Source organism: Camelus bactrianus, chromosome 3, assembly GCF_048773025.1.
Source record: "Camelus bactrianus isolate YW-2024 breed Bactrian camel chromosome 3, ASM4877302v1, whole genome shotgun sequence".
In the NCBI taxonomy this organism is placed as follows: domain Eukaryota; kingdom Metazoa; phylum Chordata; class Mammalia; order Artiodactyla; family Camelidae; genus Camelus; species Camelus bactrianus.
The window spans coordinates 110,780,514-111,357,229 of NC_133541.1; the positions used below are offsets into that span (position 1 = coordinate 110,780,514).

Sequence of the window (576,716 nt, forward strand, 5' to 3'; positions counted from 1 at the left end):
TCATGGACGGGGCTTACAAGCAAACAGAGGCAGTCAGAGCGGAGACCAAAGGGACCACCAGTCCAGCAGTTTTCAGAATTGAGAGTGCATCAGACTAGTGTGGAGGGCTCGTTAAAACAAATCACCAGGGTGCCCTCCTCAGAGTTTCAGATTCAGTAGGTTTGGGATGGCGTCTGAGAATTTACATGTCTAGCAATTTCCCAGTGATGCTGGTGCTTCTGGTCCAGAGACCAGAGTGTGAGAACCACAGACCTAGTCCAATACCCTCCCTTCATAGACAAGGAAGCCAGAGAGAGACGGAGACTCGCCAGTGATCTTACCATGAGTGAGTCCTGCCCCGTTCAAAAGGGCCAAAGCAAGCCTCTTGAGAGCCCCAATGTTTTCATTTCTTTTTCCCCCATAAGTACATTGTGTTTATTAATAATCCTCATCACCACCCTCCTCATTATCCTGAGACGAGATCTTTAGAAGTCAAAGTATAAAGAAGAATAAAATAATGCCATTTGCAGCAATATGGATAGACCTGGAGATCGTCATACTAAGGATAAGTGAAGTAAGCCAGAAAGAGAAAGACGAATACCATATGATATCACTTATATGTGGAATCTTTAAAAATGACACAAACGAACTTATTTAAAGAACAGAAACAGACTCACAGACATAGAAAACAAAGAGAGGAGTAGGGGGATACATTGGGAGTTTAGGATTTACAGATACTCACTATACTATATATAAAATAGATAAACAACAATGTCCTACTTATAGCATAGGGAACAATATTCAGTATCTCCTAATAGCTTATAATGAAAAAGAATATGTAAAGGTATATATATATATATATATATATATATATATATATATATAACTGAATCACAATGCTGAACACCAAAAATTAACACAACATTGGAAACCAACTATACTTCAATTAAAAAAAATAAGTCAAGGGAATAAAGAGTTGGTGGTTGGCACGCTGAGTAATTAGACAGCTGGCCTCGTCAATACACCTGAAACCAAGTTGGAAAAGAGTGCTCCTAAGTGAGTTCTTTGATTTCTGCAAATGACAAGGTTTCCTTTGTTTCCTCTTCCTTTAGATCTGATTCTTAGGACCCTTAAACATCATCTAGTCAAACTTTTTCACTGAAGCCCAGAGAAGGCAGGAGGTTTCCCCAAGGTCACACAGCAGGATGAGTGGCAGAGTCATTTCCTAGCAGTCAGTCCAGCATTTCTCCATCTCCATGGTCCTCCTGGGCCCCCTGAAGATCAGACGCTCTAGTGTAACCAACGTTCCAAAACTCAGCCTCTCTGGAGTAAGGGAGTTCGGAGCAGTCTGCCCACATCTCCACAGGCATCATGCTGGCTGAAGCTGCAAGGCTGCATTTTGCTTCTACCACCAATGTGAGGTGGGAAGCCCCATAAAAAACACCGGTAGGACCCCCAGGCAGGGCTACTACTCTCCTGTAGTAGTAGTAGCACCATCTGGTTCCCTGGCCCAGCGGATCTGTCTCACTTTTTGCCTCTGAAATGGCTTACTTCTAGGAAAGGGGAACTTACCCCTAAAATTCTATTGGTTCCCTGAGCTAACTCCTGATTGGTCCATTTCTACAAAGCTTGCTCCTAGTCAACTTTTGTTATACATTATTTGCATATGATGTTGCAAAGTGTAAACTGGCAGCCTATAAAAGCCTGTGTAAACCTACAGCCGGGGTCCAGAGCTTGGAGTGTTAACTCCTCTGGGCCCACTGGCGTAATAAGCCTGTGTTCTCCAACTCTCAAGAGTGCTGCTTGGTCTCTCGCCTGGATCCAGGTTGCTGTCACCACTGAGCTGTAACACCGAGCTGTAACACTGAGCTGTAACACATTTTTCTGCAACAAAAGCACTCTCCTCCTGCCCCCACCTCAGCCAGCAACACGCCTGGCTGAACTAAAACATGGCCTGTCTCCCAGCTTCTGGTGGTTTGCTGAGAATCACGGGCATCCCTTGGTTTATAAAAGCATCATCCCAATTTCTGCCTTTAATGTCACATGGTGGTGTCACTGTGTGCGTGTCTGTGTCCAAATTTCCCCTTTTTAAAAGGACATCAGTCACAATAAATTATAGGCCTCCCGCTCCAGTATGAGTGCATTTTAATTTAATTGATTACACCTGCAACAACCCTGGTCTCAGATGAGGTCACATTTTGAGATACTATGGGCTAGGACTTCAACACTCGAATTTGGAGGACACGCAGTTCCATCTGTAACAGCGTGGATCACACACACCTGAGTTTGCCTCCCAGTTCTCTGACCCACAAGTTATGAGACCCCCGAGCCTGTCCTGACCCCTCTGAGCAATATTTTCCCCAGCTGCAAAACTTAGAGGATTGATTAAGGAACACACAGATGATAACAAAATGGCAGCTACTCTGCAACACTGGCATGTCTTGGGGGAGGGTAAAGACCACGACCTTGAGCGCCAATGCCACTGGCTAGTTTTGTGACCATGGGTGTTTTAATGTATTTTTACCATCAGAGTTCAGTTTTTCTCATTGGAAAGATGGAGATAAGGATGATATGAATCCCAGAGAGGAGAATATAAAATGTTTTATGAGAAAAGCACTTCGCAGACTCTCCAGTGGGGCCACTGATACTGGAGGCGGATGCCGACAATGCTGTAAAAGCTTCAAGAACTACAGAGAGGGGAAGCCCATGAGGAAGGCTGGTGACCGTGTGGATGATGAATGGGAAACAGGCACCTGCAAGTCAGCAGCCCAGGGGCTCACAGGCAGCAGGACAAGCAACCTCTCAGTGGGTGTAGAGGCCAGACACTCTGGCAGAGATGAGCACTGGAGGAGGTTAATTCACCCAGATCCTAGATCCAAGGTGCTGCTGCCCATGAGGCCCAGATGGTCTCAGTGTGACAGGGCTTCACTTCCTCTGATTTTGGGGAAGTACCAGCAGAGCATCCTGGGTCAGCCTAACTCCACCTCACTGCCTGCCTCCCCACAGATCCAGGCAGCCTCCACCAGACTAACTGGTCTATCAGCCAGTGAAGGGAAAAGAGGGATTGGGGGCCTAAGGCAGGGTAGGAAGTCGAACTGACCCGGGTTACAGTCTGAGCATAACCACTTGCTGACCATGTGACCCTGGTGAAGATGCCCCCATCTCTCTGAGTCTCTGCTTCTCATCTGCCAAGTCTGGTTAATTGCAAAACCTGCCTCATTCATAAAGAGTTACTGGATGTAATGGGTGGGAAGTATTTAATGCAGTATCCACTCTATACAAAGTACAGGTTTTTAAAGAAAGGATAAGAGAAAGAAATGTGAAATAAAATTTCCCATAGTAAAAAGATTCTAAGAGGTAAGAATCTGCCACCAACTCATCAACTTCCTGGGTCATTTTGGACACCTCTGTAGGCCTGTTCTCCTCCATTCTATGAACGCATGTCTCAAATGACTTTTCCAGGCCTGACGTCTCTATCTGTTATCTGAGACTTACCTGGTCACTGTGGAAGCGTTTCAGAGCCACAGAGGAAGGGCGGCTGTGCTCATGACGACACTCACGGGAGAGACGGGCTCCTCCAGTGCTCCCCTGTCCCTGGAGCTCAGGGATGCAGTGCCCTTCCCCCTCCCTCCCCCGCCTTCTTCACCTCAGGCCAGTCTGCTCCACCCAGAATGGGCTTTTTCTGTTCCTCACATAGTTCCTATCTCATAGACTTTGCACGTACAGCTACTCTGTCTCCACACACGCACTATGTGTGCATATGTGCGCCTGCAAAAATACACACACGCACACTTCCTTTTCCTCTGGTATGTCCACTTCCTGCAGAAAAACACTTCCATCAGTTGCTTGGCTGCCCAGAAGACACTCAGCCCCTGCCCCAGTCCCCACATCCCCACACCATGGAAAGAGTGTCACTGAGAGTTGCTGGTTGGGGAAGGGGGCAGATATGAGGCACACAGGGGTGCAGCAGCTTCCTGGAGGCCTATTTGGGAATAAACTCTGTAACCCCTAGGGTGAAGGCAAACCTAATGGTACCCGGGCTGGGGTGGACCTTATTCCTTGGGGAACTCACAGGACTGGATATTAAGAATGTGGGCTTCAGAGAAAGGCAGGTGACAGTTCAAGTCCAGACCCTGCTCCTAACTTAGGGTTGAGAGCTGGGGCTCTGGGTCAAATCCAGCAAACACTTATCCAGAGCCTCACGTATACTGGGCCGTCTTTCAGACTCTCACAGGGAAAATCAACAGACAAGGATAATTGGCTCTGTGGAACGGACCCTCTAGCAATAGGAGACAGACAATAAACATAATACACACATGGAAGATTTCAAAATGCTATGTTGATGGGGAAAAGCAGCAGAGCAGACTAAGGGGAAACTGAGAATGGAGGCAACAGAGGGAGGGTGGCCAAGCTAGGCCTCACTGAGTAGGTAAGACTTGAAAGTAGGTATGAAGGAGGTAAAGAAGAGTCCAAGGAAGACATGTGCGGGGAGGGGAACAGCTGGACAGAAAGTTCTAAGAGGTTACCCAAGTTGAAATGCTGGCTTCACTACTCACTAGCTGTGCAGGCTCGGGAAGTTACTGCATGTTTCTGAGGCTCCGTTTCCTTATCCGCTAAGAGCACGTAATGACAGCACCCACCCCAAGGGTCGTGAGACCAGTTAAAAGCAATCAAGGGCCAGGATGGCAGAGGAAGGATCTCACCGAACCCCTGTTCCCTCAAAAACAATGCAAATAGGGGCCAAATAATGAAAATCAACCATTTTAGTACTCCAGCAATTAACAATCACAAAATGATCTGAAAATCTTCTGTCCCAGACAGACTGCTGAACATCCAAGCCTGTGACATTTTAACGGGGCCAGTCTCATCCTCGTCCCTCCCAGGTCAGAGTCCTGGTAGCCAAAAGCAGGCAGCTCTGTAGACAACAGAGATTTGACTGCTTCAGGGGCTCCACAAAGAAACCAACATATCAAACCTTACAGGAGGCAGCGAAAGCAGTGGTTAGAAGGATGCCGAGAGCTGTAAATGCTTCTATTAAAGAAAAAGAAAGGTCCCAAATCAATATCCTAAATTTCCACTTTGAGGAACTAGACAAAGATGAGCAAACCAACCCCCAAGCAAGCAGAAGGAAGGAAACAAGATTCGAGCTAAGAGAGGCGGCCAAGATGGCGGAGTTGAGGGACGCTGGTAGCTCACCTTCTCCCACAAATACATCAAGACTGACATCCTCAGACCCACTCCTCCAGTCAGAACACCTGCTGGACTTTGACAGAACATCGCCTTCTTCAAAAGACAAAACTTCCCAGAAATCTGGTAGGAGAAAAGGGAAAAAGAACAAAAAGGAAATTAGTGCGGGACCAGTCCCGCAGGGAGGGAGCGGCGAAGGCGGTATAGTGCTCATGCACTGGGTCTCCCCGTCTCAGCGGAGAGGTCAGTGGGACAGAAGGCTCGGATCTCTAAGGAAGAGCCCTTGACCGGCAGAACTAAGCTAAGTGGACAGAAAGGGTCCCTGTGACCCCCAGCCCTAGACGTGAACCGGCAGCGGTGGGCCGGGCCAGGCTGCCTGAGGGGGCGGAGGACACGGCTGGCCGTGCAAAGGCGGCCTCGCGGGGCTGAGGTGTGCTGCGCGGTGTGGCTGGTAGGGGATACAGAGCAGACAGCCTGGGTCCCCCATAAAATACAAAAAAAAACAAGCAAAGCAACACTGCTGGTGTGCCCTGGGGGAGGGGCGCCGTAGCCTCTGTCTCCTCAGACCCGCGGCGCCATGATCAGCGCCATTACTCGGGAGACGAGAGACGCGGCCACCATATTCTCCGGTGCGCGGCTCCAGGCGGAGGCGAGGTCCAAACCTGAACACGTACCTGGGGCCTCCACAACCTCTCAGGCGGGACTGAGCCTTGTTTACAGCCCCAGGCAGAGGGGAACCTTCCGCCCCGGTGCCTCTGTGAACGTGAGCCTCTGAGACAAACAAGGAACCGAGCTCTGGCGCGCTGAAGGGGCGAGGGCTGGTGCGCCGTTTCCTGTGAGCCCGCCTCCCGAGCGTGGACCCTACGCGGCGCTGGACGTGGTGTTGGGAGGGGGAGCGACCCCCCCACCTACGTGCACAGGCCGGCGTCTAGACGCTTTGTGGGGAGAGGGTGCGACCTGTGTTTGAACACGGTGCTGGGAGAAGCACAGACCGGGGGGCATGACCTGAGGGCCTCTAGAATGAGCGAGTGGAGTTCGCAAAGCAGGGCAAGGGCAGGAGCAGCGACAATCATAAAACAAAAACGAGGCCCCGCTCAATAGCCAAGTCAGGCTCCAGCCACCATAACACCAGCCACACCCACAACCAACGGGATAACAGCCAAAAGGCAGGGAAGGAAGATTTGGCAAACACCCATACTTAAAAGAGGACCTCTCGACAAAATTACTAACAGCACACAGTCTACATGGGAACACATCCTCCACTTTTTTCTTTTTCTTTTTTAATTTTTAATTTTTATTTTTTAATTTTTCATTCTTTTTATTTTTTAATCCCTTTAAAAATTTTTCTTTTAAACTTAAAAAAATTTAACATTTTTTATTGATTTATAATTATTTTACAATGTGTCAAATTCCAGTGTAGAGCACAATTTTTCAGTTATACACGAACATATATATATTCATTGTCACATTTTTTTCTCTGTGAGCTACCATAAGATCTTGTATATATTTCCCTGTGCTATACAGTATAATCTTGTTTATCTATTCTACAATTTTGAGATCCCAGTCTATCTCTTCCCACCCACTGCCCCCTTGGCAACCACAAGTTTGTATTCTATGTCTGTGAGTCTATTTCTGTTTTGTATTTATGCTTTGTTTGTTGTTTTTTTTTTTTTTTTTAGATTCCACATATGAGCAATCTCATATGGTATTTTTCTTTCTTTCTGGCTTACTTCACTTAGAATGACACCTGCACCCCAATGTTCACAGCAGCACTATTTACAATAGCCAAGACATGGAAACAGCCTAAATGTCCATCAACGGATGACTGGATAAAGAAGAGGTGGTATATTTATACTATGGAATACTACTCAGCCATAAAAACTGACAACATAACGCCATTTGCAGCAATATGGATGCTCCTGGAGAATGTCATTCTAAGTGAAGTAAGCCAGAAAGAGAAAGAAAAATACCATATGCTATCACTCATATGTGGAATGTTAAAAAAAAAATGAACTTATATATAAAACAGAAACAGACTCACAGACATAGAATACAGACTTGTGGTTGCCAAGGGGGCAGGAGGTGGGAAGAGATAGACTGGGATTTCAAAATTGTAGAATAGATAAACAAGATTATACTGTATAGCACAGGGAAATATATACAAGATCTTATGGTAGCTCACAGAGAAAAAAATGTGACAATGAATATATACATGTTCGTGTATAACTGAAAAATTGTGCTCTACACTGGAATTTGACACATTGTAAAGTGATTATAAATCAATAAAAAATGTTAATAAATAAATAAATGGAAAAATGTGAAAAAAAGAAGAAGAAGAAAGAGTACAAATAAATAAAATAAGAAAGGAAAATGGAGAAATTACAACCAATACCACAGAAATACAAAATATCATATAAGAACTATATGGAAACAAATTGGATAACCTAGAAGAAATGGACAAATTTCTGGAACCATGCAGTCCACCAAGACTGAATCAATAAGAAATTGACTAATTGAACAAACCAATCACTAGAAATGAAATAGAATTAGCAATAAAAAAAAAAAAAGCCTCCCTGCAAACAAAAGTCCAGGACCGGATGACTTCACTGGGGAATTCTACCAAACATACAAAGAAAAACTCATACCAGTCCTTCTCAAACTCTTCCAGCAGATTGAAAAGGAGGGAGTACTTCCAAACTCATTCTATGAAGCTACCATCCCCCTGATACCAAAACCAGACAAAGATACTACCAAAAAAGAAAATTAGAGACCAGTATCACTGATGAACACAGAAGCAGAAATCCTCAACAAAATATTAGCAAATGGAATCCAGTAGCACATGAAGTACATGCACCATGATCAAGTTGGGTTCATCCCAGGAACACAAGAATGGTTCAACACATGCAAATCAATCAATGTGATATACCACAACCACAAAAGAAAGGAAAAACCACATGATCATCTCAATAGATGCAGAAAAAGTATTTGATAAAATTCAACAACTATTTATGATAAAACTCTCACCAAAATGGGTACATAGGGAATATATCTCAATGTAATAAAAGCTATTTATGACAAACCTACAGCCAGCATAGTACTCAACAGTGAAAACTGAAAACCTTCCCACTAAAATCTGGGACAAGACAAGGTTGTCCACTCTCACCACTTCTATTCAACATAGTCTTGGAAGTCCTAGCCACAGCAATTAGGCAAAAAAAAAAAAAAAAGAAAGAAAGAAAGAAAGAAAAAGGGATCCAAATTGGAAAAGAAAAGGTAAAATTGTCACTATATGTAGACAACATGATACTATATATAGAAAACCCTAAAAGCTCCACACAAAAATTACCAGAGCTAATAAAAGATTTCAGCAAGGTAGCAGGATACAAGATTAATGTACAAAAATCAGTTGCATTTCTTTACATTAACAGATGGATCAACAGAAAAAGAAAGTAAAGAAACAATCCCCTTTAAAATAGCACCCAAAGTAATAAAATACCTAGGAATAAATCTAACCAAGGAGGTGAAAGACTTACACACAGAGAACTACAAAACATTAATTAAGGAAATTAAGGAAGACTTAAAGAAATGGAAAGATATCCCATTCTCCTGGTTTGGAAGAATCAATACTGTTAGAATGGCCAAGGCAATCTACAGATATAATGCAATCTCTATCAAATTACCCAGGACATTTTTCACAGAACTAGAACAAATCATATTAAAATTTATATGGAATCACAAAAGACCCAGAAGTGCCAAAGCATTACTGAAGAAAAAAATGAAGCTGGAGGAATAACCCTCCCAGACTTCAGACAATACTACAGAGCTACAGTAATCAAGACAGCATGATATTGGTACAAAAACAGACATATGGACCAGTGGAACAGAATAGAGAGCCCAGAAATGTACCCACAAACTTTTGATCAACTAATCTTTGAGAAAGGAGGCAAGAACATACAATGGAATAAAGACAGTCTGTTCAGCAAATGGTGTTGGGAAAACTAGATAGCTGCATGTAAATCAATGAAGCTAGAACACTCCCTTATACCATACACAAAAATAAACTCAAAATGGATCAAAGACTTAAACATAAGACAAGATACAATAAACCTCCTAGAAGAAAACATAGGCCAAATATTATCTGACATACATATCAAAAATATTCTCCTAGGGCAGTCTACTCAAGCAATAGAAATAAAAACAAGAATAAACAAATGGGACTTAATTACACTTACAAGCTTTTGCACAGCAGAGGAAACCATAAGCAAAACAAAATGACAACCTACAGAATGGGAGAAAATATTTGCAAAAGATAAGACTGACAAGGGCTTGACTTCCAGAATATATAAACAGCTCATATGATTTGATATAGAAAAAACAAACAATCCAATCCAAAAATGGGCAGAAGACCTAAACAAGCAATTCTCCAATGAAGACATATGAATGACCAATAAGCTCATGAAAAAAATGCTCAATATCACTAATTATCAGAGAAATGCAAATCAAAACTACAATGAGGTGTCACCTCACACCAGTCAGAATGGCCATCATTCAAAAGTCTACAAATGATAAATGCTGGAGAGGCTGTGGAGAAAAGGGAACCCTTCTACACTGCTGGTGGGAATGCAGTTTGGTGCAGCCACTGTGGAAAACAGTATGGAGATTCCTCAGAGACTAAAAATAGACTTACCATATGACCCAGCATTCCCACTCCTAGGCATATATCCAGAGGGAACTCTAATTCAAAAAGATACATGCACCCCAATGTTCACAGCAGCACTATACGCAATAGCCAAGACATGGAAACAACCTAAATGTCCATCGACAGATGACTGGATAAAGAAGTTGTGGTATATTTATACAATGGAATGCTACTCAGCCATAAAAATGAGAAAATAATTCCATTTGCAGCAACATGGATGGCCCTGGAGAATGTCATTCTAAGTGAAGTAAGCCAGAAAGAGAAAGAAAAATACCATATGCTATCACTCATATGTGGAATGTTAAAAAAAAATGAACTTATATATAAAACAGAAACAGACTCACAGACATAGAATACAGACTTGTGGTTGCCAGCAGGTAGGTGGGTGGGAAGGGATAAACTGGGAGTTCAAGATTTGCAGATACTGACTGGTATATATAAAATAGATAAACAGCTTTATACTGTATAGCACAGCAAAATATATTCAATATCTTGTAGTAGCTCACAGTGAAAAAGAATATGAAAATGAATATAAGTATCTTCATGTATGACTGAAGCATTGTGCTGTACACCAGAAATTGACACAACATTGTAAACTGACTATACCTCAATTTTAAAAAATGCTAAAACAAAAACAAAAACAAAAACAAAAAAAGTAGCTTACTGAGAGGGGAACTAATCCAAAAAGTTTGGTAGCTTCTGATCTTAAGGCTCACAGCTAGAGGTTTGGAAACCCAGGGCCCAGAAGCACTCCTGGCCTCCAATCCTCCTTTCCAAAGTCAAAGCAGCTCAGATTCAGGTGCCAAGTTCCTGCCATGGCAGTGGGCAGATAAGAACGACTAAGTCTTTTGAGCTCCCTGAATCCAGAGAAAACCCCAAGGGTCACCCTCCAGCCCTATCTCAAGCCTAACAGGCTACAGCTATTTGAAAAGCCTCACAAAGTTGGAAATTTTGTGCTGAACTGGTTTCCAGTCATGTTAATCCTCTCTGAAAATCTTCAAAATTTTCTCCTTGTCCGAAGTTTACAGATCATGGACCTTTCCCTCACTTTCCACTCTCTTAACAAATACAGAATAAATCTTACAAGAGGAAGTTGGTTCAAGACTTTGGGGTACCTCAACCCAATGGAACTATTTTAACCATTAAAATAATTAGAGAGATATTTAAGTATTGATATGATATAGAGTTATGTCCATGATACATCATAGAGCAAAAAAAGCATATGTACAGAATACGTACAAAACACACTGAATAGCTCCCCGCCACACACACACACACACACACACACACACACACACACACACACACGTGACTGTAGTTATCTCTGAGTGGGGGTTTTAGGGGCAATTTAGTTTTCTTTGTTGCTCATGTGTATTTTTTTCTATCATAAACTTGTATCACTTGTGTAAAAAAAAAAGTGGTTTTTTTAATTGAACTGATCCAAATAGACATTTCCACTGCACAGCCCCTAGTCAGAGTTTTTCTATACAGCAGTAAGAATGACAACCACTACCCCTTACAATAGAAAGGTAGTTTTCTTTAAAAAGCCCTTTTTAGACTGTGTCTCCTTCAGTCTTTACAACAAAACACAGTGAAATTCTCAAAGCACCATCTGAAACTGTCTCTCCCCTGCTCAAAACCTTTTCTAAGCCTATCCACTATTTCAGAAAAAAAAAAAAAAAAATCTGAAATCATTTGTGTGACATTCGGACCTTCTGTAATTGGGGTTTATCCTGCCACCTCAGTTTCATTTCCTTCTGCTTCTCTCCTTGATGCATATTCCAGCCACTCTGTTCCTGAATTCGCCATGTGCTTCCCTGCCTTCTTTTATGCTATTTTTCCGTCTGAATGCCCTTTCTGGATATTCTTCTTTCTAAACTTCTGTCCGTTCTTTCAAACACAGATCTAATGTTTCTCTGTTGAGAAATCATGACTCAGGCATTCTATTCTAACCCCATAGCCTGTTCTTTTATTTTTCTTGTATGACACGCTTTCCTGTGAGGACTGCAAACCCCTCAAGTGCGTAGGCCCTGTTATTCAATTCTAAATTTCAAAAAAACAAGCTCAACTCCTGCAACATAGGAGGTACTCGATAACTAGTAGCTGCCTTAAGGAAAAGAAAGTCACCCCTGTACAAGACATAGAGAAGAAAAATTGGATTAAGATAGTCTTCCTAAGAGACCTGGCCAGACTGGATCCAGGAAACCTCAGTGTGGTTCAGCAGTACGTGACAGACAGACCCAAGAAGAAAAAAAGAAAAAATCTGGCAGCTGCTATGTTTGAATTATCCCATCCAATCAGGATACCTAAAGGTCCCAGCTTCTCAGATGGTCTCTGCCCTCTGATGGCAAGTCAGGAATTGGATCCTATTTATGTGAATTTGGGAAGGCAAGTCTTCATGGAAGCTTTCCATGATTCTGAAGCTGTTAAACTCTCATCCACCCATTTCTCTGCACTCGTCCAATAAGAAATTATTGGTATCCTTCTGCAAGACAATTATTCTAGGCTCTAGATTAGAAACATGTGGACAGCAAGATGAATAATATTTCTGACTTCTTGAACTTACATTCTGGTTGTAGACAAAGACATTAAAGACACAAGAAAAATATATACCCAATTCTGAGAAAGGCTATGAAGAGAATTATAATAAGGTGACACGGTAGATTAACAAGTAGCCACTTTAGACTGGATGGTCAGGAAAGCCTCTCTGGGAAAGCAATATTTGAGATGAGGGTCTAGAGACAAGGCTCTGACAGACAAACTAAGAGCAGTTCCAGGCAGATAAAATACCCAAGGGGGAGAGTGAGGTATGTTCAAAGAACAGAAACAAAGCTTGTGTAGCTACAGCATGGTGAGGGAAGTGAATAAAATCAGTGAGAAAAGAATAGGCATAACCAAATAGGACTTTTATGTTATGCTAGGGTAAGAAATTTTAATTCTTTCCAAATGTGATGCAATAGTTTTGCTAACAAGGACTTTCCAGGCAGAGCCAACAGATAGAGGGAAGGCTTTGACCCTCCTCGGGACTAACCCTGAACCTTAATTCTTGGGACTCGCCAACCTTGTGATTTCCCACTTAGGGCTTGATCCCTAAGACCAGACTATCTGAAGCTGAGTTTAGCAACCAAGCCAGAGAGAATATATGTAAGGAGTAGGCAGAGGAAAGAGTAGATAATTTATAAGTTTATGAGAGACAAAGATGAAGTCCAGGAGAGTCCAATGGAAAGTCGATACTCAGACCACTAGAAAGTAAGCTTCATGAAGACAGGGACCTTTTCTGTCACATTCATTGCTAGATCTCCTGTGCCCATCATGGTTCCTGACCACATTAGGTGCACGATATATACCTACTGAATAAACAAGTGGGAAAAAAATGAACAAAAGGTGTGGTTGCCAAGCAAATGTACTTCACACATCTTCAACTACAGGGAGCGTAATTCACCAAGGGCCCCTGCTGATGAAATCCAGCAAAGTTTCTCCACCACTGCTCCCAACCAATGACTGGGTGTGGAAGGATACTATGGCCACCTATCCCTGGAGATAGCCTTTGACTTCCCATCAGTCTATGGTGCTTCCAACAAGTCTTTCTTCCCTCCCTCCTATGTTAGGAGTCATATTTGTGCTGTAGTCTGATAGCTCTCCCACACCCTCCCCATTTTTTTTCTCCCAATTAGCTCCCCTAGTGAAATTCTTGGACATGTAATCCCATCTTAGCTTCTGCTTCTTGGAAGACCCAGACTAATGAGAAAGATGTACGGTGCCACCAACCAAGCTAGGTACTAAGAGCATCTCTTGCTCCTTTGGGGTCATCTATTTATATACTTACTTCCAAGGCAGGAATTAAGCAGCCCTGAAACCAAAGGAGGGGACAAGAAAACAACTGCTGTTAAATGGAAGGGAAATCAAGAGGGAGAAGTTGGAGGAAGATTCTGGAAAATCTTCCTTTAATTTTCTCCTATATCTTACTGTATTGAAGCTACTTTATATTCCTGGTTTAAAACCCTGGAATATTCTATTTTAAATGTCTTAAAAATTAGTTCCTCTATTGCTATGATTTCCATAATTCAATGTGTTTGAACAGGAAGCACTTTCTCATCTAGTCCCTTGAATTTCAGTTGGTTGATAAAGGAATCAGTGACTGTGGATTATAAAATATCTATGCTGTATGTTAACATATGCAAATCTCTTATGCATCTTTGATCAAAATTTATTCTCCCCACAACCATGTCAATTAAGCGGAGCAAGGAATATTATTCCCATTCCACAAGTGAGGACACTCACATTTAACAATGCAAAATACTATCTTAGTAATTTACAGAATATAGAGTACCCAGACCTAGGTCTTTTGGCTGGGAGCACAGGGCTCTTTCTTCACATATTTCTACCTGTCATAGCTAGTCCATGGAATAAACAATTTTTTTTCTTTCCCAGCTACCATTCTACTCCCTTCTGACAAGAGCATCTCTCCTCCATTTTCAGATCATGTGATAATTATAGGATGAAATCTATCACAGGTCCAGAGGTGAGCATACAACCCAAGACAGCCCAGCCATAACACTGAAACCCCCGTGAACAGGCATGTAACTCAAGCATGGCCACTGAGAGCCACCTGAAATCCTTACTGAATCAATTGGGAAAAAGGTGTTTTCACATGGGTTGCTAAGCTGGCAGATGATAAACCATATCACCATCACATGGACAATCCGTGCCTGGGTGAAACAGAACGGTAAAAATCAGGGCTAAGAGTAGAGAAATATGAATTGCCAGTGATTTCATTTGAGTTCCTGGATGCAGTTCTGCCTGAAGCCATGTGCTCTAGACTTTATAGTCATGAGAGCCAGTAAATGCCCTTTTAAAGATTAGATAGCTTGAGTTGTGTTTCAGTCAATTAACAAAAGCTTTAAAAAGTTGAATCAATACTATACAAGTTGTGACAGAAGCAAAGTTACCTCAGAAAAGAAAAGAAAAATAGTAACAGTAAACAATTTTCATTATTTAGATATAGAATGTCATGTGGCTTCATTCAAACTAATGCCCTCACCATTCATTTTTACTTCTCATTTCTACCACTGAGCGGAGAATACAACTGAAATCAAGAAACTTCCAAAGCATTTTTTTTCTTGAACTTCAAAAAAGGCAGTTGGATAATTCTCCCTGGGCATGTTAATATATGTACCAGGAAGAATAAAACACAGTATCTTTAATCCATGAGCTTTAGATTTGGGGAAGGGAGGGGTAGTTGGTCACTAAAGTGAAAAGATAAAAAGTAGAGATAAGTATCTCTCTGTAAGGGTCTCAGAGGAGAAAAGAGAAAACAATTTAGATCACTTCTGGCTAATGTTAGAATTTACAAGTAAAGTCTCACCCCAGCACTCTCTATTCCGGTTTCTTAATTTTTCTCCATAGCACTTGTCGTCTGACACACACTATGTTTACTTGTTTATTTACTGTCTACCTCCCCCATCGAGAACATGGTCTCCATGTGGACAGTGACTCTGCCTGTTTTGTTCATTGCCCTATCCCTAATCCAAGAGCAATGTTGGGACATAGTTAGTACAAACAGATAATGGTTAAATATGTGTTGAAAAGTATTTGAATTACTAGAACCCTTGTTCTAAATTATGTATCATAACAACATTCAAATGTTCCAGCAATACCACTGATGGTCATGTTCAACTATTGAAATAGGGAGTTCTATATTCATACAATAAGCAATTCATACAATGTATGTTATATGCTGCACCTCCATTAACCATACAAATCAGGACCATGTTGACTAGATCATGAATTGTGGCAGCAAAGCCTTTGCAACCAAAGCAACTTAAAAAAGCCAACAGTCTGTAGAATCATGCTAATGCATTAACCACCAGCCACACATGGCTATTGAGCACTTGCAATGTGGCAAGTCTAAAATGAGACATGCTCTAAGTATAAAAAAAAAAGTCACAGGAGTTCAAAACCCGAGTTAAAAAAAAACATAAAATATCTCAATTTTTACTTTGATTTCACATTGAAATTGTAATATTTTGATATACTTGAGTCAAATAAAATATATTTTTATTAATTTCTCCTGTTTCCTTTTCCTTTCTTTAATGTGGCTACCAGAAAATTGAAAATTTGTGTCTCGCATTTCTGGCCTACGGCTGACATGCCAGAAAATTGAAAATCTGTGGCTAGAACCTGTGGCTCATTTCCTATTTCTGTTGGCGAGATCACGATGGGTTAATAGCTTTGCAAACCCAGGCCTGGACAGTTGAATGATGGACTCCTGAAGTCCCTTTCTGTCCTTGGGCTTGTTCATTCCAGGAAGCATCAAGAGTCACTGTACTAAAAACTTTCTCTTGGCTACATTCTTTTTTTCTTGAGCCAATTGTTTAAACTCTTCACAAGGTGATACACTGTTTATGCGAAGGATTTCCAGTAGCGGAATTCCTGACAAAGCAAAAGCCACAGAGTGTAGCCACAATATGTCTGATGCACACGAAATTTTTGGCTCCATTTTTACGCCAGAGATGGGTTGGTAGCTCTCTCTTTAAAAAAAAAAAAAATTCCCACATCAAATCATCAACATTGAAAACACTGGCTTCTCTCAAGCCTCACTCCCTACAAGGCAGTTCATAATCTCTCCCTTCTTGGGGTTCCTATTTCAATTTTCATCAGCTTCATGTTGTCTCATCTGGTCGTATTAACAGAGAGCCTCTATTTGTTGCTTAACTCCTTTTGGTGTCTGTTTATTTCATTTCTCATCACCCAGAATAGGATTAAAATAGGGTGCACTCTGCCTATCTCTCTAACCCAGCAATGGTCGTAGAGACAAGGTCTTCTAATTCTGTGCTCCAGTCCTGGTTCTCAGCAGATAACAGTTGGACTGCATGAATGAATCCACCTAAACCCTCAGGAATACTATCTGCCTTGTTCAGCTGATTGCTCAAAAAACAAAAGAAACCCAGAGGAACTGCCCTGACTTCCCACAATTCAAGGTTTAGATGCTACCCATAACCCTTCCCCGCTTTCTCATGACTAGTCCGCTGGCTGTATTTGATTATAAAAGGACCAGGAGGGAGGCAGATCAGATAGTGTGGTCCTCAAACCAGGCACCTCAGAATCACCTGGGATCTTGTTACAAACACAGATCATCCTACAGTATGAAAACCAGGGGAAAGTGTAACCAAATGTCTGGAAGGGAAAACATAGGGAGAATACTGTAGAGGAGAAAAGCTTGCCACCCCAAACTGTCTCTTTGGCACGTGGATTGTTTCAAGTTAAAATCAATCAAGGCCCAAAAGACTCGGGAAAAACTTTTACCTCCCCCCCCCCCCCCCACTGCCTAAAAGAATGTAGATGGAGGACCAGTTTCAGGAAGGCAGCTATCACTAGATAATGACAGTATGAACTAGGGGTGGAGACAAGGAGGAATGTAGCACAGTCTGTTTATTAAAATTCCTCTCTATGTCCCATGTCTCTGCGTGACCCAGCAAACATTTGTATACCAAACATTTGCTTTTCCATTTCCATGTAAATCGCCTTTCTCCTCTGTGAAGTCCCAAACCACTATCCCCCAACACCCTTTCAGTCTTTAGCTGAAGATTGTATTTAAGGTAAGAGCTTCAGCCATTTGTTAAGTTACTTAGTTTTTCCAGGTGTCTCCCATGTATTCACGGTATTAAACTTTCGTTTGACTTTCTTCTGTTAATCTGTCTCATGTCAGTTTATTCCTTAGACCAGCCAGAAGGACATAGAAGGGTAGAGGAAATTTTCTTCCTCTCCAAGAAGACTAAGGGAGAAGCAGACAAAAGGACAGACATGAGCCTTCCCAAAGAGTGGTAGAGGGTGGTGTATATCAGCTGGACCTCCATTTCCATACCACTGTGTGAATTTCCCACCTCTGATATTTTTCTTTAGAACACATTGTACATTGTACAACACTTATGAGCCCACTGTCTCCTCTTGTGTCTTCACCCCAGACGGCTGAAGCTTCGTACTAATATTTGTGGAAAATAAATAAGGATGGACCATGGCTACAGAGATATGGGTTCTTGTTAAAAGGAAGGAGGAAAATAATAAACAGAAAGAATAAGGACCAAGAATCACAATCTTGGGCATAAAGACATTTGGGAACAGCAGCCAAGCTGAAACTCATAAATATATATATGAATCCAAAGACAGGAAATAAAAGAAAATTAAAAAGAAATAAGCTTTAAGGAAGAGGATAGAGACATACAGTAAAGGAAAAGAAAAAAATGCTCAGCCTACTTGTAAGGAATTGATCTGTACTTTGGGGTCTGGAATGGTAACAACAGCTGTGGTGGAAAATTTGGAGGAATGAGCAGATTTAATTTCAGAGACCTGGGTGCCTCTGCGGACTGATTTCCTCTGAACCCTACAAAGACAGCAACCACACCTCCTGCAGGCTTATCCCTTTCAACACCTGATGCAAGAAGGTTTAGCTTGGAGACTGTATTAGGGTTCTCAAGTGAAAAGAACAATAGAATAGAGATACACACATACATACATAATACATAGACAGACAGGCTTATTGAAAGGAACTGGTTCATATGATTCTAGAGATTGAAAAGCCTCAAGATCTGCAGGGTGAGTGGACAAGCTGCAGACCCAGGACAGCCAATGGTATAAATTCCAGTTCAAAGACTAGCAGGCTGGAGGACAGGAAGAGCTGCTGTTTCAGTTCATGTCTGAAGGCAGGATAAGACAGATGTCCTGGCTCAGTGCAGTCAAGCAGAAGGCAAGCCCTTTGTTCCATTCAGGCCCTCAACTGATTGGATGAGGCCCACCCACATCGGGGAGACCCATCTGCTTCACTCAATCTACGAATTCAAATGTTGATCTCACCCAGAAACACTCTCAAATACCCTCAAAGATATACCCAGAAGGTCTGATGAAGAACGTGGGCATCCCATGGCCCAGTCAAGTTGACCCATAAAATGAACCATCATCAGGACCCTCTGCAACCCACTGCAAACACACTCACACCAGCCTCTACTGCACCTCCAGCTACAAGCCTCAAGATTTAACTTTAGAACGTTAACATCATCAGCTCCTGCCCAGGAGGAGCTGGGGGTTTTTTGCCGAAATACATCACAAAAGTTAAACATGGGGAACCGAACATCTCGCTTATACAAATCACACCTCAATAAAAAATTCTAAAAAGAAGTGTAACGAGGGAAGTGCTGCTGCCACACTGGTGGCAGTGAGCGCTCATACTTCTGCAACTGTTAGAGCACCTGCAGTTCCTGGATGGATGCCCCTCTGAAGGGTCTAGAGCCCGAGCTGAGCAGCAGTATGTTGGGGAGGTGGGATTCCCAAAAACACCCCCCTTGATCATTCACTGCAAAGACTCACAGGACTCAGCACATAGTTGTACTCGCAGCTGAAATTTATTACAGTGACATTTACTGTCAGATACAAGGCAACATGAAGGGAAAAGGCACATGGCGTGAAGTCCAAAGGAAACTAGGAGCAAGCTTCCATGAACCCTCCCCCAGAGACAGTCATATGTGATGTGCTCAATTCCCCTGGTAACAAATTGTGACAAGTGTGAAGTGTTGTCTCCCAGGGAAGCTCTTAGAGAATCAGCACCCAAGGTTTTTATGAAGGACTGCTCATGTTGGTACCTCTGCCACCATATTATCAAAATTCCAGACTTCCAGAAGGAAAGCAAGTGTAGGGAAGGAAGAAACTGTCCTCTCTCATTCTAGATTCTTCTGGCTGATGTAAAGTTAGATTGACATGAGACAGATTAACAGGAGAAAATCAAATAAAAGTTTCACAACGTGTGTGCATGGTGCATGACAGAGACCCCAAAAACTGAGTAACTCACCAATATGGTCAAAGCCCTCACCTTAAATATCATCTTCAGCTAAAGACAAAAGAGGGTGTAGGGGGGTGGCAGTGGTTTAGGACTTCAAAGGGGGAGAAAGGCAATTTACATGGAGATGGGACACAAATGTTTGATAAATAAATGTTTGCTGGGCCACGCAGAGACAATGGGACACAGAGTGGACTCTGATCTCCAGACCCTGCTGAATTTCCTTCAGCACACCCAGCCCATATTCTTTGCAGATAGCTCTATTCTGGGACGAGACCCCCTCTCTAAATTCTTTAGGCAGTTATGAAAGGTCAAAGGTTCTTCCTGAGTCTTTTGAGCCTTGATTGTTTTCAGCTCAAAATAATCTGCATGCTAAAGAGAAATTTGAGGGTGGCAGGTTTTGCTCCTCTGCACAAGTGTGCAGCATAAACCATATCTTTGTATAAAGAGTTTAGGCACGGTGAGAGAATCAGTTAGGGAATGATGGGAAACCTCCCAAAATCCAAGTTCTCAGACACCAGCCAAGGGCCATCCTTGTCAGCAGGCCTCTCTAAGGAGCGCATTCCCAAGCCTGCTGTTTAACCTTTTTCAGCACAAGCAAAAAAGACTTCCTGCACCCAGTCAACAGGTGCCTGATGAAAATGAGGATGGAGAGAAGGCAGCCACTTCAGAAAGGGTGTAGGAAAAATGAGACTCAGTTATAGAAGTTGGACTAAGACCTGGACTTTCTTCTGCCACAATCTAAAGAGTTTGGAGATATGTTTCCGCCAACAGAAGTCTATGGAGGGTCAGAGTGTGGCCACTCACTTCAATGATCACATATAAGGAAGGTGACAGACTTTACCAACTCTCAAAGAGTGTGGCTGCTTAGCCAGGGCACATGGACAGAGATCACAAGGTCCACACTGAGCAACTCAGTACACGGAAAGGTCCTACCCACAGGAGCAAGCCGCTCCAGCAGAAACGCAAAGTCCTCACAGCACATGTGGACCAGCCGCAGTGGGTTGAGCAGAACTGAGCCTCCCTCCCAGCATGGGGAAAGGAAACAGGCAAAGATTGCAGGCTTGTAGCATGGAGAAGGAACACAGCCACCAAACACTTGTAACCGGATGAACTGATCTTCAGGATGTTACCACTGAATTATTCATTGCACACAAGTCCTAATGATGCTAAATAGAGTAGAATTTGCTGTTACTCAAGTTTCTTTGGTTGCAGTAAAATATTCTTTCTTGTCATTCGGAAAATAAAACTTTAAAACTCGCCTGTAACTCAAGTAGCATTTGCAGAAATATTTTTGCTTTGTTCAGTCATGAGGTTAGTACGACAAATAGGTATTTAGGTTAATAGGTAGCAGGTATCCTATGTTAAATCAACAAGATTCAAGGGCACCACAGAGCATAGATCTTGGGCGGAGATGGGAGGACAGATAATCTCTGGTGACATGCAACCCTTCTTGCTTTAGGATTGGGGTGGTATATATTTAAAAGGTGATTTTTTTAACTGATTGGCTAAACATTCTTGACATCATCTGAAAATAACCTCAAGGACACAGAGAAAATCTAAATGCAAAAATGTCTTGCATGGCACTGATAGCTCTTGATCTCAGACTGAAGAGCTTTGCTATGCTCATAACCCCAGTGGTCTTTGCATTTAGCTAAAAGGATGTTCCCTTTAAACATGTAAATATCTTTTCTAATCAGAAAAATCCTTCAGATACCAAACCCAGGGGAAGACTGAAAAGCAAGATGGGCCCATCTGTTAGAATGATAGCAAAAGCTTGGAGCCTGGGCGGGTATAAATAATATCTTCTGAAGAGTATCTTACTCTCTTTCTCTGATTCTATTATACTGATAATCATCTATTAGCAATTTGCTTTTGAAAAAACTAAAAAGTTGAATGTCTCAAGCCAAGGGGAGCCACCATCTTTGTTAGGTCAGACAGGATCTAGGGAATTGCCAAGAAGAAAAGAAATGTCTGCCTGGGTCTATGAATGATAAAGGAGTCTGTCCAGAAATGTAATCATCCAATACATAGTGCTGTGTCCTGCACTCATGGGAAAGATGCTCTAAAGACTTTCATCATTGCAGGCATCTTGTGTCTTCTTCCATCTTCCTTATCGCTAACAAGTGGTAGAAATAGTTGTATTTGGTATTTACCTTTGGGAAGAAATCTTGTTATATTAAAGCGCACTTGACGATTCTATCTATCATAAATCTGAGTATAAAAACACAAAACGCGGAGGAAGGAAACTAGATTGTATTCCTGCTGAAAAGCAGTGGGTGGATGCAGAGACGCTGATCAAGTTATCTTCATCTTTCAACTAGGCTGGGGGATGACAGTTTTTCCCATCACCCTCTTGGTTCCCAAACCATATTAGACATCTTCCTGGCTGTCTGTAATTTCTCCCCCGCACCAGATTTCTGAGTTGCTTTAGAGACAAAATGAAGCAAGCCTAGCATACTCTCATATTTTAGAATGATTCTGGCCAGAAATCTATTAGATTTCTTGTGAAAGAAAACTTTCAGGGTCAAAGTTAGAATACAATATAGGATAGTATAGTGGTTATCTACACTAGTGGGTAGTGGGTCCTCCCAATGCTCCCATAGTCTTTGGAGGTGCTCCAAAGGGGAAGAAAGGAAAATCAAAATGATAGAGCTGACCATTACCCCTACTTGAATCTGAGTCGCTCCACCCCTACCTGTGTGTGCATCATGTTCATGTATATGTGTGTATGTATATGCATGTGTCTACATGCATCCCTCATATGACTGATTTGAAAAAAGACTCTTATGCAAAAAATAATTTAAAACTTTATAAACCATAATGGGGACAACAAAGTAGTGGACTAGGAATCAAAAGATTAATTTCCTACATGGCCTCAGGCAAGTAACTTCACCTCTCTAAACCCTTTTACCCTGATCAGCTAAATAAAAGGGCTAGCCTTTCTGATGTCCAAAGTTCCCTCCAGCTCTGGAAGTTTATGATGCTTTGATGGAGGAGGGAGCAGTCGGAGGGAAGGAGTCAAACTGTCATGAGTGTAGAGAACTCTCCCCAGAAATCAGAGCAGCCATCAACAACTTCAGAAAAAGTGAATTGCCTTTCCTGTAGTATATAAAATACAATACTTGGCAAAATGCCACTCCAAGCCATGTCTGAGTCACCAGACACTTTCCAAGACAGCTGCTGGCCTAGAGAAAACAGTAGTCCAAGCCTTGCTTTCAAGGTAATGGCTTTTCTTCCCTAGAGACTCTTCACTTCACTTCCAAGTCCCTCCCTACATTGCCATGCCCAATGCTAGTCTACCTGTGAGCAAGAAAATCCCACATCATTCTGGGACACTCAGAGGGACGATGGGCTGAGATGTGAGACTGATTGGCAGCCAACCCTCTAGAAAGGCTCAGCATATCAGCACATCATGAATGGGGCCAAAGTATCTTCAGCCCATTTAGCCACACTTTCTGAAACCTTTCCCCTTGAACTCTTCAAGCACCAGGCTTCAATCTGACAGTTGTGTGATACTACGCTAGAAGCCAGGTTTACAGAGATGAGTAAATCCTGTTTCTCACTCTGAGGAGCCCCTGGCCTATAGGTCCTCACACATAGTGCTGAGAATTCTGATAGGCGAGGGCCGGGATGTCTTGAGCATAATTCTCTACTCTATGTCTAGCAAAATACCAGATACTCAATAAATAGTAAGTACCCAATAGAGGTTTACAGAATGAACAAATGAACCTAAGAGAATGTAGAAGGGAGAATCATTAATTTTGACGGGTTGTAGGTGGAAGAAAAAGCAACTGGAACTATACTACTTAATCACTGAAAGACTCTGCTGAGGTCTGAAGTTCCTGATGAGACTTGCTGCTGTTCTTTCTAAGTAGATATTCATCTTTTCAGGATGCAAGCAGGGTACTTTAAGCCAAAAGAACAAATCTCTAATGGTAAAAGTACAGGCATAACTGAACGGGGTTTCTGGGGGTTGGTTTGTTTAGTTTGTAGGGTAGAAAAGGGAAACTAAAGTGTTTAGCCACAGTTCTAATATTTACCCCATGGATCTGCCCTTTTTTTTTTGCATTGCCCTCAGCTTGCCTTCTAGGAATATGTACCTATGGGAATGAACGATTTATAATTTAATGCCCCAACACACCAGTTTACTGAGCGGTGTCAAAACACCAGAACCTCAAAAATATGATTAATTGATTTCAATTTACTCAAACCTTCCTCTCCAAATATAATTAATGATGTTAGGCTTAGGATTGCTGAATAAAATAGTGGATATCCAGTTAAATCGTAATTTCAAACAAACAATTGATATTCTTCTGTACAAGTATGTCCTAAATGTTGCATAGGACATACATAACTTCCCAGAACAGCTAGGTCGGCCAACCCCAGCTAGCAAGAGAATAATTAAACACAGTGGAGAGCTGTGTTCTTAATAAAAGTTACCATTAATTCCAAAGCTCATGTGTTAACTGTTCCATGTTTTCCCATGTAGTCCCATATTCTTGGAATTTCATTAGTCCTAAAAACATTTTCCTTCTTTGGGATGTTCTTGTGAAATCCTTGACCAAAACGGACTGAGTCTAGATAGACGATTCCAAGGGGAAAAGCTCAGTAGAGTTTGGTTGATAAAGACAGCTTGTCCCACCCAGCCCACTGTCCAGTTCATGATAGTAACTGTGGACCACTTCATAGTGTCTACAGACTCCCCAAGGTCCCCTTAACTACTCCTCAGGCCACCAGCTCCCACAAGCCATGCTTCTACAATGTGGCCCTGCTCCCAAGTTCACAGTTGCTTGGCCCTTTTCTTTTGGAAGTCTGGAAATGAAACAGAGATTCTTATCCAGCCTAGGCTAGTCCCTTGAATAGAGGAGATACAAATTCAGGAACCATCCCATGGTTAAAGCTAGCATCCCTGTGGTCCAAGAAGAAGAGGAAACTAGTATTTAGGGTTAATAAAAATAATAGACAAAAGCAGACATTCAGAAAAGAAAAAAGTCCAGAGACCAAAGAATCTCATCATCTTCATTCTGCAGTCCCTTCCTACAGTCCAGCTGCATCTCTGCCTTTGATGTCCGTGAAGACATCAGCCTTACAGTAAGTCCCCCCGCCTTTATTTGACCTAGTTCAAGTCTATTTCTATTATGGACAGAGTTCTAGCTAATAACTGCAATTAATTCACTTTTTAACTTGTCTCTTTTCACAAGGGATTTCAGGCACCCATGAATAAAGAATGGATGGTCAGAGGGAGAGAGGGTAGACAGACTGCTTTCTTCCTGAGAGAGCAGTCCTTGATGAGTAAAACGACTAAACTAGCCATTCTTTTCTCCTGGTCCAACTCTTCACTTCAAAATATATGAGTTGAGCCCCTGCTCAGTTTCGAGGTCTGTTTCAAGTGCTGGGATACAGCAGTCAACAGGTGACCAAAGATCTGCCCTCCTAGAGCTGTACGTGTACATACATATAGACACACATGCACGTGTGGCAATAATCCAGAACTAGGTGATGCTGGAAAAAGAAGGAGAACCAAGTTCAAATCCAAGGTATGACTCAAAGGAAGAAACTGAAGAAGCTGACCCACTGAATATATGGAATGAAGCAGCACAAATCAAAAGACTGTTTTCATGTCCTTTGTCCAGGAGAATGGAGGTGCCACTTTAAAAAGAAAAAGGCACTAAAAACCAGAAAATGTTCAAACTAATCTTCTTGTTATGCTCTATGTGCAGCACAATGTTTCTATTCTTATCTCTAAATTATCAGCCTTCCTCTGTCTTCCAACAAAACCATGTTCTCCCCAGATTTCAAGAAGGTAATTCAAAACATACCTCCTCAGATCTAATTAGAAAATAAGGGGGAAAAAAAATCAAATATTCATAGGGATAAAAATTGACAGAACTGACTATTAAAAAAGAAAAGTAAATGTAGTTTATAGAAAATGATTTCTCAGTATAAACATCCCAAAAGAAAATTGGACCACCTATGGACAATGAAACATGAAACAGCTAGTTGGTAAATTAAAAGTCTCTTGATGTCCCTAACAACAAAAAAAGACAGAAATAAAAATAAGAAACTTATTTTTCACCTATCAGATTAGCAAAGTTGTGAAAGTAACTCAGAATTGATGATATAGTGGGAAACACACTGTGATGGACAGAAGTGAGGGTTCTTAACACTTCACAGAGAGCAGTTTGGTGATACACATCAAAACATTAAATATGTTCACCCTGTGCCCCACCAATTTCACTCCTCAGAATTATTCTGGAAATAGGAGTGGGGTGGCATATGGTTATAACTACAATATATTCACTATGGATATGTTTGCAATAGAAAAAAAAAGGAAACTTTCAACAACATACAAGTTAATCTGGAGATTGATAAAATAAACAAAGGATATACAAATAAACAAGGTAGTACAATGAAATACGACCCAAATAGTAAAGATGATAATGTAGATCTTGGTACATTTATTGGTGTGGAAGAGGTGTCTACAATCTACTACCTGAAACAAAGCAGTTACAAAATAACTTGGGAATTGTGGTCCCACTCCTCTCATTTTTGATGTAAGCTCCTATTTATATGCATATATATGAGCAGGAGAAAAACATCTGTAAAGATATTCACAACCACATCAACAGTGCAGATCTCTGGGTGGTCGGATTATGACTGATATTTGTTTTATTTCTTAAAAATGTATCTTCATCTTCTGACTTGTTTTTTAAAAGATGAATCTTATCAGAAAAAACAGCTATTAAACATCATTATTATATAAAGCGCTCACTCAGACTCAGTAATAAGGAAATACCATAATTCCAATAGAAATAATTGGCCAAAGGGTATCAGTGAGCAATTCATAAAAGAAGCTTAAATAACATACAAAGATATGGAAAAATATTCAGATTTACAAGTAATCAAAGAGATGAAAATTAAAATATTTATACCTTGCAATTTAGCAAAGATTTTTTTTTCATTTAGAACACACAGTACAGGCAAGAGGTATTGAAACAAACATGATCAAACACTGTTAAAAGACATGTAAAGTGATAGCATCCTTTTGGAAAGCAATTTTGCAATATTCTTCAAAAACTTTTTAAATTCTTTAATTTATTTATACACTTTGATGCAATATTTCTACTTTGGGTAGTATTTCAAAACAAATAAATGTACACCTCCACATGCAAAATGTTTACCATATCATGTTTATTATAAATAGAAATCCTAAAATAAAAGATGTATCTAGCAACCAGGGAATGGTTTGGTGTATTTTAGAATATCATGAGACATTAAATATTATACTCATGAAGAGTTCAAAATAATGCAAAAGCACTTACATTTTTAAAACATGTAAAGTTGAAAATATACACTTTACATACACAAATTATTCACAGATATGTAAAAACTAAGTAAAAGAAAATAAGAAAAACAACAGCAAATGAAAACTGTCTGTGAGTAACAGGTTATTCACAGAACTGTAGGTAACTATAGATACTTTTTTTTCTTGGTATACTCTTCTGTATTTTCTATATTTTTCTAAATGTTAAACCATGAACATAAATTATTTTTGTAATTGAATTTTCCCCCTGATTTTCTTCTCTAGGTTTGGTAGATTTTCTACTCAGCACTTTAAAAATTCAGTGTGTCTGACAGAGTCATGCCCATTTTGTCATGCTGTTTCCTTATGAAAAACCTCCTCTAGTTCACTGACTAGGATATCAAGTTCAAATGCCACATTTGGTGTGACTTCCACAGACTCAATAAGCTGCCGCAATCATCTAAGCTGCCTTTCTTACTCATCTCCCAGTGGTTTCCACCTGATCGTTCCTGACCACTGGCTCATTCTGAGCCTCATAGCTTGGTCCAGGCTGTCTCTCCACTTAAACAGCCTCTCGCCCATCACTTCTGCCTCTCCAAGAACTATCACTCCTTGTAAGGTTTAGACAAAGTCCCCCCTCCTTCAGGAAGCTTGCCGTGATTTCTCTATCCTGATCTCATCCTCCTCTAATTCAGTCTGTTGCTTATGACTCACTGTGACCCTTACCTAATACTGCCCTCTCTAGCTACTCGAGACAGCATTTTTCAGGTGGGCTACGTATTGGCAGGAAGAGACTCCACACACTTACACCCACGGAAAACTTCTGGGTATTTGCTAAAACAAATCAGAAACTTAAGCCAAAGCAAAGTGGTCATGCAAAGCAAAAACCAATGCAGCACTTCTCAGATGTCCCACACATCTGCTAGTGGGGGGCCCTTGGCTACCCATGACTTCCTCCACCAAAGCCAGGATCTTCCCTGACCGGAAAAACTTAACTTTAGTTGTATTCAGGTCTTTTTGTACTGCAGTCCCACATCACCATTCGGGAAGAATTTACCCAAATAATCTGTGCATGTAATGATTCCATTTGAGAGAATATTTCTAGATATTAGCTCCTGGTTTGAAATAATCTCAGTATCAGTGAGGCCGTATCTTCCCCCAGGAGGTTTCATGCCCAGAAAGCATAGCTCTTTCAAGCACTCCAGGTAGTAACTGCCCCTTCCTTGGTTACTGGATAATTTAGAAGCATGGGGTTTCACCCCCAGTGAGACTGTAAGGGTAAGGGAATGGAAACCAATGCTCACTGATCACTCATTGTAATCATTAGGACCATCATCATATTAAGCACCACCAGTTTTGAGACCCTCACATGGGCCAAGAACGTGGCATATATTATCCTATACCCCTGACAAGGCTGTGAGGTGGGTGTGTCACTTCTGCTTTTTCAGATACAGACAACAGGGTCTCAAGGTCGATATCTTACCCAAGTTTGCATATCTCAAAAGGAGCATGACTAGACAGAGAATGTCAGCCTTTAGAGCTTGTGATCTTCCCAGCAGCCCGTGGGCCTCTCTCTAAATCCTTCATATACACTCTGATGTGTTAAAGACCATCACAACCAAGAAATCCTCCCATCAGTCTAACCTAATTCGTTCATGCTACAGTTTCAGGCCCTCCCTTCCTCTTCTGTTCTTGGAGGAACTGGTCTCCAGGCTTTAATTGCTCTTCTTCTGCCAAAACTGTTAAATCACCCCTTGACCATCTTTTAGCTGAATCATTCTAAGTCTTCCCAGGACTGATTTTGGGGGCCATTAATCATTTCCATTCTCTTGTCCCAAACACTCTTCTGATTCTCTGCAGCCCTCTGACACATACTCTCCATAGTGAAAGGTTATTAAAATTGTCCAGGTTTTTTTGAGGGGTGTTGGAGGGGGTCATGACACTTGGGGGTAGGGAACCTTTCCATCTGCCCAAATAGAATGACTTGCTTCTGAGGGAAGAGAGATTAGAAGAAAGCTCAGAGGGCTGAGGCCAGGGAAACAACATGGAGAATGAAAACAGATGAGTTCAAGTGAAGATCAGTCAGAAACATGGGATTAAATTTCCCTGAGGCCTTCAATCTTACCAGGAAATATGCTGGATAAAATAGATTTGGATTTGATTTATCAAACAATATCTTCCTTTAAAAAAAAATTAGAGAAGATGCTGAGTATCCTTCCAGACCATTCACTGATGGAATTAAGCACCACAAAGCCAGCACTGCTCCCGAGTAGGAGTCAGGTCAAGGCTGGAGGCCTGTCTGTAACTCCCAAGAGGCAGCAATTTCCAGTAAGCTTCCTTAGCCTGGGTGTGGAAATAAAAACACCACTGGGAATCAGGAGACCTGGATTCTAGCCCTGGATGACCCTGACAAGTCCCTTCACCTCCCTGGGCCCCAGTTTCCCCAAATTTAAATCCAAGGGCTTCTGACTAACTAATCTCAAGCATCCTTTCCAGGTTTCATAACTCTTCATCGAATATCAGCAGTTTCCAAAATGGGGTCCACCAGCAACCTAAACATCTATCAATAGATGACTGGATAAAGAAGCTGTGGTATACAATTTATACAATGGAATACTACTCAGACATAAAAAAGAATGAAATAATGCCATTTGCAGCAGCATGGATGGACCTGGAGATTGTCATTCTAAGTGAAGTAAGCCAGAAAGAGAAAGAAAAATACCATATGATATCACTTGTATGTGGAATCTTTAAAAATGACACAAATGAACTTATTTACAAAAAAAAAATGGGGGTCTACCAAACACTGAACCTACAAGATGCTCAGTGAAAAGATAGCTAAGTGGTCCTCTAGCTTTGGGAAATACTGCATATGTGAACTCCCTTTAAAGATTCACAGTGGACGTGAGCCATTAAAGATTCTGTGAAAACGTGATGTGAAACAAACAACAAAAAATGCTTAACCCAGCAGTTCCCTAGTCTTACGTCACAGAAGTCCTTTGGGTACTACCAATGGCCCTATGGAAAGTATTTTGGAAAACACTGACATGTAAAATTCTATTCTTCCTCCCTGCTTACCTCCAGGGTTTTATCCTCACAGGTGCCTCTTCTGTCATCATGGCGGGACATGCACTCACATCCTTAAAGGAGCACGTTGGGCAACACGCAGTCAGCGCCAGGATAGCCGTGTGTTTGCAAATGGAACCAGTGCTAAAATGTCAGGATAATTAAATAGCTGTGGACAGGGCTCTGGGTGCCATTTAGATAAGGCATGGATGTTTCCCCATCACTGACTGTCACCTCACAGCACAGCCCCTTTCCTCAGGGCCATGGGTGTTTCTGAATAAACGGAAAGAGCAGGGAAGCTATCAGAAAAAAATGACTTCTATTTTGGAAAAGCCTAACTTCACTGAGGTAGTATATTAGTCTGCCAGGCCTTCTATAGCAAAATATCACAGATGAGGTGGTTTAAACAGAAACTTACTTTCTCACGATTCTAGAGGCTGGAAGTCCGAGTTCAGGGTGCCATCAGGGCTGGTTTCTGATGAGACCTCTCTCCCAGGCTTGCAGATAGCCGCCTCCTCCCTGTGTCCTCACTTGGCCTCTTCTCTGTGCCCACAAATCCCAGGTGTCTCTTTCTCTTCCTATAAGGATGCCATTAAGCCACCACCCTAATGACTTCATTCAACCTTAATTAGCTCCTTAAAAGCCCCATCTCCAAATACAGTCACTCCGGGGCAGGGGTTGAGGGAGGGGCTTCAACTTAGGAATAGCTGTGGGACACAATTCAGTCCATAACAGGATTCCTCTGGATTGTTAGAGGAAGAGAGGAAGGTGAGTTTGGGGGTTTAAGAAGCAGAAAGAGTCAGCAGGGAGGGTACAGCTCAGTGGTAGAGCAGCTGCTTAGCATGCACAAGGTCCTGGGTTCAATCCCCATATCTCCATTAAAAATAAATAAACCTAATTACCTCCTCCACTCCAAAAAAAAAAAAAAAATGGAGCAGAAAGAGAGAAGAAAGTGACAGAAAATGCCCGCCAGGGCTTAGCGGAGCAAGTCATCTGTGGGTGCCACCTGTCCCTTGCAGGGCTGGGAAGTGCTGGGAAATCAGAGGGGATGTCTTGTGACATATCCTGAGAGGCTGACTCCCGTGGGCCAGCTTGGCGTAGAAAATGCAGAGCCAGCGCCTTCAAGATCCCATAGACTTGGGCAAGGAACACAGCAGCCGTGCGTGTGGATACAAGGTTGGAGCCACCCCCAAGTTCACAAGACCTAGGGACGTTCCCTCACACTCCAGGGACAAGGAAGGACCCCGGGGGTGACTGGAATGGGACTCCCCGCCATCCAGAATCAGGAAATCCTGCGGCTGGTTCAACTTGTTTTCGACACATAAAATAGCCATGGCCCGCATCTGGGTTTGGAGTAGATCGCACGTCTGACGCTGACGTTACTAGCTCTGGGCTGGGTTAGAATCCATGGGAGCAGAGTGGGAGGCAAGGTCTCAAAGGGCAGGTCCAGACCCAGGGGGAGAAAGATCTGGGCGATTCCCAGCAAGGGTGGGCCAGACGAAAGAAAGTATGCAGGGTTTGTATGAATAAGCCGTCCACTTGATGCTGACCCACTCAGGACAACCAGGCCCAGTAACTCACCCCGGCTTAGCCACGCTCTTTGACTTGGTGGGAAGAATATTAGTTTCCTGTCGTAAAAAATTACCACAAATTTGGTGGCTGAAAACAACAGGCATTTATTCTTTCATAATTCTGGAGGCCAGATGTCTAAAATCAAGGTGTTGACAGGGCTACCCTCCTTCCAGAGGCTCTAGGGAGAGTCGGTTCTTTGCCTCTTCAGCTCTGGGGAGCTGAAGGCATCCTTTGGCTTGTGGCCACATCACTCCAGTCACGGCCTCCATCTTCATATCACCCTCTCCTCTTCTGTGTGTCTGTCTCAAAACTCCCTCTGCCTCTGTCTCATAAGGACCTGTGTGGTGGCACTGAGGGGGCAGTGCAGGATAAACACCCCCTCTCAAGACCCTTAACTTAATCAGTGTCTACAAATTAAGGTCCATTCACAGGTTCCAGAGATTTGACATAGATACCTCTTGAAAGGCCTTGGGGAAGCTTGGCCAAGTGTGACCTGTCCCTGCCCCAGCCAGACCCACCGCCATAGCTCCTGGGACGAGGCCTGGCCCAGAGTGTGGGCTCTTGAGATTTGCTGAATGAAGAGTTTGTTGGATAAAAGCCAATATGAGAAGTAAAGCTGTGGGCTAGGCTCACCCTGGAAAGGGCTTACCCAGTGGAGCCTACATTTTTGGGTTTCTATTGACTAGATTAAACTTACCCACAAACACAGAAGTTGGGGATGGGTGCGGGGGAGGGGTTGCATGCACAGAAAAGCCTCCACACAGAACTTCCAGCTTTTTAAATTGCTAAGTGAGGAGAGTGAAAGAAAATGCCATTTACTTTCATAATCATTTCATAAAAGAAAGAACATTTTAACACCAAAAAGAAGGTCACTGCCTCAGAATAAAGGACAGTCCTTGGAATTAAATAAACTTAGTCTCATTAAAAATTCACTCAGAGTTCCTTTTTTTTCTTTCTCAGTTTGCCACAGACAAATGAAAACACCATATCACAGACCTATATCAGTTTGCAAATGGGCATCTGGAAGCCACTGCAGAGAAAAAAATGTTAGAAGGGAAAAAGGCACTCAATTCTAAGAATGAAGGAATGAGCATCTGTTATTCAGAGAGCCTCCCTCTCCCCAACAAGCCCAAACTGGCCATCAGAACTCCAGGGCATCAGCCTAACTCTTGACTGGGAAGCAGACACGTGCATCCTTCAAGAGCATCTCCCCTCACCAGGGGCCACCCCAGGGCTGTGCCAGCAGCATCCGCTTCCTAAGGATCTAACATGTGTAAATGAAAATGATTGCCTGCCATATCAGTAAACAAAGGATGCTGCAGCCACCAGCCACCAGCCACTACCCGCCCCCCCACCCAGCCATGGTAAGCCGGAGGGAACTCAGGAGGGAGACAAGTAGCCTGCCCACTGCCAAGTTCCTCAGCCTCTGCAGCCACACCCAACGGTGCCCCTAGAGGGGACTCGGATGAGCAGCACAGATGGGAAGCACGGGATACTGGTGCTAGAACGCAAAGGTGCATATCAAACGATTGCAATGAGCCCAGACTCTTGCATCTTCCCATGCGTAGAAAAGCGCTAAATTCCTTAACTTGAGATACCTGGTTTTCTTTGACTAACAGTAATCTTTTGATGTTCCAACTACCTGGTCTTTCTTTGTTGCAAAACTCCTATATATCCTGGCTCCTCCCCTGCCTCTTTGGAGCAGTGCATTAGAGCAATCTGAGTGGCAGCATGCTGGGCTTCAGTCTCAGAAATGTCCACTGAATAAAGCATAACTCTCAACTTCTAGGTTGTGCATTTTTTTCGGTCAACACATGTGTCTGTTCCCCATCACTAAGCCCAAGTCGAGGTGAGCTCCAGGTGCTACTGTGGCAGAAGCCAGCCAGGGAAGGAGGCCCACAGCCCCAGGTGCTATGTAACCAGAGGGATTTCACTGCTGGGCTTCATGACACTTTCAGGACACTCACAGAAAGAAACCCTGCATCCAGAAAGTCAAGCCCCTGGGGCTGGACAAAAGTCTTCTCTGACCTATGAGAAGGAATTAGGACTCTCATGTGTCATTGATTGACCTGGAATTCGCACAACCGTCTGGAGGACAAAAAAGACCAAAACCTTAAAAACAAGCCAGATAAGGGGCTGAAGAGAGGAGGACATGGGAGGTCCTGTCCAGCAAGTATAAAGTTCCATTTATGCAAGATGAGCAAGTCCTAGAGATCTGCTGTACAACACTGTACCTACAGTTAACAATACCACGCATACACTTAAACATTTGTTAACAGTATAGATCTCCTGTTATCTGTTCTTACAATAAAAATAAAATAAAGAAAATATTTTTAAGCTAGGCTCTTTGAATTACCGCCAGGAATTCTAAGGAAACATCAGAGATCCACCTGCTTTTTGGGACAAGAATGTTCATTCCAGTTACATGTAACAGGAAAGCACTGGGGAAACTGGAAATATCCACGTGTTGGGACATCTTGCAGCCAATAAAGGTTACCCTGTAAAAGAATTCTTAATGACACTTAGAAATCAGTCAGTACAATAATAAGTTGAGCTATTAGCTGGTGCTGATTGTCACTGCACAGAAGAATGAGGGAGAACAGGAACTATTGTGTTTTGTTCTCACTAGATTTTCTTTCCCCTCCCACACAAGCCAAGGCTGTGCTCACTGGCCCCAGGGGAGATTGGTGTTGCAAGGCAACCTCCCTTTGAGGTTTTGCTTCTAAATTCTAAATCCACTGGGGCAACAATCTGCATGCAGGGGAAAGGGCAATGCTACTGATAAGGAGAGAAAGAGGTGCAAGAAGAGAGAGGCGAGAAAGATTTGCAGGAACTATTTGTCCCTCCTCCCCTCCCCGTTCTCCCATACCCTGAGGGCACCACCATGGGAAGATGGCTGGGGGCAGCCCAGTTCTGGCTCTGATGTCAGATCTCAGCCAAGGGAACCAGAACTGGTGAGGGAGGCTCAGATTCCAGTGAGTGGGGATGGTTTGCTGAAAGTCCCCTTGAGAAGGGAGGGCAGAAATTTCCCTGATGGTCAGAAACAGATATGGGCAGAGCCCTACAATCTTCACCAGTCCCTGGGGACCAGGTCAGCTACAGGGCAGAGACACCTTGAGAGCCCATTAGCCACCCATCCCATTCAGCCCCTGACAGCTCCATCCTCTTGTCTGCATCCACAGGAGGCTCTTCTTGGTGGCCCTATCTTATCCCAGCTGGGACAGCTTTTTAACTTGTTCCAGAAGTTTCTCTCTCCTCTTCCTAATACGTAGTCTGTCTTGAGCACTCCATTTCAGGAGTTCCAAGGTCACCGGAAGTCCTTCCCTTCCCCAGGGCCTTTGCACTTGCTGTACCTTCTGCCTGGAGCAGTCCTTATAGAACAGGCTGGGTCTTCAGGTCTCAGCTTGGAGTCACTGCTGCCGGTAGAGTAGGGAGCCAAGTTCTCCTGAACTCAGCCTCCCCAGGCCAAAGGTCACCAACTCAAAAAGATGAAACTTGCCCAGTGTAGGTAGATGACTGGCTACGGCACTGAGCTTCTGGGCTGTATGATAATAGGGAGTCATGGGGACGGTGTCAGACTGGAGAGTGGATACTTTGTCCAAACTGGAGAGCCAGCACGCAGCTCCGTCAGCTGCAGAAATGTAGGCTGTGCTGCTGAATGTCTAGTTTTACAAGAGAAGTCAGAATCCTCGATTTCCATGGGAACTCTTTAGATCGTTTCTATCAACTTCCATGAGCTGCCACGGGCACAACCCTCCTCTGAGTCCCTGCGGTTGAGCTCCACCCACTGAAGCCTCCCTCCGGGGCTTCAGGACCCTGGCCCATCTCCCAGTTCCTCACCTCCTCTCACCACTGCCCTCAGCTCCACACCTCAGCCCCAGGATGTGCCTGGTGTCCTGGCTGTGGCCTTGCTGACCTCCCTGCTCCAAGGTTGGGTGGCCCCACCTCTGACCCAATAGCAGGAAAGGATCCTGCCAGCTTTTTCTAAGGCTGCCAGCCCCATGTGAGTGCCCAGCAGCATGGCTGCCAAATCACCAGGGAACACAGACAAATGCCACCCCCGCCCCTCGAGCTGGTGAGCCATTTCCCACCACATCCTGTCCTCCCACCCACAATCTGCAAACCAGCATGTGTGCCTCCATTTCACTAATTGCAGGCTGACGGATGGTGCTGGAACAACGTTCTGGCTCCTGGGTACCCGCAGGCAAAAGCCTCAGGAAGGCACTGCCTGGACCCCAGAGGGCCCAGGGCAGGGAGCTGACCCACCTCTCTGCTCCATGAGCCCTGGGTCCTTTACCCTCATGGTCTGGAGGGGACCCCCACACATCTCCCAGATCTGGAGCTCAGCTCCTAAACTCCCCAGGAAGGGACCTCCAGCGAGAATAAGACTGCCCATCTTCCCAGCTCAACAGCCCTTCCTCCACTAACCCACAGAGATACTGCCGAGATTCCAGCTGCGGAGGAGACAGCAGGGCGACAGCTTGACCTTCTCCAGATGGTCGGTTGAGTAAGGAGATGCCCCATTCCCGATGCCAGCTCTCAGGCTGAAATCAATGTACAAAAGCAGGCGTTCGTTCATTAGTTCAACGACTGCAGCAAACATACTGGCGGGGATTGAGTGGTGCCGGGCGCCGGTGGTCTCTCTGTATTAGCTGTTCAGCCGGATAAGGTTAACTGACACTAGCATCTCCTTTCACACATGAGGAGACAGAGGCACAAAGCAGTTGAGTACTTTTCCCAAAGTCTCGTGGCTAAAAAGGGGCAGAATTGATACTGAGGAGGCTCCAAAGCCTTAAGGCTGCACTGTACTGGCCAGGAATCTACTGGAGCACTTGTAAGTGTGTACATGTTCACATGGAAACATGCTCATAATCTATTATTAAGTGAAAAAGAAAGTGGTAATTAGGAGTTGGGGATTAATAGACACATACTACAATATACAAAATAGATAAACAACACGGACCTACTGTATAGCACAAGAAACTATACTCAATTTCTTGTAATAAGCTCTAATGGAAAAGAATCTGAAAATACATGTATATGTATGTATGTATCTGTATAACTGAATCTCTTTGCTGTACACCTGAAACTAACAATGTAAATCAGCTACAATAAAAAATTAAATTAAAGAAAAGAGGAAGTGGTAAAAGAATACATAAAGAACAGTCCTTTTGGGGGGGAAATTATATATATATAAGCATGTAGTTGGAGAAGCAAGGACGTGAACAGCCATGTGACAATGACAGGGTGGAGGACGGTGGGCCAGACAGACCTCTGAGTCCTGGCTCCTCCACCCTCTCCTCCCACAGCTGCTTCCAGCAAGTCACTGACCCTCACGAGGGCTCAGTCTCCTTATCCGTCAATGAGAAACTGCATCTAACATAGTCAGTGTACGGATTAGACACAAAAGGCCACCTAGCACACTGTTCCAATTATATAAACTGTCCAGAAAAGGCAAAACTATGGAAACAGCAAATAGATGAGTGGCTGCCTGGGGCTGAGGGCCAGGAATGGGGATTAACTGGAAATGGGCCTGAGGGATTTTACTGGGGCCACAGAAGCACTCTAAAACTGGACTGTGCTGATGGTGGCACAACTCGGGAAATTTACTAAAACTCTCTGCATAAAAAGGACTTATTGGTGGGGAGGGTATAGCTCAAGTGGTAGAGCGCATGCTCAGCATACACAGGGTCCTGGGTTCTATCTCCAGTATCTCCTCTAAAGAATTAAATAAGTAAAACTAATTACCCCCCCAAAAATAATAAATAAATAAAATGGCTATTTAACTTATGTGGGTAGGTTTTATGATATATAAATCATATGTCAATAAAGTTCTTAAAGACTCACATGAAGTGGTTAGCACACAGCAGACTCTCAACCTACACAGGTGGCTGCTGCCCTGATGATGGTTATAGAATTGTTGACAGGCTTATGAAGTGATGATCCCAGTGACTTTAAATGTTTTTGCTTATCTGGGGTTTTTTTGTTTTGTTTTGTTTTTACATTTTGTACAATAAATACATATTTCTTGCATAATAAAAAGAGAAAGAGAAATACTCCGTTCCACTAAAATATCACTGAAGAGAAGGACCCTATAATCATGAGGCTGATTTTCATTTTCTTCCTTTGGCTTTTTTTCTCTTTGGCAACAATGAACATGCAGGCCTGGATAAAACAGAGACAGTTGCTTTTGCATAGAGCTTATTTTATAGTCCCTCGTGCTAGACACTGTGGGGCATGCACACAGGAACATGAGATTGGCCCCTAGGGTCTTTCCATCTGGAGCGGAGGCAGGACGGAGAAAAGATGGATCTGGAAAGTTGAAGAACAAGGAGACAGTCTGTGCTAAGAAGCCAAATGCACGCCCCTCACTTCCTCATTGAGGCGGAAGGACCCCGCAGAGGAGGAACACCCGCGGGCTGCGTGGCCAGCCAAGAGGGCCTGAGAAGACAGTCAAAGAGGGGGAGTGTCTATTCCCCCATAAATATTAATGGAGCACTGACTGTATGCCAGCCCACGCTAGGAGCTGGGGACACACACACAGTGACTGGACTCATGAGGTCCCTGCCCCGCAATGCCACGTTCCCGGCCACCCCAGCCCAGCTCCAAACACAACACCCACCAAGCATCCTGTGCCTGGAGTGGGCGAGGGCGGGGACTGCCCGCTGCCCAGGCCCGCATTCACAGCGGCAGAGGGGCAAGAGTAAGAGAAGACCTAGAACTACAGGATGGCCTGGATTCTCGTGCCAGCAATGCCACTAACCCCCAGGAGTAAGTCCCTTCCTCCTCCCACATCAGTTTCCCCATCAATATACATGGGAGCATAATAGTTATGTGCACAGCTCTGAAGCCAGAAACTTCTAGGTCTGAGCCTGGCTCTGCCACTTAACCAGCATCTTGACCTCCACCAAGCAGCTGAGCCTCTCAGAGTTCCAGTTTCCTCCCCTGAACAAATGGGTGATGTGACAGCATCTAACTCAGAGAGGGTTTGGCAGGTAGGGAGGACAGAACAAGAAAGCACATAAGGGTTCCAAGCTTACACTTGGCAAATATAAACTGCAGTGGCGGCTGGCTTCTGAGTCGGCCACCACATCATCGATGGCTCAGGAAGATACAGAATTTGTGGGGCATCCCAGCCTGGAAGATCAGATCTGAGGTAACAAACAGCACCAGCTCAGCAAATGCAAATCTCATATTCTAGTTGGGCTAGAATGTGGGAAGGGAACCGGCTGTAAAACCAGTGGAAGAAAACAATAGATGATAGTCCTCCAATTAGCCCACCCGCCCCTTACCCGCATACTTAGTCCAGCACTGTCACCTGCTGGCAGAAAGGGAGCTTTGCAGGAAAAGACATCTTTCCCACCGGCTGGAGACCTTTAATCCCCGCTAGAAATGATGGAGTGGGAGCCTTAGAGAGGGGGGTGGGGTGGGGATAATTCCATTGGAAAGGTTTGGGTGAAAGAGATTTGGGCTCTGGAGCTATAAGACTCAAGTTCAAAGCTCAGCTTTTCTATTTACCAGCTGTGAGACTGGATAAACTGTTTAACCTCAATTTTCTCATCTATGAAATGGGAATAATAATGTCTCCTTCTAGGGTAATAATACATGTAAAGTCCCTGACATGATGAGAAGTCATTTCCTCTGGTCCTCTCCTCCCACAGCCCCACACCCCTGGGATTTAGAAGGTGAGGTACAGTGCAGGGGTCAAGCTCCAGGGTGAATCATCATCCCTGAGTGCTTGTCACAAATACAGATCCTCAGTCCCCACTGAAGTTGCTCCGGATCTGCCTTCTGGGGATGATGGCCTAGGAGTCTGCATCTTAGCCCCATGTGATTCTCACAGTCCAAGTTTTAGAGTCACTGGCACAGTGCGAAGATCCCCAGGGCAGGAAATTTATTTCTGATGCTACCAGAAGGGCCTGTCCTTTGGCCTCTCTCAGTTTCTGTTTCCCTACCCATGAAATGTGGCCAAGAGTCCTGCCTGGTGGGCCTCACAGTGGGAGTAGGGGGGGATGCACTTTGGAAACTGTAATGCCAGTGCTGACAGGAGAAGCAGGGGTGGTCAGAACAGCAGGGGATGGGGAGAGGTGACGGGGACAGAGGAGGAGCAGGCATGGCTCCCCAGCCCCTTCCTCCAGGAAGGGCCAAGATGCCCAGGGGCTGGGTACGCAGGGCAGGTGAGCCTGACTCTGAACTCCCACAGGAGCTCCTCACCTGCAAGCTGTGTAACCCATCCCACCAAGTAAGAGGGAGGAGAGAGATTCCAGCTTTGGGACCCATTGCAGCCACCACAATAGGCTGGTCCTTTCTGAGAAGTTGCTGGCAAGATGGGGGAAGATTCGTGGTTGTGCCCAGAGCAGCAAAGCCTCTCTCCCCAGAGCCTTCCTCTCCCCTCTGGGGTGCCAGTCTCCTGGCTGGACTCACGGCCTCCCTGCACCCTGGAGACAGATGAAGCCTTCATTTTGCAGACAGGAAAATCAAGGCGCACAGAAGAAAAGAGAGCCCTTTGCCAGCATCTCTTAGTGAATCCTCAGCCAAAGCTCACTAGATCCTCATGACAGTTACAGACAGGCGGGGCAAAGATTAGTATTTCCATTACACAAAGGAGAAATCCAGATCAGAGATTATATGTAATTTGCCCAAGAACACACAGCGGAGTCAAACCGCAGATCATCTCTCTTATTACTACCAAGTCACACATTTGTATTCCCACTGCAGGCAAGAGACTGGACCAGATGACCCCTGGGCCTCCTCCAGCTCTAATTTTTAAGATTCCAGATCCCCATCCTACTCATTCAGGTTTATCTCCCTTTAGTTCCCTCAACAAACCAACTCAGGCTAAGTTGGCCTCCTCTCCGTCCCCTGAGCAAACTTCAAAACTTTCCACCTCTTTTCCTATGTGCCAAACCTCCCTCCACGCCATCCAAGCTCATGCCCACTCTTGCATATTTCTGGAAATTCTCCAGGCCTTGCAAGCCCAGCTCATGTCTCCCTTGCTCAAGGAAGCCTTCTCTAATCTCCCCGGTGAGAAATATTATCAATTTGGTGTGGAGCAGGGCAATGGGGTCAGAAATGCCAGGCATTTAAGTAAGGAGCCTGTGAGCCAGGCTCTGCTAGGAAATGCAGAGACCTGTAATATCCGTATTATGAACATGTGCATCCTACACATGTAGACACATTCTCTCACTCGTCCTCAAAAATCTCTCTGTGGTGCAGGAACCAACGTGTGGCCATTTTACAGACGTGGAAACCAGGCTTCAGATTGCTGATGCAACCAATGACCTTGAGGTTATGTGAAAGGCCGTCACACTGAAACGGAAGGCTCAGGGGGAAATACGAAAACCCAGTGTGAAGAGGGGAGAGTGTTACAGAGAAGTGGGTTTCAGAGCAACATAGAAAGCATATGGAACTAAAAACCCCATGAGAACCTGTGTTCAGAGGGCCCAGGGTCTGGAGCACCTTAGATAGGGTGGTCACTTTCCTTGTGCAACAGCAGCTGGTTAACTAGCACAGGACTTTGGCAAGCCTTGTCTCACTGAGTACAATCATCTTTTTAGGTAGGCGGTCTCCTTTTTCTACAGAGAAGGAATCAAAGGTTGGAGTAAGTCCTAACCAGGTTCACACTGTCCTCAGTGGGCCTGGGACTTGAAGCAAGCTGGACTCCAGAATCGGTGCACTTTCTGATACAAGGGCTCCCCCTTCATCCACAGGGGATCTGTTCCAAGACCCCCAGTGGATGCCTGAAACCACGGAGAGTGCTGAATCCTATTTATACTGCCTTTTACATCTTAACTAACCACTTATCATGCGCTGTGGTCGTAACTTTGTCAATCTGAGCTGCAGCAGTAAGACTAGCACAAATTTCTTCTTCCTTCTTCACAATTTCACAGATAGGAGATTCATTCTCACCATAAATCTCAGTATATAATTTCTTATCTTTCCTTATTAAGTCAAGAACTTTGCTTTTTCACATAAAGGAAGCACATTATGGCTTCTCTTTGGCAGATCTGAATTTCCAGCATCACTATTCTGGGGCTTTGGGGCCATAACTCAGTAAAATAAAAATGACTTGACAGACAGAGAAAGACAATTATATGGTATCATTTACACGTGGACTCTTAAAAATGATAAAAATGAACTTATTTGTAAAACAGAAACAGATACACAGACATAGAAAACAAACTAATGGTTACCAAAGGGGAAGGGAGAGGGGAGGAATAAATTGGGAGTTTGAGATATGCAAATATTAACTACTATATATAAAATAAACAACAAGGACCTACTCTATAGCACAGGAAACTATATTCAATAGCTTGTAATAACCTATAATGAAAAAGAACACATATATGTATAACTGAATCACTATGCTGTACACCACAAACTAACACAACATTGTAAATCAACTATACTTCAGTAAAAAAACTTTTTTTAAAGAGTGACTTGAACACAAGCACCATGATACCTCAACAACTCATCTGATAACAAATTCAGCTGCTAAGTGACTAACGGGCAGGATAGCTGGACAGAGGGACGATTCACGTTCTGGAAGGACCAAGTGGGACAATGTAAGGCTTCATCACAATACTCAGTGCACAATTTCAAACTTATGAACTACTTGCCTCTGGAATTTTCCACGTAATATTTTTGGACCTCAGTTGATCATGGGTAATGGAAACTGCTGAAAGTGAAACCAAGGATAAGAGGGGACAACCGTACATGACTGATACGTTATTCACAAAGGAACTCAGCAATACTTACATAGAAGGCTTCCTCTGCTGCTGGTCTGGCTCGTGGTCACAGTCCTGACCGGCTGTCATTCTGGGTACCCAGACGCCCTATTGATGCTCAGTTGACCCTGACGGTTCAGGATGCTTGATTCTTGAAAACCCACTTGTGAACCTTCAAGTCTTTTTGCTCTTCGAGAGCTCCATGTGAACACAACCCTGTTTCTGGGGTGGCTCACTCCGCAGTAGATTCACGGGTAGGGGCCAGAACAAGGCCCTGGGCAAATGGAAAGCACAGCAGGGAGAAAAGGGATGGAGGGCCATTCACCCAGCGAAGTCCAAGGGTCCCTCTCCAGGTGCTGGGGGGACAGTGAGAACAAGACAAACCTGGCCCCGGCCCCCAGAGTCCCAGACACAGGTGCCTCCCTGCCAGGTTTGCTGAGGGTCAGCCATGGAGGAGGAGAGCAAGGAGGACACCTCCCACCCTGTGGCCCTGGCGGCCTCACCTGCCTGGAACCCCTGCTTAGCAGCTGCTTTGGGCTCTACCAGTCTCCACAGCCAGAGAGGGGTCAAGGAGGTCAGGGCACCTGTCAGGGCACCCCAGGAGTTCTGCCTGCTCTGAACTGCAAGCTCCACGCATCTTCTCTTGTCATCTTTCCAGGCCCAGCTCTGAGTGGACCTTCCCTGGGTGGCCTCCCAGAATCCCAGCTCCCCCACCCAACCCTGCAGCTAGAAGTGGGCTATCCCTCCATCCTTTGTCCCTCCCCTTCCCTGGGTGTCCATCTGATCCACTCAAGCAGACCCCCCAAGCCAGGGACAGGCTGTGATACCCCCAGGCACCCCTCCAGGTCCTAGTATCCTGGAGGTGCTGAATAGTGAGGTCAGGCAAGGACAGGAGGGACCAGGGGTCCTGACCCTGTAAAGGAAGCTGGTTGGTGACAGGGAGTCCAGGCAGGACAAGGTGAGTAGTTTGGGTCAGTCTGTCTTGCCTACCTGAGAAGCCACCTGGTAGGCAGAGCCACCAAATGCAAACGAAGGACAGCCAGTTATGTGTCCACAGGAAGCAATGACAAACCGGAAGTGGTTTGTGGTGACTTGGTTATCCAGTGAGTCCAGGCAGCGCTTCTACAAAAAGGGTCCATGGAAGCCTGATTGGTGAGGTGACCTTAAGAACGGAGGCCATAGTCAAGTGTGAATATAACACATTTCTCCCCTTCTTAAGAGACCCATGGTGCTCCCCGCTCCGCCATGCTAAGGCACTGAGCAGTCATGCTGTAAAAAACAGGACAACAGCTTAACAGTTTCCCACACTTAATTGCCTTTTTTCCTTTTTTTTTTTTTTTTTTTTTTTAAGTAAAAGCTATTTAACATCCCAAGGAACTAGCATCCCATAGGACACATTAGCAAACCAGAGGGCAATGGTTATTCAAATGTCTGTCTCTCAAGGAGGCAACTCATGATGGTCTGGGAGCTTTTTCTCACTTCGTTAAAAAGAAGTATCTGTATCTTAAAGGAACTGCAGCTTTAAAGCAAAATTCCAATGGTGGCCTGTTAGGCACTGGCCAGCCAAGTGGGAAGGGGGAGGAATCTGCCATGAAATCTCCTTTGCCCTCTGCCCTTGACTAGAGACATGACCTTTTAGCAAGTGACTTTTCTGTGCCTCTGGTTCCTGGTCTGTAAACAGTCATGAGGATCAAATGAGTTACTAGATAAAAGTGCTGGGAGATTCATAGCATCCAAATAACCTTCTATATTACGAACAGCTCCAATTATCCAAAACAATACAAATTTAGTGATTTCCATGCCCATGGTAAGCTCAGTGGGCTTATTATAACTCAGAATAATAGCCCTTTTTTTTTTTTAATGGAGGTACTGGGGATTGAACCCAGACCTCGTGCAAGCTAAGCATGCACTCTACCACTGAGCTATATACCCACCTGCCCCAGTAATAGCCCTTTATGTGACATAATTATGGAGCAATATGCATACAGGACAAAAGAGAGAAGACAGGCACTGGGAATGTGCAGAAAGAGAAGGATTAGTGTGTGCTGGAGGGTCAGCCATTAGGAAGGCTTCCTGGAGGAGGGGAAAGGTGAGTGGGGCTTAGCCTGGACAGAGAAGACAGGCCCAGGCAAGGAAGGCCATCAGGTGAGTGCAGGCCCGGAGGTGCCAGTGAGCACAGCCTGAGCCTCATTAACTCGGCTCTGGACCAGCAGGGGGTCCACTCCCAGCAAGGCTGCCGCAGACATGAGACCAGCCAACCACCAGGAGCTGGCGGCTCTGCTGCGTTTGCCGAGGAATAGAGTCATCTCCATGTCCTGGAGGTAACGAGAGGTGACAGGTGGTCTGTTGAGCAGAATGCAGCATTTGCTTCCCCAGCCTGCAACATTTGCTCCCAGGCAGAGCTCTGAGCCCCCAACACACTCCCCAAAGCCCCCTCCGGGGCCGGGCTGGTTGGGAATCTCATCGTTGCTAGAGGCAGAAACCCGCTGAAGCTCACTCAGGTGTAAAGATGGTTGGGAAAAGATTCCGGGGCATCTTGGGGATGGCAAGCAAGGGCAGAGGGGACGGGGAGAAGAGAGGGTGTGGGGCAACTGGACCTTGGAAAAAAACAAATAGCAAGTGCCATTGGCTGTGTCTCTGTCTCCCTGATTTTTTCTCTTTCATTGTCTCTCTCTAAATCAATCTTTCTCTCTTTCTCGCCCACATCCCTAGTCCAGTCCCTCCCTCTATGTCTCTGTGTGTCTCTGTGTTTATATCTCTCTGCCTCTCTCCATCTCTTTGTATGTATGTGCATCTCTGTCTCTCTCTGATCTTTATTGCAATTTCTTTCACCCTCTCTCCCTTTTTCCCTCTCTCTCTCTCACTGTGCAATCTCCCACCTCTGGTGTGTTTCTCTCGGCCGATCATCTTTATCTACCTGCTCCTCAGCATACATAGTACACAAATTGCCACCCCAATCCCCAACCCTGGACTCTGCCTGACCTCTTAGCCCTAGCACTCAGTAGCAGCTGTGACCCTCAGCAACAACTCTCTTTTAAGAGAAAATCTGACTGACCCAACTCAGAGATCAGATGACCACTCCTGGTCCAATCAGTTTTGGCCAGGGAGAGTCATGTGATAATGTCACAGTGGATTCACCTAAGAAAGAGCCTGGAATGTGCATTCACCCTACAAGGCAGCTTTGATAGCCGGACAGAACCACATGGAGGGAAGAGAATGCATTAGGAGTCATGGGATTGTGTCTCCTATCAGCTTCCATGGAACAGCTGGGTGACCTCGGGTAAGACGCTCCCCTCTCTGAGTCTCAAATACCCCATCTATAAAATGAGGAGTTGGATAAGATGGTCTGTTAAGAACACTTCTAGCCCCCAAATCCTATGACGTTCTATTTACAAAACAGGCCTGGAGACCAGGAAAAAGAGAGAAGAACGTAGAAAGTATCAGAGCAGAATGTTGAGGAAAGAGAAAACCACGTCCAGTCAGAAACGGTCGGTGGAGCTGTCTCGAGGGCAGATGCTGAGCGTCAGGGGCTGTCATTCCTGGTGCAACAGAGGTGAAGCCGTGCTTCCTGAAGTTCACCGTGCCTTCTCACCTGCCAAGGCTATTAGAGATGCAGATTCCAGGCCTGTCCCAGATGGTTTGATTCTTCAAGTCATCTCAGGTGACTGCAATGCAAGTGGTCTCAGAACCACCCTCTAGACTCACTGAGTGGGACTTTTCAAAGGGTTAGAGCTGCCTGAAGAGGAAGTAGGCTTCCTAGAAAAGTGATCTCCCCACTTTGGGAGGCATGCAAGAAAGGCAGGGATGCTCTGGATGACCTCAAGCATCCCTTCTTGCCTCCTGTTTCTCCAGCTCTCTGAAGTTCAGACAGAATCAAGACTGTACTGGGAGCTCAAGACCCAAGCAGGAAGGGTTTCCCCTCTTCCCCAATCTCCTTCTCTGGGCCTCACTCATTAAACTAGAGGCCATGGATCTGACATCCAGGCAAGGAAAGGGAAGACACTAGGACCAACTGATCCTCTTCTGCCTCTCCCATTACAGCTCCTGGGCTTCCAAAAGCTAGCTTCTGGGTCATTGGGAGTGTCTCTAAGGTACTCTTTTAGACTCGAACTCACTCATCTTCCAGAAATGAGCAGGATCTGGGCAGGAGGAAGGAATTCAACCCTAGACTCTGCCAGGAAGCCTCAGATCCTAAAGCCATATTAGAAAAACAGCTCATTCTTCCTCCTGAGGAGGGTCCCATAGTCTGTGAGCTAACTGGGTCCCAATTAGCCCAATTAGTACCTAGAGTCCTATGTGGCACGGGGAGGACCCAGACAGATCTGGAAATTTAATACTTTAATACAAGGCTCAAGAATCCACAAAACATCCTTACAGCAACTATTCATTTAATCTCAGCAATCTGGTGTTGCGGTTGGTTGTGTGTGTTGAATGGGGAAACTGAGTTTCAGAAAGGCTGGGCTGGAAGAGGGGCAGAGCTGGAGGAGGTGCAGGTCTCCACCTCCCTCTTCCTTCTGTACCCCACATTCCTCTGGGAAAACCCTGGCGTGGAGAGGCGGAGAGACCACCCCACTCAGTCAGGGCTGGAGCCAGGACAAGCAGAGGGTGGGCTGTGGTGGGAGCAAGTGGATGGGGCAGTGCAGTTACTGAGCAGACCCTGTCTCAGGAGGATGGGAAGCAGTGACCTGGGATAGACTCCGAGAAAGGGGAGGCAGCCAGGCAGATGGGCAGCCAGTGGATTACAGTGTCAGGAGACCTAGAACCTAAGTGTGTGGCCTGGAGCGAGTCCCTGTGTCTCCCAAGGCCTCAGTTTCCCTATCTGTACTTGGTGGGGTTAGACTCTGTGGTCTCCAATGTCCTTCCTACTGGCCCTGAGAGCTTCCCCGCACTGGCTGCCTCCCTGAGTCTCCACCCAGTTACTAGCAGCAGAGAGCCCGTGTGATCCAGAGGCCACAGTAATTTCCTGGACTTTCAGGTCACCTCTGGTACTGCCCTTCTACACCCTCAACCCCTAGAACAGCCAGAATTTTCCTGAAAGCCTCAATATTACCAGATGGCCACGGTGGATGGCAACACTGCAAAAAGCTGCAGTGATCAGGACTGACCAGAAGATGGAGCCAAACACCGTGGAAACCGAGGTTTTATGAGTGGTGCGTTTTCTAAGTTACAGGTGCAGAAATTGAAACGTAAAGGCAGTAAGAGATGGACTCAAGGTACCCAACCTGCTCAGTGGCAGAGCTGTGAATCAACCCCCACCTCCTGCCCCTGAGGTCAGCAAGGATCCCGCCCCACTCTCCTGAAAGCCTTGACATTACCTGATGTCCACAGTGGATGGCAACACTGCAAAAAGCTGCAGTGATCACGACTAACCAGAAGATGGAGCCAAACACCGTGGAAACCGAGGTTTTACGCGTGGTGCGTTCAACTAAACTGTAAAGGCCTAAACCTGGGGACTCTGCTAAGCAACATACAGGCTGGGGCAACTTTGGGCTGGGGTGGGCTGCGGGAAAGGATGCTGGGCACCGGGTGTGTGTAGTGATGTCTGTCCATATGGCATGCCTGATCTTGGCCATTCACACTTGAACAAACCCCATATGTATGGTCCCTGGTGGCCATTTCTGCTCATGCTGCCATGGCCTCTCACCCCAGTATTCTTGGCCTGGGGCTCCAGACATTCTGATAGACAATTTTTTTTCCTGTAAATCCTAATCAGACTTGTGGCAACTCTGGGGATAGTTTCCTGCTGAGCTGGCTCCTTCGGCTATCACACCCTGAGACACAGCCCATGCAAGGTCATACCTAGGTTAAAGAGGAAAAAAAAATCCCAGGTAATCCAGAACCCAGGAACTGGCACTTTAGGACAGAATCCATCTTGACTGAGATTTCTTGCTTCTGTGCACACTAACCTGAGAACAAATAGACTGACAGCAGCTGGCATCTTCCTGGCACGTTCTGGTTTACAGAGGGTATTTATGGACATTGTCTTCTATGATGGGCAGCCCTATGAGGTCAGTATTGCTAGCTCACTAGACAGATGAGGAAACAGAGGCCCAGGGAGGTGAGAGGAATTTCCCCAAAATTCACAGAGAGTCAGTACTCATATAGGGCTCTCTTTGCCTAAAACCTCCAGTATCCCCCAACAAAAGGAGATGGGTCAGCTGGTGACCCAGGGTCGGGTGCAGAATAAGGACCCTTTGACCCTCCTGGTTTTCCTATACTGTCTCCCTCAGCCGGGCCTCAAACAGCCCACAAGCCTGGAGGGCTCCCCTCCTCAGGCAGAGCCCCACAGGGAGGGTGCCTCCAGCCCCATGAGCACAGTCTCCCAGGACCTGCAGCCTGGGACCCCTTGTTTCAGAGCAGGGACGGCCACTAAGGTCTACCTCTCTGTTCTTCGTGACTCATCCCTACCCTGGGTTCACAAGGGCCACTCTGTTGGACAGCTCACATGCTGCTTCTCAGCCTTGGTCTCGAGATTCTCTCCTGAGAACAATGACACCTCCCTTCCTGCCACCCTCACCAGACAACTTGCCAGAGTAGCAAAGAGGAGGTCAGATCAGAAAGAGCTGGGCTTTAAACATGGGATTTCAGAATGAAGAGGACCAGAAAGGATGGTTGTGTAGATATGAAAACTGAGGCCCTAGAGGGCAGGGACTCACTGAGGATCTGTTGAGGGGTTAGAGGCAGAGCTGGGCTGGAACCTGGATCCTGGAACTCCCCCACCACTATGCCTGGCCAGGCACCTGCCCCACCCCGTCACCAGAATCCTTTTCACAGCCCTTTGACCTGCCCCAGGACTCCTTTCCTCCTTCCCAGGGAGTCTGCCCTCTGACTTGAGGATGCCTCCTTCTGGGTTTGGAAGGAGGCACCCACCCCAGTGAGAGGGGGAAATGAGTTTCTCAAGCCCAGCCAGCTCAGAGACCTAGGTGCTCCCTTCCAGTGCACCTTTGACTCACAAATGCTCATGGATGCATAACTCTCAAGTCCTCCTGCCCATCAAAGTCTGGAGGAACTGGACTTTCTCTGCACAGTCCAAGTAGATAGGGTTAGGACCAGTGGGTAGAATTTGTACAGAGGCAGATTGCAGCTCCACATATGGCAGAACTTTCTCATACTCAGAGCTGTTCTGCAATGGAATAGGCTGTCTCCTGAAGTGGTGAGGGCCCAACACTAAAGGCAACCAACCTGCTAGGGATATTATAGAGTTCCTCAAAGTATAGCCTACCTGTATCAACACAAATAACCTGGGGGATTTTTAAAGGGGCAGATTCTGGGGACCCATTCAGGACCCTCTGAATCAGACTGTGGACCCAGAAATCTATCTTTTTACTGAGCTCCCAGGTAATTCTGATGTAGGATTCTGACTCACAAATCAATGTTTGAGAATTCCTGCTGTAGAATACCAGATGGAACTTGCTCCCTTTTATCTCTGAAATTCTATGCTTCTATCACTCTACGAAAGATGTATCTTCCCTGATTATTTGTGTTGTATAAAGGACATCCTAAAGACAAATGATCTTTAAATCACAAAGTCACAACTCCATAATGGAAGACAGTTGGCAGAGGAAGTATTTGGGGCAGGCTGACCACAAAGGGAGCTATGAACCCTCCCTGCTCCTCTCCTCGGTGCTGACTTGAAGTGACAGCCTAATATTGCAGATTTTTGGCTATTGAAGATTCGGTGGTCCCACCCAAGTTTATCTCAACTCCCTTGTATCCAAGGCCCAAATTCACTAGTCATAGCAGGAGCAAGGAAAAGAGAGAAAATCCCCTTATGATCTGGAGAGGGCAGGGCAAACTACTCTGTCTGTGCTGGGCTAGCAGGTGCTCTCTGGGGCTTCTCTAAGTTGTCATGCTCTCTACTCTTCCTCTTTTTAGCTGTGAGGTGGGCAAACTGGTTGTTCAAACATCCTCAGGCATCAGAGTCAGATCATGACAAATGTTTCCAGTCAAAGCCTGGGGCTCAATCCCGCCCCTCCCCCTTGTCCTCTTGGTCTCCCTGTCAGTGGCAGGGCACACCCTCCACATACTGTGGACACATTCAATACCAGCCTTAACAATGCTCTCCCTTGTGACCCAGGAAATAATCACTTACGTGTTCACAGATGTGTATAAGATGGTAGCAACTATAGCATCATCAAAATAATAGACCTAACAGAATAACCTTGGCATATACAGTACTTATTTCATTTCCTAAAGGCTATCCTTATATTAACTTACTTAATCTGCACAACGACCCATGAGCCAAGTACTGATTATCCCTAGCTTAGAACTTGTGCATCCCCTTTCAGTCTTTGCAAAATACTTGGAAAGAACCTGAGTGTCTTAATAAAAAGGGATTCATCAAATAAATTATGGAGCTTTCCTAAAACAGAATATTATGAAGCAATTATAAATAAGATTAAAATATTTAATAAACCACAAATATGCTCATAATGTTTGGTAATATAAAAAGCACAGGAAATAAAAGTACATATGACTAAACTTGCGGTGAATGTGCCTATGAAAAAAAAACATACCTTGGGGAGGTCCTTGGCAGGGAAGTCTTTCTGGAGGAGACGGGCATTAAGCCTGGGTTAGGAAGCTAGTAGGGGCTGGGGCAGGGGTTGCGCTCCTGACAGAAGCTGCATGAGCTGTTGCCACTCACAACCCCCAGGTAAGGAGGCCAGAGTGGACGCTGAACTTGAGATACTCAGCGCTGAGAGTCTGGAGATGACCATTTACTTCGGACTGTTACCAGCTGCAGGATGAACATGGCCAAGTCCTATCCCTTCTCTGGGCCTCAGCTTCCCCATACAAAGGTGATAAGAACACCTTCCCTGACTCCCCCATGAGCCAGGCTGGAGATGCAAGCTCACGTGAAGGCTCAGACTTGCAGATTCCTAAGGTGAGCAGTGGGCAAAGCCGGGTTGTCTCTACTGACCACTTACTGAGGCCTTACTATGGGCCGAACGGAGACTAGGCCAAAGGCTTACAAGCATGGACAGGGCCAGCTTCACGGGCATGTGACCAACACAATCACAAAAGACCCATGCTCAGAAGGCCCTGTGAACCCAGGTCAGTGTGGTCTTACCACTGCACTGCAGGCAGTCAGGTGACTGCATGGACGGGGAGCCCCTCCAGAGCAGTATCCCCTGATACCCTGCAACCACAATCAAGGCTGTCACAATTCACATCGGGGTCAGCTTCTCACCTGGATGGAGAAAGCGGAGCCCACTGCAGGGTTGTGAGACAATGAGGAAAGCCTCACACCTCAGAATACTCTCCATCAGCAGAGAGTAGCTGGCTTGATCCACCAGGAGTGTTTCCTCCAGCTGGATGAGATTCTTCTCCTGAGGAAGCTGAGTGGGCCCCAGAAAAAACCCACAGGAGGCATATTTCAGCAGAGCCACCCACAACTGAGTGGACACGCCTCTCGACCCCTCCAGGCCTCAGGTGCCCCACCTTAAACGGGGTGTTGAAATACTTATGTGGAAGCTCTTTACACATGGAATATGGTACAGTTATCATTAGACACCATCTGACTTTGCCTGCATCAACAGAGAGTGGCCAGAAGCTGTCCCAGTGACTTATCTATGCAAGAGCTGATGTATTATGGGCACTGGGGCTGGAAACGGGAGCCACGGCATCTTCTAGCAGGGGAGCAGCAAGGAGGAGTCTTCAGAGAAGCCCAGGGTTCAGAGGAATATCATTTGGCTTCCAAATGCTTTGTTTGAGATCCCAGACCCCTTCCTTCCAGCCTCTCATTAAATCTCCCTATTCACAAAGTGAATGGGGGTGGGGTGGGGATCTTCAGGATGAAGGAAACAAGCCTCTCTAGAAGGTTTAAACTGGTTGGGGTGGCCAGAACAAGGCTTGGTCATGAATTTGCTTCACCTGCTGCCTCTCTCACGCTTGCAAACCAGGAATGTTGGATCCCTACACTTGTTAGCATGACCACAGATGGGGTCAGCACGGGGAGCAGATTCTGGACTGGAACTGTGCTCCGCGGGCTTTATCACCTCAGTCCTTGCTCTGGGAGGCAGGGATTACTACTTACATTCCACAGCAGAAGAAACAGTCTCAGAATGGGAATCATTTACTCAAGAATATCTTTTACCATTTGAGGACTTAACAGTGCCTATTCTCCTTAAAGTGCTATCATATATACTACCTTAAGAGATGCACAAGATGTCACGAGGCGAACAGAGGCAGATGTAACTACTCCCATCTTACGGGTGAGGAAACTGAGACTCAAAAGGAAAAGCTAAATAAAGGACTAAGGCGAGAAGCCTCATTTCCCCACTCTGCGCCCCCCTGAAGTCCCAGAGCCTCATGACGAAGACAGAACTAATCTGGCTTGCAGAATATCAGGAAGCTGTGGGGACTTAATAATATCCTGACATCCGGAGCCATAATCATCAGAGTTCGTATTTATGGAGCGATTACAATGCCCAGACACTGTGCCAAGCACCTACGTATCATTTCATCCAACTCTGGGGGGCAGGTGCCATCCCCATGTTACAGATCATGAACAGAGGTGCAGAGAGGTTGGACAACTTACCAAGTCACACAGCCAGTAAGAGGTGGAGCTGGAATGTGAACTAAGGCTGATTCCAGAAGTCACCTTTGCTCTTAAACGTCTTGCTGCTCCGCCTGCTCAGGGGAATTGAGCAGGGTAGGATTGCAAGCTGAAGTGGATTTTAAATGCCCACTGAGAGTCAATGCATCCGCCCACTCTGGGTGGCAGTGCTCCCTCACCCCAGTTCCACTTGAATGGCCCCCTTTTTAAGCCATGGCAACCATGAAGATATAGGAGAACCAAGAACCACCCAAAGGTGGCCCCCTTAAGCCCCAAGGAACTTCAAGATGCAGAAGAAAACATCTCAGTAGCATTTTTAGTTTCTGTGTTTGTGCTGTTGTGTATTCTCTCTTCTCTCCTGGTGGATCTTGGCATTGCTCCTTCACCCTTGGCCAGCAGGCAGCCTGTCCTGGTTTCCTTTCTACAGTTTCTTAACAGCACCAGTTGCTTTTCCAGGAGGGTTTAATGTGAACTTGAATGGGCCAGCATACAGATACTTTATCTTCCCATTGCCTGTATTTTAGGTAGTCAAAAGAGACAGGCCATCATATGCACTCAACCATCAGGATTCTTTAGAGAACCTAGGTCTACTGGAGAGAAAGGGCTTATTTTTCACATCCAATCAGGACATAAAGGGAAGTCCTAAGTAAGTCACATTCCTTTGAAGGGTGAAAAATCATTCCATTACCCTCTCTGTCCCTCAACCTGCTCAGGCTTATCTTCTTCCCTGTAGGGCAAGATTGGCAGTTCTTAAATTATTTCTTTACTGACCCCTATTACGCTGTCAGAATTAGCTAATTGGTTCAGCATCCACTGGAGCCATGGGGAATCCAGACCCCTTGGCCCAATCTCCTTTTTTCACAGCTGAGAACCAAGAGGCAGTGAGTGGCTGTGAACACAGGTAGAGCTGGTGGTGAGTCTGCTCCGCCGCCTCATACCACACGACCTCAGGCTAATGTCTTTATCTCTGCAGGCCATGGCTTCATTGGGCTATTGTGAAAATAAATGGGATAATGTATCTAAAACCTTCAGCACAGTGGCCTGGCACATAGTAACCACTCAGTTAACATTAGCTATTATCATTATCAAACTCAATACATTGAAAGTGTCTCCGTATAAATCTTGTGAGTTAGGAACTAAGCCAGCATTAGAACCCAGCTTTCTTGGGTAGCTGCTGTCAAAACCTTTGTATACAAATGGCTTTTATTTAATTTATGATGATTCTTTCACCTGTTTGATGCAAAATTTGGCTTTAATGATGCTGGAAACAGAATTCCATAAACATCTTTTCCACTAAATTGGTGGATTTCAGTGAACAACAATGGATTAGAATCATCCAGGAAACCTTCTCAAACCCCTCCTGCAGTCCTCTCAGCCCACTCTGGAACCTGCTACCCAAGTACCTGCTTATTAAGAGGAGCCAGACGGGGCTGCACTTGCTATTATTCCTGCTTCCAAGTGCCTGTGGTAGGGACGTTCACCTAGGAGGAGGGCCCCCTAGGTCTTTGTTAAACCCAGGAAATGGGCAACATTTCTTGACTCTTTGGCTCCCTTGGCCCAAAGCCCTCCTCTTTCCTTAAAAAAAAAAAAAAATTGAAATAGGTATTGAGATAATTGTAGACTCACATGCAATTATAAGAAACGGAGATCCTGTGTACCCTTTACCCAGTTTCCCCCCAGTGGCAACATCTTACAACATTAAAATAAAATTTCACAACCAGAATACTGACACTGATGCAATCTACCTATCTCATTCAGATTCCTCAGGTTTCCTTGTACTTGTGCGTGTGAATGTGTCTATGTGTGCATTTAGTCCTGTATACTTTATCACATGAGAGCCTTGGAGCCACCACCACAGCCAAGTCACTCCATTACCACAAGGATGAGACACTGCCCTTTTAAAACCACACCTATTTATCTTCTCTCCTATCCCCATTCCCAACCAGTAGCAACTATTAATCTGTTTTCCATTTCTATAATTTTGTCATTTCAATGTTCTATAAATGGAATTATATACCTTATGCAGTTTTAGGGGATTGGATTTTTTCACTCGGCATAATTCCCTTGAAATTCATCCAAGTTCCGACATGTACCATGTTCCTTTTCAAACTGTGGTTACCAGGGGGAAGCGGGGGGAGGGACAGATTAGGAGTTTAAAATTAATAGATTCACATTACTATACATAAAATAGGTTAAAAACAAGGACCTACTGTATAGCACAGGGAACTATATTCAATTTCTTGTAATAAGTTGTAATGGAAAAGAATCTGAAAATATACACATATGTATGTATATGTATAACTGAAACTAACAATGTAAATCGACTACACTTCAATAAAAAAAAAGAATTTTTAAAAAAATAGTTTGTTCCTTTTAATTGCTGAGTAGTAACCCATGGTGTGGATGCACCATGGTCCACTTAATCATTCACCCATCGAAGGACATCTGCATAGTTTCCAGTTTGGGGCTGTTAACGAATGAAGCTGCTAAGAACATTCATGTACTCCTCTCTCCTTTTTGATCGCTAATTGACACATATGCTCTTACTTCACTGAGATCTTTGTTCCTGCTGCTGCAAACATGACTTGTCACCACACCATCCTTTCTATGCCAACTCCTAGTGGCTTTGGATAATCTGCCCAGATGCTCCCCTACAGATATTTATCATTAAACAGGCGCCTTCAAACCTTTCCCCTAAAAGAAATAAAACAGAACAAACATGAGTTTGGGAGCTGGACAACCTGGGCTCACATTGCATTTATAGTGGTGAAGTCTCACGTGAGTCACTTAATTCAGAATCCGTTTCATAATAAAGTAGCTGACAGTTGTTAAAGGTTTCTTTATCAACGGCTTGTGATGGCAGTATAATGTAATAGTTAAAAACAGGATCTTTGGTACCAAGCTGCCAGGGTTTGAACGCTGACTCTACCACTTGTCAGGCATGTGAACTCAGGCAAGTTATTAAACCTCCCTGTGCCTCTGCCTCAGTTTTTCCCCCTGTAAATAGGCATGCTAGTAGTTCCTATCTCACGGGGAGGATTAAATTAATACAAAGTGCTCAGAACAGCACCTGGCACGCAGTACTGACTAAGCATTGGCTTCCACTGCTTTGTGGCAGGCACTACTCTAAGCCCTTTACACAGATTATTTTATTTAATGCTATCAATGAATTTATAATACAAGTGCTGTTATGAGATTGATTTTACAGATGACAAAACTGTAATTTAAGGGATTAAGTCACTTGCTCATGATCACAGGGCTGGAAAATGAACAAGCTGAGATTCAATTCTGAGTCTGCCTTCGTGCCTCACTTCTACACCATCCTGCAGGCCTATGAACCAGGGGTGGCAGTGCCCTGGCTGGCAGAGCAGTTATGAGGATTTACGAAGAAAAGTGTCTTCCCAGGTACCTGGAGTCGAGCTGCTCCACGTGTGTCAGTGTCCTCTTCTAACTATTGGTGATGAACAACAGATCACGCTGTAGTCCTATATACAGCAGAAACTGGCCTCTTAAGACACAAACCACCAAAACAAAAGGAGAAATTTGAGTTTTGATGGATGCATCTGCAAATATTTTCAATGCTACCTGCCCCAACAAACACAACCAGATATGGTGAATCCATCCCACTCAGCCACAACTGATTACAACAGAGCAGCTACCTCACTTCCTTTCTCCGAGGGCTCTGCAACAACAACGCAGAGATTGCTCAGACCGTGGCACCAGTGTGAGCTCCTACAGGACACAGGCCACACACTCTGCAGTTTGTTCCCTCAGTCCTGAACCTAGAGTCTGGGACTCAGTAAATGTGTACAGAACCCCAGGGAGGCTCTGGTGGAACAGAGGCTAGGTTAGGATCCAAAGATCAAGGTTCAGGTTTCCACTGAGCCTCCTGTCAGTCATGTGACTTCGGGGGCCACTTTCTCTTATAAAGCCTCGAAGTCCCCAGCTGTGAAACGAGGGGTTTTCACCTCATATGCTCAGTCTCTTCCAGCTCCATATTCTCTACTAGCAGCAAAGCACTAGGCACCCTTTTACTTTTTACCTTTTCTTCCTTTTTCTTTCCCTCCCTCCTTTTTCTTCCTTCTTTCCTTCAGTCAAACAACAAATACTTCCTGCCATGTGCCACACCCTATTCCAGAAGCTGGGAACTCAACAGTAGGCAAGACAAATACAGAAAAAAAGGTACTTAAGTGTCCACTGATTTACTGAATGCTTTAAATGCCAAGAATATTCAGTTCTTACTCTGAAACTTCTGCTTCAACATACATGCTAACCATGCAGTTCTCATTACTCTCAGTGATATGCATGGAAGAAGTAATGGAAGATCAGGTTGCACTAAACACTCTGAGAAACCCTTCAGTTCTGACATAAATAGCTACAATTATTACAAAGACAATTCAAGCTTAAACAGGTTAGGCTGACATTGCCGAGTCAGTGCACCAAGTGAGACTAGCTGGGAGAAATTCTGTGATGAAATACTTCAACTTTAAAAACATGCTTTAAAAAACAAAGCATACCAGTGTGCGCACAGTGGAGTTGGGGAAGTGACGTCCTCTTTAGAACTAGCATAAGAGCATAGCAATGGCCAGCGTGTACAAAAAGAGGTCAACATGGGGCTCACAAGATACAGATGGTAAGTTCATTCTATTTGTAGTCTCTGTATCTGCTCCTTACAAGAATGCCCAGTCAGAAACATAAATGTCTGGAAACTTCAACACTGATGTGGTTGGTGTAGGTGAAATAATCAATCACTGCAGCCTTCCTTTACCTTTAGCTTAAAGGATATGTAAATTCAGAGAATATTACCATTTATAAAATAAGTTTCCTGAAGAGTTGACTGGGGAATGATAGTTAGACATGAAGGGAATTTGGGACTTGGCGAGATGATGTAATGACAAGAAAGGATGTAATGAATGACAAGGGCCGCAAGTAAAACAGGGAGGAACCAGGGGACTGGTGCTTGGGGAAGAGCAGGCTGCAGGTGCAAAGTGACACTAATGGGTAAGTTTTCAAAATTCTCACGTATTAGCCAGAGGCCCTGAGGACACGTTAATTAAGAGGTTTGCTATTTTTAGAACTTGCTCATTTCTCAAATGCTTCATTTTAAATAATTTATGAAAATGAGCATCTCGTTATATTGTTAAGACATAAATAACATGAGATTTCAATCTTTGACATTTGTGAAATATTATGCTTCTTGAAGGCTCACTGTGAGTACAATTTTATTCTCAATTTTCCCAACCGGAAGAATATTCTCAACATTAAAATTCAGAACACACCTACAAGTACAGAAAAATATCTATTTCTCAACTGATGGCATCCATAGCAACTATTTATAAAACATCTCTCCCTCAAATAGGTCTTTAGATGAAAACAAATACAAAAGAGAGGGTCCTCAGTGAAGCAGAGGAACGCACAAGGTCTTGTTTCCTGACTGTAGGCCTGGGAAGCTTACATTTGTGCCTCATCCCTGATTTCAGATCTGCGGCAATGCCATCTACGTGAATTACACTTCCACATTTCAGAGCCCTGTCCATCTAGGTGTCTACATTAAAAAAAAAATTACCAAAAGCAAGTAAAGAAAATATAACCTGTTCTTAACATATTTTGCAAGGTACTGTATAAAGGAAAAAAGAATAAGAATTAGTTCATGGAAGTTTCTATTTCTTTCAGGTCAAATTAATAAAGTCTCTTTTAATTACAGCCTTTAAAGATCCCAATAGTAGGAAGAGAATCACTTACCCAAGTAATAACTGAATATTTTACCTATCAAGGTGTTAAGTGAATGGGGGCTCGGTAGGGAGTAGCATATACTAAGACACAGCAGTAAATCTTAGATACCAGAAAATTTAAAGGAAGTAGCATCAAAAGAGTAGGTATCATCAAGGAACTACATCATGTCCCCACCCCAAATGGAATAAGGAAGCATACACCATCCACAAACCATCACCACAATCCAACAGGTTCCAAAAGTCCCCTGAATCTACCGATTTCACCCATCAATGATGATTATGCTCTTATTTCTCTATCTCTGATGAATCAAGGAACTTCCATTCTTTTCCACTATATTCTAGGTGAAAGGTAGGCAACTGTTACTCAGAATTAATTGGTCCTTTCATCACTTTACTGGTGGTCTCCTAAATCTATTGAAACACATGTGGGTGGGTGGGTGGGGGGAAGCCGACAAGAGGGATGAGCGAGAAAGAAAAGGCAGTGACTCACAATGGCCTTCTGTAAGGTCTAATCTAACGGGTCAAGTTCAGGGCTGCAACCTGGACAGGTGCATAAAAAGAGTCACTGTTCTGTCCCCCATATTTATATGCCTCTTCTTGAAAGAAAAACAGGTATGTTTCCAGATCAAAGAGTAAAAACTGCAAGTTACCTTTGTGTGACAGTCTGAACATGTAGTAGGCAGTGTGACTAGTTTCCAAACCTTGCTCAAGAAATACCGAGCCCAGGGGTCCCAGTTCAGACAGAACTGAGCTTGAAGCACAAATCGGAATGGGGACACCAGCTTTATTAACCAGAATGCTGTTTTTTCTGGAATTTTAGAATTACTCACTTTGAGAAGGGTGAAATTTGTCTATGAACAAAATTCAAAGGCTTTCTGATTATATTAGAAAAAAATAAGAGCTGAATAACACTTTAGTGCTGTTGGGGTACCTATTTTAGTCCAAATCTACTTATTTTCCTCTTTGCTAATAAACTACACCCTACCACAAATAAGGTAATCACATAGAAATTGTCTTGACATCAATCCATGTTATAGCTTTGCTTTGCTATTTCTTTGGCCTCAGAAGACACTGGGACTCATATTTGGAAAAGTGAATGAAAGGATCAACTGACACAATCATTACATTTTATTTAAAGGTTTTAGAAGATGAGGGGCAGAGCCCATAAAAGTTACCTGAATCATTAAAAACACCAAGTTGGAGAACTTTTTTTTAAAAACACTGGATATCAAAATAGCTTTTAGGAAGATTATAACCTATAAGTCCCTTAAATTGTTGAAGAAAGCAAAAGAAGGCTTAAGATCTGAAGGATAAAAGTTCTATTTATAAACATGCTAAAGAATACATTAAAAAAAACAAACAAGAATGTGGAAAAACCTCTCGTCTTATAGGTTGAAACCCGTTAACACATGAAATATTGTCCCTATGGGATGCTACAGTCCACTTCAACAGTACTCAAACAACAAAAACCCTATCACCTGAAGGAGCTTCAACACTCCTTTGCAGCTGGCTATCACAGAATTTATCCTGCATATCGAGTATGCATGAAAAAACATCCTAGAGACTCAGAATATCTGCAAACAGGAAACTGTTTCCCTAAATTGCACTTACTGGTTTTGAATCCAGTAGAGTGAGGGTCAACTACAACTTGAAGCTTGTCATCTTGGGGTGGAAGAGCAACCTGAAGCCAAAGGGCACTTTGCTACAGTTAATTCATGTGTCTATAACTATATTCTGTAAGTTTCTCCTTAACGTCAAATATCAACTGAGAATTAAAGAGCAGATGAAACCTAACCAATTCTAAGAATTCATGTAATAAAGGGTAATCATTTAGAGTTTATATATACTCAGTTTTCTTAAAGCCATAGATTTTATCATAGAAAGGAGAAGTAAAATGGCATTAATAGATGAAGTACATGAATTCTAGAATACTAAATTGAGTTCTTTTTCTTCTTGCTTAACAACCAATTATATTCATGGACTGCAAAATCATATGACAAACATGACAAAATTTTTAGTGTTTTGCATTTGTCAAAAAAAGACCAATATTTTTGCCTGAGTGTCCCATTAACCTTTACCTAGAGTTATTATTTTTGAACTTTCTATAAAAGTTTCTTCTCAAATAATTTATTAATTATAACAACTGGGAAGAACAATGTGAGGACCTGAATACTTCAGCCAAGCAGTGAAGGCAACAAACTTCCTTTAAACCTGCTCTCCTGCCTGGATTTTAATATACTAAAATAACCTTTCTTCTTCACTTCTGCAGGGGTACCCAGAAGAGAGTGGCATTTCTCAGCCATCACAAGTCTCAGGTAGAATCTTCTCTGTTGTTCAATGTTCTGACAAAGCCCTCTGGATCTGCAGCTCATGCCTCTGGTAATTCAGTCTTGTTCTCAATAAGAGAGATCTCTAGCACAGGTAAAAGTAGCTGAAAGGCATCCTGAATGTAGGAAGCACTGTTTGACGCCTATAGAGATTGAAAAAATAAGAAAAAATATTGCAGACACTTAAAAGAGGAAAACATATTATATGACAAAAAAAATTAATTTTTTATAATCTACTTGACTCTGTAGCCTGGCAAATAAGAGCACAGACTTAACCATTTCAGTCAAGTTATAGGGGGAAGAATGATTGAATTCTTAAGATAATATGGCATCACCAAGAGAACGTCAGCCTTTTTGTCCAACTTGTCCATCAGAAATGAAAGCTATTCTTTGGCAACCTGCTCAAATCCAGCATTCAAAGCTTACCTATTCCTTGACTGAGTGGGTAGATCCTGTCACAGCATTTTAGTAATTACTCAAAGAGGACTTCAGAAGGCTATGAACCCTACATCAACAGGATTTCCAGTGCATTGTGACTACTCTTCCATGGACTCAACAAAATCAGTGAACATGAGACAGGTGCTCACAAATATAAACAAGGAATACTGCTTTCAAAGATATCTATACTTTGATATGTTTCTGTCTAGTACAACAGACATATTTTTGAGAAGCTTGTAATCATTATGCTTACAGTTTGCCAGACTTCATTTAGATCTGACAAATTCTGACCTTCCTGAAGAATAACAGAGTTTGTTACATTAAAATAAAAATGTATAATATCAAGGACAAGAGGGTTTCAAATACATAAGCAAGAAAAACCAGCTCAAAATAGCAAAAGGGCACCCATGTCAAGTGAGTTTATCCTTTGCTGATTTATCAATGGCAAGTACTCCTATTTAAACTTCAATGTGACATCTGACACCGAATTTTTGAGCCAAAAGAGAACTCAGAGATAATCTAGTTAAATCTCTTATTTTGGACATAAATATAATGAGATTGCCAAGAAGGTAAATGCCCGGTCCAGGGTCGTAACAGCAAATAAGGGAAGATCTCAGACAGGACTGGGCTCCTGGTTTGCAAATTTCTTTTACCTATACCACTCTGCCAGTTACTAAATCACAAACTTTCTTTTTTTTAATTGCTTAAGTGATTAGAATAATTTCCCTGACTATTCAAGGAAAACTATGCAATGAGAATTAAAGGCATTATTTCCTTGGTGGTAATTTTAAAAGAATGTTAAACTAAAGAAGTAACAGTCCAGTAACAAAAACATTTTTCAAATCATATTTAAAACCTGATTATCAAATATATTTTCCCCCATAAATACGTTTTAAACAGATCATCAAACATCTACAATTTTTGCACAATTAATTTACAAGATAGAGTTCTTAAAACATGGACTCCAGAAAGCATTACACATGGAAACAGTATAATCCATCAAGGGATCCTCTTGTACCACATCCCCTACCCGCTCTACCACCCCTCTCTCCAATTCTCCATAGACTTAAACTACCCACCTCTTTACATCTAATGGAATGACAAGGATTACATAAACACAGGTACCTCTTCAACAAAATAAGTTGAATTTCTTGGCAAGGAAATAACAAAATGTTTTGTTTTGTTTTGTAAACTAATCTCCTCTGCATAAACCTTAGTTTTTTAAGAAGCAGTGCCTGCCTGTTTCCCTTCATGTTTACCAGCTGGTTTCCAGAAGATACTTCTTTACTGAGAATTATCCATTAACTACGAAGAGGTAGTATTAAGCAAAGACAGCCTACTGCTTCTTCCTTTGCACTTTACCTGGCAGCTTCATCTTTATGCTTTGTAACTAATTAACAGGGACTTACAAATCAAATATATACCATTTTGGTCATATGTGCATCAACATGGCTAAACTACTAGTAGAGTGAAAAAAACCAGAAAGCCAAAAAATAAAAACTTAAAAAGAGTCAATTAATACATAATGCCCTAGAAGTTAAGAGATGTAAAAAGCAATTAGTACTACTAACCTCTAGAAATACTGCAGTGATTAATGGATTAAGGACATCTGCCTTTTCTCTGACCTAGGACAAAGGACAAAGTGTTAAGGGAGCACATCACATTAAAAAAACAATAAGCAAAGCACAATCCCACGTTGAAACACACACCCACACACACTCATACATAAATATAAGCACAGAAAAAGTCTGGACTGGACTCAGGAAGGGCTTTAAATTTTCTTCTTTATATCCTTCTCTGCTATCCAAATTGAGAAAATATTCCTTCATAGTTTTTTATTGACTTTAAAAAGTATCTTCATTTTGGAAGAAGAAGTAGAAATGGTACATTTGACCAGAAAAACTGTTGAACATTTTTAAAATAAAATATGCACATATGGAACATGTGCTCAAAATATTCAATGGTTTTTCAGAGGCGCAGCTTGGAAAACATAGAAATAAATAATGCAGATTTGATACTCGCGTGTGTTAGCACCGTTCTAAAGTATCTTTATGAAACACACGGAAAGATTTAGCCTCAGAGGATTAACTTGAGGAAACCCAGAAACTCCTTTAAAGAAAACAATAGGAAAAGAAAAGCTGTATCACAGAATCGTCCCTTACAGGAAAAATATAAACTCAAAGTGAGAAAAATTAATTTGGACCATACTCTTAACTAAAATAAATTTAAGGCCCAGAAGAACTTTGCTGCCACATAGACACTTACATACTTACTATGAAGTGATTTTTTTTTTTAATTGAGGTATAACTGACATACAACACTCTACTAATTGCAGGTGTACAACATAATGATTCACTATCTGCATATACTGCAAAGTGATCACAGTAAGTCTAGTTAATACCCATTACTATACATAGTTAAATAATTTTTTTTCTTATGATGAGAACTTTTAAGATCTACTCTCAACAATTTTCAAATATATAATACAGTAATTTTTTTGAAGTACAGTTGATTAATATTGCATTAATTTCAGGTATACAGCAAAGTGATAATGGTTATACATATATATTTTTTTCAATTCTTCTCTATTATTGGTTATTACAAGCAGCACAATTTATTAACTATAGCTACCATGATGTATATTACATCCCCATGATCTATTTATTTGATAACTGGAGGTTTGCATCTTCTGACCCCCTGCACCTATTTCACCCATCCCTCACCCCTTGCCCTCTGGCAACCACCAATGTGTGTTCTCTGTGCACATGAGCTTGGTTTACTACAAAGTGATTTTTACTTGCTCATTTAAAATGCCTTTGATTTTATCCCAATTCATGATTACTGATTTCTGAATCATCTTCCATTGTTCACATACTTTCAGTAAATTTTTACAATTCCTTAAAACAAAACAAAACAAACTTTTGCTTTAACTGCAACTCTCCTACTGGCTGGCAACTGCAAAATATGGGAGGTGTCAGAATGTAAGTAAGGCGCTGCCCCTTAAAACTAGAGTCAAACTTTGAGATTTTTATCTTATCAAGGTCTACATTTCCAGTGCAGGTCTGGAGAGAGCAGCACACAATACTCTAAAGACCGAATAAAAAAAGAGAGGACAAAAATGAATTGCAAAGACAGACATAGATAAGCTGACCCTAAAATTCATATGGAATTGCAACAGACTCCAAAAAGACAAAAAATTTTGAAAAAGAAGAACAAAGTTAGATGACTTATACTTCTTGATTTCAAAACTTACTACAAGGTTACAGTAATCAAGACAGCATGGCACTGGCACAAGGATACACACAGATGAGTGAAAAAGAAATCAGAGTCCAGAAACAAATCCGTATGTCTACAGTCAATTAAGTTTAGACAAAAGGTCCAAGACAATTCAATAGGGGAAAGCTTTTCAACAAATGTGCTGGGACAACTAGATACTCATTAAATAAAGCTGGGCCCCTACCTCACATCCTACACAAAAATTAACTCAAAATAGGCAACAGACCTAAAGGTAAGAGCTACAACATAAAACTCTCAAAAAAAACACAGGAGTAAATCTTCATGATCATGGGTAAGGCAATGAGTCTCTAAATACAATACCAAAAGTACAAGTGATAAAAGAGAATACTGACAAGTTGGACTCTGTCAATATTAAAAACTTCTGTACAGAGACACTATTAAGAAAGTCAAAGGACAGCCCAAAGGCTGGCAGAAAATATGTGCACACCATATATCTGATAAGGAATTTGTATCCAGAAAAAGTAAAGAACCCATAAAACTCAATAAAAAAACAGTACATAATAAAAAGACAAATAATTAAAATCCTAATAAATAATAAGACAAATAATAATAAATAACTCAATTTATAAAATAGTGAAATAATAATAAAAAGACAACCTAATTTAAAAATAGGCAAAGGACTCGAAAAGACATTTCCCTAAAGAAGACAAATGGCTTACAAGCACATGCAAAGATACTCAACATCATTAGCCATCAAGGTAATGCAAATAAAACCCACAATGAGATAATACTTCACATCTAGTAGGATGAATAAAATTTTTAAAAAATGAAAACAAAAAGCAGAAAATAGCAAGTGTCAGTGAGGATGTAGAGAAACTGGGATGCTCATACACTGCTGGCAGGACTGTAAAATGGTACAGCCACTTTAAAAACAATCTGGCAGTTCCTCAATGGTCTGCATCACCCATATGACCCAGCAATTCCATCCCAAGCTATCCACCCAAGAGAAATAAAAACATGCATGCATGTTTATAGCAACATTATTCATTACAACCAAAAAGTGGAAATGATCCAAATGTCTATCAACAGATAGATAAATGTGGTGTATATCCATAAAATATATTATTTGGTAATAAAAAGGAAGTACTGATACAAAGCGATGAACCTCAAACACATTATGCTAAGTGAAAGAGACCAGCTGCAAAATACTATAATATTGTATGATCCCATTTATATTTATTGTCCAGAGTTGGCAAATCTATAGACAAAAAGGAGACTGGTGTTGCTTAGGGCTAGAAGAGTGTGGAGGGGAAGGAAATGGGGAGTGACTGATAATAGTACGAGGTTTTCTGAGAGATGATGAAAATGGTCTAAAACTAGACTGTAGTGATGGCTGCACAATTCTGTAAATATACTAAAATCCATTAAATAGTATACTTAAAAATGGGCAAATTAAGTGGTATGTAAGCTACATCTTAATAAAATGTTTTTAAAAACAAAACAAAACAAACATTAGCCCAATAAAAGTCATGAAATCTTACCCCAGCAGTTGTTAGGCAGGTGGTGAACTCTTTAGACAAACAGGACAACTCTTTACACAACGTAACTGTCATCCTATGAAAGAAGGGAAAGAAGTTATAAGGGTTCCTTTTTTTGTTCTTTTTTCCCCCCCTTTTTTAAAATAAGCTATATTTAACAACAACAAGAAGAAAACAAATCATTCTTGGCACTAAATGTGAAAGAAGGCATCTTTTAAAGGACGTAAATATGCCTAAATCAGCTACGTAACATATTTACGTACACACAAAGAGGACATTTAGTCCTTGGAAAAACATTCTATAGAATCTTCTAGAAAATACACTTCCAAGATAAATCAAAGGAAATAACTAAGATACATTTTAAGGAGACAGGTAGTACTTAAAAGATTCTACATTCCATTTAGAAATATAGTTAAATCAAATATATATTCATTCACTCATTCAGCAAATACTTATTGAAAGTCCTCAATGTACCAGGCACTTCTGAGCGCTGGGGATAATTAAGTAAATAAGTAAAGTCCCAGTTTTCATTAATACTAACTTTTCTGCTAATTAAGGGAGAGACCATAGAGAGACGTGAATGTGTATGTTTACACAAATACACACATGTATAAGGTACATATAGATATTTATGTATGCATAGATACAAGGATACATAAACATACACCCATATATTCGTATGTATAATATGCACTAGGTGATGATATGAACTAAGAAAATAAAGCAAGTAAAAAATTAGAAAATGATGTAAGATAGTATCTTGGATAGTGTGGTGAAAAAAGGCCCCTCTAAGAAGTGGAAACCTTAATTCAGCAAAGAAAGAGCCACGACTGGAAGGGCATTCCAAGCAGTGAGAATAGCTGCTTTTCCATAAAAAAGGGTGCTGGAGGGTTATGAGTTTCTCATCCTAAGGATGTTTAAAACAAAACTAGACTCTCCCTTATGGGATGTTGCAGAGGGGCAGTGAAACTGTAGGTGAAGAACAGGTCTATAGAACATCAAGGGCCCCTTCCAGTCCTAACTCACTGCACACTCTCATTCTTGGTCTTTTTTTCAATGAAAATTCTTATTATTTAATTAGGAGACTGATTTGGAAAGTAGTAGGTTGCTTTTACTCCTGTGACTACCTACATTTCATTATTTTTAAAATTTTTGTTCAAAATCAGCAACATAGTTGAAAAAAAGGGATTTGGAACTTAGACAGGCCTGGGTTTAAATCCCAGTCTGCATAACCTGACCAGAAAACTTCTCATACATTGGAGTTTCCTCATTCATTCATTCATTCACTCATTCATTTATTTATTTATATTGAAGTATAGTTGATTTACAATGTTGTGTTAGTTTCTGGTACACTGCATAGTGATTCAGTTTTACATATTTATATATATTCTTTTTAATTATCAATTATTGTAAGCTATTGAATATAGTTCTCTGTGATATACAGTAGCAACATGGATGGACTGAGAGATTACTCTACTTAGTGCATTTCCTCACTTTTAAAGCTGACTTGACCACTTATCCTGAGGGTTGTTGTAAAGATTAGAAATGATGTATGTAAATCCCTTAGCATGGCGCCTGGCATATAATTAGCACTTAGTAAGTAATAACTGTAAATAAGAACTAAAGTTCTTAGAACTATTTTTATTTCTGTAAAATTCTATTCCTATTAAGACCAATAATCTAAGAAAAACTCATTTTCAGAGTATGAGTCAGTTAATAAAAAAGGGCAGATTTATAATGTAGATTTATGGCTCAAAGAAAAGAAACAACACCTTAGCTGTTTATTAACTAAAACCCAAAATGAACAAACCTCTAAGACATGAATGGTGTAATGTGACCAGCATCTTGTTGAGAGGAAAGTTTCTAAAACTTTGGAAAGAAGCCAATAAAAGTCTTTCCACAACACTGCATCATTTAGAAAGATACTCATTACACTTACTGGGAAAGGGCTCTGCTCCTTTCTATGGCTGTCACTTCCTGCTTCTGGCCATGCAGAACCAAAGCCGCTGTTTTGTGAAACAGTTCAATTGAGCAGGCAGTCAGTTCTGCTAGGCTCCTGATTGCAAATGCATGGATATCCTGGACGGAAAACCAAAACAAAGCATGACAAAACAAAGCACTATTTTTTGACCCCAGAGGAAATGACACCACCTTGCTTTTCTCATACTACAGGATTCATCATCTTGAAAACAACAGACTAATAGCTGCCCTGCAATAAACCTCCTCTTCTTCCATAGCAGTGATAGAAGTTTACAACTGGGTTCATAGCTATAAAAACAAAGGCTCCCCTGAAGTCAGGTGTGATCATGTGACTTAAGTTTTAGCCAAAAGATTTGATTAAAAAGTGTCATGCAGCAGCTTCTGAGAAACTCTCATGACACCACATACATGCACCCTTTGTCTCTTGTTCTTCACTCCTTGCATCCTATAGTGTGGAACTTAGATGTTACAAACTTGGATCACAAGGCAGAAATTATAGATAGCAGTACAACAAAATAGAAGGTGCTTAAGTCCCTAATTGCAACATGTGCATCTCAAATCTTAAAAAAAAAGAAAAAAAGAAAGTCTTAGTTGTTTTTGTTACCTCTATTGAATTGTTTTTGATTGGCTCAGTTTTTTCTGCTTCCACCTGCTTTTCTAATTCTTCCTTCTCTTCTAAAGGTTTGGCCACAGATGTCCTGATCCATTCATAGGCTGTATTTCTTGCCTAAATAAGAAAAAGATTTGAATTTTGAATTCAAAACTTGAATTTTCCAAGTGCTGGCAACTTAAATAGCATTTACAATGTTTTTATAACTATTTAGATAGCATTTACATTGCATTACGTACTATAAGTAATCTAGAGATGATTTAAAGTATACCAGAGGATGTGCAAAGGTTTTATGCAAATGCCACACCATTTTATATTGGAGGATGCTCAAGGAACCAGGATACCTCCAAGGATACTGAGGGATGACTGTATTGTCCATCAGCAATTCAGTTCAGCTCCCCAAGATTACTGTGCACCTATCCGGAACATCCGAGCATCATGGAAGTCAGTGCTCTTGTTCTCACCTGAACATACCATCTACTTTTTTAGTACTTAACTTACTAGATCTCTCTACAACACTTAACACTTGTGTCCACTCACTCCTTCTTGAATTCTTTAATCCTTTGGCTTTTTAAAAGATGAGGTATAACTTACATACAATGAAGTACACATAGCTTTAGAGCATGACAAGCTACACGTGTATGTGCGTACATAACTTGACCCAGAGCAAGATAACAGAACATTCCCATCACTCTAGAAGTTATTCCATACCCCTTCCTAGTCAGTAATGCTCAAATCAAATCTCTCTTGCCCTTCCCAAAGGTAACCACTCTTCTGTATTGCTATAAATTAATTTTACCTGTTCTTAGTATGTATGGAATCATAAATATATTCTAATCTGTGTCTGGCTTCTTAGCACAATACATTGTTAGATTTATCCATGTTCATTCTTATTTACTGCTGTGTATGCCACAATTTATCCATTCTCCTGATGATGGACCTTTGGGTTGTTTCCAGTTTTGACTTTTGTAACATCACTGTCTTCTGGTTCTCCCCTACCCTTATAAGCACTCCCCCTTAGTCTGTTGTATGTATTGATCTCCTCTATCAGTCCCTTAATATCAGTATTACCTGGAGTTCTAGGCTGGGCTCTCTACTTATCTCAACCTACTCCCTCTCCTCTCCACCAATCCTATTTCAGTAACTTTAACTATTCCCTACCTGCTGCTGACTCCCGAATCCCTATTTCCAGCACTAACTTCTCCTGAAAACAACATATTCCAACGCCCTGCTGGACATATGTATCAGGATATTGTACAGGCATCTATCTCACATATAACATGTACAAAATTTGAATTCATTGTCTTTCTCTCCCTACTCCTAAGTTTTTCATCCCCATTTATTCCCTTGAGTTTTAGAAGAGCTACCATATAGCGGTCATCCAAGCCAAAATACATGAGCCATCCTAGACTCTTCCTTTCCAGTCACCAAGACGGTCTGATTTTACTCCACATATTTCTCCAATCTGCCTTTCCCCTTCCTCTCTATTACCACCACTGGAGTTCAGCTCTATTTTATAGCAACAGCACTCTGACTGGTCTCCCTGCTTCTGATATGGCTCATCTTAAATCCATCTTCATAATGCTACCAGTGATCTATCTAAGCCCGCAGATGATCATTCCTCTTCTCTTCAATGGCTCCCCATCAACCAGATCATGCTCTTTCACATGATCTTAAAAGTGCCCAGTCTTGGTAGACCTAGACTCTACCTACTTCTCCAGCTTCACCTCTTACCAGTTTTCACTTTATGATCTGACAATAACGACCTGCAATGTACCTGTTCTTTGTTCATGTTACTCCCTTAGTCCAGAATGTCTTTCCCATTTTTTTCCCCTATATCAAAGTAACTCTTAATTTTCTTTCAATCTTCCACCTAAGCACTGTCTCCTCCAAGTAACTTTCAAAGGCATTCCAGGAGACTGGGCACCTCAACAAACCATCTCTGTATGTCCACAGTCCCCTAAGTATCCTTTAAACTTAGTACTTACCAAAATACATTGAAATTAACTATGTGTCTGTCTCCTAAATAAACTATATTATTATAGGACAGTGGTAGTGTCTTATTTGGATTAGTGCACCCAGATGTTCTCCACAGTGTAGGGAGACATCTGCTTTTAACGTAGCCAGCATCTGTATCTTCTTTCTTTTGGCAGTAAGTTCTAGACTTTTCTCTGTTCATGTGGTTTGGGTGGGGTTACTTCTATCACCTTGCTCCAAGGAGTGGCAAATGATTCAGGTTTAGCTGCTAAGAATATTAATCCCTTTGTCCATATAGTGATTAGTTCATGGATGGAAAAGTGACCCAAGCCAGGTCAATGGGCATCAGCCTCAGGATATCTCATAAAATTACTGGGAAAGGGATAACCTCTTCCTTTTGGAGTTACTCAGTTGGAAAAAGTCATCCTGATGCTGCCAGTAGTCACCTTACAGCCATGTAGAAAAGCTTCCGTAAGTATGAAGTCAAAGCAAAGTAAACAGTCAAGAGATGGAGAAGGGGCAAGTTTCTGGGTGGACAGCTATGACTGAAGCTAGTCTTGCCCCTTAGTTTCTTAAGTTTCTTGAGCTAATAAAATATGCATTATTTTCTTAAGCCAGTCTGACTTGAGTTTCTGTCATTAGCAACTGAGAGAATCTTGGTTTCTACGGAAATATTCAGTTATTAAATGAAGGCATCCACTTGAATAACTTTACACAGACAGAACATGTTCAGAGCTGTAACCAGGCAATAGGAATCCAGAGAAGACCTTGACAGTCGTTCCAGCTGAGAACTGAGAGAATCACGGGTTTTATTACAGATATAGCATTTGGGCTGAGCTTTTAGGGATCAGTTAAGTGGAGCTATACCAAAGGTTACAACATGAATGAACTAGAGCAGAATCTATGTACCCAGACATTTATTTCAAGGTTCTCTCCCCTGTAACATAGGGCCTCCCACAAAGTCCCTCAGGAATAATCTGGCTCTGACCCATAACCTTCTTACTACTTATGCATTAGCCTCTCAAATTCAAAAAACTAAAAAAAGATTAACTATATAAAGGACTGGAAGCAAGGAAACACAAAGTGTGCTGAGAAAACTGTGAGATAACTAGCAAGACCACAGCATAGGGTATATACACACTTATTAATTCATTCATTTGTTGCAAATATGCATTATACACTATCCTAGGTGCTGGGAATACAATGGTGACTAATAGAAACTATGACCCTGATTTTCTTCTTTATTCTAGTACAGAAAGACAATTAATAAGCAAACAAATAAATGCATGAAGAAAATAAAATGGAGCAATGGAGAGGGCAGACTGGGTGAGTAGGAAGCAGACTTGGTTTGGGGGGCGCAGGAAGAGTCTCTGAGGAGTAATATTTGAGATGAAATCTGAAATTTAAGAGGTGTCAGCCATGTAAAATATTTGGACAGTGAGAGCTGTAAGTAGAGGGAAATCAGGTTGGTATATTCAAGGAATACAATAAAAGCCAATACGGGAGAAACATGGTAAAAGATGAGGTTGGAGTGGTGGGATTTTTAGAGAAGAGAATAGTGAGAAATGAGGCTATCAAGAATTGTAACAGATGACTAATAGCCTAAACGTAAGTGAGGTTCTCTACAATTGCTTCGAAGAGATAAAATGAGAGGGAAAAAAAAGACACTGATTTGTCTGAGACTGAAAAATGAAAGAAAAATGGAGAGAGATAAGGCCACATAAAACAAAAAGAAAACTGCTAATGTAAATTTAACATACTTGGGAGATATTTTCGTATGCATAATACATACTCAAAATAACCTCTCTAGTAATAAATACATTAAGTGCAATCATTATGATCTATTGTGCCAACTCAATGTAATTTATTATCCCTTTCAAGAAATATCAATGCTATCCACTCCCCACACCCTGAATTCAGTCTGGAACTTTTCACTGATGAGATCTAGAGACTTAGGAATTAAAAGGCACCTTTGAGCTTAGTTTCTCCAATGACTTATTTTTTTCCAGCTGGGAAAAACGAGGCCTGGAGAAGGAATGGGATTTGCCCACATCACATGTGAGTGTTGGAATAAGAGTCCGAACTGTGTTCTCAGACTTCCCGCCCCTGCAGACAGACTGCCATATAAATCACTGTTAACAACCAGGCCTTAATCCTTAACCATCCTATACCTTAAGTCTCAATACCCAAAATGTAGACTCAATACCCAACATGACGGCTGCTTTCAGAGAATGACTAGGACTACCAGACAAATAAGGGATTACTGAAAAAAATTATTTATTCTTATGATCTCTTTGAGCACAGAAACTATGTCTCTTTCATTACTGTTTCCCTAGCACCTAGCAAAATAAAGGTTTATTGTATATATATTTTTGAATATCTACATGTATAACACACTGAGCTAGCTTCTTTAGCACCATAAATGGTGAGTATTTACTTTGAGCAAGGCACTTTTAAGAACTCTCTGTGTATTAACACACTACATCCTCACAGATATCCTACATTATCTCTACCTCATAGAGAAACTGGAGGCACAGAGAGGTTAAGCAACTTGCTGAAAACCACACAGACAGTAAGAGATAGCAGAGCTGAGACTTTAAGATCTGATAAAGCACAAATCCAGTCTTGAAGAAATTTAAGATTTAGGATGGGAGGTAAGATAAACACATTTAAAAACAAACAAAAAATGCAACCTATGATAATTTTATGAAAATATATTGGCACAAGATTAAGTCAATAAAGTAGAGTGCTAAAGAATACATACAGTTAACTTTAAGGAGATAAGATAATATATCTGCTTATCTTTAAAATATATCCGCTTATCTAAAAAAGAAACACAGGACGGCTACTCCAGAAAACAAGAACATTTGATACCTAAAAGTAGAGGAGAGAATGGAGTGGATGGGAAATGAAAGGGAGCGACACTCCTCTGAGTATGTTTTTGTAAGTTCAGACTTTTGAAAACATGTTAATACTCTGCATATTCAAAAATTAAATTAAATTAACATGAGGAGACAGCAAACAAATCATAAACTTTTTGTGTAGGTTGCCTTTATAGTAGTATGGGCAAAGCAATGAAACCACTTCAGATGCATCACAGGACTGAGGAAATTAGGAAATGTGCTAACGTTGTCAGGAGACAGGGTCTTTACTGTGGAAGACAGATGCAAATGTATAAATGAAGAAAGGCAAGGAAGAATCTTATAGGGATGGACTAAAGTTGGAGTTATCAGTGTGAACTCATGAACTCTAAAATATGTATGTGAGCATATATGTATACACACACATAGTTAAATGTATACACATATAGGTGTATATGTGTGTACTGAATATATTTCTTAGCTCTGTCAACAGAGCCTAGAAGCAACGACACCCCAGAAGCAATGAGCACACCTAGCATCCAGGCTTTGGCCTATAATAACAAAAGGGAACCGTGGCTCCTTGAAGAAATGGTTGATTCCAGGGGTGGAGTATGGAAAGTAAAAGGTCTTGTTAAGCCAGAAAGTAAAGAAATACTCAAAAACTAAGGGGGGCATGTCACATAAGAGTCAACTTGAAGGACAATTTGAATGTCAAAATAATTAAGGACAGTAATAAATTACAAATCAAAGGGGAATAAATAGAAATCCATGAGATCATATTAATAACAAACAGACAGAAGTAAGTGGAGAAGGGAGAGCTCTTAATTACAACTAGAATGCCGAGAGCCAACTGGTAAATGTGGAGCACATACTGGAGTTGAAATAAAGCATCATTTTGCAGCCATCACGGTAAAGACTGGTGCAGCAAGAATCATGAATAGTTGCTAAATCTAGGATGCTGAATTATGATGAGGAGCAGGATATCTGTATGGTCTTAAAATGTCTCCCCACAGAAAGCTCATTAGTAACACAGAAAGAAAATGTTAACTATACAGTGAGAAATCAGATAACACATCACCAATAAGGGGCAGACAGACACCAGGTGCCTCTAGATGTGAAATGCTGTGCAGGATACATCACTTATGAGATCTTTTGGTTGAGAATGCATAATCTGACTTTAATCAGACAACCCTCAAATGAGGAGTACTCTATTTTTATAAAGAGGAAAGAGGTTTGTATTTCTCAAAAACATCAGTATCATAAAAGAGAAAGAAAAGCTTACGAACTATTCCAGATTAAAACATATTAAAAGTACATGACAACTAAATACAATTCATGATCATGTATTGGCTCCAATATTAAAGGAAAAAGTCTGATACGAAGGACATTATCAGGTCAATTGACAAAACTGGAATGTGGACAACAGATTAAATAAAAGTATGGTATCAATGTTAAATTTACTGCAGTTGATAACTACTGCAGTTATCAAAGAGAATATCCGTATTCTTAGGAGATACATATTGAAATATTTAAGCGTAAACAGATACAATGTTTACAATTTACTCTCAAAAACAGTCTCCATAATAGTAATTTGTGTGTGTTTGTGTTTGTGTATGAGGGGAAGTGGGGAAAGAAGGGATAGGAAGAGGCAAAGAGAGAACAAATGGGCAAGCACAAATAATGATGCAAATGAAGTAAAATGTTAACAATATGTACATCTGTATAAAACATATATGAATGCTATTTGTACTGTTTTTGCAACTTTTCTCTAAGTTTGATATTATTTCCCAAAAAAACCCTACAATACAAGGTAGAAAGTGCTGCAGTTAAAGAGCTACAGATGAGATGAGGGAGACGAGCTGCTGAGGCACAGCTCTGAGAGGCTTCCTTGGAGAATGGGCATGGGAGAGCAGAGTAACATCCCTCAAGCATCGTACCTTTACCCTGAGGTACTGAGGAGGAGACTGTGACGACTATACAAGAGCTATCCGCTCTTCCTGGCCAGGAAGCGATGTGTGCTTGCTGCTAACTAATCCTGAGATGTTTCTCAAGATTAGGAGGAGGCTGCAGAAGCAGCAAGCAGCCTAAGACCCAAAGAATAGGTGTGCCGTGAACTGGCACTGGCATACATGCTATGTGGGAAATGCTCTGGCAACGTCTCTCCCAACCCACTCTGAGTTTTGACTGAAATCCCTCCATGTTCCAGATGTGTGAAGACAGCTCAGGCATCACCACCAAAGACCCAGGCCTAAGCCATGGAGTCTCTCCTTTCCATAAGCTAAACAGTCATTATCTGAGTCACTGGGTTCAAGAAAATGGCAACCTCCAGTTATCTAAAGACAGGAGACACATCCCTCAGAGCCCTGAGAACAGTGAGACCTCAATAGAGAACAGGTCCATTGGTATCATGATGGCTGGTGAGCACCGCCAACTTTAACTGACCAACGCTCTGGTCTAATTTAAGCTTTCAGATAAGCAAAGCATTCCAAATGAAAACAGGTGAGGGTGGCAGATGTGTTGGGGGACAGGAGGCGGCAGGGTGCAGTGTGAATTTAGCACACTATGCTACCGAAGCAAGAGGCAGACAGGAGGTGTGGAACTCAGAATATACCCTAGATTCTGGTGACATCCTTGCCAAGATTTTACAATCTTACATTCTTTATCCACTAGATCCATGTAAGTAAAAAACTGAAAATCACCAAGACAGAATAACTTACCCTGGCAAGTTTCTCTGGTTTGGAGGAGACATGCAGCTGGGAAAATAGCTCTGTTATCTCTTTGGCAAAGTCTTCATCCCCTAAAAAAACAAGTCCCATGTAAAACACCACAGAAAGACTGATGAGTATTATTTCGGGGGTTTGGGGAGAAAAGGAACGATAGTAGCAGCAGTAGTAGTAATAACAGCAGAAGCAAATTATACCAGCAAGGTGTTTTTCAGTGCTCACAGAATTCTTTTACATATATCGTATTACATTGATGAGTTCTTTCAACAGGCTTGTAAAAAAGAAAAGTGTCATTATCCCATTTTAGAGATGAAGAAACTAGGGCTTTAAGAGGTTAATTTATTTCCCAAAAATCTCATAACAAATTAAGAGTCAAACCTTCACCTTCCCACCCCTCGTCCATAGCCTGTGCTGTTCATGTTACACCCTAGAAGTATGAATGGGGAATAGATGAAGGCAGAGTACTAAGCAGGTACTACATGTGTGCTTCCAAGGAAGTGGAATTTAAACAGGGCATAAAAATTGAGTACAAGTTAGCCAGGAGAATGGGAAGAGTCTCAGGCAGAGAAAACAAGTACAAAGATCCAGAGGTGAAAGAAAGCACGACAAGAAATTTAATAAGGTTGGGAGCGTCCTAATGGAACAAAGAGAAGAGGGGTAGAATGAAGCTAGGAAAGTAAGTAGGATTCAGGTAATAAGGGGCATTATAAAGCATGATGAGGAATTCAAACTTCTTATTAAGGGGACAAGGAGCCACTGAATGATTTTAAACAGAGCAGATAAGTCCAATTTAAATTTTAGAAAGATCACGTTGGCTCCTGAGTGGGAATGGATTATAAGGGGAACAAGAAGAGAGGCTGAGAAAATAATCCAGGATCCAGTAAGAATAATAGTGGATAAGAAGAAAGGAAGAGGAAAAGGATTTCAGAATGCTGCAGGGTGAGGAAGCTACTGGAATAAGTTTGATGAGAAATGATGGGGAATAGGGAATACCTATACTTGAGAAATATACAAGCTAATAGGTGAGTCAAGATCAAACGCAATCAACACATCCAAACAAATGACAGGAAATGCTCTCCTTTCCTCTCTACTCATCCAAATCCTATCCAGTCTCCTCTTTGAGGCCCAGCCCCAGTCCTCCCTTTGCCCGAGAACGCAGAGAGAACTCATACACAGAAATCTCCCAGCACTTAGAACCTACGTGAGTATTTCTTAGTCAGAGATTCATGGTTACCAGGGTAAATTACTACTGCATCACACCTGCTTTCTCTCCAAAATCCTTAGGAAAAAAAATCTATCTTGGTTCTTCTCTATCTATCCTTTTGTCCTCTTTGGCATTCAAGGCAGGGAATTCAGATGGTTTAGTGATCCCAGGTATAACATGGTTTGGGAAAAGCTGACCTCACTAAATGACACAATTGTGACCTACACAATTCATCTAAACAACTCCTAACCATATCCTACTATCTAAAATCTGACTCTGAGGCTGGCATTCGGTTTTCCCAGCTAAGCTCTAAATTATTTGGGAGCAAGGGGTAAATCTGAATTCAACTGGGATGCAAGCACGTCAAGGGGTTCACAAAATAATACAATGGAGTGCAGGAAGAAAAAAATGAAACTTTTATTTACATTTATCTCATTCTTTAAGAAATTCTTTCTTATGGTATACTTTAGAATGTAATAGTGTTTTATTATGATATACATGTACATAATTTATACACACTGAATTATATACATATTAGGTCTAAGTGCTCAAAAAACTTTTACTCCTAAGGGTTGATCAAAAAACTGTCTGCCATTTGCATTACGTATGGACCTGGAGGGTATTATGCTTAGTGAAGTAAGTCAGACAGAGAAAGACAAATACTGTATGTTATCACTTGTACATGGAATCCAAAAAATAAAACGAACAGATGAATATTTTAAACATAAAGTAAAATAAAATGCAGGGGAGGGTGGAATGGAGATCCTTGTCATGTACTCCCCACAGGCCTGAGCATAAAAAGTTATTGCATTAGAATAAAAGTATGTAAAGATGGAAGGAAGGCAGGGTTAGTGCTTCAGAGGGACTCAGGAGAGAAGCTAGTGTCTCAAGCAGGAACTCTCCTTCCAAAATGAAGGGATCAGGCATATGAGATAGAGTGGCAAGAGCTAAGAATGCTGATAGAAAATGAAGATAACCAACATCCCCAGAATCAGGTTCTGTGGTTATTCTCTCCCTTTTGCTACTAACACTTTTTTTTTTTTTTAACAGCTTTGTTGAGATACAATTAAATACCAATGCTAGTGTTGCACTCTCAACCAAAAGCACTGGGAAGGACTACTGGGAAGGGTGGCATGCAATCCAGTGCCAATGCAGAGTCCTGATCTCTGGCAAACAGGTAGGAAGGGAAATATCACAGACACAAATCCGTCTATTTAGAAACTCCCTTAGAGTCCTCTGAATGGTATTTAAAGAGCAGGATTTCTGATTCCTATGCAAAGCCAGATGTTGACTAAACAAATATTCTTAATGGCACTATGTACAAATAAGTTAAGCTAAGTTCATAAATAACTGGGGATTTCCACACCAGGGCTTGGTTAGGAACAACAGAGCAGCTTCAGCAAATCAAAATTTATGGGTTTCCTGCTAAGTGAGACTTTTAAAAGGCATATCTTTATTCATTTACTTATGCCATCCTAATAATGAAAATAATAGCCACCATCTGTTGAGTGTTTACTATGAGCCACACATTAAACATAATACTTCATTCAGTCCTTGTAATAACCTGAAAGAAATCAGCATCTTCTACTTACAGGTCACGAAACTGAAGCTCAGTGTTAAGGAACTTCCCCAAGTCATACAGTAAATGTCAGATCCTGATTTTGAACCCAGATCTAACTTCAAAACCCATCCTTTTATCCACCATGCTTATTGCCTTCTCAATACCCCAAGACATCTTTAAAACTTATATTCCAGAACCATTTCATATAAGGACTCTTTATATAGAATAAGATGTCATTTAGCAAGATACTAATTGGAAGATGGGTTCAAGAAGATGTGGCGTGCATATATACACATACACACACACAATGGAATATTACTCAGCCATAAAAAATGAAATACTACCATTTGCAGCAACATGGATAGACCCAGAGAATACTATGTTAAGTGAAGTAAGTCAGACAGAGAACGACAAATATTATAAGATATCATTTACATATGGAATCTAAAAATTAATACAAATGAAACTATATACAAAATAAAAACAGATTCACAGACATAGAAAATAAACTTACAGTCTTACAGTCCCCAAGGGGAAGGAGAGGGAGGGATAAATTAGGAGTATAGGATTAACAGATACAAACTACTATATATAAAATAGATAAGCATCAAGGATTTATGTATAGCACAGGGAATTACGTTATATAATCTTATAATAACTTATAATGAAAAATAATCTGAAATATACATATATATATATAAAACTGAATCACTCCGCTGTGCACCTGAAACTAACACAGTATTGTAAATCAACTATACTTCAATTTAAAAAAAAGGTAAAATCAGGCTAATGTAATTGGAGAGAAAATAACTTATTTCAAGGACAAGACACTGCATATAACTAGTACATCCCTTCCACTCAGATGCTGGATTTTCATATTACCTTTTTTCTCTTCCTCTTCTTCCTCACAGAACTCTCCTAGGGAAAATGCTTCTCTGAGTTGCTCCAATTCAAGTTTTAGAGTCTCTAAGTCTTCTCCACTTAGAGAATTAAGAATAGATTTCACCTAAATTGATATAAAATAACAACAAAAATTGTGGGAGTATGAGAAAAAGAAAAACATTCTCAAATGGAGAAGAGGCTATAGATCAAACTAAAATTAAAATTATGAGCTCACAAGCTCTTCTTTAAGAATCTTAACACAAGAGGGTGGTCACTATAGAAAGGCAGGGAGAATTTGTTCTTCCAAAAATAATATAAGCCAGAAATGTCTGGAAATTATTAGCTTAAAAATGGCTTAGAAATTAGGGGAAAATGAAATAGATTTGAATCAACTAACAGGTAACTGTATCCAAACTGGCAGCTTAAGCCAAAGAAACAAAAAAGAAGAAAAGTCCAAGGTGAAGAAAAAATAGATGTGATATTAAGATCTCTTCATTAAACTGTCCATTTTCATTTTAATTTAGAGAAATAACACTTGACTCATTCTAATTCTAGTAATTAGTTCAAACGTTATTATTTTTGCTTGTTTTGGTATAGTATTTTCAGAGTCTCAAGCCTCTATCTGACATACGTTCACAAAAAGAAAAGAAACTATGCAAAGCATAGTGTTCCTTTGCTTAAAGACTATCTCAGTTGAAATTTTTCATTTGGAGTTACCTTTATTTCACTTTCTCGGGAAAGCATCTCCAGAGCTTCTAGATGTGAAAGGCCCTGAAATTCATCAAAGAGTAGCCCATAATGAGTTTTCCTGTCTGTTTCCACGGTAACCTCATTGGAGGTCCACAGCTCTTCTTTCTCCTTCGCCTCTCGTAAAACCTGAAAGAGAGATGAAGGTATCATACTGCAACAAGTAATGAAAGCTTAAGGGTGAGTTTTAAAAGCTGAGGGAAGCAAAACTGAAATGGTTCACACTGCCCTTTCATTCTTGGAATTGTGATTCAAATCTGATAGGGTTGAAACATTAATCTAAAGAGCATGGCATCTTATAGTGCACTGACAAGAGGCTCCTACAGAAAGGAAAGACTAGGAAAAACAGAACTGGGCATTTTATAAGCATCAGAGCCCTCATTGTGCACCCTCTAGTCAAAAAACAAACTTAATTAAAAAGAAAAAAAAATCACTGAAAAATCCTCAAAAGAAAATACTAATGAGGTCCCAATTTACCACAGGCAAAAATACAGATCAAAACAGAAACAGGAAGTAAACAAAGAAAGGAAGGCAAATAGTACCTGAGACAGTGTAGAAGTCCGGTTCATCAGACCCTTGGTTCTTTTAAATCCAGGATCCCCCTCTGCTATTACGTCCATTGTCTTTTTCCCAATGAATTCTAAGGCATCCAAACCCCCACTGATAACGCTCTTTCCCTAGGAAACACATACAACCTCATTACAATAACACTGAAAAAAGACCCTGCGTGTTTTGATTACATAAAATAGTGGCTAGCAATACCAACCACTAGCAAGAATGCAGAGCAACTGAAACAATCATATACTGCCTGTGGGAATGTAAAGCAGTATAATCACTTTGAATAACTATCAGCAACTGCTATAGCTGAACAACATGAGTATCTTATGACCCAGCAACTCCACACATGGATACTTACGCAACAGAAATTGTACAGAGGTTCACCAAAAGACATACAAGAATTGCTCATAGCAGCACTATTGTAAAAGCTAAAAGGTGGAAACTGCCTCAATAGTCAACAACTCTTGAATGAATAAATGTGCCATAGTCATACAAGGGAATACAACAAAGAAAATGGAATATACCACATAAGCTACACCACAGATAAATCATACAAACATGATGAGTGAAAGAAGCTAGCTACAACAAAATACATACTGTATGATACTGTTTATCCAAAATTTATTCAGCAGGCAAAATTAATCTATGATAGCAGAAGACAGGATTGTGGTTATCTCAGCGGGCAAGAGATGGAGGCACAGATAACTGGGAGAGGGCACAGGGGAGACACCCGACATACCATCATGTCATTTCTTAGTCTCAATGTGTTCATGTCATGAAAATTCAAACTGAACACTTACGATTTAACACTTCTATATATTGGCTATACTTAAATAAAAAGTTAAAATTAAGAAATACTAGCTATCTATCCTCACATAGGAAAGATACTAAGCTTCCTATATAATCCTTTTAAAAATGTTTCTTATCACCTAAAGTTTTATAAGTATTTATCATAAACATCACATTTCCCTCTAGCTTAAAAGATACAACTATGAGAAAAATATTTTTCTAAAGCAGAGAAGTTCTTCTAGGGCCACCAAACTAAGAATTCCTCGTCCATAAAATATTACGTACATTGCCTGTTACTCTTCATGCCCTGCTCCCTCCTTTACTTCTTGTAAGAAAGTTTTCAAGTAACTCTCACTCTACCCCTAAGGTCAAAGTGAGTGATCCTCAGCAATTTGGATTCCCATAAGAGTAATTAGTACCCATGACTTTTCAAGAAAAACAGAAAGAAAGAGACAAAAACTCATTACAATCATGGAAGGAAGCACCTTGCACTTTTTACTCACTGTGCTCTGAACAGCAGTAGAGATGGTGGAGAATACCCCAAATGGCCCACTCATGGGGGAGGAGTTTTCATTCTGTTTGGCATTTGTCTCTCCTATAGGAGGGAATGGATGTGTAAATATGAAAAGACAGTCTATAAGCAGTTTTGCTTTATTAGCATCTATGTGAATTTTAAAAATTAGACCCTGCTTCCCACACACAAGGCCTTAGTGTTTTTTGTTTATTGTTTTAAACCACTGCCTATTTTAAAATGAAAGTTAAGGTAGTTTTCTTTCATTTTCATTTCAAAAATAAAATCTAGTCTTGTGAACAAATTACCTATATATACAACAAACCATACATACTATGTGATTCCATTTATATGATCTTCTGCACAAGGTAAAACCGTAGGGTCAGAAAACAGTTCAGTGGTTGCCAAGATCTGAGAACAGGTAGAGAGGAGTGACTACAAAGGGGCATGAGGGGATTTTGGGGGTGGGGGTAATGAAAATATTCTTGAATCTTGATTGTCTATACAGATACAGGAAATATTCTATATCTGTATAATCACAATAGACTGTGATTATACAGCATAACAAACAGGTCTGTATGTTTGTCAAAATACATAATACTATATACAGCTGGCCCTCCATTCCATCAATGTGGAACCTGCAGATAGAGGGCCAACTATATTATGCCATTTTACATAAAGGACCTGAGCATCTGAGGATTTTGGTATCCAAGGGGGGCTCCTGGAACCAATCCCCCACAAATACTGTGGGATGAATGTACCTAAAAATAGTCAACTTAATGTAAATTTTAACTCAACAAATCTGACTTTTTAAAATCCAGCCTATTTTAAATTTTATCCTAGAAAATTATGCTTCTTCATAGGAATCTGACATCAAAGATTAAAAAAAAAAAATCTGTTCTATTTTACTAACACTGAAATCTCTTATAGGAGATCAAAAAATAATCTATTATAGGGAGGACTTCGGCTTCCAACTATGATGGATTATCTGGTATCTGATTACCCTTCTATCATCTAGAAAACTGGACAAAATATAAGAAACAATTGTCTTCAGACACTAGACAACATACCATACAAGACTATGGTTCAGGTGAGAAGAGAAACAAAGGGAACTCTTATGATTGGCTTGCTTTCCAGAACACAACACAGGGAAGGGAAACCCAAGAAGAGCATGGCAGTCTAACTAAGTGGAAAAGACAGAGACTGGACTCCAGGGAAGCTGAAGCATCTGAAATTTGCAGGTCACAGTATAGGCAAACCTCATTTTACCGCGCTTCACTTTACTGTGCTCCACAGATACTGCATTTTTACAAACTGAAGGTTTGCACAACCCTCCCTTGTCAGATGATGGTTAGTATCTTCTAGCAATGAAGCATTTTTTAATTAAGGTATATAAGTTTTTTTAGACACGATGCTACTGCACACTTAATAGGCTAAAATATAGTATAAACATAACTTTTACATGCACTGGGAAGCCAAAAAATTCGTGTGACTTGCTTTATTGCAATATTTGCTTTACTGTAGTGGTCTGGAACTGAACCCACAGTATCTCCAAGGTCTGCCTGTACTGAAGAGGAGGAAGCTATGGAGGTAAAGAATTCTACACAGGCGTTCCCTTGAGTCTTTGACTGAATATTAAGCTGCTCATGCTTTGGAAGATTCCACGCTACTGGGCAAAGAACTACCATAGAGCTATGAACCAAAGAATGCCCAAAGCTCATTCTAGATTGAGAGACATCTGACTTTCAACCAATTAAGCAGACAGATCTAGTTAAACACCTGGAAACTAGGCAGAGACCCTATAAGGGTCAGAGGCTTAGTAGTAGAGCTAAACTAGCACCTAAGAGGAAAGGCAACTCTAGTTACCCTAAAGAGCTTAAAAACAAGCCTTAAAAAGATCAGTCTAAGTTACAAATATCTTAGCTGTCTGCCAAACAAAACTGACACCCTTTAAAAGATAACAAAATTCACTCAATAATGTAACATTCCTAACGTCCAGCAACCAATTAAAGGAATGAAAAATGTGATCTATAACCAAGAAAAAAAATTGGCCAATACAAACAGATTCAAATGACAGAGATGATAGTATTAGCAGGCAAGGACACTAAAATATGTACATAAGGATATGAGAAATGGAAGACAGAAAAAAGAAATAAATGCAATTTCTAGAGTTGAAAAATACACCTGATATTTAAAAGTCACTGAATGGACTTAACAGCATAGACACAGCAGAAGAAAAGATCAATAAACCTGAAGACACAACAAAAACTATCCAAACCGAAGTACAGAGAATAAAGGGTTAAAAAAATTAACCAAACCTCAGTGACCATGGGACAACACCAAGCTGTCTAAGTCACGTGTAACTGGAGTACCAAGGGGAAAAAGCGAGGTGCAGAAAAATCATATGAAGAAACAACAGCTGAACATTTTCCAAAGTTGACTAAATCCCATAAATCCACAAAGTACAATGTCTATCCAGCAGAATAAATACAAAGAAAACTATATCATAATCAACATTGCTGAAAAGCAGTGATAATGAGAACTTATAAAAGCAGCCAGAGAAAAGAAGCATTACATACAGAGGCACAAATGGGTAAGAATATAACTGACTTTCAAACAGAAAGAATGCAAGCCAGAACAAAATGAAATGATACTTTAAAAGTGATAAAAGGGGGAGAAAATTGTCACCCTAGAATTCTATATCCAAGAAAATATCCTCAAAAATGAAAATAAAGACATTTTCAAACAAAATTTGAGAATATTCATGGTCAGCAGACATGCACTGACAAAAAATATTAAAAGAAAATTTTAAAGCTGAAGGAAAATGTTATTAGTTGAAACTTAGATCTACACAAAGTAGTGAGTATCAGAAATGGTAATTATGTGAATAAGCATAAAAGACTTCCCCCTCCCACACACTTTCTAACATTCATGGGGTAGAAATGGGGAAAAGTTCTGGCCCTTCATATCTGGAAGTTTTGCATCTGTGGATTCAACCAACAATGAATCAAAAATATCTGGAGGGAGAAACCTTCCATAAAGTTCCAAAAAGCAAAACTTGACCAGGGAAGGTGGCAGAGTGAGTGCTCAGTGGTAGAGTGCACAACCCTAGCATGCACAAGGTCCTTGGTTCAATCCCCAGTACCTCTGTTTAAACAAACAAACAAACCTAAATTAACCTAAATAAACCTCCCCACCTTAAAAAAAAACAACTTTAATTTTCCACATGCAGGCAACCACTTACATAGAGTTTACATTGTATTTACATAGCATTTACATTGTGTTATATTAGGTAGTAGAAGCAATCTAGAGATGATTTAAAGTATACAGGAGGATCAAATACTATGCCATTTAATATAAAAGATTGAGCATCCATGTAGTTTGTGTGTATAGGGGGTGGGGGTGGGGGTCCTGGACCCAATTTCTCCTGGATACCGAGGGACCACTGTATACCAAAATGTTATTTCTGGATGGAATCAGAAGATTTTTCACTTATTTATAGCTTTCCACTTTTTTGACTAAGTTTTCTTATAATGAGCATTATTTTCAAAATGCGAAAAAGTGATTTTTTGCTTTGAAAAACAAAGATCTCCATGACAGATATCCCACTTTTCAGGCATATTTCTCCATCCATCCCTACACAAATCCTGGGCTTCTCTCTTCCCCAAATATCTCACGCCTTCTTACATTTTCTTAATTCATGCTGTTCCCTTCACCTCAAAATCCCTGCACCACAGTTTCTCCACCTGTTTAAAAACATATCCACTCTCAAGATCTAACTCAAATTTTTCTCTCATGAAAACATAAATTAATTGCTCAAAGTTCCTACGGTCCTTTGCTTGAACTTCACACTTGACTTCACCTGATTGGTACTCTGGTTAGTTCTTTCAACAATGAAAAACAGAGGGCAGGTAGCCTATGTCTAATTCATTTCCAAGTTCTTCCAACACCAAGCACTGTGCTTTACCCCAGAGAGGCAGTTTCCCCTTAATTTATTTTTCATTTCACTTGATCACTGAGGTATAGACTGTTTGCTTTATTCACCGATGTCTCCTGCACTTAGAATAGTGTCTGGCACTGAGTGGACACACAATAAAATTTTGGTGAATGAATTAATCTGTTGGACTGAGTTTAGAAAAATAATTTTCCTACAACATCTTTGAGGTCTAAATTCAGAGACAATGCTTAATTACACTAAGAAGAAAACGAGAATTTGATGTAAACACAAGCACAGAACATGCTTTATTCCTCAACCCACTAATGTATTCATTTGACATTTTCCTCCAGTTATACAAATAGCAAAGTACTGTAGTGCTCATAAGCATAACAGAACAAAGATAGAACACTCGAAGGTTAAGCCCTCAACAAATACTGCTGTGTAGTACCAGTCTGAGTCTTGGTCCATACCATTCCTTTCTTTGTATTCCCTCTATTACTGGTCTTTCCTGTTATCATCAAGTAGAGTCAAACATAGTCTTTAGATCAACACTCCATCCCTGCTCCATTCTTAAAAGATGATAAGACGATTTCCATTGGTGGCCTCTGCTTACCTCAAAGCTCTGAAAAGACACATCCCTGCTACAACATCTCAGCAGAGAGATTAACTCCCTCCTTAGGAACTTTAGAAGATGAAAGGAGTTTATTATTTAAGTTTATTCCATTCTAATTTTAGAAAGTTATCTTTCTTATAATCCTTTAAAAACTTTATTAAACTAAAATCTAAATGCATGTAACTTAAAGAGTGGTACTAGTTCTCTCCTCAAAATAAGTGTAAGCCGCAAATAAACCACCTTCTTATCCATGGTAGTCTTCAGAGACATGAAAAGAACCAACATATCCTCCCCATCTTCATTCCCCAGATTTCCAGCTTCAGTATCCATGATGCCTTCAACTTTCTTTTATAAAACTTTAGCCCTGGGTATTTCACTTTCTAGCTCACTCTTTCCATCAATATTCATTCGAGTTTTTCAATGCTCTTCTGGGGCACTGAAACACGGCTTGTGTGGTGGACAACTTTTAGGTCTTGGGGAAGTCACTGCTGTTTACTACCCAAGGCCACTTCTCCCCTTTTCCTTACCTTATAAGCCTACCTCCTGCCATGGAGGTTTATGATAATGCCCAAAACTCGCTCTCCTGGCATCTCCTGCTGCTACAGCATGAACATGAAACCCTGTTCTAGCCAATGGAATCTGAGAAATATGCTGGGAGCTACTGGGAAAACTTTTCCTCTCTTTAAAGGAAAGAGATACATGAAGAGAAATGACACTTTCCATCCACTTAATTTATGACTTTGATCACAGTTACATTAGAACACTATACTTAGAACTGTGGTATTATCTGGCAACCATAAAAAGACAACAGCAACAAAAAAATACTGTAGAGAAGCCAGTGCAGAACTCTGACACCAAAGAGCCACAAAACTAACTCTGGAATAGCCTACTTCTGGAGTTCTTTAAAATGAGTAAAAAAACCTCACTTTTAATCACATACTCTGTTACTTGAAGCCACAGCATCTGATGCAGGTGACACTAAGAACAGTGTCCTCAAGTCATATACACAGTCCTCTGCAGTCACACTATATAATAGGATCTTGTCTCCTGGCCATTGCTGACACATGGACACGTGACCCAAGTTTAGGCTGAGTTAATTCTCTGCTCTGGGAATTTAGAAATGGAAATAAATGATGCCAATAAGTCTCTGATGGATACTTACACCAGGACTCACTATAGAGCTGAAGTGGGGGACAATAAGCAGAGAAAGTCAGGAGGCTCTGAGAGGAGAATAATACAGATGAGCAGAGAGAAGCAAGAATGGGAGACAATAAAGTCCCTGAGGGATGGAGAAAGCAAACTCAGGCCCTAAAAAGCTTTCTATTTTCTGGTCCCAGCCCTCTTGATCCATGGGCATAACTCTTCCCTTTTTGGCTTAAGTGAGAGTAGGATTCTACTTGATCAAAGCAGGCCTCCAGAATTAAACTTCACCTTCACAATAATCCAAACACAAAAATACACCCCCAAAACTAACACATTAAAATATTTTTTTCATGTCACAATAGATTCAAGTTTAGTTAACACTTACTGGGCTCTCACTCAACTGTGCTAAGCACAATGCTGGGCAATTTTTACATTCCACGTTCATAGCTTTATTTATTTATTGTTTACAACAGTCCTTTGAGATATAAAATACGATCCCATTTCATAGATGAGGAAAGCGAAGTGAAGAGACATCTGAGTGGTTAAAGGACATAGACCTCTGTCAGCCAAAGATTCTAAATCCCCTATCTCACCAGTCCCATGATGCCCTGAATATCAGACATTCAGTAAGTATCTACTGAAAAATGAGCTTAACTTTTCCATCAATCTATAACTCTGGTCCTAACACTTTCATATACTGACCTGTTGCATACTGAACTTCAGTTGAAATTTCACTGGGACTAGGGATTCCAAGGGAAGTCTCTGCCTTCTCAATGACATTTGAAATACCTTGTCCTAATGAGAATAACAACATTTTTATATTTGAATATCATTTGCTACTACTTACCAAAAGTGAAGAAACAAATCAAAAATCAAATCTGCAGATTTTAAAGTTCATGACAGCCACAAGACACATTATTTTAACCATATATAACTAATCTTTGGGAGTGTACCCTTATCCAAAAAAAAAAAAAAAGAAAAGATTATCACCAAAGAATATTTTTATATTAACAATTTCTAAATATCAATCTTCTAATGAGAAAATGCTACAAACTCTAGTGGCAGTATAAAGTCACTGATCATTATAATGCATTCTCAAACTATAAAGGCTTTGAGTAAGTATGGAAGAGAAAAGATTAACAACGGTGGGGGCTGCTTCAGTTACCACTGGAGTCACAAATCTGTAGCAAAATACACACAAAAATTAATGACTGATGTCCTTACCTACTGTGGCTACTGTGGCTGAGGCTGAAGAGAGTAAGGACTTGCCCCAACTGCCCCAATAGCCCCATCCAGTCTGGGGTACATCTTTCGAAACAGTCTCCTATTTTCCCCCGTAGCCAGAAAAACAAAAGGCAAAGGAAAAATAAAAATTAGAGGAAAACAAAGAGTGTACATACAAGGTAAATAATTACTGACCAAAAAAATATGTGAACAAATACGTATTTGTTTGGCTAAAGAAAGGTACTGCTTGACTGACAGACATATGTTACCTGCATGTATATAAGCATCACATAGCAAAGGCAATTACTCATAAAAGCATTTACAGAACTGACAAAATTGTGTTTTCTGGTTATAAAAGGAAAGAAATAGAAACAACTGCAAGTTGATATTGATTCCAAATTCCTTTTAACCCTGATACTTTTCAGTCTCAATGTTTTAACAGATTCTCTACCGTGCCTGCAGCCTGTGATGCCTGAACAGAAGGAATTTCTGGAGTCTCGAGGTCACTGGGAGGTTTGGACTCTGGTCTTCTCCGAGTAGAAGCTACAGGTTCTGATTTACTCTCTGGCTTGGTACTTTTGTCAACAGACTCAAAATTCTTGGCTGGCTCACAGTTCTCATCTTCAACGGTGGGGGCTGCTTCAGTTACCACTGGAGTCTCAATATCATCTTTATCCGACATGATTAGGTCATTGCCTGGTAAAATAAAAGCCCCCCACCAAAAAAATTAATAATGTAGGTTTTTTTGGTGTAAGTTATTTGTTTAAACTTTTTTAGATCATCGTAGATTCACATGCAGGTTTAAGAAATAATACAGAGCCCTAATATACTCTTTACTCAGTTTCCACAAGGTAACCATTTGTGCAACTATAGTGCATCACAACTAGGATATGGATAAAATCCAACCTTATTCAGATTTCAGGAGTTTTACATGCACTCATTTGTGCTTGTGTAATTAGTTCTATGAAATTTTACCACATGCAGATTCATGTGACCATTACTACAATCAGGATACAGAACAATTCAATTACAAAGATCCCTTGTGTTATATATTTTTAGACACATTCCACCTTCCTCCTAAACCCATAGCAACCACTGATATTCTCCATCTATATAATTTTGTAATTTCAAGATGTTGTATAAATGCAATCATACAGCATGTAACCTTTTGAGATTAACTTTTTTCAGTTAGCATTAAGTTCCTCAAGATCCACCCAAGTTATTTTGGTTATCAGTAGTTTCTCCCTTTTTATTGCTGATTAGTGTTCCTTGGTGTGGATGTATCTCAGCTGTTTAACCATTTACGTGCTGAAGGATGTCTGGGCTGTTTCTAGTTTAGGGCTACTACAAATGAAATGGCTGTGAACATTCCTACAGAGGGTTTTATGGGAATATAAATTCTCATTTCCCTGAAATAAATGACCACGGTGCAATTGACAGAACTTGTTTAATTTTATAAGAAACTGCCATACTCTTTTCCAAAGTAGCTGTACCATTTTACATTCCCACCAGCAATGTAAGAGTGATCAAGTTTTTCTTCATTTTTATAAGCATTTGGCAGTGTTATTTTTTTATGTGAACTACTGTAATAGGTGTGTTAGGATATCTTACTATGGCTTTAAGGTGCTTTAAGGTGCATTTCTCTGGCTATGGCTAGATGGTTATAGCTATCTATAATTGCTAATGATTTTGAACATCTTTTCATGTGCTTATTTGTCATCTGTATGTTCTCTTCAGGGAAATAGCTATTTGGATATTTTGCTCATTTTCTAATTGAAATTTTTTTTAACTGTTGAGTCTTGAGAGCTCTTTTTACATTCTAGATTCAAGTCCTTTGTCAAATATGTGATGTAAATATTTTATCCCAGTTTGTAGCTTATCTTTTCATCCTCTTCAAAGGGTTTTCCACAGAGCGAAAGTTTTTAACTTCAATGAGGTCCAATTTATCAACTTTTCCTTTAATTGACTATCATTTAAAGAAACATATTAGTCATGAATCATTCCTACTTCAATTTTTCAAAGAGAAAATTATGAAATTTAAGCTATGAGAATAAGACTGACATCAGACCAGCTTGTGAATAGCAATGTTAACCAATTCAATTCTTTCCAGAAGTACAGCTCTTTGGCAATTAAAGCCAAGATACTACTGGTGTTTTTACAAAGAGCAGATGCTGGTTTCCAGGATAACCAAATATTGCTGGGAAGAAATAAATACATCTCACACATACATACATACATACATATATACACATGCCCATCCAGACTATGGGTATGTATAAGCACATATTCTGTACCATATACTAAGTGCAGAATTAGACCCAATCCATCACAACGTTTCTAACCTACTAGAAGAGAGAGACATATTAACAACTAAGGCAGCCTGGAAGTAGGACTATAATTGAGGTACACACAAAATGTTAAAAGAACAGAGAGGAAGGAAAAGTCTAGATCAGGAAATAACATTTATGGACTTTAAATATCTGAAATGAGCATATAATAGTGACCACAAACTGGAATTCTGAGTCCAAATTTAGCCTACAGATGTTTTTATTTGGGCTGTAGAGTGTTTAAACTTTTTTTAAAAAACTAATTGCTAACATTTAAAAATCAGACTTCATATACACATATAACTTCCAATTTCTCTTGTAAAATTGAAAGATCTGGCAACGCTGGGCCCACATTCAACTTGGTAGTAACTAGCTCATGCCAAATAGTTGCTGGGATCTTTTAGACAGGGTAGTGTTCTGTAGTTCCCCATAGTCTCCACCTAAATCCACCTGCCTTATTTATGTCACCTGATTAGCCCCTGTGGGCATCTGAGCTTGCAACACCTGCTTTAAAGGGCTCTTAGAATTTTGACATATGAAGATGCCAATGAGAAAACTGAAGGGTGTGGCAACATGTGGGAAAGCTCAAAGGTCTGAGGTTTGACAGCATGGAATACGGACAGACAAGAGGAGTAATTAAAATGGCAAGGAGAATAATAAGGAGGCATAAGGCTAGAAAAGTGGGTTTATATAACACCATGGATCCTAGACCATACGGTGTATGATATACATACATTATACATTTCCAAAACACATAGAAAAAAACAATCTAGATACAACTACCCATTGACATACAAATCAACTCCGATGTACTCACTTATTTACTCGCATTTTTTGAGTACCTATTACATACCAAGCTCTGGCGATTGAGAACTAATTTAAGACAATTTCCTAGCCATTTACTATAGAGGCCTAATAAGAAAGATTACACAATTCTCACACAAAGTTCAGTACATGTTTTGTGTAGTTGAATAAATACGCGCTTTTTAAAAAAATAACTTCTCGCTCTCCTTATGCTGTCTTCAAGTTACAAGCTACCATCATCATCGTAAGTTATACATAATATAATAAATAATAATATAAAGGGCTCTGGAATTAAACTGACTTTCTCCCAATTCCGTACTGCCGAGATTGTGGGAAGTTAGTTCACCTATCTGCGTCTCCGTTTCCCCATCTGGAAAATGCGGTGAGTAATGCCTACTTGCCAGAGGTCCTAAAAAGACGAAACGACACGGTGGATGTGAGGGGTTTGAAACTGAGCCAGGCACATAACCGCTCACGGGTATCAGCTGCTGTTGGTACGAAGTGGTCGTTCGTTTCGTTACTCTCGTTATTAATAAAACGGTATGTCTCCACACAAAGAAAATCCACTCTCCCTTCTTTCCAATTACACGAACAGGTGCCAAAGGGGAAATCTGGTGTAAACGCGCGCTCCTAAGTTTCTGACGCTGACGGCGACATGAATTCCTCACACAAGCGTAGCACTTCAATAACCAAAGCGCTTCCGTAGCCTCAGCGTCCACCGCGAGGCGCCCGCCGCCCAGCCCGGGGCAAATGCCTCCCCTTCCTCGGCGACCCCTGGACCCCGCACCCAGCCCGCCTCCTCAGGGGAAGCCCCTCGTCCAACCGGCCGCCACCCTCACCGCCGCCACAGCCGCCGAGAAGCCGCTCCTATTGCCCCGGAAGTCCTCCTTCAGGGCGGAGGCAGCCTCGCCTACTCGAAAGAACTTCCGGGTCAAGCAGCCAGTTCGGCCGGAAAAAGCTCGGCGCTCGTCTGGTGAGTCGGGGCTTGTTGGGGGTCGCTACTGCGGGAGGCACTGAGGGTGCCGAGGCGTGGGTTTGGGTGGTGGGTTGGGGTATGACGTGAAGGAAGGTAGGGTATCCGCGGCCCTTTTGAAGGTCTGGCCTGGGCTGCCGAAGTTCGGGCATCGTATATTTACTGAGCACCACCTACCTGCCAGGCACTACCCTGGGTGCTTGGGACACACTGGTTTACGAGCGACAGTAGCCTTGTTCTCAGGTAGTTGACGTCCTAGTGGACGAGGCCCACGGAAAACAAGTCAACAAACAAATACGATTATCTAAGGTAGTAGTGAGTGCTTTAGAGAAAATTAAACAGAATAAAGTGACAGCGAAGCGAAGGAGTAAACCTTAGGAAAATCTAGAGATGAGTATTAGAAGCAGAAGGAATAGCAAGTGCAAACGCCTTTTCCTGGAAACAAACAGCCTGCTCAAGAAAGAGGAAGAAGGCCACTGTGAATGGAGCAAAAAGAGGAAGATGAAGCAAGAGGCTTAAACTGGCCAAATTTTGTAGAGTTTGTGAGCCAGGGCAAGGATTTTGACTTTTTTTTTTTTTTAAGAGCATTGGAAAAGCATTGAACGTTTCTATGCAGAAGAGTGACATGCTCTAATTTATGACTTTAGCTTACTCCTGACCCCTGATCAAAAAGATGTACCTCTTCAGTTGCCCTTGAGCAGTGGGAATGCATGAAACCCGAACTGAGCGCCAGAAAAGCATTAGAGACACCCTCATTGAATAGATGTGAAAAACTAAGTCCCAGAGAAGGGACCTGGCCTTTTAAGAACCCAATGCCAACTTCATTTAATGCTTTCAGAATTATCATTTTGATGTCTAAACACAGTCTCTTCCTAAAACCCTTCAGATGGTGGGTCTCTAAATTTAGGGACATCAGTATCACCTGTGAGCATGTTAAAAACGACCTATTCCAAAAAAACCAAAAATATTATATATGTATAAAATAGGTACTTTCCTCTGATTTTCTTTTGTAATGGAAAGTTTATAAAATTTGGGGTTTAAGACTAGAATGTCATTAAGCTGCTTAACCGTGTCTTAAGCTTATCATTAAAGTACTGCTGATAATAATGATAACTAAAAGCATTCAAATTTTTGGTCTTAGCATCCCTTGACACTTTTAAAACCTATTGAGAACATCAAAGAGTTTTTATTTGTGTGAGTTTTATCTGTCAACATGTACCATTTTAGATATCAAAATAACTTTTTTAAAAGTTATTTATTTAAAATGATAAATTCAGTGCATGTTAACATAAATAGCATTTCTGTCTCCTGCATTCATTCTCGTGTGATGTCATTCATTATGTAGCCTCTAGAAAATTGCACCGTACTGTGTGAGAATGAGAGTGAAAAAGACAAATAATGTTCTAGTATTATTATGAAATCATTTTGAAAAGGTCTCAGGGACCCGCAGAGGCTCTTGTGCCACACTTTGAGAATCACTGAATTAGAGTATGATTATGACAATCAAAAGATACATGGGCTTGGTTTGTAAGTCATTAAAACTACATGCACATTAAAAATGCAGATGCCCAGGCCTCACCCTTAGAGATGCCAAATCGGTAAATCAGAGTGGAGCCAAGAAATCTGCATCTTTAACAAGCACAGATTAATTTGATGTAAGTGGTCTAATAATTGCAGTTTGAGAAAACCAGTTATAGATTGAATTCACTCTAGGGTGTTCTGCCCACTAAAATTTTAACAGCTGTTTTCATGTCATCATATCTCTCCCTAACAATTTCCAGAGCCCGCGACTGAAAAGTCATTTAGAAGTTTGTAGCAGGTACCGTTCTGACTACAACGTTAATAAGTGTCTGAATTCAAAATGTTATATTTTTTTGGAGGGGGGAGGTAATTAGGTTTGTTTGTTTGTTTATTTATTCATTTAATGGCAGTAATGGCAGTTGAACCCAGAACCTCGTACATGTTAAGCACACACTTTACCACTGAGCTATACCCTCCTCCCCTGAATTCAGAATGTTGACTCCAATCTTATATCAAGGACTGAGGTTTTTAGATTCTGTCATTAGTAAGCTTACAGTCTTTTGGACAAACAGACAACTGATAAAAAAAAAGGAAACTGTCAAAGCATAAAATAATACCATTTGCAGGAACATGAATGGACCTGGATATCATCATTCTAAGTGAAGTAATCAAGAAAGAGAAAGAAAAATACCGTATGCTATCACTTATATGTGGAATATAAAAAAAAAGGACACAAGTGAATTTACTTGCAAAACAGAAACAGACTCACAGACGTAGAAAACGAACATGGTTACTAGGGGGAAAAGGGGTTGGGAAGTGATAAATTGGGAGTTTGAAATTTGCATATACTAACTACTATATGTCGGATAGATAAACAACAAGTTTATACTGTATAGCACAGGGAACTATATTCAATATCTTGTAGTAACCTATAGTGAAAAAGAAATGAAAAGGAATATATGTATGTATATGTATGACTGAAACATATATGCTGTACACCAGAAATTGACACAACAGTGTAAACTGATTATACTTCAATTTAAAAAATGGGAGAAAAAAAAGAAGGAAACTGTCTTACCATCGAGTACTCTCAGTGTACTAGGGGACTGACAGAGCAAAAGAAATTCATCCCAGATTAAGAGGGTAAAAGTGAGAGCTTAGGTGAGAAGTGAGTTGGATATTGTACAGAAGGTCAAATTTCCACAGGAAGATGGGTGGAGAGGAGGGCAGGAAGTTTCAAGCAGAAAGAACAACTAGAACCAGAACTTTAAAGTGAAAAGAATAGAGAGAAAAATAAATGTAGTTAAGGCTTTGAATCATGACGGGGAAGCTGGAAAAACTGTAGGATTTAAGCAGAGAGGATTGATAATCAGTTTGTAGCTGAGGAACCTAAGACCACTAGAGGTCATAGCTAATTAGTGACAGAGGTGTAACTAAAAACCAAACTTGACTTCTAAATCCATTCATTTTTTAGCAAGCAGTTATTGTGCCTGCAGGCACAGCTGGGCTCCAACTAGCTGCTTCTGTTCTGCCAACTGAGTTTATTCCTGGTGAATTGTGGTTACTAGATTAGAATTTGAAACTTATCTCATGGGCAGTGGAAAATAACTAGTGGATTTTAAAATTGCCTTAACTTTCTTGGATTTGTGTTTAGGACCAATTCTGAGGGAGCAGTGTATGGGACATCAAAGGGATATAATTGGAGTTCAGGAGACCCATTTATAAAATAAAAGAATAGTGTGGTACCCAAGTAAGGTAAAAGGGCTTGACCTAGGGCAAGGACAGTAGGACTCAATTGAAAAACATCTAGGAGGTAGAAGAAGAAGAAGAATAAAAGCATGTTTTTACCATGTACCCATATTAGTTCATCTAATACTCACAACTACCCTATGAGGTGGTTACTCTTAATAACTTTATTCAGTAGATGTGTGTACTAAGGCCTCTTGAGCTCACAGCTTCAGCCAGGGATAGGATCAGGCATCCTTAACTCCAGAGTCCATGCTCCTGATCACAGAACCATGATAATACTGTTTAAGTGTGATCTTGCAAAACTGGAAGAATTGTATTTATGGCTATCATCCATGCTGTATATGTGCTGGTCAGGTAGATCTGAGGCTGAGAGTGAGGAGTTACTTTAGTTATACTGAGTTTGAGATTTTGGGGGATTTTTCAGACTATGGAGGAAAAAAAAGGACAAGGAGATCATAAATCTAAGCCTTTTACATCGTTGTCTTTGTGTGGCTTCAGCAAATACTTATGGCAAAAAGGATAAAAGTCAAGAGTATAATAATCCTGGGTTTGAAGCAAAGCTCCAGCAAATGCAGATGTTTCTCAGTGTGCCAGAAAATATGTTGAAGTTTGAGCTGAGTGCCTAAATGCCAGTGATGAGGTGTGTGATGGCTCCAAGATACTATTGGGAGCACTAGGGCTATTTTAATTAGAAACTTTTTGGGAAATGGCCCTCAAAATGGTGATTTCTGTTTGAATATTATTAACCTTTTAATGTTACAGATCCCTATATAATGCTTGAGTATAAGCAGAACAGCTTTGTTTGTTCTCTGCAAAGGACAGAGGAGTGCTAACAGTCTGCTCTTCATTTGCTTTTTCTCTCCTTTGCCAATTCAGAATGCCACTTTGACCGTTTGTGTGCTGAGTGTAGGGGAACGTCTCCATTTTTCAAGTGTAAGAGTGCAGGCAGAGAGAGTAGATGAGCTGTAAATACAGCCTCTAACACATTTAATTATGGAGAGTGAGGCATTAATATCCCAGTATACTTGGAGCAAAAACCAATACCATCTGGGCATCACTGTTTTTCCTCCCTTTGAGTTATCCCAGAACTATTTCTGCAAACAGCAGGTTCCTCCGCCAACTTAATATTGAGCCACGAGAACGGAAATCAGCCACATTACTTCCTTATTTACTTCTGTTGAGAATTGGAACAGAATGGAAATATTTCTTCTCTCAGAAGTTGGCAGGAGCAGCAACAAGGCAATCTGTTAGGGATGACAGCTTAAGTGCTTTTCTTTCTTTCTTTTTTTCCTTTCTTTTTATTTTTTAATGATATAGCCAATATCCAGGATGGTTCTGTAGGGTAAAATCATCTACAGTTCTGATTATTCATGATCCTAGGAAAGCTTTCATTTTACTGTACCTAAAAGATGAAAAAGGAGTTAGATTAAACTTGAATATCACACTTTCCTGTTATTCATGCTGAAGAAAGGTAATAAAAAATTCTACCAAGTAACTTTACAAGCATAGCATAGCCCTTTTTAACTGTTTACATGAAGATGGCGCTTTGATTTTCCTTTTTGAACTCTTTCTTCATAGCCTCCATATGTCAGCTGCTGCATTGAGATAGCAGGCGTGATATTATGGGTAGTCCCAAAGTTAAAGGGAGTTGCATTCCTAAAATTCAAGAAGTCTTCCTTTCTTTTTTGCATTCACAGCACAATTACTCTCTTCAGTACTTCTCACACCAACTTATATACAGTCAGCTATTTCTGGCCCTGCCTTCCAGGCTGGCTTGTAAATTCCTGAGGGTTTGGGACAGTGTTCTAATTCACCTGAGCATCCCTTGCAGTGCCCAGTATTTCATGTGCATGATGGCCCCTGAGTTAGCTGAGTTGTTTTACAGTCATTACTCCAGAATGAGTAGAAAGGTCGTAGTCAATGTAGTTTTCGTTGCAAGTAAAAGCAATCCACGCTGACTTAAGTAAGAGGACATTTGGTGTGAAGAGATAAGTCAAGGGTATCCTGATCCCAAGGGTGATTTGTTCCCTCAGTCTTTTTTTCTGCTTCTGTCATCTTGGACACATACCTTTGCCAGTGTTTTCTCTCCCAAATGCTCAACAGCCTCTTCTCTGCAAATGGGTTGTGTCTCTTAGTAGCTCAGACTAGAAGTCCTTTGTGTTCAGGATGTCCATGGTATGAGTATGAAGTGCCCAGGCTGAGCCTGCCTTTGTTGACTGGGATATTACAGATATTACTAAGGATATTACAGAACCTGCTGCTCTCCTGGCGTGAAATCAGTGTACCAGGCTGCTTCTGCCACCTTTGACCTAAGAGCAGTTTTACAGTGTTCATAGTATTTTTTAATCCCTGTCTTGTAGATTTCTCTATAAACTTCTAGCAGAGGCAAATGGCTGTGTCTGTACAGAACAGGAACTGCAAGTCTTGGCCACAGGGGCAGTTGGTGCGCCTTGCTCCAGGGGAGGGGAGGAGCTGAAAATCCATGATGAGGGTCTCCTGGTAGCTACAGTCACAGTTCAGTCACTTTTGCTAAACTTAATTTTTTTTCCCCACCTAATCATTTCTCCATTTCCTTTATTGTTTGCATATTCAGCCTTCAATTTTGTAGTTTTAATTTTGAGTAACATTAAATAAGGATGCTTTTTAAAAAAAAAAAAAAAGTCATATTGGAGCCAGGAAGTAGAATTCTGTCTGGGCCAGAGCAGCACATGTGAGTCTCTCTCTCTTCCCCTCTGCAATTCTTCCACCACCAGCATCGCTGCCACCCCGCCCCCCCCCTTCTGCTGCCACACTCTCTTTCTCTTCTCCATCCTTGTTGTCTTTTCTGTAACCTGTTGCCTCAGTCCCTATGTACCTGCTCTTCCTCAAATGGCCCCATCGCATAGTGTCTCAATCCAAATTCCAGAAACAAGATTCTTCTTAGTCAGCCAATGGGTTGACTTCCTCCTGGTCCCAAGAAGGCAAAGCTCCAAAAAGGGGAACACAGGCTAGATAGATCACAACAACGGTTCTCTACTCAGGACACATAAAAACAAATATAATATCATGGTTTGGCTTAAAGATCAGTTTACAATGTTTGATCTGTATTATTGTAAAATATTTACTTGCAATGAGAAAAAGAAAAGTGTGCGATTCACAGTTAAAGACTGAAATTACATGATGGTGTTTCCTCTCTCTCCTCCAAGGTTTTTAAATAGTTGCATGGTATTCCAAATAAGTGTTTTACTTATCTTTAATAGTGGTTTTGCTGTAAGGTGTAGATTTTAGCATGTGAAAGGACCATCAACAATAAGAAGTAGAGTTTATTCAGTGATCACTTCAGTGAATTACCAGACTCTGTGTTTTATGTATACTATCTCATTCAGACCTCGCAATAGTCCTTTGAGAATAGGGGCTATTATTTTCCCTGTTTTAAAGATGAGGCACAGAGAGACTGTCATTAACAAAAGTTGCAAGGCTAATTAGAGTCAGATCTAGGACTCAAGTCCCAGAAACCTGGTTCCAGAGCCTGTACCCTGAACCTCTCTGCTACCCTGCCTTTATCAGAGGCTTCCATTACAATGTTCCAAGGTAATCTTAATCCAGAAATGTGAGTGATGGTTCTCTCATATTAGAAGTATTTGGGCAGTCCAGAGCACCATTAGGCAGGGCTGTTGCAGAGGAAATGAGGAAGTATATTAGTGATCTCTGAATGCTAGTCCATGGGCCCTCTGCCTCAGAATCACCAGGAAGCTAGTTAAAACCCATGAATTCCAAGGTCCAGACCCAGAGGTTCTTATTCACTAGTTCTGTGGTGGGACCCAGTAATCCATATTTTTAACAAGTTCTCTAGATAATTGTGATACTCAACCTGGTTTGGAAACTCTGGACTTGCCAATCTTTTATTCCCACCATTATCTTCTAGGACAAGATGGTAAAAGAAGACTTTGGGGGTTAGTAGTTCATTTAAGGAATGCATTTAGGCATTATGCCTTTCAAATCTTTCAAGATTACTAGCATTGGCTTTTTTTGTCTCAGAGAATATAATAAGTGCTAGTAAATGCATGTAGATCTGAATAATTATGATCCCTGCTGTATAACACTCTTCAGCTTACAGAGATCCATCATATACTTGATCAAATTTAAACTCTTCTCCATCAGTAAGTATTTATTGAACATGTGCTAGTTATGAAGTATAACAATAAAAAATACAGTCTCTGTGCTAAAGGGCTCATAGTGAGGTGGGGTAGACTGCCTGGCAATACAGAGCAGCATATACCAGGGCCAGGTGACTGGTGTAATGGTGAGGGCTACAGGGCATCAGAGAATAGCCACCTTGCATCCAGGTGTACTCTGAATCCATATGAGAGGAAGAGCCAGGCCTTGAGAGGAGGCTCAGGGAAGCTGCATGAAGAAGGGACCTGCACAGCAGCAACACTGCCAGGAGGCTGTTGCCCTCCATCCCTCTCACGTGAAGGCTGTTCATTCCCCTGAAGCTCCTGCATCTCAGAGCAGGGAAAGTGAGTCCATGTCTTCCATTTCCAGTTTCTTCCACCTTAGCTGCTTTGATCCTGGGGGGGACATCACCACCCCCACAGGTGATCTGCCCCACTCCTGAGCCCCCAGTTCTTCAACTGCTTCACCTTAGACAGGTATCTTCTTCACTAACTTCAGCCTCCCACTCCAGTTCCCAAAGTCTGCCTCCAGTTTTGTTGTTGGTCCACACTGCCCACCTCCAGAATCAGGAGGCAGACCCAGCACTCTGGCCACCACCTCTCCCTACCACAACTTGGAGGTCTTTTCTAACCAGTGAACCCTCTGCTTTTTCCCTGCCCCCTGTCTCTTTACCTAGATCACTGTCTTCTACTCTCAATTCCCCTTTATCCCTCTGGTGCTGTTGTACAACTTGCTTTCTCAGGGAGACTTTCTACAACATGGTTAGCTCTCCATGTTGGGTGCTGCTGTGGTGGCCTGTACTATCCCTTGGATAGCATTTCTTGTATGTGTATGTATTGGCTAGTGTCTGTGTCCTCTACTGTGAGCTCCATGAAGGCAGAGACAGTGTCTGTGGCACATAGTAGGTGCTCAAGAGATACTGTTGAATAGATGAAAACATATACCTCTAGTCTAAAAGAGTGGTTCTAAACTCAGTAGTGTGAAGGGGTGGGGAGGAAGGGGATGGCAGGGTGAGAAATTAGGTGGTATTAGAGTAAAGTGGAGTTGTGTGAGGTTTGTTTGGTTTTTGTTCTCTCTACAGTGAGAGCAGGCCTCCTGCATAGAGCCTTCAGCAGATGGCAGTATCTCTGGAAGTTAATAACATGGCTTTGTTTTCATTGTGCTTATGTGTAAAGTTAGTTTTATCCACAGATGTGATACAGACTTTCCTTTTAAAATAAATGTATGAAAATAAAATAATGAGTTGTTGAAAGAAAAGCATAAAGAATAATAATTTGGTACACAGATACAGCAGAACAAAAAAATGATGACAGTAGAAGAAATGAATGAAATTTGGGGAATGCTGACTTGGATGAAGCCACAGGACTCCTTACCAAAGTCCTGGGAAGAACTGGGAGCACTTTTTTAGCACACTCCTTTCCTGTCACCATTGAGAACCACTTAGTTTGAAATAAAGGACGAAAATCACAACCGCCAATTGTAGTGGCAAAGAAGGTGGGAACTTGCATGTATCAACCCCTAGCACAGTGCCTGGCTTATGGCAGTCTCTTAATTAAAGTTATTTCCATTGTTTGTACCCTCCACTCCCTCCTAATAGAAATCAGCATTCTCCTGTTATAGTACAATCTTAAGGAGCAAATAATTGTAAAGAAGTTAGATCAGATCACTTCTTTCATCTCACCCAATGCCCAAGTGCTTTGTTTCCTTCATTGTCATTTTAGTGGGGTTTTTGGGAGGAAATGGAAATAAACACGTGTTCAATCTATTATGTATAGCAAAATCTGAGGTTCTGTTTTATTCTAAATCCTTAAATTTGGAAGATAAAATTATTGTCATCATTCAAAATCCTTTCAAGGGCTAATGAAAACTAAATGAGATTTTCAACTTGTAATTTAGACTTTGAACAGTTTAATGGCAAAGTACAATGATCCATTGCTTTTTATGTTATATGTTCAATCAGCCTTCATGTAAGTATACAGGAGAGTAAATTTCCAAAACTAATTATTTTGGGCCCTTGTAAGAAATAAAGCTAGGTGTTGCATCCCATATTTTATAGAAATAGAAGTTGAAATTTTTCTTTAAGAGTCTGGTTTTAAAAGAGAAATCAAGTTACCAGTAAGAGGATCATAATCACATAGTTCTTGGATGTCATTTTGCTTTTTATTCATGATATTTTACTCTTCTTTTAAATTTGTCTGACAATCTTTCCCTGTAGTTTATATTTGCATTTCTATCAACTAGACATTTAAGATGTCGATTCCTCCCTTAGCTAATTTTATAGACTTTGAGTTAGAAATTTGGTATTCTTATAAATGTAAGTATATTGTATTTTATTTCTTGATATTGAAGAAACTATTAAAGGAAAATTCTTTTCTCTAAAATTCTTGCCCGAGAGGGAGGTTCTATAGCCTCAGAAGTCAGTAACTGTTCATGTATATGTAGTAGTACAGTTTTCTTTCTAATATTAAGACAAAACTGCCTCAAGTGTCCTTGCATTATTTATAGCTAATGTGTCTGTATACTTGAGTTACTCAAATTTTGAGCTCCATGGTTATGATTTTGATGTACCAGTTGATTTATGTTATTGATATAACAGCAGATGGTACTGGTGCAGGTTGAAATAAAAGATCACTAAGCTAAATATTTTAGCCTTCATTGCAGGGAATTTGTCAGAGTGAAAAAGAATCAGTGTTTCAGAATTAGAAGAGCCCTTAAAGATTGTCTCATCCAGTCCCTCATTTGACAGGTGAGAAGCAAACCCAGCTACTTGCCAAGGTCCTACAGCTAGTTAGTAGCAACACTAGTACCAGAATCTAGGTCTGCCATTTCCCAGCTCAGTGCTCTTTCTACAGACTGCGTAAGATTTTAAAGTGGTGTTCTATTTCACTCCCTGATGTTGATGCCAGTTATGCTAGTCAGTTTCACATCTATTTATTTCTAGAACAGAATTTCACCCCATTACGAGTCTTTGATGGTTAAACTTTATATCTGGCTTTCTTTTAGGTTGGGCTCCACTCACATCTTTTAATCTTGAAGACTTCAAAAATATACCTGGATCTACCTTTTTTGTGTGTGTGTGAGGCGAATGTGATAATCACTACACTACGGAAACTTGCCTTTTTTTTTTTTTTTTTTTTTTTTTGAAGAATCCAGTACCAAGCAATCAATGACCCACTGTGCTTTTGTTATAGTGTAGAAGCTTTTGAGTTCTCCAGTCTAAACAAGAGTTTCTCCCATTTTCCCATGAAGCCACATTGTTGTTTATTCACTTTAGTGGTGATTGTTATTGTGCCAGAAGCATTTGCTTTGGAAGATGTAGGCTTCAACCAAGTGACCCCACTGGGAGTGAATCATAGTTCTTTCAATGCATCATTTCTCCCAAGTTTTGAACTCTCACCGGATTCCCATTCGGGTGATGATGTCATCATAGCCAGAGAGGGAACTAGTGTTTCAATCGAGTGTCTTCTCACAGTCGACCACTTTGAAGATATCTATTGGTACAACTCAAAAGGACAGCAACTGGATGACAGAGACAGAGGTAACTATGCCAGAGTATAATTAGTCAAGGTTACTCATTTCCTACTACTTCTCTCTTCTTAGTTTTATGACATATTCAATAAGAAGTCTCAAAGATGCGGTACTACAGTAAATAGTTAAAGCTTTTGAAAGGCCTGGAGTATTATACCTGTCAGAAAAAATAATTGTAATTTCTTAACCAGAAGAAGAAAAAAATAAAGAATAGTTATCAATTTAAAAGGTTTCACATAATGATGGTGAGCGTTTTTCTCTCCTCTTGGTGAGCTGGTTTCCTTCTTCATTGAACATAGGCTACGTCAGGGTTGCTGCATACAGCTGTGCAGGCTATGCACTGCACAACTCCAGGGGTACCATTCCCCTAGATGGTAATGTGAGTGGTACAGGGTGGTGGCCCTGTGTGAATACAGCAAGAAGGATTTTTCACTAGACTAAGTAAACTTGTCATAAATAAAATTCTTTTTTGCTCAGAAATGAATTAACTAAAAATGTTGGAGGAAATCAAGGATGTTTTTTAAAGTGAGCATAAAGATCTGTGCTTAAAACTTTAAGTCCATCTGAGAATCAGAAGGGCACTGAGGAAGAACTCTATAAGCCACCCTTCCAGCTCATTCCTACTTTCTATTCTGTACCTTAATTTATTGGAGAACAGGAGAGTTTCTCTTGTATTTTTTTTTTGTCTCTTAGTCTTAAAAATCACACAAACATCATAATAATGTGACCAAAGTCTACTTTTTGACAGGTTTTTGTTTGATTTTGTTGTTTATGAACCTGTGAACACACCTTAATCAAAATACTATTTCCTTTGACTAGTGTTCTGTTACAAAGATTTTTTTGAAGACTACTTGTGTTAAAACACATTGAAAAGAAATCTCCATGAAAAATCAATGAAATAAGAATTAAATTCTGGGCTCCTCAGAAGCTACACTTTCAGAAAATTTCCCCTTGATCTTTTTTTGCTAGAAAAATAGTCTAATCTCTTGGAATATAAGGCTATTTGGCTATTCATATTAGAGTGGAAAACAGAAAAGGAGACAGATGGTGCTTCTTTCTAAAGTATATGCTGAACATTTTAACCTTCTGCGAACTGAGTAGCTGGCCACCAAGGGATTAAAGAGTGTGAATGTTAGAACAGACCTTCTTAAGAACGCAGACCTATTAAATCAGAACCTCAATAGTGGTGCCCAGTATGTGTATTTTGAACGTGATTTGGGGTTCCCTGTTTGGATCCATTCAACTAGACTCTTAACTGCTTTGGCTCTAGGGTCCTGACCAGACACATCTAAGATGTGCATTATTCAATCAATGTGATTATTACAGACTGACTGTATAAACAAAATTTGGGTTAGGATGAGACCAGTCAAGTGAAATGGAGGTTTTATTTTCCTATTTTGCCTTTCTGCTAACATTTATCATTGATGCTTTCAGCAGCAGCTCTGGACAATTTTATTAAATTTTATGAATCTCAAGTGAGAGTTTAAAGAGTATGTCAGTCTAATACAAGGTTCATAAATCTTGAGCTATTATCAGCAAGTGAACTAGGGAGTTTAGACTGTGGTCATAGTATTGTGGTTGATGAATGGAGTCTATGTAGTTCATCATACCTCGGATTCATAGGGTATCCTTTTCATAGCTCCAAGTTTATAGAACAGAAGCTTGTAAAATAATGGCTATATTCATAGCTGCATGCTTTCCTCTTCTTTGCATATTGGTGAAGTGATGGCTCTTAAATATTACTATAGAATTTAGAAAAATTTTGATGATAAAAATGGGCAGAGTCCACAGTGCTTGCTAATTGATGTGCTGCTAAAATAATCCAGAAGTATAGAATCTGAGGGATGAAAGAGGTCTGGAAGCTGAGGCATTCAAGTGGTTCTTCATAGTCACCCAGCCTCCTCTGGGACACCACCTCTGGTCACTGGGACTCACCTGTACACCACCTTAGCCCATCTATCCCACCTTTGAAGGCTTTCATAGTTAATGCACAGAGTACCCTGAGAACTTAAAAGGTGAGGATTGTGCAGGCAGAGCCAAGTTATTAAAGGATGTTGAATCAAGGTGGGTGGTCAGTGTGCTTTGCTCTTCATACTCATAGCCTTTTGTATACACATTCCTGAACAAAGATACCTTCATGTGTGGAAGACAGGCAGCATGTTTTAGGTTTAAAACAGAAGCCTAGGCATTTTAAGGGCAACTTTACTCTCTCTGCCAAGCTGTTCATTTACCCTGACTTGTGAGACATCTTTTGGCTTGTACTTCAGTTATTCTTGCCAGAAAATCAAGATATTATCATGAACCAACCTTTTCTAACAAAACAAATTAACATGTGCAAGGCATGCCAGATTAGCTAGTTAGTCATTGAACAAACACATTAAATTGGTAGGACTTTTTAAAAATAGTTTTTGTCTCTTCTTCTAAATAAGTTCATTATTGAAAATAAATAAATAGTTAAAAAGAAAATAAAAATCACCTGTAACCCATTACCCCAGAAATAACCATTGTTTTATATTTCTCTGGCACAGCCTTCTATTTTATGAGAATGGATAGGTAGAGGCTGTGGTTTAGACACACACACATACATACAAGCTTTTTTTTTAAGGTTAGTCATTTAGCATTATGTTGACACACCTGTCTCCCTGAAAGGCTTCTTACATCTAGCAGTGAAAAGGCACCCGTGATAATCATTAGTGTCAGGAAGAAAGATCTTAATTCCCACTTTTAAGTTCTAGGCTATTTAAATTCTGACTCTGGACATAAAAGTCTGCCCTTTCTTACATGATTTAAGCAAACAGCAGGACCTACTAGATGAGTTTAAAGTACTCTCATGAAGAGGTGGACTATCGATAAGGTGGTTGGCGTATTTAGTAATAGTATTCTTTATGCTGTAATTTTTTGTTTCTGTTGGGTTACCAGGTGGAAAATGGTTGGTTTCTGGTAACTTCCTGAATATCACCAACATAGCCTTTGCTGACCGTGGGCTCTATACATGTTCTATCACCTCTCCAATCCGTGCCTCCTACTCGGTCACCCTGCGGGTTATCTTCACCTCAGGAGACATGAGTATCTACTACATGATTGTCTGCCTGATTGCCTTTACAATCACTCTCATCTTGAATGTCACACGGCTCTGCATGATGAGCAGCCATCTTCGTAAAACTGAGAAAGCCATCAACGAATTCTTCCGAACTGAAGGGGCAGAGAAACTTCAGAAGGCCTTTGAGATCGCCAAACGCATCCCCATCATCACCTCGGCCAAAACGCTGGAACTCGCCAAAGTCACACAATTTAAAACCATGGAGTTTGCTCGTTATATCGAAGAACTGGCAAGAAGCGTCCCTCTGCCACCCCTTATTCTAAACTGTCGGGCCTTTGTAGAGGAGATGTTTGAGGCTGTGCGAGTGGATGACCCTGATGACATGGGAGAAAGAATTAAAGAGAGACCTGCCTTGAATGCTCAAGATGGCATCTATGTCATTAACCCAGAGATGGGCCGGAGTAATTCACCAGGAGGTGATTCGGATGATGGTTCTCTGAGTGAACAAGGCCAGGAGATAGCAGTTCAGGTTTCTGTCCACCTTCAGTCAGAGACCAAGAGTATTGGTACAGATTCTCAAGACAGCAGTCATTTCAGCCCACCTGATGATAGAGAATCTGTTGAATCAAGCTCTAACTACAAAGATGGGACACATGACAGTTGCCAGCTGTGAGCTATTCCGGTACCTAAAAAACTACTCTCAGAAAACGAACCTGTTTCATGCAGGAAATAACATTTTTACCAGAAGATAACTGATATTTTTTCCCCCTTTGTTAATATTAAGCACATCAGAATGTGAATTACCACCAAAATCTTTGTAAAAATTAAGCATTTTTTTCTTATCTCATCTTTCTCATTTCCCCTGAGTTTGATTTAATGACACATGTTGAGATTTAAAAGAGCCTGAGAGAGCAGCATAATGGGGGAAGTCCCGCACTGAGAGTTACATGGCTTCTCTTCTGGTCATGGTTCTTCTGTCATTTAGGGCTGACCTTTATCTTGAGGCCTCAGTTTTCCCACCAGTAAAATGAGGGATTTGCGCTAGGTGATATCTAAAGTTGTTTCTGCCCTATAACTTCTTACCTGCCACCCTTACACCATTGAAATCTTCAGCACACTTCTAATTAAACCCTTTCCTAGACTTTCAGTCCCTTCTTATGGAAAGGAACAAGCTGAGACTTCATCCTGTGATCTGGATGCCCACACCAATGCTGTGCATAGAGGTGTGAGTGTTGGTCAGATGTCTTGCCTGCTGGAGTGTACAGTTGTATGCGCTAGGTTGACTCTTTCCATTGTAGCCCATGTCTCTATTGTTATGCTGATATCAGGGAGCTAACTGCTCATTAGTAAGCTACTTTCCATGAGTAAATTGGTCCTTTTGGGGGTATATCATGTCTTTTCAACTTACTGGGGCATCATTTATCTCATTGAGCTGGCAGTGATTTCCCAACTTATCTCCAAAAGTGGACAATTTGTTCCTGAAGAGTAATGTCTCCAATATTTTTAGAAAAAGAAAGAATGTCAAATCATCTGTCTCTGGGAAATTATGGGTTTTGACATTTCTGTTAATAGAATTTCTCAGGCTGTCCCTTTTTTGAAGTACTGGATTCTGCAAGATGGTTCTGTGGGATCCCATTCCAGCGGGAAACCCACCGCTGAATTCCTCTTTAGCCCTCTGTCAACACTCTTGCCCTTTATGGTCTTAAACATGGTGCTAAAGGTTGCATGCCTCCTTATTTTGTTTGTCTTGTTTATACTGTATTGTTATTGAGGTTTTTATTTTTATATACTTCAGATATAGAATTCTGAGCTTAGGGCTGCTTTTGTGGCCTTTCTGAAAAGCACTAACCTGATGTAAGATTAGATAATGAATGGTGTGTGCAGTGTGCTACTATATTAAATATATAGAGATATACAGGTAAAAAGATATATATACACATGTACAAATGATCTAGACATAAAAAAATTATGAATGATGCCACTTGATTCAACTGTGGGTAAACACTTAAGACTGTTTCTTGCCTCGCTGAGATCTGATATAATGAAATTGTAAATACTCTTCAGAATAATTTCTTCAGCTACAGTAAGCTTGGTGTCCTGTAATTTTAAGAACTTGGCAGTGGAGCTCCATGTGCTTCACATTTCTTCATTTGGCTTCTGATTACTGAAGCATTACTTGAACTAGAGGTTCCTGAGGGAAATGTTCAGAGGAGGTTTTATCAGGATTTTAATTTATGGTTTCAAATGGAGGAAGGCAGGAAATTCAGAGTGTGATCAGATAGAACTCCTGCCTCCCTTTGTCAGAGCTTATCAGAAGTAATACATCTGCTCTGGATAGCATGAACGAACCAGTGTGCAGTTTTATCAGATGGCATTATAGATAAAGATGATAATGTTGCCTTTTCTGTCTCTCAGGCTGTTTCCATGGAAACCTCCAGAGCCAAACAAAAGCTACCAATCATTTAGCCGAAGCTTGTCTTGGCTCATAGACCTGTATTTCTTTAAAGAAAACTGTTTTCATACATCTGGCTATGAGAACAGGGGCTCTTTAACATGCCCTAGATTGTAGAACACTTTTTCCCTTCCTAGAATGTTTCTCTTGAAAGTATAAAAATCTTTAGAATCCCTTGTCTGAGGTCTGTCCCCTGAACATCCCTCGTATCTCTACGTAACACCTCCAAATCTGTCCCAATATCGCAGGTTTGGGGTCATTTTTAGAATTTTGCTTGTCACATTAAAGAGAATGAATTTACCCTACATGTTCCTATAATAGACATGAGTGTTTGGAACCTTGAGGTAGGCATATTTAGTGATCAAAGTTCTGGGAAACAGGACTTCAGAAAAATTAAGGAAAAAATGAAAAAAATCTATAAGCTTGTGCAGTACTGTATGACAATTAAGTGTAGGCTACTCCAGTGTATCCTATATAAATTATTTTAGGAACATAATGGTGACTTAATTTGGTGGCCAAAGTGACTGGCTTACTTTAAGTATTCCAAGTTATGGTGCCATTGATAAGGAATTAAAGTAGGTCAAAATTTAAGTGGAGTTGGTATTACTTTCTAAAGCTAGTTGCTCAGAGGAAGAAACCACACACTTACTAACATTTTCTGTAGCTAATCAAATACTCTTTATATATGATTAATACTCATGTTATCTTTTTGTAAAATCCTTAACCTTTTGAACTTAATCTACAGTCTAACAGTCTTTTGACAATAATGCTAGTGTAATTATCTTTTTGTCTTGCTGGATTTTATAGTTAGCGAAAATACCTTTACTCAACAAATGTATTTGAAATAGTTCTGTCATCCCATTTATAAATTTTGTCTTGTGATTTAATGAGCCTTACTGTCCTTATGAAATGAAATGGTGGCTTTGTGAAATAAATTTACCAAAAATAGACATGTAAATATTTTTATAGGTTCCTTGCCAACTGAAACCAGACAGATGGGCATCTTTTGAGCTGATGTGCCACTTGTTTATAGGAGGTTTGATAAGTCTGTCCTCCAGGTTGCATCTGTTGTGATAGTTTAGTTCTTGAGTCTGGCCCAATGAGCATTTATATTTCCTACCAAATACCTTGATATAAATATCTTGGGAGTTGCTGACCTGGAATGGTTGTAAGTAGGCTCCTGGCTTCTTCACCTCACTTCGCTTTCCCTTTTGTCCTCCAGCCTCAGTGAACCCCTTGGCACAGTCCTCTCCATGCCTTGCATGTAGTTTGACCTGAGATCAGACTTTGTATTCTGTGTCCCAGAACAGCATGGGAACATGGCATGCTTGTTTTCCAGGGCCCAGCCAGTCATGGGTGCTAGCATTGTCTCCACACACCAGCCACTGTAACACAGGTATATCAGATTTCCTGAATCACCATTAAGAAAACACAGTCTTTTCTCATCTAAGCCAGAAGTGTTGAAAATGCTGAGCCTTATACATAAACTTATAGGTTGTCAACACATTTCATAAGAATAAATGAGTATTATTTGATATGGTTCAGATGATGTTTAAATGCTTACCATTTCAATGAACTTACATTATAATTTTGTCCTTTAAAAAGTTGTACTTGAATGTAATATATTAAATGTTCAATGGCATATATTTCATTTGTCTGAAGTCTTCTATAGAGATATATTCATTTTTATGTGTGATAGAATGTGTTTTTATTGATTTTAAACAGGCATAAAATGGAATTCAACTTGGATTCCACTATGGCTACCCATTTGCATTTCACAAACATTTACTAAACATCTAAATGTTTTTGGTGCATTGAGCCATGCTAAGATGGGTGTCCTGACGACAGTTACCATGAGAATGCAGCTACCAGACCGTCTTCACTAGGCCTCAGTACAGCAGTTTCCCACTTCTGAAGTCAAGTATTCCTGGCAAAGGCAACAGCTGGAACTAAGGCCTAGAGACCAGAGGATTCAGCACATGTTTTGGAGAACCTGTGATTCATATGTAAAGTTAGTGATGCAGTTTGGCAGTGGGAGGTATAGCTCTGGTGGAAGCACATGTCTGTTGTCCATGGGAGTGAAGGGTAATGATGGATCCAGCAGGCATGGAAAAGCACAGGATCTCAGGAGACAGGCAGAGGGAACAGGCAGAGGTGCAACTCATTACTTAAATGCCACAGAATGAAGACCTAGCCCCTAGCTCCCTGTGGTGAAAGATCACTGGACTTAAGCCTGATTCCACCACTAGCCGTGTAACGATGGTACTCAGCCTCTCTGGACGTCAGTAAAATGGAGTTGATAACACCTGCCTCACAAAATTAACGTGAGGGTTAATCATAGCGACATGTAAGCAAACATTGTGCAAGCAGTAATGTGCAATATAGTGTGAAGGGCTGGTAATCACGTAGTCACAGAGTGTCAGCTTTATTAGCATCCATGTCCAGCTGATGACTGGTTGTGTTTGGACTCAACTAAAAATTCCTCCAGATCTCTCAGTTACAGTTGCATCTGGCTGCATGCTGTAGAAACCCAATTGTGCTGGCCTTCCCAAAGAAGAGGTTTATTTTCCTCAAATAAGAGAAAGACCAAGGCTTGTGTAGGGGCCCAAGTTTGGCATCCAGGGCTCCATCCAAGTCTTCTTCATCAAAGGACTCCTAGATTCCTTTCCTCCCTTAGCATGTGGTTTTCATCTGCATACTCACAAGATGTCTTAGATTGGGTTCCCTCATCCTAAGATAGATTCCTGTGCAAGTAGTGTATTTGGAAGGTGAACTCAGGAGGGTAGGAGAGTAGGGAAGTGAGACAGAAAAGAAAGCCAGTACAGGATGCATTGAGTGAGTTCTTGCTGTGGACAACTGGGGTTCAGTCCCTCTGGGGACCTCAAGGCACTCTGCCCCCAGTGCGTATAGCTCATGCCTCAGAGTTGTCCCACCTGAAGGCCCAGGAGCTCGGGTGTTTATGCACCAATTTCCGTCTGTCATTGAGGGCTGCTGCCAGGGTCACTAACTCTCTGGCACTTCCAACCTGCCCCCCCCAACACACACACACTCACAGGCTAATTGTGATCCTGTAGCCAGCAAAAGCCCTCTGGCAGAGACACAGGAGCTTTCAATAGGAAGCCTGTGGTAAATATAGCAATGGTGAGTGTCAAGGGGTTATGGACAGAGCACGGACAGCACCTGCTGCTACACCAGACAGCTCCTTCCCTTCAGCATCACATCTGCGTTCCAGGCAGGGAGAAGGGTAAAAGGTCGAAGGGCAAAAGACATAGCCGCTGAATCTGTACCTTTTTATCAAGAAGGCTATAGCTTTCCAGAATCCTCACCTGACTTCTACTGCTGAGCTGCCAGAACTGGGTTACATGACTACCTACAGTAGCTCTAAGAAAGCCTGGGAAGATGAAGTATATTTTTTAACTGGACACATTGCCCCCAGAGGATTCTATTATTAAGAAAGGAGGAAAGAACAGAAGTTGTAGGCAACTGGTAATGTGTGACAAGATCATCTTCACATGAATTACAGGAGCAAAGTCTGGTTCTGTGTCAGATAAAGTTGCAAACCATCTTCCTTGAAGATATTCACATGTGTGGACAAAGAACCATATCAACAAATGATGTTGCATCCAGCAAGCCATCAGCCATTGCAGTCACCCCTGAATGTGCACCCCGAAGGGATTCAGGATGGAGAAAAACAGGATACTGGGCCTAGATAGTTAAGGTGCATATCAAAGGAATGATTTCAGTGAGCCCAGACTTGAATCTTCCCATGCATAGAAAAGTGTTAAATTCATTAACTTAAGATGTCTGGTTTTCCTTTAATTAATAGTAATCTTTTTATGTTCCAACTACCTGAGTTTTGTCGGAAAAACTCCTATAGATCTATATATACTGGCTCCTCCCTTTCTTTGGAACAGCCCCTCAGAGCTATCTGAGAGCCTGTCTGCCAGGCTTAAGCCCCTAGTATATCCACCAATAAAACAAGTTCTCAACTTTTAGATTGTGCATTTTTTTTTTCTGTCAACACACGCATGAACAAAACAAGAATCAGAACCAATAAATCATAGGCTAAATCTTCCGGCCATCACTTATATTGTGTCCAGTACTCGTGGCCCAAACAGCAGACAGTACAAGTTATGGGATTCAGCTGGGGTATAATTGGCTTATCTTAACCTATTTGTTCATTAACAGATATTTACTGGCCAACTGCTAATGATTGAGCAATAACAAAGTTCACAGGGGACAACAAGGTTGGCCTGTTGGAGAAAGGGAAGAAACAAGCCTGTGTGGCTGTAACGGGAGACAGAGAAGCAGGCACGGCCAGGAATAAAGTTAAAAGGTTTCAGAGCTCAGGGGGGAGGATATAGCTCAGTGGTATAGAGTGCTTGTTTAGCATGCATGAGGCCCTGGGTTCAATTCCCAATACCTCCATTAATAAATAAAGTAGGAACAAGGAAAAAAAAAAAATTGGAGCTCTGGCTTGTCCTAGAAATGCATTTCTTAGAAGAAATTCTAGCAGTACTAATTTGGAAGAGGAGATTTACCAATTTAGGGAAGAAAGTTTGCTCATTCAGTAGCACTTTTATTTTTGTCCTGAAGTCATCTACAGCTAAGAAACCCGCTTGTGCTAATTTTCTTTAAAATGTTAAACTCCTTCAGAGCCCCTTAAATTCCAATCATGTTCTTGAGTTTTCATGTTTGCACTGGAACCTATTGATTAGGAAATATATATGTAAATATACATATGTCGCTCCATCTGCCTGGATGATGGTGGCTGCTGCCAGCGTGCTGCTTCTTCCTGACAGTTGGGAACACTCTGCTTTGCCTCCTGCTCAGCTGTGTGAGAAGGAGGACTCAAGTGTCCTAAGTGACGATAAATCAGCCTTCAAGGGGGGCTCCTTACCATCAAAGAGCCACTCTCTGGAAAATAGTTTGTCCCTAAGCAGAAGGGAAGTTTATGGAGGAACTCCCTCTGTGGGGTAGTTTTGCTCTGTGAGTTTCATTGCTCTTTCAGAAACTGCAGTCAGACCATGCCTGAGGCTGCTGTGCTCAAGCCCCTTGACCCTTGGAGCACGTAAGGCCATGCCTACTGATTCAGCTTTTCAACAAACGTTTGTTTTGTTGCACACAAACAAGCGACACTATCAAGAGCAAAATCAGAGGCGGTCCTCGCCCTTTGGGAACATACAGCATATGGAAAGGCAGATCCTATTCAAATAGTCACGTAGTTAAAAATGTGGTACTTTAAAATTAAAATTAAAATGAGAGATAGTTAAAAACTGAGAAGCGTGCTAGAAAATGATTCTATGAGAGCCTGGAACAAAGGAGTTTGATCTAATCAGAGGTCAGAGAAGAAACCCCTGAGGAAATGATTCTAAGAAGCAGCAGGCATTGCTCAAGGGCTTCTTATGTTTCTTTCCTGGGTCAGAAACTATGAATTTAAGTCATGAACCCTGCTTAGAAGGAATTTATAAATGAGTTGAAGCAGTAAGATGTTTCTAAAATAAACCACCTGAAAGAGACAGCGTGTCATCAAGTGCTAAATGGATTAGCACTAGATAATAAAGGTGAAGGACTGAAAGATGAAAAGTGAATGATAGCAGAGGGATGGGGTGAGATTTGGGCTAGAACAGAGAGGATGAATAAGCCTTCGACGGGGAAGGAAAGGTGTTAATCTGGTCATGGAACTCAGAAATCTTCAATGGTGTCCTGCTACCTAATCGGAAAAAAAAAAGTCCTATTTCTTGACCCTCCGTGATCTGCTTCCAGCCTATCTTCCGAAGTTGACCTTTTAAAGACCCCTCCACTCCCTTGGAAGTACACTAACATATTCTGGTTACTCTTTCCTTATAAGTTTATAAGCAACTTGAGAGATGGTGTCTTGTACTAGTTACCAATCTTTGTAGCTCCTTGTTCCTTAAGGTAATACCTTTCATATAGAAGAGACAGTAGATGTTTGTTTAATTTCATGGAATGGGAGGGGGCAAAACTGTTGTGTTTTGGTACATGACCACATTCATTAATTAATGTGGGACTTAGGGGTGAGGGTCTGGGAGGTATGGCCTTCTCCAGCAGCGCTCTCTTCCTTGGTGACATCACTGACTTTTGAGTTTTAAATACCATCTTCATGCTGGTGACTCCAGCTCTAAATGCTCTCTTCCAGAGAGCATTGTGGATCTAACACCTCCCTAATTGGCATCACCATTTGGCCAGGTATTTCTAAAAGGCATCTCAAAATTAATATGTCCACAACAGAATTTTTGATTCCCTGCCCTGATAACAAAAGAATACATCAGTTTCCACCCCCCCATCTTCTCTCAGTAAATGTCACCACGAGCTACCCATTTGCTCAAGCCAAAAATCAGTGTCATTCTTGACTCAATTTTTCTTACTCTCAATGTCCAATATATCAGCAAGTTCTCTTGTCCCACTTTAAAAACCATATTCTGATCCATCCACTACTCTCTGCTTCCACTGACATCATGCTGGTCCAAAGTACTATCATTTCTTGCCTGTACTATTTGATGTCCTCCACTCCTGTCGCCAGATGATCCATTTTCCACACTGCAACCAGAGTGAACTTTCAAAGCATAAATCACATGTCATCCTCTGCTTATGTTCTATAGTGTCTCCCATCACTAGAAAAAAATTCTGGAAAAAAATCTATACCCCTTACCATGGCCTACAAGACCCTGCATGAGCTGGCTCCTTCCTAAATCCAACCTTGTCACCCACCACTTACCTCACTCACTGCATCCCAACCACTCTGACCTTCTTGCTGTTCCTTGAACACGTCACACTTGCTCCCACCCCAAAACCTTTGGTCTTGTTGTTCTCTCTGCCTAGAATATCTTCCCCTAGATGTTCCCTTCACTGGGTTCTTCTTGGCATTCAGAACTCAGCTAAGCTGTCACCATTTCAGAGACGCCTCCCTGGCTGCACAACAATAGTTGCCCCCAGGGTTGGGATTAGAGTCAGCATCAAAATAACTCTCTGTTAATAACTCTTATTTTTTACCATAGTGCTTGTCACGGTTTGTCTTAGTTCATTTGGGCTGCTGTAACAGAATACCATAGACTGGGTGGATGGATTAAAAAACAGAAATTTATCTCTCACAGTTCTAGAGGCTAGAAATTCCAAGATCAAGGTGCCAGCAGATTTGGTGTGCAGTGAGACTCCGCTTCCCAGTTCGCAGATGACTGTCTTCTTGCTGTGTCCTCACATGGCGAAAGGGATGAGAGAACTCTCTGGGGTCTCTTTTATAAGGTCACTAATCTCATTCATGCAGGTCCACCCCATGACCTAATCACCTCCCAAAGACCCCATCCCCTGATACTATCACACTGGAGATTAGATTTCCACATATGAATTCTGGAGGAATACAAATATTCAGTCTATTCACACTATTAGATATTGATTTTTTAAATTTATTTGTTTACTTGTTTATTATCAACTTCCCCCATCTAGAATATTAGCCACATGAAAACAGAGATATTATCTTATTTCCTATTATATTACCAGCAACTAAAATAGCTTGGCCTCAAGTTGGCAATCGCTAAATACTTGTTGCTTCATTGATGTAGATGGATGGGTGAATGTTGAGTAATTGTGTGAACTTAAAGAAATAATTTAGCCTCTTTGCCTCAATTTACCTCCTTCCCTGATGTAGATAGAAGGTAATATACTACTTGTCTCTCCTGGAACACAAAGGATGTGGTTAAGATAAATGAGAAGGCTGAAGGCTTTACCACTTATTATGAGAAAAATATTGGAGTGTATGGGCAGGGAGCCATTTGAAAGTGGCATTGACAGGCTAATGGAGAAAGAAATTCATTTGGTTTATTGCCCGTGAACCTCCTGGGGACTAAGATGGGGGAAAATGAAATGTACCCATTTGTAATATAAAAATTCATAAATACAGCTTAGGTTAATTCAAAGTAGAGTAACACTTTGTTTTTCTGGCATCAATAGGTTTTTTGCTAAGTGTTTTGTTTTCTCAGATAGTTAATGTTCCCATTGTAAGAAGATTTTTTTCAATTTGACCATTGTAATGGAAATAGTTTTCAAATGAATTTCAGTGCCACTTTTTCTGACAGCACACTGAACAGAACCTTCTGTCAATAACTTGGGGATTTCATTATAAGCTTACATTACATATTTGGGTATAATTAGTGGTAAACTCTGAAGTCATGGATGTGTAGACCTGCTGTGCTTCCTGAGATCACCTGTGTATTGCACAGGTTTTCTACTCTTCTCTCATTGGTATAATCAGTAAGACACCTAGTACCTGCAGGCTAGCTATTGAGGACTCTACCCAGAGTGATAAACAAGAGAAATGTGGTCCCTGCCCTCGTGGAGCCCACACCCTGCTGGGAAAGATTGCAGTGATCAAGGAAGCACAAGTGTGACAGGAATCTCAGAGGCCTACCCTGGAGCTTGGGAAAGGCCCCTCCAAAGAAATGGCCTTTAAGCTGATTCCTACAGGCCAGTTGCTCAGGGGAAGAATATTCCAGGCAGATGGGAAAGGACCTGCAGAGGATGTGAACGGTGAGATGAAGGTGTATTTGAGCAGAAAAAAGAAGACCAGAATGTCTCCTGATGCTGTAGCATTGGGAGGCCAAATTGCACATCCCTTCTCCCGTGGGCTCAGGCTAGGAATCTGAGACTTCATTCTAAAAACAAAGTCAATGCTTTGAAAGAGGGGAGTGACCCATAAAATATGTGTTAGAAGAAAATAGCCACTAAACCCGCACTTCCACCCATATTTTTGGTTTAGATGCAGTACAGTGGTGCCGCAGTTGGTGACCTTCCACAAACTATGAAATTGACAGGTGGTGCTCAGGGCCAGAGGGACAGTGCAAAAATCGAGAAGAGGGTGTTCAGGTTTCACAAAGGAACCTCATTATCAGAGGCCTCTTATAAGATGTTACATATAAGAGCCCAATTTAATTCAGTTCAGCATTATCTAAAACACCTACTAAAAGCCAAGGCCTGAAGGAAGTTTGTTTAGGTGGATGAACGTGCACTGGGAACAGATGCCAGAGTCCCAGGCCTGCCTCGGCCACTACGTGGACCCTGGCCTTCGGCAATCCTCTTCCCCCATGGGTTTCAGTTTCCTCTCCTGCAGAATAAAATGATGCCTAAGTAAACCCCTCCCCCTGGAATGCTGAGACGCACATAGCTTAGCAGGCAGGAGGTTCAAGGGGACTCCATCACCTACTCACCAAGTGACGTTGGACAGATTACTAAACTTCTCTGAATATCAGTTTACCTATTCATGAACGCCCTACAACGCTCTGGTTGTGAGGGCTGAAACACCTGGCACAGACGAGGCGATCAGGAAATACTAAGATCACTCTGCAGTATTACAGCTTAGTATCTTGGCTCCCTACTAGCCCACTAAAGCAGGGAAAAGAATTTGGAAATGAATGTTTCCTTCAGGAAAAAAAGAGGCCCCTGATGAATTAAGAACTCAGGCCACATATTACATTTTTCTGTATCCTTTTGAGACTTCATAGCATTTTGGGAAGCATCTTGCACCATCCATCTGTCCAACTTTTGCTGTAGAATATCTTTCCTCTAACAGCTTGGCCAAATGCCGTTTTGAATGTGTTCAGTGACACTATCCCCAGTCTATCTTTCTGAGCACGTTATTAACCTGAGCTTGCATGTATCAGTATAAATTCTGCTTAGAGCCAACATTCTCTTAATTTCTGAGCATTAGCACAGAAATAAGTTTGCATGGTTTCTTTGTGGACTCTTTGCAGACCCCCAAGGTCATTAATAACAAGTCACATACCCTCTATTTTTCTTATTATAGTTAAATAACTGTGTTTTAAATAAGTTTAATACATGAACATTGTTTTTGAATGTGAATAGAAGGTTTTTAGGTTAGAAAAATCTTTTCTTTGCCTCCCACTCCCTGCTCCCCAGCTACACTCCCCAAATATGAGCAGTATTTTATACATTCTTCCAGAAATGTTTTCCTCTCTTCCTCTCTTTCTGTATATATTCTACATAATTATCTTTATTTTACACAAATAAGATTATACCATCCTCTCCCACCTTCCTTCTTATATGTATTTTTAATCATTGTATTTATTTTAAACAGATGGAATGGTACCCTTCAGACCTTTTATCTTGGACATTTTTCTAAAGGAATACCTATAGATATACCTCATTCTTTTGAGTGGCTTTCTGGTATGTACCCTTTAACCTGTTGTTGGGGCATTTTTTTTTAGATGTTTCCCATCTTTTGCTCTTACAAACATTTCCGTAACAAATATCTCTGAACATATGTCTTTGCACAGTTGATAAACTGTATCTGTAAGGTAAGTTCTTAGAAGTTTTAAAACCCAGAATAGCACCCTCCTAGGGGGAGTGTAGCTCAGTGGTAGAGTGCAGGCTTGGTGTGTACACCAGGTCCTAGGTTCAGTCCCCAGTACCTCCATTAAAACAAACAAACAAACAATCAAACCTGCCCCCAAAAATGAATAGCAGCCTCCTAGGTATTCATTAAGCCATCAGCCTGTCACTGCTAACATCAGACCTCCAAAAAGTGCTCCTTCTGAACCTAGTGGCTGCCTTATTGAACAACACAGGTACAATCAATACCTTGACAGGTATCATCAATCTTTACTGTGAAGATAGGTGATAATGTAGCAAAGTACCTAACAAATATTTGACACACCATAGTTACCTGATAAATGGTGGCTCTTAGTCATGTTGCCTCTATGCTTGTGAATAACCGGTGAAGAATTTCTCTAAGGCCTGAAGCTAAGTATAACTAGAGTCAATGGGTTGGTATAATATTAGCCAGTTTTAGGTGGCACTATTTTTATGATACTCAGCCATTTACTGAAGAGGAATGTCCAATGGAACAGGAAGTTTCTTCTTAGGTAGTAAAGGAAAATCTATGAAGAATTATACTTCAGTTTTAGAAATTTTCTCTGGCTACATCTCCAAGAAGCCTTGACATTTTCAACAATAAAAATCAATTCATAGCTGGTAGGTATTAATCTTAGCGTTTGGAGAAAAAGAACTGCCAATTTAAACAAAGTAGAATTCATTTTCATCTTAGCAAGCCATAAGGACATGATCAGGCATTTGGGTTATATTCATTCATTCATTCATTCATTCATTCATTCATTCAACAAATGTTTATTGAGTACATGCTAGGTACTAGGCAGGGTTCCAGGTTACAGGGGATGAAATGCAAACCAAACAGATATGGGGCCTGGAAGCAAATAGCTGTGTGACCTTGGACATGCCTCTTGCCCTTCTTGGACTTTATCTTCCACATCTTTAAAAGAAGCTGGCTGAACTACGTTATCTCCAAGGATCCTCCCAGATGTATCATTCTGTGCCTCTGCTTAATGCGTTCTTAATGCTGATCTCAATGCAGTGCTGCACTAATTGATACGCATGGCACATGGGGGTCCTACAAAATCCTTCACAGGAGTTCTGCCAAGTTTTGACCAATGGGTACTATATTAGTTTCCTTAGGCTGCCATAACGAATGATCACAAACGAGGTGGTGTCAGACAGGAGTTTATTCCCTCACAGTTCTGGAAGCTAAAGTCTGAAATCAAGGTCATTGGGGCCATGCTGTCTCCAAAGGGTCTACAGAGGAATCCTTCCTTGCTTCTTCCTAGCTTCTGGTGTTGCCAGCAATCCTTGGTGTTCCTGGGCTTGGAGCTGCGTCACTGCAACCCCTGCCTCAGTCATCACATGGCCTTCTCCCTGAGGGTCTGTCTGCATCTCTGTTTTCTCTTAGGACAACAGTCAGTGGAGTAGGGCCCACCCTAATCCCATATGACCTCATCTTAACTAGTTACATCTGCAAAGACCCTATTTTCAAGGGTGTTTCAAGACCTTATTAGGTCACATCCTGGAGTTCTAAGTGGACCTAAAGTTTGGGGGGGACACTCTTCAACCCAATACAGATACTATTTCCTTTTGCTTCTCTCAAGGATATGGACTGTTACAGCAGTGTCTACCAGCAGCCACTGAGCTGGGGGCGTCACGCAGCCTGGTGCAGAGGGGCACTCTGTGAGGAAGAGGTAGTGAGTACATCTGAGCAGCAAGGCTGGCAGCATGTTTAAGGGAGCCCGTGAGACTGTGCCTTGCAGACAGGGATGACAGGACGAGCATGGCCAGGTTGTGCACCCAGGCCATTCCAGGCAGTAAGCAGTTCTGTACAGCAGCAGCATCAAGTTGGGTGTCTCAGTGTAAAGGGAAAGGTAACTGGAAGCTTTCCTCCCAGTTGTAACTCCCTCCCAGTCTGTTGACATGATTCTTTTTAATTAATTATTGGTTTTTTTGGTACTGTTTCGAGTCACGTCATCCCTTCTAGCTGAGCACCCATATGCGAGCATTTAAAAGGGCAGCCCACATGCAGGAAGGCTGACAGCTCTGGAGGCAATTCCAGGATGGAAACTCTGCTCTCCCCTCTTATTGGCTATATGTCTTTGGGAACATTAGTTCATTTCTCAGAGTTCAGGCTCCTTTGCTATAAATTGGGGATAATAATAGAACCTCATAGGATTGTGGTAAGGAGAAAATGTTGTGAGGAAAATAATTCATGTGCAACATTAGTGCCAGGAGCATAAAAGTGCCCTTAATGTTTGCTTGTTGCTATTAAAATATCTATAATTTTCCTTGCAATGAAACATCTTTCCCCAAAACGATAGAAACATGTTATTTCTCTCATATTTAAAAAAAAAACTTTCTTGACCCTATTTTCCTCCAACACCCGCCTTTCACAGCAAAATTTCTCAAAAGAGTTGTTTGTCCTCTGTCTGCAATTCCTCTCCTCTCATTCCATAAGCAGGCCTCTGCCCCTCTCCCAATCCCTCCATTACACTAGTCTCAGTCAGTGTGGTCCCCCATGACCTCAGTGCTGCTAAATCCAGCATCAATTCTCAGTCCTCCCTCATGTTAGTTGCCCCGTCAGCCATTTGTAATAGTTGACCACTCCCTTTCTCTTGAAATACTTTACCACTTGGGTTCCTGATTCTCTTCCTACTTACTTCTGACATTGGAGTGTCCCCAGGGCTCCTTCAAACTTCTCCTTTTTATCTACACTCCCTAAGTGAGCTTAGCCAGCCTTTGGGATTTAATCACCATCTATCATTGACGGCTCACAATCTTAAAAGTCCAACCTGGGCATCTCCCCAAACATAGTCAGCATCTCCATTTAAATCTCAAATAGACATTTCAAATGCAACATGTTCAATATCAGACTCCTGACCCCCTCCATGGAGAAAGCTCTTCCCTCCCACAGTCTTCCGCACCTTAGCAATGGGAAACCACGTCCTTCCAACTGCTCGGGTATAAACCTGAGAGTCATCCTGACTTTTCACTTTCTCTTACCCCCTGCATCAAATCCATCAGAAAATATTGTTAGTTCTACCTTCAAAACAGATCCGGAATCTGACCACTTCTCATTACCTCCACCGCTGCCACTATGGCCTAAGGCACCACCACTCCTCTCCTGCGTTACAGCAGTAGCCTCCCAGCTGGTGTGTATTACAGAAATGGTCTCTCAGCTGAGCTTCTCTCTTCTTCCTCTGACCCCCTACAGCCTATTCTCAACCCAGAAGCCAGAGGGACCTCACTCTTGACTGCACACTAGAATTCCCTGGAGAGTTTCAGCAATCAATGCCCAGCCCACTAAATTAAAATCCCAGACTAATTAAATTGAAATCTCTAGAGGCAGGACCAGGGCACAAGTGTGGCAAGTGTGGTTTCTTTTTTGGAGTCAAATCATGTCACTCCTCTGCCCCAAAACTTCCAATAGCTTCTCATCTCAGAATAAAAGCCAGAGGTCCCGCAATGGCCCAGGAGGCCTTGCACCAGTGGTTCTCACACTGCAATAGCATCTGAGTCACCTGGAGGGCTTATTCAAATGCAGAGTGCTGGAAACGACTGCCAGAGTTTCTGACTCAGTAGGTCTGGAACGGGGCCCAGTCATTTGCATTTCTAGCAAGTTCCCAGGAGACGCTGATGCTGCTGGACTGGAGTCCCCACGTGGAGGCCTAGTGCCTTATGTGACCTGGCCCTCTTAATCTCTCAGATAGCATCTCCTGTTGCTCTTCCCCGATTCAGTCTGTTCCAGCCAAACTGGCCACCTTCTTGTTCCTGAAACAGCAATGTGCCCTCTCACTTCAAGGCCTTTAATCCTTGCCACTCATCTACCTGGATGTCCCTCCCTCTCTCTCAAGTCCCTCTTGAATGTTACCGTATCAGTGTGGCTTTGCACCTCAGTGAAAAGTGCTCCCCTCCTCACCCTGCCTAATGCCCTTTCCTGCTCTATTTTTCCATAGTCTCCTGAACATTGGACATATATTCACACATACATGTATGCATCTTTTCTGTCCCCCACCCAACATACACACAAAAGTGTACACTTTATGAGGGGAAGGACTTTGTTTTGTTCACTGATATATCCAGAGTGTCTAGAACCGTGGCTGGCACAGGGTAGGTCTCAATACATATAAACAAAAAGAAATGAAGAAAATGAGAAATTTACTGACAAGAGTGCCTGTAGTTCTGTTGATGGTCACGAGAGGCCGCTGTGGTGTCACAGAAAGGATGGGAAGGCTGGTGGCAGTTCTTCCTCCCACCGCCAAGGGCCTAACATGGAGCCCTGGGTTGGAAATAGCACTGGCACCTCAGTGGCCAGGCAGGCCCAGCTGAGAGGTGGAAACATGTTTATTATCACCTCCAAAAGCCTCGTGCTCAACACCAAGCTGAGCCGCTCCTGGAGATCAGCCGCAACCTACACCCAGAAGTTCTTGGGAGGCAACACATCAAACATTTGAACAAGTCCCCAGTGGGGTTTGATGGATACCAGCTCCTGGGGAAAGGCTGAGGGGAAGTAGGGAACTTGTCCTGCTTGAGGTAGACATAGCCCAGGGTCAGAATTAAGTAAGGTACAGTAGTTACTCTAAGTTTAAATCTAGAAACCAAATTCTCAAGAATTACAGAGGGGAGAGGTGAGGAGCCTAGCTTAAATATACCCCTTCTTGAATATGAGATGTTCCAGGGCCCACTCTTTCCTCCTTCCTCATTAGTATAGCCATCTCTCTGTCCACATGTACATACATGCATAAACCCAAAGGCTCTGGGAGAACCCATTTTCATTCCCTGTGACATGGTGTATAAAAGCTCTGGGCTTAGGAGTTAAAAAAACAAAACAAAACTTTTGGTCCCACCTCCAGGTGTGTGTCTCAGGCCTTATCTTATCTGTATTCCCTACCTCAAGGATTAGTTGTGCTCATTAAATAACGAAATACTGTGAAAGCTCATTGTGAACCATCTAGGCATTAGGATGTTTTTGGGGTTGTTTTGTTTTGTTTTGTTTTGTTTGCTGAGGGTGGAGCTGCCTTCACAAATGTTACTTGAAGCCAACAGGGATTTATCAGAAGACCCCACCTAGCATGGAATCCAAAGAAGCCACCGATTTATTTGTGTGTGGTTTTCATACAATTTAAGAATAGTATTAATAATAATGATAGCTAAAAACTATGGAGCATTTGCCTCTGGCAAATAAATCTATTCCACACTTCATTTAATCCTTACAACGAGTCTATGAGGGAAGAGCTGTCCTCATCCTCCAGCATACAGATGAGGAACCTAAGGCTCAGAGGAATTAAGTAACTTGACCTAAATGACAGGTGACAGGCTCATAAATGAGATTTGGACTCAGGTAGTCTGCCCCCCCCCCCCACACACACGAAAGCATGGTCAGTGACCTAAAGGGATAGTGAAATCAACCTGGTGGACCTTGGGCCTTAGGGTGGGACAGACCTGGTGTGCATCCCAGTTTTGCTATTTCTCAGCTGTACAGACCTGGGCAAATGATTTATGTTCTCTAAGCTGTTGCTTCTTCCTCTGTAAAAAAAAGACAATTCCCTTGAAGGGTTGTTGTGAGGATTAAATGAGATAACGCATAAAGCACCCAGCCAGTTCCTGTGAGAGTAGATGTCCATTAAATAGCACTCCACCCCTGACTCCTCAATAAAGATGGGAACCAAAGCACTGAGCAGCCAAATGTCTTAGATGACACTACCCAGCATGTTGTCTAAGACTCTGTGGTCAGTCCTTGGACCATCTCCAGAGAAGATTTTATCTTTGCTGCACAGTTGGTAGTCAAGGATCTTGACTCTTCTCATTTCTCTCAGCCAATTCCTGATCCCCCCAGGGTGGGACCCTGGGAGGTAGGGCCCATCAGAAGCCTTTGCCCAGCCACCTTCCCTCTTGCTGGCCCTTCTTTTCTGCCCCCTCCCCACAGAGCAAAAGGAAGAATGGGACCAGGAGAAGTTAAAAGCTCCCTGGGTCATCAAGAGAATTAAGGTGAGGAGAAGGGATAATGTGGAAAGGAGAGATCTGTGGTTTGGGTCATGCCTGCACTCCAGTCAAGAGCCTCTTAGCTCTAAGCCACCCACTTAGGCACAGCAAGATTCACTTAGTGACACAGTCTAGAATCACGTTGAGTATTAGAGCTGAAAGACCTCAGAGATTATTTCATTTTCAGCCACGCTTCATGCTTGGTAGATGAAGCATCACAGGGTGATTAACTTGCTGGAGTCTCACATTAGCAGAGCTGCCTCAGCCCCTCAGGGTCCTGGGTCCCTGGCCTCTTTGCCTTTTACCACTTTGACTTCCATGAGCTTGCCACTCTCTGCCGGGTCACTGTCCTGGAGCTTTGCATGGTCAGGCTGCAGCCGTAGACTTTAACCTCTTAGTGCTATCTCCTCCCCCAGCACTCTTGCTCTGCTGGGCACCACTTAGACCCCAAAGCCTTTTTTGCTGCCTCCTGGCTGCCCAGGACCCCACACTAAGGTAACTTCCTTGGGCAAAAACCCATGTCCTGAAGCTCCCCCTCTATTTCTCTATCACAATTTACATCCCAGGCAACTGTCAAATTCAAAAGGAAATCTGATATGTAATAAGATGTTTATGACTGATAATAAAGTCAAATGGTTCCGAGGTTGTTTATTTTTAAAACTCGTCTCCTAGAGGATAAGGAGACGAGTTACCCAAAAGGATAAGGCCCTCAGGGTAGAATTTTGGGAATTCTGATGCAGAAAATTCTCCCGGCATGCTTCCAAAGTGTCCAGTGGAGACAGCCATTAGCACTGCCCCCAGTGATACGAGCCTTGAGTTAGAGGTGCAATAGCCTGATAATGGTCTTGTCTCTTTTCTGGATCTAAGAAATTTCTTGATCTTCTTATCATATCAAATCTAAAGTCATTTATCTCCATTTCCTTGGAGCACTCTTTTAATCTAAACTTTCAATCTCCTTTTCAGCTGGTGCCTGCAGTCAGAGTGAAGGACAACAGGGGTCTGTACCAGCTGCTCTGGTAGCAACTCTAGAGGCAAATAAATTCATCCCTTTCCAAAATCTCAAGCACCAAATCCCAAATACCTTGTTTCCATAGAACTTTGCCTCTTCCCTGAAATGCTTCCTAAGATCAATATAAATGTTTATCGTAATAATAAAAATAGTGGTGCTGCCAGCTATAGTAGGTTTCTTCTCCATGTCATCATGATTCATGTAAGTCCTGAAGGATGTGGAGAACTCAGGAGTCAAGAGCTGGGATGACCACACATCCATTTCTGCCTGCTCTTCTGGCATAGGTATTAATAGTGCCTTTCCCTCTCAAACATGTCTGGGGTTGAATGATAAACTCTATTAAAAACAAGGGCTTGGGAGTGAATTTGACCTGAATTCAAACCCTAGACTTGCTTCTTAGTAGCTGACCTTGGGCAAGTTACATAAAGTCTATGAACCTCAGTTTCCAAATCTACAGAAAGAGGACACCATTAACCCCCAGCTCATAAGGTTGTCTGGAAGGACTGGCTTTGCACAGTGCTGAGCACATGGTAAGAGTACAACCTGAGTTAGTGCTGATTCTGGAATTAGAGTGCATTCATGAACATCCTCCTCATTTGTGAACTCACCACAGAAATGATGCAGTATTCCTCCTTTGAGGAGTAGTTTGCACTGGAAAAATTTGTAAGGAGACAGAGTAGCACTCAAATCCCAGCTGTGCTATTTCTAGCTCTGTGACACTGAGCAGTTGAAATGATCTTTTTGAGCCTCACCTTACTCATCTGTGCAATGGGGATAAGAATCTCAAGGTCATTGAAAGGAGAAAATGAGATAAAGATATTGGAAAGTGCAGTGCCCTGTATATGAGCTCAATAAATGTTGCTTCTCATGACTACATTTGGGGAAGTGAGACACAGGGAAGAAGACCTGCCCGGGAACACAAGTAGGGTCCCCAGAGAGCAAGGGAGCACGTCTGGCCCATGCACTTTCCATTCTGTCTTACAGTGTCTGAGGACTATATTCTCCTTTCTCCAGAGGTCACAACCTGTGCCCTAAGCCATCCGCATCATTTGCAGTGCTATTACCAGTCCTTCTCAAGTTCTCTCCTCCTTTACCGTGGAGATTAGAAACAGGGAAAGGAAGCCTCATGATGACATGCAGCTGGCCCTGGGGTTTCTGGATCAGAACCAAATTTCATGGTTATGGAATAGATGTCAATTTGCTGGCTGTGTGACATTGGGCAAATTACTCCATCCCGCTGAGCTGCAATTTCCTCCTGTGTAAAAAGAAAATGACACCCCTTGCAGGGTGAGCGGCGAAGTCGAGTCATCCTGACTCCCCCGCCCATGCTTTTAACTCTGATCCTACCTCAAGTTTAGCGGCTGTCCAGTCCCCTGGCCATGTGGGGGACAGTTAAGATAATGGTGGGGAGTAAGAACAGAACCTACATTTCAGGTGTATGAGGCTAACTTCAAAAATTGGAGATTTGGGCTAAGATATGAGACAAGATAATACCTCGTGCAGGTAGGTATTTTATTCAAAGTAGTCCACAAAGCATTTGTCTTGTTTTTGTTTTCCATACCTATAAGCCTCTAGCAGAAGCTGTAGCCTGCAGATCAAATCCAGCCTGCTGCCTATTTTTGTGAATACAGTTTTACTGGAGCGTAGCCATGCCCATTTGTTGATGTACTACATATAGCTGTTTTCTCACTGTTGTGACAGAGATGAGTAGCTGCAACAGAGACCATGCAGGTCACAGAGGCTAAAATATTTACTATATGATTCTTTGCAAATAAAGTTTGCAATCCTGCTAGAGGGTAAATACCACTTAAGTTTTAATACTAATAATTATAATAATACCTTATGCTATTTTGTGCTTGATCTTTGCCAAGTACTCTTCTAGGGGCTTTATATGTGCTAATTTAATACCTGCACCAATCCCATGGCACACACACACACACTCACAACCTATTATTTCCACTTTTTATGAATGAGGAAACTGAGGCAGAAAGAGATTAAGTAACTTGCTCAAGGTAAGTGATAACTAGGATTCTAACCTATGTAAAGTAGTAGACTTCTTTAGAAACGTTCACATCCATTTTCTTTCCTGATCCACTTAGTCACTGATGATATGAAAGAGAATTTTAGGTGATCCACAACACATTAAGAAACACCCGTTACTTGGGGGGAGGGTAGAATTCAGTGATAGCGTGTGTGCTTAGCATACACGAGGTCCTGGGTTCAATCCCCAGTACCTCCGTTAAAAAATAAATAAAACCTAATTACCTCTCCCCCCCAAAAAAAGATAAAACAAAACAAAACAGATTAGAGAATTCAGTAAGGTGGCTGGGTGCAAAGTTAATGTGTAAAAATTCATTGCTTTGTACAAGCACCTACCAGTTAGAAGATACAGTTGGCCTAGTCAAAAAGAGAGAAAGGAAAGAAGGAAAGAAGGAAAGAAGGAAAGAAAGAAAGAAAGAAAGAAAGAAAGAAAGAAAGAAAGAAAGAAAGAAAGAAAGAAAGAAAGAAAGAAAGAAAGGAAGAAAGGAAGAAAAGCAAAAACCAAAAAACCCGCAAAACAAAAATTTTTTTTTAAAATCCTCTACTATGGTTAAAAAAAAAGCTATTCCTCTTTGGATTCTCTCTAACATTACAACTCTCCTTTTTAGAAGAAAGAATGAGTGGTCTCTTCACATATAACTTGCTAAAATTTAACTGTATTGTTTTGTTTCATAGCATTTATTTTTATAGTTGCCTTTTATTTGTGGCAAATGATCCTTGCTTTCCTTTTACGGCAGTTTCCTTTCAAAATACATTTATTTAGGAATAAAAAATAGAGTCAATTCAATTATTAAAGAACCCATGTTAATAAAGGTACAGATGGTATGTAAATATGACAAAAATCTTGACAATGGCAAAGAAAGAAATGACAGAGACTGAAGCAGTGGCCCAGGACTCAGGCTACCCGGGCCTCATCCTAGCCAGCCGCAGTGTGGTATGTGGCCGTGGACACACCAGTGTCCCCTCCAAGCCTCAGGTTCCTTCTCTACTGAGGGAGGGAGTTGAATTAAATTGTCTCTAACATTCTATGGCATTCCAGTTTATTCTTTCTGGCCTGGAATTCACTGTACCTTCCCTTAAGCCAAGATTAAATTAGACTTGTTAGATATCCCTCCTTTCAAAGCCTGTAAACAAAAAGGACTCGATGGCGCTCCTACACCTCTCCCTCTTAGCGTAAGCCTGTAAATTCCCAGCTAGGTTTCTGCAGGAAAAGGTGAGGAGACAAATACATACAGCACAGGACTCAATTTGTGCTTCTGGCCTAGAAATTAAACTGGTCCAGGTTGGTCCAGGACATTTACCAGGAGGAAGAGCAAGTCCCTGACATTTCCTGGCCCAGAGTTATTTCACCTGAGCCCGACAGGCCTGGCTTGATGGGCTTTCTCCCCCTGGAGGGAAGGCTCTGTGTCTGCTCACCCAGAGACAATCGTGGTCATAAGCTTACAATGGCTGGAAGGAAAAGAGAAGGGTTTTTATTAGAACACACATGATGGAGCACTTCAGATGGGCTCCAAGCCTATATGAAATCATCCTGCTCAGTAGTGGCAAGAGTGGAAAGACCCATTCTTCTTCCCTTAAAGGAGACTTGGGAGTGGAGCAGCACTCCAGGATGGGACAGGGGAGGTAACCTATTTACAGCACACGGCTGTGTTTAGTTCTTTCCCCCACCCATATCAATCCTGAGAGATAGGCGTGATCGACATTATCATCATTGTCATTTATCATTCACTGTATGACACTTTATTGTATAGAGGAAAAAAATTAAGACTCAAAACGGCTGCAGTCCCCTCTAACTTCCATGCAGTCCTAATAGGTGTAGGTGTTATCATTCCCTATTTTGTATGTAAGGAACCTGAGATTCAGGGAGGTGAATTCATCCAGCTAGTAGTAAGTGACAGAGTCAGGATTTGAACTTGGGTCTGACTCTCTGCAAGTCTTTTTCCTGTACTTCCTCTCATGCAGGCCTCAGGAAACCTTGACTTACGGCCTTTTAGCATTTAGCGGGAGACAGGGAGGGGGGGTGAAGGCCGGCAGGCTGGATTCCAGGGCAGCTGATAGTAAGAGAAGGCAAGGGGGGTGGTTCCCCGCTCCTGTCACATCTTCACAAGGGTACCAACTCCACCCAACAACATTGTTATTTTTCATTCCTCACATATGCCAAAAATTCCTACACAGTCAACACAAGGCACATTTTCCCCCAGCCATGCACGTAGATAGATTTGAAACCATCTGTCAGTCCTCCCCAGTAACAGCTGATGGAGTATCTGTGGCCCAAAGCCTCCTGGGTCCCTCCCACCACCGCCAGCAAGGAGCAGGTTAAGAGCCATGTTGTCTGTCTTGGTTAAAATTCTTTCCCATAGGCTCTTACTTAAGCTCCATACCCAGTCTGTGAAGCCCAAGTTATCTGAGGTGGCACCACCTCTGCAGGGAGTCTCCATCCACAGAGTGCACTGTCAGTGTTCCAGCTGGAACCCTCACATCCCCTTCACCATTTCTGTCATCATCCTTCAGCCAGCTTCTGTGTGCTCTGCTTCTGATGACTCGCACCTGCTACTTTCTGCAGAGGCCTGCATTGGGCCACCGTGTCTGCTCTGCCCTCACTTCCAGAGGAAGTGCCTGGGAACCAATGACCAACGAGGGCAGGACTATGAAAACCCATCTCTCTTGCTGCAAGTCAGGGCCAAATCCAAGGTGTCATTTATGGTCCAGAGCTCCCCCTGGGAACAGACTGGGATTGAGCCTGAAATCACTCCTTTGCTTGGCCTCTTCCCCATCCCATTCTGCTACCCACACTCACTCACCAGTTTCTCCTTGGAGCATTCCCTTAATAAATCACACGCAAGCACAGTATCATCTCAGGATCTCCTTCTGGGAAACCTGCCCTAAGACGCTGTCTCTCATCCATCATCTATCTTCTCTTGCTCCATGCCCACAGACTATATTCCCTTGAATAAACGTCCCCTCCCCGCCATCATCTGCGGCAGTCTGCCTTATGGAAGTTTGTCTTATGGATAAGACATGGTAAATAGAAGTGTCACTGTTCAAAGTTATTTACTCTAGCAAGAGGTTTCTAGGCAATAGTAAGCTCAACCTGGTAGTGTTCATGTCCATCTTACACGCAAAGCCTTTTAAATTAGGGGATTTCACTACACGTAACTGTGACCTCATCCCATTCCTTTCATAGAAAGAGAAAAATAAGAAACTTAGGATTTTCTTTCTTTCTTTTTTTTTTTTTTTTGTTTTTTTGGTTCATCCACTTATTAACTTTTGTTAAGTGATATAACCTTTATTTTATTTTAGGAAGTAAATATTTTTCCCTGCTTATTAAGGTCGTATACCTATATCCTTTGTGGAAAACAATTAGAAAATTTAGAAAAATATAATCCAAACCCCCCTACCTCAACCAGTGCTTTTTGGCCTATTTCTACCCGATAGTTTTTTTTCCATGCAGCTGCTCTTAAATAAATGTGACACATCGTGTCACACTCACCCATCACCTCATGCCCATCACCTGGTTCTCTTCTCCCTGCAGGCACATGGGACAATTATTCTTCCTTTCCTCCTCCATATTAGGCATGGTCATATGACTTCATTTGGCCAATTAAATGTGAGCAGTGTATTTAAGAGCTGGTGTGCCGTTCTCCATGCCCTCTTCCCTCGCTAAGGTCAACACTGAAGCTTCAAGTTGAGATGGTGGTTACTCCATCACTCTGGGTACCTGAAAGACTATGATATTGGAGCCCCCTGCCAACCCAAAATGGGCATGTAACATGGGCAAGAAATAACCTGTTGTTTTAAACCATTAGAATTCAATGGATGTATTAGTTTACTAGTGCTGCTGTGACAAAGTGTCACAAATGAGGTGGCTTAACACTAGAAACTTATTGTCTCACAGTTCTGGAGGTTGGAGGTTCAAAGTCAAGATGATGGCATGGCTTGGTCCCTTCCAAGGGCTGTGAAGAAGAATCTGTTCTAGGCGTCTCTGCTGGATTCTGGTGGTTTACTACTGATCTTTGGCATTCCTTGGCTTATAGAAGCATCACCCCCGTCTCTGCCTTCATTTTCACCTGGCATCCTGTGAGTGTACATGTTTGTGTCCAAATGTCTTCCTTTTGGCAGAGGGGGAGGCTAATAACATTGCTGATGGAACTTATTATAGAGGGATAACCAAACAAAGTGTGTGTCTCAAAACCAGTGTTAAATCAATCTCAAAAATGTCTTCCTTTTAGTAAGGACACCAGTCACATTTAATTAGGGCCTACCCTAATGACCTCATCTTAACTAATTATGTATGTAATGACCCTACTTTCAAATCAGGTTCCATTCTGAGGTACTGGGAGGTTAGGACTTCTACTGAGGGAGTAGGATTGGGGCAGTGGGACACAATTCAACCCCTAACAATGGATGTTTATTACAACAGTGCATCTTAGCCCATACTCACCAGTATAGCCAATATATCATCCTTCTCATGCTGCTTTTTAACATCCTATTTTCACTTCATTTCTCTTTTTTCTTTTTGTGGGGTGGGTGGTGGGGAGAGGTAATTAGGCTTATTTATTTATTTTTAATAGAGGTACTGGGGATTGTAACCAGGACCTTGTGCATGCTAAGCACGTGCTCTACCACTGAGCTGTACCTTCCCCCGACTTTATGAGGTTAAGTAACTTTCCCAGGTCACAAAACTGATAGGAGGGAGAACTGGAATCCTAATCCCAGTTTTTCTGATTCAAAAGAGTGTGCTTTCGACTAGTCTTCAGAGGCTGACTTGTGGCAGTCCAAGTGCTCTGCAGCTCACCACAGACCCCACCACTCCCTGTTGTACCACAGACATGGAGGGTCAGTACTGGTTGTCTTTGGGCTTGGCCTGTTAACGTTCCTACACAGCCCAATTTACATATTTATATTATTTGTTTTCTCCCTGTGGGACTGCATTTGCACCCTCGCATTATGCTATAGTTTCTCTATAATAAAGATTAAAAGGGTAACTCATGACCTTGCCCATCACCCAAAACTCTAGAGTCATTAGGACAATCTGAGCCACTCTCCCCCTAAACCCCACTTGTCTATAACTCTCTCCTCCCACTTTCTGAGCCCAGACCCAGGGACTAGTTCCCCATCACCCATCTGGTACCTATTTTCTGCTAAGCAAATTTCCCCTCAAAGGAATGAGCCAGGAATAAAAATATTTGATTGATTCCAGCAAATGGGTTGTCAGGTAACAGCAGCTCCTTCTGTGTACATCCTTTATAGAAGAATCTCCCCATTACAAGGGACTCAATCAAATGGCAACTTTCTCTCATTCCTGATATTCGCATCTCCCAGTGCAGAGAAAAGAAGAACCCCCGCTTTGTGAAGCTTATGCCCAGACAGAGAATCACAGAAGCTCTTCAATCACTTACTGCTTTTTCCCTCTTGCTATTCCCATTGAGCATGATGTCTTTTTATCCAACACCAAGGGGCTTTGTGTGTGTGCTACTCCTCATTAATTTGATCACAGAGGGCAGATCTAAGATGTGATTCAAGTAAATGAAAGGTTCTCCAGAAGCTATCCAGGTACAGGCATTCTTTTCTAAGCCCTCATCCGTGCCTTTGAATTCATTAGCTCAGAGCCCACAGCACTTCCAAAGAGGCACGTAGACCATATATACACACCCTGGAGAGCCCGACTCTGCAGACTGGCACCAAGTCACCTCTCTCCAGCCCGAGTTGACAAGACACACGTTGTATTTACTCCAATTTTCTCATCAATTTTGCTGGCTGCCTGACAGCCTCTGCTTCCCCAGATTAGATTTCTGGAATTAGACTGATCTTAATGCTGCAGGAGAGCGGCAGACCCAAACCCCTACTTTCAGGCAAAAAAAATCCCCATCCCCGTTTTGCAGATGAAGGCAACTGAAGCTCAGCCAAGAAAGACCTCTCTGAACTGGGGAATGCTGGCAAGACTTTTCTTCACTTGCAGGTCAAGTGATTTGCCTAACCAGAAAAAAAAAAACAAAAAAACAAAACCTCACCGAAACAACTCTCAGGCTGCCTGCCACGACGCTGCAGTGCACAGCATTGGTCCAGGATTTAGATGAGGTGTTTTAAAATGCAGCACTTACCCAGAAGGATTGCTATAATAAGCCATTAATGCTTTAGTGCAAATGAGTTTGATCAAATTGACTTTAGCCACCTGGCAGGGTCAGGAGGAACACAGAGAGATAAATTCTAGTGAGAGAAAGTGATTCAAAAAAGGCATCAAGGCAGGAGTAATAAGGGGCCCAGAACCCCAGGAACATCAAATGGACACTGGGCTCCATGTAGGGGAATGAAATGGAGAGAGGCCAAGAGAACACAGGGTGATGGAGCCGACAACTCTTAATCACCTAATGGTCTTAGGGGGACATGAGATAATGCCAAACAAGCTGTGCAACCTTGAATGAGCCCCCTAAAAATCTCTGATCTCATAGCAACTATCAGAAGCAGATAATACTGGTTTACTTACCCAATGGCAGAGGGGTGAAATAAAAGATCCCTGAAGATCCCTTTCTCCAGGAAGGTTCTGTGAATCAGAGTGACATCCAGTCAGTGAAGAAATCCTCTGGTTTAACCCTTCTGAGCCTTAGCATCATCTTGAGAGCCAGGTAGGCTTTGTCTCAGTTCTGAGCTCCACCACTGCACCACTCACTGGGCCACCTTGGATGAGTCTAACTCTCTCTGGGCTTCAGGTTTCTCATCTACAAATAAATAAATCATAAAACTTGCCTCACTGGGTTGTTGGGAGGTTGCAATAGGACAATGTATGTAAATCACTTAGTACTGTATTGCGTACAAAATAAACCCTCAGAAGTTCCTACTGTGTCACATAGGGAACTATGTTCAATACCTTGTAAAGGCCTATAATGAAAAAGAATATGAAAAGGAATGTGTGTGTGTATGTATATATATATATATATCTCTGAATCACTATGCTGTACACCAGAAATTAGCACAACATAGTAAATCGACTATAGTTCAATAAAAAAATTCCTATCAAAAACAAAAACCAAGCAAAAAATAATTCCTCAGCAATAACAACTTAGCTTCCCTTCCATCATCAACACTCCCGCCGTCAGCACCATCATGTCACCCCCACCAGTGATTGTGTGCCTCCTGGTGGGTGGAGGTCAGCAATATCATGGTGAAGGGGGTGGGTTCTAGAGTCAGACCACCCTGGTCTCAAATATGGGCTCTACTGGGAACCAGATAGCCCGTCTTGGACAAGTTATTTATGCTCAGCTTCAGTTCCCTCATGTGTAAATGGGAATAATAAAAGTGCTTTCCACAAAGGGGAGGATTAAGTGGGACGATGCTTGTAACTTGCTGAGGGTGGCGCCTGGCACACAGTAAGAGTCCAGTAAAATGGAAGACAGAGACCCCCAAACTCCCTTTCTTATCCTCTGCCTTTCTCTCTACTTCTCTTTTTTTGTGTGACAGATGTGGTTGAGTAGGGAGAACAAAATCCAGCTCTGTGGATGATCAGAGTAGATGCAAAAAACCTTGCTTTTCAACCGGCGAGACAAAGAAGACCCCCGTGAGCCAGCTCAAGGAGTCAAATCTGGTTTCATCCAGCTCTTGTAGTAGTATTCTGACTTTTAGGCTGCGGTACAGAAAATTAACTCCCCTGAAGCTGTCCCCTTCGGAGTGGAACTGGAGAAGATAAAGAGGGCTAAAGAGCTCTGAACAATGGCTAATCTTCTAATTAGCACTTCAGAGAGAAGTGGTAACAGAAATCCACTCTCAGCCGTCAGCCCCAGGGAGCCGGCAGGGTCTGAACAGTGTTTTCCTGGAATCCCACTCAAAGTCACTGGGCTCCTGCCTTCTAAGTTGGTGTCTCCCTCCTGGAGCATTCCCTTTGTCCCTCTCTCTTATTATCCTCTCTTTGTTCTTTTTTACCTTTTTCTACCTTCCTGCTCCAATCTGACTCTCAGAACTAGCCACCCCTTTCCAGCTCTTTCTCTCACGACTGCCATTATATGGGGTGCATGTAATTGGGTGTTTGTTCCTTCATTCATGAGACATTTCCTGAATACTTACTAAGTGCTGAGGATACAGAAAAGAATAAGACGGCCTCTTTGTTCTCAAGGAGATAGGCTAACAGACAATGGGCAGTGCTTCCAAACAACCACAGTTGCTTCAGCAAGTGCTTTTCCAGAAGTATACATGGGGTGGGTGTATACATGAAGGGCCAAATTCTGGCTAAGTCAGGCAGAGAAAGCTATCCCAGAGGAGCAGTTCCTGGGCCTGAAACATGAGGAATAAGTCTAGGCTTTTAAATAGTAGGATTGTTACGGAAACGACAGGCCAGTCAAGAAACAAGCACCACTCGGAGGGTTGGAGTACTCAGATGTATTACGCCTGCGGGCTCAGAGGGGCTTCTGCTCTGAAGCTCTGAGCACCTCCAAGACGTGCGCATGAGGTTTTATAGGGTGAAGTACAAGCTTGGGGTATTCGGCCAATAGGCATGGAATAGCTTTAGCAGCATTATCATCACAAAAGTGGGGGCAGGGAGGCAGCAAACCAACATTCCAAAGCCAGATATGTATCTTTGAAAACCCAGCTGGCTAGCAAAAAACATGAAGAGCAAACCAACACTAATTAATTAACTTAGATTTACAAGTTAGTCCAGCAGAACTCAGATCAGTATTCCGATACTTAGATTTGTGAGTTATCCTGCCAGCCCAGCCCAGCCTCTCCTTCACATTCCTAGACTTGTGAGTTATCTTGTTAGACCAGCCCGGCTTTTCCTTCACAGGATCATTCCATTAACTGTAGTTCTTGGTCTCCATCCACCCAGCTGTGACTTAGACGTGCTTTTGTCACACCAGAACCATATTCCTAAACTAACCAACTGAGTTGTTTTGGATATTTGTATAACCCTCAGTTTTTCCCTCTCTGTGTCAGTGACCCAAGTAAGAAAAGGAGCTTTCCCTCCTTTGGAGCTCCTTAATCCCAGAGATCAAATAAGGAGAGGTGAGTGGGAAACTGACCAGGGGAGTGTTGCGTGAACTCACTGATAAGGCTCCTCACTCATGATACCTAAAGAATGAGGGTCCTCTGCCTCACAATCTGTAGGCTTTATTCCCTGTGATTAAGGCAAGGTTGTCAAAATAACCTAATGCCTTCCGTCCCCTTTCCCTCTCCAAGGCCAGAGCTAGTGAGTAAGAGAGGCATGGACTTGAAAGCCAGACTTCTCCTTACCCAACCATTGATCTGTCCTCACTCTCACCAGATCAATGGTTGGAGCAACTTCTGAGTGACAGCTCACAGAGATAGCATGTTACATTTGAGCCATTTGGGTTTTGAAGCCTTTTAAGTTTGTCAAAACAATGCCACCACCCCCTGCTGTGTCTCTGGCATAATAACATAATAGCATAAGCTTGAGTAGGGCAAATTTTGACTCAATGTCCATGTGATCATGTGAACATACGGGGATTAAAGGAGACAGAGGGTTTTTTTTTCTTTCTCTTTTCTTTTTTTTAAAACATTTTTTATTGAGTTATAATCATTTTACAATGTTCTGTCAAATTCCAGTGTCGAGATTTCTTTCTTTTTTTTTTTTTTAATTCTTAACAAATAAAGGGAGTTTTGGTCTAATTTTCCTTCTGATTCAATGCCACGCACCAGCAAATCTGGATCTAAGAAGGTCCCAGTTTATCTTAAAGTATTAAGGATTTAGTAAAGCAAAGAAAAATTCACTCCCAGGGTTTAGAGGAAATGGAATAATATCCAATTGCCTCTATCAGTGTGGGGACCCTAAATGCCTTATTTACTGCTGTATTCCACGGATTTGCCCAGGGCCTGACATGTGGTAGAGAATATTTGCTAAAGGAATCTCTCCACACACACCCCCATGCCATATGAATTTTCTCCCCATTCCTGGCAGTGTTGTCATCCATGCCACCTCCTCAGGTTTCTAGGGAGCTGCTTTGGATGATCCATCTTTATGTTATATCTGAGTAGTTTTCCATCTTGCAGCTGAAACCATTTATTTGTCAATCTTATACTTGTATGGAAGGACTATCTGGGCCAAGCATCCAATTAGGGACAGAAGTGCAAAGATAAGAGACATATGGGAGAGGCCCTTGACGAGATGACAGTGTAGTAGAGGAGACAGGGATGTGGACATCTAGAATCAAGGGAACAAGCCTGGGCAGGGATGAGTAAAGACGGAAACAGGAAGAAGAGGACACATCCTCAAGGCAGCCTGATCAAAAGGTTTAGAAAAGAGAATTATCTGGTTTGTGGAGTTCAGAGGTTAAGAGTGTGGACCAGTAAAAGAACTCTGAAAGGAGTGGCTTTGGAGTTGGGTACATAGGCTGCCTGGAAACAAGTTAATTAGGACTAGGATCCCTCCCAATTTGCACAACCAGAGGGCTGCACCCAGACTCAGCTCTCCACAGGACTGATGGCTTCCTTCATCTGGTAGGGAGGACTCCAACATTCTATGGACCTCAAGTGCAAGTGCTGGGCAGCTGGTATCCTACCCTAGACTATTCCTATTAGGGGTTGGCACCCCACGTTTGGACTGATGACACCAAGCAGCCCGTGTGTTTCTTGGCCAAGGCTGTTTTCTCACTTTTGCCCTATAAATGGGAGAGGAACAGGGTCCCTGCTGGAAATCAGACCCTCACTGTATGCCTGGCAAGGGCTTCTCTCTGTGGGGCACAGAAGTGCCAGCTATGTAAGCTTTCCTTTTCCCTAGTAAAGCCTATTTCTTAACCACAAGCAATTGATCCCAAACCCTGATGCATAGCCAACAGAGACCAGGAAGAAGTCCACCTCCTATGATATGGCCTGGGGGAACATGCAGAGACAGGCAGGAACAGCACCCCAGAGTGAGTAGGACACGAACTGGCAGAAATGGGGAATATGGTGAAGAAGAGGGGACAGCTTGTGCTGGGAGTCTCAGGATGTAGGCCAGCAAGGTGGCTCATGCAGGGCCTTTGTGCCAGACTGCTGCTGTCTCTGCCAGCCTGCCTGCTGTCTTCCTTTTTTTTTTTTTTTTTTTTTTTGGTAGCAGTACATTAATATTTCTTTGGGGAAACTTGCTTCCCCATAGCATGCAGTCTGGTGGGCCTGTCAGTCTGGACATATACTGGCCAGGAGAGAGCTGATCCACACCATCAGAATCTCTCAGGAATTTAAACCCATGAGTAGAAAGACACAGAGACTGAAAACCACAGCACCAACTCACCAGATGGACTCCCCAGGGAGTGAGTTTGCTTCTGCCCTGGATCCCTGAGCTGTCTTTGCTTTTTTTGATTCTGTCAGCCCCAGAGCCTTTCATTAGGCCCCCTTTGGCCTGAGTTAGCCTGAGTCAGTCTGGCAGCTTGGAAATAAAGAGCCTTAACAGACAGCTGAGAGTGCCAGGCTGTGGCAAATAGTGCCAGCCCAGGGCACAAGGAGTGTCAGAATCCATGCCCTGTATGGAGCTGGGCAGTTCCCTCACACAGTCCCCCTGAAGTGGCCCAGCTGGAACACCCTAGAGACACTGAAAGCTGAGGCTCAGAGGACGAGGTCCTCCCTGCCTTCCACTATGAACTCAGCCTCCTGTTGGGGATGTTCAATTAGAGAGAGAGGTGTTGGCGATCAGGGTTGTTTCTTTATCTTCCCAACTCCAAGCCACCAATGAAGCTTGATAAAGAAATCAAAGTTCTCTGTGTGTGTGAGTGTGTATATGTATGCCGAAGTGTCCCTTGGATGATATTCTAAGAAGCTGTGCAATTTTTTTGTCATCGTCATTTGCGAGCATTGTTCTTGTTGATAAAATTCAAACCTGCCACATCCTCTGGAGTCTGGTGACAAGCATGTCCCCTGGAGCGCTGCCTGGGATCAGGCTTGCCCTGACTCCGCCCTGCTTTTCCGAGGAGCATCTGGTGCAGGGGAGATACCTGGCATGATCCTGAGGGGAGGCCCTCCTGAGCAGAAGCCTTCAATCTTCACATTTACCTGCCTAGAGGCAACGAGCTGCACTCACCCATCCCCTCCCCAGATTTTATTCCCCTGAGTAGAAAGAAGGAAGGAAATGACCCAAGACAATGAATCAAGGAGATGTGATATATACGATGGAATATTACTCAGCCATAAAAAAGAATGCAATCCTGCCACTTGTAGTGACCTGGATGGACCTAGAAAATATTATGCTTAGTGAAATAAGTCAAACAGAGAAAGACAAATACTGTATGGAATCACTTACATGTGGAATCTAAAAAATAATACAGATGAACATATATGCAAAACAGAAACAGACTCACAGATATAGAAAACGAACTTGTGGTTACCAAAGGGGAGAGGAAAGGAGGGAGGGACAAGTTAGGGATATGAGATTAACAGAAACAAACTACTATATATAAAGTAGATAAGCAATAAGAATATACTATATAGCATAGGGAGTTATACCCATTATCTTGTGATAAACTATAATGGAATATAACCTGCAAAAAATACTGAATCACTATACCGTCCACGTGAAACTAACACAATATTGTAAATCAATTATATTTCAATTAAAAAAAAAGAAGGAAGGAACCACATTTGGATTTTCAGGAGCCCAAGAGACGTTAATGCCAAAAGTCTTGAGAAAACTGAGCAGACACTGGGTCTCTAACCACTTGATTTTGGGGGCTCTAACTCCTGGATATTGTGTGCAATCAGCAGCCGGGAGCCTCGCTCCTGAGCATAGCAGTTTTAGCCATCAAGGAGAGCCGTCATGGAGCCTGCTGTCATCTTACCAAACCTGCACTCCTGACCAGACGGGTACAGAAATTAAATCCAGGTGAGGGAAGACACAGGTCTCCTGCTATTAAATATATGGTCTTATTAATGCAGTTTTTTTTTTTCAATCATCATAGAATCTCAAAGCCAGAAGCAATGTTAAAGGTCATCTACTTCAAGCCTTTATCTAATCCCCTCAAGTTAAAAAACATATATACATGGATACATATGTACCAAATGCTTCCAGGCACATACTAAGTAGACTTCTGAGTCGAGGCAACATCCCTCCTCAGTAGCCACTGTTATTCCCTCCACTGTACAGACTAGGAATGTGAAGCCCAGAGGTTTCCGTCATTCGCTCCAGGTCCTGCAGGGAGTAGGTAGTAGAATTTCTTCAGAGATAGTGGCCTGGCAGCTCTTGGCCAGACCTTACTTGTTTATGTGTTTTTAATTTTCCAATATATTGTCAGTCATTTAAAATTGAGAGTTTGACATTAAAAATACCCAGGTTTCTCCAGTTTTCCCTGAGAAGTCAGAAGGCCTGGCCCCACTGGACTGTGGGCACATTTCTCCACGGCAAGGAAGGGCTGTAGCTGAGTAATGGTCGCCCCTTCAGACACAAATCAGATCATGTCGGTAACAACCTTCAGCTTTCCAATGGCACCTAATCACACTTGGAGTAAAATCCGAAGTCCTCACTGTAGCCCCCAGGGCCCATAGGCCCAGCCCCTGGTGTCTGCTGCACCCTCATCTCATCTGCTCCCTGTGCTCCACCAAACTGGGATCCTCTCCCATACTTGGGCTTAAAACGCTCTCTCCTTGGGCTCTCTGCCCTTGCTGTCTGCTCCGCTGAGAAAGCTGTTTCTTCTACTCTTCTCATTTCTGACTTGTGCTGAGCCTTTAGATTAAATGTTGTTTCCTGGGAGAGACCTTCTCGACCCTGTGGTAGGCAGAATGATGCCTAATCCTCCAGCCCCCACAAGATGTCCACATCCTAATCCCTGAAACCTGTCACCATGTTACCTTACATGGCAAAGGTACTTTGCAGGTATGATTAAGGATCTTGAGATGGGGAGGTTATCCTGGTGGGCCCAGTGTAATCACAGAGATCTCTGTGAGAGGGAGATGGGAGGACCAGAGTCAGAGAGGAGATGTGACAATAGGCACAGAGGTTGGCATGATTCTAGGAAGGGATGACAAGCAAGGTATGTGAGAAGCCTCCAGAAGCCGGCAGGGGCAAGGGAACATCCCCCTAGCACCTCCAGAAGGAAAGCAGCCCCCAGACTCCTCAACCTTAGCTCAAAAGACTGGTTTTGAGCTTCACCTCCTTAACTTTAAGAGAGTACATTTGTGTTGTTTTCGGCCACTAGGCTTGTGTTGATTTGTTACAGCAGCAATAGGAAACCTACACAATCACTTATTCTAAAATACTCCCTTCACGCTCATTAGTTTCCAACTTAGTCCTTTGTTCATGTCCTTCCATGCATTTATCGCAACTTGAAATCACTTTGATTATTTGCTTAGCTTTGGTCCCTTTGGCCGCTGAACCAGAAGTCCCAAGAGAACTGTGTCCAGCACACTCTAGAAGCCCGGCAGACATTTATTGAAAGGCTAAATTCGTTATTGAATAATTGACCTTATTATTCATCCCAGGTGCCTTCGTCTGACCACACTGAGGTTGAAAATGTCCCTATTTAATGGTGGAACTTAGGCTTGAACTCAGCCAGGTGCAAGTATTTTTCTGAGACATAAGAAACAATTAGAGCTTTTAAGGAAATTAGGCAGCAAGCTCAATGGCAAAACAGGCAATGAGCCCAATATAAATTCATTTTCTGTTTCCTACATCCTTGCTACTCTCAGCATCACCTGGGAACTTGTTAGAAATGCAGAATATCAGGCCTCACCTCAGACCCACTGAATTAGAATCTGCATTTTAACAAGGTGCCCAGGAAATCCGTATGCGTATTAAAGATTTAGAAAAGCTGCACTACATTTTGGTTGGGGGTGGCACTTTTCCGAAGGACATGCTACAGTTATGTTTGCCACAGGCAGGTACAATAAGCATTAGCTACTCCATCATAGCCTGTATTGGCTGGTAATTTTACCTACATTCTGTCAGTCTGGCTAGGATTACTTCTGTATCAGTAGGAAGTGACAGGTGCATAAGTCCTCTCCAGAAGCCTGAGTGAGCCCCTGACTCAATAGCTCTTTGCTGCCATTCCATCACCTGCTCCCTGACCTGAATTCTCTGACTCTGCTGATGATCCCCTCAGTCCCATCTTTCCACCCCAGCCACCTGCCAAGTCTGTGGAGACAGGCAAACAGATATTGAGTTTTCACCCACAAGTCCAGTAAGAACCAGGCCTAATCAGTAGAAGAAGCCCCTTACTACAAACGGTGGTGATGGCGGGGTCTGGCTTTGTTGAATCTTGCCCTGCATCTTTCTTCCAGGGAGTGGAAGAAGCTAGTAACTCCTGAGGGCTTTGAGGCAACTGGGTCTGGAGTTGGAGACAGTATAAAGATCAGTGGTTGCCAAGAGTTAGGGAAGAAATAGGTGGAGCACAAGGGATTCTCAGGGCAGTGAAACTATCCTGTTTGATACTGGAATGGTGGATACATGTTGTTATATATTTGTCAAAACCCACATAATGCACAATGCCAAGAGTGTACCATAATGTAAACAATGGACTGTAGTAAATAACAAGGTATCAATACTGACACATCAAATGTACCACACTAATGCAAGATGCTAATATTAGGGGGAACTGTTGGGGGAGGGAGCAAAGATAATGGAGTATATGGAAACGCTCTATGCTTTTCACTCAATTTTTCTATAAACCTAAAACTCCTCTAAAAATAAGATCTATTAAAAGTAATAATAAAAGAGGGGAAAATGCATACCACTTTGGTTTAAATCTGGGTTAGGCACTGAAAAATTGGGAGATCATAGGCAGGTTACTTAATCTCTCAGCCTCAGTTTACTCAGTGTAATCTGAGGCTATTATTAAGTACCTCATAGGACTGTTGTGAAAGACAAGTTAAGGCATGAAGAGAGTAGTGTAGTTCCTAGAATCATGCTGTAAGCACAGGATAAGTGTTAGCCTTGGGGATTGGGCAGTAGAGGTGTTGTTTAATCGTTTTCTGTCAACACCCAAGAAGCCATGGAAATATCACATGCTGGGAAGCTGTTGCTCAGAATTCCCCTTCAATAGTCTTCAAATGGATGGTCATACAGGGAAGTTAGAGGCAGGAAGAGAAGTTAGGACATTATTCCAAGAGGACATGGCAGGAGAGATGGAGGAGAGGTAATGATGGAAGAGGTGTCAATCGGTGGCGAACATGGATGGGGTCTTGGGAGGGCAGTGGGGTGTCTTGTATGAAGACTGGATACATGAAGGTGAAGGCAGCCAGCACTGGAATCTTAAGCTGGTGAAAGAACCTGGCTGGATTCCTGAGACTGTTTACCTCTTCCTCTCTGGCTGAAGGCAGTCTTCATGTCGACCGCCATCAGAGGATCTTACATAATTTCCTTGCTCCAAAGCAGAAAATGGATTTTTACGCAGAAATTTACCTGCCAGCTGCACTGCTGCCTTGACATTTTAAGTGGTACCTGCCCTTCTATGTCAGACATTTCCCACAAATAAGAAAGTGACAAGCTTCCCTAATGGGCATTCAGCGTTCAGCCAAGTGAGAACCCTGCTAGGAGTAGGGACATGTGGCGCCTGCAGAGACAATGGGAGCACCAGCAGCAAACATATTTTGAGCAATTATCTTAGGGCCTTCCCACCCAGTGGCCTGTGCTCAGCCAAGCAAGATCTTCAGGAGGAAGGCTGAGCGGATGGGTGCTTCCTCCCCTCCGCCTGCTGAGTTACCAGAGCAAATTGCAGCAGGCAGATAGAACTGCCTTGCAATCGGCAAGACCAAGCTTCAGGGAGCACAAATGTTGGCCTTTTAGATTTGAAAATAAGTGAAGAAACATACTGGCATCAGCCTCTCATAGGAGAAAGAAATGTCACGTGGACCCATCTCGCCATCCCGTAATTGAATCCCCTCTGTGACGTTGTTGCCATAGACATCCCTAGCTATGACTCAAGTTTACTTCCAGTGATGGGGGGCAGACCACTGAACCAGGGCTTCCTGGGTCATTGGAGAATTTAGAGCTGCTCCATTAAGTTAGCCGGGGAATTCAAAACCCAAAGGAGAGAATTTGCTTGCTCTAAGTCACCCTGTGAGCTGGAGACTGACCTTCCTGGGTCTTCTAGAATGCAGTCTTGAGCATATTCATTAGGCACAACATGGTGGTTAAAAGGTAGGTTATGAGGTCAAAACTCAGCCTTTGCCCTGCCTGGGTCAAGCCATTTTTCTTTTCAAGTTCCAGTTTTCTTGACTAAAAAAATAGGGATTGTAATGGTACCTAACCTCCTGGGTTGTTGTAAGGATTAAATGAGAAAACGGATACCAAGTACTTGGCACTGTGCCTGGCATATAGCAAGTATACAAGGATAGTAGCTACTAAATATAATTAATATGATTCTTCTTATGTTTATGTACAGTCCCAGTAAAACATTAGGAAGTCGTATTTACCATCCTGACTGTTGACTGCTCATCATTTGGTTCTGTGTGGATCCCAGGGTCTCAGAGAACCAAGATTGACTTCTTTCAAGAAGACACACTGACAGGAAACAACTCAGGATGGCCAGGACCTCCCCTGTCTACCAATCTTTGCAGCGCTACCCTCCACCCCACAACCATCCATCTCCTTGACTGTGCACAGTGCAGTCTTTGAGATCTCCTCTGAGATTTCTATAAGCATATCAGTTATCAACACTTCAGTCAGCATATAGATGATTCCAAATATCAAGATATCAGGGAGGTGTCGATTCCTTGACACAATGCCAGGGTGGCTAAGATATTTGGGAAGATGGGGTGCAGCAAGTTTTTTTTTTTTTTCCCCTGAGACCCAATTGTAAGGGAAATTGTAAGGCAAGGGAATAAAACAAACAAACCAAGAATAAAACCTTCCAGATGTCTGGCTTTCATTATCCTCCTTCCACAGAAAGCCCGCTGCTTATTAAAAGTTTGGGATGGGAAAACAAAGTTGGTAGCACTTCCAAAGAAAGTGATTGGAACAAAATAGGCACGTTTCATGCGACTGGTTGATTTGCCAGCTCCCTGTCTGTGGCACTGTCACAATTACAGCTATTCTTGTGGATGCAATTCATTATGGACCCATTATTCCCAAGAAGCAGAGAAGAGCAAAAATCAAAGAGTTATCATCTGGCCGTGGTGCGTAGAACACAGCAGGCTGCCTGTTGGGCACATCCCAGGTGGCAATCAGAAACCAGAGATCAGGGACAAATATATGTTCCACTGAGCTCCTCTGTCCACCCAGATGAGATGATGCTATTTGCAACACGGAAGGAAGCCTGTTGGCCTTCTGGGCAATTTCCAGTCAGCTGGCCAACAGAGGAGGAGCTGCTGCCTAGAAAGAGAGGGGGGTTGCCACCCTCACTCCCAGAGCTCAGAGGAAGAGGGCAGTTACCAGCTGTGGAGCTCCCACTCTGTGCCAGCCCTGTGCCACATAGCTTATGTGCTGGGGCGGTGGTGGCGGTGGGGGGAGGTATTGTTAAACCCTATTTCCCAGAGGACAAACCTGAGGCTGAGAGAGACTGTTTATGACTCTTTCAGTGACAGAAACCCACTTCTGGCTATCTTAAATAAAAAAGGGAAAATATTGGCTCAAGTAACTAAAAGGTCCAGGGGTAAGGTGGTCTTCAAGTTCAGCTGGCTAGAGGGGCTCAAAGATATCATGACTGTCCATCTAGTGCCCTGGCTTTCCCTTTCCCTCTCTGGTGCCATCACCTCAGACAGGCTTTTCTTCTTGGTTGCAAGATGGAGGCCACAAACCCTTGGCTTCATCCTTCTAGCCTAGCAACCCCAGTAGAGCTTCTCTTCCTTAATAGTTCCAGTAAATTCCCAGAGCTGACACCCACCAGCCTGTCATAGGTCACATGCCCATCTCCAAAGCAAGCCCTGTGATCAGAGAGATGCAGTGTCCTGGCTGGTCAGGCCTCATTCAAGGGCCCAAAGCAGGAGCTGAAGGAAAGCCCACCCCTCTAATATCGCACAGACTGAGAGGCAGAGCAGGGATGATTCCTCTATAAAATTTGACTTGGCAGCATCCGGAGAGGGAGGAAAGGATACAGGCAGGCAACAAAAACCACTGTCCATTAATCGTACTGCTGACAAGTGGCCACCTTCTTCCCAGTCACTTAGGACAGTACCTAGCACACACCAAGTGCTTTATCAACCTGCTGCTCTGGAACCAAGCTATACTATAAGCAAAGACAATATTTCATGTTCCCACTGGGTTCCAAAGGAGAAGACCAGAAACATGCTGGGTGATTGAGACTCCAACCTGACACTTTCTCAAAATCAGCCATTTTCCTACCCCAGGGTGACTGGATGACCAGGAAGAAAGTCACCAGGGGTGTTTGGATGAGAAGACAGATTCCTTATCAACTTGCCCAAAGAACCCACATATTAAAATGTGTGTCTACTATGTTTAAGGCCTTATGCAGTGGGCTGAGAACAGAAAGAAATGTAACACGTAATAAATAGAGTATACAGGGCCAATGAAGCCATTATTTTTGCCATCAGGAGAGTAAAAAATAATTGAAATAGTTTGTTTTTTGTTTTTTTAAACAATAACAATTGCTAAACATGTACCACGTAATTTACACACATGGTTTCATTTACTCTTCACAACAAACCTGTGAGTTGTGTGATATTAAAGCAGCTATTTCATTCAGGCTTGGAGATGTTACATGGCTTACGCGGAAATTTAACATTTAGCAAATGGAAATTAAGCAAATGGAAAACCCAGAATTTGGGGCCCAGGGCCTCTGACTTGAAATTAGTGTTCTTGACCACGTGAAAAAAATCTATAGGAACTACCATTCTTGCCGGATGATGAAGATTTCGGAGAAGGTAGCATTTGAGGAGTGTTATCAGTCAGAAATTTTGGGGTATGAATGACAGAGAGCCCACTCATACTGGCTTACACAGAAATATAGGATTTTTCTTCTGTCTTGTGTAACTAAAAAAGCCCAAGGAGAGATGGAATTGTAAGCACAGGCTGATCCAGGGACCCATGTCAGCAGGACTCACTCTCCGTCTCTCTGTCCTTCTCTCTTCTGGGGGAGCTGTGTGAGCACTCGAGGCTGACATTCTCCTGGCCTAGCCACCTTGCTGGGAAAAGAGCATTACTGTTCCAAGAATTCCAACAAAAATTCCAGATCTGGGTCTTTAGACCTATGTTTGAGCTATATGCCCATCCTGGTGGCCAGAGATAACACTGATGACAGTCCCTGGAGTCCGAGGAGCAGGTGGACTAGCTTCACCAGAAGCATGGACTGAGAGTGGAGGAGGGTGTTTATCAATATAAAAGCAGGTTGCTAGTACCAACAGAAGGGTAAGAGAGAGGAGATCCTAAGACGAATCAATGGCTGCGTTAGGCATCTACTGTGTTTAAGAAACCACCCTAAAAGTGGTTAAAACCACCACTATTTATTTAGCACAGGATTCTGTAGATGGTGATTTGGGCTCACTCATGCATCTGTGAACAGACTCAGGGTCTACTTGGGGCTGACTGGTCTTGGGCCCTTGGTTGAGCCATCATCTCTGTTTCACAGCCAGCCCAGTCTCATATGTACAGAGGCAGAAGGTTTCCAAGAGAAGCAAAAGGGGTACAAGCACTTTCCAGGCCGCTGCTTGCATCATGTCTGCTAACATCCCACTGGCCAAAACCAGTCCTGAGCCCAGTGTCAGGATGGGAGGGCACTCAAAGTTATAGGCAAGAGGGCATGGATTCAAGGAGGGGAAGAATTTATGACTTTTCCTGAAATTTGCCCCTATGGTCATTTCAAACAGTATCAGAACAGTATCTGCCCCATAATAAACACACCGATCAAATAAAATCTTGTTGGATGAATGGCAAGGTTAGGATGAGGGAAGAGCAGCCCTCAGGAAGGCCTTCAAGCAGAGGAAATAGCATCAGCAAAGGCCCAGAGACAGTAAATGCAGGTCCATCTGCATCGTGAGCATGTATGCTGTGGTGAAATCGAGGCTTAGAGAAGTGGTGAGACTTAAGGGCCATGTCAGGGTAAGCTGCCTTGATTGCTGAGTTTGGGATTTGGACTCTATTCTGTGTGTTTGGGGCAGTTGCTGAAGGTGTTTGAGCAGTGACATGATTTATTTAGCAAGTCCCTAACAGGATTTTTCCAGGTAGCTGTAGGCAGGGTGACACCCCTGGAGGACAAAATCCTGGGGGAGGGGGAGGGACAATGAAATCCTAGAAGGCACAGGGACAGAGCAGCCGCAGGGTCTACTGTGCTCCGGTGGGCCCCCAAACTGAGCTTCGAACTCCTTTTGCCTTGGTATATCCCAGACACTGAGCTTCTTCCTCCCTCCCTCAGGCTGCGAGGACCTGAACTCTGTATCCTGAGTGCCAGACAGATGCTGCTTGTTTCACACATTGGCTTGTATGTGGCCACCCCAATGTCTTGGACTAGTTGGCTGCTGGTCCTCTCACCCCAGGTGTTTCTTGGTGGGTCTTTAATGCACTAGAGCCTCCTTGACAGGGAGATTTAGGCTCTAAGTTCCCAGCTACTGCTCTGTTCTGAAATCCAAACTTCCACTCACAACTAAACCATCCCAGTCTTTGCCAGCCCCTCTCATGTGATGCCAGAAAAAACTGAACACCCAAGACCTGACTGGGGTGTCGTTTCTGTGCAGAACCTCCCCAAACCCCTGTCCCAAGTTCAGCAGGCTTTGAAAATGGCTGTGATGGTTTATCTCTGTCTCCTGATTTGTCTCTCAATCATGATGCTTTGCAATTTGGACTTTTTTGTTTGTTACTTTGTTGGTATGTGTGTTTTAACAAAGAGACAAATGCTGGCCTGTGGTAAACAATAACAAACCCACAGGCCATGTTTGTCTTTTGAGAAACAATAAACATCACCTTCATATACCCAAAGGATATCCCACAGCGATCCTCAAGCAGCGCTGCAGATGAGCTGTGGTATAGGCTGCACCCATGGACCCCAGCTCACTGAGGCCAGATGTGGCTCCTGCAGCTCCCAGGGGCAGAATTTGGAAACTGCAGGTGTCTGAATTGCTGCCGTGGCTTATTCATACCCAATTTCCAGCTAATGGTGTCCTCTGGGATGGAAGACAAGAATCATAGCATATAGTGCAGGGCCCCATTCTGTCTAAATTTTAATTGTATATATTTTAACTCATTTAGTCTTCCCAAGAAACTGAAACAGAGAGAGGCTTGGGGACCTTTTGATAATAATGCTTTCTTCATGATAATCTTAAAACTGAAGCTAAAAATAAATGATTTTTTTTTTGCTTTTAACAAAATGCGTTTAAGCACATGGAAAATGGTAATAAATCTTATAGGAAAGAGTAGGAGAAAGCTCAAGCATGACCTTTGTATTAGACCCTCAAGACCCCACCTACCCGCCTGCCCTCTCCACACTGGAGAAGTGTAGCTTACCACTTTGGGGGTCCCCCAGAGGTGACCATACCTATTCCTATCACATCATTTCTAAGGTAACGCTCATAACTGTTCATATTTCTCTTTTGCTTGGTAGAAGTGAGCTTACCGGCATCTAGCACTGTGCCTGGCACATAGCAGATACTCAGCACTCGGTTGAAGACCAAGACTTAGAAGGGCCCTAGGTTCTAGCCAGAGCTCATAACTGCAATGAGTACAAGCACGCCATTGCCTGGACTGTGCGTCTATTTCCTCATAAGGAAAATTTTAGACAGAAGGCACTACTGATTAGCTTCAAATATGGTAAACTCAGAGAAGTTGTGTCTATGAAGTTCTGAGCTCAGAACTCGAAGATTGGGAAAGCATGTATGCTAGGCTGTAGACGGGAACCAGCTTGCCTGGCTCCCCCGCCCACCATTGGCACAGTGTCTGGAAGTGAAGGCCCTCCCTCAGTGCTCATGCTGTGGGTCTGCGGCTGCCGCATGCAGCAGGATGTGTGACTGAGTTAGCAGTGACACTTCCCTGAATTGCTGCATCATCCAAAGGCTGCCAGGTGACAGCTGGCATCTTTGGCTGACACAGTGGACCAGACAGTGTGTGTTGCTCCAGGCACCCAGCTGGCTCTGGTTGGGAAGGACTGGTGAGGACTGCCTTCCTCCTCCTGGGTGTATTGGCTGGTAACACTGAGCATGTGGGTGTGGGGTCATCAGTGACACTGGCTTAGAGATGATCATATCCCCAACATGGGAGTCAGGGATTGGTGGGGGGTGAGGCAGTCATCTGGATTCCTGACATTCTCATCTGAGGTCTTCTGCTGTACTGTGCCTTCTGGGTAACTGCCAAACAACTGGTTTTAAGTCACAGTTCCTTCATCTGTGACATGGGGCCAGGCACCTGATTTCTCTGAGCTATGGTTTCCTTGCTGGAAAAAAGGAGGGGAAGGGGTGAGAGAAGTAAGAATAGGTACCTGGAAAGGTTGTTATAAGATTCCAAGATGAAAGATGTCCTCTCCATACTCCAGCTAAACACCTGAACTCCTGGGTACCTATTCTCTCTGCAGAATCACTGGCCCTGATCACCCATCTCTCCCTATCATACAATCCTATTCTATTTTCTATGTAGCACTTACCACAGTCTGTTTAATTAAGCTTTAATTATTTGCTTGTAAAATATGTATTTTAAATATTTGTTTATAATATTAATGAATTAATTCAATGTTAAATTGTGTGGATCTCCCTGTCTAGAACACAAGTACCATGAGGGCACAGGCTTTGCCAGTCTTGATCTCTGCTATTTTTCCCAGCAATATCTGGCATATAGTAGGCATTTTAAAACTAAAAATTCAAAAAAATGAATGTTGAATGAATGAACTGTAACTTATTTTATAAACTCTAAAATGCTCCTTAGAACTTATGGATTATTATTGTTCTTAAGGTCAGACCAAGGGCTGCAAATAAAACAGACATTCATGAGTTCAGGTGTTTGAGCAGCAAGCATGAAGGTCTACCAAGAAGATCGTTGGGGTACAATGCCAAGTGCACCCCAGCTAAAGTGCACAGAGATTACTCTCACGAGAGTTACCATCATCATTATCATCATGGTCACCGTTTATGCAATACTCAATGTCTGCTTGGCACTGCACTAAGAGAAGGAAAAACTATTACAGCAAGAAGAAGTATTTGCTCGCTCTTTATATCATCTATACATTTGCACACACTTATACAAATGTTGGAAGTTGGGTTCCTCCAGAAGTAGACCCTAACACAAAGATCAGGGTGCACATAGCTTATTTGGAGGTAATCCTGGGAAGTGATGATAAGGGAGTGGATTAAGAAAGACAGGGAAAGGAAAGAAGTCAACACTGGGTGTGATTGAGAGAATGACTGCTGTGGACAAGTGAGGCTCAAATCTGCTAGGCACCTTAGGGAGACAGCGTAGAACCTGCCTCAGAGTTGCCTCATCGAAAGAATGAAGAATCTGAGGGATCTATCCACCAAGTCCTGTCTACCACCCGACAAAGTCCACCTCCTGGCATTTCTGTCCTGCCCACATGCAAGCTGAGCAAGGTCTTTAGACAAAAAGTCACAAGTGTACCAGTGAAGAAGCAAAAGAAGTGGCAATTTGGGACAGTGAGTGCCCAAGGGCTACGGGCGGAACAAAGACAGTGTCTGCTACACCATCTAAGGGGATGGACCTTGACATGTGAAGTCTCGCTTGCTGCTGCTCTTGGGTGTACCTGAAGCCAACATTAAATGATGGGCAAGATGTATAACTGAAAAATTGTGTTCTACACTGGAATTTGACACAACGTTGTAAAATGATTATAACTCAATAAAAAATGTTAAATAAATAAATAAATAAATAAATAAAGGGCAAGGACACAAGACCGGAGGGGGCAAGCTGAAGCTCTTTTATCCTCTGAGGATTAAAAAGGTGATAAGGAGTATCTCAGAGGGAACTTTGGGTTTGAGGGCAGATAGAGAGAGATGACCAGATATTAGTAAAATTGATGTTGCTTCTTGAAGTCACTGACTGGATTTGGGTGGGGTGGGTATCCAGGGCAGGTAGCATTCATAACATCAGAGTCCTACCTGGGGGCTGGTGCAGACTGAATAAAGCAGTGGCACGGGGAGATACCAATATCCAGGTAACATATGCACATTGTCATTTAATCCCCACTGTTGTAGCTTCTTGGTATTAGTCAGCTATGGCCACAACAATGCTGCATAACAAACTACCCCCCAATGACTTACAACAAATAGCATTTCATTTTCTAGCTCATGGGTCTGCAGGCCAGTTTGGGAGGGGGTCAGCTTCACGCCATAGGTAGTCTCTGGGCTAATGATGATCCCCAGTCTATTCCACATGTGTCCTCATTCTCCTTAGACCAGACACTAAAAAGTTCATGTTCTTTCCATGGTAGGTCATAGGAACCAAACCAAACCCTGGAACCATATTTATGACCTCTGCTTACACCAAGTCCTTAATATTCCATTGGCCCAAACAAGTCATATGGCCAAGTCCGCACAGTGAGAAAATGTGCAGTCAAGTCAAATGTGCACAGCAAGGTCACATGGAAATCTGAGGATGTGAAGAATTGAGAACAACAGTCTCAACTACTACAACCCCATTTTACCCCACGGAGAAGCTAGGGCTGCAAACAGTTAAGTTCTTTGTCTAAAGTCACAAGTGTGTATGGGATGCATCTGGGTTTGGGACCCAGCTTTGTACCAAAGCTTGTATGTTTAACATGCTAAACCCCTCTGTTAGTGCAAGGTGAGCTAAGCCCCCACAGAAGAAGTCCTGGAGTTCACCTCCCCGATTCAGCAAAATGCAAAAGCACTCAAGTTAACCAGAGATCATCCGTCTGCTCAAGGTCATGCCATGGGTCAGTGTCAGAGAGACCCTGGAATCCTATTCTTTTTGCTCCTTATACCACTCTCCTTGGATAGAATCGTGTGCTCTTGGCTTTAAAGTATCACCTACAGGGGTTCCTCCTCTCTGAGAAATTCTACTTATTGCAATCTACCTAGAGGTTTTTGAAGCAGGCCCAGGAGACTCAGAGGTGACAAAGAGTTCTGTTTCCACTTCCTCGAAATTTCTCCTAAATGTGCCTACTCTGCCAACCATATCTGCGAAAGGGAAGAGGTGAAGTTCACACCATTCAACTCCCAGCTGTTGCCATGGAGCCCATCCAGACACCAACACGCCAGCAACTCTGGCTGCTTTTGCAAGGGAATCAAAGAGGGGGAAAATAATCAGCGGGGGAGTAAACACTTGTTTAAATGCAAATACCTTTCAGAGGAAGCAACTGAGGGAAAAGAAATTATGAAAACCCCAGTCAAGAACATAGAGTTGAGATGAAGGCTGATAAGCCACGCCAGTCCCCCAGCGGGAGAGTCCCTGCTCCATCTCCTGCCAAAGTAGGAAACTTGTTTCCAGAAGCGACTTGCCAATGGTACCCATCCCAGTCACCCCTAACAAGGTTCTTAGAATGGAGCAGAGCAGACTTCCTGATGGGCAGAGAGCCTGTCAAGAGTCAGGGGATGCCGATGGGAGGGCTGAGCTGGTTTGCACTAGAATTTAAAGCGAAGGAAATGAAAGCTGAGAATTGGGGCCCAAGAGGAAGATTTCAAAAGGCAATGTAGGTACACCTCTCAGGCTCCCCAGAGGGGAAGATGCACCAGGTGATGTGGAACGTGGGGAGGGCACCTGAAAGCTCTATTAGAGGTAGCAATGCTTTAGCTCTTTCTAATAAGAGTTATAGTAGATTTTCATTTGCTAATCTTGTTTTTATTAAAATTAAAACTATCCATTTTTAGCTTAAAATTTGCTAACGCTCAAGGATATAACCACAAAGGAGATTATATTTTATTATTATATTGTATTGAGGATTATTTTGTCCTGTAACCTTTTTAAAAAGATACATTACAACTAAAACTCATTTTGTATCTGATCTCAGGGAAAGTAGGCAGAGATGGGAGGCTTGGAATGAAGGGAGCAGCTGAGACAACTCCCATGCCTGAAAGCCCTCAACCACCCTTGCCCTGACTTGAGTCACCGTTGGACTGAGGATAATATGAGCAGCATGTAGGTAGAGGTTCTGTGCATCATCTCAAACCACTGTTATCTGTAAGCCCTGCAGGAAAGGAGTGGAAGGAGAAGCAAGGATCGCTGCCCAGGCAGCTTACCATCCAGGCTTCTAGAAGGATTCCTGTGACTTGGCAGAAGTTCACCAAACTGGAAGTCAGAAGAACTGATTTAGAGTCCTGTCTCTAATATAATCAAGCCAGGCAACACTGGAGAAGTCATTTCAGTTATCTTGGCCTTGGCCTCAGTCTCCATATCTGTAAAATGGGGTTGTTGAGAGCACTTAATTAGATGACCAGGGTTTTCCCCATCATTCATTGAGCACTTAATGGAAGTTACAAACTGAAACACTGTGGGCCACATCCTGGCTGTAACCATATCTTATTTGCACAGTGTTTAAAAAAACTAAATGTGAGCCAGTATTGGGCCATCTCAAATAAAAATGCAAGTTTCTGGTTCCTCTTGGTAAAAAAAGATCAGATCTGGCAACACTGAGACCTACAGTGTTACAGTCAGCTGGGTTAAACCGCCCCATGTAAAGAGAATACATAGTCTCTATTTGGCCTCAGTTCCCACTGTTCCTGTGTCCCTAACCCTAGGGTTAAGATCAGTTACCCATTTACCAGAGAAACTCTATCTTGTCCTCCTGTAGATAGAAACTTGGAAAGCACTACATATTTAATCCTCGTAACAACTCTAAGCAATAGGCATTATCTTCACTCCCATTTTATAGATAAGGAAACTGAGTCTTCTTGCTTTTCTGCCTAAATAGAATTCTACATGCTTCACATTGATTGGCACTTGCTCAAGGCCACACAGCTACTAAGTGACAGAAACCAGATTTGATTCCAGCCTGCCTACCTCAAAGCCCATGCTTATAACCTACTTAGCTATCCTGCTGGTCTACAAAAGACACCCTTAAATACGTGACTTTATTCAGATCGTGACATTGACGTTCAGGGAGGTGGTAGCGCACTGAGTTGCTTTTTCCACATCTCGCGTGTCGCTAGAGATAAGTGACCTGCACAGGGATCAAAGCCATGAATCAAAAAGAGAAAATGAGAGCCGAGGGGACACAAAGAGACGATTCTGTCACAGGTCTGCATTTTAAGAAGGGGAAACAGATACTTGGAAAGGTTAAGTGACTTGCCTGTGGTCATATGTTGCTTAGGAATATCAATACTAGTGCTAGATTAGGAAAATGAGGTGAGGGAGTGAGTTACTTTACCAGATATGTTTTAGGCTCCCAAACTCACTTTGACTGCAGTTGAATGGATTTTACATGTGCAAAGGTGTTGAGAGGGGGTCAAAAGTACCTGGGGAATTGCCTCCATTTTCTCCTTTGCTCTTGATAGAAAGTGTCCCCAAAATCTGAGCAAAGGAGTAACATAGCCATTTCACATAGTTTCCTTTTGGAAACACAGAATGTCATCATCGAGGCCAATCATTTCATTTTACAGGTGAGAAAGCCAGGACCCTTAGGTGAGGGAGCTTCTCCATCTACTGGCGCAGAGCTAGCCAGGAGCCACTCCCCGCCCCTCATTCTGGGCTCACGTTGCTTAGTGCTGGTGCTGCTGCTAGTTTCTCACCTGCTCGGCTTGAGTTTCTTCTTAGGAAGCATTTTAACGATGTTGTTTGGAGACTCTGCGCCTTTTTCCTCCCGGGCTCAGGACGGTCTAAAAAATGCTCACAGCTGGATTAATAAGAGAAGTGGCACCTCTGAATTCCTTCACTTCAGCAGGAGAGCAGGGAACGCAGCTGTTTCTCTCTCTGCATCTCAGATGCTCCCAGGGAGGCAAAGATGTTCCATGCTTTCCCACCTGACTAGAATTACATGCTGGGCATATAGATGCCTCCCCCTCCAAGCCGCCTTCCCCGACTCCCCACTGGAGTCAGCGCTCCCCTCTGAGCATGGTCGGCGAAGCTGGGACACACTTGCAGACTAGCTATTGCTGATCCCCTCAACTATATTAGAAGCTGCTTGAAGGCAAGGACCAAATCTGATTCATCTTTGTCCCCCAGCTCCCAGCAATGGTGCACCTTGCACAGTCATAAAATTGCTGCCATTTATTCCAGGATTGTAATAGACCAAGTTCTGGGCTAAGCACTTTATCTTAGCCCAGATATTGGGGCACATTTTATCTCAGTGAATCCTCAAAGCCACTCTGCAAGGAAGGTAGTTTTATACCCACTTTATGGATTAGGACACTAAAAGTTAACCTGTTCACAGACTTTATTACAAGATGAATAAATTCAAAACTTCCCAATTATATGTTACTTCTCCTTTCCTCTCCCTTCAGCCTCTACACTCCTCCAAAGCCCTCAGACTGACCCAGCTTCCTCTGCCTCAGGGCTTTATCTGGGCAGATTCTTTTGTCTCCATTACACTCATTCTTTCACCCAGTTAATCTTGGCTCAGAAGGTTTTCCTCAGTGTGGCCTCTCCTAACCCCTAAACTAGCTCATGCCCTTTTGTAATCAGCTTTCATAGCTTCCCCAACTTTTTGTTCATAGCATTTATCACAATTTGTAATTCCATATTTTGTGGGATTATGCAGTTACCCTCTGTCTCCTCCATCAGTATAAGCTCCTTGGGGAGAGGCCCTTTATCTGTTTTGCTAGTCATTTTGTCCACAGTGCTTGGCCAAGTGTACAACATAAAGTTGGCGCCCAGTAAACATTTACTGAATGAATGACCATCTGACTTCAAAGCACATGCACTAATTACCACACAAAGTAGAAAAAGTAGATGCTAACAAGTGATTGTATCAATGAGAGAATAGATGGAGGAGGAGCTAGGCAAGATCAGCTGCTTGGCTAGTAGAAAATACGGAGACCTAACAGGCTGCTGGTTCACTTTCAACAAAGCAGGATTCCTATTTGGCAAAAAAGAAAATGATCTAGTCTTCCTCTTTCTCTTTTCAGTAACTGTTGGGAGCCCACGGCTTGAACCACCATCAATTGCAAATGAAAGAACAGGTCAGCTCACATCAGAAAGGAGTATTTAAAGTCTCTACTACTTCCTCCTGAGCACTTCACACCCAGCCTCCTGGAAGAGCTGCTCTGTCTGCCCAGCCCCTAAAATCAGTGGGTGATCTTCCCCCCACCCCAATTGGGTTTTCAAACTTCCACTTAAAGGAAGATGAAGGGTGGGAGGGTATGACCTGAGGTGACAGGAAAATCAATAGCAGGGTTTCAAAGTCACTGTGGATGAAAGGCCCAGAGGCCATATGATAGGAAGGAAGGGGAAGGGAGGGGGCGGTGGGGGGTCTGCTGCAGGCACCCGCTCCCTTTACCCTGGGTGGGAAGAAAAGGGCACATGTAGATAAAAAGGGCTGTTGAATAGAGCCCCAGGCCTGAAGTGTACGTGCAGAGTCATAGACAGTGGACGCTGGGAGCCACCTGTGAGATGTGTCATTTGGCCCAGCCCTTCATTTTTATATCTGCCCAAAGCCCAGAAAGCTCCCACAATAAGTCAATACAGGGTTCAGACTGGGACTCTGGGTCCGTGATTCCCACACCAGGCTCCTTCCATTACATCAAGATAGTTCAGTGTTATAGGTAGAATAATGGTCCTCCCAAAAATGTCCATGTCCTAATCCCTAGAACCTCCGGATATGTCAGCATACACAGAAAAAGACTTTGCAGATGTGATTAAGGACCTTGAGATGGTGAGATTATCCTGGGTTATCTGGATAGGTCCCGTGGAATCATAAGGTTCCTCATGAGAGGAAGGCAGGAAGATCGGAGTAAAGGAAGGAGATGTGATGACAGAAGCAGAAATGGACCCAAGCAGCCTTGAGAAATTGGAAGAGGCAAGGCAAGGGGTTGTCCCTTTACAGCCTCCAGAAGGACCGAAGCCCTGCCAGTGTATTTTAGACTCCTGCCCCCCAGAACTGTAAAGTAACAACTCTGCATTACATTAAGCCACTAAGTTTGGGGTATTTGTTGCAGCCACAATCAGAAACTAATACATCCTGTGATACCACTCAACCCACATGCTAAGGATGCAAATCCTCCAGAGACAGGAAGAGACAGGAAGAGTCAAGGAGTGCACCCACACCTGAGTGGCAGTAAATCCTAGCGATTATGAACACGTGCTATGTGGAAACAAGCCCAAAGTCTATCCACAGAAGAACAGGTAGATGCACTGCGTATACTCACACTGTGGAAGAGCAAACTTCTGAAGTTCAAAGGAACAAACTACTGAAACATGCTACGACATGGATGAATCTCCCAGACAAGACATTGAAAAGAAAGAAGCCAACACACAAAATGTTATGTACTGAATGATTCCAGTTGCATAAAATTCAAGCACAGAAAAAGCAAATCTATGGTAATAAAAGTCAGAATGGTGGTTACCTTGGAGGGAGAGTATAAAAAAGAGTGATAAAAGAGCCAGCTGGGGCTGGAAATGTTCTATATCGTGATCTAGTTACATGTGGTTTTATATACGTAAAAATCCGCTGTGTGGTACACTTAGGATTTGTTCGCTGTACTATAAATTATACTGCAGTTTAATCTCAGCCTCTCTGCTGCCTAACTGCATGGCCTTGGGCAAGTTAGTGAGCTTATCGTGACTGCATTTCTCACCTGTGGAATGAGAGTATGAACAGCTCCTGCCTCAGAGTTGTTGTGAGTTAGTACATATAACGTGCTTACCACTGCACCTGACACCTAGTAAGTGCTTCCTAAACGCTGGTCGACGTTACTCAGGTGTGAATGCAATGGTGAGGAAGCCAGCACACACCCACTCATGAGAGCTGACTATGTGCATCACTTCCCAAGTCCACAATCACATGTTATGCTGGTAGCTCAGAATCAGCCATGGTGGGAGTATTTCCATCACTATAATTGTCCAGGACAACGAATCAGTGCCCTTTGTGTTGCCTTCTTTGCAGAGCCCGCATACAACCTGGCTGACACCAGACACTTTCTAGAGAGTGTTTTGCTTTAGGAAAGTGGGAGAGAAGATGGGGGATCTGCAGTGAGGAATGCAGGACCTGCTACATCCTCTCCACTTCTCACTGGACCAGGAGGCTGGAAGGTGCTCAAGGCGCCAGCCCCCAGAGACTTGTATACGAGCCCTGTGACAGCCTCTGAGTCCCCTGCCAACGTCTCTTTTCTCTCACCCTTGGGCTTTAACAACTTAACACAGACTTTCAGACCCCTTAATATGCCCCTTGTGAGAGGCCTGGCAACCTTCTCACCCACCCTCTAGCACCAGAGACCTCCTCCAACCATCCCCCCCCCCCCCCGTCAGGCCCCCCACAGAGACACACTCCCTGTTCCTTCTCTGCCTGGAGCCAGCTGCTTGAATCAGCTCTTTCTCATCATTAATGTCTTCACTCAAATGTCACCTCTTCAGGGAAGCCCTCCTTGATTACTCTCATCACTGTTCATCACACTGCTCATCATGGACAAATTCTCACTTGTGTGACTGCCTATTTAGCCCCAACCAGGATGTTAATTCCAGGATCCACCCTATTTTCATCATCCCCATTCTATATATCAAGAAACTAAGGATTGTAGAATTCAAGTAACTTACCCATGGTCACAAAGAGGTGACAGAGTTGGGGTTTGAACCCACACAATCCAATGTGCTTAGCCACTTTGTCCAGATGGCTTGCCAGGAAAGCTGGGCTGTGTAGGCCACTGGTGAATCCAGAGAGAAGACAGGTCAGCAGGAGCCTAGGTTGGGTGTGGGGAGGTAAGCAGGTAACCACTGCCAAGCTAAGGAGTTTGACAGAGTCTGGCTGGAAGTTCAAAGTCTGATGTCCCAAGACCAGTGAGTAACAAGGTGTGGAGGGCAATAAAAGGCCCAAAGGAGTCAGCGAAGCAGTGCGTGCAGAACGTGCCTTTATTCACTTATTTATAGAGGATGAGATATTAATCAAGGACCCATCCTTTGAACTGCCAGCATCTTCTCCTACAGCAGCAGATTGGCAGGTGTGATGAGCTGGCGCTGGGGAAGGAAGCCAAATTCTCTGCTTTTTTCTAAGTCTCCCAGCCACCTGCTATAGGGCTTTCCTCAAGCCAGGAAATCAACCCTGTGGCCAGAGAACCATCGACTCCACACAGGAAAGCGGAGATCAGGAGGTGGAGTGTGAGGAAGCCAGCTGGGGCAGTGGGAAGTACAGAACAGCAGGAATTCTCAAGCCCCCTAGGACCATGTAGAGCACTTAGCACAGAGCCTAACATGTACTGAGCACCCAAGAAATGTTTGGCAGTGGTGTTCCCAGCTCTGTATGACTTTAGGCAAGTCACAGTCTTTCTGTGTCCCAGTTTGCTCATATGCAGAAAACAGTAGAAAGAATTGCCTGCTGAGCCCGGCTCCCAGAGAGGTTGGGAGGTGCTCAGCGCAGTGGTAGCAACCTCATAAATACTAATTGAATGACTGTTGTGTGTGTTAACATAAAAACCTTTCAAAATGTAAGTTGTTACCTCAACAGCCATCTGAAAATACGGTACGATGTCTCAGCAGGTGCTGAGCTCCCCACACTGGGTTTACTCCGAGAAGCTGGGAGAGAAGATGCTTGTGTCAAATGCCAGCTTAGGCTCCACTCTTCAGGGCAGTGCTCTTCAGAGATCTGGCTTCAGAGCCCAACAGTGAGAGTTCAAATCCCAGCTCAGCTACTTGTTAACTCTGTGGCTTTAATTAAGTTCTTGCCTCTCCCAGATCCTTGGTTCCCTGTCTCAAAAAAACGCAGTAATAACAGTACCCGCCTTATATGATTGCTTGGAGAATTTGGTGATGTAACTGACTTATTGAACCACTGACAAGAAATGGCTTCTTTTCCTTCTATTTCTGCCTCTAGTTGTACCAGACAGATCCACACCTTACCCATCTGGTAATGATCACTTCAACAGATGCCAAACATTCTGGTCATATAAAGTCCACTCCAATTTAAATCTCATTTCTTCCCACCTCTGAGTTTGGGTTGGACTGATGGCTCAAGAAACGGGATCCAAAATGGGCAGAAGCTTGGCCTACTCATTCAAGACCCTTGCTCCCTGCACCTCGGAGCAAAGGCCCAATTCTAGGTCTGATTCTAAGTCTCTCCTTCTTCCTCTGACATCTAGTGTCCAAGGCAGGCAGCTGATATGTCACCCATCTGAACTCCTGGGGCTGGAGAGAGGTGTCCCCAGCCTCCCAGAGGGTCAGAGACTTTCCACGAGGTGCCAGTGGTCTCTGTGGATGTGGTGGTCTTTGTTTGGTGGTGTGTCAGCTTTCCTTAGGGTGGCATTTAACTTGGGGTAAGGGCAGCTCTGCAGACCACCCTGAGAGCAGCAGCCCATTCTTTCTCAGCCTGGCCAGGAGTCCACGATAGCTCTTCTCCTCTGTTACCAGCTTCAGCCCCTTTCAGAAGCCTCCAGGCTCCTTCACATGGAGCTGCAGGAACCCCTGATTACCCAGTCCTTTGGGTCCTCAGGCATCAACTACACACCAGCTCCCTGCTCACTGCAGGGGAGGGAAAAATTGTCCTTGACTCTTTTAGGGTCCCTGGCTGGATGTGAAAATTAAACTGATAGATTAACAGGAGAAAAGCATACAAATGTATTTAATGCAAGTTTTACATGACACGCAAGCCTTCCAAAGGAAATGCAGACCTGAAGAAATTATTAAACCTGAATCTTTTCCTGCTAGGTTTGATGCAGAATGGCCAGTCGTGGAGGAACATGGTAGGCCAAGGAGTCAGTGGATGTTGAGGTCAGTGGAGGAAACCGGAGGAAATTCAGCAAGGCCTGTGCGTTTGGACTCTTCTTCCTGTCCCTTTGTCTTCAGAGATGAGGATGCTCCTTTCCTCCAGGTCCAGACAGGCAGCGGCCAGGTCAAGCAGCAAACAGCTAAATTGTAGCGAGCACTTACCCTCTTGTCCATTATGAACTGTAGCAGCACTTCGACAACCGCCGCAGCTGGTAGAGGGAGGCGCCCTCTGACAGGGGAAGGGTCCTCAGGTGAGGGTTTTATGACCTGTCTCAGGGGAGGAAGGATGGGGGTCAGAGTGACCTTCCTGCTTCTGTTGTGTTCTCAAACTCCCTGGGCCTAAAATGTTCAGTATGCCAAGGTGCCATCTTTGGGGATAGGTGTCCTGAACCATCATCACCCCGCTGCTCCACCTGTCCTCCCTGTTCCTCAGCACCAGTCTCCATGTCCACATCCACTCCCAGACTCCGGGGATCAGGCCGAGTGTACCTATACTTGCCCCCGACATTCGGTTCCTACGGCGGCTCAGGCCGGGCCCGCAGGCTCTGCCACTCAGCAGTGTCACCTGAGAGCGGCTCGTCAGTCTGGCCTTCCTGCAGGACCCCCCACGCTGCAGGAGGGATTCCCCTGGAGTCCGCCCACCCCCCACCTTTTGGCCGCTCGGCGTGTGGTACGAGAGAGGGAACGGGAGGAAAACTCTCGCGGGAACACTGCTTCCCACGAGAACACAATTCTGCCTCTCTCTACGAACCGGAAGGTGAGTGTGGGGCTGGCTTCGGGTGCCGGGACCAAACTGCGGCCTTCCGGTTGGCCCAGGGGAGGGGCCTGGACACTGCTGCCGGCAGTCCTCACCAGACTAGGGAGAAATCAGCACTTCTGGGTCCTCTTTCCTCCTTTCTGGACCTTAGGCGCTGGTTCTAGGGGAAAGGACAAGTCTCCTCATCATCCTGTTTCGCAGAGAACTGTTTACCGTATAAATCGTAAGTGCGCCCCTCAATTTAGCTGTTAGCTGCTTGACCCGCCTCCGATTGCCTTCTCCTTGGCCCTTTGCCCGCCACGCTCCACCGCTGAGTTTCTCCCGGCTGCTTGAACCTGCCTCTGGGTCTTCTCACTTCCGTCCCCTCTCCCTCTTCCAGCAGCGAAGTCCTCCTCACCATTTAGGGCTCAGCTGCAAGGTGGCGTCCTCAGGGAAGTCCTGCATGCCTGCGTGAGGCACTCCCACTAGGTGTCCCCACGGCACCCGTCCTGTCCGAATGCATTTTTCTCACAGGCTTATTATTTAGTTTCTCCCACTAGAACGAAGAGCGTGTCTCTTGAGTTTTCCCATGCCTTCTAAAACAGAAGCTGGTGCAGAGGAAGTGTTCAATACCTGTTTGTTGAATTAAAAAAACAAAAAACAATAGGCCGTTCTTTTTTAGGGCAATTTGCTGGTGAAGCTCTCCTATCCTGGGGGATTGGGAGGCCTAAGGCCTGAAGAACTTGGAACCCTCTGCACTTCCCTCTAAGGAGGTAAAGAAACTGCTGAGCAGTGGGTGCAGGCTTCCCCTTCCCCAGAGCAAATCTCGTTTTGCCTTTCCACAATGCTCCCTTGGGGTGCTCGCCATCAGCAGATTTGAAAAGGCCTAGGGGAACTATGTGAAAGAGAAATAATAAGAAAAATAGACTCAAACCCAATCCTATGAAGCTAAAAAATCACCAGGGCCCATTTCTCCCCTAAGGTCCGAGGCCTCCCTCCCGTCGGTCTGTGTTAATGGGGCAGTTACTAAGATTCCATGTAAGAACAGCCAAGATGGTTAAGGGCTTGGGACCAAGTCTGTGGCTCTTACCCAGCTAACAGGTGAGAAAGAACGCAAGGGCCAGCCCTTGGACAACTGTCAAACACCACTGGGCTGTGTAGCAAAGTAGATCCTCCTTTTAAATCCCTTCCTCTGCCACCCTCTGGTCTTGTGACCTTTGCTAAATCAGCTATTCTCAGAACCTGATTGGCAAACAGGGATTCATTTATTCTAAAAATATCTGCCAAGCACCCACTATGTGCCAGGGCCAGTGATTTCCTTCTTTCCTTTCTCAGTGGTTTTAATGAAAAGAAATACAGGCTGTAATGCTTCCAGGACCTAGACAGTTAATGGAAATGCAGCGGTGCGGGAAAAACTGCCTGCCTGGTCTAAAGGGACAGCAGATACTCACTTCCAGCTGGTTGTTGCCATGAGCCTCCATTACTTTTAGAGAATCTGAAAATCTGTATTTTCATGTGAAATCTTATAATTTTTAGATGTTGGCAGGTAATTCAAAATTTTAAAAATTTCCATGCACGTCAAACACATGGGCTAGATATGGCTTGCCAGAGGTTAGCTGGTAACCCCTGGGAAAGTCTATGAGATAATTAGTATGATGGGTCCAACTCAGAGTCTCTTGCTTTAGCTCAGCTTTTATCAGTATAACTGTGATTTATAATACATATCCAGTTCCCTGAGAGCTCTTAGTCCGGAAGAGGAAAGAGAGTAGGTACATGTAAAGGTAGAAGCTATCACCAAAAACGTTAATGTGAACCACAAGATACCTGGAAAGAATGGAGAGGTCATTTTTCTAGAAAAGAAGGCAGGCTTCCTGGAAGAAGTGTCATGGGCTGGGCTCAGGAAGACTTGTAAGACCCAGTGGTCCTTCGCCAAATGATCATACAGAGCATTTTATCAACTCTCTAATCTGAAAGGTAATCAGAAATATCACCTGATACTGTGTTTTTGACTAGGAAGACTCAACATCATAAAGATGGCAGTTCTTCCCAAGTTAATTTATAAAACCTTGGTAGTCCCAATAAAAATATCTTGAGATTTTTCCTGTATCTAAACAAGTTGATTATAAAGTTCATTTGGAAGAACGACAAATAATAGTGAGGAAAATCCTGAAAAAGGAGAACAGAGAGTGGGGGGCTAGCCCTTTTAGACACTAAAACATGCTATGAAGCCTTTATAATTAAAACGAAACACAACAGGAAAGTCAGAAAAAGACCCATTCATATGCAAATTTAATATACGATAAAGACAACAGCTCAAATCAGAGGAAAAATGATGGACTTTTAAATTACATTCAGATCATTGGAGAGCCATATAGAAAAAGATAAAATTGGATCCATTCCTGCCATACATCAGGATAAATCCCAAATGGACCAGAAATGTAAATATAATAAAGGAAACCATACAGGCACTAGAAGAAAACATTGTTGAATTCCTCTATAGCCTAGAAATAGTGAAATTATTCCTAGGACTCAAAAATCCAAAAGCAGTAGGGAAAGTATACCTAAATTGATTACATTCAAAAAAATTTTTGCATGGCAAAAGTTGTTAGAAGCAAGGTGAAAAGATAAATGGCAAACTGGGAATAATATTTGCAACTTATGTCACAAAGAATTTGTATATCTAATATATGGAAGAACTTCTAAAATTGAACAACAGAAAACCCAACAAGCCTATGAAAAAAACAGACTATAGAATTATACCAATGGTCCACAGAAAAAGAAATACAAGTGGCTATTAACCTTTTGAAAGATGCTCACATTTGCTCATAATAAGAGAAATGTGAATTCAAACTATACTTAGGTATAATTTTTCACCTATTCAATTGGAAAATTTTTTTTCACAAATTCTCTGTTGGAGAATCTCTGGAGAAACAGGATCTCAAGCTTTGCTGGTGGAAACGAATATTGTACAATCCCTATGGAGGAGAATTTGACAATATCTGGAAAATTTAGACATTTACCTTTAAACCAGCAATCCCGTTTAAAAAAATAAAACTCAAAAATTCACTGGCAAAAGGTGAAGAGATATATACAAAAGGTTATTTACTGAGAACTGTTTATAGTAGTGAAAGAATGGAAACAACCCAAATATCCAACCAAAGAAGACTGATTAGATAAATTATAGTACTCTCAGACAATGACAGGGCAACCAACCAGCCCATTTTGGGACATATGGAACTTTCAGTGCTCACAGCAGGAAAGCCCTGGGAAAACTGGGACAAGTTAGTCCTACAGTCGAGGACTGTATACCTGTAATGAAGGAACGAGCAATATCTCATTATACTAGTAATGGAGTGATCATCAGAATACATAGTTACATGAAAAAAACCAAAGTGGAGGACAGTATATAGAGTATACTACTTCTGCTTATGTAAATACAACACACACGCACACACACACACCTGCTTATGTTAACAAAAGAAAGAATAGAAAAACAAATCAAAATTATTTTTAATAGCTATATATAAGGAAAGGACGGAATAGGCTGGAAGGTACAGGAATACCAGCTAGACTTCTATTTATAAATCTTATTTTGTAGATTTGATTTAGAATCATGTAAATATTCTACATAAATATAAAACAAAATTAAATTTAAAAAAAACTCCAAAATATTAAAAAAAAATATGACTTTTTGTTTCTGGCAACAACGGAGTCACTGAGACTGAACCAGCCCTTGCACGGAAGAGCATATAAAGTAACTGCCGATTTTAGATGTTGCGCAACAGGCAGTAGAGGACTGTGATCCATTGGAGAAATCCTGGCTCTCTGCTTGGAGGTCTTGCTCCAGAATGCAGCACAGGAATGTGGACTTCAAGCAGAGCACAGCAGTTATGCTGAGATGAGGGGGGAAATGTTAGAATTTAAGATTGCTGAGGCAGTTGAAATTGCAGGACTGGGTACCAGATTGGAGGGACTTGTGCATAGAAAGAGCTGTGAAATCTGCATAGAGTCCCCTTAAGTCCCCTTAAGTCCTTAACCAAATATAAGGAGTGAATACACATGACTAGATTCTGGAAAGCCTGGCAGAGAACAGCTACAAAGGAACTGTGAGCTGAAAGCAGATTCCAGAAGTCGCAGCCCTGGGGTACATACGATGTCTGATCATCAGATCAGAGAGACCTGCTGAACACTAAGCATTCAGCCAAGATACTGGGAAAGCCACACCTTAGAGTGTAGGGCTATTATAGCTCCAAGGTGAAGGCTACTTGAGACATACCTTTGTGAAACTTAAGAACAAGCCTTTAAATGATTGAGCTGACCCACTAGTAAATTAAGTGCCTGTCAGAAAAAAAGTTCAAAACTCTTTGAAGGAAGACACCAAATCCCAGACTCAACAACATATCCATCATACAATACCCATCATGCAATAAAAAATTATGAAACCTCTGAAGAAACAAGAAGACCATAACCAGGAAAAATAATCGATGGTAATCAAGATAAACAAATTCAGAGGTGATACAGATATTTTAATTAGTAGACAAGTTCTTTAAAATGGCTATTATAAATACATTTTAAAGATTTCATGGAAAAAATAGATATAATGGGTGAATCTTTAGAGGAATATCAGTACAGAAATGGAAACTATTTAAAAATGGAAATTCTAGAACTGAAAAGTATAATATCTTAAAGGAAAAATTCAGTAGGGCAAAGCAGAAGATTGGGCACTGCAGGAGAAATATCAGTGGACTTGGGTATATGACAATAGAATCAATTCAAAGTGAAGCACAGGAAAAAGGCTAAAAAATAATGAACAGAACTTCACTGACTGCTGGGATGATACCAAGCAGTCTATTATATCTGTAATTAGAGTTCTAGAAGTAAAGGAGATAGAGACTGGTAAAGGAAAAAATGTTGGAAGCTATAATGGCTGATTTATTTTCCTCAAATTTGTTGAAAAATACCAGTTTACCCCAAAGAGCTCAATGAACCTCAAGCAGTATAAACATAGGGAACATATAAGCACATCGTGGTCAAATTGCTTAAACCAGAGATACAAAGAACATCTTAAAAGTAGCCAAGGCCAGAAGATACATTATATGGTGGATAAGATGGAAAGCCACCCACTTTTTATTAAAAGCAATGTGAGCCAGAAAAAAGATATCATGACATATTCAAAGTGCTGAGAGAAAGGAGGAAAAACCACCCTGACAATCTAGAATGCTATATCAAGGGAAATAACCTTCAAAAATAAAAGCAAAATAAAGACATTTTCAGAACAAAAGCTGAAAGGATTTGTCATCAGTAGATCTGCACTGCAAGATATACTGAAGTTCTTTAGATGAAACATGAATCCAACTGAAGAAATGAAGAGAGATGAAAATAGTAAAATATGTAGGAAGATATAAAAGGGTTTTCCTGCCTTGTTTCTTAATTTTTGAAAATATAATTGATGTTTTAAACCAAACGCAATAATGTATTGTAGGGTTTATAACATATGTGGAAGTAAAATGAATGATAAAAACAGAAAGGGTGGGTAGAGAGTAAATGGAAATATACTGTTGTAAATTTTTTATATTTCATGTGAGTTGATACAGTATTAACTCTAAGTAGACTATGATAAGTTAAGAATGCATACTGTTCCCATAAATCAGCCCTTAGATGTGAAACAGAGAAGTCTAGCTAAAAAGCCAACAGGGGAGATAAATTTGAATCCAAAAAATAATTCTAAAGAATGCAGGAAAGGAGGCAAAAAGGAAGAAGATATGAACAAATGGAAAGCAAGTAGCAAGATGGCAGACATAAAACTAACCATATCAATAATTATATGACTTTGCACAGAAAGCACTAACCATAAAATTTGATAAATTTATCTTCCTCAAAATCAAGAAGTTTTTCCATTAAAAGACATGATTAAGAGAATGAAAAGGCAAGCCGTAACTAAGAGAAGCTTCATAATGCATATGTCAATGACAAAAGATTTTCATCTAGAGAAACTCTTACAACTCTAACCAAGACAGTTCAATGTTTTAATGGCAAAACAACTGGACTCTTTTCCAAAGGGAGATATACAAGTGACAAATAACTGAAAAAGTGCTTTATATCATTAGTCATTAGGAAAATGTAAATTAAAACCATACTGATATACAACTACAAATCCTCCAAAAAGGTAAAATTGAAAATATCAACAGCTTTAAATGCTGGCAAAGATGTGTATTGTTGACAACACTGTAAAATTGGTCAACCCCTTGAGAAAATGGTCGGGCAATTTCTTATAAGGGTAAATATATACCTACCAGCCAATTCCATTCTTAGGAATTTACATAAGAATGCTCAGAAAAAGACTATGTACAGGAACGTCCTGGATGCAGTTTTATTTATAATCACCAAAAATGGGAAGCAGTTTATCTGTCTATCAATATGAGCTTGGATAAACAAATGATGAACATTCGTCAGTGGAATACTATTCAGCAATACAACGGAACAAACTACTGATACACAAAGCATGAATGAATCTCAAAAACATGCTGAGTGAAAGGAATCAAACACAAAAAAAGTTCATACTATAAATTCATTTATATACAGCTCAAGAGGCAAACTGATCCATCAGGGCAGTGGCTACTTTGGGGTGGGGTGTCAGGTAGGGGAAAGGCTGACTGTCTAGGAAAAAGGCACTATGTTTTCTTTTATTCTAACACTCAGTGCTTCTGAAATAAGGTGTATAGGTTTTTCTCCGTGTGGATCAATTCTTCAATAGCAGTGGGCTGTCCTATAATTCAATTCATTTCTGACACTATCTACCTGGATTTAACATCAGATGATCCCACAAGTTAAGAGGTCAGTCCCACAAGGTTGCCTCTACTTCAGATGCCAGTTGCAAGTCCTGTGTTGTCACCTGTCAGATGACCCCCTCCTTGGGTTCGGTAATTTGCTAGAGTAGCTCACAGAACTCAGGGAAACACTCACTTATGTTTACCAGTTTATTATAAAATATGTAATAAAAGACGAATAGTCAAATGAAGAGACACATAGGGTGAAATCTGGAGGCCCAGGAGCTTCTGTCCCTGTGGAGTTGGGGTGCATCACCATCTTGGCATATGCTATGTTCCCCAACCTGGAAGCTTTCTGAAATGCATCCTTTTGGAATGTTTATGGAGGCTTCATCATGTAGTTGTAATCAGTTATTAACTCAATTTTCAGCCCCTCTCCCTTCTCCAAGCTAATCATGGCTTGGACTTCTGGTGACCAGCCTCCATCCAGGACCCCACCAAGAGTCACCTCATTAGAACAAAGAGCAATCCTATAACCCAGAAAATTCCGAGGGATATAGGACCTCTGTGTCTGGAACTGGGGTCAAAGACCAAATATTAGAGCAAAAGACATTCCTAACATCCCTTTTTAGATAAGATTTAGGAGTTCTGAATCAGGAACTGGAGGCAGAGACAAATACATATGTTTATTTCACAAGGAGCTTTATGGGCTGTGGGCAATCTATATCCTGCCAGGGTGTGAGTTACATGGGTATATGCATTTGTCACAGGTCATCAAACTGTAAAACCATTTTGAAGTAAAGTAAAAACTTTAAGATCTGAGAATGTCACTGCAGAAATTATACTTCAATTGAAAAATAGAAATAAAAAAATTAGATGAACTTAATTATGTATGTACTTGTTGGCATATCCACACATAGAAATATTCCAAGCAACTTCAAAACACAACAATTTGACTGTACATCCTTAATAGTATATACTCTATGGGCAAAAATAATTGCAAGAAAATATCATAAACTCTCTTCAGTGAGCACAATGGTGGTAGTATTGTTGGTGGTGTTATTTTCTGACTGTATTGTGGGATAAGGAGAGTGAGTAGTTAAGTGATATTCTAGAGCTATCATTGTCATTGTCATTCAGTATTATTCAGTAATACAATGGTAATATATTGTAGTTTTTATTTTATTTTATTTTTTATTGATGTATGGTTGATTTACAATATTGTGTTAGTCTCAGGTGTACAGTATAGTGATTCAATATTTTTGCAGACAATATTCTATTATAGTTTATCATAAGATAATGGGTATAATTTCCTGTGCTATACAATATATCCTTGTTGTTTATTTTATATATAGTAGTTTGTATCTATTAATCCCATACCCCTAATTTGACCCCCCCCCACTTCCTCTTCCCCTTTGGTAACCACAAGATTGTTTTCTGTATCTGTGAGTCTATTTCTGTTTTGTATATAGATTCATTTGTATTAATTTTTAGATTCCACATATAAGTGATATGACACAGTATTTTGTCCTTCTCTGTCTGACTTATTTCTACTAAGCATAATATTCTCTAGGTCCATCCACATTGCTGCAAATGACAGTTTTGCATTCTTTTTTATGGCTGAGTAATATCCCATTGTATGTACGTATACATGTATACGTACATACATATATATATTTATATGTAAACATATCACATCTTTTTAATCCAGTCATCTGTTGATGGGCAGTTGTAGTTTTTAAAAGAGTTCTTATATTTAGAAATACATAGTGAAATTTTTACAGATGAAATAAATCCTTATAAGAGGTTTGAGGGATTAGGGGACTGATCAATGAAAAACATATGACTATAAGAAGCATTAATGTGCAACAAGCTTTATTGCGTGATGCTTGGACCATTGCATGAGAGATGAAGTCCATCATAGCAGGAGACCAACCAGAGCTTAGGGCAGGGAAGGCGAAAAGGAACACCCAGGAGAGAAGGGGATTAGAGAAGGGGTGTAGGCTTCTAGATGATATCTCTTGCTCATCAGTATGGTGGGGAATCTCTGGGTCAGGGAATTTGGAGAGCAGCTTGGGGTCTCAAAACCACAAGGACTCATCTTATCAATGGTCATCTGGTGCAGGGTGAGGTTTCCAGGGTGTGCAAAGCAGGCAGTCCCTAAGTGCCTAAAAATCTGCCTGTTTGGGATATTTTGAAAACAATTGGATATGTAAAAATTTGAGTTTGGCTCCTGTGGACTTTTAAGCTAATGGGTCTCAGCCTGCAGTGAAGAAGTATACAAGCTAGGAACCAATACACAGAGGCCATCTTTGCTCATTTATAATAATATGTAACAGTATATGATTTCTGAGATTTCCTTCAGAGTAATCTGGGAGAGGGGAAGTGGGTGAGAGTAATGAAACAAGATTGGCTATGAGTTACTAATTGCTGAGGCTGGGCGATGAGTATGTAGGGGTTCATTAATATTTATTATACTTTTGTATAGGTTTGAAATTTTCTCTCTAGAAGAGTAAATACTCCCTGTATTTTTTTTTTTTTTTTTTTTTTTTTTTTGTGACCCGGGAAAGAAGGCACAGATGTCTCTCTCTCAACACAATCTGGGTCTGAAAAAGCCTTTCCAAGAGGCTTGGCTTTCTTTTGGGGCTTGAAAGAGTTGCTTTTCTGGAAACCTATTCTAAGTTTCGGTGATCTGGAAGAGCATTTTGAGCCCCTAGTCCCTTGGCAGGGATTCAGCAGGGCACCCGGAGAGAATGAAAAGGATAGCAACAGGCAGAGGACCAAGTAGGACGTGGGATTTAGGGAGCCAGGAGAGTGAAGGAAGGAGGGAGACACAGCAATTGAAAGGCCACCCCACCGCCCCACCACCAATGCGAACTTTTCTTTCATTGCTCTGCTCAAGGGCAAGCCCAGGCAAGGGCACCGTAGGACACCATTCCTTCCAAGCAATCTGGGAGTGGAAAAGTGGGTAAGAGTAATGAAACAAGATTGGTCATGAGTTGCTACTTACTGAGACTGAGTGGTGGATACATGACAATTCATGTATCCACCTTTGTACTTTTGTATGGATTCAGTGCCAGCCATCCACTTGCTTTGTGACCTTAGGCAGATATCATGCCCTCTCTGGGCCACCACTTCCTCATCAGTGCTCTAATTTCATTTATAGAAGCGGCAGAAATGGCTACTCAGGGGTGCAAGGCAAAGGGCTTGCCCAGGATCACACATTTTATCAGGAATATGTTTTATTGAGAGATCACTGAGCAGTAAGCTTTGGGAAAGAGGAGAGAGCTGATGGGAGAGAAAAGAAACAGGGAGGGAAGCAGAGCAGGGGGTCGCAAAAACTGAGAGGTTGCTGAGTGTGTTCCCAGCTGGATAAGGAGGGAGAGATGGAGGTACAGGCATAATTTAGAGAAACACTTCAGTGCAACATTGTAATAGGAATCACCCCATCCCTGCCTAGCTCCCTGAGCCTGACTCTTGAATCATCAGTGAGTAATGATGTGGAGCCCCGCAGGCAGACCCTCAGATTTGGATCTGAGTGATCAGTCCTTTGATTTGTTTTTGTTAAGACTAACAGTATCCCTGCAGATCTTTCCCTTCAAAGACCTGAGGGTGTGGGAGATGAGGGCCAGCAGCTACTGCACAGAGAGAAGGAAAACAACCAAAAAGGCCTTTTTTTTTTTTTTTTTTTGCCACAGGTGCCAAGGTAGACTTTGGCTTCCTGGTCAAGGTTTCAGGCTGTGGATTCAAATCCTAGCTTCTCCACTTCCTTACTGTATAACCTTCAGCAAGTTTCTTAAGCTCTCAGCGCCTCCTCATCTGGAAAATGAGGTTGCTTACAGTAACTCCCAACTCAGAATGAGGCTTAAAAGAGCTAACCCATGTAAGGCACTTTCTCGATGTTAACTATCATAAAGAGGTAAACAAGCCATGGGCTGTACTGACAAGGAACTCATTATCTAGTGAGAATGGTCAAGCTGGGGAGAGAAATGGCAATATTGGAGGCATGAAGTGCTAATGTCTCGAGGGTGGAAAAGATAAAGTGCCACGTGAGTACAGGAGAGAAAAGATTCTTGTGGCCAAAGATAGGACACTCTCCTGGGGCTGGTGACATTTCAGCTGGACTGAGGATGGATAAAATTTGGGCATCAGAGGCCAGATGGCAAAAGCAAGAGAGAGAGACCAGGAGTGTGGGGAGGCTTCCTGGCGGAGGGAGGTGTGTGTGAAGAGGTCAAGAACTCCATTTGGCTGAGGAGTAGGGTCTGTGATGAGACATCGGGGAGATAAAGATGAGAAGGCTCTGGAGCTGCCTTCTGGACTGGGCTCTTTGAGGGGCAAGGAGCAGAGAATAACCACGAAGACAAATCAATGAGATAATTTCACGTAGTGGTAATGTTGTAAAGAAAATAAAAGGCAGAGTATTGAGACAATGACTGGCACCACAAGGGGATCAGCATTGGTTAGGGGGATGGTAGGGGAATTAGGAAGGAGCTCTGAGCTGAGACCTGAGTGGTGGAAAAGCTAGTTATCGAAGATCTAGGGAAACTGTGAGTGCAGAGGTTCTGGGGTGGGAGTGAACAGTCTGGTCCTGGCAGCAGAGGAAACCAGAAGAAGCCAGTGGCCCCATCATGAAAATCCCAGTCTTCTTAGGCTATGGCAAAGGGGTTGGGATTTATTCCAAGAGCAAAGGGAAGAGATTCAAGGGTTCGAAGCAGAAGAGTGACATGATCTGTTGGGCATGGTTACAAGGCAGCTCCGGCTGTTGTAGGGGGATGCATTGCATTTCTGGAAGCAGAAAGACTAGTGAGGAGACCGCCCCAGTGTCCAGGCATGGGCGAGTGTGTTTTGGGTCCAGAGAAGCTCTGGGGACCTTGACAGGAGGAGTTTGTGCATCTTCCCAACAGAGGACCTGATAGATGATTTCTGGTGCATCCCTGATACTGATGTCTTGTGCAGCCCCAGGCACAGTGCGGATCTGAATGCATGGTCAGGGAAAGACACACCTGGACATGTTTGAGAGAAAAAGGCATATTGCACAACTGTGCAGGTGTTCTATGAGCCCAACTATATAAAATTAAACACTAATTTCTTTATCAGTCTACCACATATAAAGAGATACATGGGAAGATACTTAACCAAATTGCTACCAGTAATTTTTCTGAGAAGCAAAGTTTTTTGTTTACCTTTGGTTTTTTATTTTATTCTTTGAACTTTTCTGAGTTAAATTTATTTTTTAGTGAGTATGTATCATTTATACAAAAGCCTAGTAAGTTTTGTTTTAAAAAAAAAAGGAGGGGAAGGAAGGAAGAGGAAGGGGAGGAAGGAGGGAGGAAGGGAAGAAGAAAGGATGGAAGGAAAGAAATAAAGAAAATGAAAGACCAAGAGGCAGGGTATAGCTTAGTGGTAGAGTGTGTGCTTAGCATGCATGAGGTCCTGGGTTCAATTCCCAGTACCAATAAACAAACAAACTTAATCCTCCTCCCCCAAAAGGAAGAAAGACCAACCCCTGTGGAGCCCTAACCCTGACACACACACACATACATACACTCACACCCCACAGGGATGTGAAAGGCAGCTGTACCAACTCCAGATGTGCAAGATGTGCATCTTTCAAGGACATCACCAGAGTCTTGAAGAGTTCCTTTGAGAGAGGATGATTAATCCTGCTACAGCAGGACTCAGGTGGAGCTGAGAGGCAGCTTCCCCTTTTGGACTGTGGGCTCCTGCTTGCAGTTGCCATAAGGTGATCACATATCTCAGTTACCTTCCTGGGCCATGTAGGCTTGTGCCTTTCCTACCTCTGATATTTAATAGCTCCTTTACTCTTTATACAAACCTATGATGGAGGAACTATGTCTGTTTTATGGAAGAGGAAACAGGCTCAGAGAGGTTAAGTGACTTGCCCAAGATCACACAGCTTTTAGTGGCACCACCAGAATTTAAACCTGACTTCAGAACCTATACCCTTGGCAGTAGGGCAGAGTCACAGAACCAGGAACCAGTGAATCATTGCCCAAGCTGCTGGCCATGGTCTCTTTAAGGTTCATTTTCCAGAAAGAACTAGTCCTCCAGCCTCGGACAACACTGAGCCCTAGGTGGTGGCCAGCAGGCCCCTTTTGAGTACAAAAGAATTTGGGCACAGCAGCAGGGGGTCAGAGGGTCAGAAGAGTTCTACCTGTAAAAGTGGGGAAAGTGAAGGAGCCAAAGGGTTTTTAATCTGAGCTGAGACCACCATGTCCCCATCCCCATTTCCAAACTTGAACCAGAGCAGCTTGCCTTTTTCCCTTTTCTATGTCAGAGTTCTATTTAAAACCTCCTTTAGGCAAAAGGGGATTTTGCTGCTCAAAAATAATTTGAGAAAATTTGACATTTTGAGTTTGTGTCAAAAAGCCATAGATATTTTGTGTGTGGCTGAGAAGCTATCACCGGCAACCGTCAAATGAGCCCCATGGGCCATTGCCAGCCTCTTATCTTCAGCTTTCAGGAGGGGCCTCCTGCTAGATTCACCTCCCCCCACGGCTCCTGAGATGGAGCCTGCCCTCCCAGGACTCCAAGCAGGGCCCAGAATTTGTTTGCGTGGATTTGCATAAAAAGCTTTACTGAATGAGATTCACTGAGATTGACTGAAAGCAGGTAAGATTCGGAGTCCCCCAAGGCGATGATTTTTCTCTTTGAATTTCATTTTCTCTTGAGGAGCAAACACTTCACTTCTCTGGCTTTTTCCTTCCGCTAGACCTGCACTCCCTTCCTGTCCCCTTCTTCCTACGTGCCACAGACTCGTAGCCACAGATGCGCATGTGTATGCATGTACACACACTCATAAATGCACATGCACCCAACATGCTTTAAGTCACTGAACAAGTGACTGTGTTTTTTCTGTCATTGATGAGCCTGGAGTTTGACTCTGACCTAATGTCTGGCTGGGGTACAGAGGAGAAGCTCCCAGCCCGTTTGCCTGAGAAGCACCTGTCATTGGTTTCCGCGTGACAGCATGGCCTGCAAGGAGACATAGTGAGACCTGCCCTGTGTCACTGAGTCAGCCCTCAAAGACTGAGGCTGAGAAGTCTGTACTGGAACCTCAGGAGAGTCTGAAAGCCAGCCAGCTTGGGAACCCCTGAGGAAAACTCTCTCTCTGTTCCTAGGTTGCATCTAGATTTCTGGCAAAGATCTTCAGACACAGTGTCACCCAGACATTGTCACCCACCTTATGTATGGGGAGTGACTCCAATCCTAAGAAGTCAGGCATAGGCATCACCACGGGATGAGGTGGAAGCTCTAAATGGACCCTCCCAGTAACCTATAAGCCTAACATGGAGATCCCTGCCACTCAGTCAGACAAGCCCTGCCAAGACAACAGACGCCTCTGTCCCTGGGAACTGAGGATGGGATGGATGGGCTTCCCACCTCCCCAGACTGCACACCATTTCCCAACTAGACCAGGCACCTTGAGGGGCTACGTGGGTCTCCCTGCTAGTTAAGGCTCCAAGGCCACTTCTGTCTTCTGGACTGGGTCCCTGACCTCTCCTGTACTTCTGTATCAGCCCACCCACAACAAGTCCAGTTTGCTCACCTCTTCCTACCTCCTCCACCTGCTCTGTCTCCCAGGTGTCTGCCCACTCCGCCTCCCTTAGTCCCTACACAGCTCTTGACCATGACAGCTCCCTTCCAAACCCTTTCCTCAATAATACTAACCACAACAACCAGCATTTATCAAGCACCCATTATGCCCCAGGTATGGTTATTCACTTCATTTAATTCTCTCTCTCACACACACAAAACATGGAGCAGGTCTTACTATTGCTACCATTCGATAGATGAGGAAATGGAGGATCACCAGGGTGGACAATTTCATATTCAAGTCTGTCTTGTGTATTTCACACCCTTTATCCCTACCTGGAATTATATTACACATTTATTGATTTGGCCATTATCAGTTTAGAATGTGAGCTTCATAGGGGCAGGGACTGTCTTACTCCCCACTGCCTATATCAGTTACTGCCACCTAATTGATATTCACTAACTATTTTTTAAGTGAATAAATGAATTGATGGCAAAATCCATGCTCTGTCTTTACAACTGTTTATTAATTTTCAAGGCAGCAATGCACAGGGTTAAAAAAAATCAAGAAATGCAAAAAGTGAAATTTAAATCTCTCTTCTGGGACACCGTGTTCCCCTGTCCTAAGCTCCCATGCCTCTTGGGTATCCTTCCAGAGATATTTGAGTGTTCTGTGCACGTGTCTGCGTGTACCAGTATGTGTGTAATATACACGTGTATGGTATCACACTACAGAAACCACTCTGCAAGTTGAGTTTTTTTCACTTAATATGTCTTGGAAATGTTCGAATCAGTATATATCTATAAATACAAAAATTCCTATGCTATTAACTATCAGGCTAAGCTTCATACCCATCATATGGGTTCTAGAGAAATCCCTGGAAATGTTTTAAGGCTAGGGGAGTAAGTCTGATCTGGCGTCGTGAATGACCTAGAATTTTGAAGCAGGGAAGGACCTCTGAAGTGGTCTGATTTAAGCCCCTCATGTTATAAATGGGGAAACTGAGGCCCAAGGGATGGTGGTAGTGGGGCCAGACATTCCCAGCGTCACACAGGGAGTGAATTACAGATCTGGGGCAACAACCAGTCCTCTGGAATCCTTGGCCAGGCTCCTGCTACCCCAGTCTCCTCTCTGCTTGGCAAGTTCAGAAGAAATCATAGCCAGTTCCCGGCAGAGAGAGTGCCTGCTTGGGCTTTGTCAATGCAATGCCCTCCCAGGCAGGCTGGGGTGAGAGTGATTATGTAGGTTGCTTGGTAATCAGAAAAGAGCTCGAGCCCTTAAAATGCTGTCTGTTTCATTTGGTCCCGGAAGACTGGATTAGCATCGATTGTCTGCAATGAGCTAGTAGCTAAAAGCCCACACCAAGAGGGGACATCACTCTGCAAGGATGAGCCAAGGCACCTCACACTCACTGCAGCCCCACTCCGGCATCTGGGATTTCCTGTGCCCATGGGCAGCTTCCAGGAGACTGTGCCTTTCCTCTAGTTGGCAAAAGTATGGGTGGGGAGGTGGGAACAAATCAAGAAGCACAGGTTGGGGAGCAAAAATTCAGGGAAAGGAGTGTCTGTTGGGATGAATGCTCTTGTCTGCACATCTCGCATCCCCATCCTTCACCTTACCCTCCACACACACACACACACACGCATGTACACACACACACTAAGCTCCATGATGGCAGGGACCTAGCACACCTTCTTTGCTGTGATTCCCTGTGCCTTGTGCAGTACCTGACATGTTACGTGCTCAATAAATGTGTGTTAAGGCAATCGACGTGCACACACGTGTATCATTCTTGCACATACAAACACACATCATGCATTCCCTCCCTTCGAATTCTTGTTTAAACCATTTCTACTTGCTCACCTGTCCTTTTCCTGCCTGTGGCTGCAGGTCCACCCTCTCTAGGAAACCTTTCCCACTCCTCTAGCTACAAGGATCTCTTTCCCCCAAGTTCTTGTAGGTTCAATGAGTAAAGCATCCTCCAGACCCCACACCCGACATGGCCTGGTGGCTGTGCATGATTTACAGGAATGATGAGACAGAGGGTTGAAAAGCCAGACCATCACAGAAAATCCACGTTGAAAATATAATTGATTCTATACAAGCCATAGTTAATTCTGTGTTGCTTTTTATATCGAAGTAGGGTAGGATAGTGGAGGGAGCCTTGCTTATGTCATCATGCAGACTTGGGTTCAAATCCTGCCTCTGCCACTGGCTAGCTTCCTGACCTTGGACAAGTTGCTTAGCCTCTCAGTGTCCAGTCCTATAAAATAGGGGTAATAAGACCCTCCTCACAGGGTTGTGAGTATGAAAGGAGTGAATAATAAAATGTAACCCTGCAAGAAGAGTGATTTTTGTCTTTGTTCATGGCTGTATCTCAGCACTTAGAACAGTGCCTGGCACACAGCAGGCACTCAATAAATAGTCACTGAATAAGTGAACATGTAATAATAATAAAGGTAGCTATGATTTATTAACCACTCATGGCATTTTAGGCTGGACGCTAAGCATTTAATTTTGTCTCATTTAATCTACACTGTAGTCCTGGAGGAACCCCACTTTTTTCAGATAAAAAACTGATGCTAAGCCCCAGCTTCATCACAAATTTTCAATGAGGGTTTATTCCCTTCACTTCTCCAATGCACTGTCATTTCTCTCTTTCCTTATATTGGCTTTGTTCCTTCACTCAACTCTCAGCTCTTCAGCAACTGCAGCCTCACTCAGTCTTGTCCCTTGAGGGTCCTGGCCTTGAACCCTCTGATCAGGCTGCAGGGTGCAGACTAAACTTACATCCAGACATGGATGCCCATTTCCCCTGCTCCATCTTTCCTGCTGGCTACAAAGCAGCTGCCTGTGTTCCTGCACTCATTTGCACTCTTCTCCTCTGTCCATCACTCTAGCTATTCACTGACCTCTAACATTTGGGCATTTTCTGCCTAGACTGAACCTTTGCCTAGAACACTCTTTCTGTCTTCTTCACTGAGATGCCTCAGGTAGCATTCTCCAGGTGCCCTTCTCTGACCCCTCCTGTACCGTGACAGGGGCCCTTCTTCTGTTCTGTGGGTCTATACATCCCCTGCCCCTTCATTCTGTATTGTTACTGGCTATTTAACTGCCTGCCTCCCTCTCCTCGCCCTTACTGACTCTAAGTTCCTATTTGAGACCAAGAACCTCTTCCATCTGACCTGCTGCTGTATCCTCCACACCTTGAGTGGTGCCTGGCACAGAGTAGGGCTTACTGACACTTTGTGAGTGAATGAACTGACTATTCACTGACTGTCACACTCTGTGGGCTCTGTTAGCTGACTTCACACTCTGCCAGGACTCACAGTTCTGCTTTTTTCTCTGCAGTCTAGTCTGCAACCCTGCCAGTAATCCCCTCCTCCTGATGAGCCAAACTCCTGGATTTGGCCCTCCCTCATAGGCCAGGCCAGTTTCCACCAACCCTGGGAAAATTCTTCTTATTACTGTAGAGTTTTTTCAGGCTCTTGGGAAAAAAACAGAAATGTCTTCCTGGAAGGGATTTAAAGATCATATAGTCCAGCCCTTTGACTGTCCATAACAGAAGTTGACTGGAGTGGGTGGCAGAGGGGGTTGCCCAAGGTCATGCAGTCTGTCTAGGGCAGGGATAGGAAGAAAACTGAGGTTTCCCATCTCAACATGCAAAATCTTTTCTCTGCATTTAGCCTACAGCACATACAAAGCCCAGGCATGAGCCTTGTTTAGATGGAATTTTACCATCATAAAAATCAAGACTATACTTTGATTCTGGCATTTTGTATGTCATTAACATTATGTCTCCTGCTCTGTGGCATGTTGGGACACAGGATAAAAAACATGGGTGGAACTTAGGCATTCTTGCTCTGACCTCAGCCCTGCCACTAATGGACAAACCATTTTCCCACTGTTCTTAGAGAATGGTGAATTTGTAGCATTAGAGGAAGAATAGTGGAAAATACAGCTAGAAAGAAAGGATGCAGTCCAATCAAGGAGGGCTGGGAGCGTCCAGGTAAGCAAAACTTTGTTGGGAAAGTTGGAGTGGGGTGCCCCCTGAGGCTCTTTGCACAGGAGATGACCTGTTGGCCACAGCTTACCCTCTGGGGAACCCTTGACTAATAAATCTGGGTAGAGAAGCCATCATTTCACGTGAGGTTGTAACATTACCCACCTGCTGGGAGGCTAATGTCCTGGTATCTCTGCCTCTCAGGTAACAGCCACCTCCACTAATGATTCTCATTTCACAAGCTCAGTTTCCTGAGGGAGAGATTTGAGCAAAGCAGAATGATTCCCCAGGTAAGTCATTAGTGTAGTGGCCGGAATCTCCACTGAGAGCTCTGATGCACAAATCTGCCCTGAGAGGCCAGTCCTTGTCAAAACTTGTCATGAGGCTCTAGGGATCTCACCCAGTTTGTGCTGTGGATCCCAGGCTTCCAGGAGGGGCAGCAGGTAGAGCCAGAGAAAGGTCCCAGCAGGACCATTTCTTTACCCAGCCCTAACTGCAGGAAAAAATCATGGTTCCTGCAGGAGAGCTCAATCTAAGCTAGAATGTTGCATCACCATTGACACTTCTGCTACCAAGCTGGACTTTTAAGGGGCTGACATAGGAGAAAGAATCATGGCAGGCAAAGACAGTCCTGCCACTAATGGGAGAGAAAATTTAAAATCTCTGGGCTTCTGTTTCCCGAACTGTTGAAGGAGGCATTTGGCCCACTTCAGGTGCAAAATAACAAATGACAAAGGGTTCCAGCTTCCCTTGCCAACTCTGATCAGAGATTACTGATTGCCAGATGTATTGTGTTAAGAATGCTTGTGAGGTTCTATCCAGCAGAAGGGGACAACTTCTATCAGCACCTCCAGAAAAGGGAGTAGCCTCATATACTAGTTTCCTATTGTTGCTGTAACGAATGACCTGCAGTCTGACTTGAAACAACATAAGTCTATTCTCTTACAGTTGTGGAGGTTAGAAGTCTGAAATCAGTTTCACTGGGCTAATGTCAAGGAACTGGCAGGGCAGGAGGCTCTGAGGAGAGAATCTCTTTCCTTGCCTTTTTCGGATTCTAGTGGTCACCTCTGTTTCTTGGCTTGTGGCTCCTTCCTCCACCTTCAAAGCACATCATGCCAATCTCTGCCTCCAGCATCCATCACCTTCTGTTCTGCAGTCACATCTCCCTCTGCCTCTTAGAAGGACCCTTGTGTCCATACTGAAGGCCCACTACTCAGATAATCCAGGATAATCTGTTCTTCTCAAGATCCTTAGCTAATCAGTTCTGCAAAGTTCCTTCTGCCATGTAAGGTAAGACAGTCATAGGCTCTGGGGATCAGGATAAGGATGTCTTTGGGGAGCCCACTCTTTAGCCTGCCACACGTGTCACATGACAGTCATCTGCAATCCCTACAATCAGCCTAGAATTACAGCTGGAATGGAATAAGGAAATTATTCTAAGTGAGCGGGTGAAGACTGGCGAATGGGAGCTGTAACAGAGAAAAAGATTGTACGTGTCATTTTCTGTTTCAAGAACCATGCCAGCCTCATTGAAATTCCACATCCCACTGCCTTCTCCTGACACTGTATCATTTACGATGCTCCTGAGGCTAGTACAGTGACTCATTATTATTAGTTAATGAAGCATCTAAGGCCTAAACCCACAGTCAGCAGCTGGGATAAAGAGTGAGGACAGAGCTGGACTGATGGGAGGTCTGGAGCTGGATATAAACCAGAGGAGACAGAGGCCATGCTGTCCTCATGTATTCATTTCACAAACGTTTACTGAGCACTTACAGTGTTCCTGCAACTGTGGGTACAGCAGGAATAAGGGCCACATGGGCAGTCGTGACCCCCAAGAATTCACTGGCAAGTGGGACAGACAGGCACGTGAATACACCATGACACCCACAAAAAACACTCAGAAGGAGGTGAGTGTTGGGAAGCCCTGAGGACTGTCTCTGCTTCAGAGAATCAGGGGAGCCCTCCCAGAGGACAGGACAGTTGACCTGGGTCTAGAAAAATGACTAGACACTCTGAGGTTGGAAAAGGGAAGGGAATAGGACTTTGGCAAAAGGAATAGGTGCTAAGGGAGATATTGAAAAGACATGGTTTTTTCACAGCACCCTAAATGAAATGCAGAGATATTCTGGCAGGAGGAGAAGCGAATCCAGAAAGTTTGCCTTTAGACTTCAGTGGGGTGACATTCGGCTGGTAACAGGAACTAAGCAGACACTGTAGGGGGAGTCTGGCTCTTGGAATAAAGAGCCAAACCTAACCACTTACTGAATAAATTCAGAGGGCTCCAAGGAAAGGCCAAATACTGAAGTGGTGAAGACAGACTCAGATTAAAATCTCAGCTCTACCACTTACTAGCTCTGCGACTCTGGTGAGTTTCTTAACCCCTCTGAGCCTCAGTTTCCTCATCTATAAAGTGGGAATAATCATCACCACCTGTGGGATAGTTGTATAGTGAGAGCCTTGTCTATCTTGTTTTCTGTTGTATATCCAGCATCTGGCACATGTTTGTAAACTGAATGAATAATGTCTGAAAAAAATGCTTGGCAGGGTGTCTGACAAATAACAAATGTTTAGTGCTTGAGCTGATTACTAATTTTAGGGGGAAAAAATTCAGTGCTGCTCTGGGCCAGCCCCCGTGTCTTGCTGGGTTGTCTCTAATATTCCTGATAAGTGCTCACCTCCTATGGGGTCGTGGCAGCCTGGAACCACGGGCAAAAGCCCATAACCTGGGTTGGGGGAACAGGTGGGCTTTAGTTCCAGTATTGACTGTCACTCATGGACTGTGAATCTGGGGACACCCATGTCCTGGTCTATGCCCTGTGGCTTCCTCCAGGTCACATCCCAGGTCAGCTCTGCCTTGTCGCAGGCAAGGTCACTGAGGGCTGAGGAAGGACACCAGGTTGTTTGCTTCGTGATGAACTCCATGCCCTTTCCCTTTCTTCCCAATCAGCAGCTCAGCAGAACCTCCAGAACTTACCCTCGGTCTCACACCATAGGAAGAACATGCTCTCTGGAGCTGTGCCACCTCTCACAAGGTTTGTGACCGGGACAGGTTGACTCTCTGACCTCCATGCATTTATCTGGACATAATAGCTACCTGGATTTGAATGCTAGTTCTAGAATTCTTTAGCTGTGTGCAATAAGTTTAGAAATAAATTTAGAAACTAAACATCTCTGTCCCTCAATTTCCTCCTGGGTACTATGTGGATTATGGCGCCTCTTCCAGGATTACTGTGAGAATCAGTTCCCAAAAGTGGAGTAACCAGACTCCACCTCAAGACTGAGTGCTACCTCTTGGCACTTGGATGAGTCCCACCTCTGGCTGTCCAGCTGCTGACCCCACCTGTGCTGAGTCTCCTGACTCTGAGCAGCAGCGTTTGGGATCTGGGGCCTGGGCTTTCCATCCATTCTGGTCACGGAACCCTGGCTCCTTCCCCAAGGCTGGGAGGATCACTCTGGAGGGAACCTCTGAAGGCTGATGCTGGAACTTCCTCATCAAGTGTGGGCAGGGATAGTAGCCCTGGCCCAGTGACACATAGCTCATGCCAGAGACCACTGGGCCCACAGGGATAAATATTTTGAAAGAAAGAACTTTGAAGGGAATCCTCTTACTCCCTGTCTTTGAGTTAAAAAGCGACCATTAAGTTTTGTGGTCCCTCAAATAAGAGAAGGCAGTGCTTTCCCTCCAAATGTCTCAGGAGACTCCTCCCTTCACAGCACCAACCAGTGCACATGTGAGAAGAGGGCGTCCCCTGGGGCTGCGTGGAGGAAGACATGTCACCTCTCAGGGGCCCGCCACCACATGGTGCACTTCCCCCATCTCTCTCTCTCTCTCTGACACACACACAGTCATAAACACTCTTACACGCATTCACTCACGCCTCCACTAGCTGTGGACCCTAAACCAGAATAATACTGTGGGGAAGTATTTGGGCTGCAAGTGACCGGCCCAGGGTAGGAGTCCCAGCCCTGCCATTTGCAAGCTGGACAGCCTTGGGCACCACACTCAACCCTCCATGAGCTTCAGGGTCCCTCACCTGTAAAAGGAGAAAAAAAAAGAGTACCTACATAATAAGGTTGTCAGTGAGGTTTAAATGAAACGAGACATGTAAATAAAGCACTGAGCACATGGTGAGTGCTCTTTAAATAGAAGTCACTGCTATTATTGTTGTTGTTGTTTTTTTATTGTTATTATTATCTCCATGAAAAGACAGCTCTGTGAAAGACAAGACAAGATCATTGTCTGCCCTGTTTACCAGTCTATCCCCATCACCTAGGACAGTGTTTGATAACATAATTCGTGCTCAGTAAATATGTGGAGAATCAAGTGATGATCATACCTCTTGGAATCACAGCTATTTCTCCCCACCATGTGATTTCAAGAGCCCTCCTCTGGGCTCCCACAGCACCTGGACACAAGAATTATCCCGAGAGCTTCCTGTGTGCCTGGCAGCAAGCTAAGAGCCTTATCCCACATTAGTTTTCTTGCCTCTGCTCCCCTCACCTTGTGAATCCCTTGAGGATAAAGATGAGGAATTCTAACCCAGACTATGTGCTCAACAAACATTCTGTGCAATAGTGGCTAATCAAGCAGCCCATTTTATGCATGCAGAAACTGAACCCCAAAGGGTTAACACATTCATCCAGAGCTAGAGGGGAGTCCTGGTCACCAGAGGGCCAGACCAGCACTGTGCTGCCCCCCATTACTAATGACGTGGTGTGGACAGGTCCCCCAACACCAGCAGATAACTGAGCCAATTTAGCCAGAGGAGGAGAAGACTGGCTGCTTCTACCTCTATTCCACAGACACCTCCCTGGTCCGGGGGGAAGTTACCTATGTCACTGTGGTATGCTTTTCATTAAAGGAGAGCTCCCTCACAGGTAGTCTTTGAAATGTCAATTTTAATTAAAACCCTAATCCTAATAAACACACCATAGATTAAACCCAGCCAGAGCAAGCTTCCTGCTGGGTGAACCTCTCACACACCTCAGTAGACAAAATTGACTCCAGTGAGAAAGTTTGTTTGGGAACATCCAGTCCATCAGGCAGCCTCACTCAGAGAAGGACGCTGGCCATGATCCACAACATCGCTGACTCCAGGCTTCCAAAAACACAGCCCAGAGTGGAGGCAGCTAGTTGCCAGGCCCACGTCAGCTGCTGATATGGAGCTGATGCCCAGCCAGGTAGAATCAGGGCGCCGTCAGCATTTGAAGAGATCTGGAGATCATCTAGCCCTTCTCACTTTACAGGTGGGGAAACTGAATCCTAGAGAGAGGAATGGACAGAGTCCTGTTTGTAGCAGGAGCCCTACTTTGGAGCGCAGTGCCCTCCCCACTCATCACCTGGGCTTTACCAACTGGTAACTGTGCAACCTTGACCAAATCCATTTCCTTCTGAGCTTCATGTTCCTTATCTATAAATTGAAGTCATTGGACTAGCTGTGGTCTCAGCCATGACTGCACATTAAAGTCACCTAGGGAGCTTTTGAAACGCCCAGTGCCTAGCTCACCTGAGACCAATTCATCAGAGCCTCTGGTGTAGGATTTGGACCTGCGTGATTTATAAAGCTCTTCAGATGATGTCAGTGTGCATCCAGGATTGAGAACCAGCCGACTAGATAATCACTAAGTCTCTCTTTTGCTCTAATTATAAGTTTAGAGTTCCTCTGCCTGAAATCTTCCGTGCAGCACACACTCCCATGCCCCTTCCACACCTACCTCACAAATGATTTGAGCAATTCCTCCTCCTACTTCAAGTCCCAGCTTAGATATGCTTTCAGTAGACTGAGTGAGGGAGGCATCACCTGGTTAATTCCCCTTTTATAGCCTGAGTCACACTTCATAGTAACTATACTTTGTGGCTGTCTGCCCTGTGCAAACTAAGCCACAGCAGAGACTAGGTATAGTGTACAGACCCTAAGATGGTCCTGACTTATCCTTGTCTCCTAAACTCATACCCACATGTAATCCCCACCGCACCATCTTGAGTGTGGGCAGGACCTGTGACTTCCTTCTAACCTATACGATGTGGCAAAGGTGGTAAGAGTGTCAAGTCTGTCAGTAAGTTACATAAAACTGTCATGTCTGTCGTGCTAGGAAACCACCTCTCTTGCTGGCTTTGATGAAGCAAGGGACTATGTTGGGGTGGGCCACATGGCAAGGAACTGAGGCAAGCTCCAGCCAGCAACTAGCTAGGAACTACAACTCTTAGTCTTAGCCTGTGAGGACCAGAGCCCTGCTAATACCTACATGAACTTGAAAGTGAATCCCTACCCAAGTCAAATGAGAACCCAGCCCTGGTTGACACCTTAATTGAAAACTTATAGATGATCTTGCTAAGCTGTACCTGGGATTCCTGACTCCCAGAAACTCTGAGCTCACAAATGTGTGTAATTTTAAGCTGCTAAGTTTGTAGTAATACTGTTCCGTGGCAACAGATAATGTATACACTGAGTGTGTCTTGTCCAACTACTACACTCTTGGCATCTAGCATGGTGTGTGGCAGATTGTAGATGCTCACAGATATTTGGCTAATTAATTAACTGATTAACTAATCAGAGTCATGACATTAAGTGCTTTGAATCCAACATTTGCCCAAGCCTTTTTCCTTTCTTCCTCCTAGGGACAAGCTAATAGCTCAAAATTCAATGTCAGCGCATCAAACAAGGGCTGCACTCTCAAACCTTTCATTCTTAAATGGGAAAGTGGGAAGCACACACTGTTATTATGGTGATAACTGTGATCCAGCCTTAATGAAATCAACATGCGGTTAAATAACTGTTTGCTGAGTGTAAATTGTTATTGTTATTGATAGACCATTTCCTTTACCTGATAAATGCAGCACGGTGCTCCAGGCAAGGGAGCAATCATGGCTTTATTGATCCATAATCATTCCAAAGACACAGAGGATGCCATTGGCCACTGTGGGTTGGCCTTTGGATGACATTGGCCGCAGTTAGAGCCACACCTGGACTCTCACACACAGTCCCAGCTTTTAGGACTGCTCAGTCCTATCACTCAAAGCAAACTCTGGGCATTTACTGCTGCTTTTTGTGGTCTGAACAGTAACAGAAACTTGCAAGAGTTAGAAAACATGTCAGTTTTCATGCTAAGGCTACTGCCAGTGTCCTCCTGCTCTGGCCAGTCTCCCCGGGGCTTTGACCGGACAGTGCAGGCTCAGGAATGGCGCTGTGGGGTTATCAGACTTTCCAGGGTCACTTGGAATCACCTAGAGAGTGAGACAGCATCTCCAAGCAAGACCTCACTGGCTTCTGCTTGATTTCAGAGCGGCTTATCAAGAACACTGCTGACTGGCACTCTGATAAAATTCAAGTAAATTGAATGTAATTAGGTCTGGCGAATTAGCGGAAGTGCTCCACGGAGATGCTGAAAGCATGTTGCAGGTCACCAGGGGAAGGGTAGCAGGACTTTCTCAGAAAACATTTTGGCTGGTGCTGGGGAGACAGTGTGTGGTCAAAGGTCCCGGGCAGGGAGGCCTGTCTGGGCCTCTTTCCTCACCCTCACTCTGCTGTGTGGTCTCTCTCTTCCTGAGTCTCAGTTTTCTCACCTGCCTCTGATTATGCCTCAGGCTGGTCGTTGCTCCACCTACCCTAAGCTCACTGCGCTCTGGATCCAAGTGACTTGCTCCTTCATTCCCAGGACTGGGCTTGCTGGAGGAGTCCTCCAACGGGGACAGGACCCACTTGCAACCATGATAACAGCTTTAGCAGGAGTCCTTGCTTTATGACCGTTGAGCACGTGCGATGTACTTGGTCCCTTAGGCACACGGTCTTACTTCAGACTCACGACAGTCAATGAGAATGGCTCATTCCTGTTTTATAGATGAGGAAACTGGGCTTTAAAAAGAGGTCTCCAACTTTGCTTCATGTCACACAACACACAAAGCACACTATGTGTCTCTATGGTTGACATCTAACATAACACTCCCCAAGTCTCCCATATTGTCACCTATAAAATAAGGCTTGGTTCCCCAAGATCAGAGTCTAGGCTCTAGAAAAGCAAAGGAATGAAGACTGGGAAGGCAGTTGCCTGCTTTTATATTTAAACTGCCTTGCTGTGGTGAAGCTGACAGGTACAGAAAGCAAATAGGAAGCAAGTCCTTGCTCCCTCCTCCAGGCTTGCTGTTTTCTTGGAGTGCCTCGGCCTTTGGCAGCTTCTAAGAGGAAGGGAGTCGGGGAGGGGAGGGGTGGGTTTGCAGAATGGTGGGCTTGAGGCAGGGAGACAATAGCTCAATAATCAGCTTAATAATCAATTATCAGATTACCAGAAGGTCAAGATAGTGGCTACCTTAAAGAAAGAGAAGGGGGTATGTCTGGGAGGAACCATTTAGGGGTGGAAGAGAGGCTCTTTCTAGGGTACAGGCAATACTTTATATCTTAATGGAGTTGGCAGTTACATGGGTGTTTGGCTTATAACCATCCACCATGCTGTACATCTGTGTTCTATGTGCTTTGCTCTGTGTGTGTTATTTTTCAAAACTTAAAGTAAAATATAATTTTGAACTGACAGCTGGGGGAGGAGAGTAGAGTTGCTGTAGGCTAGAAGGTCATAGGAGACCTCCCTGAGGAGGGGATATTTGAGCTCAGCTTGAATAATCAGAGGGACATATCATGCCCAGAGCCTTCCAGGCAGAGGACAATGGGGAACCCTGTATCTTATGAATGCAAGGCTGGGTGGCTGTGTGCAGGGTGGCCTGAAGGAATGGGAGGGACCAGAGGAAGAGAGGTAGCAAGAGGCAGGCTGCTGTGGAAATTGTGAGTAGCAAGCAGAGGTGGGCGTGGCTTTGGAGGTGGTCAGGTGCAGATGACACAGAGCACCCCGTGGTGGAGCAGCCCTTTACCCCTGAGAGAACCAAGGAAATGCACCTCACTGCTCAGAACACACCCCTTCTCAGTCCCAGCCTCCTGGAAAACGTCTCTAAGTGCAGAGAGGTGATTCTGGGACAAAGAAGCCAGCAGATGGACTAGCTCCAGGGAGAGCCCCTGAGGTTTCTGAACCCATTCCAGTCTGCGTTCCTGGAGCTGGCAGAGGCTTCCGGAAAGAACAGCAAGACCTAGTCTCTCGCTGTCTCACTTCCCTCCTTCCTTCCTAATTTCCCTCCTCTAGCCTTTTCTTTCTCACTGATTCCTCACTATTGCACCCTCCTTCCCTCCCTCCCTCTCGCACATTGGCTAGACACACAATCAGACATAGCACCCATGGATATAAATATACACACCCACAAGTCCACCTCCTACACACACATTATTCATATCCACCCCCCTACACACACACTGAAATGCACGTAACATACGCAGGTTCATTCATACACATTTCAGATACATTTTTTGTACCCTGCAGAGCACTTTAAAGTTTAGCCTTTAAGTTCATTGACTTTTTTGCAACTCATAGCGATCCCATTTTACTGGTAAGAACTTGAGGCTCAGAGAGGTTGAAGAATGTCTTCAAGGTCACAGAGCTAGGAAGTGACAGTTTGGATTCGCACTCAGGTTTGCCTGACCCTGATTGTTCTTCAGCCGCACTCTGCTATGCCCCGCACTCCCCCCGCCCCCTACACAAACACGGAACACACAGATGCATACTGCCAACACAGCCACGTACTCTCTGATTACATTTCTACCCATCTGGACACTTACACACACGTCCAAACACGGAAGGGAAGTTCATTGACATGTTGCCAGTGGGTCTAAGGATGGACCTGTCTTTCTGAAAAATTTCTGGCTTGCCTATAGCTAAGGCTTATAAATTGTACATAGCTGCTTCTTGGAGACACCCAGATGACTTGGTTCAATAGATTTGCTCTGACAGGTAGAAAGCAAAAGATAGAGATGAACATTTTTGTTGTGTTTTTGCAGCCCTTTCTGCCTTTTCTCAGGTCATACCATTCTCACAGTAACCCTATAGGTAGTCATGGAAGAAACTATTGTATGCTTTCTACAGGAGGCGAAACTGGGAATCAGGGTGTTCGAGGGTAACCCAGATGCCTCCACCTCCTTAACTGTCAGGGGTCTCAATTCTCTTTGATGCTTAAATAACAACAGTCCAAGCTCCCTCCCAGCTTGCCTGCAGAAAGTCCCTACACATCTTCCCAAGTGATGTCATGGGTACCCAGGAGGAATACTTAAATGTTCTAGCCATGTCTCCTGGCTGCCCCAGGTCACATCCTACCTTGAGCAGTTCTTTCCTCTGCCTGTCATCTCCAACTTCCTCATAACATTTGCTCTGTTTCTGATTTTCTCCTTTCTAAAGCAAGGATACCAGTCCCCCGTTTACTTCTCAAAGGACATCTTCTCAGATGCTTTTTTTTTTTTTTTTTGGCTATAAGTAACAGAAAACTCAATTCAAATAGGCTTAAACAATACGGAACATTTTGTTCCATTTTATAATGAGAAATTCCAAAGGAGGGTAGTTTCTGGGCTAGTTAATTCAGTGGCTCAGCATTATTATCGAGGACCCAGGTTCTTTCCATGTTTCCCATCTGCCATCCTCATGCATTTTGGTTTTGTTCCAAAGTGAACTACTTTGTCCCCCGGGTCACTAGTTGGCTGACACTATTCCAGGCATCATTGGTAGAAACAACACCCAGCAAAGGAGAGGTCTTTTCTTCCTGGTGTCTCTTTGTGTCGTTGAACAAAATTTTGTCACATGAGGAAACTTTTGAGTGTGACTAACGTGTTCATTATTTTGATTATAATGATGGTTTTGCAAGTGTGTACATGTGCCGAAACTTACCAAATTGTGTACTTGAACTATGAGCAGTTTATTGTATGACAATTATGCCTCAATAAAGCCATTTCAAAACTATTTACTTCAGTAATGAACAAATATGGCAATGAACTGAATGTTTGTGTCCCCCCAAAATTTATATGGTGGAATTCTAATCCCAATGGGATGGTATTTAGAGGTGAGATCTTTGAGACATGGTTAGGTCATGAGGGGTGGAGCCTTCATGAATGGGATTAGTGTCCTTGTAAAGAAGAGATGAGAGAGTTAGCTAGCTCATTCTGCCACGTAGAGATACAATGAGAAATGGGCAGTCTGCAACCCCAAAGAGGGCTCTCATCAGAACTCACACATGCTGGTACCCTGATTGCACACTCTGAGCCTCCAGAACTGTGAGAAATAAATTTCTATTGTTTATAAGCTGCCCAGTCTATGCTATTTTTGTTATAGCAGCCTGAACTAAGACTTATGTTCTCCTGGTAAAAAATTAAGACATACATACTGTAGTTTTTATAATGTTTTCCCAGTTTTATTGTCAGTATTACATCCACATCATTAAAAAATATTAGGAAGTCTTCTATGTTTTTCTATGCCCTGGAAAAAATTCAACACAATTAGAATTAACTATTTCAATATTATTTAATTCCAATAGTATTAGAATTAAATTGTTAGAATTCCACAATGAAAAAAAATTAAGACACATATAAAGCTAAAATATCCTTTCCACTCTCCCACAGGCCTTCTAGGTATCAGATTAGTAGGTATCTTCCCAAACCTTCTCCTGTATATTTATAAACATAATGGCACCTATTGAATCTATGTGGTATCATCTACCTCTTTGTTGTTACTGTTTTTATACAAATGTCACATTGTATGATTATGTTGCAACTTGGCTTTTTGAACACAGTACTTCTTGGAGCTCTCTCTCAATCAGTATGTGGAGATTGACCTCATCCTTGTTAGCCTGAAAGATACAGGCATATCATAGTTCCTTCAGACACATCTCTCTGATGGACTTTAGTTTGTTCCCAGCTTTTCACTTTCAAACAATCCAACAACAAGCATCCTTCGACCTACCTCTTTGTGCACAGTCCCGTGACATGGATCCCAGTACAGTAGGGTTTTTAACAATCTGAATTACCTTCCAAAGTGGCTGCATCCAGCAGCTGTGGTTGGAGCACACGTTTCCCTGTAGCCTCACCAACATTTGATGTCATCAAACTTTTTTTCTTTTCTTTTTTTTTTTGCCATCGGATGGATTAAAAAGATAGGTCCTTGTTTTAAATTGCATTTTGGGGAGAGCTTTCTCAGAAAAAGAGATTCCTGTGTCCCAGTCTCAACCATTCTGACTGGAGGCTCAAGAATCTGGGAGATTTACAGCCTTCCCAGGTCATGCACAGCGAAGTTAGGGAGCTAGTGCCTGAGGACCAGCAATGTGCCTTCCAGCTCTGCTGTTCTATGTTCCTCGGATTCCTGCCTCCTCCTAGGCCCGAGACTTGTTTTGGGCCCAGCATCTACACCACCTTTGCCACTTACAATGCTACTTTCTCCATGAAGGAAGATTTTTAAGAATGAGGAAGTCCTGGCCACCATGGTCATTTATTAAGTTGGCTCTTGGAGCCGTATTTGAAATGTTACTCTGAGGAATCAGAGTAAGAAAGAACAGACTAACATGTGCTTAGAAGCTAATGATTTCTGGGTAAACAGGCTGGGCTTGCTGGACACTTAACTTCCATGAGGTCATTTAAACCTCACAACAACTTTGGGAAATACTATTGTCCCCATTTTACAGATGAGAGAACTAAAGTCCAGAAAGAGTTATTTTCCCTTGGTCACACAGCTGTGTAGGGGCCCCTATCCCAGTTCTGTTGGACTCCAAAGTCTGTGCTCTTTTCATTGTATCACTTGCCTACAAACTAGGGTATCTTAGGAGGGAAAGACCGTGAATGGTCAGGGCCTCCTATCCACAGATGCTCAGAGGGTTCTGTTCACTTTGCTTCCCAGCTCTCATACCCTTCCTGCCTGAACTACCCATGTTGCTAACTTCTGGAGGTCTCTGGAAGATGCAAATATTTCATGGAACAAGTATTATTTTAATCTTACTTAGTGTAAAGTAGCTTATCTGAGTCAATCCTGGAGATTTTGTTCTTAAAAATATGGGCTGGAGGATAGATGGACTGGGGGTCTGAAAGAGAGTGGTTGTTTGATCTCTGATCATCCCTGCTACTTCCATTTTCTGGGACTAATGTGGAAGAAGAAAAATAGAAAAGTGGCTTGTACTACTGAATTACAATCAATTATTCAATTTCTTGAGCTTTTATTTTTTTCTAACTCTGGGAAATTTTTAAAGAACAACATATACCAAATAACTAAGTAGCCACCATCTAAAACTGAGCATTCAAAAATATTTGTCTAACTTCTTAAAAATAAAATAAGCAACGTATTGCTCATATAAAGACAAAACCCTACTTGGCTCTCCATCCCTGATTTCATTTCCTTCCCACCTTATCCCCTAGCAACTCAGTCAGAAAGTTGGATTATTTCTGCCAAATTCATTTAATATTTATATCTGTAAGTATGTGTTAATTACATGTATCATGAACAAATAAAAAATTAAAAATGGAGCTTATATAAATGATCTTATACTGTAACTTTCATTCTGCTCCCTGCTTTTCTTTTCTTTATGCTATATCACTGAGAGCTCTTATAGAGTTAAGAATAATGTCTTATTTAATCTGTGCATCCCTGTTGGCCTTGTACATTCTGAATGCTCAATAAATCAGAAAGAAAGAAGAGAAGGAAGGAAGAGAGGGAGGAATGGAGTGAGGGAGGGAGGGAGGGAGGGAGGAAGGAAGGAAGAATCTTTTGAGTCAAAACATACATAGCTCCCAGTTAGGTGTGAGGGTAATTACAGAGGCACTCTCAGTCCTCCAGTGTGATTTCCCTGCCTCTGAGAACTGTTCACGTCCCACTGGAGCAGGCAGCTCCTCCATCCTTTGGTCTGCTCACCATCCTGTTCTCCCGGGAAGTCCCAGGCATGGCTTCAAGAAGTTCCAGGCCACACAGCCACCTCACGTGCTCCGCTCCAGTGTGTCTCAACTCTCACTGGTTGTAAATCAACCAGCCAAGGCTGAAGCCTGCATTACTCTCTATCTCTCAAAAACCCTCAAGGATTTGGGGAATTAGCTGCCAGTTCAAACACTTGTGTTTCCTCCTTACCTTCTCCCACTCTATCTTTGTCAGTGACAACAACAGAGGGCCTTTCTGGATGACTGTCTCTGCCTTGCTGAGCATCTTGCTCCGTCTCTGATTCAAAATTATGCCTCTGTCTTCCTTTCTTCAGCCCCGGCCTCTGCGTTCCTGCCCTTCCCCCTTCCCTCCCCTGAGTCTAGCTGCAGCCATAGATCGAGGATCCCAGCTGGGCCATAGATCTCTCCGTTATTGCTGTTCTCTCCCTCTCGCTTTTAAGAATGCTTTTTATGGTGGCTTCTAGCACAAACAGCTGTTGGAGCTTGTTTGAGAAAACCTCAGGGAGCAGATGCTCTGGCAGTCCTTCAGATTCTTTTTTCCTCTGCAATCTGAGATGGATTGAGGGAAAAATGCATTCATTCATTAACCCATTAAACAAATATTTATTGAGCTCCTATTATATGCCAGTCACCGAGGTGGACATTGGGAATATAGCAGTAGGTAAAACAGCCCTTATGGCATTTACAGTCTAATGGGAGAGACAGATAGAAACCAAATAGCCACTTAAACATATAAATAATTTATAATAAATGGTGATCAGTACTCTGAGAAAATGGTCCACAGTGTTCTAATATAGTTCATGTCTAGCGTGTGTTTATTATATAACTACCACTATTGTAAACATTTCACATACATTTATCTTAACAAAAACTTTCATAGTCCTATTTTACATACGATAGAACTGAGAAAAAGGAGTTAAACAACTTGCTCATGGGCACACAGCTTGTGAGTGGAAGGATCAAGATTTAAACATAACAAGGAGGTTGGGGAGCAAGAGGAGGAAAGTCTTCCCTGAGGCTCAGTTTCCTTCCACGTAGGAACAGAATTTTCTTTCCCAAGATCACACAGAGAGTAGGAGGCAGAGAAAAAGACTGGAATCCAGCCTCTTGAATCCCATACTAATCAGTTCTAAGGTCATACAGGCTGGAACGTGAAGGTTGACTCTGTTACTAAGCTATTAAGCCTCATAGGATTTCTCAGAAAAGTTAAGAGGAGTATGGGGATTGGGGAACAGACACTTCCTGCTAACATGGGTAGGTAGGGACTTGAGCCTCGGACCCTGCGATGCACTCAGGGATGGTATAGCTCCTTGAAGGAAGGGCCATGTTATCTTCTCCATTGCATCCCCAGTACTTAACACAGTGCCTGGTGCATAGTAGGTTCTTAATCATCATTTGATGGGAAAAAAAAAGTTGAATTAAATTTAAATGAATTGAATAAAAAAGAACAGATGAAAGCTCCGTGTTTCTTCCAAGCTAGGGGTTTAGGATTCCAACAACTTCATTTCTTTCTACTCTCACTAATACCAGCCAGCAGTGCGGAGATATTCTGCAGGTATCTGGGTCAGTTTCTACCCTTGGTTTTTAATCTGCGTATCCAAAATGTGTCCTGCTGTTTCATAAAACTCCCTTTTTACTTTTTTTTTCCCCAGGTTTTTGCTGATTCAATTAAGAGCTGAGTTTGATCTAGAAACCTTACCTCTTAAGTCCCTTTTGATAAAACAGTCCCCAGAGCATCCGTCTCCTTGAAGCCTCTTTATGAGTTTTGGAGCTGAGTAAAATGCCGACCACTTTCAGGATAATTACACTAGGGCAGATGTATTGTTCCTGGAATCTGTTTCCCAATCTGAATAAACAGAGCTTCATCCTTTTTATGCTCTTATAATATGCATTGCCTTCTCCTTCATTTTTCTGTCTGTCTGGAGTGCTGCCTGTAGGTTATTTCATCTCTGGACCAGGGAAGAGGGAAAGATTTGTTTAGGAAAACATCTTCCACGGGACATTGGGCTGTGAGGGGGCCTTTGGCTGTGGGGCTGCTCTTGGCTGATTCTGGCACAATCAGCAGCTCTCTCTATCCCACAAAGAGGTTAATGAAGCCAAGAACTGCTCAGCAACCCTCTGAAAGAGGGAAAAACCAAATATACCCACCAACCCCAGAGCCTTTAGGCTGAGTCAGTTAAAGCCCGCTGTCACATCTTTCTCGTGGGTGATGTGTTGGATGGGGACACACACGTGAGAATCACAGTAATTTAAGTGGCAGAGTCAGGACTGGAATCCACATTCTGACTCTACTACTTCAATTAGCTGTGTGACCCAGGACATGACTCAAGCTCTAGTAGCACCAGCTTTCTCGTCCGTATAATGGGAATAATAATAGTATTCATCTCAAATTCTCCTTATAAGAATAAAATCAGATAATACCTTTAGTGCCTATAGTAAGTGCCTGACAGGTGATGATGACGGTCTGTGACCTTCAGTCTTTTGTCTGATCACATTTTCCTTGCTCTCCTCATAGAGGACTGCATCAGAATCATGTTCTTCTGATCCCCAATCTTTATGCTCTTTTATTCTGGGCCATTCCAAAGGAGTTTGACGTGTTCTCTGGGACTCCCAGGACAAGGAGGTGTGAGCTACAGGAAGACAGGTTGAACTCAAAATAGGGATATTTATTTTTAATGGTCAGAAGTATCAAAAAATGACTGCCTAAAGAAGGATTATGTTTCCTGTTCCTGGGGGCAAACAGGGAGAGGCTGTCCAGCCACCTGGAGAGGATGTTGTAAGGAGAATGGAGATGTTAGACTTGGTGGCCTTCCAATTCTGAGTGAGTTTCTCATAAGAACAGGAAATGTCTCTTTCTGCCAGCTCTCCACCTCCATACTCCTCATTATTTTTCTGGGAAATCCCACAAGGCTTGAGAGTTTTACTTGCAGACCTAGCCCTCATGCTACAGCCTTTTTGACTTAAGAACAAGATTTCTTTGTGATTCAAGAGGCTGGATTTTAGTCCTATTTCTGCCTCCTATTCTCTACGTGATCTTGGAAAAGAAAATTCTATGGTTTGGGCCTGCCTAGCGTCAACTCCTATTCTCTGAAAACAGTTTCTCCATTTCCTTTGGGTACCACTCCTCCCTTATTCTCAGTCTATGTGGCTCCAGTGAGATTGTCTCATCTTCATGGTTAGCACATGAACTCAGGATAATCATGGGGTGTTCCAGTTCCATAGCTACAGTATTGGTTCAGGAATGGGCATCTGATTCAAGATGGAGCAATCAGAATCCATCCCAAGACTTCTGCCAGAAGTTTTGAGAAAGAGATGCTGTTTCACCGGAAGTTGCTAAGCTGGTTACACGCAAGCCTGAATTTTCTGGGGTGTACCACAGGGGCAGAGCCTGCCTGAAAATGAAGTCAACACAAAGGAAAGCAAAGCTGAGGATGTAGTGAGAACAAATCCTATTGACATCATTAAAACACCTGGATCCAGCATTACCTGAAGTTAGACAACTTCTAGAGATTTTCAGTTATGCTAGCCAATAAATTCAGGTCATGTTTGGTTTTAAAATTTTTGGTTACCACTTTTGTTTGTTTGTTTATTTCTCAGATACGTTTGATTTGGATTCCTACCACCTGTAACCAAGAGTTCCAATGAACACCAATCACAGTGTAGTAGAGTGAGGATGGAAGACTTCCTATAGAAGGTGAGTCTGGAGCTGCATGCTTCAAGGTATCAAGGTATTCATGTATCAAGGTACACCTAGTAAAATCCTTGGTAAAGGCTGCTAATTATTTAATGCATCACTCTGCAGAGAACCATCAGGATCTGAACCAGAGCCATCAATGCCTTAACTAGAGTGAAATTTGGGTCACTTCAGTTGCCATCATAGTTATCTTTTATACTCCAAATGCTAGTCTTTCCCACCATTTCCAGGAATTGCCCTCCCCTTTTTAGTAAATGAAATTATCATTCATCCACTAAATATTGAAAACACCTATAAGTGTTACAAAAATTATGTTTGGAATACAATGATGTGAAAGATACTAAGAAGCTCACAGTAAAACCAGGAGGCAGCATTTACAGTGAACTTTTGTAAAACCAACCCAATGTGTCTGGTGTTTTACTAATGTTTTTAACTCAGTGATACTTTATTAGTTTCCTGTTGCTGCAGTAACACACTGCCACAGACTTGGTGGTTTAAAACACATAATACAGTTCTGAATATCAGAACTCTGAGATGGGTTTTACTGGGCTAAAACCAAAGTGTTAGCAGGGCTGTATTCCTTCTGGAGGCTCTAGAAGAGAATCTGTTTCCTTGTCTTTTCTAGCTTGTAACGGCTTCCTGCATTCCTTGGCTCATGGTGCCTTCCTCCATTGTCAGAGCCACCAGCACAGCATCTTCAAATCTCTCTCTCTCTCTCTCTGATACTGACAGCCCTGCCTTCCACCTGGAAGAACCCTTGTCATTATATAGAACCCATCTAGATAATCCAGGATAGTCCCCCCATGTCAGGATCCTTAATCACATCTGCAAAATCCCTTTTGTCACGTAAAACAACATAGTCAGAGGTTCTAGGGATTACGACGTGGACATCTTCGGGGCACCGCCATTATTCTGCCCACCACAAATACAAATAATTAGGCATTATTATTATATCCCCATTTTACAGAGAAAGAAATTAAGTCCTAGAGAGGTGAAAGTAAACATCCTGATAGCTAGTAGGAGCCAGAGCCTTGATTCATACCCAGGGGGGGGGTCTGATCCAGAGTCCACAGGCTTATTCACTGTTATTCTCTCTGCCAACCCAAACAGTTGTGGATTTTAAAGTCACACAGACCTGGGCAAGTCACATCCCTGTCCCATGCCTTTTGTTATCTGCAACATGGAGCTAATAGTTTTACATTTAGGAACAGTCAAGGTCATGCATGTGGCAGTCTCCACACTGTGTGTGGCACATAGTAGGTGCCCAATATGTGGCCACCATTCCTTAAACTATTTTTCAAGGTGTAAAGATGGCAGGGCCTGAAGAGACCAATTCAGTGCCCTTGAATGGGGGTAGGGGGGTCCTGTCCCAGAAGGAAATTCTCACTTTTGGCTCAGGGGTATCGTGTCTCCAAGGATACCAGCAGAGCTTAAATGGGAGGACACTTTCTGGCTTCTAGAACACAGGTGAGAAGACACTTAGCCAGGTTCAGATATATGGGGAGCAAACCCAGGGCCAGACAAAGTTGGGGTGTGGATTGGTGGCCAGATGAGCAGATAAAGAAACCTATGGCTCTCCTACTCTCCCAACCACTCTCAGTTTCTTAACCACTGGCATGTCAGCCCATCTGCTCAAACAAAGGATTAGCCAGGCCCCACTTTGAGAGAATGTACTTGGGGAGCAACCACACCCCCAGCCGCCTACTACTTGACCGCCTGGTGGCCCTCTGCCCTTGCCTCCTGCCAAAATGGTTTGCTGCAGGGGGTGTCTGACAACAGAAGGACAGCAGAATTTATCACTGTCCTAACTTGTCCATTTGTTTTTGGCTCAGAGGGTCCTGATGGGGGAGTTTCCAGGGGCCGCACTGAAGCGCACACGCGTTCTTGACAGAGACACATGGCGGTGATTACACGCGGCGTTAGGCACAGTTACTGCAGGGCGCGGTGGCTCCAAGTCGTCTCTGGAGCACAGTCTCAAGCTGACTCCACATCTTCCTTGGCTTTCAGTTCCTTTTCTAAATCCTGTGTGAGGATGGAGAAGGAGGGGAGATGGGAGGTCAGGGGGTACAGGAGGCGGGAGACAGGGCTCCTCCTTCCCAGGGGTCGAGATGAGGGTTCCCTCTGTTGGCGCAGTTGAGTGGGACAGCCCGGGATGATCTTCCTCCCCAGTGTCTTGTCCTAGGACACAAACACATTCCTTCCATACTGAAGCATAAGACTCGACCCCAGATAGCCCTGGGAAGGAGAGCATGGTGACACAGTGTGAAGAACTGACGGAGCATTTCCTGAGACCAAAAACAAGATTGTAAAAGAAGACAGAATCTCAGATTAACTCCAACTCCTGAGCTAAGGTGTCAGCCCCTGCCCATCTCTGTCAGGTATTTTATCTGGCATTTTCTTGCACACCTTCCTTGCCAGGGTGCTCACTACTTCTTAGGGCAGCTTATTCCATTCTTGGGCAGCTCTGACTCTTAGAAAAGTGCTTCAGATTGAATGGGAATCTGCTTTCCAGCAGCTGCTCTTGGTTCAGCCTTTCAGTCCACTCTCCCAACTACAGTGTTTTTCCAAGAGTCACCTCTTGGGTCAAAAATCATCTAGGGAGCTCATTAAAATGCAGATTCCCGGGCCCAGCCCTGACCTAGTGAGTCAGAATCTCCAAGCCAGGGACCTAGGAATATGCATTGATAAGAAAGCCTGATCTGTGAGAGTTGCGGGCCCCTGAAATGAATTGGAAGGGTGCCCACGTGCAAAGAATGTCCAAAGGGAAAGCCAGGAACTCGGAGGACAAAATTCTCCAACCTGTCAAACTCTGCCAAGTGTGGGGCTGATTGGGGAGGAAGCCACATCAAATAGGGATGAACCCACCCAGGAAATCACAAATAACAGCTAGCTAACACTTCCTAAGTACCCACCTGTACTAGAGGCTTTGGCATAATCCCTCTGTGTGCAGGCACTACAATTACCTCCATTTAACAAGCGAGGAAAGTGAGATTGTTGACATGCCCAAAGAAATACATCTGGAGAGTGGCAGCACTGAGGTTTGTCTGACTTTGCATCCCTGACCATGGTCTGACAACTTGATGGGAACTCCAGATCTAAACCTCCCGGGTCCAAGCCTCTTCCTTGATCTCAGGGAGCAAAGTTGCTGTCGTTTGACTATGGAACCTGTTTTCACCCTCACCTCGTAGGAGAGACATCTCTCCAGGTGCTTTTGAGGAGTACGGGCCAGTCCCTGGGAAGGCAGGGCTACGTGGTGGTGGGGCTTCCAGGTGATGATTCTGGCCCCGGGGAACCTCACAGACCCTCAGGGAGCAGTCTTGCTTCTATAGGCTGCTCACCTCACCTGGTCACTCCTGTAGTCAGGCCCACCACAGATGTGCTGGGTGTGAGCAAGGGTATAGGTGGAGGCCCACATAGCACATGTCTGAATAGTTAGAAGTTAGAAATAAAGATAACTGTTAAAAAGAAAAGTTCTATCTTCCTATCTTGACAAATATTCTTTCATCGTGGCCTAGAAGGCCAAGTTCAAATTTAGCATTTGGAGGAGCTCTTCCCTGGAACTTGGCAATGTGGGGAGAGCTAGCCCCCAGCCCTGGCTCCTTGCATGGCCCCCTTCCCCTTCCACACTTGACTCTGCCCCACCCCCCAGAGGCCTCACATGCATGTAAACACCACAGCCCTCACTTCCCAGCTCTGTCCATGTGCCCTGCAAACAGCTGCACCTTGGTCCCTTGGGCTGGGTAGAGTCATTCTGGGCAGCCTGCTCTGGTCATGGCCCCTCTCTGGCTGTCTCTGCCCACTGAATCCATTTGTACCATAGCTGATCATGGGGGCTGACATGGGAGAGGTACGCTGCATTAGTATGCCAGTCAGCCGCCTGGGCATTGCGGTCCCTGCTCTCAGCCTGGCACCAGGCCTGGCAGAGGGGGCTGGGAGGCAGCTCCTCCCACCACAAATGAAGCATGGGGCAAGGAAGTGAAGTCTTGAGCTACTGCTCCAGCCCACAAACAAGAGAGAGAGAGAGAGGGAGAGAATCTTTTACTTTAGGCAGGGAAGGTCACCTAGATCATGAGGTCATATCTGCTTCACACTTCACCTGAAGTTTCCTTATTAAATCTTATTATCTTTGGATTTTAAAAATAGTCTGATGCATCCCACTCAGGGGTGATATCAGCTGCAACCGTATAGGTCAGTGATTATCAAAGTGCCATCTGAACCAGCAGCAGCAGGTTCAGACCTGACCTGTTGTTAGACACGCAGATTCCCAGGCCCCAGTCCTGAACTGGAAACTCTGGAGGGGGACCCAGCACTCTGTGCTTAACAAGCTTTCCTGATGAGTCTGAGGCTCACTGAAGGCTGAGAACCACTGATGCAGGCGAAACCGAGTCATTGTTTCAGAGCAGAGCGGTGATCCGTGAGAGTTGTGTTCAACAGTGTGCGTTCATTCAGCAAATATCTGTTGAGAGTCAAGCACCGTGTTAGGCACTGGGGATTCAAAATGTAGTCTCTGCCTTCAAGTTGCTCACAGTCTAACTCAGGAGCAGGCAAGTAAGCAGATCACCACATGAGGATACTCTAAATGCTGACACAGGACAGGCAGAGGGCGTTGTGTGGTGGAGAGGCATCAGCTAAGCCTTCCCAGAGGCAGCTCTGCCCCCACAGAAGCTTGGAGAAGCAGGCGTTGTCTGATGCAGAGCCGAACACAGTAAAGTGTTGCTGGTGACGAAGGCTCTCTCCTTGTCCAAACTTTTGTCAGGCTCCTCTGAGCCCTCTTCTCCACTAGGCTGTGACCTTGATCCTGTCTCTGGTCTACCAAGCCCAGTCTTAGTAAAGAATCCTGCTAAGTCATCCCCTCACCCTTGAGATCTTGTCGAATTCCTCATCCCTCATCCCTCATCCTTGATGTCACAGCCCTTGGCCTGACTTAGTGAGAATACTGTTGAGCCAGTGTAGCAAGAATCTCCCTACCCTTGATGCCTCCTCTTAGTAATTTTCCATCTGTTGACTCCTTCACTCTGTTCATTGTCTATAAATTCCCAGCCGACTGTTGTATCTTGAGTTGAGCTCTGTTGCAACAGTCCTGGGTATAGTCTTTGTTACCAGTTTAACAAGTGTCAGAATAGATTTTTCTCTACCACTGGGCAGGACAGCAGTTGTGCAGAGACTTGGGGGAAGGGAAGAACATGTCCCAGCCCGTTCAGGCCCTTGGGATGGCCCCCAAGTCAGAGCAGAGTGTGACGTGGCAAGGACCAAGAAGGAGGTGAGTCTGGCAAAGTCAGCAGGGTCTTGGGAGAATCTCTGAGAGTCGGGGCTTGTCCCGAAGGCAGTAGGAGGCAATGGGAAGTTTCAGGCAGAAGAGTCACATGATTAGGCTTTCATTCTAGAAAGGTCTCTGTGGCAGGCTGCTTTGTGATGGATGGATTGGGGACCCCAAGCCTTGAGCCCCGAGAGACCAGTGAGGAGACTGCCATCCCTGAATCAGAAGCTCAGGCCTCTGTATGATTAATGAGGTTCCCCGGTCAGTCAGCCACCGCCAGGGCTGAGAATCACTGAGGTAGAAAGTGAAGAGACCCGGCTTGGTGACAGAATGACAGGGGAGGGCAGGAGCAATGGAGAGGAAGGTGGGGGTAGCTGTCCCCCAGGAGTCAGCGTGAGTCACTGGAGAGTCACTGCATTTTCAGAAGGCAAATCATGAGACTGGACTAGGGCAGTCAGGGTCTGAAAGTTTCATCCTCTTCTTTCCAGGTGCAAAAGAGATGCTGGGTTGAGCAGGCTAAACCTCCCATAAATGAACCATTTGATTTAAGGGGTTGAATGAAGACTCGGTCATTCACTCTTCCATACATTTAAGAAATGCTTGCTGAGTACCTACCATATGCTGGGTGCTGTGCTACGTATGTACTGGGGAAACAGTAGTGAGCAGAGATGGTCCCCATCTAGTGGGTGAGGCCGACTTTACACCAGTAATGAGTCTAGTGAATGCAGCATTATAACAGTGCTAAGTGCTATGATGAGAAAATACTTACAGCATATGTAATAGGGGAATGTGACCCAGCTTGAGGGGTCTGGAAGTCTTCCCTAAGGTGGTGTCCCCTGTCCCAACGTGCAAAAGATAAGTAAGAATCAGCTAGGCTAAAAGGGAAGAGGGTGCTACAGGCAGAAAGACAGCATCAAGGACCCTATGGCAGGTGGCCTTTATGCTCACCTATGGGGCTCTTCACAGGTACGCAGGCCCAGATTCTCCAGTCTATGAAAGACACCTCCTTAGGATGTAGCCCCTGACGTCCTTTTCAGAAAGCCCACTGTGGAACTGGGGCTTGCAGAAAACCCCATGTTTCCCACAAGGGGCAGATGGCCAGAGGCCTGTGTGGCATGCCCTGGTGGCCTCCCTGCAAATCAGCAGGACAGGCCCAGGTGTGAAACAACCTTGCAACGAGATCATTGCTGTCTCCACTAGGGGAAGTGCTTTCTGACAGCTGCTCTGAAACGATTCTCCTGCAATTTCCATTTTATAGCTCCTTGTTCCCTCCTCAGCCGGAGGCTGTGTCTCCCAAGAAGTCAGGTTGACATTGCAGGCCGCAATTATCATGCCCTCCCCCTGGCTGAGACTTCCTGGTCATCTCCCACCTTTGGTGCTAAGTTTCTCTGCATTGATTCTGTTGCACAGATATTTATCAAGCACCTGCTGGGGGCTACGGTGGATGGGAATGGGTAAGAAGAAAATTTGAGATGGCCTTTCCCTCACCCAACTCACAGGTGACCCCACACAACCCATCAACAAATGTTTGTAGAGGAGAAACTAGGGATTGAGGCTAATGAGTATTATTTAAAGCCCCCAAGGTACCCATAACAGAACTAGATATTGTAGTGTATCTATCTGAGATTTATAGGCAGGAGACAGAAGGGTTAAGTGAGCTAAACCCTTGTCAATCATACTAAAAAGTCAATAGATACTGTCTAGAGTTGATATATCAAGGAGCACAGGTAATAAAGCTTTGACAGGAACCACCAGAGATGGATGATTAAGAGCACTCAGGTGTCTGGAGCCCAACATCCTGAGACGAAATTCCATTTCTGTTGCTTACCAACTGTGTGACCTTAAGCAGATCACTTCACTTTGCTACACCTTAGTTTTCCCATCTGTAAAATGGGCATAATGATGATACCTACCCCTTGGGGTTGTGGTGAGCACTCATGGAAACAATGTGCATAAAAGGTTTAGCACAGGGCTTGGCCCATGACAAGCACTCAGTAAAGGTTAGCCAGGGATAAAAGCAGAAACAGTTTAAAAGAGGTTGGTCTCTGGGGAATAGGACATGGTTAGGGGAGGGACAGTTATGGGGAGGGTCAGTTGCTGTTTATTATAAATTCTCTGAACTGTTTAATTCTGTGACCATATGCACAAAATATCTCATTGCTGAAAATGAAATTCTTAAATAGTTATACAACCTGGCTGATTACTGTAGAAAACTGGATGCTGACTGAACTTTTCTGGCTTAAGCATCTCTGCTCCCTCCATGTTCAGACTCCTCCCCCTTCCCTGCCCTATTTTCATCCTCAGTTCCCCCCAACCCCACCCCTTCTTTTTCTCCTGCTTTCTGTTTGTTTCAGTTGTCATCCGCTCTTAACTGCCCTCAGTAGCGCTTGGTGTCTGTGTTAGTTTCCTGGGGCTGCCATAACAAAGTACCACAGAGTGGGTAATGTAAACCCAGAAGGTTCTTTTCTCATAGTTCTGGAGGCTAGAAGCCCAAGTTCAAGGTCTTGGTAGATTTGGTTTCTTCTGAGGCCTCTTTCCTTGGCTTGCAGATGGCCACTTTCTCCTTCTGTCCTCACATGGATTTTCTTCTGTGCACCTAGCCCTGGTGTCTCTCTGGGTGTCCAAATTTTCTCTTCTTAGAAGGACACCAGTCCCATTGGATTAGGGCCCACCCTAAGGGCCTCCTTTTAACTGAATTACCTCTTTAAAGGCCTTATATCCAAATACAGTAAGATTCTGAACTACTAGGGGTGGAGGGGAAGTTTAGGGCTTCAACATATGAATTTGGGGACCATGCAATTCAACCTTTAACAGTGTCCTTGAGTCATTTGGCCCACGGGGGGCCCAGGAGCCTGTTGCAATGACATTATGAGGCCTAGGGCCAAATATCAAGGTACATGTCTGGGGTAGACAGTGTCACCTGGGCCTGCAGGCTGTGGCATCTACTGCAAGGTGAGTGGTCCCAAGGGTTCCTAGAAATGTCCACATCCCTCTCCAAGCTCTTTTTGCCTGCTTGGATATGCAATTGCTCACTCTATGAGGGTCCTGGGATCTGGGGCCCCAGGGCTTCTCCTGGACTCTGCCACCACTTCATTGTAGGACTATGGACAAGACATTTCCCTTTTCTGGGCCTTAATTCCCTCCTCAATAAAATGAAGAAGTCATTTGACCTAAGAGACTGGAATTCCAGTTCCTGCTCCTTCGTCCTCAATCTTTGCAGCCTAGGAAGCTTGAGCTCTTGTCTTCCCATCTTGGAGACAGGGGTGTATGTCCAATTCCACGATCTAGAGACTCCTCCACCTCTTGAGAGACAGATGCACCCCAATCCATCATCGCTTCGAGAATCTGGTGGTCTTGCCCAGCCAGCATCTGTCTATCCTTCCTCTGGGTTTCCTTTGGGGCCAGGGTAAGTGAGCAACCCAGACCTTGCCCATAAAACTCAGTCTTGGGATTTTTAGGGAAGCTGTTGGAAAGGAGAATTTAGATTCCCCTGGCATTGCTAGCTGTCAGGATAATGTAAACCTGGAGTTACTAGCAGGCACCCTGTCACCTGGAGAGAGTAAGCTGCCCGAGGGCAAAGAACGTAGAAGGAAGAAGCAGAGTTAAGAAAGTTTCTGAGGTGTGATGACATCCTTTGATCACCTGGATCTTTCTGTGCCTGAAGGCAAACTCCCCTTCATGTCTCAATTAAATAAGGCAGGACATTTCTTTCATTCTTTTTCTCCTTCTCTATTTGTTTATTGCCCAAATCTTTTTTGAACTGGTTTTATGCCACTTTCTGGGGAGGAATCTTGTCCTTGAACATGCAAGAAATCTTTCTCATGTTCCTGCCTTTTCTGAGCAAACTCCTACACATCTTTCAGAATCTACCCAAACATCACCTTCCTTGTGACCTCTCCCATGGGCTCCTGAGCAGAATAAGCTCTCTTCTTTGGGCTCTCATGGCAGCCTTTACATTCCTCCAATAAAACACTTACCAATTGATATCAAGTTTTAGCATAGTTGTCTGCTCAGATCCCTGTGTTTAAATGCTTGTTCATCTTTGAACCCCCAGTGCCTGGATCGAGGGCTGGCATACAGTTTGCATTTAATGAATGAGGGAATGAATGAGTGTATAACCTGAATCCTGCTGCAACATCAGCCCTTTTTTTGGTTGTTCAGAAGAAATAGAAGCCAATTTGTCACTGTGCTGTATGCGGATTAGTCACAGTTTAATCAACTACAGGGTGGTATGATATATTTACGGAGCTAAGTAAATGCTAAAAAAAAAAAAATTCCAATTTTAATGCTGAATTGTCAGTGCTTTTATACACTTCCCCCCGTCCCCACTACTCATCCCTCTCATACTTACTCTGGAGGCCACACGGTGTAGTGAATGGGGAGGTAGGAGACTGGGTTCTAGTCCCCTGTTTCCTCTAAGAATTTGTGGGCCTCATCTTCATAATGAAGCGGCTGGACCACATCAGGGATCCGTGGCCACTCAGCCCCAGCTCATTCCAACCATGTAGGAAGATAGGCCCAGTGTTTCCAAATTTCGCAATTTTTAAGAGAAATTGGGAGTGTAAGTTTTTATATAAAATGCACGCTTTAAAAAATATTATGTGGACCTAGGCTGTGAAGATTCAGGTCCTCTCATACATTGCTGATGGGAGTGCAAAAAGATTCGACCCCTATGGTGGGGAATCTTCTAAAACTACAGATGCATTTACCCTTTGACCTAGCAAATCTTACTTCTAGGAATTTCCCCTGAAGATTCAACTCCACGCTACAGAACAAGACATGCACAAGGTTATTCATTATGGCATTATTTTAATAGCCCAAAATTGAGAACAATTTCAAATCTCCTTTTGAGATTTGGGGACTGGTGAACCTTGATTTATTCACACACTGTGGGATACTTTGCAACTGGAAAAAAAAAGAATGGGACAACCTCTCTGTATTTATATGGCAAAATCTCTGGGATCGTTTACGTGATAAAAGCAGCATGCAGCAGAGAGTATACAAAAGTGCTCTTTAAACTCAGATCCCCTAGCTGAGAATAGAGGGCATTTGCAAAGCCCACTGTATTGGCTCTCTCCTAGCTCTCTGCAGCTGTGAGTATGGGTGGCTGTGTGTGTGTGTGTGTGTGTGTGTGTGTGTGTGTGTGTGTGCCCATGCATACAGGCCTCCCCCAGTAAGTGGTGGGGACCTGTTTACTGCACACCTCCTACAGGGACAAGCACTACCCAGAGGGCCATTAGCAAAACCAACGTCCCATTAGAATGGCCTAGGGAAGTCATGCTAGTGTAACTTTGCAGAAAGACTGTTGGACTGGATTCCAACAGTATTAAATTCTAGTATCAGTTCTGCCCCCCAACAGCCATGAGGACCTTTCTCCTTCCTCCCACCAAATACAATTGTTCATTTTCTTATAACATCTTTTCTGCCACTAGACCGTGACCCTGTGAGACCACGACTGATCTGTTTGCCCACCACTGAATCTCTAGCATGTGCCATAGTGCCTGGTAGGTAGTAGGGTCTCAATAAATATCTATTGAATGAATGACTAAATGAATCAATGGGTGATGGACATAAAGAACTTAGGGTAGTGCCTAGTCATGGTTCTGTTTAATTACAGGTGGTAGTAGTCTACATAATGTTAGGATGCTGGTGATTGCAAGTTGTATGACTTTGGGCAGATTAACAAAATCCCCAAGCCTTGATTTTCTTATCTGTATTATGGATGCAACAATACCTATTCCCAAGTGTTGTCATGAGTATTAATCAGATAACTTAGGCAAATCATTCAGTGTATGGTTTGGCACATAAAAGATCGTAAGTGGTGGTTATTACTAGAGAGAAATAGCATAAAATAAATAAACTGAAGAATCGGGCAAATCCCTTGATTGATGCTGAGATGCAAAGGGCATTGCACAAAGAAGCTCTCTCTGCATCTTCCACTGTCCTCTTACGTAGGGCAGCCATCCATTCTTCAACAAGTGCTGGCTGAACGGATACTCCGTGCTGGGCACCATGCCAGCTGCCGAGAGTAGCAGCAAGAAAAATGAGTAGTTAATCAGTATGAGTTTCTTTTTGGGGTGATGAAAATGTTCGAAAACTGATTGTGATGGTGGTTACACACAACTCTATGAATACACTAAAATCCATTTGAATTGTACATTTGAAGTGGGTGTATGGATTGAATAACACATGAATTATGTCTCAGTAAAGCTGTTATGAAAAAGAAGAGAAATAAACAGTAGACCTGAGTCTACCCCTTCCTACTTGGACAAGTCAGTTGACCTCTCTGATTCAGTGTGCTCTTCTGGAAAATAAGAATAATAATCGAACCTACCCCCGAGGGTTTTGGTGAGGATTAAAAGAGACAATGTTTGTAAAGTGCTAACTTAGAGTTTGGTATGTAGTAAGAGCTCCATTGGTGTCAGCGAACAGCGTCCCCATCACCTTTATTAATATATAAATGCTAAGGAAGGAAATTACACAAGTAACTACGTATGGGGAAGACTACCCAAGTAGCATGGGCTCTTTGTGCCACTGGGTGGGAAGAGGAAGGAGTTAGTGAGGCGGTGAGGGAGGAGATGACATCTAAGCTGGGTAAGAATTCATCCACACAGAAGGATGTGAAGAGCAGTCCTGCAGGAGGGCACAGCACGAGCAAGGACATGGGGCGAGAGATGACAGGATTAAGGTAAGGAACAACTAGCAGTTTTGCACAGAGTGCAAGGCAGCAACTTCAACTTTATTGTGAAGACAATTGGGAGACCACCAGCAGGAAGCAACGTGGCAAGTCTGTGTACCAGAATAGTCACTATGGTGGGGAGGATGGATCTTAAGAGATGAAGGACTGAAGTGGCAAAGGAGTTAGGAGACTACTGCCGCAATTCAAGTGAAAGATGATAAAGGCTTTAACTTGGACTTGGAGATTAGGGTATCAGGGCCAAGGCTTCTTTGATCATAACGGACAGAGACTCACTCGTAACTTCAAGGAAAGGGTATACAGCAGGGAACCTCACAGAAGCCCTAGGTCAGGGATTCAAGTAAGCATCCCAGAAACCTGGTCTTGAACTAGAAAACCAGGAGCCAAGGCAGTTACCTTTCATAATTGTCTCTCTCAGCATCTCTGCTCCTTGCACCTCTGCCCTATTGTCTTTTTTTTTTTTATTAAATGCACTTCCTGTGTTATTGACGGTTTCTGCTTTCCCATATTTTCTTGTGTGTGCCCCAAGAGTATTCTCCACCCTGATGCCACTTCCACTTTCAGGGACCACAACCAACTGCCCTCTTCCCTCTGTGCCACTTGATTCCAATTTGTGAGACAGAGGCTAAGTGTCTCTGTTCATAGGCCAAAGGCCAGCCCATGCACAAGGTAGAGAATTTGGCCATGTGAGGCAGCAGGGCTCTGATCAGGGATTCTTCTTGCAGGCACCTGAAATATGTCTCATATTGTAGGCCTAGAGGGGAAGGGATACATTTAAAATTTATTAGGCAATAAAACCAGCATTATTAGGTAATTGTTTGAATGTGGGAGGTGAGTTGGAGTGGAGGCCAGGATGTCATCAGAGGTTGGCTTGGTAACTGGGTGATCTCTCAGTTTCACTTTCCTGTCTGTTGGTGCTGTTCTCAGGTTCTCAGGAAGCTTCCCCACTTGATTCAGTCAGGGCCTCAAAAAATGCATAGTTCTCCCACGCTGGGAACTGTGAGGCAAGTTTCCTAAGAGGACAGTTGGACAGGGTATAGGGTAACAACAAGGGACAGTGCAGTATCCTGGGCCTAGAAACAGTGATGTGCTGTCCAAACCTAGGCCTGAAGGACGAGGGGAGGGCAGTTCTCGGAATCCAGAGCAGGGGCCTGCCCAGCAGAATCTGTGGCCTTTAGTGGTAGATACACGCAGCCTGTGGCATCCTCCCACTAAAGAAGCTAGGACAAGAAACACCCTGACCCAGCTCTTTTCCCTCTCTTTGGTATTCTGCCCTGGCTCCCCCAACGGCTCACCCCAACAGGAAGAGAGACAGTAAGGAAGCCCACTGATGTATGCTATGGCAGCTCCCTGGAGCGGGGAGGAGCAAGAGTAAGACTCCAGTCCACTCCTCATGGTGGGTCTGGAAGGGACCACTACTTCCTGATTTGAAAAAACACAGAATTCAAACGCAGTTTTTTTTAAATTTTGTCTTAGGTAGGTCAGGTATTCATCCCTAGACCAATCTCTGTAGCAGGAGCGGATAGCCTGCTCTGATTGGCTAAGCCAGTAGCTGAGGGTGGAGTCAGCTCTGATCCAGCCTCTCAACTGGGAAGCCAAGGTTAAATCCCCAAAGAATATCAGGATGTTGTTAACTGAGGAGGTAAAAACAATAGACGTCTACTGTTGCCCATAATGGGATTGGTCAAGGACTTTTAGGGGTGGGGGTGGGGTTGTTGTTCCTGTCGGACAGACTGAGGGGAAGAGACCACGGTGCATTGGTGAGTGAATGAGCGGGGCGGTAACAGATGGAGCTGCTCCCTCTCCAGGCCTCAGTTTCCTAGCAGGGAAGAATCTTAACATTCTGGTGGCGTCATTGCTCACCAGCAAGTTGTTGACCAATGCGTTCAGCCTTCTCCTCAAGAGTGCAGACCCCTCATTGCCAGTAAAGACCACCAAGCCTTGCTTTCTTTATTCATTCCTTGATGTTAGACCTAGCCGAGACCTCTGGACCCACTGAAGTTTGCTGGAAGGTGCCACCTAGTGGAACATCCGATGACATGCCGCTTAGACCAAAGGAAACCTTAGAAGGATTTTAGAGCTGAAAGCAAGAGAGCAGCAGTTCGCTCAAGCTTGGCCACAGAGTGGAATCACCTAGGAATAGCTGAACCCTACCCCTAGAGGTCTGACTTAATTGGTCTGGGGTTTAGGTTGAGCATCCATAGTTTTTAAAGGTCACCAGGTGAAAGGTTAAGACCTCTGGGTATAGAGAAGCCGACCTTTATTTTACAGAAGTGCACGCAGACAGTGCTACTTCTCTAAGGGCCTTCACATTTCTAGGATGCCCCTTTCTCATGCACCCTACCACCTCTCTATTTGTGTTTCGTACAACTTTCTTCCTTTATTCAAAAGTGGGAAGTAATTAAACAGGAAGCACTCTCATTTTCCAAGCCCTGGTGTTTATTTTAGAGGCAGTGCCAGGAGGCTAATGGCTCCCTCTACGTCTGATATTTGAATCTGACCTGTCTGACTAATATTCTGAGATATACCCACCCAATGACGTATATTTACTCTTTGAAATGTACGGCCTTCTGTGCTCTTTCAAATCGTATCCTACTTGAAACACCTTCCTCATCCACTGTCTTGATTCAATAGCATTCCTTTATAGTTGGCAGGATTGGTTTAATTGGCATCTCGGTGTGGAAATGACAAAGTAGACTCCGAGAGAGAGACAGGCAATTTTCTGTCTAGAGGTCATTTCAAATAGGCATCCTGCAAACCCTTTATTTTTATTCAGACTAGGAGCTGAAATGCCACTAAATCACACACACTAAGTGGACTGAACCACCTGAGTGGTGTTCCATTCCTCGCTCCCCTTCTCCCATCCGACCTTGCAAGACTGAGTCGCCAAATTTTAGAATTAAAAAAGATCTCAACAAGCATTTGGTTCAACTACTTTATTTAATGCAACCATATTCAATATTTAGCTAGACAGCTCTAATTCCTGCTTCCACATACACTCGTGGATCCATTCATGATAAACATGATGCTCAGAGAATTTGAGTGACCTGTCTGAAGCTGCACAGGAAGGTAGGGGCAAAGTCTGGACTGATTCAGACTTAATAGAGCCATGTGCGGAAATCTCAGTTCCAGGGCTTGTGTTCTCTTGCTCTATATTTGGAAGTTTGAGCCTTGTTAAATGACCAGCCTGGTAGAGAGAGCAATTTGGGTCACTGACACCAGTGTTAATGAGTTTCCTGAGTGCAGATTTTAAAGAGATGAGTGCTTGACTAATTGATTCATTCATTCATTTCCCAAATGTTTGTCGATGACCTATTTTGGGCCACTTACTGTCCCAGGCATTGAGTGTATGCTGCAGGGCAAAACAAACAAACAGACAGAAACAAGATGATCTCTGTCCTCATGAAGCTAACAGTCCAGTGGAGGAGACAGATATCAAACAATCACCCTGGAATTGGAAACACTGCGACTGTTAAGGAAAGACATTGCTAAGATGTCACATAACTGGGGGGCTTAGTCTGCTCAGGGAGCTCAGGCAGGCTTCTCTCAGAGTGTATTGACAAGCTTGGCAATCTCCAAGGAGAGGAGGAGCAGGAAGGCTTTAGGCTTCCACACACACGTAAGTCCAACACTCATAGCTTCTTGGCTTTTGCTTAGAGTCAAGCAGACCTCTCTCTCACCAGCTTGGAAGTTATATCATTATAAAATCATGATTATCCCCATTTTTACATACGAGGAAATTGAGGCTCAGGTAGCTAAGAGACTTAGCCAAGGTTAAAGAGTGTTAGAGGTAGACTGATTATCAGACCAATATCTCCTGGTTTGCTGATCCATTCGTTCCACTTTCACACTCCCTCAGCTCAGGCCTGGGCCACACCAGCCTGAGGGTACAGCCCTTGACAAATAGGCAGCCACACTAAGAAAGCCAAGGTGAGGCCATCTAATAGGAAAGGAGTGTGAACGCTGAGATGGGAGAGGCTCAGACCAGAAGTGGAGGTTTTCATTGTGCAGCTGAAATGGTATTGTCTCAGTCAGTGGGATAAAGCCCTAAGAGGATCCCCACCCCAACCCCGGCCCCCACCCCATACTTGGCGTATCCCGCATGGGATCAGAGAGTCCTGAGGTTAAAGCTGGGTTCATGCGTTAAGAGTGTCCATTGAGGGCTGACCCGGCTGGTGTGCAGCTTTGATCAACAAGTCACTCAGGTAAGATACAGGAAAAGCTCAAATCCAATTTCAGACAGAATCCTCCTGGGAGCTGGAAGGGGTGGAGATGAGAGACACACTGAAGACTTTCCCATAGATGATCTCAGCTGCTGTACTTCACTCAACTGGTAATTATCCACCATCTACTGTGTTCCAGGCCATGGTTGAGCAGGAGTAGGAGCTGAAATCCAGGTGTCCTGGCTCTGCTAGCTCGGCTTTGGCCCAGGGAGAGGTGGGCACCCTTTTTTGCAAATCCGTCCACCCGGAGGGAGCATCAGTATTCTGATTCACAAAAATAGAAGTATGTGCTAACAGAAGTATGTGCATACAGTAGGGGACAAAAAAATTACAAAGCTCCTCCTTGCTTAGAGTTCACATTCTAGAGAGGGAAACCCAAATTAATACCCATTCTGAAGAAAAATCAACATACAGAGATGGTGGAGGTGCTCTTTGATATTTTAGATCAGTTGGACAGGGAAGCTCTTGCAGAGGAACATTTGATTTGGTTCCTGAGAGACAGGGCAGGCAGAGAACCATACAGAGATTTAGAGGAAGAGATACAATGGCAAAGCAAATTTGCAAAGACCCTGAGGCCATTATCAACTTGGTGCATTTGAGGAATATAGCAAGAAGACCATTGCAACTAGAAGGTCAAAATCTAGAAGCTGGGCCAGATCATGGAAGACCGATACTCATAGATTATTCTAACCTGCAGGGAAGTTAAAGGCAAGTTCCCAGGAGCAGAGTGAGCCTCATGTCTGTGAAAGGATCAGTCTAGCAGCTGTTTCTAGCACCATGACTGATGCTTTGGAGGTGAGTATGAGTGTCACAACATTGTCTTTCCTTCTAGGAACTTCCCTTTTTGTCAAAGAGACAGGTTGGAAGTCCAGTTACAAAAACACTGTTCATCAACTGCAGTGTGAAAAAACACGGGGCTCTTCAGAGTAGTGTTATTCACCATAGCCAAAAGGTGAAAATAATCCAAATGTCCATCCATGGATGAATGGATAAACAAAATGTGGTAGGTACATATAATGGAACATTATTCGATCTTTAAAACGGGTGAAATTCTGACACATGCTACAACATGCATGAATCTTGAAAACGTTATGCTAAGTGAAACAAGCCAGACACAAAAGGTCAAATATTGTATGATTCCACTTACATGGAGTACCTAGAATAGTCAAAATTCATAAAGACCAAAAGTAGAATGGTGGGTGATTACCAGGGGTTCGGGGGAGGAGGGGAACTGGGAAGATAATTAATGTTCAGTGGGTACAGAGTTTCAGGTTGGGATGATGAAAAAGTTCTAGAGATGGACAGTGGTGATGGTTGCATAACAGTGTGAATGTACTTAATGCCACAATCAATGGTTAAAATAGTAAAATTTATATTATGTATATTTTACCACAATAAAAAATTTTTTTTTAAAAGTCATAGGGCTAGGATCTAGAGATGGAAGAGTGGGCATTCTAGGCAGAGGTAATCGCAAGTGCAAAGGCCCAGAGGCAGGACTCTGCCTGGTGTGCTCTGAGGAATAGCAAGAAGGCCAGTGGGCTTGGGTATAATGAAGAGAGTACAGGTGAGGGCTGTTCATACATGGACTTGTAGGATCTTATAGTTCCTTCTTGGAATCAGGTGGAAGATGGGAAGTCATTGGAGGGATTTGCAGAAGGGTGGTGCTATCTGATCTTTGTTAAACTAGGATCATTCTGGCTGCAGCTTTCTTTAATCTGAATCACACTTGCAAACAAAGATAAGAAAAGCATTGACCTCACAGAGTAACTGTGAGTCTGAAAAGAGGTAATGCATGTCAAGGGTTTAACATGGTGCCTGGCATAGAGTAAGCATTCAATAAAAGGTAAGCATTTCTGTGACAGAAACCCAAAGAAAGACAGCAGTCCCCTGAAGAGGAGTTTTGGAGGACTTCATGGAGGAGGTGGCAGTTGAGCTACGCATGGAAGGATAAACAAGATTTCCACTGACATAGGTGGGGAAGGGACTTCCTGGATGAAAGGAGCTGCCGGGTCAATAGCACAAGAAGGAAAATAGCCAGCAACCAAAATAGCCAGCAACTGGCAGGGCAGAGAGGTGGAGAGATGTCTGATCAGCTCTAGCAGGTCAGAGAGAGAGGAGTGTGGGCCCTAGAGCCTAGGTGATGGGTTTTTAGGTTTTGTAGCAGTTGTCAAGCTACAGAAAACTGAATCCCTATCTCTCATCCTAGATCTGGAAGAGTGGGGAGGGAGGAGTCATCAGGACGCTGGTCCAAGGCTAAGGGGTCAGCGGCTGGGCTGGAGACCCAGGAATCAAGAGGACGCATGTAGGGGTAGCAAAAAGGAAGGCAACCAAAAGGGTGCGTCCTCCCTCTGCATCGGAGAGGAAGCAATTAAGTGAAGAGCATCGAGGAGCCACAGGCATCGCCTTCGGAGTCCGGCTTCCCAACCAGCCGTCCGCAGCGCCCAGGCGGCCTGATTTCCTCATAGCCTCACCACAGTTATAGACACGTTCGCTCGTCTGATGCGATTATGTGTTTAATGCTTCAGCTTCCAGACGTCAGGGCTCCAGTCTGTTTTCATTTCATCCTGGTGGCTGGGACAATTTGCTGAGTAGCTGAACGGGAGATAGGAACCGACATGAGGTTTCGAGAAAGGGCTCCGTGAGCTGAGTGCCTAGAGGCACACGTGGGACTGGAGGGCATTCCAACTCCAAGGAGGTTGGACTTGTGCGAGAGAAGGTCCTGCAGAGAAGCTTCGATCACCTACTCGCCTGTTTGCTGGGACAACAGACAGGTGGTGGGCGGAAACGGCACTCCCCAGTTTACAGAGCGCGTTCACATCTACCGCCAGGCACTGGGAGGGAAGACAACCAGGGCCTGCCCAGACAATCGTGCGCGTGCAGCCCCATTTCCCGTCTGGGAATGCCTGGACCCGGGCGGGGCAAAGGAGGTCCGCAGGTTCTTGGAGCCAAGCCTGAGAGAGTAGTAGAAAGAAAGGAAGCCACAGCCCCGGGGACTGCAAGCGCGGAGCATCTGGCCGGGCTCCTACACGGTTTGCATATCCCAGGGGAAGCCCCAAAACTGTTGGCTGGACTCCGGAGCAGACGTGGCTGGGTAGGAGTTTGGGGTCCCGGGAACGCAGCCCAGCGCACACCAGTTAGCGCCCAACTCGCCAACTCCCGGACTTTCGCAAAGCTCCCGCGGGCGGGGGAGCCGCCGAGGAGCGGGCCGCACCATCGCGGCTAGAGAGGGGGGAGCGGTCCTCGCTGGGTCCCGACGCACCCGGCAGGAGCAGGAGGAGCCACAAGAAGGCCGGGGCCCGTGGTTCACAGCTCTTGCCGGCCGACTCCGAGGAGTCTGGGGTGGTGGCGCGGTTCGGCGAGGCTCATGAGCAGCGGTGTTGGCAGCGACCCCCCCGCGGCGGCGGTGCAGTGGCGGAGCCCGGCTCCCTGGCCGCCGAGCGGCGGAAGTGCCGCGGAGTTGGAGCGGGGCCGGCGCCGCGGCCGCTTCTCCACGCTGAGCTGCTGCCGCCGCCGGGCGGACGGGCGGACGGGCGGACGCGCGGAGCTGGGGGCGGCGCGGCGGGGCCGGCGGGGCGCGGCGGGGCTGACCGGCCCCGATGAGGCGGAAGGAGAAGCGGCTTCTGCAGGCGGTGGCGCTGGTGCTGGCGGCCCTGGTCCTTTTACCCAACGTGGGGCTCTGGGCGCTGTACCGCGAGCGGCAGCCCGACGGCACCCCTAGGGGATCCGGGGCAGCGGTGGCCCCGGCAGCCGGACAGGTGAGTCCCCCAATTGCCATGGAGTTGGGAGCACGCTCTCCCCGAATTCACTTCTAGCCTTCGGTTCCTTCCTCCACCGTCCCCCGTCTGCCTCCTCAGAGTCAGCGCCAGAGTCTTCTCTGTTCTTCCCTTTTTTTTTTGGATGGGAAAATTGAGACTCAGAGAAGGATGGGGACTTGTCTATGTCCCCATGCCATTCAGAAACCGAGCCAAAACTAGAAATCAGGACTCCTGATGCCCAGTCTGATGGTCATTTCTTACGACAGGTTACCCATCCTACCTTTCTGCCCCTGTCTGGTGTCTCCTCTCCTCTTCCAACATCAGCCTTTTTTGGAGGATCCTGTCTGCATCCCTGTATCCCAGGATGACTCCTTATTATGAAGATGCTGGTCCTTCTATTTGGTGTTAAGGTCTTTTCTGCTTTTTCCCCCACCTCCTGATCTCGATGCTCCCTACTCAGGTCAGCCCCTTTCCTGTTTACCTATTTGCCCAAAGAAACACCTGGGCCTCCTTTCTCTCCACATTTATTCACCCTCCTTCCTTCCCAGCCTTCTTTCTTTCTCAGATCCTGTGGATTCCTTGAAGGATGCAAAGATCATGCTCCCCTTGGAGCTTCAGGCCCTGGAGGATTGGAGTGGTTGTGCGGCTGGTCTTTAAGGGGCCTTTGACTTTCTGAGAATCCAGAAGTAGGGGCTGTGGTGGAAGGACTCCCAAATTTCCCAAAGGCTATTTGTGCCTGTCTGAGTGTGGAACATCAGATGCCTTCTCTGTCACTTCTCAGAGTACCTATGACCCCTTCTGAACTTGTCTCGGCTGATTAGGTTTGGTGTTCTTTGCAGCCAAGACTGGGATCTTAATTGTTTTTGTCTCCTCTGAACTCACTCATACACATTTGTGTGTGTGAGTGTGTGTGTGTGTGTGTGTGTGTGTGTGTGGTAAGTACATATATACTGATAGCAAAAGCTCTGTCACATCACTCCTACCTTCCCAGCTCCTGGCTCAGTAGGTGCCAGTGAGAGTATAAATGCCTGAACTGTTTCACACAGAGGGATGTTTCAGGTTCTCTTGTGGGATTTGCTCTATCCCAGGGTAAGTGGATAATTGTGCATCAGGGTTGAACTTGACTGATGGTTGGCAGGACAAGAGAAGAAGCTGACTTTGGATGCTTCTTTCATTTCCCAGGATCAGGCTGCTATCTGGGGCTGTCTGGGATCTTGAGTGTAGAGTATAGAGAGCTCTTTGGGACAGGACTGACCGATCTGAGTGCAGCCTGTCACTCTGGTAATTGTTGCAAACCGTCCTGGAGGGCCTGGTTGATCTTTCTGGTAGATCTCACTGTTTGGAAACGAAGGCCCCAACTCCTTTCCAAAACTCCTGGTTGAAACCCTGACAGCTGACTTAGACCCCTCTTCCTTAAATTCTGTATCTGTGTGGATTTTTCCTTCATACGGTCTCTTTCTTCTGTTCCCACCCTGTACTAGCATCAGGGTCCAGAGGTCAGGATTCTGTCCCCAGCTTTAGTGTTAACTTGTTGTATGTGTCCTTGATCACCTCCCGTCTCCCTCTCTGAGCCTCCCTTTCTCCATCTGTAAAATGTGGTTGTTGGTCCAGCTCCAGCTTACTGTGATAACCATCAGTGAATCAATGTGGAGGACAGCAGCCACTTCTTTTTCCTTTCCTGAGCCAGGAGCCCCTTGTAGCATCCCTAGCAGTGGGGGCTCCATACTGGACACAGCCTCAGATCAAGGGGGCCATGTCCTGCCCAAGTGCAGACTCTCCTTTGGAATAGCTGTAGCCAGTTCTAAAATAGCTCCTGACATTCTGCCTCTGCCTGGAGAAAGCCCTCGTATTTCATTTGCTGTGGATGCCAGAGACGTCCTGATTTTCATTTTCTGTAGACCCAGATGTGTAGAGAGAAGGTCAAGGTTAACTGCCAGTTTGGCCTGAGCTTTCAAAGTAAATTACTCACTTGTGCAAGAGGGGATTGATGGAGTAAGGCAGCCTTTTGGGCAGAGAGAGGGGAGCAACAGCTGGGCGCTGCTCGAAGCCCTTAACTGAAATGGACAGAGAAGCTCATCTGGGAAGGTCTAGCTCTTGTTCATTTCTTTTTCTCTGGAATATCATGAAGGAGAAGAGGAGGAAGCAGTGGTAAAGGGTTTGATGATGGTGGTAGGAGGTGCCAACTGATGATCCTTGCTTTTAAGAAAAAATCTTAGCCTCCTGGGAGCCGCAGAATGGAGCTGTTTCCCCAATGATAAGCTCTTCTAGGTGCTATGGGATTCAGCATTCATCTGCTGCCTTTCAGGAACACGCTGCCAAATTTCCACACAGCCCCTTTTTGTTTCAGTCTCCTGCAGATGCACAGCACTAGGCTTGGCCCCCAGTCCCATGTTTGAATGTCAGCTGGCCTTGAGGGAGGAGGCTGACTTCTGAGTGCTGGTATTCCATCCCTCCTCCCAAGTGCGCTGGAACGAGCACCTACCAGGTCAGGCTGCTATCTGGGGAATCCGACATCTCTAGCACACAGAGCTTTTTTCGACAGGGCCGACCGGTTCTGAGCTCAGCTTGTCACTCTTATAATTGTGGAGAATTATCCCAGAGCACTTCATTGATTTTTGGAGTAGAAACAACCACAGAGGCTCTGGAAGGAAGTCAGACAGCAGGACTTTATCCAAATGAAAACTATATTCCTTGTGGGTTTGAGAGAAGTTTCTTTGAGGGTAACATACCCACTGTTGTAGTCGTCCTTTAACTCCTTGATTTCTCCACTGGATTAAAGAATACAGGATTTCAAATTCAGAGCACTTATCAAGTGCTAGAATGTAAGTCTATATAACCGTCATGCTAGCTCATCCTGGGTGTACCACTGGAGCTGGGTAGGGCAGCTGATTTATAAAGGACACATAATGCTTCTAGGATCTGAGCATTCATCTGGTCAGACAGCTGGCTTCTTGAAAAGCTGCAAAACCAGGCAATAAAAGCCAGTCTTGAAGCCATCTTCATTTTAATTTAGGGTTACCTCTCATTCCTAGTCCTGGTCTGTTTAACATCTTGGTTTAATTCTCTGGTCTGTTTCATATTCCAGCCTTGGTAACTGGCCATTAAAAACCCATGGTAAAGAAGTGTGGTGCAGTCCCTCCCCATTTCTGAGCCATAATCTCTTATGAAAATGACTTCATTGGATAATAGCAATTGTGGAATAGAAATTCGTGAGATAATGGAATACCAATGACTTTAAGTATCAAGAGTTTTTCTCATTGTGTCAGAGCTGAACTTTATTCTTAGAATATCCAGAAATCAATACTCCCCCCAGACCTTTTTTTTTTTTTTTAGTCTTCCTGGTAGCAGAGCCTTATCCATCTTAAAGTTAAGTACCATAGAAATGTAGCCTTGGAATGATTTCTTTAATTTTCCACAGAGGGGCTGGGATCCTTTAGATTGCTAATCTCTTCTCTGTCTGCATGCCCAGCTGAAATCTGATACCACCAGGGAAGGGTTGCTGATTTACCTAAGCAAATCTGACTTCCTGCATTCTTTTTTCTTCTCGGGTTTGCAGTCTCCCAGGGAGCCCAGCTGAGGAAGGTCAGGGGACAGAGGCCTGGGGTTTCATTCTCTCTCTTGCCCTGAATTCACTGCGTAACTTCAGGAAAGTGGTTTAACCTCTCTAGGCCTCGGATTCTTCATCTGTGAAGTGAGGGCTTAGATTCGAAAGGGGAAAGGTAAATGTGCATCGTATCTGTACTTCGCCTCCCCTGGCCGGGACAGACATTGCTTATCAGTCTCTTTCTCACTAAACCCAGACTTGAGCTCAGTCTGTTTCCCAGCAGTGCTGCAATATAGGGAACAGATACTTTGTAGGACTTTTCCAACTCCAGCATCCTGGGATTCTGTGAGTTTGTTTGAAAGCTTGTGTTGGAAAGGCCTGGAAAGAAGTGTGTTTAACAGGCCTCTGTATCTAATTGTGATGGGGCCACTACTTAGGGATATGCTCATACTCTAATGCCTTCTCTCAGGCAGTGGTCTAAGGACGTTCAGCCTTTAATCTCTTGGCTCCAGTGACACGATAAAAGTAATGGAATCAGGGATGAAAAAGCAAAGGCCTATTTAAAAGATAACCATCTCACTTGCTAATTGTATCTTGTCCACAGTCAGCTGTTACACAGAGATGGCATCAGATCTCATCACTAAAAAACACCCTGAGGCAAACTTGGCAGCCAGAAGCATGTCCCATGGCAGCTTAATGCTCATGATAGTATTTGCAGCAGGTTCTGTAGTTTGCATTTATCTGACTGTATCCCATATGTGTGTCAGAGTCAGTAAGGCAAGAGCCGATGTCCCCAGGAAGACTTAAAATAAGAATCTTGTTTCTGAGAGAACTGCTGCCCAGTTGGGTGGGGAAAGGAGGCAGCCTCCACATGCCTGAGTTTCTGTGGCTGAGGAGTGCATCGTGGCCTCCCCTCCCGGAAATGTCTTAAAGTAGGAACCACATCCTCTTCCAGCATATAAGCCTTGACACCTGGAAGACAGTCAGGAGTGTTTGCTGAATGATCCCTGCGTGTCAGAGCAGGAAGGGTGCTACAGAAGTCATCTAGTCTAAGCCCCTTGTATTGCAGGCACGGAAACTGAGGCCCAGGAGAGGGGAGATCTGTTCTCGAAGGGATGCAGACCAGAGCCCAGCTCTCCAAATTATTGCTCTGTTTCACCACAAATATTTTTTTCCCTCCACATCCTAATATTTGATCCTTCTCTGTGATTATGTCCCTCATGAGCCAAGATTAGCTAATCCCACTTTTGGAGGCCAGTACTTAACCAAGACCAATTCTGCCAGAATTTACTGGGCTTTTTTGCAGATCTATTTTTGTAAATTTTCTTCCTGAATTTTTATAGTTTTAAAGCGAGTAAAATGGGTTGAATTTTAAGGTGGCAATGGGATCCAGCAGGGGAATAGAGGAATTAAAAGGCTGCATAGACGTGGCTGCATTACTGCTCCCCGTGGCAGACAGAGCCAATCTGGGTTTAAGAGCCACCTCGGGTTCTCTGTCTGTTGCAAGTAACAGACTGAATTAAGGAGTATATTAGCTTCTGCAATTGCAGTTGACTTCAGGTGTGGTATGATCTAGAGGCTCACGTCCTAGACTGAGCCTCCGGGGTAGCAAAAAATGGTTGTAGCTCTTTCTGACCTCGTTTCCACACCCAGATCCTAGAGGAGAGAGTTTGCCTCTTCTATTAGCTTCTCTATAAGACAGTGGAAACATCTTTAAACTCTAGCAAATCTCCCTAGGTGTCATTGGCCCAATTTGGATCTGATGTGCTCTCTGAACCAGTCACATTTGTCAGGAGGATGAGTTATGCCAGGGTGGGGTTTAGCTACCCAAATCATAGGAAGAGCAGTTCCCCAGAGAAAAGTCTGGGTGCTTTTGTGGGAAGGAGGGGAAACAAAATCTAGGAATGAAGCCAACACATGTCCACTCCAGAATCCTGCTGCTGCAGTGTCCTAGGCAGTGTCCCCAGTGCTTGGGGACCAGACCTGGTCCTTGAGGTAAAACCTCTTTGCCATTCTGGACTCAGTTTTGATCCCTGAACCTGCAGTCTGAAGGCCCATATTCTCATCCTAGCTCTGTCACCCTCAGGCTGCAATGATTCACTCTGTGGGCCTCCGTGTCCTCCCAGGGAAAGCTCAGGCACGAGCGCTTCCAGCAAAGAGTAAGCAGAGGTTGAAATGAGGAGCAGTTAAAAGCTGCTTTGATTTAATCTTACTTCTGAGTTCCGCCGCCTCCTTCCTTTCCCCTCACAGGCGTCCTGAGAGCTGTCCCTCTCCCCGCGCCCCTTACCCCAACCCCCACACAGATTAAAAGGCAGTTCATTGAAAATTTCTCTCAAGCTGAAAAAGAACTTCTGTCTCTTCAGCTTCGACTTTTTTTCTGCCTGGCCCTTCTTAGCTGGAGGAGGCGGAGTGTTCATACTTTGGAAGCTAGAGGAAGCTAAACAATTCCGCTTGCTGCGGTGGGTGGGTGTGTATTTATGAGTGTGTAGCTTTCTCTCCATGTGTCTCTCTTCTCTCTCTCTTATCTTTGGATGGTTCCTGTTTGCTGCCCTCTGCTGAGTATAGATAGGAGAGGGAAGGGAAAAAAAGCAGGCCGTTTCTTCCTTCCCTTTGGTTTGGAGAGAACTCTGAGCTTCGGATGCTGAATTGTCTTCAGCGTTCTCAGAGGATAAGAGCCACAGGATGAGATGACACTAACAAGAAAGGTGATGATGGAGATGATAATGAAGATGATGATATTAATGATAATAACAGCAGCTACCATTTATTTAGTGCTTATTCTGCTCCGCATTGGACTAATAAGTCCTTTACCTGTATGTCTTGTTTCATACTCACAATTATAAGCAGGTAGCCGCCGGTGAGGGAGCGGAGGCTCACAGAGGTGCAGGGATTTGCCCGAGGATGCACAGCTTGTGGGGGTGGAGCTGGTGTATAAGCCTGTGAGCCTCCGCCCCAGTGCCTGGCAGGACAGAGGCCCTGCTTTCCACCCCACCCCTCCACCCCTTCTGTGAGGCTGCTGTGGGAGCCCCCATGTCTGTGCAGAGGGAAGAGACCACTACTCTATGACTGAGCTTTAGTGGCCAAGGAGGAGCCCACAAGGTCACTCGATGACCTTGAAGAGGAACCTTCACCCCACCTGCCAAAGCCCCTGTTGGCAAAGAAGACTCCCCAATGCCCCTGTTTTGAGACACTGTGGGGCAGCTGGCTGGGCTCTAGCTGCATTGCGTGATTCAGATCCCTGGCCTTGGGCAAGTCAGTTGACCTCCATGCCTGGAGATCTTGGGCTGTAGAATGGGGATAATGTTAACTATATGGGGGGTGGAGGGGTAGTTCTGAGGGTTGAAAGAGTCACCGGCTTGGTACAGAAGGCACTGGGTGGGTGGGTGGTGCCGCTGCTGGTGGGACATGCCTGGGTGGTAGCAGGGAACATTCTTGGCCTCCCTGTGGCAGAACTGGGGAGGGACACTTCTGTTGTCGTTGTCTGGAAGGTGGATAGGTGGTTGGCCTCACAGCACAGGCTTCAGAAGTGCAGCAGGGCCAGACGTGTCTCTGGTTAATGGAGGTGGGAGGGGGTCGTGCACACACAGGCTACTTTGTACTCCACTCCCTGACTCTCTGGAATCTGAAGCAATCATGGGGGTCTCCGCTGGGAGAGAACCCAGATCCTCTGCGTCCTTCTAGGCAGTGTTCTTTGCTGCCTCCAGGAAGTATTCTTTGGTCACCCCAGCCCCCAGGGGTCACTCACACACCTTGGTTCCCCTGAGCCTTGGCTTTCTCATCTGCCCACCCAGACCAGTGGCCCTTCCAGGGAGGCGTGGCCTTGTGTTTCTTTCTGCTCCTCCCTCCCTGCCCCTGTCCATGTATTCCGAGGGCTTCTGGGCTACCACACACACTGCTCCCTTGCCCCTGACACCCTTTCTCCTACCACCTGGCCCCTTGAACCTGACTCACCCCTGCTAGGGCAGCCTGGGGTAGAGTTCTCTCCTTCGGGGTCCAGAGCCCTTTCTGTCAATGTATCATGCAGTGTCGTCATTGTTTTTGATCTGTCCAGACTGTCTGCTCTGAAGGCTGGAGGGAGCCTCGACCCCAGTCACTCACTCTTGATTGTACACCATTTGCTGTGGAACTGAAGAAGCAGGCGAGTGAATGAATGGTGTGTGGGTGCCCGGTGAGGGCTGGCCCAGTGCAGGAGGCCTAGCCTTGAGGGATTGTTCTTCTGGGACTAAAGGTGTTTCTGAATCCCTGGGGAGCCTGCTCAGGCCAGTCTGGGGTGGGCAAAGGAGCCACATGTTCTACAAATCCTGCTGAGAGTCCACTGGGGAGCTCTCTTCTCTCTACCCATGTCCCTGACTTGTCAGCACCCCCAGTAGGCAGACCTTGCCTTCCTTAGGTGTTTGCTTCCCTGCCCCCAGGAGCACTTTGCAGCTCTATTCCCGGGGAGTGCCTGTATCTGCAGTCTCCCCAGTTGCCAGCCAGCTCTTCCTGGGGAGCTCTGTCGACAATCATGGCACTGTGTCAAATACAAATGGCTCAGAGTCCAATCCGGATCCGGGATGGGCGGTGCACTTTGCAAATCCCTCTGCAGTGGGCCCTCAAGCTTTGTCTTCTGCTGGTGCCTGTGATCTGTTGCCCTTCCAGGATAGTTGCTGTGCCTTCCTGCTGCAGGGGCAAGGGTGAGATGCCTGGGGCAGGTACTGAACTAAGGGCCTCCCTGGGAAGGGGTTGCATTGTGGAGACCCTGTGAACCTCTCCCTTAAGCTGGAGAGAGTATGCGATTGGGAACCAGCCCCCCTGATTCCCAGGCCCAGCTCTGCCGTCTTCTAAAATGAGCAAATCAGCACTCATCGTTTCATGATGGTGATTAATTGTGTGAAAGATGGGATAACTGAGTATTGCAGAGGTTTCGTGACATATGCAGGGCCATACTGCTAGGAAGTGATAGAAACAGGATTCCAGCCCAGGTGTCTCCCTTGAGCGGAGCGCACTGCCCGGGGCTTCCTCCTGCTGCCTCGCCCCCACCTGGCCCTCTGACACTGGGGGAGTCCTCCCTCTTCCCTGGACGAGAGAAAGTTATTGCTGAGGGCTCCATGAGCCTGGTTCTTGGATCCTTTGTATCGGCTCCGGAAGGCTCTTCCATGAGCTGAATGGCCCAGCGCAGGACTATTGCGGGTCCCACACACCACCTGGGAGCCTGACTCGGGCAGCCTCCAGAGCCCAGTCAACCAGGGTTGTGTGTTTGGATAGGTCTCCTCCAGGTTACACGTGTCAGCCTCCTGGAAGAGGAAGAGGTCAGGGCTGCTGAGCGAGGGGGCTGGCGGGCCTTTGGAGGAAGGGAGTTTCTTAAAGGGAACAGGTTGGAACATCTGGCAGGGGAGTGTGTGTGAAAATTACTTCCTGCTGCTAAAGCACATTGTACGTGTTCAACTGAAAACTGTTATTTTTGCATGTTTTCTCCTGAGTATTGATCAGAGTCAGCTGCTGACAGTTAAAATGTGTATGTGTGTGCACCTCTATTTGTGAAATAACTGGTTTCTAAATTTGGCGCCTAACTTTAGTGAAAAGTTAGTAACTCTGTTTTTGGGGCACCAGGGGTTGTGTTTGAATTCCTGGTTATTTTATTGATAATAAACCTCAATGGCTGTCTCCTTCAGAGAACTTCTTTTGTTACTTTATTAGACCTTTGTATTACTTTAAAAAAATTATATGTGTACTTTAATGGGGGTTGCAAATTGGTGGCCTGTGGCCCAGATGTAGCTCAGAGATGTGTTTTATGTGGTTCACCCAATGCTGGCCCATAGACATTTGGGTGTCTTAATTTTTAAATATTAGTAAGTTGTCAGTACCTAAACATTGGAATATTCCACATTACAAAAATTCTCTCTTCTGGCTTTTGGGGAAAAATGAAAAAGTCAGGTAGCGGGGCCTGGGTTACACTATCAGAAAAAGTAGCTGGGTCTGGATGGCAGCTGCCCCTCTAGACAGGCTCCAGGCTGTCAGCTGGCCACGGCCCTGCCACACTTTGTGGTCTCAAACCTGGTTTCCTCACCCTTTCATGTAACTGTGCTGGCCTCTGGGGACATTTGAGTTTGGGAACTCTGCTTTATAACCTGTGTCCAGTGTGTTCTCTTTATTTCATTGTAGAGGTTGATGGCCTCAACTTTACAGATGAAAAAACCGAAGTTCAAAGAGCCTAAGAGACCTGTCTGGTTACAGAGCCAGGAGGCTGAGGCTAGTCCTTCTAGCTGTGAGTGTTACGTGCTTTGCAGAGAAAAAAGATGGTTACTTGGAAATATAAAATACAAGCCTTAGACTCCTGAACAAACTCACTTAAGTTTCTCTCTGGATGATTCCTGTTCTGTCTGAGCCCAGAACCACTCACCTTGCCACTCTGTGTCTCTAGGGATTGTGAATTTGAGGTCCACCCCGGCCAATGTCGTTTGTTGCAGCTGCGTCCGGGGCTGCTGTAGCTTTGTTAGAAACGATGCTGAGCACAGAGCCTACTTTGTTTTCTGCCTGTGCTTCTTGGCATGTCAGGGAACCCCAGCATGTACATTCCTGTTATGGAGGGAGTGTTAGGAGTCTATGAAATGAGTGGAAAGACGGCTTTCCTAGCAGAAACGGCACATGCCTTGTGGGGACAGGGTGGGCGGTGGTGCTCAAAGGCATCCGGGGCCATTTCTGCAAAGTAGAGCCTGTGTGAGGGCAGTTCAGCTGAACACAGCCACCCACATGTCCGAGTTCAAGGCCCTTTGCCCGGGCAGGAGTGGCTGCAGCTCCATCCCCTCCTACAGGAACCTTCCCTTAGAGAGGTTCCAGGTGGCTGCTGGTGTGGGTGCGAGGCATAGTTGGAGTGGCCTGTGAGTTTGGTCTCTCTTTGTGCCCTGGCCTCACGGGGGTAATAATAACCATCATTACTTGTTGTGTTCTTGTTGTGCGCCGTGCCCTGTGCACGTCCCATTTCTTCACTGTTGTAAATGCTCCTACTGTGGTCATTTTGCAGGTGGGAAAACTGGGGCTCAGGAAGCTTGAGTAACTTCTCAGGCCTGCGGAGGAAGGAAGTAGTGGGACTCAGACTCAGATTTCTGACATTGAAACCTTGCTTAACTGAGTCTTAATTACCATGTTTTATTGATGGCCTGTGGCAAGTCATTTAACCTCTCTCGGCCTCCACTTCCTCACCTGTAAAGTGGGGATAATACCTTCCTGGCATGCACGCAGAGCCCAGGTAAGAGGGACTCATTAGCTTTCAGACTTGGAACTCTTCCTGCCCCAGTCACTTTGGACAGTTGTCAGGTCTTGCCATCTGATATGTTAGCTTTCCTGCTGGGGAGGACGGGAGGTCTCCTCCTGGAGTCAGCCCTTGTGTCTGGGGTGTGCCTCCCTCTGCAACCTGGATCTGGCTTGGCTGCTGCCCCTCCCCTCCCCCGGCGGCAGCAGGAAGGGCAGCCAAGACCCCGGCCAGGGAACAATGGGGCACATTAAGAAGGCTGCCAGGTACCAAGCCAGAGGTATTCAAGGGACATTTGTTTAGTTCTAACCCCAGCTGTCAGGCTTTTGCTCTTTTTTTCTCTGTAGCAGTTAAGGCGGGAAAGGCCAGGTGTGGATTTCCTCCCTCTGTAGTTTGACTTTGGGTGTGAGTACACCTTTTTCACCCCTCTCTGAGTCTCAGTCTCCTATCTCTCTGTGTATGTCTCTCTCCCTCCACCCTGACTCCATCCCCAGCTGACTCTATGCCTATGTGTCTTTCTCAGCAAATATGATAAGCTGTGAGACTGAAGAAGCCCTCATCAGCCGACTACTGTGGAATCCACGATTCCAAGGGACTATCTTCCATCTTGCCTTGACTCTTCCAATCTCATCCCTGCCAGATGGTCAGTTGTCTTTGGTTTGAACACCTCCAGTGATGGGGAACTCACTTCCTTTTTAGCTCAGCAGAGTCCTAGGTAGTCAGTCTAATGTGGCTCAGGGTGGCCGAGAGGATTTATTGAGTGTCCACTATTCATCTGTGCAGGCTCCTCTCAAGTCTTTCTTTTCCCAGAAAGTCTTCTCTCATCTTCCCATTAGAATTAATCTCTGTCTCTTGGAAATGCTTATAGAATCTAATTTGTACAACTTTAGTGGCCTGAATGTTACAGGGCTGTGTTTTGCTGTTTCACTAGGCAGAGGGAAGTCATGTTGAACGGGCCTTCCCAGCAGGACAGTCCCTTGGGTGGGCTTCCAGCTGGAGAGAAGGGGTCGCAGAGAGCTGCTCTGTGGCTTCCTCCTGTCTCTAGATCTGTCCCCATATGTGGCCAGTGCATTTTATGTATTCTTTTCATCCAGAGACTATTTTAGGTTTTGTAGACCATGTGGTCTCTGCCGTGATTGTAGTGCAGGTCTCAGGCCTGTCATTGTAGTGTGAAAGCAGCCAGAAATGGTACAGAAATGAATGGGCATGCTGTGTGCCAATAACACTTTATTTGCAAAACTAGGCAGTTGGCTGATTGGCAGGCACGATTTGCTGACCCCTGTTCTGGTCTCTTCCTGGTGGGGGGAGATGCCTTCAGTTGCTGTGTGACTTTGGTTGGGTCCTTCTCCAAGGACCACGTCCCCCATTAATTGGATGAATGGACTGAATCATGCCCCCCCGCCAAATGGTACGTTGAAGTCCCAAGCCCACTACCTCAGACTGTGACCTTCTTTGGAAATAGGGCCTTTGCAGGTGTATTTGGTTACGATGAGATGGTGGGCGCTGGAGCAGCGTGGTCTGTGTGATGAACTGGTGTCCTTATCAGAGCGGGGAGACGGCCATGTGAAGACTGAGGCAGAGATTAGAGCTTTTCTGCCATTAAACCAGGGAGGCCTGAGGCTTCCAGCACTGGGAGAGGCAAGGACACATCCTCCCCCAGAGGCTTTGGAGGGAGCCTGGCCTTGCCATCACCTTGACTTTGAACTTGTAGCCTCCAGAACTGTAAGGTAGTAAACTTTTCTTCTAAACCACCTGTTTGTGGTCCTTTTTTAGGACAGTCTTAGGAACCCAATACATGGACCATTTTCCATTTTCTCATTAGATTGTTTTATGTGTGAGCATGAGTTGTTTGTGTGTTGAGTTTGGGTGGAGGGGGACAAAACACTCTTTGCAAAGGGGTAATTGACTTAACCTCCTCCATCTACTTCAGTTCCTTTTTTAATTCATGGGGAAGACCCCCTTCCTGTGGAGGATTAGTGCAGTACTCTGCACGTATGTATTCTCTCGCTAAAGCCATCCTCCTTGTTCAGAGATCAACCTCTTTAAATGTTTTTTTTTTCAACTTAGCCATGAGCTAAGCCATTGAATACCAATGAGTAAACGCATGGTACATACTGCCTTTTACTCAACTGTATTGTCTTTTTTTTGAGTTCCAACTACAGTGATTTCAACAATTTAATTTTGTCCTGGGTCCCAACTCAATTGATTTGGGAGGGTTATTACTATGTGATAGGGAGAGAAAACAGCTTCTCTTCTCCTAGGGGGCTAGTCAAGTTCATGGTGATGGGGTGTACAAGGCAGAGCAGCCTTCGTACCATGGGAGGGGTCAGCCAGGCATTGCAGGATGCCAGGAGGAGGTCAGGAAGGACTTCTGAAAGGTGGTGACTTTTCAGGTGGCCCTGAGGAAGATTAGGAATTTAGTGAAGTGTGCATACAAGGATTGGGGTCTCTCAGGTGGCAGAAAATGGGGGAACCTCATCCAGGAGCAGGGAGTAAGCCAAAGTCACTGGACCTTTTGATGTCCATTAGAGAGTCACTGCAGGGAGGGAGGGCTGGATCGCAGGGAGGGAGGGCTGGATCACAGGGGCTCTGCTTGGGAGGCCGGGAGGCTGGATCTCAGGATGCAGGGAAGCCAGGGATAGAGTTTGCACAGATGATGGCCAGATCTGAGATGTGCCTCAGAAAGGTGGATGTGGCAATGCAGGAGGAACTGGAGGCTGGGGCACCAGCTTGCAGTCTGTGGGGATGGAGGGAGAATGGATCCATTCGTTCATTGACTACGCTCTGCTGTGGTCTGGACACCGTGCCAGGTAGTGAAGCCACCAAGATGCGTAACTTGCAGCCCCTGAGTTTCAGACACTCGTGATAGTAACTCCCCTGCAGGCTGCTTTGGCTAGACATGGTGTTAAGTACTTTACTGTTCTTAATCTCCACGGCAACCCAATAGCAAGCACATGGTAAATATCCCTATTTTATAGATGAGGGCACTATCTCAGGGAGGGGAAATGTTGCACCCAGGGTCACACAGCTGGTCACTGATGGAGCTGTGGTTGGCCAGCAGGGTCACCACTACCCTTGGCTCCACACACCAAACAAGTCAGTGAGATTTAGTTCTGGTAGCTGCAGGTATAGGGTTATATGTGGCCACACAGCAGAGCTAGTTAACCCAGATGGGCAGGGCGGGTGGAGCAGGAAAGGCTTCCTGAAGGAGGAAATCATGGCCTAAATCTTTGAAGGGAAGTAAGAGTTTAGCCAGGCAGGGAAAGGGCTGGGGTGGGCGTGGAGGGGAGCACAGGAGTTCCCAGCAGAGGACACAGCACAGTCAAAAGCCCAGAGTAGGGAAAAGCATGTGGCGTATGCAGGGTCTCCCAGGTTCAGTGTTGCTGGCCCCAGAGAAGTAAAGCCAGGATTGGGCCTGGGAGAGGCTGGAATGCTGGTGGGGCCAGGTCCATGGGCTGGACTCTACCCCACAGTTCCCAGAGACATGCATGGTGTGCGCAGATCAATCACATGACCAGATGTGCTCTCTGATGGGTCCTGGAGGTTGAGTTGAAGAAGACCTAGGAAGTCATTTTGTCAACAGTTGTCAGATGTCTGCACATGAAGCCAGGTGAGACAGCAGAGCTCCTAGGACAGCACTTGCGGGGCCAGAGTGCTCCAAGCACAAAATGTGACCCAGAAGGCTCAGCCTGTTGTTCAGCTGGCTTTGGGGTCTGTAGTTCTACGCCATTCAACATGTCATTCATCCAGCAGATTTTGACTGAATCCTGAACGTGCCCAGGCTGGCTCTCTGCTAAGCACTTGACATTGCAGGAGGAAAGGACATGGTTGGTCTCTGCCTTCGAGGCCCTGCTGAACCGCTAGGCAGATAGTTCCAGGGCAGTGGGATGTGAGCAGGGGGCCCCGAGAACACGGTAGAGGATACATGATAGCTTTTGAGCTGATCTCTGTGTGGCCGCTTCTCTCCTCGCCCCCTCCCCACCTCACCCGCAGGCTTCCAAGGCTACAGGTTTACCTGGGTTTGGGTCCCGCTGCCCTTTCTTTAGTAGCTGTCTGACTTTGGGAAAGTTGCTGAACCTCTTTGCTTCCTCTTTTAAAATGGAAACAAGAATAGTATCTACCTCACAGGGTAGTTACCAGGATTAAATTAATTCATGTACACAAAGCACTTGGAATCGTGCCTGGCATATGAAACGTGATACATAGAAGTTGTTACTATGTCAGGTCCAGAATCCCTTAGCCTAAACCCTCTGTGTGAGGCACATTTCAGAATTCAGAATTGTGTTAGTTGGGGTTCAGTCAGGAGAGAGAAACCACCCAGTAATCTGAATGTGGAACATTTAATATAAAGAATTATTAACTGTGACAGGAGATTGGAGTCATGAAGGATTGTCTATTATGAAGTAAAGAGAACTCAAAATATGTTCTGAAGAATGTGGGAATGGCCGATCCAGGAGCAGCCACTAGCCCTAGGGCAGAGATGGAGCACCACGGAGCACAGCCTCCACCTCCACCCTGTTGAGATAGAATTCCTGAGGAAGACCCCTCTCCTGGGCTGAGATAGAGCACTCAAGGAAGAGCCCCCTGCCCCATCCATCACCTCCAAGGTTAAGATCTTGACTTTGTTGGGGAGGGAATAGCAGTGCTTACTGAATGGCACAGCTGGTGGCACGCCAGTGAAACGTGCTGGGAAAAGCTGTTCATGGTGGGGTAACCACTCGTGGCGAGATACCACTTTTAGTGACAGAAACGCCCAAGGAAGTGGGTTTTAGGGGGAAGCTGCTGGCAGCTGGGTGCTGTGGTCCCTGAAGGTGGATGACAGAGAAGATGTGCTTGCTACAGGAGCCTGGGCTGGAGAAGTCATTTGTGCTGTCTGCCTGGCAAATGCACCAGAACCAGGATGAAAATAATACCTGCCTCCTGCAGCATCTCTCCAGCATCTACTGATCACTGATAACCTCATGTGATCTGGCAGCACAAAAATGTTAAAGGGCTCAGATCCATTTTCATATAGTAGTCAAATAAGGTGGATACAAAGTTGAGGGAATAAATTGATAAGTGGCACAAGAATCTTTCTGATTTAGGGAGGTTAATACAGTGCACATCATGTAACAGCCCCAGCGGGATCCGTGGCTGCTCCCATAATCATAGCACAGTATGTTTTTCTGTGGCAAAAACGTAGTAGATAAATAAAGACTGTAATTAGCCTCATGTCCATCCAGGGTTTGTCACCAAATGAATTATTAAAAAAAAACTTTTGATTCTGAAATCAAGGCTAAGGGATTGTTGACCCATATTATTTTCATTATCTTTCTCCACACAGTAGCCAGAATGGCCTTTTGGAAATGTAAATCATGCCACTGGCTCTCCCGGGGACCTATCAGTGGCTTCATGTTGTTCTGAGATACGGGCTAAACTCCACTTCAGGTCTCTCCCCACTGTACCATCCCCAGTTCCTGCTGACCTTGAACGAGCCAGGTGTTCTTCACAGAGCCTTTCCCCACGGCATTCTCAATGTGTGGAGTGCTCTTCCAGAGACACACACACACACACACACACACACACACACACACACACACACACACACACACACACACACACACACACACACACACACACACACACACACACACACACACACACACACACACACACACACACACACACACACACACACACACACACACACACCACTGCCTCACCCTCCAGGTCTCAGCTCAGGTGTCCCACCCCCAAACACACACCCATCCAACCCTCACCCCAGTGGAGGCTTTTTTCTTCAAAGCTTGTGTCTTAGTTTGTGATTACACTAACTTAAAATTAGTGTGATTATTCAGTTAATATGCCTCTCTACTAAACTATTAAGCACCAGGAGGACAGTGGCTGTGTCTGTTTCCCACCCTCATTATTTTATCCCCAGTGCTTTATACAGTGCCTGGCATATGACGTATTTGATCAACAAGAAAATGAATGAACAATGTTGAACTGGATCCTGCACTAGGAAAATAAAAGTTAGCATAAAGGACCTTATAGGAACAATTGGCAAAATTTGGATATTGACAATAGATCAGTTAATAGCATTATATCAGTGTTAAATTTCCTGATTTTGATGTCCTTAAGAAATACACACTGAAGAATTTAGGATTATAGAATAATTATGTCTTCAACTTCCTCTCAAATGTTTCAGGAAAAAAATACAGATACAGATAGATGGGGGAGAGGGAGAATGAAAGAGAAAATGAATGTGAAAAATATTGACAACAAACATGGATGAAAGATAGGAGTTCATTTTGCTTTTCTTGCATCTTTTCTATAAATTTGAAATTATTTCATGACAAAAAGTTTTTAAAAATTCGGTGAACAAAAATAAATGAAGAAAAGGGGAAAGGGATGTTAGGAGGAGGATCCCCCAAGGGCAAAGGCAAGAGGGCAGGAAATGGCTTGATCCCCTTGGGGAACTTTGAGGAGGGCTTTGTAGCCCAAGTGGGCCCTAGGGCTGGGGAAGGACCAGCAGGGATGCAGCTGGAGCGTCATCTGGTCAACCTGAGGGAGTGGGGTGCTGAGTGGTCAACCAGCCTCAGCCTGAGTCACCTACACTTCCACCCTTTACTTCCCTATGGTGATCACTGAGCAAAAACCTGAACGCTTGAAACCTGCCTCCTTGGGCCTCTTGTCTGATTTCTCTTTTAGTTTTAATAACAGAGAAGCTCTCACCCAAGTATGAGGGTTACTCCTTCTACCCATAAACCTCAATTTTCCTGTGTCTGCTTGCTGTTAAACTCACCCCATGGTTCCGTGTATGCCCAGATTGTGGCCAAGGCCAAGCTGGGTTTTAGGAAGCTGAACTTGAGCTGGCAACTTTTTTTGGAAGTGCTTTCCCTGTTGAGAATCAAGTAGCACTGTTCCAGATATAGGTCAGGATATAAGTCTAGGCTGTGTGTCCTTGAGCCAATTACTAAACCTTTCTGAGCTCCCAGGGCCTCTTACTAGAAGGGCTTGGCCACCCGTCCCCTCCAGGGTCCTCCATCAGAAAGAAGATGAAGAAGGTGTTTGCACACTATGCTTTGGGACTCCTCACTGTCTTCCAGCCATTTGAGAAACTGTTGCTCCTTTAAGCACTTGGAATACAGAAAAGTTGTTTGATGGGAGTCACTACCCCATACCAATTGCCACCCACACCCTCTGCTAAAACACTTTTGAGGAAAATCAGTTTCAATCTGAATTCTGAGGATCAAAACAGCCTCCAAACAAAATCAAGAACCAGGTGGGCTCTCTTTTTGAAAATTCAAATGGGATACCCAACTTAAGGGACTTACTTTTTAGAATGAAGCTTTTTTTTCTTTAGTGAATTAGCATTTGTCTTCTGTGCTGGTTCGTTGTGGAATTCATCCGAATGCTTCATTCACTGTGATCTCAGAAGCAGCATGCACTCACGTGCCACCCATGGGAATGGCAGAACCTACTTTGAAAAAAAAGGGGAAAAAAACCCTTTTCTTCCTTTCATTTTCTCACTTTAGACTAAAATGCTTCCTTTTTTTAAACTTAAAAAATGGGCTAATTTTTTCTTTTTAAAACTCGGATATGCATGAACCAATTTTTAAAAATTGTTTAGTATCTCAGTATGTTCGTTACCCACTGAGGTTATAAGTTAAGTCTTCTGTGAATCATCTGGTGGCACAAAGTGATGGGAGGGGCTTCAGCCAGTTACCTGTACAGGAGGCTCCTTCTCTGCATCTCTCCTCCATCTTCTCATTGTTACACCATACCCACCATGAGACAGAAAGGGAAGAGGCTGAGGGAAGAGGAGGAGGAGGAAAAATGTCAGCGAGAAGCCTGGAGCTGTCAGCGATGTCTGCTCTCCAGCTGTCTGACCTCAGAGCAATTACTTAAACTCAGAGCCCTTGTCCTACCTCCAAAATGGGAGTAAAGACAGCAGTCGCTGTGTTGCAGGGCTGTGGTGATGATAACCTGAGAAAATGCATGTGGGGAAAACGCGTCGTAAATACTATCATACTGTTGTTGATCCTAAGATATGATTGTGTGCTCGTGTAACTTGTGTGATTTAAAAAAATTTTTTTTCAAGGGTTTCTTTTATTTTTAGAAACAGAGTTTGAGTTGAAAGGGAGCCTTGGGAATCTTTCAGTACAACGTCTCACCGGGGGAGGAGTGCTCTCTGCAGCAGCCTTCAAAGGCAGTCACCTAGTCTCGGCTTGAATAGCTCCAGGGACGTGGAGGTCACCACCTCTCCCTTTTCGTTTTTCTCTTCATCATCCCAGCCCTTTCGTTCTTCTAGATGTGGGATATACCAGTGATTTTTCTTTTCCCTAAGATAGACAGCAAAAGGATAACGTCCTGGTTAAAGATGAATGAGCGTGCCGTGGTATGCATTATGCAGACCTGCCGTCTGTACACACGGCGGCTGGAGGTATGATTGCTGCTCTCCACAGTGTTTGGAATTACTTCTTTGGGGGGATCTGCTAGTCTCTTTACCAGAAGCCACTGAGTTATCAGGATTAAGGTTGCAGCCTTGGAGCTGGAGGAGGACCTGGCGGGGCCCTCTTTGCTCTGTGGTCTGAATGCCTTTCTCTTTTTCAACTGGTGGCTTTCCTAGCTCTAGGTAGATATGGATTTATCTAAGCAGGTGCAGTCTGTGGCAGTAATTTTTACCTTCTCTTCTTCCCCTCCTCACTCTCCCTTCCAAAATGGGAAAAGAGGGAGCACTTGGCAGAAAGCCTGCTTGCTTCAGGCTGGCTTCTGCTACGGGGGTTTTTGCTCCTTTCTGTTCAAGATGTAAGGGTGAGGAGGCCGGGCCAGAGCTGGGAGAACCGCAGAGATCATCCCAGCCAGCACTTTGAGACTGTGGAGGTCCACATGGGTGCTTCAGGGATTCCGCAGACATTGTTGCAAACTGTGTTAATTCTTTTTAAAGCTGTAATAAGAAGAAAAAACATTTTTAACCACTTGTGTGTTATATATTACATTTTTACACATCAAAGGTGACCAGCTTTTTCTTCTGTCTGTTTAATTGAAGAGAATCCTGACATTGTAGGGAAGGTTGTGTTTAAAAAAAAAAAAAAGTGCATCTGCTACCCGTTGCATCCAAAAAGTTTTCTCAACATTGGGCAACTAAAGCAAAATAGAGAAATGGTGCTTTGAGGCAGATGTAAGCTGTAAGTTGTTGTCTCTAATTACTGAGCTCAAATTCTTTATGTTGATCAAAAGAACCTTAATGTCCCCACTAGTTAACTTTGCAGTAAGGAAATGTTATTAATTTGAAAATTTTAAGTTTATAATAATAAAATGCAACTTCCTGGGCTTAGTAATTAAAGACTTTACTCATTGAAAACCTACCACCCTTTCAAAGAACACAGAAATGGCATCCCTCAGTGTAGTCTGGGACCCTCTTTTAGTCCATTATCACTTGCTTATTAAATTCTGTGCCAGATAGGTTGGATGACAGCATGATATTTGCATTAGAAGGCCTACCTATTGGCAGCTACATTTATGTTTTCATGTTCATGTCCAGACAGTTGCTTTTTACTTACGAGTGGACCATGGCAGATTTTTCCCTTCTAAATTAAAATTTTTTTTTTTAATTTATTATTTTATTTGGGGAGAGGTAATTGGGTGTTTGTTTGTTTACTTTTTTTTTTAAATGGAGGTACTGGGGATTGAACCCAGGACCTTGTGCTTGCTAGGCATGTGCTTTACCTAGGATGATAAATAGATCACCCCTAGGCCTCCTGGAGGCTGAGCAGCCCCCATTTCCTTCCTCTTCCTTCTCTCACTGGGTCTGTTTTCCACCCTCTCAAGTCTGTGTGGCAGACCTCCCTGCCCCTACTTGTCTCCTCCCCAACCTTTGTGAACTACAGTGGCTTCAGCCTCAAGGCCTATTCTCCATCCTGGTGATGCTGATGGAGCCCAAGATTTGTGTGTTCTGTGACTCCTGTGGAAAATAAGGTTATTGCTCGACCCTTCCTGCTCACAGGTGTGTGTCAGGGGCAGAGGGGCAGTGGTGGTAGTGGGGCACTGGAGTGCCATGGGATTTGGAGGTTCTGCTGCCTCTTCCCTGTGGGATTGATATCTGTGCCTTTGACTTTGTGGTGCCTCAGCACTGTCTGATGGCATGTCTGTTCCCCTTTTTGTCATCCCAGGAAAGCAGGTGGAGAGAAAGGAGATGGAGAAAGTCCAGCTTGCCTTCTAGATGAAGTAAAATCAATGAACGTTCCCATACACACAGAGTCAGTGCATCCCCCTTCCCCCATCATCAAGACAAACCTGGTTAGGGGGCCTTTCCCTCAGGCACCACCCCCTCCTCCAGCAGAACAGAGGCTCAGCAGTCATACAGGCCGAGATTTGAATCTTGGCTCTGTCATTGGTCATAGTTGTGCAAAACCTTAAGGATGATGCTTAACCTTTTTGAGCCTCAGTTTTCCCACCTGTAAAATGGAGATAATAGTTACCAACATCATGGACTGATGCCAAAGATCCATTGTGAGACTATACAGACAGGGCTTGTGCCTGGCACTCTGTAAGGGCTCAAAAATAGCTGTTAATTTTTTGGTGCTAGAGACATTTGGAGCCTGTTTTCCTTCCTACAAATAAACTGTGTGGGTTTAGTTTGCCTGATTTGCCCTGGATACTAATGTTGGGGGTGAGGGTAGAAGAACAGGACGAACTGCGTGTGCTTTGTCCCCTCCACTCCTGCCAACTCCCTTCCCTACCCCAGCCCGGACCCTCTGTTTGAGCAGGACTGTCCACCTCCTCAGAGCAGAGGATGGCCTCAGCTGCACGGTCTCAGCCTTCATGGAGTGGGAGTTTTTCAACCAGAAATGCCATTTCCTAACAGGGTGTCGGCACCTTCTCCCTCCCCACTTCATCGGCCCCTCTCTCATTTCAAAAGCCCTCCCAGGACTTCAAGATGAAACACTTCCACCCTGGGCAAATCGTTTTCATTGAATTCTCCACTTGGCTGTCTCCAGTGCTGAGAAGGGACATTTTAATTAATTACAGTCCCCGTGGGCTCAGGGATCAATAGCAGTAAAGAGCCGCAGGATGAATTCTTAGCCTCTGCTCTGTTTCCAACTCTCTCCGTGACCTTGCACCAGCCGCTCAAGCCCTCTAGGCCTTGGTTTCCTCCTCTCTAAAATGGGAGCGCCTGTTTTCCCCAGGAGTGCCGGGAGCCTCCAAAAAGATGTGGTGATCAAAAGCATCGTACACTGCCGAGTGCTGGCCACGAGGAAGTTATTAAGATCCAATTTATGTCTGCATCAGGGATGTTTCTCTTCTGAGCTATTTCTGGAACCTTCTGCCTCTTGATACCCTAAGACCAACTGGCAGGTTCCAGCTCCCTTTCTGGGCCTGAGAGAAGCACACAGCCCAGACAGAATGAGGCAGATGGGTATGTAGAGAGGTTCCTGCTCTGCTGGCCCTAAGTTTCTCTAGCAAGGAAGAGCGACCATCCTGGCCGACCCTGGGATAAGAAGCCAAAGTCTGAGGTTTTCCCTGGGAGTCCTGACCCTCAGCAGTTCTGACACTCGCTGCTCTGGCCGCTCAGCCCTGAACCTTTACAACCAAGAAAAGAAGCCTTGTCTATTCCAGCCTCTTCCTCCTTCATGTCACACTGCAGGCAGAGGGATCTTCCTGACATACGAGTCTGGTCATGTCCCTTCCCTGCTCAGAGCCCTCCCACGGCTTCCCACAGCCTTCAGGAGAAAATCTAGAGTCCTCAGTGTGGCAGCCCAGGCCCTGCGTGACCTGGCCCCTGTCAGCTTCTCCAGTCACCATCTCCTGCTCCCCTTCCAGCTCTGTGGGGTCCAGCGAAGCCCACCCACTCCCCAGACACACGTTCTCTACCTGGTCCCCAGGCCTCAGACATGCTATCTAGTGGGGCTTCCCAGCAGGTCCTCCACACACTTCAGGTCTCTGCTAAGACGTCACCTTCCCCAGCAAACCTTCCCTGACCTCCATGCCTTCGTCAATCAGGGTGGGTTCCCTTGGCACCCGGTGCTTGTGGATGTCACAGTCCCATCCGTATCCTGGGACAGTCATCCATTACCTTGGCAGTTTCCCCTTCACCTCGCCTACCCCCGACTGGTACATGAGTTTCTTGAGGGCTGTGCCTGTAGGCCTTGCAGGCCTCCTGCCACAGAGTGCCTGCCAAAGGATAGGGTGAAGAGTGGGCTTAGAATGTTACCACTAGATGAGAAACCTGGGAGGAGCACCATCACCTAGCACTTGTCAGACCCCAACTTCCTGACCCCACCCTGTCCTCCTGATGCAGAATTTCTGTGGGTGTGCCGGGGAATCTGTCTGTCTAACAAAGCACACACCCAGGTGGTTCTGATGTAAATTTGAGGGCCTGGGGGAACTGAGATCCAGAGAAAGACAGTAAGTGACCTTTGCAAGATCTCAGTCCCCACCTGCTCCTCCTGTTACCAAACTCAGGTTCAGCTACTCACCACTCAAAAGCCAGTAAGTTGAGAGGCAGGTGTCAGTAGAAAGGAAAGTGCTTTAATCAGAAAACCCGGCAATCTGGGGAAATGGTGGACTTGCATCAAGAGACCATCTCTGAAGATTCTGCTCAGCTATGACAGCTTTTAAAGGAAAAAATGAGGGGAAGAATCTGAGTGAATCATTGAGGCAGGATATTGTGTTCTGCATCCTCCATTGAGTGCAGGCTGGTGGACTTTCTCTTCAGATGTTGTCTTGCCCCGTGATCTGCCTGCAGGATTGCCAAGGGGGCTGCTGAAGGGAGAGAGCTAATCATTCTTTAACTACTTAATTCTCCGTTCTTCCTTCTTTTTATCTAAGGAAAGAATCAGCGGGTTAGACAAGGCGTGGTGTGCATTCGGTAGAGCATAAGTCAGGAGTTAGTTTCAATTGCTTAGTGATCACAATTCCTATAATTAGGTTCTTTTAAGGTTAGAGGGGGACAGACCTGGGTAAACAGGAAAGGGGCAGAAGAACTGCTTTCAATTCCCCCACTATCAAACATCGTTCTATTTCTGTGGGGTCAGGGGTGGAAATCCAGCTTCTGTGGCTTCTTCATGCTGACATAGGGTGCTGTATTCTCAGACTGGAAGATGTCAACCTGGGTCTGTAGCATCTCTTTGCTGACAAGTTTAGTTGCCTGTTTACATATACAGGCAGAGCAAGCTATACTTATTTGGGTGTCCACAAAGATAGATTACTATAAGCAGTAATGTTAACCCCATTCTCTCGAGGCCAGTTCTTGGAATTGTGCTAGCCATAGACTCAGCGCTGCTCAAGATGGAGTAGCTTATGTCATGGCTGCAGTCTGGTCATCATGCAGTTAGCTCTTTTCCCTCTGGTGGCAGTTACAGTGTCTATAAGACAACTCAGGAATGTGCATCAGACACTGAGTCTGTGACTCTGTTGTCCTCATCATTAGCTGCTCGGTTTTATACTTGGGCTGGGGACCCTGCAGGGTTCTGGTCGGTTCCACTCCCTCCCTCCCTCTCAGTGCCTCTCTTTCTCTCACACACACACACACACTTCTTTGGGGTGAAATAAAGGTCCAGCGCTTTTTTCACTCCCCACTATGTTGATCTTCAAGAAAGCCATGAGAAACACAAGAGAGAGAATTTTTGTCTCTTGTCCTTGTTCCAACCTTAGATCTGAACTGGGGAACCTTGGCATCTTTTTATTTCCCTGCCGTAAAAAGTACGTACCTCAGAATACAGGCTACTTATTTTTAAAATTCGAAACAATTGCTTTCACTCCAAGATGTTTGTAATTTTTTAAAACATGGGAAATCCCTGATGTTTCATGTTCTGTTTCAGAAATGATTTGTAGAGAGTGTGAGTTATCCTGCCTCTGATGTCACAAGGTCTGTTTTTATCACTGAGGATGCTAAGACTGAAACCAACAGAACATATTTACTGTCATTTATGGTACCCGGTGACGCTGCCTCTCTTTAGAGCTCGTTAGAAGGAAGCCATGTAGGAACGTGTGTTTGTAACTCATTCGACCAGCTCCTTAGGATGGAATGGGGAGGAAGACTCCACCAGCTCCTCACAGGACAGAAATAAGGTGGAGCGTTCTCAGAGGAAAACCCTGGGAATGTCAGGGAAGGAGGAAGGGCTAAAGAAACTGGGCGCTCTAGTGTCCGTAGAAGAACCAGAGGCTGTAAATGCCTGAAATGCTGGGATGGCAGGCAGAGGACACGAGAGGAAAGCAGAACCCGGGCCTGAGGGTGGGAAAGGCCTTCCACTAGAGGATAGGGAAGAAGTTCCTAGCAACGGAATCCTGCTGATGAGTGTCCTCACCGGTAATGAGTTCCCTCATCAAGAGAAATGTTCCAGGCTGGGGCTGCCTTAAGGGCCTGTCGCGAGATAGCTTGGGTGAGGGCTGGTCTGACTAGATGGAGTCCAAGTCCCCTTCTCTCTGACTTGAGAACAGACCCAGATGCCCACAGGCCCACCCAGTGAGCTCAGGGAGGGGAGGGTCCTCTGGTGGGGGCTGTGGGCGGGTGAGAAGGGGGCTCATTCCTCAGCTCCAGCGGACTGCTTGGGAATGTGGATCCAGTGAGGCCAGATATTTGGGTTCTTCAGGAAAAGACAGACTTCTGAATTATTTTATATGGACTCTCCTGAGTTTTAAATATCGTGCCAGCCAAATAAAGCCATCTGTGCCTGCTGGGTCTTGGCCGTGGCCCGCCAGTCTGACCCCTGGGTTCCAGGATTCTCAGGATTATGTGTGCTTCAGTCTTTGGGTGGAGTGTGTGTGTGTGAAATGAGTGAGGGGGGCAGGGTAGGGATTATCTCTCCATCCAACAGATGGGGAAACCAGGACACCTGGAGGTTAAGGGGCTTCCAGAGAGACCCAGTGCAGGAACATAACAGGCGAGGACTAGAATCGGGCTAAGCAGAGTGAATGGGCGAGGTACAGTGCAGTTTCCTGCCTTGCCTGTTCCATGACATTTTACTTTTAAGCTTTTTTCTTAATATAACCTTTGATGAAGGGAGCAATGGCAGAGCCCGATACTTCCTGGGGGTAGGACTAGCATAGGGAATTCAGCCTCCCAGGGGCACTTTCCTTTCCCCTCCCTGTACCCTCCAGGGCACCACATGCTTCATCGTGACTGTGAGTGCCCCCCCCAGGTTGTGCTGTGCTCAGTCTGCACAGTCATGCCTGGAGCGATGTGAAGACTCTGCCTCTCCTTTCCCCCTAAGATCTGTGTCTTCAGGCCTCCAGCCATGCCTGAAATCTCCCATTATAACTCTGCTTTTGGGTGAAGGCTTCAGGGCACCCAGAACTCTTTCGAAATGCATGCAGTAAAAGAAAAAAGGCCACAGGAATGCAAACTGACATCTGTCTCAGGCTCAAAGTATTGGACTGCCAGGGGCTCGGGTAGTGAATAAAGCAGCTTTGCCATGAAGCCAACTTCAAAAAGCCAGTCATATCCAGTCCAAATTTATGGTGCTCCCTGTTGCGATCTGAGGCCTGTCTGCCGAGCTTCCTGCCTTGGCCTTCCTGCCTCTCTTTATGCTGAGGCTGCACTTCCAAGAGAAGCTTTCAGACCAACTTCAGGCTTTGCTCACTTTGCCAGTGAATGGCTTGCTTGCTTTATTTTGTTCTTATTCTTGTTGTTGCTATAAGTAAAGTTTTTTTTTTAAGTGTTAGTATTTTTTTTCATACAACTTTGTTGAGGTTTATCTGAAATATAATAAACTGCCCACTTTAAAAGTGTGGAACTTGATTAGTTTGAACATATGTATAAACCTGTGAACCAACCATCGTAATCATAACAAACATTTCTATCATTCCCCAAAAGATTCTTTGTTCCTCTTTGTAATCTGTTCCTCCCTCTGTCTCCACTTAGTCACTGACCTGCTTTCTGTCCTTCTAGATGAGCTTGCATGTTCTAGAAATTTACGTAGAATTATTCATATAGTTTGTGTTCATTTTTGCCTGCTTTTTTTTTACTAAGCATGATGATACTGAGATTCATTATGTTCTTGTGTGTATCAGTGGCTTATTCCTTTTTATTGCTGAGTAGTATTCCATTACATGGCTATACTGTCATTTGTTTATCCATTCACCTGTTGCTAAACATTTGAGTTGTTTCTAACTTTTGGCTGGTACAAATATAGCTGCCATGAACATTTGTGTACCAGTCTTTGTGTGCATTTATGTTTCTGTTTTCTTGAGTAAATACCTACAAAAACAGTCAATGGCTGGGTTTGTATCATAGGTGTATGCTTAATGTGTTAAAAAACTGCCAAATTGTTTTCCAAGTAGTGGTATCATTTTGCATTCCCACCGTCAGTGTATGAGAATTCTAGGTGTTCATTATCCTTCATAGCACTTAGAATGATCAGTCTTAGGTGTTCTCACGGGTATGAAGAAATACAACTTATATTTCTCACATGTGATTTACATGCTCTCATGAAGACCATCTCTTCATATGTTTATTGGCCATTTTGTATCTTTTGCGAAGTGTTTATTAAAGTCTTTTGCCAATTTTTAATTGGGTTGTCTTACTGAGTTTTAAGAGGTTTTTTTTTTTTAAATGTATACTCTGTTAATACAAGTCTTTTGTCTGATATGTTTTGTGAATATATTCTCCTGGTGTATGACTGTGCCTTTTTGTTTTCTTAATAAAGTGTCAGTATCATAGTAAAATAGTAAAATAGTAAAATCTAGAGCATATGGGGTTTTCAGGGATATGAAAGACACTGAATATTTAACAAATGCAATAAACCTTAAGAATCCTGTAGAAGCTTAATGTGGTACTAACATGAATGGAAGCATATTTAATATCACATTAATTCTTGATTTGGAAATTATTTTTGCATAGTTTGAAAAAACACCATGTGGGGCACCATAGTAGGTCCTGGAAGAGATAGAAGGAAACATGGAGCCTCTTCTTGGGAGACCCACATCCATGGAAGATAGGGCATAAGGCATGTATTCTGATAATAATTAGTGCATATAGTATATGCTTTATTGGCACAATCTCATTCAACCTTCAGAGCAGTCTTCTGATACAGATTTTCCCCATTTTGCAGATGAAGAAACTGAGGCTTAGAAAACTTAAGAAACTTCTCTAGTTTATACAGCTAGGACACGGCAGACCTGGATTCAGTCCCGAGTCTTTCTGACTCCAAAGTCCATGTACTTAACCTTTAGACTAAATTGTCTCACAAATAGAGCATATGATAGGATGTGTTAAGGACCATAAAAGAGTTATAAACAAAGTGTTATAAGTGAAAAAATGTATTTTTGGCTCTGTACCAGAAAGCACCATGGAAGAGTTAACATTTGATTTGGGCCTCAAAGAGTGTACACAACCTCAGTAACAAAGATGGCAGAGGGGAATGACAGTTGAAGGGAACAGCATAAGCCAGGATGCAGAGGTAGAACAGCCATGGGATCTATTGACTAAAGCCTAGTATTCAGGGGGAATGATGAGAGAAAGGGTGATGAAAATTAGCTCTTAAGGTGCCTTGAAAATCAGGCTAAGAAATTTGAATGTGATTCCGGAAGGCAGTTGTGATCCATTGACGCATTTGAGCAGGAGGGTGGGGGTTAGTGACCTCATGGTGGCTGTGTATCATGATGTGATGAAGTGTAGATGGACAAGGAAGTAGAAGAGAGACAGAAAACATTAAAGACTTTATGGTCCCTACTGTAGGTATTGAGGACCCCAACTAGGGCATTAGCCATAGAAATGAACCTGAAGGGATTAAATACGTAGTTCAAAACTGGAAGCTACCTTCCATGTATATATAATTTTCCATTCTATCAACTTTTCTGTAATCTGTGATTAATTTGACCCAGTCCCTTGCTGCCTCCTTCTTCTTCGTCCATCTGTATCTTGCATACTTCATTGCTCCCAGGAAGTGGCCAGGGAAAAAGAGAGAAACTCAATTTGTCCTGTCTGTAATTTGTTGGCTAATTCTGATAAATGAAGTGGTGCTTGGGTGCCTGGAGAAGGCTGAAACTTAGGGCCAAAATGAAGTTTTATATTATTCATACATTTCTTTATTCATTCAGCTTCATTCAGTCAGCCATATCCATTCATCTACCATTCAAATGTGTTTTGTCCAATACCGCCCAGCAATTCTCCAATGCTTAATGGCACTGACTGGTTGTCCTACACATTGAACTCCATTATGACACTTTTCTACCTAGAGTTAGTGTCAGATCCCACAAGTATAGGCCTCAGTCCTGCAATACAACCCCCATTTCAGAGGCCAGGCACAAGTCCAAGTTGTCACCTGTGCTTCTGATTGGCTATAAATCAGAGGTTGCTACAGCCCCTTCCTTGGATTCAATTAATTTGCTGGAGCAGCTCACAAAACTCAGAGAAATGTTTACCAGTTGATTATAAAGGGTATTATAAAGGATACAGATGAACAGCCAGATGAAGAGGTACATGGGGTGAGATTTCAAAGGGTCCTTAGAGGAACTGGTATGTGTCACCCTCTTTTCATGTTTACCAACCCTCAGGAACTCATCAAATCTCCTTTTTCAAGAGTTTTGGTAGACCTTAATGTGCAACACCCCCTTCCCCCTTCCTGGAGGTCCATGGGTGGTCCTTCTATTGAACCATCTCATCTTAGGGCTACGGGCCTCCCACCCTAAGTCACCTCGTCAGCATAAGCTTAAGTGTACTCAGAAGGGCTTCTTATGAATGACAAAGGACACTCCTATCTGGAAATTCCAAGGGTTTTAGGGGCTTTGTGCCAGGAACCTGGGACAAAGACCAAATATATTTATTATACCACAGCCATCCATCCATCTAAACATTTATTTACTCACTCAGCAAACTCCCAGTCATCTGATATTTATCTTAGTATCTCATAGTGCCTATGGTAGGCACTAAAGATACAGTGGCCAACATAACAGAGCCTCTGTCCACAACAAGTTCACATTGTAGTGGAGAATTATTTCTTCCATCTTCTGGGCTTTCTTTTTGTCTCACCTTTTCATGTTATTTTCCGTCTCCTTTCTCTCCTTCTTTTGAATCCCCCTCCATTTTACCTTTTTTCTTTTCTACTAAGAAAGTTCAGTTTTCTGTTTCTACACTTTGAATAGTAAAGCAAGAAATTTTAACCTGTATTCTTGAGTCTAAAATTAATCAGTATACTTACGCTACTCCCAGCCAATGCAAGGAACTTAGTGAATCCTTCAACTTTGGTCACTCTTTCTTCTTCTGACTTACATGCTATTGTAGTCTTGTATATTGAGTTATTATTTCTAATTCAGTAAGACTGTACTCTTAATTGTTTTATGCAAGACTTTCAAATGGAATCACTTTCCTTCTACCTGAAGCATATTCTTTTAAATTTCTCTAAGTGAGGGTCTCCTGATAGCAAACTCTAGGGTTTGCTTGAGAATATCTATTTTACCCCTGTTCTAAATGGGTATACAGTTCTAGTTTGACAATTGTTTACTCTCATATATTTAATACATTATTCTACTGACTTCTTGATTCTTTTATAGCTGTCGAGAAGTCAGGGGTCATATAATGATTATTACTTTAAATCTGTCTTTTCTCTGGCTACTTTTAAGATATCTCTTTTTGATGTTCTGCAGTTTCACTATGATGTGGATTTTTAGAAACTGCTTTATTGAGGTATAATTGGCATAGAGTAAATCGCACGTTTAAAATGTATAATTTGCTAAGTTTTTGACGTGTATATACTGATGAAACTACCACCACATCAAGATAATGAACATATCCATCACCTCCCAAAGTTTCCTGTGTCCCTTTGTATTTGCAACCCCGCCATCCTGTCCTTTCCATCCTCCTCTGTTCCCTAGGCAACCACTGATCTGCTTTCTGTCATTGTAGACTAGTTTGTATTTTATAGAATTTTATACAAATAGAGTCATACAGTATGTACTCTTTTTTTTTTTCAAGCTGGCTTCTTTCATTAAGCATGATTATTCTGAGATTCATCCTTACTGTAACATGTCTAACAGCTTGTTCCTTTTTAATGGTCAGTAATATTCCTTTGTATGGATATGTCACTGTTTATTTATCCATTTATCTGTTGGTGGATATTTGGGTTGTTTCTACTTTGAGGCTACTACAGAGTTTTTGTGAACATTAATGTTCAAGTCTTTGTGTAGGCATATGCTTTTATTTCTCTTAGGTAAATATGTATGTAGGAGTGGAATGGCTGGATTACATGTTAGATTGTATACATTCAGCCCCCCCATATCCATGGGTGTTGCATCTATAGATTCAACCAACTGGATTGAAAATATATATTTTTTAATTCCAGCAAGTTCCAAATAGTAAAACTTGAATTTGCCTCTGGCTGGCAACTATTCACGTAGCCTTTACATTGTATTAGGTGTTAGAAGTAATATAGAGATGATTTAAAGTATATGGGAGGCTACTACACCATTTTATAGGAGGAACTTGAACATCCATGGATTTTAATATCCTTGCGGGATCCTGGAACCAATTCCCCACAGATCCTCAGGGGTCTGCTGTATTTAACTTCTTAAAAATTGTGGAGGTACCATTTTACATTCCCAGCAGCAGTATTTGAGAATTTCAATTTCTCCACATCCCTACCAACACTTAATATGATCTTTTCAATTTTAGCCATTCTAATATGTGTGTAGTGTTACCTCATTGTGATTTCAATTTGTATTTCTCTGATGACCAGTGATGTTGAGCATCTTTTCATGTGCTTATCTGCCCTATGTATATCTTCTTTGTAATGTGACCGTATCTTTTGCCAGTTCTTTAAAAATTGGGTTATTTGGTTTCTTATTATTGAATTTTGAAAGTTCTTTATATTCTGGATACAAATTCTTTATTAGATATATACTTTGTAGTATTTATCCCAGTCTGTGGCTTATGTTTTTATTTTCTTAACAGTTGCTTTTCAAAAACAGAAATTTTAAATTTTGATGCAGTTTATTAGTTTGTTCCTTTACGTATCATGCTTTTGGTGTCATATCTAAGAAATATTTGCCTAACCCAAAGTCACAAAGTTTTTTTTCCCTTATGTTTCTTTCTAGAAGTTTTATAATTTCAGGTTTTACATTCAGATCTGTGATCCATTTTTGAGTTAATTTTGTATGTAGTGTGAAGTTGTTCTCTTTTTTTCACATATTGATATCTAGTTATTCCAGTATTACTAGTTGAGTAGACTATCATTTCTCCACTTAATTGCATTTGCATCTTTGTTAAAAATCAGTCGTCCATATACTTGGACCTGTATCGGTGCCCTCTATTCTGCCTCACTGATCCACTTGTTTTCCTTTGTACCAATACCACACTGTCTCGATTACTGTCCCTTTTTAATATGTCTTGAAATTAGGTGTTAGTTATCTTTGTTCTTTTCCAAAGTTGTTTTGGCTATTCTAGGTGCTTTGCATTTCCAGATGAGTTTTAAAATCAGTTTGCCAATTATGGTAAAAGAGCCTGCTGGGATTTTTACTGGGGTTACGTTGGATCCATTGGTCAGTTTAAAAAAAAGGACATCTTATCAATAGTTATTCTTTTGACAAGTGTATTTTGTATAGCTTTTTTCATTAAGTTTTTATTTACCTTAACAATGTTTTATAATTTTCAGGCTTTATATCTTTTTCAGGTTTATCCATAGGATTTGGTAATTTCTGATTTTCTCATAAATGTTGTTTTAAAAATTTCAGTTTCTGGTACTTCATTGCCAATATTTTGAAATATAATTTTTTTAATGTTTGCCCCCTTTGCAATTTTATTTATTTATTTATTTATTTATTTATTTATTTATTTATTTATTTATTTCAAGTATAGTTGATTTACAGTGTTGGGTTAGTTTGTGGTGTACAGCACAGTCGTTCAGTTTTATATATATATATATATATATTCTATTTCAGTATAGATTATTACAAGCTATTGACTATAGTTCCTGTTGCTATGCAGTAAGACCTTGTTGTTTATCTCTTTTGTATATGGTAGTTTGTATCCACTAATCCCAAACTCCTAATTTATCCCTCCGCCCTGCAATTTGTGTTTTAGTACATTGATATCATCTCCTGCAAATTTGCTAAACTCACTTATTCTAATAACTTTTTGTGTAGATTCCATCCAATTTTCTATATTGACAATCATGTCCTTTACACATCTTTCCAATCTAGAGGCTAGAATCTCCAGTGCAACACTGAATAAAAGTGGCAAGACTGGACATCCTTGTCTTTTTTCAGAAAATTTCTCAGCCATCATCTTTTAGTATTTCCATTCCCCCATTTTGTCTTTCCTTTCCTACTGGAACTTGACATTTTTTTAAACCTTTCTACTCTATCTTCTATGTCTCTTAACTTCTTTCATGTCTTCCTTTTTTTCCTCTTTTGTGTTGCATTCTGAATGCCTTGGAATTTTCTTCCAGTTAATTACCTATTTGAGCTATAGTTAGGCTGTTTTTCCTACCCATGCAGGTTTTTTTGTTTAAATTTTTTATTAGTACAGTTTTAAAAGTTGTATTTGGACCTTTTGCAAATCTGCTTGTTCTTTTTCTTGTTATTTTTTGATATTTTAAATCCTTTTTATTTATTAAAGCACACTAAGCACATTCTATGATAATTTAAGAATTTTTTTGTGGGTCTAACTTTGCTGTGTTTTTTTTCGCTGCTTTTCTGGTACCTCATTTCTTTATGTGTTTTGTGTTTGTTTGTTTGTTTTACCACAGACTCATATTTCTCGGAACTTTTTTTGTGGCGATTTTGAAGGTGTGTTCCTCCAGAGAAGATTGGCCTTTGATTCTGCCACATACGTGGTGGGTTCACTTTATACTAAATTCTCAAGTTTGAAGTTTTTCATACCTCACAAGTTTCTGATTATGGACCTCAAACTTGTACAAGGACTGGCTTGTGGTTAAGAAAGTCTCAAGAGAGATTCTCTCCTACCCCATTTCCTCATTGCCCAAATTTGAGCCAGTCTTCTGGTGAGATGGGTTTATTTCTAGTTTACTTGTGTACTGAGGATGCAGGGAGTCCCAGCTGTATGTGATTGCTGGCATAGAGTGGACCCCTCTCCAACCTGATGTGGACACTGGCTTTGTCTTCTGTGTCCTGTGTTGAAGAGGATGTGCAAATCAACATTGTCATTAAACCTGGTTTAGTTAGTGCCCTCAGACAAAAGCCCGTTTTAATTCTCTTCTCACTTCGGGTTCCTATTTTCATTTGGCTTTTGATTTCTGATTATTTCTTATCTTCTTGCAGACTTACCAGTACATTTAAAAATATGTGTTTTGTTTCTATTGTTACTTTTTATTCTATCTTTTTGGTTGTTTTGTATCTAGTCCACCATACTTCTGGAAATGGAAGTTGGGTCTCAAACATTTTATGTTGTGGTTGTTAGAAATTGTTTCTTCTGTAGGATTAACTGCACTTATGTCAGCTTTTGTTTCCATTTTCTCTGGTGAGCACTAGAGAACCAAGGGAGGAAGGGGTTTATTTTTCCTGTCTTGGTGGTCTGTTCACCTAATGAACCTTGGGGCTTTACATCTTTCCCTTTTACTAAATCATCTATACCAACAGAGTTGAGATTTTGTTTTAGTGTGATTAAGACACCTGCACTTCTCCACGTCAGCCCCTCATACACTCTCTTACTGTTCTTCCTGAGGGCCTGTTGCTAACCATCTTTGTGAACCTTGGGGTTGCTTTTTCCTTATTTGTAGATGTGGGGGATGGGCTGGACCTATAATTCCCAGTCACTGGTCCATAGACTTGTTCCAGTTGTTAACATTTTCACCAGTCCAAGGTAAAATGAAAGAGAAAATGGGGATAGAGCAGTGAGTTTTACCAAAAAGTTCACTGTGTTACTGATCCCCAGTGGATGTCTTTCCAACTTGATATAATACGTCCTTTATTTTATGAAATGGTAGCAGACGATAGGTTGTCTGTCTTCTTGGTTGGTTTGAATGTGTTTATTGAACAGAACACAAAGCTGACAACATTAGGTCTCTTCCCAGCAATTTGGGATGGAGTGAGTCTTTCAAGTCCATCAAAATCAAAAGTCAAGGAACTGCCGGGTTAGATGACTTTGAAATTGGACAGCCTCAGCTTTCCCAGTGTGTAGGGGTGGAGAGACAACTTTCCTTTCCTAATTAGCTGTACGGTTTGGGTTTTGATTAATTTACTTTTGAGTTTTAGCTTTTTAACCATGGCTTATTAGAATGAAGGTGAAGCCCGTTGTCCTGGCAGGAACAAGGCCACAATGGGGCAGCACCTTGGTCCATCATCTCAAGGTCCTACACGTGTTCTCTTAGTCATGGTTGTGGTAGAAGCTTTCTTGCTGGCATATCTCTGCCTCTACACCTTTTAGCTCTCTGGGATACAGATAAGTCCTCTGACACTTGCATGCTTGCTTTTGAGGAATCCTAGAAACCCAGGTGTTTGTGCCCATCAGCTTTTCTGCACAGGATCCTGGATACTTCCTGTTGTGGATTAGCTTCACCCCAGAGAGCCTGTTAATTCACATTCCCTTGCAGTGTGTCAGCTCAAAGAAACGCTGCAGGCATGGGTGGCTTTCTGCCCTCCTGGGAGGGAGAGCCAGAGGGCTCAGCAAACAACACGGTGACCTGTGAGAGTCTTTAAGGCAGTGAGAAGAAACTGAAGGAAAAATATTTTAAGGGGATCTTTATAAAATTTGACAGTATTACAAAGCCAGGTCATGGACGGGTTCAAGGTCCAGCTCCATCTCTCATTGCTGTGTGGCTTCAGGCAAGCTGCTTAATTTCTCTGGGCCTCTTATTTTTATCCTTAATAAAAATAGAAAGCTGTTATCTGTCCTTCTACCTTTATTTGATTGTTTTAAGGCTTTTGGGGTATTGTATGTAATTTGGTTATTATAAATGAGATACTGTGGGCTGTCACAATGGTCAGATGCCAATAAGATTTTTTGATTTATTCAGCACACTTACTACTAAGCACCTGCTATGTGCAAGGCATAGTTCTATAGAATGGAGGTACTCTGGTGCAAAAGCCACTCCCTGCCTTCAGGAAGCTTACATTCTAGTGGAAGGAACAGACTGTAAATAAGCAAATACATTAGACACAATAAGCAAGCAAACACATAAGATAATGATGATGACTGCTGAGAGGAAATACATAGGTTGATGTAAGAGAGTCAGGGGAAAGTTTAGAGGAAGTGTCAGTGAGGAAGTGATGGTCAGGCTGTGCCCTGAAGCCTAGGTAGGAGCCAGGAGAAGAGTTGCAGGCAGAAGGGACAGCAAGTACAGGGGCCCTGTGGCCACAGAGAGCTGGCTTGCTGGAACACCGGCTGGAGGGCTGGAGCTAGACCAGACTATGGTTAATTTCATAAGGTGTAAAGTGACTTTGACTTCCTGTCACATTTTTCTTCCTATTTTTCAAGCTCATTTGTCTTGGGGAACAAAAATTAATTTACAGATGTGTTCTGGATATTAAAAATCATTTTTAGAAATGTCTTTAGAAGGTTGAAAGGAGAATACTGCACAGTAGAGTGTGGGCTGTAGAGTCAGTTGTCCCCTCGGGTTCTCATCAGCTCTGTGGCTTAGGAGCTTTGTGACCTTGGACAAGTTACTCAGCCTTTCTGGGCCTCAGTTTCTTCACCTGTAAAATGAAGATAATAAACCCTGAGCTCCATCCCTCCAAGGAATGTTATGTAAGTAAGACGTCTTAGAGGATATGATAAGAATGAAAATGCATGGAGTGTTTAAAGAGCATTATTAATGGGAGAGAGGATGTCTTGACTCCAGTTTGGCTCTTTGCATCCTGGGCTTGTCAGGCTGTCAGAAATAGGCAACTCAGACACCATGTGCCATGGTCGGGGTGAATCAGTGCCTGCGTGCAGGTGGGAAGCCTGTTTCAAGGCCATGTCCTTTGTGTGCAGCAGCAGCAGCGGCGGTATTACAAGGAAATAAATGAATAATAAATGAAGGGCTCTGAAGTCAGGTTGCTCGTGCAAGATTTCTGTGTCGAGGAAACTCAGCAGAAAGGATATGGCCTCGCTGTGCCGTCTCTGCCAGGAGAGGTGGGCTCTCTGCTGGTGGTACTGCAGAGTTGGCTCTGGTCTCGGAACGCAGGGTAGAGGCCTGAGTGTTGCCCTGGGGTGTCTGGCATGTTAGCAGCAGCGCTGGGATGGGACCATGGCTCTTCAGAGCGCCACCGCAGTGCTCGTTTCCACCAAGGCCCTCTGTGTTTGGCATTCTGAGATGCTTACTCACTCAACAGCACGTGTGGTTGAGCACCTCCTGTGTTCTGACCCTGTGCTAGCCCTGGGAACACGGGGGAGACAGGCCCTCCCTCGGGCCACGCGCAGCCTAGTTGGGAGACAGACTGTTAAGTACTGTAAGGGCAAAAAGGTGACAGACATGCTTTCATGGGGCAGGTGGAGGGTGCAGTGTGTGTACATGGCAGGTGCCAGACCCAGATTTGTCTTTGCTTTGGGGGGCCCAGGGAGAGCTCAGGAGAAGTGCCATTTAAGTGAATATCAAAGGATGAATTAGCCAGGTTGGAGTACAGGGTGAGGAGAGGATTCCAGATGGAGTGTCCTGCTTGTCTGACTGAGGCTTGGCCTTGGAGGTTTGAGCAGTGAGGGTTGGGACCAGAGAGGGTTGGGGGGATATTGGAAGGAAGATGTGCTCTGTGGTAAGGAGTTTAGGTTTTATCCCGATGGCAGCGGGAGGTCGTTGGAGGGTTTACGTGTTCGGGTTTGCATTCTGCTTGGGTGCTCTTTAGAGACTGGCCAGGAGGAGACCAGGGTGCCAATGGGGCAGCCATCTGGGAGCCGTGAAGCCCTGGCGGGGGATGAAGAAAGGAAGTGGACTCATTCAGGAGACATTCAAGGGTCAGACTCAACGGGGCTTGTGACTGTGCTAGCTCCTTGGGCAATTTACTTCTCTACTGAGTATTTTATGCAGACGTCGTGAGCTACAGGAATGGCCAGCATCAGGTTTACCACGAAGACTCAAGGCCCCTTCCCTCCATGGCCCTGGGAACAACATGTTCCAGGGTCATATATTGTCTTCAAATTTGCAAAAGTGAGATGGTTTCACCGCACCCATTGAGCAAGCTGTCTCTCTCACCTCTGACTCCTCGGCCAGTGGTACTGGGGTGGCCACAGGCGTTTTTAAGATCTTGCGGTTAGAAAGTTGAGTTAGGACTACATCTAGCAGTGTATAAAACATACATTGTGTACATGCCTTAATTTTGTATTCTTTTCCTTAAAGATCCTCTCCTTACTCCTGCTCCCACCTTGATGGTGGCTGTGATTTTTCCTACCCGTGGCCTCAGTGGCCAGCAGTGGTGTCAGAAGCCAGTAGCTCTGCTCAGGTAAAGGGAAGGCTTCTGAGGCTGGAAGAGCTGTCTGCAGGTTCCAAGAGGGCTGGCGTGGAGATTGCTGCATGTACATCTTTTTTGTAGTTGTAACTTGGGTGCAAAAATAATGGTGTTAACTCTGTGCCAGGCTTTGTTCTAAGCATTTCATGTCATAGTGACTCATGTCGTCCTCAGAAACAAGTCTATGAAACAGATATTGTTACCTCCATTTTATGCATGAGGCTAGTCCAGGCCAGAAATCTTGGAGTCTGCCCTCAGACTCAGGCCACAGGGGCTGCGACAGGGACAGTCACCCAGGCCCCCTACTTAGATGCGTCCCGTGCTTAGATGGGCCCTGCACTTGGTCCATTGCTCTGCTGTCGCTACCTTGAAATTCTTAAGTTTTTAATAAGAGTCCCTGAGTTTTCATTTTGCCCAGGGCCCCGCAAGGTATGTCATCCGTCCTGGGCAGGGTCCGTGCTCTTAACCTCTCACCATGTTATTCTGACAGTAGACAGAATGTGGAACAGTTGAGTAGAGTGTTCCCTGTCCTTGGAGTTATTCAAGCAGAGGCTGATGGCCCTTGGGCAGGAATGCTCTAGAGAGGACCTAAGTGCCAGATGGGAGGAAGGAGTAGGGCTGGGAGGTTCAGGTAGACAGCCCTTAGGATCTAAGGTCCTCTGAGCTCTGAGAGTCTATGATTCTGTAACTTTCCTTTCAACAGCTTTACGGAAGTCAGAAAATAGAGGAAACAGGGCCTGAGGGAAATGGTCTGATGCATAGAATTTTGTGAAAAAGTAGGACAACTCCCAAAGGAAAGAAATTCGTGGTAGGACACAGAACCTGGAGATATTTCCTCAGACAGCTGGCGGTGGCACCGGGCCGCACACAGCCCAGCCCGGGCCCGCTTCTCTCCTCATGCTCATCAGAAATGTCCCCGCCCAGCTGCAGGTGAACCAGATGAGCATGAAATGGGGGGCCTTTCGGTCTTAGCGAGGCCGTGGGTTCCCTCCGCGGGGCGTGGGCCCCAGCAGCAGCTGTACCCACTGTGCTTAGGGCAGCACAGGTGGGGTGTTTCTGATGCTGCAGGGACACCTGTCCTCAGGCCGTGCTCTTTGCAGAACTGCCACCTGGAGACAGGAACACTGACCCGAGCTCCAGTGCTGGGGAGCGGGGGAGGGAAGGCAGTACTTCTGGGGGTGACTGCCCCAGGAGTTCTCAAACTGTGTTTTCTGGAGCCCTGCGGTGTGTGCGTGTGCGTGTGTGTGTGTGTGCGTGCGCGCGCTGGGGACTGAGGGTGGCACTGAGAACGGGAGGAACAAATGGCCCTCCAGATGCTCTGTTGTGACTGAGCCACTGCCTCTCGATTCTGTCACCCTGAGCAAGTTATCTCATCTCTCTGAAGCCCAGTCCCTGCCTCTGTAAAGGGGATGTGCAAGATCACATGTTAGTGCTCGACTTGATAAATTTTATCTTGGTGTCTTCATTAACAGTGCTATTTGTATAGTGCCTTGGGGTTTTCAAGGAGGTTTTCACATATGTGATCTCACAAGTTTTTCTACCAGCCAGAAGTTCATACAGCCCTCAATTTATTGATAAAGGAACTGAGGCTAAAAATTCAGGCCTTGAAGTTCGGTTTCCTAAACAGGGATCCTTTGTGGTTTCTAAAAGTTATTTGTTGTGTTGATGACAGGGTCCCACAGTTTGGCATTTTCGTAGTCCGCAGACCTCTCTGAGTGCATGGTGACGTTGGCTGAGGCTTGCGAGCCCTCGATGTGCTCCATCTGAGGTCTGCTGTTACTGGAGGGGGACTCGCAGTGCCATCTGGGTCCCGAGCTCTGAAGCTAGATCCCTTGCGTTCACGGCTCCAGTCTCTCACTCACCAGCTCGCTGCGTGACTGGGACAAATGGCTTAACCTCTTGGAACCTGAATTATCACGTGTAAAATAAGGACAGCCGTAGACCTACCATGTGGAGTGACTGTGAGAATTCAATGAAATAACCCGTGTAAGTTGCTTCACCCACTGCCTGACCCAGTACATCTTAGCTGTCCTTGTTACTGTTATGACAGTCATTAGTGCTTTCACACTAAATGTCTCCATCTTTGAAGCCACTTTCCATATTTTGGCCATTATACATTAAACACGTTTTTAATAAACTTGTTTTTAGTCTTGAAGTGATAGACTCTTCTGGTTTTCTTTTTAGCATCTGTTAGAAGTATTTTTAAAAGCTCTGCCTGAATTCACGGGGAGCCCCTGTAAATCCACTTGAAAGCAGAGCTCATCACTAAAAACCCACAAAACACCTCGGCGAGAATGGAGGAGTCAGGCTGTAATTTATGGCGTCCACTTCTCGCTGCCATTTGGCATTTTGCAAACTGCCACTGCCATTAGCCGTCACTTTTGAGTATTTATGATCTTGCGGTTGGAGCACTTTGATTCTCATAACAGAAACAGGGGCACATTTAGAAAATGTACCCTACGCCGAGCTGGAAAATTAGATCCCCCAGGGTGGCTGATGGATGGGGCCGCACAGGGCACTGTGGCCTGCCAGCCAGGCCGAGCTGGGCCCTTTCCCTATACGCCATTTGGAAGCTGTCTTTGTGTCTCAGGCCTCAGCCTGCCAGGCCTGGGCTTTCTGCTTAGCAGTGACCAGAAGCTGGGGCAAAAGACATGCAGCTAAATACCAAACCGTTTTTCACGTGGTTGCCCTTATTAACAGCCTTGAGGTCGGCAAAGATTAAGCATGGATTTGGCGAGAATTCCTCCGTGGCCCTAAACTGGTTCTACCTGTCCAGGTAGCAGAATGTTGGTTACTGCAAGCGAGAGAGTGTGAGTGAAGTGTGGCACCAACGTACTACACTGGCAATAGGCTGTCTCCTCCTTTGGGCCTCAGTTTTTCTTCTGCTCAGTGGGAGGATTTGGTCTTGGTGAGCTCTGAGGACCATTCTTCCAGCTAATTGAATCTCTTGATTCCCATCAGGTGCTTGCTGCCCAATTATGCAGGACTTTAGGTCAACAGAAGTTGAGGGTTTTCAGAGGAGGGAGGAAATTGCATCTAAGTTGCAGATTTTTTTTTTATCAAGATATTCATTGTGTACGAAAAGGAATACCGTGTCTATTATTCTGTAATGCATTAGGCATGCTTATGAGAACCTATCCACCAGGAGAGTCTCTAAATCCTTGGGCAGGTGTCTCCTCCCAGACCCATTTCTCCCTCTGTGAAATTCCTCTAGGATACCACGTTACATTAAATCTCCACGTCTCCTAGGTTCTTGGCTGTGACAGATTCTCAGACTTTCCTTGTTTCTGATGACCTTCACGGTTTCGAGGAGTCCTGGTCGGGGATTTCACTGAACCTATTAGAATTTGGCTTATGTTTTCCTGATGCTTAGATGGGAGTGGTGCATCTCTGGAAGGAAGACCACAGAGACCTGAAGTGCCATTTTCATCACATGTAGCCAGGGTACCTACTGCCCACGTGACTTACCACCGCTCATGTTGAGCCTCACCACCTGGCTGCGGTTGGCGTTTGTCAGATTTCTCCACCATAAAGCTACTCCTTTTTCTCTCCTTTTCATACTGTGCTCTCAGGAAGGGAAGTCACTGGGCACAGCCCTCACCCTCCTCTTTCGGGGTCACTAGTTTGTTTCATTACATGTTATTAACTACTCCTTACGTGCCTGGTGCAGTGTTGGGGACAAGAGCTGGGGAGGGATGGAAGACGGGGCCCCTGCCCTCAGGGAACTCAGGGTCTAGAAGGCAGAACCAGAAAGTAGGCTCGCAGTCACAGTCCCCTGCGGTAAGTGTGGCGAGAAGTTTCCACAGGAGCACAAAAGTCCCCTCACACCAGGCTTTCCTATTTTATGTTTCTGTGCTTTAAGTGAATTTTCCTAATTGCCCTCTATTTCCATCAACCGTAAAAGTTTAAATGTTAAAAAAAAAAAAAAGAGGCCAACCTATTTCCTTTCCCTACTTACCCTCTGACTCCTGAATGTTGTTTTTTTAAGCACTTGCATGGCACTTTCCTCGTTGAAAGCATTTTTTACTCATTAATTAGTAATCCACATTAATATGCAGATTGAATTAATCTATTTCAGGCAGAAGTTTGTCTTGAGGAAGCAAAACAGCTGAAGTGTTATTCCTCCCCACCTGCACCTTCTTTTGCCTGCCCCCCTGCACTTTACCCCGATCATTATTAGGGTTATTGCTGTGATTATTCCACACTGGTGGGGCACCGTAAGCTTCTGCGGTGCTTCCAAGACCCCGGGGGAGGGTGCATCCCTGTGCTCTGGACTCGGAGCTGCACGGAGGCTGCCGTGGGGGATTCATTAGCGCTCGGAAGCTGAAATTGGTCTCATAAATAGTCATCCTCAGGAAACAGTTTCGGCTCTCCTATTTTTATTTTAGTTGCACTAAGCTGAATTCCTGTTTGGCTCTGTTCCTGTCTGAGGAGGTTGTATCCCCCAACACGCCTACCATTTATTGAGCTCTTACTGTGTACCAGGTGCTCGGCACACCTTATATTTGAGTCAGGACAGCCTCCCTGGGGGCCGCTCTGTTTTCCTCCTTGTAATGAGGCAGCTGAGGCTCAGTGAGGCCTCACTGGGACTTGAACCCTTGCCTGTAGGGCTCCAAAGCCCTTCCTCTTTGTGCCTGTCTTTGGTCCCCCATGCAAGGCCTTCCCAGCCTCTGCTTCGACTTAACCCCGTGTCACCATGTCCCCCCTCTTCCTCCCATCAGGCTCTGGTGGGTAGAAGGCTTTCCAAGGGCACCTCCTCTCTGCCTTAACAGAACTCTGCACGGTGGGTGCTGTCTTCTTCCCCACTTCAGAGGCGAGGCTGTCTCAGGAGACCCTGCTGCCCAGCTCAGAGTCACCATCCCTGCAGGAAAGGTCTCTGTCATCACCAGCCACTTGTTGGACTCCATTTATTGGCCCCTGCTGGGGTCGCAGTTGTAAACATTCCTTCCCTACCCTCAGTGAGCTCACATTCTCCTGGGGGAACAGAACACCTGGAGTTCCAAGTGTCTCACTGTTTCTGGCCTTGGAGCAAGAGATGTTGGTGTTTTCACAAGCAGTCACTACATACCCAACCTTCTGCTCAGAGTTGGATATCCCTGTCTGCTGTTCACTCCCACACCCTCCCTAGGAGGGGAGTTGGTTGGAATCCCCATATAACAGGCAAGGAAACTGAAGCTCAGACAAGACTAAATTACTTAAAGGACAGACACTTAGGACATGGAAAAGCTTTTGTTCAAACCCAGATCTGTCTGAATCCAGAACTCCTTTTTGAGTTACCTTGATTGCTTCCTTTGTAGTATTGCCTGTGTATGTGTGTTTGTGTGTGTGCGCCCACACGTGCACATGTGTAGGCAAGCTTACACTTACATATATCGGGTACAGGACTAGGTCAGTGAGGCACATAGTTCTGACCAGAGTTTGTCCCTATTGTTATGGGTCTACAGGCTGATGGAGTGACAGACAGACAAAAATAACCCTCAAATGTGACTGAGTCGGCTAGATGCTACAGGGTAAGTCCTGGTTCCGGGTCACGTTGGGCAGGTGTCTCAGCTTCTCTCAGACCCAGCATCCTCACCTGCAAGATGGTGAAGGATGCCTCGCAGAGTTGTGATAAGGATCGGAAGGGAGGAAGTACGTAACACATGTGGTACATGGTAGGTCTAGTAAAGGATGGTACTTCCTGCAGAAGTGTAAGCAAGATCCTAATCACAGATTAGAGCACTCAGTAAGGGGCAGCTTGACAGTTTTGGGGACCTCTCAGTCTGTCGGTCTTATATCTACAATGAGATTTGATGGAGGCTTAAGGAATTGGGCCATTTCTGATAGTTTCTCGGGTCCTGGGTTGAATGTGAATCTCCCCAGCACACAGCGTAAATGGTCACAGATTGGTTAAAAACAGCAGTTCCATTTTGTGGCTGGAGAATAAAAGCTAGGAAGTTGTGAAAAGTCATGCAGGGTTAGCTGTATTTTATTCAGGCATCTTGAGTGTTGACGAGAGTCCAGGTCCATGGATGAGGAGAGGGAAATTCAAGGCCGGGTACACCGAGGTCTACTAAACCATCGAGAAGATGCTGTTTGACTGTGTGCAGCAGAGTTAGACTAGGGGTTGAGTCCACCGGGCTACTTCCTAGCTACATGACTGGGGCAAGATGTGGCAGGGCCTCAAGTGTCCTTATCCGTAATTGAGGGGGACAATACTGGTCTTGCAAGGTTGTGGAGATCAAACAAGATAATGCTCAGAATGCATTTAGCACAGCTTTTCAGGGCAGAGCAGAGCTTAAATGCTTAGTTAAGCGGCTGGAAATGTTACTTTGCGAGGGCTCCTTGCCAAGAATCTGGGCCCCACAGAAGTTCTGCCTGATGGATGGTCTACTTCAGACATGTGACATTCTCACTTCTGACTGTGGTTCTTTCTGGAAATGCCCATGGAAAGAATGTGTTTTTGCCAGTTAGATGAGGCCCCTGTGCAGAGGCCCCACCCCAGCCCATTCCTGAGGAGGTTGGGCTTGGAGTTTGGCAGTTGCTTGGAACGCTGGGCCTGAGCTGGGGAGCAGAGCTGCAGGCTTAGCCAGGCCAGAGTTCCTGGAATGTGGAAAGAGACGTCTGGGGGAGAGGGAGGACGTTGTAGAGTGCTACAAAATACAGATAAGTTCAAACACAAAGAGAGAATCCCCAGTGATCATGACCACCCAGAGATAACCACAGTTACATTGTAGCATCGATCCGTTCACATTTTGTTGTGGCGTTGTATCTTAGTCCTGGCTGCTATAACAGTCCCACAGACTGGGTGGCTTAGAAACAACAGAAATTTTTTCTTGTAGTTCTGGAGGCTGGAAGTCCCAGATCAGGGTACCATCAGGATCAGGGAGTGGTGAGGATCCTCTTCCACGTTGCAGACTGACGACATCTCTCTGTGTGGGGACTTTGGGAGGCTGTTAAACCACGAGGTCGGAGCCCTCTTGAATGGATCAGTGCCATTCTCGAAATGCCTTCAGACAGCGGTGCTATTTTCCTGAAGAATCTTTGAGCGAACATAACAACTTAATAATTTTTGTCCAGTGCTCACCCTGTGGCAGGCACTATTTAAGGAATTAACCATATTAACTATTTTAATCCTCAAGATGACCCCGTAAGGTGTAACTGTTATTGCCCCTACTTTACTGATGAGACACAGAGTGACTAAGCAATTTGTTCAAGGTCACACAGCTACTAAATGAAAGAACCAGAGTCTGATTCTAGGCTGTGTGTTATTAACTATGGAATATCGCCTCCTTGGGTTACATCTCAAAGTGAGGGAAGGTTGTGTATGTAGGAAAGCACGCCCGACTCCAGGAGCACTCAGGTGCTGCTGGCATGCAGTCCTCAGTCAGAGTACCTGGGTGAGAACAGGAGGTGTCAAGTCATTTGTTCACTGAATATGGTGTCTCCCATCTGTCCCCTGGGTGAACTGCTGAGTGCTCAGGAGGCAGTGAGGGTGGAAAGCAAGAATCGTCCCTGTTCTCTCTGTATAAGTGGCACTTAAATTTCTGAAATGTTCGAGCTCTGAGCTCTAAAAGGTGCTTGGGGAGCTTCTGGTACATAGCCCTTGTTCAGACAAGGATCAGAGGAGGCCCACACGGGGAAGCCTCTTGCCCGGCAAGCAAGTGGCAGTGCCAGGAACCAGAAGCCACGTCTCCAGCCCATTGCGGGGCTGTAACAGCAAGCTCTTAGTTCCATTGCCACATTGCACCCTGGATGTGGGGAGAAGGCTCTTTTTTTTAAAACCAGGAGGAGCTTTGCCCATCCTGGAAACTGAATGACTGCCTAGTGATGGACGGATTACATAGTTAGATACCATGCATATGGCCTGCTTTACGCATCACAGCCACGTTTGTATTGAGAATCATTCTAGCCTGCTTTGTCGAGAGATGGGATTCCAACCCCTCAGAGGCTTTCCGGGGGACCACCAGCACAGGTTTGTTCTCTGAGCCCAGAGGGCAGCAGTGCTGCAGCTGGTGAGATTGGGGGAGTCCAGTGTTGATCCGTTTAATAGAGACATTTAGGACGCCTTCTCTATGCCAGGGAGAGTGCTTGGGATAGAGTGACAATCCAGCAGACAGCAGGGGTGGCAGATGTGGAAACATGTAGGTGCAGTAAAGTGAAACAGGTACTGTGAGAGAGGCACAAAGCAGGGGCAGTCACCTCTGCCTGAGAACAAGACTGGGCTATGCCTGGAAAAATGAGTGTGGATTTGCCAGGCAGACAGAGGTCGGGCATTCTTAGCAGAGGGAGCAGAGCACAGTGGTGTGAGAAGTCCACAGTTTTTGTGGTCCCAAATGTAACTAGGTCTAGAGCATGGGGTCAGTTGGGGGAACCTAGATGCAAGATAGAGATGGGGGTGCTGATCACCAGGGACCTCATGGGTTCTGCCCAGAAGCTGAAACTCAGCCTGCAATCCAGAAAGCTCACTGGGCTGTAAGCCTGAGGGGCAGACTAGAAGAGGGACTGGAGGCTAGGAGACTGGCTGGAAGACTTGTGTGGTGGTGCAGGGGCACAGAATGAGGACCAGAGCCACACCACGGCAGTGGGGTTGGACATGCAAAGACCAGGAGAAGAGCCCGGAGGTGGGAACAGTCAAAGAGGTGGAGTCAGCAGGACTCGGTCACTAGGGGGACACGGGGAGGAGAGGGACAGAGTGACACTAAGGAGAGCAGTGCCAGCTGACACTTAGCTCTGTGCCAGGAGCAGTGCTTAGCACCCAGCGTGGGTTACCTCATTCTCATCCTCGCCGCAGGCAATATCCCTGTAAATGCGCTGTCTTCAGGTTACAGCTATGGAAACTGGCTCAGAAAGGTGAAAATTTGCCCACTGTGACACACAGGGGACAAGTCACATAGCTGGGGTTGGCAGCCAGGCAGTCCTGCTTTAAGCATTCTGGGCCACAGTTGTTGGGATTTCTGGCTTCAGTCACTGGGCGACCGTGGATACCTTCCTCTAATACCGGCCATATGGAGGAGCCAGGAGGGGAGAGGATGCTCTGGTCTTATTGTCCCATACTGGAAATGGAAGTGTTTTAGGCTCAGGGCTCCAGATACAGTGCTGGGAGGTATGCAGAAACGCTGGAAATGGCTGAGTATGGGTTTGGAATCACTCAAGGTGGCTTTACGGCGTTATAGCTTTGCCTTCTTTTCTGATGCAGTGGGAAGGTCACTAGCCTGGGAGTCAGACCCAGCTTCTAGGTTAGCCTCTGCTGCTGTCCAGCCACAGGATCCTAAGTAAGTCAATTTAAGCCCCTGGCCCTGCCCTTTCCCGCCTGCATAATGAGGTTATTGGTCTAGTCTTCCTGTGCATGAAAATCACCTGGAGGGCTTGTTTAAACACAGATTTCTGGGACCCACTCCTAGAGGTGTGATTCAGTTGGCTGGTAGGGCCTGGGGATTTGCATTTCTAGCCGCTCTCTGAGGGATGCTGTTGCTGCTTAGTGGGGCCTGTGCTTTAAGCACCGCTGTCCTAGGCGCTCTCTCTGTTCCCTTTGAGCTGAGGGCTCCACCCCAGTGGCAGGGACGCTAGGCAAACAGACACTCCAGTGTTAATACCAGAGAACATTCAGTCCACAGCAAAGAGCATCAAACCAGTGAAAGGGGTGGCACTTTGAAATGACCGCAGGGTACAGTGCACTCTGCCCTTCTATCCTCTTCTACTCCTTTCTAACCTTTCTCCATCACCAGTGACCCCAAGTCCGGATCCCTCGAATAACTTGTTTTCCCCCTGTGGTTTTGGGGATGGATGGATCAGTGGAGGGATCCTTCATATCAGCTGTTGTCAGGGCCAAGACCCCTGCCCTGAGCAGTTAATGGACTGAAAACAGCCAGGATGGGCACAAACTTGCCAGATCTCAGGGGCTCACCAGCTCAAGAGATGAAACTACTAAAAGGGTAGCCAGTAGGCTAACCTTCCACCTTGGTTGCAGCAGCGTGTGGCCTGAGCTTTGCCACTGTTGCAAGGAAAGGAAAATTTCTCTCTTGCTCTCCCCCAGGATGCTCGTCTTGGTCTCTTTGACCTTCAAGGGCATATAAAGGAACACTTTTTTTCCTGACCACACTCCAGGCATGAGCAGCATCGTGCCTCTCTGTGACCCTGTGCCAGAGATCTGATGAAGAAATTCCAGGGAGACAAATGGAGATTACATGGAAATCAATCATGCGCTGCTGGTGTTCTCTGCAGGCAACTGTTCAGTTTTATTTCCTTTTCATTTTTCTCCCGTTCCCTGGGATCAACTCCTTTAAGAGCTTGACACCAGCTAGACTTGTGTGATTAAGTGGTAAACTTAAGCTGGCTGCTGGAACCTTCTGTGTTTCTGTCAAACTAGGAGATGGATTGTTCAGGGCAACCAATGAGTCCTCTGGACCACTAAGAGCATGGAGACTGTTTCAAGGCATTTCTTGGAGTCATATCTATCAGTATATAGGTGGGGTTTTTTAAAAATTATTTCCCTTTTAACACTTCTTTATAATTTTGGCTGCTTTCAGCTGCAAGTAATGATATAGAGATTTATTAACTCATATAACAAGAACCCTAGCATAAGGGCAACTGTGAAATTAATTAATTTGGTGGCTTGGCAGCATCATCTGAAATTTATATTCCTGCCATCTTTCTGCTTTACCATACTCAACACGTTCTCCCCAGGTTAAAGTTCCTCATTGTCTCAAGATGGCTGCTGTAGCTCCAGCTATCACCTGTAGATGCAAAAACCTGCAGGATGGATAATGAGACAAAAATGAGAGTTCTGTTAGGAAGGAGGAAGGAGGAAGGGGCTGGAGTGAGAAATAACCACTGGAGTGACTCAATCCAGGGGTCAATCCTTGGAGAGAAACATTTATCCTTTCTCTTCTGCCTAAGACATTAAGTACAGATTGTGTGTCCTGGCACAGTGAGACTTCCAAACAGTATTTTCTCAACTTAACATTTTCTAGTTTTATTTCCTACTATTCTCTGTGTAGAGCCATTGGGCAGCCAAACAGGACCATTTGCTGTTGCCAGAATTTGTCACTCATCTCATTTCTACCTTGTTGCCTTTGCTTAGGCTGTGTCCTGTGTCTGGAATACACCCTGTCTATGATCTCTGTGTCTCAACACAAAACGTATCAAGGGACAGATATAGAAGTGGAGCCTTTCTCTTTTCCCTCTCTTCCTATCTTTTAAAAACAATCTTTTTATTGCAAAATAAAATACAAGATACAGAAAACCACACAACAAAACAACTGCAAACTTAATGAGTTATTATAAGGTGAATCCCCTTGTGGTGACCACCTGTCAGGAAATAGAACATTGCCAGTCCTTGCAGAAACCCCCTCTTGAGCCCTATTCAGTCGTCATTCCCTCTCTCTCCCTAATAGTAACCTTACTTTTATAGCAATCTCTGCCTTTCATTAAAACAATAGGTTTATCACCCCAATGTGAATTCCTAGTATTTTAGTGTTACCCTGTTTAAAATGTGATATTTTTAAAGTCTATTTTAATCTGCAGGTTTCCCTTCCAATTCTTTCTTTTACTTATAATTTATCTATTCAAGAAGCCCAGCCTGTCAAGTTTCCAACAGTCTAGATTTTGCTGATTGCACATTCATGGTTCAAGTTAGCATAGTCCTCCATTTTCTTTATTTTCTGCAAATTGGCAGCTGGATCCATAGCCTTGCTCAGACTGATGTCGATCCCTCTGGCAAGAATATAGGCACTATGCTTCTTCATCAGGAAGCACATAAAGTCACTTGGTATTCTGATTCTGTCATTTCTTCTTCATTTATTCAGTGTGGGGGGGGTCTCTTCAAGTTGAATCTTGAGTCATGCTTTGATAGCTTCCCTGCTCTTTACTGTATAACCATATTCTGGATTCATCTGGCATGTTTCCTCCCTTAGACCTAGAATCAGTCATTTCTCTAAGAAGCCCCTTGGTTTCTTCTAGTGGGGAATGGTGTTTTAAGACCACAATATGAGGACTAGAGATGCTCTTTGCTGCTGGACTTGCTCCTAATCTTTTCATTGGACAGGGGTGGGAGATTATAAATATATTTGTGTTTATATTTTATTTACACTTAAAGATAAAATACCCCATGGTGTTGTAAATCTATGTTTAATTTAAATTCAAGGCTCTAGAGTTTTTTTTTTTTTTCTTTTTCTCTCTTACAACTGTTATCTCTTTCTTTGCACCAAAAACTGTGATTTTTCAATAATACGAAAGGTAGCAGAGTTAGGCTCTTTTATATCATCCCATATTATACATACAGGAATATCAGAACGATGATACTAATACTACTAAAATATGATTATTCAAAACACTAAAAAATCTTTTTCATATATACTCTCTTCATTCTCCCTCCATTGTTTTTATAGTTGTCCTGTATCTGGATTATACTACCCTTTCCCTCTTAACTCTCACTTAATCACAGTTCTGCAGGTAGCTGTGTATTTAATGTTCACTGTCAGTCTGTGTGTTGGTACCTCTCTAGTCAGTTTGGCTGTCTGAAGCATGTTTTCCATTAGATTCCTTAGGCAGGGCTCCTGGGACCAAGACCAGTATTTCTTGAGTTCTTAAATGTTAATAACATTTGTGCCCTTCTTTACACTAGTAAGTCAGTCTTGCTGGGTATAAAATCCTTGGTTCACATTTTCTTTCCTTGAGTATCTTGAATATGTTACTCCAGTTTCTTCTGGCATAAAGATAAGTGTTACTGTCAGCAAGTCTGGTGATAATATAATTTCCTTTGCCTTGTAAATACCTTGCCTGTTTTTCTTGGGTACCCCAAAGTACCCTCCCTTCCTCCCTCCCTTCCTTCTTTCCTTCCTCTCTTTCCAGCAAATTTACTGGATTATGCCTCAGTGTTGGTTGTCCTGGATCAGTATTCTGAGCTCTTTCAGTATCTACTTTCAAATCTTCTTTTTTTCTTAAAGTTCAGGAAATTTTTCCTGAATTATAGTTTTTAGTCTTTTTGCTATTACCTTGTTTTGGTTTTTGTCTTCAGAGACTCCTCTTAACTCTTATCTGTCTGTTAGATCTTTTTTTTTTTGCCTGTCTTCACTACCTGTCACTTTTCTCCTGATTCTGTTTTTTTTTTTTCCCCCTCCATTTTTCTTGATTTAAAATTTTTCTTCTTTTTACCTATTTGAGGCATTGACTGTTGTGTCTTTTGGGTCTTTGTTTCTTCTAGTTTAGTCTTCATTTCTGAAATGATTTCTTCTTTCATTGCTAATTCTTTCCTGGGTCTGTTACCTCATTTCTAATTCTTTCTAATTTATGTTGTTCTTTTTGGTGCATTTGGTTAATGTCTTTTAAGCTAATTTTGAAATAGTAAGTTAGAGTTTTGATCTGTTTTATGAGCATGTCTTTCAAGCATGCTTTCATTGCCCATAGGAATGCTATCCTGCTTCTCAGTCTTTTTTAAAATAATGATTTTCCATGAGATTTGACATCAATATTTTGCTATTGTTAATTTTTTTGGTGAAATTTGTTTTCTTGAACTTTTAGAATAAGGTGAGGTTTAGTAAAGCTTTTCTAACTTCACAGAGCTTCCCTACCTTCTCTCTCTTTCTTTCTCTTTTTAAAAAATCTTTTTGGTATGTAATGTTAGAAAACATGGTGGCTGATTTTCTTAGATTTCCTGGCTCTGTTTCCCTCTCCCATTTTTATGTGAAACTCCCCTTTCCTTCATCCCCATTGTTCCTGTCCTGCTCAATTGGAACTTCACGGTGCAGTTTCTCCTCAGTGCAGGTCTTTATCTGCCCTGGGGCAGATTTGCTTCAAGAGTTCGCAGAGGCTAGGCTGCTCCAGCCCCATCAGACCTGCTTACTGAGGCCCTTCTGTACTTTTCTGTTACTGGGTTGGGCAGAAGCTCTCCAAGTTTTAGCTGCTGTTCTCACATTGGTGCATTGTGCTTTCCCAGCAGATGCCTGTTGGCTGTTTCAGTGTCCGCTCTAGGACTAGCAGCCATTGTTCCCATTGCTTCCTTTTATTCCCCTGTACAGACGCCAATAACATGTAAGCCTGGTGATTAATAGTGGCTTGTTCTCACTCATCCACTTGTATTTTAGGGTTCATGGGGATTCCTTGTGAGCTAATTTGGTTGTGATTGTTGTTCTATGGGTTTTGTTACCTAGTTGCTCTGTGCACTTCTGTGGGGATTCAGAGATGCTGAAAGGACCATGCCACCTCCACTGGCATCTTTCCTCTTCATCAGTTTAATTCCTCCAGTGCCTCTTACATACACAGTAGATGCTCATAAATACTGAGATCACACGGAAGATTTATTCCTGTTGGCAGAAGAAATATTTACCTGGACGTATTTTGTTCTATGCAGCCCTTTTTGTCCCCAGATTTTAATAATGAATTACTAAAAGGGATAACGTTAAATCAGGAATTATTTACTGGCATCAATACCTCTTTGCAATTAATAATGACATTGTAAAGCCTGATATTTAAGAAGAGTCTAAGACCACATCACAGCTCTGTGGGTTTACAAATTAGGGTGCTTTGGGCTGCAAGCAACAGAAAGTCAATTCAAAATAACTGAAACAATGAGAAGGTTTAATATACTGAAATAATAAGGAGTCCAGGGTCAGGGCCACTTCAGAGCTAGTTAGTTTAAAAGCTCAATGATGATCTCAGAGACCTGGTTCTTTCCATCTTTCTTTTCTATTAACCTCAGCATGTCTAGTTTCTTTTTTTTTTTTTTTTTTTTTCTTTTTTTTCCTCAGAGACACAAGATTCCTTCAGGAGCTCCTGCCAGGAGCAGAGAAGACAGTATTTTCTCTCTGTCACCTTTGAATCAATGAGAAGACCCTCCCCAACCCCTGCCTCTAATCCCATCAGACTCCCTCCATTGGTTGTATACTTGTAAGGAAAGTAGGACCACCAAGATTGACACAGGCTTGCCAAGATAGAGTCCTAAATTATGTGAAGGAAATATGGTAACAGAAGCAGGGCTTTGCCACCATGGCAGAAGGGGAGATGCCCATTAGCTGCAGTGCTTGCTACAGTAAGGAGTGTCATGATTGATTGACTACATCTACCACGGGCATAGGGCGGAGATGTGGTGGCCTGTCCTGTATCTGTTGCACCTGGGGTGAACCGTAACAATTACAAAGAGTACTTTCTCATCTCTTGCCTCTACTGTTGATCTAAACTATTCTTGATCTAAGCAGGTCAGGGATTATGATCCTTATTTTATGATAGTGACACTGAGACCCAGAGAGGCAAATTGACCCACACAGCCAGGAAATGACAAAGCAGGACTTCCTGACTACAGATCCAGTATGTCTTCTACCTTGTCATACTTGCCAACTTCGCTTGCTGGCTAAAAACCAGGTTTCTTTTCCAGAGGCAGGAAAGGGCCATTAAAGGGAAGCTGGGAGGTTACCAAGGCTAGGTCTTGTCTGTATCATAGTCTGGGCAAGAGCTTACTCCTACAGGAAGCCTCTCTTCTTCTTCATTTTAATAACAGGTTTATTGGGATATAATTCAATATATATGCCATACCATACCATCCAGGTCACCCTCTTAAAGTGTATGCTTCAGTGAATTTTATTATAGTCACTGAGTTGTGCATCCGTCACCACTAAAGCCTTCATTTCTTAGTAACCTTTGTAACTTTGCCTCTGGAGTAGGGAGGTTGACAGAGAAGGAGCCTGATGATGGCTTCCTAGGTCTCAGAGCTACTCCTTTCTCTGGGTAACAAATGCACATTCCTAAAGGGATTCTGGAAGCCACTTGGCGTGAGTGATGCCTAGCTATGCAAGAAAGTGGTGCAGGTTGGGGAGTGCAGAACACTGCCCCCCCATCTAGTGGGACATCCATCAGCGACTTAGCTGCTGTCAGTGGCTGCCATACATGAGCATAGAGCTGGGTTGCCAGGTCTTCCAGTTACTCAAGAGGACCTGGATATTTGGATCTTTAAGAGAACTTTCTGGATTTCTAGTAGTTGTCAACATAGGTCTTGTTTTTAAAAAGCACTGTGTGTGGTCCCTTGTAGGTTGGTGGTGACCTTAGACCACCAGTTTGAGACCTTTTTTCATGATTTTGTCTCTTTTTATTTAATCTATTTTCATTTTTAAAATCCATTTCTTTTTTTTTTTTTTTTAACTTTCATAGCACCAAATGAGTAATGTTTTCCTGGTGTGTCACAAGAGCCAGCCTAGTCCCAGATAAACCCCTAGGAGTTCCATTGGTTGAATGTATTTGTGTTCTTATCTGTTAGGAGTAAACAGTGTCATGAAAGAGAAGTTTTGTGACGAGGTCTGTGATCAGTATCTGATGCTCATATTCGTCTTCAAACACTGTCATGCTGTTTGGATGAGCTGGCTTGGTTTTCCACCTTGTTTCATAGTCGACCACTGGTGGTTTTGCTGTTAGCACTTCCACATGCGCTTCAACAGCTGCCTCTCCAAACCCAGCTGCTCACATCATCCCCTCCCATCTTATCATGCACCACAGAAGAGGAAATGATCCTATATGATTGGGCAATGCTTTGCCATTTCACCCCTTATCTCTTTGGTTTTTTATCCCAACCCTGTGAAGTTATCACTCCCATTTTGGATGTGTAGAAACTGAGGCTCAGAGAGATTTAGCAATTGCCCAAGGACTCTTATCTGGGCAGTTACAGACTCACTTTTGAATCCTGTCTGTTGACTTCAAAATCAGTGTCCTATTAATTTCTTTATACTTTCTGGCCCTTGTGATTTTATTTTTATCTGAGTGGAGTTGCCTGAGCCTGGGTCTTGAAGTTGAATTTTAGAGGTTAGAAAAGCTCACTTTATCTCTGCCTTCCTAATAGTTTTCAATTTTTTTAAAAAAGCATGTTTGTATTAGGACTATTTCAGTTGCAAGTGACAGAAACTCTGCTCAAATTGACAAGCAAAAAAGAGAATTTATTGGATTATGTAACTGAGAAGACTGGGGATGCACCGCCTTCAGGCATGGCTGAATCCTGGGGCTTAGATGTCTTCAGTAATCTGTGCTTAGTGCTGGTTGCTTCTCCTCAGACTGGCTCTCCCCCTCCTGGTGGCCAGAGGCCTCAGGCAGCTCCGGGCTTCCTTCCTGTAGCTTGGCAGCTCCAGCAGCAAGAGAAAGGCTCTTTCGTGATGGTTGTAGTCATAGTCACTGAGCCATCCTCTTGTGTCCACTTTGGTTTGTGACTTATCTGTCAAGCTTTCACTATGGTCAGGAGGATACCATACTCTGGCAAAGGGTCAAGTCTTCACTCATGGAACTGAGGGAGAGGCCAGCCTCCTATACCTCATGCAGCGGCAGTGGGAGAAGGCTGGTTCCTTAAGATAAGGGTGTAGGTTCCAGAAAAGCAAAGGAATGAAGACTTTTGGGAAGGCAGTTGCCTGCTTTTATATTTGAAACAGCAGATATTTTAATGTTCATTAAGTGTCCTGAGGACCAGAAAACACTCTTAACAAGAATCCTGGCTTTCTAAGAAAAAAGGGCTGAAAACAGAATTTTCACAGCACTTCAAAAACAGGTAATCTGTTGTGAACAGTTCAGATATTCTCTTTAAAAAATAAAAGGACCATTGGGACATTCGCCAAACCCACACTTTCCATAATAGAAAAAGAACGGGCAAGTTTTATTTTTCCATGCATAACTAATATATGTACAACATAGATTTCTTAGGGTCTTAACACAACTTCCTAGCAGAGCAATGCTTCATTTATCTGGCATCATTAGAGAGTGAGGTTTTTCTGGATGAGTGGATTTTGCAGATATGTGTGTGCTTTTAAGATTTAAATCTGTAAAAAAAAAAGTGTGTATATATATATTTTAAAACACTTCTTTGTACTAATAAAAGATGCTGATACAGTAAACATAAACATTTTCTAAGCTGTTTTGCTGCATGCTTCCAGAAGTAGAGGGTATGTGCCTGTAGGTATGAGAATCCACAGAATAAATATGACCCTTCTTTTCTGAACATGATTTAGAAGGGGAGTGGGGGTGGGGAATAATCATTAATATTTATATGAACATAAACATGAGTACATTGTGGAATAGAATGCTAAACCCTTAGGAATTTTTCAGATGAAACCTGAGTTTGGTTCAATTGCTAGCTGGATTCCACATTCCCTCCTCACCCATCCCTTTCTACTGTTCATGTCCGTGTGTTTTTAGGGAGAAGCAGACCTCTAATGTGTCTGTACGCTGCAGTGCTTTTTTTTTTTTTTTCCTTCAGTGTGTATTGTCTTGAACTGTTCTCCAGCACTATTTGGTCTTGGGAATAATAGAGCATTGCCAGGAGAGACCAGTCAAGCTTTTAAAAATGAGTAACATTGAAATTCGCACATTTACCTAAATTAGTAGATTTGTCAGGACAGGGGTTCTGTTATTTTTCTATGAAATAAATCCAAGGGTTGTGGGACTTATCCACTGTTGACTCATACTGGGAAGAGACTGGGGAAGTCTTTGAGACTGGGGCTACCAGTTGCCTGGCTTTTTATGACTATTCAAAACTCACAGCTTTGATCATGCAGTTGAATTATTGTTGGCCACCAGCAAGGCCTGCCTCTGTCATATTTGAAGCCCAGTACAAAAGTCCGATTATATTTCTCTTGGTTGGTGATTTTTTTAAAAAACTTTATTTAGTTCAGAAACCTTTTAAATTTTACTCTTTATTTTGAAGTAATCTTAGATTTACCCCCAAAAATGTTGCAAAAATAATCCTTTGTACCTTTCACCCAGCTTCCCCGAATGTTAGCATCTTATACAACCATAGTACAATTATCTAGGTCATGAAACAATATTAACCAATCTCTAGATTTTATCTGAGTCTTGCCAATTTTTTTTCCAACTAATGTCCTTTTTTCAGTTCCGGGAGCCCACATTACATTTAGCTGTCACATCTCCTTAGTTTCCTCCAATCTGTGGCGTTTCCTCAGTCTTTTCAGTTTTCATGACCTTGACACTTTTGAAAAGAGTAGCCAATTATTTTGTAGGCTGTCCCCCAATTTGGGTTTGTCTGATGTTTTCTCATGATTAGTTTGATGCACTTGAGCAAAAGTACCACAGAAGTGACGTGCTCTTCTCGGTGCATCATGTTGGAGGTACAGGATAGCTTATTTCCAGCGATGTTTAGGTCATGTAGGCCAGGATTCTCTAGGAGAAGTGACTATTTCCCTCCTTTGCAATTAATAAGTGACTTGTAGGGAGATACTTTGAGACCATGTGCATGTCCAGTTGTAGGACATTTTTCTTCGAAGGATGTTTAACGTGAAAGCGTAGAATAGAAAACAGGTAGAAGGGACTTGTTTTTAGTGATGTGGACATGGGGTGGGGCACCAGCCCAGCAGCCTCTTCCCCCGTCCCTCCCTGACACAACGCTGAGGCCCCTCCTCTGTTGAACCCCTAAGCAGCTGCAAATGCTCTTTGAAAATCATGGCTCTGGACTGTGGTTTTTGACTTTGGTTTTTATAATACGTACACCTGCTATAAGCCCCTGTACTTAAAATATTCTGTAAGATAGTGTTCTTGCAAATTGAAATGGGCAAAGTTAGATTTAGCTTAAACAACATGAAGTATCAGCAAACATTTATTTAGTGCCTCTGTGTACCAGTCACTGTGCTCAATCTGGAGAATGTTAAATTCATAAAACACGGTCTCTGCCCATTCATCCTGCATCTTTTCTTTCAGAAGAGACAGGACTTTATAATCTAGCCCCAAAGAAGAAACAGGAAAGGAGGAAACAAACAAAAAATCATCTTTTCAGTGGGGAAAGCTCCTTGAAGACTTCGTGGTTTGTGTTTGGAGTGAGTTCACAGGCCACTTTGACCTAATCAGCCGTCATACCTTGGTCAAAAACAGTTACTTTCCCTCTGAGAAACGTATATAGTTTAGTGGAAAAAAAAAATAGAGAGAGAGACAGTTCTAACCACCCCTGCACTAAAAAGAGTCACCCTTTGAACCTTTGCTTCTCCTTCCCATATTTGAAAGACTCCGGATCCTTGCCCTTCATGGATGAGGTGTTTTAGCTGTCCATAATTACATTATTATTCCAGACACTGTCGGAAGGCTTCTTGCTGGGGAGGGAGGATTAGGCCGGGGAGGCTGGAGTGCGCGTGCAGCCAGTCTTCTGCCCCGCGCCTGGCAAAGGAGATTATGCCTCCGAAAGGAGGTTTCGGCTGAGCCTTTGTTACTTAATTAGTCTCCTGTCTCTTTCCCTTTAGTGACAGTGGCAGGATCCAGGACACAACCCCCTTTTAGACGAATGCAAATGCCTCTAACAAAGTTTTTATAATCATTCCTTTTCAACAGATCCGAAAATTGTCAGAGCCACTCTAGTCGCAGGGAACTCAGGGGTGGGAAATAACTTCCAAAGGCCTATGTTTCTCAAGGGAGGAAAGTAGCAAATACCATCTCCTTAAATTCTGTTTAACATGAAGACTTTATTGACTGCTCATGATGGTTCTGCACAATTTAATGCTCTTTTAAGTGAATATTATTTAGCTTCTTCATGCAAGTCGGTGCGGCCTGGTGGATCTGTGCATTGAGATGCTGATCACAACCAGAAGCCAATGTATAAAACGGTTACAATTTAATTAACTGGTAATAGATCTTATGCAATGTCAGGTTAAAGGGAATATATAAATATTGCTTTATGAACCAGCTTCCGCACAAAGTCGGCACCAGCCGGTCGCTCTCCTCTCTCTCTCATGGGATGAGTTATGAGATGGCCCTATTAACTGCTAAAGAGTATGAAGTGGGGTAGAGGGGGTGATCCATTATTAAGCAGCTGTGTCCAGCCGATCAGCCTTAAAGAATCTGACTTCAGAGGTCAATAAAGATTCCTGACACTGTTAATTTCATTTTACGGGACACCACTGAAACGCACCGACTTATGCTTTGTCTCTGGCTTTTGATGGAGAAAGGAAGAGATGACATTTTTCACGGCTCCTCATAGATTTGCGCTAAAGAGCAAGCGTTCATTCAACCTCTTCACCTCACAAGTTGGGGACCTGGGAAAGTGAGGTCCGGAAGGAGAGGGCTCTGGCTCCTGGTAGGTCCAGTAGCATCACATGCTGTTGGTGAAGTCAGGGACCTCAGGAAGTTTACTCAAAACTTAAAATCCTGACTTCTTGTGTCTTTAGGAGATGAGGCCCTTGGGCACTGGAGTTCACTCATCCCACAGCTCTGTGTTCAGCACCAAGGGAAGAAGTATTCTTTTGCCCTCCTCCCCCCAGCCGAGTAGGCCCCATGTGAGAGTTTGATTCCTACGACCTGGGGCATGTGTCTCCTTCCTCCTTTGTGGACCAGAAAGAGCCCCGGGCACGGAGTCATGCCCTCTGTGAACGACACCCGAGGCACATCACTAGCCCAGATTAGGGGCCTTGTGTGGACTCCGCAGGACCCTGGTGTAGCAGCGCTCAGCTTTTGTTATTGCTTATTGAATTGTCTTTCCCACGCAGCTGAAGGCACAAGAGGGAAAATTCCTCCCCGTCTAGCTGGCTGTTGTAACCCCAGGGCCTAATACAGCACCCGGTGCATGGTGGACCACCATGATTATTGTCCAAGAATGAATGCGGTAACCCCAGATCTGTGAGCTTCTTCTGCAAACTGGGAATAATGCGAGCCCTTTCTATGCCGTATGGGGACAAGTGAGAGTCATGAGGTGCTACAGAATTGTGAGGCGCTCGTGCACCGGAGTTGCCGGCACCGTCGTGACAGCACAGACTGTAGCTGTATTGTTTTAAGGACGCCTCCCGTGTGTTCCTTTCCCCGACATTATGGATTAGGGAGGGCCCCAGAGAGGTGGATTTACCTTCCAGCATCTCTGCAGGGATTCTGAGGCTAAGCCAAGACCTGGTCCCAGGTTCCCTGATTCCGTCCCCCTCGGCTCAGCGCTTCAAGTCCTCGTTGGTGCTAGGGAAGCTGTGGAGTATTTAATTAGCTAGTCTGTGATGTGCCGCATGTCAGAGCTCATTACTGTGGTGGGCTGGTGGGTGTTCCTCTCCGGTGCCAGCCCCCGCTGCAATTCAGCGGCCCCAGTTAACTCTAGGACTTGAGACAGCCCGGCTGCGCAGGCGTCATGGAGGGCCACGTGGAGGCGGGTGCCCAGATTCCCCAGTCCCCTTCATACACACTCTCCTCCACCTCTGCCCAACCTGCCGCCCTACCCCTGAGCTCCCTGTTGATGCTGACCAGAAGCCTTTAAGATGTTCAGAAACATCTTTCCCAGTTAAGAGGCACGAGATCATCTTGCTTGGGACTGAGCCGGGCTCCAGCCAGAACCCTTAGCAGACTGGTGCGATCATCTCCCTGTAGGCTGCATGCTCAGCGTCCCAAGCTGTCTGTGCAACAGGCAAGAGAAAGGTACTTCAGGACCCACCATAATCAGGGATGAGTGCCTTTTCTGGACTAGACTTGGTTTTTATTCTTTTAATGTTAATACCTGGAAAGGCAAAAGAAGGTTGGAGAATTGGTCCAGATGAAAGAAAATGAAAGAGATGTAGGAAGTCAATACAGTGCAGAATCCGTGATCAGACCCTGGTTTGAGGAAAAGATAGCCATAAGCAGTTTGGAGGCAGACAATAACAAGCATTGGTGAGGATTAGAGAAATTAGAACTTTTATTCAGTGCTGGTAAGACTAACAGGTACAGCTGCTTTGGAAAATACTTGCAATTCCTCCAGAGGTGAAACACTGAGTTATCACATGACCTGGCAATTCCTCTCCTAGGTGTGTACCCAAGAGAAATGAAAACATATGTCCACACACAGACTTGTACATGAATGCTCATAGCAGCATTATTCATAGTAGACAAAAGGTGGTAACAACTCATGTGTGTCAAATTATGAGTGGAGATACAAAGTTTGGTGCATTCATTCTATGGAATATCATTCAGCTGCAAAAAGGAATGAAGTAGCGCATTATACTAACTAAGAAAGCCAGACACAAAAGGTCACATATTAAATGATTCTGTTCATATGAAGTGTCCACAATAGGGAAATCTATAGAGATGGGACATAGACAGTGGTTTCCAGGGGCTGGGAGGGAGGCATAGGGAGGGACTGATGATAGTACAGAGTTTTTTTGGGGGGGTGATGAAAACAATTTAGAATTGGTGGTGAAGATTGCCCAACTTTTTAATTTTAATTGAAGTACACTCAATTACAATGTGTCAGTTTCTGGTGGGCAGCACAATGTCCCAGTCATGCATATACATACATATATTCATTTTCTTTTTTTTTTTTTCATTAGAAGTTATTACAAGATATTGAACATAGTTCCCTGTGCTACACAGAAGAAACTTTTTTTAAAATCTGTTTTTATATATAGTGGCTAACATTTGTAAATCTCAAACTCCCAAATTTATCACTATAGAATTAGTGGTGAAGATTGTCCAACTTTGTGAAAAAACTAAAATCCACTGAATTGTGCATATTAAAAGGGTGAATTGTATATTATGTGAATGTGCCGATTTAAAAAATAAATAAAAAGTATTTTGGGGGAATAGTGGGGAAATTTAAATATGGAGTGTACGTTAGATCAGGCTTTATTTTTACATCCATGTGGCAGTGGATTTGTGCTTATGTAGGAGAATGTCCCCTGGCTTGAGAGATGCCTGCTGAAGTACTTAGTGGTCTGGCGTCATGACATCTGCAATTTACTTTCACATGATTCAGCCAAAAATGAGTAGATAGTTCGGTGAGCAAATGTGGTAAAATATTAATAATTGGTAAACCTAAGTGAAGACTGTACTGGTATTCTTTTCACTAATTCTTACAACTTTTCTGTTGAAATTGTTCAAACTGATAGGTTGGCAAATAGTATTTTTAAAAGACAGGGAGGTGGAAATGTTAGAATTCCAAGGGGCAGAGGCAAGTCAGAAGGCTTTTGGCTGCCCCCCTTGACCCTCTAGTCTCTGTCCAAGATGAGGCTAAACCGACCCTGGTTTCAGCCTTCCTTGGGGGAGATGAATTCTATTTCTGATCAGTACAGACCCCCACTCAGCTGTTCGGAGGGAATGCCTGAAACCCCCAGCCAAATGCTGCAGACCTGCATGTTGGCTGTCTTAAAAGGAGGCTTTCTTCTGACCTCCTGTGGACCAGAAAGATGGCCAAGGGGGCCTCTAATCACAGCTCCCTCTGTGATCTCATTCTGGGACAGAGCAGAGTTTTTTCTGTGGGAAACACTAAATACCCAGCAAGCATAATTTCTGAAGAGAAAGAGTTCTCAGTGAGTTCTCTAAACCTGCCATGTTCTTCCCTCGTTGGCAGTATTTAAATTTAGGGGAGGGATGTACCGAATCTTGTCAAGTCTTTTGTTTATTGTGCCACTCCCCAAATATGTAAAAAATCAGCAGGGTCTCAGGCAGTCTTTAGACCCATCCCTTCCAGAACAAATGGTAAAACCAGTCATGGGGAATGTCAGAAGGGACCTTGGTGCTGCCTCATTCTTCCGATGTCTTCGAGGCCTTCCACAAACACAGCCCACCGTTCTCCTGCCTCATGCCCATCCACGAAAAATAGTCGGGAGCCCTTGCGAAAAAAAAGCCTTTAAAACAACAACTGCTTTTACAGTCTGCAGGCTGATTTTTTCAATGTGCAGATTTGCTATGAATTTATAGAGTGTTTTGATTCTAAATTCACAATGTGCATCTTTAATGGTTCCAAGTTTGGATAATTTCATGCTGTTTATATCCGAGCAGCAATGGTTTATGCATATTTCCCAAGTTATTACCCTCCTAGGAGAAGAGTGAACAACCTCCTTTTGCAAAAGACAGTCCCATATGTCCTGGTTTAGTGCATCTCTCTTCAAAGACCATTTTGCATTGAGATGTGAGGAAAGCATGACAGCTGTTTGAGGCCCCCACCCCAGTGTGCAGGCAGGTGGGTTTGTGGGTTTCCTGGACCCTCATACCCAGCTCCCAGATGGCCCTACATTTGAAAATCACCAATAAAGCACTTTGCAGTCTCCTGGAGTTTTTTTACTGAGACATTTTTCAACCTTATTTCTTAAAAAAAAAAAAAATGTTGCCCACCTCCCACTATTCCTAACAGGAAAGAACTTTGTTATCATTCAACAAGACTTAAAAAAATGATCTGGGAATTTTCTTCCGTGGAAGTCCAGCCCGAGGAGGTAATCAGAAATGTGAGATGTATAGCATGTTTATTGAAACCAAAAACTATTTTTTATTGTAGTAAAATATATATAACATGAAATATTTTCAATAGTGTAAAATTGGAAGCAATTAAACACCCAGCAGCAGGGGACATGATTTTATCCATGTATTAGAATATAATACACCTTTTGAAAACACTTTCAAAAAACTTTTAATAACAGGAAATTTCTCTTGCCACAATGATAGGTGAAGAAAGCTGGTTCCAGACCTCCAATTAGGTCTTCAGATTTCAGATTTCAGACACACGCATTGAAACAAGATAAAAAGGGTAACCACAAAATTATTCACAGTGGTTGCTACTAGGTGGAGGGATTAAGAAAGATTTTTAAAATTAATTTTTTTAAATTTGAGATAATGGTAGATTTTGCATGCAGTTCTAAAAAATATTACAAACAGATCCGATATACCCTTTACCCAGTTTTCTATAGGGGGTTTAAATTTTCTTCTCTGTGCCTTTCTCATTTTCATATAATCTACAATCAGAGGAAATAAAATTAAGGACTGTCATTTTTAAAAAAAACATTATTCTGGAGAACTTACTCTAAATGGTGATCAGTGTCCCCTTTCCCTATACCCCGAGAGCCCTTTGCCTGGCCTCCTGGTCCACTGTAGATCTTAGCAGGTGCTAATATGTAGTTAAATGGATCTCTGCCTGTGTGTGGGTATGTGTATGTATATACAGCGAGTTTGTGTTGATGAAACAAGGCATACCTTCCAGAAGCATCAGGTTCACTCACACTCTTTGGAGAAGAGCGGGCAGAAACACAGTAATTTTATATGAAAATAAAGTTAAAAGAAGACATCCATATTATGGAATAGAAAGTAAGATTTGAGATACAAGATGAATATATATGATAAAGTCACTGTTTGAGAAGCACAGCTAGTAGCTGTCAAAGAAATGCTTCCTGAATTGAACTGTGCCGTCTGCTTCTTCAGCAGGTTACTTGTTCCAGTGAGGGGATGTCAGGGAACACACAGCACTGCAGGAAATCACGGGGCAAGAGAATGACTGGAGTCATTCTCCTTAACTTAAAAAAAATTTTTTTTGATTTTTCTCTCTGCCCTAAGGCCATGTCATGCTGGACCACACACTACCAGGCAGTCAGGGGCCCGAGGTTGGGTTCTTGACCCCAGCATTGACCTCAGTGGGAGCCTGTCAGGATGTCATCTCCCTGGGCCTCCTTTTCCTCACCAGCAGAATGAGTTGTTCAGACCAGACCATTGCTAAGGGCCCTCTACCTTTAAGATTCTAAGTCAGTCAACTGCAGCATGTGACTTTCCCAGACTTCTCAAACTCCTTCTACCTAACTGAAAGTGCACAGTGCACCTGCCAGGATTTTAGCATCCTGACAAGTTAGTCTTCATTGATTTGCGTATTTCTCTGCCTCCTTGGTGAACCTTCCTGCCGACACCTCTCTTTTATCATTAAAAAAAATTTTTTTTTCTCAAGTTAAAGAAGGTTATAGCCACTGATTAAGAGAATGTGCTTCTTTTGTTTTTCCCCCTGTTTCTTTCCCCTGAAGATTATCTTAGGGATGTCAAAAGCAATTTTTATAGACAGCTTAGTCTTTTACAAGAGATGTGTTTACAAAGCATGAAATTAACATTTTTTTTTGCACAGAGCCGAATAATTGTGTATAACATGGTGACTTTTGTAGTCAGTGTGGAGCTTGAGCAGTTATTAGCAAGGTCAGATGGTACGTGCCGTGCAATAATGCAATTAGCAAACTTCATCACCAAAGCCAAGTCAGCCAAGCACCTTGCCAGGAAACAGCTTCCTTCTCTTGGGGAGTTCACCCACAAGGCATTTCAGATGCTGGGAACAGTACCGTCCATTGGTGTAGCAGTCCACTGAACACTACAGTGTCACAGGGCCACCCCTCTTCTGGAGCCTCAGACTCCTACGAGCCCACGTACAAGGTTACAACCCTCGAGAGGCTGAAGAGATTCATCAAGCAAGGTCCAAGCACTTTACTGCTTACAGGAGAGATGGCTTCACTTTCAGACTAAACATCACATTAGAATTGGGGAGTACCAGCTGACAGCATCTCAGGGGAAGAGACAATAGAGCAGAAAAGTTTGGACCAACAGCTTGCACATTCCAGTAGCAATTTAGGACATCCTTAAGTTCATAAAGGTGGTAAAAGACTATTAAGTTCCATTTAGGAAAATCTATTCAAGGAACCATACTGGTGTGTGATTTTAGACATGCATTCATACTGGTAGGGTCAGGGGATATAACAGGTCAACCCTGAAACATCAGTGTAGTAACCCCACAGAGATTTATTTCTTGCTCACGAGTTACATTCTGGCCTAGGTTTCAAGAGCATCCTGAGGGGAGAGGGAAGTCAGGAGAGAGATGGAATTATTGAGAGGCTCCCAGGAAACTTGGCTAAAATTCATTTGGGAAAATATAAAGAATTTGAGGTGCTCTCATCTTTTTGTAACTCATATGCAGGCATGTGGGGAGAAGAAAACTCTCCCTCCCTCTGTGTTCACCCCACTGGCAGAGTTTGTACTCTGGAACAAAGAGAGCAAATAAATGTTTGAGATGTCCTCTCTGCCCAGCTGGGGATCAGATTGTTCAGAGCAAATAGTACAGTACAAGCCTTGGAGTCAGACAGACCTGGGCTTACCACTTGCTACATCTTTGGCCTCAGGCAAGTTACTAAACCCTTTTAAAATCCTAGCTACTGTCTGCAAATGGGAGCTAATAAGTGCACCCACCTCTTGGGGATAAAACGAGATGAAGCATTGAGAGGGAATTATTCCGGAGACCAGCACGTAGTATGCACCCACCATCTGTGCACTCATTCTGTTTATCCCACTAACATTTATTGAGCACCTCGGTGTGTCTGCTACTGTGCTAGGTGTTAGCAAGCCAGGTGTTATGGTAAAACAGAACAGACGCTGCCCCTGCCCTTCTGGAGCTTATAGATACGCATTAGTTAAATAATCACCCTAAATGAAGGTCTCCTTACTAACATAGTGCTCTGAAGGGTAGGACCATGCTGTGTTTGCCAGAAGCCTAGACTGAGAAGTCGGGAAGACTCCCTGGAGGAAACAGCATCTGAGCTGAAATGTGACATTAACTTGGTGGAGTAGGAACAGAGTGTGACCTGTGTCCTTGAGGAAATAGCAGGTGCAAGGGCCCCATAGTAGGGAAAAGGGAGGTGCCTTTGAGAAACTTAGGAAACTGACTGGAGCTCTGAGACCCAGGGGAGCGTGTGTAGGATGGGCTGGAGAGGTGGGCAGAGGCCAGGCCACGTAGAGCCTTGTCAGGCTGTTAAGGAGTTTGGTTTCATCATAAGAGAAATGAGAAGCCATTGAAGGTTTTTAAGCAGGGGCTCAAAAACTATTAAGCTCAATAAATGTGAGCTATTATTGTTCCTTTCCGGGAACTTTTACCCTTCATCCCAACAGTGTTGGCTCTTTTACTGGATTCTGTGAATATATAATTTTAAAACAGCTAGCAAGCCTATTGATCCCTTTGGTGGTCTGAGAGCAGGATCTGTAATGTGCCAGAGCCATGTGGTCCATCAGATGTGCGTCCTCCTCTGGATGGAGGGGGAAGGGCACCAAAATCGCCCGGCATCCAGGACAGAAATGTGACGCTGTGAGAACTGGGGCAGGGCCAAGCTGGACGTGGCCGGGACCAGCAACTCAACAGGCTGCACAGCCCACGCCAGGCCACCTCTAGGCCTCTGACAGTGGTGGATGCAGGCTGGTGGAGGGTGAACGGTGCTGAGGAGGTGGGGAGCCTGACACAGTCCAGGCAGACAGGACCTGTGCGTTAGAGAGTCTGGGATCATGGTTAGGGAGTCAGGGCTGGACTGGCAGAGGGCAGAGAGAACTGGGCTGTGGGGCAGATACCAAGGAGGATACCCAGGTGAAGGTGGGCCCTTGTCTGAAGGAAGAAGAAGGGTCTGGGCACTGAAGCTACAAAGCCCCAGCGTCTGACCAACGTGAAGATGCTAAGTCCCAAATCAGGCCCAGCGATCCTACTCTTTCTCCTGCCAAAGGCCAGATTGATCCCCAGATCCAGGTGGCTTGGCTGAGACTCCTGGAGGGGATCAAGTGATCCTAACTTTCAGAACATACTTGACACATCCATATATGCCTCCACTTGATCTGGGATGCTCTTGTCAACAATCTGGTTCAAAACTGGAGCTTTCAGAAACTCTACTGCCTCACAGAACTTGTGTTTCATATCTTTTGGGCTTCATCCATTCATCTGTCTATTTCCCATGGTGAATCCTGAAGTTGGAACATAGTGTGTATTCCTCATGCCAGACTTTTATTGAGCTCCAGTCTAGTTGTGGAACTGGATAACCAGTTATAGAGCTGACCAAGCTCAGCTTCAGTCTGCCCAAGAACAAGGGCAGGGCCAGGCCGGAGATGGCCTGGACCCGCAGACTCAGCAGACTTTTTACGGACAAGAAGCTGACGGGCAGAGTGATTTCCACATCCTCTGCTGAACAGCGTGAGACCACTGGTTTCGTGGGTGACCCAGTTCAGAAGATGGTGCTGACAGCTTCCACGTGCCTGGCCCTTCATAGTCGCAAAATGCTTTCATGTCTGCAGTCTCCTTTGAGCCTCCAGCTGCTGATGAAGTAGCCTGGGCAGCTGTTATGCTCCCCTCCTTTTCAGAGGAAGAAATTAAGGTCTGGTCATTAAGCACCGTGCCCAGGGTCACGTGTGAAATTACAGCTCCTGGGACATCAAGTGGCCAGTTGGGATTAAGCCGCTGGCAGCAGCTTATGTTGCTCACTCTGTGTCTCAAAGAGAGAGAGAGAGAAGGTGAACTTGCACTAGTGATTTGATTGGAGGAACAGTAGCCTGGACAAATATCTAAACCCTGTAAATGAGGGTGGGGCTGCACGTAGATAGTGAATAGTGTGGGGTTTAGCAATGGAGTCATGGGCTTCTCTGGGTGATGTTGCTGCATTTGAGCTTTCCAAGTCCAGGGACGTGTGTGGGTGTGTCTGTGTGTCTGTTGTATGTGTCCATAGGAAGCTGAAGTTAATATGTCTATATGTTTGTGTTCTTCGAGCCCTGACATATTTCAGACAATGACCCAGTAAATGCCACAGGTCTGGTCTTCCGTGACCCCCTTTAGGAAACTAAAATACACACCAAGAGAGGGAAGAATTGAGCAGAAGACAATGCAGGTAGTGTCCCCTGTCAGGGCAGCGGACAGAGCGTGTTTTTAGAGAACAAGCCCTCCATGGCGTGGAGATGGACGGGCTTCCCCGCCCACTCGGCCTCCTTCTTGTGTGATTTTTTAAAGCATAAAAAGTGAAATGGGGCCCTTCACATCTGAGACAGCTATTTTCTCAGGTCTCACGCCTTCCTTTTGAATAGCCCGAATAATACAACTTATAATTAGGCCCTGCCCGGCAGTGTGTTTCTGCCTTCTGAGTGATAGTTGAAATTTCCTCGCAAGCAAATGCCCTTGACAGTGAGCCTCTCTTTTCCCACCCTGGTTCCCGGTGGCCCCTCTTCCTACCCACACTGGCCTCCAGGGCTGCCTGCCCGCAGGACTTCAGCCAGGAAGGGCTTCCAAACCTCCCTGCTTATCCAGGGGCACAGGGAAGGCGGAGCCCCTTCTAGAGGGAGCCACGCCAGTCTGATTAATGAAGGTAAATGGGGAGTGATCGGTAGTGGCTTAAGCTCCAGGCAGGTAACCAAGGCAACAGCAGAGCATCTGCACCTCTGCTGACAAGTAACGTGGATCAGTTTCTTCACCGATCTGTGGCCTTCTCATGCTCAGACTCCAATTCAAGAGTCTTGAGAAGGAGCTAGGTTGTTGGATAACAGGGAGGCGGAAGTTGCTGATAGTCTGCTGGGGTGTTTTGTCTCCTTTGGGAACAAGATGTGGGCATTGTAATTGGCAGATGTGACATCAGAGGCCTTGGGTCAGAGGCAACTCCCAGCTTTAGGAGCTTGAAGAAGTCCATCCTGAGCCTTGGCTTAGCCAGCTCTGTGTTCCTGTGCCAGCTACCACTTCCTACTCAGTTTCCTCATCTGTAATGGGACGACAATAGTAGTGCCACCTTCCAGGCTTGCTGTGAGACTAAGGCCTGTAAATTGCCTAGCATAGACTGTCATATAGGAAGCCCAATAAATGTTGGCCCTCTGGGTCTTCTCGAGGAGAGAAAGAGGGTCTGGGTGCTCTGTCTTCTCATGGGCTCTTTACTACCAGGAAGGAAATGGACTCAGCCTGAAGATGGGTCCAGGATGGGAGGCAGAGAGAAAAGAAGGGACCCAGAGGGAGAATGCCAAGAGAACCATGAAGGCACAGGAAGCAGACAGGAAAGTTAGGAATTGGGGGCAGCTGCCTGAGGGCTGGGAGACCAGTGGAAAGGTCGGCTTTGGACCCAGAGAGGAACCAGAGCTGTTGGAGGCTCTCTTAGGGCCAAGGATATGGAGGTGTTGTCCCTTCCAGGACTTTGGTTCAGCCAGAATTCCTGTCCAGCGGCCCCCACAGCTTGCTGAACGTGCACTTTTACATCTGCCGCTCTTGGCCTGAATACTGGCCAGCTGAAAACGTGATTCTGGTTATTTCTCCACCATGTAAAGCAAAGACCGTGGGGAAATATGGTCACATGAAAAAGACATGAAATTTTCCTGTTCAGTGAGTGAGGCCAGAAGATGCATAATGTATGGTTTCTGAAGCTGCAGGTGGATTGAGGAGAGAGTCTGCAATCTGGGGAAACATTTAAGACTTTTGCAATTTTCAGAGGAAGAGAGAAATGCCAGGAGCATAATGTCCAATAAATAGCCCTGGCTGGATAATCTCAGACAAGCCAAGCTCAATGGCTCAGTTTCCTTATAAAAAATTCTGGAAGGAATACTCAATAAATTGTTAATAGTGCTTATCTCTAGGGAGTGGGTCTGGGAGTTGGGAGTGGGAAGAGATTTTTATTTTTCATTGTATACCCTTTTGACTTTTTGAATCCTTCACCATGTGCCTTTATTATTTTTATAATTGCAAATCAAATTATAGGGTTTGTCTTTTTAAAAATGCAGTGAAAGAGTTGGCTTAGATCATTGGTTTTCAAACTTGTTTTTCAGTGGTAGAACACTTGTCATATAATCTTACTTGGAAGACTAATGAATGTAGGACAAAGAAGAAATCAGAGCCCCTTTTGCCAGGACTCACCTGCCTCCAGCTCCCAGTTGCAGCATCTCCAAGGGATCCGTTGAACCATAGTTTGGAAATGCCAGGTCTAAATGATTTCTCTTAGGTCCCTCCCACCTCGCCAGTCCTATGCTTCCTTTATATTTAGCAAAGAACCTGGGGCATCCTCGCCCTAAGGCACAAACTGCTGCTTTCACTGCACAGCTGCAGACGCACCTTGCCCCTCTTGGGAGTCAGCACCTGGGAAGGCTGAGCTGTGCACAGGCTGTCACTCAGACTCTGGGGGATAGGAAACAGGTCAGCCTTAGATGGCCTCTCCTGGGTTGGGATGATAGAGAAATGTTAACAAATGGATTTTGCATCTCTTCCAGGTAAAACTGAAGCTGGGGCTTCGATAGGCGGGAGGCTTAGGGGTCAGTGAAACGGTGCGAGGTGGGAGAAGATTCATTCATCTTGTAGAAGTGTGGTTAGGAATGAAGACCCACTGCTTATTTACGCTATGATCTTGGTGAGTTACTTAGCTTCTTTGAGCCTCTTGCTGAATCTGTAAAAAGGGGAAATATTTGTGCCTACTGTCTAGGACTGTCACAAGGATTAAATGAGGTTGGAGGTGTAAGTGCCTGGCATAGTGCTGTGCCCATAGCAGGGGTTCAGTAAATGTTGGTAATACTCATCATCATCATGACCAAGTTCCTGGACAGGTCAGAAAATGGCCTTGCTGTTTCTTCCTATGTATTCTTAGTTAAGTCTGCAACCTCTCAGGACCTCAGCTTCTGTACTTGTAAATTAGAAGTGCTCAGGAATTGCAAATTGGTGACCTGCTGGACCAAATCTAGCATGCAAACATATTTGTTTATGCAGATAATATGTTAAAAATCAAGAAGTAGTCTCTAGAAATCTGAATTTTCCAGATTCTCTTTAAAAACTGAGCATCTGTTTTCACGGGCCTTCACTTGGCAACAGTCACTCGGGGCTGGGTGGCCACTGTCCCCACCTTTACATGGGCAGGCATACGCTTACCTTTTCAGCAGCCTCCTTCCTCTTACACCTGCCAGCCGTCTTCACACGTAGGCAGTGGTTGGTAAAGCCTAGATTAGAAGGTTTCAGGAATTCTGTGCCTTTATCATGGCCCTGCCACTTGCTCCTCCCAAGACCCTGAATGTATCCCTTCATCACTCTGGATCACCACATTGCCATCTATAATATGAGTGAGTTGACAGCCATGAAACAGAATGAAATAATGCCATTTGCAGCAACATGGATGGACCTAGAGATGATCATATTAAGTGAAGTAAGCCAGACAGAGAAAGACAAATGTCATATGTCATTTATATGTGGAATCTTAAAAAAAGAAAGAAAGAAAAGGTACAAATTTTATTTACAAGCCAGAAATAGACTCATGGACATAGAAAACAAACTGGTTACCTGGGGCAGGGGGTGGAGGTGGTAAATTAGAGGGGATAGATTAGGAGTTTGGGATTAATAGATACACATTACTATATATAAAACAAATAAAACAAGGATCTACTGTATAGCACAGGGAACTATGTTCAATTTCTTGTAATGAGCTTGTAATGGAAAAGAATGTGTGTGTGTATGTGTGTATACACACTCATATATATGTATATGTATAACTGAATCACTTTGCTGTATACCTGAAACTAACATTATAAATTGACTACACATATCAATAAAAAATAATAAATAAATAAAATAAATAAATAAGTGAATAAATAAATAAATAAATAAATAAATAAATAAATAAATAAATAGAATGAGTGAGTTGAGCTTCCAGCCTCAGCTTTCTTTGAATGTTCTATTCCCTCCATAAAGATCTACCAAACCCCTTCTATTTCCAAGAATTTTACTAGGCATTTGGGATGACACAGAGATGAATAAGCTTGGGCGTGGTCCAGAGATCTTCTATAGCCAGGCGGCCCTGAGTGTTGACTGAAGAATGGTGCCAGTTCACGGTGAGATAAACATAGAAATTGAAGATGAACATTTAGAAACTTCTATGGCAATCAGACATTGCCTTGACAGCCAGTGCCTGCTCAATGGACGCGTTTTGTTGCATGGATATAGATGAGTTCACATGTTGTCGAACTCGTGGTGAGTGACACCAGGCGCAAGCTGTATACGCATTCTAGTTACTATTGCTCTTTAACAAACTGCCCCAACACCTAATGGATTTGAACAACAGCAGTCATTTATTTGCTCATAAATCTACGATTTGAGCAGGGCTGGACAGCACAGTTCACCTGTGCTCCATACAGTGCCTACAGGGTGGCTCTGCCAGGGCCGGATGGTCCGCTTCCAGGATGGCTCACTCACATGGCTGGCTTGTTGGTGCTGGCCTTTGCTTCTCTGCCAGGGTGCATGGTGGCTGGGTTCCAATGGCCAGTGTCCTAGGAGAGCAAGGTGGAAGTGCGTGGCCTTATTATGATCTAGTCTCGGATGTCACACTGCATCTCTGCTGCTGAGAAACTCTGTTGGCTGAAGGATTCACAAAGTTCTGCCCAACTTTAAAGGGAGGGGAACCTAGATCTCACCACTTAATAGGCTTATGGGAAGGTTCTAGAAGAACACATGGGACATAAGATTTTGCTGCACTCACCTTTGGAAAACACAATCAGCCACACTACACAGAGGTGTATTCGTTTTCTGTTGCTGTGTAACAATGAGTGCAAATTTAGTGGCTTAAAACAATACACATTATTTAGCTCAAAGTCTTTTATTTTAGGTCATGAGTCCAAGTTGACGCAACTGGGTTCTCTGCTCAGGGTCTCACAAGGCTGAAATCAAGGTGTTGTTGCCAGTCTGGGCTTGTGTCTGGAGGTCTGGGGAAGAATTCACTTCCAGGCTTATTCAGGTTTTTGGTAGATTCTGTTGCTTGTGTTTGCAGGATTGGGGTCCCCATTTCCTTGCTGGCTGTCAGCCAGGGGTTGCTCTCCGCTCCTAGAGGCCACCCTCACATGGCCCCTGGGGTCTGGATCTTCAAAGCCAGCGACACCGTGTCCAATTCTTCTCACCCTTTGAATCATTTGGACTTTTTATACAGCCAGATGGAGAAAACTCTTCTTTTTGTGACTAAATTATGTCAAGCTGGATAATCCCCTTTTGCCATGTAACACAACGTAATCAGAGGAGTAATATCTCATCATGTTCCAAGGTTCTGCCCACACGCAAAGGGGAGGGGAGTGTAAGAGGATGAGGGTGACTGGAAGGCATTCTTAGGATTCTGCCTACCACAGATGGTTTGGTTCGCAGTGAATTCAAAATGAAAATAAAGTAAGGAGTTCTTCATCACAGGTAGTTTGAAAGCACTGGTTTAGAACCCAGGAGAGAGGAATGACATGTATACAAATAGCTATAATTTATAACCTTAACCTTAAGGGCTAACTTCAAAAAAGAGAAAGGTAGAGAGAGTGCATTGAGAGGTCAGTGGGAGAAAAGATTACTGTGTAAGTAGAGGGGGATAGACTGTTTCTTGAGGATGTGGTATTTGAACTGAATGGTGTAAGACAGGTGTGATTGGGGTCTTTCAAAAATAAGGCAGAGGACAGGATTCCAAGATTTATGTTTCTATTGGGCACCTTTGGGTGCAAACACAAAACTGAACTGAATCTTCTGAATCCTCACTAAAGTCATTTTATTGCTTCTCTGTGACCACAAACAATGCTGCATGACAGACTACCCCATAGCTCAGTGACTTCCAACAACAATCATGTATTATTGCTTACGGGTCTGCAAGTTAGTTGGGGGATTTCTCTGGTCTTGGCTGCACTCTCTCATGCATCTCTGATCAGCCATGGGTGGGCTCAGCGGCTCTGTGGGCCTTGGCTGGGCTCTCATATCTTTGGGGGTTGGCTGGCTGTCAGCTGGTCCAGTACAACATCAGTGCCTCTCCACCTATTTCCTCTTCCAGCTGGCCCTCCCATCCTTTCAGCATACTAGCCTAGGCTTGTTTTCCTTAGAGGAGGCAGAAGAATAAAAAAGAGGGTGAAAGAGTGCAACTCGTAGACGCATAGGCTCAAAACTGGCACATTGTCACTTTTGCCTCCTTCTTTTGTCCAAAGCAAGTCACCACGCCTGTCCAGACTGAGAAGGTGGGGAGACAGACTCCATCTCTTGATAGGAGGAGCCATGGGCTTGCAGAGCTTATGGACACAGGGAGGGGTGGAGGATTGGGGCCACTTTTTCAGTCTATCTCCCACAGTCATCCTGAGAAATCGTACTGAATTCTCTAGAATAAAAGAACATGAGCCCCACCCCACAACTTCAAATCCATTGTTTCTCAAGCTAAGCAAAGGTTTTTGGAGAAATTTATGTATGAGAGACCATCTGGAAAATGTAAGGTGGTCCATTAACCAGAGTTCTGAGAAGCCAGGCTTCTGAAACAGTCTACAGTCTTCCATGTGAGTAGAAGACAAAAGAGGAGCATTTCTGGGCAACCTTATCACCTTGGCTCCTGCAGCGCCGTCCCCAGCCCGCATTATACTCATCCTTCAAAGCCCAGCCCCAGTGTGCTCTGCAGAACTGTTCCCAGAACAATTACTCTGGGAGAATAAATTATTTTCCCAGTTCCAGTAGCAGTTTTTAGAATGAAATGATTTCACATCGGGCCTTTAACATAGACAAAAACCACGTCTTTCATGATATTCCCTGAAGCACTTAACCCAAGGCCAACAAAGAGTAGTTGCACAATAAAGGATTATTAGCAGAGTGAATAGATGGATGAGCGGACGGGTGAGTAAACAGATGGATGGCAGATGCTTCGGCTGTTGACTGCAGCTTTCTTTTTGAAGAATCTGATATTATCATAAACTTTATTTCCTTTCTTTCAAATCAGTATGTCAACTTGAAACCTTTTGTAGTTGTTTCATGTCTATGTGCTTTAAAGAAAAATCCAGAAAACTGATTGCAGAGGGGAGGAACCCTGTTGTGTTCTCCCTCATAAACCCCGTCATTATTAGCCTAGTGTTTCAAAACGAGGTCTATGAGTTCCTGAGGATATTAATCATTCTCTAGCTGGAGGGGGTGGGGTGGGTGGGGGAAACGCCTCATCAAATAAATTTACGAAATACTGGATTAAGCAGTTAGGCGGCTTTCTTTTTTGTGAGACTTCGCAGAGCCTTTAATATGCTAATATACGTCCAGTGTGTCTCCAAGAGAGTATTAGAATATGTAAGGGTTGAAAATTGCAAGGATTAGCTTTTGGGGAGAGAGGCAGGGTAGGGGTACAGGGAGGAAGGAGGTGTAATTTTTTTATTGTGGTAAAATATACATAATGTTTATCATTTTAACCGTTCATAAGGGTATATAATTCAGTGGCGTTAAACACATTCACAATGCTGTGTAACCATTACCACTATACCCAGAAGTTTGTCATCATCCCCAACAGTAACTCCCCCATTCTGCCAAATGATCTCTATTCTGTTTTCTGTCTCTATGAGTTTGCCTATTCTAGATGCCTCACATAAGTGGAATCATATAATATGTGTCCTTCCATGTCTGGCTTATTTCACTAGGCATAGTATTTTTGATGTCCATCCATGTTGTAGCATATTTCAAAATGATATTCTTTTTATGGCTGAGTAGTATTCCATTGTATGTATGTACCACATTTTGTTTATCCCTTTGTCTGTTGATGGACACTTGAGTTATTTCTACCTTTTGACTCTTGTGAACAATGCTGCTGTGAACGCTGGCACGCAGATATCTGTTTGAGTCCCTGCTTTCATTCCTTTTGGAGACATACCTAGGTGTGGAATTGCTGGGTCATGTGATACTTCTATGTTTAAGCTTTTGAGAAACCACCAAACTTTTCCGCAGAGGTTGTACCATTTTACATTCCCACCAGCAGTGCACAAGGGTTCCAGTTTCTTTGCCAACACTTGTTATTTCCCTATCCTGGTAGGTGTAAAGTGGTACCTCCTGTGGGTTTGATTTGCGTTTCCCTAGTGACTAGCGATGTTCAGCTCTAAGAGTCCTTTATGCATTCTGAATGTAAGTCCTCTATCAAATACTTGTTTTGCAGGTGTATTTTCCAAGTGCATGGCTTGCCCTTTGAAGAACAAAGGCTTTTTAATAAATTCCAGTTTATCCATATTTTACACTGCTTGTGACCCATTTAAGAACCCTTAGAATTGAAAAAAATACATGTAGATTCTCCCCCATCCAAGAAGTGGAGCTTAATTCTCACCCGCCACCCGCCACCACACTTATACACACTTGAAAGTGGGCTACACTTAGGGATTTGCTTCCAAAAATCAGAGTAGTGAGAGAAAAAAACAGTAACTTCACCATGGAGAAACCTGGCAACCACAACTTTATACAGGTGGTAATGGTGAATATCACTAGGGTCATCATCCAGAAATCATGAAACCCGGATGTGATGTGTTGAGGAGCATTTCATCTTTGTGGTATTTTCCCCCAAATCTCATAACCCAAGTCAAATCATGAAAACCAAACCAAACAAAACAAAAAACACCAGACAAGCACATATTGGGGGACATTATACAGGATACCTAGCCAGTGCTTATCAAGATTATTGAAGTCATGAAAAGAAACAAGAACAAGGACGATCAGAGAAACTGTCACAGACCAGAGGAGTCTGGGAAGATATGACAACTAACTGTAATGTGGTGCTCTGTATTAAAACCTGGAACAGAAATAGGACATTAATAGAAAAAATGGTGAGACTCAAAGTCTGGAGTTTAGTTATCAGTAGTGTACTAATGCTGGTTTCTTAGTTTTGGCAAATGCAACATGGTAATGCAAGGTGTTAACAGTGGGGGATAACAAGTGTTGATGAGACTGTGGAGAAAAGAGAATGCTGATGCACTGTTGGTGGGAATGCAAACTGGTACAGCCCCTACGGAAAACACTTTGTGGGTTAAGGGGCAGTAGTCCTAATCAAGTCCTGAGGTTCCCCAGAATAAAGACTTCTCTTAATATTAAAAAAAAAAAAAAAAAAAAAAAGAACCCTTTGCCTAAACCCAGGTCACTGAAATTTGCTTGCATATTTTCTTCTACAAATTTTATAGTTTGGCTCTTATGTGTAGGTCTGTTGTCCATTCTAAGTTTTGTGTATGCTGTGAGTAAGGGTTGAGGTTTATTTTTTGGCATATGGATACCTAATTTTTGGACACCATGTGTTGGCAAGATTATCCTTTCCACATTGGATTTCCGTAGCCACCTTTGTTCATAACCAGCTTCTTACATATCTGGACTCTCCACTCCATTCCCGTTGATCACATCTCTTTCTTTACTCGAGAACCATCCTCCCTTGGTCACTGTAGCCCTAGTGCAGGCCTTGAAATTAGGACATATTAAGTTCTCCAACTTTACTCCTCTTTTTCTAAATTGGTTTTAGCTGTTCTTCTAGAGCCCGTGCATGTCAGCTTCTACAAAGACTGCACTGAGTCTCTAGATGAATTTTGAGAAGATTGACATTTTAACATCTAGTCTTCTGATCCATAAATTTGATATATCTCTCTCTTTGTTTAGATCTTTGGCTTCTCTCGGCAGTATTTTGTGGTTCTCAGTGAATAGGTCTTGCACAGTTTTGTTAAATTTATCCCTTAAGTAGTTAGTATTTTTGATGCCATTGTAAGTGGTATTTTTTTTAATTTCCATTTCCAATGTTTCACTGCTGGTATTTAGAAACAATTGGTTTTCATAGGTCAACTTTGTATCCTGTGACACTGCTGAACTCATTAGTCCTACTAGTGTTTTTGTAGAGTCCTTAGGATTTTTAAAAATAGATAACCATGTCAAGTTAACCGTGTTACTTTGACTCCATTCTGCAGTCAAAGAATGGAGACCTAGAAAGACAAGGGACCTGCCTCCCGTCTCACTGTTCATAAACACAGAGCGAGGAGTCTGAAACTTGGGTCTTCTGGGTTCTCCTTCAGGGTCCTCTTCACCGCACCAAGTTGCTTCTCAGGATTTCAGGCCTCAAGAGAAGAAGCTTGTATCAGTTAAGACTAGATCTGAATGGCTTAAACGCAAAAGAAGTTTATTTTCCTCTGACTTTAAAAAGTCTGGAGATTTGCAGCCCAAGGCTGGTATGATGGTTCTGCTCTGTAAATTCCTCAGGAACCTAGGTTTCTTCCCACAAATAGCTTCACCATCCCTAGGCTTTCGATCGCCATCCAGTGATCCAGTATGGTGGCATTTGCATTCTGGGCAGCAAGATTGAAGGAATAAAGAAGAGGGGAAAGGTGCACACCAGTGATTTCTTCAGGTGGGTTCCATGGAGAGCTGCACAGCTCCTGTCCTCACTATCTCACTATATCACTGGATAGAACCCAGTTGGACCACCTCAAGCTGCGAGGATGTCTGGGAGATACCATCTTTAGTCTGAGCAGTCATATTCCCGGCGGAAATCCCTGTTACCGTGGAAGAAGAGAACAGCTGCTGGGGAACATATAGCAGTTTCTGCCACAACCTAAAGGTTAGGAATCCAGAAAGGAAACAGTTTGAAAATGAAAGGAGAAAGAAAGGTGGAAGTGTTCAAAGCCTGTTGCATCTTTTACAAATCACCTTAGGATCTGGTGAGCCAGCCCTAGGTAGTTTTATAGCCATTAGGTTGACCTGAAGCCATTTAGTCAGAGGATAAATTTAATCCTCAGAACCCCTTATTGTATGAAATCCTTGTGACTGTATTAGACTGCCTAATCACGGATGACCTTCCTTCATCTAGAGAAGATAAAGCAAAGATGTCTCCTCGTTCATTCAGTTGACAGAATTTGCTGTCTCCTACCCTCACAGAGCTCACAATATGAGGAGAGACGGACTAATGAAATAAGCCCCCTGAATGAATGTGAAATCACAAAGGAGCTCTAAGGGCACCCCCAGGGACTGTGGTCTAGCCCGGGAGATCAGGGAAAGCTTGTCTGAGGATTTGGATTCATCTCTGCAGGAGTGGCTACTTTCATAGCAGAGTCGTGTGTTCTGAGAAGACCATCCTTTGTGCCATCGTGGGTACACCTGCATATGCTGCTTGGGGCACTGTATGTCTAGGAGCTCATTATTTAAGGATGACGATGCCAAAGTGAGAGTAAGGTGGGGGTTGGGGAGGTGGAAGTACTGTTCAGAGTTTCAGAGTCCTTTGTGGCTTACACCTCAAGAGAAATGGAGAGGGGGGAGGAGTTCAGACGTTCCAGGATGGCAGGTGGAGGAGACCAGGGTCGTAGTCTAGTCAGAGACTTCCCTCGTGGGCCAGGAAGGAGCCCAAGGAGCTCAGTACTAGGAGGAGTTTTCTGAGACCTACAGTCATCTGTATGGAGGAAGGGAGCTTCCTATCCCGTAAGTGCCCAAGTCGATCTCAGGGACCATCTGTGTGCTGTAACAGAGAAAGGATTCCTGGGCCCAGTGGCCCATCAGAGGAGACAGCATCTCAGCTGCCACTCAGCATTCTGGTCCTGTGACTATGAGGCATGGCACAAGGGGGCCCCTAGCAGTTGTGGATGAGGGGAGGGCAGCACCAGAGGAGGGGACAGCCCTCCACCACCTTCTGCTTCTCTCCTTCCCCCTGCCTCGGGGCACCTTTGCAAGCAGTGAGCAGCAAGCCAGCCTGAAGACATCAACCAGTGGGCCACTACCTGCCCGGTGTACTTGGGAATTCGCTCTTCCAGCTTAAGGCAGGTGTGGCTGTTGGGTCCTGTCCTGTCCTCTGGCCAGCCTTAGTTGACTAGTAAGGGCTGCGAGGAGTACAGTGTTGAGAAGGATTCTTGGGGTCTGGGACCCATGGGAAAAGGTATTACAGTAGGCCAGCAGTGCCTGCCTTTGTCCTGGCATGACTGTGAGGAAGAAATGGGATAATACAGGTAAAGATGCTTTGTAAGTTGCAAAGGGCTATCCAAATAATAACTAATAATGGTAGCTATGATTTTTAGTGCTTCCTAAATACCAGACACTGTTGAGAGCGTCACTTCTCACAGTAACCCTGCCGTTAGATACTGTTGAAAGCTCCCATTTTACAACGGAGGAACCACAGTTTGGAAAAACAGTGTCACTTGCCTAAGGTCGCACAGCTAGTAAGCAGTAGAACTGTGTCGCAAGCTTAAGTGCTTCTGACTCCAAAGCAAGTGCTCTTACAGACTTTGTTTTGCTGTCTTCAGAATGTAGGCGATTATGATTGTAGTTATTACTATTAATAGAGCGACTAGTCTATTACTTGGTAGCTCAGCCCTAATTCCCCAACTGACGGGATGTGTTTGCGGCCATTTTTTGGTCCCTGGAAGGCTGGAACTTGCCTTCTGCTCAGCCTACCAGTTTTGCCTGCCTTCCCCTTGACCCAGCCAGATCTGCTCTGCAGAGCGATGTAATGACCCTCAGTTTTGCTCCATTCGCCAAGCCTCTGAGAAGAATGCTTTTTAGACGGCTTCCTCGGGTTGTTTACATGTCAGCTAGACTGAGATTTTCAAGACCCCTTGTGAACAAGGCACAGACATAAGATTCACTTCCACAAGTTGTCCTTTCCTGAGAGCCGAGCAGGCCCCTCGCACCTTTCCAGGCACGGAGACGTGGGATCAGTGGGCCGACGTGTGTGCTCAGAACCATTCGCTGTGATGATTGCACTCATGTGGTGTTTGGCAGTTTGCAGAACACTTTCCTATCGATTTTCTCTCCAAGCCTCAGTTTTGTCATCTACAAAGTGGCTATCATGATAATAATAGTAAAGTCTCATCTTTTGAAAGGATTAGGTTATCATAAACTCACTTAAGGTGAAAATAGCATAAAATCAGAATCACCCTCGACAGTCACCCATGGAATGTAAAGACAAACCACCTCTCAGAAACCCAATTTATGCAGTTTTCCCTCCAGCATTAAAACTGATGACTATTTCTTTGGTTGAAGTCATTGCAGTGCCTTCTGAGGTAATGAAAACAGTTATCTTCCAAGAGTGGGCTCGCTCGGCACCAAAGTGCTCACAGTACCAGAGGCCAGAGAGAATGAGGCCCCTGGGGACACCATCCAAGGTACAGACTCGCTGAGCACAGGGACAGGATAACCGCCAGACTCCCCAGTTAAGATTTCTCTCTCTTTCTTTTGGACCCTGTGTCACTGAATTCCTGAAGCTCAAATATATATATGATACAGTTCCATTAGGTCTGACTTCCCGACTTTCTGTCTATGAACAGGATTAAAACTTGAGAATAACACGTGATGAAACAAGCAACAGGCTAGGTGAGGGGACATCTAGGCTCAGTCCCCAGGTCAGCCTCCCCACATCTGTGGACCTGAAAGATGAACATATCACCCGTGTTCAAGTTCCTAGGCTGTATTTCTTGACAGCAGACTTGCAGGACCCTTGCGATTCTATTTTGAAAAGACAAAAATGCTTGTGTCCCGCTTCTGCCTTGCTGTCTAAACTGGCCTCATCTCTGCCTGTACCGCTGTGATAGCCCCCCACCCCATGTTCCACCCTTCCTCCTGGCCTTCTAATCGCTTCTCCACTTGGCTACAAGAGAGCTTTCCAAATGCACCCTGATCTTGCCACCTTCTGCAAAATACTTGATTTCCAGGTGCTTCTGGGGAAAGAAAAAGTCCTGATCCTTGCCCACCTCTCATCCCTACCAGGGTTCCCCTCCTTCTCTGTGCAGCACACATGCTGCTCTTCTTCTAGTTCCTCCTGTGCTTCACATTTGCTCAGCCACAGGGCCTTTGCACATCCTCCCTTTCCTCTGTCCACAATGTTCTGTTCTCCTCTCTGCTGAGTTAATCCTGATCATACTCCATCCGTTTCTTCAGGGGAGCCTTTTGTGACTTTGCTGTCTGGATCAGACCCTCCTGAGCTGATGTGATCTGAATGAAAAGGACTCTCTGCACCATGTACCTTTCTTTTTTGCACAGACCACTGTAACTATTTAAATTTCTTTGTGGTTCTGGATTAAAGTCTATATTCCCTGCTGCCACACACACTACTCTAAGCTCTATGAGAGCCGGGTCCTTATCTGTTTTGTTCACCAATGTATTCTTTACAGCTTGCACAGAGACTGGCACGTGCTAGTATCCATTAAACATTTAAGTGGAGAGATGGATGGATGGGTGAGAAACCCAGATGAACATTATCACATTATCAGAGTGGTGTTGTTTGCTTGTTTTTCCTGTGATAAAACCTTTGGAAACTTACTCTGAAGGAAATGATACAAGTTGCAATCATTCTTTTAGAATGAAAGGGAAAAGTTACTGAAGGCTCCATATGCCCTTTAGATAATAGGTATTATGAAATACCTTGGCTCTTTTTCTCTCTGCTGTTTAAGTGTTTTAATGAGCTCTCACACCCTAAGAAGCAAATGACCTTTTCTAAAGCCATCTGCACAAAACAAAAGGGTGAATTGGACCGGTGGGATGGTTCTGCCCTTGGAAGTACTGTCAGCCTTTTTAAACAACGGTTCCTATTTGTGTATGAGCTCGCCCTCTTAGGGAAAGGGGCCCCGTCCAGACTGCAGATTCCAGCATCCTGCTGTTGAGACCACAGAGTTATTGGAGCGAGGAAAATTGATTGTTGGGTGGAACAGCAGGACCTGCCTGACGTGGGCCGGGCCAGCCCACTCCTGTGGTTGCTGGGTTAGAGTGCCCCGTCCATTCATAAATCGTACCCTTTAGGTGTGATTGCTTATACTGCTTGGTCCTGGTTGTCATGAAAGGTCGGTTTTCTCAGAACAGCAGCCTACTAGATGAGTGCTGGGGTTAGGTGAGCTCCCTGCAGTCTGACTTGTGGCGGGGAGTGATCCTCAGCCAGCAAATTTCCTCTGAATGAAAACAAGATGTTTCTCCCTGCATCTCTCCCAGGAAGAGGGGGATTCTAAAGTTAATTACTGGTGGCTAGGTAGTAACATTTTATTTTATTCTTGGAGCTCTACTCCAGCCTATTCCTTGCTTAGACACCTCTCATGGCTCCCACCTGCCAAACAGCTCAAACGTAGGACCCTCAGATTCCAGTCCAGACTTCCTGGCCTCCCTGCTCTTTTGCATCCTATTCACCCCATCCAAATCAGGCTCCTTGCCATTATGTAAACAGGTCCTTTACTTTCTAACCTCCATCTCTCCACACCTGCTAGAGCTAGACTCCATCCCCCTCCAGCTAGACTCCATTCCCCAATTGCCACCAGTCAAAATCCTACCCATCCTCCAAAGCAACTCTCAAAGATCTTACTTCTGCAGGAATTGTCCCCTAATGGTCTTAGGTAGAATTTCACCTTTGGCTCTTGTAAATACCTCTAGAATTTACCTGTACAACTGTCAAGGCACTCACGTTACAGTGTTGTGTGGTTTTTTTCTTTCTTCTATCTATGCTGTTTGTTGAGGCCACGAATTATCTTACTTTATTTCCCCCACAGTTCTTTAGGTCTTCAATTCATCAATGAAGTCATCCTCTTTTGTGGGGGGAATGAATAAATAAAAACAGTTCGGGGGGAGGGTATAGCTCAGTGGTAGAGTGCATGCCTAGCATGCATGAGGTCCTGGGTTCAATCCCTAGTACCTCCATTAAATAAATAAATAACCTAATTACCCCCACCAAAAAAAGATTAATTAAAAAAAAAAAAAACAGTTCATCTTATGTCCTTAAAACTCATGAACAAAGTAGATTTTTCCAATTGTCCAAACCCCCTTGCTTCAAGTAACTTTATGCTTTCGGCTAAATTAAGCCCTACCTGGCCCTCTTTGAAGTGTAACCTTGAAGGCAACCTTGAGGGGAATGCTTTGCTGTGTGTCTGTGTGTGTGTATGAAGGTTATTAGAATAATCCACTTAGCAGATAAACAAATGTTTGGAATTATATAGAGTCATCTAAGCCTCAAAGCACAATCATTCCAGCGCTTTTATAGGGTTTTTGGAGAGGAGAGTTAATAGTGGGGGGAACTCTCCTAAAATTGGCAGCAGAATCTAATCCGTTATACGTCCTCAGACCCTGGGTGAAGCAGGTGACTTGCTCAGTTTTCCTTTAAGCATTGCCATTTTCAAAGGGACAGCCCTTTTCCCATTGTTTTGAAGACACTAGCCAGCTGAGTGTCCTCTCTGAGCTGAAGATGCCGCATCTGCAGTGTCGGGATTAGAGTACATACTTTAACAGATCTTTCTCCTTGGGCAGAAGACAGTTGGCTCACTTCACCACCTTTCTTCCGTCCCTCCAAAGGATGTAAGGCACGCTAAAAGTGGTTAAACAAAAGATTAAAATTCCATTTGTGTGTGTGTGTGTGTGTGTGAGTGTGGCTGTTTGAACACTAATCGATTCTTTCAGTGAAATGTTAAATAAAAGCATGCAGATACCAGAAGCAGTTGTTTAGAGCAGCCAGTCGAAATCCATTTCCAATTTATCGTTTAATGTGATTTCCACATTAATTCTGCCAGCCACCTCCACAAACTCTCCCTCACCTCCCTTGCCCTGTGCTCCTTCCCAACCCTTGTGCTTCCTGTAGCAGAAGGACATTTGGAAACAGAGGGGAAGGCAAGTAGCAAAAGATGGTTGCTCAGGGAGTCGGGGGATTCAGCTCAAGTGGTAGAGCACATGCCTAGTGTGCGTAAGGTCCTGGGTTCAATCCCTAGTACTTCCATCAAAATAAATAAATAAACCTAATTACCCCCCCCCCAAAAAAAAACACAATAAATTTTAAAAAGATAGTTGCTGAAGGAAAATAATCACAGCCTTTATAGACAATTCCGGGACCTGTCAAATTAAAGAAACTTAAAATTACCTCTGGATTGAAATCCAAATGTGCCTCTTTGCATAAGATTAAGTGATTGCTGTTGTGTAAGAATCGCTGTCTTCTGAGAAGCATTGTTGCATGTTTTTCTTCTTGCAAAGGGTCTGTGGCATTGTTCCTATTGTAGAATGCCACTATTAACTAAGAACTTTCTTCTTTCCCAAAGGACAGTGAATTTCCACATGGGCATATGACCTCCTGTTAATGAGGAAACTCTCTAAATCCTGTTATCAGCAATAGCCAGTTAAATGGGCTCAGGTGTCAAATACGTTCCCACTGCAGAGCCCAGTTTTATTATTAGATTCCCATCCCTCTCCTTTCCCCCCAAACGTGACCATCACAAACACCAGGTCATAAAGTTTCTCTAAAAATAGCACATTATGACTTGTACTGCTTTACTGAAGAGGGCCTCACTTTGTCCCAGACGCTGAGCTGGATGCGCTATGGAGATGATTCGCTCACTTCATCCTCTCCACGACCTGCGGGTTAGTCAGTTACTTTCCCCTGTTTATCAGTCAAGGAAACTGGGGTCCACCTGCCCACGAAGTAAAACCTAGGTTTTTCCAACTCTGGAATCAGAATGCTCTGAGTCATAAGACTCGACTTCCAGCCCCACTGTTGCATACTCATTCACTCAGTCATTCACCTGATGTTTACCGAGGGCCTCAGGTATCGGCCGAGGAACGCACAGTGATGAATCAAAACAGACATGCCTCTGCCTTCCAGGAGCTCACAGTCTAACCCAGGGAGAGAACACCCAGATCTGGTTTGGTGCTTGGGGCTGGCAAACTATGGGATTTAGGGCAACTCTGTTCTACTCTGTTAGCCTCAGATTTCATATCTGTAAGTGAGGCAGCTGGATTTTGACAAGTGCTTTTCCACCTTTATTGTGAATCAAAATCACATGGGAAATGTGTTTAAAAAATCTATCTTCCTGGCCTCTTGTGCCAGGTACTTTGATTTAATGATACAGCCCAGGAATTTATATCTCTAATGAGGGTTCCGTGTGCCCAGAACCACCCTATGAGAGTGACTGATCTGGCTGTCAACCCCATTAGTGCCTACACGGGATCTGTGTTGTCACGTCTGTACCCCCAGTGCCTAGCACAGTGCCTGGCACAGAGGAGGTCTTGATAAACATTGGGGATAGTTTGAATGATCTATCTGTGGGGTTTCCATGGATGAACCTCAGAGATTCCTGACCACAATTTCTGGATAGGATTCTAAAGGCCCTTTGGGCTCTGAACGCTCTGTGATTTTAGGATTGAAACCAATTCTTTCTCTTACCCAAAGCTCAGACCTATTATTAGAAATTTTTTTAACCTTTGTAGTAAAACTTGAGTCCTATATCAAAGTGATTTGATGAGATGATGTCAATTTACAGTATATTCGTAAAATCCCAAGGGAATTGGTACTCACATTCTCTGTAGAAATTCTGAGAGTGCTCCTGATGTGCAGTTTGTGAGTTTCTCGGTTTATCTGACAGTACCTTTTGGGCAGGTAGTGCTGTCTCCATCTTCCAGGTAGGAAAATCGGGATGCCAGTGACTCTTGTAGCTTGTCCAAGGTCACACTGCAAGGACTCTCTCCACTCAAAATCAGCCTGGAAGTCAAAGAACATGGCTTTCATCCTCTGGCCTGCTTATGTGGCCTGGGTTGGGTAGCTTGGCCTCTTCGAACCTCAGTTTCCCCATCTATAAGATGGGAGAGGGGTGGGCTAATTGTTTCTGAGCAGCTGCTTAGGTGGGATATTTGCGGACCCCCTACTAACTACATGCTCAGGCATGCAAAAGGCCTGTGTCAGCAGGTTCCAAAGTCCTCTTCATCTAGGAGAGAGGTAAGGACTAATGAGACCACATAAAACAGGCCATGTCTGAAATGACTCCAGAGGGACATACATCACTAAGGCAAAGGCAGCGAGGTGGTAGATGCCATCAGAAAAAATATTCCTAAAACTTTGGAACCTTGGTTCTCTACTCTATCAGTTCTGAGAACGAGATTCAAGGGAGTTCACTTCTCTGCAGTCACAACTGTGGGATTCAATCCTGTGCCCCATTCTCAGCAGCGCAGGAAGAATTTCATGAGCATATGGAGAAAACAGTGTCCCTCCTGGAATCTTAGACTCTTGAAATGTCCTTTTAAAGATCGCCTAACCCTTGCCACTCCAAATGTCCTTTGGGTATCAGTGGCATCATGTGGGAGCTTGTTAGAAAAGCAGATTCTCAGGCTCCAGACTTCCTATATCAGAATCTGTGCTTAACAAGCTCCTCACATGTTTGTACTCCGCATGATGATCTGAGAAGCGCTGGCCCTAACCTAGCACTTGACTCCCCTCCTTCACATTCTGAAGAACTGGCGAGCATCCTCTTCCTGGTTTCCTCTAATGCTTTCTTCCAAGTGGCTCTGTTTCATCCTAACACCAATCCAACTTTTGGAATTTCTTCTCTATCTAAGCTAACCTCTCAGTCATTCAGTAACTTCTGCCCTTGGTACTCACTCTAGCCTCGGCACCTCACAGAACAAGATAAATCCTCCTGTGTACCCCATGGTCTCTCATCTCCTAGCCCTTGTACAACACAGTTTCTAATCTTCTTCATCCGGAATACATACCTGTATGCACATTGCAGGCTCACTGGGGCCAGGCAAGTAACACAAATGAGAGATGAGAGCCAGGTGAAAGGCACTAAGGAATGGTGGGGACTGTGACAAACTGGAGGGCCATGTGCTGTCTAGCAGGCCAGCTGCTGTTGCTGGCCCAGCTCAGTCGGAGCATTGACATGTCTTCTGAGTTTTCAAGAGAAGCCAAAAATCTTGATTAAAACAAACAAACAAAAAACTTAATTTTTTCATGCTAGCAATTAAAAAAAAACTCTCAAAAGCCACAATATTAAAAAAAAAATCTGAGATATTGTGTTTACTGTGATCACATCTAAAGTTTATGTGACCTTTAATGAGCAATATCTGCTCATCTTGAGTACAAGAGCCCAGATGTGGCCTCACCAGCACACAGCAGGCAGGATTTTGACCTCCATCATTCTAGACTAGTAATTCTCAAACTGGAGTGTGCATCAGAGCATCTCAGAGGACTTAAAACTCAAATCCCGAACCCCACCCCTGGAGTTTCCACTGCTGCTTCTTGGGTGGGGCCCAGGAATCAGCATTGCCAACAAGTTCCCAGCTAGGCTGGGTGGTGCTCATTCACATTTTGGACACCACTTTAGATTGGTGCCTTCCATTAAGGTGGCCTCAGTTTGCAGAACCTCTTTAGTTCCACCAGTGACCTAAAGTCGTCAAAGAAGTTCCCAGTCTTTAGTTAGCAGAAGAGGGAAAAGGAATTGGGAAGGAGGGCTGGAGGAAAGATGGCTAAACAGCTCCTAATCGATCAGTTGTGACATTTAGAGGTATCGTATTTACCTTGGGCAGATCCCTGACCCATTGCAAGACTGAGTTTTCCTGTCCATGAAATGGGGAAGTGGCCCCAGCTCAGCCTCTAAGTATATGTGTTCACTTGTTTGGAGGTTTGATTGTCAGCTTGTTTTTAGCAGAGGTCCTTTTTAAAATGAAATCCCACATGGAATCCCTGTATACAAAACAGATGCATTGCTGGGTGGATTGAAGGGGAGGTCAAACTCTTAGAACCTCCAGCTTCCCACAGCAGCACTGAGGGGTCTCCTGCAGCAATGTAGCTCAACACAGCTGCAACCTGCTGACGGAACTTCCAGCTTAGCTCCTGTGATTTCTCAGACCCCGAGAGCTGTTTACAGGCACGTGGCCTTTGTTTTTGCAGTTTTCCTTCCCTCTCCAACCACGACATTCCAGCATGCCCACTTTCAGAATTTTCTTCTTGCAACTCAGAGAGGTCTGTAGGAGAGGAAACACCAAGGATCGTGGTTGTCATCAGAGCTGTTGTAAGGATATTGAGCCGTCGTGGAAAATCTGCTAATGCAGGGATCAGCCGGAGCCTTAATAAACAGGCGTGGGGTTGATTTTATTCCAGTGGCTTCTTGTTAGTACTAATGGTCCAGCCTGCCACGTGTGCAGGGCCTCAGGAGTTAATTATATAGGAAATAGGACTAGTGGGTGCTGCCTGCCACAGTGGCAAGAGCAGGTCTGCGGGGTTTTTAATGGGCAAGGTGATGTGGGAAGCTTTGTGCATTTAGGTGAACACAGAAAATAATTAAACAGCTGTGTGGAGCAGTGTTACCTTGGGAAGTCTTCCTTAGCCAAGCCTTCTGGGGCCAAGCCTTCAGACTTGATTCTTGGCATGGGAAAGCATCTGGCACCTTCTGATGACCCCAGACACTGGAATGCAGCCTCCTTTAATTAGGGAAACTGCTTCCTAATGGGCCCACCAGGATGGGCTCACGTCCCGGAACACATAATAAATGCCTTCAGTGCCCAGCCCCCCAGGGACTGCTCTCCTGTTGCTGCCGTATATTCCTGTCTTCTTTCAGCCGTCCGAGTGATTGATTGTTTAGACCTTCCACACACATTTGCCAACTCTTCCCTTCCTCTTTGGGACTGCAGAGATGACCTAGACCTGACTTCTCCTCCTTGCTCTGTGCACCTTGGGCCTAGCCCTGCTACGCTCCACCCACACCTGAAAGTCTATGCCCCAGCCGTGTGCTCGGCCTGCCTCTCATTTCGGCTTGTCTGAAGTCCAGTCCAAAGGCCCTCATGTCCATAAAACCTTCCCCAGTTCTCCCTGGTGGAAACAAAGTCCTGTGGCACTTCCTCCAGTGCTCTCACCCAGGGGTCACTTCCTCTGCCCTGTCCAGTACAGAGCCACTAGTCACCTGGGGCTGTCGAGCCCTTGGAATGGAGCTGAATTGAGATGAACCCAAGTGTAAAATATACACTGGATTTTGAAGACTTAGCACAAAAAGAAAAATACCTCAAGTCTTTTCCACTGCATGTTGAAATGATAATATTTTCAATGGAGTATATGGAGCTAAATGAAATATATTACCAAAACTCAATTCACCTCTTTTTAAAAAAATTTTTTTTAATGTGAATACGAGAAGTTGTAAATCTCCATATGCAACTCACATTTGTGGCTCGTGTTATGTTTTCTGCTGGACAGCGTCACACCTGTCGCTTTCTCTTTTCCGTGAAAGGAACGTCTGGCCATCTGTTTTCTCTCCCGCTGGTTTGTGAGTTCCAGGAGGGTGGACACTGCATGCCCGTCATCTTTCTGACCCTCGCACACCTGGCTGGCACAGTGCGGGACTAACGAAGCTCCACTGAGGGAATTAATAAAGGAACAAATGATGGCAGATGTTAAATCAATACCAAAAGCTTCCTGAGGTGGTGTAATTTCTGGGTCTCTGTTAGGCAAAACTTATTTCCTCTTTTCTTCTTTTTCACAGTTTTTGCCTTTTTTTTTTTTTAAGGGCTCACACAATCTGCCAAAGAAGACCTTTTTCTTGGGAGATGGGCAGAAGCTGAAGGACTGGCATGACAAAGAAGCCATCAGAAGGGATGCCCAGCGCGTAGGTATGCAAAGCACGGTCCTGTGAAGAGTGTTTGCATGTGTGTATGTGTGTCTGTGTGTTTAGTGGGCACGTCTGGGCCTCCTGTTGACTGTGTCTCCTTTGCCATCATCCCTTCCCCTGGTTCCCAGGATCCCCCTCATCACCTGTTAGCTGACCCCTTCCTCCACTCACATCCCCAGATCCACTGCCTTCCGGAATTTGCCCTGCTACCTTTATGGTGATAGAAAATGTCTCCCTCCTAAAAGATACTTTACCCCTAAAATAAGGAGTAGTAATAATAAGAGCCAACATTTATTGAATGACTGCGATGAACAAGGCCCATGGTCCACACTTTGTGCATTTTCTTTGCTCATCCTCCTTTGTAGCTTATTTGACAAGAAGGGACCTGGAGCTCAGAGAGGTGGGGTAATTCGCCTACAACCATGCAGAGAGAGAGAGAGGCAGGCTTGGGATTTGAACCTAGGTCTGGAGACCTGAATTTATCTCTACCCAGCTCTGCAGCCACAAGGTTGAATGGATTTAGTAGGCTTAAGCTGAAGGTTTCTTCAACTAATTAGCCTTTGGGACAGTTCCTGTTACACTGGGGAGTGGGTAAGAGTTGGTGGGGTGGTACAGAAATTATGGAGAGTCACTCCAGACAGCCCGGCTAGGAGTCAGGGGAGCAGCTCTGACACCGCTTCCCCACCATGTGACCATCAGATAAATTCCATCCTCTTGCAGCCTCAGTTTCCCCATCTGTCAGCAGGACTTCTGCTTTACTTTGACAACTTGAGGGCGATGTTGTGAAGGTGACAAGTAAAGTGTAGCTGTAGAATACTGGAAACACCATGGAAATGGGAGGGATTGGTATTTTATTGAGTTTTATCTCAATTAAAATTACCCACCACTGTTGATTTTTTGAAAAAAAAAGTTACCCTGTGACAAAACTGGATTATAATAAGGCTCTAAATAGAGCTGATATAATAACCAATGATCAGGGAAATCTAAAGATGTGACATGCATTTTTCTGTATGCCAGCAATTTAAAACGAAGGGGTGGGAGATGCTGCTTGAATTAAGAAAGGAAACATTTGAAAAGGGCTGATTTTCCAGGTAGTTATACCACAATTATTAGAATTCTGGGCTAACTAGCAAGAAAAAGTACGCAGTGGGGACCTTACTAAGAATAACAATAACCAAGCCAAGATATGGAAGCAACCTAAGTGTCCACTGATGGATGAATGGATAAAGACATGGTATGTATATACAATGGAATACTACTCATTAAAAAAACTTGCTATTTGTGATAAGATGGATAAACACTGAGGGCATTATGCTAAGTGAAATAAGTCGGGCAGAGAAAGACAAATACAGTACAATTTCACTCATATGTGGAATCTAAAGAAAACAAAACAAAACAAAACAAATGAACAAACAAAACAGAACAGAAATAGAGTCAAAGATACAGAGAACTAGCTAGTGGTTGCCAGAAGGGAAAAGGATGGGAAGATGAATGAAATAGGTGAAGAGGATTAAAAGGTACAAACTTCCAGCTGTAAAATAAGTGTTGTGGGGATGTGATGTACACATGGGGAATATAGTCAATAATAGCTTTATATGGTGATGAATGGTAACTAGATGTATTGTGATTATTTCATAATGTATAAAAATATCAAACCATTATGTTGTACACCTGAAGCTAATATAATATTGTATGCCAAGTATAACTTAATAATAAAAGTGTTTTTAAACATGAAAAAAAATAAGAATAACAATAACCAGCATGTGTTGAGCACTAACTGTGTGCCCAGCATCATGCCTGGTGTTCCCTCCTTAATCATCACACTGAAGCTTCTCATTCCAATGAATACAAAGGGCAAAACCCAAGACGCAGAGAGGATAAAGGTATGCCCAATACGACACTGCTGGGAGCAACAGGGCGGGGCTTTGCACTCCACTCACCTAGCTCCGGGCCTGAACTCTGAATCACTCCCCAGTGCTGCCTTCTTGAAGCGCCCCTCGTGGCCCAAGCAGATGCTTCTGCTCTTCTTTTTCTGCTTGCTGCATTTGTATCCCTTGCTAAGCCTGGGCTGGGCACTAGCCAGTAGTGTCTTATCACGGAGCAATGCAAGTTAGAGGCAGCGGAGTCCTCTCCCTGTCTGGCTGTGTGGGAGTAGACACAGCCCCGGGCTCTGCCTCTCAGCTTGCCCCTTCCCATCAAGCTGATGTGGTCAATATTTACTTTGCAAAGTCAACGGGGTGTTGCTCAGGCCACAAGCTCTAGAAGATGAGGTGGTTTTTAATCAGCTGATTTTATTACCATTTCTTCCAGACCCTCGCCAATGGCTGATGCGTGAGCTGTTATTGCAGGATTGGTGTGGCCATCCCCCTCACCATCTGCACCCTGGGAACCCAGAGGATAATTTCCTGCAGCTTCAGGGACTCTTTCCCCAGAGGGATTGTGCAGAGAGAGGAAAGCTAGCCCTGGATCCACCCAGACCCATAATTCAAAGCAACACTTTTCAGACAACCCAGGCCTAAGCAAAGCAGATCTTAATTTGTTTGCTGGCTGAAAAAAATCAAAGCATCTTTATCATTTGTGGCCATTTTGATTGACTTGTAAAGTTTGCCCTTGCCTCAAAGAGTCACCATAATATTTCCTCACATCCTTAAGAAGGTTTATCATTTACAAAAAGCTTTTATGTACACATTCTCTCATTTGACTTTCTCAGCATGGTGTGGGTACCAGATGGGAGCAAGCTGCGGTTCAGAGAGGTAGTGTTACTGGCTCAAGGTTGATCAGCTCAAATGCAAGAGACCTGCCTTCTTGTCCAGGTGATCAGACTTGAGGCTCAGGCATGGTTGGGGCTCTTGGCAGACTCGGGGAAGGGTGGCCTTTGGAACCCAGAGACCTAGTTTTTATTACTTTCCTGGGTCCCAGTTTATCTGTCTGTGGTATGAGGACTCGCATGTCCACCTGACAGCGTGTGTGGAGATGACGTGAGACCAGGGCTGAATCGCATGACACGGCCACGGCTAAGTCCATGCTCCTTCCCCTCCTCTCTTTGCACTTTTCCCTGCAAAACCTGGAGGAACACTCTGTATCAAGTGTGAAGTTTTATCTCCATGGTTTAACCATATTTTTCATCTTCCCTTCCCCACTCCATCAACACTGACTTTGCTCTTTGCTCCTAGGAAATGGAGAACAAGGGAAGCCCTACCCCATGACTGATGCTGAGAGAGTGGATCAGGCATACCGAGAAAATGGATTTAACATTTACGTCAGCGATAAAATCTCCCTGAATCGCTCGCTGCCTGATATTCGGCACCCAAAGTGAGTGTAACACCTCTGATCTTCTGGGATCTAAGGACTTTGCCCTTAGCTCTTGTTGAGAATTAATTAAAGAAACAGGTACATAAAGCGCTGCTGGAGGGGAGTCCCTCCTGTCACCCAGGGCCTTTGTGCAAAGCTTTGTGTGATCAGGTTCTCCTAGAATTCAGAGCTGGTGTGGCAGAGAGAATATCATTTTCCCAGAAGAGCTGGTCTCCTACTTTCCAAGCAGTGGGAACCGTGACCTGTGTATTTCCGCTTTTTGCTCTGGCCCACAGAGGAGTCCAGACCTCACTTGGCAAGACAGTTGCAGTAATGGTTTCAGCCATGCCTCCCCCTCAACCTCTCCACCTTCTGTGTGTGACATTTTTCTTTTTATTATTAATTTTTATTTTAGCTCTCCTGTGTACCTATATATCTATGCCTTTCTTATAAGCTAGCTCAAATCATTTTGAGAAAGGATACATCACAGTGATTATAAAGATAACAGTGGCACCCGACTTTTGTGACAAGTGGCATGTGCCAAGCTCTTCGTTTGCATCATCTCAGGTTCCTGTGAGGTAGGTTTGAGGATGATGCCCATTTTTACAGATAAGGAAACAGGCGTAAAGAAGCGTTAAAACTCAAGTAAGGCCACACAGCAGCTAAGAAGCTGAGCCAGTTACTGGGCTCCAGCTCAACCAAAATCTATACACTGGATCTTAAGCCATCCTGCCTCCCATTTTCAATAGAGATATGGTGGTGGTCATGGGGGTTTTCTAGTAGAGTGGTATGTCTGAAAGTTGATGTGCATTAGAGTCATTTGGAGGGCTGTTAGTTAGAAAATGGGTTATTGAACCTCACCCCCGTAATTTCTGATTTTATAGATCTAGGTTGAGGCCCAAGAACTCGCATTATAAGTAAGTTCCCACGTGATTGCTCCTGGGGCTTATCTTGGGTCCACACTTTGGAAACCACTGCAAGCAAAAGATTTCCAAGTTGCATCTACATGAAGGCCGTACTGAGTAGCACTGGAGCATAAAGTGGTGTGCTCAGGGACTAGAAAGTAGCGCCTAGGAAAAGATGATAACAGCCCACACTTAATAAGTGCTTACTGTATGCCAGGCATTGTTCTAAGCCAGTGGTTCCCAAAGTGTGGTTCCCAGATCGGCGGCAGCAGCAGCATTACCTAAGAGCTTGTTAGACATGCTGTTGCGGAAAAATGTGTTACAGCTTGGTGTTACAGCTCAGTTGTGACAGCAACCTGGATCCAGACGAGAGACCAAGCAGCACTCGGAGAGTTGGAGAACTCAGGTTTGGGCCCAGCGAGCCCAAAGGACTTAACACACGTTAAGCTCTGGACCCCATCTGTTGTAGGTTTACACAGGCCTTTTATAGGCTGCCAGTTTTTGCAACATCGTATACAAATAAAGTACAACAGAAGTTGACTAACCAGGAATAAGCTTTGTAGAAATAGACCAATCAGGAGTGAGCTCCATGCAAATGAAGTACTACAAATGGACCAATCAGAAGTTAGGGAAGTGGACCAATCAGAAGTGAGAGTAATAACCAATCAGGAGTGAGAGTAATAACCAATCAGGAGTGAGAGTAGTAACCAATCAGGAGTGAAGGAAATAACCAATCAGAAGTGAACTCAGGGAACCAATAGAATTCTAGGTGTAAGATAGCCGCTTTAGAAGCATAAAGTGAGATAGAGCCTCTGGACCAGGGAACCCGACGGTACTAAGAAAGCAGCGGCTCTGCCTAGGGGTCCTGCCGCTCTTTTTATGGGGCTTCCCGCCTCAGGGCAGATTCCTAGATCCCCATCCAAGGCTACTGAATCAAAAGCTCCCGGGAGGGGTCCTGCAGTCAGTGACTTAACAAGCCCCCCAGGTGATTCTGATGCAAAGGTTAAGTTTCAGAACCAATGTTCTGGGTACTTTACGTGTGTTAACTCGGCCAAACCTTCCCAAAACCCTATGAGGTAGGTCCTTTTATTATCACCGTTTTCCAGATCAGGAGTTGAGGCACAAAAAAGGTAAAATAATTTCCATTAGATGACACAACTGGTAAAAGGTGGCGCCAGAATATTGAACGCAGGGCGTCTGACCTAGAATCTGTAAGTCACAAGGTCTTTTCGTCCAAAGAACTCAGTTGGTAGAATGTAATAATAAAGAGCCGTGGTAACATGTTTGGCTGCTTGCAAAATGCCTTCTGTCTCCTTTCATCTTTCGGTTCCTGCAACAATACTTATCCTCTTCAATTTGTATGTGAGGAAGCCACACAGCTAGGAATCCCTACTCAAAAGATGTGCTGCTTGCCCAGGACTTGGCCCTGTTTATAAGGATTTCTTGCAGTGATGGGAGGGAGCAAGGAGCCTTGCAGGGCTAGCCCGGGGTCCGGGAGGGGCAGCGGGGGATTGCAATCTGTTTCATAGCCTTCACTGTCAAGCCTGAGGTTTTCTCATCTAAGTCTCAGAATGTAGTTCATATATTACTGATGTTGCCAGATTCAGAACTGTGACCTGACTCTGAGGGTCAGAAACTCAATTTATATGTTTAGCCCCTGTAGAGTTCAGAATTCTGCACTAATTTCATCTTTCTAAGTCTAGGAAAGAAGTTCATCTGGGGGCATTATACTGTAACTCAGCTGCTATGCTGTGGTTCTGTGGGCTCTCAACTCTGGCTGTACCTGGTGTGGTTTTAAAAATAAATACAAAGCCTGGGCTCCCACCCCTGACCTCTGGGTCTGAATCTCTGGAGGTATCACCTGGGTCTCAGGATTTTCCAAAACCTGAGAAAGCGATTCTCACATATAACCAGGGTTGAGAACTGCTGGTGTGAAATAAGGAATATTTTTACAATGAGAGAAGTTTTCATCCATTCATTCATCTGTTCATTCAGTAAATGTGTATTAATTGTCTGAGTGCCCAGCCCTGTGCATAACACCAGGATCACAGTGATAAATGAGCTATTACTGCCGCCTTGGGCGAGAGGCGGGGGCTAATGGCAGAAGCAGGTCATTGCACCACAGGTGAGAAGTAGTGACAGGATTAGGCACAGGGTGCTTTGGAACCCCAGGGGATACCCCCACCCTGCACCAGCCCATGTGGGAAGACATTGCAAGTGGTGAACTAGGCAAGACTTTGCACTTTCTTTGGCTTACCAGTTAAGGGGTGAGTCTCCCAGCTATTAGAAGTGGAGCCAGGATGGGGACTGGCCCCTTTGTCTCCCACTGCAGTGCTCTCTCCTGACAGCCCAGAAAAAGATCTTTTTTTTATTTTTGGATGTTAGTTCTATTTTTAACTTTCTGAAGGTATCCTCAATATTGTTTTCCATAGTAGCTGAACCAACTTACATTCCCATCAACAGCATGCAAGCGTTCTGAAAGGTCTTCTTAATCAAGGAGTCCTAGGGCCCACAGATAGGTCTGTGACTAGAATTCAGGAGGGTCTGTAAACCTGGATGAAAAGAACATTGCATTTTCTCTTTTCATTAACCTCTAACAGAAATCTGGTGTTCCCTTCAGTTATGAAGGTAGGCAGCGAAGCACCTGTGATGTTGTCTCCAGAAGGAATCATTTACTTTCTCATCACTTTGCAGATACCCTGAAATGTCACCGGTACTCATCACTGCTTCGGGATGAAAGTAGTTTTTAGAACTACCACTTGATCTTGTCGTTTAATGTGTTAATAAAGAAGCACATGAATGGCTATATTTCACATTTTTTATCCTTTTGGTGACTGTATTTCAGTCTAATTGGTTTCCTTTACAATCTTATATATTTTCTTTTCTTCACTGTAAACATTGCTCTGAGAAGTGACCAAAGACTTCATCAGCCTGGCATAGAGGTTCAGGGTCTTGGTTTAAAGGGAGGAAGCCCTATTCAAGGTGGATGTGAACTGAGCCCAAGGCTCCTCTATTACCAGCCCGCCCACCCAGCCAGTGTCTAAGTTATGGTGAAAGACATTGCTAAACCCAGCACTCCTAACAACCCCCTTTTAAAAATCCCATTGTGGAGCTGACTTTTCATAAATAAGTTGACAGATGTCTTGAAGAGCTTTTCTTTTTTAATAGGGGAAGTGGGGGTAGGGAGATCTTGCCTGCAGTTTGACAGCAGAAATGTGTGAGGAAATTAGAGCAGTCAGGCCGCTCACTCCCTCCGCTTTCTTGTAGCTTAAACAACTTCTCCAGCAGGAGCTGAGGTTGACGTTTGCCTTACACTCCTTCAGACTGAATTTTGGCAACGGCATGTCAAGAACAGCACTGAGGGGCTGTTTGTGCCCGCTGCATTTGCTCCCACCAGAAGCTGCAGCTGGGATCGTGCAGCAACAGAGAATGGAAATTAGGTGGTCCTGCCCTACTCCCTGGGCTTGTGTGTGGGAGGCAGCCAGCTGGCTCTGAGCGGCCTGCCCTCTGCACCTCCTGCCAAGGGAGCAGGAACAGAGGATGGCTGGTCGGCTGGCCCACTTTTCTTCTCTGCCCCCCGGTGGCGGAGGGCGGGGGGCCCTGCTGGGCTGCTTGTGCCCTCCAGGGCACAGAGCTGATGGCAGTGGAGCCCCAACTACTGGACGTGGCCCTAGTCGGAAGGGTCCTGGCCAGACCCCTCTGTTGGGTGATGAGCTTCTTCCAGGCAAAGATTGTCCATGGTGGAGCTGAAAGTGGTCTATAACCCTGACCTGCTTCCTGCAGTCCACGAGTAGAGCTTCCAGTAATGAATGAACCTGAATGGACTCTGTTGCAATTAAAGGCCCAAGTCCACCAGATTCCTGGTTCCATGCTCCCTTTTGCTTTTTTTCCTTTTTGTTAAATTAACATGGTTAGTTTATGAAATGTGCACAATTTTCTCAAAAGAATTTGTAAGCTCAAATTATTATAATTGTCCAGTACTCTATTGAGTGCCTTTATATCTCCAACAGGTTACAAAGGCAGCAAGGGAGGCAGTTAGAGCCTGTTACCTTTGACAAACATTTATTAAATATACACTCTGAAAAAAATGATAACTTGCCAGCACAGGAAGTTAAAGTCAACCACATTTGTAGTAGTAGTAGTAATAGTGGTAGTAGTAAGAATAGTAGTGCCCCAATATGAATGTACACATTGACATAAAAAATTCCATTTAGGAGCCAAGATATGATAAGGACCAGATTGACCTGCCTGCCTGGAACAACCAAAAGAAAACAAAAAGCAAAATAAATGAAATTAAAACAGCGGGCATTGGCAATGAAGGACAGTAATCCCTAAGAGATAGGAGACAAATGAATGAGCCCTACAAGTGCCCCCAGGTTATTCCTCAAAAGAGTTTCCAAGCTGTGGTGCATGGAGGCCCCCCCGTAGAGCCCCGAGGACCTCCTGAGTTAAAGAGGTGGAGCTGAGAGTCCAGGGGGACCGAAGAGGCTAGGGTTCAGAGGGCAAGGTACTGGGGAGGAAAGACTTGCACAGAGATTGAGCCACAGAGATCTACAGAGGGTCCTCTTGAATACTGAGCAGATTACTGGTGAGTGTGAGGAGAGCTGGGAAAGGGGTCACCTGAAGGGATTAGCGAGAAGGGCACCTAGCTCTCACACAGGGCTGAGAGTTGTGCCTCTTGCCACCACTCCAGCTGGAAGAATCTTGTAATTTGTAACTCATGGAGAATTGGGTGGTACACTTGGAAGAGTTTTGCCTTAGTGGGGACTAATTAGCCCTAGGCTCAGCAGTGCTCTGGACGAGTCTAAAAAAGCATAAATTATGACCCAAAAGAATCTACTGTTTCCAAGTAACTTAACTGCATCCCAGGACAAAGCTCGAGAATATTTATAAAAAAAAATTTCAGCACCAACCAAGGTAAAATCTGATCAAAGATTATCAGACATGCAAATAAACACAGAAAGATGGCCCATAATGAGGAAAATAAAGAAAACCAACCCAAAGTGGACACAGATTTTAGAGTAAGCAGAGGACACTAAAATAGTTATTCTAACTATATTCTGTGCATTTAAAAAGTTAGAAAGATATAAAAAGGCCCATATTCTAGAAATGAAACCAGCAATGTCTGAGATGAAAAATACATATATGAAATCAATGGCAGAATAGGCGTTGCAGAAAAAAAAGTTAGTGAACCTGAAGAAAAGAAGTTACTTAGACTAAAAAAGGGAGAAAAAGCATTTTTTAAATGATGAGAGCATTAATAAATGTTAATAACACTAAACAGTTGAATATTCACATAATTGGAGTCCATGAAGGAGGGAAGGGAAGTAATAGCCAAAAGTTTTCCAAACTGAATGACAGCTATAGAATCACAGATCTAAGAAGCTCAGTGAAACCCAGTCTCAAGAAACATGAATGAAACAACACCAAGACACATCATCATAAAATTACTAAAAACCAGCAGTAAAGAAGAAAAAACTTTAAACAGCCATAGAAATAAAACATCTTATAGACAAGACGAAAGATGAAGATGGCAGAATTTTCGTTGGAAATAACGCAAGCAAAAGCACAGCATAGCAACGTTTTTAAAGTTCTGAAAGTAAAATCTCTAGCAAGCTGAAATTCTATACCGAATGAAAATAGCTTATAAAAATAAAGGCAAAACACTTTTCAGACACACACAAAACAAAGCTGAAAGAATTCATCACAGCAGTCATGTACTACGTGAAACTACAAGAATGAAGATTGCTGGAAATAGTACCTATGTGGATAAATATATATTACTTTTTCTTACTGTTTAAATCTTTTAAAAAGATATCTGACTGTGTAACCAAAAATAATAACACATTATTGTGTTTAAAGTGCAGGTTAAAAAATAAAATGGATCCCACCATAAAGGTTAGAGGGGAGAGAAGCTAATATGCTATTGTAAGGTTCTCCATACTACTTATGAGATGGTGTAACATCATTTGAAAGTAGACTTTTTTTTTCCACTTTTATTGTAGGGGGGGTCACTAGGTTTATTTATTTTTTCATTTTTAATGGAGATACTAGGGATTGAACCCAGGACCTAACACATGCTAAGCAGACACTCTACCACTGAGCTATATACCCTCCTCCCCCAAAAGTAGACTTTTTTAAAGTGTATATAATAAACACTAAAATAACAAAACAAAAAGTTGTAGTTAGTAAGCCAACAAAGGAGATAAAATGGAATCATGAAAAATATTCAGTTAATCCAAAAGAAGGCAGAAAAAAGAGAAATTTAAATTTAAAAAGATTCGAGAGAAAAAGGACAAAGATCAGAAAGGAAAAATTGAAAGCAAGTACTAAGATAATGGACTATAACCTAACAGTATCAATAATCACATTAAATAATCGCACTAATTATTTCAGTGAAAAAGCAGACTGTCAGATTAGACAAGAAAGAAAGATCCAACTACATACTACCTCTGCCCAGAAACACTGTAAGATAAAGATACAAATAAATCAAAATTGAAAGGATAGAAGAGATCTATTATGCTAATACTAGTCAAAAGAAAGCTGAGGTGGGTATATATTAATATCAGTCAAAATAAATTTCAGAGCAAGGACTATTACAAGGGATAAAGAAGGTTATTTCATAGTAATAAAGGGATCATTCATCAAGAGGACATAGCAATCCTAAATGTTTAAGCACCTAATAAGAGCATCTCAAAATACATGAAGCAAAAAGTCATAGAACTGCAAGGAGAAATAGACATAGCCACAGTTACGAAATTTGAACACTTCTCTCTCAATAATAACAAGTAGACAGAAAATCAGCAAGGATATAGTAGACTTGAACAGCATTGTCAACCAGTGTGACCTAATTGACATTTATGGAACAGTTCGCTGAATAACAGCAGAATATACAGTCCTTTCTAGTCTGTACAGAACATTTACCAAAATAAACCATATTCTGGGCCAGAAAACAAATCTCCATAAATTTAAAAAGATTCAAGTGATACAAATTATGTTCTGTGACCATAGTGAAATTTGGAAACCAAACACAAAACAGTCTCTTAAAATTTCCAAATGTTTGGAAACTATGTAACTCACTTAGGAATAACAGATGAGTAAAAGAAGAAATCGAAAGGAAAATTAGAAAGTATTTTGAACTGAAAAATAATGGAAACAATATATCAGAATTTATGGGATGTCACTAAAGCAGTATGTAAGGGGAAATGTTTAACATTAAATGCATATATTGGAGAAGAATGGTCTCAAATTAATGACGTCAGCTTCTACTTTAAGAAACTAGAAAAAGAAGAGTAAGTTAACCCAAAATAAACAGAAGAAAGGAAATTTTTTAAAAGATGAAAGCAAAGATCAATGAAATAGAGAATGGAAAACCAATCGAGAAAAATCAATAGACCCAAAAGCTGGCTCTTTGAGATGGTCAATTAAATTGACATCTAACCAGGCTGATAAATGGAAAAAAAGAGAGAAGACACAAGTTACCAAAATCAAGAATGGGAGAGGTGACATAGCCACAGATTCTATAACTGTTAGGAGAATACTGAAGTGATACTTTGAACAGCATTATGCCTATAAATTCAACAACATAGATGAAATGACAAATTCCTTGAAAGACACAAACTACCACAGCTTGCTCAAGAAGAAATGATTCATTGAAATAGCCCTGTATCTGGTAAAGAAATTGAAATTGTATTAAGAACTTTCCCCCAAAGAAAACTCCAGGCCCAAATAGGTTCCTCAGTGAATTCTACAAAAAAATTAAGAAATAAGACAAATTTTATGCAACTCTTCCAAAAAATTAAAGAGGATGGAGTACTTTCCAACTCATTGTGAAGCCAGTATTACACTGATACCAAAACCAGACAAAGATATTACAAGGAAAGAATATTACAACCTATGAACATGTTGGACAGGCTATTATTTCATCATCATCATCTTTCAGTTTTTTTTTTCAGATAAACAAAATAGAATCATCAAAGGGTAAAAAGTGACCTATGGCCAAAGTCACACAGGTATGTCCTGGGCAGAGTTGTGAAGAGTCCCGTTAGACCAGATGACTTCCCAGGTGAATTCTACCAAACACACAAAGAAAATTTAATACTTATCTTTCTCAAACTATTCCAAAAAATTATAGAGGACTGAACACTTCCTCACTCATTTTATGAGGCAAACATCATCCTAATACTAAAACCAGACAAAGACAACACAAAAAAAAAAAAAAGAAGAAGAAAAAAGAAGATTACAGGCCAGTATCTCTGATGATCGTAGACACAAAAATCCTCAACATAGTAAAGCCAATTCAACAATACATCAAAAGGATCGTACACCATGATCAAATGGGATTTACTCCAGGGATGCAGGGGCGGTTCACCACCCACAAATCAATCAATGTGATACGCCACATTAACAAAATGAAGGATAAAAACCATATGGTCATCTCAATAGATGCAGAAAAAACGCTTGACAAGATCCAAGACCTATTTGTGATAAAAACCCAATAAAGTGGGTATAGAAGGGACATACCGCAAAATAATAAGGCATAAATGACAAATGCACAACAATATCATAATAATGAAAAATTAAAAGCTACCTCTCTAAAATCAGGAACAAGACAAGGATGCCCCCTCTTGCCACTCTTATTCAACATAGTATTGGAAGTCCTAGACAGAGCAGTTAGGCAAGAAAAGAAATGAAAAACATCCAAATGGAAAGGAAGAAGTAAAACTGTCCCTATATGCATATGACATGATTCTTATATATAGAAAACCCTAAAGACCTCATCAAAAAACTATTAGGTATAATAGGATCCAGTTGGAAATGGATTTGTTACCATATTTGACAATCATTGCAGTATCTAAAATATCGGGATAAAGGGTAGAGAGTCAGAGGAGGGAAAGCACTGAGGGGAAGTGGCTCCCTGGACCCAGGAGAGCTAGCAGCTGAGGTCCTATTCAGGGACCACCACTTTCCTCCCATGATAACATGGCCTTGGTGATGCTGTAGGCTTGAGAATCAGGAAAGCCTGGTGTTTATAAATATTCGCAGAGACAGCAGGGGAATCTTCCGGAATGATGATGTAAGTGTGAGCTAGGAATGTGAAAGAACTGAGCTTTCCTGCCAGACAGCATCAACAGTTGTGCATTCATGGGACCCTGGGGACCAGGGGAAGCTGTTGGCAGTGCTGCTGCCTGCGTTCTTGGGCTCCTGCTGCATGGACACCTCATGGATGTATCCAGAGCTAATTAAATCAGGAATTAAATCTAAGGTAACTGTGTGTGTGTCAGGGGCTCCTTTCTCACTCCGTTCCCCAATCTGTAGCTCACCTAAAATGCAGCCTGCCCCTACTCATTTATACTAAAATGATCAAGGATCAGTCCCTGCCTTGAAGAGGTCTCAAGCCTGTCACTTGAAACTGTTTGCAAGTCATTCATTCATGAGTTAAGCAAATATCTATTGCGTGCCTACCATACATGCTTACTGTGTAGCCTAGTCTCTGAGGAAACAGTGGTAAACAAGATAGGCAGAATTTCCTTCTTCGTGGAGCTTACATTCTACTGGGCATGGGAGGTCATAAACAAACAAATGAGCATGTTAATTTTCCAGTGATGTTGGGAAAAGCAGAGTAAGAGGTAGAAATACATCTCATGGGAATGAGATGTATTTATTACAGTGGTCAGGGAAGATCTTGCTGATAAAAGGACGTATGAACAGAGAAATGTAGAAGTGAGGGGCCTAGCAGGGCAGTTAACTGGGGGAAGAGTCCTGCAGGCAGAGGAAATAGGTACAAAGGCTCTTAGACCATCATGCTTGGCTGTGGTACTCGGTGAGTCAGAAGGAGAGGGATGAGAAACAAGGCTGGAGAGGTGTCAGGGTCACGGTGGGGCTTTTGCTTTTACCAAAGTGAGTAAGATGGGAAGCCTTAGAGGGTTTGAGCAGAGAACCGCATGATCGGATTTTCATTTGCAAAGGCTCTCTTTGGTTGCTATGTTAAGAGGAGACTGTAGGCAGCCAAGGGTAGAGACTAGTTAGGGGTATAATACAGTGACAGTGACTCAGACCATGGTGGGAGTAGCAGTGACCACATTCTAGATATAATTTGAAGATGGAGACAACAGAATGTACTTACAGACAGTATGGATGTGAGAAAAAGAGGAGTCAAGGATAACACCAAGTTTTTTGGCCAGGGCAGCTGGGGACATGGAGCTGCCATTTGCAGAAACAAAGACTTTGGAAAGAGTGGGCTCAGGGGGAAAATGCGACTGGTATTTCAGTCAAGGTTAAGATGTTCTTAAAACATCCAAATGACGATGTCAAGTTGGAAGTTGAATAAATGATGCCATTTGTGTTATAAAAATATGGAAATGGTGATGGGGTTCTTTTCTGAGTTGCTGTGTTTTTATATTGTGGTTTTAATTAACTCGCTTTCCTTGAATAGCAAGAAACGGCTGAGGCATAGCAGATAGTAAATCTAAAAATGACCAAAGCTTGTCTGTGGTCTGTGGTGTGGTGTGCAGGATGACAGTTTGCGTGCCACGTCCAGGTCAAGATGGGGGCAGCGCTCACCTCCTGCCACCTGCAATGGGAGTCAGTGGCTGGAATCTGGGCCCGCCCCTCCCCTGCCCCTCACAGTGCTGGGAGGTGTGTCAGACCCTCTGTACCACAGTGACAGGCTTGGAAGACATATTTAGTACATATTAGCAGTTTTTACCCTTTTTATCATGATTTGTGTAGTGGAATAAGCTCACTTGACACTTTTGTAATGGAGTGCTCGAGTGTAAGATTAGTGCCCCAGAGATGCTCAGGATGTGAAGGATGTAAACTCTCTAGTTCGGCAGGTTGTTTGCAAGGCAGCTGTGTAGGGAGGGGTCGGGGTGGGGGTGGAGGGAGGGAAAGGGACTGTAGCCTGAACAATTTGTGAGCTGGGAAAGGAAAAGTTCCAGATTTCTTTGGCGCATCACTGCTTCTTCAGGAAACTTCAGTCAGCTCGCCTCTAAAATTGAATTTCTTTTTTCTGAACAATAGTGTTTCTTCCACGACAACAGTTATTGATCCATCAGACCTAATATTGGGATTTAAAGGTGCTCATAAGCCTTAAAATGTAATGGCAGCCATTACATTTTGAGAATATAATTTCTCAAATTGACCTCTTTTCTGTAATTTTAAGAACAGATTTCAGTGAGTTTAAGCCTTTGGGTTGAAATTACAGAGATAAATGGCTTATAAGCAGAAACGGCTGCCTGTCAGCTAAAAATCAGATAGACATATATCCCATCCAACTTATGCTGGGGGAAAACCACTCGACATCCACATGAGCAGCTGTGTGGTGTGTGTTCTTTTATCATTTCTGTGAACAGGTGCATTTTCTAAGTCTTCTCAAAATGGATGCTGTTCTCCATGAACAGTGACTACACCTGCCATTTATCCAGTGCACGTGTGCCAGGCGTCGCTCCACCAGCCTCCACTCATCGTTCCACTTTGAGGTTTCGTGTGATATTTTTCTTTCCTTTATATGTTTCAACATCATCTTCTCATTTACAAAAACACTATCACGACTCTTTTGCGAGTCCACAAATCGTTGTTATCTATGGGGATTACCAGCTCCATTTTCCAGAAGCACACACGGAACCTCAGGGAAGCCGAGTTCTTTGCTCCAGTTCCCACAGCCCCTGGAAGGCAAAGAAGACTCAAACCTGGATCCCAGCCCTGGGTCCCTTCTGCTGCATCACACATAGAGTTCCTCACAGGAAGGAAGGAGAGGTTCTTAAACTTGAATCCTTTGTGCATGAAGGTTCTTGGACCAGGCACAGTGAAGCAGGGTTGGCTGGATAAATGGTCACAGCCCGGAGACTACACAAGTTGCCTCTCACTCACCCTGCTGGAGGTAATAACATGTGCTTATCTGGGAGCAGATAAATTGCATTAGATAAACTTGGTTACAGAGATGAGTTTGATTTTAAGTGGTGTTGGCCTTGAAAGGGTTTTAGGGAAAAGAGGATAATGACTGGAAGATAAAGGCAATTATCAGTTCTCTCCCTTCATTAAGATGGTATCAAGGGCAGCGTGATAAAACCAGCAAAGCTGCTCAGTTTAGGAGCACTGTTACATGAAAGAGAACATACCTCCCCCTGATTGTAAGTCTCCTCCAACCTTTTTTGGGGGATGAAATCAGTAGTACCCTCCACCCACCCACCTCCAGCCCTAAGTCTGCCCAGGTGACGAATGGGAGCAGCTTAGCGTTCTGTAGATTTTCCCTTTGCTTGTGCATCATATATAGACATAGCAAGGGGTCTGGGGTGTTTGGTTTGGGGGCTTTTCTCCCCACAAAAATGTGGTTGTACTACATGTATTTTATTCCACAAGTAGCTTTTTTCACTTATACTCTGGTCACGTTTCCAAGATATTTCTAATAGCTCTGTAATATTACATCAGAACCTGATCAATTCAACCATTTCTCTGTTGACGAGCATACAGGTTGTTTTCCATTTTGGAAACAGAGGCAAAGACATCCGTGAACATGTTTCTTTACATTTTGGTTTCTTCTTTTCTCCTCCTTCATGAATCGTGAAGAATCTTAATATTAAAGCCCATTTCCTCCTTATGATGTTGGCCTGGCAACTGGCATCTAATTGGGATAGGAGGTGTGGTCCTTATGGTTGTTATTTCCCGCCGATAATTCCAGGCATCTTGACCTTACGTAACTGTATTGATTAACCAGAGTCGCTCCTTCCTGCCGTCAGCTTGTGTTTAAAGTTTCAGCACATGGAATACATCGCATGTTATATCTGCAGGAGGGCCGATTTCATTACGTGGGACAGCTGTGTGAAGAAACTTGGATTTTGCTGTGTGCTTTAAACTATTTTTTATTGTTGTTCTTTTTACACCTGCCTTAAAATTAGATCCGATCTGAACAAAGGGCTTTCCAAAATGTGAGTTCAAAGTGGGAGGCAAAGACAGCACGAACCAAGATCCTTTCAATATTGCTTGTCTCCGAAGTCTCTAAGTGCAGGTTAGGGGGCACGAAACTAGTGGTGACCTTGTGACCTTGCGGTGCAGGGAGGTACTGCATTAGTTAATACTAATAACTTTTGTGATTCTCTTAGCTGTCTCTTGAGAGGAGGGAGGAGCATGTGGGTGCAGCTGGCTCTCAGCACAGCCTCCCCTGAATGGAAAATGACCTTCATAAAGATGTCAGCCTTGGCGCATGTTGTCACACTAATCTTCCGGCTCCTCTGATTCCAGCCAGACTGCATTAAAGGGAAACCCTGCCTGCCTCATCCCCCACAGAGCGGTAAAGAAGGGCAGAGTGGTAGAGAAGGGCTGGGCAGCAGAGCCCCAGCTGTGGAGGGAAGCCTTGCCTTCAGATGTGTGAGGAGAGGCCCCAGATCTGCATCTGGAGGGCTGATGGGGATGGGAGGGGCAGGAGCTTTTCACATTCTCCCCACTAAGACCCAGTTTCTTCCTTTTGTTCCAGAGCCTGGAGCTATTTATAACTTCCACTTAGCTTCTTGGTGGCTCCAGAGCCCATAAGACAAAGTCTTTCTGAGAATGTTGTATTATAAGGGACTGTCCTTGATAGAAAATAGAGAGGGGAGAATTTCAAAATTTTGAACTTCAACCATTTGCTGGAGCATGACTTACCCTATGGCCTGGGGAGGTGGAAACTCACATTTCTGAGCCAGATGCTGTACCAGATGCATTCCCAGATGGTCTCGCTTTTATTCAGTGTGACAGCCTTACTAGGAAAGAGTTATGTCCCCATTTTACCCAAGTACAAGCTGAGGCTTAGGGAGGCTGTGACCCTCCCAGAGTGACTCACTGCTAAGTGACAAAGGTGAGATTTGAACCCAGATCTGAAGGTCTCTTCAACCCTTGCCCCCCTCCCTTACCACACCTGCAGTTCCCATCTTGAAAGGTACCAGCTATTTGAATGTATCATGCTGTATAGGGTATACTATCTCAGTCTGTGACCCCAGGAAGGTCACTCCCCATTATAGGCCTCAGTTTCCTCATCTGTAAAACAAGGATTGCAAACAAGGTGAGATGCAGGCCCTTTCAACCTTCATGTTTAGTGGTTCTTACTGGCTTTTCGTATTGAAGTTATGCATACAACCTGGGAGCAGCAGCTGGCCTTCTGCCTTGTTCCTCAACCCCAAAAGATCCTAACTTCTGCCACCCCTGAGACACACAAAGCAGCTCCCAGCAAGCCCCATCTGGTCAGTGGAAATCCAAAATTGTCATGTTTGGTGGAGGAGCGCATGTTGGGTTTGGTTCCATGAGAAGGTGCTAAAATGCCAAACTACTTCTGATAAATAAGAACAAACATTGAATAGACATCAGCAAGCACAGTTTAAGTGTCCACATTCGTACTGGTAGGAGTTTTATGCTGAGGTTCACTGAAGCCCCCATTCTCTTTGCTGTGAGTTCTCCTCCACGTTTACCCATCTCCAAGGCCAGAGCTAGCTCCTCCTCCCTCCTCGTGGCTGTTTTAAGTGTACAGTCTCACCTAGTTCTCCTGTCATTCTCATGGTGTTACCACCCCCACTTACAGATGAGGAAACCAAGGCTCCACAAGGGATGGAAACCTACTCCAGGTCTCACAGCTGCAGAGTGGCAGAGTCAGGATTTGAACCCAGGTCCAGAGCACTCTTGCTCCCTTAGGCACATAAAATATGGGGTTTGTTCAGTTGACTTGCATTTCAATTTGGTCTGTGGATACTGTCCCAGGTGAGAGAATTAAATTCTTTTTTATAGTTCCCTTCAAAATGATTGGGTTGTTCTATTTGAAAGTTGACTCAGAGAAGATTTTTGAAATGCTTGCCTTTGATTTTGACTTCTTTGCTTTTTAATTCTAGTGCTCCAGCATTAAGCCCTGAGGGTACAGCTTCAGGGCTGGTATATTAGACTTGCCTTTGTGCCCAAGAGCCAGAACCCTTAAGGTATGTTAAATTGGGGGCTGCTCAGTCATAGATGAGAGCTCCCGCTGCCTCCCACCCCAACAGCAGCCCTCAGCCCAGGCCCTTTCTCCTGGTCAGTGAATGAGCCAAGTTCTCTTCCTGCAGCAAGAGAGAGGCTGCCCCCTTCAGGCTAGGGGGGACTCCTGGGGAACAGTTTCTGCCTCTGTCCTTCAAAAGCCATCCTTAGGACCAGAACAGATTCATGTGACTGAAAGGGCTTAGAGATTTATAAGCAGTTGTATCGGCAAGGATTCTTATAGTTACGAGTGTCAGAAACCTAACTCAAACTGATTAAAGAAAAGACAACGCATTGGCTCACGTCACTGAAAAGACCAGGGGTAGGGCTTGATTCCAGCCATAGCTGCATCCACATCCCTAAATGTTGCCAGCAGGAACCTCTCTGCTGGTTAGTTTCTATGCTCACTTCGTTTTAAGATAGGGAACAGTCTGTACGGGGGCCTGACCAGTCTTCTATCCACCCCTGTTCAGTTTCAGCAGGAAATAGCTGTCCTCTCTCCCTGTTGTCTCAGCAGAGATTTACTCTTGATTTCCAAGTGCCCACCCCTGAACCAACCACTGTGGTGGGGGAGCTGCGATGCTCTGATTGGCTGAACCAGGCTCTCTTGCCCACCCTTAAGGCAAGGCAAGGCCCTCCCCCAAACCCTGTGTAATTGAAGGGTGGGAGATTCCCCAAGGAAAATCAGGATGCTGTAACCAAGGAAGGAGGAAGAATACAGAGCAAGCACACAAGACTTGCCCATTGTCCAGCTCCCCTAGTGACATAAGGGGAACTGGGGGTCCGTTGAGAAGGTGGGGTTGGAATGTTGCATGTCAGAGCAGAAACTAGAAGCCAGGACTTCAGACTTCTACTTACTTCCCTCAGTTTTTCTTTTTTATCTATTCATTCTTTATTTGTACATTTAATAGCATTGGTACATTATCCTGTAAAAATATTTGTGTATACAGTGCAGATGGGTTTAAATCCAGGCTCCAGCCCTTACCAGCTGTTGAACCTTAGGCAAGTTACTTGACTTCTCTGCCTTATTTCCTCCCCGTTGTCATGGGAGTAATGATAGTTCTGACCTCCTAAGAGCATTGTGACAATTAAATGGCTTAATGCATATAAAGTGCTGACAACACAGCCTGACATAATGGAAATCCTCAACAGATGTATTCTGTTATCATCATTGTCATCTTCCTCCTCATTTTTGAACTGCCTATCAGTATCATATAGTTTGAAGTTCTCATCATTGATTTAATCTTTCCCCGTTAATGGACATTCACTTTGTTTCTGCCCTTTTCACCATTTCAAAGTGTGTCAAGGGACACCCCTGACCGGTCTTTGTCCTCACGCTGTGCATGTCTAACTAAATGTTGCCCTGTATGGGTTGGGCCTTGTCAGACTGAACCAGATGACAAGGGAGGTGCTCCTGCGAGGGGTGGGATGTTTCTCACTCAGGTCTTAGTCGTAAGGTTTGAAACCCTGCAGGTGCCTCTTCCTTTATGTTGTCTTCTGGGGCCAGAAATACTGAGCCATGAGGGCACCAAGATTGATGCTGTGTGCTCAAAGCATCATGGTGTCACTGCTCTGACCCTATGAAGGCATCGCTCTGCCCCCTCCTGTCCCCAGAGGGGCTCTTCCAGCATCTGAGGAAGCCATGCTATATCTGGGATCCCACAGAGCTTGGGGGGCCACCACATCCATGTGCTGGATGCCATGTTGTAGAAACAAATATATGTTCAGAGGGGAGCACAGAGGAAGACATATGCTAGATGTTTAACAGAGGTCATCCCCCCGGGGTTAGGATGTTGCTGTCATTATCAATTGTCTTTTAACCTTTCTGAGTTTTCCAGACTTTCATACTGAACAATGATCACTTTTATCATCAAAAAAGTATATACTGTTATTTTAAGTAAATACTATCTAGATTGGAGTCTTGGACCCAAGTCTCTTTCCTCTCTGGGCACCATTTTTCACGTGGAAATGGGGCTAGCACTCCCTGGCTCGTCTCTTTCACAGGGGTTGGTCCAGCTTCAAGAAGAGACAGGAGAGCGTGCTCTATAAGCCATCAGGCACGAGGAAATGGGAGAAGGCGGAGGCTGTTCCTGTCTGGCCATAGCCAAAACCAGCCTCTTTGAATTGGGAACAGTGTCCTAGTTTCCCCTTCCTGGAGACAGCATTCTCTGTGCCTCCTTTCTGAAGCCATTGGGCAAAGGGGTGCTTCGTGTTTATCCCACACAAAAGGACTGGGCGTACTCTGCCATCCAGTGTTGCGATCTTAAGACACAACACACAGACAGGTCCTAAAGGGGACAGCTAAGATGGGGGCATCACTAGGGGTGGGGTGGCCTTCTCTCTTCCTCCCTGCCTTCCCCAGGCCCCCTCTGTCTGCTGCGACCTGAGGCCTAATATGAGGAGGAGAAATGGGGCTTTTCACATGAGCTTCCAACAGGAAGGTGGCCTATGGGCGAGTCTGTGCAACCAAGTTCCCTGCTGGATACTGGAGAGATTCACTTCAGCATGTCAGACAATTTTTTTATTTAAGCAAAGAGAATACTAAGCTGGAACCAAACTAATAACTAGTGCCCGTGGCAAAAGTCGAAGTGCCTGTTTTGTGTTTATTTAGTAAATAAATGAGTGGATGGATAGGAGGGAGAAAAAGAGTAGACCCTTCCCCGCAAAAGCACATGTTCAAGGCTGTGATCCAAGCTGAGCTTTTATCTGAGTTCTGAATAATCTTTAATTCCACGATTGGATTAAATTAGAAATGAATTTAGTCCACTGTGGCATTGTCTACTTGCCTTGGAATGTGATGCTGTTTGCGTATCTGCCGGCAGGCTATGGGGCCCAGCCCTGGGATTCAGGGGAGCCAGGGTCCTCTGCTGAGTAATAGCTCTATTGTATTTCACCCCGTGGACTCCAGGCAATTTATTACAGCTAACTGCTCCCCCCAAACCCTGCTTCGATCAAGTGAGCCTCCTGTGAAATTGGATAGAAGGCAGGAACTTTTGTAGACAACTAGATAATGCCTGTCTTTCTTGGCCACAGAGGACTCAGCCAAACTAAGGGAAAGGGATTTTTAAGAAGAGGTGCATTAGTTTATTTGTGAAGGCCCAACATAATGAAGTTGGAGAAGGCTCCCCCAGAAGGCTGGCTGAAATGATCAAAGGGGCTAGAGAGGTGGGGGAAGGGGTGGGGGAGGACTGTGTGGGGCCTGGATCAAAGCAGTCCAGCCAGATGGACAAGCAAGAGGGGACATGAAAGAAGTCCAGGGGTTCCAAGGGGAAAGAGAGAGACTGACCTGTCCATCAAACCTGGACTGCCAGAATTAAGGGCATCCTGTCCGCACAGCTGGAACTGGGCTCACAGCCAGATACCATGGGTTCATTCCTGCCCCATCCCATCCTCCAGCTCCCTCTGGCTCCTCTACCAAAAGTAGAACTTAAAGCTAGGCAGATGGTGGACCCTGATCTGGTTCTCCTCCCAACAGTTCTTTCTGAAAATTATCAAACATACAGAAAAGTGGAAAGAGTTGCCCATGGAACACTCATGTTGCCACCTTTGATATTCTGCAGGTGACCTTCCTCTAATGATTTTATCACATATGCATTCATCCCTTTCTCCATCCATCAACCCATTTTGCTTTCGATACATGTCCAAGCAATTTGCAGAGAGCTCCTGGCCCATTCGGACAGTTGAACAGTGCATTGCAGTTGCATATGAAAGGAGAGATTTCGTTGTTATGTTCATTGCCCCAGATGTCACAAATCCCTCCCCCAACAAAGCTTCTTACGAGTCTTGTGGAGCTCCCTCCCTTTTGATGCCTTTTACTTCTGAGCTCTCAACATCACATGTCTCCAGGGGCCTGATAAGGGATTGAAGCAGCCCTGGAGTAAGACTGTGGGGAGTGGTGAGAGCTGAGGGGACAAGAGAGCACCTGCTCCCCAGAGAGGGACATCCACTGTCAACGTCAGTTCGTTGCAGCCAGGCGACACTCATGATGTTCTTATATGAAATCTTCCACTTCTTAAATGCCAGCAGATAATGCTTATATGCTAGGCAAAGGGTATTAGGGTGACTCCTGTGTATGAGTTTTTTGATAACTGCCATAACAAATTACTGTAAATTTATTCTTACATTTCCGTAAGTCAGAAGTCCAACATGAGCCTCATGGGGCTAAAATCAAGGTGTTGGCCAGGCTGCATTCCTTTCTGGGGGCTCTAGGGGAATCTTGCTTATCTGGGTTATTGGCAGCATTTAGTTATGAGGAGTTGAGACTCCTGTTTCCTTGCTGGCTGTCAGCTGAGGACCATTTTCAGCTTCTTTGGCTCATGACCCCATTCTTCTGTCTTCCATCAGCACTGGTGAGTTGAGCCCCTCCTGTACGTCTAGTGTTTGCTCTTTCCTTCTTATCTCTCTGACCAGCCAGAAAAGCTCTTTGCTCTTAAGGACCCGTGTAATCGCACTGGACCCACCTGAATAATCTGGGCTCCTCAGACTCATCTCAAGGTTCTTAACCTTAATCCTATCTGCAAAGTCCATTTTTCCATGTAAGGTAACGTGTTCATAACTTCTGAGGCTTGAGGCTTGTACATCTTTAGGGGTCACTGCTGTACCTATGACACTTGGCTTCTGGCTGGACACACAGGGTGGGCAGTTTTGTTATTCTTTCTGAGCATGCCTGGTCCTCAGCTCCCCTTTCCTGGACCCTAGGAAAATCCCTAATATCTCTACTGAAATGCACCCCACAGACGAAAAGAAATGAAAGAGTAAAGGAATCTTAAATTTTCTATAATCATATTGTTAAGAATAATATTGGTGTTATTTTTCTGAAACATTATTAAATATTATAGAAAAAACAAGTAAGTAACTGTTAATGTTAAGAACCTGGATTTTTAGCAAAAGAGAGAAAATAAATAAAACCAGACAAAACCAAAAACATAACAAGAAAAGAAAACTATAGACGAATATCCCTTATGAATATAGATGCAAAAATCGTCAACAAAATACTAGCAAACCAAATTTAGCAGCATATAAGCATATAATGACCAAGTAGGATTTACCCCAGGAATGTAAGGTTGGTTCAACATATGAAAATCAATCAATGTAATACACTATATTAATAGAATAAAGAACATATGATCACATCGATAGATACAGAAAAAGCATTTGACAAAATCCAACACTTTTTCCTGTTAAAAAGACATTCAACAAACTAGGAATAGAAGTATTTCCTTAACCTGATAAAGACCATCAATGAAAATCCCACATTAACATTATATTCGATGGGAAGATTGAAAGCTTTTCCTTCTAAGATTAGGAACAAAACAAGGATGTCTGCTCTTGTGACTTCTATTCAGCATGGTACTAGAGTTTCTAGACAAGGCAATTAGACCCCCCCAAAATGCATCTAGATTTCAAAGAAAGAAGTACAACTGTCTCTACTTGCAGATGACGCTGTCTTGTATATAGAAAATCCTAAAGCATCCATGCCAGAAAAATATTATTAGAACGAATAAATTAGTTCAGCAAGGTTACAAGATACAGGCTTAATGTTTTAAAATCTATTGTATTTTTGTATGCCAGGAAGGAACAATCTAAAAATGAAATATGTATTTACTAGCCATTTCTCCAAAGAGGATAAACGAATAGCCTATAAGCACATGAAAATATACACAACATCATTAATCGTTAGGAAAATGCAAATGAAACCATAATGAGATACCACTTCGCACCCACTAGAATGGCTGTACTCAAAAACTTGGGCGATAACAAGAGTCGGTGAGCATGTGGAGAAATTGGAACCTTCGTACGTTGCTGATAGGAATATAAAGTGGTGCTGCCACTTTGGAATCAGTTTGGCAGGTCCTTAAAGAGTTAACATGGAGTTAACCTTGTGACCCAGCAGTTCTACTCCTTGGTATATACCCAAGGGAACTGAAAACATATGTCTACATAAAAACTTGTAGATGAGTATTTATAGCAGCATTATTTATAATAGCCAAAAGGTAGAAACAACCCAAATGTCCATCAATTGGTGAATGCTAAATAAAATGTGATATATTCATACAGGGGAATGTTATTCAGCCATGCATGAACCTCGAAAATATTATAAGTGAAAGAACCCAGACATAAAAATGTTATATGATTCCATTCATATAAAATGTCTAGGATAGGAAAATCCATGGAAATAGAAGACAAATTAGTCATTTCCAGGGACTGGGGGTGGGGATAATGGGTGGTGACTGCTAATGGATACAAAGTTTCTTTTGGAGGTGATGAAAATGTTCTAGAATTAGATAGTGGTGATGGTTGTGCAGCATTGTGACCATATTAAAAACTACTGAGTTACACACTTTAAAGAGGTGAATTTTGTGTTGAATTTTATGGTATGTGAATTATATCTCAGTAAAAAAAGGAGATGTATTGTAAAATTAAAGTTCAGTAAAACTGTATTTTATATGAAATTTTAGCATAAACTCATGATACATCTATTAAAATATATTTCTAGCACTGACCACTGTAAAGGCATAGAAGCCATAACCAACCCAACAGTAATCAATGCACTTAGTGCCATATTGTAGTATCTGAATGGTTATATTGATAATATTAAGGAGTCAAGGTTCTTTGGCAGAATGGTTGGTTCCAGGTTAGAGCAGGAAATGTACAAGTTAAGCCTGGAGGATCTTTTGATATCTTTTGTCACAAAGCAGGGAAGCTATCAGTTCTCAGTATGGTCATGGACAAAGGACTCGGCGCCAACTTGAGAAGACTGCCTTGGGTTAAAGATGGACTTACTTGGGAACCAAGAAAAATAATACTTGCATTGAACTGAAACATTAATTATGTTAAAGCTTATGAGTTCATAATGAAAACAGTTAATTGGCCGCCTTTGAGGATGCTAGGGAACCAAGTCCTTCTGTAAACCAGTAAATTAAGAATCAAGAACTTAGCCTGTCTTTCCCGTACTTCAGAGTAGCCAAATAGTTGATGTGGTAAAGAATTTCTCCATAGAAGTATTCCAGCTAGTAAAGAATGATAGAAAAATCACCATTTTGCAAACCTCTGATGAAATGAAGGATTTAGTGTGAGTCATCTATGGCCGCCTATATCATAGAAGGAAAGACAACTGGACATTATGTGTTTCCCAAAGAAGCCTCACACCAGCACTCAAGAAGAGGCTGCCAGAATATCTCACGGAATTAGATCAAGCCTCTAGATCTAACCTCCAGTTTACCAGAGCCAACGTGGGGCAGACAGAGGAATATGTTCAGAGACACTACAGCAATGCCAGAAGCAAAATGCAGACTGAGGGGAAAACTGGGACAAATGACCCAGTTTCTTAAACAAATACATTGTAAGGGGGGGAAGAGATCTAGGAGACACATCCACTCAAAGCAGTGTGGGGGCCTTGTCTTGATCCTGATTTAAATAAACCAGCTGTAAAAAGACACAAGAACATCGGGAGAGTTTGAACACCAACTAGATATTTGATGATATTAAGGAACTACATTAATTCTTCTGGGTGTTATGGTTAAAGGCCCACAGGAACAGGGACATCCAACCCCAGGCTTACCACGGGGCTGGTGGAGAACAAAGAAGACGTGCTCTGTACCCACAGAGTCCAGGGTGGCACAGAGGAGGAGCTGAGCCAGTGAAACCCAGTTTAATCTTCCAAGTTCATGGATATATGGTTCTTCTCCATGGAGAGGAATGTGCCAGGGGTAGGGAGAGAGGCAGGAGTGTTACTGGAGGGCTGCCCTCCACATGGAATCATGAGGGTGATAACCACGTTCCTATCACAGTTGAGGCTTAAACAAGTTAGCCCGTGTAAAGCACCAGCCCCCAGTGCTGCACTATCACTGTTGAGGCTCATTGTTTTGTAACTGCTTGTGTACAAAGCTAGGAGGGTCTTTTGTGTGTGTGTGTGTGTGTCCCTGTACACTGTGTGTGCAGGGATTGGAGGCAGGATTTCGGGATGCCAAGAAGAAGAAAGTTCTGAAGTGACTGTAGTGTCCCCGACTTTCCCTCGTCCCCTAAACACTGGAGGGGAGGTAGGATTGGCCATTAGCTGAACCACGTGCCTGAGTTCTCTTGGCAAGATGAGAGCTGAACCTGTCCTCTCCCCGTCCCGTGTCCCCCTCTAGCTGCAACAGCAAGCGCTACCTGGAGACGCTCCCCAACACCAGCATCATCATCCCCTTCCACAATGAGGGCTGGTCCTCCCTCCTCCGCACCGTCCACAGCGTGCTGAACCGCTCGCCCCCGGAGCTGATCGCCGAGATTGTGCTTGTCGACGACTTCAGTGACCGAGGTAGGGCCCGTTGCACCCAGCTTCCCGCCCCCCAGGCTCCATTAGTGACGTGCCAAAGAGGTGGCAGGTCTTCCCTCCTTCAGCGGCACCGGCACATGGTCCACCACGTTCTGATGCTTGCCCTGTGCCCGGCCGTGAGCCTGACACAGAACACACGTCACCTCATTTAATCCTCATGACAACCCGTGAAGTAGGTTCTGTTTTTATCCCATTTGTATCAACTGCAAAAATGAAAAACTTTAAATAATAATGCAGACAAGTAAGGGGTTTATTCATTGGTTTATTTATTCATTTATTCATTCATTTCATACTGAGATCCGGGATTGGTACGGCTGCTTGAGCCTGTCATGGGAGAACCAGGCTTCTCCTCTCTTCCTGCTTCCTCATCCTCATGGTCATAAAATGGCTGCTGTACCTCTGGAAAGTCTACCTTCCAGGCAGGAAGAAGGAAGAGGGGCAAAGAGAACAAAGCCTCTTCCTTTTAAGACTTTGCTTTCTTTTTCAGGAAAGTCTCTCCAGAGACTTTTGGCCAGAACTCTGTATCTACATTTGGGCACCTGTATCTACAAGGGTGGTAGGGAATGTGAGTGTTCTGATTTTGGGTTTCTTTGGTAGAGACAGGAAAGGGAGAAGTAGATTAAAGAAGATACTGGGTCCCACCTATAGTACTTGCCACACCATTTTACAGATGTGAAAACTCCAGGCTAACAGAGAGGTTAAGTGACTTGCCCTTGGTCACACAGCTCTTAGGTGGTGATGTGGTCACCAAGCCATGTCTGTCTGGTCCCACACATGTGATCTTAACCACTAGATCACACTGCAGGGTCTGTTAGCTGTGAGTCTCACCCATGGGTTTAAGAGACACAGAGTTGGAGCCAGAAATGAAATCCAAGAATTTGCCCTCCAGCCAATGGTCTCAAGCTTATTCTTTGCATCAGAACTTTCACCACTTGCAGGAGAATCAAGAGAAGCCCTTTCCTCTTCTCACCTTCTTCCAGAGGCACTAATGAGTAGTGAAGAGAGGGAGTCTAAGTACACCCCGGAACAATCAAAGTGAGCTGCCTGGTGCCCCGGTTTAGCACTGCACCCCCAATTATGTGGTGTGTGTGTGTGTGTGTGTGAACTCATACATACACACGTATCTTGAACTTCTTAGCACCTCTAAAAGTCTTCCCTAACTCTGGTCATACACTCATTCTCATGTGACCCTCTACTTTTCCTTCTTAGCTCTTATCACAGGCCGAATTAAAATACAAATAGGTGTAACATGTCAGCATTATGTATGTTAACATTGGCTTGTATTTCCCCTACTAGACTCCACATTCCGGGAGCTGGGACCACCCCATCCCCATCTCCTTAGGCATATAGTAGGTGCTTACTACATATTTGACAACTGAATGATCAGAGCTCGTTTTCTCTGTCCCTTAGCACCTCCACCACAGTTACAATAGTATCTAGTGACTTATACGAGATTTATTTGTGTCCCGAAGCAAGGTCTGTGAGGTGAGTGATGGTAGGGATGTGTCTCCTTGTCTCTATAGCTCTGTTCTTTAGCAGAGAGCCCAGCGACAGTAACATCTTTGATCCTGGCCCTGTCACTTACTAGCTTTGTGACCTTGACCCAGTCAGTTAACCTCTCTGTGCTACAGCTCCCTCATCTGTAAAATGGGATCACTTTATGATCTACCTCTTAGGTGGCTAAGACTGTTAAATGAGTTAATACATGTAAAGTGCTTAAGACAGTGCCTGGCACATCGTGAACATTGGAAATAAACATTTAAGCAACAAAATAAATAATGGTCTTATAAAGCCCTTGAAAACACACATTATTTTCAAATATATTAATGAAACATGTTGATACATTAAGCCATTGAAAAAAGTTTAATACATTTCAAATCGGTATACAACAGACCCTGTTTTCTGACAATGACAATGATATTAGGTTCAAAATCAATAATGAAAATTTATTTTTAAAACATAGTTTGGACATTTAAAAAGCACAATTTTAAGATAATTCATGGGAAAATAGAAAATGCATGTAATGAATAATAAGCAAACAGAACAGAGGATAGCAAACAGGATGGCTCTAAAGCAGACCATTGAGGAAATTATATCAGATAGTATGAGACTGAAGAACAGTGAGTTAAGCAAGAAAGTCAGATGATAGAAAAATCTCTGTGGAATACTCCAAAGATAGAGGAAAGCAAATTATAAATACTAAAGAGCAGAAAGCAATAAATTAGAAAACAAATATATGATATAATAAATCAATCATGTAAACATTGATAACAGGTATTTGTTAACATTCAGAAAAATTCATCAATTTTTAATGGAGGGCACAGATAGATAATATCAGGAATTAAAATGAACTCATAATTACACAACTTACAGATAATAAAAAAAGGAAGAATCCTCCAATTATACTGTGAGATTAAAGTGAACTTCATATCTAAGACAGGAAGAAGGGTATAATAGAAGAAAACCAATTTAACTTACGAATTAGATACTAATATCCTAAACACACAAAGTGAATCAGTGTTAAGTATACAGCAAAAAGGAGAAAAAACAAAGAAGTAAGCATTTTAGCTTGGTATTATTGTTATCATTGTTGGCATCATTTATTGACATCATGACATTATTGTTGGGGGGGGGAGTCAGGGATAAGTACACAGATATGGAGGTATGGTCTCCCCCTTTTTGTGGTTGAAATGACTTTGCAGTTTGTAAAACACTAAGCAGATGTGCGATTGTCCCACCTTCCGCCTAAATTGTCTCCCCGTCCATGCATCGTTTGGGGACCATTTCTGCATGTCAGGCCTGTACATGATCTTATTGATTCTTGACGACAGTCTCTGATGAGGAGCTGGGGTCAAGTGACCCGCCCAGACACACAGCCGGTGAGCAGAACACCCAGGCCTGTGGACTCGGAGTCCCAGACCCGTGCTCTGCCACTGCCTGTCCTCCCTTTCTTCTGCTTTCCTTTACCCCGTCTCCTCTCCCATCCCCATCCTTCCCCCAGTTTGGGCCCGCCACCCTCAGGCCATGGGCTCTCAGCTGGGAAGAGAAAATGACAATAAATGAGCACACAGCTCAGGTGATTAATTGATGTCCGTTTGCTGTGCTGCAACGTGCACACAGCCGCAGTTCCTCAGGGCGGACACCCCAGCCTCCCCTCAGGTTCTGGAAGGCCACGGCGCTGAGGATTGCAGGCAGTCTCTTGCTCCCCCTCTTCGTGTTCCAGCCACAGCAGGGCCTCTGTCCTGGAGCACGCCAGGCTCCATCCTGCCTCGAGATCTTCCCGTGCTGGTCCCTCTGCCTGGACACCCTCTTCCCACAGCTGCTGGCTCCTCTCACTCCATCTTCCCCTCGGTCCCCCACCACTGCCGCTGTGCTCTCTTCTCCACGCAGGGTCGCAGGGCTGTTCGCTGACCCCTCTGTTATCAGCCTTCCTCACTAGACCACTTGTGGTCCAGAAGCAGGTGGTTAAGAAATGTTTGTGAATTGGTGGATGAATGATTAAGGAGGGAGGGAGGGAAGAAGGGAAGTATATGGCAGCTGCAGCTACACGCACACACAGAAAACCGTCGCTGGCAACAGGGTCATCTTCAGTCAGCGAGAGAGATTCTGCCGTGGAAGACACAGCAGTGCCTTTGGTGACTGGTGCTGGCCCGCATCTTTGTGCTTCGGGCTCAGGTCCTTGTCCCCTGTTTTCTGAAGCATCAGCTATCCTGGAGGCAGACCCGTAACCCTTGGCAGGATTCATCCCTGAGCATCACTGGGCGTTAGTCCTCCAGAGGGACCAAGCATCAGCCTGATTAGAAGCAGCATTTCTCCTTGTTCAGTCAGGAAAGAGTTGCAAGGTTACCTAAGCTAGAGGCTTTCAGCATGTGCCTCTGAGCAGTAGAGGACCAGGGATGCCTCAGGCAGCACTGTGAGGCCTGTGGAGAACCTCGCAGGCCCATGTGGGGTTCAGGTACCTCTCCTAGCATGGCCTATATTTGGTTTCTGAAAAATTGTTCACTAAGAGGAGCTCCACTGCTTAAAAATGTGTGAAAATCACGGCTGTAACTCAACCTGCCCATTTTACAGATGGGAAACCTGAGTCCTGGATCAGTGGACAGGCTTCGCTAAGAGCACATGGCCAGATGGTTGCAAAGGAAGGACAAGAATCCCATCTCTGGGCTCCCAGTTCAGCTTTGTCCCCTACCTCAGCTGCTTATATGAAACATCTGCAGAAGCACATTGCTCCCTTCTGCTCCCCAGGATGCTTCTCAGCATATCAGTTTCCATTATATTAAAGAGCAAACTTCTTACTAAAAAGAGCTCCTTATCAAACACAGCCAATCCTGGACTGTGACAGTTTTCATCTCTAATATCCCAATTTCCTCAGTATTCACTCAGTGGTGAAAATAACATGATCCTCTCCCATAAAAATGGACTCTAGCGTTCTTGAGAAAGAAAAGGTACATTTCATAAGTGCATCTATTTCTCCAGAGAGCAAAAATAATAATCCAGTGTGGTGCCATTCCCAAACCCTAGTAAAAGAGAAAAGAGCACAGATAACTCTCCCATTTCACAGATGAGAATGAGAACTGAGGCCCCTGGTTGTTGCCCCCTTTTCTCCACGAATCGGGCATGGAACCCAGAGGAAAAATCTCACCTCACACCCCTTAGTCCTGCACATTAGCTGTCAGATTTTGCAATCTGTGTTCTTCAGAAAAGCAATCATTATTCTTGTTTCAAGAAGAAATTCTCAAGGCAGCTTTGGAAGAAAACTTACTCAGCAGTGATTGTTTTAAAAATGAGATTTGGGAGAAACAATTTCAGAATTATGGAGACGCCTGTCTAAAGTATGGCAGATACGAGCCAGCATGAAAGACGGATTTCTCTGGGCCATGTGAGCGAGAGGCAGGTCTCAGTGTTGAAATTCACAGATGCTAACTACAGGCTAGATTGGCACTGCCTGGCAGAAGGCATTTTCCTCTGAAATGAGCCTCTTTCAGGATCCTCAGGGTAACTAATTGTAATTCAGCTAAGGGTCGAGACCTCGGGTAGGAGACAAAATTGGAGCAGATGAATTCTTAAAATAAAATCCAGAGCTCTGTGCAGGCAGCACTGGGGACTAGAATGAAGGCTGACGCTGACACCGGAATAATCCCGGCCCTGCCTGCAGATAGAGCACTGCGAGGCTTTCCAGGGGTCTCCACAGCTCTTCGAATGTGGGGGCTTGTCTGGAAGATTAGGAGGGCATGGAGGTGTTTTTTGCACTCGTGAGAAAAAGAGGCGAGGGTGTAGGGTAGCAGACCTGCCTCCAGGTTGCACTGCCCAGATGGAGATCTTTATTAGGGAAAAGCAAGAGGAGCCTTTGTTCATTTGTTTCCTTCTGTTCTTCTCCTTCCCCTCCACAGTGTTCGTTCCCCCCCCCCCCCAAAAAGGGGTATGTATTAATGGTAAGGATTATTGTCTTTGGATGAGCTATGGGCTGCCTGGAATAAGGTACAGAAATGAAAGGCTGTGATATGATCTCCCTGACATCATTTCCCCCACTCGGCTCCCCATCAGCAAACAAACAAACAAAAATGTGCACAGGGAGGGGTTCCCTGAAAGGAGGCTCTGAAGCAAGCGTTGGCAGAATTATCAATGGGTTGTTGGCAGTGACTGGTGCCAGAGAGAATATGGACTTTGCAGGGCCCATTGGGGCACACGGTAGAGATTCTCACCATGGGGACCACAGTCTGAGGTCTTCTTTCCACAATGGGCTTATTAACTCTGACCTGGACTGCCACACCATGCCAGCCCTGGGGACACGTCAAGGAGATCCATTTGCCCTGACCCAATTTGCATTTCAACACGCTATTCGTTTTTTCATTCCAGAGTCTTTAAAGAAAGATTTTTTTTAATTGAAGTATAGTTGATTTACAAAGTTGTGTTAGTTTCTGGTGTACAGCAACTGAATCTGTTAATATATATCTATATTCTTTTTCATATTATTTATCATTATAGGTTATTACAAGATATTGAGTATAGTTCCCTGTGCTAAACAGTAGGACCTTGTTGTTTATTTTATGTATAGTAGTTACTGTCTGCAAATCCAGAACTCCTAATTTATCCCTTCCCTACCATTACCCCCTGGTAATTATAAATTTGTTTTCTATGTCTGTGAGTCTGTTTCTATTTTGTAAATAAGTTCATTTGTGCCATTTTTTAAAAGATTCCACATATAAGTGATATCACATGGTATTTGTCTTTGTCTGATTTACTTCACTTAGTATGATAATCTCTAGGTCCATCCATGTTGCTGCAAATGGCATTATTTCATTCTTTTTTATGGCTGAGTAATACTCCACTGTCTAAATACACCACAATTTCTTTATCCAGTCATCTGTCGATGGACATTTAGGTTGTTTCCATGCCTTGGCTATTATAAATAGTGTTGCTATGAACATTGGGATGCATGTATCTTTTTGAATTAAGGCTCTCTCTGGATATATGCCCAGCAGTGGGTTTGCTGGATTATGTGGTAAGTCTATTTTTAGTTTTTTAATCCTGTTTTCCATCATAGCTGCACTAAATTACATTACCATCAACAGTGTAGGAGGGTTCCCTTTTCTCCACACCCTCTCTAACACTTATCATTTGTAGACTTTTTAATGATGGCCATTCTGACCAGTATAAGATGATACCTCACTGTAGTTTTGATTTGCATTTCTCTGATAATTTGAGATATTGAGCATCTTTTCATGTGCCTCTTGGCCATCTGTATGTCTTCAATGGTGAATTGCTTGTGTAGGTCTTCTGCCCATTTTTTGATTAGGTTGTTTGGGTTTTTTTGTTACTAAGTTGTATGAGCTTCAGCACACCACTCCTGACACAGACCCATGAGCATCTGTTCCTCATTTCTTGTCATCTCTCTCACAGTCTTAGTTTGCTTCTAGGACCACCACAACTGTTGGGGTGGCCATTCCCCACTTTCACTGTACAGTTTGGGTTCTTTTCACCTTGAATTTTGTGTTGCTTATTTTTTTTCTCTACATTTGTCCTGACTTAATTCATATTCATATATTCAGCAAAATTCATGAAATGACTCTGTGCATGTCTCTGCAGTAGATGCTGGGGCTACATCGGGAATAAAATAGGCTTCTTTTCTAACGCCCACACCCAGCAGGGCAGACAGACAAGCTAACGGGCAATTGTAAAACTAAGCAACATGTACCACTTGGTGGAGGTCCAGGCGCTGTCGAGCACAGAGAAGATCAGGGAAGACTCCCCAGAGAAACTTCCGGCTAAACTCAATCCTAAGGGATAAGTTGATACTGCTCCTTAGGGTAAGGGAGGGGGAAGAATGTTCCAGACAGGGGGGACAGCAGGCTAGGAATCAGGGAGGAAATGTCGAAAGTGCAGAAAGAGTCTCTTCCCTAGAGGCAATTACTGTTAGCATTTAGGCTTCCACCCTTTCCCAGTATTGGTTTTTTAATTTAAATAGGCCTTATTTTTAGGGCAGTTTTAGGTACACAGCAAAATTAAGGTGAGAGCACAGAGAGTTCCCATGTACCTTTCCACCTCCTTCGTACATTCCCCCCCACCCCCTCCCTCATCAGCGTACTGCACCTGTACTAGAGGGGTACGTTTGTTACAATGGATGAACCTGCATTACGTCGTTATCACCCCAAATCCATAGTTTATATTAAGGTACACTCTTGGTGTTAAATACTTTATGGATTTGGACAAGTGTATAATGACGTGTATCTACCATTATAGTGTCATACAGAGTAGTTCACTGCCCTAAAAATTCTCTGTGCTCCGCCTGTTCATCCCCACCTCCCTCCTAACCCCTGGCAACCACTAACCTTCTTACTGTCTCCATAGTTTTGCCTTTTTCAGAATGTGTGATAAAATTGGAATCATACAGCGTGCAGTCTTTTCACATCGGCTCCTTTTGCTTAGTAATATGTATTTAAGATTCCCTCATATCTTTTTGTGGCTTGTAGCTCATTTCTTCTTAGTGCTGAATAATAGACCCTCATCTGAATGTACCATAGTTTATTTATCCCTTCACCTACTGAAGGGTATCTTGGTTGCTTCCAAGTTTTGGCAGTTATGAATAAAGCTGCTGTAAACATCAGTGTATGGGTTTTTGTGTAGACATAAGTTTTCAGCCACTTAGGTAAATACCAAGGAACACAACTGCTGGATCATATGGTAAGAATATGTTTAGTTGTGTAAGAAACTGCCACACTGTCTTCCAAAGTGACTGTACCATTGTGCATTCCCACCGGCAGTGAATGAGAGTTCCTGTTGCTCTGCATCCCTGTCAACATTTGGTGTTATCAGTGTTTTGGAATTTTGCCATTCTAACAGGTGTGGTTTCTCTTTCTTGTTTGAATTTGCAATTCACTAAGACATTTGCTGTTGAGCATCTGATCTGCTATCTGTATATCTCCTTTAAGTCCCAGTGTCTTTTCGTTTCCATTTTCTTTTTCATACCCTCCCAGTCCCCCTCTAGTTGCATTCCACCTGAGGTAACTAATGTCAGCATTCTGGCATGTATCCTTCTAGACCTTTCTGCACCATAATACTAACCTGTAATAGTGAGAGCTAACTCTTACTGAGCATCTGTGCTCAGTGTATCCTCTCATTCATGACCACAACACTTCTGTCCTTCCCAGTGTGAAAACCACTGGACTTAATGATCTCAAACCTCCTTTTCTACTTAAAAAAGATAATATTTTAATCCCCATTTTGCAGATGAGAAAACTGAGATACAGAGAGTTCAAAGAAATGGCCAATGTCTACTTAGTTCAAAGAGGCAGAGTTTTGATTTAAAAACATTCTGATTCTAGAGCTTTCCCCCCTAATCTTTACATATTTTTTTCTCCCCCTTTAATAGGATCACACTGTACATATTGCTCTTCTTTTTCCCCCTGTTAATGTACCACAGACATCCCTCAGGTCAGTAGGGATAGAGCTGACTCATCTGCTTTTTAATGGCTAGGTAATACTCCAGGGTGTGAATCTGCATTTCGTCCCTTTACATTACACTTTGTGCAGTGGCCCTCCAGTCCTATTTAACTTTGTATTCAGGTTTCTTTCGCTCACTTTTCTACAGTCATTTCCCCTTATCATCATAAAATGACTGTCACACCTCTCCTCTGAGTCAGTTGTGACATAGAGACAGGATTCAAATGACTCCAGAATATTAGGTGTGTTTTTGGAGAGGCTGATGGAGAGAACACACTGTGGATCTGTTCCTACCACTTTCTTCCTGAGCTAATTGACACAGGGACAGGCTTAGCAGCTGAGAAACTGTGAGCCTCCCTGGCAGGGCAGAGCCTCTGCCAGTGAGCGCAGCTTGGAGGAAAGGGCTAAGCAGGCTGGGCGGGGAAAGTAAGAGTTCATATGAAGGCCTGCCCGGCATCACCTTTCCCGGCCACCCCAGAAAGGAAATATTGTTCCCTTTTTGGAAATATGAAGTCAGGGGAAGCAGTTCCATCTTACAGATGATAAAACTGAGGCTCAGAGAGATTGGTGGGAGGTGTCCTAAACTGCTTACCTGCCCTTAGAGGAGTCTCCTCCTGATTCGTAATCCTGTATGATGAGAGGGATCGATCTTCCCCACGATGGGTTCCGTAATCTTAAGAATCCCACACTTAAGTGTCAGTCTCTAGGGCGTCTTACCACTAAGAAAACCCACAGGCTTCTTGAGTCTCTTCTCCTTTAATATAACATCCTGAATGCTTCTCTCTCAGACTCCAGAGGAGAGAACTGCTAAGAAGATTAAAGCTGTTACAGAATATCAATTAGTTTATAATGAGGGAAATCTATAAACCTTTTGGTGGATAGCTGGCAGGAACACAGGATACAGGAGTCGATGTGTTTATGGGATGTTTTGTGCCTCTTTTAAAACAAGAACCAGGATTTTGTGAATCAAGCACTGTATAAATGATTTACTGGGATGGCAAAAAAAATCAAATAAATCGCTCAGATTGTATCTGAAGCATCAAAAGCTCTGATGTTTGGGAAAGAATCGTTTCTGTAGTGGAAAATAGCTGCATTATATTTTCAGAAAGGTGATGCTTCTATTGGGGTAGGTGAGCCTTCTATATTTTAAAAACTTGGCCCAGCAAAACTGTGCTGAATTACTGATATTCTCTTGATTTTCTTGTGAGGATTGAAGTCTAACCTTTTCCAGGGTTTTAGTGTTCTCTTAAAAACACAATGGGGGAAGCAAAACCCAGTGAAACTGGCAGTTGGAGTTCCTTGGAATAGGGTCCCCAGGGAGAGAGCAAAGCGCTGCCCCCTACCCCCCACCTGTCAGAGTCTGTCTTCACAAAGTTCCTGGACCTCTCTGCCAGCCGAGGGCAGACGTGAATTGTTATTTACTCAGAGTCCAGAGGGAGATGAGATTTGAGGCTGATATAAAAGTGAGAGATTCTTCAGTACCTAACTTGATGGAGTGCAGACCAACCAAGTCCCTTCCCATCCTTCCCATTTAGCTTGATACGTGGGGAGCTGCGAGGGCTGGTTTTGTCTGCCTCCCAGAGGGGAGTGGGCAATAACAGCAATAATAATAATGCTGCAGAACCCTGGGTAGCTCTTACTGTGTGCCAGATGCTGTTGTAAGCAATTGAAACATATTCTACCTAATTTTACTGGAAACCTCTTAGTAGTCAGCATTTGCCTGATGGGAAAATCCATATGTAATAGAAGGTTCAAACCAAAGTACAAGGACTTCACTTGCTCTCCATATCCCACCTCCTAAATAAAACAACTTTTAGGTAAAAACAGCAACAAAACTTTACGGTAAAGATATGAAATGTTGAGTCATGATGTTTGATACACATCCATTTGTCTAAGAAGTATGTTCGGCTGTTTTCATTCACTATAAATGTAACTGGATGAAGCTGGTACCAAACCTAAGTTCAGCTGCTCGCCACTCGAAAGGCCAGTACTCAAGAGACAAGTGTTCGTGGAAAGGGGAAATTTACTTTATTCAGGAGGCCAGCAACTTGGAAGATGGTGAACTAATGTCCTTATACCTCCTTCAGATTGCTGGTTGGGAGATAAAGGTTTTCAAGGCAGTGTGAGGGAGGGGGCTGCAGGGTGCGTGGTCAGCGCGTGCACATTTCTCGGACTGGTTGGCATCAAGATGAAGTTTCAAGCATCGTGTATCTTCTGATTTCCCACTGGCCTGGGGTCTGTGTGCTTACTGTCAACACTTTTCTGGTGGGGGTCTGCTTCCTGTCGAAACAACTTAGGAATGTATGTCAGACTTTTATCTGTATCTTTCAGGGAACTGGGAGTTGGGTGACTCTGCTATCTGATTGATTTATAGTCTAAATTGTTACCCATTTCCAGACCCAACAAGTATTCTTAGTTTCTACATCTTCACAATTCCTAATCATTAACTCCTGAGACAGCTTTTTGAGACTCAGGGGAGGCGTGGGAGACTAAAGCTTTTCTACAAACAGGAGGCCAGGGGAGGACATGGGGGTAGGGGGAAGGGTCCTGCTTGGTTACATAAATATTAGCCAACTCCTCTAAATAACATTGGTTCTAGCAGGTTGATAAAGCACATCAGCCCAGGCATTAGCTCTAACCTGCTGCCCAACGCCAGACACACAGGCGGCTGTGAAATGGACTCATTGCCAAAAGACACTTCAGGGACTCTTCCCAATTTCCTTGCAAAACTCCCAGCCCCTTTGAAAGGTTCAGTCACATCTTTATCAGGCAGCCACAGCTCCAGAGCCAATCTTGGTTTGATTTGAATCCAGAGGCACCTTCAGATCTGTAAACACCGGAGGCTTAAAATGTTACCAATTTTCATAGCCAAAAACAGGCAATGCTTGACAGCTCTGAAGATCAGGAAGGCCAGACCCACACATTTATCCGTGGCTTATTCCAAAAATTAAAAGGAGGAAATCGCAGCACCTTCAATCAGTATGGTGTCCATGGGCACTGAAGGTTTAATTTCTCTTTTCTCTCTTTTTATTCTCTTGCTTTACTATCTCAAATAGCAAAATCCCATGAAAATGTAATTTTTGCATCATTATGTAGAACAAAGAAACAGGCATGTGAAGACCATAGTAACATTCTTTCCTCTGGTGCCCCTTAGGGATGTTGGGTCCTGTAAAGTATTAACTGATGCAGACTGCCTTTTTTAACCTTTGGGATCCTTGTGTATACTCAGGTCCTTCTCCTGAAAGACCGAAATACTCACTCCTCCCAGAATGATTAAGAAATTTTTTTAAAATTTTGTTTTCTTCATAAATGCGGACCTCTTCAGAGATGCCCACATTATTTATGAGCAACCAGGAATCTCAAAATAACCAGTAACCCACTGTCAACTGTACGTCCTCCATTCCTGTGCCTGTTAATGAATGGGATTTATCGGGCATTGCTGATAATCTGTAGTGAGGGTGAAAACAGTTGGAATCATATGGCTGTTTCTGCCCAGTCTTCTCAGAAACTTTTAATTATTTTGTGTGTGTGTGCTGTCAGAATATATGCCCTAGAAAATTCTAAATAATAACTGCACTCCAGCTTCCGTTAATGGAAAACTCAAACTGACTGTTACCTCCCCGGAACCTCCACAATAGCCAGCAGATTTATTGTAACCAGGAGGGAGGAAAGACCAGCCCTGACCTTTCCCAGAAAACAGGTTTCTGCCACCCAATGACGGAAGAAGTGGGACTTCAACTTGTGAATGGAGACGACCTATAAATAGACCTTTGTCCTGAGCAGAGTTGACTGTCAATATTCGTTACTGTAGACGCACAACCCTGTCACCCTCCCCACCTTCCAGGTGAGGGAAGATGGGGGATGTAGTCAGTTTGGTGAACTGCTCCCCACCTACGGCTCATTCCTTGTGATCCTGAAGGGACAGCCGGTCAGTGATACCACCCAGCCATGAGGGTGGGTCCAGCCCGTCTGGCCAGTGCTGTCCCATCCCCGTTGCCATGGTGATACTTCCAGGGAGCCGACCTGAGATGCCAGCTGAGCCCGACCTAACTCCAGCCAGTTCCTTTCCCCATCCCGCGAACCAGAACTTTCTCTTCTTGTGTAAACTAGTTGGAGTTGGGTTTCCGTCGCTCCCAACCTGAAAGCCATAACTGCCATCCTCCCTTTCATGGGTTGGGTGAGGATTCAGTGAGATAATGCACCATGGCAGGGCCCAGACAGGGTCAGGGTTCAGTAAACTGCTCTTGCTGGTGATGTGGCTATGCTGGCTATTATTACTGGCCACTGAAACATGGGCTGATGAGCGCTGAGCCACCCCATCTATCTCAGGTCTCAATATAGGGATTAGATGGAATCAGAAAGCGAAAGAGCCTAATGAGCTAAAAAGTGCCATTAGGACATAGAAGAGGATCCTGATTTCCACAGAGGGAAAGAACCCTGAGGAGAGCCGTCCAGTCTGGTGGCCAAGGAGAAAGTGACCTCAAAGTCAGGCAGCCCACACCTGGAGTGTGTACCCCGTGGTCTCCAGTTCCATCTGGATCCAAACAGGGGTTCTTAGCTCTTATCTGTATCAGCAGCTACAGAGGAACTTGTAAAACACGTAGCTTACTAGGGCCCACTCACTGAGGTTCTGATTAAGTGGTGCTGGGGTGGACCCCAGCAATCTGCATCCTTAACAGGCATCTCAGATTATTGATAGAGTTGAAATGATGCTCAGACTTGGAAAACTCTGGATGAAGGAACAGCAGACAGGATATCATAAACATATGCTTTGTGATATAGTTAGAAGGCGATTTCTTTGAATGCATACCCTGGATTACCTTAAGTGTGAAAAACACATGGCCCTTATAGGAGGAGATGTTAAGATTTAAGATGCCTTCAGCCTCAGCCAGACCCCTGTTTTCTAGGATGCCTTGTCATAAATGATTGCCTCACTGTAACAGGCCTGTGGGGATTTATGGTCCTACGTTTAATTTCAACCGCTATTCATTAATCCCAATGATCTCACTTAAATTATTAAACAGTCATATTCCAATTTCGAGGGCACTAATTATATCCTCAAGAGGCTGTTATTATCAGTATGATCACATACACTCAGCCAATACCAGACTGTTTTCTCCCCACTCATCAGAATTTTACACTTTTTCAGGGTTTTGTTAGTTGCTGAGTGTATGTGTTTCATATGACAGAATCTCATTGCTGAGGAGCTATGAAATACCAGAGCGGGGCTTCTCAAATTTTGGTGCACATAAAAATCACGTGGAAAGTAGGTTTAACATGCAGATTCCCAGGCCCCGCTCCAGCAAGAGTCCAGATTCTCAGTCTGGGTGGAGCTTAGGAATCTGTATTATAACCAGCTCTCTGGGGATTCTGATCCAGCCAGGCCTGGGACCACCATAGGGAAACTGAAGCCCAGAGAGGAGAAAGCTCTCATTTGAGACCCCACAGCAGAGCCACAGCCTGCATCTCTGGCCCGCTGTCAGGATCAAATGAGATAATAGCTGGGAAAGCACTTTGGAAAGTGTTCAGCGCTCTATAAATACAAGGAAGCACTATTATTTTCCAGCTGGAATGGCCTTGTGACAGAAATGGCTTGGTACTTTCTCTCTAGATTACCATAATCACCTGTTTGAGGCCCCAACCAAGCCCATAACTCTAAATTCACCAAGCATGGAATAAATTCCTCCTGAAATGTCCAATAAAATGTTTTTTGATGTGAGAGTGTGCTTGGGGCCCTTCAGTCAGAAGCTCCCTCCCTTTTCCGTGGATGGCCTGTCTATTCTTGGGTAGACCAACATCTACTCCGACCTGGGAGTAGCCCTGTTTTCCAGCACATGAATTTCTGGTCTTTCCTGAGACATTTAAAACTTACCTGTGAATATTTTTGTCCCCCAAAGTGCTTCCTTCATAGGAGCTCGCTTCTAACCAGTCTCATAGCATTGGAAATAGAAAAACTCTAATCGAGACACCTGGACTTTGGTTCTTTCAGCTCAGAGCACTCACCTGCTTATGTCTGCTGCAATGTCCCATAAGGCCAGGTGGGCCAGGTGCACTGAGGACCACCTCTGTACACCTGTGCCATTCCTGTCCTGCCGTGGCACAATTAACCAGACAGCTCTTAGGACAGTATTTCCTATGATTCAGTTACACTCATCCTCCTTGCCATGTCCTTCAATGGAGCCTGCATGTGCCCTGATCTTCCCGTGACTTCCTCCAGGTTTCTAAGGACCCTGTTTGTCTCCCCACCAAGTTCCCTCCACCACAAAATAAATTCCTAAAAAATGTGATAGAGTAAGTTCAAGAACAGACACTCCAGTTCTATTCACATTTCAACCTTTATTTTTAAATATTTCTTCCACACTCCCACGGATCCTCTCTCTGAGCAAGCTCTCCACATGTAAAACCTGGAGTTCAGGCTCTGCGAGTTACCCCCACACACGAGCTATTTTTAAATCTGGGAGAAATCAAGGCTTTCCACTGCTGGTAGAGAGCCTGGTGTTCACAGGTAGCACAGCTTCAGAGTTCAGGGGGTTTCTGCTCTGCCGTCAGGAATCTCTACCCAGCCTCTGCATTTTCGAGATGAGAAATAGAAGCACACAGGGCACTTGAGTCAGGTGGCTGGTTAATGACAGAGTCCTGCTCCTGACCAGGGAGCACCTGTCGCTGGCCGGGCACGGCCCGCACAGCTGTCCAGCACCTCCAGAAGTCAGGCACACAGTCACAGCCCTCCCTCCGGACTCTTCCCAGTCGGTACCTCCTGCTGTCAGGGCCATCCATTGTGCTCAAAGGGCAAGGCGGTGGCAACAGGTATAGACACCCCGGTTATGGCCTTTTTCTCCTTCACTGACTTAATATGTGAGCCAGAGCTCATCCTTGAATACGTTTCAGATCCAACTAATGCACTCAAGTATCCACCCCATTTAAACATTTTAGCTAATTGCTAACACAGCATGTACAGTACACTCTTTCAACAGGGCTGAACAACATTTTTAGGCAAAGGCATTTTCCCTTATGACAGTTTCTTTGAATGTTCTCCAGTGTCTATAGCCAACTGAATTACAAAAGCCCACCTTGGCAGGAGCAGGAACCCAAGTTTATGACCACCAGTTCCCCCATAGATACTGCTGTTTTTTTAACAGCATAAAATTATGCATGTGCAAATTATTTTCTTTAAATCTAGATGCAAAAGATAAACCTCAAGTTGTTTTGGCTGTGAATCCTTGGATTCTAAGGACCCTAGCTTTGGAGTCAGATGGTAGGGGGACATTGAACTAGTTCTTAACCTCTCTGTGCCTCAGTGAGTAAAACTGAGCTACCTCCTTAAAGAGTTGTGCAGATTGTGCAATTGCTTGTAGTGGGCTTAGAACAGTGGCTGGCTCAGAGTAACCATGGATTAACCATACCATAAGGATTAACCTGGATACCATAACATGCCTTGACTATGAAACTCTCTGTGTTCATCTCTTCCTTCTTTTTCCTTCATCCCCCTTTGTAGCTGCATCTTAAGGACCCCAAAACTTAAACGGTCATTATTAGTAATATTCATGTATGAAAACAATAATAAATGCCACCAATTATTAACACTTAATATGTGCCACAAAGCGCTAATTCATGATCTCAGTGAATCCTAGGAGATTGTGGGCATTGTTGTCCTGATATTACAGATGGGAAACTGAGAATTAGAAAGATTCAGTTTACACAGCAAGCAAGCAGCAGAGTCCGGGTCCAAATTCAAGTTCATTTGTATCCAGATTATTGCACTATTATGTATTACCTCCTCTGTGACAGTAGGAATAACATGAAAGGATTTCATACTTTGTATTTTCCTATTTTATTTTTTATAGATTGATTCACTTTTGGCTCTTTGACTTTGAAAATCAGGGGGCAGGTTGAACGGGGATGGAATATTCACCTATCAGGAAAACGAATGCAAAACTGGACATTTTTCTGCCCGAATTCCCACAATTGATTTGCTGAGGAATTTTCCCCCTCTATAGCAAAGTGTGATTTTCCTTCCCTTCAACCTTCATGCCGCTGGAAAATTTTAAATTATTCAAGACATTGAAGGTTTATTATCTGCTGGAAGGCTGTAATGTAATTGCAAGGTATCATTTAAAGAGCTGTCTGTTTGTATGAACCACCTTGTTCTGAATACCTGCTCCTGTATAGAGTGAGAAGATGTATATGTATCTATCAGTGGTGGTTTATAACTGCCTTAGATCAATCCTATTATTCTTTTTCCACAGCCCAAGCCCCAAAATAAATGTCTGGTGATGCACGGAGCATTGAAATCATTTGTGTATCATCAGTGGTTTATTTCTCTTCTGTCATTTGCATCTTGATGGACAGCCATGTGTTTGAAGGGTTTCATTTTCATTACAGACTTTGATCACATTGCCTGTGTATAATACCAATTTGGATATTAATCACCCCAATTAGAGAATCCTCTGTGAAATATCTAATCACCACCAAGTTGTACTGTTTTCACACCATGTTCATCATGAAGCTATAAATGCCAACTCTTGTCTTATTCTGTCTTTTGACACCTTTTTCCATATAGAGAGGTAGCCTTTCCCAGTATTAATCATCAGTGACAAGAGAAAATATCTTCGTGTGGGGGTGTGTGGGAAAGATACATCATTTTTTCCTCCATAAATGCCTCATCAATTCAGTGGCACTGTGGAGTTAAAAAGTTCATCAAGTGACTTTTCCAGGTATTGATATGGAACAAGTCGACCAGCTTTGGTTCCAGCCCTGCCAGTAAATAGCTTTGTGACCTTGAGCAAATTACATCATCCCTTTGGGCTTCAGCGTCTGCATCTATAAAGTACAGGTGACTTCTCACATCCTGTCAAGCTTTAAATCCTAGAACTTTAGGATGACTTTTCTCACCTCTTCTTTAGAGCTGAGAGTTAGAATTTGAGGCCTTATTGAGGTCTTAGTAAGTATCAGTTATTAAATGTAGCGCTACCCTCAAGAATAATGGAGGTCTGGAAAGGTATTTGCCTTTCCACAAAATGACCCAATGGCTCTGTCTTTGGAAGCCCAGGTTTGGTATTTCTGTTTTTTTCTTAATCTTCTCCCTTACTGCGTGACTGTTAGATGATTTTCTTCTTGTCGTCACCAGTGTGTCTGGCCCTAGGATCCTTTTCACTCTTCTGATTTGCTACTTCAAATCAACTTTGGAATAAAAAAAATCTAGTTATTAAAGTTATTAGAATTGTATCTCAAGTGGGGGTTAAATAGGTCATAAATGGGTGGCTCAAAGCTCTCGCCTAAGCCGTGATCCATGAGCCATGTTTAGTGGCCTCACAGAGGGCCACTTACATTCCCATTTAATTCTAAGTGGGAATAATCAGGGAGGGCTTCCTAGGGGAGGTATTTCCTAATTGGGGGGATGGGTTCCCTGGGCCAAGGGAACAGCATAAGCAAAAGCACAGAGGCACGATGGTCTATCAGTCTGTCAGTGACAGTGATTATTGGGAGACCACTCCTTGAGTGAACAACATCGGTGCTTCTCTGCTAAGCTAGGAGCTCAGTATTTCCCAGTCCCTACAGAGACATAGTCTGACAAAGGGTTCCAGTTAGGAAATGCAGTCTGGGAGAATGTAATTGAAATTCTGAAACATCAGAATTTCCAGACATTTAAGGAATTCAGTGTGTCAGTGTTGATGGGTCAGTGGGAACAGAATATTTGAAATCAGAGGTGGTATAAATAATGCAGGATCTCAAGTCACCGTGATGATCAGTTTCAGAAGACTCATACACCACAGCCCCTCCTGAATCCCCAGAGCTGTGCTAATACAGTAGCCACTAGCCACGTGTGGCTATTTAAATTCTTTTATGTATGTATATAAAATGTATATATGTATATATTGAAATATAGTCAGTTTACAGTGTTCTGTCAATTTCTGGTGTATAGCATAATGCTTCAGTCATACATGAGCATACATATATTTGTTTTCATATTCTTTTTCACCATTCACTATCTTGTGGTAACTTGTGAAAAAAAAAATGAAAATGAATATATATGTATGTTCATGCATGACTGAAGCATTATGCTGCACACCAGAAATGACACAGCATTGTAAACTGACTATACTGCAATAAAAAAAAAATTTTTTTTTTAATGATGAGCAGGTGGGTGTGTGTGGACGTGGATGCTCACCGTCGTGCTGCTGACCAAAACCAACGGAAATAGCTGGTAGTGTGTTGGGAGAAGTGAACAACCAGCTGGGGTGAAGATGGGGAGCCCTGATTTGTAGCATTTGCTGATTTCTGTGGTGTAAAACCTCCCTCCAAGGCTGATTTCAAGCTACCAAAATAACACAGAGTTGGGGGATGCTTGCAGTTGCCTCTCAGGGGTCTGTATAGCTCACTGTAGCACCCCACTGGCAAACAGCCTACATGTCTGAAAAGAGGAGACTGATTAAATAAGTCATGGAAGAAAATGCTGTGAAGCCGCTGAGCCCAGTGGTTCTCAACTTTGAGTGAGCATCAGCATCACCAGGACGGCTTGGGAAAATCTAGTTGGCTGGGCCCCACCCTTAGAGTTTCTGATTCAGCAGGTCAAGGTCTGGCTGAGAATTTCTGTGTTTAGCAAGTTGAAGACTGATCTTTTTTTTTTTTTTTTTTTTTAATTTTCCTTTTCTTTGAGGGTTTTTTTTTTTTTTTAATTTCACAATTTTTTTTTTTTGAGGAGAAGGTTAATTAGGTTTGTTTGTTTGTTTGTTTGTTTGTTTATTTAATGGAGGTACTGGGGATTGAACCCAGGACCTTGTGCGTGCTAGGCATGCTCTCTACCACTGAGCTGTACCCTCCTTCCTTGAAGACTGATCTTGCTGGCCCTGAGTCCACACTGGGGGAACTACTGTTGTATGAGAAAATTGGATGACATAGTTGTTACCCAAAAAGATCCATTTTGTAAATAAAAATTGTGTAAGTGGGTATGTATGTATAGTAATAATAGTATCTATATTTATTGAGTTCTTATAATGCAGTAAACACTGTGCTGAGCATTTACCATGCATTATCTAATTTAATCTTTACAACTATTCTACAAAGAAAGTGATGCTAATATTATCCCATTTTATGTACAAGGAAACAGACTTGGAGAAGTAAGGAATCGTCTCTGGGGTCACATACCTGTCAGGAGGTGGGACTGGAGTTTGAACTTAGAAGCTGACCTTGGGGTCTGCCCTTGGACCACTTCAGCATGCTGCCTCATGTACACTCAAACTGTGTCACCTTTGGCAGCAGGACACTAAATACAACCCAGTACGTGTTATTTCTAGATGATGGCATCACAAGAGTTTTCTTTGTTTTTCTGTGCACTTTTATGTGTTTTCCAAACTGTCTATATTGCAATATTTTTGGAATCAGAAAAAATATCCCACATAGTAAACATAGATAAGAAAGGCCGTTGTACCCGTGGTTCCTTGTCCACACACCTTGCCCTTGGCTTCCTTTGGGTTGAGTGCTTCCATTCCTCTGTAGCCCATGGTCCTGCTTGGCTCTGCTCAGCCACCGGCATCTGTTTACCACTTTAGAGTTTACAGAGTTTCCACTTTGGGTCACTTGCCTGATCCTCATAACAACCCTGTGAGCTGGGTCATCTGACTGCTCCTGCTCTATAGTCGAGGCAGCCGAGGCTTAATAACGTGAGGTGACTTGTCGAAGGTTACACACCTAAATAGAATGGTTTTCCCTTCAGTTGTGACTCATTTATTTTCTGGCTCCTACTCCTCATTCACAGTGTAATTCAGTAACTACCACTTACTGAACACTTACTATATGTTAGGCATTTTTACTTACAAAACTGAACTAACTTCACCACAACCCTGGAAGGAAGATAGTATTATCCCATTTTGCAGGATGTAAAGGAGACCCAGAGAGGCTGAGTGCCATGCACAAAAATACACGTACAGTTTTTTTATTCCAAAGCCCACTGTTCATTTGGAGAACGTTTATAAAACACCTACTGTGTATCTGTTCACCAGATACCTGAAATCCTGACACCATTCCTGGCCTTCCTCTGTATCTAGCACCCCACGCTGGGCCCTGCGGACTGTTCCCAGGCAGGGCTCACACTGGGAAGGCTTGCTCCTACCAGCCCTGGGCTCACCACTCCGAAGCACCCTGAATTCAATGCAGCCACTCTGGTGGGAACAACTCTGAGTGCTGACAGCTCCTCCCTAGTCAGACACCAAGTTCTCTTGTTCATAGGGGTTTTCACCTGAGGAGCCTGGCCTTGGATTGAGTGCCAAGCTATGTGCCAAGCACAGTGTTCAGTGTTTGCACTCACTTCTCAATAAGCCTTCGCACTTCACAGCAAGCCCATGAGTTGGGGAGAGTATGGTCCCCATTTCGCATGCGCAAACCCTGAGGCTGGGAGAGGTGACGTGACTTGTCCAAGATCCCACAGCTGGTATGTGTAGAGCTGGGAGCTTCCCTGGGCTGGGTGGGCGGGCCCCAGGTCCCTACCACTTTATTCCATGTCACTGCCTGCCCCCAGAGTCAATCAGGCAGTGGAATGGAATTAGCCTTGGACCTGTCGCTGACACATGACATTTTTTTCAGTTATGCCAATTTACATGTTTGTTGGTGCAGACTCCTGTTTTGTGGTGGCTTTTAATGCTATGAAACCTTGTCAATGGCTAGTGTTAATTGAGTAAAGCCCAAGTTGAATGTCGGAGACCCCAGCAGGTGTGTCAATGATGTGTTGGCCACCAGGTCTGATGCTGGGGAGCTCTGAGCCCTGCCAAGTGCCTGAATACTTCACTTCAGCCACCAAGCCACAGCTGCACTCCCATTATTTTCTGGATATTTCAAGGGGCCAGGCTTCCATAGCAGCTACTTAGGAAATTTTATTCACGTTTTTGGGTTAAAGAAAACTTTGACAACACCAAAGTTTTATATCAGTACATAGTTATAGCTGGGAAGAAATTTCACAGAGCCCTCAACTGAGACGGGCAAAAATGTAAACTTTTTTAGAAGAATGCAAGTTTCTTTTGTCTCACACTCTGTGTCATATGGAAGTGGTGCTTGTGTCCAGGGACCCTCACCGGCTCTGACCTCCTCGCCTCCTCGCTGATAATGCCCAGTCCCCAAGCTCAGGCCTGATTTTAGCTCTGGGTCGTGGTGAGGGCTGTGGGGGCTGGAGTCTCACTCAGCCGGTGTTCTTGCAAATGTGTTATTTGTGCCAGGACCTTGGCTTTGCCAAGATTTTTGTTTTTATTTTCTGATGTTGTGATGGTTTCCATCTCCAGGGGTGGTAGAGGCCATGGTGTTTTTGATTTTGTTTTGTTTTGGGGAGGGGGTTGAGAGTGGTGGACAGAGTGCAGCAGCAGTTATGAGTGAAAAAAAGATAGCAGTGATGCCACCTCCACCAAAAAACACCTTTTAAATATTTTCCCACCACATCTGATTTAATCATCAGCCGAACCCTAGGCCAAGGTTCTTGAGGGGGAAGTACTTTCCATCCCACCCACGGGAGTGGAACAATGTTGCTAAGAGGGCTTTTCTCATGCCTCACCCCCACCCACTCCCTGGAGAGAACCTGGCTGTGGAGCATCAAGGTGGCCGTGGGATGAAGGGAGCAGCACCCCCCAGGCCCGCTGGGAGCAAGGGGGGGTTGGAGGTCCCGAGCCAGGCCCTCTGTGTCTTCCCATGGCTCCAGAACCCCTGCTGAACCCCTGCTGCGAGCCAGGTTCCAGGTGGGACTTCAGGGATATCCTGATGAACCTCAGGACATGGAGCCTGCCCTGAGGGCTGGGGTTCTATAGGCAAGTGAAGTCTGTGCTCCGAGAAGAGGGTGGGCACCAGGCAGTGGGAGTTCGGAGGCGAGAGTGACTTCTTCCCACTCACCTTGTCCTGTCCATGCTTCTGGAACAAGCTCTGTGAGCCGATCTCTTCCCCCATCCCTTGTCCTCAGACAATACAGGGAGGATCCTTACCTCCGCTATGCCCTGTCCTAAATCACCTGCACCTACCCCAGCATTTACATGTCAGCTCCTCTGCTCCCTGAGGACATGGACCACGTCTTAGTTACCTCTGTGTCCCTGGTACCCTGCACAGTGCCAGGCACATAGTGACATTGTGCAGTGTCTGTGGAATTAACAGATACAAGAGCACCTTAGAGAATTTGAATCAAAATCCCACCAGTGCTCTCTGTTCTCCCCTCATTCTCTTCTGTAGCATCAGGACATTTCATTACTGACAACTCTTAAAGCACCAGTGTTTGTGAATGACTTGTTTTACAAATTAAAGCAAATGAATTCTTTGCCTTACTTAGCCCACGTTCTCTAGAAAACAGAACCTAAGCTATGATTAAGGTGTTGCAAGCCCCAGGCAGAGAGGGTGGGGATAAAAAGGGGAAAGGGGCAAGAAACGAGGAGCAGTTACAGCAGTGGCTTCCACTGCACAGCGACCCCCAGCATCGGCAGGTGTGCTCTCCCAGTGGGGGGACCTCTCCCACAGGTTGCAGGGAGCAACAACACTCGGAGTAGTCCATGGATGAGAGAGGAGGGCAAACTTTTCTGCCTGGCTCTCTCATCTCCTGTTAATCAGAGTTCAAACCAACTTCCAGCCCCTTGGCAGCCGTTGAGAAAGCCAGATCCCATTCCCTGCTGTGATTTATGATGTTTCACCTCAGTCTCCATCTGACCTGATGTGGATGGGATGTAGGGAGTGAGAGAAGGGGAGGTGAGAGGAGAGGAGACAGTGAGGGACCACTGAGAAAACACACAGCTTTGCATCTGCTGTATCCTTACAATAATGGTGCTCACACACCTTGCGCCCTTGTGCTTTCCTGGGTGCGGGAGCAAATGATGGCATCACAGCTCTGAGAGCTCCAGGTGTGGGCATCGTGCTTGACCCCACGTGTGTCCATGTGATCCTGTCACTTCCTGAACATCATCAATCGTGTGTGTCAGCATCTCAACTCCAAGTCCATCTGATGAATTGGGCATTGTTTTTGCATATCTCATTCTCATCTCCCCAGCTGGACTGTCAAGTTGTGGTGCTGTCCGTGGCTGGTGGTGAATTATGACGCATGTGCGAGAGATGTAGCATGCTCCTTTGAGATGCGCTGAGCACATGCTGTCCCTCTGGCTCTGTACATCTGGGTGGGGACAGAGGAGGGCTGGGTGCTGCTACGGCTCAGGGACACGTGTCTGCCCTCACAGGGCAGGACCCGACATGGCCAAGAGAGCGAGGCCCAGAGCCCAGCCTTCCCGTCCAACCTCACACCCTCACATCCTCCTCTGTCATCATCATCCCTTCCTTTCTGCCTCCTAGCATCCTCCTCATCCTCCAAGTCCAAGGTGATCAGGTCCTCCCACCTCTAAGAAGGCTTCTCTGATGCTCCAGCCCAGGCTGATCTCCCCTCCCTGGGGTCCTGATGCTTGAAAGCTGAGCCTTCAGGGTGGACCCTCAGTGTCTGGCCCCTCCTACTCCAGGCCTGGTGCCTGCCCCGCCAGCTGGAGAGTGAGCAGTTGAAAGGCAAGGGCACAGTGGGGCTCGGCATGCCCAGAAAGCTTGTTGGCTATGCGAGCACCTGCTGAAAAGTGATGTGTTTGAGGCAACAACTGCTATTATGTGTCAAAGAACTGATTTTTTGGTATCTTACCTTTTCTTTTTCAGTGAGAATCTCTGATCCCCTCCCTCCACCTCCCAGCATTAATAAGTTGGTTTGCTCCCATTTTGAAATGCAGGGGTGACAAGCACGTCACACTGACTCTAAACACCGTTCCCTGTTTCCTCTCTCACTGTAATCCAGCGATGTCAGCTACATGGTAGTAGCCACATTTCAGAGATGAGGAAATTGAGGCCCAGAAAGGCTAAATGAGAACTCTGACGTCACACAGCAAGTTCAAGGTCAGACTCACTCAGACCTTAAACTAGATCCACACCAAGGTCCACCCTACCTCCCAGCACCTGAGTGCCACCCTCAGACATTTGGCTGTAGGACTCAGGGAGCCCTCATTTCCCAAAAGCCTCTGTTCTGATGTTTAGAACAGGCATGGCCTCTGAAGTTGAATTCATTTCATCTTTCAGTGGAATCATAAAGGAGTCTCCAGCTATGACAGTTACGTTTGCATTCATAAGGCCTCCTGCATATGCCAGCCCCTTCTCTCCTACGTGCTGGAGACCCTGCCACCACGCACATGTCTGGGATGAAGCCAGGGTTCCGTGTGGAGCCCCCACATTGCCCAGATTGCCCCTTGAGTTTTGTGTCTTCCCATCTGCACGTGAGAGGAAACCTTGAAACTTGAAGGAGCCGATGATTCTTTCAGTGAGAGCAGTGAGATCGGGCAGGCAGGAACACTGTGAGGGTTCAGGGATTGATGGGGAAAAACGGTCTGAGAGAGGAATCCAGGGCCAAGGGAGGGGGCCCCAGCCCACTGTGAAACCCACTTCTCGGGCCCTGCTCTTTCTGACTCACTAGTCACCCAGCAAGCCCTGCCCCTCCTCTGGGTCATAGTTTCACTGCCTGCAAAGTGAGGAAAATGGCCTGTGTCTGCGATTTTCCAAATTTTTTTCTTTCTTCAATAGTGAAACTTTTTTTAAAGTGAAATATAGTTGATTTACAGTGTTGTGTTAGTTTCTGCTGTACAGCATAGTGATTCAGTCATAGGTATATGTATATCGTTGTTTATCTGTTTTATATGTGGTAGTTTGTATCTGCTAATCCCAAACTCCTAATTTATCCGTGAAACTTTTTTCTTTCTTTAGAATGGTATGTTTCAGGTGTGCAGCATTTTAGTTCAAAATTTGTATATACCACAGAGTGATCCTCACTTTGAAAACTTTTTTTCAAAAGAACTTTTACTCAAGAGGCTGATGTGAAATTTTTTTAAGTTTAAAAATTGCAAATAATTTCAAAATTATTGTAAAGAAAATAATGTAAAGTATGGCTTCTCCCCCTTGAGGGTGAGAGGAGAACCTGGGTTCAAGTCTAGGGCTCCAGGTTGCACGAGTGAAAACCGGTGACCTCTGGTTTCTTAGCCCCCCGGGCCTGTAGGAAGGAAAGGCTGGCAGGGGTGTCCCAAATAAAGAGGAGCTTCAGAGGCTGAACTCACAGGGGCCTTGGGTTCCCAGGGACCCGTTGTGCCTGAGACCAGTGTTTTTCAAGCTAGGATTCAATGGATCCAAGAGTTAGGCAGACTTTTTAAAAATTCTTTTTCCTTTTGATTTTTAAATCTTTTAAAATGTTATTTAAGCAACTGTAATGATCTTTCTCTTTGCCATGAAAATTCACATTTGGAAGTCAGAAACCTTGGTTTCCTTGGTTAGCATTTCTCAGATAAATCCTTGAGTGTGTTTGTGGAAGAGGCCTCTGTAATGGTTTGCTTTCAGGAGGTCCTGTTCATGACTTAAATTTGAGAAACATTGGCTCAGTTCATGCCAGAAAAGCTGCAAAGGGAGCAGATTTTGACAGGGAAGAGGGCTTGATGTGAGAGAGTGGCCCAGGGAGGAAGGAGAGCACGCAAAGGTGATGGCAGTGCAGGGTAAATGCAGAGAGCAAAGGCTGCAAACTGGTGTGCACGTCTGGGCCCCTTCCTAGTAACCAAGCAAAACATCTGTAACCATGTATGTTTTTTAAATTTTTCCAATGCTTGGACGTATAGAGATCAGAATGTTAGTAGTAGTCTGGGTGGCGGGATTACACGTGGTTTTTACTGTCCTCTTTTTTCTGATCCACTAAACTCCTTTGGTGTTAGAGAACTCCATTTGGTAAATTACTGTTCCTTTGCTCTAGGTCACAAACTTCTGGCTTGGAGAGTTTATGTTCCTTTCAGGGTGCTGCATACAGGCCCAGAGACCTGCTTGTTTGGCCTTCAAAATAATTTTTAAAATCTAATTGATTTGCTAATATTTAGAAGTTGGGAGAATTCCCATAAGAATCTGGTACTCCTCTTCTCCCTGGTAGCATCTCTGGGCCTACATGCCCACGTGACCCCATTTGGGTTTGTGGGTTTCCACCTGGCTAATTTCATACACATCCCTCAGCTGTCTGGCCCTAGAAGCCTGTGGGCCCCTCTGTTCTCCATCCTGGGAACCTTTAAGTGTCCATAGGGTCTACTCGCCCTGTGAGCAGAGGGAGGGACTTTCATGAGGCTCAGGCTGCTCCGAAATTTAGGATTTAGGGATGATGACCAGGTTGGAAGAGAAGGTTTTGAGACCCTTTTGCACAGCACTTTACATAAGCTGAATGGCGGGTTGGGGGAAGCAGGACTAGAGTGTTTTCCCCTGACTACATCCTCATTAATTACTAAATATTAGACTGAAAGCATCAGTGAGTTATTGGAATGGTGCCTCTACCTAGCAGTTCATATTTCTGAAAAGGCCAAATGGAGAACAGTATCATTTTTCTCCTGAGAAACTCACGGAACAGTGGGAAGGAGTTGGGTTTGGGACTGTCAGGTGCCCTCTGGCTTTGATGGAGTAGGAGAAGTGGAATCTGAAGTGTTCTGTGAAGGGCAAGTTAGGGGGGTTGCGCCTTTTGAAAGTTTCAGTTGGGAAGTGGAGTTTCCTTGGGAGCTCCAAGGCTGAAGCCCTTTTTCCTGGCTTTTGGTGTAACAACAACAATAATAATAACCATGGCTAACAGTATTGATGCTCAGTCTGTCACAGACCGGGGCTTGCAATCACTTGCATACGTGATCTCATTTCATCCTAACACCCTAAGAGAGGAGATTCTGTGTTATCCCCACTTCTCAGATGAGGAAACTGAGGCTTAGGGAAATTTAACTTGGCACCGCTGGTCTGTAGAAAAGCTTCATGTTTGACCTAAGTCTGCCTGATTTGGAGCCTGCCTTTTAACTGCTGTGCTCTGTGTACTTTCACTTCCATCTGTGTGTCCTTTTTCATTTTCGCTACTGCTAATACTAATGATGTCTCCACTCTCTCCTTTGTAAACATCCTGCCGGGCAAACAGGAAAGGGGTTACAGTCCCCATATAACGTGAGAGTGAGAAACTGAGTCCCAGGGAGGGAAATCAGCCTTTTTGGGGGTCACATTGCTAGTCCTAAGCCTAATTCCTCAGAGTGCTCCCAGGCCATTCTCGCCCACTGATTGTGGCCGCACTCTCCCAAAGGGTCACGGTCCCTCAGAATGTATTTCCACAGGCCTCTGCCTCGCTGGACGTGCGGTTGTCAGAGTTGGGTTTTCCCCCCCGTTTTCTGCCTGTGTGTGTATGGGCTTTGCCACAAGAGCCTTATTAATCATTTGGAGTTGAAGGTTACCAGGAAAAATATGCCAGAGCGTGACAGGCCATTAGTATTTGTGTTGTAAGGAAACCAGTAATCATCTTAATTGGTGCACACTTCCGAGCAGAGCGGAGCTCTGTACTGGAGGCTTGTCTGCTCCTTCGTATACCATTAACATGTCAAAAGCCGCGAACACAACGCCTCCCTCACCCCCGCTATCCACAGAGGCAGCTTGCACTGTGGAACTGCATTTCCCTCCTGAAATGCTGGGCCGTCCAGGTGTCCAGACAGCTGGGCAGGGGTGTCTGACCCTAGGAGAGATGTGTAAGGTCGGTGGAGCAGCCCTGCCTCCGGGCAATTCAGGCGCTGCCCCGTGGTTTGGATAGTGACCAGGTTTACCTCCTAAGACACAGGTGGCCCCGATGGCCAGGAGCAGCCCAGGGAAGGAGAGCTTAGTCCCCCTACCCTGTTCCCTTCTTCCCAGCCCTTATTCAGTGTCCTCCATCCAAATCCTAACAGGGGTCTGATTTTTTTGTTTGCTTTCTTTTTTTTTGAACATTTACTTCCCTTTAAAAACTGTGCAAGTCCTCTGTTTCTCTGCCCCTTAGAGGGGCAGGGCCTCTCCTTCTGTGTATCACCCCAAGCCAAGATTTTGTCCAGCTCTATTTTGTCTACTTAGTACTATGAAAACAGTAGCTATTTTTCTAAATAGTTATTTTATTTATATCAAATATGTCATTTAAAATAGACTCTCTACCCTCCATCCCATCTTTCTTCCCAAGATTCTCACCATTCTAAACAGGAACTGCTGGAGGAACTAAAAATTGGGAATTCCACTTTGGAGGGTAACTTGGAAGTATCAAAAAATTTTAATATGCATATCCTATATTACAGGAATTTCATTTCTCAGTATCTGTCCTAGAGAAGTATTCACCATTTATACACCATGAGGCACGTATAAGGATGCTCACTGCAGCACTGTTTGTAATAGCACCAAATTATAAACAACCTAGGTGACCATCAATAGGGGAAGGTGTATGAACTAATTCCTAATATGGAATATGATGCAGCTACTAAAAACAAGGCATGGGGTCCAGATGACATAAACAGAAGTCTAACATGGATCCTGAAGTGAAAAAAAGCAAGCTGCAAAACCATTTATTTGTAAACACACACACAAACAAAAGCAATACTTTATGTTTTCAGTGTATATACACATATACACATGTTCAAGCAAACATATGAAAGGAAGGCATGGAAGGACATACTCCAAACTGCTGACAGTGGTTACTGTGAGGCAGGGGAGTGAACCTGGATCAGGGATCGTAGCAAAAGAAACTAACAAAACTTCACCCTCTTTTATTTGTAGTTTTGGGGGTTTTCTTTTTTTTTTTTAAACATTTTTTATTGATTTATAATCATTTTACAATGTTGTGTCAAATTCTAGTGTTCAGCACAGTTTTTCAGTCATACATGGACATATACACACTTATTATCACATTTTTTCCTCTGTGAGCTACCATAAGATTTTGTGTATCTTTCGCTGTGCTATACAGTATAATCCTGTTTATCTATTCTACAATTTTGAAATCCCAGTCTATCCCTTCCCACCCTCTGTCCCCCTGGCAACCACAAGTCTGTATTCTATGCCTATGAGTCTATTTCTGTCCTGTATTTACGCTTTGTTTTGCTTGTTTGTTTGTTTTTAGTTTTGTTTTTTTAGATTCCACCTATGAGCGATCTCATATGGTATTTTTCTTTCTCCTTCTGGCTTATTTCACTTAGAATGACATTCTCCAGGAGCATCTATGTTGCTGCAAATGGCGTTATGTTGTCAGTTTTTATGGCTGAGTAGTATTCCATTGTATAAATATACCACATCTTCTTTATCTTACCACCCTGAACACATCTGATCTTGTCTGGGGTTTTCTTTTTTAAAAAAATACAAGGAGAATATATGTATCATTTCTCATTTAATTAAAAAATATTACTGTCTTGAAGAAAAGAAAGTAGTTGACTCCATAATTTATTTCCTGCAAGGTTCTAGAGATTTTAGCATGTTCCCTTTCTGGGGTTGGGGGATGGGGGAGCAGAGATTTATGTCTTAATCCTTTATGGGCTAAATTTTTGTTTCTTAGCAAAGCCTCTGTTTGATACTCATGCATACTCAAGAAACGCCCCTTTCAATGGAAAGAAATTGTGCATTACTTCTTCACTGTTTATTAACAAGATTTATCTACTGTTGGTGAGAAGACATTGGACTCTGTCTAGTTATCTGAATACTCGACTGTTTAAAACTGTTTCCTTTGCATGAGTTCTCTCTACCTAGAATGTCCCTCCCTACCTATCACCTTGATGATTCTATTGAAACTCCACTTGGGAGCCCTCCACTCCCCTTGGTCCCCTCCTGAATGTTAATCTGTCCTAGGCTGCTGCTGCTAATCCTTGCACATGCTTCTTCTATTAAAGGAAGGCACAGTGGTTAGGAGCAGATGCTCTGGAGTCAAACCGACCTAGAATTAGGTCCCAGCTCTGCCACTTACTAGCAGAGTATAAGATCTTCCAACTCTGCAAGCCTCAGTTTTCTCATCTGTAAAATGGAGATGACAGTCCCACCTTGTAGGATTGTTATGGACATTAAATGAGATAATACTTGCAGGATGCTTGGCACCATGTCTGGTACAGGATCACTCTCCTTATGTCAGCTATTGATGTTATTCTTGTAGCAGAATCGCCTTTCTCAGTAGATCTGGGCCTGAGCTTGGTTGTCTTGCTTTCTGATCTGTTTGCACCCCCTGCGGCAGATAATCAAGTCTCGGTTAAATGTTCTTTTGCACTGAACTGTGTAGTAACGAAAATGGAGGAATGGTGTTCCAGACCATGGGTATTTTCTACTAAAGGGACATGAAAACCCCATAAAGTAAAAAAAAGAGGCCACCCAGACAGTGGGCTAATTTGTGATATTTCATTTATTTTTGCATGTCTGATTTTCAGCAATTTCCAAAATGAGCTCGTATTACTTGTGTACTTTTAAAGTGCTCCCTGCTGCCTATAGGGAGGAAGCGGTAACCCACAGTAATGGGGCCACCCATGGGGGAGAGGCAGGCTCTGTGACAGACCCAGACAGAAGAGGCCCTGGGGGGCCAGGGGCCGTTGCTGGTGCCTCACGTCATGCCGCCTGGCTTCTGGGTGATGCCGAGCGTCCTTGGCTCCACGACCCAGATGGCTATCTGGGTCTCCGCATGAGAACAAAGTGCCTCACCACAGCTGAGAGTCCCTCGCCACAGCGGACCTACGCCAGTACTTTCTGATTGGTTTTTAGCTTATGACACCCCAGTTGTGAGCAGCATATTTTGTTCTCACAGGGTACCCTGGCAGCGGGCATTAGATGGGTGTGTGTGTGCGTATTTGAGCCCAGGTTCGCAAATCAGACTCCGTGCCTCGAGCACCTCATACACAACCAGAGGACTGGAAAAATCTGTCTGGCGCCTCTCTGGGTTCAGAATGCACGAATCCCCCAGCCCACACTGCCTCACACACACCCACATTGTGGCGCTCCCTTGGAGGCAGCATTCCATGTGTTTTCTGGCCCTTGACAAATAAAACAAATACGACATTGAAAAGTAAAAGTTGCTCCCAGCTGGGGCAGGGAGAAAATTATAGGGGAAGGTAAAATAGGCTAGAGCTTGTGAAAAGAAAACCACATTCTCTCCACACTGATTACTAAATGCATCTCAGAAGGAGCCACGGGGTTAAAGGATTAGGTCCTCAGAGCTGAACCTTTACCAGTTTTAGAGCCATTGTATGGACAGGCTGGTTAGATTAACAGGCATATCATCTTGGAATCGTAGACTCACATGATCCCAGAGCTGTCGTCTTTCTCTAACATTTGAGTCCTTTTCTGTGCTTTGCATAATATGTTCAGCCTCCGAATTCTTCCAGTGATGGACAGCTCACTGTCTTATGAGTTATCTCGTTCCTGTACTGGACAGCTCTTATTATTGGAAAGTTCTTTCCTACTTTGAGCTGAATTATAGCTCTCTGCAAATTTCATCTTCTAGTTCTAGTCCTTTCTTCTGAAAACAGACAGCATGGTGTCAGAGACAGGGTGTGGGCTACAGAGCCAGGGAGCCTGGCCTTCTCATCTACCAGTTTTTGACTTTGGGCAAAGTACTCCTCTCTCAGCCGTATTCTCCGTGTCAGGCAGAACAGGGCTACTCCCCGCTCTTGGGTTAATTGGTGGATCAGGTGAGATAGTGGAAAAAAGGACATGCTAGATCTACATGTTCTGATACGGAAAGATGACTGACATATGTAACATAGCAGGGGGGAGCAGGTTTCAGAAGAAATAAACACAAAAACATTGGAAAATTGGGTGAGAAGTACACCAAACTGTTAAGAATGGCCACCTCTGGTAGATGGGACGAGAGGGGCTTATCAGATGTTACCTTCCTCCATGAGGGTTAAAGAAATTTTTTTTCAACAAATCCATCATATTTAGAATCACAAAAAAAAAATAGTAAAGACTTTTCCCTTTTAGAAAGAAAAACATACAACTTTCAGAACACTTTATATCCAAAAATGGAGTCCACTTGTATCAGCTGTAGTGTTTCTTTCCCTGTGGGCTGTCTGAATCATTGAGGCATGGCCTAACAGGTCCCTCTATAGGAAATGGCCTTAAACATTAACCAAAAAAAAAAAAAAAAGAAAGAGTGACTGCTTTAGGTCCTGCCCCTATCTGCCTCCTGGCCTTTGCATTTGCTGCTCCCTCTGTAGCACCTTGTAATCAATTTGTGTTATATTGATGGATGGTCACATCTGAAACAGCTGTCTCACAAACAGACTTGGATGCGATGGGCAGAAATAGATCCTTTCATTTACTGGGAGTGATATTTGAGTGGGAATTTCGTGAGTGGTCAGTTCACTGATAAACATCAGCTATGAAGATGACTTTTGCTTCCTGATGCTACTGCCTGTGTTTAGAGGCTCACAAGTGAGTACGTAGATGACAGAGCACCCTAAACATGCTTCACGTCTTCCCTTGGGTGACATGTTGAGTCATGTCATGGTGACATGGATTTTGAAGCATAAAAGCAGCAAATGACAAGGAAAATATATCAAGCCGGGATCAGTCACCAGACATCTGTTAGCACCTGCCACATTGCAGGGGCTATGAGGGACAGGAAAATAAATCACTCTCGGTCCTGCCCTCAAGAAGCTTGCTGCCAGGCAGAGAGACTCGAGTCCTGAACCCAAATGTGCGTGGAAAACAGAGCATGTGCTACACTCAGTGACTACATCGTTCAGGGAGATGTTGGTTCAGGAGCCCTTTGAGCTGAGCCTGGAGGTAATAGGATTCCCTGGGACTGGGAAGGATGTCCTGAGCTGTGAGATTTGCAAGAACAAAGGGGCAAAGGCAAGACAGTCCAGTGGTGTCTGCGGAGAGAGGATTGGATGCGGGGTTGAGATGGGAGATGGATCTGGGAAGGTGGGCTCTGGACATTGCTGGGAGGCCTGAAATGTCACCGATGACAGTAGTATTCCTGTGCTGTAGCAGCAGTGTGAATGGGATGAGAGGTGAGGGATTGGAGGCCAAGATGACCCATGTACCCAGGTTACTTCCTGATGCGGGACTTTCTGTGAATAGCCAGAGACCCCATAGTTCCTCCTCCGGTGCTAACCAATGAGGAAACAGAGAGGGAAGAGGCCCCAGTGAGAAGTCTCAGAACCCTGTGAAGCAGAGGACTCCGGAGGTTGGATTGGGGTTTTTGGGGGTGGGGGTGGCGGTAGTCAGAGGGAGCGGTAAGGAAAACTCTGACACATACTCAGCTTTCTCTTCCTGCACGCCAAGCAGGAAGATCTCCCCCAGGGGAATACTTTTGCCCTTTAACAAATATAAAACTGACAGGCTGACACTGTTGCTAACACGGAAAATTTTTTTTTAAATAACACCTTAAACGGCAGGCTTGCAAGCCGGCATCCTAAATGAAACACATGTTGCTCTCCAGCACCTGACAACCTGACAATTTAAGAGCAGCTACCAAGAACCTACAACTGGAATTGCCCATGAATCTGCTCCCCTGCATGGGCTCCAACTGGGTGAGAAAGTGGAGACGGCCAAGTCCAAGGGGCCCAACCTTCTCTTCTCATTTGTAGCTGATTGGTGGAGAGTCACTTTCAGAAAACAGGGGAGACTGTAATTAACTTGATAGTGGTAGTTTCTGGTGTGTTTTTACTCATCGTCTGATGATTAAACAGACTTATGGCCCTACCTACCCAATGAAAAAGAGACCAAGGCATTTAGTTGAAATTAAAAGTGCAGATAAGGCTGCCTGTTTAGATTATAGCATCTCTTTTTTTTTTTTTTTAATAGATTACTCATCTTCCGTGAAATAGGGGAGAGGAGTTAATTTGTGTGATGAAGTGCTTTCTATTTCTGGGAGCTGGCTGGTGGATGTGATTGCTTGAGGAAGGAGAGTAATTCATTCTTAAAATCACCAAAAATCACATTCAGGCCAAATACCCATGCCCTGAGGAGTTGGGTAATTTGTAACTTGATGCCAAGGAACAGAGGGGCTTGTGGCTTCCAAGCAAATGTTTGAGGAAGGTATACGATTTGTCTTTAGGTCAAATTCCCGTTCGTTCTCAGAAAGGTGCCAGAGAAATGCAATTATACCTCGGAGATACTGCAGGTTCAGTTCCAGACCTCTGCAATATAGCAGATACCGCAATAAAGCGAGTCACACGGATTTTTTTGGTTTTCCAGTGCATGTAAAAGTTATGTTTACACTACACTGTACTTTCTTTATTAAGTGTACAGTAGTGTTACATCTAAGGAAAACAATGTGTATGCCCTAATTAAAACATACTTTATTGCTAAAAAATGCTAACCATCATCTGAGTCTTTAGGGAGTCAAAGATCACTGGTCACAGATCACTGTAACAAATATAATAATGAAAGAGTTTGAAATATTGCATTATCAAAATGTGATTCAGAGACACAAAGTGAGCAAATGCTGTTGGAAACAGCACCGACAGACTTGCTCGACGTAGGGTTGCCACAAAACCTTCAATTTGTAAAAAATAAAAATAAAAACCACACACAATATCTGCAAAACTCAATAAAGCAAAGTACAATAAAACAAGGTTTGCCTGTAAACCTAACATGTGAGTCTAAGACATCAGACCAGGAGACCACTGATTGTAAGGGATGGTGAGAAGAGATGGATTAGGGTTTGAATGTGGAGAAACCACCACTAGCTGTGTGACCATGGGCTGTGACAGACCCTTCTTGTGTCTCAGTGTCCGCATCTGTAAAACAGGGTTACCCCTCACAGGCAGGGAAGGATATTTGTGGGATGGAGCCAACTTAAGCACCTGGGACAGCGCCTGGTTGTGTAAGCCCCAGTCAGCTGCCTCCTTAGCTTCTGCTCCAGGGACTCCCTCTGTTTCCCCCCTGGATGGAGAGCCCTCTAGAAGAATCCATGTGCACAAAAGTATTGGGGAGGGCTTCAGACTTTACTGAACACTTGATGGAAGAGGCAGGGGAGCGGTTTACATCATGTACTCCATAGCAACCCACTTACAGCTCTTAGTAGACATTCCTGTTCTCCCAAGGCCCCTGGGCCACACTGCTGGGGCTCTTTGCTCTCACTCTTACCTCCACATGATGCCCAGCCTTACTGGTTCCTCTCTCCTCCTCCTGAAAGATCCCCCCAGAAATGTACTTCACCCAGCTTCTCCTCCCCTGTTGCCAACAACCACTCAGAACAGATTACAGACACGTACAGTGTACATTGTGCTCCCCTCCTCGGGTATGCCACACTGGTGACTTTTCCAGGAATCCACGTATGTCCAAGGAAGATTGTCCTTGTGGGGGTTGGAAGTCCACCAAAACCTGTTCAGTGTTTTAGGAAATTGTACCAGCAACAGCAGTGCTGCTCGTGGTACCTGGGTTGCCAACCCACATACCTGTACCAGTCTGTAAGGTGAACCAGTATGTGTTCCAGTATGTGTTCCAGTATATGGCACTTGTAAGTACAAGCATGTGGCTACATCTCTGCCTTCTTGTAGCCATTCCAAGCATTTACATATTGAAAAACACGTTATTTTATTATTTCTTCTTTATATCACAGTTGGGGCATTATATAGAATTTTCCCCAGCCGGGTGTTAAGCATGTTGTATTACTTATGAATTTTACTTTAGGATATTAGAGGGGACCGTACAAAACAACTGTCACATAAAAGGACATTGAGTGGGATAGGGCTGAAACCCCTAAATCAGAGGCGAGTCAGCCACATGTTGGAGCGATGTCGGCTTTTAATAAAGGGTGTAGGCCCAGCTCCCTCGGATCTGCTGTGTCCTTGATCTCTTCCAGCTGCTTAAAACAATAGGCCCATAGATGCCAAGGCCCCAATGCACACATCTTCCTGGCGGCTCTTATGGTGAGGGGAAAGACACCTAAAATATGTTCTCTGAAGTTTTTGGCAGAAGGAAATTGGCCATTTGAGGGTAGTGACTTTCTCCACCCATGTGGTATTCCAGAGATCTCAGATCAACACACAGGAATTCTGCTAATGACCTATTGAGGTAAGCAATGCAGTAACAGTCCCATTTACAGAACTGGACCCTGAGTACATTCTTGTACTTTCCCAGAAGCTTGATAATAATAACAACAATGGGGGTGTTATGCAAAGAGCACTAGCCCTGGGTCGGGGGCCATGGCCGAGGTCCTCACAGTCAAGTGGGCATCTTTTTTTTTTAACACTGTAGGTTCCAGACTGTGCACTCGGCCAGGGATTTTCACACTGTAGTAGACTCACTGGAGCATGATGAAATCAGTGTCTGGGGTCGTGACCAGCTTTCGAACAAAAATGAAATACCAGAGGATAGAATAGAAAAAAACATACTGAAGCACATCACGCCTTGTATGTATTCCAGTCGTGTATTTATGTACCAAGTCGTGATGTAAGATGTAATTCTCTTCATGGATCATAGTCGCAAGATCTGAAGCCGTGTTCCCTGATATGGGGAATCAGAATCTACGAGGCTGCCCAGGCATGTGTGTGAAAATTAGTTCCCAGAGGGATTCTCAGGGCTGTGATTTGAGAAGGCTTGCTGTGAACCTGTCAGGAGGTGCATTTGTGGTCAGATCTTTTCTCACTTGAAGGTGAGAGAAGGGTCAGGGAGGGAGGCCAGGCCAGGTGGAGACCACTGTGAGTCTGAGGAGGAGAATGGGTGTCACCCAAGCCAGCACCCATCGCCTTCACAGTTTTGCTCAAGCCAGCAAATAGTCTTGGATTCCTCGGAGAGTTTTCATTTTTCTATTATTCTAGCAGGAAACATGGGGTTCTGTTTCTAATCCTTTAGAGATCTTAATACAGTCATCCCTCTGTATCCATGGGAGATTGGTTCGAGGACCACTACCTCCCTCTGCCCCGACAGATACCAAAATCCGAGAATGCTCCAGTTCCTTTTGTAAAATGGCATAGTATTTGCATATAACCCATGCCCATCTGAATACTATAAATCATCTCTAGATTACTTACAATACCTAATACAATGTAAATACTATGTAAATAGTTGCCAGCACTCAGCAAATTCAAGTTTTGATTTTTGGACTTTCTGGATTTTTTTTCCCAAATATTTTCAACCCACAGTTGGTTGAATCTGCAGGTGCAGAACCTGCAAACACAGAGGGCGACTATATGATCACATTGGCTTAGGTTTGTTTCTCTGAGCTCACCTGCTGCATTAACTTAGGTCAGTGTCTCTCAAACGTTAGCACACAACAGAATCACTTGGAGAGCTTGTTAAAATCCGGATCAACAAACCCCACTCATCTGATTCAACAGGTCTGGGGTGAAGCCCTAAGAATTGATATTTCTAATAAGTTCCCAGATGATGCTGTCGCAACTGGTCTGGGGAATCCCACTTTCAAAACTATGTTAGATCAGCAGAAAGGAATGTGCTCGGCAGAGTTCCTGACACACAGCAGGAGTGCAGTAAACGCTTTCTTGGTTAAACTGAACTGAATCCTCACCGGCAGAAAGGCCTTCCTAAGGTAAAGTTCGATCACTACTTACAGCAGTGCAAGAAATGGCTGGTTGACGTTGAATTGTATGCTTTTTAAATGGGCAAATTGTATGGTGTGTGAATTATATCTCAGTGAAGGTATTATCAAGAAGCAGAAGAGGAAGGGACAAGAAAAGGGAAAAAGAAAGAAATGGTTGTTTTTTCAAAAATGTACATCAGAAGTGTCTGTTATGCCTTAGAATGTGTAATCAGAGGACCCACATCAAAGGAGAATGAAAAGGCCTTGTAGCTGAATTCGGGGGCCCCTTCCGCTCTGCCACTCTCTGAACTTCCTCCTGGGACTCGAGGCCAGAAAATGTATGTCTCCTGAACGGCTGATCTGTTTTCCTTTTCCAAAGTGTAGATGATACTTAAATGCCTGTACGTTTCACCTGCCAAGACCCATCCTGGTGCAATCACAGCTTTCCTTTCCAAGCTCTCTTTTTAATTTTCCTGCTATTTGTATTTGCCTGTCTGCAAGTTTCCCAAGCAAGTGAAAGCCCTGGACATCTTGGGGTGGGAGGTGGGGCTGAGGTTGTGGGTTTGGAAACTGGTACCCAACTGGCAGGATGGAGAGACCAGGGACTTGGAGGGGCGGTATCGTTTCATGGTTAGTAATGCCAGCTTTGGGATCAGAAGCACATGGTCTAATTCCTGGCTGTCACCTACCAGCTGTCGGAACACAGATTAGCACAGAACTCTTCTGAGCCTCAGTTTCCCCTGGTCTGAGATGGTTCACAGTGCTTACCTTATAGAGTTGTGGTAGGAACAAAATGAGACACTGTGTATCAATAACAGCACTTAACCCTGGACATAGGCACACAGTAAGCACTCAACAGAAACCATGACAATGACAGCGATAGTAAAGATGAGGGTCTGCCTCATCTTAACAATTTTCCTTTGGCTAGAGTCACCTGAGTATCGAAACAGGACAGAGAGTGACGCCTTTGCCTGCCATGAGCCCTCCCCTCCTCCAAATAGCTTGGCAGTGCCTTAGAATACACTAAGACTTACAAGTGAATAAATCAATCCTGGAAACAGATGAGCTTTGACACTTTAATAGCCAGAAGCCCAGCAGAGCTAAGACATGGCAAGACCCAGAACACCTACAGCTCCCAGAAGCCAGCCCGAGTGTGACAACACCCCTGAGGCCAGAAAACCAACCAGCAGTGACACAGGGATTTGTCTGGCTTGTGACTTGCTCGTTACCTCCCTTCTCCTCCCTCCCTCCTTCCCTTCCCCTTCCTCCTTCTCTGCCCTCACAGTCCCATCCACGGGGCCCTCTCTCACGTGCTCTGTGTCCTGCCAGCACTGGGGACACACAGAGCCCCCATATTTTTGGTGCTCCTCAGCAGGTGTCTCTGAACTAGATTTGAGTCCTGTCTTCACCGCTTCCCTCACTGGCTGTGTAACCTTGGACCAGAAACATCTTCTGAACTTGACTTCCCTCATCTTGAAATGAGGATGATGAAGCGTGACCTGCTTCCTTCACAGGGAAATCAAATCGAATCAAATCAAATCAGATGAAACAGTGGAGGAGGAAGGTGTGTGGATTCAGCAGGGATTCACAGACGCCTGTGGCCCTGCGCTAGGCATTGGTGGATACACTGAGCAGACCGGTCATGACTCTGGAGGGAGACAGAGTAATTCCACGGATATGGAACCATGACCTGAGCTGAGTGGTGTGAAGGACAAGTTCCAGGGCTCTGTGGCCACCTGCCCTAGGGACCTGCCCGGGTCTGGGAGGTCAGGAAAAGCTTTAGTGAGGAGTTGAAATGTGAACCAAGAACTGAAGAATGAGCAGGCGTTGACTAGGGGGATATGTGTAGGGGCTTAGGACCTCGGCTACCCAGGCAGAATGACTGGCTTGGACATAGATGCTGAAGCAGAAGGGGCCATCATGGGGCCTTTAGACACCTGAAAGAAGATGACATGGTGGGGGCAGTAAGGAACGGAGGGGCAACATGAGGCTGGAGAGGGGGCAAGACCAGCTGCATCCAGCCTGTCATCTTTGGGAACCTTCTTCCGAGAGCCACGGGGAGCCATCGAAGGGCCTAAGCAAGAGAGTGCAAGGGTGCCAAGATGTAATTCACTTCTCTTTTTAGAGCCCACTGGACTGCTACATGCAGACTAGACTAAAGACAGAGAAAGTGGAAGCAGGGACAGCAGTTGTGGCTACTTCAGTTGGCCACAGACTACACTGGTCCAGACAAGGGACAGCAGTGGTCTGGACCAGGGCCGTGTTCTTGCCGTGTCCCTCTTACGATGCCAGTGTGTGAGAACCTCATCCTTCTGTCTCAGTGTCCTCAGGCTGCCATAACAAGGCACGGCAAACCACGTGGCTTAAAACAACAGAAGTTTAATTTTTTACAGTTCTAGAAGTCTGAAATCAAGGTGTCAGTGGGGCCATACTCGCTCTGCAGGTTCTAGGAAAGGGTCCCACCTGGCCTCTCCCTAGCTTCTGGCGTTGCCACAGTCCCTAGTCTTTTGTGGCATGTAGACACCTCACTCCAGTCTCTGCCTTTGGGATCACATGGACTTCTCCTTGTGTATCCATATGTCCTTTTTCTTATAAAGGATGCCAGTCATGGGGTTAGGGTGCACCCTAAACCGGTATGACCTCATCTCAACTGGATGACATCTGCAAAGACACTGTTTCCAAGTAAGATCACATTCCTCAGTACTAGGGGCTGGGTCTTTGACACGTCATTTGAAGGGGACATAATTCAGCTCTCAGCAGCTCCTCTGAGTGCACCTCCTTGTGCCACAGCCCTCCAGGTGGAACCACCCTCAGGGTCCTCAGTGGGAACTGGGAGGGCTGCAGTTCCCAGGGAGGGTGTACAGGGAGGACCCCGAAGCCCAGCCCTGGGTTCTAGTCCTCTCTCAGGCCTCAGTGGCTGAGAGATTTGGGGCAGGCCCTTCCCTTTCCTGAGCCTCAGTTTCCTCTCCAGTAACACCAGAACTTACCCTGATGGGGGCTCACCTTCAGAATCGACCTCACCCCTTATTAGATCGCTCTGACTCATCATTAAATTAGGGGTAATTAGGGCAAAAGCGGTTCTTTATTGCTTTACAATCAGAGCAGCCCCTGGAATGGGTATGGTGCGTATGTGGCATGAGGGCTGCTGCCTCCCTGCTTCTTCAGGGCAGACATCTCTTCTTAGCCCTGGCACTTTCATGCTGAGCCAGGATATAGCCTCAGAGTCTTTCTTAACAGAGCTTTAGGTATCCATTACAAACCCATCAATGCAGGCAGTTCCATGAAGCCTATTTGCTGTCCCCTGCCCTCAGGCTTGTGAAGCTGGGGAAAATCCCAGACTGGAAAATGCTGTGTCACAGACTCACAGTATGATTCTGGGCAAGACATTTAACTTCTCTGGCCCTCCCTGGTCCTCTCTGGGTAAAATGGATGGACTGATGAAAGTGAGGCAGCAGTGGGGTTTGGTGCAGTCAGAAGAGCCCACTCTTTTACAGTCGGGCAGCAAGGGTGTTAGACCTTGGCTTCATCATTTATAAACTGTGCCTTGGGCAGCTTCACTGCTGTCTCTGAGCCTCATGGTGTCTTCTTTATAACGGGCCAGAATCCCTCATTGGTAGTGGTGTTGCAGGCGACCAAGATTATGTATGTAAAGTAGAGAGCTCCGTGGGTGAGCAGGGCCTCAGTAACTGTTCCCGATAATTGCCATCATCATAACCATCATCATCTTCATCCGAAGTCCCTTCCAGCTCTAAAATTCTGTGACTTTACGGAATGTCCTCATCCAAAAAAACAGCGTGGTAAAATAAGGCAACAGCTGATTTTGTGTAAATGTTCTTTCTAATAAGAACAGGAAGAGCATAATTGCCCCTAAATAATTGTGCCGACTTTGCCACAAGCTGTCAAAAGGCCTTAATTGGTCCATCTGTAATGACTGCGGCCATCTGCATTCAGGGTGATTTAGCGATGGGGCTCTGCCCAAGCAGGGCCCTCAGTGATTAGAGCCGGACGGGCGATATTTCTCTCTCTGACGGGAGTAGTGGTGTGTGGTACAGGAGATAATCTTATCCCCATGTTAATGACCTACTAGTTGAACCAGGCCAAGAAGAAGCGCTGGTCACAAACAATGACTATGGATTTTCTTTTCTTCTTTTTAAGATAAGTGTTCCTGCCTGAACAGCAGCCTATCTGGAGTGTGATCATGCCTCTTGCTATCTTGTCTCGCTGCCCAAGAAAGTCTCTTTTGGAAAGATTTAGTCCCTCAATTAGGGCAAATTGATTTCTGCTCTCTCCAGAGCCACTGTTCCAAAGAGAAGCGGGGAAGGGCAGGAGATGCCATATTAATCTTTGCGAGCCAGCAAGGAGGCAGCCCAGAGTATTTTTCAGCCTTCCAGCCTCAGGTATACATGAAGATAATCTTTCCTCCATCTTTTAATTGCTCCGACTTGCAAGAGGCCAGACAATACAACACAAAACACACCTCATCTCACAGTAGTTTCTGGACACTTAAGTGTCGGGAGCAGTGTTTCCCTAAGTGCGTGAGCACACAAGTGATTTTAAGTGGTACCTGACGTGATCTCAGGTGGCTCAGAATTTGCATTAAGCAACACTGACTCATGGGGAGAGACCACTTTCTCTTTTCAGCTCCTTCGTGTCCTCTGATGACCTTAGATGGAAAGTCTCGCTGGGTTGCCCATATCTCCCTTCTTGACAAAGACAGGCGCAGACCTTAAGCTTCCAGCTGTGGGGAGGCAGGAGGATCTGGCTAAAATCTAACAACATCGCTGTATTCTTGCTTGTTTGGGTTTTTTTAAATTTATCAGCTCTTTATCACAAATGGTACTGATTTATGGTGTTTAATGTTCCCTTTTAAAATAAATTTAAGTACGTAAAAATTTTAATTTAAAAATAGTGAGAATTAAGAGGGGAAAGTGTAGCTTAGTGACAGTGCATGTTTAGCAAGCACAGAGTCCTGGGTTCAATCCCCGGTACCTCTATTAAAAAATAATAAATAAATAAATAAACCTAATTACCCCACAAAAACTGTTTTTAATAAAAAAATTTCAAAAAGTGAGTTGACAAAAAAAAAAACCATAAGTAAATTGTAATAAGGTAGGTGGAAGTGGCAAAAATCGTGCCATTAGTATATGATGGTGAGAGGCTGGGAAAACACAACTAGAGAGAGGAAAGCCTCATGTTTCTACAGAGAACCTAGCAATTTATTGGCTGTGTGACTTCGGGTGAGTTTCTTAGCTTCTCTGAACATCAGTTTTCTCCTCTGTTAAATGGGAGAAGCCTAAGACACAGTATGATTTTTGTGAATCAAGGGAGATAAAATATGTGAAGCTCCTTTGCAGGTCGTAATCTGCCTTACCAGTGAAACTGGTTCCTTTCTATACAGGGTTAGAGAAAAGAAAAGTTCAGTGGGCTCTGGATCAAGCAGCCAGGGCAACTGGGCCCTGCTGTTAAGTACACGCCAGAGGCAGGCCCTTCTCTTCTCTGGACCTTAGCTTTCTGTCTATAAAATGGAGAGACTGAACCACTCCAATGGATCAGAATTACCTGTCAATCAAATAACACCAAAGATACTGATGCTGCCTTCGGTCTACCCAATCAGAGTCCCCTGGGAGGATGCCCAGGCAGCTGAATTTACAGCCAGCTCATCAGGTGATTCAGCCACAGCCCCTGATGTAGGGGGGCCCTTCCAGCTTTCACCGCTGTTGGAGTGAATTCAGAGCAGGGTTCAGGGCTTGGGTTAGGGAAGGTGATGGAGCACCCCAGGGGCTGGCAAGAATGGAGAGCCCAGCTGTTCCAGTCACCTACAACCTGAGCTCCCAAGAGGCCTGGCCCACAGCCCCTGAAGACCTTCTGATCCAGAGACAGGACTGTGGCCCAGGGATGGGCTCACTGTGCCAGAGGTGGCGGTACAGCCCAGTTCTCCAATCAGTGACACTCCCACTACACTTTACCTTTCCCAGCCAAGAGACAGAGAGAATGAATGTGTGTTTTGATCGGTATCTTTTTTTAATTGAGGTGAAAGTTACAAACAGTGAAAAAATGCAAGTATATAATTCCATGAGGTTTAACAAACGTGTATACCTGGGAAGCCAACACCCCAGTCAAGATAGAGGAGTTGCCTCTCCCTAGAAAGTGTCCTCGTGTTCCCTCTAGTTAGTCCCCAACCCCATGGGCAAACACTGTTCTTAATTCTGTCCTCACAGATCGTTCTGGCTGTTGATGAACTTTAAATAAACCGTACACTGGGTTCTTTCTTGTGTCTGGCCACCTTGGTCCAACATAATAAATTCGAAGTTCACCCATGTGGTTGGATGTATCAAATTCTTTTTCTTTTTTTGCTGAGTAGGAATCTATTGTGTGACTCTACCATGATCTGTTTATCCATTCACCTGTTGATGGACATTGAAGTTGTTTCTAGTTTGGGACTATTATGAATAACACTACTATGAAACGTTTGTTCTTATTCTTTTTGTGGGTGTGTTTTTTTTTCATTGAGATAACATTAATTTATAACAATATATAAGTTTCATGTGTACATGTATTTCGACTTCTGTACACACTACAGCATGCTCACTACCAAAAGTTTAGTCACCATCAGTCACCACCCAGGTGACCTCCTTTACCCCCTTTGCCCTCACCCCACTCTCCTTCCCGTCTGGTAACTTCCAATCTGCTCTCTGTATCTGTGTTTGTTTTGTTTTGTTTTATTTGTTCATTTATTCTTTTTTTTTTTTTTAAGTTTCCACGTACAAGTGAAATCATACCATATTTGCCTTTCTCTCTCTGACTTACATTGTTTAGCAATTTTGTTGTTCTTTTTCAAGATTGTTTTGACTATTCTAGGTCCTTTGCATTTCCATAGAAGTCTTTGAGTAAGTTGTCAGTTTCAAAAAGTTTGCTGTGATTTTATTGTGATTGCATTGACTCCATAGATCAATTTGAGGAAGTCACATTAGAAGTCAATATGGAATCTTCTAATCTAGATGTATGATTTATCTCTCCATTTATTTGGGTTTTTATCTATATGAGGCTATTATAAATGCTATTTTATTGTACTTTCCACTTGTTCTTTGGCAGTATATAGAAATACAATTGATTTTTTCTTTTTTTTTTTTTTTAAGAATTTAACAACCTTATTGAGATATAATTTAGATCATAAAAATCACTCATTTTAAGCCTGCAGTTCAATGTGTTTTTAACTGAGTGTATACAGTTATGAAACTGTCACCATAATCCAGCTTTAGAATATTTCCAACACTCCAAAAAGTTCCCTTGTGCCTGTTTGTAGTCAGTCCTCACTCCCATCCCAGCTCCAGGAAACCACTGATTTCCTTTCTGTCTCTAGTTTTGCCTTCCTAGAAATTTCTTGTAAATAGAATCAGATAATGTCTTGTTCTTATGTGTCTGACTTCTTTAACCCAGCATACTGTTTCTCAGGTTCGTCCGTATTATTGTAATAGCTCATTCTTTTTGTTTTTTATTTTTTCATTGCTGAATTGTATTTCCACTGCATGGATGTACTTCATTTTGTTTATCCATTCATCAGTTGGTGGATATTTGGATGATTTGATTTTTAAATAGGGTATATTATGAATATTGCTGCTATGAACATTAGTGTACAAGTTTATTTTGCAGACGTATATTTTCATTTCTCTTGAGTGTATACCTCGGAGTAGAATTGCTGGGTTATGTAGCAACTGTTCAGCTGTTTGAGGAACTGCCAGACCATTTTCCAAAGTGGCTGCATCATTTTACATTCTCACCTACAGTGTATGAGAATTCTTGTTGTTACCTGACTTTTTCATTATAGCCATCCTAGTGGATGTGAAGTAGTATCTCATTGTGGTTTTGATTTATATTTCCCTGGTGACTAATGATGTTGAGCATCTTTTCATGTGTTTATTGGCCATTTGTGTATATTCTTTTGGAGAAGTGCCTATTCATATCCTTTACCCATTTTTTAAAATTAACCATGTTAAAATATACAATACTATGTTAAAGTAAAAGATTCATTGGCATTTGGCACATTCACAATGTTGTGCAACCATCACCTCTATCTAGTCACAAAATATTTTGACCACCCCAGAAGGAAACCCCATACTTATTAAGTAGTCACTCTCTATCCCCTTCACCCCATTTCATGGTAATCACTGATCTGCTTTCTGTCTCTGTGAAATTTCATACAAATGGAATGATATGATATCAGACCTTTTGTGTCTGGCCTCTTTTACCTTAATATAATGTTTTCTAGGTTCATCTACATTATGGCCCATGTCAGTACTTCATTCCTTTTTTGGCTGAGTAATATTCCATTGTATAGATATATTCCACATTTGTTTATCTGCCTATGAGGTGATGGAAATTTGGGTTATTTCCATCATTTGGCTATTGTGAATAGTGTTGCTATGAATGTTCATGTATAAGTAATCAAAAGATTTTTTAGGTATTCTGGATCCCTTGATCCCTTGCATTTCCGTACATTTTAGGATCAGCTTGTCAGTTGTCAGTTTCTGCAAAGAAGCCAGCTATGATTTTGATCACATTGAGTCTGTAGATCAACATAGGCGGTATTGCCATCTAAACATGAAGACATCTGATCCATGAACATGGACTATCTCTCCATTAATTTCAATTGTTCATTTCTTTCAACGCTATTTTGTAGTTTTCAGAGTATACATTTTGTATTTCCTTTGTTAAATTGTAAATGGTACTTTTACCATTTTAATTGCTTTTTCCAGTTGCTTTCTTATTTGCTAGTCTGTAGAAATACAGTTGATCTTTAAATACTGGCCTGTCTCCTGAAATCTTGTTTACCTGTTAAGTTTACCTGTTAGTTCTAGTTTTAGATTTCTGAAGATTTTTCTGTGTAAACAATCATGTCATCTACAATTAAAAACACTGCTGCCTTTTCCTCTCCAGGATCTATGCCTTTTATTTCTTTGTTCTACCATTTGCTCTGGCTAGGAATCCTGGGACAACTTTGAAGTGGTCAGAGAGTATACAGCCTTTCTCCTCATCATAGGAGAAAAGCATTCAATATTTCTCCATTAAGTATGATATAAACTATAGGGGGTTTTTTAGCCACACTAGAGTTTTTATAAAGGGTCCCAATATCAAGAGACACCAACGTTAAGGCTGGCATTTTAGGAGAAAGAGACTGTCTTTGAGATTTATTTAGAAGAACTTCTCTAGGCATGGGCCAGAAACCCAGCCTACATCAGAATAAGCAAAAAGAGGAATTAGAATTGGTTGTCACGTGTAATAAGAACATCTAGGAGTCTGTCTGCTTGAGACACAGGGGGTTCTGGGGAATCAAAATGTTATCAGGATAATGTCTCTCTCTATCTCTTGACCCTTCTTACATGTTTAACTTCACTCTCAGCAGATCCTCCCACTACCTCTCATCCCCTTCGTTTTGCTGAAGAGGTCATGAGCAGCTCCAGGCTTCAGACCAACCAACCTAGCAACTCTAAGAAGAAGAAAGGGCTTCATTTTTCAGTAGTTCTGAAACAAATGATCAGGATTCATTATTTGGACCAACTCAGGTCACATGGCCATCCCTGAGCCAATCACTGTGGCCAAGGGAATGGGATACCCTGAATGGGCAGGCCCAAGCCGTGTGCTCCTCCCCCTGGGAACCAGGAGATGGGGTCAGGCCCACCCAAGTCTGATGGACTGAGAAGGGGAGGGGCAGTTTCCCAAAGAAAAATCAGAGTATTGTTGCCCAAAATGAAGGAATGGGTCCCAGCCAGGCATAAACCACAGCCCAACTCCCTTGTACAGAAGATCTCTCTGTGTTCCAGGTCTGACACTAACACTGGACCTCTTTAAGCTTCAGCTTCTCCCTTCACAGCACACAGGTGATGATTCCTGCCCTTCTTGGCCCTATCTGAGAGGTCTGATGAGACAGTACCAGAAAAGCTGCATCTAAACTGTGAAGTCCAGTGTACATGTAAAGAAGGGGTCACAAGATTGGTTACTCAGCATCTGTTCTTACCCATCTGTCCATCTGTTCCCTTCTTCCTCCCCAACAGAGCACCTAAAGAAGCCCCTCGAAGACTACATGGCCCTTTTCCCCAGTGTGAGGATTCTCCGAACCAAGAAACGGGAAGGACTGATAAGGACCCGGATGCTGGGGGCCTCAGCAGCAACTGGGGATGTCATCACATTCTTGGACTCACACTGTGAAGCCAACGTCAACTGGCTTCCCCCCTTGCTCGGTAAGGGAGGCTCGCAAGGTGAGGTAGGCGGCCTGCAGTAAGCCAGCCCCACCCCCAGCCCCTGCCTCCTTCCGGGAGTCACCCTCAAGCCTTCCCTTGTGTGCTTGAGATGCAGCCAGCACAGTGCCAGTCACCACGAGGTGTCAGATCTTCAGGAGTGCTCAAAGCAACCTTAAAAACCCATTCAGTCCTGTCCCTTCATTTTTCAGGGGAGGAAGCTGAGAGGGAAAGTGACTTGCCCAGAGTCATAAAGCACATTCGTGTCCAGTGACACGATTGTTTCCCCTAGGTTATTTCAAGTGTCATTGGAAAGCAAGCCAAGGCTGTCTACTGCCAAGAGCCAAGTAGTAGGGGACATTATCATGTCCATCATGTCTACTTAGAGCATTTATTCACTGCCCTGCTCCAGTGAGCCGGGAAGGTTGGAAGCTGTATCTCTCATTCTCATAAAGCTATGCCAGGTCCAGAAGTCTCCCCTTTTTATAGTGGAAGAAATTGAAGTTCAGAGATACGGAGTGATTCACTTGTTCCCTTGGGGCACAAGTGTCAAAGTCACCATCTGTCTGACTCCAAAGTCTTTCCTCTTTGAAGATTCCACACTGCCTCCCTAAATTCACTTCCTCTTCAGAGAGTTGCTGCCAGCTGGCAGGGAGGGGATCTTGACAGAGGGCAGCGTGATCCAGGAGTCACCCACCGTAGCCTTGTGGGCAGAAGGGAGACACGAGGACTGGATGCTGGGCAGTGAGGTGCCTCGTGGCTGGTTTGAAGAACCAGGTCTGAATCTTGAGGCGTTCAGCTTTGATGAAGGCAGTGAGCTGCTGCTGACAGGTGGAGAGCAAAGAGGAAATGTTCTACTGGGACTGGGAGTCAGGTGAGGGACAGAGATGAGGCAGATGGGGGAAAATCTATCAATCCACGGAGAAAAGGAAACACCTTAAAAATGGATGGGAACACTCTTCCTAACAAAAAGCTTAGGGAGCAAAGAGGACTCAAGTTTAGGGCAAACTTGAGGGTTATCAGAATCACCTAGCAGACTTGTTAAAACCCAGAGTGCTGGCCCCACTCCTAAGTTTCTGACTCAGGAGTTCCAGGGTGGGGCCTGAGAGGCTGCATTCCTCACAGCCCCCAGGTGAGGCCAGTGCTGCTGGCCCCGGGACTACACTTCGGGGAGCACTGGTTAGGCCACCATTCAGAAGTGAGGAGAGAAAGCAAAACTACCCAGGTTCATGGGATAACTCAGCAAATGTGTTTCCTAACACAGATCAGTATGGATCTTTAGTGTTAAATTATATGTTTTTGATTTTAAGGGCCCAGCATACTCCTGGGTCAGGAAAAGGGTAAAACAGATTTTCTGGCAAACTATTTAATTAAACCAAGAGCTCTTCCGCATCTGCCCCTCATTACTGAAAGAGAACAGAAAGGGAAAAAACCTCACTATAAGTCGCCTAATTTATAGTCCTGAAGGAATATCCCATTTGGTGGGTCACTCAGTGACTCATAAAGAGAATGAAATGGTGGTACCTGAGGCCGAGCTTGTAGTCCAAACAGCCTGAACTCTGTTTCTATGGTAATGTACGAGGGTAAATTTCATAATCTGCAGACATACATGGAAGAAACATCCTTCCTCCTTTTTTTCCCCCTTTTTCCACTGGAAATGTGAACCAGTGGTGTAGATATGAAAGTTTGTCCCTGCTCATATGAGCCCATCATTGCTTTTTGTCTCTGAAACCATGAGCACCTCCAAGCACAACTCACTCTGCCTTCCTTGGAGAGCAGGCATTTCTGAGCCTGAGACAGATCTCGGCAGCCCTCCCAAAGGAGAGCCACTGTTGGCCATCATTTTCTTCATCTCCACCTTCACCACCACCATCATCATCATGGCTCTGCTAGTCCCTTAGCTTTTTAGGCCACATTTGATGTGATAAAACAGGCAGGCCAGGCATTATTATCCACATATTGCAACTGAGAAAACTGAAGGGCAGAGAGATCGAGGGGGATGCTCAGCTTTCCAACTCCTTTCAGAGCTGCTTTCAGCAATCTGAGGCACAGAGACTGTGGTCGGAGGGCTGGTCACGTGCTAGAGCATTGTGGCCCAATTGGTCCCACTTAGTCTCCACAGAAGCCCCATGAGATAGGTGGTGTCTCCCTCCCTCTATTTTGTTGGCCAGGAAGCCAGGTTCAGGGGCATCAGATAACCTTGTCCAAGGCTATACTGTTAGTAGGTGACAGAACCAGGGTTTGCACCTGGGCGTTCTGTTCCCCCAGTGAGTACAGCCCTGTGGAATGCTGCCTCTCTGATGCCACCCCGTTGACATCACACCTCTCACAATCAGCCAGCATCCAGCAGAGGACTGTGTCCTCAGCCCACACCCTCCCTGGAAGTGAACTCCCCGACATGGCCATGAATAATTAGGAAGGGAGGCCCATTTCTAGAGCTTTCCCTGGGAAGATTCTTCAGCTTCCTTTAGAATCCCTAAGGAGCCTGTCCATGAGGCAGCATTTCCCAGACTTTTTTGATTGTGTGCCACAGTCAGAAATACACTGGACAGGTCAGTCCACTGCACAAGTGCACACCCTGCTGCAAGGTGATTGGAACACATTTCCTGAAACAGTGCTCTCCCTTATCACCTCGAATGCACCCTGCCATTCAGTATTCTTTCCTGCTTCATTACAAACACACACACACACACACACACAAACACACAATTTCATGACCCACTGTGGATCGTGACTTGCAGTTTAGAAAAAGACAAAATGGCTGCTTTCTCTCCTGGCAGAAGAATCTTCTGTAGTTGATGAAGCCTGGGCCCTGGGCAGCTGCTAGCCTACACTGGCCCTACCAGGCTCCCCATTGCAAGTCTTGAACTTGACTCCTGGCTCAAGCAGCCAGGCACCCCAGCATCACCCATGTGTCCCTCACGGCAGATCATCTGCCTCAGTCGCTGGCACCTCCCGCATGTAGTCAGGGCTCCTTGGCAGGAGGCACACTGAAGGGCGGACTGAATTGTATAGAGTCAGCCTCTCCCTAGCTTGAAAGGGATGTAGAGCCATCTAGGTGAAGACTCCCGTTTGCCATCTTGAATCCCCGAGCCTGCAGCCTTCCTGCAGGGCAGGGGTCCGCCAGGCCCTGCTGGCGCACCTCCAGTCCTGAAGAGCTCGTGGGATAGCCTATTCCCTCTTCAGAAGTTCTGACCATTGGAAAAAGCTGGACTCTCACAAGGAAGCCCACTTGTTCTCTGATGGCAGCCAGGAGGCGTGGGGGAGCTGCCAGGGGCAGACGGTCTGCCGTGAGGGACAAGTGCTGGGGTGCCTGGCTGCAGGGGCCCCCCCAGAAGGAAGTGGATCTGTCCTTCCATAGCAGTGCTGCGTGTGGCAGGTGCCTGTGCTAACCTTCAAACATTGCTGTACCCAGTACTCCTGCGACCAGGGCCTCTGCTCCCCATTTCACAGAGGAGAACGCTGGGGCTCAGAGACGTCATTTATGCAGCTGGCCCAGCGCCCCCTCACGGCCAGCAGGTTGCGCTAGGAGCCCTGGTCCATCTTGATTAAAGCTTGTGCTCTTCCTGCCTCATGGATTCTCAAACTCATGTGTTCAGAGAAATCACCCAGAGAATGTGTTAAAAATGTAAGTTGCAGAGTAGAGTCATGCACGTAGCTGCTCCTTCATCCTGCCTCCCTAATGGGCATCTCTTGGCTTCTGCAGACCGCATCGCTCGGAACCGCAAGACCATTGTGTGCCCCATGATTGATGTGATTGACCACGACGACTTTCGGTACGAGACACAGGCCGGAGATGCCATGAGGGGCGCCTTTGACTGGGAGATGTACTATAAGCGGATCCCAATCCCGCCAGAGCTGCAGAAAGCTGACCCCAGCGACCCATTTGAGTAAGTGCGAGCGACCCAGGCCGATCCCAGTGGCCAACCCAGTGACCCTTCCCCAACACACACACGACTCAGGATCACCATCTCCCCCCAGAAGTCCAGCACAGAGGGGCCAGTGCAGACCTCCCCAGCCAGAAGCATAGCCCCTCCCAGCTTGTCAACAGAACCTTGGCTCATGGACCACCAAGCTGGTCACCTCTTCCTTGCGCACCTCAGGACTGCCAACAGGGGGCGGCTGGCAATTGTAATCATCTCATGGTCTTCACCATTGTCACACCATTTATTGAACACTTTCTAAGTGCCAGGCACATCCCCAACAACCAGTTATTACTGTTGTAGTAAAAATTATCTGCGTTCTCCAAATAGGGACACCAAGTTTCCAAGAGGTTAAGCAGCCTGTCCAGGTCACACAGCTATGAAATGGTAAAGGCCAGATACCATGCAGGTCTGTCTGCCTCTGGAGCCAATTTCCCATCCTTCAGTTACACCCTCTTGGAAGTATTAGGGAAATGCCAGCTTATCCTTTGGTGGAGGTGTCGGGGCATGTGGACTGGAGCCATAGCATCCTGGGGTATGAAAGCTGAAGGGAACTTACAGGTGGTGGACTCCAGCCCCTTGCAAATAAGGAGCCTAAGGCCCCAGGACAGGAAGGGGCTTCCCTGGGGACCCAGTGAGCTGGCGGCTCAGCCAGAAATAGAGCCCAGTCCCTCTCTGGTACCCCAAGCTCCAGAAATGTCCTTCCTTCCACAGGGGGCTCTCCATCCCTGCAGCTGTCACGTGAGCCACTCCAGCTCTCCTGCCAGAGGTGTGGGAAGATCTCTGGGTACAAAGCCAAAGTCCCATCTCTCCTGCTGTATTAGATTCCTGATTAGTCTCCTAATTATTGCTGTGGTAGTAAATTACTGCAAGCATACTAAAACAACATGAGTTTATTGTCTTAAACTTTGGGAAGTCAGAATTCTGAAAAGGTCTTATTGGGCTAAGTCACTGTCAGCTGTGCTGTGCTTCCTCTCGATGCTCTGGGAAGGAATCCCTTTCCTTGCCTTTTCTGGCTTCAAGAGGCTGCTCATGTTCTTTGGCTCCAGGCGCCCTTCCTCTTCAAAGCCAGCAGCGTGACATCTTCAAGTCCTTACCTCCTTCCCTCTCCCCCACCACTTTCCTCCCTGTCTCTGTCCCTCCTTCCTTCACATCCCCCACCTTCCCCTTCACCTCCCTCCCCAGTCTCTCTCTCTGTCTCTTGCTTCCATCATCACATCTCCTTCTCTGACTCTCAGCCCTTGTGATTATGTTGGGCCCACCAGGATAATCTCCCCATCTCAGGATCTTTAATCACACTGTGCAAGGGCCCTCTGTGTCAGGCAACATATTCACAGGTCCCAGGAATTAAGACGTTGGCTTCTTGGGGAGAGCATTATCCTGTCTACCACACCTACCTGATCACCACTTGACCCCAGTGAACCCCAGCTGCTCTTTGCCTCACCCTCCCCATCTGGGAAAGGGGGCTACTGGCAGCTCAGCCATCTTCATGGGCACAGTGCACCCAGGGCTCCTGGGGGACCTCCTAACACTGTGGGCCCCAGAGGAGGCTCAGAGGTAGGAAGAGGTGGGCTTGTTTGAGGAAGTGGAAGGTGGCCGGGCGACGGAGTGGTACCAGCTGAGAGTGGAGGGTGTGAGTGGATTCCCTGTGCTTCCTCCGCAGGCCAGACATTTGTGTTCTTGTCCTGACCTCCTGTACCCTACACACAGTCAAACACTACTATTAGGCCCTCCTGAGTCCACAGATACAGTGTAGCCAATACCACGTCATGCAGCCAGCGCTCTCCAGTATTCCTCAGTCAGCCCCCAGTTGCCCTGAATTCTTGGAAAAGAATGCTAATCACAGGAGTAACTAACATTTAGCCTGAGTTGGAGAAGCACTTCCAGCTGACAGCAGTGCCCTTGGGTGTTGGTAGAATTCTCTCCACTTGACCGATGGGGACCCTGTGGTTCAGAGAGGAAATGACACTTGCCCAAGTGACACGTAACAGAGGCTCAGGTCGGACTGGCTGCTGGAAAATTATCAGGGTAACCAGGACCCCCTTTTAAAAGTTTGAGCCTCTGCCATCAATCAGCTCATAGGTAGATGAGGGTGGGTCTTGGCCCATCCATCCTCCTGTTTGCAGGATGGGGAGAGGGTGGGTGCAGGTCATGCAGCTGGTTAGAAGCAAAGGCCTAGCTAGTTTCATCTGGAACTTCGAACTCCTGTCAGGATATTAAAGGGGTTGGCCCAGCCCTAGAGGAGGGGCTCTCAACCCTTCCTGCACGATGCCATCACCTGAGGAGTTTATTTTAAAAGAACTGCCCAGACTGCCCCCAAGTCCAGTTACACCAGGATCTGGAGGTGGGGATCCAGGCATCGGCTCCCAGTGATGCTGACGCGTGGCCGAGGTTGAGAGCCCCTGGCCCCGATGCTTCCCCAGGGACTCTCTGTCCTTTGTACCCTCCAATTCCTTCCGGAAGTCTCTCTCCTACATTGCACACGGACAAAACCCCAAGAAGAGGCCACTAAGAAATCGTGGTCATTTTCTGCACACCCCCTCAGGCAGCCCAGCGAATGGGCACTCTGCGGGCACAGGGCCTCGTCCTGATGTTTGACAGACTCGGGCTTCTGTGGCAGATCTCAATCTGAATCTCAGCTCATCCACTTACTAACTGCATGCCCTTGAGCGGAGCACCTAGCGCATTTGTGAACTTCAAATTTCTCCATGTGCAAGGGGGCCAGTCATAGGGCTTTGTGAGAGCTGAAGAGAATGTTGCTAAGGTGAGTGGCACACAGTGCTCAGAATTGTTGTGATTGCTATTGGACACAGCATTAAACAGCCCAGGCTGGAGGAGAGGCCTCCCTCTGGAGGGGAAGCCTCAAGCATCCAAAGTGCCTCACAGCTAAAACCCTGCCTGTTCCACGGCCCCTGCCACCGGCTTCCACCCAGGCTCATTTTCCTGTGCGGAGTCTTAGGCTGGATTTCCTGAAGCACCGAGTCAGAACCACCCTCTGCCCCTCCAAGCGTTACAGCTCCAGCCGAAAAACTCCAAACCCGACAACCTTCAAAAGACAAAGGAAAATTGATACTAATATTTAATAACACCTTGTTTTCCTATAGTACCGGATACTCTCAGAACTATCCTAACAATGTGGGCTAGGAAGTATGGCTATACATCCCTGTGTAGTTGGAGAGCCAGGCTCAAAGAGGTTAAATCAGCGCTGTCCCATAGAAATATAATTTGAGCCACACGTGTACTTTTAAATTTCCTCATAGACACATTAAAAAAATGTTAAGAGGAGCAGATAAAATCCATTTTAGTTATATATTTTATTTGATCCATTATGTCTAAAATATTCTCATTTTAACATGAGACCAACACTGAAATTATTGAGATCTTTTCTGTGCTTTTCTTCGTATTAAAGCTGGGGAACCCGGTGTGTATCTCACACTGCCAGCCCCTCTCAGTTCAGACTGGCCTCATGTCAAGTATCAGTAGCTCCATGTGGCCAGTGGCTCCCGGGCAGCACAGGGTTCCCAGGTTAAACTTTTTTTTTTTTTTTTTAGTTGACATATAGTCAGCTTACAATGTTGTGTCAATACCTAGAGATGGTCATTCTAAGTGAAGTAAGCCAGAAAGAGAAAGAAAGTACCATATGGTATCACTCATGTAGAGTCTAAAAAAAAAAAAGACACAAAAGACACAAATATGTAAATGATTATTTACAAAATGGAGTTATAAACTCTTCATCCCAGGTCCCACCACAGGTTAAGGAGAGCTGAGGTTGGAGTGAGGGTCTCCCCGTTTCTGACCCACTGTCCTTTTCACTCACCACCTGCCTCTGGACTTGCTCCTTCCTGACGGGAATTGTGGCCACGTAGGGTGTGGTTGCACCTAGATTAGAAAGTCAGATCCCAGCCATGCTGCTTAGCTGTGAAGCCTTGAGCAAGTCTTGCACAGTCTCACCCTTCTGTACTCTGGTTTCTATGTGCCAAAAACGGGGTAATAAAAACGGGGCCTCAAGAGGCACCACGGGGGACTCCGGCAGGCTACACCCCACAATTTATCGCCTCTGTGCCCGGGCTTGTGTTTTTTCCTCCTGAGTGCCTTCCCCCACCCTGGTTCCCACCTGTCCATACTCACCTTGAACACTACCCCCTGAGTATCCTTCCTTGATTCCTGCCCCAGCCTCCCTCCGTACTCCCAAAACCTGGAGGCAGACACTCCCTCCTTTCCTGGAGTACTGGCTGCACCCCCTAGAGGCCCTTGTTACGCCCCACCTGTCTTCTGGATCCTTCTGTCCTCAGGTGGCTGCCCTGCCACACTGCCATCCTCTGAAGTTTCAGTCTGACCCTGATTTACCTCCAGATTCCTCCCCTATCTGCTTCTCAGCCGGCATTTGATGAAGAAACTAATGAGAGAATTAATGAGTAGAGTTCATCTTATCCCAGTTTAACTGAAAGAGCAGGGACTGTGGCTTCTTCTACAAACGCTTGGCAGAGAAGAAGTCCACGCTGGGCTGACAGAGTAAGGATCATCCTAGAACCTTGTCTGAAAACAGAATCCTGACTCCATCCCCCAGGTAAGGCCAAGGGAGCTGCTTGTGTTTTCATCTCTCTAAGACCATCTACAGCCTAGACAGGCTTAGAAAGACCTGGTTCAGACAGCTTAGCTAACAGGAGGACTGGAGATACATATATAATGCAGCCACAAGGTCCACAGGGGAAAAGCACTGTGATTTCGTTTCGCATGTCCTCTTAGGTGTTCACCGTGTCAAGGGACTTTTGGTCCGTCGGTTAAAATGTCGCATTTGTGAAGGAGGTATAGACAAGAAGGAGGAAGGGCTTTGGATTCCCTGCTGGACACCTGGGCTGTGTTCTCAGAACCTCATGCCTGGGGAAACAGCAGTATCAGAGAGCAGGATGCACAAGGGCGCACGGCCAGGATGCCGTGTCTTCACGCCACGTTCCTCTCCCGACAGGTCTCCCGTGATGGCCGGCGGGCTGTTCGCCGTGGATCGGAAGTGGTTCTGGGAGCTGGGCGGCTACGACCCAGGCTTGGAGATCTGGGGAGGGGAGCAGTATGAGATCTCATTCAAGGTGAGCCAGCCGTCGGGAAGCCCCCTTGTCCTGGGCAGGCTGCATGCCTCATGTCTGTCCGGGCCTGGAAAGAGTCTGGAGGCCTCAGGCTCTGCCGCCCCCTGCTCCCCAGGGGAACCAGTCAGGCGCCAAGGGCCACTGCTTATTGTATGTGTGCGGCGGAAGCTGCGGGGGTCCTCATGCTGCCAAAGGCTGAATGTGTGTCCCACTTAGATGCCCAGCAAAACCGCAGAGGGTAAGAAAAACCTAGAAGGCCAAACAAGACACGTAGCCCGGGAGAAAGCTCTGCTCTAAGGATGGCCCCCTGGCCTCACAGATACCAAGATGGCCTTTATGGTTGCTGGCCACCCCCTCAAGTTTTCCCTTTGTAACTGTCACTGCTAGAGTTTGATGTGCAGAGACCAGGGGTTAAGAGCTCGAGTTGTGGAGTCAGAAAAGCCTGGGTTCAAACCCCAGCTTCACCACTCAGTAGCTGTATAACTTTGGGCAAGTTCGATTACCTCTCTGAGCTTTCTTTCCTCATCTAAGAGAATAGTAATACTATCTACCTTACAGAACTTTGGTGAAGGTTAAATGAGATAATATCTAGAAAGTGGTTAGCACCCAACCTGGGGACACAACCACCAATTAATAATTGGTAGAAACTGTTGAAGAGTCAATAAATCAATATTTACTATAACCTATTAGACCAGCCCATGTACTGCAGAAGTCTTCTGACAATCACAGTCAAGGAGATGATGGTTACTAGGTAACCACCCAAACTTCTGAGGCCACATTCTCCCCCCCCTTTTTTGTGGGATGTTTGTGTTCATCCCAGATGAAATGCAGCGGGGAAGGTTGGTTTGTCCTGTGCCCTTGTGGTCAGCTAGGGCCTGCTTCTCACACCCTGGAAGCACTGGTTAGGCATATCCCCAGCCTGTGAGGGATAGCCTGCACCATTCCTGGGCCAAACCCTGTGAATACACAACCCTGATGCCCACCAAGTTGGGCATCAACTTTTTATGCAAAGGACCATTGTCACACACAGCAAGGAAAGCTTCGGTGCTGGGATCAGACTTCCTGGGTCAGATCGTAGCTCTGCCACTTCCTACAAGCTCTGTGCTCTTGGACAAAGAACCCTCATCTCACTGAGCCTCAGTTTGGGCTCCCTTAAAATGGGTTTAATGATACTTCAATCCTCATAGGGCTGTTGAGAGGATTAAATAAGGCCATTCTTGTTAGGTGCTTCTTAATGTATATTGTAAAAATCACTTACTGTATTGTCTTTGTCATTATGTGTGCCACTGGGTGAGCAGTTCAGAACTGGGGATATCATTAGCAAAGAAATAACTTAGAATTCTACTGAAACATTATTTTGGTTTGAAAAGCAGTCTGTGTTTGTTTTACCCATGCAGTTCTGAAGTTGTCTCCTGTAAGGGGACCAGCTCCCTGAATGAAACTAGTATTAAAATCTACGGGTGATACTAAATATATTTATGATGATGGCATAAGCACTAACCAGTTGGAGTGGATGCCAGCTGTAAGCAACTGTGCATCCACTCTGCTGTGCAGTGACTCAGTTTCAGCCCTGATCTGAGCTGGCCGGACCCTATGCCAAGCCCTTCACATGTGTTAGCTTATTGAATCCTCACAACAACCCTAGGAAGGTCATATCGTTATTATACCCGTATCACAGGGAGGCTGTGGGGCTCAGACCAAAACCCTACACAGTTGGAACTAACCGAACCAGAACCTGAACCCAGGTCTGCCCAACTGCAAAGCCCACACCCTGACTCGCCATGTTTCATAGGCCTCTTCAGGGACGTAAGACCACTTGAGAGGAAAACTAGCCTAAGAGGTTGGCTGCGATCTCTTACTCTTTCTTCTCAGTTTTTGTCCCCTCCTGGGGTGTTTCTCAATTTACTAGGATATTTTGCAGCTTCTCGGTGAAATAAATAGTAACAGTCTAATGTAGAAATGGCAAAAAAGTCAGAAATAGGTTTCCTCTCCTAGCGAACTCTGATCCATTCATAGGGGCTGCCCCAGTTCTGTGTTAATGTCTGTTCTGAGGCTGCATCCAAGCTTATCAGAAAGGGAGTGGTGATTGATTAGTGATGTCTGCCTTGGGTGCAGTTTTGGTGAGTGATGTCATTTATTTAGTATCCTTAGCTCCTGCAATCTAGTTTTCCAAATGTCACATCCTTACAGGAACAGTGAAATCACACATAAGGAGTCAGAAGAGTTTTAACCTCACAGTTCTTCAGTCCATCAATTAAACAAGCTTGATTTACAAAGTTTTCTCCCAAAAGTGTTCCCAGAAATGTGCACACATCTGTGTTCTGATTTCTCACCAGACTGTAAACTTCAGTAGGGAAACAATCTATGTCTGTTATATTCACTGCTATATCCCAAGTACCTAAAGGATTGCCTGACAGGGAGAAGGTGTTACTGGACAAAAGTTTGTGTGCCCGACTCACAGTGAGGCCAAACAAACTGAAATGTTGAGTTTGGAGCAGAGAAAGGTTTATTGCAGGGCCGAGCAAGAACACGTGGCTCATGCTCAAAAAACCCGAACTCCCCGATGGTTTCCAGGGAGGAGTTTTTATAGACAAAATTTGGAGTGAGGGCTGCAGGGTGTGTGACTCTCTTCTGATTGGTTGGTGGGGAGGTAATAGGGCGATGCTCCAGGAAACTTGTGCTAAGCCTGAAGTTGCCAGGGTGTGGGGGCCTTAGTTCCTGCAGAAAAACCCAAAGACACTGTTGTGTATATTCCTTCAGGAGGAACCAGGACCCTGCTCCAAGGCTGCACCATTGTTTCTTGACTGTTCCTCCCTTGTCTCTGCACTCCACTGCTTCCCCGATTAGCAACTGTTGAGTCTGCCCTTTGGAACTCAGGGACAGTCAAGGAGGCTGAATGAAGCCTATTTCCTACCAACAAGAAATGCGGGGCACAGAAAGGATTTGTAACCAGGGAGGACCCCACGGGATCCTGCTCTGTTTCAAAGGCATTTAATAAATAATTGTTGGTTGAATACTCAGAGCAGGTGTGTCACTGGCCTGACCCAGGCTCCTTGGTCCAGCTCCTTGGTCCAGAAGTCCCCCTTCAGGAACTCCCTCCATGGAAAATAGCACATGGAGAAAGATTTGCACAAAGGAATTTCTAAACCCGAAATGATTTCATCCTGTGTGTTTCAAAGACCCGTCTGATTATGGCAATTATGACAGAACAAATGGTGTTTCTCTTCCCACAGTCTATTCACAAAAGACGTGGTAGTAAAGCCATGTTGAAAGTCTCTCATGGGGAGGGGGACGATGCTGGCTCCAGTTTACATTTGGTCCAGTTATCTCCTTCACTCTTGAGTGGAAATGAGACAGTAAAGAGGAGTCCCCCAGGTCAGGAAGGGAGACCTTTCTCCCTCGGCTTTCCCCCTCCAGGCTTTGAGAGCACGAGCTCCTGGAGCCGGAGTCCCCTCTGCCAGTGCATTGCCTCCCAGGCCCCCGGAAGGCCTGCCCACAGTGCTGAGGGCACAGGAGAGCCCATCTATCTGCCGGCGGTGCTCCCTGAGATGCCCGGTGTTCTGTTTCAGCCAGAGCAGAGCATTTACAAAGGACCAAATTCCCTCTGATTAATCTCTGCTGAGATCCCTTTTCTTCTTGGTGACAGAGACGAGAGACTGTTCTGAAAGGCATGAGTGTATTTTCAGAAATTAAGATAAATTGATACATGCCATCAGGGCTGATGGATTAACAATTTGGCTCCAATTTCAGACCAGGACATCTATCCTGATGGGAAAACCCCAGAAAAGATGTTCCAAAGGCTCTGAAATTTCTAGAAGAGTCATTGACTCTCTCTCTCAGTCTCTCTCTCTCTCACAGCCAACAGAGCTTTTGTTTCCAAAAGGCGCAGTCACATTATGAGAGCTCTCCTGCTTGGCAGTTAGATGCTTCCCAGTCCTGGTGGTTGGATCAATCTTTAACTCTGTAGTCTGGCCTACACCCACCTCCATAAACTGCTCATCACCCCTTGCTTTCCCCCGACCCTCCCCGTTGTCCTCTTCCCCATTGCATTAGCTGGGACTCTTGGCTACGGGCGACCAAAATCCCAGTCAATCTGATTTAAGCAAAGAAATCAGAACTGTGGGCCACACAACATTCCAGGCCTGGAGCCAGGGACTAACCCAGCTCATTCAGGCTCTGTCTCTCTCAGTCCCTCAGCTCTGTTTTGTTCGGGGTTGGCTTCCCTCTCAGACAAGCAGCTCAGTGGAAAGAGAGCTTCTATTTCCCACCCTTCCTGCAGAAATCCCCAAGTTGAGTCTCCTTGGCCTGCTGGTCCCTTACACACCCCTGAGCACTGTTCTGATTGGTCAGCTGAACTCACATGCCCATCCTAGAGCCAGGAAGGTGGGATGGTTCCTATAGGTCCACCTTAGGGATGGAACCTACTGGTTCCCCAAAGGTAAGTCCAGGCACTGTGCCCAGAAAGAGGAATGGAGGTGGGTTAGGGCAAACCACCGATATCCGCCTCACCCAGCCATGTAGAACTGCTCACAAGCCCCAGGCTCGTGTGCCTGGCCGTCTTCATAGACATGTTCATTCTTCCTGAAATGCCCTTCCTTAGTCTGGCCAACCCACATTCATCCTTTTGGGTTCAACTCATATCAATAGATGGCTTCCTCTTGGCCTTACCTGAGCTCCCTGTGCTGATTAGGAGCCACCCCAACACCACGCGCAGCATGGCTCCAAATGCGTGACCCAAAGGTTGACCTGTATCCCCCACTGGACTCTGAGCTCCCTGGAGGCAGGGAGTGGGTCTTGTCCATCTGTGTATCCCTGTTTTTGGCCCATGATAGGCATTTTAAATGACTCCATCAATTCCTATATGATACAGCTGCCTTCATCCTGCCTTTCTCAGACTTACATCTCCATCTTTGGGTAATGGTGGTGTAGTGGATAGGGTACTCGGTGAGAAGGAAGGGCACTGGCTCTCTGTCCATCTGGAGACCCTGGACCAATCACTTGACCTCTCTGGCCCTCCCATCCCAGATGGTGCTAATATAACTTTCCTTCCTGCCTGAGATCAAATAAGATGCTGTGGAGAAAGCCCTTGGACTTAATAGAGGTGCAAGGGTGGTTTGGATTAGAGCTGGTGGTGGCAGAACAAGCAGAAAGGGGACTGCACAGTGTCCCCAGGAGGCCAAGGTTAGGATATCTTCCACTCTGAGGTCCAGGAGAGAGAGGTATCTGCAGGACAACATGGCTGAGCCAGTGTGAGAAAGATGGGGGCTTTGGGGCAATGTACGTGGGTACATCTTTTGTTAGCAGTTTGGCAAAATCTGTTACATTTCAAAGCAGGCACAGCAGTATTTGACCCAAAAATTCCAGGCCAAGGAGTTTAGCCAAGAGAGACAAAAGCCTAGATGAGCAAAGATTTAGGTAGGAGCTGTTTGTTGAAGCGTTATTTATGATAGGGAAAAACTGAAAATGACCCAAATGTATACCCTTAGGGGATAAATAAGTAAGAGCACATCCCAACAGAGGCGTATTATATAAAAGAAGTTAGATGCCTCCAAAATTGTGTTAAAAGACGTGAAAATAGTATATATGTGATTTCATGTTCAGTATTTTAAAATATGACAAATGCAGACAAACAAAAACACCTAAGAAGGATATCCTGATACAGCTGACATTGCTGAGCACTCACATGTGGTAATGTGTCGGGCTGTGTGCCCCCATTTTATAGATGAGGGAACTGAGGCTTGAGTGAAGCCACTTCCACAACGTCGTGTGGTTGCAACGGGGATTTCAGCCCTGCTTCTCTGACTTCAGGCTGAACCCTTGCCCTGATGGCCTCTGAACCATGGTGCCACGAGAGCCTATGGCCCCTTGGGGCATCGGGGTGGGAAGGCTACAGTGTGGCTGTCCTTTGCTAATAATGTGTGTCTGTGACACTGAATGCATTCATCATCAGTACATATCCCTTTTAAAATCAGGAGAAAAACTAAGACTTTTTTCTAACTAAGAATAGGGGGAAACATTTTTTCAGCCCTCCCTGTCATCCATCTCTCCCCATATACATCCCAATGCTTCATTTGGACCATTTGCAAATTCAGGGATGAGATTCTCCACAAGTGAGGCTTAAGAGTAGCGAGTCCTGGTGCCAGGACCCCAGGGAACGACAGAGCCCTGAGCACAGATTTGTAGGGTCTGCTGCAGGAGGAGGAGGCGGCAGCCCCGATGCCCTCGGAGAGAGAGATGGAGATGTTCTGAGGGTCCCACCGGGCAGGCTGGCAGGAGCAAGGGAGTGGTGGGAAGCCACACTAGGGGACGAGGGAGAGCCCTGTTCTGAGAGGAAACTCCCCAGCCCCACCCCGACCCCGCCAGCAGAGGCAGAAGGCCTCCAGGGTGAGTGGGTTTGCTCTGTCCGACGCTGGTACAGTTACCCAGCCCCACACTGCCTTGGGCAGAGTTAAAAAAGACAACTCTCAGATTTTCTTTCCATAAAACTCACAACATGGTCAAGAGGATTGAGTGAAATAGGGTGTATGAAAAGAAGGTAGGATGCCCCCTAGAAACTACTCAGGGGTGGTGTTGTGACCTGATGCCCCGAGTGCTAAGGCCAGGGTCCCTTAGATGGAAGGTGGCAAACCCCAGGTGTCCTGACTCTAAGCCCAGTGCTCATTTCGCTCCATCTAGGGTTGCAACCAAGAGAGAGGCCACGTCTGCAGGGGACCCCAGAAGTCAGGACCAGCCCTGAAGGGGTTAAGTTGCCACCCAGAAGGGTGATCCAGGGCCCCCACGCAAGCAAGCACCTGCCTCGCATCACCTCTCCTCATCCCCTCCACCGCCCCTTCCAGCCCCCTCTGACTCAGACCAGCTGCAGTGTCACTGCCGGGAACCCGGTGCTATCTCCTTCCTTCTCTGGGTTATCTGAAAATGCTGGGAACTTGCTCTGCTCCTTGCAGCATTTTCCCCCCAGCCACATGTACCCAGACTTTCTAAGAGCTGTCTGCCGGGAACAGGGCAGGCATTCTGCTCGTGACTATCAGCAGCCATTGGAAATTCTGTGAGCGTCTATCTGTGGGTGCCTGCCCCTCCCACCGTTCCTCCAGGACGATGGCTCAGAGGCTCGAGGGTCACCATACGTTGCTCCCTAACCAGCCACACAGCCATGTCTTCTTGCCTTGGTCTTTCATTGCTAAAAATGCGGTAATAACTCCTTCAGAGGTTTGTTATAAAAACTAAATGAGATAAAATGTTTGTCCTAGAGACAGGCAAAAAAGAAGGCAGTCAGTAAGTGGTTGCTGTTTAGATCAGAACCTTTGTGTTAAAAAAGGAGGCAGAACAGCACAAGATAAAGTACATTGGCTTTGGAATCAAACCACCTGGGTTCGGGTGCAAGCTCCATCAGCTAGTCACTGGTGACTTTGGGAAAGTGACCTAACCTCTCTGATTTCTCCATCTGTAAAATGGCAGTAGAATGATCCTCACTTCATAGCTTGGGTGTGAGCATGATTAGCCAAAATGTGTTAAAAGCTTAGCTCAGCACTTGTCACATAATAAATAATCAATTACGATGGCCATTAATGTCGGCATTGTGGTTTATGTGATGGGGCTGCCGTTGCAGGAAGACCGGAGTGGAAGGAGCTTTGAGGCTGGCAAGACAGAGGCCAAAGACCTTGGCTCTGAGCCCAGCTCTGGAATGAACTCTCGGTAAGACCTTGGACAGCTCACTGCCCTTTCTGCTGAACTTTGATTTCCTCACTAAAAGGGCACTAACAACCCAAACTCACAGGGCTGTCAAGAGATACAGTGTGAACTGGCAGGCACCATTAAACCACGAGGGGCTTTCACTAATCCAAGATGTACTGGTTCTCAAAGTGTGGTCCCCAGCCCAGCAGCATCGGTATCCCTTGGGAACTTATAAGAAATGCAGATTCTCAGGCCCCACCCCAGACCTGCTGAGTGAGACATCTTAGGGGCGGGCCCCAGCAGTCTCTGAGCAAGCTCACCAGGTGACTCTGATGCTCACTCGAGATTGAAAATCGTGGCTGTAATGAGTAGGCAAGGTCTCGTACAGAGTGGATGCTCCGGCGAGGCTGTGGAAAGACAGAGTCACGTGTAGGTTAGTTGACAGGTTGGCCTGCAAGTCCCGACACCTTCACCCCACTTTCAAGACTCTACATCAGTGGGTCCACCCTTGGCAGCCAGTTTCTGTTCCATCTCTTCCAATAGGGTCTTAGAGCAAGGCTGACCAATGACCAGGCCATGTGTGAATGAATAAATGAATGAATGAATGTGTGTTTGTCCTGGGCTGCATTGTTCATGTGCCCAATAGAGAGTAAAGGTGAGTGCACCTCAGCTGGCTCTCAGCAGCGTCCACACGTGGGGTCCAGGGGGTGGGGAGAGGGTTGGAGGTGACCCGAGCAGGGGCAGAGGCCTTGATTGCAAGCCCAGGGTGACCCCTTTGTTCTGCAGACAATACAAGTGCCGTTGGGGGTCTTTGTGGAAGACCATCATGGGCTTTAGAAAGACCAAACCAGGAGGTGCAGTCTTCCCTGGAGGTCTCAGATCTGCCTCATTCTGGGAGCCCCCTCCCCGATTCCACTCTGGGCTCTGCCACTTACGAGCCGAGGAGCCCTGGGGAAGGCACTTGATATCACGAGGCCTCAATTTCCTCACGTGTAAGAGGCACGCTGGTACCTTCCTCACTGGGTGGCTGCAAGATTGCTCTATTTCAAATACGAGTCAAAACCTAACACATCCTGCAACTTTACTGAATTCTTTTATTAAAGGGAAAAAACCCTAGTGTAAGGCAGCCACCCCTCATTTTTTGGCCAAGTTGACTATAAACACCTCAGGATATTGTTGAAACAGTCAAATATTTAATTTATTAATTTATATACATCTGCTTTAAACCATATCATATAAGAGATTAACTTAAAAGTAAATTTTTGTGGATTTTTTTTTAAACAATTTTTTTTCCTACTCTTACCAACTGTACCCAAGGGTATAAGCATCTGAAACTAGCATGGTGGGGAGGATGTAGCCCAGTGGTAGAGCGCATGCTTAGCTTTCACGAGGTCTTGAGTTCACTCCCCAGTACCTCCATTTAAATCAATCAGTCTGACATGAATGAGGTCCTTTCATGCTGGTAAGGCTTCCTGAAGCAGTATCTTGTTGTTCGGAACAAGCTAATACATTCAAAATAGCCTGACCCTCTAGAAGATGATGATCCAACACCATTCCTTCTTTCTGAGGAGCATCGCATGGCAGACGTATGGCACCCAACACCAGTAGTGACGGCGGTCATGTGTCCAGGTTAACACCACTCGGATTGCTCAGAGCCCTCGGTGCTTCAGAATTACCTCATTCCAGCCTCATTACAACCCTGGGAGGTAGACACAGTTCATCCCATGTTGCAGATGAGGAAACTGAGACTTTCAGATTCACAAAACTTGCTTAAGAGCCTGGATCAGACCCTCAGTTTTAACTCCAGGACCGAGTTCATCACGGCTATCCTGTGTTCTTCCTAAGCACACAGATAATGTGGAATAATTGGTGATGATTATTATATTGATTGCATATTAATGGTGGCTTCCAAGAGCAACTGACTAGAGTTTGGGCTTCATTGGGGTCCTCAGCCGAGATGCCAACAGCAAAAGCCATAGCTGACTGCCATCTCCCCGCCGTGGGTAGGGAGGGTGCCCATCCCTTCCTGGTTGGTTTCTAGGCAGGTTTCCCTGACGGAGAAGACTCACCCAGCCCCTGCTCGCTCACGCTCCCCTCTCCAGGGTGGGCCTCTCACCGCTCCCCTCTGGGCCCCATTGTGTCTCCCTGATGCTCATCACCACTCGTTTCTTTCCTCCTCAGTTTAGGAGATAAGAGCGAGTAATTGTCTTTTATAGACACTGTAATGAAGCCTGTCATCACACAAAAGAAGTTTGCTAATAAAATAAATCAAAGCAGCCATGAAAATGAATGGGGAGCAAGCTTTTACAATTAGATTTGTGCTTGTCTAGTGGCATGGTGCTTCCAGGGAGAAGACTGTTCTGCAGGAGGAAACAGCGCTAAGAAAGGGATGGGCTGGGTGTGTTTGGGAAATCCTTAAGGTGGAACAAGGCTCCCCCAGCAGCCAGCTGCATCCCCCATGGGGCTGGAGGCTGGGAGAGGCGTGGAGGGGGAACGAAGAAAGCCAACAGCAGAGAGAGGCTGCAAAGATGTCATCTCAGTGGCGTGTCTTTGTCCCCATCCAAATGTGATGGGGTCCCGACCAGACATGATTCTGGCTCCTACCGGCACTGCAGCTCCTTTCCCTCTGCCGCCAGCTGGGCTCTTCTCCTGCTGGGGTGTTACCTGCGGGGAGAGGAGAACACCCTTGGGCTGCCACCCATGACTGTGCCCCGCACACATGGCCCTGTCACTCTCCTAGTGAGTTGCTGGTTCTGCCACCAGGTCAGTTAGAAAAACTACATCATCTCTCTGAGCTTCAGAGCTTTCTCCATTTGGGAAATCGGGCCATAGGATCAAAAACATGATGGTGTTGGGCGAAAGGGCAAATGCCAGATCATTTCAAGGTGGTGGTATTCCTCATCCTTTCGCAAACAGAGATGACTGACATGAATCAGGTTTGCTACAGGCAAGCATCAAGCTAAGTGCTCTTCACGGGTTGTCTCAAGTCATCCCAGCAGCCTTGCAAGGTCACAGTGACTGTCACCCACAGGTCACAGATGGGGAGAGTGTGGCTCCCCAGGTCACACCGCTGCACAGGTGGCGGTGGGACTGGAGAGCAGTGCCTACTTATAACCCCTGAGCTGTGGTTGTCATGGGTCTTGGGTGGCTGCTGCTTCAGCTGTGAAGGGGAGTGGGGGGCTGGAGGGTGCACAGGTTGGTAACCTGGACCATGAGCTGAACCTGGGGTCCGGGACCAGCTCTGGCCAGCTCCCCGCCCCAGGGTGAGTCTGGCTGTTACCATGTCCCTGGATGGAGAGCCCTCTCCAGCCTCGGGATTCTGCCAGATAACCAGCAAACACCATGGGAGTGGTGCCTGCTGTGTACGACGTGTTCTGGGTGGTTGGGGGGAGTTCAGAAGAGTTAGGTGTGCCCTGCGTGGGGCCCCCCAGACTGCGTAGGTGCTCCCAGAGGACTCGGGTTGGCAGCAGCTTTCGCTGAACAGGTGTGCGTCTCTGTGAAGGCAGTTCACGTTCTGACTCAGCTGTCAACGAATCACTACCAGGGCAGGGTAGCCGGGGAGGGAGCCCATCATCCGTCCAAAGCCAGGGCTCCTGCTGGGCTCCGGGCATCCCGGGAATCCGAGAGCATTTGCATGCCTCAAACCTCTGAGTAGATCAAGGTCACCCTGGTCCCTCAGGAACCTTCAGGCTGATGGCCAGCACAGTCCAGGCCAAAGAAACCTGAGGTCACAGCATATACAAGGATTTGGAAATTGATCATCGGTCTACATAAAGGAAGGTTCCCTGCCAGACAGAGCTGGAGACACAGCCTCGTTAGCTAATGCAAGTTTAATATGGGGTCGAGAGAGCTGGATGCTAGCCTAGTCAGCCGCCCAGGAGATGTTCAAAAATAGAGCACGGTAAGGTGTCCCCACCTGCTCGGTGCTGCTCTGCCTCCCAAAAGGCAGGTGGCTATATCCACCAGACAAAAGCGTGGCTTCCACATCAGTCACTTTGTATAAAGGAAGAGTTATTGTTATAGGATGCTGGCACCTGATCAATATCTCCTGCTTTGAAAATAAACTTCTTGGCTTGGCCTTGACATTAATCTACCATCAGGAGCCCATTATCTCGAGACCAATGTTCTGTTCTATTGACTTGCTCAATTTTTTTTTTCTCTCCCCCAAGATCAGAACATAATTGCATTTCTCCAGGCAGCGTTTCCACTAATGGCAGCCCCACACGTGCCTGTCCACTCGTGGGAAGCCCGGGACAGAGTACGCCTGGCAGGAGATGATGAGGGACTGAGGACCCTCAGGTGTGCCAGGTGGAAGAGCAGCCTGTCTAGAGCCCCTGAATTAATCAGGACACGGAGCCAAATCCCCAATACCCCGTCGAGCAGTTCAAGCTGGAAAAGGCTCTTTTGCCAGAGAATCGGAGTTGTAGATGCTCCCCCTCCTACCCCTAACCCCACAAACAAGGGACTATGGCAGCAAGATGAATACTAAATGTCCTGAACTCAGCTGTGTCCCACCATCACCACAACCCCATAAACCCTAAATCATGATTGCTTTTTACCTGCAAGAGCACTGGAGGCCTTCTCTCTCCCAACCCTGTACCCTCCAGGCCAATCTCCACTCCGCGGACAGAATCCTCTTTGTAAATCAGGAGTGGATTGTGTTGTTTCCGTCACTGAAGACTTTTGATGAAGACTCTTTCTTGTGCCCTGAGAGACCATTATGATTGTCCCAGCTCACCTCTCTGACCTCCCCTCCCGTACTCCTCCCTTTGCTCCCTCTGCTACAGGCCCCTGGCTCCCGACCTCAGGGCCTTTGCACTTGCTCTTCTCTCCGCCTGTTCTCTCGCCCCTCAGATCTGTATGTTACTTTTGCCTTCTCATCCCTTAAGTCTCGCCTCAAATATTCCCTTCTAAGTGAGTCTTCCCCTGACAGGTGGGGGTAGTGCAGCATCCCATACATCCGAACAATGAGTCTACCCAGTTACCGTGCTTTGGCTTCCATAAAGCACACATCACCCTCTGAAACTTCCTGCATTGGTGGGCTACTGCCATAGGAAGAAATAATCATAAAGCAGTAGTAAACAGTGATTATCTCAAAGTTTGTGTGGGTCAGGGACTTGGGAGAGGTTTTACAGGATAGTTCTGCCTGGGTCTGTCATGAGGTTGTAGTCAGGGTATCAGCCAAGGCTGCAGTCATCTGCAAGCTTGACTAGGACTGGACAATCCACTTATAAGTTGGCTCATCCACACGGTGGGCAAGTCAGGATCAGCAGGAGGCCTCGCTCCTCACCATCTGTCCTTCTCCATGGGGCTGTTTGAGTTTCCTCCCAACATGGCAGTTGGCTGCCCCAAAGCAAGTGATCCCCGGGAGTAAGGTGGGAGCCACAGTGTCCTTCCTGGCCATCACTGCTGTAGGATCCTATTGGTTACACAGGTCAGTCTTCATGTGACTCATCTGAGAGGGAACTGCCTAAGTGTGCCAATACCAGGAGGCAAGGATCACTGGGGGTCACCTGGGAGGGTGCCCACCACACTGTCCCTCCATGAGAGCAGGGGCCTTGGCCAACTTACTCATTGCTGAATGTGCCCAGTACGATGTTTGGCATGTAGCAGGTACCCTATAAATATTAGTCAAATGTATAAATGCATCCTGGCAGCATCGAACACTGCTGTGACTAGGTGCCAAGTCTTGTGCTGAGCATCTGACCAGCAATATCTCATCCTCTGAACCTGCCTCACTTAATCCTTTACAGATGAGGAACAGAGCCTCAGAGAAGTTAGATGCCTTGATCCAAGGCACAAAGCTGGATAGGGGCTGAGTCAAGATTTGTAGCAAAGGATGTGAACCCAGGACTGCAAGGACGCAGGGTGGGGTGCGGGGTGCAGGGCTCTGTTTAGGCTGGGCCTCTCAGTGGGTGCGAGTCTGCAACACAGAACCTGGCAGTGAGTAAGCACTGGGTGCCCTCCTCGCTGTTTTTACTGCTGCTGTGAATACTGTGTTTTCCTCCATCTCTAGTTCTGTGAGTGATGGCTTTAGTACACAATGCAAGCTGATGCTTTCATGAATGCACCAAGGAACACTGGCCTTTGAGGAGGCAGTGAACTGGAGGCAGAAATATCATCTCTCGCTTCTTGCCCTGCAGGTGTGGATGTGTGGAGGCCGCATGGAGGACATCCCCTGCTCCAGAGTGGGCCATATCTACAGGAAGTACGTGCCCTACAAGGTCCCTGCTGGAGTCAGCCTGGCCCGGGTAAGGTGCTGGCTTCCCTAAGCGGGTGAGAGGTCGGCCTACGGCCATCAGCAGAGCAGAGGCACCCTCTGCCCCGGGCCTAGCAATCCCTAGGTGTGAGGATGTTCCCCCACCCCACTCCCCAGGTGAAATCCAACTTAAAAGAACTTACTTAAAGCCTTACTTAACCACTTTATTTGCTCTGTGACCTTGGAAAGATTGCTTAACTCCTCTGAGCCTCTGTTTACTCCTTTGCTTCAAGGAAGCTCATTTTGTCCAACTCAGCATTGCCTGGAGAATTAAGAAGATAACACAGTTTCCCAAAGTGTGACCAATGAGATGATTTTAGGTGGTAGACAAAGGAACATTATTATTTACATGTGTTTAAAATGTGGATTAGTGTAGCAAATTGGTGATTTCACAGACATTATTACTTAGGATAAAGCTAAAGTATTTACAAAGTTAGACTAGCTATGATTTCAAGAAACACATTAGGAAAACTCAATACAGGTGGAGTGGTGTGTTTAGGAAAGACTGAGACAAGGTATTTAAGCTTTTAATAAACATCAGTGTCTTTCTCTTCTCCCCATCCCCTCCCAACTTTCATGCCAAAAATTCTGTGTCAAACTATTTTACTGCCTTAAAATGGTTTGTATCAATCACTGCTTGCATTAAATTGGTCAACAGTGTACAAATGGAACTGTTAGCCAGAGGTTTTTGTTTTGTATTTAATGAGAGTTCACTAAACCTCAATAATAAATTTTAAAATATTAAGAGTCTTGAAAAAAACCAAGGTGACAGCAAAAGAACAGCGAAGAGTAGGGAGGGTCCTCAGAGGGAAAGAGAGCCGCAGAGAGGTGCGGGGGGATCTGGAAACGTCACCGCACAGCTTTGCCTGGTGGAGACCCCTCCCGACAGGGAACCCGGTGCGAGCCTGTTTGGCTTCAGACCACACAGCTTCCTTCTGCTCAGTCCTTTGCCTACCCTCCCCTCGTCCTCTGACGACGTGTAGAATTGTAGCCTCTGGATCCCAGAAGAGCCCTTGTCCTGCGGCTTACAAGGAAGACAGGCTCGAAGAGAGCGGTCTTCCCGGGCTCCCTCCGCGGGTGGGATGCTGGGCTCAGGAGGCGGCCAGGGCTGCTACGGGGACCGGCGTTGAGGGAAAAGAGAGCCGGCAGTGCCCTCTAGTGGTTGAAGCTTCCAACGACAGCCGCCCCAGCCACCCGTGCTTTGGGTAGCCCGGTTCCACGGAGATCGGGTTCTAGATTCAGCAGGAGAGGCAGGAATCACGTTTCATCTTTAATACCACTGGCAATCCTGGAGGAGGTGCCAGGAGGGAAAACTACCCAGAGTTGCTGGAAAGCCCAAGCCTCCGACTCTTCCAGGTACTAGGGACTGTGAGACCACAGGGACACCTCTGGCCCCTGAGCAGGACGACTTCTAAAGCATCCTTTCCCTATCCAGAAATGTTATGTATAAGACCCGCCCGGTAAAGACACACTGCCAAGTCCTGTTTATTGATCCACAGATGAATTCAATGGCTAATAGCCAACTGTAGTAACATGTGAAGATTTCATGTGAGCCAGGCATGGTGCAAAGCATCTTACGTACTTCCATCACTTAATTCTCGCTTGCTTTTAATCCTCATTTTAGAGGTGAGGACAGTGAAATGTAGAGGCACAAAGTAAATAGAGCCAGAATTCTAGCCCACTTGGTTCTGCCCGGTGCCTGGCACAGAGCGATTGTCCCTTAAATAGTGACTGCTAATGACAGCAGCAGTATTCATGTCAGCATTAATATTAGCAAGACTGGGCAGTTGATTTCAATATCTTATCAGAATTCTGTGTTTAAATACTGTAACTTCTTTTTTCACCTGTCAGTACTGAATTAGTTTCTGTTGACTTAAAACCAGTTAATCTGGGCGGTGCCCATGTAGGTTGGCAGGACCAAAAGTGCCTGAATCAAGCTCCTCTGACTTTTCATCACAGTATCTAACTGCCCTCACCTAGTTGCAGGTCTTATTTTACATATTTGCTTAATGTTTTAACAACCAGATACTTCTGAAGCATTATCCCCCGGAACATAGCATGGTTAGATTTGAGGGCTGATATTGTAAAAGCCCAAAGAGAGCCAGATAAAGAGGGAAACCAAAGTCTTACTAAAGGTGTACAGACATCAGGACAGTCAGGCAGCAATGGAGCAGAAATTCAGGAACCAGCCACCAGCTTGCCTGCCTCAAGAACAAGTAGCTGATCTTAATTCATTTACTAAATTTGCTAAAATCCTTCTCATCTGTACCTCTGAGAAAGGGATCTTTGGGAAGGCAAGAACAGAAACCCACTCAAACTTGGCAAAACAAAAGTTGATTTTTGTTTGGAGACATTCCAAGAATCTGGGCAAATCCCTGTGATCCAAGCACGAGAAGAGTGGGGGGTGCCTCAGACAGGACTGGGACCCAGAGCTAGGAAGGTGTTAGGAGTAGGGATAAAAGGGGCACTCCTACCACTAAAATCCCACAGCCCTTTTCATGACTCGCAGGGGGAGAGGTAATAGAAATAAATGTGAAGTCCTTTACTTTGCTCCAGTCAACTGTACAGAAGATCAAGATCTGGGAGAAATGACTTCTTGAGCCATGTATGGAAAAATGCAGTTTCATTAAAATAGGAATTTAAATATCAATTCAAATTAGAATATTATGTGTTTGATCCTTTAAAAATAACCCTGGTGAATTTCAGCACCTTTCCTTGGTCAGATTGGCCATCCTTGCTTGTGGATGAAGAGAAAACCACAGTGGTCTCTGTATCCTGAGCAAATCAGACAGTGAGCCCGAAGACCTGGGTGGGCAGAACTGGAAAAGGAGAGTGTCCCGAGGTGCAGGCCCCTCTAGGCCTTCAGCGTTCTGAGCACAGTTTTAAATTAAAACCAGCCTCTGCCGTGCAGTGGCCCTCATGGGGTTAACTCTATTCCTGAACTGTTTTCTGACCCACTGTTGACCTCTTCAGCACTCAGAAAAAATGAGGCAGCGGCAAGGACATTTCGTAGTTTCCTAGCCCCAAACTCAGAGCCAACACAAGTGAGGAGTTGGAGGATTTTGGCTTTGATATCAGGGCCTCCCTCCTGTTGGCTTCTTTCCTCCTTACTAGGGAGTCAGCAAACTATTTTTGTGTGGCCCGTGAGCTAAGAATGGCTTTTACTTTTTTAAAGAGCTGAGGGGAAAACATCCAAAGAAGAATAATATTTTGTGACAAGAAAATCAGATTTCAATGCCCATGAAGCGTTACTGGAACACAGCCACACCCGTTCACTTACGCAGTGTCTAGGGCGGCTTGAGAGCTACGTCAGTGTTCAGACCATATGGTCTGCAAAGCCTCAGATATTTACTCTGGCCCTTTACAGAAAATCTGCCAAGCAGCCTTACCTTCTGTTTCTGGAGCAGTCATTTACACCGAGGTGTAAGTGCCCGATAACAGCCTCAAGCCCTAACTTGCTGAAGGGTAAACCCTTCAGAAGGAAATTTGGACTGCAGTAGGAAAAAAGCTTTCTGATAAAGCCTAGAGAATTAAGGGGGTTGGGGGATGTCTGGCAACAGCCAGGGGTTGGAGGAAGATGTTTGCGAGCAGAGCATGTCCCCTGAGCCCCAGGGTTGTGCTCTTCCAAGCCAGCTGTAAGCCAGCTTCCAAGCAGGCGGGATCTGCACTGCACACGGAGTGAGGCATTTTCATCACAGTTATGCAGAATTCCCTTTTCCTCTCTCTCCAAGTCTACTCACCAACAGGATGTTTCCTCACTGGCTACTGCCTCTACTCGCCAGTAATGTGCTGTCATTTTTTATTCATTATCTCTGGGCTTCACCAGGAAAGTAGCAGCTACTTTCACACCTCAGAGGATTGTGAAATACTCCAGCTGCTGAAGGAATTATACCTTCTGCAAATTATACTTTGTTTTTACCAGGCAACATGGGCAGCACCCTTCCTTGAATATGACAAAACCCACCTCAAATTGGGGTAAGCAGAAAGGGAATTTACTGACATGGAAGTGGGGAGTCCTCAGGTAGTTCTGGCTTCAGACATGGCTGGATTCAGGAATTAAAAGAAGATATGTGTTCCTGGCTCTCGCCCGCCACTCTGCTTCACCCTGCGCTGACTTTTGTCTCAGACAGGCTTTGCACAGGGTCCAGCAGCTCTTCTAGCATCCTATCCATCAGATCTTATCCTGCAATTCTTCCCTATGGTTCCAGAAAAAAATCCCACGACTAATGCCTCTTGATTCTGATTGGCTTGGCTTAGGTCACATGCTCATTACTGACCAATCCCTGTATCTGAGGCTGTCTGTATTCCCATTGGCCAGGCTGGGTCACATGCTTTTTCCTCCAGACAGTGAGATAACAGTAAGGCAGGGGCGGTCCCCAAAGGAACATCAGTGGGAGGTGACCACTAGAAAAAGAGGAAGTGAGAGATGGGCAAGAAAAACCACAGCAGTGTATCATTCAACTGTAAGTTGTAGAGTCCTTAAGACATGCATAAGTAATAAATAGAAATATAGAAGGCTTGCCAGAAAGAGAAAGAAAAATACCATATGATATCACTTATATGTAGAATCTAAAAAAAAAAAAAAAACTTATTTATAAAACAGGAACAGACTCACAGATATAGAAAACAAACTTATGGTTACCAGAGAGGAAGAGGGTGGGAAGGGATAAATTGGGAGTTTGAGATTTGCAGATACTAACTACTATATATAAAATAGATAAAACAACAGGTTTATACTGCATAGTACAGAGAACTATATTCAATATCTTGTAGTAGTTTATGGTGAAAAAGAATTTGAAAACGAATATATGTATGTGCATGTATGACTGAAGCATTATGCTGTACACCAGAGATTGAGGCAACATTGTAAACTGACTACAATGAAAAAAGTAGTAACTTATATACATATATAGAAGGCTTAAAAACACAGTGGGGCTAGAGTCTTTGATGCAACTTAAAAACCTCACCCCCCACCCCCACCGTCCGCCCCCACTCCCCGGACCTTTTGCACCCACTCCGGCCTCAGCCCTTCAGAGAGCCTGACCCTTGCACCTGCCTGTCCCCTCCAGAACCTGAAGCGAGTGGCGGAGGTGTGGATGGACGAGTACGCGGAGCACATCTACCAGCGCCGGCCTGAGTACCGCCACCTCTCGCCTGGGGACGTAGCTGCCCAGAAAAAGCTCCGCAGCTCCCTTAACTGCAAGAGTTTCAAGTGGTTTATGACCAAGATCGCCTGGGACCTGCCCAAGTTCTACCCACCGGTGGAGCCTCCGGCTGCAGCCTGGGGGGAGGTGAGCCTGGCGGGCGGGGCCAGCCGCATAATTGGGACCCGGGGTGCCCCGTGCAAAATGCGCGTGCAGACCCCCGTCCACAATTCAGGGAAAAAGCACAGGGAGAGGTATAAAACACATATGTCTTGTTCGTTGCTTTCCGTGGTCACCTAGCCTCGTTGTGGTGTTTTTTGTTGTTTGCTATTTAATGTTATAAGTAGAGAAAATTAGAACTTCACATTATTAGCATGGATTTCACCACTCATCTTTGTATTTTGCGGTGCTAGTTTTAAAGGCAAAGAGAGCATTTAACTCAGGTGCAGAATGGGTGAAATTTCACCATCTGTATTTCAAACCTTGTCCTTGCCATGTGTGTTTCTTACCAGGACAGTGGAAACACTGCACAAAACTAACTCAGCTGTTTTTATTTCACTTCATGATACTGTACGAGCCCTATCCGTGCTCTCTATCTTGGGCTTGCTGAGGAGTGAGGCTGAGCTGAAGGAAGAGGAACTGTAGGTGCCCCATCTTTCCCTTCCTTCTGTGCTCTTCCCTGCTGCTGAAGTGATTGGCTCAATCAGGGAAGTAACTCAAGTAAGACAGGACATGATGGAGTTCCCAGGTCCCTCCTGTGTCTCTGACCACCACAGCTCTTCTTTGTGCAGCTGAAGCCAGTGCTGTTGGAAAGGAGGGCGTGGCCTCTGGGACATGCAGGTGCCCCCACTTAGTCATAGCTGTGATAGGCTCCCCCGTCCTCACTTTGAGTCTCACTGAGCTCCCATGCATGTGGGACCCCAGGACTTGCGGGGAATCGCAGGTGTTGTGTGTAAACTCAGCAGAAAGGAACAGCAGATGCTCCCATAGCATTTATCACCTCATGCTCCGTGGTCCTGGCAGACCTCACTTACAGGCTCAAAGATAAAGTCGTTAGAGCGTTTAAGACAGCAACAGTAGAGCTTTAAAGCAAACAGACTCTGAATAAGGGGTCCTGGGTGGCTGCCCGAGTCCCACACCCAGAGCTGTCCTGCTGGAGGAGGAGAGTCTTACGTTAGGGAGAAGCCCTGCAGCACCAGATCCTGGCTCCTGAGTCTCCAGCTGAGAGAGAGATGGATGTACCGGGGCTCATGGCAGGGGCACAAAAGCATAAGCGTTGTGAGTGCCCGAAATTCTTTTTAAAGTGAAAAGGGGGGATTTATGGATTCCCATAGGAGCCTTGGATAGCTGTGTCTTCAGCTGCAAATACCTGGATCCAGGGGCTCGAATGACATCAGTCTCTTTATCTTCTGCTTAACTGCACTCCCCTTTGTGCTGGCCTCGGGCCGAGAGTAGCAAGATGGAGCCCAGAAGCGTCCGGCTGACAAACCCCCAGCTTGGCCACCCCAGCAGGAAGTAAACACCTCTCTCCCGGGAGAGCCAGCAGAGGTCCAGGAGTGAAGTCTGGTTCTTGGCTCCTGCACCCATTACTGTGGCTGTTGGAGGAAGGGGGAAGCAAGGGGAGGAGGCTCACTCTGGCCACAGGGTGGATCAGGAGTCGTGGCCCCAAGGGAAAATTAAGGTGTCACCAGAGGAAGGAGAGACGCGTGTTGGGCCAGCAGAAACACCAGGTGTCACGTGTTCACATTCACACAGCAAATTAGAGGGACCTTTCCCGACTCAGTCGTCGCCGTCTGCCCAGCACCACCCACCACCAACACAGGTTTTCTAGAGGAGGTGTTGTCTTGATTTCCCTCATGAGGCTCTTTGTTTCTTTGCCGCTTTATTGGCTTTCTCCCCCGTGTTAGTTCAGGTCCTCTGAGAAGGAGGCACCAAGATGGCACTGGACGTGCAAGAAGCTTTTTTGGAAAGACACCTAAGAGAAAAAATGAGCAGGGAGCCTGGAGCGTCTGGGAGAGCTGTCAGACCGTGATGCTGGTCTGCCCTCTGGAAGGGGAGAGGCGAGGGAGGCAGGCTGGGGTAGGAAGGGCCCAGCCTGCAGGTAGGCTACGAGGAAGTCTGGCCACGTTAATGAGCAGTCTTCAGGCCACATCACCGGCCAGAGGAGTCCACATCTCCCGGGAATGGGCTGGCCACCTTAGGCACTGGCTGGAGGCCTCCCATGGGGCTGTGGCCTCTTCTCGGACGTGGTGGTGGGTGCAGAACACAGCAGCTGGGCATTAGACTCCCTGCAGTGGGACATTGCTGTGGGGCCTTTTCACAGCCGCCACCCTCCCGACCCCGCAGTGAAACCAGGAGCGATGTCTGTGAAGTGGGGACTCCCTGCCATGACACCAGCACCTAGCATGGTGGCCTGCCCGTGGGCATGCTGACTGAGCACCTAGGCCCCCACACTCCCCCACCCTTCTCCCCACCACAGCAGCCCCATCCTAGTGAGACCACTGCTCTCCTTCGGATCCTGCCTTTCACCTGTCCTAAAAGGCAGAGTCCAAGGCCCTAACAGCAAAGACCCTACACCTTTTCTAGGGTGATTTTCGAGGTAGAGCCTGTAGATCCCCTGGAATGAGGGTAAACTTTTATTTCTGGACCTATGGATTGAATTCTCTGGGAGTCCTCCTTCTAAACCCCCTCACCCCCAGGACCCCGCACACTGTAAGACAGAGCAGAGTTTAGCAGAGCTGCGTTCTGCAGACCGAGTGTTCCTTTATCGAGAGGCTCAGGGCCTGTTCACCAAATCAGGGCAAGCTTTATGGGGACGATTCAGAGCTCAGCCCAGGTGATGCCTCTGCCTTGGTTCCCTCCTTCCGCCCCAGCGGGGGCCCCGGTGGGTATCTCAAGGTGCCTTACTGGTCCACTCTTCCCTTCTTTCTTGCCCAGATCCGCAACGTGGGCACGGGGCTGTGCACAGACACAAAGCACGGGGCCCTGGGCTCCCCGCTGAGGCTGGAGAGCTGCGTCCGGGGCCGCGGGGAGGCTGCCTGGAACAACATGCAGGTAAGGGCTGCTCCTGTGCCGTTGTGGATTTTCTGGCATTTGGGGAGTGTACACTGATATAAGCCTGTGATGCAGGTCCTTTGCAAAAGCAGAGGGTCAGATGATGCAGGGCACACACATGGGCCCTACCTGTCTTTATTTGCAGATTGTATGATTATCTATGTATAAAATTCAGTGGGAGAGGGGAGGATATAGCTCACTGGTAGTGCCTGCTTAGCATACATGAGGTCCTAGGTTCAATCCCCAGTATCTTCATTTAAAAAAAAGTCAATAAGTAAACCTAATTACCTCCCACTTCAAAAAAATAAATAAAATGAAAATAAAGTAAATTTTTAAAAAAGAAAATTCAGTAGAATCTACAGGGAAGCTACCAGAACTAATAACTGAGTTTAGCAAAATTGCAAGATAAAAAAATCAATCTATATGCTAATAATGAAGAATCAGAAATTAAAATTAAAACAAGCTCTCACAATGACAAAAAAATATGAAATACTCAGATATGTAACTGACAAAAGATGTGAAAAACCTGCATACTGAAAGCTACAAAACATTTCTGATAGAAATTAAAGAAATTCTAAATAAATGAAGATATATACCATGTTCATAGGTTGGCGGACTCTCCTGATGTTGGTTTTTTCCAAACAAATACCTAAAGGCAGCACAACCCTAACATTCTGGTAGGCTTTTTTGTAGAAATTGAGAAGCTGATTCTAAAATTCCCATGGAAATGGACAGAATATAAAGCAGCCAAAACAAAATTTCAAAAGAAGTACAAAATTAAAGGCTTAACACTACTTGATTCCATGATGTATCATAAAGTGTCAGTAATTAAAACAGTTTCATGTTGACATAAAGATCAATGGAACAGAATAGAGTCCAAAAATAGACCCAGTCATATATGGACAACCAATTTTTGGAGATGTTTAAAGGAAATTCAGTGCAGAATATATAATCTTTTCAACAAATGATGCACACTCATATGCAAAAAAATTTTTTTTAATAAACGCCATATACTATAGACAAACATTAACTCAAAATGGAGCATTCATAAATGGAGCAAACATAAAACCTAAAACAAAATCTTTTAGAAGAAAACGTAGGCAAAAGTGTTTGTGACCTTGGTAACCCAAGCAATGATTTCTTAGATAAAACAACAAAAGCACAATTCGCAAAAGTGTTTGTGACCTTGGTAACCCAAGCAATGATTTCTTAGATAAAACAACAAAAGCACAATTCACAAAAGAAAAACACTGATAAGTTGGACTTCTTCAAAATGAAAAACTTCTGTTCTTAAACGGAGACTTGAGAAAATAGAAAGGCAGGCCACAGCCCGGAAGAAAATGTTTACAAAGCATGTATCTGATAAAGAACTTACATCTAGAATATTCAAAATTCAGTGAGAAAATAAGCAATGCAGTTTTAAAATGGGCACTGTACATTTTAGCAAAGAAGGTCTATCAATGACAAACACATCAAAAATACTTCATCACTTATTAGATAAATGGAAATTAAAATGATAACCTATTAAAAGCAAGGATGTCAGTGAATTGGACCCATACACTGCTGATGGGTATGTGAGTGGCACAGCTACTTTGGAACAGCCTGGCAGTTTCTTAGAAAGTTACGTGTTGATTCATCACATGATCCAGCCACTGCACGTGGAGGGATTTATCCAAGAGAAAAGAAATGTTGTGTATGTCCATACAGTGACTTGTACATGCATGTGCATAGCAGCTCTATTTGTAATATCGAAAAACTGGAAACAACCCGAATATCCAAGAACGGATAAATTGAGTACCACGCACTGAAGTACTGCTCGGCAATGACAGGGAATGAACTGCCGATAAATGCTGTTATTACATGGGTGAATCTCAACAAAATTATGTTGAATGAAAGAAATCACACCAAAAAAAAGAATATATACTGAATATACTGTGTAATTCCTTTTATTTAAAATTCCAGAAATTGCAAACTAATCTCTAATAACAAGAAACAGATGCGGGGTGACCCAGGGCACAGGGAGTGAGGAGGGACAGGAGGAAAAGATTACAGAGGGGCCTGGGGACGCTTTGGGGGTGATAGGTATCTTATATCCATTACCTTGATGATAATGGTTTCGCAGGTGTAAACATATGTCAAAATGTATCACTGTACACTTTAAATGTGTGCAGTTTATTTCATGCCAATTATTCTTCACTAAAGCTTCTGGGGAAAAAAAAAGTTTACCAGTCAAATACAATATGGGAACCTGGTTTGGATCCTGATTCAAACAGACTGTGAAAAGAAATAAGTCAGTCAGTCCGGGAACACTTGAACTCTGGATATTTGATGATTTTGAGGGCTTTGGGGTAACTTCTCATTGTTATCGTGGCACTGACCGAAGTATTTACCCCTGACATGATACCATGTCCAGGATTTGCTTCAAAATAATGTACAGGTGGGGGTGGGCGGCAGAGGAGCGGAGCTCTAACAAGATTGGCCGTGAGTTGGTAATCACAGAAGTCAGGCCATCGGAACAGGTGTGGTCAGTATACTTTTTTCTGGACCGCCGTGTGTAAAATTTTCCATAATTACCAAAAGAGAAAGTCCCCTAACTTTGCCATCCACTCATCCTGTCCCTGTGTGCGCAGGTGTTCACCTTCACCTGGAGAGAGGACATCCGGCCTGGAGACCCCCAGCACACCAAGAAGTTCTGCTTTGACGCCATCTCCCACACCAGCCCCGTCACCCTCTACGACTGCCACAGCATGAAGGGCAACCAGCTGTGGAAATACCGCAAAGTAAGAGGCCACGCGGGGGATCGGGGAAGCCAGCTTGATTTTAAAAAGAAAAAAAGCAATGTGGTGCCTCACTCCTCCCCAGATCCCCTCACTCCTGCATTTGGTCCACAAACCTACCGTGCCCAGCTCTCCAGTCATTCAAAAGAAGCCAGAAATCCAGCTTTCTGGATTGTGAAATCTCTAGAATCGTAAATGTTGGCAACTGAGTCCATTTTTTTTTAAACAAAACTGCCCTGAGAGCCAATGAAATTTGACTGGAGACGGGCAGTGATTAGGGTCCTGGCACGGAAGTGATGTGCATCACTTCTGCCTGCATCCCGGAGGGCACAACTCAGGCCCGAGGCAAGGCCGACAGCCAGGGAAGGGGGCAGTGTCCGCTGTGTGCTCAGGAGGAAGCTCAGACAGGCCTGGGAGCCTCCCTGCCTCCCTGCTCTTGCCGCTGCTGCTTGTCCATCTCCCAGCACTGCCGGGCTGATAACCTCCCTGTTTTGCAGGACAAGACCCTGTACCACCCCGTCAGTGGCAGCTGCATGGACTGCAGTGAAAGCGACCACAGGATCTTCATGAATGCCTGCAACCCCTCCTCCCCCACCCAGCAGTGGCTGTTTGAACACACCAACTCAACAGTCCTGGAAAAATTCAACAGCAGCTGAGCCCTCCGGTTCCCGTCCAGGCCTGGCGGGGTCCCCTCCGGCACTCACTGCCGCCGCCGCCCTCTCCCAACGGAGGCGGGGCTTCCGTGGGCCCCGTCATGGAAGAGGTGCTGGCCCACCGGGTCAGGGCAGAGGGGACCCTTGAAGCTGGGCAAGGTGTCCCCCTGGCCCAGGGGGGCCCTGAGTGATGGAGCTGCAGTGGAGAACAGACCCCACAGGAGGCCCCCTGACGGCATCGTGGAAATCTGGAAACTCTGGAGAGCCTTTCAGCTCAGTCACCTCGTTCCCTGGAGCATCATTCGGGAGTAGTGCCAGGGCAGCCCTCAGCCACCCGGAAAGGGGTCCTGCGAGGCTGCCTGGCCTTCCATTGACTCTTTAATGATGGTCCATTAGAAAGAGAGACAAATTCTGTCTTTTGGGGGGCAGCTTTTAGCACCAGCGCCACCCGTAGCAGAAGGGAAGGAAGTCTTTCTGCGGGCCACTGGTTTCAGCCTTTTAAATTTTTGCCTGCTTTGGGATAACTGCAGTTACTGCCCAGCGTCTGTTCTCTGTCACAGCCCGGGAGACGCAGTCGAAGGCCATACCTGGGGCCCTCAGAGTGTTCAGTACTCAACACGGGCCAGCTGCCAGGCCTGGGGTTGGAAGCGGGACCCCCAGACATTCCTTTGCACCGTGGACATCTGGGGGGTCTCCCCTTGCTCTCGGGGTACCAGAAATGCCCATTCCCGTGCCGTCCAGGCAAAGGACAGCCCGGCCACCAGCTTTTCAGGGCTGCGTTTCACATGGCCTTGAGCCTGTGGCACAGGCCTGGTAGGAGCCCTCCAAACTAGAAATTCTGGCTGAATTTCCCTCATCAGTGCTTCCATTTCTCTCTATCTCTGTCTCCTCTCTCTCTCTCCCTCTCTTCTCTCTCTCGGGCAATTACCTGCCACAAGAGAGGAACAGAGGTGTCGGGTGTTCACCTCACAAAGTCCAGAGGCCTCCAGGGTGGACCGTGGGCACAGCACCTAGCCTCTGACTCATCATGGTTCTGGTTTTCATATGGAACTTGAGGATTTTTTAAGAACTCTGTAATTTGATCATAGGCTCGGATGCCACATGGGATTCTGGTATTCTCACATCCAATATGGATTTTTAGAATGCTGTGATGAAAAGAGCCAGCCAAGGGTGATACGTGCAAGGCAGCCCCCAGCCTAGACATAATCTAAGTCCAAGGTTGGTGGTGTTGTGGTCCATCAGCTCATACTGGAGGCCTTGGTGTGTCCCGGTCCTCGGCCCAGACCTCACGCCTGCCACCTCCCACCAAGGCCGCAGCCGCAGTGGAGAGCAGGCCCCAGTGTCCCACGAAGAGGTGTGCACCCAGCTCCATGCCCGTCCTTTGTGTTCACCTCTTGCTTTGTTAATTTTGTGTCAGACTCCCAGAGGGCTCCCAAACTAACAGGAAAGGTTTCTGTAACCAGCCTCCCACCCGCTGATTCCAAAATGGAAATCGCCTTCTATAGCCTGTGGCTCCCAGCAGCTAGCCCAGGAGGCCCCTGAAATCAGTATTCCACTTAGAGTCGAGCCTCTCAGTTGTGTTATTTACTAATGAAATAACTGAGGCACAAATCTGGGAGCAGAGCCACGAATCTGCTTCTGCAATGCAGGCTGATCTCAAGGCCATCAGTCAGCTGGGGAGGGAAGGAAACCCAACCACTACCACCCCGAATAAGCATGTAGCTGGCAAAGCATCACTTCCACATCTGCCTCAGCACAAGCCCTGCTCCAGCCCCCGTCCTGCCGCAGGAGAGGCAGCCCCGAGCTTGCCAAGCTTGCTTGTCCAAGTGAGTGCTCTGTCCTTACAGGTGGCCCTCAATGCGAAGGAGTCGAAAGTTGAGGCCCCTTCCAGAATCTAGGATAACAAGTGTTGCAGTTTGGGAGAGGTGAGTTAGGATGCAGAGTAGTGCAGCATCATTAAAATAAAAACTGTGCCTTTTAAAAAGAAAAAAAATGCAAATGTACAGCCAATCCCAAAACTTGAATCATTTCCTAGTGCCTTGCTAGACAAAAATAAAGGGGCAGGGTTGGGGGAGGGGGAACATTTTTGGTGGTGTGTGCAGTTCCTGTCGGATGAGTGTGTGTTTCTTAATGTCTGACCTAAAGCAGGAGGCATTGGGCCCAGAGCAGGATCTAGGACGGAGATGGCCCCCAAGGGCCAGAGGCCAGAAGGTGTTCCACTGAGTGAGAGTGACACCCCAAATTTAAAGGGCAGCTGGACAGCTTGTTTAGTCTGGCCAAGAAGGGCCTCAGCAGTCCCTGGGAGAGGCCCTGTTTGGAAGCCACGCCTGCGGTCTCCCATCCTAGCCCCCAGGTGGAGTGCAGAGCACTGGCTAGATTTCCAAATGGTCCCACTCCAAGCGGTGACAGTGTTCTCTGCAAGACGGGGATGCATATGGAAAGCAGGAGCAACAGCAAGCAGTCCTCAGCTATCCTCTTTTCCATCCCTTGGTTCTCTTTTTGAGTCTGGTTTTGCACCATCAGCAGGGATGGGCAGGTCCTCTGAGCGCTGTGGCATTTGTAATTGCTGAGCCCATGGCTGCAGGTGCTGCGACTTGACACAGCAGGTAATCGGGAAGGAAGGAGAAAAGGCGTTTGTTAACTAACCAACTGATTGCACATACTAGCCACTCATTGTTTTGTCTTCATTTGGCAAAACCACCTGTTTCAAGGATCCAGGTCCCTGCACCACCCCGGCTGATGCTCAGGAAAACAGCCAGGAGCCTGTGGAGGTGCTGTCAGCCTGTTAATGGGTGAGAACGTGGACCCCTTTTCCTCTGAAGCCTTTCTTCTAAGCCTGAGGTCAGAAAACAGGGTGTGGCTAGGAAGTCTCGTGCCTGTGTGGCCCACCAGTAGCCTTTCCAAAGGGAGAGTCCAGAAACATTTAGGAATGCAAAGAACATCTTTGCTGTACATACAAAGCCTTGCAGGTGGCTGCATGTGCAAGCATGAGTGTGAACAGCCATTCCACTTTGTGCCTCCCGTTGGGGTTTTCAACTTTTAAAACAGTCCAGAAATTGTTAATTCCCCATTTTAGGAAGAAATAGCTCAGAGGCAGAAGGGGATACATCCACAGAAGAGATCTGATGGGTGATATGACATTAGGACCTAGGGAGAAAGGGCGGTTCTTGCTGAAGATGTAGCACATGGGTTCCCAACGTCCACGTCATATCACTTTTCAAACCCTCCTACCTGTTGAATTTCTTTTTCTTAAGTGGCTCCGATTTCTTCCTGTGCATCTCCATTTTACCAGTCTCTGGAGTTAGAAAAGAGTGGCAAAGACTTGACAGTAGGAACTGAGAAATCTGGGCTCCTTGCTTCAGCAATCCCTAGTTTGTACAGATTGGGTGATCTTTTATAATTCTTAGGAGGCAATGCATTTTTAATTAAATTTTCTGAAGATTTCTGAGTGGGGGAGAGGGGCAAGGAGTGAGTGTTGTTCTGGAGTTACTTTCTGCTTTCAGTTGATGCTTTTTCGTGTGAAAAATCCAAGGAACATTTTAGTTCAAACTTCATCCTGAGCCAAGGCCCACTGCCACCTCTGGGGTGGGAGTTGGACCTACGTTGTAAGTGACAAGGTCCTCTTAACATCCACTCCACAAATGGCTTTGATTCAGCCGGGCCAGACAACAGGGTCAGGCTTCTGCTCTGTGGTAGGCTTGAAGCTGGATTCCAGTGGGATTCCAGGCTGGGAATATTTGAGAAGTCAGACATATTCCGTAATGTAAGCCCGAGACCGCCAACATCTCATCTTCTGCCTGGAAAAGTGAGCCTTTGTGAAGACCTGAGTTACCATGTACAACTGTGATTGTGACTGTTGCTGAGTAAACCTCCAGACTTTTCTCTAACGTGGTCTCTGGCTAATTCCTTGTCCTGCGCCATCCTCCATGCCATCATTCCCCAACGTATTCATCGAGCACTTACTCGGTGCCTGGGCCCTCTGCTGGGTCCTGAACAAATTCCCAACAGCCATCATTCTAGAGAGGAAGCCAGACCTAAAACAACTAACCACAGTGATTTCCGATGTGAATAGGGCTATGGAGGATATAAAAACAAGATATTTTAGAGACTGTGGTAGGAACCAACATCAGGTAGGACGGTCTGGGAATGCCTCTCTATGAGAGCTGAATGACATGAGGAGGGAGTATGAGCCAGGAAGCAGTTTGGAAGAAGAGAGTTCCAGGTGAAGGAAACAGATGGTGCAAAGGCCCTGAGGCAAGAAGGAGTTCCTGTGTTGAAGGTGAGCTCGCAGACTCAGGTGGGGTAGCCCACAAAGGGTCTTATAGACTACATCCAGGAGTAGAGGATTTCAGGAGGGCAGTGACAATTTAAAACAAGCTTAGCTCATTTCTTATGCTCACCCATCAGCCGCAAGTCTCTGCTTACCAAAACATTGTGATGCTTTTGAGTATTAGATTACATAATAGAGTGCGGTGGAAAGAACACTGGCTGGCCAGGCTTTGCAACAGACTCAGTGAGATCGTGTGCAAGTCCTGCCCCCTGTCTAGGTCCCAGTTTTACATGGTGAAATGAGAAGTGTTTCAATGATGCTTCCAGCTCCACCTCTGGTCCTGTGGTTGAGTCTTGTGGGGCTACAGGTGACTATGAGCAGAAGCTACCGGCTGGTGCTGTCACTCAGAGCCCACCAGAGGGCGCTGTGGACCATGGCTTGGAGAAGGCTGATTAACGGGGATCTGATCACTGGCTGCAGCCGCAGGTTTGAGCCCTGGAACAAGAGGGTTGATAATTACTTTTGTAACTTGCGTTGTTTTTTTGTTTGAAAACTTTTACCACTCATGAATAAGATAATTTTCTTTTAAAAAATACAATGGTTTCTTTAAAAAGATTTTATTGGGGGAAAAAAAAAAAAGAAAGGAGGGGAAAACATTCCATGTGTAGGGGCAGCATGAGCAAAAACCCGTGACAGGTGTGCTGGTCAGTGAGGTTGGAACAGAGTGGGAGAGAAAGAGGAGGCGAGAAGGAGGGGCGGACAGAAGCCAGACCCTGCAGGGCCTTGTGGGCCTTGTTAAGGAGTCTCTGGATGTTATTTTAAAAGCAGCAAGAACCATTCAAGGGTTTTAAACTGGGCAGAGTGTGAGCATTGGTTGTGAGCCTGACAGATACATACCTAGAGCCAGGAATGACTTGCTTGGGGTGCTGAGCACATGCTAGGCACCCGGGGCCTGCAGAGGGAGAAACAAATCCAGGGCAGCTGGCCCTCGGGTGCCTCTTCAACCGCTAGGAAGAAAGAGCCTTCCTCCCTGCAGCAAGCGGAAAGACAGGAGAGCTCACATCTCTCATCCATCTCTGGTCCTCCCAAGCCTGCGAGTGAGAGACGAAGCCCAGGTAAATAAAGCGCTTAGCGGACACACAGCGGGAGGGCTGTTGTGTCGGCATGCCAACTGGGAAGCAGATTCAGAGAATTCCGCAACTTGCTCAAAGGTCTGCATTCTTCTTTTCTCACTATGTGTTTGGGGTTGGGGCTTTGGGGCTCCTGGCACTTATTAAGGGCTCAGTAAGTGTGGTGAATGGACAAATGGATGAATAATAGAGTTTCAGATTGCACTTCAGGCCTTTTTTCCCTCCACTCACTGTGCACAGACCCGATAGTGAGTTCCTCTGTGTTTGTTACATGCTATGTGCCCTTGAGGAAGTCCCTTCCGTTGCCTAGGCCTCCGGTTCTCCTTACAACAGTGGGAAAATGGGGAGCAAATTAGATGGTCAGCCTGGAATCTTATGGTTCTACTAATCTTGCAGCTCATATTTTGCAATGGTCCTGATCTTGTTAAGGATTTATTTTCCAAGCTCAGCAAGGGGATGGGAGCGGGACCCCCTCCTGGTTCTGTTATTGGCGTCTCCCAACCTCGTGCTTCTGGGCTTTTGGCGAAGCGGGTACAGGACTCAGCAGCCAAAGCTTCCTTCCCGCAGCTGCTCCCAGCTCTGCCAACCTCTGGACTCAGGCAGCTGGCTCCTCTTTTGTTCACCCTCAACGCCCCGGCTGCTGGGCTTGGCAGTACCTGGGTCCCTGATGGTGCTCAAGGCAGCCTGCAGCTCTTACCTTCAAGTCTGACTTGACTCAGGGCTGGCAGGGTGACAGCCCTGGGCACACCTCACACCCACCCTCACACACACAACGCCAGAGAAACAAAAGAACACACGGTGAGCCCTCAGAAAAAGCAGGTTTCTTAGCAACTTTTACAGCCTTTGTTCATGAGCTACTTAGAATTGAAGCTGCATCTGATCTCCCGCCAGCTCCTGCCTGAGGATGGAGAGAAGGGGTTGGCGGGTCTGTCTGTGCTGGAGCTGAGAGCCCAGCTTCCCCACCACTGGAATATCAGTCAGCCCGGGAAGCAGAGGCCTGAATTCCAGGTTTGTCCAGTTTCTAGAAAAAGTCCTCGCTATTTTCACCCCCTGGGTCTCGGCTTAACTGTCATCTTCCCCAAGAGGCTTCTCTATCAAGAACGGGCCCACACACATTCTCTCATCCTCAGCATCTCCTGGCACTTATCCTGATACACAGTCCGTTCTTCTGATTCACAGCCTGTTCTCCTGATTCACTGCCATTATGTGCTATAAAGTCACCCTGGGCATTGAGTGAGCGAACACAGAACCATCGCTCCTAGGGGAAAGCAGGGGGTTAGGTTCCTGCCAGCCACTGGTCACAACATTTCATCAAGCCTTGTTTCATGGACATTTCTGTTTAAAGACACCTTTAATATAGATCATTAACTCACTAACATTGAACTCAACCAACAACACTGTATGTAACTCCTGCCTCAATGAAACTTACCTAACACATCGGTTTTCTCCATAAGGCACATCACAGCCTTCTTGTACTTACGAACACGACACAGCACCTCAAGCACAATGCTTGGGGGCCATTTTTAACCAAAATCACTCACAAAAAGCACCAAAAAATGTAAAAAGCATGGCATAGACTAAGGACTCTTGTTTCCAGGACGAGAGCTGAATTGACCTCAGCTGGAAACATGCATGGTGGGTGAGTCTAATTTTTCGCCACTCCACACAGGCACGTGTCCGCAAGTGACCCCAAAAGTCCTGCAGGTATTGGTTTTGTGGTTATAAGCACATTTTAGTGAGTGGGCGGGTTTGCAAATATGAAATTAGTGAATGAGGGTTAACTTAATTATTGATTATATGCTTCATGCGTTTCGTTGTTTAACGTCTTTCTCCTCCACTTGACTTCATGAGGGTGAGGTTCTTTATGTCCTCACCATCATTTTCTCCCCAGCTCTTAGCAGAACTGATTTGGACGTTGGGAATTGTTGAGCCACTGATAAACCATACACCTACCTCCGGAATTTTAGTCTTGTGAGATTTACTAATACTCGTTATTTGTGTCACTATTAGATGCGTATATAGTTAAGGTCAAAATAAAACAGCTTTCCAGGGCTTTTTCCTGACCGAACTTACAGAAGACTGATATATAAATCAAAAGTTGGTTTTTTTCATGGCCATTAGAGTTTTCCAGTGATCCACATAATTATGTACAGTCTCTTAATCCCAGCTGAATCATTCCTTAGACGCCTGCGTGGTGATCTAGCATTAAAGAAAGACGTGGAGAGAGCTAAGGAAACTTGTGCCTTCCCCATGACAGAGCATACATGGGCCCCTACTTCCGCACATATATTCATTTCTGAAAATGTGACTAATGTCAGAAGCACAAAAGCCGAACGAAAAATGTATTCTGTCAAACAAATTTATTCTGTCAAAAGAGCACGTCTGTTCCCAGGTAACAAAATCTGTATAACACTTCTAATTATACTTGCATTTTCGGACAGAATCTTTGATGATATGTATCTAGTCTTTGCTAATGTATCTTCAATTTGATTGTTTTCATTCACAAATTCAAAAACAGGCTTAAGAACATCCAGTGGAGGCTAACGATTCATCCCTTTCAACAAATCTAATTATTTTTATCTTTCTATCAATTATAAAGAGTTAATGATACACATACTTCCTTCTTTAAATAGCTTTATTGAGCCGTAATTCACCCACTGAAAGTGTACAATTCAATGTATATTCACAAGATTGTGCAGCCATCACGACTTCCTAATTCTGAAACACTTTTGTCCCCCCAGAAAGAAGCCCTGAACCCGTTAGCAATCACTCCCCTCTCCAGCCCCACTGAGTCCCTCAGCCACTGGCAACCGCTAATCTTACTGTCTCTATGGTCGTACCTTCTCTAGACATTTCACATAAGTAGAATCATAAAATATGTGACCTTTTTTGTTTGGCTTTCACTTAGCATGTTTTCAAGATTTATCCATATTGTAGCAGGTATCAGTACTTCATTCCTCTTTTAGATGAAAAATATTCCATTGTCTGGATAGACCACATTTTGTTTATCCATGCATCAGTTGGTAATTTGGGTTGTTTCCACGTTTTGGCTCTTTTTTTAAATTTCTTTTTATTTTTATTATTTTTTGTGTGTATATATTTTTTTATTGACGTATAGTCAGTTTTCAGTGTTGTGTCAGTTTCTGGTGTACAGCACAATGCTTCAGTCATACGTGAACATATATATATTTGTTTTCATATTTTTTAAACCATAAGTTACTACAAGATATTGAATATAGTTCCCTGTGCAATACAGTAAGAACTTGTTTATCTGTTTTATACATAGTAGGTAGTATCTGCAAATCTCAAATAATGCTGCTGTGAACATTCATGCCCAGATTTTTGTGTAGAGGCATGCTTCCATTTCTCTTGGGTGGATACCTAAGAGTGGAATTGCTAGGTCATGTGGTAATTGTACGCTTAACATTTTGAGGAACAGATAAACTGTTTTTCCAAAATGGCTTTACCATTTTGTACTCCTACCAGCAGTATATGCAGGTTTCAGTTTCTCTACATCCTCACCAGCACCTGTTTTCTGTCTTATTGACTGTAGCCATCCTAGTAGGTGTGAGGTAATATCTCACTGTGGTTTTAATTTACATTTCCCTAGTGATCAGTGATGTTGAGCATCTTTTCATGTGCTTAGTGGCCATTTTTCTTTGGAGAAATGTCTATTTAAAACCCCTTGCCCACTTTTTAATTGGCTTGTCTTTTTATTAGTGAGTTGTAAGAGTTCTCTCTATGTATTCTATATACAAGTCTACTATCAGATATATGATTTGCAAACATTTTCTCCCATTCTGTGGATTGTTGCTCTCACTTGCTTGATAGGCACATACTTCCCATCACTACTGGTGGTACTTTCATTTTTCCATTCACACAATTTTATAAGATCGAGGTTAAGATGCAATAAAATAATCAAGTACTTTTCCAGTCATTGTTGGGCAGTTGGATATGGAGACTGCCCTTTGGAAGAGAAACAATTGGCACCCTGCCATCTTGTAAAACGAGGTCTCCTTCCCTAACATGCAGAAATCTGAACTCAGTACAACGGGAAGCTTAGAGATGTCAGCATGTAAGGTAGGAAGTAATTACTACCGCTTACTGAGCGCTTACTAGGTGCAAAAGACTGGGCTAAGCACTTTACATGGGTCACACTGGATCTTCACCAAAGCCCCGTCAGGGAAGTACTATTATCATTCCATTTTACAGATGAAGAAAACAGAGGCCCTTACAGTTTAAGTTGTCAGCGCTTCTCCAGATGGTAAAGTGGCAGAGCTGGGATCCAAACCAGAGCTCTGAGGAGAGTCCTTGTTCTTATCCACAACGCCAGTAGCTCCAGTGCCTGACAGAGGCCAGGCTGCAGACCAGGGCCAGAGCCAGAGGAAACGGTCATAGGTCCTCAGTGGAATGAGGAAAATAAGGACAATGTTGTGGGTTTTTCATGAAGCAAAATATATTCTATTTGGGGGGGTAAGGGTATAGCTCAGTGGTAGAGCCCACGCATACGTATATATTCCATTTAAATGACTGTGTTTTATTCTGGGATTCTTCCTACTTTTCTGGTATTCCATACTGCCTAACTAACACTACCAAAAGGTTATATTTTTCTTATTATTATTACTATAAAAGAAATAAGGGCACATGGTAAAATATTCAAATGGGAAAAAGGATTATTAACTTCAAATTCTTTCCACTCTTCCTCCTTTGACCCGCAGTCTCCACCAGAGGCAACCACAATGGCTAGTTTCTTGTGTATCCTTCATATGAGTGTATATGTATGTGTGTATACAATTTTCAAGACATACAAATGGGACTTACACTCTATATACTGCTTTGCACCTTTTTTTTTCACTTGATAAATATCTTGGTGTAGTTGAATATACTGAATGTACTGAAAAAATATTGACTGAGTCCGTACTCCGTTAGCCACCAGAAGTGGAGCACCAGAGCTAGAGCAACAAATAATACAGACATGGTCCCTGCCTTCGTGGAGATTCTATTGTAATGGGAGAGACAGTCACATGATAAAAATAATGATAATAAAAGAGAATAAGTGCATTTGGGGATGAATGCTAATAAGAAAAGACATTAAGAGAATGGTGATGGGCAGGGGGAATCAACCCCTCTTAATCAGGGAAGACTCTCTGGGGAGGTGACATTTAAATTAAGACCTGAAGGATGGAGCCAGCGTGGAAGAATAAGAACAGCATTCCAGGTAAAGGGATCTGCTAAGGTAGAGACCCCGAGGTAGGAAGGAGCTTGGCTTATTCAAGGAACTTAAGGAAAATGAACAGAGCTGAGGTGTGGGAAACAGGGCAGATGGATGGCACAGGGTACTGTCCAAATGCACTGGGAAGCTGGTGAGGGGTCATAAGGAGGGTGTGGCACAGTCTGGTTTGTGTAGATGAGAGAGAGAGAGAGAGAGAGATGGATGTAGGGACCAGCTCAGAGGCCAGTGAAACCCTTCAGGCAAAAGACGATGGTGACTGGGATGCAGAAAATAAAGGGGACAGATTCTACAAATCTATGGACAGTAGAAGAAACAGCCTCGATGATGGGTTGGCTTGGAGTAGGGTGAGAGGACGGCAAGAGTCAAGGGTGGTACAGGCTGCACGGTTTATGGATTTGGGTGTCAGAGCAGATTAACTTGAACATCTTGGTCTACGATGCCTCTGGAGCAGTCAGAGCAAAGAGTTGTTATCTGGGGCTGAGAGGAGAGATCTCAGCTAGAACTATAAAGTTGGGGGTTATCGACCTGCAATTTTAAATATCTGGGGGTAAGTTGGGGTGTGGAAAAGAATGTTATGGTTACAGACTCAAGTTGCCCATTTTTAAAACCTAGCTTTTCTTAAAGGCTTTAAGTTCAATTTAGAAATCTTGTTATTCCATTATAAATCTAGTAATTTTTCATATAAAGATAAGAACAATCACTTTCACTTGTTCTGTTGTTACTACTAAATTAATTCTCAAGTTTAATAGATCCAGTCCTCCTTAAACATTTAACAGACTTACAGCCTTAATTAATCAAATTTCCTTAGACATTTCAGACTACAATTACAAATTTAATATGCCTGATTTTCTCAAACACTTTAAATGCCCAGCAGAGCAGACTTACAAATCTAAAAAGCCAGATCTTTCTAAGCACTTAAGCAACTGTTTTGTATTAATTACCTAAACTTAGAAATGTAGCGAGTCAGATTCTCTTGGCCATTTCAAGAATCTTAAATCCTACTCAGAGGAGAACAAGATGACAGAAGCTTCTCTCCTGGATTCATTCCTTCATTATCTGAATATTTATTTATATTTCCTTTCTAGAGTTACAGATTTACTCCCCTAGTAAGGGAATCATAATTTTTCCCAGATATTGCTATTTGGAGCCAACCTACATAACAACATAGGGAACACTTATGATAAAGCATTCCTTGAAGAAAGACTGAAAAAAAAAGAACATAGGAAAAAACTAAAAGAATATTTCAAAATGCAAAAATAAATAAATAAGTAAGCTACAAGTCTACATTGTACAGCACAGGGAATATAGCCAATGTTTTATGATAACTACAAATGGAGTATAACCTATAAAAACTTTGAATCACTACGTTGTACACCTGAAACTAATATAATAAATCCATTACACCTCAATAAAAAAATTATACATGGAAGAAAGACTACAAAATAGGGATTTGTACGCAAGGAATAGTTAAAAGCATGTCCCCCTCCACCTGCAAAAAAAAAAAAATACATACATAGAGGCTGGGGGTAATTAGGAGACAGAAACCACACCATAATTTGAACAGGGAAAGGTTAAGATAAAGCTTTATTAATTATATCAGAGGAACATAGTAAGGAGGCAGTGCCTAGTAAGGAGTAAAGAGAACTCTAAAGAATACAGGTTGCAGTTAGAGGGAGCAGACAATACCCCTAGGGCTAAGGCAGAGCACCCAAGAAAAGGCCCCCCTCCCCTCAGAGGGTGGTGCCAGGGGAGGATGGTGTGTGTTCTGCATTAGCCTGGCACTGGATGCAAATGCTATTTTGAAACAAATAATATGTGGGAAACATATGAGCCCTTATCCATATCGATCAACTTTGAAACCAACATCACACACTGCCTTGTTCACATACCTGACTGTATGTCTGAGCATCCCTGCTGGAAGATACACTCTTTTAAGGCAAGGAGTATGTTTCATCTTCTTCCTGTGGCCAAGCCTCAAACACTATATGCTCAATAATTCACTTTTGAATATATGAACTCTGAGGGAAGAATCCTATTAAACTTGCTTTTGTCCCATTAATTTCTCTTTGGATTTTTTCCTACTGTAAGGGCAAGACATGTTATTGGAGAAAACGCAAAGGTAGAAAAAAAGGAGAAAAATATCAACCATATCTCCACTACCCAGAAATCGTTACTGTTAGTACTTTTGGTGTATTTCTTATGCACAAATAGTTGTTCTCTTTTTTTAAAAAAATAGATGTACACACATCATATCCCAAATGCAATGTTATATCCTGCACTGTAAACTTAGTATAAATAAAGCATTTCTCCAATTTATCTCTTTGTTGAAGAGTCCATGGTGAATTATGATATATAGAAAATGTTCACATTGATGTTGAATCTACCTTAAAGGTTGAAAACGTCATAAATGACTGCAAAGTATCTCATTCTGAAGATGTCAGGTTGTTGATTTAACCACTTCCCTTGTGGAACTTTTAGGTTCTTTTTGCAATTTTTCCCATTATAAACAACCCCAGTTTCCAAAAATGGCTGTCCCACATGTGAAATTACTAGGCTAGAGGGTACAAATACGTTTAAGGCCACTGAAGAAAATTTAAGATCACAGGGCATCTCCTTCTAAACATGGAAAACTGGTAGCTTCCCGTTTTCAACAAGACACTAACCTGAAGCCTCCTCAGTGCCACCAAGTACTACCAAAATAGGTACACGTGCTTGGCTATCACTCCCCAAAGCCCCTTCACGCCCCTCCCCCAGAGAAAATGCAGCCCAGCCCTAAGACTGCATAACTGCAAGATTCTAGGCTAGTCCCTTCCGGCCTTTGGCCCTCATTTGTCCCCAGGCTGCCCCGTGGAGAGGTGGTCTGACTAGGCGTGCTAGATTAGAGGATTTCCCTATGGCCCTTACGGGTGTGTGTGACGCCCTGGTCTCCGGGGATCGGCTGGGCGCGGTCACCTCGCCGGTAAACCCGGAGGCTTAAAGCAATAGAAGCTACAGTTTACAGAGCTCCAGGGAGGGCCCAAAATACGGCAATCCCTTCCCCAAGCCGAGATTGGCCCAGCCTTTTCTGCATCTCCTCCGCAGCCCCTCCTCTTTCCCGCGGTTCACTTAGTCCACCCTCCTCCACACCTCATCCCAACTTCCGATTCTTCCAGCGGAGGGGTCATCCAAGCCTCTGGGGTTCCCTTCCCCCTCCCCTTCTCTTTCCCCGCCGACCATGTCAGTCTGTCTCCCCAGTGGGGAGTCGCGGCCACCCCCAAGCTTGACTACCTTGCAAAAACCGCCATCAGACCCTCATCATCTCTTCTGCACGTCTTTCCACGTATCTGTGCGGTTGTCCCTCTGTCTTTCCCGCCATGACTGTCTTTATGTCCTGTCTCACCCACCCTAACTCCCGCCGGTCTCCAAGTCCTTTGGTCCTGGTCCTCCCGTTTTACCCCGTCTGTCCCTCTCATGACAGTACCTCCAACCCTTTTAGGTCCCCCCTCGTATGCCCTTCCGCGTGTCTGTCCCTCTGTACCCCCGCCCACGTCTGTACTTCTGTCCGCCCCCGAAGGTGATCCTCTGTTCCTGCAGTCCAGCCCTCCGTCCTGCCAGGCCTCTGCTCACCATCCCTCCCCGGGCCCGGAGAGTCTGCGGCCGGGTTCCCCTCCCTCACCCAGGGAACTCTTCCTTCTTCCACTTTCTCTACTTTGAACCCATCCCAGCAGAGTCCAGGAAGTAGCCTGGCGCCGGGGACTGGCGGCCGTGAGGTCCAATGGGACATGTCAGCGGCGGCGGGGGCCCCGCCCATAGAGCGAACACGGCCAATAGAAGTGAGGAGGCAGGACTTCCGCTGCCCCGCGGAGGGCGGGGGGAGCGAACTGTTGTGGTGCGGAGCGTTGGGCGGGCGGCGGCCGGGCGGCCCAGGGGCTGCCGAGGGACTCGGGGTGCAGCCGAGCGGCTGCAGGGGTGGGGCGGGCCGGACGCGCCGCGGGGCCCGGGCGCCGCGGGTTCGAGGCCGGGCCCCGCGCCGGGAGGCCGTGCCACCCCGGGGGAGCTGCCCGGCAGCGAGTTTGCCTGGCTGCAGAAAGAAGGCGGGAGCCGGCGGGGGCCCTTCGAACCCCGCTGGCAACCCGGGCCTGGAGTCCCCGGGGAGCGGCTGCTTCCTGGGACGCCCTCCCGGACGTCCCCGCCGAAGGGTAACGGTTCAGGGTCCCCGGCAGAAGCCACCTCCGGGTGACTCCCAGCGGGGCCCTGCGAGCCGCGGGAGTCGACCCCGGGGCCGCGAGCGGAGAAGAAGGTGCTCGGCGGAGACGCGGCGGCGGGGGCCGAAAGAGCCGGAGAGCGGCGGAGCAGAGCCGGGCCTCCCGGGCGCGGAGCAGGGCAGCGCCTCGTCTGGAGACGGACTCTGGGACCCTCGAGTGCGGGGGTCTGGGCGACCTGCCCCGCGGGGAGCGGGGCCGCGGAGTGGCCTACGGGGGACCCTCCCCCAGAGGGGCCGGCCCGGGGCGGGGAGATGAACGGCTTTAGCACCGAGGAAGACAGCCGCGAAGGGCCCCCAGCTGCCCCCGCCGCCGCCCCCGCCCCGGGCTACGGCCAGAGCTGCTGCCTCATCGAGGACGGCGAGCGCTGCGTCCGGCCCGCGGGCAACGCCTCCTTCAGCAAGAGGGTCCAGAAGAGCATCTCGCAGAAGAAACTCAAGCTGGACATCGACAAGAGCGTGAGTCCGCCCCCGCCGCCGGCTGGGCCCGGGCGCACGGCCGCTCTCGGGCAGCTGCCCCGGGCTGCGGGCCGGACCCCGGGGCCCTCGTCGCCCTTTATCTAAAAACTGAGGAGTTGGACTCGAGCTTGCAAAGGCCGCTGGGCTCTGACAGGCTCTAACTGGGTCGCTTCCCAGATCCAGGAGGTTGGGGAGGGGGAGGCTCCGAGGACCCTTCTTGCCTGGGAAGATTTGACACTAGTTTTTGGTTCGTTTTATTGGTTTAGATATGGGAGCGGGAAGGGTTGGGTTCATTTTGTTGGCCCACGAAGGAGCAGATATTAGGGCGGGGGTGATTTGAAGGGACCCGGCTCTTCTCCAACTTCTTCCTCCTCGGATCCCTGTTATTCCTTCCGAAAAGGAAAGGTGGCAGTTACTTCCCTCAGCTTCTGCAGAGGGTCACCGAGCTCGCCGCTTCGCAGGCAGCTGTGGGGAAATAGGATTTTTCACGGATGTGGCAGAAGTAAGGCCAAGACCAGGTCTTGGGAGGTGGCTCTTGTAGACTGGAAGGAAAAAAAATCCATTTTTATAGGGGTAACTTTTTTTCAGAAATGCCCGGGAGGGTGGGGTAGGTAATTTAAATTTGAATAGAGAAGTTTTCCTGGGTGATTTCACCGCTTCTAGTTAACTATTCTAAAGATGTGCCTATTGTCAACCAATTAAGAACTTTTTAGCTTAACATCTGTTGCTGCGAGTCTTAAGTGGCTGCCTCTTGATTAGGAATTGGAAATAAATTAGTAGGGTATTTAATATTTGGGTAGACCGGCCAAGAGATTGGGTAGTTGACATCCATTCTCTTTTAGGAGCAGAATTTCCTCTTTGGGAGTGGGCATTGGGGGAAATCAGCGATTTCTCCTTAAACTGAAAGGAGACCCACTTTTCCATTTCTGATTTTGGTGCTGAAACTGAGGCCCAGGGATAGGAAATGACGGTGCCAAAGTCACACAGCACGTAAGAGGCTGGTTAGTTTCTTAAATCCGTTGTCTGATTTACTTCCAAGCCCCATACCTAAGCCTTGATTAAGTATTTATTAAATAAAAAAATCTTCCTACCCTTTCCTCCAGGCTCATCCCTCCCACCCCCAGTTTTCTCTTAAGTTAATGATTATATTTGCAAGTCTTGAATGGACAGATGCATTTTTTAAATGGTTGGGGGTGAGTTAATGGGCTTCTTATTATAAGTCTCTATCAATAAATGAATAAAGGAATGAAAGGAATTCATCTGAGAGCCAGCAACCGGCTAGACACTAAGGTGGCCTGGATTGGGACACGTGTTGAAGTGAAATGCGTAATTCTAAGACAGCAGTGAATTCATCCTCATGGAAACACTGCCCACCTTCTGTGTAGGTTGTTGGTGCCTTTACTTAAGCAGCTAATAATAATATTTTCCAGTCCTCGAAAAAAAGAAATTTCCAGTTCTTTTAAGCCTACCATCTGAAAATTGTGCTGCTGCAGCCAGAGCTGCATTTGCCTGTGACCCCACTGGAAAGCCTGCGTTGGGCTGTGTTGACCCTTCTACACACATTGTCTAGAAGAGAGGCAGCCTGAGCCTGGTACTAGAGTGACCAAAAGGTAATGTTTCTGAAGGAGTAGGGTTTCCAGGTAGAATCACTCATGGTTTGTTTCAAGGTGGTGTTATAGAGTCATTATTTCTGAAAGGGATTCTATTTCATTCTCACAGGCTTGGACAGGAATTCAATTCTAAGTAACTGCTGTGTTACAAGAATTTTTAGCTGTTGCAGAAAGTGAAACAGGAAAAAAAAACCACTAGAGCCTTTTCTACCTCCCTCCTTCCTCCACCCGTAACTCCCCAGAGGCCACTGAGCTCTGAAATTTCTGAAAACCAGTATGTACTTGAAAATGGTGAAGAAGAAATAATGACTATTTATCTTGTAAAAGGGTTTAGCAGAGAACCTTTGTAAGTAATAGCACCTTAAACCCAGCTCACACAGTTCAGCTCCTTTCATGTAGACATTGGCGGTGTTCTGTGATTTATTAAGATATAATAAGCTTTCAAACATCCCTCCAATTGACATATATCTGCTTTTTTCTGGAGAAAAGTGGAAGTGGAGAATAGTGTAAGGAAAATGTGGGAGTAGGAAGGGACACATGGCAAGGGTCGGAAGGCCTAGATGACCTTGGCCGGGTCATTTCCCCACTCTTGAGTGGTGGCTTGAGTTTATCCCTCTAGAAAGTGAGATGGGGCCAGGGGGTTACTGGTGGTTGCTAAGTTCCCTTCCATCTAAGGTTCCATTACTCTGATGTCCTAACCTGAAATCTCCCAGCCACAGCTTTAGGAAATCACTTTTTCTGCCTGTCCTTTTTCCAAGGCTGATACCCTGTGAATTTGAGGAGCAGCTTAGTCTCAAATTTTCCATGTGGTTCTAGCCAATCTGAGTGCCGGGTTCCTGTCAGGGATGTAGAGTGGGCTGTGCGTGTGCTTTCTGCCCTGATGAAAGCTCGTCCAGTAGTCTATACGTCAATTAGACAGTATTCTTTGGGACAATGACACGTGCTGTGTCTGAAAGGCCTTTGACAGAGGGAAATCTGGCAAAGCTATTCCAATTTGTAACCATGTGTACATGTGGCTTTTACTGGCCTAAGCTGCTTTTAGATGCAAGGGGCTGCCCATGTCGATGCAACAGCACGTACTGGATACCTGCTGCCTGCAAGACACTATCACAGTATAGACTTAAAACTACTCATGACTCACTGATCCAACCACATGAAAGTGCTAATTCATCTGAATAAAAAGCAATTTTCATTATTTTCTCCATGAAAAGGCCTGAATTAATTATGCTGATTTCCTATCAGCTTACTTTTTTATTTTTAAGCACTTGAGGAACAAGCTCAAATTCAGAAGAATATTTGTGCAACATCTGGTTCCATGTCACCAACCCCGAGTCATTTACACAGCCATTCAGTTGGTTAGGTTTTGGAATGGTTCCTCCAGCCGACCGTGGTACTTACGTTCTTAATAAAAACCCGTTGGTCACATCTGAGCTGCTGTTGCCACTCTGGCTTACTGTTACGCCTCTAGCCTGCATTAGACAATCAGCAGTAGTATCCAGCTTCTTTTCTGTGGTTCCCCTTGTGGATCAGATGTGTGGTGATGCAAGAATTATAAATTGAGACAGAAATAAAAGTTTTTCAGAATAGTAGCTGTTGTCAGTGTAAAAATAAAATGTCCCGTACAGTCCCTACTCTCCTGCTCCCAGGGGCAGTGCATTCCAGCCCAGTGAAAGGTCCTAGCTCCTACAGGTCTGAAAATGTCATATCACTCCTGCTTCAGAAACCCTGGGGGACTCTGTCTCGTCTGAAGGGAAGTCCAAGCTGTTCTCGCGCCCACTACCCCTGAATTTCTTGTGATGCTCCTATCCAGGGAGTGACAGGGTCTCCGTGGGGCCTCCTCACTCCCGCCTTCAGTCAGCCTCATTTGAAACTTAAGTGTGGGCTCTTACCACCTGGAATGCTTCCTGTCTGCCTCCAAGTCTGCCCTGCACCCTGGCTAGCTCAGCCTCAGAGACCTCTCCCTTTGCTGAATCCGTCCTGTTTGTCGTCTTTACTGCTTAGAGGGATTTGGTTTATAATACACCACCCAGTGTGATGGTAGCGTTCTCTGTGAGGGCATCTCCTTCTGCAGCTCGGTAGTAACTCTGGAAATTCCGGGCTGCATCTTGTTCTTCTTTCTCCCTCCAGTGCCTCATCAGGGAGAGCAGCCCCACAGTTTGACAGATCCCTGTTGCTGTTTTCCTGGAATTGGCAACTCTGACTTTAATTTGCTTCCCTTCAGGTAAGGCACCTGTATATCTGTGACTTCCACAAAAACTTCATCCAGAGCGTACGAAATAAAAGGAAGAGGAAGACGAGTGACGATGGTGGAGATTCTCCTGAGCACGACACTGACATTCCTGAGGTAAAGGTCCAAAACTTCAGCTTGAGAAGGCTGGGAGGCTGGGTTCTCATCTGATCCTTACCTCTGGCCTGGTCTAAGTAGTAACTTGAGTCCTCTTTGGTGTGGTTTATTTGAAAAGTGAATCATAGAATCATGGTAATACGGAATCTGGGAGATGAGAGCTTGGAAATCAGCCAGTCTGACTGCCCCACCTTTTTACAGACAGGCACAGACACTTGGGGTCACACGTGTATCTTGGGGGCTCCGATCCAGTGTCTTCTCCAGTAGGCCATGCTGCCTTTCTTCAAGAAGCCCCTGACAAATGCACCATATAATACAACCACAATGTCAAGGTTTTTAAAACTTTGTTTTTGCCTTTAAAGTTGAAGGCTGAGTGAATGTGTATGGATTGAGGGAAGCCACTCCCCCTGTTCTGTGGTGTGCAAAGTGAAGGTGTAACTTGTCAGGTCATACCCGCTCTGAATCTCCATCAGTCTCTGATTCCTGGCCCAGGCTCGTTCCCAAAGATCTATTCCAAGGTCAGTTACCCAGGGCCAGGGTTTCTCAACCCTGGCACTTTTGACACTGGGGGCCAGATAACTCTTCACGGTGGGAGCTACCCTGTGCACCAAAGGATGTTTAGCGGGATCCCTGGCTTCTAGCCACTAGGTGCCAGGCATACCACCCTCTGAGTCGTGACAGTCAAAAACTGTCTCCAGACATTGCAGGTGTCTGCTGGGGGCAGACTCATCCCCTGTTGAGAACTACTGCATAGACAGAGAGCCCCAGGCTTCTTAAACCAGAGGCCCACCTTTCCTTCAAGGTGCCAGTGTCTGTTAAGCAAGGCTACTGGGAGGAATATCGGATTTCTCTCTCTCTAAATTGTTTTCGCTTAAGACTCAGCAAAAGAAGAACCATTTATAATGTACATTGAATATTTGACACATGAATATTTCATAAGGCAACCGCCTGTTAGCACTCAGAGTGAAAATGACTGTGTAGGAATAGAAAGAGTAGGCGGGCCTTTGTCTGCAGATGTGGAGGAAACCTTTGAAAATATGTCCCTTTCCCTCTGCCCCTCCCTATGTCCCCTTTTCTGGCGTTGGTTTACAGTATCTTTCTGATGCCTTTAGCACTATTATTATTATTTTTGCGAAGAAATGGATATATTCACTTTCTAAATGCTTTTCACAAAAAAGGGGGGGGGGGTAGAGGAATGTTTTGAAAAAGAATGAAGGACTTTGGTCCCTCTTATTGATAATTCATTTTGTTTTTAAGTGCTCTCCACCTGCCTGAAGCAAGAACGTCTCTTTTAGAGGCAGGTAAAGGCAGCCCAACCTTCTGGGCCTTCAGTATTTCATGACTGTGCAGCTTTCCTCTTTCCCGTGTTAGAAAAAGAAGGGAGGGTCCTTTCCCCGGTGTTATGCAGCCATCTGCAGAGACCACGACCCTACCCTGCTGATTTGCACATCGGCTCCAGTAGCTCTGAGCTCTCTCTGGAGGGTCGCTAAGGATTCTAGTGCCCGCAGGCTGAGCCCGGGGAAGAGCTGTTTGAGAATTCCCGTCTTTCCCACTGTGCTCCACGCCCCTCTGTCTGGTCCAGGCCAAGCTCTGGCCTGTCCTCCAGGATGTGTGTCTGCCTTTACCTTGGCTCTTTGTGCTTGCCACCCCCCTAGCATCAGCATCCCCAGCTCCACCTCACCGTTTCATGTCTGGATCATTGCTGTAGCGTCTCTCTCTGCCGTCTCCCTAGCCCCAGCCAGTCGTCCCTGCAAACCACCACAGATCCATCTTCCTAGAACAGCACCCTCCCACATTGGCTCAGCTCCTCCTGCTTTTCACGACACGCTGTCACTCAGTCTCACCTTTTAAACCCATCACCAGTGCCTCCGACCCTCTGGCCCGTGTGTTCATCTCCTGGCTTTCCGAGCTCATGGCCTTCTCTCTCATTCCCTACTGTATCTCTGTTCCTCTCTGCCTTTCTGAACCCTGCCCCTCCTTAGCATAAGCTTCACCACCTCCATCAGCCTCCTGGGACCACCTTTCCCCAGCTGGAATTCCACTTCCATGGTTGTTTCTGTCTCCCAGCCAGTTACTAGTACTCAGTGGACCATTTCTAAGACTTCTTTGTAGTTCTCTCCATCCCCACCCCTACCTAGTGTAGTGCTAGGCACATCGTGGGCTCTCGGTGAGTCATGGCTGGTCAGGTGATGGATAATGTGTTTCTCCTCTTCTCTCTAGGTTGATCTGTTCCAGCTGCAGGTGAACACTCTCCGACGTTATAAACGACACTACAAGTTGCAGACCAGACCAGGCTTCAATAAGGCCCAGTTAGCAGAAGTAGGTAGACAAAATTACGCTCTAAAAAGGGAGAGCCAGCACTGAACTTCTGTTGGTGACCTTGATTCTCCCTCCTGCTGTGTGTCTGTTGATCGTAATCCCCGCTCTCCCTCTGGAAGCAACTTCCATTTCCCTCTTTTGCACAATTTAGACTCCCCCAGCTTTAGACCTAGAAAAGCCTGATTTTCATAAAAGAAACCAGGGCGCAGAGAAAAGAAAGGACTTGCTTAAAATCACACAGCAAGTTGGTAGCTTGGAATCTCAAGACTCCTGATTCTAAGTCCTGAGTGTTCTTTTGTTTGTTCATGTGTTTGAATCTTGTTTTGCAAGATTCTTTCCAGTTATGTTCCATTCTGCACATTGGGTGTGTCACATTAATCATCCCCAAACCTTCACTCAGGTTCAGTAGGAGCTATTTTTCTTTCTTTGGTTTTTTTCCTTGATTTCTTCTACTCTGATGTTAGCAATGGAAGTATTTATTATAATGAAAGGAGCCCAAGAACGGTTCCTCCTGCCCTGAACCCTTAACACAGTTCCAGGCATGGGGTGGGGTGGGGCGCTCCATGGGCATTGTTTTAATACACTGACCGCCTGCTTTGATGCTTCTGGTGCTGTTGGCATTTGTGTGGGAGCCCTCTCATCCCTTTCTAAATGTGTTTTTCTGCCTGTTGTAGAAAAACTTGGAAAATGATGAAAAGAAAAATACAACCCCACCATCCAGAGAGAAGCACTCGGTAGTTCTAGTTCTCTGACTCCCTTTTCCTCTGTCCTCGACACCTCGGTCCGTCCAGAGATGTCCCTAGAGGCTCACAGCCCCGTTGGTTTGTGGTCCTTCCTCTAGGGGTTTCTTGCTGATCCATCATTTTTTCTTAAACGTCTCCATCAGCATCCAGATAAAACATAGACGCAGACAAGCCTTTCTTACTTCAAGATAACATTACCCACTTGCCAGTGTCCACCCCTGATGGAAGGGATGGGATGAGGTGGGGCAAGAGAAGACCTGCCTTCCCAGGGCTTGTAAATAAGTCAAAGTTCAGGAATATAGAGTAAATGATGAATTTTTTTTTCAAATCTGATACGTCTTTCAAGAGGCAGTTATGTACTATTTAGATGATTTTTTGGGGTCAGGCACTTACATCTGTTCAGTTGGCTGTTTATTTGACACAGTTTTAAAAAGACAGTTTTCTGCCCAGTTCCAGGGCCTGAGAGGTTGTGGTCAGAGCTAGCCAGTCAGAGCCGTCCCAGCCTCTTCCTCCATGGGGATGACCTTGACACTATGCCGTGGTTGGCTGCCACTGAAATAGAAGTCCACCTTGGGAGTATTGTGGGTTAAAGTGCCACTTTTGGAAGCCCGGAAAGCAAGTCAGCTGAACCTGGGAGAGAAGGGCGTTCTGAGCGTTCAGCACCGCAGGGCGTCCTGCGGTCGCCACCGCCCCTCCCGCACTCTGGAGCCACCTGCTCTTTCCTCTTTTGCACGACTTAGAATTTGTGGCCCTGATTTATCCGTGGTTTAATGGACTTTGTTTCCCCCCACCCCCAATGCAGACTGTCAGCCGACACTTCAGGAACATACCTGTGAATGAAAAAGAGACCCTCGCTTACTTCATCTACATGGTGAAGAGTAACAAGAGTAGACTGGACCAGAAGTCAGAAGGCGGCAAGCAGCTCGAGTGAGGGTGAAGCCTGTCTCCAAGAAGTGACGTGTAATGCTTCATGCACAGGTGATATCTGCTACATTTACGCCCACAAAGACTGTTAAATTTTATTGTAAATAAAAAAGTTTGAATGATGAATACTGTAAATCTTTTCAGTCAGGAGGATTATATTCTCATGATTCAGCATGTTTGTACAAAGACTTTCTTTTAAGACAACTCCTGGACTTAAAATACAAGATCAGAAAAAGAATTAAAGGAAAACAATGCATTGCCATATGCAACAAAGCGTGAAGTCAGTTCTACTGGAAACGTGGGACGACAGATATTTTGGTAGTCACCTTGCAGTTCCGCGCCGCCACCCGTGAGGGCAGCCCTGGCACAGCGGCGAGGTTCGGCTGACGGTGGAGGTGCCCGAGCAGACCCGGTCTGCTGGGAACTCAGATGCCCCGCTGTGTCGGGGGCTTTGTTACTTATCAGCAAATCAGTCTGACCGGTCCCCTCACCGGCCCTGTGCCTTGCACACAGTAGGCACTCAGTCACCGCTTGCTGGCTTATCCAGCTGTCACTAACAGTGCCAGCCTTGTAATATCTGCTTCCCACCTCTCGGTATTGAGACCTCTGCCGTTTCTGTTGCTCACCATTTAACTTCTAGCATGTGGAGATCCTGGTGCACCAGTGGAGGTTTCAGATCAGACGAGGACTTCAGGGCAATCTCATGTGCCAAGCTGTATTTGTGGAGGTTCCAGAAACACTGATGTGGACCCGCTCCCAGGAGCTGTGGCCCTTTGTGCACCCCTCCACGCTTCATTCTTTGGGATGAAGTTATGTATTATGACTTCAGCCATGCTCTTGGGCGAGAAAAGCTTTGATAAAAATGGAGATACTTAGTTGTTGGGGGCTCATGTCTTCAGAAGTAACTAATCCTTAGTTCACAACCAAAAGGAAGCTGCCAAGGGCCAGGTGATTCCTGCTTGAAAGTCCAGCTCTGGGATAGAAGGTCTGACTAGCCTTGATTTCCTGAGCCTGGGGGTCAACAGCAAATCATGGGCTTAAACAACAAAGGTCAGTGCCATCTGATGTTCATTTCTGTGAGCAATTTGCCTCCCTCTTGGGAAAGATTGCTAAAGTTTATTTTTCTTAAGTATTAAAAATTACCTGATTTTTATGTTCAAAAACTCAGATTCCTCTATCTAATTATATCAGGGCCAAAGTATTGTTTGAAAACAAAGCTTTATATCCAAAAGCATGCTTTTGCAAAATTTTCTAATCAGTATGTTGGGGGTGGGCAGAATGTGGACTGGGGTGGGAAGAAAAAGAAGAAAGGACTTGAATTCTAGTTCTGACCATCTTGACATATGTTGTGGTCAAAAGTATCACTTTTTACTCAGTTTTCATTCTGAGTTCTTTCTTAAGCCTTAAAGAATAAAAGCAACAGTGGACAGCCTGGCCTGGCAGAGTTTTAGTGTCTCACAGATGGCTCAATCTTAGCGTCAGCACAGAGAAGTCAGAACGAAACCACGCCCCTGCCCAAGCAGGGCGGTGGGGCGCCCAGGGACTCGGCCTGCGGAACGTGCGTTCTGCGCGTAGGGACCGGGCCGCCACTCACCGAGCTTTCACCAGTGTTCACGATGCATGCTAGAAAACTGCAGCCTTTTAACATATATAAATGAATGTACATAGCGCATACTCTAGACCATGGGGGCTCTTAACTTTCACACACCTGACTGTGGATGGCTCGTCAGGGTGCTCTCTGCGTGTTTTCCGCCATTCAGATTCAATACGTATTTAGAGATTGTCTCACTACTTACAGCTGAAGGCTGTTGATGTGTAGGAATCAAGAAGGCTCAAAAGTCTGTGGCTTATGTAGGTTTTTTTCCCTGACAACCTGAGTTAGAAAGGTTTTGAAGACTTCAAACACCAAACCGCCTTTGTCAAGAGGAGTGTTTTCTCATCAGGCTGGAGTTCGGGGGCGGATGGAGTTAAGGTACTGGTAACCTGCTCTCTGGAAAATGTCTCTGTCTTATTGAGAAAAGAAGCGTATCTTTCTGATGTTCAAACCAAAATTGTGGGTGTGTAGGTCACATTACTGCTTCTTGAGCAGCCAGTCTGTGTTCCCGGTTGAGAGAGACGGCAGTACATTTCTGTACAGGAAGTCGTGGTGTCGGGCTCCATCCGTTCAAGTGTGTCTGTCAGCGTGCTTTTGTGCCCAAGTGAAGCCTGGGGAAACCTTTCACCCTCGGCCAGATGCCGTGTGCACGCGAGTCCCGCACCATCCTTCCTCTAAAGAGAGGTCCTTTGGAAAAAAGGGGAGTTTGTGGTGTCTTTTCAACCTTTGATAACACGTCAAGTGAGGGAAAAGACAGAGCTCTCTGAACTTAGGCTTTTCTTGTGTGCAGAGATCTGTTCTTTCATCAGACCACTAAGCCACTTGCCTTAGCTCTTCTGCGGTTTCCCATGGCTTGATCTGCGGGCAGGAGACTTCTGTCTGTTAGAAATGGCTGGACCCTCCACAGCAACTGGGTCTGGCTTCGAGGAGCAGTGGGGTTTGGGGAAAGCAGCACTCGCGCATCATGGCTGCCTGCATTTTGATACCACCTGTCAAGGACCCGCTTCTTTCTCTCCACCTGTAATGTCGCAACATTGCCTGCTCTCCTCTTGGTGCTCCTGGGCAAAACTGGAATGTGAAAGCCAGAACTGGCGTTGTCTTCTTAAAGAGCAGGCCCCTGCCTCGGTTGCAGCCTCGTGTGGTTCTTTCTTATGCCCTGAAGGTTGTCACGTGGATTGTCACCATCCTGCCATTCACATCGCTTCGTTTTAAGGCTTTTAAAAAACGGACAAACTTCTTATTTCGACGAACGAACTCGGCAACAGCAGGTGAAAAACATTGTAGCTGTATCCCTTGAAAGATTGAAACCAAAGGGTTCAAGACCAGTGATGTAACAGGAATAGAAATTGCACTTGCGTGTTAACAGCTGCCAAGTTAGCTGTTCTGTCTTAGCTAGAAAGTCACCACTTGTCTTCCAGAGAATAGACATGCATAATTGTTTGCAGCTGAAATGTTGCATCTAACCTTGGCATTTCGGCTGTTTATTTTGTGGAAACTTTTTTGTTAATACTCTGCAGGGCAACTGCCTGGTAGAAAGGAGAAGGTGGGAGAGAAGCTTACTCTGGGGCCCGACTGTGCATCCCAGAGTTGCTGCTGCCCAGAAATCATCTGAAGGCTCTGTCATTACAATGAGAGGATCCACGAGGCGGGAAGAGCCTGTAAGTCGTCCAGTCCAGTCTCCCCATAGGTGCTGACATTCTGCCTCCAGCCGTCCCGACATGGGTTTGAGCAGTCTGGGCTTAAACACCTCTGAGGACAGAGTACTCACTACCTCCTGGGGAAGCCTGTTCTCTCTTTGTAAACCTCTGGCTTTTCTGTGATCCCTCTAATTTCCATCTCAGTCTCTGCTCAGTGGGGGCCACGATGAACGAGACAGTTGGCCAAGGACCTGGTTGCTGCCACGTCTCAGGGCACAATGCTTGTCTTTTGGAAAGGAGCCACTAGCAGTTAGACACTGTGGTGCCCTGACTGTCCTTCCCCCTGAGTACTGGTCCATTTAGTGCCTTGCTGGAAATGTTGAGGCAGCCCCATCAGCCTGGTTAGGCTCTGCTTGCTGAAGCTGATGGGGGAGGTCAGGGGAGAAGGGAGTGCTAGCAGCCTGCTGAAAACTGCCTTAAAGTGGGCAGGGCCTTCGTTTTGTGCTCGCCTTGTAGAAACTACCACTCACGTGGCTCGGGGGAAGTTTCTGCTGGGAGATTTTAAAGTGTGACTGTTGCTCTGTGTGATGGCCGCTGAGGGCTCGCACCTTAAGATTCATGGAAGGACTTTCACACACATCGTTTTTACCGAGAAAACAAAGCTTAGGAACTTGGGGGAACCACGTGTGTTGGTGTCAGAGAAGTACGCATTTTCATGCTGCAAAGTCCTGTAAGTTTGCTGTTGCCCGGTCATTGATTTTTAAAGGTGGGGAAACTAAAATTTCCAGTAGACTTGGCCAAGTCCCGTGCCATCACCTGGACCCGCCCCTCGCCCTTCGGACCCGCCCGGCGCTCTTTCACTTTCCGACTTGTAGCTGGGCTGTAACCCAGCCTGGCTGAGCTGCCCTCAGGTTCTTGAGACCGTGCGACTGAGCGGAGGCTCCCAAGGCCAACCTGGCTCTCAGGGACTGTAAGCCAACCTGCAGAACTCGAGTGTGTGAAAGCATTGGGAAGGCAGTCAGGCGAGTTTTGCAAAACAAGTGGGAGGGGAGAACAGAAGTAACCTATCATTTAAAACCAAGGTTCAAAAATTCCGGTGGGAAATGTAGCGTTGTCCTAGAATCTAAATTCTCATGGAATGGACTTGCTCTGTGGGTCAGACTTCAGCCTTTCAGGTGGTCCTTTGAGGTTGAGTGATTCAAGTGGCCCTGACTTGGACAAACACAGCTCTGTGGTCCTGCCGCCCATAGCCCCCATCCCTGTTTCTGAGAGAGGCGGTTGCACTGAAGGGCAGGTGGGCTCAAAATCATGCCCTGGGAAGCATGACGCTTTAGGGGTGCCTTTGTCTTCCTTTTGTTTGATTATAGACTCTTTCCAAGTTTGTGGTTAGGAAGGGTGGAGTTGATCTGATGTTTTTAGGTGGATTCCAGCCTGGGGCAAGGCGGGACCTTTTCTTAGGGTAGAAATGTCTACACTCAGTTATTTCATCAAGCTTGCATTTTCAAACACTAACCCTTCTGTTGCTTCCACTTAATGAATCCATCTTTGCCAATGACAGGGTCATGCGGGAGCTGTCTGTATTCTGTTATGACCATTAGAGTGTTTTGGGGTGCAGATTGTTGTTGTTTTTTTTTTTTTTTCCATTTTGTAACTGCCTTATTGAAAAGCAAGTGCCCTTCCATTTCAGGCCTCCTCATACTGTACGTGTTTCCTTCCAGATCTGGGGGATCATTTGTATTTTAATTCTGTAATCTATGGCTCTGTACTGTTGACAGGCTCTCAATTCTGTGGGGTCTCCTTAGTATGTATGTGACTTTTCATGTTGCAATATCACAGATGGGACGGCCCGACTTTCGCTCTTAATAAACGATCTGAATGAGAAATGAGAGACACTCTGTTGTTCTCTTTGAACGTCCACGTGGAGTTCAGATGCCTTCACTTGCGCGTTTGGCCCCTGGCTGTGCAGGACAGTGACTGGTGACAGCTCCTCCCCTCCCGCTTCCGTTCCCAGTGCCCACCGCACGGGTTCAGATCCAGAAATCACGTGCAAAGAGATGGACTGCAGTTCGATGGCCTGAGTCTGGAGCTGAGTGCCGTGTAGATTACCAAGGGCTTCACTCCGGGTCTTAAGTTATCCATCTGTGAGAGTTCTAAGTAAACTGGATGGAGGGATACAAATTGAAATGTTGGGGTGTGGGGTAGGGAGAGCATGCTGCAGACTGGAAAACTCAGTCTTTCTAAGGGCAGCCCCACTTGGCTCTGCCTGTTGTTGCCATGTGGCATGCCAGCCCTGTGTGGCCATTTCTCACAGTTGGTCAAGAGGAGCTGGGGATAGACCTTTATATAAATATTCCGGTGTTTAAATGCCTCAAAAACTTATTTTTAGCAGTGCACGGGCTAGCATTTCTTCACCTGTAAAGCCTTGCTATGTAAAGTTGGTCTATCACCTGAATGCTTGTTGGAAACAGTGGAATCTCTGCACTACCTCGCCTGCTAGCGGCTGCTCGATCAAAGGCCCCAGGCTATCTGACTGAGTGGGTTGGCAGACGCCCCTGAAGCCTCTGGGATAAAGCCCTTTGCCCAGCCAAGCCTCAGATGCAGGTCTTCCATTTCAAATCTGTCACTAGTGTCACTTTACTACATCTCTGTCCTCAGCAGAATAGGAAGAAATGCAGCGAGTGGTTCCCTTCATGTTAGCCAACTAGAAGTAACACGCTAGCTCTGAAATTTTAAACAGCACCGAAATTTACTAAGTACAGCTTCTCCCCTCAGTACCCTCACCCTCTCCCATTCCACTCCCATGTAAATACTGTGAAGGTTGACTTTTCGGGAGGCATTTTGGGGGCAAGGAGGGTGGGGAGTCTCAGCTGTCACCAGGAGTTCACAGGGTCAGTGATGGACTGCTGCCAAAGGATGCCATTTTTTAGGGGATCCCTGAGTCAACTTCCAGATGGCAAAGGAAGCTCCAGTCTTCACACTGTGTCATCTCTTGATTTGAGGTGTGACATAAGCAGTTCCTTCCACTTCTCTGTCTGCCCTCCCTTCCCTTCATATGTAACCAGGTGGCCTCTGAGCCCTCACACACTGAACCTAGGAGAAGTGCTTTGTTGCCAGGCTTCTCCCTAATTGTCTGACCCCTGCTGGAGTTGACCTCCTTTGAGGATCCCACTGACATCCATCGTGATGGAAGGATGAACCCACTATCTTACTGTCCCATTAGGGCAGAGGTTCCACTAGGAACCAGACGTCTTTTTTTCAAAACAGACCTTTAGAATACTGAGTTGAATATCAGATCAGCTGAGGTCCAGCCTCTTTGAAAGGTGGCACTTGCCACCTCCCATTCCCATCAGAATCCCCTGTAAGAACTCTGTTACAATGCTAGTTCCTGGTTCCCCATCCCAGATTCTCAGTATGAAAAGTGCAGGGATTGAATTCCAGGAATATGACTTCTTAAAATGTCCCCAGGTAAGACTTAAGCTCAGTAAAGTGGAGAAATTTAACCTGGTCTAGATGTTTTCCAATCCAGCAGTTTCAACCTCATCAGGAATATTGCTAAGAAATTCCCAGTAAGACCTACTTAGCGAGAACCTCCCCAAGGGCGGCTCAGGAAACTACTTTTACAAAACTTCCCGAGGAATCTGCACATCCAGGTTTAGAAGCCACTGAGTCCAGCCCTCTAAGGCCCAGGGAGGGAAAGCAGCTACGTTCAATCTCAAACAGCTCGGAAGGGTCAGAGCTTGAGCAAATAGGGTGCCATGCACAGCCAGAAAGACACTGTGAAGATGAATTATTGGCATAGACGATCTTCAATCTGGGTGTGGGTGGGAGCCAGAATGAAAATAATCCACGGGTCCTAGCATGGTGCCCGGCGTGGAGGAGGACACTCCAATTCTGGAATTGAATCTTCCATTTACTTAACAGTTTTTTAGTTTATAAGGACCTTCCACATTCAAATGTGATAATATTCACCAAGTGCAGTGTGCAACCTGTTACTAGCTTTACAGACAACGATCCATCCACTCTGATGACAATCATATCAAGTAGGAGCTGTTGTTAACTCCAACTTATAGAGGTGTAAATGCAGGCTGGGAGAGGTTGAGGAACTGCCCAAGTAACAGAGCTAGAGGCACTCGGGGGAGCGAGTCCAGGGGTTGTCTGAGCCTAGGGACACTTGTCAACTCCACCATCAAAGAACTCAGGAATGAGCACCACGCTTTGAAGCAGTGCAGCGAAAACAGCTCCCCTTGTCCTGATCAACCGGATTCACTAAACTTTAATGAGGGATTCCTAGAAGTCACTAAGACTCTAGTTAGAAAATTTAATAGGGTTTAATGGAGGTTAACAAGGTACATCCAACTTTCCAGCCAGGTTTTAACTTAACAGAGCTGAACCGAGGTTAACAAGCCCAGGAGGTGTAAAGGCACCTGCATGATTTAATGGGGTTAATGAAACTGTCAGAGGCTGGCCGGGAGGGACAGAGCTGGAGCACGCTGCGGCTAATGAGTCAATCTGGTGAGGTCAACAGGCTTTTATTAAGCAGCAGAAGCCTGCCCTGTCTTGCCCTGGGCACCACAGGGGTAGCAAGGAAGAGAAGACCACAACCAACATGCCAACCATGGTTAGTCCCGGTTGGTAGGATTTAGAATTTCACTTTCTCCTTTGTGCCTTCTTGGTGTTATCTAAATTGTTTATAATGGGCATGAATCATTTTCACCAAAACTGTGAAATAGCCAAGCAGGTCTTTTAAAGTCGTCTCAAAGCACTTTCCCTTGAATAGTTTGTTACATATTCCTGAAACCTGTAGAAAACAGTAAGAGAAGTAGGAACAAGAGCAATAAGACAGTCTTAAATTGGGGCAGCAGTTACTACAGAGGGTGTCACCCACTACTTCCACGGGTTCCTGTCGCGCAGTGTGAAACAGCAGTGTGCAAAGTCCTGCTGGTCAGTGGGGAAGTCAAAGCACATCCTCTTCTCCCTCCCAGATTGCTGGAGTTTTTTCCACTGAGCACTTTCTAGGTGACAGGTCCAAGCTGAGCACTTTACTATGAAATAAGTACTATTATTCTCTCTCTGTTTTATAGACAAGGAAAGAAGTTTAGAAAGGGGAAATGGCTTGTCCAGGGTGACCAGAAGGTGGTGAGGATGAGCCAAACTTCTCCACCCAGATAGGGGGTCAGGCCTGTGTGACCCCAGAGTCCACTGCACCCTGCTGCCCACTAATTGGATACGCTAATATCTCCCGGGAGCATGGTTTAGAACCGTGAAGAACTGTCAATATAACAGAGGACTGGTTTTAAAAGTATTACACATGTCAAAGTTGTAAAATAATATTTAATGACATAGGATGTTCTTATCAGTTTAAAAATACCAGATATGTATATGTGTATGCATATTGTATGAGTATATATATATGTGTGTGTGTGGATATGCATATTTATATTTCATATCTATAGGTGGCCCTCCATATCCACAGGTTTTGAATCTGAGGATACAAAGGGCCAGCTGTACCACGTGGTATTATGTAAGGGACCTGAGCATCCACGGATTTTGGTATCTGTGGGGGGTCCTGGAACTGATCCCCTGTGGATACCAAGGGACAACTGTACATACTGTATGTGTGTGTGTGTGTATGTACACACACATATGTATACACACACATATGTACACACACACACACACACACGCGCACACACACCCTGAATCTGTGGCTGTGGCCGTATCGGTAGGCATATCAAAGCATCTATCTACCCGCTCCATGTATAGCCATACTATATCTGTATCTGTATGATTCACAGTAAGCGGGAAACAGTCAGGAAGGAAGAGGCTGTTTGAAAATCAGAGGAGCTTCCAGGAAGAGGCCCCTAAGCAAGCCCTTGAAGGAACTAGAAGGTTTGACAGGAGACAGGGGGAGGGGAGGTCCAGTCCAGAGCAGAAGGCCTCACATACCAGAGCGAGGAGCTTGGACTCTGGAGTCATCAAAACTGCTATTATTAAAAACCAAAACAAACAGTAAGATGTGATCGAGAAGATGTTTGGGTGTCTACCATGTGCCAGGTGCCTGGGGGAATGTGGAAATGCACTCTGTCCTCCAGGAGCTGGGGATGTCTGAGGAGCTCATACCCAGACAAGGGTGGAAGGCAGTCCTTCCACTGCTAAAATCCTCAAATCCATGAGGAAGCCTCGAGGCCCCGTGCCATCCCAAATTCTGATGAAGGAGCTGGGTGCAGTGAGCTCTTGCTATCTTGGCGAAACTGTGAGTCTTAGCAAATGTAATGAGCTTAATTAAGCCGAGCGGGCTACTGAGCCTTCCTAGGGCTCATGGCCACCAGCAAGGCTGGACTCTGCTCAGAGAGCAGAGGGAGGTCACCTGTTCCCAGCCAGACCCCTCTGAGGGTCCCGCTCAGGAGCCGGCGTGGGTGGGGGGCAGGCAGAAGTGACCTGGGCCCCAGGGGAGCAGTGCAGCGGCAGGGCTCAGCTTCAGCCCTGTCAACAAGCAGCTGCCCGAAGTGAAATCATCTAATGAAGCGTCGTGCAGCCCAGATGAGGACTGAGAGACCCCAGCCTGCCCACTGGGGTTTAGCTCAACTAGATGAAGTTGAACTTGGCTGAGCCAGTTTAAACAGTTCCAGGGAGGCTCCCCTCTCTTCCATGGTAAGAGTGTTTGCTTTCTGGTTGCTAATCATCATTTTCAAATGCGTACTCTTCATGTTTCTGTCCAGGAATATTTCCAAAGCTAAATATGAGAAAGTGGTCAGGATGACACTCGTGCAGCAGTAATCAGGACGGCTGTTACTTGCTAAACACCTGCCAGGTGCTGGACACCTTGCTAGAATAGTAATATGCACGGTCATAATCCTCACACAAACCTGCAGAGAAGCTGTTATCATCCCTAGTTTTCAGATGGGGAAACTGAGGCTCAGAGAAGTTGAATGGCTTACCTAGGATCTTATAGTGAGCCAGAAGTTGAAGCCATGTCAGTCTGACACCTCCACGCACCATGCAACCTCTACCACAGCCACAGAGAGACGTGGGATATTGACAGTGTGGGGAAGAGGGAAGAGCAGTAAACCTGCTAGAAAAACTCTGGATCCCAGCAGTCTGGGGTAGTCAGTGCAGGGGAAACAGCCCTCTGTTTTCCATGAGCCCAGTGCGGTAGTGACAGAAGAGTTTTGAGCTACCAAGAGATTATGTTTTTTGCAGTGGCCCCTATCCAAAGAAACAGAAAAAAAAGTGTGATGCATTTTAGACTTTATATAGCAGGGATATACAGACAGACCCCTGCCCCAAGATTCCTTTAGGGCAAGAGGCCTCAGAGATGTTGGATTGCAAAACACCAGCGTCCCTCAGGAGTTAGCCTCCTGCCCACAACTCCTGGCTCTGTGAAATTTCTGGGTCCCCTCTCTGCTTCTCTGAACTGCTAAAGGAAGTTAGAAATAGTGTGCCCTGGGGCTCTGGGGTCACTACAGACAGTCTTTGATTTCTCTACACCGAGCACAGATGAGGGAGTGTGACCACCAGGTGGCGCCCTCCCCTTAGTGGCAGCCCCAGGCCACATGGGAAGGCTGGCGTATTTTCTGTCCCCTATACAGACGCTGTGTTTAAAGAATGCTTTGATTCATACCGTTGTAAAAGTCTGGACAACCAAAGCAGAAAGGGATTTAGCTTTCTGGTCTCACCCCTCATTTTACAGGCAACACTATGGTCCAGTGGGAGCAAGGAAGGGCCCGAGGTCACACAACAGGCTAACTCCCTTCTCTTGACCGCTCTTTCCACCACACTAACTGTTCTCAAACCCCATGAACGCCTCCCACACCCCGCCCTGGGACTGCCAGAATACTGCTCTGAGCCAGAGCAGGCTCTCAGGGGCTGGGAAAGGCCACTCCCCCTTCCCCTTCCCTGCCATTCCCTGTTTCTTCCTAACCAGACCCTGGAGCCCAACCCCAGCTACAACAGCCTAAGTAATAATAGCTTGTGTTTATCTCAGCCTCCTCTGGGCCACGCTAAGAGCTTCCCAGTCATTATTTACTCACTACTGGATCTTCACAACATCTCTGCAAGCTATTCTGCTTTTCCTTTTACAGAAGAAGGTTCTGGGGTTCAGAGAGGTTAAGAAACCTGCCCACTGCTGCACAGCTTTTCTAACCAGCTCATTTAGCTGTGAGTACAGGCCAGCAGGCCAGTCCAGACCTCCCTGTTGACCTTCACCCAGTCTCATGCTATATTCTCTGTTTCAAAACACTTTCAAAGACCTTTCCCCATTTCCACCTGACAAGAGTTTAGCAGGGTGAGAAAAGGTATTGTTAATCCATCTCAGAGATTAGAAAACTGGAACCCAAGAGGATGATTGGCCCACGGTCACCTGATTCATGGTAGACTTGGACCTGGAACCCTGGGTTCCGCCACTGGGTGGGACACTCCAAAGTACACTCCACATCTCACGGCCCTGCTGATGTCCCTGGAAATCATGGAACTCAGCGGCTAAAATTGCAGGTTTGAGAGACAGCCGGGGCTGAGTCTGCCTGCCAGCCCTGCTATGTATGAGTCATGTGACCAGGAATAAATTACATACATTCCCTCTGCTGTTAGGACGAGTAAATGAGCCCATATAGGTTGAGCACGGCTGTTGCGGACACAGGAAGTGCTCAATAAATGGTAGTTATTTATTGATATGATTAACCAAAACTCCATACTTAGCATTCCTGCTACGTGAGCCGTAAGACCTGCACTGTCCAAGTGGTAGCCACTAGCCACATGTGGCTACTGAATGATTGAAATGTGGTCTGAACCGAGATGTGTTGTCAGCTGTAAAACACACCCTGATTTTGCTCAGTATGAAAAAAAGGATGTAAAATACATCATTAAAATTTTCATATTGACTGCATGTTAATTCTATTTTAGGCATAGTGAGTTAAATATATTAAATATATGATTTAATTTAATAATAAATTCACCTGTTGCCCTTTATTGTTTTAATGTGGCTACCAAAAATTTTTTTAATTATATATATATGGCTCCCACTGGTGGCTTGCAGTAAGAGAAATATACTTCTATGTTAATATATAAAGAGTGCTACTGCTCTGTGGTGCTGTCTTAGACGGTTTCAGAAATTCAGCTGCCGCAGCCTGCCTACCCCTTGGTTTATCTTAGTAATGTGGAATATACGGGCTCTGAAACCAGGAATCCACTCACGGGCTGTGTGCCCATGGGCAAGTCACCGCAGCCTCTATGCTGATCTTTCCAAAACAAGCAAACAAGCAAACCGAAATAAATCTGCAATGCCTCACAAGGTTATTGCGAGGATTAAGTGAAATAATAAAAATAGCTCTCCCGTGGACACCATGCCAAGTGCTCTGCCCACATTATCTCATTTGACCCTCACAAACCCCAGGAAGTTGGGGCAATGATCTTAGCCACTTTGTAGATCAGGATACTGAGGGTTGGAAATGTTCAATAACTTGTGCAGGGTGTCTTGGCCCCTGTAGGATTGATTCTATCCCCTTCATTGGAAGTAGAGGGGTTAGGTAGACTAGAAGAAAAGAAGAGTACAACTCCCCTTGTGACCTTGAGCAAGTCCCTCCCTTCCGTGGGCCTGTTTCCCCTTCCCTAAAAAGAGGGTAATGTTTGGATGGTGGGTAAAGATTTTGAGGTTCCAGTGTGATGGGGTGCTTTGAGCATTGCAGTGAACATAGGACTCCTGGAACTCCTTGAAAGTCTGATGCCTTCCGTTGTCCATTCTGTGGGGATAAATGTGCATTTCTGTTTGTTTTAATAACATTTGTAGGAGCTTTATATAGTGTCTATGTCTGCTTACATTAGACGCTGTGTATTACAGTTAAGAGTCTTTCACTATTTCCCATATAAACCTTGTTTTTTATGGGTTTGGGAGAGCTCAGCTGTAAAAACTCTCTTGGCTGGAAAAAACCATTTTTTTTCAAACAAATTAGGCTTAAATCAGGAGGCTAGTTTCAGACACTTTAGAGCCTGCATATTTTTTCTTAGTAGTCACTTTTCATTTAAAAATGAGACTGGCTGATTTCTTGCTTTCATTTCTTTTATAAAGATTTAGCAAGACCATAAGCTTAACTGCTGGTTGCATGAAGAGAAGGATCTAGGGCCTTTTCCAAGAGAGCCCTGGGCCCGAAGTCTGCAGACTGCCGTCTCCTCCCCAGCTCAGTCTGTGACTGGCTGTGTGACCCTGAGCTGGTTGTTTCCCTCTCTGTGTCTTCCTTTCTCCATCTGTCCATGAGGAGCCTAATTCCTGCCCTTCTCCCTTCTAGTTCATGGGGAGAAAAATGTGCTTGGAGAAGTGAAAGTACCCGAGAAAGAGGAGTCACGGACTAGTGCAAAGTATGACAGGCTGAGCTTGTCACCAGCAAAAAGTGGATTTCTAGAATCGGTGTTATAGTCAGGAAAGAACCTAGATGGTAAGGAGCCCACACCCCTCCTCATTTTCAGATGGGATCCACTCTGAGCTGGGATGGAGGAAGAAGATTCCAGAGGAAAGCTGGAGTTAGAATCCCACATCCCTTCATAAACTCCCTTCTTTCTTTCTCTAGTTTGTACACACACACACACACACACACACACACACACACACACACACACACACACACACACACACACACACACACACACACACACACACACACACACACACGGAGGCGCTCTGACATGTGGGGAAAAGCCAAGTCTCGGGAGGCAGCCAGACCTGCCCTTTGATCCGAGCCCAGCCTGCCTTTTACCGTCATCTGACCTTGAACAAAGTTCTTCACCTCTCTGAGCCCCAGCTGCTTCAGTAGTAACCTCACGCGATCCTCAAGAGGCTTACATGAAATAATGCATGCTAAGTAAGGGCTTAAGTAATTTCCTTAATAAAATTTTACCGTCGTTATTATTTCATGTACTAATAGGCTTTAAATGTATGGAAAAGATTGTATTTACTGCTTGTGAAAGGAATAAGAAACCCTTCAAGACAAATATTTACTGTTGTATGTTAATTGATGACGATTATTAGGATTGTTTCTTATGCATTATTTATACCCACAGTGCCGAGCACAAGGTGGGAGCTCAATCAATGCATGTTGAATAAACTGTACTGAAAGTACATTGGCCACAGGAGCGATTAGAAGGAAATTGCAGCTTAATTTTTTTATTGCAAAATTAATACTTATTCATTGTAAATATACGTATGTGTGTGTGTGTATACATAGTTAAGCAGGGAAAAAAGTCAAAATTATCCTTATTACCACAACTCAGACACAGAGGTGTAAATGTTTTGATGTATATTCTTTCACTTTTTCCTCCATGAATGATATTCATTTATTTATTTTTACGTTAAGCAGGTCACTACTGACAGTCTTTAGAAACTTGGAAGGGGGTCCCCCCCATTTATACCATGAACAATGTCCATATCAATTCCCACAATTTTTCCAGGGGCTGAGTGGTAACCCACTGGGGAGTTTAGTTAACCAGTTCTGTAGTTATAATATATGGGAGGTCCTTTCCTATTTTCCATTCTTTTGTAGAATAGCCCTGTAGTTAAAGCTCTGTAACAGTAGTTAGTATTTCCTTACAATAAATCCCTGGAATTTAATTTTAAGTTCGTGACCATTGCATTTCCACCGCCCCCCCCCCCAGATTAAAAAAATAGTTGCTGTCCTTAATCCCAAAATAATATTAATGACACCGTCCCCCAGAGCCAGGTGGAGGTAGGGTACTGACAAACCGCATTGAACCCTGGGAGAGAATAAGAAAGTAAAAGGCAGGCTCCAAGGCCATTCTGCGGAAGGAGAGCTGAGGACGCATGAGCTGCCCGAGAGCCCGCCCGTGGCGAGGAGAAGAGCTGGACCCCAAGTCTGGAGCCCCTGTCTCAGTCTGGTTGGTGAAACCCAGAGCAACTCCGTTGTGCTCTGGAGGCTCAGCTTTTGCAGCTGGGAAGTGAGGGCTGGGAATGTGGCTCGGGCGTCCCAGACAGTGCAGTAAGGTTTGGGGAAAGTGGGAGGACACCCGAGACCCCCTCAGTGGGCACCCGCCCCCTTGTCTCAGCTCCTGGGTGCAAGATCTGAGATTGGGACCAGACACGGGTGGGAACGAATGTGAGGCTCCCCGCGCTGTCTTCTCTAAGCGGGTTTGAGCCCCGCGGGATGGGGTTTTCGGAGGAGGCGTGCTTATGCCAAACTTGGCTCCGGCCTCTGCAGGCGGTACCCCTCGGTACCCTCTCTCCTTTCACTGGCCGAGGCTACGAGAAAGCAGGACCCGGGTGTGCATTCTTCCCGTGCCTAGGATACTTCATGATGCTAAAAATAGTCGCGGGCGGGGTGTTCTGCATATAGCCATAAAACGGCCTGTAAACTAAACTGGAGTCCTGGGTTCGAATCCAGAAATGTCCCCTCCGTGCTGGGGCAAACCTCAGTTGGCTTGCTCCCCAAGCCTCAGTTTCCCCGTGCCTGTCTGGATTTCTAAGGGGCGCCCCAGCTCTTGGAAAGAAAAGGAAAACTCGATGTTTCTTTTCTGCTCCTCCCCGAGGGGCCTTGGGGCCTTGGGCCGGGTACTGAGGCGGGGGAGGGGTGTCCCGGGCCGGCTCATTACCGCGAGGTGTTGCCCTAGTTAAATCGCCGGCCTTTTTGATCTGGCGGCGGGTGGCGAGAGGGAATAAAGAAAAAAGTAGGGGGGTCAGAGTAGAGAGAAGCTCACACCTCCTCCACCGTTTCCTCGCGCCCATAAAACACCTTTTATTAACTCCTTCGCGTCCGGAAAGGCCCTCGTGGCCGCTCAGCCCTGCCACGGTGTTTACAGCCCAAACTAATAGGGCCCCATATTCACCCTGATGCCGGGACTGGACGCCTGAGGCACTCCTGGCCCTGGAGCTGCCCGGGGTCTCCTTTCTCGGGCCCAAGCCCGGGCCTCCAGCTCCGGATGTGGAGCGGGGAAAATGCCAGGAGACCGGCGCGCGCGTCCTCGCGCCTCCCTCGCAGCGAGGGCCAGGGACCAGTGCCAGCCCTGCAGACCGTTCTTTCCCTCTGGCAATCGTGGGAGCTGTTAGGAGACATAAAAGCGCTTAGCACAGAGCATCGCACACGAACCATGTCTGTACGCTATTATTCAGCGACCTGTAGTCGCCTGCGTTTGCTCGCCTCAGTTCGGCCCAGCACTCATCCGCGCCTTGACAAATGCACACGCTTTTATTCACCCTCAGACCGAGCAGCGGGTGCGCAGGTGGGGGTACCGAGACCGGCTCTCCTGCACGAGTGCCGGACTAGCCTGCACATACCCCACCCCCATCCCTTTGCACAAATACATATGCTCTCACAAATATTTGTTAAGTGTTTGTTGCTAGAGAGAAACGTAAATGTCTCGCTTTGACCATAAGCACTCACAAGGTTCTTTCATTCATGTGGAAAATTACGGCTGCTCCGCCTTGCCGAGCCCTTACTGCTTGTTGGGACTTTGCTAAGCAGACCCTCGTTGCCACCCCCACCTCCTCAGCCACGCGGCTGCATGTGAGTTCTTGCACCGTTGCACGTGCAACTGTATGTTCAGAATTTCACATAAGTGACCGTATTCCCGAGCCATTCCGCTCTTCCGAGCTACCCTGCCCTCGCCATGCCGTTCGTTTGTGTGACCGGAGCCCGACCCAATAACCACCAAAACACGGACTGCAGACACCGAGGTGCATACTAACCCACAGACAGACCCAAATGCTGACCCACATCAATCCTAGCCGGTCTTCTCTGGGTCTAATTCGTTTCCAGTTTTCCTTTCTGTGGGTTGATTAAAGCTATCCTGCCCCTCCACCCCCATCTTCTAAGGAGAACTTTGCTCTTTGTTCCAGGAGTAAATCCTTTATCTGCCCCCTTGCCTTGACTTGATTTGTAGTTTGGTTTGGCGTTAATCAAAAGAGAAGTAGGAACTGGAGACTCTCTACCTAACAGAAACGATGGACCGGGGTCAGGACACCCGCCAAAATATCACAGAGGCTTCTGCTGATTTCAGAAAATGTTTTATTAGTCAAGAGCATAGATACTGCTCTGGCAAAGGGAGGGGGCAGTGAGTGGTCATATAGATTTGAGGTAGAAAAAGGGTGGGGATGGGGGATTAAACAAACACCTGAGCGCAGCAGGCACGGTAGGTAGTTTAAATACATAAAAACTTTTCAACATAGGGAAAAGTTTTTATTTGCAAAGGAAAGAAGGAAGCAAGGAAGAGAAAGAAAGGAAGAAAGAAAGAAAGACAGAAAGAAAGAATAAAAGGAAGAAAGAAGGAAAGGAAAGAAAAGAAAGAAGGAAGGAAAGAAAAGGAAAGGGAAAAGATGAAAGAAGAAAAAATTTTAAAAGGAAGGAAAGAGAGGTAAAGAGTGTCTCCCTTGGAACTAAATAGGAAGTGCAGCGACAAAAAATAAAATAAAAACAGCACTGTTTGAGGGAGAACAACAAAGGCAGCCCTCCCTCTTCCTGGCTTGGTTCTCTTTCCCTGGCAGAAAACTACTGATTCCTCTTATTGCATTGTAATTAGGGAGGAGAGCGCGCGCGGAGGGTTTTGACGCGAAGCGGGAAGGCTGACCAGAAAGGCATCTAGATAGCGTAGTAGGGAAGGCATCTCGAGGGTTCTAAATTCGCCCCAGAAGGGTTGGAAGGGTACACCTTAGAGTTTGTGTCCCGCGGTCCCTCCTTCTCGACTCGGGCAGCCAAGAGCCGCCCTCTCGGTTGCCCGGGGTCGGGGGTGGTTATATATATATTTATCTTTCTCTTCATGAATTAAAAACAATTTCAAATGACATTGCACGTGCGATCCAAGTGTGTAGTTGCAGTCAGCAACCTGCCAGCGCGCAGCAGAGGCTCGGCAGGACGCACCCCTACAAGTCCCTGGAACCCAGAGCCCGGCGCTCGCCGCCGCCTTCCTCTCCTCCCGGGGTCTGGCAGCCGTGGCGCGGTCCTCGGCTCACTGGTTTAACTCCAGCGCCCAGACTTGCTGCGGCCAGCCTGTGCGCCCTTTAATCCTCTTCTCGCCTGGGCCCAGGGCAGGAGGAAAGCCTTCGTGCTGCTGCTGCCAGAGGACACACACAAGAAAAGAGGCGAGAGAGACAGATTTAAATGTTTCTGCTCCAGTCGCCCGGGAGTGGGGTAAAAGTGGAGTGGGGTAAAAGATGTTGGGAGCAGTAATTGAGAGTCTTTAAATAAGTGGCGAATTTCTGTTTGCAAAATAGGCAAACAGGCTCATAAATTTGCCTTTATGCCCCGAGTTCCCAGGTCCCGGATGGACTGGGCAGCTTCTGGGGTTTGATAATGAGAATTTTCTGTGTCTAGTGAAACTGATGCTTGTAGGTTTGGCTTTATGGTGCCGTAGGGAGACTGCAGGGGTTCAAATGGGAGGGGTGGGAATCAACAGTCTTCTCCCTCGAGGACCTGCTCCCCCAACACGTCCCACCGGCTTTCCAACCTAGTTTAGCACCTGGGTTTGGGTACAGAGTTGGGTCCCTCCAGCCGGCGCTAGATGCTCAGAAGGCTAGGCGATGGGGGGGGGGGGCAGTTCGCCTGCCCTAGCATCCCCCTTCTCCGCTCCTTGAAGGAGGTGGTGATGTGCAGGGGGTGGAGAAGATATGCTCAACAATTACTTCTAACCAGCAGTTGCCTGGGCCTACATGTCCTTAAAAACTCATTGGCTAGGGTCTTTCCCAGTCTCCCCAGGTGAGCTTTCCCTAGTTTACCACAGCCCCTGCAGGACAGATAAAATCCAGGGGGGCTCTCTGGTCAACTCCAACGCACTGCAGCCCTAAGTGCACCAACCTAGAGAAATTATTTCAGTTCACCAGCCTGGAAATCACTGCCTTCAGAGGTCCCAGAACCCTGGGCCAGAGAAACCAAGCTCTAGAAAGTGTCACCTCACTTGAGAGGATCGAGAGAGGCCGGTATGAACCGCGATCTCCAAAACCAAAAGAAGTGGGTGAGACTCTTGACTCTTGCTTGTTGGCGTTTACACACAAAACCATCAAGGTGGCCCTCAGAGCTGGCCGTAGGGAGTGGAGCGCTGGAACACGCTCTGGGCAGGGAGTAGACTAACTTGTTTTACCCAAATAAACAGCTCCTTGGGTAGGTAACCTTCAAGTCCTGTCCTGCTCTGGGCCTCAGTTTTCCTATCTGTACAAGGATGGCAGTAGACTAACCTCTTCAGCAAAGGCCTTGTGAAAACAGTAGCTGAGCCTATAAGCATAAATTCACATTCAAACTGAAGTAACTAAACCCTAAGGTATTCATAACCTGGTTTCCAGGAGAGCCCAGAGGTGAATCAGGACCCCTCAAGATTGGAAAGAAATAAACCATGTGTGTGTTTTCTCCGCGTCTGAAGCTTCCCATGGACTCTTAAAAGGGACTCTGACCCTCTCCCGAAAGGTTAAGATTCTGGTCTTCATTCACAGTCTTACAAACACGATCCACATTACAAATAGATTCAAATATGAATCTGCTTCCCTCCGTGCACATCTTGACCATTTGAGAACTACCCTCTGCCTCTCAAAATAGCACGCACCGCAACGGAGATTCCTTCCACTGCGTATTTGGCCTGCGGGTGCTTCCCGCGCTCCCGCGCCCTTGACTAGAGCATACAGGCCCCCGGACTTACCAGCTCCCTTTTTCGCTTGCTCTCGCGGCCGCCATCCGCCTTCTTGAGTTCAGCCTTGAAGGCCTCGGGGTCACCGGCCTGTGAGTCCTTGGCCAGCACGTCCATCAGGTAGGCGATGTAGCTGGTGGCCAGGCGCAGAGTCTTGATCTTGGAGAGCTTGGTGTCGGCCGGCACATTGGGGATGCACTCGCGCAGCTCCGCAAACGCGCTGTTAATGCTCTCTGTGCGTCTCCGCTCCTTCTTGGGTCCTGAGCCTTTCCGCCGGCCCAGGCGGCCGCCGAGCGCCTCCAGCCGCCCGGGGCTCTGGCCTGGCCTGGCGTCTGGACCGTAGGCGGCGGCGGCTGCCGCGGGTGTGGGCGGTGGCCCGCCGGTGGGGAAGTCCGGAGCAGCGTCAGCTGGGCTCAGCAGCCAGCTCTGGAAGTAGGGCCGTTCCTGGTGACAGCGAGAGGCAGGGCCGAAGAGAAAGGGCTCGTGGAGCATGGGGTGCGCGGGGTGCGGGTGATGATGATGATGATGGTGGTGGTGGTGTGCGTAGCTGCCCACGAGGTTCATGTTGGAGCGGCCCCTGGCCTGCGCCGCCAGCCCGATTAGCGCCGCCCCATGCGCCCCAGAGACTGCCGGGGCCACCCGTAGGCTCTGGGGTGGCGCTCCGAGGGGCACCGGCTTTGAGAGAGTCTGGGGCAAGGCTGAAGATGAGATGCACAGCCCGCCGTCTTGCCTATTTCTGTCGCCGGCTAGGACGAGGATGCCGAGAGACCTGTTTAACCCTTCTGCGGCCTCCCCTTCAGGGTCTGGCTTATATAAGGCCGCGGCTTTGATGTCAACCTCTCCCTGGAGCCAATGGCAGGGGGGCAGGGAGGAGGAAAGGGGGGTGGCCGTCCCTGGTTTTAAGCTCAGCTAGCGCCACTCGACTCTAGGCCGCCTGCTGGGACAGGGAGGCGGCCCCACCTCCGCCCCTGCCCTCCTCCCCCTCTCCCCCAGTTCCCAGCTTGGGGGAGGCCGAGGGATACGAACTTAAGGCACAAGACTGTCAATGTCCTGGACAGAGTCTGCCACTCCAGTCCCCGTGGGCCCCAGGAAAGGGATCTAGAATCATCCTCCGAAAAGGCCTTCACCTAGATTTTACAGACAGGGAAACTGAGGCGCAGAAAAAAAGAAAGTTTCTTGTTTCTAGACCCTCTGGAATCCAGAATAGGAGCTCCAGAGTTTCCCAGTCCTGAGCTTCATCTGCTCCACTTGGCCTCAGAGCTGAAAAATGACAGTATGCTGCTGGAGGCAGGATAGGCCCCTAATGTTTTTCCCTAAGCACCTCCAGCCCTTAGTTTTCAGGCACCATCGGGAATGCAGCAGTTCCTGCACCCGGTAGAGAACCTGCCAACTCTGACCCAAGTCCTATGCACTACCACCCAGGCGGCTACCAACCCATGAAGAAATCGGGGAAGGGGTTGGGGGGAGGGGTGGCAAGTAGGGGGAGGCAGGCTCCAAGCCCGTATCAGCATTTACCAGTTTGTTCTGGGCTCCAGGGCCTGAGAGCCACTCTTCTTGTCTCCTGGGTGCCTGATCCAGTCCAAAGGCCGGCCAGGCTAACGCAGAGTCAGCCTCCTCTCCGTGGGGCTGGAACCGAGGGTCGAGAACTCGGCTACACTGGGCCACTCCAGGCAGGTCATCATCACTTGAGAATGTTCAATTCTCAGCACTAGAGCTCACACTGCGAGAAATCAGCGTTTGGCAGTAAACACACATGGAGAAGACCACGACCTCCACACTATTCGAGAGGCTCACCCAGCGAGAGAAACCCAGCGCCCTGCATCTCACACCCACTGGCACAGAGACGTGGTCTTGGCCGCTCAGACCTCGGCAGTTGCCCCTCCCGGCTAGTGCTCAGCCACACGGGTCCGAATTCTGTCTGCAGGGGCCTTCCCAGGGCTGGCGTTGAGACGTGGAAATCCCAGGGTGGGGTTCTCCGTCTCACCTTCTGATGGGTAGCTTCGCAGCTGATGTCCTAATACTTGGTTCCCTCCATCCTCACCAACTTTTCCCAGCCAAGCCCCTTCCCTAGGTGGCGTGAAGGTGTGCAGTTCTCTCAAAAGTAATGTGGAGGTTAGTGTGAAAGAAGGAGACAAATACATGCTCTTTCTAGAGGGCAAATTCATTCCTTTACCCATTTCTTCAACAAGAATTTATTGACCCCTGCTATGAGCAAAGGGAGAAAGGTCAATTCACTCATTGTACAGATGGTAAAGGTGAGGCCGAGAGAAGATGGACGATTTTCCTTGAGGTCGGGTAGCGAGTGGATACACGGTATTCTTCTCCTGTACAAGGGAATAAATGGATAGGGTGGGGACACTACAGGGGAGAAGTGGACAAACCCTTAGTGCAGAGCCGGTTCCACTTGTGGGAGCCCGGTAGGGCTGTGGGCCCTAGAGGTGCGTTGGGGGAGGGAGGACCTTGCTTCCTGCCTGAGGCGGCTGGAAACCCGCCGCTCTCCCGGGCGCCTGGCGCCAGCAGCGCTGGGGTTGGGCCGAGCGCGGAGCCGGAGGCTCGCGGGGAGGGCGCTCCCGGCGCCCGATTCAACCGCGGCTCCGCGGGGCCCCGCTCCTCCCCGACCTGGAGGAGCTCTGGAGTGCGGGTGTGCTGGTTGAGACAGTAATTACTCTGTGGAGAAGGACCTCAATCCTTGACACATACCCAGCCGTGGTCCTAGTCGGACACAGTCTTCACCGCAGATCATCAGGCTCACCATTACGCGTCCACATATATAGGCACACGGTCTCACAAAAAATCACCAGCATTACACAAAAATCCATGTATTCATACAGGCGCCAAAAAGTATGTGCGTTCTCCTGGTAACACATTTACACCCACAGGACACACGGGATTTCAATATTCATGCATTCCTAGGATTTTACGCATTATCTGTCACCCATAGGGCACATGTTACAGCTCTGAGCCACTCCCAATCCTACATTCAGGCATGCATAAAGATACCATCATACAGCAAAGGCATATCAATTCTACATACACGTCACAGCTTCAGGGCTTGACACATACTCTTACTGTCACAATTGTGCACAGGAACAACCAGTTTGTCTCAGTTACTTACAGTGCCCCACAATTGTATTCACAGCACAAACTTCTGAAAACCCTGTCATACATGTCATGTGTACATGACACACACATGTACACAGCCACAATTACTACTATACACAGGTGTTGAGTGATAAAAGTTTTTGCACAGAAGTTACACACAGGAACACAGATGCCAAACACTCAGACAAGTGGACATCTATTCTGTCCTATCTACATAGTCACAGTCACAAGCCCTGGAAATGAAATTGAACAATAGTACGCACATTGTCACAGAACCCATATGAATGGGGTGCACTGGATAGGTAAGTACATGCCATGACCCACACACAAGCTCACAGCTCCAGCACCCATCCTCGTGCGTCCCAATCATTTTCCAGGGTTGCACAGATCACTCAGGGGCATGCATACTCTCCAAATATCCAGCCTGGTTAGTGTGGTAGGGAATGTATTGTCAGTACTTGATGATGAATCCCAGTCCCATGAAATGCCTTGAGGGCCCCCAGATCCCCAACAGTCCCCTGTGGGTGGCTGAAGGGCAGGATGCCGGCAGCCACCGGGGCCCCAGAAAGCACTGCTCTCAACCCCCAGCCAAGGAGTAAAAGTAGTCCTCCCAGCAGCGTCCACTCTGGGAGCATGGCCCTCGGGGACTGCTGGGGCTCCGGGCTGGGTAGCCTCCAGCAGGATGGACGCCAGGGAGAATGTCCGCGTAGACCTCAAGGCGCCTAGGCTCCAGATCCTGCCTTCTGGAAGACCCTAACGTGCTTTTAACTACGGCCTGGCTCAGGTGCGTTTGGAGAGACAGTGGGGACCTGGTGAAGGTTCTCTCTCTCTCCCACCCAGGCTATATGGTGTGGGACGTTTGGGACCTGGGAGTTTGGCCAAAGTTTTTCTAAGCTGAGAGGCAAGAGATATACGTTGAGTTCTGGCTCTACCTAGTATCTCATTGTGTTCCTTTCCCTCTCTGAGCCTCGGTTTCCCCATTTCAGAGAAAAAGTATAGGAATGATAGTCTGGAGCTCCGTAATTCCCAGCTCTGGGCTGTTGCACGGACCCGCCCTGGTTCCTCTCTCCCGGAATGGGGATTTAGCGCTTGCCTCTGGGGCCAAACAGTAGGACTCCAGCCTTTGCCTGACGACTTCCACAGACCAAGGACCGGGAGTCAGGGACTTTGGGGTGGAGGTTGCGGGGGGAGGGTTCCTACCCGCCAGTCTCACACCCTCCTACCCCGCCTCTTTTCCCGTATCCCGCGGTGCTCACCCAGATAGCGCCTTCAGAAGGTCTGGCGCTCTGAGCATTTTCAAATGCATGTTTCTTCCTCCAGTTATGCTAGTGAGGTCTGGCAAGAACCCTCACCCCATTTTATAGGGTAGGGATCTTGAGCACATTAGCGGTTAAAAAATTGTATTAAAGGAATGCTCAAGAGAGCCTCGAGGAAGAATCCGGCCCACGCAGCCGGGATGAAACTCCGCACGGTCATTCCTCCGGGTGTGAAACAACGCGTCCTCAGTTTCCTCCGCTGTAAATTGCAGAGGAGGGAGCGATAATACCCGCCGCAGAGGGCTGGCTTAAGATTACGCTAAATTATATAGATGAAGCTCTTAGCACAGTAACAGTAAATCTGTATAAATAGTGGCTCTGTTTTGAGGAATATTATTTCCACAGGGGAAGTAATGCAACACACGACTGCGTATCCCTGGATAGGGCGGGAGTCCAGGCCTCCCTTGCAGAACTCTGTTCTGATGCCACCGCTCCTGTTTCTGACCTCATTGAGTCCCCTTCTTTCCCCACCCACCCTACAGAAACCCATGTCAGGAGGGTGGAGATGGGGGAGACCCAGCATCGCCAGGTGTGGGGATTATGTTGCCAGAGACCTGAATTCCAGTTCCCGAGCCAACCCACCCGCATTTCATTTGCTGTAAAGTTTTGGGTGTATAGTTCCTGCCTCCACCAGGACTCAGTTCTCCCATCTGTACAGTGGACCAGTTATACTCAAGCCTCGACGCTCTGGGGTGACAGTGACCTCGGCCTCGAAGTCCCTCTCCTGCCCTTTTGCAGCTCCTCCCCTCACTCCTGCCCCCACGCCTGGCAGGCCTGGGAGAGCCCGCGCCACGGCGCCTACCGCAAACCTTCTCCCGCCGTGTCCCGTGACCTTGACGCCACCAGCAATCCCCGCACCGGACCCTTTATCTAAATAGGGCCGTAAATCAAGGACCTGTCAGGGCCGGGGTAATTACAGGAACTCCATAAAAAGGACCGGGCCGGCCGCCTGTTTATATTAGCGCGGTGTAAAATATTCTCTCTGTCTTGGGGAATCGCGTCGCGCAGTAACGCGCCATAAATCAGCCCGCGGACCATTTACCCCGCAGCATGAGCGCACAAATCCCTTAAACATTTCTCTGCCGCATCTAGAGTGTCCATGACTTTCCAATCTGGCCTAACTTGCCCCCTGGGGCCCGGGCGGCGTGGGGGGGGGGGCGGGGAATGCGTGTTGGGTAGGGGGACGATCAGGGCAGGGAAGAGACAGAAAGTGGGTCGATTTCCCCTAGAAGCTGGTCGGGTGAGAGGCCTCCTTGCTTTTGCTGGTGTGAGAGAGTAGGAAGTTTGCTGAGATTTCGTGTTAGGACCTACGGGGAAACTGCCCCAGGGAGAGGAATGGGCTTCCCTAAGGACGCACAGTGAGTGGCAGAGACACAGCAAGAGTGCAGACATCTCCAGGGGTTCCAGGCAGCTTCGGTCTCCCCTTAATCCCCCCCTTTCCTGATGAGGGGTTGTCTGCCCGAGAGGATCCAAACCACAATCTGCCATTCCATTCTCTATCTTTTAGCTTCAGGAATCCCTTAGCTTCCTGCAACTGTGCACAGAATTATGTATGATTGCTATTGGGTGCAAGAGGAGGGGGCCTTTAGATTCCTATTCCTGCTCCACCTTTATTTTATAGGTGACAAAACACAGTCCCAGAGAATGGGACATACAGCTAGAAGTCGAAGACCCTCTGCTGCTAAAATAACCCATTCTGGCTTATCTCCCGCACACTCTTTCCAAAGAAAAAACTAAGATTGTGTGTGTGTGTGCATGGGGGCAGGGTGTTCGCAGCACAAACCTGCCCATCCTTAGGTTTGTAACAGCCTCAAAATTACAAAATCTATTTAAGGTAAACCCGATGCTGCCCATTGTCTAATGAGTAACACAAATCATGCTTATGGAAAAATAATACTAAAATTTCCGTGTTTTCCCTCGTGGCTGGGGCCTGAGAATTCAAGGGAGAATTAAACATCTTCCTCCTCCATTCCCTTTCTCTTCCGAAGTCCGTAAATGACAATGTGTTTACACAAGTTTTTATGTCGTCTGAGCTTCGTCCCGGCTCCGTTTCCTCCTCTGTGTATTTTCCGCGCAGAGAGATGTCTGCTTCAGGACGCGTTCAACCTAAACAGAACCCCGTCTGATTGGAAAATGTATTTATTTGAAAAATCGTAACTCACAGCTTTGGTGAAAACGGCCCCCAAATTTATGGGATCGCTTGGGGGTGCGGCAGTCATAAATTAAAAAGCACTGGACACCACCCCCTCCCCGTCGAGTCCCCGCAGCAGCACCAGTCAGGCTCTCTGGAGCACCGAGTACCGGGAGACAAGCCTCCTTCCCACTTCACCCTGAGGCCCTCTTCAGCCTCCTTGCTCCAGCCCCTTGCAGGTGGATTTCATTCTGGTTCCTTTCATCCAGTCAGGTTGCTTTTGGGCAATTTCATTCCTGTCAGACTCACAGCGATCAGTTTCAGGTGGTCAGTTAATGGTGTTCTGTTGTGCACCAGTCTGTTTTACGCATAGCGGGGTTTTTCGTTAAGTGCACTGCTGTAAGTTTTGTGGTGCTGGGTTGCTTGTAGCCGGTCCCTAACCGACTGATCAATTGTATGCCGAGCTGTTTCATGCCAAGAGGTTTATCTCTGGTCAGTTGTCATGAAGGTCACTTTCACGGCCTGATCGTTGCTTCCCAGGTCAGGGAAACTTTTTCCTTTCAGTCCAATCTGAAATTTCGCAGGAGGATGGAATCAACTCACTCCACCTATCTCCAGGACCCTTCAACCAGCCTACCCCAGCTGAAGACTGGGAAAAAGCTGGAGCTGGGAACGCGTTCCGGAGGACAGACGCATCTGGCCCCATGGGCTGGGGAGTCCTGTAGTCCAGGCAGCGCTGGACACACGGGGCCTTCACTAGCAATCATCGAGTCTGCTTTCTCCTGGAAACACCAGGCTGAGCCATATCTCTCCGTCTATTTTACTAAGGATCAAGCACCGCTCTGGCAGCGTCCCCAAGGGGAGCAGGGCAAGCTCTCTGCTCCTGTCCTAAGCGCTGCTATCTCGAGGAGAGGAGTTTGGGAATTCACTCAAAACTTTTGCGCTCCTTTCTCCAGAGCAGGCAAAGGAGCGCACTTGAGCGACTTGCAGTTCGGTGCACAAAAGGCGTCCACGTATTGCGGGAATCCCAGGTAGTGCAGTAACTCATCCCACCTGTCCTGCTCCGCCGCGGCCACCTGCCTCTAAAGCCCAACCGCTCACCAGCGGAGCCTTCAGCCGTTACCTGCTGGGACTGATTTATACGCAGTAGCATTTGGTTCAAAGAAATGCAATAGATTTCAGTAAAGAAAAACCCAGTTGGATCAACCTACTCGGTTCTGGGAGATTACGAGCCGGTGTGAGGTAGAATGGGTCAGAAATAATGAGGGGACAGAGGGCTCCTCTTCCGCTACCCTCCCTTAAAAATTGCGGCTGGAGTAGTCTAAGACGGCCTTGCTTTAATGGGCGATGGGATCCGCTCATTCTCCAGCGCCCATGCGTCGCTGACAGGACCAGAGCAAGAGATGGACTGTCAAAGTTGCCTGGAAGCAGAGGTATTAATCTTGGGAAATCTGTGCTAAGCGTTTTGGCACTGGGTTGGGGGGCAGAGGGGTGGGGGTGGCTGAGAGGATAGCTCTGCAGCTGGCTACACTTACGGGTGAATATTCCGGTCTCCCCAGCCCTTCCTTTCTGCGTATACGCATTCAGAAACTGAGTCTGCGGGCAAGAAACGGTATCATTATTAGCTTATTATTTTAAACAGAGCCAGGCTACATCCGTCATCTTTCCCATAATGGTCAATTGTAAACACACTTTACAAGAGAAGAACAAAAAAGGGATTTAATGTTGACGCTGGGAAAATGCTTAGCACTGGCATTGCGGGGTAAATTGGCAGTCTCTCCTGTCCTTTGGGAGAGAAGTTAAGTGCTTAACTTTTTTGTTTTTGTTTTTGCTTTTTCTATTGAATTTCTAAATCTCTCAGGGGTCTTCTTTGTCTCTTTAGTTTGTCGAGAGAAGTCCTTCCTGAGAGAGTAAGGGTTGAATCAAATGACCTCTGCTTGGGAGGCAGAAGTGAGAGGAGCAGGAACCTGCAAATTGGCAAGGCTGTCTTGATTCTTTTCATTGTCTCTTTCAGTCTTCTTACCAGCACCTTTCTCAGTTTCAGTCTCTTGCTGCCCTACTGTTCCCCTTGCTGCAGCAGAACCTTGCTCTGGAGGGGAGAGGGGAGAAGATACATGAATGCTGGGGGAAAAAAATCAGAAAAGAAAGGCAAGAGGCATGAATGGTGATTGGAGAAAGGGGAAGTATGTTTTGGCTTAGGGCTGTGGTTAGGGTTTTATCTCATTATCAAATGTCACAGCCCTACCAGAAAGCCTGGGTTTGACTACCTCTTCCTGGTGTGAACATTGCTCCCTAGCCACGTGGACACCCCTGTCACCTCACCCACATACACATCGCAGGACACAAGATTGTTCTCCTTAGCTTCCCAAACCAATCACAGCATGGAGCAACGAACAAGAAAAAAGTCACAGTGGAACCTAGCCCCCAAATTCAAACCAACTGCTGCCTGATGTTAAATTCATTTTCATCCGTGCAAAAGTCAGGGATGGCTTTGAAAAATAAAAAAGGAGGACAGCAAAAGTGGCAGGAGAAAGAGAGAACAGAAAGGAAAGCCTAGAAACCAGAGCAGAAATTAATTTAATTACCTCTTCTACCCTGCCATAAATTCCGCAGAGGAAATCAAATCTTTCTGTACATGTGTATAAAACCCAATCAGTCTATGGAGCTCTCCAAAACACTTTATGTCTCAAACTGGGTATCCTAATTGGATGAATCTGAAAGTACCAGGCAACCAGGCATCAAATGAGCCAGTATTTTCCAAGGGCGTTTGTCACGGAGCCAGAAAGGATAAACATAGGTTGGAACCACATACTAATCAGCATGCTCTCAGAGAAGGGGAACCTTTCTGAGCCTGGGCGCTGGCAGATACATCCTAACATTTTTGCATCAGATTGTAATGGAGTATTTCTCATAAACAGCCCAGTGCCTCTCCCAGCCCCTCACCTGACATGTTTCTTGTTGTTTAACTTCAGATCTGACAGATGACGATAACCTGGAAAATAGAGAGGTTATGCATGCCCAGGGCTGTGAGGCTGGGCAGTGTAAATGGCGCCTGCTCAAGAACTGGGACAGGGCTGTAATTTGTGGGTTGTCCTGCCACTTCCGGGGAGGCTGAGAGGGGACCAGCATTCAGGAGGGGAGAAAGGAGAGCTTTGGGAGGCTTGCTCCAAGGAAATGCGCCACTTGTTTTGTATTGCATTTTGTGAGATGGAGGACGCCCCCTCCCTCGCACCTCTCCCCTCACCTTCCCCACAGCACACTCCTCTCTCACAGGCGTGCTGATTTATAGCACCCGTTAAGAACACATAATGGATGCAATTAGCTGTGGCACAAGAGGGGAAAAAGGGAGGGGTTGACTTTATTCCAATAAAAGATATATGTGTTTGTTTTCATGAATTTGGTGTATTAATTTAAATTTCTGGGGCCAATTTTTAAAAAATCGTTGTTGCTCTCTTTGCTACAGGAGAAACATCCTAGAAGGCATTCATTCTCAAAGTTTCATGGGCATCACAATCCCCTTGCTGGACACGTTCCTAAAGCAGGAACCCTGTAGGAGAGGGATGTGCATCGGATCTGCATTTTCAATAAAGCTCACTGGCAGATTCGGATGCCAGACATGTGCTTTGAGAATAGGACTTACCTGGCCATGGTAGGGACTCAAGAGTAACATATTTACTAACATAGATTCTTTTTCTTGTGAGCTGTGTGACTCAGTATACATACACAGTTAAATGTGATACATGTCCATTGTTGAAATATTTAGAAAACATAGAAAAATGTAGGAAGAAAAACCCAAATTTCCTTGATCCTAACAATTTATTTCAGTTCCTGGGCTGTAGATTTCTCCACCAAACCCTATCAACCCCAGAAGGACACAGGCTCTTGTCTTCACCTGTCCTACCTTGAGTACCCAGCACACATCTGGTAGACAGTAGGACCTCCAAAAAATATTCACTGAAAGAAATAATAGGTTAAACAAAGCTGTAGGATCAGATGATCTCTAAAGTCACTTCCAACTGTAACATTCTATTTTTTCACTCTTTGTTCTAGGGGAAAAAAATGAAATTGCATAAACTCAGATATATTTGTCACCGGGACTCTTGACATTTAAACATGTGTGTGTTTCTTCTCCATGTCTTGTCACTTGATCTGACAGCTTTCTGCTTGCTCTATCTGATATTAGTTTAGGGTTGTACTTGCCTGAGGCAGCCCAGCCATCACTGTGGTTTGGAACTGAGCGGGGCGGTCCCCACCTTGCACCAAACAGGACAGCTGGAGTTGATGTTTGATGACTCCTGCAAAATTGCACAGAAATTGCAGTTCACAAACGTGCAATTGTTTCCTGAATCCACAAGGCAGACCCCTCTCCTTCCCGCACAGTGTGCTAATGGTGATGGCGGTGGCGTTAAGCTTTTATTGTATGCCAGGCACTTTACACAGACTCTCACTGAGTCCTCCCAGCAACACTATTAACTCCATCTTATAGACACAAAGTTAATACCCAAGGTCACTTAGCTAGGACTTTGGAGAAGTAGAATTCAAACCCAGGTCTCCTTGACTCCAAAATCCTTTCTTTTAACCACTACAATGATATGTATGTTGTGGGGTGGAGAAAAGTATAGTTAAAACGCTAAAAATACTTTTATATCTCCAATAGTATATTTTTAATTTTAAAAGCTTTTTCTTTTTTATACAATTTTAAAGGTTACTTTCCATTTGTAGTTACTACAGAATATTGGCTGTATTCCCTGTGTTGTACAACACATCCTTGGGCTTATCTTACACCCAGTAGTTTGTACTTTTCACTCCCTCACCCCATTCTTCCTCTTTCCCTCCCCCCTTGGTAACCACTAGTTTATTCTCTGTATCTGTGAGTCTGCTTCTTTTGTGTTGTATTCACTAGTTGTTATATTTTGTTTGATTCCACATATAAGTGATATCATACTCATACAGTATTTATCTTCCTCTGTCTGACTTATTTCATCTAGCATAATGCCTCCAAGTCCATCCATGTCGCTGCAAATGGCAAAATTTCATTCTTTTTATTGGCTGAGTAGTATTCCATTGTGTGTGTGTGTTTGTGTACCACATCTTCTTATCCATTCTGCTGATAGACATTTAGTTGCTTCCCTGTCTTGGCCATTGTAAATAATGCTGCTATGAGCACTGGAGTGCATGTATTTTTCCAAATTAGTGGTTTTGGGTTTTTTTGGGTATATACCCAGGAGTGGATTGCTGGGTCATATGGCAGTCCTATTTTTAGTTTTTTGAGAAACCTCCATTCTGTTTTCCATAGAGGCTGCACAATTTACATTCCCACCAATAATGTGCAAGGGTTCCTTTTTCTCCACATCCTCGCCTGCATTTGTTATTTGTGTTCTTTTTGATAAGAGCCAGTCTGACAGGTGTGAGGTGATATCTCATTGAGGTTCTGATTTGCATTTCCCTGATGATTAGTGATGTTGAGCATCTTCTCATATGCCTGTTGGCCATCTGCATTTCCTCTTTGGAAAAATGTTCTCCAATAGTATTTTAACAATAATTTACTCTCATGAAAGAAGACTATGAACCTGCCACCCAAACAATGCAACTCTGTTTCACTCCCGAACCCACAAACGTTACGTACTAAGAATCCTTCCTGCTACACAGTCCTGGGTTCATCTGTTCATGGGTTTGAATAGTAGCAACTTGTTCAACAGATTGCATCTAAAGAGATGATTCATTATAATGATTCAACCCCATGAGGAGAGGAACCAAACTGTTCTACTCAGCAACGTATCCCCAGCACTTAGCACAGAGCCTATATATAGAAATTACTCAGTAAATGTTTGTTGAGTGAATAAATGAATGAATGGTAACTTACTTAAAACAGACAATTCTGAGGAGATGCCTCTGGCGATATGATCACCCAGAGGTTAATCACACAGTACAGCTCCATCACAGGGTGGGTGCTTAGGAAGATGAGGTTGAAGGAACAATCTTTTAGAAGGAGAGCTGGTACATGGAATTGTAAAAATAAAGTCTCACTCAAATTAGTAAAATAGAACTAAAACAGATTCTCCACTTTAGTTAATTCTCTTGCTGCCCCCTTCATAAGGAAGTTCATGTTTTCTGATCACAGCTCTGTGCCCCTCTTCATATGATCCCAGGCCCTGGATCCTCCCAGCCATCATCCAGTCCTGAAGGTCTAAGTGATTGTATGGTCCTAAGACATGTGTCCATCACCAGGTCTCTAGCACTGCATGGAGTCAGACCTCAATCAAATTCATTGGAATGATTTGAGGTTTGCGTCCAGTCCTTGATTCTAGAAGTCATACTCTGCACCCACTCCCATTTACACTTTTAGAATGATTTTTAGGGAAAAGGTGAATATGATCTAACGGTGCATGAAAAAAGGGAAGATATAAAATTAAACATACTGGGACTTTTTTTCCCCCCAAATAAGAAAAGCTTTATTTTTAAGACAAAACAAATAGCATGAACACCTAAACGCAAGTGAGTGACTTCATTGGGTTTTATGAAAGAGAAAGATGCACCCAGGTGTCAACTAAAAACCGGAACCATCAGAGAGGCATACGAAAGAAGACACCCCAAAACAATTGTTGGTGGAATCATTGAAATGAAGGATGATATTTTTGCCTTTCCTCAATTTTCCAAATGTATTATTTGTTGTATTTTGTAGTAATTGTATAATTTAAAAATAATTCATACTCCAAGCTAAATACACAACCAAAAATATAACTCCTATGACAGGAGACAGTCATTAAGAAAAAGTGCCAAGGCGTCTTTGGCAACAAGAAAAATAACAACAATAACAATGACATTTGTTTGGCATTCATAGCGCAGGAGGCAATGTATTAAGTACTTTCCATGGATTATCTCCTTATCTCCAAAGTACTTTATTCAAACAGTGCAGTTATTATTCCCATTTTTCAGATAACGAAACTGAGGCCCAGAGAATTTAAGCAACTTGTCCAAGGTTCTCTTGCTGGTAAGAGGCAGAGTTGTGATTTTCTTGAACCTGCTGATTCTCCAAACACATTTATGAAAGGATGGGAAAAGAGGGATGGAGAGAAGAAGAAAAGACATGAGGGGCAAAAACTGTCCCTTTGGTAAGAACAATTAGATCAACGAAATGGATGTCTGAGGGATCTGTTGTCTAACCTTAGAATCACCTAGGAGGCTAGTCAGAAATGCAAAATCTCAGCTTTGCCTCAGACCTACTGAACCAGAATCTGAATTTTTAAAAAAATTCCAAGGGAGTCATATGCACATTAAAGTTTGGGAAGCCCTGTAACTGAAGATAGTTAATACAGAATCCATTTGGGAAAAAAATAGAGAGAATCCATCGGTGTTTGTCTGGACTGGTATTACCTTGTCAGGAATAGGGGCGTAGCTGCGTGCGTCAGTGTTTTTCAAAGTCCAAGTGATGTCTGTTTCACGGACTGGGAAAATACCTTCAGAGATTGCAATCAGAAATTGAAAAAAAAAAAGAAAAAGAAGAATACAATGGAAAATATCAGAGAGCATCTCATTCAGGAAGGGGAAGTGCTATTACGTGAAACTTACACTTTAAGGGGGTGTGTGTACTGGAGCTCGAGGTACAATGTCTTTTTTTTTATTATTGAAGTATAGTCAGTTTACAATGTTGCATCTACAATGTCTATCTTATGTACTCTCTGCCAAAAAAAGCTTTAGCAACTGGCCTTCACACTGTGGCCTGAGCAGCCATGAAATTCCAAGCTGACATTTAGAGGTGTGGTGGATCGACTTCCTATTTCTGATAAAGGTAAGAACTCTGAACCAAAGAATTAGGTGGGCAGGAGGAAGGATGGATGTCTCAGAAATGATGAAATGGTCTGTCTTCCTGTCCAGAGGCAGGAATCTAGGCCCAGAGAAGGGAGAGGCTTACTTGAGATCACACAGCAAAATGGAGACTGAAGACTTTGGGAAAGAGATCCTAACAAGGTCAAGTCTTTCACTCCTTTTTTGTCCCAACCACGAAAGACCTGGGGGGCTGGGGGGGATCTGGCCAGGAGGCCAAGCAGCCTGGGGGACATGACTGTGGAATGTGTTGGGGAAACAAGACGCCTTCTCTTCCAGGCCCAACAAGCCAACAGGCCTATGTGTGGCCAGAAAGGACTCTGGTTATCTGCCGCCCGCCTCTGTTTCGTTTGGTCTGTCAAGTCCAGCAGCAAAGTGCCCCAAACGTGTGAGGCTTGATAAAAGTGGGAAGGTAAGAGGATGGAGGTGGCAGGACATCAGGGACCAGAGCTTGAGAGATGTTCCAGAGCCTCTGCTTCTACGTTTCCTCTCAAAAGGCTGGGAAAGCTGGTCGGACCCTCGTATCTCCCTTCACAGCCTCCTCCCTGGGAGACTGGGGCAGAGACCCAAACTTCTCTGGGAGCCGGGTCTTCTGCATCTCGGGATGGAACAGGATAAACTCCTGAAACTTGATTGCTGAATCAAAGGATTTCGACTTTTAAAAAGAAGCCTACCCTTTTAGTGACTGGGATGGATTATGAGAACCTGTGCTGTAGTCTTTTGACCTCTCAGGTTGTCTTGTGGAAATAGACATCCTTACTCTGTTGTGTTAACACCGTCTTTCAGCAGTTTAATAAACATGACATGGGAATTGTTCAAAAAAAAAAAAAAAAAAGAAGAAGAAGAAGCCTACTCTTTTAATTTTCCTTCTATTTTTTAATTCAAAAAGTAATACAATGTTGTATTCATTTATACATATATACATGTGCCTTTTCATATTCTTTTTCATTATAAGCTATTGCAAGTTATCGAATGTAGTTCCCTGTGCTGTACAGTAGGTCCTTATTGTTTATCTGTTTTATATGTAGCAGTGAGTATCTGTAAATCCTGAACTCCCAACTTAGCTACACCCTCCCCTCTTTCCCACCTGGTAACCATAAATTTGTTTTCTTTGTCTGTGAGTCTATACTTCATTTTAAAGAAACAAATAAGTAAATAAAAATAAAAGGTGGAGATTGAACAAAAAAGTAATACAGAGAGCTTGGGGAAGAGAAGAAAGCATTTAATTCTACCGCTTCCAATAACTGTTACCATTATGATGTGCGTGGTTTTCAAAATGAGGCCAGAGAACTTACTCTGTTTCACTTTTCTTGTTTATTAATGGGTTATGATATGTTTTTCCCCCTATCTTTTTTTTTTTTTTTTTTGGTCAATGAAAATTATTTACTTTATGTTACTGGATATTTGATAAGAAAGAATTCTTGTTAGTTGTTTGTTTTAAATGTGACAGTAACATTGTGCTTATCTTATTCACAGTCCTCTCGAAATGACACAGGAGGGGGAATTGAGTGGGAATAGAGAGAAAATAAGGTTGGCTATAAGCTGCTAATTGTTTAATACTCTGCTGTCTACCCTTTTAGGTTTTTTCAATATTTTTCTGTCCTACTAGTTTTTCACCTATTTTGGTCACAGATCCCTTTGAAGCAAGCTGTGGCTCCACTTCCCAGAAAAATCCACATTCCCATATCACACCCACAAGTGTGGGAGGGTCACAGTCCCCTGAAATCCATCCATGCAGCCCAGGTTAAGAACTCCTGACCTACAAGATATTTTTTGTTTTAAAGATTGCGTAGCATTCAAGCAGATCTATCATAACTCACTTAACTAATCTCCTTATTCTTGGGAATTTTTATAATAGTTATCATTATTATTAATAAAACATTCTATTACATATATCTTTGCATGCATATTATGACAAATTCCTATAAGTGTCACAAGATATGCCTATTTGAAAGGCTGTTCTTACAGAATATCATGTTGTCCCTGGAAAATATAGTTAACATCTTTGAATACCCATTCCGGTCGCTGGATTCCTGCTATCTGAGCTTGGGCTGCTGGCTTAGGTAGCTAATAATGTCCTTGGGGGAAACACGTCTTGCCTTTTGGAGTCTCAGTGTCCCCACCTGCAAACATGAGGAGGTTAAACTAGCTCATCTCTAGGATCTCCCACTCTATTCTGTGATTCTTCCACCCAGGAAATTTGGGCAAACTCTGCATGGTCCTCCCGGGCCCTGTAGTTCTTTCTGGCTTTGCTGTGTAGCCAGCTTTAGCTTGGTGGCTTGGCTGGAGTTTTTCTCTCCACCCTCAAAGCATCTCCACCTGCTGCCCTCCAGAGGATGGGCAGGGATCAGATCTACCCATGTCTAAGGCAGAATGAGCCCCTTGAAGTCCCTGGCTATACATGGGCCTTGGTTTCCCAGTCTGTAAATGTGCTGGGAGATTAAGACCCTCCAGCTCTAGACAGGTCACCGGTTCCAGAACTAGACCTGGAAGGTCCTTCCCTTGGCTTTCGGTTTCATTTATGCACACCTGGTGTCCATCCCTGGGAAGCCTGTGTGTCACCCCAGCACACTACCCCACCTGTCATAACCCACAGACATCACTTACAGCCCCTGATGTCAGAGCAGCACCATGGGAGCCATTATGTGGTGACCAGAATTTGAAAATCCAGGTTCAGGAGACTACGGGGCCAGAAGGCCTCTCCCACCCAGCCTGGAGACCTCAGCAAATCATTTGCCTGCTTGGACACTTCCTTCTCTCACCTGAGGGCTGTGACATGTGTCTAAAGGACTAGACCCTTTGGAGGTGGCACTGTGCAAATTTGGGGCTGTTCAGCCCAGGGTGGAACCTAAGTCTCACAGTGCAGGGCGACCTTGGGCTCAGGCTCACCCAATCCCAGCGTGACGGGGCCTGGTTTTCCTGAGAGACCTTCAGGCCTGATATTCAGGCCCCAGTCTGCCAAGACCACATAGCTGAAATGTCGCTTCCAGTGTCTTTTGTCAAGTAACCATTATTGGAACTCCCAGAACATACGGGCTTTAACGTGGAAGGAGCTTGAATTTTGTCCCCTCGGTCCCTTTTTGTTTGTTCTGTGGTGACAAGTGATTCTGCCTCTGTATGCAAACTTGTGCAGAGCCATAGTTTTCTGCTCATTTTAGATCCTAAAATGTCACACAACCACTTTCAGTCCCTAAATAGAGTCTCAGTTCAGTCACCCAAAAGGGTCACATCTTCACACTGAGCTGAAAATGGAGCCTTCTTCCCATGACCCCCACCTCCAGCCTGGGGGCTCACAGGCAGGTCTGGATGAAGCTCTAGTGGGGGGGGGGGAGGGAGCCTTACCCTCAGCTCTGAGTTTGCAAGTTTGGCCTCCGACCCTCCAGGCTTGGAGCCATTGAGGAAGGGAGTCCTGGACGGGTCCTGTCGAGGTAACTGAGAGTCTGGGTGCTGTGGACAGGGTGGGTGTCTGGGGCAGACTCCCTCACAGGGCCTCTCTTGGGACCCTTTGAGACCCCCCCTCTGCCCTCCCCATCTCTGGCGCTGCTCACCTGCAGGTCCTTGACAGAATATACCTCCGGCTGGAGGCTCTCTTTCCTCAGCCCAAGGCACACTCAGGACCTCCAGCTTCTATCGGCTTGCCCTCCAGGAGTCCCTGACAGACAAATCCTGAAATAAGCACCTGCCGGGTCCCTCTCTAGCTGACCCATGTGTGTCTACGGAGATGGCATAGCCCCTGTGCCAGTAAATTCTGAGACGGAGCTACCCAGTGCAGCCACTGCTCCTCTGTTCCACAGTCAAAGCAGCTGGCCAGCACAAAGGTTGCCCTTTATTTATTTTTTATGTTTTAAAATCGAAGTTTAGTTGATTTACAATGTTGTACTAGTTTCTGGTGTACCGCATGGTGATTCAGTTATGCATATCCACACACACATATATACACACATTCTTTCACATTACAGGTTACTACATGCCATTGAATATAGTTCCCTGTGCGAAAGTTGCCTTTTAAATGGCACAGGCAGTCTAAATGTACTTCTTTTCTGAAGTTCCTTTTAGGTATGAACCACAAGGAAGTCTCAGCATTCTTTTATTGATTGTTCCTTTATTATAACAAAGGACTAGGTCAGGAAGATTGGGAAGAAAAGAGAATAAAAACTAAATTATTCATAGTGAAAAAAAAAAAAACTGGACCAGGCAGGGGTCAAGTAGCAACCTGTTGTGCCCACCGAGATGTAGGAGACACATTCTGAGCTTTAAGAGTAGTTACTCATAGCACCACTCTTTTATCTTGAGGTGGAGGGCAAGTGTCCCCCATTACTCCTTTTTGAGGGGAGGGGGATCCACAACACACCAGCCACTCTCTTCAAAAATCTCCCCCTCAACCTCAGCTACTTCGAGTCCTTTAAAACCCACCCACAGTGTGGGTGAGGGATTGAGAACAGCCAGTTTTTATCTCCTCTCTAAATTGCCTATCTTGGGCTTGTACCTTGCTCTGGAATGTGGCATCTATTATATTTTGTCCTCTCAGCTGCCACTTCCATTTTAATATCTTGTTACACTTATAATAACCTTGATTTGGTGCTTCCTATACACGGGGCAGGCTCAGGGCTGGCCGTGTGCAGTGAGTTTGTTTTTTTTCTTTCCCTTCAGCTTTCTGTATTCATTTCTCCTTCTTTTGCAAAGAAGGTCCTGATTTCTTTTCAGGTAATCACCTCAGGCTCATTGTGTGTGGGCTGTTGGGGCATTCAGTAATGGGGAGCATAGCAGATGCTTCTGCTGCCCTGTTCAGGCTCCCTTTCCGGGCTGGTGCACCCTCTCCCTGGTGCTGCAAATATCCAATGTTGAATGTCGGACGCTAATGGCTCACAGCTGCCTCCTTCTCCTTAGGACTGCCCCCAGGTGAATTAACTGGAACTGCCGGAGAGGTTACAGGTTATGCCTCTCCCCCTGGGGGTGGCCTGTGGTCAATGGCTGATTAACGTAGGGTAAACCCAGCCCCCTGGCCTCAAGGGAGGACAAGCTCCGTGGTGTAATCCAAGCTTCAGAACTGCCCTTGGGAACAGACTAGACTTTCTGAAACCTCATCTTTGACCAGCTTCTTCCCCTACCCTGTTCCACTGCCTGCCTCTCCTCCTGACAGCACTCTTTCAACAAATACGTCACAGAAGAATCCACTTCTCAAGCTTCACTTCAAGGGAGCCTCGCATATAACACAGGTAGGAATTGTGACCCACGGCAGGCCAGTCTCCTAGGACCCTGAGATAAGGATGGGGGTGAAGAATAGGTGAGAACTTTACTTGTCCAGTGGTGGCTCCCTGACAGTGTTGTCTATGGTTCCCGCCGTCGTGATTTGTGGAGTTCCTCTGGTTCTTTGCTTTTTCTTTGGATTCTGAGTATTCCGCATCTGTCTATCCCTTTTGCTCACGTTTTAGCCGGACCCACTTTCTTTTGCTCACCACCAAGAACTGTACAGATACAGCATGACAATGCACTGTCTCCATCCTCCAACCATCCTAAGAGGCAGGTGTTAATATCCTTTCCATTTCACATATAAGGAATCTGAGACTCAGCGAGGTTCTCTTGCCTTAGGTTACAGGAAGGTAAATGATTTTATTAGGAGCAGGGCTTTGAGCTCAGGTCCGTCTAACAGTCAAGCCCTGCTTTTAACCATTCTGTGTTGTCTCCACATGGAATGGCAAGTGGATGTGGAGCCCAGCCCTGCAACACCTCCCCTGGGTGAGGTTAGCGTGCAAGTAGGGGAGGCATCGTCGCTCCTCCAGGCAGTGGGCAGCGCACTTGGGTTTTGGAGTTAGGCTGGAATTCAAGCTTTGCCACTTGGTAATGGTGTCAATTGGACAAGTTACCTCAGCTCTCGGAGCCCCAGTTTCTTCATCAGGTCAGTGGAGACTGTGACTCCTAGATAGGATTGTTAGAGGGGATTACAGGAGGTCCTGAAAGTGAAGTGGTCAGCCTGGCCCCCAGGATGCAGTAGGCACTCAATGAACAGTCACTGTTGTTAATTAGTGTTGTCACTTTGTCACTTCCTGTCACAGAGGGGTGGCTGGGAAGGGCCAGAGGAGGCCCATGGCAAGGACCGTTTCCTGGGCTCCCAGTGTCCTCTCAGGCCTTCTGTCCTTCCCCCAGGCAGACCTGGGAGGGATCCCTCCAAGGGCCTGCAGAGTGCTACAGGCCTGCAGAAGCCACGCATGTGACACAGGTGACAAGAGTGGACCCCGTGGGGCTGTGTCGAGCTGGAGGGCAGTGCCCTGTCTTAAAGGGTCAACAATACTCAGTGTCGGCCAGTTGCAACCATTTGGAAACTGAGGCCCAAAGTAGCCAAATCCTGGCGTTTTTCAAGACAAGCAAGAATCTAGGTTATTATGTGAAATTTCCCAATTTTTAAAGGTTTTAACTTAAAGCACAATTTTTAATGCCGATTGGGCCAAACTCAACCCATCCCTGGCTGGATGTGGCCTCCTTTCGCAACTCTGGGTTAAGGCTTCTGTTGATGATTGTATGAACCAAGAGCTGCCCTCTCCCCAGGTTGGCAGAGTCTCTCTCCAGAGCCCAGAGATGGGACTGGTTTGGGGAGCTACTTCTGCCTTTGGCTATTACTGCTTTTAGATGCTCATTTAGAAAGAAGGTCTTTCACAATGTGAGTCAAGCCCAGGTGATTAAGACTCACTTCCTGCTCTTGAAGGGGTAAGGGTTTGTGGGGCGAGAGTCCATGTTCAGCAACAATGCAGGGAGGGGAAAGGAGGCAGGTGGGGGCGGGGGCTGGAAGGGCGTGAGTGTGGAATGTATCCAGCTCAAAGCTCAAAACTGGAACCCTGCAGTTTCAGAGTAGCTTTTATTTTCATTTATTTCCATTTGTAGAGGCAAGGAAGAAAATTAAATATTTATCGAGCAAATCTAAAAAGAAATGAAATAGAGCTGGTTTTCTCTCCTAGCAATGTCCAGGAAATATTGTCAAGAGAGAAAAATATGTTGCAGGTAGGCTCGTGCACAAGATGATCTGATTTCTGTAAAAGCAACAGTAACACAAATCCCAAAGAGACTGAACACCGGGGTGTATGTGTTTGTGTATGAGCGAGAGGAACAGTGTGGAGTGTTACCTGTAGGCTGTTGACATTGATGACCCCAGGGGTAGGGATGCTGAGGGGCTGGATAACAGCTGCTCATGTGCCTACATTTGTGTTCTGTTGTTTTACTTATTTTAGTAAGCCTGCACTGCTTAAAGTCGTACGATCAAGAAAAAGAAATTAAATACAATTAGAGGAGTTCCTACCAAGAAGACTGACTATAACCCAAATTGTAGAGACATCTCATTTTCCCACATAATTATTTTTTATGAAGTATAGTTGATTTACAATATTGTGTTAGTTTCAGGTGTACAGCAAAGTGATTCGGTTATATATACATATCTACCTATATCCTTTTTTCTGATTCTTTTTTCATTATAGTGTGTTACAAGATAACATGTATAATTCCCTGTGCTATACAGTAGCATATCCCTATTGTTTATCTGTTTCATATATAGTCATTAGTATATGCAAATCTCAAAATCCTGATTTATCCCTTCCCATCAGCTTTATTAAATAGTACTGCTATAACCCTATTTTTAGTTTTTTTTAAGGAGACTACATACTATTACCCACTAAGGCTGCACCAATTTACATTCCCACTAACAGTGTAGGAGGGTTCCCTTTTCTCTACACCACCGTCAGTGTCTATTATTTGTAGACTTTTTGATGATGACCATTCTGACTGGTGTGAGGTGATACCTCATTGTAGTTTTGATTTGCATTTCTCTGATAATTAGTGATATTGAGCATTTTTTCATGTGCCTAGTGGCCATCTGTATGTCTTCCTTGGGGAAATCTCTATTTAGGTCTTCTGCCCATTTTTGTAATTGAGCTGTATGTGCTGTTTGTATATTTTGAATTAAGCCCTTTCAGTCGCATCATCTGCAAATATTTTCTCCAAATTCGTAGGCTGTCTTTTCATTTTGTTCATAGTTTCCTTTGCAGTGCAAAAGCTTATAATTTGATTAGGTCCCATTTGTTTATTTTTGCTTTTATTTCTTTTGCCTTAGGAGACTGATCTAAAAAATACTTTGTTACACTTTATGCCAGAGAATGTTTTGCCTCTGCTTTCTTCTAGCTTTCTGGTGCCATGTCTTATAATTAAGCCTTTAAGCCATTTTGAGTTTATTTTTGTGTACGGTGTGATGTAGTGTTCTAATTTCATTGATTCGCATGAACTGTCCAGCTTTCCCAACACCACTTGCAGAAGAGACTGTCTTTTCTCCATTGTGTATTCTTGACTCCTTTTTGAAGATTAATTGACCAAAAGTCTATGGGTTTATTTCTGGGCTCTCTATTCTGTTCCATTGATTCATATGTCTGTTTCTGTACCAACACCATGCTGTTTTGATTACTGTAGCTCTGTAGTATTCTCTGAAATCTGGGAGGGTTATTTTTCCAGCTTTGTTCTTTATCTTCAGTATTGCTTTGGCAATTCTGGGTCTTTTGTGATTCCATACAAATTTTAGGATTATTTGTTCTAGTTCTGTGGAAAATGTCCTGGGTAATTTGATAGGGATCACATTAAATCTATAGATTGCTTTGAGTGTGGTATGGCCATTTTAACAATATTAATTCTTCCCATCCAAGAGCATGGGATATCTTTCCATCTCTGAATGATCTTCAGTTTCCTACATCAATGTTTTATAGTTCTCAGCATATAAAGTCTTTCACCTCTTTGGTCTGTAATTATTTTTGTCTGTTACACTGCTATACATGTTCAGTATAGAAAAATCAGCAAGTGCTGGAAAGTCAAACAGAAAAAAGGAAACAATTGAAATGACTAGAATTACCACCTATTAACATTCTGATGCATATCCGTTTAACTTTCAGCTCATGACAGCTAACCCTTCTTGTGTTCCACACCCCGTGCTGACATGTGGGAACCTCAGTGCTCATTCTTGCCCCATGATGCAGGTCCTCCCAAGTCACACTCAGGACACAGTGGTTCATGGGCCTCTTCCCCCAGAGACCCTGGGTCAGTGGAGTGGGACAAGGCCTGGGATCTGAATTTAACAGGCTCCTGGGGAAACCCTGATGCAGATGCTCTTTGGAGCGCACTTGGAGTTGGCCAGCTGTGGTGCAGCCTGCTCATTGCCAGACGGCAAGACCGAGGCCCATGGAGAAGGCACTTGCCCAGGGTCACCCAGTTCACAGGGCAGAGCCCAGACTTTAGCCTCCTGACTCCCCACCTCCTTAAGAGCTCTCCCCACAGGGCTGCTGCAGCGTTCCTCATGCCGACAGATGTTATTGTTTTCTTATGCCTCCAGTTAAACAAAAAATCCTGTCAACAGGCGACAGGCCTAATGCAGGGAGGCATTAACCAGACTCGCAACCTGACCCAGGCTGCTTCTGTGGGTAAAGCACGTTCCCTCCACAGGCCTCCCTCGCCGGCTCTCTCCCAATAAACAGCCCTGCCAAGGCCCCATCACCCTGCATGGGCCCTCTGGGTGCAGGTCAGCTTGTCACTATGGCGACCCTGCTACCGTCTGGAGGCCCACTGAGAGAGCCTTTCCTGGATGCCAGGAAGGTCCGAGCTGGGGAAACTGAGGCCCAGAGAGGTGAAAGGCCTGTCTGGGATTACCCAGTGGGTAGAGGCAGAACCTCTCATTTCAGCTTTGGACTGTTAAGGGAAGTGGACGAGGACTGGCAACTCTAGGGGAAGGTCCCCTGGAACCGGGCCTGCAGGAAACAGAATACACTGCTAACACTGGGGCTGGAGTCCTTCCTGCATCTCTGCTTCTGGTCCCAGGGGGTGGGGCAAGCTGTGGCCTCCTCAGTCCTTCTTTTGCCTGCCTCCCAGAGTCTCAAGTGGGGCCAGGACCCTGAGGGGGAGGCATGGACTCGCATCTCAGGCCAGGGAAATGCTTAGGGAACAAGTTCCGTCTCCTCCAGTTTGCAGATAGCAAAAAACTAAGGTTCAGAGAGGTTGGAGGTACCATGGAAGGTCACACACACTCAACCATGTCCTCTGAGTCCCTAACATGTGCTCTTCCAACATGGAAACCAGTCACCTTGGCCTGCTTTAGTCCTGTTTAGAATCTATCCCTGTCAGTTTTACTTTTCATGGTCCTCTTCTTTTTAGAATGTGATCTCCACGAAAGCTGACACCTTGTGCATCCCCTAGTGACACACCCAGTACTGCTTAATACATATTTATTAATTGAATGAATAAATGAAAGAATGACCTAGTGTGTAGTGAGCTCTCTGACAACAGTGGGATGCAAGTGGAGGCCGGATATTTATCTGTGGCCGATGCTGTCGAAGTGGCATGCTTTAGTCATTAAGAGAAATGAAGAATCTCTTCTTTGGTACTCGTTTGCTGTGTGACCCTGAGGAGGTTACTATACCTCTCTGAATCTCACTTTCTCCATATGTAAAATGAGGGCATTTGTAGGACGTAATGCATAAGGCAGTTGTGATGATCATCTGAGATGCTGTGATAAAGAGTTCAGCAAGGGCCTGGCAGATAATGAGCGGTTCATAGTCAATAAAATCCTTTGTTGGGAGGCCAGGTGCAATGCATGGCTTGAAGATCTATTCTGGCTATTAGCTCCTCTGACTCTATGACCCAGGGACTCTTTGGTGCTTGAACATCTTCAGCTGTGTCTCCCAACCACTGTCTGCCCTCTGCGCCTTCTCTGTGTCCTCCTTGAGCCTCTGGGGCTGGGGATGGCCATGTTGCTTCCCTCCTGTTGCTGGCAGTGTAAAGGGGAGACAGACAGGCCTCGCACAGTGCTCAGGGTGTGCCACCCCAGTGCCGGCAAGAGGCAGAAGGGAGAGAGTTGCATTTCTGCTGGAGTCATCAGGGCAGGCTTCCCAGAGGAGGTGGGACTCGAACCGCACCTGGGTGAGTGGGCAGGATTGGGTAAAAGGGAAAACAGGAAGGAAGGACTGCAGGCAGGAAGATTGGTATGAGGGAAGGCCTGGAATAAGGGGTGCATTCATTCATTCATCTGTTTGTTGAATGTTTATCAAGCACCTAATACAGAGCAGGCCTTGGAGCCCTGTGCTGGGCAAGACCCCCTAGTCATGGAAAGGAACAGACAAATACAGTACAGAAAGAGAAATGGGGGTGCACAGGGCCTTCTGAGTGTCCCTGAGTCTACCAGGGGTCAGGGAAAGTTTACTGGAGGAAGCCACCCTTAAGCTGAGCCTTAAAGGAAAGGCGGACAGGACAAGGACAAGTGTTCCAAGTGGAGGGAACAGAATGTACAGAGACCTGCAACAAGAGAGAGGGCTTTGAGTACAAAGACCTAAAAGGCACTGGTGAGGCCGGAGCTCAGTAGATGAGAGGGAGTCTGGGTGAAGTGAGGGTGGCAGGAGCTGGGTCACAGAGGACTGTGAACTTGAGGCTGAGACCTTTATCCTGAGAGCAGTGGGGAGTCACAGAAGAGGTTAAAAAGAGGCCGTGCGGATCTGTTGCATCTGCTCAAAGGTCACTCTGCTGTGTGGATAGAGGAGATGCCGGTGTAGAAGAGGGAGAGGAGACAAGGCTAGGTGGATGTCGTCAAGGGGAGGGACTCAGAGGTCAGGAGGGAGCGAAGTTGCACAGGATCCCTTCCTTCACAGAACTAGGTGGATGGGGCTCGGTGGGGAGGAATGAGAGAGGAGGCAGATGGATCACAAAGGGAGCCGCTCTAAAGTTTCAGCTCAGGGATACTTAAAAGGCATCATTTCTCAGGGACCCCCGGGTTGGGAATTGATACAGGACGGGGCTGGGTAATGAGTTCTGAATTTTTCCGGGCCAAACCTGGGAAGGGGAGGAGATGCCCACAGCCAGCTGTGGCCTCTGTTCTTAGCACTGTAGAAGAGAAGAAAGCTGAGGCGTTGGGAGTCCTGGGTGGGAGTCTCAGCTCACAGTGACCTCTGGCAGGTCCCTTCACCTCCACGGTCCTCAGACTCCCCCAGTGAGGGCACGGGCAGCATAGTCCACATTCCCGCCTCACTTTGACCCTCCAGGACTCCAGGCCCCTAAATCACTGCAGGAGAGGAGACACGTGCCTCAGGGACACTGAGACTTGAGTTAACTCAAGATAAGACACATGGTTTGATATAGGGTCTGACATCAGAATACAGTTTTCCTCTGGAAATAAATTCATTTTTAATAAATGAACTTAACAATTCACAATTTATAATATTAATATATATAACCAAGATATTAATATTTTAACAATTTTGCATATTTTATATTTTAGTTTATAACTTTAAAATGTAGGGGCTTCTTTTAAAATAAACTACAATACCATTATCATATCTGGATCAGTCAGCTATTGCTACAATAATGTTGAGTAACAAGGCACCCCAAACTCAGTGGTATAGAAGACAAGCATGTGATTTTTCTCTCATGTGGGTGGGGCAGCTGGATTTGTTTGAAGTAGAGGCTTGGATCTGCTCCATGTGTCTCTTACTCTCTTGGGGCCAGTGGGCTCCCCCAGGACATGTCTGAGCGCTGAGGGTAGTAGCTTAAGGGCAAGCCCAACGATGGAAGCACATTGCAGCCCTCTGCGGGGTTGTGTTCATCAGCATCCATTGGCTAAAGCAAGTCACATGGCCTAGCTTCAAGGGGTGGGGACATAGGTTTCAACTCCCAATGGGAGGAGCTGTAGAATTTCCCACAGATTCAGGGAAGGGTGAGGAATTGAGTCCATCTTTGCCAATAGTCACACCCAGCATCTTCTGCAGACCAGTGAGGTATTTACTTATGTGTTGGCTGCCTTGTTTATGTTTCTTTACGAACTCTAGATTCATCACAGTTTTTTATCCTTATTAACACTCCTTTTCTCCGCCTTTTCTCTTTAGGCAGTGGGAGACTCTTCAGTTTAGCATGACGCCAGTAGTCCCAGAGCATCCTTGCTCTTTAGTATTAATTATAAGGTGTCCCAGGCTCATCTTGTACATTTCCTGCCCCAGGCCTGGAATCAGCCTCATAATGATTGTTTAAAATCTATACTGTTGTAAGTTTGAAAGTCAAGCCATTCTTTAAAGTACAGAATGTATGGCACCTGCAGAATGTATTCCCGATCCCTAACCCCTTCCCTGGAGGCAGCCCATGGATCTTTCAATGTCCCGTGCCTCCTTCTGGAGGCTTCCTATGGCTAATTATGTTCTAATTAAGTATTTATGATATCCATATTAGTTTTTAAACACAAGGTATAAATTCATTTTTTATTTTACATTTTACAGTGTGTAATAATTTCCTTTTATAGCATGTAATAATAGTAATGGCTAACATTTAGGTAGCATTTACCACGTGCTAGGGGGGCTGCAATGGAAGTCTGCCTAAGTCCAGAGATATTAACCACCCCCTGTACTGCCTTCTCCAGGGCACCAGACGTAACCGCTGTACTGTGATTGCATTTGACCGGATCAGCGGTTCCCCGAGTGTGGTAAACTAGATGGTTTTACAGCATACAAAGTGAGCATTTGCTGTTTTAATAGTTGTGGATATATTTTAATATGTGAGAGAAGAAGTAAGATGAGGATGACAAGGAAGCCTGCAGTGTCCCAAGACTGTTTGACGGGAGCTGCTGCCTCCATTACTGAAGCTAACTTTGTTTGGGGCCAGCCCTTGGCTTCTCTGAGCAGAAGGTAACCAGGAACTCTTGTTTCTCCTCCCATTCCCACTGCCTTTCCCGTCCCTCTATCTGCCTGCATCTCAGCTTCCACCGCAAAGACCCAGCCTCCAGGCGAATTCTACAACCTTGATTAGAATCAAGACATCCCTGAGCATCACAGACTCTTAGGCGCCATCGATTCCAAGCCTTTCCTTGTACAGACAGGGACACTGAGGCCCCGAGAGTGAAAGTTCTGGCCTAAGGCCACATGGTGAGTCACACTGCCCAGCCGTCCACATCCCACACCAAACTGTGCTGGAGGCTGCGTGTTCCAGGCGGAGGCGGGCAAGCACAGTGCTCTGCTCTGTTTGGTAAAGGAGGAGGAGACCTTCCTTCTAAACTCAGATTAAGGGAGAAGAGTAGCTTCCGGGGGGAAAAAATGAATAAAAATACATGTTCAAACAATACAAAAGAATAACAAGTGAAAATTAAGTCTCTAACAATAAATCTCTCTCCCACCCCTGCCTGCCAGTCCCCCTCTCCAGAGACAACCACTGAGTTTCTTGGTTTCTTGAGTATCTTTCCAGAGAGATTCTGTGCACACAGAGGTAGAGGGCTGTGTGGGTGTGGGTGTGGCGTGTGCATGTGTGTGTCTTGAAAAAATGACGTGCTCAGAGTTTCAGTTTGCGATGGTAAGAAAGTTCTGCAGAAGGATAGTGGTGATGATTGCACAGCAGAGTGAATGTCCTGCATGCCACTGAAGTGTACACTTAAAAATGGTGAAAATGGTAAAATTGATGTGTCTTTTACTACAGCTTAAAAAAACAATATGCCTACCATCCAGGTTTTCCTCCATCTTTTTCAGTTAACTGTGTCCAGTAGGTGACACCACCGTCGCCCCGTGAGGTGATGTGTTCTTGGTCATCTTGGTTAAGCTTGGAACTTTGGTTCCTAAAGTGCCTTCACTGTAGGGGGGGTGGTCTGGTTAGAGGCAGCCAGGAGAGGAGTGTGTTGGGGGTCTGGAAGGCGGAAGCGAAGAGGCCGTCCCTCTCTCGAGGTTGTGGTGGTCAGATGCCCACTGGGTAGACTCAGAGGTGGCAGAAGGATCTCCTCACTCATCTCTCTCCACATCCAGCTCATCTTGCCAGCCGATGGCCCAGCTGAACAACGGGGGCTGGGACCCAGCACCCAGATGGTGAGGGTGGATCAGAGAGACTCAGCCACGAAGACTCAGCTTCCCACAACCCTCCCAGGGCTCTCAGATCACAGGGCTCCTCTTACCCTCCAGTGTCCCTCCTGAATCCCCACTCCCCCAATCATTCCCCCATAACAATGCCTTACTTCATGTATTTTTATAATTTTTTTATTGAAGTACCATCAGTTACAGTGTGTCAATTTCTGGTGTACAGCACAGTGTCCCAGTCATGCATATACATACATATATTTGCATAAAAATGCCTTATTTCAGAAATCACAGTGGTTTTGTTTCACCCATGTTCTGCCTCATCCTTTTTACTTTAATTATGGTAAGATACACATAACGTAAACCTTACCATCTTAAGCATTCTTGAGTATACTGTCGAGTCATGTTAAGTATGATCACATTGTTGGGCAATCCACCTCCAGAACTCTCTTCATCTTGCAAAACTGAAACTCTGCAGCCAACAAACAACAACCTCCACTTCTCCCCGTCCCCCGCTGGTGACCACCACTCTCCTTTTGTCTGTATGCATTTGACCCCTCTGGGTCCCTCATAGGAGTGGAACCGTACAGTATCTGTCATGTTGTGACTGGCTCATTTCACATACCATGATGTCCTCAAGGCCCATCCATGTTGCGGCCTGTGTCGGAATTTCCTTCCTTTTTAAGACTGAATCCTATTCCCTTGTATGTATGGACTTCATTTTGCTATCCGTTGTCCATACACAGACACTCACCTTGCTGCACCTCCTGGCTGTCGTGATGAGCGCCACTGCCAAGTCCTCCCCAGTGGCAGCGCTGGAGGAGAGCGGCCAGGCTGGGAGCTCAAGCCCTGGAGCCAGACGCACCCAGACCTGAATCCTCCCTCCTCCCTGGAGACACACTGTGGGCACCTAGTAAGTGTTCAGTGAAGGAGAGCTGTCATCCTCACTACCTCCTAGAAGAGGGTCTCCTTTCAATACCGTAGCCACAGCTCATCCTACTCTCAGCAGCCCTAGGGCTCCCCACCATCTCCCCGGCGTGGGGCTCCCAGCGACCGTGATCTGACTTAGTCTCCTGTTTCTGCTGCCAGCACACGGGGCCATGGAACAGACTCTCCCCGCTCATCTGGCCCTCGGGGGTGTGTGCATGTGTTTGCCTACACATGAGGGCTCCATGCAAGCCAGGTCGCTGGCGGAGTCACTTGCCTCTGGAATGTTCCAGCCATCACCTGAGACTATCAGGCAGGCTGCCTGGCAGCTCTGCCTTCAAGCCCCGGAGCCTCAGGCTGCAGAAGCAAGGATGTTTTCTTGGCTTGGCTGTCCTCTGATTTGCTTTTCCACGTTCTGGGGTTGAGGGCACTGGACCAGGAGCCAACACACCAGCCCATTCTGTGGATTCAGATAAGCCCCTTCCCTCTGTGAGCCTCCCTTTCCTCTCCGTGAAAGGCAGGGATCGACTGGATTCAGTATGCTTGCCCAGAACACCCAGACCCTGATTTTCATCTGGCTCCTTCAGGCAACATTCATTTATCTTTCCACCCTTCTATCCATCATCCAGTGACTTTTCTTTATTTTTCTGTCTTTCTTGATGTTTCTTCTCATTTCAACGTGTCATGCTTGCACATGGCAACATTTCCAGCGTAGGGCTTAGAAAGCCCTCGTCCCGCTTAGCCATTAGGTCACTGGTTTTTAATGGGGTGGGAGGGATGTGCTCCCCAGGGGACATCTGGGAGTTACCGGAGACATTTCTGGTTGTCCAGCTTGGGGGTGGGGGAGGAGGCAGTGCTGCTACTGGCATCTAATGAATGGAGGCAAGGATGCTGCCCCCCGTCCCGCACGGCAGCCCTTCCACGGAAAGAAGCACCCAGCCTATCATGTCATAGAGCAGAGGTTGCAAGCCCCGCTCTGGATACCGATGCTGTAAATATTTGCAAGTATATTTTCCTGAAAATGTCTTTGAATATACAAATATCAATGTGTGTATTTTTTAAACCGAAATGGGCTTGAATGGCCATTTACTTTGTTCCTTGAATAAAATTAGCAGTGACATTTCAGGCAGTTAAGAGCCCAGAGCTAGAATTCTATTGCCTACATTGGAATCTTAACCTCGCCACGTACTGGCTATGTGACCTTAGCCCTTCACGCCTCAGTTTCTCCATCTGTAAAGTGGGGATAACAGTACCTACTTCACAGCATTAGCATGGTGTTAGCTGCTTATCTTTGTTGGGTTTTTTTTTTTTCTATTTGTGAGGAAGGAGGGAGCTGAATCCCTATGCCCACTGCCCAGATGTGGAAACTAAGACTTGGAGTCTGCCAGCTACGTAATGGATGCAGGCTGCCCAGGAAGTCAGTGGCAGGGTTAGCCTGGAATGCAGGGCTCTCTCCAGCTTAAGTGGCACTTTTGATAAAAGCATTTGTTTTTTGTTGTTGTTTGTTTATATGTTTGCTCTATTCTGTTTTGTTTTGGTTACGGGTGGGGGGCAATTCAGAAGAGCAGAGGGCACCAGCCCACTGCTATGGGGTGGGAGAAGCCTGTTCCAGGCAGGCCTCAGGGCTGGGGTCCATCTCTCTCTGCCCCGCCGCCCTGGGGCCCGGCCTGACTCTCCACTGGGCCACTCGCAGGCCCTGCCTTATCTCCAGACGCTTGTTATCTGCACACCCATCTGTGGACAAATGGCCAGCCGGCTGGCTCCTGGTCACCCCCATGGGAGGGGGGCCCTCCTCTCAGGTCTGTGTCTGGCAATTTGGGCTGGAGCCCAAGGTGGGGGGTCTCACAATGGGGGCGGCCCAGCCCAGCCCCACTCCTGGGGCTTTCAACCCCAGACTGAACAGCTGCTTGGCCATTCTGTTCACGGGCTAGGAATCCAGGCCAGGAAGCTCAGCCCGTCCCACCAGCCCTTCACCCCCCTGGTTTTCCTTACAATGTGGGTGAGGACTGGAGCTGTCATTCCCACTGAGTAGATAGGGAAGCCGAGGCTCAGGGAAGGGATGTGACTTGTTGTGGGTCACACAGCAAGGCAGCGACATTGCTGGGAGGAGAACCAGTCCTCCAGGGCCTATCCCGGCCTTGGAAAAGGAGCCCCCACAGACCCCCGGCCCCGCTGCCATGGAAGCTGGGTGGCTGGGACTCACTTCCCTCTTGGGGCCTTGGTTTCCCTACTCCTTAAACAGAGACAGAAGTGAGTGAGAGGAACCAGCGTCCCCTTAGGTCCTGGGAGGCCAGGGAAGCCATAGGTGGAGTGAAACGTGGGCTCTGGGTTCACAGTGCCTGGGTTCAAGTTCCACCTTCCCCACTTACTCTCAGCGTGACTTTGGGCAATCACTTGGCCTCCCTCTCTTTGCTTTGGTTTCCCCATATGAAAAATGGGAAAATAAGACCCCTTTACCTCATAGGGTTGTTGTGAGGATGAAATGAATTGATCTGATAAAACACCTAGAACAGTGCTTGGCACATGGGTACTCAGAAATATTCCTTACTGTTAATTTTATTCCTAGTAGAGTAGGAGAATACAAGATAGCGCTTGTAGTAGCTGCGCTGACTGTGTGACCTTGGCCACTGACTTAACATCCCTGAGCCTCTGTTTTCTTTCTTTTTTTAATATACTTATTTATTTTTAAAATTTTTATTGAAGCAAAGTTGATTTACAATGTGAGTTTCAGGTGTACAGCAAAGTGATGCATTTATGCATATACATACATATATATTTTTTCATTTCAGATTCTTTTCCATTATATGTTATTACAGGAAATTGAATATAGTTGCCTGTGCTCTACAGTAGGTCCTTGTTGTTCTGAGCCTCTGTTTTCTCACCTGCAAAATGGGGTAGTGCAGGTCAGTATGTCTTTGCAGCTTTAGAGAGGGGCCTGGCACAGAGCACAGCCTGCGCGGCCAGGGCGCAGCAGGGTGCTGCAGTGACCCACAGGAGGGGTGTCTGCCTGTAGCTGGAGACAGTCTGTGGGCCTTTGTTTACAGAGCCCATCTCTCCTCTGATGGATGCAGCCGGCAGAAGTCTGTTTGCAAGTTTCTCCTGTAAGCATGAATCAAGGTCTGTTTGGAGAACACGTGGACTCCTCTGTCAAACATTCCACCCGTGCTGGGGCCACAGAGCCCTGGGGAGCAGAGAGCAGAGTGTGTCCCAGATTGTCCCCAGGGACAGAGCTTAGACTAGCAGATGGAACCTTCTGGCTGAGCTTAGGAGGGACAGCCTGGGCTCTGCGACTTCTGAGACAGACGCCTTCCCTGGCCGCAAGCAGCTCTCTAGAAAGCAAGATAAGACCCGAACTGGACCAGAAAACAGGGAGGGAGAGATAAGGACCCATCTGCTTCCACTCTCATCCCCTCTGATCTTCCACAGCTGCCCCAGAGTGGTCTTTTAAACATGTAAATCTCTGCCGCTCTCTCCTCACAACCCACAAGTGGCTTTCTCTGCAGTCCAGTGAAGATCAGTTTCCTTAAAAACGGCCTCAGCCCTGTGGGATCTCGCCCCTGCCCGCCGTGCTCGTGGGCCTCCGCTCTGCACCTCCATCCTCTCTAGTGCTGCTTTGCCCCCAGCTCCTCCAGCAAGCCGACTGCATGCTGGTCTCAGCTCTTCCCGCCTGCCCTGTACCCGTGATGCTGTCCTGCCCAGAGGCCTCCGACCACCCTGCGGTCACAGCACCTGTCTGTTGCCTGATGGCTCCCACCAATTTGGGATTATATGTGTGTTCGTTGGTTGGCAGTTTGAGTCTCTGTTTCCACAGGGGCGGGAAGAGCGTCTGTTTTAGACATCCACACGTCCCTGGCACCTGGCACGTCCCCGCCACCTGGCACGTCCCCGCCACCTGGAAGACTATGAACTAACATTTCTTTAGTGAATAAATGATTGACCACGAGAAGGATTGATCTCAGAGATGGAGATTTGTATCCAGTGGGAGAATCCTAGGAGACTTCCTGGAGAAATGGCATACAAGCCTGATCTTAATGAATACGAAGTTTTTCCTTTTTTTGTTTTGTTTTGTTTTTTGTTTTTGTGTATTTTTTTTAAGTTTTAATCTTATTTATTTTGGGGGGGGAGGAATTAGGCTTATTTATTTTATTTTTATTTTATTTTTTAAATTTGTTTTGGTATTTGTTTTTGTGGGTTTTTGTTTTGTTTTGTTTTTAAGTAGCAAGATTTTGACTAATGGAGATGAGGAAAGGAGAGGGCCGTGCTTAGAGCATGGGGCAGGCCCTGGGCTGACCGCAGCTGCAGGGAAGGCAGCACAGTTCAGTGCTGAGACTGAGGACTGCAGATTCAGCCACGTTGGCTGGGTCACTTCAACAACCCCCATAAATCTCAGTTTCTCCACCTAAAAAAGGAGAGTGGGGATAGCTGCTCCACAGACAGAGCATGTGAGAAGTAAATGGGGTGATGAATGGAAAGCCCTTAGAGCTCAGTAAATGATATCACAATTACAGATTTTCATTCCACCACCATTCCAGTCTGAAGGAGGAGGTATAACTGTCGGCATATTTTTCCTGCAGTACGTTAATTGGATTTATTTTTAAAGCTACATACATTTTTAAATATATATACATAAATTTTTAAAAGAGCTACATACATTTTAAATTGCAACAATTTCCAATGTATAGAAAAGTTGAGAGTAAAGTACACAGAAGTTTTTTCCTCTAAACCATTTGGAAATAAGTTGCTGATCTGATGCCCCACCTCCCCTGGACACTGATGTTTATTTCCAATAAACACGGACCACCTCCTGCAAACCGTAATACAGCCATCACCGCCAGGAGATGACCACTGACACACTCCTACCATCGAATCCTCGGACCCCATCGGAGACTGTGCATCGCACCAGAATCATGTGCGTGCTCAGTTGAGTCTCCTGGGTCTCCTTCAGCCTGGAACAATCCCTCAGACTTTCTCTGACTTTCACAACCTTGACACTTTAGGAGATTACTGGCCAATTATGTTGTAGAATGTCCCTTAATTGAGTTTCATCTGATGACAGATTCAGGTTATGCAAAAGGAACACCACAGATGTGATACTGTTTTTTCTGTCTGTATTTTTTAAAGGTCAGGAAACCGAGGAGGTGGGAAAGCGGGAAGGGAAAGGTCTTGAAAGTGGCTTCTGAGTAGAAAACACCACTGTGGGAACGTGTGTGGCATATTCTACTCTAAGTCCTTTCTGCTGCAAGAATGCTGTCATTCGCTAGATGTTTACTGATGCTGAGCCTGGCCAGAGCGATGCCTCCTGGCATCAGGTAAGAGACTGGAAGCCGGTAGGGGCCACCTTAGAAGCGCTTGAGGGTGCCGGGCTCCCAGCTTCCTCTAGGTGGCGCACAACTCTCTGGGGAAAGGAGGGAACCCTGGTGAAAATCAAGGAAAGGGGGAGAGATGGTTTTAGGGAGGTAAGCCCTGCCTTCCAGGTAGGGTCCCACAGAGGAGTCAGTATCACACACCCCTATTCTCCCCCCAGAGGATGGACCAGTATTCACTCATTCATTCATTCATGTACAACAAGTATTTTCCAGTGTCTCTTTCCTGCTGGTAGCTAAGTCTCTTGCCATTTGAACTCACAGCACAAAGCAAAGAAGGGCAAGATCGTTAGACCTGGAGCTCAGGACCCCTAAATTCAGGCCCAGGTTCTGCCCCTGCCTGACTGTGAGACTTTGAGCCCTTTTCTGGGTTCCAATAGTTTAAAACATGAGAGCAGCTTGGCTAGATGGAGGTCCTTGTCAAGCCCCTATGTTCACCCCTTGCATCTTGAGCCCATCCCTAAATCTGACTGGCTCCCTGCTCCAGACTCCTCTCTCCAGTAAAGAAAGTGGCCGAGGTGTGGAATTAAAGTTGTTCACAAGCAGGTGAGAATGAAGCTTGAAGGGCTGGGGGCATTTGCATGGTGGGGGAGGGGCTGGCTTGGCTGAGAAATCTCCAGCCCCGAAAGAGGGGGTGGGTGGAAGGAAGGAGCTGGAGGGCTCGGTGGGACTTATCTCCCCCACCCTACCCCCAGAGCAGAACGGTATGTTGGCCCCCTTTCTTCCAGTGCTGCCCTCTGACCTGCTCACCAGGAGTGTGTCACCCACTGGGAAACCACAGCCTGGGGTCTAGGGACTGGTGTCTGCTCCCAGGTTCCCCCTGGGCACAAACTGCATCCCCTGGGGCAAAGACTTACCTCGCTGTACCTCAGTTTCTTCATCTGTTGAATGGGAGCCAAGAACACTTTTCTCACAGGGAGGTGATAGTCACAACTGCTGATTAAAATGCTTCCGTAAGCTTAATGGAGGACTGGGGAGACACAGCACCCTGACTCACAGGAAGATCCTGTGGGAATATTGGGACTCCCAAGGTGGTCATCACAGAGAAGGGGCCCTTTGGTACTTTCTGCATCACCTACACTAATAATTTTTCAGTCACAGACAGCAGCTCGTAATGCCTAAAGCACTCCCATATCCATGGCCTCATGTGACCCTCCCCTTCTACAATGACGGTGTGTGTGTGTGTACACGCATGCGCGTGTATCTGGTGGGGGGACAGGACTGAGGCTTGGGAAAAGAGATGTGACTTGCCTGAGATCATACATCCAGCTAGCAGCAGAGTCAGGCTTCAGAGGAGAGAATCAGGCAAACCTGGGTTTGAGTCCTTAGCTGTGTGACCTGAGGCAAATCCCTTGACTTCTCTGGGCCTCAGTTTCTTCATTCATCCAATGGGGATAGCTTAAAATTTTTTGAGGGTTAAATTAAATAAGTAGAGTGAGATGCAAGGTGCTGTCCTGGTTTTGGTAATTTTCAGAGTGAAGGCACGCTTTTCTTGGTTCTAAGAGATCATTTTTGGGGAAGGGGTTTTTGTTTTTGTTTTTGTTTTTGTTTTTAACGGAGGTGAACTCGAGACCTCAGGCATGCTTCCCACCACTGAGCTGTAACCACCCCCTTGGATTTTTCCTTTTCTCATCCTACTTCTCGTCTTACTGAGATGTTTTCCCTGGCTTCCTCCTCCTCCCCTGCCACCTCTTATCACAGTCTCTCTCTCATGTCTTCCTGGCTCTACTGTAAGCACCATGAGATCAGGGGTGGGATGTGCTGCTTAGTCCATTCAGGCTGCTGAAACCAAGTACCAAAGTGCTGCATGGTTTATAAGCAACAGAAATTTATTTCTCACAGTTCTGGAGGCCAGAAGTTCGAGATCAGGTGCCAGCAGGTTTGGGCTCCGGTGAGAAACTTCTTCCTGGTTGTAGGTTGCAGGCTGCCGACTTCTCACTCTATCTTCACGTGATGCGTCTCTCTGGGGTCTCTTTACAAGGGCCCGGTCCTGTTCATGAAGGCTCCACCTTCAGGACCTAATCACCTCCCAAAGGCCCCACCTTCTCATGCCATCACGTTGGGGATCAGGATTTCAACATGTGAATTTGGGGGCAACACATTCAGTCCATGACAGCCTCACTCACCACTGTAAGCCCAGCACACAGCACAGCTCCCAGCCCTGCGCAGGAACACTGGCTGGCGTTCTCAGTGCTGACCGACCTGCAGTTCCAGGCTGAGCACTTTCTCTGCCTCTTCTCACTCCTCACTCCTCCGAGGTAGGGACTGTTATTCACACGCCCCCATCACACAGACAGATATGGATTTCAGACAGGAAAAGTAAGTTGCCGACAGGGCCAGCTCTAGGGTGAAACAGGAGAGGTACCCAGGCTGCAAAAATTCAGCGGGCACTCAGTCTCAGGGTTGCAGTTCCTTAAATTTTGTATCCTGGGCACCTCCCTCACCTTGCCCTAGTCCAGCCCTCCTGCCCAGGGCCAGCCAGCGGGGAGTGGTGACGCTGGGATTCAAACACAGGCCCTGTGACTCCGGCACCCATAACCACACAGTGGGCTCCGAAACTATTTGCTGTTTATAAAGCACATGGTGCCGGGAACATCGGCCACCCTAAATATGAGAGTGTCATTGTTGTCTTCTGATTGCCCATCCCTCCTTTCAACATCCAGGGTTCTGCTGCCCCGACCCATGACTCACCAATGCCAGCCCCTTAGGACTTTTCGCAGCCGGGTGGGGTCACCCCGTGTTAACATTTTCCAAGTTCTGTGGCTCAATTCTTATCAACGACCAACTCCCATGCGTCAGAGAGAAATGGCCTCCACCTGTGCCTGGTGCAGCCTTGTTTCGTCGGTTTGCAAGAAGCAGGTGATCTTGGCATTCTTTCTGTTACCATGGCTGGCGTTTCAGCCAACCGCACGCAAACGCAGCGGAAACCTGTCCTGCCTAAGAGAAAGCAAACTGCTTCAAGGGAATTTTGAGGGTCAGCGTGCCCCCTTCCCTGCCTCCATCCTCTCATCTGGACAATAACAGCTCCTGTCTCCGAGATCATTCCTGCAAGTTCCAGCTGAGCGGCAGGATTTGACTTCAGGGTGGCAATTAACCTGATAAGGGCATGCTCTCATGGTCCCGCCTCTGGCCAGAGCAAGGAGGCCAGCTAGCTGGAGCCTCGCTCGCTGGACTTACAGTCAAGGACCCTAGTTCAAGGACTTGGGCAAGTCTCTTACCCTCTCTGGGCCTCTAATTGCCCATCTGTAAAATGGGACATGTTTTGACATTCATGGGCTTGTGGGATAATGGCTTTGGAAATCATCTCTGGCAACATTGCATTCATTGCTGACAACAGACAGATGTAAAGCTGGGGCCTTTTCTGGAGTGTTCCCGAGGGAACAAAGGGAAGGACACTGGCCAGGGAGTCAGAAGGACCTGGAGTTCTGAGTCCCAGCTCCCATTTTCACTTGCTGCGTGCTCCCAGGCCAGCTGCATCTGTGTCCTCCTCTGTAAGATGGGGCAGCATCTGTGCCTTGCCCTCCTTACGTGTGGTTATGAGATGCAGGGACACGGGAGGCAGGAGAACCTGGTAGTTAAGATCACAGGCTTCAGATCAGAAGGACCTGGATTCAAGTGCTGCCTTGGCCACTTACTAGCTGTTTGCCCTTGGGCAAGTTACTTAACCACTCTGAGCCTCCATTGCCTCATCCATAAAATGGGGAGAATGGTACTTCCTACTTATAGGGTTGTTGTGAGGATTAGATGAAGCAAATCAGAGAAAGCGTTCAGCATAATGATGGCAAGTGGTGAGGGGACCTGGGGACAGCTATGTGATCTTGAGCTCGTGCGTAACTCTGCCTCCTGGAATTTGGTCTCCTCATCTGGGAAGTGATGCTGGTAGGGTTAGGCTTCAAGAACATGCCATGGAATGGCAGAAGGGCTACAGTGATTCTCAACTTAGTGTCGGACGAATGAAGGCATCTTTCTGTCCACAGGCCTCAACACTTTCTCTGCTTAATGTAGAGGCAAGGAAGGTTGGCCACGAAGCCAACTCACCAGCTGTGCGACCCTGGTCAAGTCAGTGAACCTCTCTGTGCCTTGCTTCCGTCATCAGGAAAATGGGATAATAATGTCATATCTACCTCTTAGAGTTGTTTGAGGGCTAAATGTGTTAATGTGTTTAAAGTGCTTAAAACAGTGCCTGACATCCAGTGAAGAGAGTGCTCAGTACACATGAGCTTTTCTCTGAATGATTTTGAAATACTTGTTTTCTCCTCAAGTCGGCTTTGCAATGAACAGCGCTTGGCTGACTCCCTGGGAGTGTGTGCAGAAGCCGCAGCAGGGCAGAGACAACCCCGAGGCCTGGCCCTGCTCATGCTCAGCATCTCTGGCAGCTCTTCTCCCCATCCAGGGCCCACTGGTAGGATGAGAGGGTGAGACTAGGAACATTCCAGAATTCTAGGTCCCAGGGTGACGTGGTCCCCAGCAAGGACACCCGAGGGGCCCGCTTAGCTTACTGGCCCCCAGGAGATCTGGCAGGGCCAGGTTGCCCGCCTTGGTGGCCCCCCTTGTCTCTGTCACTCCACAGCTCTAGCCCTGAGAGAAAGCAGACCCCGCCCAGCTGTCACACGGGCTGACCCCAGACCAGGCCTGGAAGGAAGGGCTGTGCTGGGAGCCCAGGGAGGAGGGCCTGTTGTGGGTGTGTGCCCAGAAACACACGAACACTCGCATGGATGGACGCACATGGCAGGTTCCCACACGGACCTGCGGCCAGACAGCACCTAGCCGTGCCCACCACCTCCCTGAGGCCCACCTTGATATGGCAGGACCTGGCCTGGTGCTCTGCACAGCGTGGCCCTAGCGGACATTTATTGCTGGCTTGAATACATTACAGCTTCGTGGAGGAGTGCTGTTCTCAACCAGCCCCCAGACCCCGGTTTCCCAAGGCAAAGAACCTTCACTGCTAGAGGTATGAGAGGATTGTCAGTAGCTCCCAGATGAGCCATTCTGACTCGAATCGGTGCACATTTACTGATGCGTGTCTTAGATAAAATGCCACCGGTGATTATAATGGAATGGCTGATGTCATAAAAATTTTTATTTTTAGCAATTTTTTTCAAAAAAACAGTACATTTAAAGATAAAGGTAATTACGTTAAAAAAAAAAAAAACTTTGAATAAAAATTTCCAGTCAATAATAATACAGGTGGAGCTCAGATAGGGCAATACCTTGAGTGCTTGAGATTTGTGACATGTTGATGCCATTCAGTCCAGACCCCTTGTCATCACCTTACAAACAGGGAAACAGAGGCCCAACTCAGGAAAGGCTCTTTCCAGATGAACACTTATCTGGGGGCCCAGAGAGCAGGGCTCTTGGCTCAGCCTCTAACTGACTGTGTGACACTGGGCGAGTCGCCTCACCCCCGACTTCAGATTTCTCAACTGTACCATCACGGGGGATTTTAGCCCCACACTGCTTGCCTCCCAAGGTGGCTGTGAGGATTTCAAGACAGAGAAAGGCAAGGACTAGGAAAGCACTTTGCAGAGAGGTTTAGTGCATTGCCTCCACTGGAGGCAGAGCGAGTCTAGAACCCAGGTCTCCTGATGTCCAGTCCCAGGCTTGCTTCGAGGCAGCGCACAGCACGAGGAAGGGGAGAAGGTAGGTTTCAGAGCCAGGCAGGGCGGTGCCCGAGTTCAGCCTCTACCTGTTAATTCACACCTTCAACATTTTTTTTCTTTTGAGTACTACGTTTGGGACACAGTGCTAAATACTAGGAAGGCAAAGAGAAGCTGGAGAAGGCAGAAGTTAGTCCACAAATATTATAAATAAATGTAATATTACAGCATGGCATAGGTCCATGATGTGGAGGGGGAGATTTGTTCTGGTCAGGAAGCTCAACATAGCCTGACCCGAAATGATGATCAAACGGAGGTTAAAGAAGAGGAGGAGTTTACTTGACAAAGGGGATGGAAAAGCATTCCAGGCAGCGGAAACAGCCAGTGCAAAGGCCCTGGGGCAGGAGAGAGCAGGCGCACTTTAGTAACTTTAGTGTGGCTGAGGCACAGAGTCCCAAGTGAAGTGGGAGAGCTAGGCAGTGCCAAGCATGCAGCTCTCAAGGGCCAGCTAGGATTTGGGCTATAATTGTAAGAGCAGTGGAAATCCATTAAAGGCTTTTAAGCAGCGAGTGATATCCATTTTGATAAGCTCACTGGCTGCAACTCAAGTGGGGAAGAAAAGAACAGGAGGGGGGACTTCCTTTACAGAAACCAGAACATGCAATAAAGTCACTAAAATCAGCTCACACTGGCATTGGGAAAGGCCTGGACAAATAGATCCATGGAACGTGATAAATAATCCAGAATTAGACCCCAGGATATAGGTGTTAATATATGACAAAAGTGGTGCCTCATATCAGTAGAAAAAGGGATGCTTTATTTCACAAATGGTGCAGGCCCAATAATGTAGCCACTGGAATAAATAAAAACGAACCCCATCTTACACATCAAATACTGAATTTCAGGTGGATCAAAAAATTTAAGAATTAAAATAATACAAAATATTGTAAGAGGTTCTAGGAGACGGCGTATGTAAAGTAGCAGGGGTCAGCTAACTGCTGCCCATGGACCAAACCCACCTGGCTGCCTTTGACTCTTATTTTTGTTTTAATAACAGCTTTATTGTGATATAATTCACATACCATAAAATCCATTCATTTGAAGTGCACAATTCAGTGAGTTTTAGTATGTTCATAGATATGTGCAACCATCACAAGAGTCAATTTTAGAACATTTTCATAACCTCAAAAAGAAACTCCATACTCATGAGCTGTCAACCCCCCGCCTCCTATTCTGGGAATTTGACTATTCTGGATATTTGATAGAAATGGAATCATATGATATGTGACCTTTTGTGTCTGACTTCTTTCACTTAGCATAATGTTTCCAAGGTTCACCCATGTTGCAGCATGGATCAGGATTTTTGTAGAGGAATATGCTTCCTTTCTTTGGCTATTTATCTGTTCATCTGTTGATGGACAGTTGGGTTGTTTCCACCTTTTGGCTATTATGACTAGTGCTGCTGTGAACATTCAGGTACAGGTTTTTGGCCGACCTATGCTTTCAATTTTCTTGGGCAGATACCTAGGAGCGGAATTGCTGCTGCCTGTCTTTGTAAACAGTGTTTCACTGGATATATTGTCTGTGGTTGCGTTTTTGGTACAATGGCAGCATCGAGTAGTTGCTACAGAGTCTATACACCCCACAAAATCTGAAATAGATACTACTTGGCCTTTCACAGAAAAATTTTTGCCAACTTCTGATCTAAAGGCGGGGAAGACCTCACCTTTCAAGGCTGAAAATCAAGAAGCTATAAAAGAAAAGAGATTTTATTTTAAAATTAAATTTGACTGTATATGTATGTCATATATATCATGTATGTTTAACGTACATGATATATATGATTATACAATATATGTAAAATCTATACAACCCAAATGTTCCTCAATGATAAATGAATAAAATGTGATATAACCATAAAGTAGAATATTGTTTTATATATAATGTAATATTATATAGATAAATAATATGTATAAATATACATAATCTTTTGTATGGCAAAAGATACAAAAAATAAAATCACTGGGCAAGAAAAAAAATAGAACTTGAAAAGCAACTGTAACACTGGCAACAGAGAAAGGGTTCCTATTTTATATCCATCAGGGTCCACCAGGAGGTAGGTGGCACACCAGAACTGGGTAGTTTAAGGAGATGTAATAAAGGGACAATACAGGAGAAGGACTGTTTTCAAAGGTTTGGCCAGGGTTCAGGAAACATACCCAGGGAGGTAAACAAGAGCTGCTATCAGAAGGGAATCACTTCTACCTAGGACCTGTGCCCAGCAAGAGAAGTGGGGAGGACTGAGAAATAAATACCCCAGCCTCTCTTCCCTCCTGCACGGTCACCTCCAGCTGTGCCTCCCACTGGCCAGACCCAACTGAAAGCTGAGGACTGGGAGCTCCTTACAGTCCTTATGAAGTAAGAGACACAGAGCAGATGGAGAAAGGCAGAGCGTAGACCTGGGAGGGGGGTAGTGTGGCCGTTGGAAGATATCCAGCATGCAGCTTGAAAGGAGAGAACATCTCGATAGAAAAATGGGCAAAGGTGATGATTAGATAATGACTGAGCAAATTAAATGGCCATAAAAGATTAGGAAGGGGCTGCAAGGTGGAACTCCAGGTGCAGCACGGCATGGGGTGGGGTGAGCAGAAGGCTTGGTGAGATCGCAGCTGGTAACTCCCTAGGCTACTACTCCATGGTGTGGTTTGGGGCTCTGGTCCTAGAAACTGAGCCTCCAGCTCAATCAAACTGGATCAGCAGCTTCCATACTCTTCTTAGAACCCTACCTAACACTTCCTGCAACAGCGCCCCTAGTGGTGAAAACCTAGAAGCGGGAAATGACTATCCACAAGGTGACAACTGAATAAATTGATACACCCGTGTGGTGGAACATTAGGCAGCCATTAAAAAGAATGAATTACAGCTACACCAGCTTGGAGAGCTACACTTGGAAGGATGGCTATGAGGTACTGTTGGGCAAAGAAAGCAAGGAGCAGAAAACTATCATATGGTCCCATTTAAAAAAAAAAAAAGAAACAGTGACAAACTGTATAAAAATGTAAATACAAGTAATGCTTAGAATTGAATGAGCCTGTTTAGGGTTGAATAAGTAGATAAGAACACAGGAATTATGCTAGTTTGTTGGCATGGAGCGTGGGGTGGATGTTAAGGGGAGGAGATTGAAAAACAGGAGCCAAATGGACAAGAAAACTGTACTGACTAGATAGAGTGTTTTTCTGATCATTTTTAGGTATTTATGTCAATTATATGTGTATGTGTATATGTGTGTGTGTGTATTGTGGGCATATGTTTGAAGAAATTAAATTTAAAAGATTTTTTAAACAAGCTGCTGGCTACAGTCTTAGGACAGACTGGTGGCAGGATGACCACTTGGCAACGAGAGATGGTGGCTTGGACCAGAGGGCTGGCGGCAAGCATGGAGACAAAAGGGTGGGCTTGAGAAACACTCAGCAGATAAAATGGCCTAAACAGGGAATAAGTTGATTTGTGGGGTGGTGGTAGAAAGAAGATTCCCTAGTTACTACTAACCGGGCAATCTTGAGTACCCTCACTCCCCCATCGGAGACTAGGCAATGACACTACCTATTTCACGGAGTTGTGGAGATGAAATGAAGGAACATAAGAATTGCCCAGCAGAGTATGCCCACACCATTTTTCCCTGCCAAGTAACTCAGCCAGGAAGCAGCCACCTAAAAACCAGAGCCTGCCTGGTAGGGTCTCATTGTCACCCCAAAACCACGTGTTCTAGGGGTTTGCCCAGGGAGGCTGAGAGCCTGGGATGCTCTGACCATCAAGGCAAGGTGGGGTCTGGAGAAGGTCCAGGGCGGGGCGGAAGATGAGGCTCATGCATCTTCTTTTATTGCAGACCCCAAGCCCCTCACCAGAGGAGCCTGGGACTGGGACATGCGCAGGCAGGGAACCCCACCCCAGGGACCTTCAATCCAGCTTTTGTCTCAGTGCCCTGATTTGGCCATTAGAACACACATGTCCATTCAGTCCAGTTTGGTTGTTGAGTCCCCACTGGGTACCAGAGGGGCCCTCAGGGAGTTTCCTTAAAGAGCCCCAGAAATAAGTAAATACCAAACAGTAGTGGTGATAAGGACCCAGCTGAGGCAGAGAAATGGGATTTCAAAAGAGGAGGGAGGGGCCGCTTCCACTGAAGAGTGTTCCCGGAAGGCTTTTGGGAGGAGGTGACTTTTGAAGGATGGGTGGAATTTGAACACATAGCCATGGGGCAAATTGTATTTTGAAATCTCTCCTTTTTTTTAAAAAAAAAGGAAATCTTTCCCATTCTTAGGGGATCAAATCAAAGGCTGCCTTCCTCCTTACTGGATCCTGCTGGGTGGAATTATTTATGTTTCCCTAGCAGCCCTATTTTTATTTTCCTCTGTTCAGGAGCCTGGCAAGCATTTCCTAGGATCTTTATTTCCCACATCAGGCCCTGAAAATGTGTTCCTCAGAAACAAGGAATAGTAGTTTATAAACTGAGCCTTTACCATCTGTGCAGGGCTCTGGAGACCTCATCCATAAAAACCTCAAAACAGTTTTTTTAAGAAGAGGCTTGACTGTGCCCATTTCACACCTGGGAAAACTGAGGTTTAGCAAGGCCAGCAATTTCTATGGTAATGGCTGAGGTAAAATCAGAACCCCGAACTCTCGAGTACCATCCCTCACGTACATGTAGCACTCCATATGCGCGCACATACATGCATGAAGAGTTTCCAAATTTGTTAAATTAGCGATTGGTTCTAGTGACCATGGGCAGTGTCTTGTGCCCTGACAAGCCAAGGACTCAGTCAATTCTATGAACGCAAAGATGGTCATTTAAACTTAAGGCCTAGGTGATCCCCATTTGGCAGTTGAGAAAACAGGCTTGGCCAGACCTTGTGACTGGTACAAAATGCGGGCTCCTTGGTGGTGGAGCTGGGTCCCGAGTGCATCTTTTGAGCTCCTTTTCTCCATGTCTCAGCATCTCTTGGTCCAGCTGCCCTGACTGTGGTCTATGTGGTGGCTGCAAGCTGTGTGGCAGGTGCAGATCTGCTCTGAGGTTCCAGAGGAGATGGGCTTCATTGTCCCCCAGCAAGATCCCTGTGTTCTTTTTAAAGACTGTTAAGTGTCATGTCCCCAGCACTGTGCTAAGCACTTGACATGCAGCAGTGCTTTCTCCTTCACTAAAATCCTGGGAGATAGGCGCTAACATTATTCCCATCGCATGCACAATGGCTCAGGGAGGTGGAATGGCTTGCCTGATGTACTGGATTAGGGAGCAGAGGTGCTGGGATTTGATCTTAGTCATGCCTGACCCAAAGCCCAACCTTCTTAAGCATACACACAGCACCCACAGCCCGAGATCTGCAGGGGCCTCTGCTGAGGGCCTGCGCATTCACCACAGACTTGAGTCCATCCCTGGGGTTCTGAGATTTAAACACCTATTCCTTTGCCCAAAGGCTTTGAGGGAGAGACAATATTCTTCATGGCAATTCTAGGCTAGAGTGAAGATTTTATGGGACAAGGACACTGAATGGGTGAGCAGAGAAGGATCCAGCAATAGATATAAGAGTTGCTAGCACTTAATAAATATTCCATTCCTTCCTTCCCCTCTGTCTTCCCTCCTTCCCTTGGATGGTTAAGAGCCAGCCTTTGAAGTCAGGCAGATGTGAGTTAAAATGCTGGTTGAACAACTGAATAGCTGTGTCACCTTGGACAAGGCACTTAACCTCTCTGGGCTTCAGCTCCCTCGTCTGCACCACTGGGACAATGACTGACACTATCTTGTTGTTATGTGAATCAGGAAATATGCCTAAAGGGCTGGTGCAGTGCTGAGTGCATAGTAAATGCTCAATAAATGGGAACGTGTTACTAAGCTTTTCTGCTCCCAGTTCACCTCTAAATAGCTGAGTGACCTTGGGCAAGACCCTTCTCTGTGGGCCTCAGCTTCCCAATTTGTCTGTGAGCGTGTTTGACTCGGTCAGTGTTCTCCCAGCTGTGGTACGCTGGTGGTACCACAGCTGGACAATTTTACATGATATAGGTGAGTATGTGTTATTTTCAGTTATGAATATATTTTAATGTACAAAAGGAAAAAATTGACCTGAGATACCAAATGTGATTTCATGGATACTGTTTGGAATGAAGCTAAGTAAAAAGGTAGTGATTTAAAGAAAGTGCCATTAAGTAAGTAATCAATGAGGTGGTCCTAGGATGCGGCAGAAATTGAGAATGTGGTCCTTGCACAGCCGGGCTTGGGGAAGTCTAGGCCTGATGATCTGGCTTTGATTACATGGCTGCCCAGAGAAACTGTGGCTCGTGAGTGACTTGCCAGAGGGATCCCTTGTTCTCTCCTGTATTTTTAAGTGTCCAGGTTCCTGTAAACCCCATTGCCAGGAGTTTGGGATAATGCCCTTTCAGTACACATTGCAAAAATGATGTAAATAACTCATGCTAGGACTTCAAACACACCCCCTCAGATGTATGGTGGGAGATTACAGGTTCCCAAGACGCAGCCCCTCCATCATTCCCGTGGCTTAGAGGCTTGCTCGAGAGTGGAGATCAATGCTTTGGTTTTATGAGCAGCTGGGCCACGTGACCAGGCCCCAAATCCTTTGCTTTATGGGTTGTTTACACATTCCTGGTGAGAAACGGTTTACATTCTGGGCCCTGAGCACACTCCTAAATCAGCTGCCGGGTTCTTGCAGTTGGAGGTGAAAGAGATCTGTGTGTCGGTGGGCACCAGGAGGCCAGGGGGAGAACACAGAGGCGGGGTGGGGGAGGGGTGGGGGGCCCCCTCAGGGCCCCTCGGTTTCCTGCCTGTGGCACCTGGAACCCATTTCTGCGTCAGTGGGGGGCGCTGTGCAGGGCCTGAAGTGGGGAGGACCCCCGAGGGGTAGCAGATGCCCAGTGGCTTCTGCGTGCCGGGCTCCACTTCGCCTGGGCACTTGGCACACACCAGGTCGTTGGGTTCCCACAGCAGCCCTGGGAGGCTGGAATTATTCTCACCCTCAGATGAGAAACCAGAGGCTCAGAGAAGTGAAGCGGCTTGTTCACTATTACACAGCTGGGGAGTGTCAGGGATGGATTCAAACCTGCTCTGACAGAGGCTGAGGCTAAGGCCTCACCACTAGGCTCTCTTGTCTCTGGGGCCCCCTAGAAGCCATACAAGCTGGAATTTAGGAAGTGTCTCCTGGCTCTGGGACAGAGGATCAGGAGATGGCTCTTCCTGTCTGGGTTTGCCCTTGACGCGGCTAAGTCACCGTCTGAGAATCCCATGTCACTGAGCTGACCTTACGGACCCAATGCACAAGATGCTCTGGGAACCATCTGGCTAAATTGGGGGTACCCAGTGGACCCCGGTTTGTTCCTTCTGTCCCCACCCATCCCTGTCATTCCCTCCCTCCTCTTCCTCATCCTGGCCCTTTCAGCTTCTATCCCCCTCCACCCTGAGGGGTCCTCACTGTGCATTCGTTCATCTTGTGTCTCTCTCCTGTGATTTGCGTTCACTGGCCCCAGCTCTTTGCAGTTGCCTAGGCTTCTCCTGGGAAGGCACTCTAATGTTGTGCGCAGCCCACAGTCCTGAGTCTTCTCCAAGTCACTCGATGCCTTCAGCAGTTCCCGAACCATGTGGTCTCTAGCCCCCTCCTCATCCTGGCTGCTGCCTTCTGAGATGGGCAGGGAGATGACCCAAAACTGGAGAGAGGAGTTAGCAGCAGCTGGGTTAAGGAATCTCCCTCTGGATTGAGAAGCAGCTTTGGGAAAGCATTCAGGCTCTGGGGTGAGGCAGACATGGATTACAGTCCTGTTCTGACATTGGATCACCTCCCTCCAGACACTTAACCTCTCTGAGCGTCCCTTTTCTTCTCTGTAAAACGGAAATCATGAATGCAGAGCACAGCTGGGCTCTTTGCTGCCCCGCAGCCTTCCACTGTCCACCTGGTACCCCAGTTTCCCACAGGGGGTCGTTTTTTTTTCCACCCTCAACTCATATGGTTTGGAGGTAATCCTACCCTCTGCTCAGGGACTCAGCTACCCGCACTTCCTTCACCCCTCCCTCCAGTGATTGGTTCAGGGATATACATGTGACCCACCTTCAGCCTATGAGAGTCCAGCTGTGAGGGACAGATGCTGTCTCTTTTCAGCAGGTGTGACGATTTGCAACACGGAGTCACTTTTGTTATTTTGCTGTCATGAAGGAAAAGTATATCTGAGAATGGAGCAACCCCTAGAGCAGACCCAGACCAGGAGAGAGCAATATTATGTGAATGCCTACAGCCAACCTCTTTTGACTTTACAGTACCAATGCATACTTTGTGCAAGATTAGTTACAAAAATGGCCACACCTCCCTACGCTTCTCTGTAACCATGTTGTTACAACATGGCTTTGTAGTCATTCCCATCAGGAGGTAGAGTCTTCCCACCACTCTTTGGATCTGGATTAGCCTTGTGATTTTCTTCGGCCAATAGAACACGGCAGAAGTGACCATGGGCCAGTTCCAAGCCTTGGTCTCAATGGGTCTTGTGCACTTACACTCACTCTCTCGGACCTGTAAACAACCCGGGGCTAGCCTGCTGGATGAAGAGACACGTGGAGGAGAGCCTGCTGTCCCAGCCTAAACTAGCTAGAAACTCATGAGAGCCCCGCCAAGATCAGCAGAGCTGACAACCGAAGTTGAGCCCGGCGGGACCGGAAGACCCATGTAGGTGACCTGTAGGCTCCTGAGCAATTCATAATTATTTTAAGCATAGCGTTTACGGGCAGTTTATTACACAGCAATAGCTGATAGGTTTCTTTGATTTGCTTAAATTAGTCCCGATTGTTTTTTCTGTCATTCTTAATCAGAAAATTTCAAATGATACAACCATTTCCTACCTCACAGGACTTCTGCAAAGATTAGAAATGATATCAGCAGAGCACCTGACACACTTGAGGTACTTGGTAAGTGATGGCTGTTGTCATTAGTGCCTGTTCATTCTCCCAGGTGCCTCCTTGTCAACAAACTCCAGTCACAGGGAGCAAGTTCTCTGCCGGTGTGGAGAGCAGAGGCAGGGAAGCAGACAGAGGGGTGCCGCAGGTGGCCATGCTGTGTGGTGCCCCAAGTCCTTGGCCATTCTCTTACCCATCACAGAAGCTTCTGGACTGACTTCAGGCTCCACCTCCTGGGACATGTCAAAGTGATTTATCTCACTGGCAGCAAGCATGGAACTTAGCTCTCAGAACTAGTGCTGTTACCTGGAAAGAGAAACCATTACCCACCACGGTTGCTATTGTGGATGCATTTTTAGATACACGAGTGTTCAGTTTCTTCTATGTATACTTAACAAGTATATACTTAATACGTAAAAGTATGCTATATATTGAATAAGTATATAGGGAGTTCTCTGTTATTTGAATATTCATTATCCAAGGTCCCTAGAGTGACAAGTTAACAGAGGGAAGCAATAGTGCTGTGAAACATGAAATAATTCACTAATGGAACTGACATTTTTAAAATTGTGGGGAGAGGGTATAGCTCAGTGGTACAGTGTGTGTTTAACATGCACAAGATCCTGGGTTCAATCTCCAGTACCTCCATTATACAAACAAACCTAATTACCACCCGCCAAATAAGAAAATAAAATAAAAGTCACCTTTCCCGACATCCTTCTTTAATACAGATTTCGGTCTCTGCCCATTGCATCAACTGTTTCTTCCTGATCATTATAAAGACACAAAATTGATCACTGAGTGAAATTGCAAACATTGTAAATATATATATATGGATATACATGTATTTCACAAAATCAGTGAAAATAATGGTCATAAACTGCTCAAATCCTTGTGATGTTGTGGACAGACACAGCAGAGTTAAGCCAGTTAACATGGTAAAAGAGGAAATGGCCAAAGGGGGTTTCAACAGAGAACAGTTTGACTATTAAAAGATTACAAGAAACCCTCTGATAAATCCCTTGACTATTTCTGCAGTAATGATTTTCTTGGTAAACCATGCTGAGACGAAGCAAAGTGAAAGGTATTGTCTCCTATGATTTGATTAGGAAAAAATGTGCCGCCAAACAGGAAACAAGCAGCCCTTGATTTCTTGGTTCACGCTAAGAATTAGCACATAGTCGCAATTACTAAGAATCCGATTAACCATATTTCTGCAGTGTCTTGTTTCATTTTCCAAGGTAGAGTCCCAATCACCTCTGCCCCACAGGCACACACATTTTGGTGTGAAATTTTGGCCCCCACTGTCAGAGGACTCACATGAAGCGACTCTTTCCTGTGTCATTTAGCCTCCCTCCGTCTATCTCTGAGAGAAGGAGGAGGCCAAATAGCTTCTGGGCAGATGCAACCGCGGGAGAGGTAAGCGGGGCACGGACAGCGACGGGGAGAGAAGGTTCCTCCGTGGGCTGCAGCACTCGGAAGGAGACCAAGGGCCCCAGGTTTGCTTTCCCATCGCTTGCAGGGGATCCCCTAATGATGAGAATGAGATGCTCCCTCATGCGTGGAGCTAATTGCTGTTTTAAAATGTCTTCAACAGGATTTCCCTATGATTCAGCAACACCAATTCCTAGCTGTGTAACACTGGGCAAGTTATTTCACCTCCCTAAACTTCAGTTTCCTTGTTTATAAAATGGGGATTAAAAATAGTAACCTCTGCAGAGGGTCGGATGAAGATTAAATAGGATAGCAGGAGAAGAGGGGGTGCCTGGGGCCTGGCATGGGGTGAAACACAGAAGAGGTTCACAATCCCTGGTAGCACGTGGTTCACTGTAGTTTGTTTTTTGCTGAGCAACAACTTTTTGGTGATTACAAAAGCCATGAATATTTACTATTCAACAAAACTTTTAAAAAACCCAAAAATGCAAAACAAAGATTTTCTGTAAAATTTTCTACATATATGCATTTTAAAAAATTCGGTTCATAGCATGCAAACAGTGCCAACTTCCTTCCTTCCTCCAGCGGCAGATTGCCCAGAGCTCCCAAAGGATTGTTGTTCTTCAAATGCTCATTACAGTCCCCCTTTGCTGGGAAGGCAGAAAGGAAAGCTAAATTGGGTTGCAAAGAGAGTGGCCCTGCTTCCTTTGGGGTGGCAGCCAGCCTCTCTCATTGTGGGGCGCGCAGCCCCTCACACCCCCACAGGAAATATTGGTGGGGAGGGTCTCCCCCGTCACCGGTCACCGCGCCAGTGCCCAGCCTCTCCTCACCACTTCCCTGCTCACCTCCCAGCCACTCCCCCACCCTCCCACCCCAGCTCTCCCGCCTTGCCCCTTCCCAGGTGTTAAATGAGGGGAATTTCAGTCTGGAGTGAATGTTTACAGCTTACTTGAAACCCTTAAAAATAAAAATTCATCATAAACTGACAGATCCTTAAATTTAACCGCGCAAACAGTGCCACTATAATATTTAAAGCTCCGCTTGAATGGATGTTCTATCAAAACCACATGGGCTCCCACCTGGCTCCCTCCCTATGTCGGCTGAATTTGAGGAAAGGCTGGTGGGGTGTTTATTTGGGCTGAAGGCACAGACCCTGCTTGATCTGGGTTAACCTTTTTTACAGGGGTTTTTGTGTGAGTTGGTGGACAGCCCTGGGCCTTAAGCTTCAAGTGCTGAGTGTCTTCTTCTGCAATCACACAGAGGAAGCGTTGAGAGGCAGAGCGAGCATTTGGCAGTGTGGGCTTTAGGCTTGTTTGGTTGGAATCTTGGTTCTGCAAGTGACAAGCTGTGTGACCTTCAGAACCTTACCTAACTTCTCTGTGCCTTGGTTTCCCCATCCATAAAATGGGTAGTTCTTCCTTATTATGAAGGCTAAATGAGTTAATTTATGTAACACACACAGTAACTAGAATATAGTATGTCCTCAATAAATGTGTATGTGTGTGTGCATGCATATTTGTGAGACTTTAGGTCCAGAAGGTAAAGTTAATATAACTCACCATCAAACTGATGGACTCCAGATTGCCTTCAACTCTGCCCCACAAACAATACTAACTTGAACATAGTGGAACATGTCTTTTATGGACCTGTGTGAAAACTTCGTTAGAGTCTATAGCTAGGGATGGAATGGTCAGATAATATAGATGCATTGCTAATGACTAAGAACTATAAATTTCTAACTCATACCCTTGGCCAATTTTCTATGAAGGGCCGTTTTCTTGTCAATTGTCAAGAGTTCCTTTTTCTTCTTGCTAGGTTTTGACAGTGCAAATTATCTTCCTCCAATCTGTCATCTCTTTACTACATCTATATTATTCTCCATTTTAAAATCTTTAATTTTGGAGTACTTATATCCTTTTTCCTTATGTTGGGTGCTTTTAGCTTTACATAAGTTTCATTGAGTTATATTGTACACACAAAAAATGCTCAGAGTTTAAATGCATAGTTGAGTGAGTCTGAACAAGAGTGTGCACTCATGTAACAGGATCACAATAAAGGTATAAAACATTTTCATCACCCTAGAAAGTCCCCTCTGGCCACTGGCCACCAGTCCCCACAAAAGGCAGATACTGTTTTAATGTTCCTCACCAAGGTTAACTTCTCCTGTTTCAGAATTTCATATAAATAGAATCACACATGTACTTTTATGGCTGGCTTCTCTCACTCAATGTGTTTTTTAGATTTGTTTATGTCAGTGCGTGTATCAATAATTTGTTCTTTTTTATTGCTGAATAGTATAACATTGTTAAGACATGGTCTATCCATTCACCTAGTCATAGACATTAGAGATGTTTCCAGCTTTTGGCTATTATAAATAAAACTACTAAAAACATTCATGTATGAGTCTTTTGTATGTATGTATATATGTATTTATGTACCTATGTGTATATGTAGAAATACATATGAATTTATAAGTTTGCATTTACATACAAATATATACATATTTCATTCCTAGAAATAGAACTGCTAGATCATAGAGTGGGTGTATTTTACCTTCAAGAGAAACTACCAAAAAGTTTTCCAAAGTGGTTTTGCCATTTTACACTCCAACCAGAAAACTTAAGAGAGCTGCACATCCTCACCAACACTTGATATTGTCTGTTTTTAACTCTAGCCATTCTAGTAGGTAGTATCTCGTGTTAGCTTTAATTTACTTTTCCCTTATGTCTAATGATGTTGAACACCTTTTCATGTGCTTCTTGGCCGTTTGTATATCTCTTTTGCAGCATCTGTTCAAGTTTTTTGCCCTGTCTGTTTTAAATTGGATGGTCTTTTTATTGTTGTGTTGTAGGCGTTCTATATATATGCTCTGGATGCAAGTCCTTTGTCAGATTTATATATTGAAAATATTTTCTCCCATATGCAGCTCATCTTTTCATTTATTAATGGTGTCTTTTGATGAGCAGAATTTTGTATTTTTGAGGAAGTCTAATTTATTGATTTTTAATAAACTATTTTTAAAGAGCAGTTTTAGGCTCACAGCAAAGTTGAGCAGAAAAGTACAGAGAGTTCCGCTGTACCCCGGCCCCTCACACAGGCACAGCCTCCCCACTGTCAACCTCTCCTACCGGAAAGGTACATTTGTTACCATTAATGCACCTGCAGTGACACATGAATGACCATCACCTAGTTTACATCAGGGCTTTTACTCTGATGGTTGTATATTCTATTGATTTAGACAAATGTACAATGACGTACACTCACCACTGTAGTTTCATACAGAATAGTTTCACCGCCCTAAAAATCCTCTGTACTCTGCGTATTCATCCCTCCTTCCCCCGACCCCTGACAACCACTGAGCTTTTTACAGTTTCCCTAGTTTTGCCTTTTCTAGAATGTCATGCAGTTGGAGTCACACAGTATGTAGCCTTTCCAGACTTGCCTCTTTCACTGAGTAATATGCACTTAGATTTCTTCCATGTCTTTTCGTGGCTTGATAGCTCATTTCTTTTCAGCACTAATTCCATTGTCTGGGTGTACCACCATTTATTTATCCATTCACCTACTGAAGGACATTTTACCTGCTTCCAAGTTTTGGCAGTTATAGATAAAGCTGCTGTAAACATCCATGTGCAGGTTTGTGTGAGGACATAAGTTTTTGGCTTGCTTGAGTAAATACCAAGGAGAACAATTGTTGGATCATATGCTAAGAGCGTGTTTAGTTTTATAGGAAACTGCCAAACTGTCTTCCAAAGTGGTTGTACCATTTTGCATTCCCCCCAGCAATGCGTGAGATATCCTGTGGCTCACATCCTTGCCAGCATTTGATGTTGTCAGTGTTTCAGAATTTGGCTGTTCTAACAGATATGGAGTGGTATCTCATTGTTACTTTAGTGTCCAATTCCCTACTGACATGTGATGGTGAGCCTTTTTTCATTTGCTTATTTGCCATCTGTATGTTTTCTTTGGTGAAGTGTCTGTTCTGGTCTGTGGCCCATTCTTTGATCAGGTTGTTCACTTTCTTATTGTTGAGTTTTAAGAGTTCTTTGCACATTTTGAATAATAGTTATTCTTTTCCTCAAAACTTCAGAATGATTTATTTTTAAGTATGACATATACACCTGTAAGTGCACATATGATATATTTTATGTACATGAATTAGGTAGTTCTTTAAGGAAAATGTTATGTGCCTCCTGGAAAATTATTTTCTACAAAAGTACAGTGTGGAAATTAACAGATCAATTTAGAAGACTAAAACTGTACATGGATACACAAAATGGATATAGGTTGGTTTTCATAATCAAGAACAGTGTTCTGACCCTCTCTTCCCTCTGACCACCTCCATCCTAGGAGATCACTATAGGACAGAAAACTTTACTAATTAATCAAGGACAGGGCTTCAAGGTACTGGTTCCTAGACTGTGATAGAGAGAAGGAAAAAGGCACAAACATGCACTTTAATAGTTGGCTAAAGCCTTGCATACCCACAGCATCTTCCTCCACCTGGAGTGGAGACGTTCTGGTCACTGAAAAAGTCACAAACCTCCCACTGCTGACTTCTATGCAGCGAACTCAATCCCCTTGCCCCACTAGAACATCAGAAGGATCTTTCCTCCTCCCAGCTTCAGATTCTTTCCCTTGGCTCAGTGTAGGAGACAGGCAAAGGCCAGAGGTCTAGAGAGGCTCTGGGGCGTAGGGGAGGCAAGTGCTTCTGTAGGTCTTCTGTGAGCTCACTGAGCGGCTGCCCACCAGCCTCCTCCATGGGGTCCCCTTCTTTTCCAGTTCACGGAGGGTTACCTGCATCTGCTTGTTTGAAAACTCTGCCTCAGCTTCACGTCCACTTTTGGCATTGCCATTGAGGGCCCTGCAGTCTGCCCCAGATCTGTAGTTAATACGTGGCAGAGAAAGCAGGACAGAGGATTTTGAGACACTCCAGGCCCAGAGGAATCAGCTGGTTGGTTTGTTCTTGGCAACTCCTGGGCTCCATGACAGGGCAGCGGTACACAGGAATGTACTTTCTCCTCTGTGGGGAAGAGGTCTGTGTCCTGGAAGGAGTAGGTTGTCTGGTTCAGATAAGTCTGGTTGGAGAAAGCCATCTCTGTACTGTTTTCTCTGAAGTATCAAATAAACGGGGGCAAAGATAGAGTGGTAATTGAGGAATCACCCCCAGCTTGGTTTGATGAACGGGTCATCTGGTCATCAGCTCTGAAGTCACACAGGGTCCACAGTCTGGCTCCACTGCACATGAGGTGTGTGATCTTTAAGTCTCAACTTCTCTGTGACTTGGTTTCCACGTCAACCACTGCCGGATTATGCTCTGAGCCGCAAGAAACGTCTTAATATATCCTAGCCATTCTTCTTAGGGCTGGAGAAACAGAGTGGAGAATAGTTCCTTATCAGATATCCCTTTTGCAAATATTTTCTCCTAGTCTGTGGCTTGTCTTCTTAGTCTCTTACACATCTTGCCTATTGAGATCTCTCCAAGAGATTTTTTTTTTTGAAGTACAGTCAGTTACAATGTGTCAGTTTCTGGTGCACAGCACAATGTCCCAGTCATGCATACTCATACATATATTTGTTTCATATTCTTTTTCATTAAAGGTTATTGCAAGATATCGAATATAGTTCCCTGTGCCATACAGAAACTATTTGGGGTTTTTATCTATTTTTATATAATAGTGGCTAACATTTGCAAATCCCTAGAGGCTTTATAATTTTAGCTTTTGCAAGTAGTTCTTTGATTCATCTGGAATTGATTTTGGGGTAGAGTATGAGGGAAGGATTGAGATTCGTTTGCTTCCCTCACAGATAGCTAGTTGTTCCAGCACAATTTGTTGAAAAGTCTTTTCTTCCCTCATTGAATTACCTTGGAACTTTTGTTGGAAATCAGTTAGCCATATATATATTTTTGAGTACTGTTCTGTTTTCATTGATCTGCTTATCTATTCTCAGGCCATTACCACATTGTCTTGATTATTGTGGCTTTATAGTAAGTCTTGAAATCAAGTAGGATAAGTCCTTGAACTTTACTCTCCTTTTTCAAGATTGATTTAAATATTCAAGGTTGTTTACATTTCCATATAAATTTTAGACTTAATTTGTGCGACAAAAAATCCTGCTGTAACTTTGATTGAGATTATGTTGAATCTATACATGAGTTTGGAAAGAATTAATAACCTCAACAGTATTGAGTTCTCCAATCTATGAACATGGTATATAGCTCTACCTTTTTTTAGGTTTTTTTTTTTTTTTTTTTTTGGTTTCTTTTATCACTATTTTGTCGGGGAGGGTATAGCTCAGTGGTAGAGCGCATGCTTAGCACAAGGTCCTGGGTTCAATCCCCAGTACTTCCATTAAAAAAAAAAAAAGAAACAAATGAATAAATAAACCTAATTACCTCCCCCCACCACAAAAAATAACAAGGACTTCTTTTATCACTGTTTTGTAACTTTTAGCATAGAAGTCTTACATATCTTTTGATACATTCATTTATAAGGATTTTATGGGCTTTATAGCTATTATAAATGGCACTTGTTTACTTAATTTTTTAATTGTTTGTGCTAATATGCAGTGAAAATTTATTTACTATTGACCTTGTGTTTTGAGTTTAATAGTTTCTGTTGTAGATTTCTTATGTTTTTCCCACACATAATCATATCATCTGTTAAAAAATTTTTACTTCTTTTCCAAGAGGTATGCCTTTATTAATTTTTCTTTTCTTAGTGCAATAGCTAAAGTAATTTAATGTTGAATAGAAATAGCAAAGTGTTACCAAACCAAAGTTAGGTCCGCTCGCCAATCTACTAACACTGGGTGGTGGTGAAGGAAAGTACAGTGTTTATTGCAGGGCACCACGCAAGGAGTCCAGGGCAGCTGGTGCTCAGAACATCTGAACTCCCAGATGGGTTTCAGGAAAGCATTTTTAAAGGCCAGGTGAGGGAGTGGAATCCCATGGTATGTGATTAGCTCGAGCACAATTCTCTGATCGGTTGGTCGATGGTTAGGTAACAGGATGCTGTCACAGGGGTTAATATTTTCAATCCTAAGCGCTAGTAGATATGGGGCTGTGTGCTTACGGTTGTCAAGTAGTTGATTTCTTCCATTTGGTGGTGGCTTGAGCATCTGTAAAACAATGCAGGAAATGTGCATCAGATACTGTTATCTGGGTGCTTCAGAGAGAAGCTAAAGCAGAGGATATGAGGGAGGGGTCTGTCCCTAGAAGGCCCTAGGGTCCTGCTCGGTTACAAAGTGGGGTATCTTGGCTTTGTTCTTTTTTTTTTCTGAATATTTTTCTAGCTTTATTTCAGTATTGGCTTTGCTCTTAACTACTTCCCAGAGACTTTATAGTTTTTGTTACCATTGTTACCATTGGTGAATGGTACTGTATTTTTAAATTATATTTTCCAGCTGGTTATTGATTTTTGTAGGTTGAGCTTAATTTTTCTAAGTCAATAAACATAGTCTTTGCAAATAGTGCTAGATTTATCCCTTTCGGCCCTTACATCTCTTAATTCTTTTTCTTCTCTTACAGTTTTGGCCAATTCCTCCCATATATATCTAAAAGCAGCTCTTGTCAAATAGGAAGAACTTGAAACTACTTTTGTCTCCATTTCAAAAATGAGGAAACTGTGGCCCAGAGAAGTCAAGTTATTTGTCCAAGAGTTCATAAAAAACTGCTGTTTAAAAAATATAAGGTTAGCTTTTTAAATAATTAACTTAATTTCCTCGAAGCAAATCTAGGAAATAGAGGCAAAAGAAAGAAAATACCTGTATAGTGCCCATCCAGAGATAAGTGCCATTAATGTTGGGGGTTCTAGCTTTCTAGACTTTGAAAAATGCGTACACAGTTGACCCTTGGAATGTAGGGGTTAGGGGTGCTGACTTCCATGCAGTCAAAAATCCACATATGACTTCACAGTTAGCCCTCCAGTACCCACGGTTCCACATCCGAGGATACAACCAACCGCGACTGTGTAGTACTGTAGTATGAATTTAGCAAAAGAACTCTGCATCTAAGTGGACCTGCGCAGCTCAAACCTGTGTTATTTAAGGGGAGAACTGTATGTTTCAATAATAGACAATATTACAGTGTAGTGCTCTTTTATCATGTGCTTTTTTCACCAAGTGACTATCATAAATATATTTTCAAATTGATTAACGCACTTAGGTTTGCATACTATTCCACCTACGGCTGTACCATAGTTAAGCATTCCACAATTGTCAGATGGCTACTTTGGTTCCAATTTTTCACTATTGTGAACAATACTACTAAGAATTTCATAGTGACTATGAAAGATGAGGGTTTCCTTGTACAAACTCTTGAAAGTGGAATTGCTAGGTCAAAGGGCACACACAATGTCCAGGCCTTTAACATCTGTTGCTAAGATCAAACTTTGAACAGAAATACAGTAGATAATGAATAATTCCTTGCTGACTTTTTTCCCCATCTCCTCATGTAGGACCTATTAGTCTTCTCACTGTCTCTACCCATCCTCTACCCTTTTCTAATTGGAAAATTCCAAGCCTAATCTTTCTGCAGCCCCATTTCAGTCATTCGACAACATTCAACCACTGTGTGTTGGATACCTATTAAAACTCCAAGTCCTGGAAGTACACTGATGAACAAAACAGAGCCTTCTGCTCACAGTGCTTGCATTCTAGTGGGGAGACACAGGTCATAAATATACAACAAATAAGTGAATTACATGGCGTGTTGAAAGATGACAAGTAATATGGGGGAAAGAAAACTAGAGTGTGGTTATGGGGATCAGGAGTAGTGGGTGAGAGATGGGAGAGACAGTTGGCAGTTTTACAAAGGAGGGTCAGAGTAGGTCTCTTGGAGCAAGAGACACTTAAGCAGACCTGATGGAGGTGAAGGATGGAGGGGGAAGAACAGTCCAGGCAGAGGGACCAACAAAGGCCCTAAAGCAGGAACTTCCCTGGTATATCAAAGAAGAGAAAGGATGTCAATGTGACTGGAGCAGAGTGAGTACTGGAGAAACACAGGGAGATGAGGTCTCGGGTGATGGGGGGATGATGCTAGCCATGGAGGTGGTAAGAAATGGTCAGAGCCTGAGTACGTCTGAAGGAAAGCCAGTGTATTCTGTGCCTTGAGGTGGGTATCTTCTGCCTGCCCCTCTGGATTCAGTCTCTGGCTCTCCCCACCTTGCTCTGTGCCCCGAGAGGCTGAGCTGTAAGACCTCCATCAAGAGTCTTCTTTGCCCAGTTTCCTGTTGGGTTGCACCAAAAGAAGTCTGGCCGAAAGGAATCCTGGCAAGGGATCTGAGGGAAGGAGGAGTGTGAGACTGGGGTATATTTCCTCGACCTCCTTCTTGCAGGTTTGGCTGAGCCCTCCACCAAGGGCACAGTTTTCATCAGGCAGCCCACTCAACACAGCTGCCCCTCTGGGGTGGGTAGTGGCTCCTCCCTCCACCCATCAGACCTGGGTGGTGACAGCTCCCTGCCCTTGCCAGCCCCAGAGTCCTACACTGTTAATTGGTTGCTTTTTCTAAACTCTGTTCATAAATTTGTGGACAGTCCTTTTATTAAACTCTCCTCCCATCACCCAGTTTGAATGTGCCACTTGTTTCCTGCAGGCACCTGGACTGATAGGTTGGATGCTGTCCTGAATGAAAAGTGGAGTTGAGGATGGCTCCTTTGGCTGCAAGACCTTCAAGGTTCACCGGGTCCTCCTCTTCTATACAACTCTGTGCCCCAAACCTGGCCAAGGTGACGTTGAGAGCTTCGAATGAGGCCCTTGGAAGTAACCAAACAGCCTAGAGCTTCAAGACAGTGGAAGGTAAGAGTAAACATGGCTGTACTCCCCCACCCCAGATCTTCCAGACGAGGCCTGGTATAGAAAGAGTCCTGGACTAGGAGTCAAGTTACTCCCTCATCTGGTCTCTGTGGAATAACTCCCTGAGCAACCATTAGCAAATCACTTGACCACTCAGAGCCTCAGTTTCCTCATCTATAAAACTGGTGATAATAAAACCTAACTCAGAGAATTGTGGGGGAAGTTCAAACAACGGTGCTGGTGTCAGCAGCACGTGAGCTGTTGTGTGAGCTTGGGAGCCTCAAGTCTGTGACTTGTATTCCAACCATGTGGTTTGCAAGCTGCATGACGTTGTGGAAGTTTCTGAATCTCCTGTGCCTTATCTGTGAAGTGAAAATGGTAATAGCATATCCTCCAATGCAGTGGTGTGGAATTTAAATGAAAAAAAGGCGTGCTTGGCAAGTAAGTAGTCAGTAAATGTTATGTAATTAACAAATATTAAAGGATTTCCTTCTCCCCCTCTGAGAAATAAGGGAATTGAACTCAACACATAACTTTCTTTGACATGCTAAGTCTAGGGTTTTTTGAAATTTTTATTACATAGCTTTTCAAAATTATACAAAAATGTATGCATGATAGTACAAGCATCCATGTACATACTACCAGGCTAAAAGAGAAATTTTTCCAAGGTAGCTTATATATTTGCATATAATGATTTGCAGTGTTTTTAAGTTTTGCATAATTGGTATCATATTATGGATTCATCTGCAACTTGTTTTGTTTTCCCTCAATAATATGTTTGTGAGGTTCCTCTGATCACATTGTATGAATTTGCCACAATTTATTCATCCATCTCTTATTATCGATATGTACATTGTTTTCAACTTTGGGGATTGCACACAATGCTGCTCTGAATGTCCTGAAAACTGTCTCCTGTATCCACATACAAGTTTCCGAGTCTGAATGTGTGAGTTTCTTTTCAGCCCTGCCAGCTGCTGGTGTGAGCTCCAGTTCACATGGGGGAAGGGGAGTGGAAGAGCTGAATCTTAATTTTGACAGGTTCTGAAGGCTTTGTAAGTAACAGCTCTTAGAACCCAGTATTTTGAAGATTTAAGTGTAAATGAATCAGAACCATATGGATTACATTTGCCTTTAATGACAGGATTTAGAGGGTGCAGGCTGTGCTCCGGGGCGAAGGTGCAGGCAGTCTATGGGCTGTCTCCTTGGCTTCCCCGCCCTCTGGTTGTGTGCAGAGGAGTGCAAACTCTAGCTGCCTGGGCACCCTTCCCACAGCCCAGAGGAATCAAGTGGCCATGTGGTCTCAGGTTGCCTGAAGGGGGCACTGTGGAGCCTCAAATCCTGGGCCTCAGGATGCTTAGTCCTAATTCCTCCTCTGCCGTTGCTTTGCTGTGTGGCGTTGAGCCAGATGCTCTGCTTCTCTGGGCCTTAGTTTCCTTGTTTGTAAATGAGATGCCTGAGGGGTAGGACTGCATAGTAATTAAGAGCCTGGATGGAAACTATCTTCTAACCTCTTTTTGGCTGTGACTCCTTGGACAAATTACTACTCAGCTCCTTTGTGCCTCAGGTTCCTCATCTGTAAAATGGAGATAATAGTACCCACGTCATAGGTGGTTGTGAACAATAGATGAGCAAAGCTAGAAGGTAGCTGGGTCTTAGCAAGCACTCACCTGGAACCGCTTTTGTTTTCTCTTTATGGTCCTTATCAAAAATCGATCCAAATCTGATTTTCCCTGGCACTTACAGGCAGAGAGGATGGAAGTGAGCCTGAAAAATAAGAAGGGGTTACCCAGTGACCAGACATTTCCTGTTCTGGTAGCAACCACATCTCCACTTTGTGTTTATCGATTCCCTGCCATGTTAAATGCGATTATGTACACATATGCTTACGAAATGGATTATGCTGAGTTATAATCTGCTCTTTTCACTTTCCCTGTGCCATACATATATTTCCATGTCATTAATGTTCATCTCCAACATTGGTCTATATCTGAACAGGCACACAGCAAACCACTATTTACCAAGAGCTTACTGTGCGCCAGGCGCAGTGTTAATCATTTTCCATGTGTGTCCTCATTTGATCCTCAGAACAAGAAAATGAACTGGGTATTCTCATCGCCCCCATTTTACAGCTGAAGAAAGTGAGGCTTGGAGAGGCTAAATAACTTGCTTAAAATCTCTCTCAAGTCCAGACCTGCCGACTCCGGCATGTAACTGCTGACCCACTCCCAGGCACTGCCCCCGGGAATGAAATACATCACGAAGTGACCTCGGGCCCCTATTCTTGGACACTTGGATTTTTTTTTTTCTGGCTTCTCACTCTTATCAACAGCATGTGATGAACATTCTTGTAGGAAGATCTTTGCCTACATCGGGATTGCTTCTTGGGGATAAATTCCTTGAAATGGATAGCCCAGTGTTTGGGGCTTTGTTTTGGAGATGAGGAGAAACAGAGGACCCGAGCTAGACGGGAGGGAGAGGCAGGAAGCCCTGAAGGCGGTGGGTCCAACGGGAAAGCCAGGATGCCTGACTAATCCTCAGTGCGCGCTGCTCCGGTTTATCTGAGGGCTGGTTGCCCAAGCTCCCCAGGCTTACACTGAAGCCCTTAGGAATCTAGTTTTTTTCCATCCTGGTTTTGCTGACTTGGCTGAAGTTCCTGCTCAGTGGATCAGCTACAAGACACAGTCACACACACACCACACACACACCGTACACACACACATAAAGACACACACAGCCCTCCAGGAATCAGGCATGAGGGAGACACTTGCTAGAAAGAGGCCAACCTATGCAAAGTGGGGAACCCTACCTTACACAGAAGGAAAATTTCCTGGGAAAACTGTTGACCAGGTTTCCATAAATCATTTCTTCTCTGAACTGGGCTGGGTTCATTTAACATTTTTGTAACAGCTTTATTGTTTTGAGGAAAAAATGATATGTTCATTGTTTTTAAATTCCTGAGAAATCTATAAATATATCTGAAGATGTAAAAGCATCTACAACTCTTGTTTCAGACTGGTGATATAAATCAGTGCTTTTCAAGTGCTGGATATCTTGTTAAAATGAAGATTCTGATTCAGGAGCTCTGAGTGGGGCCTGAGAGTCTGCATTTCTAACCTGCCTTCTCTTGTGGAATTGTAACTCCAAAATGTTCTTATATCAGGGCAAGGGATCTTAAATTCATTTCATCAGAGCCTCAGCTGACAGGTGGGGAAATTGATGCCCAGCACAGGGACAGGGCAAGCCCAAGGCCGGGAGCTCGAGCTGGGGGGAGCATGGCTGGGAGCTCCAGGATTCTTTTGTTTCCTCTGAACTTGCAGCCTAGTCAGTTTCACCTGAGGGACCAGCAGAGGCTCTGAGAATGGTGGAAGGGAATGAGCCCTCTGTAAGGAGCAAGGCCACCAGGCAGAGTGCAGACACCACACCAAGCACCATCTGGATGCTACAGGCTTACACTCTCAGAAAATCCTCACTATAGCCCTGTGCAGAACATCATCAACTCCATTTTACCTGGAGAAACCGAGGCTCAGAGGGCCAAGCGATCTGCCCAAAGTCACACAGGCAGGTGAGTGCGGAGCTGACATGGGTCCTGTGTGTGAGATCCCCAAGCCTTGCCTCCCAAAGTCCTCCTTCAGCTCCTGACTTCACGATCTCCTCCGCCTTACTGTGCTTCAACAATGGTTCACTTTCCATCCAGGGGAAAACCAGTATTGTTTGAAAAAGACTGTAGGAAGTTAATACAAGGAAAACAAAACCCTGTTATTGAAATCTAGCTACATTTTAGCACCTTGCAGAGCCCCAGTCCTGCTCTCTCTGTTAAAAGGGTAGATTAGCAAACACTGGGGCCCTGTTAGAGACAGACTGGACAACACTGAGGCTTTGCTCCTGGTGAAATCTGAAGTACTGAAAGAGAACAGAAGAGAGAATAATTTTGCAGGACGTGATCCCACCTCTTGCAGTGGCCTGTACGGCTTCCATCTTTCTTCCATCTCTCTGACCAGCCATCTCACACTGCACAATACTACCTTTCGGCCCCAAGCCAGGTGGCATCAGTCAGGATTGGCTTCCTGGAAGAGGCACCTGGAACAGGTTTCACATCTTGGGAGACCTAAGCCTGTAGAATCTCTGCATCAAGTTCTTTGCATCCCAGGGGGTGCAGTCCTCTTTCCTCCTGGGGGCCTGGGGGTTACTCAGCAGGCTGCCTGGAGCCAGGGCACGCTCCCTCCCAAAAAGATGACACACCAGCCTGTTTGCCTAATGTGACCACTTTGGCAAAATTGTTTGTTCTCATCCTGCTAAAAACAGCTTCAAAGTGACTCCCGTCTAGACTGTGCCAGGATTGATTATCAGATCCCTGACCTGATCGAAACCACAGGGTGACATAGTCATTTGCTTTAATGCAATTAAAGCAAAATACAATAATGTATCCAGGCCAGGGACAAGAACAAGGCTCGCTGGAAGGTGGGAGGAGAAAACAGCTCTGGATAATTTCTACTCGGCTCCAAAGAAGTCAGTTTAGACTTTTCTTGCCTCTGTCTCCAAGGCAACCTTGGGCTCTGGACTGTCCCTTGCTCTGCCAAGGGCCACCAGGTGAGGGTGGCCTGGGAGGCTGAGGAATCAGGAGGAAGCCGACTTGGGGTGGGATGTGGGTGGGGGCGGGGTGAGCACAGTCCAGGAGGAGGAGAGCCAGCGATGAAGGAAGGAGGGAAGAGAAGAAAGATCACAGAGAGAAGAGGAAATGGATGCAGCCGGCTCCATAATTCCCAGATTCTCTGACAAATCCCCAGTCCCAGGGAGACCAGAGCATGCCCGGCAGGTCTTCCCAGAGGACAGCGGCGGGTGAGGTTATTCCAGCTGCCGCCAGAAGGCACCAGGAAGATGGGTGTTCTCCTCTCAGAGAGCCACATGAAGGAGGAAAATGGATACAAAGGCCTCGGCCTGGCGGTCAGAACTGCCGGGCCTGCCTCCCAGCTTCTGCCCAACATCCCAGGGTTCTGGAGAGGAGCCAGCCTCCCGGACAGGCAGGGAAGCCCTCGGCGCCTTCCTTGGGGCGCTCCACACACAGTGTCAGGGGGCTGCCCTAACAAAGCACCCCAGACTGGTGGCTTAAACAACAGAAATGTGTTCTCCCGTTTCTGGAGGCTGGGAAGTCCAAAATCAAGGTGTTGGCAGGGTTGGTTCCTTCTGCGGGCTGTGAGGGGTCTGTTCCAGGCCTTCGTCCCCTCTCATCTGTGGGCGGCCGTCTGCTCTGTGTCGTCTGTCTCTGCACAGCTCTGTGTCCAAATTCCCCTTCTAAGAAGGACACCAGTTTTACGGAATGAGGGTCCACCCTAATGACCTCATTTTAACTTGACTCCCTCTGTAAAGACCCTGGCTCCAAATAAGGTCACATTCTGAGGTGCTAGGGGGTTAGGATTTCAAAATCTGAATTTTAGGGAGGGAACACAATGCAACCCCTAGCGCTGTCCGGGGGAGACTTCCTCCCCACTGCTGCCTTGGGGGCAGTGAGAGAGAAGACCAAGAGTGCCCAGCACTCCGCGTCCCCTTCAGGGGTCTCACTTGCTCCTCTGCGCGTGGAAGTGGGCACACTGCCCCCTGGTGGGAGGGCTGCACTAGTTTCAGGTGCCCTCTCTTCCATGTGTCCCAGACTTTCCGAGCTGGGAAACACCTCTGGAAATCATATGTGCGCTCCCTTTGCCAGACTTAGGCTCCCTGAGCACTGAGAACTGCTTCCCACCTGAGAAAGCGCAGCTCTGGTCCGCCTGCCCCTTCTTCCTCTCCTTCACCTCCTCCTTTCGTTGATTCCCAGTGAAATGATCTTGTGTTGCTTGTTATCAGCTGCCCCTCATCACAGCCTTCGTTGTGCAGACCTTGTGCCAAGGGCTTCATAACTTTTATCTCATTTCATCCTCCTAGTAACCAACCCTACAGGATAGGAACTATTGCTGTCCCCATTTTGTAGATGAATAAACTGAGGCTCAGAGAGTTGGGGTGAGGCCCAAAGGACAGAGCTAGGACACTTATGGGGGAAATCTCTGAAGGGCAGGTCTCAGAAGGAAGGCCTTCCTCATGGGCTGCCTGGAAGGTAGGGAAGTGTCCGTCCAGGACCCAACCTGGAAAGAGGATCATAGACCCTTCGAGTCTTGGGGTGAAGGGAATTTGAGGAGTTGCCAAGTCCAAGTGCCTCTCCTGGGCCCCGTGCAGGAACCCCTCTTTAACACCTCGAAGACTTAGCCAAGGAGAGACCTGAGGAGAGAGCTAGGGGCTCTTGCAAACCCTCCCAGCCGACATGCCAGTTGCCCTGCCAGCAACTGCCCAGTACACAGCAGGCACTCAGCACATATGTAACAAACAAATGGTGCCGATTGTTTGCAATCACTAAAATAGCCACCTTTGGTGCAAGATGACCATCCACCAGGCTCGGGCTAAGCTTTTGACCTACAGTTTCTTATTTTATTTCCTCCTCTCTCAAACCCCATGGAATAGGTACAGTCATTACCCCGGTTTCACAGCCAAGAAAGCTGAGACCCAGGGGGGTTTAGTAACTTGCTCGTCTGACAGACTCCAAAGCTTAGGACCACTGCATTAGTGGATCTCAGACCGTGTGCACAGTGTGGGGAGTATTCATTTAACTGTTCCAATAGCCTTGGATTTCCAGAAACCCCCAGCACACAGTGGGCGCTTAATAAACACTTAATAAATTGATGACAAATTCATTCATCAAACCTAGTCCACTGAGGTAGACATGTTAACCTAACAAACCACAAAAATCTCTCTGGGCCTATAAGATTCCCCCAGCCCAGTGCCTGGCACACAGTAGGTACTCAATAAATATTTGTGGGATAAATGGCCCTCTGGCCCCTAATGTGAACAACTCTGCCCATAAATTTCAGCTCCAGGCACTTTGAAGCTCCCCCAGGGGACAGCTGCTTTTCTTGTTATCAAGGACCCCCCGCCCCAACCCGACCCCCCGCCTTCCAGGCCCCCTGGGCCCATCCAGGCCAGGGACCTGGGGCCGCCAGAGCCAGGAGATAAGGATGATGGATGGCCGGCCGCCTGGCTCCACTGAAGCCTGGGGTTTCCTGGGAGCGGGAGACAGTCTAGTGATTCCAAAGCCCCTCGGAATTCGAGTGGAGAGAGCTCAAGGAGGGGGCGGGGACAGCGTCCGAAGTGTCCCTATCTCCTCAGAGATGCTGGACCCGACAGGAGGTTTCAGCACCCCCTGGCCACCTTGATCTCCTTCCATGTTGACAAGGCTTCCTTTCAGCATGTGTCAGACACCAGGACTCATCATTGGATCTTCCAGTGGGAGTCTGGAGGGTGGCCTCCCCTCTGTCCCATCCCATTTCTCCCCACTTCATGGGGCCCAGGATCTGGAGGCAGGTCAGGCTTCCTTCCTGCTTTGTAATCTGGGCGCCACCATTCAGTGAGTCCTTGGCAAAATGCGAAATCATTTAACATGCTGTACACATTCAATTTACATAATGTTATAGGTCAAATATATTCAATACATTTACAAAGAAAAAGAATAAAAAATCACGATGTCTGGGCTTAGGTTTCCTCATTTGTAAAATAAGTCTTGGAGGAGATGTCACCGTCCAGCAACGCCAAGACGGAATTTTAAGTAGCTAAGGGGGACCAGCGGGGGCTGAACACAGTGGATGCTGCCTCGATGATGAAGCTGGCTTGGTCTTGGATCCAGGCAATAGTAGTCATTAGTTTGTTTAATTTAAAATCTCTGATCCCCAAAGCAAAAAGCTTCCTAGCTTTGGGCAGATCATAAAGGCCGCATGTGTTCGGTTTGAGGGGTAGGACTTAGTGAGACTGAAGCTTGTGAATTTCTTTTTGTCCTTCTCTTCTCTCAGGACTTAAGTTTATTTTAAGCCTTAAAAACAGATATATTTTAATTGCAAACAGTATTTGAATATGTCTTCCTTGTTTAAAAAAAATACAGATGAAGTTAAAATGCCCCAGACAAGGTATCCTCAATCCTGGACTATGCCCCTCTCTTTCCAGAAGCAAGAGCATCATTTGGAGATGCACTCCCAAACCCTCCTCAGCACCTTTTCATATATCTGTCCACCTACAGCCAGGCATCCAGACTTACGCTGTAGGGGGTGGGGTTTACATAGAAGGGATCAGCCCACTCCAATCTTGGCCCCTTGCTTCTACCACTCAGCCCTGTGGCCTAGAGACGCATTCATGCTGAGACGTAGAAGTCCATCTCATTTCACCTAACTGGGATGCGGCTCAAAGCTGGGTGGCCCTGCCTTCCAGGTAAACTCCAAGAGGATGAAGACTCGGTCTGTCTTGTTCACTGGTGATTTCCAGTGTCTAAAACAGGGCCTGGCAGTAGTTGGTCAATAATTCTTCCATGAGTGGATGAAGAGAGGAATGCACGCATGATCTGATTCATGGAACTCACCCTCACCTGGTAGACGTGGCAGTTGCTTCCAACTTTTCACCAACACAAATGGTGCTGTGATGAGCATCCCTGACCATGCCCTCTGTGATCTCTTTTGAGGAACAGTAACCTGCAGGGGCCCCTGCAGCCCCAAAGAGCACAGTTTGAAATCCTTGGATTAGGCCAAAGCCTTCATGTCATAGATACAGGGCACAGGGAGCCCAGAGAGGGCCGACCACTCACCCAAGGTCACTTAGCACATTAGAAATTGATTAGAGCCTTGGGGTGGGGGGGTTGACTTTTTCTTCCATCATGGACTCTCTTAGTACCTACATTCTGACCCCCAGCTCCAGCCTGTGCACCTCAGGAGGGTGATGTTAGGAATAGAAGTTCTGATTCACTCGGCATAGAGAAGGCATCTGACAGAATGAGGACGTTTCACCCTGGCGTTCTGGTCCTGGTATTGAGTTGTGGAAGGATCTGGGTGAATCATGCTTCCTCCCTGAGCCTCAGCGTCTAATCTGTAACACTGGCCTCATGATTCTTGCCTAACTCTTTTTTTTTTTTTAATTGAAGTATAGTCAGTTCACAATGTTGTGTCAATTTCTGATGCACAACACAATTCTTCAGTCATACATGAACATACATACATTCATTTTCATATTCTTTTTCACCATAAATTACTACAAGGTATTGAATATGGTTCTTGAAGCGAGGATGACAAGAAAGAATCTGTGAAACAGAGAAGAGGCCTAGGATCTAAGAGACGGCTATTTCAGTTTACAATGTAGAACTTTTGTTTTGTTGTTGTTTTCTTTTTTTTCTTTTCTCTTCATCTTTTCTTTCTTTTTTCTTTTATTTTTTCTTTTTTCTTTCTTTTTCTTTTTCTTTCTTCCTTTTTTCCTTTTTTTCCCTTTTCCCCCTTTTTTTCCTTTTTTTTTCTTTTTTTTTTTTTGCAGAAAGGAGGTAATTTATTTATTTATTTTTTTAATGGAAATGCTGGGGATTGAACCCAGGACTTCCTGCATGCTTAGCACGCACCCCAAGTGAGCTATACCCTCCCCCACTACAGTGTAGAATTTTTAAAAATAATTTTCAGATTCAAAGTTATTGTGTGTTTCCCAGAAACAGACTCAGAGACAGAGAACAAACTTATGGTTACCAGGGGCTAGAAGGGGTGGGAAGGGATAAATTGAGAATTTGAAAACTGCACCTCTTGGGGAGTTATGGAAATGTTAGCTACCTTGATTGTGGTGGTGGTTTCATGGGTGTATACATCTATCAAAAGTCATCAAATTGTGCATCTGAAATGTGTGTAGTTTACTGTACAGGAACCATACCACAATAAATGTGTTTTTTAAAAAATAAAGAGGGAGGGTGGATATAGCTCAGTGGTAGAGTGTGCGAGTAGCATGCATGAGGTCCTGGGTTCAATCCTCAGCGCTTTCATTAAAAAATAAGTAAGTAAATAAATAAACCTAATTACCTGCCCCCCTAAACAAGAAACAAATAAATACAATATTTTTAAAAAGAAGAAGAAACAAAAAAGATATAGTATGTTTCCACTTTTACAAAAAATTTAAATATATATATCTATACATATATGTATGTATTTGAATAAGTTTGTACAAATACAGAAAACAAACAACAGTTCCCCAGCAAATGTTAATTATCAGTGGCTTCCTCTGGAGTTCAGAATTGCAGGGGAAGGAAGGAGAGGCTATTAACACTTTCTTGCTACACCAGTTTTGTTTGATTTTGTAAAAGCGTGGCCAAACAAAAGATATATTTACATATTAAGTATGTAACCTCAAAAAAATCAAAAGAGAAAAGATAAATATTGCTAATAGGAAAAAAATTAAAGCAAAGGCCATGAATAATCTATTTACAAAAGTATAAACACAAATAGCTAAACAAGAAAAAGGCGAAATCTTAGAGTGATCAAATAGATACACAAATTAAAACAACAATGAGAAGTTTTTGCCTATCACATTGTAAAAAGTGATACGAAATAATGACCAAAAGGTCCTGGTTCCTGCCTGGGTAGAGGGTAATCATGATGGGGATTAGCAGGAAGGTGGGGACACCCACGCCCCTCACAGCGATGACATGTCCGTCCTGTCCTGCTCCCGGTGCTCTGATAGAGCAGTCCAGAGGACAAGGGGAGATGACAGGACAGAGCCGCCGCTTCCTTCAGCTGCCCCTCCTGCCCATCACGATGACCAACTGCCGGTGTCTTCTGACCCACTGCCCCCCGCCAGGGACACTCTAACCTCATCAGACCTAAATCCCCCTTCTTCTGATAAAAGAGTCCTGGATCCTGTGACAAAAACAAAAATGATTGGGAAGGTGCCTGGTGCACACAGACAGTCCCCTACTCCCAAAGGAGTTGCTAGGTTCAGAACACAGAATCCCTGTTAGGGGATCACTGATCGTCTCTGTGAAGCCTCTGCCTCTCGGCAGAACTGTCCCCAAAGGCTTTATTTTGGTGTGTTTTTTTATGAGAATACACTGCCATACTAGGAAGAGCCATTAGCAGTCAGTCATCTGGTCCAATAGCTCCATTTTATAAGGGGAAACTGAGGCATCGGAGGACTTTATGAGAAACCCAACTCACCCAATTGAGGAGATAGTGCTACGACTAAAACCAAGGTCTCTTGACTCCCAGTTCAGTACTATTTCTGCTCAGAATCTTTTTTTTTTTTTTTTTTTTGTGGATTGTCTGACTTCAAAGGTTGAGACACTTCTTCCCATTCAGTTATGCTGCTTCCCTAAAAAACGGGACGTGGGGTGGGGGAGGTGGCATAACTCAGTGGTGGAGTGCGTGTCTAGCGTGCACGAGGTCCTGGGTTCAGTCTCCAGGACCACCATTAAAAAAGTAATAAATAAATAAATAAATAAATAACAAAATTACCTCCCCCCCGCAAAAAAAAAAATTTTAAATAGAAAAGAAAATGAGATGAGAAGAGGCATAGGCTTCCTAAACCTCTCCAGTCTATACAGCCATGGACTCCTGCATCACCCATCTGGTACGTGAACCTTCTTCCAACAACCCTACAGTGTCTCCTTCCACATCACAGTACACGGGGGCTTGATACTGCCCTAGACAACCATTTCCTCCTTAATCAGCATTGACTGCAGTAAGATCTTGAATTGAATGGACCTCCGCCTCATCACTTCCACTAAGAGGCCAAATTCTCTGAGGACCCCCAACTTTGATCTCTCTTCTTCTGCAGGATGCTCTCCCAGGACTGGATGACAGCCTTACACCCTTGGACTCCACAGCCCAGGTCCTGCCATTGCCCTTCCTCCTAGGGGCTATGGCATGGAGGCCCCTGGCCTTCCTGCTGCCCCACCCCGGGACTGCTCTGATGTGTCTATACCCCTGGAAGACCATGGCGCCCAGAACTGCGTTCCTGCCCAGCGGGCTGAAATGTCACGAAGGTGAGTCAGCTCACACCCATGATAACATCTACACAGCCAGCCTGGGAGGCAGCTGCTCCTTGCACTGAAGGGATGGGTTTGGGACACAGAGGAGCCTATTCTGTCCCGGGGTGGGGAGTGGAGGAACATCAAGAGAAAATGATCCCCTTTCTGAGAACAAACTTTTGAGAAAGGCGGATCTCAGTCTGACTCTTACAGAAACTGGGCCTTCAGGAACCTGCCTGGACAGGTGGGGTAGGAAGGACTGGCCAGGAAGGGGCATGGCTGTTGTGGAAACAGGCTTTGTGCTTTCTGAAGCTGAGAGGATGAAGAAGGCTGATGATGCCAGTGTCAGTGTTTAGAGGGTTCTGATCTTCCTGACTGCTGGGCAGGGCCCCTGGGCTGGAGCCAGGATCCCTGGATTCTATCCCCAGCTCCATTGAAAGATTTTTTTTTGGTGTTGGACCAATCATATCTCCTCTCTGGGCCTCAATGACCCATCTGTGGGATGACGGGCTGGGGGTCCCTCAGCCTCTCAGAGAGACAGCATAGCTCAGGGGTAGGAGCTCAGAGCTCTGGGGCCAGACAGACCTGTGTGAATCTGGCTCTGCTCTTCCTAGCTGTTTGGCTGCAGGCAAGTTACTTAACCCCCTAAACCTTGATTTCCTCATCTATAAAATGGGATAACAATGAAGTTCTCCGTGTGCCTGGTCCTACTCAGTAAATGGGAGTTATGGTGGGAGTTATCTAAGGGCTCATCCACCTCCACATTCTGAGATTCCACAAGTGAGAGTGGGAGACACGGGGTGCATGTCTGGGGCTGGGGTGGGAGGCTGTTGGCAAAACCCTGAATGACCCCCAGGTCCAGCTTTGAGGGGCCCTGGAACTCTGGCCAACTCTGCACCTGCGTGTGTCCTCCACGATCCTCCCGCCAGGCCTTGGCTGTCTCTGATCTGTCCCTGGTCCAGATGCCTCTTCTGTTCCAACAGTTCAGTCCTGCTCACCCTCCAGGGCTCTGCTCACAAGCCATCTCCCTCCAGAAGACTTCCCTGACCTCTTCCTCCTCCTCTGACATCTCACATCTTCTCTTTTTGAAACCCATGCTTGGCAGCCTTAGGTTTTGCATTATCTGGTGGGTAGAGCTGAACTGCAGACAGGGCTGACTTATTCACTTGGCATGGTCCTGAGAGCTTGAGATACAGTTAAAGGTCCACAAAAATGTTTTCATATTAATATCTTTTTAAATGAGAAGAAAAACATGAAAATAAGGATCGCGACTAGATAACAATGAATTCAGCCTGGACTAACTTCATCTTTATGCCTACACAGTGGTACTTTAAAATAGTTTTTGATGGAGGAAGGGACTCAGGATGGCTGAAGTGCCCAAGGCCCACGAAAGTCAGATGCGGGCTGGACAGCAGGGTTCTGTCTGTGCCTCACTGGGCACCCGGGTCTGGCCCGGATCTCTGCCCAGAACTGCTAGACTGTGAGCTCCATGCAGGCAGAGATGGAGGTCAGTTCTGCTCATCACCTTATTCCCAATGCCTAACACAAGGTGGGAGCTTGATAAAATACGTGTGGCAAAGGGATGGCAGTCAGAAGACACGTGTGTGTCTCTCTAACATTCATACAAGAGTCTTTCCTGCGTACCTTTGTCTCTGCCTGCAGGATGTGCCTGAGCAGCATCAAGCCTGGGCACCTAGAATTATAGACTCATAGGAAGTGAGAGTTGGAACGGATCATGTATTTATTCCCCAGACATTTCTTGGACACCAGCAATGTCCAGGCTGTGTGTGGGGACTTGGAGACCAGCGCCAGGGGCTCCTCAGACAGTCCTCAGAGGGACTTCCAGGGGTGTAAGGACCCCTAAATGTGAAGTGATTTCTTTATTTAGTTTTTTTGAGGGGGGAGGGAGGTAATTAGGTTTATTGATTTCTTTATTTTTAAAGGAGGGACTGGGGATTGAACCCAGGACCTCGTGCAAGCTAAGCATGTGTTCTACCGCTTTAAGCTATACCCTTCCCTAAGGATCCCTGAATGTGTAAGTAAAATTTGGAATCTGCACCTGTAAAATGCCCTTCTAGAGAGACACTCTGACATCCGACTGTCAAAAGGCCAGTGTCTCCAAAATGCTGAGGACCACGGGTTCAACTCTATCACCCACCAGGCTCTTTTCAGAGTTGGAGAAACAGGCCTAGGACAAGGAGATGGCTTGTTCAAGGTCACACAACCAGTCAAAGGTAGAGATGGGCCCCTCCAACCTTGACATCTCCAAGAGAAGACCCCCTCATTCGTTGGCAGGGGTGGACAGAGAAAGGCCAGCAACCAAGCTGATTCTGTGGGTCCCTGGGGTCCAAGAGCCCCTCTTCTGAACCCCCACCCTCCACCACACACACACACACACACACACACACACACACACGCTCCCAGCCATCTTTCACAACATCCCCCGGGTCCACCCATCAGGGGCCTGGTTTGGGGCCTGCCTCAAGTCAAAAGCAGATAACCTCTCCCAGGGATGTATAAACATCCAGTGGGCGTCAGGGGCAGAAGAATGTGGAAATGGATTCTTTTCCCTCTGAGCACCGGACGTCCAGTGCCAGGACTGCTCCGAAGTTGCTGTGACCCCTCAGATCTGGGCCTGAGGCCCTTTGAGTCTCCATCTGTGTCCCCCAGAGGCTTTCTCACTGTGGGTGACTTCTGCAACCCCAAAAAGTAGACTTCCCAAGTGGCTGGGTTCCCACACTCCCTCTGCACGAGCCCCACCACACCTTCTTTGAATTGCAGCCCACAAGCCAGGGACTGCCAGCTGTGGGCTGGCCCTCCCTTCAGAAGGGCGTTAATGGAGGAAACTGGGGGATTTTATGTGGAGACAAGTGGTTTGAATTTAAGCGGAGGGCACAGGGGAGCTAATTAGAAAGCCTAGATGTGGTAAACAGATATTTGTTTTATCTTACTTTTTAGGGAACCAAATCTTAGAAAAACAGAACTGAATTTGAAATTAAGCAACACCTTTTCTCCCCCTCAGCTACATTTTGTTTCCAGGTTTAAAAAAAAAAAATAGAAAAGAAAAGCTCTCCACAAGAGGCTGTGGAGAAAGGGGAACCCTCCTACACTGCTGGTGGGAATGCAGTTTGGTGCAGCCACTATGGAAAACAGTGTGGAGATTCCTCAAAAGACTAGGAATAGACTTACCATATGACCCAGGAATCCCACTCCTGGGCTTGTATCCAGAAGGAAATCTACTTCAGAATGACACCTGCACCCCAATGTTCATAGCAGCACTATTTACAATAGCCAAAACATGGAAACAGCCTAAATGTCCATCAACAGATGACTGGATAAAGAAGATGTGGTATATTTATACAATGGAATACTACTCAGCCATAAAAACTGACAACATAATGCCATTTGCAGCAACATGGATGCTCCTGGAGAATGTCATTCTAAGTGAAGTAAGCCAGAAAGAGAAAGAAAAATACCATATGAGATCGCTCATATGTGGAATCTAAAAAACAAAAACAAAAACAAAAACAAAAACAAAAAAAACAAACAAAAGCAAAGCGTAAATACAGGACAGAGATAGTCTCACGGACAGAGAATGCAGACTTGTGGTTGCCGGGGGGTGGAGGGTGGGAAGGGATAGCCTGGGATTTCAGAATTGTAGAATAGATAAACAAGATTACACTGTATAGCACAGGGAAATATACACAAAATGTTATGATAACTCACAGAGAAAAAAATGTGACAATGAGTGTGTATATGTCCATGAATAACTGAAAAATTGTGCTAACACTGGAATTTGACACATTGTAAAATGATTATAAATCAATAAAAAATGTTAAAAAAAAAAAAAAAAAGAAAAGAAAAGCTCTCCACAAATCTGGTCAAAAGACTCAAGGAGAAATCCGCTGAAGCTCTGTCCCACCCTGGGGACCAGAAACTGTGGCAGACGATCCCTGTGTGACTCTGGGGACCGCGGGTTTGGTCTCAGCTCTGAGTCGACAGGGGGAGGCAGGCACTGGGTTTCATAGAGAGTGAGACCCTGCCGTCCGTCCGCAGAGTTGTGAGCTGTTGCCAGTGCTGGAAAGAGGAAAAATGATTCCCCTCTCATCTTTATTTAGCCTCTTGTTGCTGTTCTGCTTCATCTCGGAGAAGCACGGGGTGATTTCTGGATATGCTTGGAGTGGCCTGGAATCCATTTTCAGAAGTGGAGACTGTGTCATTGAATTACGTGATCCTCTGAGTGTGGCCAGAGTACCTGTGCACGTGCCTACACACACACACACACACACACACAAACACATAGTACACATGTACGCATACATATACACATACACATGCATGTGTATACACACATATGCACACACATACACACGTACATACACCCCGGCATACATAGTACACACGTGCACACACGCACATGTATACACATATGCACACATACACATATACATACATAGTACACATGTACACAAACACACATGCACATGTATATGCATATACACATACACACGTACACACATAGTACACACGCACGCGCACATATACACACATACATATGCACATGTATGCACATACACACATAGTACACATGTGCATACACATACACATGCACGTGTATACACACATAGGCACACACATACACATACACACGTACATACACATATATACACATACACACATGCATACACTCACCCACAAACACACACATACTGCCTCCCTTCTCCTCTTCCTTCCTTCTTCCTGGTCCTGCTCTTTCTTTGCCCTCATCTGTGATTTTTATTCCAGCTGCCAAGTGTTTAGCCCTGTTTGTCCTTCTCCTCCTCTCCACCTGCCCACTTTGTGCCCTCAAGGCCAAAGTGTGCCCTGCCACCACCACCTCCATGAAGCCCACCAGGAAAGGTGTAGCCCACGGGGCCCTCTGCCCTTTCAAACATCTAAACCTCTTCTCGGCCTGGGGCAGTTCACGATGGACTTTTCCTCGGTGGCTTCCTGGCCACAGCCTCTGGAGGGTGCAGAGCATCCATGTGTAAAAACAAAACGTAAACTTGGCACCCTGCGCTTGGCATGCAGTGTTACTAGACCCATTTTCCTGACAAGAAAACTCTGGATCAAAGTCTCCTATACTTTGTCTAAATATCCTGAGTGAGTAAGTGAGTAGATGCGGGTCAGCCTCTCACCCCAGGTCCCCTGGCTTCCTGGCAGCCCTGAAGCTTTACTATTTTAACTTTTATTATGAAAATTTCAAACATAAACTAAGAAGAATAGCTGTATGCCCACTTGGGGGGCTGGTATTTTGGCCTTTATTCTCCATTGTTCTGTCTCCAAGATGAGTTGGCATGTTTGTTTTTTAGACCTCAAATTCGAAGCATCAACTTAACCACCCTCCTGCGTTCATGACATATTACCACCATTTACATATTTGTTCTCTCTATTCCTTTTTATCTGCGTCACCCATTCCTATCCTATACACGAACACACACATGCACACATACAAAGGCAAGTGTTCTATTGGTTTATTGCACCGTTTTTAAAAAATGAAACATGCGTATAAATGGTTGTTTTGTGCTTGTGTGTGTTTATTGTGGCAAAAGAGAGATAACATAAAGTTTAACATTTCATCCATTTTTAAGTGTATGATTCAGTGACATTATGTGCATTCATGATGTTGTGTATCCATCACTACTATCCATCTTCAAAACTTTTCTATCACCCCAAGGAAACTGCCTTCTTGAGCAAAATCCCACATTCTCCCCCACCCCCACCCCGATAACCACTATCCTATTTTCTGTCTCTATGAATTTCCCTATTCTAGACAGCTCATATAAGTGGAATCATGCAATAGGTGTCCTTTTGTGTCCAGTTTTTTTCACCAAGCATGTTTTCAAGGCTCACCCATAGTTTAGCATGTATCAGAACTTCATTCCTTTTCATGACTGAATAATATTCCACTGTGTGTAGACCACCTTTTGTTTATCCATTCATCTGCTAATGGATACTTGCTTTGCTTCCATGTTTTGGCTGTTGTGAATAATCCTGCTATGAGCATTGGTATACGAGTATCTGTTTGTTCCTCTTTTCAATTGTTTTGGGCGTGTATGTAGGAGTAGAATTGCTGGTTGTATTGTAATTCTATGTCGAACTTTTTGAGGAAACAATTTTCCACAGTAGCTGCACCATTTTACTCTCCCACCAGCAATGCAGGAGGGTTCTCATTTCTCCACATCTTTGTCAACACTTGCTATTTTCCTGGTTTCATTTGTTTTGGTTTTGGTTTTTAAAAAATAGCCATCCTAGAGGAAGGGAGGGTATAGCTCAGTGGCAGAGTGCATGCTTAGCATGTATGAGGTCCTGGGTTCAATCCCCAGTACCTCCATTAAAAGAATAAATAAACCGAATTACCTCCTCCCTCCAAAAAAGAATAAAATGATAAAAAATAGCCATTCTAGTGGGTGTCATATCTCATTGTGATTTTGATTTGCATTCCCCTGACGACTAATGATGTTGAGCATGTTTCCATGTGCTTATTAGCCATTTGTACATCATCTTTGGAGAAACGTCTTTCAGGTCCTTTGCCTATTTCTTAATTGGGCTATTTGATTTTTTGTTGTTGAGTTGTAGAAATCCTTTACATATTCCAGATATTAATCCCTTATCAGATATAGGATGTGCAAATATTTCTTCCACCCGGTGGGTTTTCTTTTCACTCTCTTGATAGTGTACTTTGATGTATGAAAGTTTTTAATTTTGATAAATTCCAACTTACCTTTTTGTGTGTGTGCATAATCTGTGCTTTTAGTGTTGTATTTAAGAAATAATTGCCACGGGGGGAGGTATAGTTCAGTGGCAGAGTGCGTGCTTAGCCTACACGAGGTCCTGGGTTGAATCCTCAGTACTGCCATTAAATAAATAAATAAACCTAATTACCTGCCTCTCCCCCGCCTCCAAAAAAAAAAAGGAGAAGAAAGAATTGCCACGAAGATTTCCCCCTGTATATTCTCCCAGGAGTTTTGTAGTTTTAGCTCTTAAGATTAGGTCTTTGATCCATTTGGAGTTGATTTTTGTATGTGGTGTGAGGTAAGGGTGCAACTTCATTCTGTGGCATGTGGCGCTCCAGTCTTCCAGCACCATGTGTTGAAAAGACTGTCCTTTTCCCATTGAATGGTCTTGGCACCCTTGGAAAATCAGTTAATCCCATACATGTGAGGGTTTATTTCTGGGACTTCTTTTCTTTTCCATGGGTTTCTATGACTATCTTTCTGCCGATTACCACAACTGTTCTTGATTACCGTGGCTTCGTAGTGTATTTTTTTAAAAAATAAATTTATATTGTATTATTTAGCTATTTTATTTAGGGGGAGGTGATTAGGTTCATTTATGTTTGGAAGGGGTAGTGGGGATCAAACCCAGGACCTCCTGCACACTAAGCATGTGCTCCACCACGTTAGCTATACCCTCCCTGCTGTTGTATGTTTTGAAATCAGGAAGTGAGAGACCTCCAACTTTATTCTTCTTCCTCAAGATTGTTTTTGGCTGTTTGGGATCCTTTGAAATTTCATATGAACTTTAAAGTGGGCTTTTCTCTTTCTGCAAAAAAAAAAAAAAAATACTGTTGAGATCTTCATAGGAGTGGCACTGAATCTGTATGGGTGCTGTGTCTTTCACTCTCCTTTCAAGACCCAGCCATGTCGCCATGCGAATCTTGGGTCTGCGTCTGTCATATCAGCTTCTGCTGAGCCCTCATGGTTCCCCGTCCTCTGCCCTTTGAGGGACATACAGTTCTGTCTAACACAACAGAGTTGTAACACACGCCCTCAGGCTGGTACTCTCTGTGTGAGCATCTCTGTAATATACTCTCAATGCAATTATCCATGAGATAATAATTGTATTTAGTTAATACTTGTGGACCCGTTACCAGGTGCTGTGTGAGCACTACATGCATTCTCTCATCCTATTATTATAATATCAACTCTGTGAAAAATGTGTTAGTATTATTGCCATTTTACACGTGAGGGAACTAAGGCTCAGAGAAGGCTCAGTTAGGGAGTAGGAATCTGAACGCAGGCCAGCCTGGCTCTGGCCCCTGCGGGCTACATCCCTGTGCTCCAAAGCCTGTCCCCACCGTGGGACATCAGGGCCTCACTTACAATTTCTTTAGTTTCCCCACATGCTGACTGCGTGCCAACTGCCCATTGAACACCTGGGCCTGGGGGACCTGGAGCCCAGAGAGGGAACGGCACCAGCCCAGCATCGCTAACAGCAGCTGAAGGAGCAGAGTGAGCCTGGGACCCGGGCGGCGTGACCCCTGCCCTCAGGGCACGGCAGGCCAGCGGTCAGGAGAGGGGTCACCGTGCGCACATCTCCTCCGGCATAAGGTCCTTCTGGCAGCCCATAAATCCGGCTGGACCCTGCTTATCCTGTTTACTGGATTAGCGGACTGGGCGTCTCCCTATAAATCATCCAGGGTGATTTACGGGGAGGCCCTGGAAGGCCTGAAGGTCCGACGGGCGCGGGTCCCCGGGGAGGGGCAGGTCAGTGCAGCCTGAGCCCGCTCAGCCCGCTCCCCTCCCAGCCAGGGCGGATGGCAGGGGGCTCCTGCTCCTCCACCCCGCCCGGGTGAGTCACTCTATGCTCCTGTTTAAATCTGCGCCTCTTCTTGCAGGCTCCCAGCCTAGTTTAAAAGTTCCAAAGGCAAAGCTTCTGGCGCCTGTAGGAACTGCCTCTATCAAAGTGTGCCAAGTAAGGATGATAAAACACCATAGGCAAATTGGGAAAAAACAAAGAGGTCAAACTGTGAAGGAACTAAGGTTGCAATCTTGTATATATGTTTTTTTATTGAAATATAGTCAGTTTACAATGCTGTGTCAGTTTCTGGTGTGCAGCATAATGCTTCAGCCACACACGAACATACATACATTTGTTTTCCTATTTTTTTCACCATGTTACTATAAGATATTGAATATAGTTCCCTGTGCTATACAGTATGAACTTGTTGTTTATGGCAATCTTTATTAGATAAGATGCATTGCTAACTTTGATGGGTTGCTTCCCAGGTGCCAGGCACTCATCTACCTTTTAATGTGAATCCTCATTTTAAGCTGCAATAGACCTGTAAGACGGGTACTGTGATTACCTCCGTTTTACAGATGAAGCCACTGAAACACAGAGAGGTGAATTGACTTGACCAGGGCCAACGTCACAAAATGTGAATCTCAGCAGTGAAGGTGCGATTCAAACCAGGCGGTCTGCTGTTAGAGCTGGGAACTCCGTTCCTCCTTCTGTTCACTCCGTGCACAGGCAGGGGTGGGCGGCAGGGTCTGACCAAGGCAGTAAGCCGTGCAGTGTTTAAGAGGCAGGCTTTGCAGTTGGAAAGGCTGGGATTTAGGTCCCAGCTTAGCCACTTACTAGCTTGTGGCACGGACGAGTCACTTTAATTCTCTCTGCCTCAGATTTTCCTCATTATAAAATGAGGGTAATATAGCAAGTCCCTCCTAGGAGGGCAGGACCCCTTCTGTGTATTTTGAGTCATAAATAAGATAAAATATTAAAAATGTGCTTTGCACAATGACAAACTTGTAGTTACATATTCAATAAATGGTAACCTGTTGCCTGATGGATTTTTCATCCTGATCTTAAGGAGTTCATGAACCAGTGGTAGAGACTCAAATTTACACAAGGAACTCCAAAGAGGATGGATCATTATAGTACACAATGAAGATCCAAAGTAGAAAGGATAGTGAATTTTGAGAGGCAGGGCCAGAAACCTTCTCATGGAGAAGGTGGCTGAGACTTGACGTGTGAAACCCAAGCGAGACTTCCTAAAACTATGAAAGTGGGGAAATGCTGAGAGAGCCTCTGTAGCCAAAGTGCATGGTGAGTGATGAAGGACTCACTCTCAACTACACTAGCAGTTTGCAGCTTTCTCTCCACATCAATAGAGGTGGTGTTTAATTCTTCATGAAGTCTTCTCCGTGCCACCCCATGACTGAATGATAACATGTCTGGTACATGCTGTATGGATGGATGGGTGGATGGGTGGATAGATGGATGGATAACAGATACATGAATGAACAGATGGCAGAGGTGAATGAGTGGATGGATAGACAGATGGATAGATGGATGGATAATACATGGATGGATGGATGCAAGAGGTGAATGGATGGATGGATAGCTAGATGCATACGTAGGTAAATAGAATGAATGGACAAGTGAATAGGTGGGTGGTTAGGTGGATGAATGGATGTATAGATGAATGGATAGACAGGTAAACAGAATGAATGGACAGGTGAATTTGTAGATGGATGGATGGGTGGATGGATGAGAGTGCAGCTGAAGGTCAGGTGCATGAATGGTGTCTGCCTAGTGAGTTCCCACCTCCAGACCTTTGCCCTTGGGGTTCTCTCTGCCTGGATTATTCTCCAAGATATTCTTTTGTTTTAGCTCTCTCATTTCATTTAAGGCTCTGGTCAAATGTCACCTCCTCAGGGAAGCCTTCCCTGCCTGACCAATCTAAATTAGAATCCTCTTTGACTCTGTGCCCTCGTATATTTATAACAGTACTTACCACTGCCTCACATGGTAGTCACTTGCTTGCTTGTTCTCCCCCGTCATGTGTGAGTCCGTGGGAGAGGATGCTTTCTCTGCTTTGCTCACTCCTCTCTCACCAGCACCTAGTACAAGGGCCTGGCACACAGTAGGCCCTCAATACACATTTGTTGAATGAGTTGAAAGATGTACTAAGTAGCTAGAAGGAAGGGTGAGGTCCGATCCTGGAAATCTCTAAAACGTCTTTGCAAAGGCAAGAAAGTGCTCTACCAGTGATAATGCTGAAATTTTCTGTCATTTGTTCCAAAATTTTCATGTCAGAAAGGACTTTCTCATCCATTATCCCATTTGCACACCCTTGAAGTAGGCAGGAAACACAGCTGAGTGATTTTTCTTTTCCCAAGGCAGAATGATCTTTGCAGATCACAGTTTTCCACTTGATACTGAAGGGTAAGATTTAGAAAGTGAAATTCTTCCCATGTGCTTCTCACCCTCCTCTCTGAGATATTCACTGTTGAAAGTTTGGGGCTAGTGTTGTAATCCCCACTTTAATGAATGGGGAACCTGAGGCTCAGAGAAGCTAAGACACTTGCCCAGGGACACACAGCTACTCAATAGCAGAGCTAAATGTTTCGTTTGTTCCACCTCAGGTACCTATTAAGTGCCAACCATACGGTGTGGATCTGAGGCGGACTGAATTGGCTCCAAGCATAAGCAGAAATACTTTTCTTGCCAGTCATCATGCTGGTTAAGCCTGCTTCACCCGACATGGTTCCTTTGATGCAGGAAAAACGAATGTGGGACGAGAGAAGGGGCGTGTCCCGGGTCTCAGTTGTGTCCCTGGGACCTGCCCCGCCAAGTGTGGGTCCTTGGCTTTGTGCAGGAAAGAATTCAACAGTGAGCCACAGTTGAATGAAGATAGATTTATTTAAAGAGATACAAACTACATAGAGTGTTGGCTGTTTCAGAAGGCAAGAGAAAGGCCACAAGGTATGGGGGTTGGATGCTCAGGTTAAAGTAAAAGTAGACACACGCTCCACAGACAAGAATGTGGGCTGTCTCTGAAGACAGGGAGCCAGAGGCAGCCATGAGGCTCAGTGTTGCCAGTTTTTATGGGCTCGGTAGCTTCACATGCCAACAAGTGGGAGGACCATTCCAACTACCCTGGGGAAGGGGCTGGGATTCCCAGGAACTGAGCCCCCACCCACTCTTTGACCTTTTATGGTCAACCTGGAAGCTGTCATGGTGCCTGTGGGAGTGTCATTTACCATGTTGATGTATTACAATAAGCGTATAATGAAGCTCAAGTCTCCTGCCATCTTGAGCCTCAAAGTCTACTGGGAGTTGAATCTTCCACCATTTTGGTGTTAATTGCTGTCACTCCTTGAATAGCTGTGCCCTGTCCCCTTCCTTCCTGTCTCACCTTGACAGCCATGGTGGGGAAAGATGCCAGTCTGGGCTGACTGGAGTGTTCTCAACACTTAAGCCAGGCTCTCTCAGCTGCCCGAACATCCTGTTTCTCCTCTCCCATTGACCCAGGTACCCACTGTGGGCTGGCACGTTGCATGGTTCCATGCAGTATCTTCCTTAATGCTCACAATAACCCATGACCTGTGACCCTCTCCATCGATTGGGGGATGAAACTGAAGTCTGGGGAGCTTAAGTGGGTTGCCCAAGGCTACCTGGCTAATCAGCCAGAGCTGTGACTTCAACTCTGAGTCTATTTTCCTTTGACTCTGGAGCACATGCTCCTACCCTGTTCCTCCTGTGCCCCATCCCTGGGTCCCCTGCTCCTCAACCCTACTCTGCGCTGGGACCCTGGGCTTCTTTCTGACTGAGGAGATGTTGCTGAACAAAAGTTCTTGTGCCCAATGCACAGTAAGGCCAAACAAACTGAAATGTCGAGTTTGGAGCAGAGGAAGGTTTATTGCAGGGCCAAGCAAGGAGGATGGTTGGCTCATGCTCGAAAAACCCAAACTCCCCAATGGTTTCCAGGGAAAAGGTTTTATAGACAAAATTTGGGGTGAGGGCTACAGAGTGTGTGACTTTCTTCTAATTGGTTGGTGGGGAGGTAACAGGGCTATGCTCTAGAAACCTTATGCTCAGCCTGAAGTTGCCATCCTCCCCCCCCCACCGAGGTGGAGGCCTTAGTTCCTGCAGAAGAACCCAAAGATACTGTTGTGTATATTCCTTGAGGAGGAACCAGGACCCTGCTCCAAGGCTGCACCATTGTTTCTTGACTGTTTCTCCCTTGTCTCTGCACTCCCTCCCTTCCCTGATTAGCAACTGTTTGAATCTGTTCTTTGGAACTCAGGGAAGGTCAAAGAGGCTGAATGAAGCCTATTTCCTACCAACAAGAAATGGGGGACACGGAAAGGATTTGTACCAGGGAGGATCCCACAGAGTCCTGCTCTGTTTCAGAGAGGTCTTGGCCCAAAGGGGCTGCCACTGCCCTGTGCCCCTTTTCAGGACTTCCCTGCTTCTTCATGTTCTACCATCTTCCTTTCAGCTGTGCCCCACTCAGTCACCGACCCTGTCCCTTCTTTCTCCTGCTGCAAGCTCTTCCCCCAAGGTCCCTAAACTTATCCAGTTTTCCCTCTTCTCAAAAGAATACCCTCCCCGGTTCTTTTTCTCCTTCAAGTTACCACTTCATCTTTCTCCATCAAATTTATTTATTTCACCACCAAATTTCTTGGGATAAAAAGGATTCTATTCTAATTTTTCCAGCCAGTGCCCCCACGAATGACTTGGTCACTAGACAAATCTGGATTTTAGCCCCCTCACTCTGCCACTGGGTTCTGGTGTGACCTTGAGCAAATCACAGCACCACTTGGGGCCTCAGCCTCTTCATCTGTAAAATGGGGCTATTGAGCTTCCCTTAGGGGCACTATGTGATCACGAGATGAGATAAAGAATGTAAAGGGCTTAGCACCATTGTGGCACTTAGCAGCAGGTCCTTTGTCATCGCTGTCTCCCCCGCCCTAGCACAGTGCTGGCACATGCAGGCTTAACATCAAATATCTGGTGGGTGAAAAATTGAATGAGTTCACAAGGGGCTTTGCTTTCCCATCACCCTTTGCTGCTACAAGTCCTTCCTGCCTGTGATGGGTAATTTTTTTTTAATCGTGCTAAAATACACACAACATGAAATTTACCATTTTAACTATTCAGTGCCACTAAATACATTCACATTTTTGTGCAGCCATCACCACCATCCATCTCCAGAACATTTTCACTATCCAAACTGAAACTCTGTACCTGTTAATAACTCCCCACTCCTCTCTCCCCTCAGCCCCTGGTAACCACCATTCTGCTTCCTGTCTCTATGAATTTGACTACTCTAGGAACCTCATATAAGTGGAATCAGATAATTTTTGTCCTTTGTGATGGTTAATTTTATGTGTCAATCTGGCTAGCCTGTGGTACCCAGTCGTTTGGTCAAACATCAGCCTAGAGGTTGCTGTGGAAGTATTTTTTAGATACAATTGATGTGTAATTCAGGAGACTTTGAGTAAAGCAGATTACTCCCTCCATAACGAGGGTGGGTCTCATCCAATCATTTGAAGGCCGTAAGAGGAAACTCTGAAGTTTCCCAAAGAAGAAATTCTGCTTGAGTTTCTAGCTTCCAGACTCAAGATGACACCAACACCAGCTCCTACCTGCATTTTCAATCTCCTGAGCCAATTCCTTCAAATCTCAGTCTTTCTCTCTCTTTCTCATTATCATTTATATGTGTGTATATATACATATACCTCCTCTGGTTCTGTTTCACAGGAGAATCCTGACTAATACACTGGTCCTGCTCCCTCTCTGTAGCCCTTATCCCCATCTCCTCTCAGGCCACATAGCACCTCCTCCGGGAAGCCTTCTTGTCACACATGGCCTTGTGACAGGATTTTAATCCTCGTGAGTGGGGACCATTTTTGCTCCTTGCTTCGAACATTCATTCAACTTTGCTCTCTCTCAGTGGCACTGGGACAGCTGGGCCTTGTAGGTGTACATAGTGTTGGTGGAATTTGGTCATTTGTGCAGTGGCTCTGGGGAGCATCATAAGGAAACTCATTCCCACCCTGGCAGAGCTCTCACCCCACTCCAGAGGTTGACTTGGGCTGAACCCAAGCCAGGGGTTAAGCCCCACACCACTCTCCCCATATGTGCTGGGACTATCCTACACTCGGCTGAGAGCCAGAAAAAGCCTTGGGGACCACCTGCATGAAAGGGACCCTTCCAGTCCCAAGAGACTTGGGCAGGCAGCTAGATGGAGGCAAAGCACCTGCCCCGAGTTCCCCAGTCAGAAGGTCCCAAGATACACCAAGGATTCTGTTCAAGCCTGGGGTCTGACTGCAGGACTGCTCTCTGGCTTCCTAATGCCTGATGGGGGCTGAGGCAGAGATGAGGAGGACAGGCTGCCCCTCAGCACCTAGACCCCCGCCCCCAGAGGCCCTCCTGTGCTTGCCCCTCTGTGGCTGGGAGCCAGGTTTGGAGCAGAAGGTCTGCTTTTGAATCCCAGCTTTGCCACTGACCAGTTGTGTCACCTAACATCTCAGACGATTTCCCCACCCCTGAAATGAGAATGCTAATGCTTATCTCTGAGAGTACTTGCCGGATTAAGGGAGGTAACACACAACGCACCTGGCACGTAGTAATCACTCTGTAAATGACAGATATTATTATTGTCCTCGATGCTATTTCTTTTATTACCCGTGTGACATGAGGCAAGTGGCTTAACCTCTCTGTGCCCCATTTCCTGAGCTCTGAAAATGAGGATGAGAATAACAATAAGGGCTCCACAGGGTGGCTCTGGGCACTGAATGAGATAAAACCTGTAAAGTGCCCTGGAGGTAATAATCCTTCAATACACAACAGCTATTATTAGGCATTAATATTTATTATTATTGTGATTATTGTTTGGGCTGGCCGACTGAGGTAGCCCCTGGATCCCTCCAGCTCGGAGGGAGCTGAGGCTCTGGGTGGAGGAAAAGCCCCCCTCAGCGCCCCCTCCCTGCCCCCGCCCCTCAGGCCCCTTTGAAGTCCCCAGGGGCCCCGGGGCCGTGATAAATGTCCCAGCCCTATAGGTTATGACTTGCTGCCAGATTTGACATTAACCATCATGCCCTGGCTGGGTGTTTGAAGAAAGTGGCTAAATGCTGCTGGGGCTGATGGGGGAGATAGCGGCCGAGGCCGGTCTTTGAAAGCCCCTGGCCGCCCTGGCGAGAGGGAGCGAGGAGGCCGGCTCCGCTCCAGCTGTTTAGTCTACCAATCACGGTGGTGACATGGAGTCTGTGCGGCACGGGGAGGGCTGCTGCCGCGCTGGGCGGGGAGGGCCGGCCGCAGCCACCAGGGGGTTCCCTGGGCTGGCTTTGTTTTGGGGAGGGACGCGTCTGCGCTTTTCACACCTTTCCACTGAGAGGAGAGAAGGCCGGAGAGGAGAAAGCGCGCTGGACTAAAAGCCTGGGCTCAACCACCCTCTTGCCTCCCCTCTCTCCGCCCCCCAGGAGAGGGGAACACGTGCAGTGAGAGGTCCGTATCCCAGGCTTCCGAGTCAGCTGGTCCCCTGGCTCTGCCTCTTCTTACAGGGACTCCTTGGGAAAGAGCCTTGACTTCCCTGAGCCTCGGTTTCCTTATCTGTAAAATGGGGATGAATAACACCTTCCATGGGGTCCAGTAGGGATGAAATAAGCTGCAGCATGAAATGCCTCTTGCGCAGAACCAGGCACACAGCAGGGGATCAGTAGACAGAAGCTGACCTCCAGTGTGGGTTGCAGACACAGAAATAAAGAGCCAAGTTTGCTTTTTGGCCTCTACTGTGTCTCTAGACACCTCATCCCAGCTGCCAGTTCTCTCCACTCTTCTCCATTCATTTGTTCTTTCAAACAACTTCTATCCGAGGCAGAGAAGCATCATCATTAAAAATAATAGCTGCCAGAGCCCTGATTACATGCCAGGCACTGTGTAGACCACTTTACATGCCGCAGCTGGCCTGGGAGAAAAGCATTAGATAACAGTGAACAGTGCATGACACTTAGCAAGTTCTTAATAAACAGTAGCTGCTATATTGTGAGCTCCTGCTCTATGCCAGCCTGTATTAGGAACTGCAGACCCAAAGCTTGGTGGAGGGGGCTCCGTCTTCAAAGCACCATCGGGATAAGGCAGGTTAGGCTGCAGTAACAAGCGTCCCAGCACTCAGGGCACCGAGGGCTAAGTCAGCACTCATCCTGCATGTCCAGTGTGGGTGGGCAGGAGTTTCAGTTGATCCAGTCACTCTCATTGGCTACAGTAAATCACGTGGTTCTGCCTAACCTCAGAGGGAAGTGTGATCTTACCATATGCCTGGACGGAGGAGGAAAATGAGGCCCACAAGCCCACAGTCCAGGAGCAGAGGCAAACAGGTGAGCAGCTACCCCGATAGAGTTATGTCCTCATCATGTGTTGTGAGAGCACAGAGGAGAAGAGACTCTGTGGGGAGATCTGGGGAGGCCGCATGGCAGGGGTGGCCTGAGCCCCGAGGCATTTAGAGCAGTGGGTGCTTCTTACATTGGGTGGGGCCCAGGATCCAGGAGCCCCCTGAAACGGTGCAAAATCTTGTATGTAGGTGGGTTTGCACATTTCTATGAGAAGAAATTCTTGACTCTCATTATCTGAGATTTAGGCCACCAGCTTCTCTGCCTTTCTCCTGACATCAAGTCTACCACAGAGTATCTTTAAGTGAGACGTTCAAACCACCTGCCACAGAGAACCTGGGTCACTGTCAAAAATGCACAGTCCCAGCCCCTCCCCTGACAGACTGGATCAGAACCACTAGGGGTGAGGCTGGGTAATATGCATTTTAACAAGATTTCCAGGTAACCCTGAGGCCCCTGAACTTTGAGACCCTCTCTGCCAGGGACAGCCCTCCCCGGGCTGGGAAGGGAAGCTGCACGGTTAACAAGAGCTCTCCGTGGTGGAGGGCACTTTATAGTCTCCTGTGCGCAGCCATGCACCTCACCTGATTCGGTCCTCCCAGCGACAGGGTGGAGAAGAAGGGGCCAGGCTCCCCTTCCACCTGCCACATAGGAGGTGTTCAGTGCATGTCACCGAGGGAGAGTAAGACAGGAAGTTAAGGGAGCAAAAAGGACAGAATGGCCTAAAAATACATGCTGTGGAATCAGATGGCCCTGGGTTCAAATTCTAGTCTCACTGATTAGTAGCTGGGTGATCTCGGACAAGCTCACTACCCTCTCAGGACCCCAGCTTCCTCATCTATCCTTTGAGGACACAATCTCTCTCACCTACCCCATGGGACCAAGTTGGCACACAGCACACGTTCTCTAAAGAGTGGCCAGAAGGATAATGATTGTTTTCACAATCATCCCTGTGCTGGGTCTCATGAACCTTCTAGAGGTGAGCAGAGGGAAAGCCTGACATGGTTCCACTCTGAGTGTCAGAGCAGGATTCAAGCCCAGGCAAAACATCCATCGCCTCAGAGCCTGGGGCCTGGTCCTCCTCGTCCCACAGTCTCCTGGCCAGAGCCTCCTCCTCTAGACACAAACACATACACACACACACACACACACACACACACTCACTCTCTCTCTCTCTCTCTCTCTCTCTCTCTCTCTCTCTCTCTCTCTCTCTCTCTCACTCGACCCCTTTGTCGTTCATCACCCCTGTGAGGCTCAGGGCTCGTAGGCACAGGTAGGACTCAGGGCTGATGACCAAATCAGTGGTCCCCGGCGCTGGCTGTGCCAGAGAAGAACCTGGCAAGTGTGTCCACTGTACACAGTCCTGGGCCTGGCCCCGGGGCTCTGATTCTGCAGGTTTGCACCAGGCCCAGCAACTGCATTTAAACTTGTTGCTGGGGATTCTGATCCTCAGCCAGGTCCTTGGGCCCCTGAACCCAGAATGTGCAGGTTTGGAATATCTGAGAGGCAGACGGGAGTCCTGGCCCACAGGGGCCCCTGTCCCCAATAGTCATACTGCCCCAAGATGAGCCCTTTCCCTCCCCAGGAAGCCACTGCCCACCCACCTCCATGGTGCCCTGAGCTACCCCTCCTTGTGGCCGGAGGTGAGCACTAAGAGTAGATGTATCTGGGGTAGGTTGGGAGGTGGAGAGAACTGACTGAGAGTCGGGAACCTGCCGCAGAGGCTTCTGCTCCCTCTATAACTTTCAGGCTCTGAAGCCTCAGCTTTCTCATCTGTAAGATGGACGCTCAGAGGGCCATGCTACCCACGCAGCTAAAGAGGCTTACACCCAGGGCCCCTCGCCTGCCCACAGCCCCTTCTGAAGCCCTGCACCTAATTTTGCTTTCTCTTCTTTAAGCAGGGCCCAGTAAAATCCACACTGGGCCCTGACCGAGACAGGGCTGTGAAAGTGTCAAAGGCACGGGCCCTCACCCAGGAAGCTCACCACCTTAGAAAGAGGAGAGGCAAGCCCTCCTAAGGTGCTCCTGGAGCACCCCTCCTCTGCCTGCTTTGATTTCCCCTCTTTCCTCCCAACCAGAAGGCCTGCCCGGGGTTTATCAGCCAGGAGTGGCAGGGCCTACTAATCAGAGGCGGCTCGGGGCCCAGAGGATTAACTCTGCAGACCCCAGGCTGGCCTGGGTCAGGCACCCTGGCTACCAGCTGTGCCCCAGGGTTCTCAGCTTCAGAGGAGCGGGGGGGGGGGGGGGGTTGGTTTCAACAGAACCACCAGCATCCAGACAGATTAACACTAAACGGAGCACCTCACTCTCCTGCTGGGGACCCTTCAGGCAGTGTACTTTACATCCTCTTCTCCTAGAATAAATTCCAAACCGCACCACCCACAAGGCCCTGCCCAACCCCCTCTGAATTCAGCCCACATGCTCTGGGATGCTCTGACCATACCTGCCTTCTTTCCCTTCCAGACAGCCAGCCCCACCCCCACCCCTAGGCCCCCAGCCTGTTCTCACCCTGGGACTTTGGCACTGGCTCTTCTTGTGTCTGAAACCCACTTCTGAGATCTTCAAAAGTCTCCTCCTCCAAGTCTCTTCTCAAAAGCCACTTCCCAGCGAGGCTGTCCCTGGCTACCTTTCTAAGGGAGCCCCTCCCCACCTCACTGTCACACTAGCATATCTGTTTTATTTTTCAATTAGGGACTGGAATTTGCATCATAGCCTCTGCCAAGAGGAAGGGAGCTGACTTTCCCTCCCCAGTGCTTAGGACAGGGCCTGGCACCAGGTGGGCACTCAGGAGCAATTTGCAGGCTGGAAGGATGAGGCTGTGGACCTGTCAAGCCACCATCCTGGGCTCTGGGCAGGGGGTGGGTGGGGAGACGGAGGGCAGCTGAGCCTGCATCCCTGCTCTTAGGAGTCCATGTGTTTCTCATTGAGGTAGAGCAGACTGGGTGGGGGTCTTTGGAAAGGCAAGTGACAGCTGCTTGTTTCAGGGCAAACTCTAGGGACTGGCATGGAGGAGGTGGGGCCATCCTGGCCTTGTGTTAGGGTGCCGGGAGCTTGTTACAAAGATGGCGCCTGGACCACCCCTCCAGGAGCAGGTAGGAGTGGAGGCATTCTTGGGCCTCAGTGATCAGGGAAGGCTTCCCAGAGGAGCTGTTGGGAACAGGGTGCACAGGTACATCTGGGCGATGGGGAAGAGGTGGGCAGGCTGGGGGTGAGGGTGGAGGGGAGAGACGTAAAGCTGAGTGATCATAGAAAAGGTACTTAAAAGGACTCTCTGAGCCTCAGTTTCCTCATCTGTAAAAAGGGGTAGGAAACAAGATAACAAGAGGATGAAACAAGCTAATGCGCGAAGGGACCCAGCACAGCGTCTGAAACACAGCAAGCGCCCCAGGACTGTCTCAAATATTTTATCTATTCTTTCCCCAGAGCCCAAAGCCCGCAGGCTTGCGGGCCCCTTGCCCAGCCCTTGCCTCTAGCGCCACCTAGTGGCCAAAGAGCAGAATGGCGCACCCTGCTGTCCGAGAGTACAGGACGCAGGAGCCAGGCGTGCAAGTCCCAGATCTGCCCTGACTGCCTGCTTGACGCAGGACAGGCCCCGCCTCTCTGTGGGCCTCACCGTCCTCATCCGTTAAATGCGGTGGTGGTGTCGCTCGGCCCCTACATCAGCTTAGTCTGGGGCCTTCAGAGAGTCTTGGGGGGCAGGCGGGGAAATGCTTTCCTTGGGGAACGGGCTCAACCTGAGCTCAGAAGGCAGGTCCCCCAAAGCGGAGTAGGGGTGCTGCGTAGAGATGGTCACACCCTGTCCCCCGTGGAGGAGCGGTTGCAGGGCGAGTGGCCGCTGGAAGCAGGACCCAGTCCTCCGGGGTTTAAGACGGGTTCAAGGTTGGGCCTCTCCCCTCCCCAGGACAAGATCCGCAGTTTCTTGTCCTGACTCCATGGCACCACCAGAACCCCGACAGCGGTCGCTCAAGAATCGTCTCTTCACCTATCACAGGCGTGTGCACACATATCCATACGCGACACACATACCCGCGCGAATGATCTCGCAGACTGTGACACCCGCACCCAGGAAGTTGTTTTTTTTTTTTTTTTTTTTCCTGATTTGATTTGTTCCGTTTCTCCCAGCAACACTCCCCCTCCCTGTGGTGCCAGCTCCCGCAGGGAGGACAAGTTCCCCAGCTGTTTCGTCATCCTGTATGCCAGGCACCCCGCACGGGACTGGCGCATAGCCAGCTCTCACAACCACCTGTAGAGTTAATAACTAGAACTAGAGTCACAGCACACACAGGCGCTCCGGGTCCCAGTCACACTCTTCACCGCACATACACCATCTCGATGATTTAACCTCTCCCCTCTCCAGCACGCTCGGAGACGCCTCTCACGCCACATGCAGGGTCACAGAAGTAGGCGAATCCACGAACTATCGAGTTAAACACACAACGCGCGCGCGCGCACACACACACACACACACACACACTCGGGCGCACACGTGTGCGCGGCGAGCGCAGCTGGTTCCCCTCGCAGCCCCGCCCCCCCCCCCCCCCCCCGGCTTCCCTCCTCCGCCTCTCGCGTACTGAGAGCTTTGCCCCGCCCTGTTAAGGCAGTCTGGGGACGGAGCCCGGAGGGGCCCCAGAGACTGGCAAGCCGGAGCAAGGACTTTATACCAATGCGCCAGTGGTAAATTTCCCCCAAGCAATCCCACTCCCCACTCCGCCTTCCTTCTCACTAGGGCAGGAGTATTTCCCCACCCTCTGCTCACCCCTACTGCTCTCCTCCGACTAATCTGCCCAATTCAAATGGGGCCGAGCACCTAGCGATCACACACTGCCCACACCGCCACCAAAACTTAGACCGCCGATGTTTGAGTCCTAGCTCAGCTCTGACTGGGTGGGTGTCAAGTGGACTTTCGGCTTCAGTGACTTCCTCTGCGAAATGTGACTACCGATAGTACTTCCTTGCCGCTGGAACAAATGAGAATGAAACGAGATAATATACCAAGCCCGGTACCACCATGCCTGGCACCCGTGAAATGCTTAGAAAATGGGAGTTACAGTTATTCTTATTACAGAATCTTAAGTCTGAGTATTCTTAGGATGCTATTGAGACAAAAACAGCAGGGCAGAACAGGGCTCCCTGGAGCCTCTTCGTGGATCCCCAGAGGCCTCTGACCTCCAGGTTAAGAACTCCCAAATCTCTATTCTACCCTTGAATTCCAGACTCTATTCTCTTGATGGCTCACAGGCATGGAAAGAAAGAAAGAAAGAAAGAAAGAAAGAAAGAAAGAAAGAAAGAAAGAAAGAAAGAAAGAAAGAAAGAAAGAAAGAAAGAAAGAAAGAAAGAAAGAAAGAAAGAAAGAAAGAAAGAAAGAAAGAAAGAAAGGAAGAAAGGAAGAAAGGAAGAAAGAAAGAAAGAAAGAAAGAAAGAAACTACAGCTTTATTGAGATATAATTCACATAGCCTTCTAAAGTGTACAATTCAGTGGGTTTTAGTATATTCAGAGAGTTGTGCAACCATCAATGCTATCTAATTCTAGAACATTTTTAGCACTTCAGTGGTCCTGTACCCATTTCTCCCAACACCTCCCAGCCCCTGGCAACCACTAAGCTACTTTGCATCTTTTTGGATTTGCCTGTTTCAGACCTTTCATATAAATGGAACTGCACCCCAGAAATGACCTTTTGTGTCTTCTTTCACTTATCTGTGTTTTCAAGGTTCTTCCATGCTGTAGTAGGCATCAGTATAAATTTCTTTTTATTGCTGAAAACTAGTCCATTGTACGGCTATACCACTTACTACTTATCCATTCATCCCTGGATGGACATTTGAGTTGCTTCTGCTTTTCGGCAACTGTAAATAGTGCAGCTGTGAACATGGGTGTACAAATACCTGTCTGAATTCCTGCTTTCAGTTTTTTAGTATATCTACCCTCCCAAAATGGAACTGCTGTCTCATATGGTAGTACTATGATTAATTTTTTGAGGAGCCCACCTGTTTTCCACAGGGGCTGCTCCAGTTTACAATCCCACCAGCAATGTGAGAAGGTTTCAGCCCCCAGAACATAATAACCCTAAAGCACAATGAGAAGGTCCGTGGTCAGCAGAAGTTAGGAAATGGCTGGTGTTAGAATGCCTGTGCTTTCCACGGCCCAGGGGCAAGGAAGCTGGAGTAGGAGGAAGTTCCTTGGGGTCAGCATACAAATCTATTGAGCAAATCTTGCCATGGACTCTTGTAGTGCCTCTAGCATAATCACAGGGACTCACAGCTAGTATTTGCCTAATGGCAAGAGGTCCAGCCTCGGAATTAGATAAATTCCAGGCAGAAATGGGTTCAAATTTTGGTTCTGCCACTTGCTAGTTGCATCAGCCTTGGGAAAGTCACCTAGCCTTCCTGAGCCTCAGCCTCTTCAGCTGTAGAATGGGAACGTGATGATGCTTCCTTGGAAGAATGTTACAAGGATCCCACGCAAAGAACCTGCCTTGGGGCCTGGTGTATTGATGGTACTCAATTTGCTGGGCCTCTGGATCCAGCTGTGCCTGAAACTGTACCTCCTCAGCTTTTCAATTAACTAAGCCAGTAAATAATTTTTGCTCAAGTCCATCAGGATTAGGTTCCTGTCTTTTACAACTCAAAGAATGTGGCTAATCCATAGAGTAAATTTCATTGTAAAGCTCCATATTCTGACCCACTATTCAACTCCCAGCTCACATGTGACCCTGAATAAAACAAATAGACATATGCATGGAGGTGGTCACTTTAGAATAAAATGAGGTCAGTGTTTCACCTGTCCCATCTCTTTCTCATTTGTTAAGCCCCATTTCGTATGATCTTGGGAAGCAGAATTTATTCCAGTTATCCCAATAAAGGTACAGTCTTTCACTGAGCTTTCATCCTGGCCTTTGGGGAGTCTTTCTCCATAAATCATCCCCATAAATTCCTTCCAACTGAGGATGCCATCTTCCTCTGCTTCTAAATGCATCGTGGGAAGAAGGGAAAAGGATAACTCTGCAGCCAACAGTGCTTGGTTTGAAACTCAGTTCTGCTGCTTGCTACCTGTGTGACCTTGCATAAGTTACTTACCTCTCTGGTCTCTAAGACTCCAACAACAAAAAAAGAGAGAAAAGGAGAGAGAGAGAGAGATAATTGGTGTTATTGTTAATAATGACAAAACATTTAGCACTGTACCTGGCCTAGAACACTAAGGCACTGAATTAATATTTGTTGAAATGAGTTAAATTCAAGTCAGTTTCATAACAAATTTTGAGGAAGCAACTGTGGCATATTTTTTCTTTCTAAAAAAATTATGTCTAGTAACCATCTGTCACTATACAAAAGTATTATAATTGACTGAATTCCCTGTGCTGTAAATTTCATCCCCGTGGCTCATTTATTTTGTAACTGAAAGTTTGTACCTCTTAATCTTCTTCACATAATTCACTCATCCCCCAACCTCCCCTCCCCTCTGATAACTACCTGTTTGTTTCTTGTATCTATGAATCTCTTCTTTTTTGTTCTTTTTGTTCAGTAGTTTTGTTTTTTAGATTCCACATATAGATGAAATCATACATTCTATGTCTTTCTCTGTCTGACTTATTTCACTTAGCATAACACCCTCCAGGTCCATCCACGTTGTATCAAATGGCAAGATTTCATTCCTTTTTTACGGCTGAGTAATATTCCTCTGTGTGTGTGTGTGTGTGTGTGTGTGTGTGTGTGTGTGTGTGTATACATATATATATACCACATCTCCTTTATCCATTCATCTATTGATGAACATTTAAGTTGTTTCCATATCATGGCTACCATAAATAATGCTGAAGTGAATATAGGGGTGCATATATCTTTCTGAATTAGTGTTTTTATTTTCTTTGGAAAAATACCCAAAAATGGAATTGCTGGATCATTTGGTGGTTCTGTTTTTAATTTTTTGAGGAACTTGCCTACTGTTTTCTATAGTGGCTGCACCAACTGACAGTCCCACCAACAGTGCACAAAAGTTCCCTTTTCTGCACATTCTTGCCAACACTTGCTATGTAGACATTTTTATAATAGTCCTTCCAACAAATGTGAGGTGATATCTCATTGTGGTTTTGATTTGCATTTCCCTGATGGTTAGTGATGTTGAGCATCTTTTTCGTGTGATTGCTGGCCATCTGTATGTCTTCTTTGGAAAAATGTCTATTTAGGATCTCTCCCCATTTTAAAATCAGATTATTTGGGATTTTTGTTTTATTTGTTTGTTTGTTGATATTGAGTTGCTTGAGTTCTGTCTACACTGTGGATAGTAACTCCTTATCGGATATATGATTTACAAATGTTTTATATAGGTTGTCTTTTACTTTGTAGATGGTTCCCTTTGCTGTGCAGAAGCAGCTTTTTGGTTTGACATAGTCCCACTTGTGTATTTTTGCCTTTGTTGTTGCTTTTCATTCTTGATGCAAATGTTACAACATTTACATCATTGCAGAGCAAATAAAAGTAATTTTTATTTCACAATTTTTAAGTGTCTTTTAACTGTTCTAGCAGGAATCTGACAGTTGTGGTTTTCCCCTGTAGAGCACAACATGGAGATTCTTGGGAAGAGGATGGAAGTGAAGGGGAGGCTTTGGCCATGCTTATGGGGAAATCTGCCCACCCCCAGGGAGGGTATAGGAGACAAGGTATTCCCAAGGCCGTAGGAGGCAAAGGTTATTGCAAATGGTGAACACACTGTTAGTGTCCTACCTCCACTATCTGTTCTTCCTTTTTCCTTAATAACAGAAGTCCAGTTTTCAATGTGTCCAGTTGAAAAGCTGAATTTCCCAGGCTCTTTTGCAGATAGAGAGACCATTAAGGTCTAAGCAAAAGTCATTAGGTGGTTCTTCCAGAAGTCTCTTGAAAGACAACTGACTAGGATGACAAGTTTGCCTTTTATCTTTCTCCTTCTTTTATAGAACTCTAGAACTCAGATGTGATGGCTGGAGCTTCAGCAGCCATCTTGGACCATGGGGGTGACCTCAAGGATGGAAGCCACACACTAAAGATGGCAGAGCAGAAGGAGCTTAGGTTCTTGATGATGTCATAGAATAGCCATCCCAGTCATAGACTGCCTGGCTCTGGATGTCTCATTATATGAGAAATTAAAAACTTTAGTCAGATTTTTTGTAACTAGAAGCTCAACACACTTGTTTACAGGCAGAGAAGTGATGGGTGAAAAGTCCTAGCACAGCATCCAGTATGTAGTGAGTTAGTGGATGAGATAATCAATTAGTGAGTAAGCTAGGGAAGGAAGGAAGAAAAGGAGAAGGAGGAAAAAAGAGACAAAAGAAGAAAGGATCAGGAAGGAAGAGAGAGGAAGGGAGGGGAGAAGGAAGAGGGGAGGAGACAGGGCAGTCTGATGGCACAAGAGCATTGCCCTGATCTAGAAGTGGGTTGAAGGTTTGAAATGAGGGATCTTTTTTGGCAGATTCAAGCCTAGATCCTCTTGATAGCTCCCCCTTAGATCACCCCTTTTGGAGAAGCCAGGGGTACCATTTTGTCAATGAGAACCCCCAGGTTCAGGGGGCTGACTCCCTCAGACACAGACAAACATGGATCTGTGCTCAGACCAGGAAAGGCCTGGCTCCCCGGTTCATGTCTGCTGCAAAGAGACCCCCACAGTCTTCCTTCCCTACCTGAGCTAGTTTCTCTGCCTGGATGCTAAAGCAGACCTTCTGGAAAGGTCTACACAGCTGTGACTCACCCATAAGGCCTTTCCTGAGATAACTGCAACCCTTAGGCGCTGGGAAGGCACGTCGGCTCTTTTATTCCTCAGCTGAACGTTATTATAACAGACACAGTAACAGAAGCTCAGAGCCAGGCTACTCCTTCCCAGGGCCACACAGCCGAGGGGGACAGAACCAGCCTTTGGAACCTTGTGGGTCTGACACCATAGCTGCCTTGTTAGCCTCTGCCTTTCATCTCCCTTTCAGACCTTTCTCTTCACCCTCTCCCTGAGTCTAGACCCCAGCAAGTGTAAGAAGCCGGGTGAGAGCTGGGCACAAGCTGAGGATACTCTGTGCACCCCCACCCTCCGTCTCCAGCCCCTTCCAGTCTCTGGCTCCGGTGCCAAGAGATGACCGGCCAGCTGCACAGCCCAACCCAGCCTCCGGGGGAAAACAAAAATAAAATGGTAATAACTCGAGCCCCAGTGAATGCACAGGCAACAGCTTTAGCCAATTAACATTCCTTTGGGGTTTGGGGCGCCCCCTGCCTTCAGCAGCACCTCGTAAATGTCAGGAGGGGCTTGGGAGTGGCCTGGACGAAGCTGGCACCCTGAGCCAGGTCTGGCCAAGCTGCTTCCCACTGGGATGAGAGGGGTGAGCACAGCCTTCCTGGGCAGCAGGGGAACCACAGTGAGCGCCTGGTCTGGGGGTGCAAATCAGCGTCACAGGGGCCGGGAGAGATTTATGCCAATAACTAGAGAAGCTCCCCGGTCATGGCCTGGGTTGTGTGAAGTCTTTTTACGTCAGGGAAGAGGGGGAAAGGCACAAAGTCTGCCCCTCCCCAACCTGACTCCCTTCCCACATGGATAAGAAAGGATAAAGCCTTGTCCAATCGCCTCACATTGCCCAGGGTACCCATTTCACAGATGAGGAGGGTGTGGCCCAGAGACTGGACATGGCTTGCTCAAGATGTCTGAAAGCCAGTATCAACAACAGGGAACAAACCATCCTCTGTGCCCTCCTTCCTTCTGCTCTGAATGTCGTCCGTGACACTTAGCTGTGGAGGGGATCTCCTGGCTCCTCCCTCCTCCTCCCTCTGAGCTCAGCTTCCCAGGCAGGATCTGAATGCCTCTGATTCCCCCTCTTTCTCTCCATATTTTTCTTTCCTATCACATCTTGGATTGTGTATTGGTTACTTTCTGTCTCCCCAGCTAGACTGTAAGGTTCTAAGGTGGGGCAGGGTCTGACCTGCTCACTGTTGAATGCTCAGCACATGCCTTATGAATGGATGAATAAACAAGTGGACACAAGTCCCACCTCTGCCTGAAGGCTCCCAGGTACCTGGTGGGAGAGAGGGTTTCCTAAGGTCCCTCTTTGGGCCCATTAGGGCAGCCATTCTCACAGGCAAGGATCCCAAACCTGCCGGTACGTCAGAATCTGCTGGCGGTGCCTGTGGAAATGCAGGTTCCCAGGCTCCACAGCCAGACAGCCCGAGGCAGGAGGGCTGGGAAACATTTTAGCCAGTGCCCTGTTAGAGTCCCATGAGGAGGAAAAACAGTGGCCCCTGGAGGGCAGGCCGGGAACTTTCTCTGTGTCCTCCCTGCTGAGCCTCAGGGCCAAGCCCAGTGCCCTGCCTGCAGAGGGTCCCAGCAGTTGGACTGGAAGTGAATGGAGGCTTCTGGACTCACCACAGCCAGAGAGATGAGTGGCAGGAATGGGGCCAGAAGTTACACAGGGCTTAGGTCCAGCTCCATTTCTGCCCTGTAAGAAGCTGCATGGTCCCCAGCTAACTGCTTTCCGTTTCTAAGCCTTGATGTCCCCATTTGTAAAATGGGAGGATAAAACAGACCCCAAAGGGCTGCTGACAAGAGTAAGTGGGATTTTATAAAGGGCTACAAAGTCATGCACAGTGCATGACTACTCTATTCAATGCCACCATGGTCATAACTGTGTTGTTGGTAGTCTGGGACAGGATCAGAGAGGCTTTGAATGCCAAGGTGAAGGATGTAAATTTAGATTTCATGTCAAAAACATTCTTATTCATCTATTTATTCAACTCATGCCTACTGAGTTCCTACCATGCTCCAGGCCCGGCGCTGGGCACCGGCCATTCAGACACTGCCCCTGCCCCCAAGAGGTCTCCTGCACAGACCAGACCCACAGTGCTCACAGGGCCGGGCAGCTCATGTGGGTGGGCGTCCAGGGAAGGGTGGGGCCTGCAGCAAACCCACAGCCAGAGCCCCCATCTGAGGAGGGCAGCCTGTCCTCAGCCTCACTTCTAGGACGTCAAGCCAAGGGATTTTACAAAAGAAGCTGGGAATTTGTACGTAACTCTCCTTATTTTTAAACGCTGGCCTTGAATTCAGAAAATTAGTTTAAACTGGGAACTGAAGAATTGAAGAAGAAGTACACAGCCTAGGGTGGGATGGGGTGCCCTCCGCCGAGGAGCGGCCTGGCCCAGGCTCCTGGGTGCAGCTCAGAACAGTGGGGTTGCAGGCTCCTGAAGTCCCTCCCTCCCTGGATGGATGCCCACTGGGGCAAGGAGCCCATCCTGGCCCAGCTCAGGCTACAACAGCAAGCCCAGGGAGGGACCACAGCTGCTTCCAGAGATGATCATTCAGGTGAAAGATGAAATTAGGAGTATGAGAACGCGAGGGAATCGCCAAGGGAGGTGGAGACAGAGGTCCAGGTAGAGTGTGGACCAAAGCAGGGTCACACAGCAAGGAACTGCCAAGCTAGGGTCAGAAGCAGCCTGCAGGCTCCCTGAGCAGTGCCGTTTCTGCTCTCTCAGGAAACCTCACAGACGACTTGCTACTGTTCCCTGTTCCCATACTGGGGGATGCTGGGATTAGGTTCGGCCAGATCAGGGGTCGGCAGAGAAGTGGTACATTTGCTCCTCTTCCCAGAAGGGCATGTGTTCTAGCACGGGGAGGGGGGTGGAGTAGAGAGGGAAAAACAATCAAAATAAAAAAAAATTGTTGAGGGTGAGAAGCCACTAAGGACAGAGGCAGAGTCTGATCTTACGTTGTGCACCCCCCAAACCCCCCACCCAGGACACACACCCAAGGACTTATCAGGGAGCTGGACACGTGGGAAATGTGGAAAATAAATGCATGCTGACAAATTTGTTCTCTCTGGCTAAGAGAGACGGCGCTCCGCCACGCCTGGGTGGAGTTCAGTATCTCCGCTGTTCCCGCACATCCACTTTGCGGAATGTTGGAAAGTGGGGGAATTTCTCCGAGCCGGTGTGTTTGCAGCCCCACGATCACCGAGACCTCGGCTGCTCCTGGGGCTCGTGGCACCTGCTGCACCAGCGCTGAGCGCGCGCCTGGGTGTGAGCGGGGCGCGCAAATAAATCCCGCCACGAGGGGGCGATAAACACCAAGACCCAGGGCTGGGGCCCCCGAAAGGGTCAGGATCCTTGACATTCGCTCGGCTTTGGGCATCTAACCCACCACGAGCCGTGCATCTGCTGACTGTGCCACAGCTCTTCCGGGTGCGCTTCTCAGAGTGTCGGGGCTGGGGGGAGGGTGTGGGCTCCCCAGAGTTTGGGTGTCTGTGGGTGAACGAGGGGGACGCCCCGCGAAAATTAGTAGTCCCGAATCTTGAGAAAGAGATGGCGCATTTGAAAGGCTGGTATGGTGGGGGGAGGAGGAGGGTAGAAAGTGATGGAATATCGGGAAAGGGTAACTGAATTGTCAAATGAATGAACCTCCCATCAGTTACCGTGCATTGGGACACTTCTCGTCCTTGTTTCTCTGTCTCCCCCTAGTGGAAATCAAGGGAGATTTAAAATCTTTTTAACAAGGAAGATACTCCTTTTTTTGTTTCCCTTTTCTGTTCCTCCATCCCCTCCTTACTCATCATTATTTTATTTTTAAATTTCACTTGTTTGCTTGTTTTTACTCTTTCACTGTTAAATAGCCATCAGTCAGGAAATGGAGTCGGGGGCAACAAATAAAATACTAAAATTTGTCTAGTTCCTGGCTGAGTGTCAAGTCATACTGTTAACTTATAAAACCAAGTTACTGAATAATATAAACACAAAACTCCATATGCGTACATGTACATATGCACGAATGTAAGTGGTCTGAAAAGTTTGGGGAAAGAGTTGAAAGGATACACACCCAACACGGTGACTTTGGGGAAAGAAGTAAAGAGATTTTAGCTTTACCTATAGGGATTGCATTGTTAAATGAGCATACACTATATGAAATTAAAAATTAATAAAAGTAGCTTTTTCAGTATAAGGCTAATTTATGCTTCTTGAAAAATTACAGTATTCAATATATAGTTAAGTAAATGCTAATTATTAAGTAATACATATGGTATAATTCCATTTCTTAAAATAATGTGTGTGCATGTACAGAAAAAGGGCTGGGAAAATAAAAACTTAACCACTGGTTATTTCTGAGTGGTAGGGTTAAAGCAATCTATATTATGTTTATTCAATAATCTCTGTCAGGGCTGTAGTTCCACCTTATCATTGTTAATAGTTTATGATATTCTGTTATATAGACATAATTTATTTAATCCTTTCTGATTGATGGACATTTAAGCAGCTTCCAGTATTTTCCTATTATAAACAATGCTGTGGTAAACATCTTTCATTTCATAAGGATGAATTCTGGAAGGGACACCTCTAGGTCAGAGTGTGGCATGTGACATTTTGATATATATGGTACCAAACTGCTGCCCAGGAGAGTTTGATTCATTCTCAATTCCTGCACCATAACCCCCCACACTTAGCAGTGTAGAGAGCATGTGTTTTCCCATTTACCTCCAACACTGGAAGTTGTCATTCTTAATTTTTGCCAGCCTGATAGGTATAAAAGGCTATCTCATTTCAATTTGTGTTTCTTTCGTGCCCAAAGTGGTGAAATAGGAAGGCAGGGTTTCCTTGTGCTTTGCCTTTTCTTCATATATATTCCCGGGGTGAGACTCTTAACTATACATAGCAAGTCTTTATACTAAGTCTTTTTTTTTTTTTTTGTATTTTCATAATTTTATTTTAGTTTCCTCTTTATACTAAGTCTTGCTGTTTGATAGGAGAAGGTCTTCCAGTTTCATTGATTTCTTGACTGTTGTTTACTCTTCCATGTATTTCTAGAATAAGTGTATTATAGTCTGCAAAAGACCTTGGTGGCGTTTTCATTATATTGATTTACCCTTGTAAGCCAGGAAGAATTGACATCTTTTACCCATGATCATGATGTATATTGTTATTAAGCAGATTTTTATTTTTTGACATTCTTTAGTAAAGTTTTATAATTGCCTTTAGAAAGGTGTTTTTTGGTTATTGTTTCTAGGTGTATAATTTTCTTGGGAGTTTTTGTTTGTTTTGCTTTGGGGGATGGTGTTTCTTTCTTGTTACCTATTTAGGATTGATTATTATTGATGGATTTCAACAAGGCTATTGATTTTTCCAGCTTGATCTCATATCTAACCACTTGCTGAAATCTGTGATTGGTTTTAAAGGTTTGAGGACCAATTCTCTTGGATTTTTAAGATGCCTGATCCAATCATCGATAAAAAGTTTTGTCTTCCTTTCAAAGATTTCTACTTCTTTTTCCTTTTTATTGTCTTATTTAAGTGTCTGGAACAGTGTGGGTTTGTGAATCTATTTTTCAGCTGTGAATTTTATAGTTTAAATGCTGATTAAGTATTTGTATTTTGTACTTGCAATACATCTTAATTTGTTAACAACCAACTGGATTTTAGGGGGAGGGTAGAGCTCAAGTGGTAAAGCGAATGCTTAGCATGCACGAGCTCCTGGGTTCAGTCCCCGGTACCTCCTCTAAAAATACATAAATAAATAAGCCTAATTACTTCCCTTCCAAAAAAACCCTAAATAAATAAATAAATCACTCTTCAAACTGGATTTTAAAGATTTGTTTGGAAAAAATGTAAAATATCTCTTTAATAATTGCGTATTGATTACATGTTAAAGGAAGATTTTGTATATAGTGGATTAAATAAAATATCTTATTAAAACTTCTTTCATCTGTTTTCACGTCTCTCAATGTGGCTATTAGAACACTTGAAATGATACTTGTGACTTGCTTTATATTTCCCTTGGACTGAGTTTTGTGAAGAGTGCTGGAGTGGTGGGAGGAGTTGGTGAGCCTGGGCTTGAACAAGTCCAAGTTCATGACCTTGTGACCTTGAACAAGCCCTTCCCTGCCAATTTTGGCTGCCTCATGTTAAAAAATTGGAATCATGAGTCCTGCCTGCCCCACACTCTCAATGCTATTGTGAGGACCAAATCAAACAATGTACGCAAAAGTGTTTCATAAGCTGTAAGAATAATTTACAACAATTCATTGTTAGTTTTTGCAGGAAGCCAGGCTCAGCACTAAGTGTACACATGCATTACCTCACTCGGGGCATGTCACAGGCCTACAAGGTTCATACTGGTGTCAGCCCCATTTTACAGATGAGGAAACTGAGCCTGAAGGAGACTGAGTGACCTGCCCAGCATCCCGGACCTGGAAGGACCACCAGGATCCTACACCAGGCTGACTGATCCTCGACTTCACATCCTCAACCCATGGCACCCAGCAAGGGATGCAATGACAACGACCACAAAACAAGAATGGAAAACCCTGCCTCCTAATAAGTGAAGTAACCACGTGCATCTGTCCAAGCTCTGCAGTGGAGAGCTCTGCTGATGAGGGCCAGCAGCAGGCTCCAGCCACTCACCGCCCTGATAAGCTTGGGCAGGTCCCTTGACCTCCTCAAGGGCAAAGTGGAGTTACTGGTAGTGGCCACCATGTGCTGGTGATTGAGATAATGCCTACAAAGTGTTAGCACATGGAGAGGGTGTGGAGAAAGAGGAACCCTCCTACCTGTTGGTGAGAATGTAAATTGATGCAGCCGTTATGGAAAACAGCGTGGAGTTTCCTTAAAAAACTAAAAATAGACTTACCATATGATCCAGCAATCCCACTTCTGGGCGCATATCCAGAGGAAACTCTAATTTGAAAAGATGCATGCACCCCAGTGTTCATAGCAGCATTATTTACAATAGCCAAGTCATGGAAGCAACCTAAGTGTCCATCGACAGACGACCAGATAAAGAAGCTGTGGTATATTTACACAATGGAATACTACTCAGCTGTAAAAAAAAAAAAAAAGAATGAAATAATGCCATTTGCCGTAAGATGGTTGGATCTAGAGATTATCATACTATGTGAAATAAATCAAAGACAAACGTCATATAATATCACTTATATGTGCAATCTTTAAAAAATGATACAAATGATCTTATTTACAAAACAGAGAGAGACTCACAAACATAGAAATCAAACAATTATCAAAGGGGAAAAGGTGGGGAAGGATAAATTTAGGAGTTTGGGATGAGCAGGTACAAACTACTATATACAAAACAGATAAGCAGCAAGGTCCTAATGTATAGCACAGGGAACTATGTTCAGTATCTTATAATAACCTATAATGAAAAAGAATCTGAAAAAGAACACATACATATGTATAGCTGAATCACAATGCTGTACACCAGAAAGTAACATAACATTGTAAATCAACTATATTTCAATTAAAATTTTTTTGGGGGGTGAGGGGTAATTAGGTTTATTTATTTAGTTATTTTTTTATGGAGGTGCTGGGGATTGAGCCCAGGACCTCGTGCATGCTAAGCATGTGCTCTACCACTGAGCTATACCCTCCCTCCCTTCCAAAAAGAAAATTTTCTTTTAAGTGTTAGCGCAATGACTTGTATGCAAGAATAAGGATTTTCTTTAAAACATTTCATTACCATCTTAACCATATTTATTTACTTGTTTCTATTTTTTTTTAATTGGGGTAACGTTGGTTAAAACTATGAAATGCTTCACGACTTTGCCCAGGCACCATGCTGCTCTTCTCGGCATCGTTCCAATTTTAGTATCTGTGCTGCCAAAGCAAACACAGGAACCAGGATTTTAAAACATGGCCTTTTCTCCTTCCAGCTGTGGCCCCAAAGACTAGCTGTGTGATTTGGCCACACTGGCTCACCTTTTGGCTCCTGGGTTTCCTTCTTATGAAAGCGAGGATCACAGCAGTGCTATGTTGGGATTTTGTTTGTGGGTTCATTGAGACTGGGCACTCCTGGATACAAGAAATGCTGGACAAAGTGGCCGCGCGGCTCCAGTGATGTTGCTGATCAAGTGCTCGGCGGGGCCCTGGGCCTGCAGGGGGAAGCCCCAGCGGGGTGCTTCTCAGGAAAGGAAGGCATAAACCAGGGGATATGGATGCAGTTAAAAGGGCCAGGTGGGAAAGCGTACCCCTTGCAGCAGAGGGACCCTGGGGGCTAGGCTGTGCAGGGCTGGGAAGGAACGGGGCAGGTTTGGCCCAGCAAAGGGGAGCAGAGGGGCTCTGAGCTTCCAAGGCTGACTTGCCTGCTCGCTCCAGAGTCTCCTGCCTTCTTGCTGGGGCCATCTGGGTGGGTACCCAGACTGCTGCCTGCTACAGTGCCTCCTCTGCCCCTCTGGACGGGCGGGGATGGCTGGTGTCCTCAGCATCAGAATCACCCCCCTGGGGCTGTCTCCTGGCCTGGCAGCCTGGCCAAATGACCCCAGGCCTGACCCTCCCGGCTCGGTGACCCCTCGCTGCTTTCCTTTTGAACCTCCCTGGACCACCTCTGGATCCATTTCCCCACAGCCACACTGAGGCCCTCCACACAGGTTGCTTCACCTCTCTGGACCTGGTTGCTCAGTGCCAAAAGGGGAAATGGAATCACCTTCCTCTGACTGGGGACTGTGGAGACTCTGGGTTTAACTAATGGATGTAGAAGGGATTTATGCCAAACAAACCACCCTGCAGGTATTAATCTCCTTTCTAGCCCTGCCACCTTAGATCCATCTGTCACTTGGCCTTACAGGGCCTGGTTTCTCATCTGAGAGTTGGGGGTAAATGTGATACACTGCGTGAGGGTCTTCATCCATGTGTTCATTCATTCGGCCAGTGTATTTTGGGGTGCTAGGCGCTGTGTGGGCCCCAGCCATGCTCAGGCAAACCCTATCCCCTCCTCTGTTTGTTTCCCTCAAACTGGGGGGCACCTCGCTCCAGGTGGGAGGTTCCCAGTGTGAGGCCGGGTACCAGAGCTCCACAGAGTGAGCAAACTCAGGACCACGTGGTGCCTTTCTCCTAGAGCTACGTTTATCTAACCCCAAGAGAGTCTCTTTTATTCTGAAAGTATCCTTTTGTATCTAGGCAAATCGTAAAAATTCTTTTTTTTTTTCTCTTAAATTGAATGATGGTAACCAGAGGGCGTAGTTGATTTTCTAAATGTTCTTCTGGGGCAAAATGAAGAGCTGGAAACTCTGGTGTGGTGGGAAGGCTCTGGAACGGCTCCCTGGGATCCCCTCTTCCTGGCGTTCAAGCTCTTGTGTAATCCCTGCCTTGGAGGATGGGCTGGGCCTGGTGATTCACTTCTAAGACCAGAACACAGACACAGTCACTTCCTGATTAGTGGCAAAAGATGGTCACTTCCATCGTGACGGGTGACCCCTGCCCGTGCCTTCTTGTCTTGCCCCGGGGGCTTTGATGAAGCAAACTGTGATGGCTGAAAGACTGACAATCCGGCCAGGAGCAGAGGGTGGCCTCTGGCCAACAGCTGGGGGGGTGAATCCCACCAGCAGCCGCCTGAGTGTGGAAGCAGACAGTTCCCCAGCCCAGCTGCAGGGCCGGACTAGGGTAAGGCATTTGGGGCATGTAGGGACCAGTAGTTTTTAGGTCACTTTGTTATGTTGCAATAGATAACCAATACAGCTGAGAATTTTTTAGTGTTCCTGGCCTGTGGGAATCCAGAATTCAGGTGTCTGTGGTGGTAAAAACAGGTTCTTCCTACTCCTTTTCAGATAAGCGTGTGAGATGCTATCTTAAGGGTGGTGAGGCAGCCCCAGGGACAGACCTGGATTCTAATCTCAGCCCTTTCTCTAAATAGCTTTGGGCAAATTACTTTGACTTCTCTGAGCCTCCTGTTCCTCAGCCGTGAAATGGGTATAATACTGTTTTCCTACATAAGATAATGTGTGTAAATACCAATAATTACCATTTATAGAACTTTCTTTCGCGGTAGGGCCACTGTTAAATATTTTACATGCATTATTGCCTTTTATCCTCACAAACATATAAGTTGTTATTACCTACCTTCTTTAGATGAGAAAACTGAGACTCACAGAGGCCTGGGACCGTTGAGACCCGCCACACTCCCACTCAAAGGCGCAGGACTTGTGTGTCTCTGAGGCTTTGTAGGCCCTGGACAAATTGTGACTTGAATGAAACAGAAGACGGGCGTTCCAATGTGTGCTTTCTCACTTGTGGCCACTAGGTGGCAGCAAAGACAAGCAGACGAGCCTCCACCACCTTAACGCGTAGCTGAAAATCGACTCCTACCTCATTTCCCTAAATATTTATGGCATGCTTGTTATGTGCTAAATGATTTACAGTAATTAGTTGTATTAATGCTCGTCACAACCCTATGAGGTCTATTATTACCAATTTACAAAAAAGAAGACGGAGGCGGAGAGTTAAGTCACTTCCCAAGGTCACACAGTTAGAAAAAGGGCATGAATTAAGTTAATCGCTTGCTGTGATTCCTGCCAGAACTTTTCCATGCCAGTGTCCCTGAGCTGCTACACGCCTTGGTCAAGAAAGAGTAGTTTTGTTTAGATATGTTTTCAGAGCTCTGTTCGTACATATGTTTCTTCAATTTGCTTTTCTCACCTGCCAGTGAGTCTTGGAAACATTTCCAAGCTTTCTAGCCATTGTATCATATTCCATAGTGTGGTCAGATCGCAGAATGTCTCGGTAATTGACCTTCTGTGGGTAGTCATTTGAAATATTTCCAATATTGTTACGCTCTTACCAAAACCACAAACATCCATGAACAGTGCCTCTGTTGTAGCGTCTGTGTCCCGGGGACTCCCAGGAGTGTGGTCCTGGGTTGTGGGTTGTGTGTGTGGTTGTGTGTGGATGGAGATGCTAATTACCCACAGGTGGGCCTGCCCGTCGGCGTGTGGGAGGCAGCCCACCTCCCATGGCAGTGCCAGCCTCAGGGGTGACCCATGTTCTTGCTTTTGCCAATTTAACATAAGAAATTTGGGTTAAATATTTTGGTAACAGACTCAGCTACCTTCAGCTTCCCTCTTCCTTTCGAGTGAGCAGTTTGGATGACTGAGAGTGCCCTGGGGGAGAGATAAGAGAGGAATGGCCCCAGTCCCCTCCCCGGCGGAGACTCCAGCAGAGTGGACCCCCGTGTGTGCTTGCGTGTTGAGAGGTGCCACTTTTCAGGTTTCAGTATACAAATCCCACCACAACAACCAGACTAGGAACCCTCTACACTTTTGTTCACACAATAGGGCAGGGGGGCAGGGGAGAGGGGGAGGCAGGATTTGAAAGGCGTTGGAAAATACCTCAAGGGAGAAAGCCAAAGAGACAGGCAGGACTTCTAGGCCCCTCCCTGTGATTTTGAGACTCTGAGAGGGGAGATCTCTCAAGCCTCCTTATGGTGGAGTAGGGGCTCCCAGAACAAGGGGCTATCCCTAAAGCGAGAGACTCCTGTGTAAGTCCCTCCCACTCACCTGACACCCCCAGGCCTTCACTGCCTCATTCCTCTCTGCACCCCATCAGCTAAGAGCAGTGATTTCTCCCATTTTACAGATGAGGAAACTGAGGCTTAGGGCAGTGAATGCACCCCGTGGCATAAAATGAAGTGGTGGGCAATACAGAGCAGTCATAGGCTCAGGGACACGGGGCTAAGTGGCATCAACCAGGTGAGGGCTAAAGGTTCTCCTGGACCAGCAGGGGAGGCAGACACTCCCCAGGCTGTGCCCACAGCAGCGACCTGAGTGTCATTCCCGCTTTACCTTCTTCTGGGTCTGCCTGCCCCTCCCCGGGGCACACGTTATCTGTGTCCTGGGCACACAGCTGCAGACTCTCACCAGCTGAGGCCCTCCCTGGAAGGCAGCATCTGACCTTTGGACATGTAAACAAGCCTTGGCCTGGCCCAGGGTGGCCAGGCTTGTCCTTGGGGCCTGCAGTCATGGGCAGCCCCAGGCAGGCCTGTGCCCATGTGTTCAGGGTCACGTGGCCTTCCAGCTTCCACGTATCACTCAGAGTTGATCCTGGGGGCCCCAGGACATCGTGTCTGTTGGGCTGTCAGCCAGCACACTGGGGGGTTTTCAAGGATGGTTTCAGAACCCACGTTACTTCCTAAAAGAGGACTAAGATGGAACCAAAGAATCCCAGGGGAAGCTGAGGCTCAGAGAGGGGATGACACGTGCCCAGGGCCACACGGAAGTCATAGTCAGCTCCGCAAACATAGACCCACCTGGTCACA

General features: G+C 45.1%; 5 protein-coding genes and 1 pseudogene across 12 annotated transcripts; 3 read left to right on the forward strand and 3 right to left on the reverse strand.

Moving 5' to 3' along the window:
* Nucleotides 1–59,762: 59,762 nt before the first annotated feature.
* On the reverse strand, nt 59,763–93,548 carry FAM114A2 (family with sequence similarity 114 member A2). Of its 5 annotated transcripts, none has more exons than XM_074360965.1 (14): nt 93,483–93,548; nt 89,964–90,208; nt 89,513–89,612; nt 88,991–89,083; nt 82,588–82,679; nt 81,280–81,414; nt 80,708–80,866; nt 79,991–80,114; nt 76,338–76,417; nt 68,777–68,899; nt 68,132–68,271; nt 66,196–66,268; nt 62,989–63,042; nt 59,763–61,122 (listed from the first exon to the last, which is right to left on the reverse strand). In XM_074360965.1, the coding sequence occupies exons 2-14, from the start codon at nt 90,192–90,194 to the stop codon at nt 61,021–61,023; spliced, it is 1,506 nt and encodes a 501-aa protein (XP_074217066.1). In that variant the 5' UTR covers nt 90,195–90,208; nt 93,483–93,548; the 3' UTR covers nt 59,763–61,020. The 5 variants fall into 5 exon arrangements, with proteins under 5 accessions (XP_074217066.1, XP_074217067.1, XP_074217068.1 ...); XM_074360966.1 differs by lacking the exon at nt 93,483–93,548 and adding an exon at nt 93,041–93,476; XM_074360967.1 differs by lacking the exon at nt 93,483–93,548 and adding an exon at nt 92,990–93,476.
* Nucleotides 93,549–111,707, forward strand: MFAP3 (microfibril associated protein 3). The gene is made up of 3 exons (XM_010970022.3): nt 93,549–93,616; nt 104,045–104,579; nt 107,489–111,707. The coding sequence occupies exons 2-3, from the start codon at nt 104,285–104,287 to the stop codon at nt 108,280–108,282; spliced, it is 1,089 nt and encodes a 362-aa protein (XP_010968324.1). The 5' UTR covers nt 93,549–93,616; nt 104,045–104,284; the 3' UTR covers nt 108,283–111,707.
* A 53,171-nt stretch (nt 111,708–164,878) lies between these two features.
* Nucleotides 164,879–425,455, forward strand: GALNT10 (polypeptide N-acetylgalactosaminyltransferase 10). Of its 3 annotated transcripts, XM_074360971.1 has the most exons (14): nt 164,879–165,034; nt 200,488–200,584; nt 217,459–217,556; nt 310,984–311,086; nt 314,259–314,397; nt 338,384–338,550; nt 386,824–387,009; nt 390,713–390,896; nt 395,896–396,013; nt 409,825–409,932; nt 415,010–415,231; nt 418,022–418,138; nt 420,769–420,918; nt 421,413–425,455. In XM_074360971.1, exons 3-14 carry the CDS (start codon nt 217,539–217,541, stop codon nt 421,569–421,571), a joined length of 1,671 nt encoding a protein of 556 aa, XP_074217072.1. In that variant the 5' UTR covers nt 164,879–165,034; nt 200,488–200,584; nt 217,459–217,538; the 3' UTR covers nt 421,572–425,455. The 3 variants fall into 3 exon arrangements, with proteins under 3 accessions (XP_074217072.1, XP_074217073.1, XP_074217070.1); XM_074360972.1 differs by lacking the exon at nt 217,459–217,556 and having other exon boundaries at nt 164,880–165,034; XM_074360969.1 differs by lacking the exons at nt 164,879–165,034; nt 200,488–200,584; nt 217,459–217,556 and adding an exon at nt 220,215–220,516.
* Nucleotides 425,456–436,058: 10,603 nt separating this feature from the next.
* On the forward strand, nt 436,059–444,966 carry SAP30L (SAP30 like). Its single transcript, XM_074360974.1, has 4 exons — nt 436,059–436,900; nt 440,732–440,854; nt 443,075–443,173; nt 444,719–444,966. The coding sequence occupies exons 1-4, from the start codon at nt 436,697–436,699 to the stop codon at nt 444,845–444,847; spliced, it is 555 nt and encodes a 184-aa protein (XP_074217075.1). The 5' UTR covers nt 436,059–436,696; the 3' UTR covers nt 444,848–444,966.
* Nucleotides 444,967–462,054: 17,088 nt separating this feature from the next.
* On the reverse strand, nt 462,055–465,517 carry HAND1 (heart and neural crest derivatives expressed 1). Of its 2 annotated transcripts, none has more exons than XM_045506716.2 (2): nt 464,686–465,517; nt 462,055–463,113 (listed from the first exon to the last, which is right to left on the reverse strand). In XM_045506716.2, the coding sequence occupies exons 1-2, from the start codon at nt 465,235–465,237 to the stop codon at nt 463,009–463,011; spliced, it is 657 nt and encodes a 218-aa protein (XP_045362672.2). In that variant the 5' UTR covers nt 465,238–465,517; the 3' UTR covers nt 462,055–463,008. The 2 variants fall into 2 exon arrangements, with proteins under 2 accessions (XP_045362672.2, XP_074217074.1); XM_074360973.1 differs by having other exon boundaries at nt 462,055–463,110; nt 464,686–465,381.
* Nucleotides 465,518–572,209: 106,692 nt separating this feature from the next.
* Nucleotides 572,210–572,303, reverse strand: LOC123612824 (U6 spliceosomal RNA; annotated as a pseudogene).
* Nucleotides 572,304–576,716: the final 4,413 nt, after the last annotated feature.

Excerpts from the sequence above, each read along its gene's own strand:
- FAM114A2 (XM_074360965.1), bottom strand. The coding sequence starts at position 90,194 with ATGTCGGATAAAGATGATATTGAGACTCCAGTGGTAACTGAAGCAGCC. Across the intron at positions 68,272-68,776 it reads TCAAAAACAATTCAATAGAG|GATATCCATGCATTTGCAAT; the intron begins GTAACAAAAACA and ends TTTTCCGTCCAG. Across the intron at positions 66,269-68,131 it reads AGGAGCAGAGCCCTTTCCCA|GATGACAGTTACGTTGTGTA; the intron begins GTAAGTGTAATG and ends CTTCTTTCATAG.
- GALNT10 (XM_074360969.1), top strand. The coding sequence starts at position 220,358 with ATGAGGCGGAAGGAGAAGCGGCTTCTGCAGGCGGTGGCGCTGGTGCTG. Across the intron at positions 418,139-420,768 it reads CTGCCTGGAACAACATGCAG|GTGTTCACCTTCACCTGGAG; the intron begins GTAAGGGCTGCT and ends CTGTGTGCGCAG. Across the intron at positions 420,919-421,412 it reads AGCTGTGGAAATACCGCAAA|GACAAGACCCTGTACCACCC; the intron begins GTAAGAGGCCAC and ends CCTGTTTTGCAG.
- MFAP3 (XM_010970022.3), top strand. The coding sequence starts at position 104,285 with ATGAAGCCACATTGTTGTTTATTCACTTTAGTGGTGATTGTTATTGTG. Across the intron at positions 104,580-107,488 it reads ACTGGATGACAGAGACAGAG|GTGGAAAATGGTTGGTTTCT; the intron begins GTAACTATGCCA and ends TTGGGTTACCAG.
- HAND1 (XM_045506716.2), bottom strand. The coding sequence starts at position 465,237 with ATGAACCTCGTGGGCAGCTACGCACACCACCACCACCATCATCATCAT. Across the intron at positions 463,114-464,685 it reads GCAAGCGAAAAAGGGAGCTG|CAGCAGCACGAAGGCTTTCC; the intron begins GTAAGTCCGGGG and ends GTCCTCTGGCAG.
- SAP30L (XM_074360974.1), top strand. The coding sequence starts at position 436,697 with ATGAACGGCTTTAGCACCGAGGAAGACAGCCGCGAAGGGCCCCCAGCT. Across the intron at positions 436,901-440,731 it reads AGCTGGACATCGACAAGAGC|GTAAGGCACCTGTATATCTG; the intron begins GTGAGTCCGCCC and ends GCTTCCCTTCAG. Across the intron at positions 443,174-444,718 it reads ATAAGGCCCAGTTAGCAGAA|ACTGTCAGCCGACACTTCAG; the intron begins GTAGGTAGACAA and ends CCCCCAATGCAG.